This window comes from Zalophus californianus, chromosome 4 (assembly GCF_009762305.2).
Source record: "Zalophus californianus isolate mZalCal1 chromosome 4, mZalCal1.pri.v2, whole genome shotgun sequence".
Taxonomy (NCBI): domain Eukaryota; kingdom Metazoa; phylum Chordata; class Mammalia; order Carnivora; family Otariidae; genus Zalophus; species Zalophus californianus.
Window position 1 is genome coordinate 8,931,153 of NC_045598.1, and position 571,927 is coordinate 9,503,079.

At 47.7% G+C, this 571,927-nt stretch overlaps 8 protein-coding genes, 1 long non-coding RNA gene and 1 other non-coding gene across 24 annotated transcripts; 6 read left to right on the top strand and 4 right to left on the bottom strand.

Annotated features, from left to right (window-relative positions):
• The first annotated feature begins 17,454 nt into the window (after positions 1 to 17,454).
• TNFRSF8 (TNF receptor superfamily member 8) lies at positions 17,455 to 78,837 on the top strand. 3 transcript variants are annotated; one of them, XM_027618555.2, is made up of 15 exons: positions 17,455 to 17,585; positions 30,777 to 30,864; positions 38,751 to 38,867; positions 45,439 to 45,591; positions 49,063 to 49,156; positions 49,513 to 49,676; positions 50,924 to 51,040; positions 54,038 to 54,187; positions 61,502 to 61,595; positions 61,801 to 61,946; positions 63,430 to 63,531; positions 63,653 to 63,706; positions 70,822 to 70,847; positions 73,032 to 73,239; positions 76,875 to 78,837. In XM_027618555.2, exons 1-15 carry the CDS (start codon positions 17,523 to 17,525, stop codon positions 77,117 to 77,119), a joined length of 1,821 nt encoding a protein of 606 aa, XP_027474356.1. In that variant the 5' UTR covers positions 17,455 to 17,522; the 3' UTR covers positions 77,120 to 78,837. The 3 variants fall into 3 exon arrangements, with proteins under 3 accessions (XP_027474356.1, XP_027474367.1, XP_027474377.1); XM_027618566.2 differs by having other exon boundaries at positions 49,516 to 49,676; XM_027618576.2 differs by lacking the exon at positions 54,038 to 54,187.
• Positions 78,838 to 99,962: 21,125 nt separating this feature from the next.
• On the top strand, positions 99,963 to 133,187 carry TNFRSF1B (TNF receptor superfamily member 1B). Of its 2 annotated transcripts, none has more exons than XM_027615369.2 (10): positions 99,963 to 100,130; positions 117,789 to 117,888; positions 119,643 to 119,771; positions 120,416 to 120,565; positions 121,094 to 121,187; positions 121,612 to 121,850; positions 122,369 to 122,446; positions 123,035 to 123,069; positions 128,198 to 128,405; positions 131,132 to 133,187. In XM_027615369.2, the coding sequence occupies exons 1-10, from the start codon at positions 100,053 to 100,055 to the stop codon at positions 131,413 to 131,415; spliced, it is 1,395 nt and encodes a 464-aa protein (XP_027471170.1). In that variant the 5' UTR covers positions 99,963 to 100,052; the 3' UTR covers positions 131,416 to 133,187. The 2 variants fall into 2 exon arrangements, with proteins under 2 accessions (XP_027471170.1, XP_027471179.1); XM_027615378.2 differs by having other exon boundaries at positions 131,135 to 133,187.
• A 9,065-nt stretch (positions 133,188 to 142,252) lies between these two features.
• LOC113927037 (basic salivary proline-rich protein 3-like) lies at positions 142,253 to 143,536 on the bottom strand. Its single transcript, XM_027602587.2, has 2 exons — positions 143,320 to 143,536; positions 142,253 to 142,989 (listed from the first exon to the last, which is right to left on the bottom strand). Exons 1-2 carry the CDS (start codon positions 143,534 to 143,536, stop codon positions 142,253 to 142,255), a joined length of 954 nt encoding a protein of 317 aa, XP_027458388.2.
• On the top strand, positions 142,511 to 386,482 carry VPS13D (vacuolar protein sorting 13 homolog D). 6 transcript variants are annotated; one of them, XM_027598088.2, is made up of 70 exons: positions 142,511 to 142,609; positions 145,905 to 146,078; positions 152,539 to 152,616; positions 155,237 to 155,427; positions 155,525 to 155,605; positions 158,947 to 159,063; positions 161,570 to 161,674; positions 163,504 to 163,674; positions 164,110 to 164,210; positions 164,912 to 165,080; positions 165,227 to 165,328; positions 165,490 to 165,691; positions 166,832 to 167,011; positions 168,405 to 168,535; positions 169,371 to 169,446; positions 169,858 to 170,028; positions 171,489 to 171,619; positions 173,081 to 173,213; positions 175,230 to 177,443; positions 178,594 to 178,745; positions 182,217 to 183,248; positions 187,246 to 187,336; positions 188,874 to 189,000; positions 190,817 to 190,997; positions 199,914 to 200,096; positions 204,878 to 205,100; positions 209,842 to 210,052; positions 212,167 to 212,338; positions 212,506 to 212,618; positions 215,007 to 215,219; positions 218,413 to 218,678; positions 220,026 to 220,159; positions 223,920 to 224,075; positions 225,218 to 225,428; positions 225,946 to 226,020; positions 228,346 to 228,552; positions 229,782 to 229,871; positions 232,256 to 232,396; positions 234,699 to 234,821; positions 237,215 to 237,289; positions 240,867 to 240,972; positions 241,979 to 242,131; positions 244,238 to 244,373; positions 245,420 to 245,467; positions 247,643 to 247,793; positions 247,895 to 248,105; positions 251,618 to 251,865; positions 253,330 to 253,521; positions 253,830 to 253,956; positions 255,527 to 255,669; positions 259,725 to 259,855; positions 260,090 to 260,265; positions 263,957 to 264,080; positions 265,086 to 265,321; positions 268,385 to 268,493; positions 274,287 to 274,450; positions 275,347 to 275,455; positions 278,030 to 278,209; positions 279,938 to 280,054; positions 282,045 to 282,194; positions 290,342 to 290,491; positions 291,381 to 291,477; positions 293,708 to 293,856; positions 301,631 to 301,765; positions 302,899 to 303,066; positions 338,350 to 338,482; positions 341,213 to 341,408; positions 375,476 to 375,607; positions 383,875 to 384,115; positions 385,944 to 386,075. In XM_027598088.2, the coding sequence occupies exons 2-70, from the start codon at positions 145,982 to 145,984 to the stop codon at positions 386,073 to 386,075; spliced, it is 13,170 nt and encodes a 4,389-aa protein (XP_027453889.2). In that variant the 5' UTR covers positions 142,511 to 142,609; positions 145,905 to 145,981. The 6 variants fall into 6 exon arrangements, with proteins under 6 accessions (XP_027453889.2, XP_027454253.2, XP_027453972.2 ...); XM_027598171.2 differs by having other exon boundaries at positions 142,567 to 142,662; XM_027598452.2 differs by lacking the exon at positions 237,215 to 237,289 and having other exon boundaries at positions 240,870 to 240,972.
• On the top strand, positions 384,304 to 384,438 carry LOC113917775. The gene has a single exon (XR_003518353.1). It is a non-coding gene; the product is annotated as a small nucleolar RNA ACA59 (small nucleolar RNA).
• Positions 386,483 to 410,897: 24,415 nt separating the features above from the next.
• LOC113908968 lies at positions 410,898 to 415,626 on the bottom strand. Its single transcript, XR_003515657.2, has 3 exons — positions 414,767 to 415,626; positions 412,959 to 413,160; positions 410,898 to 411,093 (listed from the first exon to the last, which is right to left on the bottom strand). It is a non-coding gene; the product is annotated as an uncharacterized LOC113908968 (long non-coding RNA).
• Positions 415,627 to 424,137: 8,511 nt separating this feature from the next.
• On the bottom strand, positions 424,138 to 462,666 carry DHRS3 (dehydrogenase/reductase 3). 7 transcript variants are annotated; one of them, XM_035727207.1, is made up of 8 exons: positions 462,398 to 462,665; positions 461,550 to 461,699; positions 432,598 to 432,741; positions 431,830 to 431,949; positions 431,298 to 431,536; positions 428,714 to 428,897; positions 426,879 to 427,004; positions 424,138 to 424,652 (listed from the first exon to the last, which is right to left on the bottom strand). In XM_035727207.1, the coding sequence occupies exons 1-8, from the start codon at positions 462,401 to 462,403 to the stop codon at positions 424,527 to 424,529; spliced, it is 1,095 nt and encodes a 364-aa protein (XP_035583100.1). In that variant the 5' UTR covers positions 462,404 to 462,665; the 3' UTR covers positions 424,138 to 424,526. The 7 variants fall into 7 exon arrangements, with proteins under 7 accessions (XP_035583100.1, XP_027470165.1, XP_027470191.1 ...); XM_027614364.2 differs by having other exon boundaries at positions 461,866 to 462,665; XM_027614390.2 differs by lacking the exon at positions 461,550 to 461,699 and having other exon boundaries at positions 461,866 to 462,666.
• A 34,410-nt stretch (positions 462,667 to 497,076) lies between these two features.
• AADACL4 (arylacetamide deacetylase like 4) lies at positions 497,077 to 521,434 on the top strand. Its single transcript, XM_027602574.1, is given in 8 exon segments — positions 497,077 to 497,081; positions 497,378 to 497,465; positions 511,439 to 511,518; positions 511,520 to 511,635; positions 514,593 to 514,656; positions 520,657 to 520,763; positions 520,766 to 520,938; positions 520,940 to 521,434. Coding segments are annotated over 8 exon segments (1,128 nt in total).
• LOC113935678 (thymosin beta-4) lies at positions 519,312 to 519,921 on the bottom strand. Its single transcript, XM_027617997.2, has one exon. The coding sequence runs from the start codon at positions 519,861 to 519,863 to the stop codon at positions 519,729 to 519,731; it is 135 nt and encodes a 44-aa protein (XP_027473798.1). The 5' UTR covers positions 519,864 to 519,921; the 3' UTR covers positions 519,312 to 519,728.
• A 21,519-nt stretch (positions 521,435 to 542,953) lies between the features above and the next one.
• AADACL3 (arylacetamide deacetylase like 3) lies at positions 542,954 to 550,609 on the top strand. The gene is made up of 4 exons (XM_027625256.1): positions 542,954 to 543,118; positions 546,282 to 546,498; positions 547,970 to 548,033; positions 549,835 to 550,609. Exons 1-4 carry the CDS (start codon positions 542,954 to 542,956, stop codon positions 550,607 to 550,609), a joined length of 1,221 nt encoding a protein of 406 aa, XP_027481057.1.
• Positions 550,610 to 571,927: the final 21,318 nt, after the last annotated feature.

The window sequence follows — 571,927 nt, forward strand, 5'->3', positions numbered from 1 at the left end:
GACAGTTGCAGCTTGAGAGAACCCAGGACCCTTCTCTTATGGACGTACTATGTGTTACAGAGCAGAAAACTGCTATATATCCCTCTACCCCTGCTCACCTTGCACTTGTCACTGTAGGACAAGTCACATACATGCACACTCACATCATCAATTAAAATACAAAAATGCAGTGTCGATCTTGTTTCCCGCCAACAATGCTGCTGGATGAAATGTAATTGACAATATTCTCCTGATTTTTAAGAAAAAAAAGATTATTTATTTGAGAGAGAGAGAAAGAGAGCACAAGCACGGGGAGGGGCAGAGGGAGAGGGAGAAGCAGACTCCCCGCTGAGCAGGGAGCCCGATGCGGGGCTCTGATCCCAGGACCCTGACATCATGACCTGAGCTGAAGGCAGACGCTTAACGACTGAGCCACCCAGGCGCCCCTTTTTCCTGATTTTTTAAAGAAAGATTTTATTTTTAAGTAATCTCCACACACAACATGGGGCTTGAACTCATGATCCCGAGGTCAAGAATCACACATTCCTCCAACTGAGCCAGCCAGGCGCCCCCTGATTTTTTTTTTTTGAACCATATCTCCAACTCAAACTTTATCTGTTTAAATGTTATATTTGCCTCCTGCTCATAAACCTTTATTTCACTCACACTGAGCAATAAACTTCCCACACTGAAGTATCTTCCTTGCCCAATTAATCCAAAGGAAAAACACTGAAATGATTAGTGAAGAAAAACGTAGGGATTAACACACGCTTTTCATTTGTTTTTAAATATTTTTAAGGCTTAAAAAGTGTTTAAAGTGTGTAATTCCTAGTAGGAGGACATTATCTGAATGAATACCCTGGTGACAAAGCACTGTAGAATGTTTCAGCTGCGTGGGGGGCAGAGGGGTGGGGATTCTTTTCATGGCACCCCAGTTTTCTCTGTGAGACGGTCAGAGGTCCACTGGTTTGTATGATTGTCACATTCATTAGGTGACCAAAGTTGCTCTTCCTTCAGCAAGGGCTTTATTTGTCCAAGGGCATTAAGCTTGACCTCCAAAATTTGGCTAACAATTTACTGATGAGATTCATAACCTTTGATTTGGTCTGATATTTGGATGTCTTTGCTGGGTTCTGAGCCACATCATGGAAAGCCACCGTAACTTCTGGACCCTGTCTGGCAGCGAGAACCTCTGGATCACTACGAATTTCATTGAGCCCAGGCATTCCTGCCATTCCAGGCACACCCCGCCCCACCCCCACCCCCCCAGGAGAATTACCAGGCATTTCCCCCAGGAAAGCCACCTGGGACTGGCTTCTTTCCCCTCCCTACTCTGGGCTCTCTCAGGTTCTTCCAGAGCCTTCTTAACCCTTTCTATTCTTTCTTTGAGCTCTCGCTCTTCACATTTTGACTCACACTTTCTCTGATGTTTGGCAATTTTCTGGGCTCTTGGTTGGATCTCTTTCAGCCTGCGCTAGCATCTTCATCATAATCCAGTTTACAAGTGAGGGTGAGATCATGTGTTACTTCTTCCCAACGGCCCAGAAGTCAGTGTGCTTTTTCCCTCACCACGTATGAGGCTGAACTGCATCAGGATGTATTTCAATAGCTTTGTCACAGTCTCGCACGGCAGCGTTTGGCTTCTGTAATTTGATGAAGACACAGGCTCTCTTGGCATACGGAACAGCCAAGCGAGGATTCAGCTTGTTGGCATCTGTGAACAAGTTGGTGGTTTTCTGTATCTCACCACCCTTTAGGGCATCAATGACAGCCACTTTTTTATCATTCGTCTGATCCATCATTTATTTCCTCGATCACCTACACTGTCATCTCCCATTTCTTGAGGGGCATCAGTATCTGGTTCAAACACACCTTCACTATCAATTTCTAGATCACTTTCCTCACCTGTCTTTATGTTTTCCTCCACCTTCTTCCTATCTGCTTTTTTCTTCCTTGATATTGTCTTCTGATTTAGTTTTATGAGTAGCAGGTGGTCTTTCACTCTCCCTGTTCTCCACCTGCTCCCGCAGGAAGTGATGCTCAGATCCTGCCTACACATTTTCACAGAGGCTCGCTCACTGTGCGGGGGTCCGTAGTCCAGAGGCGGCGGGAGGCGGTGGGCCTGGCCAGAGGTTGCGTCCCACTTCCAGGTACGGGTACTAGCTCGGTGCAACCGTGACCCTGTGGGAGGGGGCAGCTGCTGCGAACTCTCCTGATTTTTTGTCTTATTGAACTAACCGGATGCTTCACGTACTGACACATAGAAATAGCCACACTGGTAACAGGTCCCAGCCACTGTGTAGAAAATGAGCTAATTACACCAACTGCTTAATTAACGCAGCATTAAAAGAATAAGGTTTTTTACATTAGGGGCGAAAGAGAGACACACCAAACACCAGACCCAACCCTACCAGACCTTCCAGAATCTTCTGACAGCGACCTAGATTTGGCATATATAGCGTGGGAGGATGACCCGGAAATTACCCTGCTGGTTGAAGCAGCCTGGGAAGATCTCCCAGATTTTTCAGGAGACACGTTGGATGATGACGCCTGGCCACACCGGGTCCGTGCTGATCCGTTTGAGCGCCAAGATGTCCACACTCACACGAGGCATCCTTATTTTAATGATTGCTTCTTGACTGAACTAGCAGCAGCACTAGGAACCTTACAAGGACTACTGGAAGTCTCAGACAGATGACTTGTTGGCTTTCAATGTACTATTGTCACCATATACAAGGCTTGATTAATCAGAGAGATAATGGAGGGCATTATTCTAGGCTACAGACACAGCCACCTATACCATAGGATTGCCCAAATTTGGTGGCTGGTCTTACATATGGTAACCATCACTACAGCCAATATTCTGGTGAGCGCAGAAGACAAAAATGAGACTTTAGCTCCTGAATACAATGTAACATTCCCACACCACAAAACCAGCCTGTGCCGAACTCAGTTTCTCAAATCATGTCCCAACCATACCAGGATTTCATGAGCATGTACCAGGCTATTTTTCCGACAATAACCTCTTTCCAGAGCTAATTACATATGCACTGAATTCTACTAGAGCTCAGGAAGTAGCTTTTAGACACTTTCGCCATTAGAGTGATGATGTTAAGCTTTCCCAAGAAAGTTTTTCTTCTAGCTTACAGACTGCACACCCATGTCAAGCCGTAGATAGCATGAACCACACACTAGACAGCTATGGACCAAATACGACAGAATGTGGAAGACCAGACTTAGACGTTCATTCGATGAAGACTTTAATAACGTCTCAAACCAACATGCCACTCCCCTTATAAACAAGAAGTATTTTATTTTTTTTATTTTTTATTTTTTTAAAGATTTTATTTATTTATCTGACGGAGAGAGACACAGCGAGAGAGGGAACACAAGCAGGGGGAGTGGCAGAGGGAGAAGCAGGCTCCCCGCGGAGCAGGGAGCCCGATGCGGGGCTCCATCCCAGGACCCTGGGATCACGACCTGAGCCGAAGGCAGACGCCCAATGACTGAACCACCCCGGCGCCCCAACAAGAAGTATTTTAACTGAAAACACGGAATCACTCACATCCATTAAATTAATTAATTAATTAATCAATTTATTTATTTATTTATTTTAAAGATTTTATTTGTTTAATAGACAGAGACACAGCAAGAGACGGAACACAAGCAGGGGAAGTGGGAGGGGGAGAGGCAGGCTTCCATCTGAGCGGGGAGCCCGATGCGGGGCTCGACCCCAGGACCCTGGGATCATGACCTGAGCCGAAGGCAGACGCTTAACGACTGAGCCACCCAGGTGCCCACATCCATTAAATTTAAAAACATTAGTACTGTCCCGCCAAATCTCACTACACAAACATGTGGGCCCAACGTGGATCATACACTGTAGGATACCCAGGCATCACATGCATGAATCTTACAATAAACTCATACGAATCTTTTGTCAATGCATGGTATGAATTGTGGTACGGATCAGGCATGGAAAAAGAGAATACATATAAGGAAGATGAATATCCTGAAAATATTACTAGTACTGATGAATATGATGAATATCCTCAAAGCACTGCTACTGATAAACCCTCATTATATCATTTTCCATACTTTACCCCACCCCTAGAAAAAGTTCCAATGCCAACAGGATACCCAAAGGATGACAACATTATATCCACAAATGAAAATGATACGTATTACAATTACAACTTGACAGATTTCCCAGACTTTCCACTTTTGGGCAATTTTTGTGTGAGACATCGGGATACACCATGTGATAACACACATGGAACTTGTTATGCCAAAACTTCATCAGCTTACTTAAGACCTGAAGAATTGTATACAAAAAAGGTAATGGAACTTTTGCACCTGCTGAATTGGATTGGAAATTAAAAATAGGACGAACCTTGCTTACATAGTCAGATCACCACTTCACACACCAAGCTAGACCTGATTTACATGTACCTAAAAATTCACTTTATTATATGGAGCAATCATGCCATAATTGGATAATGGTATGCCTAAGAGGCTTTGAAGGTAACTTTTTCACACACCTACACAGGGATGATGCTGTAAGGCCGATTCTTTTATTATTATTTTTCTAGGATTTTATTTATTTCTTTGAGAGGGAGACAGAGCACAGGAGCAGAGGGGCAGAGGGAGAGGGGAGAAGCAGACTCCCCACTTAGCGGGGAGCCTGGCACTGGGCTCAGTTCCAGGACCCCGGGATCATGACCCGAGCCAAAGGCAGATGCTTAACTGACTGAGCCACCCAGGCGCCCCAAGGCTAATGCTTTAAAAACTAATCCTTGTATGCTTTCAACTAGACCTTACAGTGGCACACACAAAGGGATATTTTTACACAGACTATTTGGGAAACCAATACCTAAATTATCCATTTAGAACAATGCGGATTTTAAAACACTGGATTACAGGACGTGGGCATTACCCTGATGGACCAATAAATTGCTCTAGAGCAGGAAAGATAAGCTCACATTCAGCCATTGACACCTTCTGCATACCACATCAGAATGGAATAGAATTGAAGCTCTTAAATAATACCGTAAGTGGGCAACTCCCGATTAACAGGATAGCTGAATATAAGTTATGCTTTAACAACACAGGATATAGTTTAAGTTGGAATGATGACACAGAGGTTATGCATGGATGTCACACAGCACCTCCATAGTTGAAGATATTCCCATAGAATATGTCATGTCCTCATGGAATTGACATCTTTTCCAATGATAACACTTTTGGACATGCTCCAGGCTTATCAAACATTGCATGCAATATTACATGGTGGAATGTTTCTAGCTTAAGGGACTACCTGTTATAGAGTCCTCTACTGCAGGCCAACATCACAACTTATAAACCACCAATTAACATTACTAATTGTTGGAAATCTGGCCATCCTGTAGTTAAAATAAAATGGTTCACAGGACAGTCTATGACACCAGGACAATCACATCTAAATGAATTTTGGCACGTGAGAGGTAAATGGGATAATATGATCTTTACTTATGATCATACTCTAGATAATTTTAAAGATTTATTTATTTATTTGAGAGAGAGAGAAAGAGAGAGAGCCAGCACAGGGGTTGGGAGGGGCAGAGGGAGAAGGAGAGAGAGTCCGAAGCAGACTCTGCGCTGATCATGGAGCTTGAAACAGGGCTCGACTGAGACCACTACCCGAGGTGAAACTGAGAGTTGGATGCTCAGCTGACTGCACCACCCAGGCGCCCCCGTATTCTAGATAATTTTAATAGCCTTGCAGCTATGAGTCCGTCACTTTAGGTCCTATCACACCTCCATGGTGTTAAGACACAACTCAATTGCTCCAAGACCATTTCTACTCATGACACATCTCTTTGCAAATTATTTAATATGACTGGCACATACAATGCTACTTCATATCAAAATCTGAAGTCAACCTATATAACGTAACAAAGGAAGTGATCATACCAATATGTCCATTAGAACAATTAGATTTGGGGAGCCTGGCTGGCTCAGTCAGTGGAGCATGCGACTCTTGATCTCAGGGTCATGGGTCCGAGCCTCGTGTTGGGTGTAGAAATTACTTAAGAATAAAATCTACCCTTTGGTTAATAAAACCTCAATTATACAAAGAAAATCACCAGCATGGTGGAAAACATTGGGAATTGATTTTAAGGCAAATTTAGTGACACAGATTGATCCAGATGTGCAACAGTATTTCTTCTCATTGATCCAACCATTGGATGCACAGTGCGTGGAACATAACTGGTCAGCACAGCATCCTATCTGTGAGACTATAACCAGAACTGATCCATCCACACCAATTTACATAGCTAAAGGAATCACCTTTGACAAATGTGGTGTGTTACCCAGGAGTCCAGGCCCGTGTATTAATTGAGAGAGGATGTTGGAATGCTACATACTGTATGAGAACGTTCCACTGGGAGCCACAAGGGACCCCCGGTATTACCAACCCAACGCCAAAACTCCTCAGGTCAAATATGTTTGAACCTATTTTACCTAACCCTCTGAGAATTGTATACAATCCCAAGCCACAGAGCGTTGAAATAACCTTCCAGAAAGAACAACTCAGTTTGTACTAGCTACAATCTGAATGTAAGATTTAGGGCACAGAGCTAGGAACAACCACCCACGAATGGCCCAACTGACCCGCCTCCCCCCCCCCCCCCATGGATAGGATTAGGTTTAGAAAGCCTACAATCCTGGTAGGATTGGCATCATCACTAACTTAATTACCTCTGGAATTCAGGGAGCAGAAGTCCAGACTATTAAGCAGACTATTGTTTATTTGCATTTAAAAAACACATGAACCCCCTACGTCATGCAATCACAAATTTAGGTTCCAAGATCTCCTCAGCATTCAGAAAACTATATTCCCTTGTCTCAGCTGGGCATGGTTACCATGCCTACCAACGGGACTTCAACCAGAACACGGGCCATAAGGTCCAGGCCCTCCAACAAAATTTACTTCATCTTAGAGATTTCTACATAAGAGACCAATTAAAAAATAGTTGCCATAGAATGGATGACCTCCTCCAGAGAGCTTGGAATGATAATGGAAACATTATTGCAATAGGAAAAATGTATTCTTTGGACCAGACAGAATCTCTTTTAGGATTAGACACCTCCAGATCTTGGGGTTGTGACAATACAGGGCAATGTAAACTTTCATTGTCAAGACTATTAGGGGGTCAAAGCTTATTAGCATATGACTTACATGCTGTGCCACAGCTTAATACATGGTTAACATTGTGCTCATGCAACACATACACCCCTCTGGCTTGATGGATGTTTATGACAAGGAGATGGTACCCCAATGGTCTCATACCATGTATTATACCTGGCATGAACTGGAAATTAATGCTAATCTTTTCCTTGAACAAGAACATCCATTGGGGTGACTGGGTGGCTCAGTCAGTTGAGTTGAGCAACTGCCTTCGGTTTGGGTCATGGTCTCGGGTCCTGGGATTGAGCCCCGTGTTGGGCTCTCTACTCCACGAGGAGACTGCTTCTTCCTCTCCCTCTGCTGCTCCCCCTGCTTGTGCTCTCTCTGTCCAATAAATAAATAAAATCTTAAAAAAAAAAAAAGAACGTCCTTTGAAAATTTATTTTTGGACAAAGGACTCTTTATTTATTTTTTTTTTTAAGATTTTATTTATTTACTTGAGAGAGAGAGAGAGAGCAGGGTCAGAGGGAGAAGCAGACTCCCCGCTGAGCAGGGAGTCCGATGTGGGACTCGATCCCGGGACTCCAGGATCATGACCTGAGCCGAAGGCAGTCGCTTAACCAACTGAGCCACCCAGGCGCCCAGGACTCTTTATTTTTTAAAGTTTATTTATTAGGAATCTCTACACCCAGCGTGGAGCTCGAACTCACGACCCTGAGATCAAGAGTCACGTGCTCGTCCAACAGAACCAGCCAGGTGCCCCTGGACACGGGACACTTTTATTGGATAATTTGCGCTAATAGCTTTTCAGAGGTCATGTTCTCTCTTCATGCTCGAATGAATGATATTATTATCACCATAAACAATGAATGCATTAAAATGTTGTATGCTGTTAATGTAACACTTTTATTTATTTATTTTTAAAGATTTTAATTATTTGACAGAGAGAGACAGCGAGAGAGAGAACACAAGCAGGGGGAGTGGGAGAGGGAGAAGCAGACTTCCCGCAGAGCAGGGAGCCCGATGCGGGGCTCCATCCCAGGACCCTGGGATCATGACCTGAGCCAAAGGCAGACACTTAACGACAGAGCCACCCAGGCGCCCCAGTGTAACACTTTTAGATGAAAACTTGGAAGGACTCAGAGCAGCCTGTCAAACATTACCCAGCAAGTCTACCCACTTTGAACGTGCCGCATGAGGCCTCAGCCCTCGACACCAACCTACCTGCACTGAACAAAGATACACAAAACTTAAATGATGAACGTTCCTTTCTAGAGTTGTTAGCAAAACTCTTCAAACTCATGATTTGTTCTGGCTCATGGTCTGACCGTAATCCTTTAAGATACTTGAAGATGGGATGGAATCCTGTCTCTACACACGTTTGGGAATCCATCAAGGAAATTCTATTGCTTTTAGTTATTATTTTTGTTATATATCTTATTAAACATGCTGTTAGAATGTTATACACCCCTGGGCTTAAGAAGGGAAAGGCCCGTGTCAAGCAGTGCAGCCGGCAGTGAAGGGGACAGCAGCTACCCGACCTCGCTGAGACCTGCACTGGCTGAGGACGCCCCAGAACTGATAACCAACAGAAGCAGAGCGGGTCTGCAGGGGCCTGAGACTGACTAAACCCCTTTAAAAAGGGAAGGATGTTTGGAGCAAATTGTCAGACTCTTCAGACACGACCCCCTCTGTCTGATCGCCTCAACAAGGCAGCTGTACCCAAGGCTCTGCCCGAGGGATCTCCGAACAGAAGCCTGGGGTCTGGGGACTGTCCTTGCACTGACTTGCTGTCTGACTTCTCCTTCTCCTTAGGGTCAGTGTCGATCCGGGGCGGTGGGGGGGCGCAGCGACTCACTCTCCAGATCTCTCTCAGCACTCACACTCTGGGCCGCCTCCTTATGTAAACCGGCAGCCGGGGAAGGAGGAGTCGTGGGGGGCAGGGGCGGGGGGGGGGGGGGCTGTGGATGATAATTGCTGGGTTTTTCTCAGCCCAGAACAGGGTCCCAGTCTCCAGACCTAGCCTGGGGCCTGAGCTGGGGCTGGGCCTGAGCTGGGGCTTGGCCTCAGGTTCTCAAGATCTCCAGGATTTCATGCCTGATGAGCGCCAGGCCCAACCAGCCTTTAAGTCCTCTTAGCTTCGATGTGGAGGGAGAGAAGATCCTGGGTGAGGGGCTGCCCCTTCCTCGGTGCTGTGGAGGCACTGGGGGGAGAAAGACCAGAGGGATTATCTGAATGAATTCCACATGCTGATGGGCAGTTCCTGCCGGGAACAGGGTCCTTCCTGGCTAGGACTGGGGCCTGTTCCCGTGCCCCCTTTCCCACCCGCCCTGGGCTGTGTGACCGCATGACACTGGTACCCACACTCTGTTCTGGGTTTTACCTTCCGAGCCTGCTTTTCTCAGCCTCCGTGCTGCACCCCTAGAGGGATCCCCCGGAGGCAGGGCTGACGTCTGCCATGCCTCCCAGGGCCCCTGGCCTTGTCATTCAGTCATCCAAAAAATATGCCTTAAGCCAAGCTCCGTTCCTATCAGTGGACAAGACAGGCAATCCCTGCGCCCATGAGCCCCCATCCTAGAGGGAAAGTCGGGCTCCTGGCAAGTAGTTTTAGATGGTGCTGTGAGGCTCTCCTTGAAAGGCGCGAACAGGGTGAGGTGACAGAGACTGGCGCCAGCAGCTTGGGGGCAGGGGAAGGTCTCTTTGAGGCGGTTTCATCTAAGCCAAGACCTGAAGGATGAGAAGGACAGCATTTTATTTTATCTTATTTTTTTAAGATTTTATTTATTTCTTTGACAGAGAGAGACACAGCGAGAGAGGGAACACAAGCAGGGGGAGCGGGAGAGGGAGAGGCAGGCTTCCCGCTGAGCAGGGAGGCCAACGTGGGGCTCGATCCCAGGACCCCGGGACCATGACCTGAGCCGAAGGCAGACGCTTAACCGACTGAGCCACCCAGGTGCCTTGAAGGACAGCATTTTAAAAATTTATTTTTTTAGGGCTGCTGGGCTGCTTCCATCAGTAGAGCATGTAACTCTTGATCTTGAGGTCTTGAGTTTGAGTCTCACGTTGGATGTAGAGCTTACTTTAAAAATTTTTATTTTTTTATAGCTTTATTGCAGTATCATTGACATATAAACTTCACCGATTTGCACAATTTGGTGTTTTGGCATACGTATACACCCATACAAGCATAACCAAGGGAGTGAACATATCCATCACCTCACAAGTTTCCTTGGAGGGTCAGCATTTTGAAAAGTTGGGGAATAGGATTTCAGACAGGAGGGCTGGCATGTACAAAGGCCCTGCGGCAGGGATAAGCTTGGTGGCGCCAGGAGCAGAAAGGAGGCCAGTGGGGAATATGATAGGGGATAAGGTGGTGGTGGTGAGGGGCAGGAACCCCATCTTGGGGGGTCTTTTGGCCTGGGAGAGAAGCTTGGTTCTGAATCTAAGTGCTTCCTTGACACCCTCTTGAGTGGTGAGTGGGCAGCCACTTCATACCTGTCCATCAGACCCTCTGGCCCTGTCTTCACCAAGGCTCTTCCGAGAAATCAGCCATGTGGGGCTTGACTTATAAGTGGTTTCCCCCAGAAATGATTTACATTTTAACTGGGGCCTTCAATACCTCCACCCAAGGGAATGACTAATGGTGGAGTTCTAAGCTGAGGGGAAGGCCCATGGATGGAGCCTTGATCAATCACTCCTGGGTCTCCAAATTCTCAGCCTTCAGAAAGTGAGGCTGGCTTCTTGACCGTTCTGGTTGTAAGTCATGATTTGAGGACCGGGTGCCTTTGACCCCCTCAAACCGTCCACAGTTGGTCCTTGGGAGCCTCCCCCAGCTGGACTTCCAGAGACCCAGCTCACGTGGGGGTGGGGAAGAAGGAGAGTGGACAGAAACACAAAGCCAATCCTCATAGAGCAAATTCCTGTAGAATGGACACCCTGGGAGCTTGAGAGCAGTCTCCAGGACAACCAGGAAGTGTGGGTTACCCCTGGGGCTTTAGGACATCATGATCTGGGGATGCTAGTCTCAGCAAGGAACAGCCACCACCCTAGAGAAGGGAGGGGCTTACTCTAGAGTCACAGACTTGGGTTTGAATCATGCCTCTTGAAATTCAGTAACTGAGTGGCTTGGGTAGGTTATTTCTCTGAGCGTCCAATTTCTCATGGATTTTTAAAAATCATCCCTTTAAAAAAAATTGTCACTTTGCAGGGCTACTGTGCCGGGTACCTCGAAAGCACCTTTTGATTCATTCATTCTGCATTTTTTTTAACCGGATGTCCATGTCATGCCACGTTCTGAACATTGGGAGCCAAATCCCTGCCCTGGGTTGAGGGGGATTCTTTTTCTCCTAGGAAGCCAGCAGACCCTGGCCTTGATTTTTCCATCTGCAGGGTAGGGGCGGTGCTCCCCCGAGGGAAGCGTGGCTCATTGGGATAGGAAGGGCCCTGTGAGGAGCGGTTCCTGAGTGGCTGTCCGCGCCGCCCCCCCCCCGCCCGCCGCCGGCCCTCCTGTCCAGGCACCCAGGATCCGGGGCGTCACTGCGGGGACACACCTGAGGGGACACACTCTCCTCACCTGCACCTCCAACTGAGCTGCTGCTACCATCAGTTGCTTGTTTTCTTCTTGCACCCGAAGCCTCTGATTCCGTGATTAATATTGGACTGGGCTTGGTTTCCTGAGAGTTGAAATGACTCACCCCCCTTCACAACGGCCCTGCTGAGCAGGAAGGTCTGGGGGAGATGGGGACTCCGTGGCGGAGAGCCGAGGACCACGGGGTCATACCTGCCACGGGCCGGGCTTTGGCCAAGTCTCTTTCCCTCTCTGGTCTTCGCTTCCTCCTCTGTTGCTCTGGAAGGTGGAAGGAAATATTGGAAACTGGAAGGAACAGTGCGAGCCCCTGCCCGGCTCCCAGGCCCAGGAGCTCATGAGGGTTAAAACCGTCTCCTGGGGCTTGGTCAGAAGAGTAGGGCCTCCCCACCTTTTACCCTTTGTAGTCGATATTACCGTTTGTATTATGCATGAAGAAATTGAGGCTCAGAGAGGGTGAGTGACTGGCCCTAATCCACACAGCTAGTAAGTGGCAGAGATAGAATTTGATCCGGGCTGTGTGCTCTCTGGTCCTAGCATCTCTACCAGCCTAGAAGAGCAGAGCTGGGTGTGTCCTGTAGGAGCCCCCAGGCCCGGAGGAGATCCAGGCCTCCTCTGCTTCACTCTCCCTGGAGCCTCAGGCCAACAGGACTTAAAGCCGACTGCCAAATCCCAGCCCGTTGCACGGATGAAGACACTGAGGCCTGGAGGGGGATAATTGTGTGGCCAGATGCAGACCAGGAACCTGGGGCTCCCTACTTTCCATCTAGTCTTCCCACCCCTAGAGCTGCCACCTATCAGGCTGGAGCCAAGACCGAGCCTGGACCTGGGCGCCGAGGCCTGGGGAAGTGCCCCACAGCAGGGTGACTAGCAGGCTGCTGGCCTGTGCTGAGGTGCAAGGGAGGGTCACCCCTCTGGCATCCCCGGAGGGGCCAGGGAGGACCTCTCACCCCCCAGAGCTCTCGCCTGTGGACCTGCCACAGAGCCCAAAACCCCTGTGTGAGTCACTCCTGGCTGGAACGGTGAATGCCATGGTAAACTCATCCCTTGGCGAGGGGAACACCAGACTATGAGCATTTCATCTGCGGTCCTCAAAGGAGAGGTCCGGAGCCATAGCGGGCGCTTGGGTACCCAGTGCGAGTGGGGCAAAGGTCAGTGAAGCCCTTTATATTTCTCCATTTGCAATTCAGAGATTTCTACATCCACTGTTTTATTCTGGGCTCATGGCAGCCCTCCGAAGACTGCCTGGCAGTTTTCAAATGCACACCTGGTGGAGAAGGAAGCATGCGCCCCCCGTGGCCTCCCCCCCCCCCCCCCCCCCCCCCCCCCCCCCCCCCCCCGTCTACCTCCGGGTATTCACGCACCTGTGCAGTCCCCGCCCACACTGGGAGAGCCAGCGTCTGTAACCAGCAACACGGTGTGGAAGTGACGACACATGACTTCTGAGGCTAGATCATAAGACATTGTGGCTTCCATCTTGTTTCTATGGCTGGACCAGGACTCCTATACCAGTGCTCTTTCTCCTCAGGAAAGCAAGGGTGACAGGGGCCTAGAGGGAGAAGAGAAGGCAGCTGAGGCCTGAAGGTCAGACAGGGTTGGAGCCAAATCCCAGCTCTACCACTCTCAAGCTGTGTGACCTCAGGCAAGTTACCTAACTACTCTGAGCCTCAGTATGGGCATCTGTGAAGTGGGGATAGCAATACTGACTTGAAATCTTGTTGCCAGGATCCAATGTCTGGCCAAGGGCCTGGGTATCCTGCCTGGGGGGTGTGCACTGCTGGGGCTCATCCAGGCACCTGGGAACCTCTAATGTGTGTTCCTTCCCAACTTTAAGGAGTGAACTTCCTGCCCCCAGCCCTCAGTGGCCACTACCCACCACCCCCTGAGAAGCCAGAGCTGAGTGACCAGGACCCAGCTAGTATCCTGGGCCTTGAGCCAGGGAGACCTCTGGGGGGTTTGAGTTGGAGGCAGCCTGACTCCTAGGTCCCGCCAGAGAAGCCCCCTAACGGAGAGTCCTACTTCCATCCAGGCTCCCAAGAAACGTACTCAGAAGAGGACCTGGGCTAACCAGAGCAGAAGGGTCCAGGCTTTCCTCTTCTGGGTGTCAGCCTCCTAGCTACCTGCTGCTACCTTTGTCTGGGGGGGGTATTTTGGGGTTATTTGGGGCCAGGGTTCCCAGCTGTTGGGGAAGTCCCTGGATTTCCTGAGCCAGGTCGGAACGTTGCGTCTTACTCAGCATCTCTTTGGTGACGTAGACTCCCTGTTCCCTCTGGAGCGCTTCCTGCTGCTCCTGCCTTCTGCCCCCTTCCTCTGAGATGAGACGGGGTGGGCAGGCTCCGCTCACCTTCCTGCCTCCTGCAGGCCGGGGGACTGGCTTCCCCAGCTCTCTCTGGCAGGCACGGCCCCTGTGATCCCACAGCAGAGCTCGCCGCTTGCTGCACCTTGCGTGGGGCTCAGGGACTTCCCCTCCTGTTCTTCAAAGCACTTTCACACTTGTTAGGGGGTTTGCGAACCGCCTGGAACCCGCAGGAGGTGCCCAGTCGGCTCTGTCCAGAGCCCTCTCTTCAGAGTCCCCCGAGCCGCTACTTTCCTGGGCGGCTGCAATTTCTCCAGTAGAGGCTGGACTTCCAGGGGCTCCAGCCGGGTCCCTGGCCACAGAGCGTGCCGCCCTTCTCTCTGCTGGCCAGTTGCGGGCCCATGGCCCCGTGCCAGGTCCCGGCTCGGGCTCCCGAGGTGTCCTGGTCCTCCAGAAGCACGCAGTTTCCTGGGGCAGGGGGAGACGTGAACCAGTCATTACTGTCATGACGCAGTAAAGATCAGTTCTAGAATTGAGGTACCAAAAAACGACAGAAACCACCTTTCTGCCCGGGAAGAGGCCACTGGGGGAGGAGAAGGGACAATGAGGAGATGACCTTGGAGCAGGCTCTGAAGGTGAAGAGGAGTCGGAGGGGTGCTCCCGATGGAGGACCGGGGATGGGCAAAAGCATGGAAGAGGGAGGGGCGAGGATGGTACGCGCGGCTGGAGCAGAGCGCCGAGGGAGAAGCTGAAGGGGAAGCTAGAGCAGGACTGAGCCGGGCGACGCAGGGGTCTCCAACACCACTGGCTTTGAGGAACGCTGGCCCAGTGCATTCACTGCGCTGTGTCTCAGTTCCTCACCTGCACAAGGGGCACAAAATAGGATCTTCCTCAGAGGGTTTCCCGGAGGATTCGAGAAACCAATGCCTGAAACCAATGCCTCTTCGCACAAAGCGAGCACTCAAGACAGCCAGTGTATTGCTATTAAGTAAATAATCTGATTTTTCATGGGAGGAGAACGCCCACCTCCACCCCCATTGCACTCTGCAAGGGTTCTGTGCAGGGGAGGGTGGGTGACAGGTCCCTGGGGTGGGGGGGTGGGGGAGGTGGGGGAGACAGTTTTCCAGAGCATCACTATTAGCATCATTTTTAATGGATGTGTAGTATTCCAGTAAGCAGATGTACCACAGCCCACTTAACCCTTCACCCCTGATGTTGTGATTCTTTGGGTATTTCCAACATTTATAAATAATGTTTTAGGAAACATTGCTGTGTTTATGGTTTCCTTTTTTCTTTTTCCAGTTCAACCATTACCTTCATTGTTTTTTTTTTTTTTTCTTTACTAGGGCGAAATTACTGAGCCACAAGTTGTAAACAGTTTTTTTTTTTTTTTTCCAGGGGGCTTTTGCTAAAAGTTGCCATATTGCTTTCTGAAAAGGGTTGTAACACTTACCAGCAGAGTATGAATGCATATTCCGATTTCACCACCGCTTTGGGGTTGGATTTTACCAAAGTTGTTTTTATAAAGAAGACCAAAAAAAAAAAACCAAAAACAACAATACAAAAACCCTGATGATTTAAGAAGTCTAAGAAAGTATCAAAGGTTGCTTTCATTTGCATCTCTTGCTAGAAACGTGGAATTTTTAAAACTTGTGATGAGATTCATTTGTATTTTCCCTGGGTCAGCCGTGTTGGGGTTGTTGTTTGATTATGCACATGGGCTTAACAAGCATTTATTTATTCAGAGTCCCAGCTCTTCTATAGTAGAAAGTCCTGAACAGGGAAGCAGGCATCCTGGGCTGCTCCTGACCCTGCCTGGCTTGTGAACATCATGGGTGGTCACTTCCATACTCACTCACTTAATTGTTTAACATAGTCCCAGCTCAAACATGCTAGGGCACTCTCACCCAGGGGAGAGCCCAGAAAGGGGTCTCCCGGAAGGATGCACAATTACAGGAAGTTTTTCCAAGTGGAATCCAGGAGCTTGAAGAGAGTTGGGTCTGGCAGGAAGGGCAGTTACAGAATGCTCTGGTGGGAGACTGCTGGTAGGGCCAAGGAGTTGAAGGCGTTTCTGAAAGATGGGGGGCTTCTACCTTGCAGGGACAGACCGAGGTGCAGAATCCTGAGAGTCACTGGGCCATTCTGGGCTCAGGGAAAACAACTGGCCATCTTTAATCAAAGCACCTAAGACTGGCTGCCTATTTCTTGGTCTCCAGGTCTGAAAAAAAATACAGCACAAGCACATGAGTCCCTGACCTGCAGACTACCTGGTGGATGCTCAATGTATATGCTTGGCATGTAGAATGAAAGGGAGAAGCACTGGAAGGGAAAATTTACCCCCTGCAAATGAGAACTTAATTTGAATGAGACTTGTATGGTTTATTTCTTTTCGGTAAGAGTTCTAGGCTCTTCCTCTAGGCAGAAAACTCTCAGGGGGCAGGGAAATGTCTGTGGATTGACAACCAAATGCTCAATACTCAATCCATCCGTCCCTTCAACAGTGAATCCATCCATCTATCCACGAAACTACCCACCTGCCCATCCATCCATCCATCCACACACCCACCCATCCACATACACGTCCATCCATCCATCCGCCCACCCATCCATGCATCCATCTATCCATCCATCTACCCACACACCCATCCATCCACACATCCATCCATTCATCCACAAATCAATCCATCCATCCACCCATCCACACCCATCCATCCATCCACCCACCCACACACCGATCTCTCACCTCACCCACCCACCCATCTATCATCCATCTACTGACTAATTTTTTAGCAAATATTTATTCAGCGGTGTTAGCTTTTTCTGCAGTCCCCTGACTCTAGCTGTCCCTTCTAAAAGAATCCCCAGGGCAAGAGAGAAGGTCTGGGTTGATCCTCGTCAGAACCTACTCCGGTCTAGCTCTATCTTGGGATGGGGGTGGGGTGGGACCATTGTGCCTGGAGCCTCCCAATCTCCTGAGTCCTCCACCTCCAGGCGCCAGGGGTGGTGAGCAGGGTGTTGTGGGGGGGGGGGGCGGGGAGGAGCTCCCTTCCCTGGCTCTCAGTCCCACGGGGCCAGGCAGCAAAATCCCTGGAGCTGCGGAGGACGCCTTCTGTCCAATCGGGGCCGGTCTTTCACAGAGCAGGAGGGGAGTGTGGCTTGTCCTGAGTCATCTCTGCACGTGTTTGGCCGCGCTTTCTTTTTTCGCTGCTGGTAGCGTTCCTGGAAACCGTCCTGGGTACCAGTGCACCTCTGGATGGTGGGGGAAGGGAAGAGTCAAGGCAGAACCCTCAGAGAAAGAGTAGCTCACTTTTGAAGTGACTTCACAGCTGCGGCCCGGCCGGTGCTGGGGAAGTCTGCCGGCGCCCCGCGCCACCCAAGGGTCACCCAGGTGCGGCTCCGGGCTCTGGCCCCGCATGTGGGCGCAGTGCGCTTCCCAGGCCGCCTAGGTGGGCGCTTCCCCCGTCCAGCTCAGCCTTCCGCCCTCGGCCAGGATGTGCCCCCTCCGCACTGTGCTGGGTCTGCTGCTCCTGGGGGTGCTGGGAGCCTTCCCGCAGGTAAGAGGGTGGCGGGAGCCTGGGAGGCACCAGCGGTCCAGAGTCCCCTCCCTGCCATTGCTGCCCTGAGCCCCTGGCAGTGTGGGGGGCGTGGGGCACAGGGGAAGTCGGGGAGTCTCCTCACCTCATTACCGCCCAGCTGGGGTTGAGGGGGCACAGGTGACAAGTAGGGGGACAGGAACCTGCAAGGATTCACAGGTGGGAGGTTGGCTGCCTGGCAGCTGTTGGGGGCCTCTCCTCCCCCGCCCTGGCAGAACGCTGCGATTACTCATTCAGTCGGCAGTAACTGAGCTGTGGGGGCTATCTGCAAGAGGTAGGCTGTTTGCAGGTGGGGGTGTCGGGGCTCTCCTTGCTACTGGCCCCTGGTCCCTAACATGGTTGGCGCGGGGAAGCTGAGTGTGGGTGAGAAGAGGGAATGAGGGAGCTAGACGGGCCAGATTAGTACCCTCGCCCCCACCCCATCTGGCCAACGCGTGGGTCCCAGGCCCTGGAGCACATAGTAGGTGCCCGCCCCTGGGAAAAGGTCAGCGGTGGGGCTGACGTCTGCTGTAGGAAAATCCCAGAACCGAATCTGGGGACTGCTTTAGGAAAACTGAGCCCTTACTAGTGGCCAGCACTGAGCTAGGCATGGGGTGGGGGCAGAGCTCAGATTAAGCGGACGTGGTCTACTTTACCGACAGCGCTGAGCGCAGGGTCTGAGGAGGAGAGAGGCCTGTGGCTGACCATAATACCCAGGTGGAATACAGTAGGTGTTGGTGAGGGGCCTGCTGAACACCAGCACCGAGCTCAAAAGCAGGAACAACAGCGGTCTGTTGGGGGGAGGGGCAGGCCCATCCTCTTTAATCCTACAGAAAGGGGCGGTCAGCCCTATTCATCCCATCCTCTGGGCAGGGGCAGGAGGGAAGTGGAGTGGTCTCCAGGCAGGAGGAGGAAGAATATAGGTAGAAAAGGGGGACAAGCCAATGCCCCCGCCCCAGCCCCACCCGGTCTTCCGAGGGACAACGTGAGACAGAAGGCAAAGGGGGTAGCCAGTGCCCTGGCTACAGAACCCTCCTGGCCCTTCGAGTCCTCTGCTGATGACCTGGGGGAGGGTGTGAGTTTGGGGTACCGAGGGCTTGGGGAGATAAAGGGAAGGAAAAATGTGAGGGGGACTTGGGGGCTTTGGTGGCTGGAGCTCGTGTGCTTCCTTTCTATAGAGCGAAACCCCTGTTTAAATTTTTTTTTAAAAAGTATGTATTTAATTACACGAGGAATATATGAATATATCCTTGATGCAAAAAGTGCAGATAAAGCTAAATCTTTAGACACCCCCCTCATCCTGATTCCTTTGGAGGTCTAACTGCCGTGCTGGGCTCGGTGTCTCCTTGGCACACCTTTGTAAATGCATGTCCGTGTTTTAGAGAAGTAGGTAGGGTTTTCTGTACACTATACAGAATGCACAGCTCCTCATTTGGCTTTTACGTCTGCACTATGTCTCGGACATATTGTTCCCGGCGATCCCGTGTTGCCCTTTTATTTATTTATTTTCCCCACCCGTTTATCTTTGAAAATAAGTATTGGTAGTATTTGGTGGTACCCTACCAAATGGGGGTTCCATAGTTTTATTTTTTTATGTCCCTGATGGGTGGGCGGTAAGATTCCCACCACCGTTTCTTTGGTCTGTTCGTTCGCAATCTCAGTGGACAGCCCCATAGGGATTTTTGGGGAATGTGTATGCTTCTTTCCCAGAGAAGCTGAGGCGAGAAGGTAGAGGTTGCAGGGTGAAAATGCGTTCAGGTAATAAGATGCCACCAAATTGCCTCCCAGGGTGGCTGGACAATCCCCCACAACCCCCCAGAGCAGTGCCTGAGCGTAGTGACTTCCCCACATCCTAACCGACTTTTGATCTTATCAGAGTTTTTATTTTTGTCAGTGTGACCGGTGAAAAGTGCCATATCCTTGTTGTCGTAATTTGCATTTTCCGCCTACCGGAGAGCCTGCGTGACTCTCTCGTGGGCTCAGACACCGGGGCATTTCTTGGCAGGAATTGGGCTGCCTGCTCACCTTCCTAGTCCCTCCGACTCCCCCAAGCCTTCTTCCGCCTCTGGTGTCCCAGTGAAGTTTTGGGAATTCATCATTAAAAACAAAAAAAAAAACAAAAAAAGGAAAAAAGAACCCCAAGTCAGGGATTTTAAATCCTTTTTTCTCACCGTCTGATTTGAGACTCCATCATTTTGTGGTTGACGCCCGAGGCAAGAATGCTTTCTTGCTGTGTGTCACCCTCTGAGGAAGAGATTTGGCCTCTGATGCCTCACACTGCTGTCTCCCCAAGAGTGGTTTTGGTAATGTGACCCAGGATTGCTCTGCTGTGAATCCTGAGAAGAAGTCATTGCCCTCATGCCTCACCCTCGCCCGCCATCTTTTTCATGCGGCCACCTGGGGTGGGTCGGTCGGTCGGTGGGTCGGTCGGTCGGTCGTTGGTGGCAGGGGAGGGAGGCCCGGGCCTTCCGGTGAGCTCTGCAGACTTCAAATTCCCGTCATCTTCTTCCAGCGCTAAAGCTACAACCAAACTCCCTCCCGCACCCACGCCCTCCCATCCCAGCTCCCTTCCCCTCCAGCCAGATGAGACTTTCCGTCTTGTTTGGGAAAGAGGACTTTTCCTGCAGCTCTCAGGCCACATGGAGGCCGAATTCCACGTTATGCACCAAGAGGAAGGGACCCAGAGCGGGGTGCCCGATGGGAGGTGGGGGAGGAGGTGTGGGCTGATCTTATGCAGGGCCCCCCTTCCTCAGAGAGAGGCCTGGGCAGCCAGGAGAGCACAGTGGGGTTTGAGCGGGGTTGGGGGGGGCATTAGTCAGCTTGAGATCAGTCAACGCTGAAGAAGGGCAGCGTTTACTGTAAGTTTCTGACTCTGTTCCCACTCATATCTGACCTAGACTTGTTTCTTGAGTTGTGATTCATCCTTAAGCTCAAATGCACCTTCCTCTAGGCCTCTTTTGCCTCAGGAACATCATCAGAAGGAAAATGCGGTCGAGAGAGATTTGGGTCTGGGTCGCCCCAGAAACTTGGCGGTCGTTGGCCCAGATGGTTAGTTTAGCCCAGCCGGGGCCAGGGTGGCCTCCTCGGGCTCGTGCACTGACCCTGGGGGTGGCCCGTCTGGGGTCATGGGCGCCATTTTCCGGACGAGGATGCGGAGGCTCAAAGGCTGAGGACGGTCTTGCCCGTAGCGTCAGGACGGGTCAGGGGCTGAGTGGACCAGAGTCGCAGACCCAACGGACAGAATGTTCAAAAAAGCCAGCTCAGCAAGACCAGTTCTCCAGCTTCTCTCTCTCCTGCCACCTCCCCGTGCCCCGAGGGGCTGCTGGGGCTGAGGGAGGGAGGGAGGGAGGGAGTGAGGGAGGGAGGCATTATTCCAAAATCTTTGCTGCCTATGGTTGAAAACCACTGGCATTCTCAGTGGCCTCCCTGGTGGGGAGGGACCTTTTCTATGCCTCCCAGTTCAATTACTCACTGACTTCTTGGGTCTTCAGGGATATTCCCCCAAGTACTCATTCATTGATAAAATCATAAAGGAACAGCTGCTCTGTGCCTGGCATGTGCTGAGTGCTATGCAAAGGTAAGCCATTATTAAGCTCCTCTCGTATGCTAGGTATTGTGGATGCAGGATGAAGGTGAACCGGTCCTTGCCCCCAAGGGTGTGGGAAGAGGGACCCAGAGGAGAGTGACCAGCGCTGTGGGGAGATCTGCCCCCCTCCCCCCCAGGGGGAGCCCACAAAGGGCCCATGCTCGCCTCCACCTGCACTGGTGGGGGACAGCTTTTGACGCGGGGGGTGGGGGGAAGAGGTGGCCAGGCAGCAGAGGTTGTGATAAGAAGCTCTGCACCACGGATGGCGCCAGTGTCCTTGCCGATGGCCGGGTGGAACAGCATGTCAGCGAGGGGGTGTGGCGATGTGCTCCTGAAACTACATCGTTGGCTTCCATGCAGGGTCTCTGGGCCTCCAGGAGCTGCCTGCCCGGTGTGGTTCCTGCACTGGAACAGGCCGAGAGTTCTCTCTGTCCACACAGTCTCGTAGTGGAATGGGGGGGGGGGCAGGCAGTGCACACTGGGGCCCTGGCTTCCCTCCCTGAGCAGGCTGGGATGATGGAGGTGCTCCCAGAAACAAGCCGGCCCTTCTAGCTGGTGGGCTGACATAGGGAGGAATCCAAGGCACCTCCAAGAGCGGACAAAAGCTAAAGCACCCCGGGGGGAGGGGGGCGCTTCCTATTCTTTAATGCCATTCAGTTTTCCCTGGCAGCCACTGGTGTCCCTCAGCAGTGGCTGCTGCTGGGTCTGCTAGCACAGGGCTGGTGGCTTTCATCCCATCCGAGGTATCGCTGAGTGTGAGGCCCGAATCCCTGCTGCAGCCCCAGAACTTTCAGGAGAACCGTGATCTGAACAACTGGTTCAGGTAGCTGGCCCGGGGTTTCTCTAGGGCAGGAGGGGTGTCAGGTGAGAAGTGAGGCCTTAGCAGTCGCCGAATTTGGACTCAAGGCCAGACCTTGATAATGCTGACCTACTTGCCTCCATGCCATCCGTCCCCTCTTGTCTCAGTTGCCCTATAATCTTTAGTGGCTCCCCATTGCCAAAGGCAACATTTCCCAAAGTCACTTCCAGGGAACAGGTGTTCCATGAGGAAAGGGTTCCATGGCCACCCAAGATGGGGAAACAATTTGTCTCTCTGCCCCCAACTTTTCCTTGGCGAATCAGAGAGCAGGCAAGCACATTAAAGGTCCCACGATTTAAAATGTAAACCTCTCAGATGGAATCCAGCAGTGGGTGGGTTGGTTGTATTTTGTTTTATGGGGTTTTTGTTTTTGTTTTTGTTTTTTGTTTTTGTTTTTTTGGCTTGTCACCTGTGGACATCGGGTGGAGCCAGCATTTGGTGGAATGCCGTGTGGGAAATGACATGCAGCCCATCTGGCCCTGAGGCCTGGGCCTCTTCCCCTTCAGCTCCCAATGTCTTCACCCCGCAAACCACTGAATTCCCCTACTGCTCTGTTCTTTCCCACCTCTGGACCTTCTCCTCTGTGGCGCCTTCCGCTGGGGAAGCTCTCCCCTCATTTCCTCCTGCCAAGATCTTACCTTCCTTCGAGAAAAAGTGGAAGTGCTCCTCCTCCAAGAAGTCGTCACGAATCCCCCACGCTCCGTCCTGTTCTTGCCCCATCGCGTGATGCTCGCGTCATTCTGCTTTGCTTCCGTGATCCCTGTGTTTTTCTGACCGTGTCTTTGAGGTTCTCCTTCAGTCATTCATTCCACAGATTGCTGCGTAGTGTCTCCCGTGAGCCTGTCGTGGGAGCTGCGATCGTGAGCTGGGACCGACTGGTACTGGCTTTCGTGGGGCCCGTGGCGCCGGGCCCAGCGCCTGATTCCCCCCACCCCACCCCACCCCCGGGCCTTCAGGGGATGCTCAGTGCTTTATTCTTTGCCTTCTGGGTTGGGGCCCTGGTTTAGTTTCCTCCTGGGGCATCTTAACCACCCCTTCAGTGGCTTAGAACAACACAGAGGATTATCTTTCCGATCTGTAGCTCCTAAATCCAAAATGGCACTGGGCTGGAATCGAGGTGTGGGCAGGCCTACGGAACTCTCTGGAGCCTCGAGGGGGAAAAAAAATGCACGGCCTTGCCTTTCCAGCGGCTGGAGGTACGGCATCCTGTGGCTCAGGCTCCTTCCTCCATCTCCGCGCCAGCCGCACAGCCCCTCTCTGGCCCTGTCGCCGTGCCCAGCTCTATCTGACTTGGACTCGTCTGCCCTTCCCAGGACCCTTGTGACGGCACTGGGCTCACTTGGATGATCCAGGATCATCTCCCCACCTCAAGGTCACTCGTTAGCAACCTCAGTTCTCCTCTGCCACATAAAATGACGTCGTCATCTGGTTCTGGGGTTTAGGACGGGGACATCTTCGGACTGGCGCTCTTCTGCCCCCCACAGAGCCCTTCTCATCTTCTTCCACCCCACAGGGGAGATTCGCAGGGAGAATGGCTACTGTTCTTGTGACTCCATCTCAGAGACGGTCTCAGCGGTTCCTGGCATTCGCTCCTGCCAGGGGTGCCAGACCCCCTCCCTGGGGGCTGTTTCTGGGTCTACTGTCTTTGGGTTTTATCTCCACCCATGGGGCTGGGCTGCATGGAGCCATATGCACCACCCCCTTGGCCCCCTGGAGGCCAGGGGTGGGAACGGGGGGGGGGGGCGGCAGCTCCCCCGGGCTCCTGCTCCTAGGTATGAGAGCGGGGGAGGGATGCAGCCTGCGGGCAGCGTGTGCCGTGGGTGTGTTTAAGGTTGGGGAGGAGCTCAACTTCAATTTTAGGTGGTCTCTTGGCCTCAAGATAAAAAGAGAGTGGCCTGAAACCTTTCCATGTGTAAACCTGCCTGGTTTTCAGGCTGGTTTGGTTTTCCCTACAAAACCTGGAGCCTGGAGCTCCAGCGCGCCCTGTGGGTGGAGAGCGGGGCTCAGATTTCCCCAGGACCAGGAGACGACAGAATAACCTAGTGGTTCCTTCCGAGCAGGGTCAGCAGAATACTGGTCCCTTAAAACGTCCACATCCTGACCCCCCGGAATCTGTGAATATGGCACAGGGGACTCGGTGCCTGTGATCAAGGGTGGAGACCCTGAGAGGGGGAGGTCAGCCTGGATTATCCGGGTGGGCCCCCTGTCCTCACAGGAGTGCTTCAAAGCGGACTCTTGCCTGGCGCCGTGGAAGAAGAGGGGCAGGTGACAGAAGGATTTGCCCCACCAGGGTGGGCTTTGCAGAAGGAGGAGGGGGGCCAGTGCTCCAAGCAGTGCCATCCAGGGAACACAGCAGTTGCCAGAAGATGACCACTGATGGGCAGCAAAGAGATGGGACCTCAGTTTTCACGGCAAGGAAAGGGATTCTCCCCCACAGCTGCTGGCAAGGAGGCAGCCCTGCCCACACCTTGATTTTTGCCTGCTCACAGTTGACCTGGACTGGGTAGGGAGTGAGAAAAGGGAGGGGTGTCTGAGAGAGCGGCGTGAAGGACGAGTTGGGGGTGTGCTGGACAAGGGGAACGGGGTGGTCAGGGAGCAGCACGTGCAAGGACGCTGGAGGGAGGGAGGGAGGGTAGGGTAGGGGTGGAAGTGGGGATGGGAAGAAGGCGAGAGAGGGGGCCAGAGGATGCACAGGCCAGCTGGGTCTCCTGGGCCACTGTCCGCACTTACGGGCTTTACTCACAGTTTCGTCGGAACCCTTCAGCAGGGTGGAGGGAGGAGACCAGGTCTGTGTCTTGAAAAGATCCCTCTGGCGTCTGCGCTGTGAGTGGGGCATGGGGAACGGGCTTGATGGGAGGAGGGCCTTGGATGGCCACTGGCAAGTCCAGGTTGGGGGGCGGTGAGGAAGTGCTGGTGAATTTGAGGGTAGCAGTGGGGGTGAAGCATGCAGGACTAGTGACAGAACGCGGCAGATCAGAGCCCGCACAGGATAGTTCGGGCCAGATCCTGGCGCCAACGCTGTCCAGCTGTGTGATTTTAGGCAAGTTTCTTAACTTTTCCGTGCCTCAGTTTCTCCATCTGTAAAACGGGACAGATAGTAGGTCTAGGGTGGGACCTGGGATTCTGCATCTTTAGCAAGCTGCCAGGTGGGGCCAGTGCTCCTGGCCCAGGCACCTCACCTTGAATAATAGAAGCACGGATCGCCAAGGATAGGTACGGGTGGGGTGCATCTCCCAGCTCCGCCTGCCTCTGGTCCCTTCGGGTATTTTGCATTTGATCTGACTCCTCTACCCCCCACCCCGCACCTCTAGCGGCTTGGTTCCTGCAGGTGCAGCCCAGCTCCTGTTCCTCTCTCTGCAGCTGAAACCAGGTGGGGCTTTTTGAAAGTGAAATTTACCAGGTTTTGTAGGGAAAACCAAACCAGCCTGAAAAACAGGCAGGTTTACACATGGAAAGGTTTCAGGCCACTCTCTTTTTATCTTGAGGCCATCAAGGTCGGGCCGCAGGCCTTTGGTTGCACAGCTCATTACCCTGTGGAGACCTCGCTCTGCCTCGAACATGCTGGGGAACCCCACCCAAAAGCCCCCCTTCCAGTCCCCGGGCTTCCCCCTCCCACTCTCCCCTCTCTGACACCCCTTCTCTTCCAGGCCAGGGCTAGTTCCCCAGGGGCAGCAGGAACTGATGGGCCATCCAGGGTCTGGGGCCATGGCCAGCAGGGATGGGTGGTGCCCCAGTATCCAGGGGTCAGCCTTCTTGGGGCTGTCTTAGTGCTAAAGGGGAAGGGCCTGTGTGAATGGGCAATGGTGACAGGCAACAGGGGGCCTGGGGCCAACGGGGAGATGGCAGAGGGAGAGCAAAGAGCAGGGCCAGAGGCGAGGGCCGGGCCTGGGGCACGGGACTGGGCCAGCTTCTGGGGACCACAGTGTTGCACAGGTGAAGCTCAGGGCCCCAGAAGCCACCTCTCTCTAGTTTATGAGAAGGTGGCGTTGTCTCCCATACTGGAGCAGCAGCTCCTAGAGGGCATTCGGGGGCCAGGTCAGCTCTCTGACACACAGTAGGTGCTCCACGCCCTCATGGAGTGGTCGGAGCGGTCGGAGTGGTCGCGAGTCAGCTGACCCCGACTCAGCTCCTGCCCGGCCACGAGGTGCTACGCTGGGCAGGTTCTTCTTCTCTCCGAGATTAGTTTCCGGGGTAGAAGGGTCTCACAGGGCTGTCGGGTTCAACAACTAATGTTGTTACTTCTACAACACGTGCGCACGGCCCTGGCCCCACTTTCTGGGCGCCTGTAAGCCATGCATGACATCATAGGCAAAAAAATTCCCCACTGTCTCTGCCAGAGAAGGCCAGCCACAGCGGCCTGGGGCATCTGCGGTGGATGCTGGGGGATGGCGCTGAGCTGTGCCCCCACCTGGACTCGGCCTCTGCCCCTCTCCCCAGACGTTCCACTCGGGGAGCGAGGCCCCCAGGTCCTCTACTTCTCCCAGGTATCCTGGCTGAGGTCCCAACGCCCCCTGGTGGCAGCCGTGGATTTACAAGGTTTACTGTGAAAATTCTTTCTTGAGCACCTATTACTGACAGGTGTGGTTTTGTACAGTTGCTTTATTTTTCTCTCTCCCTTCATGTATACATAAAGAATACAGAATCAAATATAAAGTCCATATTCAAATGTTACCAGCTATGTCAACATTCTCCTTTACAGCCCCACTCAGATTCGGAATCCAATCCAGACATTGCATTCAGCCACTATGTCTCATGAGTCTCCCTCTTCTGGAACATTCCACAGCTCTTCTTTCTCTTTCATGCAAAGAGTCCAGACCAGTTGTTTTGTAGAAAGTCCCTCAGTTTGGGTTTATTCAACGTGTCCTCATGATTTGATTCAGATTATGGACTTTCAGTAGAAAGGCCACAGATGTGATATGGTGTCCTTCCCAGCACAATAGGTTATTTCTGTTTTATAGATGGGCAGCCTGTGGCCCAGAGAGGGAAAGAGAACCGGGACACAGTGAAGCTCAAATATCCTCTCGGCACTTAGTCGCTGGTGACCTCGGGTGGGTGACTAAACCTCTCTGAGCTGCAGTTCCCTCATCTGTAATATGGGGTAGTGATCCGGCCCCAGAGGGCTGGCAGTGACATAAAGGAGGAGATGTGTGACCGGGGTGGGGGGGTGATACGCAATACCATGGCTTCCCTATTCTTCTCTGCAACCCCCACCCTCTCCCACTGAATCAGGATGTGGTGGCAGGAAGGGAAGTGTAAGAATTCAGGCTCCCCTCAGCAGCCCCCCGCCCCCCAAGACCCTGGAGAGAGAGCAGGGCCTGGACCTACAGCCCCCTCAGAGTCCATAATTATCAATGAGATGAGTGGGCAGTCAGAAGGGGAAAACCCAGGGTAGGGACCCAGAATTTTCCACACTGTAGGCCTGAACCTTCGCACCCCCACCCCGCTCCACCTGTAGGCGTCCAAGCTCACTTGTTGAAATGCCGTGGGTCAGGCAGGTCTCTGTCCCTAGAGAGGCTCCCAGGAGCTCCCTGGTTTACATGAAAAGAACGAGATCCTGCCGGAGGGAGGAGGCAGGGTGTGGGTGGGTGAAGAGAGTGTCCTCAAGGCCGGGCGCTCTGGATTAAGTGAGAAAGGAGGCGCACAAGTGCCACGGGACTGGTGGTGCAAACGTCAAGGTATGTTTATTTCTCATTTATATGGTGACATTTCAGACGTGCAAAAAAGGGAAAAAAAAGAATGTAATCAAGACTCCATATATCCACCTCCCAGCCACACTGGCCTCCTTCTGCTCTCTGACCCTAACGGAAGTATTCATTCATTAGTACTCACTGTTCCCTTGGCTAGACCGGAGAGGAGAGAAGCCCCTTAGACCAGCCAGGCCTCTCCCCTGTGGGGAAGGGGTGGGGAGATGGCTTCTGTTTTCTCGCCAAACCAAGAAAGCCTACTCATCTCATTCACCCCACAAGTGGCCACCTGGGCTCTGCCAGGCACCCCCTGGGAGGCTGCAGATATAAAGGTGAGACATAGCTCCCTCCTTCCCTCTCCCCTCTCCCTCCTGTCTCCCTTCCTGGAGCCTAGAAACCTGCTTCATGTTCTTTTTCCTTTTTTAGATTTTATTTATTTATTTGAGGGAGAGAGAGCATGAGTAGGGGGGAGGGGGAGAGGGAGAGGGAGAAGCAGACCCCCTGCTGAGCGGGGAGCCCGCTGCGGGACTCAATCCCAGGACCCCGGGATCATGACCTGGGCCAAAGGTAGACGCTTAACCCACTGAGCCACCCAGGCGCCCATACTCACCTTTCATTCTACCAGAAGGACAAAGTTCCTCCCCTAGGATGTGAGCAGATTTTCCTCTCTTAAGCTTCTGACAAAGGGACTGAACTTTCAAAGAGCCCTGGAAACATATGGGGGAACTTGTTAAAAATGTGTATTCCTGAAAAAAAAAAGTGAGTGTTGACCCCTACTTTACACCATGCACCGAAATGAAACCTGACTGTGGAAGGTTAAGGGATATCATCTAGCAGATAATGTGGGAGAGCATCTGAATGACATCGGGCCAGCAAATATTTCTTACAAAGGACATTGACATTGAAAGAAAAGATGGATAAATTGTCCCTCATTAAAACTAAGAACTTCTGTTCATCAAAAGTCTCCCTGGGCACCTGGGTGGCTCAGTCGGTTAAGTGTCTGCCTTGCGCTTGGGTCATGATCCCGGGGTCTTGGGATCGAGTCCCATATTGGGCTCCCTGCTTAGCGGGGTGTCTGCTTCTTTCTCTCCCTCTGCCCCTCCCCCTTGCTCGTGCTCTCTCTCTCTCTCCTCTCTCGCTTGCTCTCTCTCTCTCAAATAAATAAATAATCTTTGAAAAATAAATTTAAAAAAAAGTTCCTTTAAGAGGGCGCCTGCGGTGGCTTAGTTGGTTGAGCATCTGACTCTTGGTTTTGGTTCAGGTCATGATCTCAGGGTCTTGGGATCAAGCCCCGCATCAGGTTTCATGCTGTGTGGAGTCTGCTTGGGAGTCTCTCCTTCTCCCTCTCCCTCTGCCTCTCCCCCCACTTGCATGCTCTTTTCTCTCACTCTCTAAAATAAAATAAATAAAATCTTTAAAAAGAAAAGCCTCCCTTAAGAAAGTGAAAAGGCAAGCCATAGAAGGGGAGAAGATATTTGCAGTGCATTTATTCACCAAAGGGTTTGTATCCAGAATATATAAAGAGTTCCCACACATCAATAAGAAAAGTCAGACAATCCAATTTTTTTTAAAGATTTTATTTATTTATTCATGAGAGACAGAGGGAGAGAGAGGGAGAGAGAGGGAGAGAGAGAGAGAGAGAAGCAGAAGGAGAAGCAGGCTCCCAAGGAGCAGGGAGCCCGATGTGGGACTCGATCCCAGGACCCTGGGATCATGACCTGAGCTGAAGGCAGACGCTTAACCATCTGAGCCACCCAGGCGCCCGTCAGACAATCCAATTTTTAAAAAAAATAGACAAAAGACCTGAATGAGCATCTTATACAATATCCAAATGGCTAATAAACATGTGAAAAGATACCCAACATCATTACTCCCCAGAGAAATGCAAAATAAAGGATACAATGAAATACCACTGCACACACAGCACCATGGCTAAAATTTTTAAAACTGACACTACCAAATGCTGACAAGGATGGGGAGCAATTGGAACACTTATACACTGCAGTGAAGGGTCAGTACAATTTAGAAAACAATGGAGATTCTATCAAAGCTGAGCATGCGCATACTTTATGACCCAGCAGTTCCACCCCTGGGTGGAGTCCAGTAGAAATGTGTATATTTATGCACCGAAATATATGTATAGGGCTGTTCCTAGTGGCATTATTCATAACGATCAGAAATGGAAACAGCCCTAAGGTCCATCAAGAGTAGAATAGATAAATCAATTGTGCATATTCATGTGATGCAGCACTACACAGCAATGAACTTGAATGAATGGTTGCCATTTGCAACAATGTGGGTGATTCTCGCAATATAATGTTGAATTAAAGAAGACAGTTGCAAGAGAACAGAGATGGTTCTACCTATGTAAAGCTCAAAAGCTGACAAGACAATTCTATGGTGGAGAAGTCGGGTTAGCGGGTGCCTTTTATATGTAGTGCGTGGGAAGGGGCTCAAGGGGGGGGGGGTTGCTGGGTGCTGGCAATGCCCTGTTTCTTGATCTGGGTGCTGGCCGGGAGACATGTTCCCACTGGAAAAATTCAGTGGGTATGCACTTGAGATGTGTGCGCTTTTCTGTAGAGCATGTTAGACCGCAACAAACAAATTTACTAGAAATTTGTATTGCTGGGTCCATGCCAGAGGCCAGGTAGGAGGCAACTGAATTAATTAACTCAGGGGAGAGAGGATGGGGAGTGGGCGCAGGTGGAGGAGGTGAGGGGGAAGGACATTGGTCCAAAGAGGTCAAGAAAGTTTGCTGATGGGTTGGATGTGAGTGTGAGGGGAGAGAGTCAGGGCAGGGCGCAGGTTTTGGGCTGAGTTATGGAAGGCTGGAGTCGCCATCAGCCCCCTCCCCTGCCAGGTGGAGCGGGTTTGAGGCAGGTGTGAAATCAGGTGTTTCTATCCTGATTCTCTTCTAAAACTTGAGGCTCTGTCTCAAGCCTGATGCTGACAGTGAGTGGAGACCAGGCCTCCTGGGGCCCAAGGGGTAGGAGGGATGCGTGTGTGGGATCAGCCTGGTCTCACCAATTTATCCCGCCCTTCAGGATGGAGTTCCGAGGGACACCTGCGAGGAAGGCCCCAACCACTCCTACAACGAGATTGCTGGGAGGTGCTGTTACCGCTGCCCCGTGGGTGAGTGGGGGTGCTGGGGAGGGACAAGGGGGTATTTTTGTCCTCAAGTTATAAAACTCCGGGGTGACTGGTGAGTGGGCAAGATGGAAGCCCACACTGTCATCGTCATGTTGGCTATAGATTTCTGAAGGTTTTGGTTTTAGTTACCCCATAAGGGTTGGCCCCTTATGAACACTTACCATACATACACTGGTCTGAGACCTTCCGATGCATTGCGTGAGCTCATCAGCATCCTTTATTAATCCTATTTTGTAGATGAGGCTGTCGGGGGTGCTGTAAGGTTAGGTAACTGGCCCAAGGTCACAGGGCTGGGAAATGGTGGAGCTGGCCGGGTCTGGAGTCCAGGGTCCTGTGATCCCACAGCCTGGGCCCTCAACACCCCCTGACTGCCCCTCATTTCTGAGTCTGGAAGCCCTTTGCAGTCCTCATCTTTTCCAGCCCAGAACATGCATTTATCTCTGGGCCACCTGAACTATAGATCTCTCTGGAACCAGGCTCCCTGCTCGGAGCCCATTCCTGGAAGGCTCACCCAGCCCCAGCACCATGATTGGCTCTGAGTAGATTATCAGCCTGCCCATCCTCACTTGGCCGGTGCTGCTCACGCCCGAAGAATGGGGTGGTGAGGCAGCATCATAATCATGGTTGTTATCAAAATTCTCAAGGCACATCCAGGGCCCTTCGCTGGGTGGGGCGTGAGACAGAGCTGGACTGTGGTCTCTGACTTCTGGCGCAGGGACTCGAGCGGGAAAGATGCTAATTCTGGCTGCGGAGGGTGTGAGGACTACCTCGTGCTTGGAGGCCACTGGAAGTGGGGGGTGACCTTCAGGATAGGTAGGGGGCCCACCTACCCATCCTCTCAGCCGCCAGCATTGCTCTCTGGAGGGCGGTGCCAGGACATGATGCGCAAAGTCACCAAGGGTAAGTGGCCGGAGCTGGGCGGGAGCCCCGGGCTGTCCCTAGAGCTGCAGCCTTTCTGCTCTACCGTGAGGCAGACCGAGCCCAAGCTCAGGCCCCCAAGGACCCAGAACAACATTTTGGGGAAGAATTTGATATTTTCTATTTCCAAAAATGATTCAAAGTTGTCATGATAGGGAAAAAAGTAGAACTTTATTGGATTTTCTCGCCTTTATTTTCTGGTTTAGTGTGGGTTTTGAAGTACCAATCAGGTGGGTGTCTGTGCTTCCTTCAGTGCCTGGGACTCCAGTGTCTGACTGCCCAGCCCCCCACCCACTCCCCATATGCCTGCCCGCTCTCTTACCTGCCCAACCCCCCATCTCCTTCACCCCCTCCCCATTCCTTCTGCCACCCATCCCCCACCCATCCCCCCATCTATCTCAGGCTGCTGGGGGCGGGCTGCCGTAACAAAACAGCACAGATGGGGAGCGGGGGTGCGGTGCGGGGGTTGGGAACACATCCACCACTGACATTTGTTTCCAAACCATTCTGGAGGCTAGAAAGTCCAAGATCAAGTTTCCAGCGGCGTTTGGTTTCTGGTGAGAAGTCTCCTCTTCTTGGCTTGCAGACAGCCCCTCGTCATGGCTGAAGGAGAGAGAGGGGTGGGGGAGAAGGAGAGAGAGAGAGAGAGAGAGAGAGAGCGCGCGCGCGCGCGAGAAAAGAGATGTATTTTTCTTTTTCTCTTCTAAGGGCCACCAGTCCTATCAGATCAGGGCTCCACCCTCATGACCTCATTTATCCTTAATTACCTCCTAAAGACCCTATCTCCAAATAAAGCCACACTGGGGGTTAGGGCTTCAGCATATGGATTTGAGAGGGACGCAGTTAGGCCACAGCACCATCCCCCTCCCACCTGGCCCCATCCATCCACCCACTCCTCCCACGCCCCTATCCTCTGCTCTTCTGCCCATCCGTCCAGCAACTGTTTATTGCTCCATCTTATCATGAAGTCACTCGTCACCTTTCCCAGCCTTTTCCCCTTGGCCTTTCTTCCGTGCTTTCAAGTCTCTGGGCCTTTGACATGCCTGTCTGCCCTGGGATGCCCTCCCCCACCGCCGCCACCTCCGGCAGTCCTGGTACCCCTTCCTCCAGGAAGCCTTCCCTCACCAGCCCAGAGCTGGGGGGCGGCTCGCACACCGCTTCTCCCCAGGACAACCGCAGTCAGGGCCCTGGAGCGGTGGGGCCCTCAGGGCTCTGTGACTTTCCACAGGACCCATAATCCCAGCTGCAGGAAGAAAGACAGACACTTCCTTCCCCCGCCCTCCAGCTCCTTCACCCCTGCCTGGCTGGGTCCCCACAGAGTGAAGTGGGTGGACACGGAGTGATGTGTGCGTCCCCAGCGCCTTCCACTTAGATGCTGTGACTTGGGAAGAGAAGGGCTGCCGTCCCCCCACGTTCTTGCTCCATGGCCCAGTTACTGGGGGTGGCTGAGCGCCTCTTGCTGGTGTGGTGGGCGGGGCATTTTGCTGGAGTTTTATTGACCCCGTGCTTCCGGCAAGCAAGAGGAAAAAAGAAAAACCCACAAAAACCCCTTCCTCGGTCTCTGGGGGAAATTTCTGACATTTTGCCCGCCCTCTGCAATCAGCGCTCAGCTCAGCTGTGTGGCAGTGTTGGCCGGGGGTGGGTTCCTAGAGGAAGGAAACTGGGAGACCTTTGAGATTGAGACGTTTAGATGTCGCCGAATCTCTCCTCTCACCCAGCCTGTAATGCCCTTGGTAACATCCTTGACAGCTGCTCCCCAGCCCTCTGCTTACACACCCTCAGTGATGGGGAGCTCCCTCACTGTTTCATAACAAGGATAACAATTATCGTTGATGGAGCATGCTCTATGTCAGCCACAGTGCTAACCCTTCACCTGCATTAGCTCACTGAACCCTGATAGGGAACCCAGAGAGGAAACTTGGAGTTGGCAAGGTTCAGAGATTTTCCCACGGTCACGTGTTAGTAAGTAGCCAGCAAGGGCCACACTGGAGCCCCCACTGGCTCACTCAGAAAGTCTGAGTCTGGCTAACTCAGAAACCTGAGCCCTTCCCCCTTACCTGGTGCTGATCCCCAAGGCAGAGCATGTCAGTGAAGAGCCCATGTGGGGGCTACAGACCCCTTCCTATTCTGCCCCTTACTTCCTGGATCACCCTCCCCTTAGTGCCCAGACTCACTCCCCAGAGTGGGAGGAGGGGAGCCTGCAGATGTGTGAGGCCTGCCTCGGTGAGGGGGGGGACCCTGTGAAGCCAGGCCCCATGTTAGGCAGAGAGCATGGCTTGCTTGGGGCCTGCTGAGTGTACCTCATCTTGTCCCGGGAGCTGAGGGATTCTCCACGGGCTGTGAGCAGGAGGCCTCCTTGGCCCTCGGGCCCTTGGCCAAGCTTGGGGGGGGCCCAACAGTTCCTTTCCCAGTCTGTTCTCCCTCGGTCACCAAGAGGGACACATGGCCAACATTTTTCAGTTCCAATTCCAGAGCCTGAGAAGAAAGCATCCGATGGTGCAGAGAAGCCCAGATGTCCACCTCTGCTCTGGTTCCCCCCGGCCCCGGACCACTGCTGGGGGGAGGGGTGACGGAGGGAGCAATTCTCCAAGAAGGCCAGCCTGTGGGCTGGGAAGCCCTTCCAAAACGTGTCTGCTGCCCCAGGCTGTTCGACTTTGGGGTGGTGCTGCTGGGAGCCATGGGGACACACTCCTAGGGCACCTCGCCTGACTGGAGCATGCAGGGGTCTTCCTTGACGAGATGGCATCTAAAGGAGTCCTGGGGATGAGCAGGGGTTGGCCAGGCCAGGGTGAGGAGGGGGCATGCTCTGGGCAGAGGCACAGAACGTGCATAGCCCTGGGGGGGAGCAGGATGGGCCACTGGAGAATCGGGAGGGTTCCATTCGGCAGAAGCCCAAGCCCAGGGTGTGCAGGGGGGGCGGGGGAGAGCAGGCCGGAGGGGCTGGTGGCCCGACTAAGTGCGGAGCAGTTCTCAGTGTGGGAGTTTCTTGGGCCAAAGCAGCTGGGGCCGGGTTGCCCGATGCTGCGCCAGAGGTGAGAGGCGGCGCGGGAATGTTCACACAAACTTCGAGAACATCTGGAGTCAGCGGAGCGCCCTGAGACCGAGGGGGTGGGGCTGGAGACAGAGCAGGGCAGAGGGACCCATTCTAGCACCACCCCTGCAGCCCCCGAGCCTTTCTCAACCATTTTTGTTTCTGATTTGGAAAGTGATTCCGTGCAGAAGATCTGTGTGGAAAATGGGCAAAGAAGAAAACAGGAACGAATCAACGCTCATAACTCTGGCTCCGTCCGCTTCCAGCCCCCGTGGCCTTTCTGTTCTTGGCACGGGCCACACTTGTTCTGTCCTCAGGGCCTTTGCATGGGCGGTTCCCTGTGCCTGGAGTGCTCTTCCCACAGCCCTCTGTGCCGCTGCCACCTACGGTCCTCGGGGACTCGGGGAGGCCTCCCCGATCCCCCTCCCTGGAGCTCTCCCCCCTCTCCCTCTGCCTTCTCTCTTGGCTCCTGCTTTATTTTCTTCAAAGTTTGTAGGCACACTGGAAACCGACTTGCTAATTTCTTTCTTGTACTTGCTTGCCTCTCTTCCCCCAGGCCCGAGGATCAGTTCCTCGGGAGCAGGGACCTCACCTTCTCCAATCTCTAAGTCAGAGCCTGGCACAAAGGTGGTGGTCAATAAATGTGAGTTAAGTGAAAATATAATCCCACCACCAAATGAGTCACTTGAGTCCTTGAATAGATTTCCTACAGCAGGGGCTTTCTAGAGTTCACCCCAAACAGCCCCTGGCGCTGAGAGGTGATTTTAAAGGGATCCAGAGAGGGGAATTGGATGGGGTCAGAAGATGAGGAAAATTCCACCAGTGGACGGGATTTCAGCCTGACCTGGTTGGATACAGAGGGTTCCCAGTGGGTAAAAATGGAGATGGAGAGGCACCTCAGCCTGGGCGAAGAACATTTGTATTCGTTCCCTAGAGCTGCCATCAATGAAGCACCACAAACTGAGCGGCGGACACCACAGAAATGGGTTGTCTTATGGTTCTGGAGGCTGGAAGTCCAGGATCAATGTGCTGGCACGGCCGTGCTCCCTCAGAAGGCTCTGGGGAAGGTTCTCACCTGTCTCCCAGCTTCTGGTAGTTCCTTGGCTGGTGACAGCATGACTCCAGTCTTTACCTGGCTGTGTTCCTGGGTACACGTGTGTCTTGTATCCACGTGTCCCCCTTTTTATAAGGATGTCAGTCATCTTGGATTAGGGCCCACCGCAATGACTGCATTTTAATTTCATTATCTCTGTAAGGACCCTGTCTTCAAATAAGATCACATTCTGAGATACCGGGGGTTAGGGTTTCAGCGTGTCTCTTTTGGGGGACAAAATTCAACCCATTACAACATTCCAGGACATAGGAGGGGTGCCAGAGTAAAGACCAAGGTACCCAGTGGTGGCTGCAGCGTAGAGCCCATGATACGAGCCATGTACAGTAACCCCAGAGCGGGAGTCGGAGCCAGAGGGAGGCCTGGGTCCATATTGATTAGGTGGTCAGAGCACATATTGATCAGATATATGTGTCAGGCCCTGTGTGTGAGGGGAATCATTGGTGAGCAGAAAGGAAAAGATTCAACCTTGAGGAGCTGACAGTCATGGGAGGAATTCAGATACTAAGACAATTTATCCCACAAATAAGCGTGATTACACAGCTAGATTAAATAGATTACAGCGGAGTTAGGTATAGGAGGGCGAGGTACATGATCTCTGACAGTTTATAACAGGGGTCCTGACCAAGTTGCTGACAAAATGACACCTTGACAATGATGCGAAGGCTGAGCAAGAGTTTACTAGGGGAAAGGGGAGAGGTGCATTCCTGGCAAAGGGCCAGCTTGTGCAAAGGGCCTGGGGCCAGAAGGGAGCATGGCCCCTTTGGGGGACATGGAGATTCCGGTGTGGCTTGAGATTAGACAGTAAGGAGGCTGTAGGTAGGCAGAACCTCCTTAACCATGGTAAGGACCTAGGGCTCTATCGTGGGAGCCATGAGATGCCTTTGAAAATTTTAGGCGAGGGGTAATGCGGTCACATTTACCTCTCTGAAAGACCACTGGGGAGCTACCAAAATTTTCTGAGCTAGACGATGCCAGCCATCAAGCTAGTATTTCTGGGAGGTTCTTACATGTTTTTCTAGAGCAGGAGCTTCTCCGTGGGTAGATTTCAGGGGTTCCTAAACCTGAAAGAGTTCACTCCTTTTCATCAGCCTCTAACTAAAATGCCCTGTATGAATTCCTTCCATTATGAATTAAGACAACAAAGCATAGTAATGATATTGTAGGTGTCTGCAGCTTTTCCAACAGAAATCAGATATTCTCAGCATATCACGAAATACTATTTATGCTCATCGGTACTTTGAAACTATGATATTCATTAGATTTTATTTAATGAGTTTACAAAGAATCACATATATTGCTATCTATTATTTTAATGCTTTGATAACCGTGCTCTCACATAGCTAGGTTCCTTGGAAACCTAGGATGTATTTTATTTTATGCACTTAGAAACATGATTCCAAGTGGTGTCCCATGTTTCCCCAGAATGACTAGGCGGCACAAGGAATGTTGAGGACCCGTGGTTTAGCCTAACTTATTTATGTCCAAAGTCAGGGTAGAGAAATAACTGGCTCGATAACGGAGAAGACGGTGACCCCATAAATTCAGTTTGGACGTCCTCAGGGTCCTTTTCTCTCTGTCCTGGACCCTACTTGTGTCTGAATCACCTCCTTCTCAGGCTTGCCGTGGCCACGCTGCCCCTGCCACAATCTGTCAGCCCTGGATTTAAACGACCCTTTACACCAGGAATCCAATAACAAAGACAGGTGGCCTTAACTGGTAGATTTTGTGAAACTCTCAGAGATGGGGCTCATTGGCCGGCATGGGTCATGTGTCTCTGAACCGATCGTAGTGGTGAGGAAGTGCTTTGATTGGCTTATTTGGGTCACGTGTCCATACGGAAGGACGAGGTATTCCGATTGGCCTATCTGGGTCACGTGCCCATCCCGAAGGACGAGGTATTCTGATTGGCCTATCTGGGTCACGTGCTTATCCTGAAGGCTGAAGGCCGAGGTATTCTGATTGGCTTATCTGGCTCACAGGGCCATCCGGGACTCAAGCAGTGCGTGGTAGGCGCCCCGGCTAGGACCGTCACCGGCGCGAGAGCTGGGCGGGCCGGGGAAGGCGCTCTACGCCTTTGCCCCACAGTTTGGTACCAACGCCATGCATCTCCCATCCTTGTATAGTGGGAGTCAGGGACTGCTGGCTGAGGCTCCTCAGGGTCTAGGGCCTTAAGGGCTCCCCAGTTCCTGCAGGGAAACAGGACTCCTGCCCGAATGACAGCGGCCGGTGCTCCTCCAGCGCTTGTGCGAAGCACACCTGTTTATTTTTACAATCCCTTTACCTGGCTCAACAACCCGAACAGGGGGATCGTGTTAACGTCACGGTGCCCATGAGTCATGGAACTTGCCCAAGCCACGCAGTTGGAACCCCCAGGCCCAGGTCTTCCACCCAATCTGTGCTGCTTCTCCCGCCTGCCCGCTGACCTTAGGTAGGCAAGGTCTGCTCTGTCCCCGGCGATGCCTCCATGACACGTTTCTTTTTTTAAAGTAATCTCTCTGCCCAACTTGGGGCTCAAACCCGTGACCCTGACATGAAGAGTCGCATGCTCTACAGACTGAGCCAGCCAAGGCGGGCGTGGGGGGTGAGGGGGTGGGGTGGGGGTGGGGAGGAAAATCTTTTCTTATCCCTGCTCTGCAGTGAGGAAACCCAGACTTAGGCAGGTCAAGGGCCTTTCCAAAGTTACAAAAGTCTGGTAAGTGGCAGATCTGGAGTTTGAGCTGTGTGTCTGACACCAAGAGTCAGTCTGGGGAGGTGAGGTCTTCGCCAGGGCGGCTGGGCCTGGAGCTTCTCTGCTTCCTTCCCCAGGGCTGACCTCGCAGCAGCCGTGCGCGCAGAGGTCATATGACTGCAGGAAGCAGTGTGACCCCGACTACTACCTGGACAGGGACGGCCGCTGCAAGGCCTGTGTGAGCTGTTCTGGAGGTAAGGGCCTTGTTCTCCCCTCCAGGGGCAGCTTCGGGGGAGGGGAGGCCCTTTGGGGGAGGAGGGGTAGGCAGAAAAGGTGGAGAGCATCAGGATTTGGTGCCTGGACTCTGAGTTGGCCCCCTGGTGCCTCAGTTTACCCCTCTGGATTTGTGAATTGATATCAGCCATGATGTTTTGCATCCGTTTTTAGAGAGACTTCCTTAACATGTTTCTTCAAGGGAGGAACTCACGTTTACGGAGTTTAATCTTCACAAAACTCCTAGGAGATTTTTTTTTTTCTTTTTTTAAAGTAATCTCTCTGCCCAACTTGGGGCTCAAACCCATGGCCCTGAGATGAAGAGTCGCATGCTCTACAGACTGAGCCAGCCAAGGCGGGGGTGGGGGAGGAAAGTCTTTTCTTATCCCTGCTCTGCAGTGAGGAAACCCAGACTTAGGCAGGTCAAGGGCCTTTCCAAAGTTACAAAAGTCTGGTTAAGTGGCAGATCTGGAGTTTGAGCTCTCTGTCTGACACCAAGAGCTGTGTTCTTTACCTGAGACCACGAGTGCTTCCAGGAGGAGGCTTCCCGGAGCACCTTCACTGTTAATTTCTTATTATAGTTCTTGAATGTGGTTTGGGTGCTCTCTGGTGTTTGTTTTGTTTTGTGTGGGTGTTTTGTGGGGTGGGGTTGGGAAATTTGTCAAGATTTCTTGCACCCTGGGCACCTGGGTGGCTCAGTTGGTTAAGCGACTGCCTTCGGCTCAGGTCATGGTCCTGGAGTCCCGGGATCGAGTCCCGCATCGGGCTCCCTGCTCAGCGGGGAGTCTGCTTCTCCCTCTGACCCTCTTCCCTCTCGTGCTATCTCTCAGTCTCTCTCTCTCTCTAATAAATAAATAAATTCTTTAAAAAAAAAATTAAAAAAAATAAAAAAAAGATTTCTTGCACCCTAATGTTCATATTTTTAAACCATGTTTAGTGTGTTTGGGGAAGAAAAATGTGTGTTCTGTTTGTTAGGTACAAAATTCTCTATATACCTATCAGATCAAGCTTGTTAATTGTGTTATTTAAATAATATACATTCTTTCAAAATAACTTTTTAAGTTTATTTAATTAAGGAATCTCCACACCCAACATGGGGCTCGAACTCATGACCCCAAGATCAAGAATCACGTGCTCTATCGACTGAGCCAGCTGAGTCCCCCGGAATAATATGCATTCTTTACTTTTGCATTCTTACTTATTTTTGTCACCTTCCCAAAGGTTGCCGTCTGAGATAGATGTGTAAAATCTATCTCCCCTGTGCTTGTTTTTCATCACATTTTCATTGTGTTCTGTTTATTTTTGCTCTCTATGTGCCAAAGCTATGTTATTAGGTACAAGGTTCATGAATACTATGTTTTCTTGGTGTGTTGGACCTTTCATCAGCATGAATTATACCTCTTTGCTCCTTACAGTGTATTTGCCTTAATTCCGTCTTTGTTTGATGTTAAGATTGCCGTTCTTCTTTGTCTATGTTAGCATTTCTTTGGTATATCTTTAAGTTTTTAAAATTAGTGACTGCATTGTATTAAATGAAAGTTATAGGCATTCATTATAAAACATTCAAGCAATACAGAAGTGTGAGGAAGGAAGCCAGCTCTGCCCCCTTCCCCCTCGTTGGATGTCTGACCGACACTTCTCTGTATCTCTGTATAGAGGGAAGAATGGGAAGGTTCGCAGCCAGACAGACTCTACACACATAGAGAAGAGGGATTTTTTTTTTAAGATTTTATTTATTTGAGAGAGAGAGAGAGAGCGCACAAGCGCTCACACACACACACGAGAGGGAGGGGCAGAGGGAGAGGGAGAAGCAGACTCCCCCTGAGCAGGGAGCCCAAGGTGGGCCTCGATCCCAGGACCTGAGACCCGTACTGAAGGCCGCTGCTCAACCGACTGAGCCACCCAGGCGCCCCGAGAAAAGGGATTTTTAAGAGGATGGGATCATACTGTTTATGACATTCAAGTGATTCATTTAATTTTATTCAAGTGTATCAGAGGAGAAAGAAACTAAAGTGAAAATAAAACAATCACAAGAGAGCAGTTTCTAAAAATAAAACCCTCTAAAATGAAGAAGAGGCTATGAAAATCGAGAAGCAGTTGGAAATCATTAAAGGAATAACTATCTCTTGTGGTAAAATCATGTTCTGCTCGTTTCAGTTTTTGGATGGGATAGAGCATATTGGCTTCCTGTAATGAAATGAAGTAATGAAGTAAGGAAATGAAATGAAAAAATGAAGTAATCAGCTTGCTGCCTCCTTGTCCTCTTCCTGACTTTTATTACTTACTTACATTTTTTTTTTTACTTTGTTATTACCTATGGTGTTTATATTCTTTTCTGTAACCTTCAGTCCCTTGGCCTGTTAGCTTTACTTTGCTATTTAAACTTACTCCTTGTGCACTATGAGCACATTGAACACGGCTTCTCTGTTCCTGAATTTTTCATTTTGATTTATCGCTTGATTGGTTAGATTTCACTGACCTGTGCCTGTACCTTTTTTTTTTTTTAAGAATTTATTTATTTATTTGTCAGAGAGGAGCACAAGCGGGGGAGTGGCAGGCAGAGGGGGAAGCAGGCTCCCCGTTGAGCAAGGAGCCTGATGTGGGACTCATTCCCAGGACCCTGGATCATGACCTGAGCTGAAGGCAGGTGCTTAACCGACTGAGCCACCCAGGTGTCCCACTGGATTTATATTCTTATTAACTTCTTTTATAGTGTGAAGCGCTCTTGGGATTGCTTCTGTTTTAGAGTGGCTTCTTTATCTTTCCAGAATGTATTTCTATCTCTTTTAGATCTTTCTCTTTCTTTTTCTGTCTTCCCTTCTCCCTCCCTTCCTTCTTTACTGCTATAGTGTGTTTGCACTTCCCTATTTTTGCTTAAGCTTAGCAGGGGCAGCAGCTCTGTTACTGCCTTCTTTCTGCCCTGATACAGTGTGACTTCTCCTTTACACCCGCCCCACCTCGCTGGGCTCTGGTTTGTCTTTTCTGCTCAGTGCTTCAGCTGGGGGCTCAGCATTCCTTTTCAAAAATACTGTAGTAAAATGTACATAACATAAAATTGATCATTGTAACCATTTTTAAAAAAGATTTTATTTGGGCGCCTGGGTGGCTCAGTTGGTTAAGCGACTGCCTTCGGCTCAGGTCATGATCCTGGAGTCCCAGGATCGAGTCCCGCATCGGGCTCCCTGCTCAGCCGGGAGTCTGCTTCTCCCTCTGACCTTCCCCCCTCTCCTGCTTTCTCTCTCTCTCAAATAAATAAATAAAATCTTTAAAAAAAAGATTTTATTTATTTATAAAACAGAGAGAGAGGGAGAGGGAGAAGCAGGCTTCCCGTGGAGCAGGGAGTCCAACATGGACTCCATCCCAGGACCCCGGGATCATGACCTAAACCGAAGGCAGACGTTTAACCGACTGAGCCACCCAGGCGCCGCCCAATCACTGTAGCCATTTTAAGTGTACTGTTCAGCGGCATCAAGTGCATTCACATCTTTGGCAACACTCTCACCATTTTCCAGCTCCAGAACTTGTTCATTTGCCCCAGCTATAACTCTGTCGCCATTGAACACTAGCTCCCTAGCACGGTGCCCCCAGCCTTTGGCAATGACCATTCTATCTCTGTGAATTTGACTACTCTAGGAAGTTCATATAAGTAGAATCCTAAAATATTTGTCTTTTGTGACTGCCTTATTTCCCTGAGCATCATGTCTTCAAGACATTATAGCAGGGCGTCAGGCTAATACACCGTTGGATGGATCAACCACATTTTGTTTATCCATTCCTGTTGATGAACACTGTGGTGCTTCTACCTTTTAGCTGTTGTGAATAGTGCTTCTGTATACATACGTCGACAAATAATCTGTTCAGGTCCCTGCTTTCAGTTCTTTTGGGGTATATACTTAGCAGTGGAATTGTTGGATCATGTGGTCATCCGGTTTAATTTTTTGAGGAATCCCGAGTATTACTTTTGAAACTGATTTTAGGAGCCGGAGGGCCTGGGTGGGAGGCAGAGTGCAGCCAGAGATGGGCGTCGTCCTTGCTGGGGCGGGGATCTGCCTTCCCTTCCATCAGAGGCATTACCAGAGCTCCTGCTGCCGGAAAAGAGGTGGACCCCACTCCCGGGGCCTCTGCTCATTTCCGCTGGGCCTGCCTTCCTGAAAGTTAGCAAGTCCAGCAGCCTTTCCCACCTTTGCCCAGGCCTGAGATACTGTGTTTGGGCTGCTAACTCTAAGGGCCTTTTCCTTGAATTTTCCAGGGATGTCTATTGTTTGCCCTCAGTCTGCCTCTCCCTTAGATTTTCTAGAATTCTCAGGACTTTATTCTCTCCTCAGTACTGCGCCTGCGGTGCAGGCGAGAGTTAAGGGCTACTCCTGGGCCACTACAGCTAGGAAGAGAGAGATGAGCGAGCCTCAGGAGATGGTTTTAGGGGCCAGTCCTGGGAGAAATGCCTATCATTTTGGTCCACATCTCATTGGCCAGAATCCTGTCACATGATCCAAACCCAACTGCAAGGGAGGCTGGGAAATGTAGTCTTTCTGTGTGCCAACGTGAAATGAACGGGTGAATACGGCATTGTGCTCCAAGGGATTCTTTTTTTATGGCTTCGACTTCCTTTCTCTCCTTCCTTGAGCTCCAGGGGATTCCGTTTTATAGCTGCAAGTTTCTGAGACTATTCATTGTACTGATTCTAACGGCTTGTTCTGTGGTTTTTGGGGTTTTTTTGCTTTTTTTTTAGTCTGCTCTTTCGAGAGTTCTTTTTGAGTTTGGAGCTCTTTTTTCTTGGTGCTGGTTTTCTCTCATGTTTGGTGACCCCTCTGCACATTGTATCTGATCACTGGGGTGGGGGAGTGTGTTCTTTAGTGGCTGATCTTCTGGGTCTGCAGGGTCCCTTCCTCCCACATAGGATCAGCCCTGGGGCACTGTCTCGCTCACCTCACCCAAGAGTCTCCTAGGGGAGATGCTTGGCTTCTGGATTCGTGGCATAAGTGGATGAGAAGCGTGGGGAGACTGACCCAGCTGGGTGCTCCTGCTGCAATCCATATCGGCTTCCCTGGGGCCTGCCCCTGCCCTGTACCCACGGGGAGACTGGAGTAACCCCCCTCCCCTGCCCCTGAGCCTCTCCCAGAAGAACCCTCTTGGGTATATTTTGGGCTGAAGTATATTTTGGGCTGAAGGCTTTGGTCTTCTTCTTCCATGCAATCCTAACCGCCTTCCATGTTTCAGGAAGCCTTCACCATTTCTGGCTGACCAAGAATGCCTTGTGTAGCTTTTCACGAATGTTTGCATTTGCCAATTACTTATACCGGTGATTTTTTTTTTCTCTTGAGATAAATACACCATTTTATTTATTTTTAAAAATTAATTTAAATTACTTATTTATTCTTGCAAGTAAGCTCCACGCCCAACATGGGGTTTGAACTCACAACCCTGAGATCGAGAGTGGTGAGCTCTACGGACTCAGCCAGCCAGATGCCCCTAAAATTCACCATTTTATTTTATTTTATTTTTTTAAATTTATTTATTTGACACAGAGACAGTGAGAGAGGGAACACAAGCAGGGGGAGTGGGAGAGGGAGAAGCAGGCTTTCCGCTGAGCATGGAGCCTGATGTGGGGCTCGATCCCAGGACCCTGGGACCATGACCTGAGTCGAAGGCAGATGCTTAACGACTGAGCCACCCAGGCGCCCCTAAGATTCACCATTTTAAAGTGTGCAATACAGTGGCCTTATTGTATTCACAATGTGCAGCCACCACCACTATCTGACTTCAGAAAACTCCCACCTGCCCCAAAAGAAATCCCTACCCCCCCGTTCTCCTCCCATTCTGCTCCCTTACAGTCTACTCTACAGTCTATCTGTGTGGATTTGCCTACTCTGGACCTTTCAGAGCCATTAGTACGTGGCTTTTAGTGACTGGCTTCTTTCACTTTGCAGTGTTTTCAAGTTTCATCCATGTTGTAATACGGGTTGTTTCTTTTTGTGGCTGAATAATATTGCATTGTATGGATAGACCACATTTTGCTTATCCGTTCATCGGTTGATGGACATTTGGGTTGTTTCTACTTTTTGGCTATTACGAGCAATACTGACATGAATATTAGGTTTAGGATCCTCCTCCCAAACCCTTGGCAGCCTCTGATCTTTTTAGTGTCTCTGTAGTTTGGTCTTTTCCAGAATGTCACGGAGTTGGAATGACATGGCATGAAGGCTTTTCAGACTGGCTTCTTTCATGTAGCAATATGCATTTAAGTGTTCCTCATCTCTTTTTTTTTTTTTTTTTTGGCCCATTTTAAAACGGGGGCATTAATTTCTTTTTAATATGATTGTACTGACGTCCGGGGATCTGGGCAGGGAAGTGGAGGCTGCCTCATTGGCCCCGCCTGGCTTCTTGCCCCCATTGCAGGAACACTCTGGAAAGAAGGGCTGAGCATGCCAGCTCCCTGCCCGATGGGAGGCCAAGGCGGCATCTTCTGTCATGTGCCAAACTGGCTCTGAGGGCTCTCCAGCTCCCTTCCCCATCCTACCCCTGTGCCCCGTGACCCTTCTTTGTGTCCCTTAGATGATCTTGTGGAGAAGATGCCGTGCTCAGGGAATTCCTCCCGTGTCTGCGAGTGCCGGCCTGGCATGTTCTGTGCCACACCAGTCATCAATACCTGTGCCCGCTGTATCCCCCACTCCGTCTGCCCACCAGGGATGGTCGTCAGGTTCCGGGGTAAGTATCCCCACCCTCAGCCCAACACCAAGATCTGGGCCCAACTGCACCTCTCCCCTGCCACTGCCCCAGATCTCCAAATGACCTCCGACCTCCCACTTCCTCCTTCCTGTTGGATAGACTGCTGTCTCCTTTTGAGATCCTGTAGGTGCACCAGCCACTGCAGAGCCCCCTTCCCTGTACTTTGTGTCCCCGGCTCAGGAGACCCTGACGGCTGGAGGCACAGGCCTGCCTGGATGAGGTCTTGGATTGGTTTGAGGCTCGGGGCAGAAGTTCTCTGATGCCTGGTAAACAAGAAGCAAACCTCAGGTCTCTGTCCCGGGAGTTCCCCAGAGGATTAGGGCCACTTCCCCCAACTCACCATTGAGGCATTGGGAGTTAGAGTTGCTGAGACACTTGGGTTTCTTTTCCCACTTGCTGTGTGAGCTCAGGCAAATTCCTTACCCTCTCTGGGCTTCTAATTTTCTGACAGTACAAGGAGGCTCATGGCCAGAAAGGAGGTAAGGGGCACGGATGCTGTGTGGGTGGTATTGAGGGCACCTCTCAGAAGGGAGGCATGGGGAGTGGGTGGGCTTCGGACCATGGCCCCATAGCGGTGCCACAGCCACACAGGCTGGGGAAGAGGCAAGATGGAATCAGAGGGAGCCACGCCCACTGGGGAGAAAAGTGCCAGCACCTAGCCCATGACGCTCCCACTTCTAACCTGGTCCTTTTCCAAAGCCCCATCCTTACCACCCTCTCTCCCACTGTCCTTTCTTCCTTTCCTTCCCTCACGCCCCACAGCCAGCACATCTCCCAGTCCCATAGCATCTGCTCCCCTGATTCTCTCTTCCATTCCCCACCCCCAGTTCCTGCTGTCATTCCTTGCCCATGGCAGACGGGCGGGGCCACCCTTGCAAAACCAAATCTGATTCTCTCTCTTTCTCTCTGTCACACACACACACACACGCACGTGCTGAAAAAACACTTTAGTATCTTCTCATTACTCTAATGATAATGACATGATTCTCTGGCAGAAGAGAACAGGTTTTTGGAGGCACTTCTTTGTTAAAGTCTGGGCCGTTTGGCCTTCCTGGGCTGCTGGCTTATTTGGCTCCACGTCTGGGATAGAAGAACAGAGAAAACCCAAGGGACTCACCACGGTGTCATTCCTTGGGTTCCGAGGCCTTCTCTCCACTGTTCAGAATCTTCTCTGTTCAGACACATGCGCATGGCGTTTAGCTGTCTTTAGTGGGAGGGCTAGGGGAAAGGGCGCCCACTCCGTCTTCCCAAGGCAGTCTCCAGGATGTGATCCTGTACGCTGTCCTGCGCAGTGTTGTCCTTCCTCCAGCCTCGGGCTCGGTGCCTCCTTTCCTGGCCTCGCTTGGTCTGCTATCTTTCGATTCTATGGGTGCGTGGTGCTTCTCCCTCTTACCAGGCCTTTGTGCATGCGGTTCCCTCTGCCTGCGACACGCTTCCCTCGTGTTCACTCAGTCAGCTCCTCAGCCTTGAGCTCTCTGTCCAGACGTCACTTCCTCAAGAGGCCGCCTGCGACTTGTCACAGGTCACGTCTGCATTGTGATCTCTTATCACACAGTGTTTTTCGCAAACATGGATACGAACATTTGTATCTCTCTTGGTTTGATCAGTGCTGGCCTCCCTCCCTGGGGTGTAGCTTTGTGAGGGCCAAGACCAGGCCTCTGGGGCTCCTGGTCATCTAGGGCCACAAGCAGGGCCAGGGGGTGGAGTGGAAAATGCTCTGGGCTGGGCATCAGACACCTGGGGTACTGTTAGCTTTGCACCTGTGGGGCGTGTTCCCACCCCATCCTGGGCTTCAGTCTCCCATCGGTAAAATGTGAAGTTGTCACTAGAAGGCCTTGGGGGACTTTCCAGCTCAGAAACCCTTGCATCTCCGGGAAAAGTAGTGGAGGTCTGTTGTTCCAGCCAGTGAGGCCCTTTCTGTGGTGTTCCTGCGACTGCCACATGATGGCGCCAGAGGCCTCTCTCTGCTGCCCCTGGACCCGTGCTGCCCCTAGCGGTCCCGCTGGCCGCATGCAGCCAGAGAGCCTTTAAAATGTGGCCCCTTGCGTTGAGATACGCTGCCAGTGTAGAATATTCCCTGGATTTCAAACACGTAGTAGACAAAAATGTAAAACAGCTCGTTAACTCTTTTTTGTATTGGATATCTACCGACATATTTTAGATCTATTGGGTTAAATAAATTAACTTCACGTGTTTCTTTTTACTTTTTAAAATGTGGTTACTAGGCAATTTCAGATGACATGTGTGATTCCCATCATGTGTCTATGGGACAGTGCCGCTGGCTAACTCCTGGACTCGCCTGTGGATGCTCCCACAGGGCAACTCTCCAGCCATAAAATGGAAAGTCGTTTCTGCTTAGGAGTCAGCCCATAGCTAAGCAGCAGGTGTTCTCTCCTGAAGGGCTCAGAACTCCATCAAGCAGACTGAATTAGCCATCTTTTACAGCTGAGGAAATTGAGGTCCAGAGATGGGTAAATTGCTCCAGACTACAGAGCAGGGAATATCTGAGCCAGGCCTCATCACCCCACTGCACTCAGAAACACAAGACACATGCGCATTGCTCATGCCGCCTCCACATCCCACATGTGGGACACTTTCTAAGCAATGGACAGGAGTCCAGATGGGGAAAAGGACATGCTATTTATTAGACATTTACTATATATCACACAGCGTGATGGGTACGGTGAGGACATGATAGAAGTATCAGGCGAACTCAGATCCGCTGGATAGAAAGTGCTGTGTGTTTTCCTCTTTACTCTGCTTGCACCCAGTATTCTTCAGGAATCTTTGAGTTGCTGGCAACAAAATCTCAAAATTTTTTGGTTCGTGTAACTGCAAAGTCTGGGGCTCGCTCTGGGTAGTGTCTGGCACGGCTGGATCCAGGAGCTCTGTCTTTTCCTATTTCTCATCTCTTCTCGCCTATGTGTAGGTATCTGTAAGACACCTCCCAGCAGCTCCCGGCTTGCTTCCCACCCAATCCCAGTGGAAAGACGGCTCCTCCATCCTACAGTTTCAAGAACCAAAACCAAAACCTTGGTGTTGTACCTCACGGGCATGCCTTGGGTCATGTGCCCATCCCTGAACCAGTTCATCAGGGTCAGAGGAACGAAATGGATTGATGGGTCCATCCTGCTCTGTGTTTGCTCCTGGAAGGGAGGGATGTGAGTCAGTCTCAGCCCCTGAACACAGATACTGAGATTGGAGAGTGTTCCCCAGGGGAAATCGGGGTGCTTTACCGCAACAGGGACCAGACACAGGGCAGGCACAAACATCAGATGGCTGCTCCGTTTCCAAGCACCTCATTCCGAACTCTGGGTTGTGGTGGTAAAAGATCTATGTCTAGAGTCTTCAGGCTCCTCCATGACGTCTCCTCAGTGTGTCTCAGTGAACCTCCTGACTCCTCTGTGGCGTCTGTCCCTCCTGCATTGCTGTGTCCCCCCCACCCCGCAGGTACAGCAGAGAGGGACACCATCTGTGAGCCACTCTCTCCAGTGACCAGCCCTGACTGCAGGACCAGCCCCGAAGCCTGCCAGGCGCCCGCCAGGTGACTCCCCTTCCCCATCCAGCTGAACTTGGCTGTCCTGGCCCACAGGATGCCCGGAGCCCAGCTGGCTGTGATGTGGGTGGGGTTCAGCCCAGGGTGTCAGGATTCTGGGGTGCCTCTCTGTCAAGCCCACAGGCCACTTGAGGCCCCACCGTGTGCTCAGTCTTCCCTGAGCACGTGAGAGAAGAGCCTAGAAAACACAGTCCTTGCTCCCAGGAGCTGACAGCGGGGCTGCCAGAGGCTGTAGGCAGAGGGTCTGGGGGCCCCCTTCTCTGCGGAAATGGTTGCCCTTGAGAACAGACCTCCCTTTGCCCCCTCAGGAGAATTGGCAGTGCCATTTCTGGCTTCTCTCTCAGCAGCAGGCCCCCCCAGGCCAGGCCCCTGGGGACTTCCTCAGCAAGCTCCAAGGCCAGGACCACACTTCCTGGAGGGGGTGCTTCCCTCACCCCGGAAAATGATTCCAAAATGACCAGGGCCCCCAGCTCTCCCTCCTCAGTGCGGAAGCCCAGTCCCAATCCAGGTGAGTTCTCCGGAGAAGCTGTGGGGTGGTTCCCAGGACAACAGCGTGTTGTTGGCGGGCGAGCCCTGTGGTCCAGGCCGGGGGGACGGTGGTGGGGGCACCCTCGGCTGGAGTCTTTCCCAGTCCGGGGAGAAGAGGGTCTCCGGGTCTCTGGAGGCTGAAGGCGTCGAGGGCTAGAGTAGATCATGGAAGAAGTCATTCGTTTGACAGCTTGAGTGCCTCCTAAGTGCGACACGGAGGTGCTTGCCAGGGAGCAGGTATTGATCTGATGCCCTCCTGGTTCCCACGGCGACGGATGGGGCCCTCAGTTCGCTCCTGCTTTTTACTGACTAGCCTTCCATGGTGGCTCACGTTTATCCAGTAGTCTTTGGATATTTGGGTTGTTTCCTCTTTTTGGCTGTAATGAAAAGCAGGTCTTTGTGTGAATGTATGTTTTCATTTCTCTGGGGTTTGTTTGTCTTTTTAGTTGACTTCTTGATAGGACTGCTTACAATTCTGGGTTTGAGCCCTTCATCCCACAGTGGTGTGCAGAAGACCTCCTCCCACCCGGTGGCTTGCCTTCTCATTTTCTTTATGGTCTTTGCTAAAGAGATGGGGTTTTTTTATTTTATTTTTAAAAAAGATTTATTTATTTATTAGAGAGAGCGCGTGTGCATGTGCATGTGTGCACATGTGTGAGCAAGGGGAGGGTGAGAGAATCCTCAAGCAGACTCCCCGTGGAGCTCAGAGCCTGATGTGGGGCTTGATCCCAGGACGCTGAGATCATGACCTGAGCTGAAATCAGGAGTCCGACACTCAGCTGACTGAGCCACTCAGGTGCCCCTAGAGAGATGTTTCTAAATTTTAATGTAGTCATGGGCGCCTGGGTGGCTCAGTCAGTTAAGCATCTGCCTTCAGCTCAGGTCATGATCCCAGGGTCCTGGGATCGAGTCCCTCATTGGGCTCCTTGCTCAGTGGGGAGCCTGCTTCTCTCTCTGCCTGCCACTCCCCCTGCTTGTGTTCCCTCTCTCGCTGTCTCTCTCTCTGAAAAAGGAATAAATAAAATCTAAAAAAAAAAAAAGATTGCAGTTTAGAAATAGCCAGATACATTCCTTCCCTTTCTGGGCTTCAGGACTCCCTCTGAAAGATTGACCTGACACGTGTGGAGTTTGGGAGCTGGCCATGGAGCTGGAGGTGGCGAACGGGTGCGGAGGTGGGGGCCTCTGCCAGGGCGGCCCGGCCTGGAGCTTCTCTGCTTCCTTCCCCAGGGCTGACCTCGCAGCAGCCGTGCGCACAGGGCTCATCGGACTGTGGGAAGCAGTGTGACCCCGACTACTACCTGGACAGGGACGGCCGTTGCAAGGCCTGTGTGAGCTGTTCTGGAGGTAAGGGCCTTGTTGTCCCCTCCAGGGGCTCCTTCCTGGGAGCAGGGGCTCTTAACCGAGAATCTGGGGATGGGGGACCCCGAGTTCATTCTGGGACTGCTCAGCCTTCGGGAGCCTAGCTCACCTCGCTGGTGTCTCTGAGCAGTTGGCCTTTACTGAGTCCCACTCTTGATTGTGGGGTGTTGATGGGGGTGACCCCTTCTCAGAGAGCTTGCATTTGCTCACACTTGCAAGGGAACATTTGTTATTGTCTACCTGTTCCAAGCTTGTCTCGTTATTTTTGGTAGCTACCTTCTGGTGTGTGGATTATGATTGTCCCCATTGTACAGAGGAGAACACTGAGGCCTTACAAAGGCCACAAGCCCTCAAGAGCAGCAGGGCCAGAGTTTAAACTTGGAGGTTCTGGGCTCTGGTCAGTCACTCCACTGTCCTTAGAGCATGCTCGGGACAGGCACTTACTGGGTGACTGCCGTGTATATGACCAGCTCAGCACAGCCTCACAGCACCACCAGCTGCGCCCCCCCCCCCCCCCCCCCCGCCGTTGACCATGAGAGCCACACAGGGCAGGGGAAGCTGCCCAGGCCCCAAACTGCCATGGCTGGTTGCAGCCCCAGCCCCCTCACAGAGGGGTGGGGTGTGTGCGATTATGTCTCCTTGTCCAAGGTTTCTTTCACACCCTGGCTAAAGTCAAGGGAGGCCAAAAGAGGAAAGAACACCATTCCAGTTACTAAGGCCACATAGCAAGTTTTCTCAAAACGTGGTGGCAAAAAACAAAGCACTCATTGTATTCATGAATTCCATGGGTCAGAATTCAGACAGGACACCGAGGGGATGGCTGGTCTCTGCTCCACGATGTCTGGGATTTCAGCTGGAATTCATGAAGCCTGGAGGCGGGAATCGTCTGAAAGCCTTTTCATTCATGGGTCGGGTTGGTGCCAACTGCTGGCTAGGGCCTCAGTTGCCCTCTGTGTTGGCCTCTGTGTGGCTAACTTGGGAGCTTCCTCAAGGCCTGGTGGCTGGATTCCAAGAATGCGGCAGGGTTGGGGACAAGTCCTATCCCTTCTGTTGACCTTTCCTTGGATGTCACATGGCGTAACTTCCGCCAGTTTCTACCTCTTGAGGCAGTCACTCTATTGGCAGATCCCAATAGAGTCAACAGAAGGAGAAGAAAGCAAACCTCTCGACGGGTAAGTGGCAGAGGTCTGGAAGAGCAGACGGGGCCAGAAATACTGCTCTGGCCGTTTTTGGAAAAAATATAATCTGTCATAGCCACCATGACAGAGAGAGAAACAAGAGGGGGCTCTGGGTCTGAGAATTCCTTCGGCTCTAAGGATGAAAGCCCTGCAAAGCCGTGGGGTGGGGAACGGGGGCCAAGAGCACAGACTCTGGAACCCAAGAGCCTGGGTTCGAATCTTGGCTCTACCAGTTTGCAGCTTATAAACACAAGCAAGTTTCTTAACGTCTCTGTGCCTCAGTTTCCTCATCTGCAATGGGCATAATAATAGTACTCTCTGAGAGAGCCGTTGCAGCAATTAAATAGGTTAAACTACGTTAATCTGGGCAGAATGGCACTCGATGGTATTACTGCTGCCTTGCTTGCACTCAGTGATATTTTTTAAAAAAAGATTTTATTTTGAGAGAGAGAGTGTGCACGTGGGGTTGAGGGAGGGAGAAGGAGAGGGAGGGAGTTTGAAGCAGACTCCCCACTGAGCACAGATTCCCCACGCAGGGCTGGATCTCACAACCCCGAGATCATGACCAAGAGTCGGATGCTTAACTGACTGAGCCACCCAGGACCCCCCCCCCCAATCAATGATATTAATACTGCCTAGCACACAATCGATGATATTTATAGCTATAATTGTGACAATAGCTGTCACTGTCCCAAGTCCTCTCTCTCACTCTGAGCTCACTCTTGCCATCTACACAAATGCCCCAAATCCTCCCCAATGCCCACTCTCTCTGGAGGTTTCAGGAAGAGACTGTGAGGTTCTTTATCATTTGAGGTCTCTTAAGTGATTGAGAAAAGTCCTCATGAGCAAGTCTAATTTATCTAATCTACTAATGCAGTCATTCTAGTTTCACCCATTTAGAGCACATAAAGTGTTCCCAAGCATATGTAAATGCATTATCACATGCTTTCTTTTACAAAACCTCTAACATTTTATTTTTTTATTTTGGGGAAACAAAACCCTTCTTATCATTGAAAATTTCGTTTTTTTAAAAGATTTTATTCATTTATTTGAGAGAGAGGGCATGAGTTGGGGGGGAGGGGCAGAGGGAGAGGGAGAAGCAGACTCCCTGCTGAGCATGGAGCCTGACCCGGGGCTCGATCCCAGGACCCCAAGATCATGACCTGATCTGAAGGCAGACACTTAACCCACTGAGCCACCCAGGCACCCCATCATTGAAAATTTCAAACATATTCAGGAGTCAGGGATGGTGATGGACTTCACCCAGTTTTAAAGAATGATCAAGTCATGGCCAGTGTGGGTTCATCTCTACCCATGCCCGCTTACCCTGGTCTCTAGATTATTTTCTTTTTAACAGCTTTATTGCGATAGGATTGACATGCAGCTCAACACACGTGTTCCAGTTGTGCCATTCCATGCGTTTTGACATAGCGTGTGGCTGTGAAACCGTCCCGGCCAATCAAGGAGAATGATTTCCCCAGAAAGTTTCATCATGTTCCTTACCCTCCCTCCCACCGTTGCTCACCCCGCTTGCATCCCCAGGCCATCATTCTGCTTTCCGTCACTGCGGAAGATTTTGCGTTTTCTAGCATTTTCTGTGAACATAATCGTATAGTCCATATTCTTTTTTTTTCCCTACCTTCTTCCACTCAGCCTATTTTGAGCATGCCAAAAGATCTGCTCAACAGAATAGTCACATGAGTGTTTGCTTCCAGGCACATGCTCTCCTGGGGGGGGTCTCTGGACCCCCTGCTCTTGCCATCCCAGATCCTTCCTCATGACCCTTCTCTGTGTCCCTTTGAAGACCTGGTGGAGAAGGCGCCGTGCACGTGGAACTCCTCTCGAGTCTGCGAATGTCGATCTGGCATGTTCTGTGCCACATCAGCCACCAACTCCTGTGCCCGCTGTATCCCCCACTCCGTCTGCCCACCAGGGATGGTCACCAAACCCCAGGGTAAGCTGTGGGTACCCTCAACCAAGGGGCTGAAATCTGTGCCCCTGCAGCTGAACTTCTCTCCACCCCCAACCGGGCAAATGACCTTCAACCCTAGCTGTTAACTAGGTCAGGTTTGGGCTTCGGTTTTGTTTAGAAGGTTAGAGCTGGTAAGTGGAATAAAGTCTAGATCTGGGGGTGCCTGGCTGGCTCAGTTAGGAGAGCATGTGACTCTTGATTGTGAGTTCCAGCCCCACGTTGAGATTACCAACAAAACAAAACAAAAACCTTGAAAAAAATCTAGATTTGGCATTTTGGTAAGATTTTTTTTTGGTTAAGATTTTATTTATTTGACAGAGAGAGAGAGGGAGAGAGAGAGCACAAGCAGGTAGAGTGGCAGGCAGAGGCAGAGGGAGAAGCAGGCTCCCCGCTGAGCAGAGAGCCCGACGCAGGGCTCAATCCCAGGACCCTGGGATCGTGACCTGAGCCACCCAGGCACCCCTTGGTAAGAGATTCTGATGCTTTTTAAAAAATTCTTCCTTCTGAAATCGTTGGGCTGGTAAAATCTTCACTTATTTGAAAGGCTGTTTCATTGAGTCAAGATAGAGCAATATGAAATTTTTGAAGACATTTCCAACTCCAGATGGTAGGCATTTGGGGCACCTGGCTGGCTCAGTCAGTGGAGTGTGCAACTCGTGATCTTGGGGTGGTGAGTTTGAACCCCATATTGGGCATAGAGCTTACTTGAATAAAAAACAACAACAAGCGAAAACAAAGAAAAAAAAGATGGTAGACATTTGCCAGAGTGCGGAAAAATATAAACTCTTGACAGTGGGGTGGAAAAAAGGTTAATCAACAGACAAGAGATTTCAACAAATTTCTAGAAGGTAGAAAACAGATGGGAGGGTGGTGACAAACAAAACGAGGGGGAGGGAAGCTCGCCCCAGAAGTCAATCCATGAGTGCTGCAGGAAAAGTGGGAGGTACCTGGCTTGTAAGATCCCCACGGAGGCCCTGGGCTCAGAGCAGGCAAGTAAAATGAAGGATGGGCGTGAAGTGGAGAACTGAACAGTGCAGTGGGGTACGACTTCATCTTGAAAATAAAAATTAAAAACTTGAGACAGTGGTACACCATGGACACTGAGCAGTTGGAACAGATGGTGCCTGAGTTTTCACCCTCTGGTGAAAATCATCAACTTTTTGGCTGAAGACACTGAAGGAGCAGCTGGGGAAACAGGCCTTCTGGGCTGGTACTACCACCCTGCGTAAAGCCCTCTTTGGCTGTGTGTTTCTGAGTGTAGCCTGTTGATAGGCTACCCCTGCTAAGTCACCCTGAAGTGAAGACTGCCGGCCCCCACTCCCCACCGTGGGCCCGGAGTTCCCAGATGGCCCTCCTCCTCAGGGAAGAGACCTGCTGTGGAAAGGCCACAGCAGAAGAACCCCCCCCAACACCCAGCTGCTGGAATGTTCAGCAGAGTCCTTTTTAAGTAAATATGAGTGAGCAATAAAGCTATTCAGACTGTTAAGGAAAACCAGCTGCATGATGGAGAATAACAAGATACATTAACAGAAAACTTACTGTGGATGAAGCAATAGAAATGGTTTCAGGAAGAGGAATAGACGTTTAAAATTTTAAATTAGCGTCCACAGAAGAATTCAAGTTGTTACATCCTTAGAGAACAGAATGCCATGAAAAAGAAACAGTAAGAGAGAAGAGTACCAAAAAAGGCTTTTAGAAAGTGTGCTTGTTACCAAGTATTGCCTCTCAACTCTCAATTCACCTTCAGTACCTGCTGTGCAGTAAAGTATTGGACTCTTCACGTATTTCTTCTAGTGAACACGATGTTAAGCTTTGCCAGAGGACACTGGGGAGCCATTGCAGGAAGAAGGAGGCTTCTCTTGGCTGCATCTGCTTCTTCTTGCTGCGCCCTCTGTCAGCAGAGCATATGGGTGGGGACATTTGGTCGTGCCCTGCCCCAGTCATGCTCCCAGAGTAGACAGTCCCTGGGCAACCTCACAGCCCCAGCCTGGGTCTGGTGACCACCTTGGTGTGACCCTCCCAACGGGACTCTGGTATACTCCAGGCCTCATGTCAGCAGAAGTGCCATAATTCCCTCCGTGCACCCCTACCCCAAGCCTTGGGTCTTCTGCATTCCCATTGCTTACGGCCCTCTTAACCTGGTCACTGAGTGCTCCGGGCCTTGTACCCACAGTGATGCCCCAACTTTCCTGGCATGCTTGACCTGAAAAATAGGAGACTTCAGATGGACCTACCAAGAGCAAACAGGATGAATAAGATTACTCGTATCCAGACACAATAGATGTATTTATTTACCCATTCACTAGTTGACAGACATTTGAGTTATTTCCAGTTTGGAGCAATTATGAATAAAGCAGTTACAAACATTCTTGTACAACTCTGTGTACACATATATTTTCGTCTCTCATGAGTAAATGCCTAGGAGATGGATGACTAGATCACTGTGCTCGCCACACAGAATGTCTTTGCGGGCCAATTCAAAGCCTGTCACCACCCGTGATCTGATCTTACCCACCTAGTTTTATGGATGGAGAGGACCAGAGCTAGAACTGGAACACAGGGACCCTGAGTTCCAGCCTGGAGTACTCTCTACCAGACCACATCAGCTCCTTCTTAGTTCTGAACCTAGAATTTTCTATTCGGTTAAGATACAGTTAAGTTTGAAAGCAGAAAAAAAAATTTTTTTTCAGACATAAAAGGGCAGAAAGATTTTCCCTCATGTGTCCTGTCTTAGAGAGTTACTTGAAGATGTTATTTGGCTAAATGAGTGGCTAAAAACAAAACAAAACAAAAAGCCAGGAATCTAGAAAACAGTGATTCTATTGCAGGAGAGCAGGGAAGTCCCAGTATGACAGCTGTATTGCAGACCGGTTGAGCCAGATAAGAACAGAAAAATGAAGGAGGGCTCCAGTGAATTGTCTTGTCTGCAGGAATGAAAGAATTTCAGTAAACTTCTTGAGTAGTATGTTTGAAAAACTTGATGATGTGGTAAAGGCACATTGTTTTCTCAACAAGAAGACGAAGGGCAGTTGAGAATTCTAGGGAAAATAAAAAGCTGACAAGAAACTTACACTCCAAATATGAAGATGAAAATTTCATCTGATTTTAAGCACTTGTTGGATGCATTAAAAGAGAATCCATTTGACCTTGAATGCTAAGACCATTCTCCTTCAAATGGCCCAAGGATCAGGTGTTTGGATTTAAAGAGAAATGTTTCAGTCTGGTAAATAATATCCTCTTTAGTTCTAAATTGGGAGTAAATGTGGGTAGTTTCTTTTTCTTTTTTTTTTTCCTCTTTCAGTGGGCCCTTACCAGAGAACACAGGCAGACTGAGTAGAGGCTAAACAACACCTTCTGCTCACCTCCAGATTTAAAGGAGGAGGAAAAGGGGTGGGTCACTACACCAGGGAGGAAGGAGGAAGGAGGAAGGAGGAAGGAGGAAGGCGGAAGGCGGAAGGAGGAAGGCGGAAGGCGGAAGGAGGAAGGCGGAAGGAGGAAGGCGGAAGGAGGAAGGCGGAAGGCGGAAGGAGGAAGGAGGAAGGCGGAAGGCGGAAGGAGGAAGGAGGAAGGCGGAAGGAGGAAGGCGGAAGGAGGAAGGCGGAAGGCGGAAGGCGGAAGGCGGAAGGAGGAAGGCGGAAGGCGGAAGGCGGAAGGAGGAAGGAGGAAGGCGGAAGGAGGAAGGAGGAAGGCGGAAGGCGGAGGAAGGCGGAAGGAGGAAGGCGGAAGGCGGAAGGCGGAAGGCGGAAGGCGGCGGAAGGCGGAAGGCGGAAGGAGGAAGGCGGAAGGAGGAAGGCGGAAGGCGGAAGGAGGAAGGCGGAAGGCGGAAGGAGGCGGAAGGAGGAAGGAGGAAGGCGGAAGGCGGAGGAAGGAGGAAGGCGGAAGGAGGAAGGCGGAAGGCGGAAGGCGGAAGGAGGAAGGCGGAAGGCGGAAGGCGGAGGAAGGAGGAAGGCGGAAGGAGGAAGGCGGAAGGCGGAAGGCGGAGGAAGGAGGAAGGCGGAAGGAGGAAGGCGGAAGGCGGAAGGAGGAAGGCGGAAGGAGGAAGGCGGAAGGCGGAAGGCGGAAGGAGGAAGGCGGGAGGAGGAAGGCGGAGGAAGGCGGAAGGAGGAAGGCGGAAGGCGGAGGAAGGAGGAAGGCGGAAGGCGGAAGGCGGAAGGAGGAAGGCGGAAGGCGGAAGGCGGAGGAAGGCGGAAGGCGGAAGGAGGAAGGCGGAAGGCGGAAGGCGGAAGGCGGAAGGCTACGGATGGTATGGTACACATGGAGAAGCTGAGAGGCAGCCAAGGAGCACTGGGTCCATCTTCTCCACTTAGAGAAGGACAGCAGTACTTTTTGTTTTTTTAAGGTTTTATTTATTTGAGAAAGAGAGATAGTGAAAGAAGGCATGAGTGGGGATTGGGGGAGGGACAGAGAGAGGGAGAAGCAGACTCCCCGCGGAGCAGGGAGCCCGATGCGGGGCTCGATCCCGGGACCCCGGGATCGTGGCCTGAGCCGAAGGCAGAGGCTTCACCGACTGAGCCCCCCGGGCGCCCCAGGACTGCAGTTCTGTGGCTGGATTCCGGCAGGTGTTTCAGTGGGAGCTCAGACTGAGGCTGCCTTAGAGAGAGGCCAGAGGGCTTTCCCCTCATGGTGCGAGCTGGGGGTAGCCATGGTGATATATTTGAACACAAGAACTCCTCCAATCCTCTCAAAGTCAACTCTTGTTGAAACCAATGACATTTTAAATTTAATCAAATACTGATTTGCAAATAAATAGAAATTATCATAGCTTCCTCATAGCTTAAAGTCTGCAGGCTTCAGCTAATTCAGGTAATAGTCTGGTGACCCTGAGGAAAGACCTAGCATCTATTTGGAGACACCCCCCCCCCCCCCCCGCCAAAGGGGAGAGTTCCTCAGGACACCACTAATCCAAGAAGAAAATTAATCCTTGCTTCACTTTCTCTTCAAAGTGTTTCAGGAAGAATCTGAGAAACACCATGAAAGCTTTTTAGAAGGGAAAGGAGTGTGGGTGGGGGATCTGCTTTGTACCGCATCAGAGGAGGGGTGCCGCCGCCAGGGACATGGGGGCAGAGAGGGATCGTGGCTGGGCATGACCTACTTCAAATGTGCGCCAGTTTTCTTACCCCTAGAAAAGGAGTTAATTGTAAACTTGTAAGAATGTGCTCAGTCCCCAGGCAGGAGGTGGCGTGGTCCAATGGAGTGTGCTGTGGGCTGGAATCCAGGAGTCCTGCCTTCGGGCTCTAGGTCTGGCTCCGTGGTTCTCTCCCATCTGTAAAAAGAGTGGCTGGGTCAGATCAGAGGAGACCATCTTTGAATGGGTCCTCAGAGGCCTTCTGTCTGGTCAGCACAGGCTTCCCCCTCCGAAGCATCAAGAGGAATGAGATTATATGTCCTCACAAAGACTTGTACAAGCACATTCAGAGCTGCCTTATTTATAATAGCTTCAAACTGGAAACAACCCTGATGTCCATCAACTGGTGAATGGATAAATAAATGGTGGTACATCTCTACAATGGAAGACTACTCCGTGCAACATAAGCGAATTTCAGAAATATTGTGCCGAGAGAAAGAAGCCAGACCCCAGAGAGTACTTACTGCCTGATTCTGTCTAATGAAATTCTAGAACAGGCACACTAATCTATAGTGACGTAATGCCCGAATGTGGGAGGAGGATTTATGGCAGAAGGTCACGAAGGAACTTTCTGGGATGGTGGGAATGTTCTAGATCTTGAATGAAGGTGCAGTTACATGGAAGGATACATTCTTCGAAACCCATCAAACAGTGTAACTGAGGGGACATTTTCTTCTATATAAATTATGCCTTAATAAAGTTGATTTCAAAAGAAAGGAACTTCCAAAAAATTGAGGCTATGTTTAAATATCAGGAGATGGTATTTACATTTATTTACTTATATGTATTTATCAGGTTTCTCTTTTACATAAAATTAGAAAGACAAGAGCCACCAAGCCACCTTCCTGTGAGATCACAGTTGGCTGGAGATGAGGAGCAGCTTTTCCACTTTGATCTTTTGAGACACAAGCCTGACTGTCTCAGCCAGCGCTCGCTGCAGGCATAACAGATGAAAAACACCGTTGACATTTCAGGGTTCAGCTCTCCTCCCCCGGTCAGCTGGGGCCTTTGCTGTCTTGCCTGGGCTCACAGGTTTGGTTTGGGTTTGCTTCGAGTGTTTCTCATCCTTCTGGGACCAGTGGGGACCACCACGTGCCAGAGCATCCTCTCCTTACAGCCCTGGTGGAAGTGCAGAAAGGCCCAGGCTGGGAACAGGCACACTGTTCCTTCCATCCTGCCCCACCGACCGACCATCCGAGTCACAGGGCATCGGTGAGGCGGGGACACAGACACCTCCCCACCTGAGGAGGTGGGCCGGGGATGTGATCTACTGCACTGATCCCATCCCCTTGCTAATTAAATCCTTGCTTTGGGGAGCAAGACCTAATTTTTAAGAACAGCTTTGTTGCAGTATACTTGACATACCCCAGGATCTACTCGCTTTAAGTGTGTAATTCAAAGATTGTAAAGACATTTACAAAGTTGTAAAACCATCACCACGATCTAAGAAACCTCATGCCTTTAGCAGTCAACCCCTGTATCCGTCCCCAGCTTGTACAAGCACTACTCTCTGTCCCTCTAGATGGACCTTTTCTGGACATTTCCAGAATATGTGCTCTGTGTCAGGTTTCTCTCACTGCACACGATACGTTTGAAGTTCATGCATGCTGTAGCATGTATGAGTGCATTGTTCCCTTTTATTGCCACACAATCTTCAGGTACAGGTATACTATATTTTATTTATCCATTTACCAGTTGATGGACATTTGGGTTGTTTCCACTTGTTTGGCTACTATGAAGAATGCCGCTATGAACAGTTGTGTACAACGGACCGTTGTGCACATGTTTTAACATGGCTGCTCACCAGCCTCTCCCATGTGCTCGCTCTCCTCCCTCCCCCACCTAGGGGCCACCCCGCCTTCAGTTTCCTCTGCTTAGATAGCTCCCCGCCAAGACACCGCAGCAATGGCCCCCTGACAGTAGAGATCTTGTCTCTTTTGCTCACTGCTATGTCTCAGCTCCCAGGACAGTCTCTGATACATAGTAGGTGCTCAATAAAGAGTTGTTGCATGGAGGGAAGGAGAGAGGGAGAGAAGGAAAGAGGGTCAGGACACCAGCCTGAGTCTACCTGGCTGCCATGTCCTTCTGGCCTCACCATGCCGCCTCCCGGGAAGTTACCAGTCCTGCTGGGTAAGGCTCCTTGACACCAACTCTAAGACCACTCCCTGCAGGTGCAGCTGAGAGGGATGCCACAGATGAGCTACCTCCCCCCGAGGCCTGCCCTAAGTGCAGCACCAACCCAGAGGACAGCAAGACGCCCACCAGGTGACTCCCTGGCCCCTTTTGGGGGCAGCTGGGCTGGGGCTGGCTGGAGGTGGGGCCTGGGCTGGATCTCAGTGCCAAGGTCGCAAGACATTTTGGAGGATGTGTGCCCGGCTCTGGGCTGGCACCACTGGGAATGGTTCCTGAGCACACGCTTCCCTTTCTCCATCTCCACCGTCAGTCTTACTTCTGGCTTCTCTCCTGGTAGTGCCCCTGCCCCTCTGGTGTCCTCGGCAGACCCCCAGATCAGTCAGGAGCATGGAGGGGGCATCTCCCACGCCTGGGGAGACACCCCCATATCAACGAGCACGCCCATCTCTTTCTCCTCCACGGCAAAGCCCATTCTGGTTTCAGGTAACTATTAGAGAGCAGCGTCTGCCTCCCAGAGGGCCGGGAGGAGGGAGGCTTCTCCCTGGGCAGCAGCATCCACTGGGTGGGGGAGACCAGAGCTGACCCCAGGTTTCTGGTTTCTTGAGCTGGGGCTGTGCCTCTGTCACTTGCTAGTGATTGTTCCTCGATTCTGGGCAGGGATTTTATTCACAGCTTCATCCCCATGGCCCGTAATTGCTACTCAGAAAATACCTGGAGAACGAAGACATGACCTTGACTAGTTGCTTAATTCCTTTGAGCCTCATTTTTGTCGCAGGGACCACGCAGGGCAGTAAGCAGTGGGGTACAGTGGGGTATACGTAGCTAGCACCTTACCGGGGCTCCTTGGAGGCATTCTAAGGTAGGCTTCGGTTTGGGGCTTGCAGTTCTGGTGTCAAACACTAGGTGGCGGCAGTCCTCCGGCCAGCCGACCTCAAAGCGCGGCCCTGGACTTGCAGCATCAGCAACTTGTTAGAAGAGCAAATTCAGGGCTGCACCCCAGCCCCACTGAACCACAGTCTGTATTGGAACATGGTCCCAGGAGATCTGCAGGCACGTTAAAGTTTGAGAAGCACATACATGGCACCTACTACTTTTTAACACCTGAACGTGGACTTAACAGTGACTAGATACACCATCTTCATAAGGGACACAGGAAAAAAAGGAACAAGTTAAGTACTGAGTTAAGTTGTAAAAAAAAAATACCCACATAGCGGTTAAGTGTGTGGGTGCTGGAGCCGCCTGGCCTGGCCTGGCCCAAGCCGTGATTCTTGCGGTTTACCCTTTGCCATTTTAGTGAGTTACTTAAACTTTGCCAGCCTCAGTTTGCCTCGTTTGTAAAAGGAGATGGTAATGGTGCCTACGTGATATTCAGGGAACAGGTGCTGAGTGGGTGTATGTGCAGAGAAGACCCCCTGCCTGCCCATCTGGAGGGGAGCTGGGAGTCCTACCAGACTCCCCAATTCACCCTCCTCTCTGCTCCACCTGCCCGCGCCCCCCCCCCGCCCCCCCCCCCCCCCCGCCGACTCCAGCCACACTGAATGTGCTGCCGACTGCCCCAGGGCCGCACCTGACATAGGCCCTCCTCCAGGGCCCCCAGACCATGTTCTTTTGGACCTCAGTTCCTTCCTCTGACTCTTCGACGCCTCAATTTCTCACGGTCTAGAAATGGTTTGTTTCTGTGAACCGTTTAGCCGCCCGGATGGGCCCCCTCGAGCCAGGGGAGGGAGGGTAGGTGGATAAGGGCTGCACCAGGGAGGCAGAGGGTCTGGGTCTCAGTTCCTGCTTGGGGAAGGACCGGGTCCTGCCAGCCCTGATGGTGTCTGTGTCCCAGCAGAAGGAGAACATAGTCTGGGGTGAGGGCCGTGTAGGGAGGTTGCAGCGGGGCCCCCTGGCGCACTGCCGTGGTGTAGACTTCAGAGCCCCCAAGCATCAGGGCCGAGGGTGCAGGGCTGCCTCTGTGTTCCAGGGCCGGTGCTCTTCTGGACGGTCCTGCTGCTGGTGGTGGTCCTGGGCTCCGTGTCCTTCCTCCTGTGCCACCGGAGGGCCTGCAGGAAGTGGATTCAGCAGAGTGAGTGGATGTGTCCCTGGGGCCTGGGGGAGGGCAGGTGCCCCGCGCTGGGCTGGCCGGGTCTCTGCGCTGCCCTCGGAGGCCCTTGGAGACTCTCCGGCTAACTCCTCTGTCGTTCCAGAGCTCCACCTCTGCTACCGTGTCCAGACCTTCCGGCTCAAGGTGGAGCCCGTGGGTAAGTGTCCAGATGTCCACAGGGGGCTACTCGGGCCCCATGGACAAAGCAGCTCGAGGCCCTGGGTCAGGGGCTCCCTCTGTGCACAGCCTCATCTGTAACGGGAATGCAGTGTGGTTGGGACCTGTCCTCCACCCTCCTCCGCAGCGTTCAGATGGCAGGCTGGCAGGAAGGTTTAAAGTCCATCTTGTCTTTCATTCTTTCCTCCACAGTGCCCACCCCCTGGAGAGGCATTCCTGAATGCCTTCCCTTCCTTCCTGGCCTCCCTACCCCTTCCTCTCCTCCCCACTGCTCTGCGTCCCTTCTGCTGGCAGCGAGGGGCATAGGGGTCTGTAGGGCGGGCTGATAGGGCTGGAATCCTGGTTCTGCCACTTACGAGCTAGCTGTATGGCCCCGGTGAGTTTCTTCGTTCCTCTGTGCCTCAGTTTCCTCACTGTAAAAGGGGACGGTGGGGCCTACCTCAGAGGGTGTGTGGTGCAGCAGGTGGTTGTCGGCCGACGGGCCGGCCTGTGTTGGGGGCCTTTTGCCTCACCAGGAATCTCAGGGCCTTCTGATATCTACGCTGTTCTGAAGCACTCCCTGCCCCTGGCTCTCTGATCTCAGCGCAGCTTCCAGGCCAACTTTTGCAGACCACCTGTCAGAGCCCCTGACCTACTTCCAGCCCTCACCTGGTTGTGTGTGTGTGTGTGTGTGTGTGTGTGTGCGCGCGCGCGCGCGCGTGTGCCTGTGCGCGCGCCTTTTCTCCCCTATGCAGCCATTTGTGGGCAGGGCAAGGTCTTCGTCAGCACTCCACAAGCACCGATTGAGCACCTACTGTGTGCTGGGCTCTGACCACAGGGGAAGGAGTGAACACGAATTTCCGAGCTTCCCTTTCTGGTTTCAAGGCAGGCTCCCATAGAGGGTCTCATCGATCTGGGAACCCCGAGAGATGTGGGTGATGATCTGTCTCCATTCCATAAGGAGGAGTCAAGGCTCAGAAAGGTGGATAGCTGGCCAGGGCCACACAACCGATGAGACTCAAGTCTCAGGCGCTGGTCCTTGAGGCTGTGGGCTTTGTTTGTGGAGGGCTCAGACCTGTCCCCTCCGCCTCCCTCCCCTCAAGCTTTGTCCACCTCCAGTGTCCACCCGCGAGCCCAGTGGGCAGCCTCATGCCAAGTCACAGCCCTCTTGCCCCCCGTCTCCACAGGACCCTCGGTGACCGTCACTGCAGTCCGCCTTTGGACTTGGGCACAAAACCTATCCACTGAGGCCTGTTTTGAATTTGATGAGTTTCACAGCAGGTGCTTGTGCGCTCTTAGCAAGGGGGGTTTTTGTGTTTTGATAGTTTCAAGCCTGTTTCCATGAGCTGTCAGCCTGAATGTCTCATTGAAACCCGTGTTTGCTTTCTTGACATTTTTCTAGTATTAGAATTTCCATTGCTGTCAGTTTATTTTTTTCTTCAAACCTTCGTGATGGCAGTTTTGCCACAGAGAAAGAGAGAGAGAGAGAGAGAGAGAGAGAGAGAGAAAGAAAAAAGTACCTTCCCTTAAGAAGGCAGACCTATGAGAAACCAAGCCTTGAGACTCAGTGGCGGCCATCCTGTTTGGGGCTGTTTCGGGCCCTCTGGCTTCCGGCGGGTCCCTGGAGGGTCTGGGTTCCCAGGCCTGAGCTGGAGGGTAGGTGAGGCCAGGATAAGCATCCAGGGCTCAGGATGAGAACGGATGGAGGGCGCCTGCGTGGCTCAGTCGTTGGGCGTCTGCCTTCGGCTCAGGTCCTGGTCCCGGGGTCCTGGGATCGAGCCCCGCATCGGGCTCCCTGCTCTGCGGGAAGCCTGCTTCTCCCTCTCCCACTCCCCCTGCTTGTGGTCCTGCTCTCGCTGTCTCTCTCTCTCTCTCTCTATCTCTCTCTGTCAAATAAATAAAGAAAATCTTAAAAAACAAAACAAAACAAAAAAAAAAAAACGGATGGAGCGGGGTGGATGCCCCATTCCCTCCGGAGCAGTGGGTGCTGAAGGGGCAAAGGAGCTTTCATTCACATGCTTGCTCATTTGCGTGTTCAGATCGTCCAAGTGGCTCCGTGCTGGGTGCAGAAATGGGTCCTCGCTGTCCCGAGCATTCAGACCAGCATCAGTTGCTTCAAGGGACTAATGGCTGGCAGGGTGGCGATGCATGCCCCAGCCCTCCCTGTCCCAGAGCAACAATACTTACCAGCCATCTCTTGAGTCGATTCGCCTTTATGGCCCGTGTCTTCGGCAGCAGGCTTTTGCAGAGCGCAGACGCAGACGCACAGCGGACCGGGGAGGCACCTGCTGCTTTCATCCCCATTTCGCAGATGAGGAATCAGGAAGGTGGAGGAACTTATTTAAGGCCACTTTGTTAATAACAACCTGGGGGTGGGAATCGTGCCTGGTTAAGAAACACTGACTAAAATTCTTCATTCTAATGGGCACTAAAGTCCTTATCTGTTACTTCAGGCAGGTTTAAGTCGAAAAAAAAATTTTTTTTGTTGTTTTGAAACAATTTCAAGCTTACAGGAGAGTCACAAGGACAGTACAAAGAACTTATTTTTCTGAACTTTTTGAGTTGAGTTAGTGACTCAATGCCTTATCATATCCACATACTTTAGTGTATATTCATACAAACAGGGGTGTATTTTTATACGATGTAGTGACACCATCAAAATCAGAAAATTCACACTGATGCGTTACCACCGGCGAATTCTCAGACCTCATTCAAGATCCTTTGTCCCAACCAAGTCCTCTACAGCAGAAGAATCCAGTTCAGGATTTCGTGTTGCATCTGGTTGTCACGTCTCTTGTCGGCCTGGCTCTGTTCCTGTCTTTTCTGTCACATTGGTGACCTTGCCACTTTTGAGCATTCCACCACCGACTTGGTGGGCATCCCTCCCCTTGGGTTTGCCTGGTGCGTCCTCATGGAGACTGGAGTCAGGTCGTGCTTCTTTGGTGGCGGGAAGATGCCAGGAGTGACGCTGAGCTCCTCTGGTGGCAGCCATCCTGCCAGGTTCCAGCCGGTTGGCCCCTTTCCTGGCGTGGCTGGCTTGGAGCACTTGGTGTGAGCGCTACCTGCCAGGCCGTTCCTGCACGAGGCTGTTCTTTTCTCCTTGGCAAGCAGTAAGCACTTTCAGGGGAGGTACTGCGAAGCTCTGTGAATAACCAGTTCCTCATCACACTTTCTTCTTCTCCCTCTCTATTTATATCTGCATGGACTGGTGGCTTTCTATTTTATTCTCTTGCCATCATTATTCTGATGTTCAGATTCGGTCCTTGAAGCTGGCCCCGGTGTCCTTCTGTCTCATTCTTTCCTGTTCTGAGCACTTTAAGAGGATCCCAGCTTACCTGGTACTTCCCTGCCCTCACCCTGGAATCAATGGCATCTCCCAGGAGCCCACATCTCAATTAGGGGTGCCCGTTGCCAAAGCCTGGTTGAGCCTCTGTGCCAGACTCCTTCCTCAGGTCTGTTCTGCTTCCCGCGGCAGCCAGGCCCCCAGGCCAGATGGGGGCCGGGACCGAAAGGGGAGGGTGACTGGGGTGGACAGCACCGCAGCTTCGGTGTCAGAAGCCCCGGGCTCAGCTGGCAGCCCCGGGGAGAACATGTGATTGTCCCGGCGGGGGCGGGGGGGCACCAATGCCTCGTGTGTCCCTGGACTCGTGTCCTTGGGTGCCGGGCACGTTTACGAGAAGATCTTAGAGTTACTCCCCAAAGCGCGGAAGCCAATAAATGAAGACAGTGGACTGAAGCCACATTTTTAGGGGAAGCGCACTTAGGAAATCCAATCTCTGTACTCAGCACGATTTGTTCTGGGTCTTTATCAGAGTACACACGTGGGTTATAAGGCAGCTGTAGGCAGACATTGGCACCTCTGGGTTCTGCCTTTTCACCTTTATGTTGTTTTATGCTTGTTGTCAAGAGTCAGTATCAACTGCTGGTTTTCTTTTTGGTGTGATGAGCGCTGTGCCACGTTAATGTCCTGGGACCCACCACGTGCTAGGCAGCCTCCTGGGCACTGTCCCTTTTTCACATTTAAGTTTTTAAAAAATTTTCAACAGACTTCAATTTTTAGAACCATTGTAGGGGCGCCTGGGTGGCTCAGTCGGTTACGCGACTGCCTTCCTCAGGTCATGATCCTGGAGTCCCGGGATCGAGTCCCACGTCGGGCTCCCTGCTCGGCAGGGAGTCTGCTTCTCCCTCTGACCCTCCTCCCTCTCGTGCTCTCTATCTCTCATTCTCTCTCTCTCAAATAAATAAAATCTTTAAAAAAAAAAAACCATTGTAGATCTGTAGAATATTTGAAAAGGTAGTTCAGAGAGTTTCCGTGTGCCTCACACCCAGTTTCCTCCATTGTTTACAACTTAACGTTAGTGTATTTGTCACGATGACTAAGGCAATATTGACACGTCACCATTAACTAAAGCCCATACTCTGTTTAGATTTACTTAGGTGTTTTTCTTTTTAATAAGAGACTATTTTTTTTTTAATTATTTGAGAAAGAGAGAGAGAGTGAAAGAAAGCACCAGTGGGGGTTGGGGGAGGGGCAGAGAGAAAGGGACAAGCAGACTCCCCACTGAGCGGGGAGCCCAACGTGGGGCTCGATCCCAGGACCCTGGGATCATGACCTGAGCCGAAGGCAGATGCTTAACCGGCTGAGCCACCCAGGCGCCCCTGGGTTTACTTAGTTTTAGCCAATGTATTTTTTTACTGTTCCAGGCTTCCACCCAGGATACCGTGTTACATTTAGTTGTCACGTCTGCTTGGGCTCCTCTGGACTTTTCTGACTTTCCTGTTTTTGATGACCTTGGGAGTGCCGGCCAGTTATGTGCTGCATGCCCCTCTATTGGAATTTGGCTAATATTTTCCTCCTAATGACAGTGGGGTTGCAGGTTTGGGGGAGGAAGACCACACGGGCTCAGGCTTGTTCTCATCACATCATATCAAGACACGTGCTGTCAGCGTGACTGATCACTGGGTACCTTCACGTTTCGGGTCTCATTTAGTCTCCGTATAAACCCTCCAAAGTTGGCATGCTGTGTCCCATTTTCCGATATGAGGACTAAGGCTGGGAAGGTGGAGTGATGTTGTGCTGGGGGTTCCCTGCCAGGAAGCGCTCTGCTTCAAGACTGCTAAGCTGCCTCATTGTTTGGCATCTGGCTTGTTTTCAGTGTTTTGGTTATTGCACACAGCCTTGTATTCTCTTGGGTTGTTTCTTCCTGAGGGTGTGTCCCTAAAGAGGGATTACTGGGTCAAAGGGTGTGAGGTTTTCACTGCCAGATGGCTCTTGAGAAACGTGGAACCAGTTCACAGGGCATGAGCCACTGTGTTCCTTTTTACCCACATCCTCTCCAAGACTGAGTTTTATCACTTTTATTTATTTTATTTTATCTTGTTACTTTGTCACACTCTTTCCCCCGGCCACCCCAGACCACAGCTGGCTGTTTGCAAAAGTCAACATTACTCTCAAAGGACAAAAATTAGGCTTCACTGACATAACTTAAAAGAATGTGCCTTAGGCCAGAGAGCATTTCCCCAAGCGGTAGCTTGGGTAACAGACAGTGGCTACCCAGCGGGAATGAGCTGCGGCCTCCCAAGGTGACCACTCTGCTGGGAACAGAAGTTACCAGACGAAGGAAACTTTAACATTTGTTAAATCAAGACTCCAGATGGGGCGCCTGGGTGGCTCTGTCGGTCAATCATCCGACTCTTGATTTCAGCTCAGGTCATGATCTCAGGGCTGTGAGATCGAGCCCCGGGTCCAGCTCTGTGCTGGGCGTGGAGCCTGCTTGAGATTCTCTCGCTCCCTCATCCCCAGCCTCAGCCCCTGTGCTCACTTACTCTCTCTCTCTCTAAAAAAATAAAAATAAAAAAAAAAAAGAAGAAGAGGAAAGAATCCAGAATTGTGTCATTTTATACGTGTTCTTCTTTTGACCGTCAATCTGGTTCATTTCCTCTTTAGACACTTTTTACATGCTGATAGTCACTTAGAAGGCACGTGTAAGTGTTTCCCCCGAACTGACCTGGTGTCTACACAGCATGTTCCAGCCACCTGTCTTGTTTGTAGTATCACAGTTGGTTGGCCCCCAGTGGGTGTTTCAGCTAGGATTCAGAGCTGGTGGTTCCCAGAGCTGCTGATGTCAGAATGTTCTGGAGATGACTTAGCTCGCTGGTATTTTCAGAGCAGATTTCTCTGGTCAGGTACGCACACCTAACAGCGGCATATTCCAAGTCTCTGCGAGGGCCTCCTCAGGACTCCTCAAGGGCTGTGTGTCCCCAGACGACGGTCGACGCTGGGAGTTGATTTGCCCAGTGTAGACCAGATGCCCGGGTGCCATCTCCGGCTTTCTCAGATGGCCAGTGGGCCATGGTTAAATGTCACCATGTGCTTGACCATGATCTGGCCCCGTATTTGATATGAGAGAAGTGCTGGTGTGGAGGGTGGGGGTTTGGGATGAGAAGATAAAGTTGCGCCCTAAGAATCAGGCAGCACCTCCTGAGCCCTGCAGAGGGAGATGGCAGGTGGTGCGGTGATGATGAGCAGCTGTCCTCCTCGTGGGTGATCACACGGGCTCTTTCAGGCGCGTCTAGTAGAAAACTGAACTCCCACCAAAGGCCTCCAGGGTCGATTGGCTCTGGGTATGTCCAGCGCAGGGTTCAGCAGAGGTCCTCAGGATCGGTCACCTGCTCTCACCCAGCCTTGAGGTCCTCCGTGTGAGCTTTGCATGGTGCTCCGGGGAGTTCTGGGCTCTCTAGACCTTGGGCTACAAAGCCACAGACCAGCTTCTGAGCCCGCAGAAGCCTCCGCCTGGGCGCCAGCTGGGGCGTGTGCTTCTCCCGAACCTCTCCTGTGCCTGTGTGGGGTCGGGGGGCTGGGGAAGGAGCCCGGTGCCCTGACTGGCTTAGCGGCTGGGGGAGAGGTGGTTCCCGGTTCTCCCGCAGCCCCTGCCCGGGCGAGGGCTGGCGAGTGAGCCTCTGTGTCTGCGCGTGGGTGCGGGTTCTGAAACAGTCCACTGTTGTCCAGCCTGAGGGCTGGACAAGTGGCAGCTGCCACCCATACGTCAGTTGGGGCAGGACCGGGCAGCTGCCAGGTTCTCCTCGGTGAAGTCACTACTCTTTTTCTTTCTGCAGATTCCAGGCCCTGGAGGAACCCGACAGTAAGTAGCCCTTCCTTGCCCCACCTCCCTGCCTTTGTGCCCCTAATATGGGACTCCTTTGCTAACAGAGCCGCTGGTTCTGAGAACTGCTGGTGGGTCATTCCCCTCCCCCAGTGACCGGGGTCGGGCTCCCCCTGCAAGTTCAGGCTGAGTCTGCCCCATGTGGGGTGCTCTGAGTACAGTGGGGCCTCTGCCAGGCCCTGGCCTGGGATGGGGAGCCGCAACCCCTCAGCAGTCTCTGGCTCCTGGCTCATCCTGCCGGGGACTTCCAGAAGGGCCTGGCAGACCGTGGATTTGGTTTTGGCTACTTTGGGTGCCAGGTGGGGTCATTTCCCTTTTCTCCTTCACTCCTCTGTGGTTCTCATTCTCACAGCTGGGATGACAAATTCATGGCACGACTCTTTGAAAACTTAGCCATCACGGGGCGAGGGGTGGGGGGCGGGTGGGGGGAGGCGCCTGGGTGGCTCAGTGGGTGAAGTGTCCGACTCTTGATTTCAGCTCAGGTCATGATCTCAGGGTCATGAGATCAATCCCCACCTTGGGCTCTGCGCTAAGCGTGGAGCCTGCTCCAGATTCTCTCTCTGTCTCTCCCTCTGCCCCTCCCCTCCTGCTCACGCTCTCTCTCTCTTTCTCAAAAAAAAAAAAGTGAAAACTTAGCCATCCTGTATGGAGCACTTACCATGAGCCAGGCACCTTGCTTTGTGCTTCTCAGAGTTATCGTGGGTAGTCCTGGCAGCACTCAGAGGTTGGTACTGTCATCCATTTTACAAAAGAAGAAACCCAGGCACCCACAGGAGAGGTGGGTCCACAATTGGAAAGTAGATCAGCGAACCCCGGTTTGACTTGAACCCTGGTTTTTGTGGCTTCAAAGCTGGTACCCTGAACTCTTGCCCTGAGCTGGAAGGATCTCTTCACCTGCCTTTTACAAAGAGCTTGCTGTGTGCAGGTGCTGGGCCAGGGGCTTTGCAAACATTACCCTGAACCTACAGTTACTGGGGAGGGGGCCCAGACACCCGGGCCTCACCGGGCTGGGCCTGGCGCCCTGCTCTGCGCCTAGCCTCCAGGAGCAGCCTCGGGGGCGGGGGGGCGGGGGTAAGAGAAGGGACGTTGCCCTCCGGGGCTGAGGGACGGGGCAGGACAAAGCACTCCATGTGGCTGCGTCTCAGCTGTGTATGGTTCACCCAATTTTTTTTTTTCCATTTAACAATTTTTCCGTGACTTTCTTTTAACTCAAAATATTCACACATGGAGAAAGGTTTCCATCCTTTAATTTTTTAATATAACAGACAGAACCACAATATGAGTTCAGTTTCAAATTATGGGAGGTCACATTCAAATATGCTTGGGTCAGATAAGTGGCTGTTACAGTACTGGGAAATTTCATGAAAAAGGCATTTAATGATTTGTGAGGTAAGCAAACATTTTTTGGCCATGGGAATCAGTGTTTTCACTGTAACTTGTTTAAAATGCCGTCTTTCGGACTTCAGATGATTATAAAAGGGTAATCAGGGTTGTGTAGATATACTTTGTGAATCACTCGAACTCATTCCATTTTGAAGGCTGGAGGTACATAGTATGCATTAGAACATTTCATGAGACCACTCTAACTTTATACTTACCTATAAAAGTCAAAAACGAAACCACCATTTTCCTGAAGATATAGCTATTTTTAGAGTACTTTAGTGTCATCATACCCGATCCGCTGTCCCAGGAGGTCAGGGCTGGGGAGTTGGGGTGGGTCTGGAGTGCACACTTACCCACAGGGGCTTATAAGCATGGATTCCAGAGCGAGGTGCCAGGGTTCAAGTGCTGGCCCACCCACTTACTTGAGCAAGTTACTTGACTTCTCTGTGTCTCAGTTTCCTGGTCTGTAAAATGGGGAGGGTGCTAATATTAGCCACCTTAGAGGGTGGTTGTGAGGATTCACACGTGTCAAGGCCACACACACGGCAAGCACTGTATGGGATTCTGGCTACTACCGCTATTTGGTACGAGTTAAAAGCAACAGGACTTCTGAAACTCAACACAGGGCATCAGGCTCTCAAAGCCGAGAAGCTGTGGGTGGTGTGCAGCAGCTTTAAGGCAGAGAGGGAGACTCACTGGAGTCTACAGAGGTGAAGAAACAGGGGCTTCCCAGGCCGGTTGGGGCACCCTGCATCAACTCCACACCCTCTGTGCCCACAGCAGCTGAAGAGCATATCGGTGGTGGAGTCAGGCATGGAAGAGCGGGGGTTAATGAGCCCCCCGGCTGTGGAGACCTCCCCCAATGGGGCAGCCTGCGTAGAGAGCATGCGGCTGCTGGAAGCCAGGCCCCCCGCCGCCGGGAGCCCCTCATCCCCCGGGGACCTCCCCGAGCCCCGGGTGACCTCGGAGCATACCAACAACAGGATCGGTGAGTCTGCCGATTTGGAGGGTCCTGGTGTGGTCAGGGCTGAGGGGGCAGGGGGAGCTGGGCACTGGACCCTGGGCCCCCGACGGGAGCCAGAGACCCTGGGGCAGGAAGGCCCAGCGAGGAAGAGGCGTGGGTTCTCCTACTGGCCCTTGTAAGTAGGAGCAGCTTCTTGTGGGAGAGTTAAAGCTTGTTTCATCTCGGTAGCCCAATTTAAATTTCTGGAAAATCGGTGTAGTAGTGACTCGGCCCTCACAGGGCCATTGCAAGCATTTGTGAAGTTGTCTGGGTGGGTGGGGGTGAAGGTGGGGGGCAGGGGCTCCCCCTTCCCCGGGGCCTGCCAACCTTGAAGTGAGACGTGAATGCTGCCCCCACCCCCAGCAAAGAGCCCCTTGCGGGGACAGCAGGAGACAGGCCAGTGACAGTAAGACCGGCCACTTGTCTGGGCGGAAGTCTTCTCTTGTCACGTGGCCTTCTGAGGACAGTGTCTGCCTCCCCTTTTCACACCCGGGGCAACGGCACGGTGAGGTAGGTGCGGGGAGACGTTCTCTGTCACACAGCTGCGGGGTGGCAGAGCAGGGACTCGGCCTCACCCCATGCCCGCGGGGCTCTGAACCCCTCGGCTTGCCCGCCCCGGTGCGGGCCTCTGCAGATGCACTGAGGCCAGCCCTTCCCGAACTGCCGCCGCCCTCGGCCTCAGGCAGACCTTCCGCTTTGGCCTCCCAGGGGTCTCCCTGACTTCTCTCCACCCTTGCACACCCAGAGTGTCTCCACCAAAATTCAAGCCTGTCCTTTCTGCACCCCTGCTTCAACCCTCCCGGGGGTGGGGGCCCCTGTCACTGTCAGGATGAATTCCAGAATTCTTATTCTGGAGGTCAGACTGGTCACTGGTCACAAGCTGCCTCCTCCCCGCAGACTCACCTGCCTCCTGACCCCTCCGGCCTACTTCGCCCACCCGCTGGCAGTTTCCAGAGTTTCCAGAGCCTTCCCTCCCTTTGGAGCTTCTCTGTGGGAGCTGCTTCCTCACCTGGGACAGCCAATTCCCCCTTTGAATCTAGTCAATTCCCGATGTCCTGAGGCCCCTGCTTATTTGCCTCCTCCTCCAGGAAGTCTTCCTGGCCCTCTCCACTCTCCTGTCTGGACCAAATGCCCCTCTGCTGTGCTCCCTCAGACCCTGGGCCTCCAGACCCAGTATCCTCAGCCCCCAGCAAGTATGACTGTATTTGCGGCCTCCCCGCCTCCTCAGCCCCACCTGGCTGTGAGCTCCCTGAGGGCAGGGCCTCAGTGAGCTCCATGTCTGTCTTCTCTGGAGGGCTAACCATTGCTGGGTTAATACCAGAGAGGCATCTGTAATTGTCCTACACATTTCCATAGCAGGTGTTAGTGGATAAAACTCTTCAGGGTGGGGTCTTTCATATGAAACCGAAACTTCTGGCATCGTAGCTTCAGCAAGTTTTATTTAGAAAGAGTGTTATTTGGGGCAGTACCACCAAAGGCATCTCCTTTAAATTTCCTAAGAAGTCCTAACTTGAACGTTTGGGTCTGTGCTGAGTGCGGTGCCCGGAACTGCGGGGGCAGGTGGAGGGAGGTACTGGGCTCCCAGGATGGCTGGGGTGCGGCCTGTTAGCCTCGCTGGGAAGCAGGGTGGTTGGGAGAGAGGGCCTTGGAGGTTCACTCAGGAGCCTTTCGCCCTTCTGACACCATGCCAGGGGGCACCCCCTGCCCCACTCAACCTGTCTAGTACCCCAGGGGGACCAAACTGCAGCCTGAGCTTTATCCCTCTGCCCCTGGCCACCAGGCAGGGGGAGCCCCTTCACCTCCCACCCCACCAAGATAACTTCCCTGCATTCTAGAGCTCTGGGTGGGTAGAAGGTTCAAGCAGCTCCTGAAAGACCCTCCTTTCCCCTCCCAGCTTGTGGCGGGGGCAGGGTGGGGGCGGGGAGGGCAGCCCTGTGATGACGGATAGAGTCGTCGAGCAATCAGGACCCTCAGAGGTGAGGGAGGGATAGCCTGGGCCCTGGCTTTGGCTTCTTCAGACAAACCCACCTCCACTTCTCTCCCACCCTGCTCCCTATGCCTCATCACTTGCTCTAGCCTTGTCTGGCTGCTCTGTGCCCTGTCTCGCTTCCCAGGGTCCCCCCTCTCTCACCACCTCTGGCTCTCACCTCTTCCTGGGCCCTCTGCTCAGGCTCCCAGGGCAAAGGGCCTGCAGGCCTTGGTGGAGGGTGTGTGGCTGGGGACTGGGGCCCTGCTCTCTCTCTCGGGGTATGTGAGGGGCACCCAAACCACAGCTTGCCACATTTGTAGCTTTCCTCTGGTCCTCGCTGCTATTTTGAACACTTCCCTTTTTCCTGGAGGTATTAAAAACCAAAACAGAAGAACCGGCATTCTGCAATGGGGTGGCGGGTGCAGGACCCCCAAGGATCTTTTGGGTGTTCCTAAATCAGAGGGGTATAACTGGGTGACCCAGAGAGATAGGGGTCCCCAGCCCCCTGCTCCACCCTAGCTTTCAAGTTCCCTCTTGAGCGTCCTCATTCAGACTCCAGAGAGAGTCCCAGGGCCAAGCTGCTGGGAACTGGGACCCTGCGCCGAGCTCAAGGCCATCAGAAGCTGGGCTGAGTGAAGGCCAGGCTCCTCACTTCCCAGCTTCTTGGGCAGCTTACTTAACTCCCCTGAGTCTCTGAAGCACCCCCCCCCCCCCCCGCCCCGCCCCGCCCCGTCCCCACAGCAGATGGTGGTGAGGACTGCGGGGGGGTCCTGCCTTTAAGGGGCTGCGCTGCCAATTCATCCAAGCAACACACAAGCAGCCCTCCTATGCGCGGGTCAGGCAAAGCCGGAAGGCCTCAGGCGGGAGATTGGCCACAAGTAACAAACACTAAAATACAGCCCTGAGCAAACCACAGGCTGGTGTTCGTTATTAAGAGGGCTGGGGTTCTTAGACTGTGATCAACTATCTGGATTTACCTGAACTGAAAACGTCCACAGGCCACAGGACCTTCACTACGACAACCAGGAGCAGCCCGGGCAAGCCGGAACACGTTGGTCACCCCAGGTTTCTGATGTAGGCACACGGACGGGAGGGGAAAGGGCAGCGAGTCGGGTGGGAGTTTCTGCCGAGATTTCGACTAACTGCCTGGCAACTTTGGGCCGGTCATTTAACCTTTCGGGGCTTTAGGTTTTTTTGTATCTGTCCACGGGGACAAGAGTAGACTGTCCACCGTGCGGCAGTGGTGTGGGGACTCAGTCCTGTGTGGAAGGTGCTGGACAGTGGCCAGCACGGCTGGCCTCCTCCGCTGCTCACTGGGGCCGCAGTCGCTCCCTTCTCTGCCCCGGACTCGCTTTCTCTCCCAACGCTGCGCTCTCCTTCCCTACCCCGTCCCCACCTAAATGCTGAGAAGATCGTGAGTCTCTCCCGCAAGGGGCCAGTCCTGGCACGCAGTTTCTAGCTGTTTTATGTCCTTGGGGCCTCAGGACACCTGTGAGGTTGATGGGGCCGGCTGTGTGTCAGAGAGATTGCGTCATCTGCCCGAAGCCGCACAGTGGGAGAGACGAGTCGAAGCTTGGACCCTCCTCTGCCGCCTCACCCTGTCCGGCTAGGGCTCCGGGCCCCTCACTTCACCCAATCTTTTGCCTTGCAGAGAAGATCTACATCATGAAGGCTGACACAGTGATTGTGGGGACCGTGAGGACCGAGGTGCCCGAGGGCCGGGGCCTGGCGGGGCCGGCGGGGCCTGAGTTCGAGGAGGATCTGGAAGTGGACCATGCCCCCCACTTCCCAGAGCAGGAGACGGAGCCTCCTCTGGGCAGCTGTGGGGATGTCATGTTCTCAGTAGAAGAGGAAGGAAAGGAGGCCCCCTTGCCCATGACCGTCTCTGAGAAATGAAGCCTGGCCTGGGTTGGGGCTGAGAGGGCAGTGGGGTGCCCCTGGGAGGCCAGGGTGGCCCTGGTGGTACCAGGCTGGTGGCAGAGGCCCCCTGTGGCCTGGACTGAGGTTCCAGCATCCAGGGGTAGGGCAGCCTGGAGCAGGGGGGTTCTGGTGGTCTCTAGTTGCATGCCCCCCCCACTGCTGCCCCCCAGCCCAGACCCTTGGGGAGCCTGGGCTTGTGCAGGAGAGACAACCTAGGGGCTGGATCTGAATGGCAGTGTTTGTTGGAACAGCGGACAGACAGCAGAGACTGGGCACCTTGTCTCCTGCCAGTGCTGGGAAGATGCCCCTGGGGCCCTGAGCATCACACGGCTGGGGCCAGGGCTCACTTGCAGCCGAGGCATCCCCCTGTGCCTTCTACTCTCACCTGGACCTTACCACCATGCCGGCAGCCCCCAGTTACTGTAACGTGGCCCCCTGTGGGCACTGAGCCAGCGCCTGCCATGGTCGCTCCTGAGTCAAAAGGGATGTCAAGGGGTGCGGCGTCATCAGCTGGCCCCATCTTGGTAACAGCCAGCGCACGGCGCTCTGTGCCCTGTGTCCGGGTGAGTGCCCAGCCTGGCCCCCAGCCCTGCCAGGGCTCGAGTGAGACCCTCCTGGTGCTGCCAGCCCTCCCCTATTCTGTAGCCCCCATGGTGTCCTGGAGGCCTGGGGTCACTGACTTGTCTCACAAGGTCCCCACCAGTCCCCTCCGTGGGAGGCATCTTGGGACCCAGAGGTCTGCAGACGCTCAGCAGCTGTAGCGCCCTGCCCCCGCCAGAGACCCTGCCCAGCCAGCTGCCGCCTGGAGAAGGGCCTGCTGAAGGGGAGCCCTGGGCCCTTCCTGGGTCCTTGCCTGCTCTGTGGGCACCTCTGCTCTGTCCCGTGGAGATGCGCCTTCCCCACACCTGCCACGCCCACGGAACCCAGTGGCCTCCGCCCTGCCCTCGCGCTCCAGCCGCTCAGCACCCATGGCTGGGATACGGATGTCAGAAAGCAACACCATTTCGTCCAGACATTCTGCCTTATTCCGGATTCTCAGAAAAGCAAGTAGTCCAGTCTGGACTTGAGGGCTTTTGCATTTCACGCTAAGGAGTAAAGCTGTCCCGACGTGGGTCTGCTGGCCGGCTCTCCCCAGGGCTTTCAGACTCATGTAAACAAACAAGGGGCCTTGGAGAGGGACGTGTGGGCAGATGACAGGGCTGCCCTCAGCTCAGGCCGTTCAGTCTCGGCTGCCTGGAGGCCCCTGGAATTACCCACTGGAGGCGAGGCCCAGGAAAGCTGCTGTTTACCCGCCAGCCTGCTCACTCTCTGGAGGAAGTTGGGGCTAGGTCAGGAATCACAGGGTAGTTTCTGAAACTGCTCAGATGTTTGGGGGAAAGGTGGAGAGGCTAGGACACCGAGAGGGACTCACACCAGAACCTGAAGACGTTGCCATGTGGTGGACAGTATTTGCCCAGATGTCTCGTGCAGGGACAGCGCGGGTACACCGCGCCTGGTACTCCGGCTGGAAGGGGCCCGAGGATGCCCCACCCCGCTGAGCAGGGCACTGACAGTCTTGGCTTGAAGATGTGGACCCCATGTTGGACGAAATGAAGCACTCCCTTGCCCAAAGTCCCTTCACAAAACCTCCGATCCTCTGAAACCTTTGATCCTCAGAAAATTTGTAAGGTCCCTTAAAAATAACCAATCGTAAGTTTCAGGAAACGATCTTTGAGATTGAGTATTTGAGAATGTCTGAGCAGGAATGGCCTGGGCAATCTCTCTCCCCCCAGAACAGGGGGTCCCTCTTCATCCCCCTACCGAGGTGGCCAGCTTCTATGCTCTGTGCCCTGTGTGGAGGTGAGTGCCCAGCCTGGCCCCCAGCCCTGCCGGGGCTCGAGTGAGACCCTCCTGGTGCTGCCAGCCCTCCCCTATTCTGTAGCCCCCACAGTGGGCCTCGGGTCAACTGACTTGTCTCACAAGGTCCCCACCAGTCCCCTCTGTGGGAGGCATCTTGGGACCCAGAGGTCTGCAGATGCTCTGTGCAAGGAGCCTGCTACCTGCTGGGGCAGCCGTTCCCACTGTGGGAGGTTCTTCTTTAGCCTCAGAGGCAAACCCTTCCTCCACGTAATTCCCACTCCCTGGTCTAAGACTTGTCCTCCGAGGATATTTAAAAGAAAGCCTCTCTTGCCATAAATCTCCCTTTGGGTATTTGTAGAAAGAGATCCCGAGCCTCCCCATGGCCCTCCCTCTGGACTGGGCCGAGCTGCCCCGCAGCTTGGGAAAAGGGAGTTCCAAAGTAGCAGCATGAATGCCCAGCCTTGGGGGCAAGGGGAGGACTGAGGGGTAAATGGAAGCCTTGGACTTGGGGCCTGAGCTGGAAAGGGCCCAGCCTGCAGCCCTGCTCACAACTCAGGGCCAGTGGGGGGCCTGCTCCCCACCACGGGCAGCCGGCCTGGAGCTCCCCACTTGACTGTGGCGCCCCTGTGGGGTGGACGGAAGAGACAGAGGGCTGTGGTCAGACCTCACCCACCCCATCCCCAGGACTGCAGCTCATGCCCAGACCTCACAATCAAACCCAGCCATTTACCCAGTGTTTCCCCGCCACGTGGTTGGTCCAAGAGCCGGGGCAAATTTCCCTGCCCTGACCAGTGATCAGGGACCACTTCTTAACCTCTGTCCGTTCTGACGTCCAGGTGGGCAGAGGACTCAGGGTAGCAGATGGCAGGCCGTAAGGGAGCCTCCCGCGCACGAGTGACATCCCTCTTCCTGAACACTTGTATTCAGGGAGTGATGGTAAGTGATGTGTCCTAAGGAAGCTAGGCAGGCTGGTAGGTTGTAAGCTGTTTTCGGTTTGTAGAATCTCTCAGGCCAGGGCCATTCCCTGAAATGGAACAAGAGGCTGAACCTCCAGAACCTCTGTGTCCTCTTACCGCTCCCCAGGGCTGAGACCTTGAAGAGCAGTCACCAGGGACTGGATTGTTGGGCTAAACAGAAATGAAAATCTGTGCAGGGACAAGGCAGCCCTCTGGCTGCAGGTTCTTGGGTGCCTTCTCTCCCACCCACACTCTCGACTCTGTCCTCTAAGAGATAACTGGGGCAGGTATAGGGTGGGAGGGGCAGGGCCTGAGACGGAGATGAACTCAGGGCAGAAGGCTTGAGTAGAGGTCGAAATGAGAACATTAAAAGTTTCGAGGTCGGCTCTGTGGGCCTCATGAGGAGCTGGCAGAGCCCACCTTGGGCTCCTACACCCCCGCCCCCCCCGCACGTCCTTCACCCTGGCCCGGCCCCCGTGCTGGGCGCACACCCTGGGGCCATGCCCAGGGACTTGCTGTGAGCAAGGTGCCGGCAGAGAGGCCTGGCCACCACTCTCTGGAGCATAGACAGAACAGCAATGAGCAGGTGGGGTTGGCTTCTGAGGTCAGACTTGGGTTCGAATCCCGGCTCTACCCCTTACCAGCTGGGCGATCTTGGTTATGGGAGGCCCAGGGGGTAACACGGGTCCGGCTGTTTCCTGGTCTTCGAGGTGAGGGTATCACCCCTATCCGGTAGGGTCGTGGGGTTCTGTTAGAGGCCACCTGGTCTGTGGCTCGTGCTTGCTGCTGGCCACCTGTGTCCTGGGTGCAGCATGGCTGCCACCTGCCATGAGCGAGTCCTTCCTAGGCTGGCAGAATTCAGCTCCAGGTAACCTTTGAAAGCGTGTTGGAATTGGTGGTTGGTTCCAGTAAGCCTGTGGTGGCTCGGGTAAGGTTCACCAGGGCTTTCAGGATCTCCTGGGACCTGGCCTCCCTTGCCACCAGGTTGCAGTGGGAAACCCCACAGTGAGTAGACCCCTTCTTGCTCTGTGGGGTGCCCTAGAGAACCCCTCAAGGCAAAGTCCTAGGACTGGGCTGCTTGTTAGATGTCTGAAACTTAGGTGTTTGCGATGTGCTGTGGGTCCCTCCGCGGGGGACTTCCTGCTCATGGTTCTAGTGCATTCCAGTGCATTGCTGCTTAAGATCTTTCTTCAGTGGCCTCCCTCGCCCCCTTCTTCCCTGTCTCCCATCCTTTTAAAAACACCTAAGATGAGCCAGGCCCAAGTCTAGCTGCAGAGGATATACTGCACTCAGACAGACTTGCTGGCGTGGGTTCTGTGTTTGGTGGGTGGAGACTGATGACAGTACCTAACTGATCAGTGAACAAGGTGATTCCAGAATTCATCATGCTGTGTGCTATGAGAAGCCCCCATTAGGTGTCTGTGGCAGAGTGTCTGTAGGGGAGGACCAGCTCCAGCCAGGTGGCTGGGGAAGGCTTCTCAGGGGAGGTGTCCCCTGAGCTCAACCTGAGTGACATGACAAGCCGGGGAGGGGGGGGCGGGAAGGGGCTGGGGACCTGAGGGCAGAAGATTCTGGGAAGTTAAGGGAACAGCAGGTGCAAAGGCCCTGAGGTGGGAATACTTCTGGCCTTGAGATTCAGGAAGCACTGCCCAGCGGTAGAAGCGGGGCAGAGAGAAAAAGGAGGTGAGCGGGGAAGCCATCCGGCCGGATCACTTAGATTTTATCGTGAAAACATCGGTCCACGGTTATGTCCTTCTTCTCTATTAGAACAATAAGCATCCTGGTATTATCTTAGGACTAGGCATCAAAGGCCCAAGCAGAGGCACCAAAGGTTGTATTAACCTATTTCTGAGGGAAGTCTAGGAAAGAGGCAGCGGTGGCTGGGCGCCAGGAGGCAGTTGGCCAAGCTTTCTCAGAAAAGGCAGAGAGTTCAGACTGCATTCCTGGCTGATGGCAGTGCAGGGTCCATGGCTGACGTCCTGCGGGGGGCTGGGAGCCGGGGAGTCTAGGTTCCCCTTTCTTTGGGTGTTTTCCAGGAGAGTAAAAACCACACCAAAAATTCCTGGGGGAGGCTAGAGCCTTTTTTGTGTTTGGGTGCGGGGGTGTGGGGCCTCTTCGGACCCGGGCCTGCAAGCGCCCGCATCATTCGTAAGCCCGACTGCTCCTGCCCAGGAAGGGCGTGGTTCCATCAGGGTTCACTTCCCGCTCCAGCAGTTCCAGTCACATAGGCCCCAGCTTTGGTTTCCTAGATCTGCAACACAGACGTAATAACCCCCTTAGGAGATGGTGGTGAGGCGCCCGGGGTAACCTGGGTCAAGTGCTTGGCCTGGCTCTAGGCGCTTTTCCTGTTCGGTACGGGGTGGCCCATGTAGGCATTTCAGGGAGCTTTTGAGTTGGCTCCCGCCTTTCTGCATTCTTTCTGTATTCAGGCTTCATTAATAATAGCTGAAAGGCTGAGTATCAGCATTCCGTTTAACGGACTAGGGCTCAGAGAGGCGCTCCGACTGACCCACTGTCACACAGCCAGGAAGGCGCCCTCCCATCCACGTGGCTGGGCTGCCCCTGTGGTTGGGGCCACGTTTATATCAAGGTTATCATCGGGCCCTGTGCCCTCCGGACAAGCAGAGATGGTTGCAGGAGGCTGGGTAACCTGCCCGCGGTCAAGCGGCAGGCCAGGTGTGGCTTTCTGAGTCCCCCTGGCAGGGCAGGAAGGACACGGAGCTAGCCCAGGCAGAGCCTCTGTCCTCGGAGCTACGCTCCCTGAAGGTGGCCTGATTCAGGGGAGACTCGGGGCTGGGAGTACAGGCAGCGCAGGGGGCCTCCTGATGATGGTATCTCCTTGTGCGTTCTCAGCCACTGCTCGTACCCCACTCTGCCCCACGCCCCCGCAGAGCCCTGGAAGGAAGACGAGTCAGGAGCAAACCTCTCCAGATCACAGATGGGAAAACTGAGCTCCATGGAGGCTAAAGGGGTTTGGGCTAAGGTCCCAGCTCGGTGCTGCCTGGTGGAGACACGGCCGGGGGGAAATCACCGTTCAGTCCAGGTGAAGGGTAAAGATGACTTGCTGATTTTCATTCTTCCCTTTATTTACTGATTTTTTTAATTTGGCGTTAAAACACAAGTAACTGCGGTGAGTTGGGTTCTTATTGATAAGGCAGCTTTGCAGGCGTCGAGGGGGTCCCGTATCAGATGAGAACATCACACGAGCAGTCTGCAGCCTCATGAGCACATGGCTTGTTCGGTCCAACAGGGCTCCTGCTTTGGAGAGCCAGTGCTGGGTTTAATGCTCTGCTGTGCTGTCCGAAAAACTGAACAGGGGCATTTTTGAACAAGGGGCCTTGTGTTTTCCTTTTTCCCTGGGTCTCCCAAATTAGGGGGCTGCTCTGCATCAGGGGCAGCAACATTGTCTGTCTGGATCATACTAGATGCAGAGGCACTTTCCATACTTGGCTGCTTACGCTCCCAGTGACCATGATTACAGATGGGCTCGCTCAGCCCCATTGTTCAATAACGTCGAATGGCTACTAATTGACCTCAGCCGTCCCGGTTATCTCTTGCTACGTCATAAACCACCTCAAAACTTAGCGGCTTGCAACAACATCCGTCACTGATTTTGCTCACAGATCTGCAGTTTGGCTGGGGCTTGGCGGGAAAGCTCACCTCTGTTCACAGCTGGCCCGGGGGATCGCACTTCTGACATAGCCGGCCAGTTGGTGCACACAAGAGCACCTTAGCCTCTCTCAGGGAGGCTAAGGCTTCCTCACAGCATGGCGGCTGCGTTCTTAGAACAAACAACCCCAGTGTAGGAAATGGGACGTGCCAGGTTCTTAAGATCGGGGCCCAGCACCGGGCCCAGCATCACTCTGGCCTCACGCTATTGGTCAAGCAGCCCCAGAGCCCAGGTTCAAGGGGAGGGGCTGCAGACCCCCCCCCCCCAAGCCCGCGAAGAATTTTGAGATCTTACTATGTGACAGGCACTGTGCTTAACACTTTGCATTCTGCCTCGTTTCATTCTCCCAGTAATTGGACTCTTCTTGCTCCCAGAGTTGCCTCAAGGAAGCTAAATCACGTGTCCAAGGTCACCTGGATGGAACTGGAATTGAAGTTGGTCTGTGTCCAGAGTGTGAGCTCTGACCTCGGAGACACCCTGTGCATTCAGGAACCCCCACAGGCACAATGTGGCAGGGCCAGAAATCAAGCCTAGCTCTGTTTGATTCGAGAACGTTTGAGGCTTTCAAAATAGCCCCAATACCCCAGTTTCCACACGGAGAAACTGAGGCTGCCAGAGCTCTTGCTGGGTGTCTTCTGGGAAGGGGAGCAGGGTCTGGCACCTTCCGAGGCCGGATGGGGGGCCCCCCTGTTGGGGCTGCACCCAGCCTGGCCAGGAAATCACAGAGAGCTGTGGGCAGATTATGCAAGAGGCTGTCATAGGGACATTGTTTTTCGTTGTGATTACACTTCACTCAGGAAATACCCACAGCCCTGGTGTGGAAGGAGGAAGGTGTCTTGGCAGGTGTCAAGGGAGGTCTCCTCACTGCGGGCAGAAGACCCCTCGTGAACCCTGGGGCACCCTCAAGATGGACCAGTGTGCCCTGGGGCAGGTTCAGGCACACGGGAAGTTCTCGGAGAGCCTCCCTGTGCCCCTGTGAGCTGGGCTCTGCCTAAAGGGGTAGAAGCTCCATCCCTACCATCCAGGAAGTCATATAGTCGTTAGAAAGACAGTTAAGAACTCTGGCTTATTGAGGCTTGCTGTGTTCTCCTTGAAACCCCGAGGCGGTGATTACTATTGTTATCCCTATGTTCCGGTGCTAGGAAACAGAGGCACAGAGTAGTTCGGTCACTTGCCCGAGGTCACACAGCTGCTAAGTGGGGCAGTCAGCATTCAAACCCAGGCCACCTGGCTGGAGTCCCAAGTTCCCAACCACGGGGCTATGCTTGTTCCATGGGAGCTGAGGCTGGGGTCACCACTGTGCTGCGGCCCCACCCCTGGGTCCCAGGCCCTGCAGAACGCCACCGGGGCATCCGCTGGGCTCAGTAAATGTACAGCGAATGGAGTTTGCCTCCCGGCCTCCAGCCGCCTTGTCCTTTCCGAAGCCCAGCTCTGACCGGGCTGTTCTCACACAGAACCTTCGATGATTCCCCAGTACCTGCCGGCCGAAGTCGGCCGGGCCTTCAAGCCCTCACAGGCAGGTCCGGCTACCTCCCGTGGCTCCTGTATCCAAAGCACTCTGAAACATGGCCATGCTCCGCCCCCTCCCGTCACCAAATACCGGGGGCATGTCTCACCATGGAATCTCAGCCCAGTGCCCCAGTTCCCAAACCTCCATCCTCAACTTTCTCCTCCTTCTCCAGGAAGCCTTCCAGGACCACCCAGGGCCAGGACCACTTTGTCCTCTGAGTTTCCACAGCACTGGCTGTGAAAAGGGTTGGAGGCCTAATTCCAGCAGGCTCCCAAGAAATACCTCTGGGTGAAAAGATGAATTTGTCCATTCCTTTAGTTGCTCACTGAGTCATCTATCTGAGCAGCAGCCCGTACCGGGCACCTACTGTGTGTCAGGAACTGTGCAGGGAAGCGCAGCGGGGCTGGGAGGAGACAGGGATATATGGAACTGCTCTCGGGGACTCAGAGCCCGACCGGGGAGGCCTGCCTGGCGTCCGGCAGTGGTTGAGGGCATGATCATTGCTGGGGCTCTGGCGTGTGGCGCCCGCCCTGGACAGTGGGCCTCTACCTCTTCCTCTGTGAAATGGGTATATAAGAGTACCTGTCCCAAAGAGAGATGACAAGGAGGGAGCTCATTCATTGATTTGTGAACTACTGAGCTCAAACTCTGTGTGCTGCTAGGTGCTGGGGACACAGCCCTGCCCTTGTGGAGGGACAAGAAAGAGAGCGTGAGACAACACCAGCCAGTGGGCACTGCTCTAAAGACAAAAAAAAAAAAAAAAAAAATGCAGTGGTGTGTAGGGCCCCTAGTTGTGGGTCAGGGGTGCCGCCGGGGCTTGGGGATTCGGCACATGGGGTACAAAGGTCCGGGGTAGGAGGTGAGAAATTCGGGGCATGCAGTGAGCAGCTGTGATGGGGGTGTCAGCGACGAGAGTGTTTGCAGGTCTGGGGAGGAGAGTGCCGCTCTCCTACCTTCCCGCGTTGAGGTCTCTAAGGAGAGAGGGGCGAGAGATGGTGGAGGAAAGGCCTTAGCGGCTGTCCTTGTGCAGGAGTTGGGAGGGAGACTGGAAGGGCTGGGCTGGCTGTTGGTGGGAAGTTGCAACTGCAGGGGAATGGGCCTGGGGGCAGTTTCCTTTGAGTGTGGAGGGGAAGAGGGAGGCTGGGCACTTCGGGAACTTCACAGGGAAAACTTCTCCTGCACACTGGGGGACCCAGGGCTCCCATTCTGGGGAGGCAGAATGTATGGCAACCGTCAAGTTCTGAGTCTGCTTTTATTGAGCACCTACTATGTGCCAGGTGCTGTGGACTCCCAAACTCTGATTTTTTCCAGCATCCCTGCAAAGGGGACTTACTTATCCCCATCCTAGAGATGAGGAAGTGGAGGCTCAAGGAGATGAAGTGATTTGTCCAAGGTCAAGGTCACATGCCAGTAAATGGCCTGAGCTAGGACTTGAACCCAGGTCTAGGTGGTGGGCAAAGTTGATGCCTTCTTGGTGCTTGAAATTCCACCGTCATTGCTAGGAGCTCCAGTTTCCTGGGGTCCTCACTTGGACACATGGCTGGAGCAGGGTCTCCATGAACCGTGGGTGAAGGGGCACGAGAACTCTGCCTGGCATACAGTAGGTGCTCAGTAACTATGTGTGGCATCTGCAGGGAAGGCGGGACAGGCCTGGGGGGATGAGGAGTGAGGTCCTGTAGACAGATACCACCTGCGTGCTGAACTAGGGGTGGCCAAGTCACTGTCATCTAATTCAAGTCCCCAGGATCCTGAGCCAGGTCCCTCTGTCCCTCGCCCAAGCTCTCTGCCTCCCAAGCTTCTGCAGGGGGTGTGCCTACCCTGAGTCATCCCTGTCTGGCCCTGCCCAGTTCAGCTCTGGCCAGTAGACATGTACTCATAAACATCTAAATGAGTGAAGATTGGGAAATCGTACCAGGGGAAAAATTATTTATTTTTTCCTCCTTTTGAATCAGGGAAGGGAAAACTTGCCGGGAAGATGAGGTCAGTGACTTCAGTATTGTGTGCTCCTTGCTGATGAGCAAGGAGACGTCTCGTGTGCTGGGTACTGCGTCAGGGAGATGGGCACAGAGCCACGCGGTGTCCAGCGTGGGAGGGCACTGCCCCCTCCCAGCCCTGTCACCTCCAGATTGCTCCGTGGCTGCTTCAGCTCTGAGCCATGGTCTCGCTAATGAGAAAAACATGTGTGAGGTCACCTGGCCACGAGCAGGCCATCTGAACTGGTAGGTCGCCAAAGTGAGGCAGTGCCCTGATGTGGCCTGAGGCCAATGGGGTGCACAGGGCAGGGCTGATGTGCAGGAGGAGTCAAGACCCCCAGCCTCAGAGCCCCATGAAGCCCCTCCCTTTCAGAGTACAGATGGGGAAACTGAGGCCTGGAGATGAGAGACATATGTCCAAGGTTACCAGCCTCAGAACTAGAACCCAGGTTGCTGATGCTTTAAATATTAAAACAGAGACATCTGAGTGGCTCAGTTGGTTGAGCGTCTGACTTCAGCTCAGGTCATGATCTCAGTGTCCCGGGATCAAGCCCTGCGTGGAGCTCCGCACTCAGCAAGGGGTCTGCTGGTCCTTCCCCCTCTGCTCCCCCCCCACTCTCTCTCTCTCTTTCTCTCAAATAAATAAAATCTTAAAAAATATATATTAAAACAAAACCCAAAATCCTTACAGATAAGGAAGTAAATATAATGGGGGGGGGAGAATAAAATGAATAAACACAACAAAAGTATAAGGAAAATAATAAAAATTATGCATGATCCCATGCCCCTTATAACCACTTCAAACATTTTGGTTTCCTTCCCTTCCTCTAAATAATTTTTAAAAATTATCTTCGCGGGCGCCTGGGTGGCTCAGTCGGTGAAGCGACTGCCTTCGGCTCAGGTCATGATCCTGGAGTCCCGGGATCGAGCCCCGCATCGGGCTCCCGGCTCGGCGGGGAGTCTGCTTCTCCCTCTGACCCTCTTCCCTCTCGTGCTCTCTATCTCTCATTCTCTCTCTCTCAAATAAATAAAATCTTTTAAAAAAAATTATCTTCGGTGATTTATTACCAAAATAAAACTTCCCAGCCTATGGTTATAAATCTTATGGGTCTTTGTTCATAGCTCTCCTCACATGGTTTGAAACCATTTCCATCCCACAATTATAATTCTAGCAATTCATGACTTGGGCTGTCTGCATGAACCTCACCTCAGCAGAGCCCCCACTGAAGGATTTGCTTCTAGTGATTCTAAATGGAACTTCTAGAGGGTTCCTGCTTTTAGTTCTTGTTCTTTTTTTTTTTTTTAAGCTTTTAAGTCATCTCTACGCTCAACGTGGGCTCGAACTCACACCCGAGATCAAGAGTCGCGTGTTCTGCTGACTGAGCCAGCCTCTTGTTCGTTTATTTTACATAACAGACCTGCTCCTTCTCAAACTCCGTGCTGTATTAGGGAATCACTTTGCCTATTTCAATTTTAAATGATGCACGTGGGATTTAAGGGTTCTGGGGATATAACTCAGGAGTGAGCCAAGTTAGTGGGGAGCAGGCCTTTCTAAGCCCCCTTCCGATGAAGTAGCAACCCTTGGATCTGTCTTACCAACTAGGTTTCCATCCTAATTGTCATCATTACTGATTGCCTACTATGTGCCAGGTGCTTTTCACGTGTCATCACGATTACTCTTCACGGCAACCTTTGGGGGCAGGTGTAGTTATTACTGCCATTCTACAGATCAAGAAACTGAGGCTAAGAGAGGTGTAGTGACTCTTCTAAGGTCACACAGCCCATGAGTGGCAGAGTTGGGATCCAGACCCTGGCAATCTGAGAAAACTGAGTTCTCTCTCCATCTAAGAGTCCACTGGAACAAAGACTTTCATGGCCAAATCTACATATATTTGCAAGTCTCTGGTTTAGCTCATTTTCTTTTTCTCCAATGGCGGACTTCCTGTAGAGAGGGCAAGAGACCCCTGTGGGCTGGAGACATCTTGGAGGGCTTCAAGAAGGAGGTGGGGTTGGAGCAAAGCCACTTTGAAGGATGGTTTTGCATCGGAGGAGGAATGCATTGCATTTCAATGTGAGAGCGGGTATGCACAAACCGCCTGGGGGGGGGGAATCCAGGGAAACCCTCTGAGAAGGTCCTTTGGAGGAAGCCTTTGGGGAAGGTGAGATAAGGGTAGGTTTAGGAAAGCTATTTTCTCTAGGAAAGGCCAAAGAAGATGTGACAGGTATGGTCTTTGCCTCCTGGCCAGGCTTGTCTGAAGAGCTCGGGCCACCAAGTAGGTATAAGCTACTGATGATGGGCCTGGTAATTCTAGCCTTCCCTAGGGGCCAGCCTGGAGAAAGCCTTGTCTTCAGGGCACAAGAAGAACCCCAGGTTCTCCATCCATGAAGTGGATGGAGCCTCTTTAGAATGAGTGATATAACAACATAATAGGCCCTGCCTTGGGGTCCGGCAAATCCCTTATGAAATAGAATTTTTCAGATTTTAATGATATTCGTCATAATACCGATTTGTTCTATGTTATGGGTTCACATAATGCTGGCTGTGTGGACGTGGATGAGCCACGTAAGATCATCTCTTAGATCATCTCATAGGACTACTAGACTCCGCCATTCAGCTCGCCTGGAAATGTGGCAGAGATCAGGGGGGAGTCGGGGGGGTAGAGCGGTGGGTTAGGGAGGGGTACTGACACCTTTCACCCAGCCACACCCGGACATCCAGAGAAGATTCAAAAATATTAAAAGACATAGAAGATGCTCTGAACAGATGAAGGGTACACCATGGTGATAGGTGGGCTATGTCGATGCTGCCATGAAGTCAATTGTCTTCCACGTTCACCTATTAATTCCGTGCAAATCATAGCTGGAGCTCACAGAACATACAAGTGTATTTCAAAATGCATATGGAAGAATAAAGAACCTTATATATTCAGTAGATTTCGCAAAAGAAGAGCAAGGGGGACTCACTTTAGCAGATACTAAACATTCTGCAAAGCCCTGCTAATAAAAACCATGTGGAACTATCCCAGGAGCAAGAAGACCTATGGAGGAGGAGATAGTCCAGCCCTAGACCCATGTAATCATGATCAGGGATTACAGGATGGGCTCTGGCCTGTGAGACAGGAGAGACCAGCTCACTCTCTAGATTTTACACACCACATACAATCTGGTTGTAATAAAGACCTTGATGGGAGATGTAAAAGTGAATGAGAAGAATTACAGAAAATACCTCCTCATCCTACACGTTGGGAAGGACCTTTCGACAAAGATCCAAATGGGAAAAAGATTGGTGGATTTGATTCCATTAAAATGAAGGATATATATATATATACTTTAACAACCCTGAGCAAGGACACCAGACCGAGGACAGAATGAGAGAAGTGTTTGTAATGTCTAAAAATGACAAGGGATTAATATCTAGAATATACAAGGAATTATTGCAAAGCTACAAGAAAAAGACAGGAAATAATAGAAATACGGTCAAAGGATGTGAATAGGCAGTTCACAGAAGGGGAAACCCAAATGACTAACAAGTAATGAAGAGGTGCTCAAACCCACGAATATTCAGAGAAATGCAAATGCAACCGGGGTGGGTTCCACTTTACACCCATCCAATTGGCCAAAATCAGAATGCTGGCTGACAGGTGATTTTGGGGGAGAGTGTGAGGAAGTGGGACCCTCTCCCCCCGCTGATGTGGCCATCCTGGGGCGACTTCCGACAGTGTCAGGGAAATAGGTATACGGTTACCCCCAGACCCAGCAGTCCCACTGCAGAGAAATCCAAACCCCCCACAGACGCCACAGGTCACCTGGATTGAGCTCAGGGTGGGCGGGGAACGGGAGCGGAGATTGGGGAAAAAAGGAAGCAAGTGCAGAGCTTTACGTAGAGGAGTGTGATTGACTAAACCTGCTCTGTGTGAGGTCCAACAAACAGCAAGAGAGAAGTTAGGCAAAAAAAAGAAAAAAAGAGTCCAGGGCACCTGGGTGGCTCAGCTGGGTAAGCATCTGCCTTCGGCTCAGGTCATGCTCCCGGAATCACGGGATTGAGTCCCGCATCGGGCTCCCGGCTCGGCGGGGAGTCTGCTTCTCCCTTCTGACCCTACCGCCTCTTGTTCTCTCTCTCTCTCTCTCAAAAAAAAAAAAAAAAAGTCCATTCATACCAGCTAGCAGATTATAAAATACTTGGGAATTATTTACAAAACAAGGGAGGGGGAGTAGGGGCCTGTTGAGGGGAGCCCCTCCTGCCTAGGCCAGAGCGACCCAGTTTGTCATGGGTTGGAGAACTCAGAGGGGACCCAGGAGAGGCCGGGAAACTGAGGCAGGGTATGGTGTGTCTGGGGAGAGCAGGGCAGAGGGCAGCCATTGTGTCTGTGTGTCTTTAACTAGAAAGTGGGGACGAGCTGCTTCCCAGCTCCCCCGGGGCCTGAAGGGGAGACAGTGAAATGGGGTGAGGAGGGGGTTTTGGAGAGTGGGGTGGCAGGGAGTGGCAGGTTGGGAGGTTGGGAGGTTGGGGGTCGGGAGACTTTGGGGCACTCATCCCTCAAGTGAGAAGAATGCTCGCAGAGCCAGGGTGAGGCTGAAAGCAGGGAGGAGAATTGAAAGCCGGCTGAAAATATGAAGGGCTATAAAAGGAAACCCACTGATGAGATCAAAGGTCCTCGCACATGTGGGCCCCCGGGAGTCCCACAGGCTGCTGGTGGGAGTGTAACCGGGTACAGCCCCTTGGGAGAGGGATTTGGCAGGACCTAGTGAAAATGAAAATGTGCAAACCCCACCACCTGGCAGTTCCACTTTCTAGGTTTACGACCTAGGAGTCTAGGAGGTGCTCCATCCTGTGCTTCGGGGAGGCAGGCACAGGGATGGGCATCCCCGAGCAGGGACTGGAGCAGGGCTCAGCCTCCCCCCGCCCCCCCCCCCCCCCCCCCCCCCGCCCCGGGGGAGTCCCAGAGCAGGGAGCAGGGAGCAAAGGGAGGGGCAGGCATGCGGGCCAGCCGCACAGCAGGTACAAAGAATGAGCCAGGTCTGAACTCTTCAACACGGAAAGTTCTCAGAAACACAGCCAGGGGGAGGGGAAGCAATCAAGGGCAATCAAGGGCCAAAACAGTCTGGTTTTCTACCATTGGTATAGATGCAGAGGCACGAATATAGAATGATACTCTATGTTGTTTGTTTCAGCCAGAAGGCGGAAAGCAGACTAGAGAGAAATAGGGCACAGGGGAACAGTTGCCTTTGGGGGAAGGAGAAGAGATGCGAACAGGGGGGTCAAAAAGGGCTTCGATTTTAATGATAAAATAGTTTGAAGCAAAAATAATTCAACAAATACTGAGAACCTACTATTTTAAATTTAAATATATTTATATATTTATAAACATATTTAAATCTATATATTTATATTTATAAATATATTTAAATTTATATATATTATTTTATATTTATATATTTATATAAAATCGGTGTCTGTGCTGCTTTTCTAGGTGCTGGGGACCCAGGAGAGAGCAAAACAGTCAAGGTTCCTGCCATCGAGGGGGAGTCAGACAATACACAAACAGAAATTACATAAGTGCTAAGAAGAAAAGTAAAGCAGCTGTTTTAGTTAGGGAGTCAGAGAAGCCTGTCTGAGGAGGTGACATTTGAGCAGAAGCCGGAGGGAAGCTAGGAAGTGAGTCACGCAGGTGTCCGGAGGAAGGGTGATCCAGGCAGAGGGAGCTGCAGGTGCAAAGGGCTGGTGGTGGGAACGTGTGCTGCATGTTCAGGACCAGCCGGGAGGGCAGAGGGGTGAGGGGTTGTGATACGAGTTCAGAGAGTAATGAGGACAGCCCCGGATGTTAACATTGGTCAGTTCCGGGTGGTGGGAATACGGGTGTTTCTGATGGTGTGCTTTGAATTTTTTTTTTTTAATTAAAAAAAAAAAACAAAAAACTAAACACGGACAACGTGAGGTTAAAAGACAGATGGGTGTCAAATACAGGAGCCCGGGTCAGGCAGTGGGATGGGGGGGGGGTCTCATCAGGTGAGGTCCCGGAAGGGATCAAGGACCAGGCATTCCTGCAGGACAGGCACACCCTCTTTGTACTGTTAATGTCCGGGATTTCGAATCTGGCTCAGCCCTGCTCCATCCCCACCTCCCCACGTCTCTGGAGAATCCGAATCCTCAAAAGTCAGGACTGGGGAGGCCCTGGGTCCTGGTCCCCAGATGGCAGAGGAGCGAGGTGATCATGCTGTGGTGGCCTCTTCCCTGCCCAGTGCGCACCTGGCTCCTCAGCCGGGCATCCTTCCCCACAGAGCCCACGTGCCGGCTCACGACCTCTCTGAACACGGAGCCCTACCTAGGCAGCCACCATGGAGCGGAACTGGCATCAGGGATGAAATCAGCCTCTCTCCCCCGATCTGGTTCAGCTCCCTCCTGTGATAGACGAGGAACATTGGCTCAAGGTCACACAGGGAGGGGCTAGAATGGGAATTCCCCGGACTCTTAGCTGGCCCCACTTGCGGGGCTTCGAGAAACGGAGGGTCTTCGGAAGGTTTGGGGCTGGTTTTGGGGGTTGGTTCTTGAGAAGAGGCAACTTAGACCAGGGAGGTTTGGGCGGGGTGGGCGGTGGGGGAGGACTGGAGGCTCTCTGGGTTCCCTTCCCCAAATGGCCTGGGGTCCTCCCTGAGGGTTGGGGGAAGGGAGAGCTGCACTCCTTGGCCCTCCTCTCCTGTGGAAGGAAATGGGGCTGGGAGCTGGCCGTTAGATATGGCCAAAGCTTTGCCCAAGGTGTGGCCCTGCGATGGCAGGAGGGCAAGGGGGAGGCACAGATGAAGGAGGCAGCTCCAGGGCTGTGGCTAACACCAAGTGTTACTTCCTGTTCGTGATTTTAGGACATGAGTCATCAAGGGGCTGGCCCAGAGCATTTAGGGCGCTGAGATAAGCAGGACAGTGGGAGGAGAGAAGGTCGCTTGCCCTGGCTGTGGGCCAAGCTGGGTGGGGAAGGGGAGGGGCTCAGGCCACCGAAGCAGCCCCTGCAAGACAGGATCCCACGGCGAGGGGTGCTGGCTTCCGGCTGGTTCTGAGACACCCCCCCCCCCCGAGTGTGAGCTGCCACTCCCCACCCAGCCACAGCTCTGCCTTCCAAACCACCCTTGACCACAGCACCTGCTGCATGCAGCAAAATCCTCTGTGTTTCCCCAAAGATAGCCATTAGTCATCTGAGGGCGCATTAAAAAGCCAGATCAGGGGCGCCTGGGTGGCTCAGTCGTTAAGCGTCTGCCTTCAGCTCAGGTCGTGATCCCAGGGTCCTGGGATCGAGCCCCACATCGGGCTCCCTGCTCCGCGGGAAGCCTGCTTCTCCCTCTCCCGCTCCCCCTGCTTGTGTTCCCTCTCTCGCTGTGTCTCTGTCTCTGTCAAATAAATAAATAAAATCTTAAAAAAAAAAAAAAAAAAGCCAGATCCGCAGGCCCTGAACAGCACAAGGGGTGTGGGGGGCCAAGGAATCTGCCTGTTTAACAAGCCTTCCGGCTAACTCTGATGCTTTCTGAGGCCCGAGAGCCATTTCTCCAAACACCTGGCACACAGTAGGTGTTCAGTAAATTTTGACGGACAGACGGGCTATTCTGGGGCCCGACGCCTTCCACACCACCTGCCTGCAAAACAGAGTCATCACCTCGGTGGGGTGAGATGGTGGGGGGCTCTCTGAGGGCCACCGGCCGCACTGGGAAGGGAAGGCTCCAGGGAGGCCCAGGCCAAGGGCATATCCTGTGCATGCAGCCCGTGCATTGGGGACCGGAGGGCCACACTCCTGTCTGCTGGAACCTGCTTATTCCCCATTGCCAAGGAGCAAAAACAGTGGGCTTTTTCTGTACCGTGGGGCTTTGCTGTGTGAGACATGCATGGCCTGGGACACCAAGTTGAATGGGTAGGGCCTGGGAGTGATGGGGATCCCTAGGGCCTTGACCCTGACGTCCACTCACTTGCTCACTTCTGCACCCCTTTATTGCCTCCTGCATACGCTAGTCCCATTGTGCAGTCCAACTTTACTGAGCCCCTTCCTCTGTGTATCACTGGGTCACTGGGGACCAAGTCCCTCTGCCCTCAAATCCAGTGGCATGAGAAGCAGCCGGTGGAGCAGGGTTCCTTGGCCGTGGGGGACAAACTCAGCTGGAAGGCACTGTTCCCTTTACTAGCTGTCTAAGCTTGCTCCAAAGCTTGGCCCCTCTACTGCAAGACAATGTCTGTAAGTCATCTGGCCCACAGGAGATGTCCAATGCCTGCTAGTATTGCAATTACTAAGAGAGGAGAGGGACATGTAAGCAACTAACCATACGGAGGTAAGTGTTTTGCTTAAAGGTCTGTAGCAGTACCAGCCCCTGCCTGGGCTGCTGGGATGTGGTTAAGGGCAAGTTTCACAAGAGGGAGTTGGGCTTCAAGTGAAAGGAACAGGTAGGGGTGATCACCAAGCAGATGGAAAGGGGAGGACATCCCAGACAGAGGAATCTTTGCAGACAAAGGCACAAGGGTGGGGACTCAAGGTTATTCAGGGAGTCCAGGGTGGTTAGAGTATGGGGCGGGGGGAGATCTGCCTGGCAGACAGTCTGGGCCAGGATGTGAAGCCTCCAGCGTCTCCCCAAGGAGACTGAGCTCAGTTCTGAAGGCTGCAGGGAGCTACCGTCTAGGGCGTGGAGGACCCCAGGGGTTCTCAGTGTTGGCACCATGCACATTTTGGGCTGGGGGCTGTTCTGTGTGTCATCGGGTATTTAGCAGCATCCTGGCCTCTACCGACGAGATGCCAGCAGCACCACTCTGCCCCCCTGCAATCGTGACAATCCCAAATGTTCCCCAGACATTGACAGAAGTCCCTTGCGGGGCAGGGGGCAAAAATTGCCCCTTGATTTCAGAACTACTGGAGCAGGGGGGACATGGCGTGCCTGCCTTATGCTTTTGAGAGCTGGCCCTGACTATACCACGGAGAATAGAGTAGAGGGACAGAGCCTGCAGGCCAGAGGACCAGTTGGGAGGCCACTGGAGCATCACAAGTGAGAAACGGCCAAGGCCAAAGCCGAGGCTGGTCTGTGGGGCGGGAGGAAAGGGGCCAGGTGATCCAGACTGAGGCAGGGTGTAAAGGGGACTCGCTGTGCTGTCGCTGAGTTTTATCAGATTCCCCGATGGCAGGTACAATCTGGTGGGTGCCAAGATCAAACCCCATCTTGAAGAGACAGCTCAGGGCCACCTGTGCGGGTGTGCTGAGAGACTGAATGTCACTTGGTTCACCCAGAATCTGCCATTGCTCAACCCCAGCCCAAAGAAGACGTTGTTGTTGGAGAAGCCGAGATAAGGGATTTGGGGAAGGGTGTGGCCATTGTGCTGAGCGCCCCCTGCTGCCTCTTGGGGGAGGGCGGGGTGCTTCCCTTTATCTTGGGCAAAGCAGGGAGCGCTACAAAGGACAACTCTGAGACCTTGGTATCCAGGGAGTATAGGGCCCACAAGCCTGATAGGAGATTCTTGCCTGCTTTGTGCGCTCCTGAGTGCCCAGTACCCCAGGGCTGGCAGAGCACCCCAGGTGCTCGATAGAGGTGTGTGAGTTAGAGCCTGAGTCTAGAGGGGCCCGAGGTGGCCGACCCGGAGCAAGACGGGGTGCGTGAGGTGTGAGCCGGGCTGCTACAGGAGAAGGGCAGAGGGCAACTGCGGACTCCAGGGAAGAAGGCAGCTTTGGGCCATCTCTAACTCAAAGTGCTTCCTCTGGGGGAGCAGCCCTCAGCAGAAGCCTGGAGGACCACCATTTATGTTGCAGGCAAGGGAGTGTAGGCAGCTGTGGCCAGCAGGAGGCTCGGGCAGCTGCGGTCAGAGGACTTGCCAAGAAAGCCTTCAAGATGCCTACAAAAGTGCCTCCAGAGAATGAGCCAGACACTGCTTCCAAAAGGCCCCAATGTGAGCAGGGTGACACCTGTAGTTCCCATAGAGGGTTGGGGAAGGTTTGGGGGAGCTTCTCCCCAACCATACCTGGCAGATTCAAAGAGAGAAGTCACCAGATCCTTCCCCTCCGACACAGTTTCCAAGCCTGGGTTCAGCAGGAGAAGGGGAGAAGCTCCCCCCCAGTCAGAGACTGGAGCTCTGATGAGTTCCCAGGACAGGACTGAGGGTTGTTTCTTGCCTGAGATGCCTGGAAAAGCTACAGGACCTGCCCAGGATTTCATGCAGAGGCTAGGAATAGGCAGACCCGCACAGCAAGTTTCACGGGGACTGCGCCTCCTTCCTTGGACAAGTGCCAGCTGGTGGCCTGTGCTCAGGAACAGTTCCTGCCATGCCCTTGCTCTGCTCTCCGAGGCAGTGGGCTGACCCCACAAACGACATTTCCCAAGTTCCTTTGTCAAATGTTTTCCATCTTAGGTTTGGCCAATGGGAGGCACTGGTGGGAGATTAGTGCGAGGGAGGAAGGGAGAAGCCAGGATATTTCCCTCTGTACTTCATGTGCTGTCTCCTGCAGAGGCTCTGTCTTCTCCACAGTTCCAGATCCCCCCCCCACCCCCCCATGCCCTGGCTCCTGGCTGAGGAAGCATTGTCTCCAGCCCTAGAGGTGGTGGTGGCTTCTTGCATTTGCTAATCTCAGGGTTGTCTTCCCTTCCCCTAATTGTTCTTTTAATTCCTCTAACATCTTTATAACTAATTCCTCTGTATTAAATATCTTTATAATATATATTCTTGTTAAGTTTACACCTTTTTTTTTTTTTTTTTGAGAGAGACAGGTGGAGAGGGGCGCCTGCATGGCGCAGTTGTTAAGCGTCTGCCTTTGGCTCGGGTCATGATCCCAGGGTCCTGGGATCGACCCCTCATCGGGCTCCCTGCTCCGCGGGAAGCCTGCTTCTCCCTCTCCCGCTCCCCCTGCTTGTGTTCCCTCTCTCGCTGCGTCTCTCTCTGTCCAAAAAAAAAAAAAAAATCTTTAGCGAGAGATGGAGAGAGCACAAGTGGGGTTGAGGAGGTTGAGGAAAGGCAGCAGGAGAGAGAGAGAATCTCAAGCAGGCTCCATGCCCAGCTCGGAGCCCGACACAGGGCTCGACGCAGGGCCCAATCTCACGACCCTGAGATCACGGCCTGAGCCGAAATCAAAAGTCAGTGTTTAACCGACTGAGCCACGCAGACATCCCCAGATACCCTTTAAGAGAATCACTAGGCATAGGGTTTGCTTTCCTCTTGACTTAGCTGCCACCCACGCCTTGAATCCAGCTGATGGAGTTGGGCTGGGAGGTGGGATCCCAGAAGGATCCCCAACTTTTGGGCGGTGGGGGTGCCATTCACTGGGATGGGGAGCCGTTGGTGGGGATGAGTCCATGGGACCCACTGGGTTTGAGGTGTGTGTGAATCATCCACGGAGAACCATTTGCCCCTGCTTCCACCAGGTGACACCTCATTCCTGGTCTTTGGCTCTCTCTTACGGATCAGGGAGTCCTCAAAACTCCCAGGTGAGACTCGTAAGGGCCATAAAGAAGAAATCTTTATGCTCGTTTTAGAGGCTGACTCTCTACGCGGAGTTCAGTTTGTGGTCTGTGCTAGTGGCACCCTCATCAGGGCCTATCTCTCAGAAATGTTTGGGAACCAGGTAATTTCCCAGACTCCTGGTCAGGAGGTGGGATTTTCCACCCCACAAGTCACTTCCCAGTTTCTCATTCATTCAGCGCCTAGAAGCACCATCCTTGCCGTCTCCATCATCGGGGCTGGTGGCCCAGAGGAGAGGTCCCTGAACCTCTTGGGCAGCCTGCGGTGAGGGAACGGGGGAACAGAATAGTGTCCTGCCGCCCTGCCCACCTCACTCCTCAGAAATGTCCTCTGGGCTGGGGACAAGGACTCCCAGGGCTGGGGGGCGACGTTCTTGCCACACAGGGCTGGCCTTTGCATTAGAGTTGCCACTCAAAGGAAGAAAGTAAGATGGCAGCTTGAGTGGGTGCTCAATCATGATATGAGCCCTAGGGAAGCCAGCCAGCCCCATTCTGGGCCCCCTCAACTCCCTGGATGGCTTTCTGCCCCAGCTTCTGTTTACTTGTCAGTTACCCAGACAGGGGAAGGCAGGGCAGGGTCTGGCCCACTCTCAGAAGGGCTTGAAGAATGTTTAAAGATAGGGGGGCCTGGCTGGTTCAGTCCGGGTGGAGCGCAGGACTCTTGATTTCAGGGCTGTGAGTTCAAGCCCCACATTGGGCATGGAGCCTACTTAAAAAAAAAAAAATGTTTAAGGATAAATGCACAAGTGAATCATAGTCATAGCGGCTAATAAAGTATACACAGTTTATTAAGTTACAGATATATTTTGTAAGCGTACACACACATATAATATATACTATATTATATGTAATATATAGCTTTTAATCTTCAGAAAATGTAACCCTATGAGGGTAATGCAGAGACTCACTCAAGTGGTCTGGCTCTAGTCTAAATGACTGAATTATGTAGAACACCGGCGGTCCCCCCAGAGCTAGTGGCACCTTTGTGAGATGTTTTTCAAGTTAGTGCCTCAGGAGGTGGGAGGGGTAGGGGGAACACAGGCCGGGTGGAGAGGCACAGCCTGGCGGCAGCAGTAAACCTGCTGGGAGGCGGACTCGAAAGCGGGGAGTCCGAGAAGGAGGCTGAGAGGTCCCCGAGGGCTGGGAGTGGCTGGCGCTGGCGGGACCGACCGGCACACGGGTCGGTCGGTGGAGCCGGGGTTCGAGCTGGGCCCCGCGGGGGGCGGGGTGAGAGCCGGGGTGGGGGTGCGGGGCGGCGCGCCGGGGAGGGGGCGTGGGAGGAGGTGTGGCGTAGAGGCCCCGCCCCCCGCCCCGCCCCGCCCCGCCCCGCCCCTCCACCTGCCTCCCTCCCGCAGCCCGCGCGCGGGTTTCGCTTTCCGTCCGAGGCGCCGGAGGCAGCGGAGCGCGGAGAGGAGGCGCGAGGGCGCGAGGGCGCGAGGGCGCGACAGGCAGGGACTGCCGGACCCGCCCGCGCTCGGCCGCCGCCGCCCCCCGCACCATGGCGCCCGCCGCCCTCTGGGCCGCGCTGGCCGTCGGACTGCAGCTTTGGGGCGCGGGGCACGCCGTGCCAGCCCAGGTGGGTGACTCGCGCGGCCCTCACGCCCACCGGCTGGCGCGCACCCCCCATCCCGGGGCACCCCGGCCGCGCTCCCGCCCCACTCCCTCCGGGGTGCCGTGCGGGGGCTCGGGGCGACCGAGGCGCCGCCCTCCGCCGGCCAGACGCACGGCGCGCGCGCGCGCGCCTGGACACCCGCTGCGGCCCCCGAGGCCGGTGTGGCACACGTGCGCTCGGGCCACCCGAACTTTGGTCCCCGCGGCGCAGCCCGGCCCCTCCGCCCCCGCAGGCCCGAGTGTTTGGGGGCTGGCCAGCCGTCCCTGGGCTGATCCCCGCTGGAGCCTGGACCCCAGCTCGGACACCCCTGCCTGCCTCCCGCGGCGTGGGGGAGGGGGTTCGGTACTGGGGCGCTGTCCTCACGGCGGACGCCGGCACCCTTTTCAGATATCCTCCTCCTCTGGGCTATGGTTTTCCTCTTTCTTAGAAATACCGGGGTTGCGCGCCTGAAAGAACAGGGTCAGGTGTGCAGTAAGCGCCTGATAAGGGCACGGGAGGACCGTGGGCTGTCCCCGTGCTCTTTGCACCGACCCCCTCCCCAGGGCCGACTTGGGGTGTCCGGCGACCATTTCAGAGCCTGTTCTCTGTGGGCTCTGGGTAATGGGGAGGAGACAGTGTCTTCAGGTTCTTCTGGGCTGAGCCCTGGGGACACAGGAGGTGAGGGAGGACTTCTGGGCTGGTTCCCAAAGACAGACGGGGCCCCTGAGGGACTCCAGGAACCTGGAGAAAGCAGAGGCCCCAGAGGAGCTGGTCAATATTACCTGCACCCACCGCAGTAGCAAGGTAGAGTCTGCAAAGGGATTGCTCATCCTTTGCCTTCTTTGGCTGTCTCCATAGTCTGGTAAGATAGAGAGTAACCCCATTTCACAAAGGAGGCAAACAGGGGCTCGGAGAACTTGTATTTCATGGACGGGCATGGGGGCGCTCTTCCTTTAAAGGGGGGCATTTCCCCTTCCACCCCGCCTGGCTTGACTGGGGAGGAGGTGTGCCTTCGTCCCTTCCTCTTGAGCTCATCCTGATGGACGTGTGGTGTGCCGGCTCAGGTGAACGTCTTGCCTGGAGGAGGGTGGCAGGTGACATTGGCTGATGCTCGTAACGCAAAGTGATTGACTGGATGCGACTAGAGTGAACCTCAGAGTCCATTTCTTGAGGGCAGAGGTTGGAGGCTGTCAGAACAGAATTGACTCACCCGCAGAGGGTGCCAGGATGTGTCCTGGGGGGCTGCCCCAGAGGTGGTCCTGAAAACAGAGGAGGGTCAGGAGAGAGTCCCAGCTCTGAGAGCCTGAACGCAGGATCAAGTCACAGACTCAGGCCTTGAGGGGTATTGTGCTGTGCTCCTGAACCCTGGAGTCATGGGAGCCCCCCCGGGGAAGAGGTACAGGGCTTCTCTGTGGGACACCAGGCCCGAGTCCTGGAGTAGTATGAGGGGTCCCCCGTGCCTCTCACTTCCCAGCCCTCCTGACCAGCATGCTCCATCCCCCCGGGACTGTCTCCACCGCCTTGGGGCTGGTCTCCTGGACCCTGCCGCCTCTCCCACTGGTCTTCCTTGGTGGCCTCGCTCCTCTGTCCCTGCCTGAGAAGCCTCCTATGGCTCCCAGTGGTGGAGGGAGAAATTCCCCCCGGTGTCCCAGGTTGGAGTGAGTCAAGGGTCTGGGTTCTTTCTGCCACCTGCCTGCATCCGTACCCCACATCCAGTGAAATAGGGTCATCGAGCTGTCCCCTTCTCGTGGCCCTCCCCTTGCCTCCTCCGTCAGGGCCTTTCCCACATGCCTCCGCTCTCCTGGAAAGCCTTTCCTCATTCTCCCAGCTGGATTGGATCTTCGGCTCTTTGTTCCGCCCAAGGACAGACTCTGTTCTGCTTTTTAATCTAGTTGTGTCTTACCTACCTCAACAGGTGGAAATTTCCTGGAGTGCAGGGCCGGTGGGGTCCTCCTCGTCCTTGTTAGTACCACAGTAGCTCCTTTTTTTGGGAGCGAAGTGCCAGGCACTGTCCTAGGCCTTCCGTACAGCACCTCGCTGGAAGCTTCCTTACAGCAACTCCTAAAATGGGGATGCTGCGGTTCGCATTTAGAGATGTGGAAGCTGAGCCCCAGAGAGGCTGTGGCATTTTCCAGGAATGCAGAGCTGGGGGCGGGGCGGGGGCTGCGGGGATTTGAACACAGGTCCGCCTGATTGCAGAGCTCCTTTCGCTATCACCGCCCCCCCCCCCCCCCCCCCCCCCGTGTCTGGATGCCCCTCCTGCCCCCGCCAGGTCCCGCACGCTCACTGTGTCCTTAGGAATGTTGGCTGTGACTCTGTAGTCGCAGAAGGAGCTCCCAGGAGACCCAGCCTGGCTGCCTGTGTGGCAGACTCACTGCCATTAGGGCTTTTGCCTCCTTTAAAAGCTGGCTGGTGTAGAAAGCATGATTCCTTCATCCAGTCATTCATTCATTCGGCAGGAAAGCCAGCAGGTTAGGTGAGCACTTGGTGCCCTCTGATGGCGGTGGGCAGGCAGGTTCCCCAGCTGTCTGGCTGTCTGCCTGCTCGTTGCTGGGGATGGGGTTGGGCCCACCTCCCACTGCAAAGTCTTGAGGCAGAGGGCTCACCACTTGCCTCTTCATCATGCAGGGCTCTGGAGCCAGCTCGAGTTAAGGGGAGAGGTTAGGACTCCCAGCCTGGCCTGGGGATGATGGCCTTTGGTGTGGAGATGCGTGAGCAGGGTACCTGCTGCCCCAGGATGTTCCTTTGCTCCCAGCCTGACATCCCAGAGGGGGACCTGGGTGCTGACTGAGGATGTGGCCTGGTGGTGGGGCACTCCATCAGAGGGCAGTGGGCAGGCGGCCAGGCACCCTGATGCATGCCATTCATTCATTCCCCCAACATTCATGGACACCTACTCCAGGCCCACTAGTGCTGGGCTCTGGGGACCTCGAGATGCCCATGACCCGGCTCCAGCCCTCCAGGAGCCACATCGCCAATGGTCACAGACCTGGGCTCTGCCCCTACCTGCCCTTGTGAGGCAGGCCAAGTTAGTGAGCCTCCGTTTTCCTGTCTCTGGACATGGAAAGTATTTCCCACTTTGCTGTCCTCACAGAGCCGAGTGGGTGTGAAAGGCATTATAGCAGAGATGGCTGAGAACCTGCCTGGCATTTTAGGTCGGGTAGTGACCCTCACTGCCATCCTGGAGCCTGAGCCAGGGGCTCCTGGAGCACTGTTCCTCCCCAGGGCTGGGAGGTAGTTTATGGTCCTGACCATCCAGTGCAGGGGGTGGGTGAGATTTTGATGCCAACCATGGTACGTGCGCGCGTGTGTGTGTCTTACATTTAGCGCTAGTTCTCAGTTTTATGCCACACTGGCTGCTTTTCTGGTCCTTGGGCATGCCACATACATACCTGCCTCAGGGCCTTTGCACTTGCCTTGCCCTTCATCTTGAAAAGCTTCTCCTGCTGATATCCCCTAGTCTCATTCACTCCACTTTTTTTTGCTCAGATGAAATCTCCTCAGAGAGCCCTTCTCTGACCATCCTGCCTAAAAAAAGCTCTCTACCGGGCGCTCTCCCTCCCCGACCTGCTTTGTTTTCTTATATAACACCCATCGCCTGTTCTGTGTCTTTCTCATTTTCATTGCATCTTCCTCCTGGAATGTGAGCATGGTGAGGGCAGGGACCCGCTTGCCGCTGTAGACTCGCAGCCTAGAACAGGGTTTCTAGCGCTCCTGACATCCAGTAGTTGTTGTGGGGCCGTCCTGTGTACTGTAGGGTGTTTAGCAGCATTGCCTGGCTTCTACCCACTCGATGCCACTAGTAGCCCCCCTTTCGTTGTGTGACAATTAAAAATGTCACTAGGTATTGCTAAATGTCCCCTGGGGGAGAAATTGCCCTCGTTGAGAACCCCTAGCTTAGAATAGGGCCTGGCATGTAGTAGGTGCTAAAAAGTACTGACTAAATGAGCAACAATATTCCTTTGACCTTTATCATGGCCCTGTTTTATGGATGAGACAGAAGACTGTGAAAAGCCAGTGGTGGCAGGGCTGGGTTCCAGCGTGTCTCCCTCTGTCTCCGGTATTTCTCTGGGCTCCTCTTCATGTTGAGCTTGGGTCTGCTGAGCCTAGGGGTGCTCTCCCTAAAGTGCTCCCTCCTGTCCCTCACTTCCCCACCCGAGCTCGTGACAGGGCCACCCACGGGCAATGACTCAGGGCCCTGGTACGCATGTGACTTGCCCAGAAGCGGGCAGGGAGGGAAGCTGGGGGTTAGGGAGGAGAGAGGGGTGCCACCAGGGGAACGGGAACAGAGTAGAGATGCCGCCGCTCCCAGTTCCGGCCACTCTGGCGGGCCAGGGGGAAGCACTATTGATGACTTAGGGGAAGGGTCCAAGCCTCAGAACAGACACATCCTTACGCTGCTGTTTACAGACTGTGTGTTGTTGGCAAGTTGTTCTGTCTCTGGGGGTCTCTGTGTTCCCATCTGTAAAATGGGTACAACCCTCACCTCCCTGGCTTAACTTCAGGGTTAAAAGTGCTTCGTAGGCCGTACAAAGCTCCCCGGTGGCTAGTTGAGCACTTGTGGTTTTGCGGGGCCTGACCTGACTCTGGGTCGTGGGGCGGTGCTTGGGCTGAGGTGGGGACCACCATGGAGTCAGAATCTCTGTCTCTGAGCCATGGGGCCCCAGGGTGTGGGTGGCAGACCTCCGGCTGCCCAGAGCTTCTGCCCAGCGTCCCTGAGCGCAGCTCTCATGCCGCCTGCCTTTTCCTGGCGGTCTTTCTTGCCCCGATGCCCCTCGCTGGGCGGACCCGAGCATGTGGCCATGGCTGGCGGGGAGGGAGGGCAGGTCAGGGAGTCACAACCCTGCTCCTTTCATGAGTTACAGGTGCTCTGTGTCATTTGAGGGTGAGCGAGGGGGCACACTTGGCACAGTATGGGGGGGGTCCAATGGCCTCAGCTTCCCCGCCTGCAAGATGGGCCTTCCAGGCTATCTCTAAAATCTCTTCCATTTCTAACCTCTGTGATCCCGAAGTTCTGTTTAGTTGTAACCCTGAGAAGGGAGCGCCCTGTGGAAGACCCCCTGAGGCCATGGTGTCCTTTCTCCAGCCTCCAAGGGACTGCCAAGACAGCAGGAAGGAGCCCTGGCCTGGGTGTCAGGAGAGCAGAGTTCCCTGGCTTGCTGTGTGACCTTGCTCGGGTTACTTAGCTTCTCTGGGGCCCAGCATCCCCTTCCATAAAACCTCGCACCACTGATCCCAACACTGTCTTTGGAATGTTGGGAAAGTGCCAGCTTCGCATATGCTTGACAAAGGCCACAGACTGAGGGGTAAGGGGTTCCAGAAGTTTTCCCAGGAAGAAGAGCCCAGCGCCCCCCCCTGTTAGTGTCTTGGCTTCCCAGAGTGCCTCCCTGCTGACCTCAGTCCCACTTGCTGGGCCTGGCATGATTTCCTTGACTCAGGCACCCTTGGCATCAAGAATTCCTGGCTGCCTGTCAGCTTGCTTCTGAGGCCAGACGCAGAATCTTCGGGCAGCACAGGATTCATGGGTTTCCTGCCTCCCTGCCCCTTCGCAAAGTTTAAAAGCCAGACCCTTCGGGGCCCCAGACTGGGGGTAAGGCAGTGCTGTGGGCATCCACTGCAGGGCCTGCTGTCTGAGAACCCACAGCTTCAAGGAAGCCGGGGTGGGGAGTGACGGTTTCCTTGAAGAAGCCCTTTGTCACCTGTGATGGGCACACAGCCCTCCCTGCTGGTTCTGAGTCCTGCCAGCCCCCTTTACAGCCCAGGGCTGTGGGCATCTGTCCCCCTCTGCCGAGCTGTCGACGGTGGGGCTGGGACGCTGAAGCCCAGGGCCCACCCCTGTGGGCCCCGCGGTCGTTTTCCACCGTGGCGTGTTGTGAGGTCATGGGTGGGGGTAGTGACGTCACTGTGGTTTGGGGCTCTCGGGTTGCGCACCCAGTAGGAGGAAGTGTCTGTTTACCGACCGGGGTTCGGAAGTGTAGATTTCCTTCTGCCCCAAATGTGAGCCGTGCGGGGGGAGCCGAGTGGGGGGACAGCTGCCCAGGAGGCCTCAGGCTGCCGCTGTGGTCCTGCCTCTGCCCTGCTTTCTCGCCGACTGGGACATTGCCCTACGTCTCTGAGCCTCCACGTCTCCTTTGCGTGTATGTGTGTGTGTGTGTGTGTGTGTGTGTGTGTGGGCCATGTCTCAGTGTAACCTGTGCAGGTTTATGATCACTAGACTGTTGGTTCGCTTTCTAGAACGAGAAGCCCCATCAGCCAGCTCTTTCACACCAAGTGATGCACGTGGGCATGGAGGGAGGCTGCAGGACCCACCTCCCGGGCCCCAGGCGGCCGCCACCCTCCCTGCTTTGGTAGCAGACGCCAAGTGGACACGCGTGGGGAAGATGGGCAGCGTGGAATGCGGACTGACTTCATGAGCCACAGGCTGAGTCTGTTTCTGGAGCGCTGGGTCCTCAAGAGGCCGGCAAACCACTGCTCTGTCCCCGGCTTTGGAGCCGGGCCCTGGGTTGACCCAGCCGCTCCGACCAGAGACAGGGTAGAAATCCCCAGGGGCTTTTGTTTGTTTTCCTTTGCTGTCCAGACAGTGGCCCACCCATCTGTTTCACTCTGAGCTCGGCCTTGAGTGGGTATGGCTGCCGTGGCCATGGGTTCAGGGAATTGAGTGGGCCTGGGAGGGGGGTGGGGAGTGGAGTAGGGAGGGATTTGGGGACAGGCAGGCTGTGCACCGGTATCTCCTGGGCCATCCATGGGAGGCCTTGTCCAATGCCTATGAGGAGAGACGCCAGAGGCTGCGGGAGGGTCTGGAGCATGAGACTGGGAGCTGGGGGTCTGGTCCTGGCTCAGCTGCCCTCCCTGGACACTGAGATCAGCAGGGACCTCGCCCACCCCGGCCTTAGAGTCCTTTGGCCCCAAATGTTAGACTGGGGGAGGTGGTGCAGGGGTGGGGGTTGTGGCTTTGGGTAGAGGGTGGAGTGCCGTTGAGGCTCCGTCTGGACTTGACAGGGACTCTCCTGGGAAGGGCTCCCAGCACTTTACCTTAGCGAGCAGGCTGCGCACCGGCGTCCTGGGCACCCCTGTCTGTCCTTCCTCCTGCCGGCCCACAGCCCGGGGCTTCCGTCTGCCACTCGCAGAGACTCCAGCTTCGGCTCGCCGGGCCCCTTGGTCACTGCCCCCATCTTTTCTTGTCACCTCCCTGGCTCTGCCCCCCCCCACCCTGTCCTCTTCTGGGTCCTCCTGGAAGGTCCTCCTCCTGCAAGGACCACACAGGGATCCCTCTAAAAGCTGAGCCCCGAGGGTGGGCAGGGTGGGGAGTGGTGTGGAGGGAGGCGTGGTGGCGGGAATGGCAGGGGACAGTAGCTAGACTGTCCTGGCGGGAGCTAAAGCCTCGTGCGGTACGGCGATGGCACAGGAGGCCATCAGCTGTTTGGGGCCAGGGAACGCGAGTAGTAAAAAACGTAAAGATCACATTAGAAAGTGGGAGCACCTATGATGTGGGGAGTGTTTCCTAAACATTTTACATGTCTTCTTCTTCTTCTTCTTCTTTTTTTTTTTTAAGATTTTATTTATTTATTTGAGAGCAAGAGAGAGAACACGAGGCAGGGACAGAGGCAGAGGGAGAAGCAGGCTCCCTGCTCGGGGAGCCCGATGCGGGGCTCGATCCCAGGACACTGAGATCATGACCTGAGCTGAACAAAAGCAGACGCTTCCACCGACTGAGCCACGCAGGCGCCCAACACTTTACGTGTCTTATTTCACTTACTCCTCACAACAGGTCCCCCAAAATGTGTACTGTCTGTGGATGAAAAGATTGATGTTTATTAACCTCATTTCTTGAACAAACTCTCATGCTGCTGGCTAATAAGGGGGGGCGTCCGAATTCAAAGCCAGGCAGCTTCACTCCAGAGTCCCTATTTCGACACCATCCTCACTGCCTGGCTGGGGTTGAGGCAATAGGGAGCCACTGATAGTTTTCAAGTAAGGGAGTGACTAGAGCAGAGTATGTAGGAAGGTCACTCTGGCCTTGGCGGGCAGGCCAGATGAGGTAGAGTGTAATCACTGAAGCCAGAGCCCTGGGCTGAGGGGTTCGCAGCAGAAGAGGAAGAGCAAGGAAGGCTTGAAGGCTTCAGGGAGGAAAAGGGGCCTTTGGACTGGACCCAAGACCTAGTGTGGGACAGAGGTACTAAGGAGGAAGAGGAGCTGTCTCTCTCTGTCCCATCCTGAAACACAAGGCGCATCTGCCTTCAGCCCTGCCCCAGCCGGAGCCAGGTGTTCCTGGAGCTGTCATGGGGAGCCACAGGGTGACTGACCCTGGCCTTGGTTACCTGGGCTCCGGCTGACCCACTCATCCCAGGTGTAGTGTGAGAGGTGATGTGCCCCCCACTGGCAGGGGGCAGGATTCCTGGGGGGCCTCGCTCTGCTGCCAGAGTACCCGGGGGCCTTGCGCTCCTCTGCGCTTCGCTTTTGCCCCCTTGGTAAGGTGGGGACGGAGGTGTCTCTGTCACTTCCCATTGGGGCTGGGGCTGACATCCAGGGGGTGCTTCACGGGGCCGGGCAAGGGTCTCATGCCTTCCCTGAGCCCTCAGCCCTCACAGGCCCCTGGGGAGGGGGACCATCACTACCCCCATTCTAGAGGCAACTGAGGCACAGGGGTTCAGCTCTGTGCTCAGGCTCTCAGCTCACTGGAGGCAGGGCCAAGATTCCACCCTAGGCGGTCGGGCTCCAGACCTCTGCACGTAAACCACCACCCAGATGTAATGCTGGTCGCCGTGCCTGGGAGGGACTCTTCTCTGAAAGCTGCCAGTTGGTCTCCCCCAACTAAGGACAGACATCTCCTTCTCTCTCTGTGAGCCATTTCCTGCCCCGTTCTCATGTGGGCTCCAACTCATTTCAACTAACTGGAAACAAAGACTTTTGCTTCTGTTAAACAATTCAGCATCTATTAGGCACCTGCTGTGTCCTGTGTCCTGGGCCTAAAGCAATGAGTAATAAAAACCCCCGCAAGTCACGCTTGGCGCTCTTACTACCGGTGAATCATACTGGCCCTATATGGTGGGCACTGTGTTTGTCCCCATTTTATAGATGACAGAACCGAGGCTGCAGGATGGTTTAAACCGGGCTAGACTTGGCTGTAGGAAGGTGGCTTTGGGTCCATCTGGAAAGCCTGGGGACCAAGAGGGAGGAGGCTGTAGCTGGCGGGAGACGCCAAGGGAGGGGAGACAGGAGCCAGGGACACTGAGGAGGCCACGCCGACAGGACAGGCCGGTGCGTGTAGGGCTGTGGGGGGATGGAAAGGGGTGCCCTCTGCTACTAGCTCCTCGGGGGCAGGGGCCACACCCTGCTAGATTCAAGCCCTGGCACTGAGCACAAACCTGGCCCCCAGAACCGGATACCAGCCCGAGCTTCCTGTCTGCCCCTGGCTCACTTCTAAAGCGACATCACAGGAGGAGGCCGAGAGGGGGATGTGTCACCCCTGGGCCGCCGCCTGTGATGTGGTCCCTCTTGCCTGACGCGGATGCCACTGCTGTCCATGACGGCAGACGAGCCTCCGCTGCCCCGGCCCCGGCGGCGCCCCCGGGTCGGCCTGGCCTGATGTGGCTGTGCCGCCCCCCGCCCCCCGCCGCCGTCCCTGGGGCTCCCACGAGCCCCCAAGATGGAGCCCCAGACGGCTCTGCCGCCTCCCACCCTATCGCAGGGTCCCAGGGGCTACCATGCAAATGATGGGGTTTCTCTATTGCTCGAAGAGGGCTTCCACCTGTGTGGGGTCCCGGTGTCCTTCGCAGACGCCTCCGCCCCTCCCCACAGCTGTGGCCTCTGGCCCTGGGACCCTGGAGACCCTTCTGGGAGAGTCACTGCCTCCCCCCGCACCTTGCTCACTGAGTATTCTCAGAGGGGTCACTGTCCCTCTCGGGGCCCCTCTTCTATAAAACAAAGGAGCGGGACAAGACCACAAGGCGTGAAACTGTCCAAGGACACGGAGGCAGACGTGGCTGGGATGAGCTCCCATCTGCTACTTGCTACCTGTTCTTGGACTTAGCATGGACGCTCCGGAGGCCTCTATCGCTGCATCCCTAAAACGGGGTCATAGCGATCTCCTTGCGTTGGTGCAGGAATAAAGGAGAGAATGCATGCGGTGCCCAGTGCTGTGTGTAGACAGTAGGCGTTTCCCCGGGGTCTGCACAGTCTCCCTGTCTTTCTGGCTCTGTGAAAAGGATTGGTTTGAGAGGCGCAGGCTACTCCCCAAAGCCTGAAGCTTCTCCCTGGGGTCTCTCCCCACCTTCCCCCCTTCCTGCCCTCTCCCCGCCCCCAGCGGTGCTCCTGGGGGAGGCCGGCGCTGTGACCCCTTCCCAACGATACTGGCATCTAAGTTCGGGCGGGGTGGGGTGGGTCGGGTCTCCAGAAAATTCGAAAGCCTTGAAGACCCCAAAGATGTTGCGCTAACGGTTGACAGGAAGAGCAGAAGGCTCCGTGCAGAGTTGTAGTGCTCTGGGAAGACATTGCCTGGTGGGAGCCGCTTCTCCTTCCCCGGGCCTGCCCTGCTTTGCCTTCCGCTCTCTCACTGTCTACTTATAAATAGGAGAAGGGACAGAGGGCCGCCACCTTGGGGTACATGCGGGGCCAGGCCGTGCTCCAGGAGCAGGGAAAGACCGGAAGTCATCTGGGCCAGGTTTTGCCCCGTTCCCCCCGAGAGCGCGGACTCAGACTCCAGACTCGGACTGGCGAGGCCGACCCGCCTCTGCCACTTGCTGGCTGACAGCCCCGGGGCAGTGTCCACCTTGAACTGGTTCTTCCTCCCCGGTCCCTCCAGGACCAGAGTGAGTGGGGAGGAGGTCAGGAAGGGAGGGGGCAGCGGGCAGGAAAAGGCAAGCCTGACTCCCCAGGTGACTCTCGTCTGGCCATGGCTTTGGCCCCGGCAGGTCTCTGAGGCTCACTTGCTTTCGGGAACTCACCGCCATATTACTGTCCCTTCTCCTGGACTCTGCGTCCCTGGGTTTTGGCCACTCACCCAGGCTCTTTATTTTGGGGTCCTGTCACCCCTGCAGGTGTTCCCCTGGAGCGAAGCCTCTTTGGGACCACCTGAGGCAACGACCCCAGGAAGCTCACATCTGGCCCGTGGGACTCTCCCTCTCTCTCTGCCCCAGTGAGGCCTCCACCCCACTGTCATGGCAGCTGGCCTGCCGCGGTCTCCTGACTTTATCTCCTCGAGGACTAGGCCTGGGATTAGCGCATGGGTGACCCTGTAACTCCAAGGAGCACAGGTCAGCTTCCCCACACTTGGCCTCAAGGTGGGAGGGAACCCCCTCCTTTGCAAGGCCCACATGAGCCATCTAGCACCGCCCGGGCCCCGGGCAACTTGTCCTCACCTTGTCCATTTGTAGCTGAAACCAAGCAGAAGGAGCCAGTTCTAATATTCTGTCTGACACAAGTCTGTAATTCAGGACCTTTGCAGACCCTGAGGGCTCCCCCGGGGGCCCCCCTGGGAGCAGGTGGTGAACCTGAGTTCAGACCCCCTGCCTTTGTTCTTACAACCGCTCCAGGAGGAGGCAGGGCAAGGCCTATGTGTCGCCTTTTTACAGGTGACAGTGTAGAGGCTCCAAGAGGGTAAGTGACACCCGCAAGTCACCCAGGACCAGCGTGTGCACCCAGATGCTCTAACCTCAGTCTAGTGCTCCTCCAAGATGCCGGGTTCTACATCTCGGGCCCCTCTCCTCCCAGAGGCCACCTGCCCAGGCTGCCCTCACCCTGGGAGAAGGAATGAGGGGTGGGGGCGGGGCCCTGTGAGCCCCTCCCCGGACCCACTTTCAGCCTGGCCTCACACCCCCGCCCCACCTCCCAGCTCATTCAGTCTTTCCGCCTCTCCTGTGGGCGGGCCACCCACTCACCCACCCACTCCTCTGAGGTCTGTGGAGGGGCCTGAGCTTCCTGACACCCGTCGTTGAGAAGCCAGAACTGGAAGGGGCTTAGAGCATCAAGCAGGCCCACAGCGCTATTTTCCAGACAAGGAAACTGAGGCACAGAGAAGCCGGTTACTGCCCACCATAGAGGGAGTGCCTGAGTAGGACAGGGAGACCTCTGGGTGAGCCCAGGGGCGCTGAAGTCCTGTCTTACCGGGAGGGGGAGAGGGGAGATGAAGACACCAGCTTGATGCTGGGGAGGAAACAGGGCTGGAGGCGAGGAGACCATCTGAGGCACATTTTCCATCTGTGACTTGAGATTAGTAACAGCGCTGACCTCACAGGGCTGGGATGAGGACTCAGCGGGGCGGTGAGGCGTGCGCGATGCCTGGCTTGGAGCGAGTCCTGGGAGGGGGCGCTGTGTCTGTGTCCGGCGCCCTTACCCTGACCCCCGCCACTCTGCCTCCTAGCTGCCGGGCCTCCGCCCGGCCGCCTCCTAGCTGGGCCTACAACAAGCCAAACCCGTTCTCCCGATGCCTTCTGGCCCCAGGCAGGGCAGGCACTGGGGTGTAGTCAATGCAGTAATGCGCAGCACCTGGATGGGCAAGGGTTTGGTACGTTTGTTGAGTGAATGAACGTTTCTGCTCTCGTCCCTGACTTTCTCCACCATGAAATGGGAGGTCGCCGAGATGCGGTGTCTGAGGCCCCTGCCGGCCCCCGGCGGCTGCACCTCCATCCTGCCCCCACTTCTGGGCCCCATCCTCCTTTAACGGGGCTCCCACGCATCCTTCCAGCGCTCGGCACCAGCCGAGCCTGAGGACGGGTCCTCTCAGGAGCCCAGTGACACAGGCAGTTGTGGGAGGAGCCAGCTCTCAGGCGGCCCATGTCCCTGCGGGCTGTGGAAGACCGGCCTGTTCTGAGGTTCCTGGGGGGGTCCCCTGGGAAACCAGGTCAGAGCTGAGGTCAGAGGATGGTGGCCTGAGGCCGAGAGGGGTCCCCTGCACTGGTGTGTGTGTGTGTGTGTGTGTGTGTGTGAGAGAGGAAGAGCCTGAGTGACAGGCAGAACCTGTTGAGCCCGGGCCCCGGTCCCTGCGTGGCGCGGAGGTAGATGAACAGGGGTGGTGGTGCGGCGGTGACCCAGGGACGAGGAGCTGGCTCCTTCAGCTGTCCTGAGGAGGGGACCAAGGAGTTCTCCAGCGGGACCAGGAAGAGAGTCACATCCCAGCTCCACCCCATCCTTCTTGGATGACCTCAGACAAATGACTTGATCTCCGCCAGCTGTGAGATGGGCCCGCGCCCACCTGCTTTTGGGGGTGGAAGTAGGGTTCCATAAAGTGCCTGTGGCCTGGCCCGGCGCATAGTAGGTGCTTAGCGAATATCCCGTCGTTTTCCTGCCTCCTCAAAGGGCCAGAGCTGAGAAGCTGGACGAGTGACGGAGGCCACGTGGTGGGAGGGTGTGCTGAGTTTTGGGGCACACCTGGGGTCCTGGATCTGTGTCAAGGGGAAAGGGAAGCTTGGGTCCCATGTTTTGGGGACCTTCCCGAGAGAAGGGAGGCGGGAGAAGAGGCAGCAAGGAGTGGCGCTGTTGTGCGCCAGCCTCGGGGCGGGGGTGGGGGGCATGTCACTTCACCTCTGGGCGGCTGGGATCCTTGCAGGGGGGAGACTCTGTGGGACCGTGGGTCTGGCGCATACCGTGGCTCTTGGGAGACGGCAGGTGCTCAGCGCATGTTAGCTGCTCCCTTCCGCGGGTTTCTCCCGTCCTGGGAGGAGGGGGCCCCATGCTGAGCAGAGAAAAGGGAGTTGCTGACCTTGAGGTGAGGGTGGGTGAGGCGGGGGCCCTGATGGCCTCCTTGTGCCTGGTCCTCCATCACCCTGCCACCAGCCAGGCCCCCTGGAATGGCCTAGAACTTTTGGGAGACCAGGGAGGTGCCTTTGCTTCTTTCCACCTCCATTTCCCACAATCACAGGTGCCTCATGCATTAGATCTTAGATAGGCCCTTCCTCCCTCCCTCCCCCCTCCCTCCCGTCTCCCTCCCTCCCTCACCCCCACCCCGTCCTCCCTCCCTCCCGTCTCCCTCCCTCCCTCCCGTCTCCCTCCCTCCCTCACCCCCACCCCGTCCTCCCTCCCTCCCGTCTCCCTCCCTCCCTCACCCCCACCCCGTCCTCCCTCACCTCCCACCCCCCTCCTCCCTCCCTACTTCCCCCCTCCCTCTCTTCCTCCCTCCTTCCCTCCCTCCCCTTCCCCCCTCCCTCCCTCCTTCCTTTCATCTATTTTCCTCTCCCCCCCTTATTTACCAATCCCATCCATCCACCCGCCCATCCGCCTTCTCTCCAGTCCCCCGTCCCCACACTGGGTCACAGATGGCCTCCCCTGTTATAGTTAAGAGTCATCAGTGATTTCCAGATTTTCACCTGGGAACCTTGTATTTTTGGAAGATTGGGTTTGCTAAACTGCTGAGTAAATTAAGTACTATCCAATTTATTTCCTCATTTTAAAATGTCAGTCAGAGCTCCCTGCGGGTGGGTGATATGTGAGTCTGAGACTCCCCAACACCAGCCAAAGGATCTAGAAGCTTCTGTAGCCCTGCGTTGCCCAGAGCCCGTTTGCCCCGCTCTGGGGACATCCAGAGACCCCTGGCCCATGTGGCTCCTGAGGTGACCTGAGGCCGGCTCCTGGGGCTCCTGGGGCTGTGGGTCAGCAGGGCCTCTGCTCTGGGGAGCTCCACAGTAGAGGGAGGGAGTGACCTTTTGTCCTGCTCTGCAGAGGGGCTTTCTGTTCCTCATAGTTAAGCCGTGACAGGGCTGTGGTTGGTTTTTTGTTTTTTTTTTTTCTTGTCCAAAGGATAAACAGGCCTGGAGATTGCTCAAGGGAGGGCTGACCTCCTCTGCCTGCTGCCAGCCCCTGGGCCCTGGAATCACACACAGCAGCAGGAGAAAGTGTAGGGAAGGGTGTTCATAACAAGATTCTGACCGGAAAAGGCCCAGGAGGGGAGGCCTCCAGGCAGTGGCCTGGGGGCTGTGGGGTCCTGCTGCCTATCTTTGTCCAGGAACCCTTGGCCTGTGGGTGGAGAGAGAGCACAGGCTTGGCCAGGGTAGGGCCCTTTCCCATCAGGCCTTTTGGACCCTGACAGGAAATCCTCCTGCCCCAGCCAGGGCTGGCCTCCCAGGGCCGCCCCTGAGGCTGAGAGTTTTTCTCTGCCAGTTGGAGCTGCACTGGCCCGGTGCTTCTCAGCGCCATGTGAGTGAGGGGCTTTCCTAGTCACCGCTGAGGGTCCCGGTGGGGATGAAGCCCACGGTGTGCTGGGCCGGGTCCCTGACGCCTGTGTTAGCCACCCTGCAGGGCGGGGGGCTGCAAGAGAAGGGTGTGTAGCCCTCCCTGCCCTCGGGACAGACAGCTGCCTCTGGGGGTCTCAGCCAGAGGGAGAGACACGGCCCCTTCCCTTCGGGAAGCCACACAGCTGCAGCCCGCAAGGAAGGCCCATCTGGGGGCCACGGGGGACAGTCAGGCCCTCCGCTATGCTTGGTACACAGTTGAATGGTGTGTATAAAGGGAGCTGCAGAAGGTATGATTTCTCTGGTTTAGGGGCTCCCCTAGCCTTTGATCTCTGGGTCTCCCTCTGTGCCCCCCGCCAGGTCATCTTGCTCTGTCCGGGCATGCCAGATAATCGGGTATGTTCAGCAGCAGAGCATCAGAATCGCTTGGGGTTGGGGGTTCTCTTTCTTTCTCTCTTTCTGTTACAGTGCAGTTTCCTGGGCCCACTCCCTGAGCATCTGTCCCGTTTGTTGGGGTGGGGGTCCTTAGGAACATCATTAGGGCAGACCCCCCAGATGTTTTGGACACTGACAGTGAGCCTCACCCCCAAAATGTGAGGCGCCCTGATAAGGGGCCTTGCTCCCTTCCCCTTTTGTCCAGCCTGCTCCAGGCCAAACGGGGAAGGAAGAAGGACTCGGACTGAACGTGTGTGTGTGTGTGTGCGTGCGCACGTGCATGCAAGCTTGAACGTGTGTGTGTGTGTGTGTGTGTGTGTGTGTGCGCGCGCGTGCGTGCATGCATGCAAGCTTGTAGTCCAGATGGGAATGGAAGTCACTTTTTTAGGCTCTGTGTTTTGCAGAATGGTTCCCACTTCCCTTGCTAGCCAGTGTCTTTCCCAGCCTCACTAGAAGGGGTTTGGCACTGGCCCTGGGATGGAGGGTGGGCTTCAGGGCCAGGCCAGGGTGATGGTTGCACCCCCTCTTTATGCTTCGTGGCTGTGGTGCTGGAATGGATCCCTCGAGGAATGACATTGTAATGAAGCCCATTGCTTCATTACCCCTGAACACCTACTACATGCCAGGCTCCAGAGTAGTAACAAAGAGTTACACCCAACCCAGAGGCTCGGAGGACACCCAGCTAGTGGGGGCCCAGCCCTGTCTGCCAGGAGCCCTGAAGGAGGAGGTCGGGATTCTGGGTCCGAGTGATGATTCAGGGTGGCGTGTGGGCTGAGAAGGCTTCAAGGGGGGGGGTTGCTGTCAGAAGACATATGTGGAATTTTGTCCGAGGAAGGGTGAAGCTGTTCCAGGTGGAGGAGGCAGTTGGGGCAAAGGCGTGTCGGCAGGAAGAGCCACAGATCACTCTGTCGCAGGGAACCCCAGCCCCAGGGGTCATCTCTGCCCCCACCCCCATGACTTCCAGCTGTTGGCCCTGAGCTGTTGGCAGCAGGGCCCGGTCAAGGCTCTGGCAGTCCTGACTCCTAGGCAGTGCGTGTGTGTAGGGGAAGGCCAAGGCCGCTTCCCTGCAGCCTGACCCCCCGGGGGGGGGGGTCTCTGGAGCATGAACTGTATACAGTGGCGGTCCTGCAGGGAGGCCGGGGCCCTTACCAGTCAACACCGAGGGCGGCTGGGGGCTGGGCACCCTGCAGGTACAAGAGGACCTGAGTTGGGGGGGGCGATGGCATCCACTGCCTACAGCACCTGGAGCACTTGGATCAGCACCTGGTACCCCATAAGTGCTCAGGTCATGGTCATGTTATTATTGTCATCAACCAGCATTCATCTACTGAGCCCCGACGCTGTGTGGGCCCTTTGTTGGAGTCTGAGGTCCAGAGATGATGAGGCTGTTATTTCTGTCCCCTGTGTCACAGATGTTTGTGGTGCATGCGTGTATGTGGGGGCACATGTGCGTGTACGTGTGCACACGTGTGCAGGTGCACATGCACCCCCCCACCCCACTTTAGCATAATGAGCTGATTGTCCGAAGGGGCCATATCCAGTGTTCAGAGAGAGCCCAGAGGGGGAGGAACCTGACACAGCTTGGGGGAGTCAGGGAGGGCTTCCCAGAGGAGGCAGCACTCAGCTGGAAGCACCAAGGGGGTGATTCCCAGGTGCAGGAGGGAGTAGGAGGCATCCTAGGCAGAGGGCCACTTTGTGCTGAGCACCGTGGTCCTCTGTGACTGAAGCCACTGCCCTCTGGCAGCTCCGGCACCCCACCTCTGTCCCCTGGAGTGTTTGAGGGGCTAGCCCGATGCTCGGGCCAGCTGGCTCAGTGCCACCACCTGCATACATGCGTGTGCCCGCAAGGGAGGGACAAGAGGCAGTAAAAGAAGGTGGGGACTCTCCTGTCTACCTTCCCCTCAAAGGGGAGAAGCCCCCACATCAGGAGAGCACCAGAGGGAGAGGGCGAAACACTCGCGGCCACAGGACCCCCATCCTGAGGTGTTAGGGGTGACAGGATCCAGGGGTGGCTGTGCTCATGGCTGTCCTTCCCTTCCCTCTTCAGGTTGCGTCACTCCCCTATGCTCCGGAGCCTGGAAGCACATGCCGGCTCAGAGAGTACTTCGACCAGAGGGCCAAGATGTGCTGCAGCATGTGTCCGCCGGGTGAGGGGCAGCCTGGGACCCTGACTCCTGGACGCCTGGGGCCCTGGGGGCTGGCGCCTTGCAGGGAGTGTGTTTGGCGGGGGGGCTTGGAGCAGGGTAGGGTCATGGCCCTCAGTTCGAACTGAATTCCTTCTAGTTCCATGAATTGGCCCCGTGCTGCCTTTCGCCTCAGGGCCTTGGCACATTCTGTTCCCTCATCCTGGCCTAATTCCCAACTCCCTTCCCCAGGTTAACTCCTACTTTTCCTGTAGAGCTCAGCTTAGACATACCCCTCCTCCAGGAAGCCTGCTCACACTGCCTGGTCAGATCTGGCCCCTCCTTTCAGCTCCCACTGGCCCCTGGATATCCCCCATGGCAGCTACTCTTCACCCTGTGGTCATGGCCTGGTTCCTCTTTTGTCAGCTCCAGCGTGTGCTCCTCTGGGACAGGGACTGTGGGCTTGCTCTCCACTGAATCTCCAGCGCCTGGCAGAGTGCCTGGCACATAGTTGGGTGTTCAGTACATATATGACCGAATCAGTGCGTGCTTACCCATTTCACGGAGGGTGGGCCTGAGGCCTAACCCCAGTTGGGAAAGCTGAGTGGCTCAACTCCTGGTGTCATCCATCTACTCGTTTGTTGATACATGCATTCCTATACTATTTATAAAGCGCCATCTAAGTGTCAGGCACTGTTCTGAGTGCTGAGAGTACAACAGAGAGCAGGGCAGACAAAATCCTCACCCTCGTGGATTTTGCATCTAATAGAGGCACAGGCAAAGAAGCCAACAGAGGAAATAGATGTGTGGTCCTATCAGAGAGTAAATGCTGTGAAGGAAACAGGGCAGGGCAAAGCCAATGGAGACAGATGGAGCAGGACATGTGGTCTGGTACGGGGTGGTCAGGGAGGGCCTTTCTGAAGAGCTGACACTTGGGCGGAGACATGTAGGAGGTGAGGGAGTGGGTTATACAAATATACAGGGAACAGCCTGCCGGGTTGGAGAAACAGCAAGTGCAAAGGCCCTGAGGTGGGAGCCTATACAGTGAACCTGAGGAACAGTGAGGCCAGTGTGTGGCCCAGAGAGAGTAAGTTAGCAGGGGCCATGGTAAGAGCTTAGATTTTATTCTACAGACGCTAGGAAGCCATTGGAGGGCCCTTGAGCCGTTAGCCTGAGGTGTGGGCAGGCACACGTGTACCTGTCATCTCCCACAGCCATTTTAAGAGACCTCACAAGGGGCTCTTTTTCTGTTAACTGGCAAGGTCTCTGTAAGAAGTTACTGGATGAGCACAGCAGTGAATATGGCAGGATAGGGCTCAAGGCTCAAGAGAGAAACTCCTTAAAGGTTTGCTTTGGTGTTCTCCCATCTCCTGGCATACCTTCTCTTCAGACCCACAAGAGTCCCATGTCCTCATCCTTGATGAGAAACCAGGGACCACATTCCTAGTTGTCCTGCCAGTTCACACCCCCAGGTGGAGAATTTTAGCCAACTGTAAAGAAGAAAGGAGCTAGCAAACCAGTTCTCACTAAAGTGTGATTGACTAGCAACAGGCAGTTCCAGCGGTAGAATCCCAGGCATCTGGGAAGAGCAGAGGAAAAGGCATTTTAAGAGCATCAGGGCTGTGGTGATGAAGTGACGGCTAGGAGCCTGCAAGATGTGAGATGGCTCGGTGAAGGACTTGGAACGCTTTCAAAGAGCCTTCCCACCCAGGCTTCAGGACGCTGGGGCTCTGGGGGGTGGTGGATGAGCCCCTGACCTCTGGCCCTTGCTTTCTCAGGCTCCCATGCACGATCGTTCTGCACCAAGACCTCAGATACCGTGTGTGCCCGCTGTGAGAACAGCACATACACCCAGCTCTGGAACTGGGTTCCCGAGTGCTTGAGCTGTGGCTCCCGCTGCAGCACTGGTGAGTGGGCTCAGAGAGCGGCCTGGGCCCTGGAACCTTCCCCTGGCCGCTGTGCAGCCCATCCCCTCCAGCTGAACACTGGCTCAGATTACCCCAGGCCAGTTTTCTTCACGCCCCAGAGCATGGGGCTGTATGGTAGCCTTTCCCTGTTTACCAGTGCCATTTTCGTTCCTTTTTTTTTTTTTTTTTTTAAGATTTAATATATTTATTTGAGAGAGAGAGACAGTGAGCAGTGGGGGAGGGACAGGGAGAGGGAGAAGCAGGCTCCCCACTGAACAGGGAGCCCTATGCGGGGCTCGATCCCAGGACCCCCGGGATCATGACCTGAGCGGAAGGCAGATGCTTCACCGACTGAGCCACCCAGGCGCCCTGCCAATGGCATTTTCATCCTCTGTCTCACCAAATCCTCTCCAACAGCCCCATGGGGCAGGTAGGCCAAGGGCCGCAGGGGGAGAACTGTGCCCATTTTAGAGCTGAGTAAGCCGTGCCTCGGAGAGCAGGTGCACTTGCTCGCGCCATCATGGAGATGGAGCCAGACCACAGGTCTTGGGACCATGCGGCCGGTGTTCTTTCTGCCCCCAGCTGGGGGGATGCGGGGCCGGCGGAGGCAGGGATGACCCTGGGCTACCCTCTGGCTCTTGTAGACCAAGTGGAGACTCAAGCCTGCACTCGGGAGCAGAACCGGGTCTGCACCTGCAAGCCGGGCTGGTACTGCACGCTGAGGAGGCAGGACGGCTGCCGGCTGTGCACGCCGCTGCGCAGGTGCCGCCCGGGCTTCGGCATGGCCAAACCAGGTATGGGGCCAGGGCCAGCGGTCCTCGGGGACCCCCATGGGCCTCTCCTTCATGGGTGTCAACCTGTCAGCCCCACCTGGGAACATGGACAGTGGTGGCCAGGTGCTTGCCACCCATCCAGCTGGCCACCCCTACCCCTTCCGTTCTTTCCATCAGCACGCCAGGTTAGGCGCCTACTCCGTGCTAGGCCTTGAGGGGCCCAGAGAGGGATCAGATTAAGCCCGAAGTTCCTGGAAAATCAGGTGGTGCCCCAGAAGATGAACCCACGTGATCCTGGAGACCAGGAAGTCACTAGAATTGGTTCAAGAACAAAGTGCCCAGCTGTGTGTGTGCGTGTGCGTGCGTGCATGAGCGTGCGTGTCCATATGCTCATGTGCACGTGTGCATGCTCACGAGTGTGTTTTAAGGGGCAGAAGGTGCAGACAGAGGTCCGTAGGCCCCTCAGGCTTCTCCTAGGGCTCCTGCGCCAAGGCCCGCCTGTTCTACTAAGAGTTACAGTTGGTGACGGGTTCCGATTTTTCCCTGAAGGAACTGCAACGTCAGATGTGGTGTGCACTCCCTGTGCCCCAGGGACGTTCTCCAGCACAACATCATCCACAGACACTTGCAGGCCCCACCGGATGTGAGTGGCTGAGTCTTGGGTTCTGGAGGAGCAGGGAGGGCGGTCCCTGGGGGACTGTGGTCTAGTGCACAGAGCGGCCATGCCATGGGACCTGAAATCCACCCCCTTCACTGCCTTGGGTTGAGGCACTGGGGAGCCTTATTTGCTGCCGGGATGGCTCTATCCCATAGTGGGCGGGTCCCAGCACAGCCAGCAGGTGTATGGTAGCCTGGCCCCGGAAGTCAGCACTGGGTTGGGGGCATGGGGACTGGGCAGGGGGGACAGAGACGGGCCATTCTGAGGGGGGATGTGGCACAAATTCTCTCTCCCGCATCCTGGGTGCTGGGACTCCTTACCCACCCTCCTGGCTCCCCATGAGCGAGCCCAACCACGCCGAGCCCTTCTGGCCTCTGTTGTCCCCTGACCAAACCTCCTCCGCCCCCAGCTGTAGTTCTGTGGCCACCCCTGGCAACGCCAGCATGGATGCAGTCTGCACTTCTGTGACTCCCACCCTGGGAACGGCCCCACGCCCAGCCTCCACATCCCAGCCAGGGCCCACGCAGTTCCAGCGTGGGGAGCCAACTCCAGGGCCCAGCACGGCTCCCAGCACCTCCGTTCTGTTCCCGATGGTTCCAAGCCCCCCCACTGAAGGGCTCAGCACAGGTGACATCTCTCTTCCCATTGGTAAGTCCCAGGAGGGCTCGTTCAGCCTCTCTACTCTCAGAGTTTTACTGAGCGCCCGCTGAGGGCCGGACCCTGTCCTCTGTCCTGGGAGGCGGGTGCTGGTGAGACCTGTCTTCTGCCAAGACGTGGTGCTGTCACTAAGAACCGCTGGGTGAGAGAGGTGGGGTCAGCATTTTATCTGCAAGAGGAGATGATCTCCTGGTTGCCATTTCTGATGAACTCATTAGCCGATGAGCTGGGCCAGGTCACCTCATGGGTTTCCCTTCTGGGGTTAGGACTCCATCAGACCACAGATCTCAAAGTGGTGACCCGGGGGCTGAATGTGGCAGACGGACATGTTTTGTCTGGTATGTAGTTTTTAGCTTGTTGGTCTTGTAATTGAATTTGAGAAGCTCTGGACTGGGCTTGCCCCTCCTGTGGCAACCCAGACATCTTTGGTCATGGACTTGGCTGCCTGGCCCCTGGTATGTTTGGGTTTGCTTTCTGCAGTTGCTTTGAGCTTCTCTTTTTCCTTCCAGGACTGATTGTAGGTGTGACAGCCTTGGGTCTGCTGATAATAGGGCTGGTGAACTGTGTCATCATGACCCAGAAAAAGAGTAAGTTTTCATTCCTTCCTCTTTCATGCATTCATCCATTTGCTCTGGAAGCTTTTCTGGGGCTCTTCCTGTGAGTCCAGCACCGGGCACAGCCTTGTGGGTCAGACAGAGCTGGATACTCGCAGTCCCTGTTCCGTGGGAGCTCAGAGCCGGGGGCAGAAGGCATGGCCACTAACTTACCTACTAAGAGGCAAGATGTCATCAGAGCAATCCAAGGGGGTGGCAGTCTGGGATTCTTGCCTGGAAATCCTGAAGCAGGTGGTGGTGTCGGAGCTGAGTCAGATTTCCGTGGGTAGACATGTGCAGGACAGAGAAGGCAAGCTAAGGAGAGGCCATGGCATGAGCAAAGAGGGGGACGCTGGACAACAGTTGGGCATGGTGGAGGGGAATGGGACAGGGTTGGGTCAGCTGGGGAGCTGGGAAGGGGGGCTTCTGTGTACCTTGTCTGGTGGGTGATTGCTGCCGCCCAGGGCTGGGCCTAATCTGAACGGTTCTGCTTGGGCCCCATGCTGCCCTCCTCGTCAGAGCAGGTGTGACCTGAGGAAGCCACTCTCCCTGACTTGTCTGTCCCCTCTCTCTTCTTCACAGAGAAGCCCTTCTGCCTACAAGGAGAAGCCAAAGTGGTAAGTGTCCCTCTGCCTCCCCCTCCTCCCTTGCTCTCCTTCCTGGTGGGCCGTGTTATTCCCACGGGAAGCCGTGAATTCTGAAGGTTGGTCTGCCCAGTGTGAGGCGGTGTGCTGCCCTGGGGGGCTGAGGGAAGGTCAGCTAGTCTGTCCTTGGGGGTTAGGCAGCCCTCCCTGGGCTAAATGAGAGGGTGAGTGTGAAGTGCCCCATCAGAGAGCAGGGGGTCAGTGGTGTCGGCACCAAGCACCTGCTCATGGACCCCTGTTGTGACGTTGGGCAGATGAGAAATTACTCACGATGCTTGTCTCCTCACCATTAGAAGGGGACAGTGTCTGCTTAGCCCCACGTGAGGGCTGTGCTGTTCACTCGGTGGCGACAGTTCTCAGCGTCTCCCTGAGGCCTCACAGAGCTCTTCCTCATGGAGCCGTGCGGGGGGTACCCTGGTGTTCCAAAGAGGGTCTGGGAGGGGTCGTCTGTGGGGTTGAGAGGGAGGCTGGGGGTTGGGGCCCTGCGTCCTGCTCTCTGCTTCGACCAAAGCAGCTCACCTTTGATCTTTTTTTAATAAAACGGGGTCTGTGAGGGACTTTTGTTAGAACACTGGCGTGGTAGCTCATCAGTTTCTCCTCAGGAAGGCGTGCATTTGATTGCAAGTGACTTAAAGCAAAGGGGCTTTATTTTTCTCATGTCCCAGAGAGTCCGGGGGTTGTCAGCTGCTGGAACCGTTCATTTGCATCCCTCTGTGAGGCCAGCAGGACCCCAGGCTCTGCCCCCTTCTGCGTGTCGGCTTCTGTTCTCTTGCTTGCGGCCTTACCTCGTGAGATCGTGGGCCCCACTCTGTATGTAACCTCCGGGTTTGAGGCCGAAAGAAGAGGGGAATGTGGCCAGGCCGGCGAGGGTGCCTTTTATCAGGAAGTCAGACCCTGTCCCCGAAGCCCTGGGTGGGACAGGGAGAGGGTGGGCTTCTCCTTTCGTCTCACTGGCCAGAGCCGGGTCGTGGGACCACCCCTGGCTACCTTCCCAGCCTCTGAGGTGGAGGGAGGGACAGGGCTTGGGAATGGGTGCCGGATGGGCCAGTACACCGTGTCTGCTGTAACTTTTACCTGGTTGGCAGGGCAGAATTTTTGCCCAGTTTACAGATGAGGAAACATTATGAGGAACTCCCTCCATGTCCCCAGTCCTGCTTGGGCAAGGTTTCTCAACTTCAGCCATTTTGATATATGGGGCCAGATAATTCTTTGTCATGGGGGCAGGGGGGACTGTCCTGCGTACTGGGGGTTTCCAGCAGTATCACTAGCCTCGCCCCACGAGATGCCCGTAGCATCGGTTCTCAGGAGTGACAACCAAAAATGTCTCCAGATATTGCTAAGTGTCCCCGGGAGACCCCCGATCGAGAACCACCATGCTGGGGAAAAGCTCAGCCCTTGGTGGCCCAGTGCCCAAGGTTTACACAGGGAGTCGGACTGGGTAGGGACCGGAGACTGATCTCAGCTCCTGCTGTTGCTGGCAGGAAAAGAGGTGCAGAGAGGGAACGTGACTTGTCCGAGGTCACATAGCAGCGTGTCTCTGGACTCCTGGCCCGCCTGCCCTGTGTTGTCGCAGACAGACACACTGGCCTGGAAGTGCAGACTGTTTCTCCGCCGCCCCCCACCCCGGAGTACAAACGCCACACCTTCCTTTCTTCTGGCTTCAGTTCAGGGGTGCTGACAGTGGCTGCCTGGTGGGGTTCCACCCAGCCTCCCTGCTGCTGCAGTGTCTGTCCCGACCAAGTGTTTCCCAACACTCGATGCAGCAGAGGTGTCTCAGGCGTGGCCAGTGGCCTCCATTTCCCCTTTCTGTCCACTGAGTTTCCTGTTCACCGAGTGTAACTCGATTATTTGTTGAGTGTGGTTGAGGATAGAGCCCAGTGGTGTGCTGGTAACTGGCTCTCTGGGCAGCTAAAAAAAAAACCCCAAAATCAAAAATGCAGACTCTGATTTGTGGTGTTTGCTCACACCATCGTGCACATTCCCACCATGGCCGGTTCCGAGCCCCTGAGAACTCACTCACTGCTTAGCTGGGCGATTACTCACTGCTTAGCCAGGAGCTCACTCACCGCTTAGCTGGGAGCTCACTCACTGCTTAGCTGGGCGATTACTCCCTGCTTAGCTGGGAACTCACTCACTGCTTAGTGGGGAGCTCACTCACTGCACTTACTGCTTAGCCGGGAGCTCACTCACTGCACTTACTGCTTAGCCGGGAGCTCACTTGCCGCTTAGCCAGGGGCTCACTCACTGCTTAGCCGGGGGCTCACTCACTGCACTTACTGCTTAGCCAGGAACTCACTCACCACTTAGCCGGGAGCTCACTCACTGCACTTACTGCTTAGCCGGGAGCTCACTCACTGCACTTACTGCTTAGCCGGGAGCTCACTCACTGCACTTACTGCTTAGCCGGGAGCTCCCTCACTGCACTTACTGCTTAGCCGGGAGCTCCCTCACTGCTTAGCCGGGAGCTCACTCACTGCACTTAACTGCTTAGCTGGGTGCTCACTCACTGCTTAGCCGGGAGCTCACTCACTGCACTTACTGCTTAGCCGGGAGCTCCCTCACTGCTTAGCCGGGAGCTCACTCACTGCACTTACTGCTTAGCCGGGTGCTCACTCACTGCTAAGCCGGGAGCCAGCACGGGAGCCACACCAGGCCTTTCGCCTGCGCCCAGCCGCTGAGTGCTCACACAGCCCCGTGAGGGAAGCGGTACCACCGATTCCATGTTACTGGTGAGGAGACAGACTCGGGGCGGTTCAGTGACCCGTGTAAGGTTAGATACCTGGGTGAGTGGCCGAGCCTGGGTTGGGAGCTCAGTGGGAATCTTCAGGCTCTGCCCATTTCCTGCCATGCCGTTCGGCCAAGGCCGACTTTCAGCCTCCAGCAGGGCCTGCTCCCCACAGCCAGGGCCTCCTCCCCAGGACTGGAGCCTGACCAGGCAGCCCCCATGCTTAGCCCCATTCTTCCTCGGCTGTCCCTGCGAGGAGGCTGCCTGGTCAGGCTCCAGCCCTGGGGCCACTGGGGTGGAGAGAGTGGAGACCCCGTGCCTCCTGCCCCCTCCTGCTGCAGAGGTAAACCCCAAGGCATGGCGGGACAGTGACTTCCCTTCGTCTGGAAGAGGCCGGCATACCCACACATGTGAGCTCGCCCGCAGTCACTCCACGGACGCACTGCTGCGTGGGCTCACGTTTGTGAGGCGCGCCGAGTGTGTGCCAGGCACAGTTCTGAGCATTGCTTAGTCTCAGAGCCAGGCTACGACTCAGGCAGTAGGATTATTGCCCCAGTTGTCTTGCCGAGGATATTTGGGCTCAGAGGAGTTAAGTAACTTTCCCAAGGTCACGCAGCTAATGAGCGTGGCCTGAGACACCAGCCTGGGAGGGCTTCTCTTCACCAGTCCTAGCACGCACAGTAACTGCACCACTCACAGATACGCACCCCCCTGCAGACAGGTTCGTGGGCACACTTCACACCCCCACCCCCACCCCTGTACATACAGACGTGTGGGCCTCATGAGCACACACGCACAGAGACAGACATGGAAACTGGGAATCTGGAGGACCCAGCTGGTGGCTCTGCCAGTGTCTTAGCTTCTGCCCGTGGTGGGGCTGGGCTGTGATGGGGGCTGGCTGGCTGGAATCCTGTTTTTTTTGAGTGAGCCTCCTCAGTACTCCCCTCCCAGCCCAAGCAGCAGAACTCAGGATGCATCTTCCCCACTCAGAGCCTACTTGAACTTTGCAACTTGTGGCTTTGGGGGAAGGAGGCGGACTGTGACCTTTGGGGGTTTCTGTTCTGTCCAGCCCTACCCACAAGCAGAGGAGCAGGCTACTGGTCCCAAAAGCCCCTTCTTTGGGGGTAGTGAGAGATGACATTTGGATGCTCCTCCTGTCCCACCTTCTCCTGCCTGTTCAAGCTTGGAGCAGGGGTCGGAGTGCCATCCAATGGCCAAAGGTTCAGCCTGAACTTGAAATGCCCTCCATCCCTCCAAAAGCTGGGGACCATAAACCAGGGAGGCAGGACGCCGTGAGAAGGCAGCATCTCTGCTATGCTGATCTGGGCTTATTGTGCCTCTACCACAGACCAGACCAGCCGTGTGATAGGGAGCTGGGGACTCACCCTCCCTGGGACTGGGTGGCCTCAAGGGACAGCTTGTAAAAAAGATCCTTCGCTCCTGATGACAGTGGGCCGGCCTCAGGGAATTGAGGGCTGGGGCAGGCTCATTTGTGGAAGAAGCCATCATAGGCGGGGCTGGGGGGCTGGGGGCCTGCGGTGACTGGCCAGAGCACACTTGAAATTGTTGCTCCCTGGGGAGCAGGAGTGAGGCCAAGGGGTCACAGCCTTTCCTGGGGAGGGGGCCGACATGCCCCATCCCTATAGCAAAGGCCTGCTGTCTCGACCCTCACCTCCCCCTTCTGTTCTAGGCCGCATCCCCCCAGCCCTTCATTTGCCTTGGTTCCCATCCCAGCCGGGACCCTCATGTCCTGCGCAGGCCAGAGGCCAAGGGCAGCAAATGAGAACGTGGGCCCTTCTGTCCCCTTTTTCATGTAACAAACCCATTTAATCTTTACAACAACCCTAGGAGGTAGGTTTTTAGTGCTCCCCTGATAGAGGAAAGAAAGGAGGCACAGAAAGGTTAGGTACCTTGTCCAAGGTCACACAGCTAAGTCAGCGATGGAGTCATGATTTGTACCCACATGGTCTTGTGGGTCCAGAGCCCATGCTCTCGGCTGCTAGGCTGGGCCACATCATCCTGTGCTGATGAAGTGGCCTTAGGAAAGTTACTCGCCTTCTCTGGGCCTCTGTTTCCTGATGCAAAATGAGGATGAAAGGCCTGCCCCCCCCCCCCAGGACTATTTGGTGAACAGGGCCACACGGCCCCCACCCTCTTAGGGCTCACACTCGGGTAGACCAGCCAGAAGCTAATCACAGAAGCCATGCAGAATCTCACCGTCCTGAAAGCACCGAGTGTGGGGAGAACGGGCAGGCGCGGGCAGGAGCGCGGTGTAAACCGCAGCGCTGATGTCACGGGGTGCACATGGTGCGAGAAGGAAGGAAGAGGAAACAGGCCGACCAGCTGACCGCTCTCCGTCCTCTCCTGCCCCTCCAGCCTCACCGGCCTGCTGATAAGGCCCGAGGCACCCCGGGCCCCGAGCAACAGCACCTGCTGACCACCGCCCCCAGCTCCAGCAGCAGCTCCCTGGAGAGCTCAGCCGGCACTGCAGACAGGAGCGCGCCTGCCAGGATCCAGCCGCCGGCAGCAGGTGCGGAGAAGGCCAGTGGGTCCGGGGAGGCCCGGGCCAGCTCCAGCAGCTCAGGTGAGAGGCGGGAGCCACCTGGCTTCCTTCCCCCTGCTTTCTGTTTCTTCCTGGTTTCTGTCTTGGCCGGCGCCTCCCAGGTCTCCCCTGCAGGGCCAGGCCTGAGCTCCCAGCAGGGCACCGGAATGTCTCCCTGCTCCTCCTCGGGTGTAACACGGAGCCACAAGCCTCTTTCATTTCTCTGAACCCACCAAATCCTGCCCACCTTTGCCCATGAGGGTTCTTTCCCCAGGAACACCCTTCCTTCCAGACAATCCCAGCTTGTCATTTGAGTCCCCGATATCCAGGAAGGGAGTTTTCCTGTATGTTATAATATACAAATGTATAATAATATTATCACACAGTGATGTATAATGATATATATTATATAACACATATACAATATGTATATTTTATATATATATTATGTTATATAAATTATTACATAATATTAAATATTATAACAGTCTCATATTAAGATCTATTATATTTTACAGATGAGGACACTGTGAGGCCCAGAGAGGTTGAAGAGTTTGTTCAAGGGCACATATAGCTTGTAAACAGAAGAGCCAGGAATACCCCCTGGGCTCTCAGGCTCCAGAGCCCTGGGGTGGAAAGCTGGATGAATAAATGGGTGTCTTCAGGGCTCCACTCACTGTGGCCCGTTGCCCAGTCCCTTTGGGCCTGTGGTGTCAGGATTGTGGGGACCTCGTGGGTTCTGGAGAAGCCGAGGCCCCATTTACACAGAATGCATTTTGCCCTGGGCCTGGTCTGTGACGGGGTCACCCGTGGTGAGAAGCTTCAGTGCCCACATTGGAGGGAGGGCCTGCCGGGGTCCCCCCCCCAGAAAGCCTGAGGCTCCTTTGGGTATATCTTGTAGTGACAGGCTCCTTAACTCAGCCTCAGCTTGCTCGTCTGGAGATGAGCATGGCCCCTCCTTGGCAGGGCTACAACATCTTTTCCTACCTGTCACCTGCTTCTAGGACTGCTCCCTCCCCGACTGCCACCTGCACTGAGGTGCCCCGCCTCTGTGTCCCCTGCTGTAGCCCGCCCTCATCATTCTGATATCTTGGTGTCCCCACCCCAGCCTGAGAGCTACCCCAGGAAGGGACGTAACCCGGGGTCCTAAACCTTTGTTGAATGAGTGAACGGAACTCCAGATATAAACTCTTGGTCTTTGTCCATCTCTGGGGTTCATCTTTCTGCTTTTGTAGCCACATCTCTTCCACGGTCATGCTGGTGCGCCTTATTCCTTGGCCCAGACGTGGACCCTCGACCATGGCTGCCCACCCCTTCCACCCTCCGCCCCCTGCTGTCTGTCCCCCCCCCCCCCCGACTCTCTGGTGTCACCTCTGCTCTTCCCCTCTCTCCTCCCACCCCAACTCCTCCCTCTACTGTGGCAACACATGGCTGTGCCCCCTCGTGGTCCCCCATCCACCCCCGCAGTGTCTCATTCACCATGTGCAAAGGCCACGGTGACTGAGTGACATTTGGGTGCCGTGGGGGCTCGGCGTGGTGGAAATTTCCTTCTCGCCCCGTGAGTTCAGCCCTCCCTCCCTCGGCCTCTTTGGGGCCGTTCTGAGCAGAGCAGCTCGCTGGCTCCATCCTGCTTTCAGGCTTCCCTGGAGTTGGAAACAAATGTCCAGCCCTCCCCGTGCACCCCAGATGCCACGCATGTTTGGGTACCGGGCAAGTCCCCCAGTGACAGCAGGAGCAGCTCTCCCTCTTGGAGGGGCTAGCGTGCATCCAAGCCCCTTACACTTAGCTCCTCGGCTCACCCAGCATTCAGTCCCTCACCAACTCGTTAGGAAACGCAGGTGCCTGCTGGGCCGGGTGGGAAGGTGGGCATGAACCCACCCCAGGCATCCTGGCCTCAGCGATGAGGCCAGTCCACCACCCACCCCATTCTGGAATCCCAGATTTATGAAATCGGCAGCCCTGCGCGGAGGAAACAGAGTTGCTGCAAATGAAGACAACGTCACGGTCAATGTTTCATCTCCATAAGGGAGCAATTTCCAAACCCTTTGATGTTGACTTGGTGGCCAGCAGATAAGGGGCCGCTGACGGAGGAGTCCGGCCTTTTCCTGGTTGGTCCGGCCAGGGCTGCCAAGTCTTCCTGCAGCTACAGGAAGGGAACTCCTCCTGGTTGCTTGACCATTGTTTTGTAACGTATACTTCCTGTCCCCGCTCACTTCTCTGATTCTTTGCGGGGAGTGTGTTTGGTCCTCCGAGAACCTTCACCTGCTTTATGTAACTGGCTCCTCCCATCTGTGGGGTGAACTGAGCTAGAAATTATTTGACAGATGAGGAAACGGACCTGTGAAGGTTAAGTGACTTGCCCGAGGTTACCCAGCAGAGCTGGGCTAGAACCATGGCCTCTACCGAGGCTCTCGGCCCAGCCCTCCTCTTAACCTTTTGGTCTTTTTTTTTTTTTTTTAAGATTTTATTTATTCATTTGAGACACAGAGATACAGAGAGAGAGAGAGAGAGAGAGCATGAGCAGGGGGGAGAGGCAGAGGGAGAAGCAGGCTCCCCGCTGAGAAGGGAGCCCGACGTGGGGCTCGATCCCAGGACCCTGGGATCATGACCTGAGTCGAAGGCAGACGCTTAACCATCTGCGCCACCCAGGCGCCCTGACCCTTTTGTCTTAATGTGTCTCTTGGGCAGCAGACAGACCAGGAAGACCTCCTCCACTCCAGGACCCCCCCCCACCCCCCACTGACTGCCCTCCCCCATCTTCTGTTCAGCAGAGTCTTCTTCTGGTAGCCACGGGACCCAGGTCAACGTCACCTGCATCGTGAATGTGTGCAGTGGTTCCGACCACGGTGCTCAGTGTGCCTCCCAGGCCAACTACACGACGGGGGACGTGGACGCCAGCCCCTCCAGCTCCCCAGATGACGAGCAGGTCCCCTTCTCCAAGGAAGAATGCCCTTTTCAGTCCCAGCCAGGGGCTCCAGAGACTCTTTTGGAGACCCCAGAGGACAAGCCCCTGCCCCTTGGTGTGCCTGACGCTGGAATGAAGTCCAGTTAGCCAGACTGGCATGAGTCGTGTCTCAGCCGAGGTGGGCTGTTCCTTGGTCCTTCCAGGCTCCCCACCCCGCAGGACTCTGGCTCTTTCTGAGCCACATTCCTTTCGTGGCGCCCACAGCCTCAGCCTTTCTCATCTGCTGGCAGAAGGGCGAGGTGGGGAGAATGCTGGAAAACTGCTCTTGTCACGGTGTGTCAGAAGGCTGGACACGGCCATCTGGCCGGCCTGGAACCAGCCCCTGCCGCTCTGAGAGCCGCCCCCCAGCTGGCCCTGTGAGCCCTTATTTTGTTTCTGATCCCTGGGCTCTACCCAGCTCTGGCTTCCTGGGAGGCCCCAGCACCCTGCCTTCCAGCGGGGCCTGCTGGGGAGGAGGGACGCTGCGTGAGTCATCCACGGAGAAGAGGCAGTGGAGGAAGGGGCAGTGCTTGGACCTGAATGCTGAGGCTACGGGATGGTCCCAGCGGGAGCTGGGCTGGGGTGGGCGGTGTCATTGATCGGATGGTTCTGTGCAGGGATGGGGCGACGATGGCAGCAGGGGACAGGGGCCCCCCGCCCCCCCCGTTGACTAGCTAGTACCACCTCCAGATCCATTCCTACCAGCCTCACCTCTTGCACGATGGTGGGAAAACCAGTGGACCCAGCCAGCAACCTGTGTGAGTCCTGTAGTCCGGGCAAGACGGCAAACCTCTAGCCGAAAATCTGCCAACTTGAATGCGGGGCAATTAAAAAACAAAACGAAAAAAAAAACACCACGCAGGTAAACAAGCCAACAAAACGACAAAGCCAAACTCAAAAGAGTGCGCTGTTCTCTGCTTTTGACCTTCACTCCCAATTCACCTACAGCTCGGGCCCCTCCTCCCTCCCTCCGGGTTTGGGGTGGCTTTGGGGTGGTGTTGCGAGGCCACACCTCCTGTCAGGGAATTTCAGGAACTGGGGATGACTGAGGCCTTCAGCCATCTCTCCTCCTACCTCAGCCTGGACCTTCCTCTGCCTCCCGAGGAGGTGCTCCTCTTTCACCCCTCCACCCGCTGCCTGGAGTCCCAGGCCCCAGGGAAACCACGGGGCCACTTGGGTATTGTGCCTGCCTCGATCTCAAGTGGACGTGGGATGCTGAGAGCCAGTCTCGTGTCCGTGTGTCTGCCATGTGCTGCTGGTCTGTGTAGCCATGTTGCTGGATTGAATGGCCTGCCCGAGGCAGCTGGAATCAGCAATTTTGTCAAAGGATTCTTTTCCATTGAAGAGTCAGTCCACTTCCCCCAAACGCATGCCCAGAGTCCTGCAGAGCATGGACGCGTGCGGCCCAGACCAGCTTCTGGAAGGAAGAGGGGACTCCTGGAGAAGCCAGTTGGGTCCTAGGTACTTGGATCCCTTGCTGAAAAAGTCCACTGGACTTGGACCTTGGCAGCTGAACTTTTAGAGGGTAGGAGAGTCCAGCCTTTACCATGAAGAGAAAGTAAAAGCTTCCCCGAAATCAGGATTCCCTTGGGAGTCAGGGTGTCCCACTGCCTGGACTGGCAGGGGGGGGTCTCCGCCCGCAGTCTCCGCCCACGTTGGTCGCCGTGTGGCGATGCAGCGTGTCTGCCCCCTGGTGGACCGCCCTGGGAGGACCTCGGCCTCACTGCTCTTTCCCAGGGCCGTTCTGAATTGGAAGGAGGCCCTTTCTGGATGTGGCCTCGGTTCCCAGGCTTGTGTTGATCCCAAGACAGAGTTTGTACTGTATATACTGGACAGCATTCCTGCTTCTAAATAAATCTTTCATTTGTTTTACACATTGACTCTTGCCTCTGGGTTTGGGTCTGAGCTGGGGTCTGTCCGTGGTCCTACTTGGCGGCCACCAAATGTGTAGGGGGAGATGGAGTCTTGGCCACTGGACTGGCTGGCTGGTGCTGTCCCTGGACTCCAGAAGCTCCCCAGAAGCACAGCTGCGCTTGCTGAGAGCCTGGCCACTCCCGCAGGCCCGGAATCACCCAGCTGGCCTCTGACTATGCCCTCATCACAGGCCCTGTGACTCAGTGTCATCGGCTCTTGGGGTGAACTGGGGTCTCTGCAGATCTGCTTGTTCACATGCAGCCCCCATCCTCACTTAGGGGAGTGAGACTCTGGCCTCCAGGAGCCTCCAGTCTGGTGACACCTACGAGGCCCATCACAGCGTACTCAGAGGAGCGTGGGGGTGGGGGGGCAGCTCCGGGAGTACGGAGGAGGGCCCCGCGGGCACAGCCAGGGGATGGTTCCGGATGTGAGGAGCAGTTTTGCAGAACGATTGCAGGCAAAGTGAATTCATGTAGAGGCCAGGAGGGGAGAGAGGCCCTGGCCCTTGAATTCACTAAGCCAGCCCCTGGGTCAGTCACCCTTTTTCCTGGGTCACGGTCACTCCCCCAGCACTACCCTCTTCATTCTTGGTGGTCTCCTGGACCCCCTCTCCTCCCACCGCCCTGCCCTCTACCCTACCCATTCCCTAGAGCAGGCTCGGCAAACTGCCGGTACAGAGCCACGTAGTATGTATGTTAGACTTGGGCGCTCTTGCGGTCTCTATGACATCTACCCAACTCTGCTGCTCCAGCAGGACACAGACACAGACAATACATCAACGAATGAGGGTCTGGAGTGTTTTCCACACCACCCGGCAATTCCCCAGTTCTCCGTAGACACCGATGAGACACCCTGCAAAATGCACTCCATTCGGACGCTCTCTACCTGGTGGGAGCACCGGACCCCGCAGGTGAGGGGCTCAGTCCCACAAGCCCGCCCTCCACTTCAGACGCCAGTCACCGGTCCAAGTGGTCACCTGTGCTTCTGACGGATAGGCTGTAAATCAGAGGTTCCCATGACCCCCCTCCTTGGGTTCAGTTAATTTGCTAGAGCAGCCCACAGAACTCAGGAGACCAGTTTACTCACTAGATTACCAGTTTCTTACAAAGGCTGTAACTCGGACTCAGGAACAGCCAGCTGGAAGGGATGCATAAGGCAAGGTTTCTGTGGGAATGGGCTGGAGCTTCCATGGCCCCCTGCGTCTGCCACCCTCCCAGCTCCGTCACGTGGTCACCAACGCGGAAGCCTGCCTGAACTCTGTCCTGAGTCTTTATGGAGGGTTCATTACATGGTCATGGTTGATGAAATCATTGGCCGTTGGTGAATGATTCAATCTCTAGCCCCTCTCCCCAGCCCAGAGGTAGAGGTGAGGGGTTCCTGCCTTCTGATCCCATGGTTGGTTTCCCTGGAAACCAGCCCCCATGCTCAGCGGCTTTCCTCCAGTCACCTTAGTAACATATACTCAGCTGTGGCTGAAAGGCACTTGTCATGAATAGCAAGACATTCCTTTGACCTTTATGGCTCGAGCTGTTTCCAGAACTGAGGACCCAAGGTCAAATATTGGAACAAAAGATGCTCCCATTGCTCTGATCACTTAGGAAATTTGAAGCATTTTAGGGGCTGTGAGTCAGAAACAGATGATGAAGACCAAATACGTATTATAAACCACAATATTATAAACCACAATATCAGGAACGCCTAGGTGGCTTAGATGGTTAGGTGTCTGCCTTCGGCTTGGGCTGTGATCCGGGGTTCCTGGGATCAAGCCCTGTGGCGGGCTTCCTGCTCAGGGGGGAGTCTGCTTCTCCCTCTGCCTCTCCGCCTGCTTGTGCTCTCTCTGTCTGTCTCTCTCTCAAATGAATAAATTTAAAAAAAAAAAAATCTTTTTTTTTTTTAAGATTTTATTTATCTATTTGACAGAGAGAAACATAGCGAGAGAGGGAACACAAGCAGGGGGAGTGGGAGAGGGAGAAGCAGGCTTCCCGCGGAGCAGGGAGCCCGATGCGGGGCTCAATCCCAGGAACCCGGGATCATGACCTGAGCGGAGGGCAGACGGTTAATGACTGAGCCACCCAGGTGCCCCAGTAAAAAGAAAATCTTAAAAAAAAAAAATAATTAAACCGCAGTACCAGAGGGGTAAATTTGGAGCAGCTGAAGGCAGCCACCCACCTGATGGGGTAACCGGTCAAAGTGGGCCACGTGCAGCCCCTCCCGTCACTTTCTTTTTTAATCATGATGGAGCAAGTGGTTTGTCTGAAGCAGGGCCAGTGCGGGGTGAAGGGTGTGTGTGGGGGGTCATGGTGGCTGTGATTCTTTTTTGTCCAATCTTCATGCTATGGGGTGCTCTGAAGCACTAGCACAGAAGTCAAGGCTTGGGGGCCCCCCCAAAACCCATGTGTCCAGGTGTGACCACTTCCTGTGTGATCTGGGTCGTGGCGGGGGGGGGGGGGGAGTTAATTAACTTCTCTGTGCCTCAGCCTCTTGATCTGTTAAAATAGGATTAAAATTGTACTTCCCTCAGAGTGAGGGATTACTTGAGTTACTGCCTGTAAAATGTTTAGAACGATGCCTGGCACGTAGTAAGTGCTCAGTAAACGTTAGTTGCTATTTTGTGTGTAGGTAGGTGCTGGGGATGCAAGAGTCCAGGACAGCTAAGGTCCTTGTCCGGAGCTGACACGCGAGGATGGACTGTGTAAAGGAATAGATAACAGGCCACGCTGGGTGACGGGAAGTGCTAAGAAAAAAAGCAGCAGCAGGGACAGAGGTGTGGGGGTGCTGCTGGCTTGCGGGGTGGGCTGAGCAGAGTTGCTTTGAGGAGCTGTCGTTTGAGCAGAGGCCTTGGTGAGGGGAGGGAGGTACAGCTTTGGGACTCGGGTTGGGGCAGGACGTGAGGTCGTGAGGATGGCTTCAGAAACCACTGGAAAGGATGTTGGGTTTTATGTTCTAGTGCGTAGGAGGGGTCCAGGGAGTGTGAGAAGTTCCTTAAGTTGCCTGGTCTAAGAGTTGGGGAACCGAGCTTCGATTTTTTTTTAAGATTTTATTTATTTTTTAAATTTTTTTTCTTTTTAAATTTTATTTATTTATTTGAGAGAGAGAGAGAGAGAGAGCATGAACAGGTGAAGGGCAGAGGGAGAAGCAGACTCCCCGCTGAGCAGGGAGCCCGATGTGGGTCTCAATCCCACTGGGATCACGACCTGAGCTGAAGGCAGACGCTTAACCGACTGAGCCACCCAGGCGCCCCAAGATTTTATTTATTTTATTTGAGAGAGAGAGAGAGAGCACAAGCAGGGAGAGTGGCAGGCAGAGGGAGAGGGACAAGCAGACTCGCCACTGAACGCAGAGCCCAACGTGGGGCTCGATCCCAGGACCCTGAGATCATGACCTGAGCTGAAACTAGAGTCAGATGCTGTAACTGACTGTGTCACCCAGGCGCCCAATGAGCTTCAGTTATTTTATCTCCATTATTGCCTTAGGAGATAGGCCAAGTACCCATTATCCCTACTCAGCAGAGGAGGACACCTTGGGGCAGGGCCGGAGGTTTGATACTTATCTTAAGTCAAGTCCGGAGGACAGCCTGTTCCCCGTGGGAGGCTCTTGATAACCAGCTCCTTAGAATTTCGCAAGAAAGTCAACAAGGCCTGGGTTTAAAGGGCAAGTCCTCTCTCTTTCTCTCTCCTGGGACTCTCCTAACCCGCCTGGACCTCTGTAGTCAAAAGCCAGCAAGCAGGGAAGATCTAGGAAGACGGGAGGTTGAGCTTAGAGGCTGCTTGGGGCAAAGCTAACAGTGAGGAGTCCCGGGATGGTGTCCTAGCTTCCCGAGGCGCCTGCAATGTGAACCAAAGTCAGCCGCTGTCCCTGCCGGGAGCTCAGAACCTCCATCTATAAGATGAGGGGGCTGGCCCTGAGCTGTGGTCCGTCATTGTCCTTCTTCCCACGGGGCTGTCTGCATTTTGTTCTTCTTTTTTTTAATGATTTTATTTATTCATTTGAGAGAGTGCAAGAAAGAGAGAGCACAAGTGGGGTGAGGGGCAGAGGGAGAAGCAGACACTCCACTGAGCAAGGAGCCTGACGTGGGGCTCAATACTGGGACCCCAGGAACATGACCTGAGCCAAAGGCAGACGCTTAACTGACTGAGCCACCCAGGCGCCCCAGTCTGTCTGCATTTTCACAAGAGACTCTGGACCCAGGCTGTCAAATACAGTAGCCACTAGGCATGTGTGGCTATTGAGACTTGAGTGTAGCTAGTCCAAACTGAGATGTGTGAACTACATCTCAATGCAGAATACTGAATTTTGAAGACTTAGTACAAAATATATATATATATATATATAATATCTCATTAGTAATTTTTATATTGATTGTGTATTGACATAATATTTTGGAGATGTTGGCTAAATAAATTATTAACATTCATTTTACCTATTTCTTTTCACTCTAATGTGGATACTAGGACATTTGGAATTATGGATGTGAAATGCATTGTAGTTCTATCAGACAGTTAAATGCCTTCAAGGTTCGATGAAATTAGTTTATAATTAGAATAGCCCCCCCCCCCCCCACCAGGGGTGCCTGGGTGGTTCAGTGGGTTGAGCGTCTGACTCTGGATTTCGGCTCAAGTTGTGATCTTGGAATTGTGAGATTGAGCCCCAAGTCGGGCTCTGCGCTGGGCATGGAGCCTGCTTAGGATTCTCTCTCTACCTCTCCCTCTGTCCCTCCCCCTCGCCTCCTTATGTGCTGTCTCTCTCAAAAAAAATTGCAATGCCCCCGACCCCTGAGATCCCTACCTCGCCCATGGGACTCTTAAGGTCCTTATCACCTGCTCCAATGTTGTATAATTTATGTCTCTGGCAATTTATTGCTTACTGTCTGCTCCTTTTGTGAGAACATGAGCTCCAGTAAGGCAGAGTTTTGCTATTTTGCTCAGTGATGTAGCCCCAAGTGCATGGAATAGTGCCAGGCACATAGTAGGTGCTCAGTAAATGGTGAACGAACGAATGAATGTAGGCATACGAAGTATGGGGGTTCCACTGTCACCAAATCTTCTAATTTTTCTAGAAAAGCTCCAAATACAGATTTTCATGTATAATCTCCAGCTTTTCAAAAGATTTCATTTATTCATTTTGGAGAGAGCACAAGCAGGGGAGAGAGGCAGAGGGAAAGGGAGAGAGAGAGAGAATCTCTCGAGAAGACTCCCTGTTGACGTGGAGCCTGATGTGGGGCTGGATCTTACAACTCCTAGATCATGACCTGAGCCGAAATCAAGAGTCAGACTCCCAACTGACTGAGCCACCCAGGCGCCTTAATCTCCAGCTTTTTATTTATTTATTTATATTTATTTATTTATTCATTTATTTGAGAGAGAGAGAGAGAGAGAGAGAGAGAGAGAGAGAGAGAGAGAGATAGAAAGCACGAGAGGGAAGAGGGTCAGAGGGAGAAGCAGACTCCCCGCCGAGCAGGGAGCCCGATGTGGGACTCGATCCCGGGGCTCCAGGATCATGACCTGAGCCGAAGGCAGTCGCTTCACCAACTGAGCCACCCAGGTGCCCAATCTCCAGCTTTTTAAATATTGTAATTCTGCATTGTGTGGGCCAAAAGAAACATTTCTGTAGCATCCAGTCCTCTCTGGTCTAGAGGATTCTGGAGCCTGATACACACTAGGCCAGGTGAGGAACGGTCTATTGGAGGGAGTGCCAAGCAGGCCCCTCAAATCTGGCCTGTCCCAGAAAACTTGCCCCTTGTGGGCCAACGTGGATCTAAGGGTCTCTCGTGGGTGGTGATTAAGGGACATCCCCCATCTCGTGCAGCCCCTTACCTGTGGTGTGTCTGTAGCCTGTAGCTTCAGCGGTCATAGCATGGGTGGGGACCAACAGAGGACTTTCCCTGTGGCCAACACAATCCTTCCTCTTGGGCAGGCCAACATTTGACCTCTCTGTCCCTTAGGTCCTCCATAACAGCAATAAATTTTGCTCTAATGGGTGAAGACAGACAGCTCAGGGCAGTGGGCTGGCGCAGGAAGGGCTGGGGGCTGTACTGGAGGGGGCTGCAGGCTTGCAGCGGAGTCCGGACTGTCCTCTGGTCTCTCTGCATGATCTTAAGTAAGTCCCTTCCCTTTTCTTGTCCTCAGTTTTCCCTTCTGTACAGTGAGGGCTTGGAACCAGCTCGGCATCTCCAAACCCGTCCCCCGGGTGGCTGGGTCCCCCTGCAGACTCACTGAATTATAATTTGGGAGGGCGGCGGGTCTTCTTATTGAGACCTCCCCTGGCCACCAATCTAAGACAGTACCCTCCTCCCTCCTACCTTGTTCCTCTGTGTTATTCTCCTCTTTGGTGCCTATAACCATCTGCTTCACTCTATATTTTATGCTGATTTTGCTTTTTGCCACCCTCTCCTTTCCTGCTGGTATGTAAGCCCCATGAAGGCAGGGATTTTTTTTTCCCTCAGTTATCAAATTTTTTTTTTATTAACATAATGTATTATTTGTTTCAGGGGTACAGGTCTGTGATTCATCAGTCTTAGACCATTCACAGCGCTCACCATAGCACATACCCTCCCCAATGTCCATCACCCAGCCACCGCATCCCTCCCACCCCGCAAGGCAGGGATTTTTTTAAACTATCACCTTTACTGAGGAATAATTGACAGAAAACACAATTTAGCAATTTTAAGCGCACACTTCAATGAATTGTGACAACTGTATACAGCCTTGTGACCACCACAACAGTCAGGATATAGAAGTGACATCACCCCAAAAAGTTCCCTCATGCCCCTTTTTTTATTTAAAAATTTTTTTCTTAAGTAATCTTTTTTTTTTTTAAGATTTTTTATTTATTCATTTGAGACAGAGAGATACAGAGAGAGAGAGAGAGCATGACCAGGGGGAGAGGCAAAGGGAGAGGGAGAAGCAGACTCCCCGCTGAGCCAAGAGCCCCATGTGGGGCTTGATCCCAGGACCCCGGGATCATGACCTGAGCCGAAGGCAAATGCTTAACCATCTGAGCCACCCAGGTGCCCTCTTAAGTAATCTTTACACCCAACATGGGGCTTGAACTCACAACCCTGAGATCAAGAGTCACATGCTCTAACACTGAGCCAGCCAGAGGCCCCCCGTTGTGCCTCTTCTTAGGCGGTCTCCTCCCTCCAGACCTGGTCCCTAGCAACCACTGATCTGCTTGTTCTGTTCTAGGTTGGTCTTTTCTGGAACATCATAGAAATGGAATCACTGCAGTGTGTGGTCTTTTGTGGTCTGGCTTTTTACACAAAGCTAATACTTCCAAGGTTCCTCCAAGATGGTGCCTGTACTAATAGTTTGTTCCTTTTTACTGCTGAGTAATATTCTATTGTATGGGTACATGACAGTCTGTTTATCCATTCTACTGATGGGCATCTTGATTATTTCCCTAACAGTCAAAATAGTTTTTGACTGCTATGAATAAAGCTGCTGTGAACATTCCTGTACGTCTTTGCATGCACCTGTGATTTCATTTCTCTTGGGTAAATATGTAGTAGGATTGCTGTCTGGTAAATGTACCTTCACAGATTCCAAAGTGAGGGCCCAAAGACTTCCAGTAATACTAGTTGAATGAATGGTGTCCTTGCATTTGCATTTTTAATAAACTCCCCAGGTATAGCCCAGTGTTTCTGTGCTAGAAGATCTGGACTCTGAGATCCTTCGGCTCTAATGGGCTCCTTCCCTTCTGCCTTCCATCTGTGGAGTCTGAGGTTTTATACCCAAACCTCAGCCCCTGAGTGGACCCAGGATTGAGATTCTGAAAAGTTGTTCCCACCTCAGAGGAACTCAGGCCTTGCCAGGAATGTTCCACCCACAGTCACCTTCATTAGCTTAGCATTACGAGAGCTGATAATTATTATGGTAAATACACTGTTGCAAGCTTGCCATCATGCCTCCTTGATTATCTTTTGACTTTTTATGAGCCTGAGGTCTTCTCCCTGTCCTTCTGGGGCGAGATGACGTGCTCATTTGTTCCTTTATTCCTTCATTCATGTATAGCACCTTTAAATGAGTCTTTTCGGGCGCCTGGGTGGCTCAGTTGGTTAAGCGACTGCCTTCGGCTCAGGTCATGATCCTGGAGTCCCGGGATCGAGTCCCGCATCGGGCTCCCTGCTCAGCGGGGAGTCTGCTTCTCCCTCTGACCCTCTTCCCTCTCGTGCTATCTCTCATTCTCTCTCTCTCAAATAAATAAATAAGAAATCTTAAAAAAAAATAAATGAGTCTTTTCTGTGCTAGGCAATGTCTAGGTGCTGGAGAGGCATTTGTGAAAAAGATAAAATCACTGCTTTCAGGGAACTTTCAGGGCGGAGAAGGGTGACAAGGCAAGTATAAACAAATAAGGTAATTTCAAGTAGCATTAAGGTCTGTGAAGAAAATATAACTGGGTGATGGTTGGAGGGAACTTTAGATAAAATGGCAGGGAAATGCCCTCTGAGGTGGAATATTTGAAACCAGAAGGAATTGACTGTAGGACTATACAAAGTTGCTCTGTAGCCACCAGCTACGCAAGGTTATGGAGCACTTGAACTGTGGCTGGTTTGTATTGAGATGTGCTGTAAGTGTAAAAAACACACTCAATTTCAAAAATTTACTATAAAGAAACCCTAAAATACCTCATTGATTCTTTTTTTTTCTGTTGGCTACAGGTTGAGATGATCATATTTTGGACATATTGAATTAAAGGAAATACATTATTTATTTTTACGTTTTTCTTCTTTAAAAACGTACCAAGTAGTAAATTAAAAATTACGATGTGTCTTGTATGTGTGGCTTGTATTATAGTTCTACTGGACAGCAGGGATCTCAGGGGGGAAAAGGAAGCTAAGTAGAGAGAATGGCAAAAGCACAGGGTCCCCTGAGGTGGGAACTGAGGGATGCTGGGGGCAGTGAGCCAGAGAGAGTGGCAGAAATAAGAATGGACCACATCCGGTGGGATCTTGGTGTTGATTCTGGAACGAGGTGGATTTTAATTCAAGCATAAGGGGGAAGCCGTTTTAAGCAAGGAAGTGGCTTGGTCTGAATTATGTTTTAGCAGACCCCTGTGGCCACTGAGCGGGGAACCCACTGTGGGTGAGCCAGATGGAGGAAGAATCCTGGGTCCCAACACTGTCGAAGCCACACGGATTTATATGGCCCTGCCCTCCGCTGGGACTCAGTCTCCTCCCAGCCCTGTAGGGGGCGAGCGGGCGGCCGCCGGCGGCAGGGGGCGCCTCCTCGATGACTCGGCGCTCGGCTGGCCAGGCTCCGCCGCGTCGCCCGCTCGATTGGTCGGGTCGGGACGGGCCGGAGCGCCGCTGGCCAGCGCCATTGAGGAGCCGGGAGAGGAAGCGCCGCGCCGCGCAGTGCCGGGCTAGGCGGGCGGCCCGGGACACAGACAGGTACCGGCCGAGGCGGGGCGGCGCCGGGCGGCGGACGGGATCGGAGACTGCAGGTGGGCCGTAGGCCCGTTGTCTGTCGCCGCGGCTCCGCTTCGGACCCGGGGCCCGGGCCTGCCTGAGGGGAGCGCGCCGCTGGGAGCCCGGGGAGCCCGGCGTCCGGCCCTGCCGCTGTCTGAGCTTCTCCGGGGGCTCTGGGGCGTCCGCGCTCCCGACGGCCCCGAGCCCGCCGCCTTCATGGGGACCCGCCTGCATCCGAGCCCCCGCGGGCACCCCGGGGACTGACAGGCTGGGAGCTGCCTGGCTTCTCGGCACCCCGGCGTCCCTGCCCTGGGAGTCCGAGTCCCCACCGGACCCGGCACCCTTTTCGGGGTCCCGGCAGCCTGGTGCCGGGGGGTTGGGGGCGGTGTCAACCCGCGTCTCCCGCCTGAGCCGCGGTCTCGTGAGGGACCCCAGTGTGCGAGCCCCCCTATCTCACGCCCAAGAATAGGCGCGCCGGTCAGTTCTCTAGAGTGTCTTAACCACCCACCAGCCTTCTGGGGTCACGGTCTGGGAGGGGGACTTCAGGCCTCAAACCGGTCTTTACCCCCGCTCCCCGGGGTCACACCTGAGCTGAATCCCTGCTTTCAGGTGCGGGACCCCAGCCACCAGGCGCCGTTTCCTCCGGCCTTTATCTGGGAGGTGGGTGGGGGTCTCCGTTCCCTGGAGCCCACCGGGTGGAGGAAGAGCTGTGGGACCCTCGCCTTCAGGGCAGTCCCATTCCTGTGGGGCCCGAGGCCTGGCACCCGCCCCCTCTGGTTCCTTATTCTCCCCGGCTCCCACCGCGCTCAGGCCCGGCCGGCTTGGGGAGCAGCGCCCTGGTCCCTTTGCCGGTCCTTCCTTCTCCCGGCTTTGGCCGCCCCGCGAGGGAGGGGCCTGGCTCAAGGTCATGCCCGGCTGTCTGCCCGCCCGTGGGCTGCGCACTGATCCCCAGTGTCACCTACCCCACCGATTAGGGGAGGTCAGGTGCGAATTAGTGCCAGGCGGATGCCTGGAAGCCCTGGTGGACCCGAGTGTAAACACTCTGGGATTCTAGCCAGTCTGGCGGCCCTTCCTGACACCGGATTCCTTAAGGGAATCCTTGAAGTGGCTTTAAGCCTGGATTAGATGCTTAGCTGAGCTAATAGACTCTTTCTGGCTTGCGTCTTAATTTACTGACCAGGGCATTTACAGTTCTTCTCACCCCATCTTTTCCTTAATCTGTATTTTGCATTCTTCCACCTTCAGGGGAAGTAGAGTAGGGCCTGATCTTGTGTGCAAACTGACAGTTGTTTTCCCTCTCCTGGGAGAGTATTTGTAGTTGGCACTTCAGAGAGAGTTTGTTGGCATTTTAGGGGTGAAGTCAATGGCATTAACTTCAGAAATAAAGAGGACTCTGATTTTGGCTCCCTGCCTAAGTGTGTTTGGAGTCTACATAGTAATACTAGAATAAGTCAGGTTCACATTTTGTTTTCACAGATTTACTTGTTTGGAGTTATAATATAGAAATGTTTCTTTTACCAGACTGTTAAACATTTCTTGTTTTAAGAATTTGTTCTTGTAACCTCTCCTTTAAATAAATGTATCCAGTAATCTCTAGCAAAATCTTAGTTTTACACAAAATATGGCTTAAAGTCTTTGGAAAGAAATCAGTATTTCATCAAATGCTATTTATTTGCTTGTTTATTTTTACTGTCACTGATAGCAAATAAAAATGAATCTTGCTGGAAGTGCAAGACACTGTTGACAAAAGTTGGTCTTTCCTGGAGGTTCAGTTAACTCTTACAGGGCCTTGTGTTTTGGGTCTTTGTTGGGTGGTAGCCTTTCATTTGAGATAAGTGTATCTTCTGGCACTACGAGGAATCACTGGGGGTGGGGCAGAGTGCCTGAAAAGGATCCTGAAAGGGCTGGTTCCAAGTGGGACACATGCCATAGCGAATCTGGAGTGTCCAGCATGGTGGGCTGGTGTCTCATGTGCTTGGCCCAGAGCAGGATTTGGAACTCACAGGTCTAATTGGGATCTGCTAGCTAGCTGAGCAATTTCAGAACACATTTAAACTTTGATGTCTCAAGTTCCCTCACGTTAACTTTTTACAATACTAAAAGTAACCTGTATATTTTTTGCAGTGCTAATAAACACAGTTTTCTTATAGGTAATGGTAAAGCAGTACTGAATGTGAATACTGTAGCTGGAACCAGAGGATCTCTTGTATTTGTGTTACTGACTAAGATAGTTCATTGTATCAGCATCATCTGGTGCCTGGGTTCCTGTAATGCAGTTCTGGAACATTTAAGAAGAGTGATAAACCCCTGCCTTCTCCCTTTCATTTATGCTATTTTATGAATGATCTTGGTGGGCAAATTTGCACAATTGAATTAGGGAAGGCTTAAAGAGGATCATTGTAGAATATGAAGTTCACTGAAATCTCTTAGGACATTTTGCCTTAATCTAGGGCAAGGTTTTTCTTTCTTTCTTTCTTTCTTTCTTTCTTTCTTTCTTTCTTTCTTTCTTTCTTTCTTTCTTTCTTTCTTTCTTTCTTTCTTTCTTTCTCTTTCTTTCTTTCTTTCTTTCTTTCTTTCTTTCTTTCTTTCTTTCTTTCTTTCTTTCTTTCTTTCTTTCTTTCCTCCCTCCCTCCCTCCCTCCCCCCTCCCTCCCTCCCTCCCCTCCCCTCCCCTCCCCTCCCCTCCCCTCCCCTCCCCTCCCCTCCCCTCCCCTCCCTCCCCTCCCTCCCCTTCCTTCCCTTCCTTTTTTTTTTTTTTTTAAGGACAGGGTTTTTCAACCTCAGCCCTGTTGAAATCTGGGCTGGATGATTCTTTTGCCATGGAGGAGCTGTCTTGTGCATTGTAGGATGTTTAGCTGTTTCCGTGGTCTCTACTCACAAGATACCAGTAGCAACCCCCAGTCATGATAATAAAAAATGTGTCTAGACATTGCCCAGTTACACTTGGATGAGAACCCCTGACCAGGACAGTCTGATGCCAAGGTGAATTACTAAAGGCAAGCAGTTTAATGATCGGTTACATCGAAAGGATAGACAACTTGGAATTATAGGTATGTTTTGTTATATTTTAAGTGACCGTCCCTTGTAGCTGTGTCAGAACGTAGATGTGTTAGTTTGATACTCTGCTAACAAGGCATCTTACAGTGCTGGTCACCCCATCTTTTCTTAAATCTGCTTTGCATTTGTCCACCTTTAGGGAAGGTAGAGTAGGAAATCAGCTTAGAAAAGCATCTGGTTTTCTGTTGATTTCCTTTTTTTTTTTCCTTTTTCTTTCATAGATTCTTCTGTGACCATGAGAGAGAGAAGTAAAGAATGATCCATGATTTTTTAAACACCTTATCTTGAGGATATAGTCATGTTGGAAGGTCTTGTAGCCTGGGTTCTCAATACCTATCTGGGAAAATACGTCAATAACCTGAACACTGATCAGCTGTCTGTTGCGCTTCTGAAAGGTGAGTACATGTATCTCTTTTTGGTAAAGCACTTCAATTTTTTTAATACTCATTTTGTTTTACTGGGAATAGTAAAACATAATGCCCAGATGGCTTTGTACTAAGTATGTGTAAAAGGAAATAAGTTCTCCCCCATGACGCTGATTATTATTACAGGGTAACTTAAGTATGTAGCTGTATTGCTATAGATTTTTAGGGAACTATTAAATATTAAAAAGAAAAAGACTATACTGCTGGTGACTGTTGATTTTTTATCCCAGTTGATTTTTTAGCTTTATGAAGCTTTATGGAGGTGGCCATGATTTAATGACAGTGGCATTGACTTTGGTTTCAAATCCTCTTGTGTTACTCATTAGCTATGTGAACAAGCCATTGAAATTCCGAGCCTTAGTTTCTTTAGAAAAAGCGGGTAAGGGGCACCTGGGTGCCTCAGTCGCTTAAGCGTGTGCCTTCGGCTCAGGTCATGATCCCAGGATCATGGGATTGAGCCCCACATCGGGCTCCCTGCTCAGTGGGGAGTCTGCTTCTCCCTCTTCCTCTGCCTCTCCTCCTACTCATGCTGTCTCTCAAATAAATAAATAAATCTTAGGGGTGCCTGGGTGGCTCAGTCCTTAAGTGTCTGCCTTTGGCTCAGGTCATGATCCCAGGGTCCTGGGATCGAACCCCGCTGTCGGGCTCCCTGCTCGGCGGGAAGCCTGCCTCTCCCTCTCCCACTCCCCCTGCTTGTGTTCCCTCTTCCACTGTGTCTCTCTCTGTCAAATAAATAAAAAATAAAATCTTAAAAAAAAAAAGAAGCTTTTAAAAATAAATAAATAAAATCTTAAAATAAATAAATAAACTCTTAAAGGAAAAAAAAAAAGAAAAAGCGGATAATATACCTCTCCAGGGTTGCTGTAAGGCTCAAATGGATCAAATGGAATGACATTTAAAGCTCCTGTCCTGCTGGTGTATAATAAACACCAAGTTGAAGCTTTAAAATATGTTACTGTGGGGTGTTTGATAGAATAAAGCTTGAGACACTTTAGCCTTTACAGGCCTATCCTTGGTAAATGCCTATATGTGATTTAATGCAGTGCAGGGAACTGGTGTGAGGATTGGAAAACCGTTTTCTTTTTTCCTTCTCCTTGTTTTAATGTAAGTTCTCTTTGCTCAACTCAAAATGGAATGCTTGAACAAATCTAGGGAAAGGAGATGGTCTGTAAGCATGTAGCAGCCCAGAAAATGGAAAGGAGATCTCAAATACGATGGGAAGCTCACCTTCCTGGGGGTGTGGGTTTTGGCAAGTAGACCAGGACAGGTTAGTGGAGATGGCAGTGGTACAGATTGTGGTGGAGTCTGTGAGAATAGGGTGCCCATGGCTTACTTGTTCCCAGAAATATTGTTTTCAGGTTTTTCTGACCCATCTAAACCAGTAAAAGAATTGTGGCAGCCATAGGCTGTAGGGAGCTCTTCGCTCGCCCCTCCCACTCTCCTCCTTTCGCTGGAAACAGAAGTAGGTTTTTTCTTCATCTCTAACTTCTGTCCTGACCTTTCCCTCCTGTCCTTAGAAGGGAGCTGCTAAGTGCAAGGTGAAAGCCACCAGTCTGTCAGGGACGAGGATGTGTTCAAAGGACGAGAGTAGCATCAGGGTTACCTCTTTGGTCACTTACTGCAGTTCTCATACATGCTGTGCAGCTAACCAGGTTGCACAGGGCAGGTATCAGGGCCGAGAGAGGGAATTGCAGACCATAACCTTGTTAATAAAAGAGCTAGCTCTTTCAAGAGTGATATGGTAAGAGGATGTTTACCAATGAAATGAATAAGTAGAAATTTGTGGTATCCGATATATCATGGACTCTATTACTAAACAGATTTCTAATCTGTTTTAGAATATATCTCATAATGACAACTGTGTGTATCTCTCTGATGCTTCAAAGTGCTTTTCTGTGCTTCCTGTTTAAAAAATATTCTCTTTGCAGAATAGAAAAATAATTTTTCTTTTCTTCCTTTAAATTTTTTGTTATGTTAATCACCATACATTACATCATTAGTTTTTGATGCAGTGTTCCGTGATTCATTGTTTGCGTTTAACACCCAGTGCTCCACACAGAACGTGCCCTCTTTAATACCCATCACCAGGCTAACCCATCCCCCCACCCCCCTCCCCTCTAGAACCCTCAGTTTGTTTTTCAGAGTCCATCGTCTCTCATGGTTCGTTTCCCCCTCCGATTTCCCCCCCTTCATTCTTCCCCTCCTGCTATCTTCTTCTTCTTTTTTTTTCTTAACATATATTGCATTATTTGTTTCAGAGCTACAGATCTGTGATTCAACAGTCTTGCACAATTCACAGCGCTCACCATAGCACATACCCTCCCCAATGTCTATCACCCAGCCACCCCATCCCTCCCACCCCCCACCACTCCAGCAACCCTCAGTTTGTTTCCTGAAGAAAAATAATTTTTCTTTCATAACCAGTGTTAGGGTGGTGCCCCATCCTTATGGATTCAAAGCACACCACAATGCTTGGCTAGGAAAGTGTTGGAGCATTGAGCCTTGCAGTTGTAGTTAAAGCAGTGTTTGGAGGCAGAGGGTCATGTATAGGAATAAGAATGTTATTTCGGTCCGTCTGCAGATATTTAGTGTCTGAGATGCTCTGGGAGATGCCAAGAAGATGGGGATAGTGGTCAAGAGTATGAATTTTATAGCCAGATTGTTTTTTTGTTTGTTTGTTTCATTTTAGAGAAAGAGAGAGAGAAAGCTGGGGTGGTGGTGGTGGTGGTGGTGGTGGTGGTGGTCGTGGTGCAGAGAGAGAGAGGATCTTAAGCAGGCTCAACAACCAGTGCAGAGCCCAACTTGGGGCTTGATCTCGTGACCCTGAGATCATGACCTGAGCCGAAATCAAGAGTCAGAGGCTTAACTGACTGAGCCACCCAGGTGCCCTAGTCAGACTGGTTTTGAATCCCATTTCTTCCATTTACCAGTAACTTGGGCAAATTATTCCAGTTCTTCATGAATTCTCAAATTCTTCCTTTCTGCAAGTTGGAGAGAATATTAACTGTCTCTTAAGGTTCTGAGGACTAGAATTAATGTAGGTCAGAGAGCTTAGAACTGTTCTGGGCAGATAGTGGGCCCTCAGTCAATCATCATCCCCTATTGTCATGATCATCAGCATATGATTGGCTTGGGTTGGACTTCAAGGGTGCACACATACTAAAAGTAATAAAAATGCAAAATAGCATACAAGTAGTCGAAGGAGAGAGAACTTGTATATGATTTTATTTGTTCAGTCTCTCAGCAAGCACCATTGAGCACCTGCTTTGGGTACGGCTCTGTGTTATGGACTGATAACAAAAAAGGGGGGACAGTAGAAGATACCAGGAGCTCAGGAGTAGGGTCTGAGCCTGGTCTCACCACTTAACAGCTGTTTGTGACTGTGAGCAAGTTACTTAAGCCTCCTCTTGCCATTTGAGATCAGACAGACCTGGAACGAACTCTAGGACTACCACTTATCAGCTCAGTGACTTTTTTTTTTGGAAGATTATTTATTTGTTTATTTTATTTGACAGAGAGAGAGAGAGAGAGAGAGCACAAGCAGGGGGAGCAGCAGAGGGAGCTGCAGGGGAGAGGGAGAAGCAGGCTCCCTGCTGAGCAGGGAGCCCGATACGGGGCTCGATCCCAGGACCCTGGGATCATGACCCGAGCTGAAGGCAGACGCTTAACTGACTGAGCACCCGGGTGTCCTATCTCTGTGATTTTTAAGAAGATTGCTTACCTCTACACCTAATTTTCCTCACCTCAGAGTGGAGAAGATAATTGTATTTCCTCATATTATTGAGAGGCTTAGATGAGATGATGGAGATAAGTGCTCAGCACTAGGACGATCTCACTAAATGATTGCTCTTCCTATTATTCCACATCGGTAGTCCCTGCCCTCGGACACCTCTTAACTTGTTAGTCATGCCAGGCAGTATATATTGTTCCACTAGAGATGCAGGCATAGTGCGGAGGGGGGGTGCAAAGCAGGGGAGTCATTCACCCTGTTGGGAGAACTCTGGGGAGGCTATGACGGAGGGAGCCAAGCAGGAGTTTGGCAGGTGGCGCAGGGCAGGTCACCATGTTCCAGGTGGAGTGCAGCTTGTGAGTACAGGCAGAGGGCAGAAAACTCGCAGGGCACGTTCGGGATGGTCTGGGGCCAGAAGATAGCAGCTGCCGGAGTCACGTCAGGGCCTGAACTTCGGGCTGCGGGCCTATCTGTGTTTGTGGCCCAGCACTTAGGGCCCCCCTCCTTTTTGTTCCTTTTTTTTTTTTTTTTAAAGATTTTATTTATTTATTTGACAGAGAGAGACAGCGAGAGCAGGAACACAGGCAGGGGGAGTGGGAGAGGGAGAAGCAGGCTTCCTGCTGAGCAGGGAGCCCGATGTGGGACTCGATCCCAGGACCCTGGGATCATGACCTGAGCCGAAGGCAGACGCTTAACGACTGAGCCACCCAGGCGCCCTCCTTTTTGTTCCTATCAGCTCTGCACCTCAGGCTGGCTTTCTAAGTGATGCAGAGCCGCGGGAAGAGAGGTCAGCAGTCATCAGTGCTGACCGAAAAGCCACCAGCCTCTAGATGTACCCCAGTTCTAGGGACTCTGCTTCTTGCTCGGCTAAGCTGAGGCATTTTGGGAGGAGACGTCCAGGAATAAGCCTGCACGTTATCTGCCTGGAAAGAAACGAAGAGCGTTATCATTTATAAAGTCCTCACCTACTCTGGGTCCCTTGAGGGACCTTTCCCAGCAGGGCCAGGTGTGGGTGCATATTTGAGTGGGTGGGGAATCAGTGAGCCTTCTGTCTGGAGCCACAGACTGACCGGCCGCTGCTGCTTGTTTCTGATATGCTGGAGGCTGCCCTTTCCCCAGCTTCTTCTCCTTCCTAGAGCACCTCTTTCGCTCCCCGCACTTCAGCATTAATTTTGCCTGGTGTGGGCTGCCTACTGTTCCGTCCACTTCCCCAAGGTGCACAGCAGCCAAGGAAACCTAGTGCTGTCTGCCTTTGTGACAAATTTGGGTACTGAAAAATAGGGCAAATGATTCAAATTGCAAATGATGCTTTTCAAAAGAAGAAACCATATGCTTTCCCCCTTTAAGTCAGTTTCAACTGTTGAGGAACATGTTTCATGTCCCCCCCCCCATGATCATTTACTCCCCGAATGTGGAAATAGAGTTGTTTCTGGGCTCTTGGGGGTTATTAACATCTCCCTTTGGTTAGTCTTAAGCTGTGGGAGGACCCACATGGGGACACATGTTCCTGCAAACGTCTAAAACAAGCTGGTTGCATTTGCTCAGCATCTGCCAAGCTGCTAGATTCGAATACTTTAGAAGCCAATTACCCACAAGTCTTGAACAGTCATTTAAAGGAAAAAAGTAATCGTTTCTTGTATTAGTTTGTCTTTGGCTGGCTTGCCTCTCTTCTGAGTTCCTGTACCAGTGGTTCCTGGGTGGTTGTCTGTACCCCTGTTCTCAGAAATTGCCTTAAGTTGTGTAAACAGTTTTGTAGAATTATGGCTGTCTCCTCTGCCCTCTAGGATGGGGACCCTGCCTTCTCTTTTCATATTCCCAGTGGCCAGCACAATGCCTGCTAGAGGTTGGGGAGTGGTATGTCAGTGTGGACGCATAACTTCCACAGCTGGGAGAGTGAGAGCGAGGCAGAGAGCCTTGGCCATTCAGAGACATGTCGAACCTCTAGGTTTAAGTCCTATAAAAGCTGGATCTGAAAAGGACCTTCAGCAGTGGTTTGTTCTTTGCTTTCGGACGGGTGATTAAGCCTGCAAGTGTAGATGTGGAGCAGAACGTGTGGAGCTGGTCTCTCCAGAGGGGAGAGTAGAATTCCTTTTGATGACCAATTTTATTGAACTCTTCAAGGGCTCTCAGGTGTTGCGTGCAGTAGATCCATTTGTTGGGGGGTGGGTGGGTTGCTGGAGTTTGTTAAAAATTGCAGATTTCTGTGTTTCAGTCGCAGCGATGTCTTGCAGGGGGCCCTGGAGCCTGCATTTCTTCCCAGCTGACTCAGATATTAATGGTCATCTAGTGAATATTCGCCTAAACTAGGGGTCTGCAAACTGGCTAGCGGACCAAATCCAAACTGAGAATGGCTTTTATATTTTTAAAGGCTTGTAAAAAAAACAAAACAAAACAAACAAAAAAAACACCAGAGACAATATACAACAGATACCATAAAGCTTGAAATATGTACTATCAGGCTTATTATAGAAAAAGATTCCTGCCTACACCCTTCACCTGCTGGTGAGCTTCAGCCGTCAGAGTGGGATGGTCAGGAAACTAGTGTAGGCAGAGTACACAGCTGGTCGAGGTGCTGCTCCTGGCTTTTCCTGGCCAGGCTGAGCTGTAAAACTTTCCCTTTAACCTTCCAAGATTTGCACACAGTAGGTGCCTACTGCCTGTGTTGGGTGAACATTTCATGCTGTTGTTTTTATTTTTCAGGTGCTGTTGAGTTGGAAAACTTGCCCTTAAAGAAAGATGCCTTGAAAGAACTGGAATTACCGTTTGAAGTCAAAGCTGGTATGTGGAACTCTGCAGGAGAGGGAGGCAGTCTTCCACTGCTTCTTCCACTGCTTGGGACAGGAAAACCCAGAGCCCTTGGATTTGGCTCTGTTTGAGCAGGAAGAGGCAGGATAGGAAATAGGGAGTTTAGATCAGTCCTTGAGTGTGGCCTTTTCTGTCAGGATGACCTTGGGGTAACAGTGGGGAGGTCAGGTGTTTCCCAGACCCATTGAATCAGAACCAAGGGAGTGTCATTGAACCTGTATGTTTCATAAGTGCCACAGGTGATTCTTAACGTTTCCTGAAGTGTGAGAACTTCTGTTCTAGATACGGGGCGGGGGGGTCTTATTTTTGGGAACCTTCTTACACAAAACTATTACTGAGAGACAGTTTATTGAATGAAAGGTGGGCTCTGGAACAGTGTGCTTGGGCATATATTCTATATCTGCCATCACACCCCAAGGTGGTGTGGCCTTGGGGAAGTTCCCTCACTGCTCTGTGTGTGCTTCTCAGTCTTTAAGAGGAGGTGATAATCATTGTACCTATATCAGAGGGTTGTGGAGAGGAATACATGAGTTAATGCATTAAAATTACTCAACAATGCCTAGCACACTCAGTAGAGGTTTGCAGTTATGATAGGAGTTCTGCAGTTACTAGATTTGGTGAGGAAACAAGAACTGTCCTGGAATAAAAATATTCTTTGTTGGGGTGCTCGGCTGGCTTGGTCAGGGGAGCCTGCTACTCTTGATCTCGGGGTGGTGAGTTCGAGCGCCATGTTGGGGGTGAAGATTACTTAAAAATAAAGTCTTACAATTCCTTGTTAAATGACCGTGTATAAAATTAGTCCCTATTCAGACACCCCGACATCATTCAATAATACCTGTTGATGTCAGTCTTTCCATTATTTTTGGGTACTTATATTACAGTACAATGCAAGTACCATGCAAATCAGTTGCTAGGTGGAGTAAGATAGAAATCTTGCAAAAGATTTAGGCTTTCTTGAAGTCAGTTCAAGTGGTGGGTGAACTGCCAGGATACCAGGCAAAGACACTGACAAATTAGAATCTGAAAGAAACTCAGGAATGATGATACTGAGGGTACTTCCAAAGATGATTATTTGAGTATCAAAGGATTAGGAGAGGCTCTTGGGAACACTGATGAAGTTTCCTAATATTTTTGGAAAAATGACCCTATTTGTACTTGTTCTGCAAAAATTAAATGAAATGTAACAGAGGTTATATTTTGCTGTCACCTAATTTATCAAACATGCCTCTTCCCCCAATAATTTAGGTTAGAATTGCAACTGCACACCAATTGTTATTAAACTCTTTGTGGTGAAAATTTGTATTCGGTTTCAGTTATAATATAAACTATTAAATAGAAAATCTTACTTTAATTTTTCTAGATAAAATTCAAATTAAAACATTGATTATTTGTTGCCACATTTCTTTTTTTTTTTTTTTTTAAGATTTTATTTATTTATTTGACAGAGAGAGACACAGCAAGGGAGGGAACACAAGCAGGGGGAGTGGGAGAGGGAGAAGAAGGCTTCCCGCTGAGCAGGGATCCCGATGCAGGACTTGATCCCAGGACTCTGGGATCCCAGGCGCCCATATTTGTTGCCACATTTCTTAATTTTTACTGGATTACACAGTCAATCCCTTGGTGTTAATATTCTCTTCAACAGATCAATTCCACTTGAATTCTAGATCTTAGAGGGTAGCGATTGATAACATGTTTTTCTTTCAGAGGGAACATATTAGTTGGGCCATGTGGATCTTTGAGAGATCTTTTAGGACAGTTTAGATATTCTTATGCATTATTCTTTAGTGGTGACTTGCCTCTTATTAATTGAATTTAAAGAAGACCTGTGTCCTGGGAGCCTCGGCTAGAAATGGTAGGACTTGGGAAATCAGTATCACGGTTCTAGCAGGTTTCTCGTCAGTCCGGGTTCTCATGAAGAATCAGGATTCTTCCTTGATAGAGTGCCACAGTAGTACTATGGCCCATGTTTCAGCTGGTATGTTCAAGACCGGACATGCTGTAAGTAAGTCCGGTAACTCCCAAGAAGTGCTTCTCAACCAGCCCATGAATAATGAACAAGAAATGAATTTTGTGCTCATGGGCTTGTGCAGGTGCTGTGGGGAGAAAGACACCCCAAGGAAGTTTAAGATGTAGTTCAGTTGGGGAAGAGGCACTTTGCAGAGGAGGGCTGTTGCATTTGATAGGGCAAAGTCACACTGGGCTTTTTCTTTTTTAAAGATTTTATTTGAGAGAGAAAGAGAGATAGCCACAGAGATAATGACAGAGAGCACAAGCGGGGCAGGAGGCCTGACATGGGGCTCGATCCCAGGACCCCGGCATCATGACCTGAGTCAAAGAGACGCTTAACCTAACACTGAGCCGCCAGGCGCCTCCACCCTGGGCTTTTGCCATCTTTTACTTTATTGTGCCTCGTTCTTACTGATCTCAGCCTACTAACTTTCTGTTTCCCATGTATGAGAACCTGCTGCCTGTTTTCTTAGATTAAAAACTAAATGGCAAAAGTTCTCATGCTTCTTACACAAAACTGAAAGAATACAGAAAAATTGAAGTAAAAATGTGTATCAGCACTTGACAAGACTTTTGCTTTCCCCAGGCCTGATTGGGAAGGTAACTCTTCAGATTCCCTTTTATCGCCCCCACGTGGACCCTTGGGTGATCTCCATCTCCAGCCTTCACTTAATCGGAGCCCCTGAAAAGCTAGAGGATTTCAATGATGAGAAGGAGAAGCTCTTGGAGAGGGAGCGTAAGAAGGCTCTGCTTCAAGCCCTGGAGGACAGATGGAAGGCAAGGCACACCCCCTCGGCCACCAGACCAGCTGCGGTGAGACAGATGAAATGAGCAGAGCACTGGATTTGGCTAATTCTGGCTCTTCCCTTTGTAGAATGAACGCCAGCAGAAGGGGGAATCCTACTGGTACTCAGTTACCGCCTCTGTAGTTACAAGAATTGTGGAGAATATTGAAGTAAGTCCTCCTGACTTTTTATAAAGTACGAACATGACAGGGACTTCTCAGGCTTAACTGTGTTGCGCTTCTTAGTACCTTGTTTCTTGTGGGTTCAACTGAAACGGGGTGTACAGAGCCTTGGCTGACTGCTCAGGTATGCCCTCTTCTAGGCAGTACCAAAGGAAAACCTGAAAAGCAAGTCTCCAGCTCTGGGCAGACACAGGTTTTTCCTGCTTCAGCTTGTGTGAGTAGGAGTTTTCTTTCACTCATATTTCGCTTTGTTTTTGAACGTTGGACTCTTACTTGCTAAAAGGATGTATCTCCTAAGAAGCTGGGTCACCTAAACCTTCATGACTGATCATTTCAGGGCATTTCACTTCACCTCTCTGTCTCGGTTTCTTCATCTGTTAACACGAGAGAGGTTGAATACATGGTTTCTAGTTGATTACATAGTGAATTGTGAACAGCCCACGGAGGTGTTTTAATATCTCACTGATGGATCTGGTGGCGGTTTGAGGAGTTACAGTGTCAGGGCTGTTGGCCACGTTTTCTGCTTTAATTACAATTTTGTTTCATCCTCAAAAACTAGATCAGGGTCCACACTAATTTTTATGAGTGCCATAAGAGTGAGCCTGTACTTAGTACCTCTGGGGTTTTCTTGCAGTGCCAAGGTGACACAGGCTAAATGGTTTCAAGGTATACTACTTCCCCCCAAAATGCAGTCTGAGGTTGTTGGTTTTATAACTGTCATAACGTTGACAAAGAGATTGGTGCATTTGAGGTGAGTGCTTTGAATTCTGTTTCAGGCAACTGTATATATTTCTTTTTTTAGCTGTCATTGGTTTTAAATAATTCATCATTATTATTTTTACTAATAGCTTTATTGAGATTTAGTTCACATCCCATAAAGTTTACACTTTTAATGGGTACACTCTAGTGTTTATTTATTTATTTATTTATTTTTAAAGATTTTATTTATTTATTTGAGAGAGAGAGAATGAGAGACAGAGAGCACGAGAGGAAGGAGGGTCAGAGGGAGAAGCAGACTCCCTGCTGAGCAGAGAGCCCGATGTGGGACTCGATCCCGGGACTCCAGGATCCTGACCTGAGCCGAAGGCAGTCGCTTAACCAACTGAGCCACCCAGGCGCCCTCTAGTGTTTTTTTAGTGTGTTTGCAGAGTGCCTAGGTTACCACTCCCTAATTCCAGACCACTTTCATTACCCCCAAAAGAAACTCCATACCCACTTAGTAGCCACCCCCATTTCTCCTCTCCCTCTAGCCCCATGCAACCACTAATCTTCCTTTACGGAAACTGCCTATTTTGGACATTTCATATCTATGTGATCGTACACCATGAGGCCCCTTGTGTCTGGCTTCTTGCACTTAGCATAATGCTTTCAAGCTTCATCCATGTTGTGGTGTGTACCAGTACTTGATTCCTTTTTATGGCTGAATAATGTATTCGGTCGAAGATACGGATTGTCAAAGATAAAGTTGAATGTTAGTGAAAGCGGTGAAAACAGATTTTATTCAGTAACTGCTGACAGAAGTGGAAAGAGCAGAGCTCTGTTCCAAATTACACAGAAGTGACAGGTCCTTTCCAAGGGAGAGTGAGGCAGGGGATCCCGTTGGGGAGAGCTCAGGTGAAAAATGACAAAGGGTCAGTGTCCATGTGATAAGGCCAGCTATATCTGCTAGCTGGGCTTCTTTGCTCCCACAGAGACAGACTGAGAGACAGACCCTGTCCTTCCTGATGATTACATTTCAAAGGAATGGCTTTCAAGTCCTTGATTATAGAAGATACATACACATCTCATAGGGACAGAGAGAGGATTCACAGTTGTAAGCCCTTTTTGGTAAATGCTCTAAGAAAGGGAGGTCAGGGACCTATTGTCAGGCTTTGGCTGGAAAAAACAGCCCTGAGCTTTTCCACACAGGAACTCAGAATGAGGCTGGAATGTCCCAGGGACGCAGGCTTAAGCTTCTAGAAGCCGTGTTAAATGTGGTCACATCTCTCAGTGCAGGAGTTTGAATGGAGTATTCATACCGAGAGGTTTTGTGGTTTTTGGGATATACTACATTTTGTTTATCTGCTTATCAGTTGATGTACATTTGGGTTGTTTCCACTTTTTGCCTGTTACGAATAATGCTGGTGTAAACATTCATGTATATGGTTTTGTGTGAATATATGTTTTCAGTTCTCCTGAGTATATACTTGGGAGTGGAATTGTTGGAGTCATATGGTAACTATGTGTTTAATTTTTTGAGGAACTGGCAAACTATTTTTCAAAGAGGCCGCCCTGTTTTACAGTTTCATCAGTGATGTAGGAACATTTCCATTTCTCCACATACTCATCGACACTTGTTATTATTGTTTGTCTTGTGATAATAACCACACTAGTGGGTAAGAGATGCTACCTTGCTGTGGTTTTGATTTGCATTTTCTTAATGGCTAATGTTGAACATCTTTCTATATGCTTATGGTCACTTGCATGTCTTTTTTGGAGAAATGTCTATCCAGATCCCTTTTCCATTTAAAAAATTGATTTATTTGTTTTTTATTGTTGAGTTGAAAGAACTCCTTATATATTTTGTTGTTGTTGTTTTTAAAGATTTTATTTATTTATTTATTTGAGAGAGCACAAGCAGCGGGGAGGGACAGAGGGAGAGGGAGAAGCAGGCTCCCAACTGAGCAGGAAGCCCGATGTGGCGCCTCAGTCCCACGACCCTGGGATCATGACCTGAGCCAAAGGCAGATGCTTAACCGACTGAGCCACCCGGGTGCCGCAAGAGCTCCTTATATATTTTGGATTCTAGTCTCTTATCAGATGCATGATTTGCAAATATTTCCTCCCATTCTTTGGGTTGTCTTTTCACTTTCTGTTACAATTTTTAATTCACTGAAGCAGAGTGCCATTTCTGTAGCCCACCTCTAGGGGCCAGGGGAAATAAATAAGTACAGAGTGTAGGTGTCCTGCTGGTGTTCCTGTGTCTAGGTGTGGGGACACAGAGGCAAGATTAAGATATCGTAAGAGAGGGCAGGCCAGTTATCTAGATCCAGCAGTATTTCTTTTAGTGTTTTTTAAAGGGGCCTTGTGAAATGGTTTAATGAAAGTATTGTAGCTCTTTTCTGGAGGTAGCGCCAATCACAAAAAATGTCATTCATGTCATTTGTGATGATAGCTCTCAGGATTGTGGTTATAATTCTCGTAGCATTGGACATGTGTGTGCTGTAAGCATTTGTATAAACTGCCTGCTCTGACTTATTTAAATGCTCAAGGGCAGTTTGACGTCTGCCTATAGTATTCTACCTATAGCGCATGTCTAAATGCTTTTTCTTTTGTTCTCTTCTTTGCAGTTAAAAATTCAAGATGTCCATTTGCGCTTCGAAGATGGTATTACCAATCCATCCCATCCTTTTGCATTTGGCATCTGTATTAAGAATGTGTCCGTGCAGAATGCTGTGAATGAGCCTGTGAGTATGAACTGTGCCTGTAACCTAGGAAGAAAGCACTGGTTCTCGGGAATTTGGGGCTCTGCCTTTGGTCATTTCATGTTCCATACAGGAGGCCGCATTCTTTTTCACCATGTTCTTTAGTGGGAATGTATGTTTCTTGTCTGTGTCAACAGATTAATTTGCCAAAGTCGGGAAATGGCCAATTTTCTCTGACCTTTCGTTATTTCACTCATATGTTAAATGTTGGTGTTATCGCTTTCTTTTTATGCACGAAGAAACTGAGTCACAGAACGGGTTTCAGCTTTGCTTTTCTTCTCATGCTATGTGTACTCCTGGGGGAAGCTCGTTCTGTTTCATAGAATCAGCCATGCCCTGGGAATGTTTGTTGATGTCTCTATGTCTTGAACCTCTCTTCTGACCTTCTTGTTCGTGGTCTTTAACTGCCTATGGGACACCTCTGGTGGTTTAGGCTTCTTATAAGCGAAATTATCCCATTACGTTCCACTGGCCCTGAAACCAACTTTTCCCCTTTATTCTCTAACATGTTACTGAATGTTAAAACAAACAAAACTGACATCTTTTGAGCCCTTTTATATGCCAGGCGCTATTCTTAGTGCTTTACATGACTTACCTCATTGAATTCTCAGTACTTTTCACCACCACTGTTAGCCTCATATTACATTCAGCTAAGCACACTAAGGTGCAGAGATGGAGTGGCAGAGCCAGGTCTCGAACCCACATGGACCAGCTGCAGAGTGGGGGTTGGCAAACTGTGGACCGTAGAGCAAAGCCCCCCCACTCCCTGTTTTTGTCTGTAAAGAATGACTGGATCACAGCCACACCCATCATTTACATATTATTCAAGGCTGCTTATGTGCTCTAGTGGGCAGAGTTGAGTCATTACAACGGAAACTGTACGGTGCACGAAGACTGTGAGTACATATGAGTACTCTCTGGCCTTTGGCAGAAAGTTTGCCCCCCTTGCTACGGAGCATGTGTTCTTAGACAGTGTGCTGAGCTCCCCAAGCCTGTGCTCAACCTTTTGCTTCTTATTCTTTAACTTCAGTATCCATCTGCTCACAGCATCCTGCCAGTTTTCCTTGCAAAATGTCTCAAATGTGTCTCTTCCTGTCATCTTCACTGTGACTGCCTTGCTTCAGGGTCCTGTAAGTTTTGGCCTGGGCTTATAAAACATCCTGTTTCATGACTTCTTGCTTCCATCCCAGGCCCTTGATTCTTTGTAACCCAGTGCTTCCTAGCCTTTTCCACATCACGGCACACATAGGAAAAAAGATATCATTTGGACAGGATGCTGGGGCAAATGCATGCGGCTGCTGGGGGTTGGAGGTGGTGAGCCAGATATTTCTAAATGTAACTTGACCCTATAAACTTGCCTATTTCCTGATAACACTCATGACTCTTTTTCTCTAGCACACCAAGGAGGGAAGCTCCACTCTGCACTGTTGCCAGAGTCCTGTTTCTCAAACACATCCCTGACCCTGGTGGCATGCCTATAGCACAACCCTCAGCGGCTCCAGGGCTCTTAAAGTATGAAGTCCAAACTCCTTGGTGCAGCATAAACTTCCTTTCCTAGCATATTCGTTTCCTAGGGCTGCCTTAACAACAAATCACCACAAGTGAAATGGTTTAAGACAACAGAAATTTATCCTCTTTAGTTTTGGAGGCCTGAAGTCCAGAATCAAGGGGTTTGCAGGGCCGGTTTTTCCAGAGGCTCTGAGGGAGAATCCGTGCCTCCTTGCTTCTGGTGTTTGCCTTTGAGTTCCTTGGCTTGTGGATGCATCCCTTCCATCTCTGCCTCCATCTTCCCATGGTCTTCTCCCCTGTGTGTCTGCCTTCTCTTCTTAGAAGGACCCCAGTCATTAGATTAGGGCCCACCCTCATCCAGTATGACCTCGTTTTAATTTGATTACATCTGTAAGGACCCTATTTCCAATAACGTCCCCTTCACAAGTTCTAGGAGGACATGGATTTTTGGGGGGAGGGAAACTGCTTAACCCAGGATACCTAGTAGCATTCCAAGCTGCTTTTGTCAGCACTTAACTCCCCACTCCAAATGTGTGTACCAGTCCTGCCCTCACACCATGAGTACAGTGCTCCCATGACACAGATGTAGTCACCGTCCTCTGGAGACACCAGGCCTTCTGTATGGTGGGCCCAACACTTCGACGTGTGTCCCCATCCTTCCCTCCTACCCTGCCCTGGGCGGGAACCGTATACATCTTTTGATGCTCATCCATGCGGTGACATTTTCTCTTTTGTTTGCTCATAGCATCATAGGTATTCTTCTTCTGCTTCCCTCCGCTTAGTTAAAAATGTTGCATGTTTGTATCCCCAGTTAGCTGGATTTTGAACACTGTAAGAACAAAACTGTTTTGATTCGCTTTTGTATCCCCAGCACCTTGCAAAGTGCTGATGCGTGCCTCCTCAGAAATGGTTTGTTGAATGAATGAATAAGTTTGTGAGTACAGAGAGCATGTTTTTTTTCTTCCCTGTTTTACCTCAGGTACAGAAATTAATGCGGAAAAAGCAACTAGATGTGGCAGAGTTTAGCGTCTATTGGGATGTCGATTGCACTTTGTTGGGGGATTTGCCCCAGGTGGAGTTACAGGTATGATTCTGGCAGAAGGCTTTATGGTAACACAGTACAATAGTAAAGAGTTTGGGGCCACCGCCACGTAGGTTTCTGTTCTCTGTGGCTCTGGTTGCCATTCCCATGCCCGTCTTCCTCCAAGGGCATCCATTCTCAAGTGGGTTTGCTTGAGGTACTTGATATGCATGTAATTCTGAACAATATATAGTGTTTTGTGTATGTTTCATGTTTGTATTGCATTCTAGGTTTCTTTGTTTTCTTTTTTTCACTTAAAACTGTGTTTTTTTTTTTAATTTTTTTATTGTTATGTTAATCACCATATATTACATCATTAGTTTTTGGTGCAGTGTTCCATGATTCATTGTTTGTTCATAACACCCAGTGCTCCATGCAGAACGTGCCCTCCTCAATACCCATCACCAGGCTAACCCATCCCCCTACCCCCCTCCCCTCTAGAACCCTCAGTTTGTTTTTCAGAGTCCATCATCTCTCATGGTTCGTCTCCCCCTCTGACATACTCCCCTTTTCTTCCTCTCCTGTTATCTTCTTCTTTTTCTTTTTTCTTAAAATATGTTGCGTTATTTGTTTCAGAAGTACAGATCTGTGATTCAACAGTCTTGCACAATTCACAGCGCTCACCGTAGCACATACCCTCCCCAATATCTATCACCCAGCCACCCCATCCCTCCCACCCCCAACCACTCCAGTATGTGTTTTTAAGATTGATGGATGTTGCTGTTTATATTCCTGGTTCATTGCTTTTGACTCCTGCATAGTATTCCATGGTATACACCTAACATATTATAGTTACGTATTCTTTAAGCCATCGCAAAATTGCTGTCCAGATTTTAAATGAATAAAGCACCAGCTCTGACTCTTAAAGAAGAGCTTTCTTATTCTGTGTATATTGAAACTTCACCTTTGGTGGTATTCCTTTAGGAAATACTTAGAAAGGCATTAAAATCATGGGGCATAAAGTATTACTGTTTGTGAAGAATAAAAAATTCTGAGTTTAATCTCTTGGTAAAGAAATTGTAGGTGGTTTAAGTAGAATGCAGAAAAAGGACTTTTCACCCTCACCTAAGATTTTCTTTGGCTTGCATGCTGTTGTACAGGTTTTGTTTTGCCAATTCAATTAAATAAATACCGTACATCATACAGAAGAACTGTATGCAGTTATAAAAAATGAGAACAAAGATCTTTATGATGAATATGGAATAGCCTCTAAGATTAATTAATTAATTTATTTAAAGACTTTATTTATTTATTTGACAGAGAGAGACAAAGCGAGAGAGGGAACACAAGCAGGGGGAGTGAGAGAGGGAGAAGCAGGCTCCTTGCTGAGCAGGGAGCCTGATGCGGGTCTCAATCCCAGGACCCTGGGATCACGACCTGAGCCGAAGGCAGACGCTTAACGACTGAGCCACCCAGGTGCCCCTAGTCTCTAAGATTTAGTATTAAGTTTAAAGAACTGAGGTAAGAGCGTATGTACCACTTATGTGAGACTGGTTAAAAAAACCAGAAGATCATGGATCTGTCTGAACATATGCAGAAAGCCTCTGGCACTCTCCAGAAGAAACTGGTATTACTGGTTGCCTCTGGGGAGAATAATTGGCTGGCTGGACGATGGGAGTCGGAAGGAGGTATTTCACCTGTTTTTGCCTTTCAGTTTTGAACCATGTGAATGTTTTACCTAATAAGAGATATAGATAAAATTTTTAAAAATGCTAGAAATTTTGTTCTGTTTGGGATTCTGAGGTAATAGGTGGTAAATTAGGTAACATACCAGCATGTGACTTGATCCTGAAAACATTTGCCATAATGACAGACGTTCTTATGACACTCAGGAGGCCATGGACAAGAGCATGGAGAGCCGCGATCATCACTACATCCTGGAGCCTGTGTGCGCATCCGCTCTTTTGAAGAGAAACTGCTCCAAAGAGCCTCTGAGGTCTCGGCACACTCCCCGGATCGAGTGCGATATTCATCTGGAGACCATCCCCTTGAAACTCTCTCAGGTACTCTTTTTCTACCCAGTGGCTTATACTCCCTCTGTGGGACCAGTAACTGGGTGAAGGAAGCACGGTGATAGAAGGGTCTCGATACTCTTCACAGCACCCCAGCGGGAAAGAAAGTGCCCGTGAGACCAACACTGTGGTGGGTGTAGCACCCACTGTGTGTTATACGGTTGGACTGTGTTGCTGTCTGGTTAGTTTTGATTTGGTTTTGAAGCGCTGAGCAGAGGCCAGGACATACAGTAAATATGAATACTTCACCGTCCGTGGTCAGAGAGAAGTGCCACGTGGTGCTGAAACGTGGTCTCCAGTGCGCATTGGATTTCCATTCAGTGGCTTGACCAACACGAACTGTCCTCGGTAGAGATGGGTGTTAACTGAGTAAAAGAAACATGTCAGCATTAACCCAGTTTTTCTCTCTTAACCTCTGCTGAAAAGCTGCAGTACCGGCAAATCATGGAATTCCTCAAGGAGCTGGAACGAAAGGAGAGGCAGGTGAAGTTCCGAAGATGGAAGCCCAAAGTGGCCGTGTCTGAGAAGTAAGGGCTTGCAAGTGACCTGTGCCTCTGAGATGCATTGTAGAGTGTGACTGTCCTTGGCCGTGGATCAGAAATGGGCCTCACTGTCCCTGGCACATGGCTGGAGCTAAAATACAGTTGATTTTTCTGGCCTTTAAAATGTCATTTCTGTGGTTGACTTGCATTGACGTTCTTACTGTATATTTCGTTGGTGTGGATTTACTCTCAGCTGGAGCGCAGTGGAGTTAAGGTCCTCTCGGTCTCACTTAGCAAGTCGACCACTGTTGCTCCGGTGGGATCTGACTGTGTAGGAAGTACTTTGTAGTGCTCTCTGAACCTGCTTTCCTATGTCTGTGGTCCCATGCTGTTTGGGCAGCACTTATGTAGTACACCTTATAACTTCTGTAGCAAAAAGGAATCTTTTCCTGTTGCAGTGATAGACTTGACTGATCCAATATATTAAAAATTTTAAAGATCCTGTGTATTTCCATGGCTTTTCTGAAGTATGCCATTTAAAATCTTTAGTATCCAAATCCTTGCCAGTTATCTTAAGATAGTCTTTACCTTGTAGTCACCAGTTGATTATCTGTCAGTGGACAGGACTGATATTATGGGTAATTCACACCAATTGAGTAATATATTATTAATGATGCCTAAGTTGAGAATCTATTATTGAAGTTCTTTGTGTAAGAAGTAATTAACATTGTTATGAAACATCTCAGCTGCCGAGAATGGTGGTATTTTGCTCTGAATGCTAACCTGAATGAAATCAGAGAGGAGAGGAAGCGTTGTACTTGGGACTTCTTGTTACACCGGGCCCGCGATGCTGTGTCTTACACTGACAAATACTTCAGCAAGCTGAAAGGAGGCTTGCTTCATGCAGACGACAGGGTGAGGGGACTGTTATCTTCATCGTTTCTTGGCTTCCAGTGGGTACGTGGGGAGGCAGATCGGTTCCCTCCCAGTACTTGTAGGGGTTTGTGAAGGTGTCCAGTTTCTCTGGAGCTCTAAGACCTGTTTTGTTTTAACCCAAACAGGAGGAGATGCGTCGGATTGAGGAGGAACAGAGCTTTGAGGAATTGAAGATTTTGCGTGAACTGGTTCATGAACGATTTCACAAACAAGAAGAACTGGCAGAGGTAAGAAATCCTCTGTGAGAAGATGTGCTCAGACTCACCACGCTCAGAGTGGCTCATTTTGATGTGCTGTGCTTCTCGGGGGGACAGAGAAGAATCAGTGGCACATTACAGCTTGTTTCTGTCTCTGGAGACTCATATTTGTTCATTTCTGGTTGACGCAGAGCCTACGAGAGCCTCAGTTGGATTCTCCAGGAGACTCTCCTGGGGATCCAGAGGCCAGTGGAGGCAGTGGGATGCTCCAGTACCTTCAGTCCTGGTTTCCTGGCTGGGGTGGCTGGTATGGGCAGCAGAGCCCTGAGGGGAGACCAGTCGAGGGGCTGTCAGCAGAGCAGCACGAACAGTGGACTCCCGAGGAGATCCTAGGTAAGGTGGGCGAGGGCCTTCGCTTTCCTGCCCTTGGCTGTCGTGAAGGGAGACACTTGTCTCGTAAAAACTCGTCTGTTATTTGTGCAACAGCCCATGGTATTTTTCAAATAAAAGAAGTAGACATTTGTAAAACAGTTTGTCTCATGTTCATAGATTCAGATGGAGGAAGTTTTTGAGAGATACTTCATTTGCAGCTTCATTGCTGAATTTGAATACTGAGCACAGTTTCAGAGCTGAGAGGCAGCGATCGTAAGAGAACTGAGCAAGTCAGAAGGTTTAAACTCTGAAGCTTGAAGATCAATCCAAAGCCACTCTTTACACCCACACTTATGGCTATCTATTTATATTTTTAAAAAAAATATTTAATTGAAGCAAACATATTTAACATGCACACACCATACTTATATAGATCAGTGACTTCCAGAGTCACATACTTCCTGTACAACCTGCACACTGGTAGAGAAATAGAACAAATCAGCACCCCAGAGGGCTTTGTGTGTTTTTTGCGGTCACTGTCCTGCACATTATAATCTTTTTCCTGACTTGTAACACCATAGATTTGTTTACTCATTTTCAAGCGGATGGCTATTGAAATTCAGATTAATTAAAATTAAAAGAAAAACATTCTTTTTTTCCCCTCAGTGACACTAGGCACGTTGGCCATGGAGCTCAAAGTCACCTGTGGTTGGTGGCTTCTGAGCCTGCGGTGCAGACGTAGAGCATTTCACGGTGCTGGGCAGCGCTGTTTATGCTGTACTGTGTCCTGAATCTTCACTTCTTCCCTCACTGGAGAATGAGCTGATGAGATCTTTAAAAATCTTTAAAATTTATTTATTCATGAGAGAGAGACAGAGGCAGAGGGAGAGGGATGTGGGACTTGATCCCAGGACCCCGGGATTACGACCTGAGCCAAAGGCAGACACTCAACCGACTGAGCTGACCAGATGCCCCTGATAAGATCTCTTATAAGACAGTGGGATCATTTTACATTAGGAATGAAGCAGTTGCCCATGACTTTGGAGTTCTTCCTGGGGAAAACTATTAAATAATGTCATCATCACTGTGATCTCTGCGCCTGGTGGTGCTTTTTGAATTTTCCCGTGCATTCCTCTAACATCTTTCCTTCCTCATGCTCAGGCACTGAGGAGTTTTTTGACCCCACCGCCGACGCATCCTGTCTGAGCGCGTACACGAAGCGGGACCTGGTGTTTGCCCGACTGAATGTGCAGCTGCAGCGGGGCACCGTGACGCTGCTGCACCAGGAGCTGGGAGGCCTGCGGATGGAGGAGCGCGCCTTCATGCAGCTCGAGTTCTCAGGTGCTGCCCCGCAGAGCCCCCGGCTGTTGCCACTCTTCCCTGGTGCCCGTGTTTGCTCGAGTCTCCTTATTTGTGGTCCTTACGTTCTAGCAAGTTGCTGTGAGCACAGGATGGTTGAATGCTGAGTCGCTGCTGGGGCAAGGTGGGGGTTGTTGGCGGGGAGATACAGTCTTAGGTGCCTGCGAGCCTCTGATCATAACATTCACCAGCAGATTGGTACAGAACCCTGTGTTAATGTGTGTCTGTGTGTAAAGACAGCTTATTTCATGTATATCGTGGATTCATTAATACTGAACTTGGCCGCGGCACTGTAACTAGGGCCTGAGTGAAGCTTATCTGCTGGAAGGCCTGGCACTGCAGTGTGGAGACCGTTTTAAGCCGTGAAATCACCAACAAAAAGCACAGAAACGCCAACAACTTGGCACTCAGTAGAGCACGAGAGGGGCATGTGTGTGCAGTATGAGCCACGCTAAACCAAGAGGGCAGAGCAGTGTTACCTGGTTCACCCTTAGCTGCGAGCATGCACATTAGGTGGTGTGTTTCTGCTCTGCACATGTCCTCAGAAGCACTGCGAGGATGGATTTCGGGGTTGTAAATAAGTTTTAGTGAGTAGAAGAATTCACAAACATAGAACCCACGAATAATGAGGATTGACCATGTCTGACATGTGTTTGTGACTTGGAATTAAAGGTGTATAAATAAGGGGCGCCTGGGTGGCTCAGATGGTTAAGCGTCTGCCTTCGGCTCAGGTCATGATCCCAGGGTCCTGGGATCGAGCCCCACATCGGGCTCCTGGCTCGGCGAGGAACCTGCTTCTCCCTCTCCCTCTGCCTCTCTCCCTGCTCATGCTCTCTCTCTCTCTCTCTCTCTCTCTCTCTCTCAATCTCTCTCTCTCTCTCTCTCTCTGTATCTCTGTGTCTCAAATGAATAAATAAAATCTTAAAAAAAAAAAAAAGGTGTATAAATAACTATGCACATGCTGGTGTTTTTACATCTCACGTATACTTTTATTTTGGTGTATAAAATAGGCATTTATCTCAGTAATTTAAAGGTAAACAACCAAAAAAAAAAAAAAAGCCAGTTTGTTTGACTTTATAATTGTGAGAGCTGAGGTATCATAAACTTAGTGTGAGCCAGCAGATTGCTTGAACTCAATGGTAACATGCTCTGTTTAGAATTCATTCTGCGAGGAAACTTCTAATATTCTGTATGTCGTTATATAGAGAGATTTATATGGACACAACAATATGTAGGTAGGATTTTTAGTTCTACTTTCAACGAAAAAGACTTCATGATATTTAATCGTCCTCTGTAAAACATTATATTTCATACTTTTTAAGATACTTCAGGTTGTCATGGCATACTGTCAAGTCTTACGTTGATGTTTTTGTAGATGTGAAGCTACTAGCAGAATCTCTTCCTCGAAGAAATTCCTCCTTGCTCTCAGTGCGGTTGGGTGGACTGTTTCTTCGAGACCTGGCCACAGAAGGCACCATGTTTCCCCTTCTGGTGTTCCCAAATTCAGTACGTACAGTGGTGGGATGGACGCTCCATCCTGGGTGGGGTGAACTGTGATCTGTCTTGGGCAAGTGACAGGTAATGTTACCGTTCATTCTGACATTTGGTCATCTTGAGACAGATGGGCTGATTAAAAACAAACTGGAAGTCAGTAACGGTTTTTAATTTGTCAGAGAGTGAATGTCGGAGGGATTTCCGGCAGTGCTTTCTTCCTCTCCTTTGTCATGGCTGCCGTGGGGTAGTTTGCTCTGTTTTGGAAGAAAATGCCATCAGCACCACTATTTTCTGCATTTCAAGGTCAATGTTCGCATCTCCTCTGTCTGGAATTCATTTTCATGCATTCTTACCCTAAGTCACTGATGGAAAGTCTCATCTTTTCCGGAGTTCCAAGAGAACCACTTCAAGTTATCTATATATATGTAATCTTTTATATTCAACAGACTTTACTAATTAGATCTTTGATCTCATTAAGTTGGCAGAGATATGATCAGAATAGTTGAGCATTTAGCCACTTGCTCTGTCTGTGATTTTTTTAGAGTGTGGATTGAGGAGAGGCTGGGAGTGCAGCGTGAGAGTCTAAAGGGCCGTACGTACTTCCTACTCATTAAGGAATCATTCATTAAACGCGCTGACCGCAGAGTAGCATACAGTCCATTTTAGCTTAGAGAAGGGCACAGATGAGAGAGGTCAGTCTGCAAGTCCTCTAATCCGATGTCAGATGAGTTTCGATTTGGTTGTGCTAAGCGAGAGTGATGCTGAAGGGCAGAACTTGAGGAAGTGTGTGCATGGCGAACTGTCCTCTCTCACCTGACATTTATGCATTTTGTGTATGTTTTAATAGCAAAAAGAAGTTGGCAGAGTCTCACAGTCTTTTGGTCTCCAAACAACATCTGCAGACAGAAGTGACCATAATCCTGGTAATTTGTCATATGTTCTTAAAACTAATCTTTAGAAATAAGATGATTGCAGATCAGTAGTCTTAGAGGGAGTGTGTCCTGTTTTGGCTCAGCGGTTTGTTGTGTGGATCTGTGTTTGTCTCGGAGTCCGTGTTCTCTGTTAACCTGTGTGTGACCTGTGTCAGCCTGTAGGGCTTCCGGGGCCTGGGTTTCCATAATGGGAGTGAATACAACAACCCAGTCTTGAAGATTCCTGTTGAAAATTAGAGGCAGTCCTCATTAGGGTCTCTGTTTTATAAAATTTTCATAAATGAGAACTAATTGGAAAATAATTTGGAAAATGTCTTTTTTCCAGAATTCCTTACAGCTTATGAAGAATAAGGCGATTGTTTTTGCTGTGTTCCATTTTCTTTCTCTGGTTCTTCCCTTTAGCTGCGGACCCAGATGACCCGGTTTTTGAGATGCTGTATGAGAGAAATCCAGTGCACAGCCATTTTGAGAGGCGGCTGAATGTCAGCACGAGGCCCTTGAACATCATATATAATCCCCAGGCTATTAAAAAAGTAGCCGACTTTTTCTACAAGGGAAAGGTTCATACCTCAGGTTAACTTTTTTGTTTGTTTGATCTTATGTTACTTTCTATGGATACCTTTCTTGTCATTTTTAGTGCTTTGGACAAGGGTTATTATACACCTAAGTGACCTGCTAGTGTCTGGAATCATAAAGGCTTGGAGGGCATGTGGATAGGGTTGTCCTTAGTTAGGGAAACAAAGTAGATGTCCTTGGAAAGTTACTTTTTCAAAAAGGAACCATATCCCTAAATATTTTCTTTGTCTTTGCTTCCATTTAGCATATTTTTAAAAATTCTTCCCATTCTATTAGGATGGTGGTTTCCTTGGCTACCCAGGATATTTTAGGCCAGTGAGTTTAGGAGGAACGTTCAAGAACTTTCCTCTAAAAAAAGAACTTCCCTCTAAATGGCAGGGTCAGTGGTGTGTTTCACTTGTTTGGTGCAGCGTGAAATACTGTAGAACTCATCCTTGCGCTGCTCTATGTCATCATTGCTTTATTCCTGCCTCCCTTTGTGTCCAGGAGAGATTTGAGATAGGAGGAGCGGAAAAAGCACTTTCATTGACAGGGAAGTTGATAAAACAATAGTTCTTTCCTAACGTATCCCCTCTCTCCCTCCTTACAACAATGGAGCTATTTTATTTTATTTTATTTATTTATTTATTTTTTAAAAGATTTTATTTATTTACTTGAGACAGAATGAGAGAGAGAGCACATGAGAGGGGGGAGGGTCAGAGGGAGAAGCAGACTCCCTGCTGAGCAGGGAGCCCGATGCGGGACTCGATCCAGGGACTCCAGGATCATGACCTGAGCTGAAGGCAGTCGCTTAACCAACTGAGCCACCCAGGCGCCCTTATTTTTATTTTTATTTTTTATTTTATTTACTTTTATTTTTTTAAAGATTTTATTTATTTATTTGACAAAGAGAGAGATAGTGAGAGAGCGAACACAAGCAGGGGGAGTGGGAGAGGCTTTCCGCTGAGCAGGGAGCCTGATGTGGGGCTCGATCCCAGGACCCTGGGATCGTGACCTGAGCCGCAGGCAGACGCTTAACGACTGAGCCACCCAGGCACCCAACAATGGAGCTATTTTAGTTTTTGGTCCAGTTTTTGAGTCTTCATGTCAACAACAGCCATAAATGCTGTGGCTTTATTGCTCTGTCCCTGATAGAATCTAGAAGGCATTTCCTTCCAAATTCCACTTTCTCTTTTAACGTTAGTGGTATGCTTTCAAGATTTACAATAGTCTGGGATCATTTGGAAAATGGTTCAAGAAAATTCTAGTAACTTAGGTGCCTTTCCCCCATGGCAGGGCCCCATCATTGCTTCCGGTTACCGTACGCAGTGCCGGCACAGGTGGGAGTAGGGATGGTTGTTGTGCAGATGGTTTTTTAGCTTCGGTGGAAATGTGTGGTGAGAATAGATGTTGCAGTGGTCTTTTCCACCCGGCCGTTTGAAAATACTCACTTCTCGCATGCGTCTCTAATCTTGCAGGTTTTGGTTATCAGTCTGAACTTGAGCTGAGAGTGGCAGAAGCTGCCCGAAGACAGTATAACAAACTGAAGATGCAGACCAAGGCGGAAATCCGACAAACGCTCGATCGTTTGCTAGTGGGTGATTTCATCGTAAGTGGGGCAGGGGGCAGGCATTCCCTCTGTCAGGTTCTTCACCTCCTCTAGTTAAGCATGCTTGTTTCAACTACAAACATGAAGTTCACTGAAAATATGAAATCCTTCTTAGCTAGCAAAAAACAAAATCTCATGGCTTTTACAGTCAGGGTGTCAAGAATAAAAACGAGTGGCTGGGGGCGCCTGGGTGGCTCAGTTGGTTAAGCGACTGCCTTCGGCTCAGGTCATGATCCTGGAGTCCCTGGATCGAGTCCCGCATCGGACTCCCTGCTCGGCAGAGAGTCTGCTTCTCCCTCTGACCCTCCCCCCTCTCATGTGCTTTCTCTCTCATTCTCTCTGTCTCTCAAATAAATAAATAAAATCTTTAAAAAAAAAAAAAACGAGTGGCTGGGACTAGACCATGTTTCTTCCCTGTGTCTGTCTTGGAACACTCTTAAGACTCGTCCATTTTCTAGACCTGATAATTTACAAATGTTTCACTTAAGAGCACCCCCCTTCACTTATGATTATTGGAAGAAAAACGCCTGGAATGGTGCCCCAGTTTTGATTCCCAGGTGTGATAGTCCCTTTGTGATGCTAAGTGGCCAGCTGATGCGAGGATGCCATAGACCAGGAGAAACACCTTAGCAGTTGGGCAAAACTGTCTCTAGCATGGTGGCACGGAGGTGCACTGCTCAGATGCAGCAGTAGGTGGAGAGGGAGAGCCTGGCTCCCTTCAGAGAGCAGAGCCCCTGTAAGCGTAAGGGACAGCAGCAATGTTCCAAGTAAAATGGTACTGACTGTGGTATGGGATGAAGAATTAGTCCTGTTTTTTGTTTCTTGTGTGTGTGTGTTTCAACACAAAGGCAGCAGTTAGTATTCTCTTATGTTAGAGATGTTTCTTTTTGATACCATTTACATAGATTAGCTTTTTACTACATCCATGTATGTGAGGCTAATTTTAGTTTCAGGGAAGAACAGTGAACACACTCATGACTTGGTATTTTTTTTTATATATCAAATGTCAAAGCTTATGGTTTCCACTAAGATACTTGGACATGAAAGTTCATGGTTGCCAATGTCTGTGAAGAAGTAAAAATATTTGAGTTTCTCTGTTTGTTGGAATTCCATAATTTCTACAATACTGTGAGATAGGTAAGATATAGTAAGCCCTATAAATTTAGAAGCATGATCTTTCTCAAACCATGGATCATCACAATCAAAGAGCAGACAACCCCAGTCTAGTAATTTGCTAATTTTTTTTTCCTCCCACTTTAAACATTTGCCTGTGGTAATGTCTCAAATCCTTAAGCATTGGGATCTACTTTTGTTTTAAACTTTTTGCTCTAATACTATAGACTTTTAAGTTATCCTGTAACGCCTGGGTGTGGCTTTCAGAAAGGCTTGAGCCCAACCGGTAAAGCTGTTTAGCTTTCACAGTTGTGGTTTTGTTATTTATGGTTTATTTTGCTTCTACAGGAGGAGAGTAAAAGGTGGACCGTGCGACTAGATATTTCTGCCCCTCAGGTGATCTTTCCTGATGATTTCAAATTCAAGAATCCTGTGTTAGTTGTTGTGGATCTGGGGAGAATGCTGTTGACAAATACCCAAGGTACCGTGTGAATGCGAAGTGGTGAAGACATACCCTGCAGGGGTTGATCTGTCTATGCTTAACCAAGTAAAGCTTAAAAAAGGCTTTTTAGGGGCACCTGGATGGCTCAGTCGGTTAAGCATCCGACTCTTGATTTCAGCTCAGCTCATGATCTCAGGGTGGTGAGATAGAGCCCCAAGTTGGGCTCCGCGCAGAGTGTGGAGCTGCTTGAGATTCTCTCTCAATCTCTGTTGCAAAAAAGAGGGCTTTTTATGACCATTTAACCCCAAAGTTCACTTGTTACTTCTTTTATGATAGCTGCATTGGGATACGTTTTTAAAATGGACAGTTTAATTGTTATTGGGTTATTGACAGAATCATGCAATTTACTGTTACCTAATCCCAGAACGTTTTCATCATCCTGTGAAGACATTCCAGACCCTTCAGCTGTCACTCTCCATTACCCCTTCTCCTATGCCCTGCCAACCATTAATCTTTCTATCTCTGTGGATTTGACTATTCTGAACATTTCATATGAATGCAGTCACACAATTGTGGTTTTTTATGTCTGACTTTTTTCACTTAGCGTTAATGTTTTCGAGATTTATCTATGTTGTAGCTTGTTGTGCTTCATTCCTACTTGTGGTTGAATAATATTCCTTTGTGTGAATATACCACATTTTGTTTATGCATTCATCAACTGGTGGACATTTGGGTTGTTTCTGCTTTTTGGCCACTACGAATAATGCTGCTGTGAACATTCGTGTACAGACTTTTGTGTAGACATATTTTCAGTCTCTTGTGTATACTTCAGTGTGGAATTGCTGGGTCATACGGTGACTTCATTTTGAGGAACTGCCAGATTGTTTTCCAAAAGGGTGGCACCATTTTACTATCTTACCAGCAATGTATGAGGGTTTTAAATTTCTCTAAATCCTTGCCAACACTTGCTGTTATCTGTCTTTTGGATTATAGCCATGTTTTTTTTTTAATGAGTGTGAAGTGGTATCTAATTGTGGTTTTTATTTGTATTTCTCATGCAACATTTTGGATTTTAAGAAACACTATTTCTCAGAACTTCATTTCAGAAATAGAGGTTTAATTTATTTAGGGATATTAGGGACATAGATAAAAAGAGACTCCTGGAAGGTTATTTCATTACTGTTACTAGATCCAAAAAATATTTATTGTTTACCTTGAGATGGGCAGGAAGAAAGAGGATTCATGGGGTAAGAGATTGAGGAAGCTTCTCAAATAATCTCAACCTTATCTTTACTGAGAAGAGCCACCCAAAAGAGAAGAGGTAGAGGATTCAAACAGGAGTGGGAAAGTTTGGTGCTACGGGGAATGTTAAAAGGGAATTAGATCTGAAGAAAAGGATCTCACAATCCCGGAAAGCACCTACTTGAACTTGTAAACCATAAACATGGAACAGAGACGTGGGTGACAGAACCCAGTGGTGTGATTTTGTAGTTGACTCAGCACTGAGTGGTAAAAGACTGGACTTGTGGAAGTCTGTAGAAGAGAAGGGTTGAATTGTGAAGTCAGGCTCGAATGTGACGCTGAGCAGTTACTGCTTGCAAGCACTGCTCTGGGCACTCAGGGTGTTGTTGAGTAAGGCAGGTGAGACCTGGGTTCCTTTGCAACATTCCAGTGGGGGAACAAAAGGAACATAGAGACAAATGCAGGGAAAGGCAAACAGACAGCATTGATGATGGAGAGTGGTGCAGGAATGGCTGGTGAGAGCAGCTTGTGACGGGGTAGGGAAGCAGGTCATTCGTTGGTTTCTGCTCCCTGACCTGTGTTCTGTTGTCAGCGGGCCTCCATCTTTTCTCTTTTGTGTTTTGATTTCAAAATTACTAGATAAGTTTACATTGAATAAATGGTAAAATCAGAATATCATGCGTAGAGTTTTCATCCCTGTGTTTTTTTAAATTGGGGTTGGTTGATTCTCTCTTGTTCCTTAATTATTACATTAAAGGAAAGAGTAAGAAAGGAGCAGACGTATACTTTGAATCTTCTCTTTTTTATCTGCAGATGACTCCAAGAGGAGAAGTGGGGATGGGCTAGCATCTGAAGAGAACCAGTTCAGTGATGATGAATATAAGACGCCTCTTGCCACACCTCCGAACACCCCCCCTCCTGAGACAAGCAGCGGCAATGGAGGGAAAACACCTCCATTTTCTGGGGTTGGATTCAGCGCAGAGCAGCTTCAGGCCCATCTAATGAGCACGAAGATGTATGAGAGGTACTCCTTGTCATTTATGGACCTCCAGATCATGGTTGGACGAGTGAAGGACAATTGGAAGCACGTCCAGGATATTGATGTGGGACCAACCCACGTGGTTGAGAAATTCAATGTTCACCTACAGTTAGAACGTCGGTTGATTTATACTTCAGATCCCAAGTACCCGGGAGCTGTGCTCTCAGGCAACCTACCAGACTTGAAAATCCACATCAATGAAGATAAAATATCTGCTCTCAAGAATTGCTTTGCTCTCCTGACCACCCCAGAAATGAAGACTTCGGACACTCAGTTAAAAGAGAAGATTTTTCCCCAAGGCGGGCAGCGGGGAAGTTTGCAAGACTCAGTAATGAATTTAACCCAGAGCTTTGTGATGTTGGAGCAGCATACCCGGGAGGTTCTGGTGGAGTCACAGCTCCTCCTGGCTGAATTTAAGGTGAACTGCATGCAGCTTGGTGTTGAGAGCAATGGCCGGTACATTTCCGTGCTCAAGGTGTTTGGGACCAATGCTCACTTTGTGAAGAGGCCTTACGATGTTGAGGTCTCCCTGACTGTTCACGGATTGCTCCTGGTGGACACGATGCAGACGTACGGTGCTGATTTTGACCTTTTGATGGCTTCACATAAGAACTTGAGCTTTGATATCCCAACAGGAAGCCTCCGGGATAGCAGGGCCCAGTCTCCTGTCTCTGGATCCAATGCGGCCCACCTGACTAATGCTGCCACACTGAATGACCCATCGACTGCGGGTGTTTCACTTGACAAAATTCTCACCAAAGAACAGGAGTCCCTCATCAAATTGGAATATCAGTTTGTGAGTTCAGAGTGCCCGTCGATGAATTTGGACAGCACTCTTCAGGTGATTTCATTACAGGTGAATAATCTGGATATTATCCTAAATCCAGAGACAATTGTGGAGCTGATTGGTTTTCTTCAAAAATCTTTTCCCAAGGAAAAAGATGATTTGAGTCCTCAGCCTTTAATGACTGATTTTGAAAGAAGCTTTAGGGAGGAAGGAACTTATCAAGCCACATATGAACAGAACACCGAGGTTGCCGTGGAAATCCACAGGCTTAACTTACTGCTCCTTCGGACAGTGGGGATGGCAAATGGCGAGAAATATGGCAGAAAAATTGCGACTGCAAGTATTGGTGGCACCAAAGTTAATGTCTCCATGGGTAGTGCATTTGACATGAATGGTTCTCTCGGCTGTTTGCAGCTTATGGATTTGACACAAGATAATGTTAAGAACCAGTATGTTGTCAGCATTGGGAGTTCCATAGGCTATGAAAATATCGTCAGCGACATTGGCTACTTTGAATCTGTGTTTGTTAGAATGGAAGATGCGGCCCTCAGCGAAGCTTTGAGTTTCACCTTTGTTGAGAAGTCTAAACAGGAGTGTTTTCTCAACCTCAAGATGGCTTCCTTGCATTATAACCACTCTGCTAAATTTTTGAAGGAGTTGACGTTGTCCATGGATGAGCTGGAAGAAAATTTTCGAAGTATGCTGAAAAGCGCAGCTACCAAAGTCACTACGGTACTAGCTACCAAGACGGCCGAGTACAGTGAGATGGTGTCACTCTTTGAAACGCCAAGGAAGACTCGAGAATCCTTTATCTTAGAAGAGAATGAAATGTATGGGTTTGGCCTCTCTGGGTCTCATTCTGACACCGTAAAGCTAATCTTGAACATAAACATTGAATCCCCTGTTGTGTCTATCCCTCGGAAGCCCGGGAGTCCTGAGTTGTTGGTGGGACACTTGGGACAAATATTCATCCAGAATTTTGTGTCAGGAGATGATGAGTCCAGAAGTGACCGTCTGCGGGTAGAAATTAAAGACATTAAGTTATATTCTTTGAATTGTACCCAGTTGGCAGGCAGAGAGGGTCCTGGGTCTGAAGTAAGCCGGGCATTTTGTTCTCCTTCTGGGTCTGCCAGTGCCAACAGTCAGGAGGAAGCTCATTTCACCCGACATGATTTCTTTGAATCTTTGCATAGAGGTCAAGGTGAGGAGTGTAAATCTTTTGTCTCATTTTGTCAAAATATTCCAAACCCAGCGTGTGTGGTACTTTGCTTAAAACAACAACAAAACCCTTTTCTTTTAGAATTATCCCCAGTGAATATTTAAGAAATCAAAATAGAATTTTAATACCATGCTTCATATCAGGTTGGTATGTTTTCAGTTTTCCCCATTGGATACCAGATTTGACAAAACAAGAATTTTTTTTTTTTTAAGTGGCCCCTTTTAACATTGGATGAGTGCCCATTTACAGGGATGCTTCAAAGGGTGGAGTCTGTTAGAGTATTATTTAATTTGGTCAAATACATCTGATTTTTTCAGTTGTAAGCTGTAGATTTTTGTTAGTTAAATATTGTAGTCCAGGTTAGCTGGAGGGGTTGACAAAAGTGGAATATGAAATTTAGTCTGTGGATGTTATATTTCCCTTTCAGTATTCTACCATCTTCTGTAATGGATTGGTCCAGGGTCCTAGGAATAAAATGCGTGTATTTGTGTCCTCAATCTGATCTGCTAAAACCAAACAGTTCAATCTATTAGTCTTGGCATCCACAGACATCTGGTGGGCCCTAAAGCCTGGCTTTACTTATTGGTGAAGAAATTCATGCCTTTGAGAATTTCTCCATCTGTGGTTCTCAGATGTTAATTCACCAATTTACTTACATCCTTACCTAAAGATTGCTTTTTCTGCTTGGGATAAAAGATGTTCACTCAGAACCTGATAATTGTTCTCGACTTTGATGTAGGTCCAGTAAGAGGGATCAATCTGTAATTGAAAGCTGGGTAGGGAAGGAGCAGTTCAGTTTGGAAAATGCTGGCTTGGGAGGCTAATAAGAAGCTTAGAGACCTGGCCTGGATTGATGTTTGCAACATCGTATTTTGAAGCCACCAAATGGAGCGTGTCATGAAAAATATTGTTTCATTTTGTGTATAAATTTATATTGTACCTCTGTTTGCTATGAGGTTTGATCTTGGTCTTGCTATGAGTTTGCACTCAGTCGTAGACCCCAGGTGCCAGGCTGTTCTGCCCTTTGGGTCTAAGGGTAATGCATGGGCTCTATTTTATATACCCTACACTTCAGCAACAATTCAGTAAATATTAGTATTTCCAATCAGTCATTTTCTCTCTGTCATGGCAGCTTTTCACATCCTGAACAACACTACCATTCAGTTTAAACTGGAGAAGATTCCTATAGAGAGAGAATCTGAATTGACTTTCTCCCTTAGTCCAGATGACTTGGGAACTTCTAGCATCATGAAGATCGAAGGGAAATTTGTCAACCCAGTTCAGGTAAACACCTGTTGATTTTCATGTCTGGGCAGTTGAAGTCCTATATTTACTTTATATTTGTTATCATATTAATATGTTCATATCTTGTATATTTGTATATATAAAATGTGAGAAGGAAAATACGTAAATTCAAAGAGACATTGTGACTGTGTCTATGACTGTTGGTAACTTGTTCTGTGAATGTGGAGCCTTTTCATCGTGTCCTTTCATCGCTGGGGAATCAGTCTTATTGGCCCTCTTCATGTGGAGGAACTGTGAATTCTATAGAGAGAGGAGGCAGATCTTTAATTCCGTTGGCATTCAAAAACAAGCAGTTATTGCTTAAAAAGTCAGAGCCTGTCTTTCCCAGGAGGATCTAGTTCTTGTCATATGTGGCTCAGCCTGTAAAACAATCTGATTATTTGAGCTGTTGACAGACCCTCTCAAGGGAGACTTAGTCTTGCCCTCTTTGAAATGAAATGGGCCAGGATAGGGATTTTGTGTGTGTGTGTGTGTGTGTGTGTGTGTGTGTGCGTGTGCGTGCACACGCGTGCACATGCTTGTGGGTAGTGAGTATGCCTGTGTGTGTGGTGGGTACATGTGTATACAGCTGTCATCCTATTTCCTTCAAAAGTGTTGTTTTTCCTGCTTCGACAGGGACGAGCGCAAAGAGCATATCATTATAAGACAGCAGGGACAGGCAGGATCTTAGGATCGTGGATCCTAGCCTGGGGCAGTAACTGGTCACTAGTCTGTATCTGGCAACTGCTCTGGGGTAACTCAGGAGTGCTCTTCACAGAACATGTGTATCTTTTGGCATCAGTGATTCCTGAATATGGGTCCCTGGGTGAGAGAACTTTCCTCAAAGCCTTCCTGTCTTGGCTACACTTTTGCATTACCAGTAGTGGCTACTAGGGTGACTTTTTCACCTTAAATCTAGCATATGGCATGACTTCCTTTGGATTATGTTGACTTATATTCTTATGGTTACCATTCACTTACTGTGGTTTTTGATGAAACTCTTCTAAAAGTTACAATTAATTTGATAATTTTAAAATACTTTGTTTTTTTAATTTTAATTTTTATTTTTTTTAAAGATTTTATATACTTATTTGACAGAGACAGAGACAGCGAGAGAGGGAACACAAGCAGGGGGAGTGGGAGAGGGAGAAGCAGGGGCTTCCCGCTGAGCAGGGAGCCCGATGCGGGGCTCCATCCCAGGACGCTGGGATCATGACCTGAGCCGAAGGCAGACGCTTAACCGACTGAGCCACTCAGGCGCCCCTAATTTTAAAATATTTTATTATGAAAAATTTAAAACATACACAACAGTGGAATAATTTAATGAACCTCATGAACCCATCATTCCGATTCAGCAGTTATCAATATTTTGCCACATTTGTCTCATTTGTCTCTCTCTCATTTTTTGGGGGGGTATGGGGAGGGTTAGAGGGGGAGAGAGAGAGAGAGAGAGAGAATCTCAAGCAGGCTGCTCGCCCAGTGCAGAACCTGACTCAGGGCTTGATCTCACGATCCTGAGATTATGACCTGAACTGAAATCAAGAGTCAGATGCTCAACCGACTGAGCCACCTAGGTTCCCCTTTTGGTGAACTATTTTAAGGCAAATCCCAGAGTCATACCATTTTTACTGCTATGTATTTGGAATGTATCTCTATAGTCCACATGCATTTTCTTACATAACTATAATGGTATTGTCATGTGCAAATGAGGATTCCGTGGTAACATCATAAATTTTAATCCATTTTCAGATTTCAGAGACATTTTTGATTATTTAAAAAAAAATGTCTTTTCACTTTTAGTTTTTTTGAATCAGGATCCTAGTGAGACCCTGTACATTGTGTTTGCATGATCTGTTGTGTGGGTCTTGGTTTAGTTTCCCTCTCATTTTTTCCCCCACCCTATTATTGCGTTGTGAGAAGTAGGTCAGTTGCCCTGTAGATTATCCCACATTGTGGATCTGGCTGTTTGTTTATGGCATCACTCAACTTGTTCTCCCACATTTCCCGTAAACTGTACCTTAACTCTACAGGTTTAACTGGATTCAGGTTCTTTTTTTCTTGGCCAGAACACTTCATCGTTGGGGCTGTGTGCGTCATACTGCACTATATCAAGAGGCACATAATGCTTGGTTGTCTCTGATAGTAATGCTGAAACTGATGATTGTGTGCAGGTGCGAGAACCCGGTCTGTCCATTGTAAAAGTCCCTGGCGGTCCTTCATATAAGGGCTTCTTCCACGGATGAGGTCTGATGGGATACACTGGTTCATTGGGGTCTGTAAAACAATCACTTTCCAGTTGTCATTTCCTTTTTTTTTTTTTTTTAAGATTTTATTTATTTATTTGAGAGAGAGAATGAGAGAGAGAGAGCATGAGAGGGGGGAGGGTCAGAGGGAGAAGCAGACTCCCCTCTGAGCAGGGAGCCCGATGTGGGACTCGATCCCAGGACTCCAGGATCATGACCTGAGCCAAAGGCAGTCGCCTAACCGACTGAGCCACCCAGGCGCCCACCAGTTGTCGTTTCTGTATGTTTGGAATTCCTCTGTTAAAAAATTGCCAATAAGTATATAAAAACCTTGTGTGAAAAAAAAATTTTTTTTTTAAATTTTATTTATTTGACAGAGAGAGACACCGTGAGAGAGGGAACACAAGCAGGGGGAGTGGGAGAGGGAGAAGCAGGCTTCCTGTCGAGCAGGGAGCCTGATGCAGGGCTTGATCCCAGGACCCTGGGATCATGACCTGAGCTGAAGGCAGACGCTTAATGACTGAGCCACCCAGGCGCCCCTTGTGTGAAAAAATTTTTAATAAGTTATAATTAAAAACAAAGTAGCGGGAGAGGAAACATAAGTGATCTTGGCTTATTATTATTATCATTACAAAGCACTTTCTGTTTGTTTAGCTGAACTGAACAAAGGTTATTACGCCAGCAGGTGATGATCAGTGAGTTGTAGAACCAGGAGTCTTGTTTCTCAGTCCTGTGGTATCACCACATTGGGCTTTTGGCAGTATTCCCATCCATTTCTGCAGTTGTTTTTGTGGGGTTAGAAAGAGTGATTTTACTGATTCAGGCCTACAGTCAACAGTACTTACTGAACACTGATTGTTTAAAGATTATTTTTTGGGGTACTGGGGATTGTGTAAAGATTATTTTGTGGGGTGCAGGTTGCTGGTCTTCTGTCATCCGATTAGTTAAGATAACTAAGTGAGGTAATGTACGTAAAGTCCCTAGCCGAGTGTCTGGCCCCTAGTAGCTACTCTAGAGTGTGGTTTTGGTCCTCTGTCCCTGCTCACTCAGAACATTGTTGGCGTTCACTGAGGACAGAAAAGAAACAGAAGGGATAGTCCCTGCTGTCAACTAATTTATTACATCTTGGGAAAACCCATAAGCATCAACTCTGGAAGTTTGTGGGCAGTGCATCTGAGTGCAATTCATCATAGTGGTGGAATAACTGAATTCTTCTCTTTGACTACAGGTGGTGTTAGCAAAGCATGTGTATGAGCAGGTTTTACAAACGCTGGACAATCTCGTGTATAGTGAAGATCTGAATAAGTTTCCAGTCAGTGCTGTCTCCTCACCTTGCCCTAATTCTCCTCTGCCTTCCCTCAGTACCAGTGGAGAACCTTCCATTGAAAGGAAGGAGAATGGATTGTTCAGCCACTCCAGGCTTTCTAACTCTTCTCAAAAGTCCTTGTCTCTGAAGGAAGTGAGATCTTTTACCCAGATTCAAGCCAACTTTTGTATTTCAGAGCTTCAAGTCCAGTTAAGTGGAGATCTGACTTTGGGGGCCCAGGGTCTTGTGAGCTTAAAGTTTCAGGATTTTGAGGTGGAATTCAGTAAAGACCATCCTCAGACTTTATCTATTCAGATTGCCCTGCGCTCTCTGCTGATGGAAGACTTACTGGAGAAGAATCCGGATTCCAAATATAAGAACCTGATGGTGTCTCGGGGAGCCCCTAAGCCATCTAGTTTAGCACAAAAAGAATATCTTTCTCAGTCTTGTCCTTCGGTATCCAATGTGGAGTATCCTGACATGCCTCGGTCTCTCCCTTCCCACGTGGAAGAAGCTCCTAATGTCTTCCAGCTGTATCAAAGACCCACCTCGGCGTCCCGGAAGAAGCAAAAGGAAGTCCAAGACCAGGACTGTCCCTTGACCCCACCCCCTTCTCCAACAGTAGATGAGCCCAAGGCACTTGCTGGAAAGAGTAAATTTGATGATTCCTTGGTACATATCAATGTCTTCTTGGTGGATAAGAAACATCCAGAATTCTCTTCCTGTTATCACCGAGTTAACCGGAACATTGATGTTGATTTTAACTGCTTGGATGTGCTGATCACGCTGCAAACCTGGGTCGTGATCCTAGATTTTTTTGGAATTGGCTCCACTGCAGACAACCACGCAATGAAGGTACTGCCTGAGGACGTTCTACAAAACGTCAAGTCAGAATCAGATGCTCTCCCGGAGTCTGAACTTCAGGATCCAGTTAACACCAAGCTGGACCTCAAGGTATCACTCCCCTTTGGCTCCTTGAAGTTCTATGAATGAATTTTGCTTTGTTTATTTAAATGCACTCATTGTTCATTTACCCTAGGAAATAGATCCTGTTGACAGGGGAGCTATATATGGTCTTTTGGATGTCTGTTAATATTTTAGAAAAGGTTTTAGCATAAATCTCATCTGGAGGCTGGGAGAATAAATGGTTTAAGTAACCTTTTGTCTTTCCTTTGCGTTGTGCAGTTCAGTGGAATGCTCTGTTGTCTTGGGAGTCTCAGGTTGCTGGTCTTCTGACATCCAGTTAGTTAAGATAACTAAGTGAGGTCATGTACGTAAAGCCCCTGGCCAAGTGTCTGGCCCCTAGTAGCTACTCTAGAATGTGGCTTTGGTCCTCTGTCCCTGCTCACTCAGAACATTGTTGGCTTTCACTGAGGCAACAGGACAAGCACTGAGAAAGAAGTCTCACGTCAGACTGCCTGGGTTTGAGTCCTGGCACTTTTGCCATAACCTCTGGCTGTGTGGCCTTGGGCACGGTTTTTAATTCTTCTCCCCCAGTTTTCTCATCGACAAACTGGGGGTGTTGAGTGGTGCCTCCATCATCGGGATGTTGCAAGGATTCAGGGAGATAACTACTTGAGCAGGGCCCTTTGCACAGTGCGTGGCATGAAGTGAGCATTGAGCGAACGAGAACTTGTATAGTTTTGCTATTATGTGGATTACCAGACTTATAACTTGTCCTTGGTACTCCTACTGTGGATGTTTAAAAACACTTAAAAAAGGTAGCGTTCGATTTTAAGGTTATTCTGTTCTGTGTGCTAGCATGGTAAGTTGTGTAAGCAGCCAAGTTCCATTGATCATGTGGGGGCACGTCCTCGGAGCTGGCACCATCCAGAGCCCGGGGCCCCCTGCAGTGACTGATGCCATCTCTGCCTGGAAGGTGAAGTTCTTCATCTCCTTGTCATAGCGAATGTGGACTGGCGCTTGCTGCTGGGGAGCCATCAGGGAGGAGAATCATGTTCAATCCAGCCGCTATCTTCTTTCCTTAGCTGGCGGGAGGCTGCATTCCTCTAGAAATAGAAGAGCTTTGGGGGCAGAGTTGGGCCCGAACCAGCGTCACCTCTCCGGCTCAGTGTTTGTGGATGAATGCTATCGCAGCACTGTTTAGCCAGATGAATGGCAACGGGAGAGGCTTCAGCCATTGTTTTGGACTTGATTTGTTTGTAGCCGTTAACTTTCATCTTGCTGTGCGTGTAATGAATGGCCTCAGGAACCCTTCCGTGTTGGGTGTGGAAGTGCTCCAGGGGGCTTTGCACAGATAGAGGTAGCTGGCTTCACAAGAGAACAACACTGGATAATGCCCCTTGGCAATGGGCTGTTTTAGAATTTTTGAAAACATTTTTATTGTGAAAATTTTAAAACATAACACAAATAGTTTAATGACCTTCCATTGACTTTATTCCTTTGAGATTCATCACATTGACTTTATTCCTTTCCTTTTTTTGCTGAAGTATTTTTTTTTTTAAGATTTTATTTATTTATTTATTTGACAGAGAGAGAGAGAGAGACAGCGAGAGAGGGAACACAAGCAGGGGGAGTGGGAGAGGGAGAAGCAGGCTTCCCACTGAGCATGGAGCCCAATTTGGGACTCGATCCCAGGACCTCGGGATCACGAACTGAGTTGAAGGCAGATGCCCAGCGACTGAGCCACCCAGGTGCACCTTTGCTGAAGTATTTTATTTTATTTTATTTTTTTTAAAGATTTTATTTATTTATTTGAGAGAGAGAGAATGAGAGATAGAGAGCACGAGAGGGAAGAGGGTCAGAGGGAGAAGCAGACTCCCTGCTGAGCAGGGAGCCCGATGCGGGACTCGATCCCGGGACTCCAGGATCATGACCTGAGCCGAAGGCAGTCGCTTAACCAACTGAGCCACCCAGGTGCCCTGCTGAAGTATTTTAAAGCAAATTCCAGATAAATCATTTTACTTCTTCATGCTTCTGTATTCATTTCTAAAAAATGTGGACATGTTCTTACCTAACCACATCTCACTAAATTAATGAGGATTTCTTGGTATTCTATAACACTCACCAGTCCATGATCAGATCTTTCTGATTATCTCAGTAGCCCTTTGACTGGTGGATTATAGAGAAATGAATAGTTAAGAAACTTCATGTCTTCCCTGTGATCTCTGCAAGTCATTGGAATACTTTGCTTTGTCTACAAAAGGGGGAGAATTAAATAAAATGACATGTGACTCTTTTGAATGGGAGTTCAGATGAGGTTCCCATGTTACATTTGCTGCCCTATCTCCTAAATCTCTGTTAATTGAAGAAGACCAGTCTTTATTCTCCCCATGGCATTGGCTTGTAGAAACTGGGTTGGTGTCCTGTGGAGTATCCCACATTCTGGATTTGTCTTCTGGTTTCTATTTGGGGCCACTTGACTTCTTTGATCTTCTCATTTTAGAAATGGAAGTTAGCTCTAGAGGCTTCCTCAGATTCAGGTTCAACTTTTTGTTAACGCTTCATAGGTTGCGCTGGGTGCTTCCTGTTGCGTCATGTTCGGGGGTATGCAGCATCTGGTTGTCCCACTTTTAGTGACACTAGGATTCGTGCTAAGAGTGGGTCAGGTGGTGACAGCTGGATTCCTCTAATCAAAGCATTTTTAGCCCCACTATATTTCTTTTTGGGTGAGTAAGTGACTGGAGGCTTTCTGTTTCCCTCTTTCATGATAATCTCGTTTCCTTGAGACCTGTGTGTCTGTGTCAGCAAGCTTTCTGTGGACTCCAAGGTCACCGCACCTAGAATAATCCCCTCCTTTTTTCTCTGCCTTCCTCTACAAATGTTCCTCTTTCTTCCTGTTTCTTTCTTTCTTTTTCTTTCTTTCTCTTTCTTTCTTTCTTTCTTTCTTTCTTTCTTTCTTTCTTTCTTTTCTTTCTTTCTTTCCTCCTTTCCTTTCCTTTCCTTTCCTTTCCTTCCTTCCTTCCTTTCTTTCTTTCTTTCTTTCTTTTTCTTTCTTTCTCTTTCTTTCTTTCTTTCTTTCTTTTCTTTCTTTCTTTCCTCCTTTCCTTTCCTTTCCTTTCCTTCCTTCCTTCCTTCCTTCCTTCCTTCCTTCCTTCCTTCCTTCCTTCCTTCCTTCCTTTCTTTCTTTCTTTCTTTTTCTTTCTTTCTTTCTTTTTCTTTCTTTCTTTCTTTTTCTTTCTTTCTTTCCTCCTTATGATTCATCCAACTTTAACTGAGCACCTGCTTAGTGGCGGGCCCTGAAGATGCAGGGGTGAGTCTGGCACTTGGATGCAGTGAATGTGAATTGAGGTTCCATCCTTTCCTCTCTTCCTTCTCCCCAACCGATCTCTTATCCGCAGTGATGACGCTAAGGTACCTGTCTCAATACATCCTAGATATGGAAGTCCTTTTAATATTTGAAACGACAGTGTTACAATGCAGGATTTGTTACAAGGAATGTGGTTCCTAAGAGAGGATTTTGGCATTTTTCTATTTCTGCTTGTTCCTCGAAAAGAAAATCTTTGTGGTTCTTAGGCAAAGTCCCAGTTGGTCAGCAGAGCCTTCTATTAAGTAATGTCTAGTCATTAAACAGGATTCTAAATCATATTTATCATTTTGCTTGGACAGATTTCTTAGGGTAGGACTTAATGAATCTCTGTGAGTGATTACATTCAAATTACAGAATAGTGTAAAATGAAAAACAAATGCAAAAATGAGAAACATTGTTTTATAACGTAACACGTTTCACTGATGAAGTATGGACAAGGCGAGCACAGAGAAACCACAGAGGACCTGGGTTTTAGGTTGTCTGGTCGAGCCCCTTTTTCATCAGCTCTCTCCTCAGATTGACTGATAAAGAGAGCTAAAATGACATTGGCATCCACAGAAGCGTTACCTTCATATTTCCTGAGCCTTTCCGTATCTTCCTCAATTTGGTTCTGCTGTTTGCCTGCCACATGCCTTTTCTCCCCCAGTAAGATCTCGCTTGCTTTATCGCCCACGTTCTTAGGTTCATTCGCTCTCTCTCGTGCTGAATAAGACCACCAGTGAGCTTGCTAAAGCGAGTGTATCCAAATTAGTGGCACACCTGGAAATGATTGGTAAGTGGGGAGAAATCAAACTTGGAAAACCTGGTAAGAATTTGAACCTCCTGCTCACAAATCTAATTGTCTTCACATGCAAAGTAAGGTGAGGGATCAGTGGCTTAGATTGTGGTTCTTGGTCTGGCTATGATTTGTGGTGGTGGTTCCCAAATACTGGCTTATGGATCAGAGTCATGTGGACAGTTTGTTAAAAATGCATGTTTCTGCCCACCCCATCCCCAAAATATGATTCATTAGGTTGGGGTGGGGCCCTGGCATCTATTTTTAACAAACTCTGGGTAGGGTGACTACATAATTTTTTGTCCAAATTGGGACATTTTGAGAGTGCAAGGGGACATTATTAATAATTATACCTGGGAAACCAGGGTATATGTTCACTCTCTTGCCATAATAGGGGAGCCCTCGGTAAGGGGTGTGATTTTAGGTGGGAGGATGTAGCAAGGCTGGCATTCTGGGTTTCTGCAGGTGGAAATTGTTAGTTGAACACAAGTGATCAGCTACATCAGTTCTAAGTAGTAGAAGTTTATAAAGTGTGAATAAAGCACTATTCCTTCCTTAAGGAATAGATAATGAAATAATGGATGATCACAGCTCACATGTTGACTCTGTAGTATAAACGAGAATGTCTTTAGGGGAAGGAATGATCTGAAATTGAGATTTCATGCCTGATGTAAACTAAATTAATTTATAAAAGCTCAGAAGAGATAGGTCTTTAAAATTGGGAGAAGTTTGGGTATTTTTGTTAGAGGACATTAAGGGTCAAATATAAGTATGTTTTCAATTCATTGAGAGCTGAACTAGCATGGTAAATATAACACCTACGTCATTGCTTCATAGTGCTAATTATGATGATAAAACTTGTTTTATGGAAGCAATAGTTCGCAGTATCGTTTTTTAATATCCACACCATGTAAAGAATGATTCATCATAGGTTCACATCCCAGGTACACATGTTTTAACATTCTTCTTTGTTCTTTTCCACCTTCAAGGGGTTTCACTCTTGTAATACCAGAGTAGTTTTAAATCTGTCTCCAGTGTCTCTCTCATTAATTGCACTTTTTTATTAAATCACACTAACACCCACTTAATGTTGCCTGAATACCTGACATATCTCTGACACTTCTTCCTTTATTCTTTTATCCATAGTACAATTAATAGACCCTTTGCTATTTCACTAATTCTAATTAGTGGTCTTAATCTCTGAAAGGATTTCATTTTGTCTGCATTTAGAAATGTTTTATGCTTTAATTTATATATGCATTTAATTTAATTTCTTTCCCCTTCTAAAGGTTAAAGTATGATATTGCTGTATTGTTTCAAGCCCCTTTGGACTTCTGCATTGAGACTGTTTGAAACAATGTGGAAAATGTTTTTGGTGGGTGGATTGGAATATGAAAATTTGCCTTTTGACATTTAATTTGATTAAATAGTGAAGAGTCTGAGGCATGTATATATCGGTTTTTGTGCCAGACATATTTAAGGTATAGGACGAAAAAAGATACATAAGAATGTGTTCTAATTTTAACATCCCTAGACGGAGACCTGGCCTTGCAGGGAAGCATTGGGAGCCTGTCCCTGAGTGACCTCACAGCCCATGGGGAGCTCTACAGAGAGCGGCTCACTACGAGTGGGGAAGAAGCGCTCATCTTCCAGACTTTTAAGTAAAAATATCAGTTTTTCTCATTTGACATTTCGTCATATTTGCTTGCTACTTTAAATTCTTGTTGGCTAAACAATAAAAGTTTAAAAAAACTTCCCCTTCTTAGGTAAAATTGATATGACCTAGTTGCAGGGAATCCTGATTTATAGTAAAACTGATCTGTGTTGAAGCAGGCTACTCAGTCTTCATAAACAGATGGTGTGTGATTGAAATAATTTTTTTTTAAGTAATCCCTCCACCCAACATGGGGCTTGAACTCACAACCCTGAGATAAGAGTTGCAAGCTCCACTGACTGAGCCAGCCAGATGCCCCGAAATAAATATCAGAAAGCCTAGGCTCTCATGCCGGCTTCACGCTGACTTGTTATGTGAACTTAGGTGAGTCACTTAATCTCCATGAATCAGTTTTTCTATCTAAATATTGAAGGGACAAAGATCAGTTTCCATCTAGCTTTCAATGTTCTGGAATGATTTCAGCCTGAAAAAGTTGTTGAAGATGTGAATGTTAAATTATATTACACATTTTTTTCTATAGAAAGACAATCTATATTAAATCTTTTCAGTTTTAGAATTTAGAAGACATTTTTAGACTATGTAGTTTTTTTTTTTTAAGATTTTATTTATTTGAGAGAGAGAGAGAGACAGATAGTGACAGAGATAGCAAGAGAGAGCATGAGCGGGGAGGAGAGGGAAAAGCAGGCTCCCGCCGAGCAGGGAGCCTGACATGGGGCTCGATCCCAGGACCCTGGGATCATGACCTGAACCGAAGGCAGCAGCTTAACCGACTGAGCCACCCAGGCGCCCCCTAGACCTATGTAGTTTTTAAAGAATGGTTTCTTCAGAAGGCTGAAAGTTTAAAATGGTAGGTTTTCAACATTTTGGGGAGCTGTTAGAAAATAGAGATATCCAGCTCTGCCCCCAAATATTCTGTTCTAGGGGAGTGCTCATTTTTTTTTTTTTTTAACATTTGCTAAAGTGTTTCTAATGTTTAACTAGAGTTGAGAAAAACTTGTCCCCAAAGATGTCTGAGAACTTTTTTTCATTTTTCAGGGGAAGTATATCATACTTCACTGAGAATATAGATTGACGTGTTTATATTATTACCTACCACAGTGGTGTAATTCTATGATAAATGAGATAATTAAAAGTCATAACTATCAGCTTGGCACAAAATAGGCGCTTAAGCAAATGTGAATTTCTTTCCCCTGTGACTATGTCCCGTATAATTTATTATGATGATGTCATGTCTTTTAAATTGAAAACCATTCATAAAAGTTTTCTAATTTGTCTTGGAATGTAGATGCTAAACCTCTTTGGCCTACATTTCACTGAAGTAAAAAGAAGACATCTTTCTGCCTCCAGGAGACCGTTTTCCCCAGAAACCTTGATTGTGTTGCCTACTGGTCTTTACCCGTTGTTTCATGGTCTTATTTTTGTTATCTTTTGAGTCCATATTGTTACAGTCTTTGAGCAGGAAGAATCACTTTTCCCTAAAGGCAGGGAAAGAGGCCCCGGTGAAAGGTGTGAGCCACAGGTGGCTTCTGAGTGAGTTCTGGAATCAAGAGTGAGTCTAGTGCCAGGGCTGCCCACCTGTTCATAGCTGTGGCCATCACCCCAGACTTTGATTTCACATCCTCAGCGAGTTGTTGCAGCTTAGAAAAGGAGTGATTATTGGAGTTTGCTTTGTCAAACCTGATTGCGGATTGGCATTTCAATAGTTGAAGCTGTTTTCTAGGGGAAACCCCTAAATGAGCTTGTTTTCTTCCAATATTGACTTGTATCTGGCTGCCAAGTCACCCTTCTGCGCTTCTTCCCAGATACGGCCGGCCTGACCCTCTGCTCCGGAGAGAACACGACATCCGAGTGAGCCTGCAGATGGCCTCCGTGCAGTATGTGCACACACAGCGCTTTCAGGCCGAGGTGGTGGCCTTTGTGCAGCACTTCACCCAGCTGCAGGATGTCTTAGGGCGCCAGCGAGCGGCGATCGAGGGGCAGACGGTAGGAAGGCCCATTTCCCCGGTTTGACTGATCAATAGAACTTTAAGCCTCTAGAGAGAAGTCTGGAAAATTTCACTGCAAAAAGGAAAGGTCTGTAGGTAATTTTATGCTTACTAGTGTCCTCTGGGTAGCTGATTATCTACAGAAGTCTTGTAATTGGAGAGCTTACGTTCCCTCTGTCATGTTTTAATGACCTGTAGGGTTTAGCTTTAGCTTCCTCTAAAGAAGATAAACGAAATTTATGGCCAACACTTAAGACTTCTGGTCCCTTTTAGTACTCTAGTGGAGATACTTCTCTTGGAAAGTGTTTCCAAGGAACATATCAATTATGTAAAGAGAGTTTTTTCCAAATAGATTAGTGGTTCCCAACTTCTTCATTCATGGTTTTCTTAGTGTTTTGGAAGTATTTCCATGGCATGTCCTCAGCCAAAAGACACACCTAATGGTCTTTACATTTAAAAAATAGTAAAGTCTAAACAAGTACGTACACATGTCCTAATGACTCAGTAGCTGTTTAAAAAAATAACACATAAGTGAAAGACTAATATTTTTATTTCATTTGTAAATAAATTACTTGCTAGCAGGGATGCAAGCGCCCCTTGGGCACCGTACAGCTTCTCAGACTTGGGACAAGCTAGACACGGCAGCTGTCATTCATTGTCTTACGGCCCTTGCTTTTTATCACAGCTACTGCCAAAGACCCAGTTTCGCGAAGATGTGACATCATTGAAAGGAATGTAGCATGATCTAACGTTGAACGTGAACTACCTCAGTCTAGTATGTGCAGTGTCTAACAAATGATGTGTTTGCCTCAAAAATTTGAAATGTCCTGGCAGCACGCACGTGTGTGCCAGCGTCTTGTGGTGTCTTGGCACAGAGTTTGGGAACCACAGAAAACGTTTACAATGTAGTCCTTTGTAAAACTTACTTATTTTTAAGCTTCATTAGGTAAAAGATTATAATTAAATAAAGATGGACCGTCTTTATAGTGACAACATTTAAAAAGTCTAACTTTATTTAAATTTTTTGAATGTTTCATATTGATTTAATATAGAATCAAAGTAAAAGGACATTTGGAGAAAAGTCTCCTTCTCAATTACTTTTCCTCAACCACCCAGTTTCTCTCCCTGGAAATAATCAATGTTACCAGTTTCCTGTATATCTTTGAGAGAATATATTTTTTTAAAAATATAAAAGCACAGGGGCGCCTAGGTGGCTCAGTCGGTTAAGCCTCCAACTTTTGATCTCAGCTCAGGTCTCAGGGTTGTGAGTCCAAGCCCCGTGTTGGGCTCCACACTGGATGTGGAGCCTACTTAGTTTAAAAAAAATGTATTTATCTATATACATATAGATATATATCTCTATATAAAAGTACAGTCAAATTATAGGGAATTTGGGAAAAAAGGATCAGTCTTATCAGTGTCCTAGTACCCCAGGTATATTTTAATTTGTTTTCATTGTTTTTTAAATTTCTCCCTATGCATGTTTCCATGGTTGTAATGATAGAATATGTAACCTTTTTTCTTTTTAGAAACTTTTAAAACAAATTTATTATTTGACACATATAAAAGAATATCGGTAGCATGTCAGTTTCAAAGTATGATAATAAAATGAACATTCAGGAAATAAATAAAAATTAAAACATTGCTAATGCTGCTGCACGTGTTCCTTCCCCATCTTATTCCTGTCAACTCCTTAGGTAACTGTTCTCCTGATTTTTGGGTCTTATGGTCCCTTAAAAAAAAGTTCCCATATAATATCTTATTTCATTTGTTTTGATCTTTATAAAAATGCCATTAAGCTGTGTTTAATGTTCTGTTCCTTGCTTTTTTTTTTTTCATTTTCATTTAGTTAGATACATTCAGGTTGTTACACATGATGGCCTTTCATTTAATTTCACTGTTGTAGTTCATTGCGTGTAGCACAGATTTATCCATTTTCCTGTTGAACATTTGGTTGTTTACGTGTTTTGCTCTTGTGTACTATGTCTCTCTTAGTGCACACGTGTAAGATTTTCTCCGAGCAGGATTTCTGGGCCATGGGGTATGCATATGTTTATCTTTACAAGATAGTGCCAGATTGTTTTCCCGAAACCATTATACATTCCCATTGGCAATGTATAAAAATTCCTTTTAATTCATATTTGTATGAATTCATATCCTTTAATTCATATCCAGCACTCGTATTGTTAACCTTTTTATTTTGAGCCAATAATGATGTAAAATGGCATTATTCCACTTACGGTCTACTTATGCCTTTTATTTTTACTTCTTATTTTTAAAATAATTTTTAAAATTTTAATTCCACCTACCTATGCTTTTTTAAAAAAAAACATTTAAATCGAGGAATAGCATACAGTACATACAGTAACGTAAAGTGTGTTAATTTTATGCATACACTTTTGAAAGCCATCATGTTAACCTTTTTTCATAATCTGTTTCCATTTCGCTTTGCATTTTTCATAGTGATCCTATTTAATAATTGTATAATCCATCAAGTCAGTTTACTTAACCATTTCCTTGTTTTTTAACATTTAAATTGCTTCTAGTTTTTCATTCTTATGACTAACGCTTCTGTGAATAGCATTGTGTACCTAGTTTTTTTTTTGTTTTCTTTTCCACTTTTTGTATTATTTTTATGGTATTAAATCCTGTAAATGACTGTTTGGTCATAGTGATGAACAGTTTTGTGACTCTCAATTTGATACTTTTAATAAATGTTGTCTATTAGAATTATGTACCCTTAAAATGATTATTTTCACCTGTGTGGTTTAAGCAGCAGTGTTACTGTGAGGAGTCACTAGGGGTAGGAAGTGAGACAGTGTTCTTTAGTGTGCAATTGGGTTTAATTTCCTGGGTTAAGCAGAAATTAAACAGGTAAGTCTTCGAAGTTTTTGCTATATCAAGTTAGGTAAGACAGGTAGACGGTAAAGGAGTGATCTTCTGTTTTGAACAGTGCTAAGTGTGTGGGCTCCAAAGAAAAGCTGATCTTCTCAAGATCTTTGATCCTAGCTGTTTGAATTACATACGTTTAAGATTTTGCTTTACTTAGATTTATGGGGAGAGCTAAAGACCTACTTTTATTTGCTGGTAAAATTGAGGCTATTTTGAAATTTAAATACCTTTCTCCTGGTGACAGGTGGTATCCTCTATCTTTGACTTGTAACCGGATTTTTATGCCTGTATTTTCTGGTGTCTGTAAATAATGATCGAATAGGACTTGATGTTTCTTTTTAATCTTATTGTTTGAAATTGTAAGAGTATCATGTACCTCGACTGGGCCAAATATGAATTTATTTTTTATCCCAGAAGTGTAATAATGGTTTTCCTGCATCTTCTGATTTACATGTAGTTTCTTTTATTTGTTAAACTTCTTTATTCACTGAACAACTGGGAGTTCAGATTTTTGGTGGAGCCAAGCTGTGGTATTGCAGTTTCAAAATCTTGGTACAAGAATCTGGAGTCTGGGTGTTGCCAGTATAAGTTGTTTCACCAGCAGTGAGTTATTTTTCTTGCTGTTCTTCTTTTGACTCAGTTATTGGGAGGAAAATGGAGATACAAAAATAAGTATGCTGTACATTTGCTTAATAATATATTAATGATGCTTTGGAGCTTTCACAATATTATCTCGTTTGATCCTTATGACAACCATGTTTGTTCATTTCTGTGAATTATTTAGTGACTGTTCATTGACAAATGATCTGCCATACAGTTTGCCAGGTGCTAGGAACGTAATGGAAAACAAGAAAGACGAGGTCATTGCCTTAATGGAGCTCATGTTTTAGTGAGATGATATAACCCAGGAAAAAAATATAATTGGTTATGATTATAGCCAGTGAGGGAGTGGTGGGCCAGGTGCGTTATTGCCATTTTATCAGCGAGGAAATGGTAATTCTTAGCTCTGCTTGTCTGGAACTCTGGCTAACTCATGATTCAGCTTTTCTCTTAATGGGGAAACATGTAATATGTAACTATTAAGGTGTGTTAGAAAAGTAAGGGTTATGCAGTATTAGTGTATTACTTTTGAATCTGCCCCTTGATGCATTGAACTTTATAAAATAGAATTGTACGCTACTGGATGATTGCTTCTACGTGCTGAGGTGGGTGGTGTCATTTCATCCTTAAAACAGCTCTTGAAGGTAGGGCCTATGATTCCTCCCAGTTTACAGGTAAGGAAAGTGAGACCCAGAGACCTAACAAGTTACCCAGGCTCGCCAAGCTTCTAAGTGGCCAGGATGGGGATTCCACTCAGGTAGTCAGGCTTCAGAGCTCCCATTCTGAGTGCCTACACTAACCTGCCAAAATGGTGACAGTCTTTATCTCTGGAGGTGAGGTTATGCATGATATCAGATTTCTTCTATTTGTTTGTCTTTCCCTTCTAAGTTTTCTACAGTGAATATGAGTTAATTTGTAAATCTAGAATTTACTCAGAACAAAGCAAACAGGCAGTAGTTGTGGGTAGACAATACCAACAAAGCATCTACTACAGTTAGAAAATGAAAACGCTATTTATTGTGTTGTAAATTCTCCTACTTATATGCTTAACACCAAAGAAAGAAGAGCTTTTTTATATTATAAAGGCTATATATTTTTTTAAGTAATAAATGTTTTTTATAGGTAACACAAAAATCAATAAAAATATGAATAAGTAGAAAATTAAGACTGTCGTGTTCTCACTTTTATAATCTGTATTTTTAACTGATCAATATATGAGAAACATTTCATTATATTAGTGTATTATACTTTTTGTCGCCTTTGTTGTGGTATAATTTGCTTACAGTAAAATTAAGCAATTTTAAGAGTACAACTCAATGAGTTTTAACAATTATGTAGTGTTATAACCCCAGTCACATCCAGATTTTTAGAACATTTCTGTTATCCACAAAGTTTCCTAGCTTCCCTAGGCAAACAGTCTCCTAATCCCTGAGTCCTGGCAGCCATTGGTCTGCTTTCCTTCAGAATAGTTTTGCCTTTTTTTTTCTTTTTTTTTTTTTTTAGAATTTTCTATAAATGAAATCATACATCATAGTGTGTCTGGCTTTTTTCACTTAGCATTATGCTCTTGAGATCCATCCATATTGTTGCAAGTAGCAGCAGTGTGATTTCTTTTTATTGCCAAGTAGTATTCTATTCGTTGAATGTAATACAATTTGTTTATCTATTCACCCATTTAATGTACATTTGGGTAGTTTCAAGTTTTTGGCTATTATGAATAAAACTGGGAACATTTGTGTTGAAATCTTTGTGTGAACGTACATTTTCATTTCTCTTAAGTAAATACCTAAGAGAGGAATTGCTGCATCATGTGGTAACTGTGTGGTTAACTTTATAAGGAACTGTCTTCAGAATTGTTCTGGCTAGGGGCACCTGCCAAGAGCATGCGACTCTTGATCTCTGCATTGTGAGTTTGGGCTCCACAGTGGGCATGGGGGCCTCCTTTAAAAAAAAACAACAACAAAAATCATTAAAAAAAAAAGTTTAAAAAATTGTTTTTGCTATTCTAGATTCTTTGCTTTTTCATGTGGATTTTAGAATCAGCATGTCAGTTTCTATAATAAAGTCTGCTGAAATTTTGATTGGGATCGTGTTGAATCTGTAGGTCAACTTTTGGAGAATTGACATCTTTGTACTGTTGAGTTTTTTGTTTGAGTGTGGCATATTTCTCCATTTATTTTTTATTTTTTTTAAAGATTTTATTAGAGAGAATGAGAGAGAGCATGAGAGCGGGGAGGGTCAGAAGGAGAAGCAGACTCCCCACTGAGCAGGGAGCCCGATGTGGGACTCGATCCCGAGACTCCAGGATCATGACCTGAGCCGAAGGCAGTCGCTTAACCAACTGAGCCACCCAGGCGCCCCTCTCCATTTATTTAGGTCTTCAATTTCTCTCAGCAGTGTCTGTAGTTTTGAGTGTACTGGTCTTATGCATCTTTTATTAAACTGGTCCCTAGACCTTTTATATTTTTGATGCTGTTGTGATATTTTAAAAATTTCAATTTCCAAATCTCTGTAGACTGTACATAGAGATACAATTGAGTTTTATACACTGACCTTGCACCCTGCAACTTTGCTAGATAGACTTACCAGTTCCAGTTACTTTGTGGAGATTCTTTAGGATTTTTTACATAGATGATCGTGTTGTCTGTGAATAGAGTTTTACTTTTTCCTTTTCAATCTGTATGCCTTTCATCTCTTTTTCTTCTGTTACTACACTGTCTAGGACTTCCAGTGCAATGTTGAATAGAAGGGGTGAGAGCAGGCATCCTCACCTTGTTTCCAGTCGTGAGGGAAAAGCATTCAGTTATTCTCGGGGTTAGCAAACTATGGCCTGTGAGAATATACACGTGCATACACACATACATAAAGTTTTATTGGAATACAGTCACTTATCTACTGTCTGTGGATTTTTTTACAGTTTTCTTGATTTGATATGGATTTTTGTATCTGTGTTCCTGAGGGATATTAGTTTGTAGTTTTCTTTTCTGGAATAGAAGATAGTGCCTTTTCTGGTTTTGGTAATGGGGCAATGCTGTCCTTGTGGAATGAATTGGAAGTGTTTTCCTTTTCTAATTTCAGAAGAGTTTGTGTAGAATTGATATTATTTCTTTCTTTGTATATTCTGGATACAACCCCTTTGATATATGTGTTGTGAATATTTTCTCCCTGTCTATGGCTTTTTTCCCATTTTCCTAACACTGTTCTTTGAAAAGCAGAAGTTTTTCATTTTGATGAAGTCTAATTTTTTTCTTTTATGTTTAGTACTGTTTCTGTTTTGTCAAAGGAGTCTTTGTCGACCACTAGGTGGCGAAAATTTTCTCCTATGTACTCTATTAGAAGTTTTATAATTTTAGATATCTTCTATTTTGAGTAAATTATTTTTGAATATTTTTATTTTTTAAAGTAATCTCTACACCCATCGTGGGGCTTGAACTCACAACCCTGAGGTCGAGTTGCATGCTCTACTGCACGCCATCCAGGTGCTCCTTGAGTTAATTTTTGTGTATTTTTGAAGTGAGGGTTGAGTGTTTTTTTTTTCCCATGTACATATCTAGACTCTTCATTTCCCATTGTATTATCTTGGCACATCTGTTGAGAAACAATCGACCGTATAGGCATGTATGTATTTCTTTCTGTTCTGTTCCATTGATTTATATTTAAATGTATGCCAATACCATCTTGTCTTAACTACTGCCACTTTATAGTGTGTCTTGAAATTGGGTAGTATAAGTCCTCCAACTTTGTTCTTTTTCAAAACTTCAGGACCTCTGCTTTTCCATACAAATTTTAGAATCAGCTTGTCTTTCTACAATAAAATCTCTGCTGGGATTTTGATTGGGATTGCACTGAATCTATATAGCTAGAGAATCAACATCTTAATAATATTGAGTCTTTGGATCCTCACGTATGATATATCTCTCCATTTAATTAGGTCTTCAGTTTCAGTACTGTGTTACAGTTTTGGGTATACTGGTCTTACACATCTTTTGTTAAATTGATCCCTAGGTATTTGAAATTTTGATGCTATTATAAAATCAATTTTTAAAAAAATTTCAATGTCCAATTATTTATTGAAAGTGGGACAAATAGAATTAACTTTCGTATATCAACATGTTAACCTTTTATCCTTCAATCTTGCTGAACTTATTCTAGTTCCTTTTGATTCTTTGGGATTTTCTACATAAGTGATTATGTTGTTTGGAATAAGAGAGTTATATTTTTTCCTTTCCAACCTGTAGGTCTTTTTGCACAGACTAGGACTTCAGCATGTTGAATAGAAGTGGTGAGAGGTGTTACCCTTGCCTTGTTCCTTATCTTAGGGGGAAAACCTTCTGAAAATGTGATGTTAACCGAAGATAGTTTGTGCTTGTGTTTTTTAAGGAATCTCTCCAGTTCATCTAAATTGTCAGTTTGTTGGCATGAAGTTGTTCATAAGTTCCCTTATCTTTTTAATATTTGTAAGTTCTGGGGGTGCCCGAATGACTCAGTCGGTTAAGCACCTGCCTTTGGCTCAGGTCATGATCCCCAGGTCCGGGGATTGAGGCCCCCCCCAAGTTGGGCTCCCTGCTCAGCGGGGAGCCTGCTTCTCCCTTTCCCTCTGCCCCTCCCACTCACTCATGCTCTCTCCCTCTCCCCCCACCCCCACTCAAATGAATAAATAAAATCTTTAAAAAATTCTTTTTGTAAGTTGTGTAGCAATATCCCGCACTCCTTCCTGATAGTGGCAGTTTTTGTTTTCTTCCTGTTTTCTTGATTCCTATAGCTAGAGGTTTGTCGGTTTATCAGTCTTTTCAAATAATTAACTTATTGAAGCCTGTGTTATGGCCCAGGCGTATTCTCAATGAGTATGCCATGTATACTTGGAAAGAATGTATATTCTGTGGTTGTTGGGTATTGTGTTGTATAAATACTTAATTGATTTTTAAAAATTATTTATCTGTTTTCTAAATAACTGATTTTTGCTTTATACTATTTTTTCCTCTTCTACTTACTTAGATTCATTTTGCTTTTCCTTTTTCTAGCTTCTTATACTTTGATCACTGATTTTAATTTTTATTCTTTAAGCATTTAATACTATACTACACATTTTTCATTAAGTACTGTCTTAAGTGTGTCCCACAAATTTGAATATGCTACATTTTCTTTATCAGTTAGGTCAAAAGATTTTTCTGTTTCCTTTGTGATTTTTTTCTTTGACCCTTGGGTTATTAAGTGTGTAGTCTACTTTCCAAATATTTGGGGGTTTTCCCTTATCTTGTTATCGATTTCTAGTGTAAGTACATGGTGCTATTAGAATATACTCTGTGTGATTTTAGTTGTTTTAGAATTATGAATTCATGGAACTTTTGGGAACCAGGAGCTATTTGATTGTAAAATTAGGGCATTGATTGAGCCTCTGAGTTAATTTTTCTTCCTGTTTCAGGTGAGAGATCAAGCCCAGCGCTGTTCACGGGTTCTCCTGGATATTGAGGCGGGTGCTCCTGTTCTCCTTATCCCTGAAAGTTCCAGATCGAATAATCTGATTGTAGCAAATTTGGGGAAGTTGAAGGTCAAGAACAAGTTTCTCTTTGCTGGTTTTCCTGGGACCTTTTCCTTACAAGATAAGGTGAGCAATCGATATCCATTCCCTTTTCAGTCCAACTGTTTGAGCGCCAGTTGAAGATTTCATATGTTGCCACAAGGTGACTTGTAACTGCTGTTACTTTTGTGGTGTATGCAGCTGGAACAATTTTTTTTGACATTTTATTGACATTTCAATTAGCCTTTTCATAGAGGTAGTGTAAATTACAACCTTTACCAGTTGTATGCAAACAACCAACAGAACGAACCTTCTGTCTGTATAATGCTTTTCTCACAGGCTGACCTTATAAATGATCAACTTTTTACATGACCTATTTTTTTTTTCAGAAGATGGGATTTGGCCCGTGGTTTATCTGAAGCCGTTTATATCTTCATAATAAAACTTTATACAGTATGTGGCTTCACAGTTTAAAACTACTTTAGCACTTACTTATTTCTTATGACAATGTTTAGAGGTAACTGGGCTGAAGATTATTGCTTTCACTTGCATTCATGTAGTAAATCACAGACTTGGCGCTGGAGCTGGTCTCGCGAGCCCCTCCCACCCATTTCTGTAGTCCAGGAGACTAACGCTGCTGGAACTTGGGACCAGGTCTTGTTGTTCTGGGTGTATGTTTTAACAGAGCCTTGCTGGTTTCCACGGCAGCTTTGCAGTATATTTGCTTATTGAGAACAAATTCATTTTAACTTGTTAGAAAAGCACTTACTGAAATTCCCAGCTAGTTATGCCCATCTTTAGTCTAATAGCTAGTAACATAGGGAGGGAGCCTTTGAAGGAAGAGGTATGGAAGATTTCATTATGAGCTCTTACGACTGGCAACAATAGCAGTAAATAGCCAACATTTGTTGGATGCTTCATATATATTAGCCAGTGCTAAGTTCTTTACATATTTGTCCATTTTTTTTTCTCCTTAGCAACCTAAGGGGATATCTGGTTTTGTTAACCCCATTTTTCGAGCTAAAGATATTGAGACTTAGATAGGGTAGGTCATTTCTTTTGGATAATACAGCTAGTCCCAAGGACAGCATGGGCCTCAGACTTGGTGTGTCTGCCTTCCATACACTCTTACCTGTGGTACGCCTTCACCTCCCACTATTACGGTTAGGCCTGTGTGGGGAGAGTAACTGGGGAAGGCTGTCCCTGTGATGTGCCTTACAGGCCCTGGCCTGCATCGCTGTAACTCTTTTGAATTTTCTAAAGGGTGTGGCTGAGTTCATGAAAATAATTTCGAGGGAAGAACTCCAAAGATGATCACAGAAAAGATATAAATTTGAGCAGTTACTGTTTGCCTCTCTAGGTGTAGAAAGAAAAGAAAATGGAAAAGTGTGAGTAGGGTGCTAGGTCTTACCAGGACTTTGCCAAGGACCTCAGCTTGGTTCAGAGAGTAACAGGAGACTTATGTTGGTAATGCCTAAACTCAAATAATTTTATTTTCAAATTACTGTCTCCATAGTTTTCTTCATTTGTTTTACTTCTCACTCATCCATTTACTCACTTTTACTAAGCTACACATCCTGAGCTGAAAATACTTGATTCAGCGAGTGGGAGCGGGTAGAGTAAGAAGGGTGCAGACAGACAGCAAGAACACGGCAGCCATGTTTGTGTGTCCTAACCTTGCGGGAGCGAGGGTGTTTGGACGAGGGGTTGAGGGGTGGGTTGTCCATGTATCACCCCACTTGTAGTCACTCAGAGAAACCAGATGCAGTGATCAGAGCAGAGGGTGACGCCAGAGCAGCAGTGCTCAGCGTTGGAGGGCAGAGCGCCACCATGTTTACCGCATAGCTTTGTAGATGGGCCTTCAGGCAGAGCTGAGGATTGAGAACTCGCTTGTTGACCTCACTGTAGGAAGACCTCCTGTGGGAATGATAGGCCTTCCCTGCCTTGATAGGGAGATATAGTCTTCCACTTAGGTATGGTTTTTAAGAGAGTAAAAATAAAATCAGTCTCTACTGGTCTTTCACAGCAGGCCTAGTAGAGTACTGGTAACCTGGGTCTTAATGAAGAAAGTCTGTTTTCACAGTTGAGAGAGAAGCATTTTACTGTTCACTGACCGGAGTCTTAAAGAACATAAAGGAAAGATCCATTTGTGAAAAGAAAGATTGGTACCTGCTTCTAAAAGTTCTCGCTTCTAATGTTTTCTTAGTGTGAGGTATTTATAGTTAATATGACTAGATTTTTTAAAAAAGATTTTATTTATTTATTTGAGAGAAAGAGCAGAGAGAGAGCACATGAGCTTGGGGGGGAGGGTGGCAGAAGGAGACAGAGAAGCAGATTCCCCGCTGAGCTGGGAGCGCAACGTGTGGGACTCGATCCCAGGACCCCAGGATCATAACTTGATCCGAAGGCAGACGCTTAACTGACTGAGCCACCCACGTGCCCCAACATGACTAGATATTAAACAAATGTATCAGAACTTGGTGTTTGCACATGAAGGCTGTCCTCACTGTCACCTGGGGACACTCTGTTCCAACATCTTGTTCCAGCTCTCCTGCCGTCACTGCCCAAGGGAGAGTTGAATCCCTTCTTTGGAGCGGTCTTTTGAGCCAACAGTAAGTTCTTCAGGATATCTGTGTTTGTGGTAAATCTTTGTTTTGAGGACTAAATTTTTTAGGAAGAAATCAGCTAGAACCAGAATGGGTGATCAGGTTGAATAATACCATTTTTGTTTCTCTACCCTTCCTAAAAAGGTAAAGGACTGGTGGTGTTCTGTATCGGTTATATCTGCATATGGGCTCGTGAGCTAACTCAGATGTTAGCTTCTAAGAATTGACAAAATATTGGAAGAAATTTTTGCACATGAGTTTCTGTTTTGTTAAATAAGCCAAATAACAGCATATAGTTTGCGGCATTTTAATGAAAGACTTTTCCTATATTTGTTTTTGAGGATTTGATTTTAAGTGGCAGTGCATACACGGATCGCTTTTTCTTCAAGGTATAATATACTTTTTGCCTCCTGGTTATTCTGAAAAACCTTATGGGATTCAGCAGTCAATTCACATTCATATACTTTAAAACGAAAACTTTGAAAAACTAACTCTTTACCACCTTACTTGGGAAAGCCTGCTTATCACCTTTTTGTCCCTTTGATGAGTCACTTCCCTCCTGTGTAGAGAAGGCCTTCTTAAGGACCATAAAGGAAACTTCTTTTGTTTTTTTGGCTTTAGGCAGTAATATCTTGATGATCTGATTTCCTTAAATCCTAGAAAAACTTTTATCTTGTTACATGCAAGTGATTGTTCTGTAGAATTCCATAAGGGCTGCTTGGAGTGTGTCGCTTGGTGAAGTCTTTGTGATCAGATAAACCTATCTGTGGAGCTCACGTCTCCACAGGCATAGTCAAGCTGAGTTGGTCTAGATGAAGTGAAGAATTACTTTCTTCACCAAAAATCACTTTGCATTTACATTTTCCCTTTAATGTATTTGCATGTGTGAGGTTTGTCTAGTGTGCATTCCAGTGGTTAAAGAACAGGAAATAATCCTGAAATCAAAGCTCATGGAGGGGTTATTTGCCTTTGAGTTCCCCGACTCCAGTGTGTTTGGGATTGTTTTACACAAATCCATGTCTTAATGAGTGCAGGCTTGGATTTTTTACATATGCGTTTCCTTTCATTCTTCTCAACCACAACTCGAGCTTAAACCATAATTTCTGTGTCAGCCTTTCAAAAGCTTTGAGTTAATCTCCTCAAGCCATTGATTTATTTAAACCAACTACAGAGAGGATGTAGAGATGAATCAAGTCAAAGAGCAACAACTACTCTCTAGAGTTTAAATAAACTAAGCAAGGGGGAAGCCTTTTAATGTCGAAATATTTAAATAAGAGCATTTACCTAGCAATTTGCCTTCCAAAAAAATGTGGAAAGTAAGAACTGTTTTCTGGTGTGTTTTGTTTTTTTTTTTTTCCACCATTACTTGTAAATCACTGTACTCAAGATAACTGGGAAGGAGAACAGTGTTACCATCTCCTTTTCAAATGCTGAGATGAGTAAACACATAGGGCAATATGGGCAGGAAACCCGTTCTTCCCCTTCCCCCAACATCCCTGTGAAAGTGGGTCGATGGTGGTGAAGCCCTGCAGATAGGTAGCACAGAGGCTTGGGTCAAGTTTAAAAGTCAGTTATGGAATCATTCGGGTGAAGAAGATTTCCCCTGTTAGCGATGAACTGAAGGTACTAAGTATGTAAGAAAAGCGTGTATTGTTTTCAGTAGAATTACAGAATTTATGTTACTCCGTATTTGCCCTGAATTTTTATGCCCTTGAACAGAAACATACTAGGAATGGCCAGCCTCCTGTGTTTTCCATTTTGTTTTCATTTGCACAGTTACTTAAAGAGATAAGAAATGTAAGCCCAAAGGAGTGACTTCTAGGAAGTGCAGACGCAACCATGGCTTCATTCCATTGGAACCATATTGCTGTAGATACATTTTCTTAGAATAATAAGCCCCTCCCCTTCAGCAAAGCAACAACACACATCATAGGGCCGAGAGGTCTGCTTTCACTGTGTTTGACCTAGACTAAACCACCAACAGTTAGCGTCTTAAGCCAACAGATAATTATATTCCTGCAAGATTGCTGTAGTTTTCAACAGGTGTTGAATTATAAGTAACATCTCTGCAAATAATTACATGTGACAGGAAATGTCATGACCCTGTTACCCTTTTGTTTATGGGATTTGGGGGGCTTGGGAAGTGCCAAGTGTCACAGAGTCTTTGAAGAGCCCAGGAACTAGGGTAGGACTTTCAGGGCTGAGAGTAAAGATGCAGTCACTCCTGTTCCTGCCTTCTAGTTTTATTTTATTTCTTCCCAGGAATCTGTGCCTTCAGCATCCCCAACGGGTACCCCCAAACACAGTATGAGGAAAATGACGAGCACGGAGGACCCGAAGGGAATGTATTCCGAGGGGCTGTTCATGATGCCTCCTGCTGGAATGAGTCTAGGCGGCCTGAGGAGTGAGTCTGTGCCGAGTACCTTGACCAAGCAGCAAGGGCAACAAGCCGCGCCCTCCACCAGCCAGGTTTCTGGTAGTCCAGGTAAAAGAGGAGAAAGAAGCTGCATGAGTGGGGAGTTCATGAGACTGTGGCAGGTGCCTCAGGGGGATGCATCAGAGTGGTAGTGGGTCTTTAGTGATAATCTGATTTTGATGTTGCTTTGGAAAGCTTAAGAATCTTAGGATGTAGATTTTAGCAGTGACTTCCAAAGTACAGGTAAATTAGCAAGACACAGTGTGAATAAAGGGATTTAGATGGTCTTTTAGGACTTTTTCCTTTAGGTCAAGGTAGTTGCCACAAGATGATGATAGTATAACTAGAATGATTCCTGCATCCTTAGACACATCTTTGCAAGTCACTGTCAAGACACTGTTTTCTACTTAATTATTATTCTATTTAATTCTAAAAAAAAAACTCTTAAAAGATATTAGTGTGAATTAGGTAACAACAGAGATACTGTAAGTAACAATTTTGCAAAGACAGGAACCATCCAGTTACTGGTGTTCTTCTCTAGAATTTAAGAATTAGTCATTCCAGATGAGAGCCTGATTTTGGCCTTTTGGGTTTTTTTAAAAATTAAATTATATTGAATTAAATTTTTTGTTTTAATTCTTGTATGTTAACATAGAGTGTTATATTAGTTTCAGGTGTACAATACGGTGATTCAACACTTCTTAATCACCCGGTGCTCATCATGAAGAGTTCTCTCCTTCATCCCCATCACCCATTTCACCCATCCCCCTACCACCTTCCTTCTGATAACCATCAGTTCTCTGTAGTTAAGAGTCTGGTTCTTGGCTTGTCTCTCTCTCTCTCCCTCCCCACCCCCTTTTTTCCTTTGCTTCTTTGTTTTGTTTCTTAAATTCCACAGAGGAATGAGATCATATGGTATTTGTCTTTCTCTGATTGACTTATTTCACTTAGCATAATACTCTCTAGCTCCATCCATGTTGTTGCAAATGACAAGATTTCATTCTTTTTTATGGCTGAGTAATGTTCTGATGTGTGTGTGTGTGTGTGTGTATACCACCTCTTTTTTTTTTTTTAAAGATTTTATTTATTTATTTTTGTATGCGTGAGAGAGAGAGCGCGCGCACAAGCAGGGGGAGTGGCAGAGGGAAGGGAGAAACAGATTCCCCGCTGAGCAGGGAGCCCGACATGGGGCTCGATCCCAGGACCCTGGGTTCATGACCTGAGCTGTAGGCAGACGCTTAACTGACTGAGCCACCCAGGAGCCCTATATACCACTTCTTTATCCATTCATCACTTGATGGATACTTGGACTGCTACCATAATTTGGCTATTGCAAATACTCTATAAACATCTCATGTATCCCTTTGAATTAGTGTTTTTGTATTTGGGAGTAAATACCCAGTAGCGTGATTACTGGATCGTGGAGTAGTTCTATTTTTAATTTTTTGAGGAACCTCCATACTGGTTCCCGAGTGGCTGCACCAGTTTGCATTCCCACTGGCAGTGCAAGAGGGTTCCCCTTTCTCCGAATCCTTGCCAACACCTATTGTTTCCTGTGTTGTTGATTTTAACCATTCTGACATGCATGAGGTGATAGCTCGTAGTTTTGATTTGCATTTCCCTGATGATGAGTGATGTTGAGCATCTTTTCATGTGTCTGTTGGCCATCTGGATATCTTCTTTGGGGAAGTATCTGTTCATGTCTTCTGCCCATCCTTAAGTTGGATTATTTGGGTTTTGTTGAGTTGTAAAAGTTCTTATACTAACCCTTTATCAGGTATGTCATTTGCAATATATTCTCCCATTCAGTAGGTTGCCTTTTAGTTTTGTTGTTTCCTTTGCTGTGCAGAAGCTTTTTATGTTGATGTAGTCTGGCCTTTCTGTTTTGTTTTTAAATTTGTTTTTATTTTTTAATCTTTTTTTATTTAATTTATTTAAGCAGGCTCCATGCCCAGTGCGGAGCCCGACTTGGGGCTTGATCTTATGACCCTGAGATCGTGACCTGAGCTGAAATCGAGTCGGACGCTTAACCGACTGAGCCACCCAGGCGCCCCTATTTTTATTTTTTAATTTAAGTTATCTCTACACCCATCATGGGGCTTGAACTCAGGACCCCAAGATCAAGAGTTGCACGCTCCTCCCACTGAGCCAACCAGGCGCCCCTGGCCTTTTGGTTTTTAAATGTATTCTGGGTAGGTGATGGGTAGGATAAGTTAGAGAGGGAAACAGAATGTGATTCGCCACAAAAATCTGTCCAGTGTGATCAGGCTTTGAGAGATATGGGACACTCACTGAGAAGGCTGTTGCATGTCTTTTGTCCTATGCAAGGACTAATGGTACTAGGTACTACTCCCTGTCGTCCCTTGTGGTACTAGAGGTGACATGAAAGTGGCTTATGGTTGGATTGATGATTAAATGAGATTATCCTAATCATCATTACAGTGCTGGTTGTTGAACACTTATTGTGTGCCGTATATCATGGCATGTTGTTCCATAAATCATTGCATTTCACCCCATAGCACCCCTATAGAGTTTTATTTTTATCCTCATTTTACACCCGAAGAGACAAAGACTGAGAGAGATGAAGTAGCTTAACTTGCCCTGGGTTGTGCAGATAGTAAGTGGCAGAGTTGGACTATGAACTTAGGCAGTTTGACCCCAGAGTCCAAATCCTTAACCTAAGTGATACCGTCTACCAGTCTCTATACGTAATGTGCATGGAGCATGGAGGGGGTGCGCACGTGGTGCCACCTGACACTGGCTGCCTTCTGCCATTGCTGTGAAAACAGTGATGAGTAGGAGGAAGGCCAGCCTTCTGCATAGGTGGATGCCTATGAGAAATGATTTGGGATGTTATAGAGATTGATGGAAAAATCTCTCTCCAGAAAGTATTTCTCTTTCCAATTCGCTGTTTGTTTCTGGAATTTCTTTGTTTGTGATTAAGATGGGATTAAAGCAGTGGTTTTCAAACTGCTCTGTGTGTCCTTAGGGTTCCATGATGACCCTAGGGAATCTCTGAAACCCTTTACCCCCTCCCCTACCCCCTTCTACCAGATCAGTTCCACTTTTGTCTCTTTCACGTATTTATCAAAATAGTAAACGATAACCGCTGTATGTATGTATGTATGTATGTATGTATGTATGTATGTATTTATTTAGTGTGTGTGTGTTTTAATGTGCATTTGTTTGATCATTAATGAGGGTGGATATATTTTCATATACATACTGGGATGAATTTCTTTTTGTAGTAAATTGCGTATCACATTCCTTGCCAATTTTCCTACTCGTGTATTCTTTTCTTACAGATTTTCAAATCTTTATAAAGTGGGGCTATTTCCCTAATATCTGTCAAATATATTCCAGTTTTTTTCCAATTTCTCCTTTGCCTTTTTTGTTCATGATGTCTTGTAGAACTCTTTAATTTCCATATAGCTAGATCCATTGTTACTTTATTTTGTGTGTTCCGCTTCTGTTAACACACTCAGAAACACCTTCCCCATGTTTTATCATCCCATGGGACAAATACCCTTAATTATTTTTTAAAATAAGTCAGAATTATTTTGTTAAGTTCCCCCCCCCCCCCCACATACCTCAAAATTCCCTTTTGGGATTTTGATTGGGATTATATTAAATAAATAGATTAATTTGGTGGAGAATTTATAAATTTACAATTTTATATTAGAATATAAGCTTCATGAGGGAAAAGGTATTTGTATGTTCTGTTCACTGCTGTATCCTAGAATAGTGTCCTGGACTTAGAAAAGTAACTGGCGCAGAGTAGGTATTTTAAAAATATTTGCACAAATGACTTTTCAGTCTGAAGAACTGACATGTGTAGTACGGGCTGAACGCTGATGTTGTAATTTGGCTCTGCCCCTCTGCGTAGGGGATGAGAGAGGCGCCAAGTAGGCCCCTAAATGTGGACACAGTGAGATGTTCTAGAAAAGATGGAATGGGGCAGGAGGAAAGAACAGAGAGGACCCAGCTGAGATCGAGAGGGGAGGGTGATGCCGTAGGTAAAACTGTTCAGATAGCAAAGGGCTTGGCAATTTTGGGGAGACAAAGGCCAGTGAGCCTGAGGCTTCAGGAGCAGGGGCAGAATGGCTTGAGATGAAGTTGGAAAAGTAGGCAGTGGCCTTATGCAGGGTTTTATAAGGATTTAGGGGGAGTTTTACAGAAACAACTTTGGATTAAGCATAATCATTAAAGTGTAGGAGGAAGAGAATGTTACGGTCTCATTTATTTTTTTAAGGATTACTCAGGTATTTTGCGGGCAGAATGATTTTGTGAGGGCCAGAGGGAATGGTGTAGGTGTATGGGAGGGGAGTTTCTGGGGGGCCAGGCAGAATGATGGTGTTTTGGATGAGATCAGTGGTAGCGGAAATGATTACATATTTGTTTGAGAAAAGAATTTCGGTGCTGGAAAACTTTGTAAGCCTTTGGGTTGCGGCCCCCCAAATGAGAGCCCTGTAGGATATCCTTGGGAGGGATGGCTGTCCAATCGTGTCGGTCATAAATCCTTAAGGTTCAGCTCATGTCTCAGGACAGCAACATGCGTGTGACGTGGAAGGGGAGCAGACAGGAAGTGTCTAGCACAGGGAGCGTGACAGGAAGTGTCTAGCACAGGGAGCGTGACAGGGAGGCCGTGGTGCCAGAGTAGAGACTTTGGACACTCAGGTTTTTGAAGTGGACGGTTCTGAACATTTTCCAAAGACAGGAAGAACTTTGTTTAGCTTTTTAGTTTTGTTCAGGGCCGGTCCTTTCTGGGTCTTACTTTCTTCATTCTCTCTCTTTCCTTGGGTCCATGTAGAAGACCACATCTGCCTGCTGGACTGCATTGTCGTGGACCTACAAGACATGGACATCTTTGCTGCCGAGAGACACCCACGAGAGTATTCTAAGGCCTCAGACGACAGCAGTGGAGATCTGGTATTCCCTTCCTATTTCGTGCGGCAGACAGGAGGGAGTCTCCTCACTGAGCCCTGTCGGCTGAAATTGCAGGTGGAAAGGAATTTGGACAAGTGAGTGGTTTACATCTGGATAATAGTCTATCATAGGTAGAATCTTAATCACTTGGAATTCAGTGCCATGAAGGTAAGTCTGGAAGAGAATAGGTGATGTTCACTTATTTCTTCTGTGTGGCAAATGTTTGTTGAGTCCCAGCTGGGTACTAGATGTGAGTCCTACTGTGATGGGAAGGAAAACCTATCTTTATGGAGCTTATGTTGTGTGGATATAGGGCTATAAGAAGGCAAATTAGAAGGTGATTCTAATTTAGAGTTTGACTCAGTGTTATAAACTATGTTACGGGATTGCCCCTGGGGCCTTGGAAACAAAGACGAAGGGGCATGAATGTAGCATGGCCTTTTGGTGGACGTAGGGAGGTGGTGATGGCAGGGAGAGTATTTTGGAAGAGGTGACATTTGGATTATATGTTCCAAGCACAATAGATTCTGGACCTGGTGTTGCTACTTACCCTGGAGCTCCATTTAATCAGAATAACTGTTGAGATGCAGTTCTGCCCATTTTGCTCCATTAAGCAATCTGAAAGTACTCCATAAAGGCTAATGAGCTGACTCTAATTTACCTTTTCATTGGCCTCAAACACAGGGTGCTCATTTCTGCAGATTAGAGCATTGCTTCAGTTGTCATTACTTCCGTGGTATCGTCTGGGAAACGTCTTGAATATAAATGTTCCCAGACCTGATATGAGACCTGCAGAACCTGAGTCTCAGGGCCGAGCCTCAGTACACGTGAGCAAGGTCCCCTGGCGGTGCTCACGCTGGCCTGGCCCATGCGCACAGCTGGGAGCTGCTGCGCCCCAGGGACGATTGCCCCTCCGTTTGGGGCATTCATTTTGGAGAAACAGCAACGCTTGCATTTCAACTACAGGCAAAGATGGGGCGTGGCTGTCAAGTAATGGAAGATGTTCTCGTTTGCCGCATTTTGACAAGCAGTTTCGTTACTTGTGAGGCGTGCGATTTTAATCCGTCTTTGGCCACTCCCTTCGTGGTTCTTGGGTTTGGGCGAGCCATTTAATGCCATTTTTTGTTTCTCTCTGGATTAACGACACCGTGTAGCTGCTCTCTCTCGGATTTTTGCATTTCATTCTTACTTGTTATTTGAGTGCTCCCTGGCTGGCACTCAGTTACACTTGGCATGGGCTCTCTGGTTTTACTGGCCTAGCAGTCTTAGGAGGAGCTTCATTATTTAGAAATGGAATACTTTGTTTTCTTTTCAAGTAATGCTTTCCCCCCCAAAAATGTGCTTTGTTACTCTGATTATGTAAACTTGACTCTCTTCGCTTCCATCAGTGTTTATTTGCAGGTGATTATACTGTTAGCCCCGATAAGGTGGTGGTAACTCAATACGAGATACCCTCTCAGCTGCTTGCACCACAGGTACAGGAAGCTGAGAGGGCGCCGGGTAGTCCTTTCCAGCTTTTTGTGTGGCTTGCATCACTGTTCTTTCTTTACTTGATCATATATAGGTTTTTCTCTGCAAAGTAATTTTTTACATTCCTCTACTTTCAAACCCCGTCCTCTACATACGCAGAGCATGCTATCTGCAGGATCCATGGTGCCCACTTCTCCCCGGGAGGGTAGGGGAAAAGAGCTCTTCAGTGTGGGGACGAGGTATGCTAACCCCTGACCCGGGCGTCTCAACCTTACTCCTGCCCATCTCAGCAGAGACAAGTAACGGATTCAGACTTTATCCTGACGTCCCATCTAGGTTCAGAATGAAACTCTGGTGTTTGCCTGTAGTTATCATGAAATTTGGAGTTAAATGAAGAGACTGCCATTTCTTTATTGCCTCCCCAACTGTAATGTTTAAGCTCTTCCTGAATCTCATGAGATTTTTCCTTATTAATAGATTACTTAGCTAACTCAGATTTGGGGACTTTATAAATGCCTATTTTAAGAGAGAAGGGGCTTTTTGTAGCTGAAGCAGGACACTCAGTTGTGCTCATGTGCTTCCTTTGGAGCCACATGAAATTTTTATTATTGGAATTTGGAAATGAACTGATGGATAATGTAGGCGGGTACATTTTAGCTCTTTCTTACGTTTGGGTGTGAGCTTTGTCAGTGTTAAGTTACTGATTGTTTGCCAAAGTGACTTTTTTTTCTTTCCTCAGAGAAATAAGTCATACTGTGCCAGACATATCTATCCACGGCAACCTCTCCTCAGTCCACTGCTCCCTGGATTTGTACAAATACAAGCTGATCCGCGGTTTATTGGAGAACAACCTCGGAGAGCCCATAGAGGAATTTATGCGGCCTTATGATTTACAAGACCCAAGAATTCACGTGAGTGAGACCTCGTGCTGTCCCATAACTCTTAACTCTTGCAGTCCTAGCTGATGGCCACTTCGTGCGTGGGTCCCTCCAGCTCACCTGCAGAGAGAAATGGAACAAGCAGATTATTGTCTTGGACATATTAACCCCCTTTTCAGATTGGCATTTTCCTCTTGCAGACTGTTCTCAGTGGAGAAGTGTACACGTGCATGTGCTTCCTCATCGATATGGTGAATGTAAGTCTGGAGCTGAAAGATCCAAAAGGAAAAGAAAGTACTGGGTCCTTAGCCAGGTATGACTCTCATGGTACTGGTTTATGCCTAGTGACCGACATGGCTGTAACAGTATTGCAAACAGACACATGTTTCACTTTAGTGAAATTCGCTTTAGCCTAGAGCAGAGGTTGCAGAATGGTGGTTCACGACTGGAGGTGGTCTGCACAGTGCTTTTTGGTTGGTCTACATGGTGCTTGTTCAAAGTTTAAATTCATTGCTTTATCAGTAAAGACAGGTTATTAGGATGTTTCAGTGACCTCCACACCTGATGCTGAAACCGATGCATTGGAAAGAGCTGTGGAAATTATGCAAAACTTTCCCAAGAATCTACTGGCATTGGTTTTGTTTTGGTTTTTTTTTTATGGTGGCACGGTTTAAAAAAATCGTATAGTTGACACACAACGTTATGTTAGTTTCACGTGTACAACATAGTGATTCAGCTTCTCTGTACATTTTGCTGCGCTCACCATGAGCGCAGCCACCATCTGTCACCATAGGACATTATTACAGTACCGTGACTGTATTCCTCATGTTGTACTCTTGATCCCCGTGACTTACTCATTCCGTAACTGGAAGCCTGTACCTCCTGCCCTCCTTTGCCCATTCCCCTCTGCACCCTGAGTCTGCGGGTGTTTTAGAAGTATTGAACTCCAGAACCACAGTTGTGGAAGCTCCTAATGCTGCTAATGGTACCAATGGTATCTGCAGTGTGGTATATCCGTACACGTGCTGGGAGAGACAGAAGGGCCACCGCAGTTGTACCGTAGTTGCCTGGGGTGGAGTAAGGGGTACGGCTTCAGTGGAAAAAGTTGTATCATAATACATTCCTAACATAATCTTGCTGCCGTGCTGTGTCATCAGCAGCTTAAAAAATAATAATAAATAAAAACTGCCGGGGTGGGGGCAAAAGGAGGTGACAGACATGCAGACACAGCAGTGATTGAGAAAAATGAAGACGTTTTTCTCCTGATGCTGTGTATCCCTGGTGGCCCTCAGGCTGTGGGCCTCAGACAGGCCCTCAGACCTGTGGCCGTGGTCACTGTGGCTGACAGGGCAGCCAGCATCTCGACGTGCCAGTGAGAAAGACGAGAGTCCTGGAGTGGTCTTGAATGGCACTTAAAGGTGTCGCACACCTCACAGAGTTAGAGCATGGTCCCACAAAGTGCAGAGGGGTCCGAAGTACAGGCTGGGGGTTGTCTGAGTAGGGGAGACCCAGTGCTAATCGGGGAGCGGCCCTGCTCACTGCCTTCTCGGCCAACATTTAAAAATTGGGAGACTTAACATCAAAAGTTTGGATTTCAGCCTCTTTTAAGAGTCAAAGCTTTTTTTGACAATACTGGGCCCATGTGTTCACTGAGGAGCAACTTGGGCTGCCTTTAGATACGGCGTGTTTTGCTTGGTGACTGACTTCGTGTATCACTTGCACGGTCTGGGTGGACCAAGAATTTGTGATTACTGGTGTGGAACCTTGAAGACTGCATTGTGTTTTCACACCTGATAACCTTTTCATTTTGATCTCTTGACAATCGTGAGGTTTGTCAGATATGACTTCTATTTTCCAGATGGAATTTTTAATCTAGTGTAAGATCATATGGCTGGAAAAGTGGTTCAATATTTGAAAATAGGACTTCAAAGTCTAGAAATTTCCCTACTGAAACACTCCTTTCTTTTTCTTCTTTGTCTTTCCCTCGAGAATCCATCCTGGCCTATAACTAACTCAGTTGAATCAATGGTGTAATGAAGCTTGTGTCCCAGATTGTCTTGTAAGCCAGCAGTTTTTTCCCCCCCTGGTGACTAGCTGTGCCCTTAGTTTTTTACAAAATGGAATAATTCTGTACAGAATGTCATGATGGTACTGAATAAATTATGAATTGCACGTTGCAGCTTTTTCTGTTGTTAAAAAAAAAAAGGCAGTATCAAATGTGCTTCCTCTTGGTGGATCAGTTGCATTATTTCTCTATATGAAGAGTGTTATTTGTTCTGGTTGCTTCCAGGAAGCTATAGTTGTTAAATAAAAATTTGGCAGACTCTGGAGAGAGAATCCTGCAGGCAGGCTAGGAGTTGACAGATGAAGGTCTAAAGGGACCCTTCACATCCCTCAGGGATTGTTACACATATATAGCCTTCTCAGACTTGAGATGAGAAAGGAGAATGCTAATGCACCCAGAGTATAGTAGATAACGTTATTCCTCATGGAATTCCTGTGGACAAGATCATCTTCCTGGAAATGAAAAGTAAGAGGGCACAATGACACTAAATCCTTCTTGAGGAGTCTGTTAACAAAATCAGGTGAAAGTTATTCTCCTTCATAAAACTCAGGTGTACTTATGATTTTGTTCTGTTGTCTTGAACTTAATTTTGTGAAATGGAAGAGTTTAATATCTTGTCTGCTTTCTCCCTTTTAGATTCGACTTCAAGAAATGTAAACTGCTCTATGAAAGCTTTTCCAACCAAACCAAGTCCGTTAACTTGGTTTCCCATTCCATGATGGCTTTTGACACCCGCTATGCTGGACAGAAGGCCTGTCCTGGCATGACAAACGTATTCAGCTGTATTTTTCAGCCTTCCAGGAACAGCAGCACTACCCAAGGATCCATTCAGATGGAGCTGCATTACAGGTAATGGATCCAGACCCTGACTCTGCATTTCTTTATCAAGAAACTTCCTTTTGTGGCCAGTGGGCCAAGGCTCTGTCAGCTGTAGAACATCACAGGACTGAGGAGTCACTGAAAAGATAAATAGAAAATGGCTCACCAGTGCTGCTCACAGTGTATTAAGTTAGGATTCCTAACACCTTGCAGTTGCATTTATTGGCCAAAAGATGTCTCTGTTGCCTTAAAAAAAGTTTAGAATTAGACCAGAGTCTTAAACTCAACCTCCCTGTAGACTGTTCTAATATGTAAAGTGAATTGAGGCAGGAAGAAAGGACTCTTGTTTAAGGGGAAAGAAGACGTTTGGTCTATAGAATTTATAGGAAGGAAGTTTTGACTTGTATTATAGATTTATCTACACACATCTTGCTAATCCACTTCTCCATTTAAAAGGGTGTTAGCCTCTTTGGACTAGATTATGTTTTTCTTCCTGGTATTATGCTAGGAAGTGGTGTGTGTGTAATGAGTGTATGTTTTGGAATCGTACAGATCTGGGCTCAAAACCTTGATCTGCCACCTTCTAGCTATGTGTCCTAGGACAAGTTCAGCCACTTTGACCTACAATTTTCTCCTCTATAAGATAGAAGAGGATGACTGTACCCACCTCACACGGTGGAGGCAGTAATTAAATAAGTAATTCTGACCTGTTGCTTGGCACAGATGGTAGCTCTTATTATTATTACTGATGTAGCTGGTGTTATTTATGATATACTACTGTAAGGTTTTAGGGCTAAGTGAGGATATGCCTGAAAACTGTGAAAAATTAGATTTGATCTAAAATCCTTCAATGCAAATCCAAAAGGAGACCTTTGGAAGCAATGTCAGTTCTGTTCTATTAGTGCTTAATGTTACCAGATATGCTGTAAATACAAACTAGTAAGTAAGAAGGCTGGGAAAAACTTCATGGGAAAAAAAGACCAAGATTATTCTTGTGTTCATATACTTGAATGTACTTGATATTTCAGTGTGCTGCACAGTGACTTCTCAGGGTTGAGATTTCTTTTAGCGAGAGGTTGTGGTCCCTCTCCATATGCCTTTAGGAAGTCTAGCAAAGTAGACAGACCTTTTCCTGAACTTTTTGGATGTTCAGAAATGAGAGTGCTCATTGCCTCTTACTGAGCCCTTCCAGGAGCCAGGCATTCTCCCTGCTTTTATACTTAAATCCTCCTGGCAAGTCTGCAAAGTGGGTGACTTCTGCCCAATTTTATAGTTGCAGCAATAGAAGCTAGAAGGGCATTGAGTACCTCTCTAAGGTCACACAGTGGTTGAGTGAAGTGGTCAGGACTCGCACCAGGGCCTTTGATTTCAGCGCCCACGTCCCTTCGGATAGTCCTCAGGTGTGGCCACTGCGTGTCTAGTGATCTGGCTGACTGCAGTCGGATGCTAGGCTGGCTGTGATTTGCGGTTCTTTTGTTTGAAGATGTTTATCTGAGCAGGAGGCTTCCATATATTTGGTCCTTCTGCAGAAACAATTTCTTTTTGGGTTTGCTATATTATTATTGATCTAGCTTCCTAATCTATCAGCTAGTTGTCTCACCAATCCCATTTTTAATATACAAGGAGCCTTGAAATATTACTCTGTTTATATACTGGAGGTGTATAATTTCTTGGAGCCAAATGGTAAAGTCTTACCTTAGCTCTTGTGAACAGAGGTACCATTGTGAGTGAGAGGGGGTTAATATGTTCTCTTGATTGGAACTTTTGAACGCTTTCTGTGTCTCAAGAAGAATTGCTCTTCTGTTGGGATTTTGTGTGTCAAATATAAATCACTTCACAGTGTTTAAAGGCTTGAAATATTTTCCAGAAAAGGGTATCAGACATACTTTGACTTTTCAGTTAGTGCATAACTCTGACGATCTATGTTCAAAATGGGGTGGAAAAATTTTACTGAGGGCAACATTTTTTCTCTTAATACAAAAGAGTAAAGTGTTTCTGTGAAAAATGCTGTGTCTGTATGAGGGAGACATGCATCACTGTGCCCTTTCTCTAGAGGCAGTGAGCCAGGTTTAGGAGAAACAAGAGACTAGAGAAGCCAGACTTAAAAACATCTGAGAATCAGCTTTTGCTGAATAGGAGCCCCTTTTGGGGGAGGTAACCAGGTACGGGTAGTAGCTGGAGCCCCAGAGTCACTTTTGGGCTCACAGAACAAAGCTTAACCCAGAAAACCATATAAAAGTGTCCTGAGCCCACTTTCCTTCTGTCCTACCCATTTCTGCCCACTCATATTCTGGTGGGGCCACACCAGGGTTTGAGACTAGGCTTGGGGTCCCCCTTGGGTTTTTACCTCAAATAGAGAATTTGGGGTAATAGGGCCTACAAAACCAGTATTGTCTCTCTTCCTCCCCCAACTCCACTTCCGGGGTGCATGGGGTTATACCCACGTATAAATGTCATCTTATTTGTCCTCCTTCTCAAGCCAAAGATCTGCGCTCTCAGGTCAGGTCCAGCTGGAGAATTAGTACTAGTATGCACACTTGATGTTTGTAAAGAAGTGATCGCCAAAACATCAAAGAAAGGGTGCCTCACTGATCTTGAAATAGCCTGTAGGGAAGGCACCTAACATTTACCAAAGACACACCTGTTATCTCTTACAGTGTTCATATTTCTCGTTTTGTAAGTGAGGAAATAGGCTCAGAGAAGGTAGGCGACTTATCCAAGGTAACACAACTGTAAGTGACTGGATTTGAGCCTATGCTCTTTCTACTGCTCCAGGATTTCTCAGCTTTGGCACTGTTGATGTTTTAGGTTAAATACTTCCTTGTTGGGGGGCTGTCCTGTCTTTTGCGGGATGTTTAGTAGGATCCTTGGCCTCTGCTCACTAGATGCCCATAGCAAACTATGCCCCCAACCCGTGTTGTGACAAACACAGATGTCTCCAGACATTGCCAGAAGTCTCCTGGGGGACAAAAATCACTCCTGGTTGAGAACTGCTGTATGACACTATACTGCTTTCTTACAGCATAAAAATATGATTAGCTTTTGAAAACGTACACTGAATATCTTACTAAACCAATGTTTAGAGTTCATTGATACCCAGAGTGGTCAATTTAAAAAATACTGGAAAACACCTGCCCATGCAGAGTAGTATACTTGCAAGTTAATAAAACACATTTCTCTTTCCCTGTTTTTGGTTTTATTTTTTAAATCTTTTTCCTTGCAGATCTACAAAGGATTCGTCCTGTTTTACGGTAGTTCTCAACAATTTGCGTGTGTTCCTCATATTTGACTGGCTGCTGCTAGTCCATGATTTTCTTCACACTCCCAGCGATATTAAGAAACAGACTAATGTTACTACTTCTCGCCACCGTAACTCTAGCAGCGAATCTGCCGTAGTCCCCAAAACTGTGAAAAGTGGAGTAGTTACCAAGCGGTCTTCTCTTCCTGTGTCTACTGAAAGGCACCTGGAGGTCAAGGTCAATGTAACAGGTGAGCATATGTAGGTGTGAGTCACTGATTCTCAGTATGCATGTTAGGCTCAATATGTATCTTCTAGGATGATTTTTCTATCACCTCTGTATTTTGATGTGAGCACTTAACACATTTGCATACAGACCAAGAGACCAACAAGTGTCGAAATTCTTGACCTCCATTTTCTGGTGTGAACTGCTGGCTCCCACCCAGGCTGCAGGGTTCTGGGCCCTCTGCTCCGCCTGTCCGTGGCACGCCCAGCTTGAGTACTGCCTGGCCAGTGGTCTTTTCCCCAAGTGTTAAATCTGGCTTCAATTTTCTGTTTGATCTTCAGTGCTCCAACAGATGTTCCTTACTGAGTTTAGGCAAATCTGATGTGTGAAAATCTGTTTAAAGATAAATAAGTGAGGGGATCGTTATTTTCTTTACAAAAAGAATATGTTCCTTTACAAACAGATATACTGTGGTTTTTGTTAACTAGCAAACTCCCCTGGTAGATCTGTATGTATTTGTGTGTCTGTTGTGTTTGTGATGTAGCCCAACAACTGCTCAGTGGTTTGGAAGAAACTGGCCAGCACAGTGCGCTTTAAACGGATTTAGTTTCAAAAGTTCAGTCTAACCATGGGTTTTGATGAAAATGAAAAGTAAATTTGCCATGTACAAACGAGTAGAAAACTGTCTGCATTTAGTAATTTCTAAAAAATCTACGTTAAATTAGTATATGTTCTCTGCAAACACTTGAACAGCTGTGTAGAGGATGTCGTGCTTTCCACTGCCCGACCAGCATTGGGACGTGTATCTACTTCTGGGATTTTAAAACAGGTTATTGCTTGGAGAAGGGATGATTTCCTGGGCTTCTGAAATATCTCATAGTCCTCCCAGGAGACTTAGCTTAAAAATACATTCTAAAGATTTTTTTTTTTTTAAATTTATTCAGTTGAGAGAGAGAGCAAGCCAGAGCACAGGCGGGGGTGGGGGTGCAGGAGGGGCAAAGGGCAAGGGAGAAGCAGACTCACTGCTGAGCAGGGAGCCTGACATGGGACTCGATCCCAGGGCCCTGAGATCATGACCTGAGCCACCCAGGCGCCCCTTAGAAATACATTCTAAAGAGGGAAGAGAAATTGCGCCCCCGTCTTCCCTGCCTGTGCTGTGCCCTTGACTCAGCCGGGCCTGGCCAGATACAGAGGATTTGTTCAGGGTGGCAGTGAGAGTGTCGACAGCCATCCCGGAGAGCAAGTCTTGTTGGCTAATGTGTTGTGTGTTGTTCCCCCCGCCCCCCGGTATAAATGCATTGCCTAGTTTGCAATAGCGTGGTGCTTTCCAGCTTCCCAGCTTTGGCTTGGTTGACAATACTGTCCTTTCCAGGCACGGAGTTTGTGGTGGTTGAAGATGTGTCCTGCTTCGATACCAATGCCATTATTCTCAAAGGCACCACGGTGCTTACCTATAAGCCACGATTTGTCGATCGCCCCTTTTCAGGGAGTTTGTTTGGCATCGAGGTAAGAAGTCTATGTGTCGATAAAAACGCTCAATGTTTGGCTTAAGAGAGAAGCATTTGGAAGAGAATTTTACCTCCTCAGCTTTCATTATGGGAAATAATTGATGGAGTCGGTGAACTCTGGCCCCCCCTCTTTGTTTTGTCCTCAAATCTGCCAGGTTATCCTTATATGTGAAATCAGTCCTCCAGCGTCAGGCTGTAAATATGCCGAGAGACTGGACCTCTTGCTCTTACATCATCCCTCGAGAAGTTTGGTGAGACTCTTCTAGTCCCTAGTACTCTGTCAGGCCCCTGCCCTGCCCTCAGCGTCTACGGGTCTAGTCCTGGGCAAATTAGTCAAGGTAGGGAAGTGGTCCTCACTTCCCCACGTCCCTGTCCCCGCGTTGAGCTGTCTCTGTGAAGACCTAGGGCTTTGTGGTCTTGGCAACTTGTTTATAAAAGGTGTGAAGGATTTTATGTATAGTCCTTTTAGGAATATCTAATCTGTAAAAGGATATCTCTAAAAAAAAAAAAGGTAGTAGGAAGGGAAAAATGAAGGGGGGAAATCGGAGGGGGAGATGAACCACGAGAGACTGTGGACTCTGAGAAACAAACTGAGGGTTCTAGAGGGGAGGGGGGTGGGGGCATGGGCTAGCCTGGTAATGGGTGTTAAAGAGGGCACGTTCTGCATGGAGCACTGGGTGTTACACGCAAACAATGAATCATGGAACACTGCATCAAAAACTAATGATGTAATGTATGGTGATTAACATAATAAAATAAAATTAAAAAAAAGGATATCTTTAGAGAGGCATGCATAACCTAATGGAATGAGTCTCTAATAGTGCTGCTTGAGGCTCTAATTTAATCTCATGAAGGAGATACTTTGCATTGGAGTGGTCTTTGTAGGCTGAAAATTACAGTATGCAATATTAAGTATAAACTGCTCTGTGTCTTTTAAAGTCAGAGGTTGTGGAGAGGGAAGGAGAAATGAGGCAGATTATTATTTCTCTCTAGTGTTCTTAATCCACTGATCTCCGCTAACGTTCCTCTTGTTACAATATTAGAATATTTGGTCCAGATTACTCATCATTTCCTTTCCCTTTATGATTGAACTCTTCATGCCCTATCCTTTCCAGTGGTATTTCAGAGGTTGAATGAACAAAACTTATTTTCACTGTCAGCAGCATATGGGCACTTTTTTTTTCCCTCTCATCAGATATAGCTGAATAAAAACTGTAGAGATTTCACTTCTTGATTACTTGTTTCGCTCATGTAAAGAAACCTCAGTTTGAGAGGAAGGATTTACATGCTGGTGTGATGTGAGTTGATCATGAAATTGTAGTTCGTCTACTTTCCAAGCCTCTTCAGTAGCAGCTTTGAATGGAAAATGTTGGTGATTGATTAATGAACTGTTAGGTACAATTGAGTTTTGTGTAGCAGAAGGCCCTGAAGAAAAAAGGAAAATGAAACTTTTTTTGTTCTAAAGTCTTAGAAAAACTATATGGCAAAATATTTGAGATTCCTGGAAATTCCTTTCAGTCTTGTTCCTCAGGCAGCACAATTGGATCTAAATTTTAAGACCACCCCCCCCACCCCAGTACATCATTGGGGGAGAATTTATAAAGGAAGCCAAGTGAGTTGATTTTGAATATAGTAAAGGAGCTTGGTTTCACATGTTTTCCAACAGCACTAGAAAATTCCCCCCAACCCCCCAAAAGGGGAAGAAACAAGGGAGACCAACATGAATGCTTTCTTCTGTACTGTTCTTTTTTTTCTTTCCTTTTTTTCAAATTTTTAAATTCTAATTAGTTAACATACAGTGTGATATTGGTTTCTGGAGTAGAATTCAGTGGTTCATAACTTACATACAACACCCAGTGCTCATCGTATCAAGTACCCTCCTTAATGCCCATCCCCCATCTGTCCCCTCCCCCCACACCTCCCTCCAGCAACCCTCAGTTTGTTCTCTATCGTTAAGAGTCTCTTATGGTTTGTTTCTCTCTCTCTTTTCCCCCCTCCCATATGTTCCTCTGTTTTGTTTTTAAAAATCCGCATATGAGTCAGATCATATGGTATTTGTTTTTCTCTGACTTACTTCACTTAGCATAGTACATTCTAGCTCCATCCATGTCATTGCAAATCACCAGATTTCATTCTTTTTGATGGCTGAGTAATAGTCCACTATATACAGACACACACCCACACACACCCACACACACCCACACACACCCACACACACCCACACACCCACATCTTTATCCATTCAGCAGTCAGTGGACACTTGGGCTGTTTCCATAGTTTGGCTATTGTTGTTGTTGTTGTTATTGTTTTAAGATTTATTTATTTTAGAGAAAAAGTGAGTAGGGGGAGGGGCAGAGGGAGAGGGAGAGAATCCTCAAGCAGACTCCATGCTGAGCATGGAGCCTGACTCGGGGCTTGATCCCAGGACCCAGAGACCATGACCTGAGCCAAAATCAAGAGTCGGCTGCCCAACTGACTCAGCCACCCAGGTGCCCCTGGCTATTGTTGATAATGCTGCTGTGAACATGTACCCCTTTGAATCTATGTTTTTATATCCTTTGGGCAAATACTTAGTAGTACAATTTCTGGATCATAGGGTAATTCTATTTTTAACTTTTTGAGGAACCTCCATACTTTCCCCAGAGTGGCTGCGCCGGTTTGCATTCCTACCAACAGTGCAGCAGAGTTCCCCTTTCTCTGCATCCTCACCAACACCTTTTGTCTGTTGTGTTGTTAATTTTAGCCATTCTGACAGGTGTGAGGTGGCATCTCATTGTGGTTTTTGATTTGTATTTCCCCCATGATGAGTGATGTTGAGCATATTTTCATGTGTCTGTTGGCCATCTGGATGTCTTCTTTGGAAAAATGTCCTCATATCTTCTGCCCATTTCTTAACTGGATTATTTGTTTTTTTGGGTGTTGAGTTTGATAAGTTCTTTATAGATTTTGGTCTTCTGTACTTGAAGCACAAAGATAATTTGGTCCTAGAATGGGAGTCTTCTCTCCCTTCTCTCTCTCCATAAATATGTTTATTATTAAACTTTTTATTATAGAACATTTCAAACATATACAAGTAAACAGATTAATAATGAGCCCCTATATACCTATCATGTAGCTTCAATAATTAATGTATTTACTTTCAATTATGAAAGTAATAGTTATATTACATCAAATTGGGGGAGGGGTGGAGAAAATTGCCAATCCCTTTGTCCGGAATCTCTGTTGACATTTTGATGTGTTTCTTTCCTTAAAGTCATGGTATAGTATTATTTTGATTGGGCTGCTTGTTCACAGTCCATATTGTAACATTCCATGTGGTCTTTTTAATTGTCACTTTTAAATGATTGCAAAAGATTCCATTGAGTAGGTATGATATAACCTGGGTTGCTCTGAATTTTTTTTTATTAACTGTTAAATAATGGTTCAGTGATTTTTTTTTCCTGTGTTTTGCATTATTTCCATAGGCTAGTTCCTAGAAAGAAGTAGGTATATTGAATCAAGGGATGTGAGATTCTTAGGCCTTTTGCCATGTGTCAGTGATCTGCCTTTTATAAGGGGGGGGGGCCACTGCCCACGCTCTTGGCCGTGGGCAAGAATGCCGGCCCCGCTCTTGACGGTATTTATTTCACCAGTCGCTATGGGTCTTTTGAGAACATGGGGCTGATTGCTACTGAGATAGTGTTTTTTTTTTTTCTGCTGATGTTTAGACTCTTCTAAATCAGACATTAATTCTTCCTATACTGCATTTCATTCTTTAGGTGTTTTCGTGCCGACTAGGGAATGAGCACGGTACAGCTCTTTCAATTGTTGATCCAGTTCAAATTCAGGTGGAGCTGGTGGGGAATTCTTCTTACCAGAATAGTTCAGGATTGATGGATGCATTCAATAGTGAAGATTTCCCACCGATCTTAGAGGTAATGATGACAAATCTATAGACACATCGATATGCTCTCAAACACTGCCCTGTGCCTGAACATGACATACTTGCTCTGCTGAACTCAATATTTTCATCACTTCGGCAAATACAAAAGAAATATGACATTGTCTCTGTCCTCAGTCTTGTGGAGAATAGAAGACCCATTCACTGTCTGGTATCATCTTGAAGTTCTGTGAAAGTTGACAGAAAGCAGAACGCAGCAGAGGGAGGAATCTGGATTGTGGGTGGAAGCAAAGGTAGGGCGAGTCTGAGCAGAGGGACGGGATGTCAGTAGGCAGAGGAGGAGAGCAGGCCACGTTAGGAAGAAGCTAAGTCAGGGGCGAAGGGGCCCCGCCGACACAAAGCAGAGGGAGGTCTCACCAGGACAAAGACGTGCATACGGGAGCACACGGGATGCAAGGTGAAGCTGGGGAAGGAAGGTGAAAGGATTTGGCGTGTTCTTCCTTTGGCTGAGGACGAACAGTTAATCCACTGGAACCATGGTTTTTTTATCTTTAAAGACAGAATAAGTAGTCAACCAAGTACCACCCCGGGACATTCCAGCAGTTAGCCCATTTCTAGGTGGTCCTGTGCTGGTGTCTGTATTGCTTACTGCCGGCCTCTGCGTTGCTGATGTCGGAGGGAGGCCGGATATGGGGAGGTACTAGTGTGGCACTGGACTCATTTAAGGTGATGTTTGGAGAGAGAAGAGGTAATTTTTTGTTGAGTGGTCAGTTGGGTTCAGAGATTTAAAAAAAAAATTAAATCGATCAAAGCAAAATGGGTTCACAGAATGCTGCTAATAGGTGATCCAGAGCCATTTTCTGATTCTCTGCTTTGATGATTAATCTCCTTGTAAGGAAATCATCTGACTGAAATATTCATTGGTGTAGTAAATCTCCTAGCTTTTTATTTTTTATTTGGTGCAGTTTTGTAAACATTCGACCTCGTAGCAGAGATGTCTTACCTCATGGTCCTTGGTGCTTAATTTCAGGATCTTTCCAGTCTTCAAAATGAAAAATTAATATAGTGTCTGCGGGACTTCTAGACCTTGAGTTGGGAACTGTACATACACGTGAGAGGTGTGGGCATAAAAGCAAATGCAACTTGAAAAAACTGCCGCCTTTTCAATTTTGTTAGATTCAGTTACAAGCCCTGGATATCAGACTCTCCTACAATGATGTTCAGCTGTTTCTTGCCATTGCAAAATCCATACCAGAGCAAGCTAATGCTGCAGCGCCGGACCCAGTGGCCTTGGAGACCAGCTCCATTAGCAGTTACCTTTCCGGCGCGTCTCGGGCTGGAGAGGAGATCAGAGAAGGGACAAGACATAGCCTAGATCCTGTCTTGGGTAGGTGTTGAACTGTGAAACCCACTCAGTCTGCCTAATAGCTCCCCTTCTGGTTCACTGTTAAGATTGTCTTTTGCACAATTAAATTGTTCAGAGTATAAGTGTATGCCATTAAGTGTAATTATACGTATGATGCTCTAATTTTAAAAATTTCAAGAACAAATACAACACCCCAAACCGACTGCTCTAGCTTACACTAGTTTTTCTTTTACCATTTCTTCCAGAGTTCTGTGGATAATGCTAAGGTTTAGTTTTAAACATTGAGTTTTCCTCCATTGTTATGTGGATAATACTAAATTTCAGTTTTAAACTTTTACAAACACAGTCACTATAGGGAAAAGACTCTTAAAAATTTCAGGGTGCACTTTGGTAAGTCTCCAGACCGGAGCCCATTTTTGCCTAGAGAAATGGAATGTTTTAGCCACAAGCTTCGGAATTTCTTTTTTTTTTTTTCCCTTTAATGAGTGGACTCATTTATGTAAAATTATTTATAAAAATTATGTACTTTTTTTTCTAGAGTTACAGCTGGCTAGACTGCAGGAGCTTGGATTCAGCATGGATGATTGTCGCAAAGCCCTTTTGGTGTGCCAAGGTAATTCGCTCAAGGGTTTCCATACCTGTTGTTCATCTTGATAATATGCTTGCTTCCCATTTCCCCCACTGCTCCCACAAGGGGACTTAGAGAGCCAGACTGTATTTTGAAGCCCCTCTGTGGTTTTCTGTGGGCTGACCGTGATCTTGGACTGGGCATAATGAGGAGCAGCAGTACTTCATAGTGGATAAGAACATGGGCTCTGGAGCCAATGCTTCTGGTCTTTACTGGGTTGCTTTTTGATTACTTATTAGTGACTTAGGTAAGTCACTTAGGCTCTCTGTACTAGTGCTTCCTTATCTGGGAAAGAGGATAAGAAGACTTCCCTTGGAGGTTTCATATAAATAGGCACCGTCTACAAAGCACTTTGGGAAAGTGTCTGGCACATGGCAGGTGCTCTGATGCTGTGAGCCAGTGTTGCTGGTGGCCCTGGTAATGGTGGTGATGCTGGTAGGCATGACCGCTGCGCTCCCGTGTGCCTCATCCTGTGTTTTCTTGTGGAATCTTCATAGCCCTTCGAGGTGGGCATCATTAACCCTGCTTCAGGTAAGGAAACTGGCTCAGATAGGTTAAGTAAACTGGTCTGCGGTCACCAGTTAGTGAGGGGCTAAGATGGACTGAAAGCCAAGTCTGCCTGTGCTCTTTCTACCACCCACCTTCCTCTTTGTTGCCCTTTTTCTTAAAACAGGGAGATAAAGCAAAAGCTGTATTTTTTTCTAGTCTGTACTTATGTGTACATCTCTCTACTTCTTTACATTCTGTATATATCCGTACATACGTGTATACATATATACGTATAATATCGTGTATGTTGGCAGAGTGTACTGCAAATACAATCGTATAGCCTCTTTTACAATACAGTTTTATTGAATTACAATTGCAAATTTATTACAGTCTACTAATATCAGCATCTTCCCATGTCATTAAAATTATTTATAAATATTGAATTTTTTTACATTGACCTAATGATACATTTTAATTTAACTATTCTTTGTTTTTCATTCTTTAAATATACACAGTTCTGTAATAAATATTTTTTGGTATGAACTTCTGTCTGTATCTTTTAGTATTTCCTTGGTGGAGAGACTTAGAGTAGTATAAGCGTGTAGATATATTTTTCAGGCTTTTTACTCAACTTGACAAATCTTTTTCTAAAATGTACCAGGTTGAACTCCAACCAATTAGGTGTGAAAATGCTAGTCTTGCCACATGATTATTCACATTAACTATTACCTGTTTCCTTCTGAAAAAAAAATGCAAGCGGATCTAGTCATCTTGCATTCCTTAGCTTTGTTTTTACCGAGATGTCACTGTGTGTTAGTTTAATTAACTTAATACCCCTTAGTGTTTACATTTTCTATTCTTTTCTCTCTTTCTTTAACACAACATTTCTTTTTAATTTCTAAGAGTGTTTTTGACTTTTGGTAACTTTTCTTTCTTTCTTTTTTTTTTAATGGTAACTTTTATTTCTTTAGTAGCTAAGGTGTCACTCCATCAGTCACAAAAATGATAACAGCAACTAATATCAGTAGAGCCTTTGATATGTGCCAGGCTCTGCTCGTAGGAGAACTTTCCATGTACTTGTCTGTTTCCTCCTTGCAGCAGCCCTGTGAGTGTGTGTTGTTGGGCACAGACACCAAGTAGCTTGCCCAAGATCCAGCATCCTCTAGGTGCTGGAATCAGAAACCAGGCCATCTCCTTCTAGAGCGCGTGCCCTTAACCACTTATCCCTGTGCCGTGTACTGGCCTCTAGTAATTTATAGATATGGGGTTGCATTGATTTCCTTTCCTTTATAGCTTTAGCAATCTGGTAGTGTTCAGGGGGCTGTTATTTTAACAGTTGTATTTTACGTACATGCCCTTCTCATTGCTCTTTGTTCTCGAGGAATTCCTGATTGGTGGGGAAGACAGGGTATGTACAGAGTAAGACATTTGAGAACAGTCACAAAGTTGCACATCAGTACATGCAAGATTACATACTTCCCTACCGAGTGACATCTAGAATTTGGACCCTGTCTCTTCCTCTCCTCTCTTCTCCTCCGACAGACGTCCTAGTAGAGGAGGGATGGCTCCTGGAGGCATTTGAACCAGAAGGGTGGTGAACTTGAGTGGAAGGTGTGCAAGGGGGCTTCGTTCTGTTTGCCTAGAAGTAGAATTTCTATCATTATGCTAGTTTTTTTCTTCTTTTTTAAGTCTAAGAGTAAGTACATCTGGGAGCAGGGTTCTCTTGGGCTGTCCAGTAGGTCCCTAAAAATGTTTCCTCTGTGAGCTGCTTGAGTAGCTGTGCAAACTGGCTGAATTGATCGCCTTTAAATTTTCTTGAAGGCCAACTGAAAAAGGCAGCAAGTTGGTTGTTTAAGAATGCCGAACCTCTGAAGTCTCTTGCCCTGGCTTCAAGTGGCCGCGAGAGCCAGGGGCCTGTGGCGGCGCGGCTGATCTCTGGAGTGGAGGTGAAAGCTGAGAGCGTGTGCATCTGCTTCATCGATGACTGCATGGACTGTGATGTCCCTCTGGCTGAGCTCACCTTTTCCCGTGAGTGTTTTCCTGATGTTCAGATTCGTCTTGAAGATTTGCAGTGATAACTGAGTTATTTGGGGCCCGTCTTGTGTGTATGTTTGTGTGTGTGTGAGATAGTCATGCTCCCCACTTAGCAGTATGGGTAAAATTTAGATAATGGTTTTACATCTGTTTTTCATTATTTGTATTTTGAAGAAATGTGTATTTATTTGCCATATGTGGCCTTCAGCCTCTAGTTTGGGAATAATAGACATTGTCATTGATGAAATTTCTGTTATATTAACAGCTCTAGCTAAATAATTCCTGATGTCTCCATTTTGTTTATTTTTTTTATGAATCTAAAGACTACAGGGAGTCCTGTTATTAGAGGCATTTAAAAGATAAGCTCAGAAAATGCTCTGCCCTATGTATGTCTGAAAAGAAAGCACACAGAGTCTTACTAGAACATTCACCTCACAGTGTCCTCCGTAGGGCCCTGAGAGCTGTCCTTCAGTAGCAGGCGACGAGGGGACGAGGACCTCCTCCTCAGCAGTGTCATCGCAGGCAGTGTCAGATGGGGCTTCTGTGGAGAGTACGTGAAAAATCTCACCACTGGGTTTATATTCAATTTTCCGCTGTTTGACCTTGCCAGCCTCTTTTTCCTTCAAGGAAGATTCCGTCCCGGGGATTGAGTTGGGCCTTCTGTGCATGAGAGAGGCTTCCTTTTCTGTGTGCTTCAAGGCCCCACAAGGGCCACGTTGAGAGTAACAGCTGGAATTTTGACTGTCTTCTGCAGGGAATAATTACTTCTTATTTTTCTATAGTAATCTTAAAATTTTGAGCTCATATTTGTCAGGACATAACTGCTCTTACCAATCTGCCTTCCAATTTTCAGATATTCAGGGCGAAATATGTTTTTTATGTTCCTGCAGACTTGAGATACACAGAGACACGTGGGTGCCAGGGCTGGGCTAGGACGGGAAGGAGGCAGAGGGAGGCCTTTGCCTCAGGCATGACAGTGAAAGGGGTGCCAAGAAACTCAGGAATTAAGACAAATAACATTTTAACACAGTGTTTTTAAAAAAATCAGAATTCATGCAGAAAGCCCACAATGAACAAAATTTCAAGATTTTGCACGTGCTTTCCTGTGAGATCATCAGTATCAACTATGTTTCACGTCCGTCTCTTCACTAAGACTTAATCCAAGAAAGAAAGTTCTGGTTATTCTTGCCCTGCCGCTGCTGTAAGGTGTGCTTTCTTTGCAGGTCTGACTTTTCTGCAGCAGGCAAGAGCTAGCCCTGAAGGGTATGCCCACTTCACCCTCTCTGGAGATTATTACAACCGTGCTCTGTCAGGTCAGTACATAGGCATATGTGATTATGGGGCTTAAAAACCACACTTCAGTATTTGCCTGGGCCTCTTTCTACATAAATTTTATATGAGGGAAATGGGGTGGGTGGGACTGAGCAGGGAAAGGTGAAACACAAGTGACTGCCTGGGCACAAAAGACACAGATTTTTCTTTTCTCTAACATATATGTTGCAACTGAGTTATTTAAAAAGAAGTTTTCCTAGTTAATTTTTTTGATGCTGGAGGTTGGCTCATTCTAGAACATGGAATTGCTCAGGAGCAAAGGATCATTTGTCTGGCCCTGATAGAAGCTAGATTTCAAGGGAGATTTCTGACCATAAGCGTTTTACACTTTAAGCATCCTTCTTCCTCGCTGGACCTGTTTCATTAGAAGCATCCTGAGCCAGTGATAATGTATAATCTGCCGTACCCTACTCCCTCAAGCAAAACATTGTTGATCAGAGCAGGTGATTCTTCTGGAGACATAGAACCTGGATAATACTGCAAAGCTTTTTCAGGTTTCTTTCCATCCACTGGGAGGATCAAGGTAAGGGCCCATACACATGGACATTCAGGCGGTGTGGTAAACCAGGGCTGAGCAGTTTGAGTGTGAAGTTCTCTGTCTTAAGAGAGTTCTTAGTAGGTGTGGACAAAGTAGAGTTGCACAACCTAAGGCTTAGGCCTCAGAGCAACCGGTCTCTCTCGTTTCATTGGAGAATGAAGCATCATTAATTGTGCCGGTGCTGCCGATGGTTCTAGAGTACGTGTCGCATTTACTTTTGTATGTGAGTTAGCATTTTCCTCTCCGTGTTCTGGATTCACTTTCTAAGAGTGGTAGCCCTCTGATTGCCTAACCGTTCAGCATGTTTATAACTTTAGAATACTGACCCAAGTCTTACAAGTTGAGAGAGACTCTTACAGGGCATATGGAAGCCATTTTTCTGAGAATCATATATTTTCCCAGAGCAAATCTTGCTTAGTTTTAAAGTTGTGTGAACACATTCAGGTCACTAAGTGCCAAATGGTGCGAGGAGACAAATGTACCTACTTGATGCTACATATTGGATTGGATTTCTATTGGTCAATCACCTGATCTGTGGCTGATGGAGTATAGTTAGAAAACTGTTAAAAATTAACTGTCTTGAAAAGTTGAGTCTTTAAAACCACAGGGAGGTACCATTTTTCTCATCCAGCAGACTGGCAAAAATTAAGTGTGACCCTGCTGTGAGCCACAGAACTCTAACTTGTAGCCACTAGAATTGGAAGTTGGTGCAACCACTTTGGAAAACAATCTGACATGTAGCAAGGTTGAGTATAAGCATTACACTCCTTCTAGGTCTGTACCCCAGAGATTGTCTGGCCCACACGTGCTCGGAAACAAGTCCAAGACTGTGGTGGTGTTCCTCCTCATGGCCATAAAGCTGTGGCCTCAAGGGAATGTTTCGCAGAAGTAGAATGAGTACATAGATTGTGGTGTATCCATAAGTGGATTACAATTCACTGGGAGAATAAGTGTGCCGCAGCTACATGGCAGCGATGTGAGTGAATCTCAGAGGCACGCTGTTGGGCAAAAATAGAAACTTGCAGAAGAACGCGTATGGCTGGATTCCATTTATGTAGAGATCCCCAGTAGGACGGACTCACCAGCATGTTCTGAAGAAATGCATGTATGTGGTAAAACTATAAAGAAGAGCGAGGAAATGATTAAAGCTGCAAACTAATGTTTACTTGGGGTTGGGTGGGAGAGGGTTGGTGGGAAGGGGGCCTGACACGGGAGAGTGGCACTCAGGGGCTTCAAAGGGACTTTTAATTTTCTATTTCTTAAGCTGAATAGCGGCTGCGTGAGTGCTTGTAGTAATTTTATTCTTTAAACCACACATAGACGTTGTTTTCGTACCTTTTGTACATATGACACTTTAAGGTCAGAAATTTGAAAAACTTAAGTTAATGAATATCCAATTATGCTGTATCTATTTATTCAATCAGTGGATTCTTGATGTAAGCAGGAGAATCAAATTTAAGGGTTACTTCAGCCACTGATAGTACTTTTGCATCCTGAGTCTGAGACTCCTTTTTCTATCTTGAGGGGATCAAAAGCAGGTCCTGCCTGCACTTTAAGAGAGAGGGCACATATGCTCTGTGCCCTTCTTCCTCCCACCTCTGGAAGACCATGCGGGGCATGTGTCTGTCCTTCCATTCACATCCTCTAGACAGCACAGACACCTGTAGGGTGACCTGTAGCTGAAGAGGGTGCTTTCATTGTGAAATCACATTGGGAATAGAAAGCTGTTAAGCTATAGTTTGTCCTTGCTGAGCATTTCTGAACAGTGTTCCCCTATAAACTCTTGATATCTGCTTAACAGATGTCTTACTTCCTGTGTTCTCTTAGGCTGGGAGCCGTTTATTGAGCCATGGCCATGCTCTGTATCCTGGCAACAGCAGGCAGCTAGTCGTCTCCACCCTCCCCGACTGAAGCTGGAAGCCAAGGCCAAACCCCGTTTGGATATCAACATCACCTCTGTGCTAATTGGTGAGTGGAAGGTTGTCTCTAGAAGATCGGTACCTTTCTGTACGTAAGTCCCTTGTCTAGAAGACTGTTAATCCTGGTTTAGCAAATATCTGGGCCACACTGGACATCACTTACTCATCGAGGCTGCTTTCCTGATAAACCCTAACCTAGCTTCATGGTTCTTTTCAGCCCATTGCTCCAGAGTTGGCATCCCTTATTAATGCTGTCAGTGATCAAACAAGAGCTCAGACTATTTGGGAAACATAACTCTCTCTCTATTTGGGATGAACTCTCTCCCTGATGATGCTTGGTCACAGGTTTTTCTTAAATGTCCTAGGAGTGAGTTTAGATTCACTTCTTTTGGGCTACTCACACACAGAATAATTCTTAAAACGTATAGTCTTGACATTGTCTTTATAGTAGGATAAGTGGCTGTACTGTGTCCCATCAGGTTATCATGTTGACCTGACTCTGAAAATCACTGGGTTGAAGGGTTGCCAAGCTAACAATGCGTGTTCTGAACGTTTCTTTGAAAACTTTGAAATGTATGTTCCCTGATTTGATGCAGCGAGTCAGAACCACCCTATGCCTGTATTTATGTCATCTAAGAGAAGAGTAATGTTATCATGCAATCATGTATTGCCTACCTTTGCTATGAAAACCCACACTCACTGTTTGAATTATTGATCTACATGATCTGATTTTTGATAATACTGTAGTTATCTGAGTGATAACAGTCCTATTGCACATCTGTGAACTTTCTTCAGTGCGTGTGATCGAGGCTCGTAGGATATCCATTGGCTTATTCCATGTCAGAATGAGATAAAAAGAATGTATAGTGAAATGAGACCATAAGTTTATTGATCCCCAAATTATAAAACCACCGTTTTACATTATCAGATTTCATTCAGTAAATTTTCCCGGATAATTGATCTGACGACCCTTCTGTACTGTATTATTTTGATCCTATGTCATTTCTTCTATAATGTGTTCATCTGGAAATTTAGATAAAGTTTAGGGTAGTGTTTTAGAAAGCTACAATAAACAAGAACTTACTTCCAGCAGAAGAATCTTATTGATATTTCTGATGAGCATCTGTCTATTTAAAAATGGCTTCCAAAAGGCATTCTTGTCTCTGGTAAAGCTGTTGTTTTTTTCACCTCTAATTCCTTATTCCTAATACTGTGCTGAAACCCAGAAATGTTACTGTGACCTCTTAGTATTTAAGTAAATCTTATATATAGCCAACTATTGTAAATGAAAACCAGAAACCAATAATTGCTGTTCTAAAAAATATCATACCTTAATTAGTGGAAAAGGTCTTTATCCAGGGGTGGTACATCATAATTATTTTGTTAACCTGCCCTTCCCATTATATTTCTCCTCTCAAAACCGTAAATAAAATCACTCCTGGAGAATTGTCAGCTAGATTTCAGCTTCCCAAGATTGGTGTTTTTTTTGTTTGTTTGTTTTTTAAACAGCTTCCTCACTGGTTTTTCTCAAAATGATGTCCCTTATTATGACATAGCATATGCTTCACAAACTAATTCTCTTTTCTAGACTGCTTTGCTATGTCCCTACCCCAGTATGTTGGGCCAGAGTCACACCAAGGTATTCAGTGTTTTCTAAAAGTACTGTGTACTTTCACGTCTTTAAAATCTTTGTAGAGGCGCCTGGGTGGCTCAGTTGTTAAGCAACTGCCTTCGGCTCAGGCAGTTGCAACAGCCCTGCATTGGGCTCCCTGCTCTGCGGGAAGACTGCTGGTCTCCCTCTCCCATTCCCCCTGCTTGTGTTCCCTCTCTCGCTGTGTCTCTCTGTCAATTAAATAAAATCTTTAAAAATAAAATAAATAATAAATAAAATAAAATCTTTGTATATGCTGTTCTCTTGGCCTGGGATGTCCCCACACCCCTAATCCCATTGGTAGGTAAACTCCTGATCTCTAACCTCTGCTCATTCCTCACGACCCAGAACAAAGGTCCCTACACCTCTGAAGATTCCTGTGGATCTTGGTGTGTACTGTGCCACTTCTGCCAAAGCAGAATAAATCTTCCCCTGTTCTGTGCCCCTGTAGAATTTTATTTATGTCCTTGTTTTAGCTCCTTCCACATTTTGGTTTTGTGGTGATGGTTGTTTGGCTAACATTGATTTCTTCCAGGGGAGCCTGAGTTCTCCAGCGGACAGACTTTCTGAGAACCTAGCATAGCGCCTAGCACACAGTTAGGCATTCAACAAATCTTGTTTTGCTGAATAGAAATTATTTGACTTGAACCCTCAACCTTTTCTATTTCCATACTTAATATCTTTGGGGAATTCTTTCTAGACCAGTATGTAAGTACCAAGGAATCGTGGATGGCAGATTATTGTAAACAGGAAAAGGAGATAGATTCAACCACATCAGAAGACTGGATGGGCTCTTCAGTGGATCCTCCGTGCTTTGGACAAAGTAAGATTTTTCTCTACACGTCTGAGTAAATCACTGTTGACCAACACGGTCATGTTTCATTGAGAAATCCAAATAGAATCATCATTTTCTGTGAAAAAACCTACAGGAAATTCTGACTGTCTTCTATAGTTCTGTTTTAATCTTTGCAGGAGACATTTTTCTGGCACAAAATACTGAACTTTTAATATGGGCTTCAATTCCACCTTTGTGGGAGAGAAAAGATCTGTGATACGCAATTTTCTAAATTCTGGTAACATTGCATATGAGCTGGTGCGCCTGAAACACATCAAGATCAGCCACTGGTCAGTGTGTTTAACTTGGCAAAACTTTCCAGTTGATTTGGACTTTTGGACTGGATTTTAAAAACTATCTTTTCAGTTTTCCAAATCTAGAGGTACAGAGTTTGGATATATTCTTGAAGGGAGGGCAGGCAGGATCCCATATGGAAGAAATTGTGAAAAGGAGGGCTCCGTATTGTTCATAAAGTAGGAAAGAATTGAATACCCAGCCTTTTGAAGACTAAGCAGTCCGTTTGTTCTCTGTTAACGATGTTTTCTTTCCTTATTTAATGCCTCACCATGGAGCTCTGGTTCCCTTAGAGCTGGGGAGATTGTGGCGGCCAACCGCGTGGTCCTTCGTTGTTCCATAAGCCATTGTCCTCCAAATTCAACTCAGCCCCAACTCTTTCAGTGTGGTTTCTTTGGGGAGTCCTGGCTGGACTTCACATAGCTCATGAATGCCTAAATATTCCATCTGGTCTGCAAACATGTCACGGGGAAGATGGATTTTCTTAGTTTGTGAAGTATTTGAACGGGTTTGTCTCTCCTCAGGGTGTAGAAGTGGACTCTCTGCCTTGTACTTCTGGAAGGAGGGACAAGGAAATGTCAGCTATATTTGCTCTCTGTATTCCCCAGTTGTTACTTCTGAGTCTCAAGGTCATTGCTTAGGAGCCAGGGCTGTTCAGATATCATCAGCTTCATTCTGGCTCCTGTAACCTTCCCAATTTGTGTATAAAAAGAATGTAACAGTCTACCCAGAGGACTCTAAACAATCTTTGTAATATGTAATGTGTCCTAGAGAGTATGTTTCGGAAATTATTATTCATACAAGGGGATCTTAAATCCAGATGCAGTGTAAACACGAGGAAGGCCCAATTTCAGGAATCCAATGAAGGATTTTCTTTTGTCTCTACCCCTCTACCTTAAAAAAAAAAAAAAAACAAAAAACAAAACTTTCTCTTCTTTCTTTGTAGTTAATAAGCTGCCTTCTCTGTGTTAAACGCCGGTGTGAAATTAAAGCTGGATTTTTATTTACTGACAGATTTTTATGGTTACTTAGGCTTGCAAAAGTAAATCTTTTTAATTAGACAGTAAGTGAGTATACCTGAATTTCCAAACCTTTTTTCCTACTGGACGTTCCTGGGTGGTACCACGTGTAGCAAATGGGATTGTATTCTTTTAACAGGTCTACTAAATTAATTGTGGGGAATTTGTCTTGAAAGTTTGTAGACTTGAACCTTGTTGAACAGATCACACCTTTCAGGTCCTCCTATTCATGAACATTTAGTTACATCCCTCCCATCCCCCCGCCCCCCAAATTTGTACATTTCATTCAGGCCAGCTTCAAAATGAGCCCTTGAAATAGAGATTCTTAAAATGAAATTCAGCCTAAGGGAGTTGCTGATTTCTCACCGTTTCTTTAGCAGGGGAAAGAAAACAGTGGCCTCGTTTTTTACATCATTGTTGGCTTTGTTCAGTAAGGGCTGCGATTCTGCAGGTCGACCTGGATGGCATGGCCTCTTATGCAGTTTGTTAGTTTGGTATTCAAAGGACATTTGATGGAGATATCAAATGTAAACATTCTAAAACCTTCCATGTTTAACTTATAGTATAAGTAATACTATGCGGTAACTCCTTGGTGGAGACTGTTTACACTTGGAATGCAGACTCACTCTTTCCCTTGAAATTTTGGGACCCTGGGGGATTAGCACGCCACCGGCACTGCCTTTTCCGAGTCGGAACAGAGCAGCTGCCACCTGGTCTCGGTAACTTTTCCACGCCGTTGAAGAGCGTACACGCTTTAAGTGAAAAAGCCTCACAAGACTTGTCATTCCGTTAAAGAGAATGTAGACAATGTTTTCTTTCCCCCGTTGAGGAAAACAGGAGCGTGCTACTGTGACACATCCTCCACAGTAAAAGCTAGCATAAAAATGTCTCGCTCGCTTTGTCATGTACTTTCTTAGCTCCTAGCAGTCACTGACCAGAATGATCCTGAAACTGCATGTTGCTTGCTATTTTTGTAATGTACTCTCGTTGTGCTTGTGTTTTGGAGATGAGTCTTCTTATTCACCATGTTTATTCTTACCCTCTAACTTTGTCTCTCCTGTCTACCAGGCCTCCCTCTTGTCTACCTTAGAACTAGGAGCACAGCCAGTCTGACTAACCTAGAGCACCAGATCTATGCTAGAGGTACAGTACAGCCGGAAGCAAGGGCTTGTTTTCTTTCCTGTTTGAAGAACTGCCTTGTACATCAATTTTCTGTGAATGGGAGCTGAATGGGATACCCCAGGTTTGAGTACTGAGAGCACTTCCAGCTGATGAGTATGACGCCTTATATCAGGAGCAGGCCATGTGCCGCGTCTTCCGTCCACCCTCACCCTTGGAGGGTGTGGAGCCAGCTCCACAGTGTATGGGGCAGAAATACCGAGCATTGGAGGGTTTCTCATTTTGAAAAGTGAGGAAATGGAGCAGAGCATCCTCCGTCAGGCAGTGCTGCAGGTCTTTGTTTATAGAATCCTCAGTGAACGCTTATTCTTATGGCAATGCAAGGGGCTCTGCAGAGTAGACGTTATCATGATCAGGAATCGAGTGAAGAAAAAATTTACCAGTAAATATTTGCTTAGAGACAAACCTTGATTTCTTCAGCTATAAATTGAAGTGCTTCAGAGACAGAAAATAAAATGTGCCCTATTTCTGTCTCTGACCTTTGAAGTAAATATGATAGGCAACACTGTAAACCTCCAGGAGTGGGAATGCCACGATGTTCATCCCTGTAGTTGTTTGAGGAGTAGGATTTAATTGGCATATGTCTGTACTTGGCTAACACCAGGTCCTGCCAGGGTCGTGATATATTTTGTAAAAAAAGACCGTTTGAGCTTCCTCTATCAGGGGTTCAGACTAGGGGTGTTCACGCATGGGGGGCAGGACAGGGGTTTTTCCTGCAAGGTTTTACCGAGATGGATGTGTAGGGGAGGGTTCACAAAGGAAGCCCATGATTGAATCTTCATTTATTAACGGATTTAGACGCTCAGCTTTTCTACATCTGTTATTTCATCTTTTGGGCTAAGCAGCCTGGGCACCTTAGCTGATGAGGGAGACAAAGTAATTTGCCTTCATGCACATGACCAGCTGATAGCAGGCCTGGGACTTTAATCTATTTCTTATGATTTACAAACCAGGTCCTTTCTGATAGACTGGACGCTTCTATAGCATGAAAACTTACACTGTTTATAAGGGCCACATTGCTCTGTGCAACAAGTCCAGCAGGCTAGAAATTTCCTCAGCCACGTGAAGCCCGAGTTGGACATGAGGAGCCTTAGGTTCTCTAAGCCTATGACAGAGTGAAGTCTGGTCACTCGAGGCAGATTTTCTGGGGCCACCAGGGAATACTGCTCTCTTGGATGGACTTGGGAATGTGGTTCTCTGGTGCTGTGCCAAAGACAAGTACACAGTTGATTTGGACCCCAGTGCAGGAGATGTCGGCTTTGGATTTGTGAGCACTCCATGTTATTTATTCTCAGCGAAGTGGGCTGCTGAAGTCTGTGCTGGTGTGTGTAATCAGCACAGGAAGCTTGGGGACCAAAGCCGTGTGCCTACCCTGACTGCTTCATTCCACAGCAACATGCTTGTGACTGTCTTTATATGGGTTCTTAGCACTTTCTTCTGTATTACGGTGTGATCAAAGCCATTTGCCACCTGTTCTTTTTAAATCTAATTTGCAAATGGAAACTTACAGTCTGGCTCACAGTGGGATATGAAAGCACATCTGGCTTCTTTCCCTCCTGGGTCCTTTATCTGCTGTAGTAAAGCAGCTCTCTCCTGCACTCCTGGAGAGGGAGGTGCCTTTCAAGGTGGCACAGTAAGTGCTGTTTACCCCGCAGACAGCTCTTAAATCTTTTACTCCCCCTCTGCTCTTGTCACCAGCCTCACAGCTACTCCTTAATTTTGTACTTGATGTCATTTTTTTTTTTTTTTAAAGCCAACCTTGGGAACTAAGTGACGCCATTGGCATGAGAAATGGGTGTATTCTAGGTGGTTATCTAGGAGATATTCTAGGAGATTATCGTCGGAAGTATGTGGGGTGTTTCTAAAGACTAATCACAGAATTGTAGGGACACACTGCAGACCATTTGTTTATTTATTGGATTACTGTTTCTCAGACTCCATTCAGCCACTGTCCTTACCAAAATAGAACTTGCCTTAGCTTTTTTTTTTTTAAAGATTTTATTTATTTATTTATTTGACACAGAGAGAGACACAGCGAGAGAGGGAACACAAGCAGGGGGAGTGGGAGAGGGAGAAGCAGGCTTCCCGCCGAGCAGGGATCCCAATGTGGGGCTCGATCCCAGGACTCTGGGACCATGACCTGAGCCGAAGGCAGATGCCTAACGACTGAGCCACCCAGGCGCCCCTTTGCAGCGTTTTATAGTACAGACTTCTGAAAACTTTAGAAGACACAAAGGAGAAGAAAAAAAAGTGATTACTTTGTAAAAGGCAGTAGCGATTACTGACTTTATGACCCTGGCCCAGGCCCTATTCTAGTGGTGGGAGAAGGCAGGTTCTGCTGCTTGTTTTGCTGGAAACTTGTGGACCTGTAAGGGGCATTTAATTTTGCTCTGGTGTTCTCAGTGGGCAGGTGCGGTCACCTCGAGATGGCATTTTCCGCAGCCGCAGACCATGTGCGTCCCGGTCTTTCTCAGGCTGTCTTTGTGCTTTAAAGCTGGGTGCGCAGGAAGAGTGGGCCATGTCCCCTTCTCTCGGTAGAGCCCGCTCGGCGTGAGCACGTGGCTGAGGCCTTGGTGGTTCCTGCCACCACCTCCCGCTTTGTCTCAGTGCCACCACGACCCACCGACCCACCGACCGGGAGAGGAGGCACAGGCCCTTGCTAAGGGGAGCCGAGCCTGTCCCCTCGGCATGCCCATGCCGGTCCAGGCCAGACCACACGGCAGGGCAGTGGTGCCCGCAGAAGGATCTCAGGGCAGCCTGGGCGCTGGAAAGCCATTTCTGGCCGCATGGACTCTCACTTCTCTCTGTTTACAGTCAGGTCTCTGGAACTTGGGTCCTTACAGTTTTGGATGGATCAGTATTTCTTTCCAGTTTCCCTGCTTAGAAGCTATTTTTGTGAAAAGAAACCATACTTTATGCTCCTTTTGTAGTCTCCTCAGTGCCTACCTAATAGCAGACGGTGGTGGTATCGATGTAAAAAAATGAGCTAAAATTTCATTTAAAAAGTTTTGGGATAGTGTATTTCTGATCTTCCAGGGAGGGGGGGGGGAAACTATTGGTTTAAAAGAATAGAAAAGAATGTTTTTTGTTAAAAGATGTGTAGTATGACTGAAGTGTAGCTTTTATAGAAAGGGAATCATCTTGGACAAAGTTGGAATAAGTATGTGTGCTGTATCTTGCTACAGTTTGGGTCACTCACTGAGAATATATTCCTTGGGACTCGTGGGGCTCCATGTCTCTGTCTTGATTCCAGCCCTTGCCTTCTCCTGAGTTAAGGCCCACGCAAGTCGTGGGAGGATTGGGGGCTGGGAATTGTCCCCCATCACAGCCAGTTGTTGGGGGGACCATCACCACATAGCAGGCAGCAGAGGACACGGAGATCCCGTGTGTCCCATCGACACACCAGTGGTGGCTCCACGTCTGTGGCTGCCACCGTCCACCGCTTTGCATGAGAGACAGGGGCACCGCGTGCAGGTCTGGGGAGGGTCTCTGCTTCCCAGATAGAGGCCTGCGCTAACAGCCTTCCTCTGTTTGCCCATAGCAGAGGTGAAGACCCCCAAGCGCCGGCAGCCATTTGTCCCTTTTGCTCTGAGGAACCACACAGGCTGCACTTTGTGGTTTGCCACCCTGACCACCACGCCCACCAGGTAAGGCCCACAGAGTGTGCCCCCCTGAGCCGTTTCTGCCACCAAAGGCTATGCAGTACCAACCCAGCAGCGCAAGGTGGGCCCCTTCTGGAAGCTCTTAGGATTGTATTTGAATCGATAACTTGCTGACTTGCTGAAATTAATGACGGAGTTGGAACCTGTAGCTGGAGAAGCAGGTCCCGAATCTGAAATATCCAAATTATGACCCCAACCCTGGTACACACTATGTTTAAGGTAAAAGTCAAGCAAATTAAGGATGTGAGTAGGAAGTGGGAAGGAAAAGCCATCTCGTCTTTTCTCCTCAGTCCCCACCCCCTTTTAAAAGAAGCTGAATGTGGTTATTAAACCAAATATCCTGTGTTTTTCTTCCAAGACGGCTTTGAAAACACCTCCCATATTCCCCTCTTCCAAACGGAAAACAATTCACCCCAGATGGAAGTGGGTGGAGCTTGGAGAACAAAAGAGAGTTTACCTGGGCCTAGTGAGGATGTTCTCTACCAGCTTCCTGCCCATGTAGACCTTGGCTCTCCCTTCCAAATACATGCTGATCTTTCCCTTTAGGGGGAATGAGGTGCATGAAGTAAATAACAGAATTGGCCAATTCGAAGCCACCTTTCTCCTGCCATCACTAAGTATGGTAGTGCTCCCAAGGAGATGTTTGTTTTTCAGAAGTGCTTTAGGTCTGTTACATTCCAGATGGTCACTTAAAAACTACTTTTGAAACTCATGACTGAGTTTACATGTCCCGCTACGTACTGGACTCTTGCTGGAGGTACATGGCAGTGCGGTGATCACTTTCAGCTGTTTCTAAAGGTTCACCAATGCTGCGATTGTCACAAAGATAGTGGCAGTTCCTGACCTTTTAGGTCATCCAGGGAGCCAGGCTCTCTGGGCTGCTTCTGTGGATCAAGCTCCAGGAGGGTTTCTGCCCCCAGCCCCGAGCTCTGGGTGAGAGGGAGTTGAGAGAGAAAGATGGACAAGCTGGTATTGTCTGATTTGTTTCCAGGGCTGCGCTGTCCCACAGTGGGAGTCCGGGGCTCGTTCCAGAAGGCAATGGCACATTTCTTGATGATGCTCACAATGTTAGTGAATGGCGGGAAGTCCTCACGGGGGAAGAGATTCCCTTTGAATTTGAAGCAAGAGGAAAGCTTAGACACAGGTAAAGTGTGGTTCTTTTCCTCTCCCCAAAATATACTGTATAGATCTCTGTGTTAGAGACATAGAGATTGTCTAGAAGGATTGTCCCGAGTTTTTTTGCCTTTTCACTTGCCTTTATTAATGATTTTAATGTTTCATTTTTTTTTAAAAGGTATTTTGAAAACCAATGTTTCCTTTCGCTATTTTGGAAATACACTTCTTTCCGTTAATTATCCCCTTAATGGACATGAGAGGTGATGGCCAGTGTGTTGCCCATGATTTGGTTGAGGCATAGGCGGGTGACAACACTCAAGTTCATTGTCTCCTCTCTGAGCCTGGTTTTCACGATGCAGTGGTGACAGGGTTTCTCGTGTGTTTTTACTTTTTTTTAATTGTAGCATGGTTGACACACAAGGTTACATTAGTTTCAGGTGTACACCATAGCGATTCGAGCACATTATCCGGTGCTTGCCACAAGTGTGACTTGTGACTACCATCTGTCACCATGTGGCATTATTAAAATGCCACCGCCTGTATTCCCTGGGCTGTACCTTTTCTCCTCATGACTTGTTTGTCCCATAACTGGAATGACAAGCTATTCTTAAAAGGTCATCAAAGCATGTTGATTTCGGTTTTTAGATACGTGTGTGCCACATAGCACTTTGAGCAAGCAGGTGGTTTTGGGAAGCAGGGCCAGGAATGATAAGAAATTCTGATCTAAGGAGGATAGCACTGACTCATCGAGGGAGACCCGCTGGCCCGTGCGCTGTTGACACAGCCAGCCAGCGGTGTGGAAAAAACATGAAAGAAGGTTCTGTCTGGCTACTGAGAGGTCATAAAATGTCCTTTTATTTGCAAACACGTTTAAGGGGAAGGGCTATCCAGTGGATAGTGAATAGGTTAAGATTTTAGCATTTGAGCCTCATATCCATTGTCAAGCCGAGCTGAAATCGAAGACCCTGGCTTCGGCCTTCTGTGCTCTGATGCTTTCATGGAGCTTGAAGTCTTTGTGTGCAAACGTGCGCCCGAGTGAAACAGTTCTTCCTTGTGCACAGCCTGTACCAGCACACATTATTCTCTCGGCGCCGGGGTTCCTTTCTTGTACCCCCCCTGGCCCCGCCCCCATGACTGCACAGGAAAGATTGAGTTTATAAAATCACCGTGCCGGACACATGTACCTGGAAGCCACGGTAGAATTTCCAGGGATGAGTGGTGGGCGTGTTCCTGTTCCACAGGGTTCCTGGAGAAGCTAATTATAGAACGCTGACTGTATTTCTTCATCAGCTCTGCCTCCGTTGTGTCAGAAGGGGTTTGACCTCTTTGTCATTTCCGCTTTGGCGTACATGTCTGGTAACCCATTTCAAGTCCCACTGTTCTGCTTGAATTCATCAAAATAAATGCCTCCTCTGGCTTTTCCCTCTTTGGCACACTGTACCCCACTCCCTGCCTCCCTCCCCCTTTCCTGTTAGCTTCAAATCCAGTTCCCCATTTCAGGCTTCTGGCTTGAATTAGGCAAAATCTAAAATAGAATTAAATGTGCAATTTCCTCCTGTTCCTCCTGTTCTGCCCACTGCCTTCTGCTCCAATTTCAGCCGAGCACTTTAGCCCTGAAACTCTCAGGGCTCCGTCTCTCATAACCTGTCTGTAGTCTTGTAGGACCAAAGCCAAACAACAAAATGTGGTTCTGAGAGAAGTAAGATATTCAACAAGGGAACCAAGGACAAAATGTCATTTTATGCATTTCCGAGAGTATGGTTTTATGATGAAATTGCTGGTACAACAGTTTTACTAGCCCACTGGAATAGTTCTAGCTGACGTCATGATTTTATAGAGGTGGGCGTGGGGGTGGGGATGGGGGAAGGACCTGGGCTTGTGCACAGGATTTGCAGTTTGTACACAGGGAGGGTAAATGCCACTCTTGCTCAGGCTTTACAGATCTTGCACGTTTGTTTTAAGTATAACACCCAGTTAAAATATTCTCCTGATTTTTCTTGCATTAGGTAATCACCAAAAGGCTTAGCCAACTGGGTTTTTATGTTGTTATATAGCAAATCAGATTTGACTCTTTGCTTCTACTTTCCCTTTTTAAGATCGTGCTTAATGTCCTTTCCCATGTTCTGCCTCATAGACACACCCATGACCTCCGGATTCATCAGCTGCAAGTGAGAGTAAATGGCTGGGAGCAAGTGAGCCCAGTGTCTGTGGATAAAGTTGGGACATTTTTCCGCTATGCGGCACCGGATAAGAACTCATCTTCCTCTACGGTGTGTGGTTGTCGAATGGGGGTTTAGTGGCACGATCGTGCCCCTTATGTCAGATAGTCAGATGCTTAAGCCTGTAACCTCGCTCGAGTGAAATTTTCTTGTTCCTCATTTCCCCTAGCTCTGAGAAGACATAAGATTATTTGGGGTCAGTCATAGACATTCGTAGTTGATATGTAGATAACCCGCCAATGGTTAATGTCAGTAGAAAAACAAGATCTAAAGTTAGTGTGAACACATACTACCGCACCTGTGTAGACCCATTTCATACTCAGTTGCCCCAGCTGGCAGTTTATTAATCTGCCAAACGTGTATTGGCTGTTTCCACATATTGTTATGCTTCCTTTTTATAGATAGGATCTTCTTCACATTTCTTATAATGCTGTTCCTTGATCCTTCTATCTCTGTGTCTCCAAATTCTCCTTCCTGGTATAAAGACCGATGTCCACTGTTACTCATTTTCCGATCACACCCTCGCCCTAACGTTACCCCAGCCTGCAGTGTTAGGGGTTGGGGGGCAGCCTGGGGAGTGATGCAGGCGGCCTCCCTGTCGGGAACCTGCAGGTGGAGGGCATCCTGGCTGGTGTAGCTGCCATGGGTGCTCTTGCTCAGCACTCAGTCATACTTTGTAGGACACCTGCAGTCCTTTCTGGGGAGCCAGTGATGAGTAGGAAAGTGCAGATTTGCAAAGACATCATAGCTTCCCTTTTGCTCCCTTTATTCATGAAAAATACTCTTGGAGAACACTGTTCCTCCCACTTCTCTTGTGCGCCAAGGGAATTTTGTCGTGAAGGGACTGACTCCCCCAGAGATACCTTTCTGTTGTGTTGATGTGTCCTGGAGAAATTCTGTGTATGTGGAATGGTTGAAAAATAAGTATTACTTTTCCCATATCCTCTAAGATAAGATGTTTTCTTTTCATGGTAGACCATACTTTTCTATGATTATTTATAAATCCCACCCTTTCAAGCAAATTACATTGTCATTGAATTTAATGAGGTCCGTAATCTTAGGTCTGTGCTGACTCTGCCTTCTGGACTCTTTCTTAGATTGGCAGCCCAAGCAGCAGAATGAATATTATTCATCCCCAGGTTTATGTGAGTATGGTTTTCCTGCGTCACTGCATTTACTGAGTATATACACTGCGTTTGAACCGTACATAGACGTCCTGGTGATCACAGGACTGTATGACCTGAATGTGATTGGAATTAATCTTTGTCCTTTCCTATTAACGATTACCTTCCTTTTAAAAGAACTTTCAAGGAAATGTTTTCACTAACTTGGTATGTTAGACTGAGTGTTACAGGGGAGGAGGAGAAAATGCAAATGTTGTGGTCTAAGGCTCCTTTCTCCTCTTCCCTTTTTCTTTTTTTAAGAGAGAGCACGAGCATGTGCATGTGTGTGTGTGGGGGGGCGGGGAGCGGTGGAGTGGAGAGGGAGAGAGAGAATCTTAAGCAGGCTCCATGCCCAGTGCAGAGCCTGACTCAGGGCTTGATCTCACAACCCTGAGATCAAGACCTGAGCCAAAACCAAGAGTTGGATGCTTAACCGAATGAGCCACTGAGGTACCCCCCCGCTCCGTTCTCTTTCTAAGTTAAAATATAAATTAGCCATGTATGGCTGGCTATTTGCATTTTCTAGGTTTTGGTTCCAAGGTCGTAAAAGTAAATAAGAATGAAAAATAGTAAGATTTTTTTTTGCATTTGGCTTTTGAAACATCATCAGAAGATGATATTAAAAAACTGTCTTCAGGTTTTTTTCTTGTAATTTCTTCTCTCTGATGGTAGTAAGTTCTGACATGTGAGATTTTAGGTAAGCTTGGAGGCAGCAGCATCAAAATTTAAAACCATCGTTCTTGGGCCTTGGCTCTGTCAGGCTTTACCAGGCTAGGTCAGTGGGAGCCTCGCTGATGTTTGTGCCCTGGATTATATCCCTCTAAAAACCCTCCAGAAAATGACAGTTTGTCTTTTCCTTGGGACTTCCTGGAAGTCTTGGTTTAAAACATGGAATTCTTCATTTTATTGTGCATTAGGCTGGTTTCCATGTATTGTTTGTTTTAATAAAAAAGTTGGTAGTATGAAAAGTTTGGATGTGGTGTCATTTGTTTCTCCAATAAAAATAGCATTGTCAATATGTTCTGGACACTCATTCAAGGAAGGATAGTTGCAGAAACCTTCTCTTTGGTGTACCTGATATGGGGTTTGATACCTTAAAAAAAAAAAAAAATTCCCTGGCACTTGGTAGTAGAATGAAACGTGTGTTGAATGTGTGAATGAACATGTGGAAACAGAAAGTAGTGGCCGCAACCCAAGACCAAAAATAAACTATTTCCCCCCACTCTCTGGAGTTTTGGAGCCTTGGTGTCCCGTTTGTGAAAGAGCGATTACTGAACAGAGCTGAAAACGTTGCAGAGAAAGAGAAGTTTGATTTTCAAGTCCTTTGAAAAACAAATGTTGCTTTTTCTACAGGCATGTCAACGAGTCATGTATGGGCCTAGAGAGTAATTTTTATGACATTTAGGGGGAAACAGTAATTATTGTTCCTGTGAAAGGCATGCCAGTACAGACAACTCTTTCTTACACACTCTCTGGATTTTACAAAGACAAGTTCTAACCTCAGAAGACTTCCTCCTGTTTTTCTGTGTGTGTTGGGCAGTGTCCAGCCCATTGTTAGTGTTCAAGGAGTGTTTCTCACTTTAATGGTAATCTGGGAGAAAAATACCACAGAAGGTAAATCATTTCATGTTTTGCAAAGTCTTACTCCAGTGTTTCTGAACGTTTAGTTGCTTTGGATGATCTCTGTTCCCCTCCAGTAGAGTTGAAAACAAGCCTTGTTCATAGTTTCCATATAAGGGCTGATGTGTAGGAACCCAAGGGCATTGTGAATGAAGGGTAATTTCCAGCAGACAGTTTCTTATCAAATTGCAGGAAGTTTGGAAGATTTAATAGGTTATTATGGGTCTTAGTTTCTTTATAATGTGTCTAGAGGCCTAGGACTGATTTTTCTTTGTGACACATTTTGTGATACCACGTCTGAGTAGAGGTATCTGTCTTTCTAGAGATGTTTAGAATTGGCTTTTTTAACAGTGTGTATCTATAGGATATTCACTCCTGTTAAAGATGAATGATTTTAGGGCTTAATGACTAATTTCACTGAAGGGTTATAGTAATAATAAGATGCTTTTGATTTAGGTCTTCTGGTTGGTATTGTTGTATCTTGTGTGTCTTTTCGAGAGCCCAGCTATGGTACTTTTATTCCTGTCTTTTTCGCAGTTCTCTTCGCTCCCACCTGTCCGGGTGGTCTTTGCTGTGACGATGGAAGGCAGCGCTCGGAAAGTAATCACCGTCCGGTCTGCCCTCATTGTGAAGAACAGGCTTGAGACACCAATGGAGCTAAGACTGGATAGCCCATCTGCTCCAGACAGTGAGTTTTGCCATAGTCTGTCTTCCTTTTATCTTGAGAGGGTGAGACTTTTGGGTGGAAGACTGTGCCCTGACGATGCTGACCCTTTTTATCTGTGGCAGAGCCCGTGGTGCTTCCCGCTATCATGCCAGGGGATTCGTTCGCTGTGCCTTTACATCTCACTTCTTGGCGGCTACAGGCCCGGCCCAAAGGACTGGGTGTATTTTTCTGTAAGGCTCCTATTCACTGGACCAATGTAGTGAAGACTGCAGAAGTTAGCAGCAGCAAACGAGAGTGCCACTCCATGGACTTGGACAAAAGCCGATTCTTCAGGTATGCACAGCGCTGCAGTGGCATGTAAACTTTGCTTTTTTTTAAAAAAAAAAATTCATTCTCTCTCTAAGGACTCTTAGCGAGTCACTCGTGCTTGTTTAAAACCCTGAAGTTCTTATTCCTTAAGCTCTTGTGTTAGAAGTTTCTAAGGATTCGAGGGTTTCTCTTTGGTGGGGGTGGGACTGTTGCTTGTCATCCGATAGTTATGGGAAAAACAACCAACAAACACACTACTCACACATATAAGTTAAGGAACCGGTATGTGTGCATCCGCATAAAAAGAGGACATGTAGAGAGGGAGGAAAAAATATTACCAGTTCCCATTCCTAAATTGAGAAGCAGAATCTTGGGGTTGGACATTCTTCAAATGACAGATTTCAAGAGAATTTGTAGGAAGGCTCATGCACCTAGTACTGACTTTCCTTGGCGACCTTAACAAAATTATCTAATCATGTAGATTCCTGTTTTCCCCTTCTGAAGAGTGTAAGTAATACATTTCTAGATTCAGTGTTGGAAAAAATACTGGGTTGGCATTGTTCGATCCTTCTAAACTTAGACTTTAAACTTACTTAGACTAGAGACTATCAGCTTTAGTTTTCTCTCTAGTGAAGACGGGCATTCATTTAGTTTAAACTTACAGAAGAGGTGCAGGAATAGTGTAAAGAATTCCAGTATGCCCTTTACCCAGATTGGCCGATGGTAAACAGATCGAAGAGAGAAATGAATAAATACACAGCTATAGTGAACTGTTTTAACAGTTTCCTGTCAGTAATTTATAAGACAAACAATAAAGATATAAAAGGATTTGAACAGGGCTGTCCATCAGTGCTTGTCATAATTGGCATTTATAAAACACTTTAACCAACAACTCCAGATTGTACACTCACTTCAGGTATGTGTGGAATAGTCATCAAGAGAGACCATCTACTGGGCCATAAGACAAAGATCAGTAAATATTAAAAAATTGAAACCATACACGGTAAATCTCATCATCACAGTGGGATTAAACTGGGAATCAGTAACAATAAGATGCCTGTAAAATCCCTAAATATTTGGAAATTATACAGTAGATTTCTAAATAACCCAAGGGTCAAAAAAAAAGAAATCACAAAAGAAATTAAAAATATTTTAGGGCGCCTGAGTGGCCCAGTTGTTAAGCATCTGCCTTCCGCTCAGGTCATGATCTCAGGGTCCTGGGATTAAGTCCCGCATCGGGCTCCCTGCTCCGCGGGAAGCCTGCTTCTCCCTCTCCTTCTACCTGTCACTCCCCCTGCTTGTGCTCCCCCCTCTCAATAAATAAATAAATAAAATCTTAAAAAAAATATTTTGAACTGAACAATAATAACAACTAGACATTAAAATGGGGGGAAGCAGCAAAAGCAGTTCTAGAGAGAAATATAGGTTGTTTTGGGTTTTTTTTTTTTGAGAAATGTGTAGATTTTTAATGCTGTTTTTAGAAAATAGTAAAGATGTAAAGTCAATGATCTGAGCTTCTGCCTTAAGGTAGAAAAAGAAGAGCACATTAAACACAAACAAATAGAAAAAAGACCTAATAAAAGTAAGTGTGGAAATCAATGAAATAGAAAACAATAGAGAAAATCAGCAATGTCAAGTGGGCTTTATGCAAAGATTAATAAATTCGATAAATGTCTAATAAGACTGATCAAGGAGAAAAGAAAGAAAACACAGATTACCAATATAAGGAATGAAAAGAGGAAACATTATTACAGATCCTCAGACATTAAAAGGAGATTTCTTTGAACAATTTTATACAAATAAATTCCACCCTGGAATGAATGACAAATTTCTTAAAAAACACAGATTACCAAAACTGACACAAAAAAGAAATAGAAAATCCACATAGCCCAATATCTCTTAAATATAATTTTTAATAAAAAGCCTTCCCAGAATGAAGACTCTAGGCCCATATGGCTCCACTAGTGAATTCTCCCAGACATTTTAGGGAGAAATAGCACCAGTTCTGTGTAGTCTTTCAGAAAGCAGGGCTGGAGGGAACAGTTCCTCACTCATTTTTATGAGGCCAGCATATACGTGATACCAAAACTGACATAGATATTATTGGGAAAAAACAAGAAAGGGAGAGAGAGCTACAAACTAGTATTTCCCCAAGAGATAAAAAAAAAAAAAATTCTTAACAAAATATTACCAAATAGAAATCCAGCAAGTGAGATTTATTCCAGGAATGTAAGCTTATATTAACATTTGAAAATTGATAAATGTAATTTACCATATTAACCTAAAAGACTAAAAGGAAAAAACCCATCAGATCATCTCATTAAATGCCAAACAAACAAAAAAGCATTTGATAGAATTCAACACCCATTTACTGTAATATTGGGCAAGTGAGGAGCCAGGGGGAATTTTTCCAGTCTGTTTAAGGGCATCTGTCATAAACCCACAGCTACCATCATGCTTAATGATGGAACCTTGAACTTTTTTCCTTGAGATTGAGAACCAGCGACTTCATTTGACATTGCCGTAGTAGTCCTAGCTGTTGCAATAAGGACAAATAAACAAATTGAAAAAGCTTGAAGATCTGAAAAGAACCAAAATTTAATATATGCAAATGACATGTATGTAGAGAGCCATGGACTACGTAAGAAAATTATGAGGCCTGATAAATTTATCGAGATTTCAGGAATTAAGGGCAACCTGCAGAAATCAATTGTATTCTTATATCCTAGCCATGAACGTTTGGAAATGTGATTTTAAAAAGATAGCACTTACAAGAGTATCAAAAACCATACTTGCCCAGGAATCAATCTAAGGAATTATGTACCAGTCTTCTACGCTAGAAATGACAAAACCTTGTCAAGGGATAGTAAAGAAAATCCAATAACTAAGTGGAAAGCTAACCAAGTTCGTGGATTAGAAGACTCGATATTTTTAGGATTTCCATGCTCGCTAAATTGATCTGGAGATACAACCCAGTTGGCCATCTGCGACCCAATTGGCTGTCAACAGGACGATGAATAAATAAAAAAATGGTATATTCATCCATTGTCATGTGGGTCAAATTACTGATGCATACGTACAACAGCATGACTGCATCTTGTAGAAACTTCATGTTACACACAAAAAGCCAGACCCCAGGAATGGTAAATACTGTATCATTCCATTTACATGCAGCTCAAGAACAGGCTCAACCAATCTATAAGTGATAAGTAAAAGACAGTGGTTACTCCTTTGTTGGGAGAGGATATTGATTGGAAAGGGAGAGGAGGGAACTTTGTGGAATGAGAGAAAGATTGTGTATAACTGGTTTTGGGTAGCGGTTAATGAGGTATACATGTTTGTCAAAACTCACCAAACTGAGCATTTAAAATTACCCATTTTATTATGATTTAATTATACCTCAGTAAATGTGTTTAGATTGAAAATCACAAATATCTCACTGAATTGTTGAACCGTTTTAAGGTAATGCTTTCTCATACTCCACTGAGGAGGAAAAATTCAAGTTCTTTGGTTTTTACAGTGTTTTGTCCTCATAGGTTTTGTGTGGCCATAAAGAAGGAGAATTACCCGGATTATATGCCCTCAAACATATTTTCTGATAGTGCAAAACAGATCTTCAGACAACCTGGACATACCATATACCTCCTGCCAACTGTGGTCATCTGCAACTTGCTACCTTGTGAACTTGACTTTTATGTTAAAGGGATGCCAATTAATGGGACCCTGAAACCCGGCAAAGAGGTGGCCCTCCACACAGCTGATACATCGCAGAACATTGAACTGGGTGAGGGTTTAGTCAAAGAATCATTGGTGGTAATTCTATGGAAATGTCACTGAGTATTTTGTGATCATTTGGTAAACATTTTAGAGAACTTAGAGCACATGATATCTCAATAACCCAGCTCAAGGGATTCACGCGACTAAAAAAAAAAACAAACTTAGAAAATTACCAAAAGAAAAAATCTGAACAAATCCAAAAGATTTACAGAGGAAGCATTCAACAGAGTCTTTTTTCTTATATTGCTCACTTGATGTGTGACTACAGGAAGTCATTTCATCTTTTCAAACCATGCTTTTTTTCCTGGCTGTAAAATGAGCAAAATCCGAGGTCTCTCCTCTTTTTAGGAAAGGGGAAGACGTGCTTGGCACACACGGTACTCCAGGCATTATGTCAGGTGCTTTCACACACGTGATCTCACATAAGCCTACGGTCGTAGTTGCTGCTCTTATTTACCGATGAAGAAACTGAGGTTTGGGGCGTTTCACGCACCAGGTGATTTTCAGCCACAGGGACGAATAATGATGTCAACGTAGAGAATCGTTACTGTATTTGCAGCACTTAAGGCAAAGAGGGATTCCTGGAGTTTGGACAGGACATATGACTCAGCTGCGTGAGTGACCTCACTGTGTCCTCTCACACAACCCCTGTTTCAGGCGGACAGCTGTTAGCCCCTTTTTACAGGTGAGGAAACTCAGACTCACTGAACTTAAGCAGTGTGTTCAACGGTGACCAGCTGACATTTCAGCGCATGTGTGAATCCTCGAGCTTGATTTAGAAGAAAAAAACAATGCAGTGCTAGTTGTCCATTCTAAAGAAAACAGGTCTCTGCTCTGACATTTAAGTATCTCTTCAACAAATGTTCCTGGAGCCCTGTAGAAAATGGAAATGTCCCCCCCAACCCACCACCACCGCACGTACACCCAGCACTCCTGTCTTCCCAGTCATGCTCCACATGGATGATCACTTTTAGTAACAGTCCTGCGACAGACCCACCGGTATTCTCCCCATTTGGCAGAGGAGCTGCATCGAGGTTAGCTTGCCCCACTCCCAGCCCCCCATCACACAGCTGGTAAGGACAGACTGGGAATTGGAAGCCAGGCAGTGTGACTGCCGAAGACCTTGCCTCTTACCCTGTACTTGCCTTTCCTGTGTTTGAGGTGCCTGCCCAGCTCAGGGCCTGATGAATAGTAAGCTCACAACAATCATAGCTGTTATTGATAGCTTTTTGGTAGTTTCATCCTTCTGATTATGCAGTTCAGACTCTCTCGTGTACCTTCCAGACCGTCTGGTTTGCTTCAAATTTATTCTCGCCCCAGCTAAAGGAAAATGGCTGTTCCAATGAGATTTTTGCTGGTTACATATGTAGTTACTGATTTTTCCAAAAGGAATCCAATTTTGTTTGGCTGTGGGCTATTTTGACAAACTAAAGTGAGAACCCAGGCAGACAATAGCTTGTATCTTCTTTAGGGGTATCACTGGAGAATTTTCCACTCTGTAAAGAATTGCTCATTCCACCTGGAACGCAAAACTACATGGTAAGAATGCGACTCTATGATATCAACCGGCGACAGCTGAACCTCACTATCCGGATTGTGTGTCGAGCAGAAGGATCCTTAAAGATCTTCATTTCTGCTCCATATTGGTTGATTAACAAAACAGGTATGTACAGAGGCCGCTCAAGGAGGCCTCTGGCGTTGGTCATGGGAATTCAGATTTATTTGCTCAGCTAACTGAATGGAGCCAATGCAAATAGATTACTTCAACAGTCTAAGCTGCTAAAACTCTCCTGCGTCCATAATAAATGCTTAATCGTGGTCAAAAGTGTCCTTTCAGACAACAAAGTGAGCCCACCAAATAAATTCAATTTTCACGATTCTCCCCCTTGGCAATTTTTTTCCTTTACCATCTGCATCTGTCTTGCGTAGACTGTGTGAGATTGATGTAAACTTTCCCCCTCCTTCCTAAAGGGTTACCACTGATCTTCAGACAGGACAATGCAAAGACAGATGCTGCAGGCCAGTTTGAAGAACACGAGCTGGCCCGGAGCCTGAGCCCTCTCTTATTCTGCTACGCTGACAAAGAGCAGCCAAACCTGTGAGTACAGTTATTTATGGAAAGGGGAAATAAGCTCCTAGGCGAGGGAAAAAATTAGCAAAGGCTATAGTATATCCGTGCAAGTAGAAATATACTGTAGATAACAATCCTGACTTGGCAGGGGAATAGGACCATGACCTAATGGGATTTTTTTCAGATCTAATTTCTGTGTCATTTGATACTGAAAATAAACCATTTGGTGGGTTTGTAATGAAAGCTAGTTTTATTTTACATGTATTGAAGGAGTTCTATTCATAACTCCGCCAGTGAGGGGAACCCACATGTTCCCTTCCCTGCTCTGCACGGTTTTCTCCTGCACTGAGCCCTCAGCATGGGCAGTGGAGCTGTTATCAGAGGGGAGATAGCCTGGCCCTTTGGTAAACCCAGTCCAGGGCGTTTTTTGAAATAAACTGCCCTTTCAAGAGCTCAGAGCACTCGCTGCGTGTTTAAAGTCAGGGACGAGCAGCGTTTGCGAGATTCAGATGACCCGGCCTTTGCGGGTGTGGTAGGAGCTTGGATTCCCTTTTGTTCTTGTTTTTGACATTCTGCTCTTTATAGGAGTCTTCTCATTTAGAGCCTTCCTCAGAGGGAGGTGAGCGCATAGCGCTACAGTGCCATCCCCTGCTGTAGAGATGTAGAAGTGAGCCACAGCTGTCCAAGGAAGGCTTCGGGAGCGCTGCACACCAGCGGCTGCAGACGTGGCTCCCAGGCAGGGCTATGGCCTCGGACCTACTGGCGACTGACTGGATATGGTGGGCGTTACAGACAGCCCCTTGACACAGTCTCACGCCTTCCCCGAGAGGATTCTGATGGTTTTAGATCGAGGACTTGACATCTGTGACGCAGTTTGACTTATCCCGGGAACCCACGGTTCACCAAGCATCTCTGCCTCGCCCATCACATCCCAGGGGATTAGGCAGGGCAGGAAATACTGTTTTATTTTAAGATGAGGAAACCGAGGCTCAGAGCAAACTACCCGTCCAAGGTTACGTGGCTTGTTAGTGGTAGAGCCAGAACACACATTGGGGAATTCTGTCTCCAGGATCCGTGACAAGACCCTGGCCGCCCAGACGGCCCTTTGCCGTTGTAATAGTACCAAGCCTGAGAAAGAAGATAACCATTAGCTGCATCTCGTGTACATACTTTTCTGGTGTGCACAGAGTCGTGTCCACACTTTTCTCCTACGGTCAAGGTGTTTCACGAACCCCTGAAACATGTGAGATAGGAAAGTATCAGTTTGCCTCGACTCCTTGTTTCTCAGAGGAATAAGGTATCATAGTCCTTTCCTTATGATTTATGCTCTTCGAATCATAATGTTTTCTCTGAACGTGTCCAGGTATAGACGTCAGTACATTTCACACTTTGCAGTACTGTGGCCGCCTCTAAGATCAGAGTTCTGACCACTGGCTGATTGCCTTGCTGTGTTGGGAAATCACACGAGGGTGAAGAAGAGTCAGTGTTAGAGTTCTGGTTTGGGGTGATAGCTTCAGCAGTGTTTCCTGATTAGAACAGGTAGGTAAGACTGTTTCATGGCTGAATACATGTATCTCTGCTTTTCTGCCCCACACAGCTGCACGATGAGAATCGGAAGGGGGATTCATCCTGAAGGCATGCCGGGCTGGTGTCAGGGCTTCTCACTGGATGGTGGTAGTGGTGTACGAGCTTTGAAAGTCATCCAGCAAGGAAACCGCCCAGGGCTGATCTATAACATTGGTGGGTTACATTTGGAGCAGCGGGAGAATCAGAACCATTGGCCAATGACCTCAGGCTTGGAGGAATAAGCTGGCCATATGTTTTGGCCTGGCTGCAAGTGCTGATTTTCTCATTTGGCATTGGGTCAGGTATCTGTTCTCTGAATGCTAGATTGATATCAACACAGATCTGTTCTCCTAGGGACTAAGGAGCCACCTAAACACTGCCCTTTTGAGGTCTGGGACTCTGTTTAATTTCAGACTCACCTGTGTTAGGAAAGTATCGGTTTGGCTTGAATCCTTGTTTTTCATGGGAATAATAGGAACACTTAGAATGCTTTTCATCCTCCAAGCATTTCCCACGCATTCATTAAAACCTGCAAACCCTAAGAGGGTAAGAAGCATTGTTCTCCTTGAAACTGAAGCAGAGAGGTTAAGTGACTTGCCCAGATGCAAAGGGCAAGTCTGGGTCAGAAGTAGGATTATGATTGGGGTGTACACATTTGAGGCAGAAAATATAATAAAACGTGCTTAGCGGTTATAGTAATCAGAAGCCCCTAAACTAGCTTAACTTCTTGAGGTGGAGGGTGTTGAGGGAAGGGGAGAGTACTGTACGATGTACCTCATAGCCATCTGGGACACTCAAAAGACTTTCTGAAGAGTTAAGGTAAGTTTGATTTAAATATGTCTCAGGTTTAAAATGTTAGCAGTGCACCCTTCCTTTAGTATATAATTTCCAAAGATCTCAAAGCGCTGTTGAGTGTTGAATGCTGGAAAACCATCTAGAACTGTGCTGTCTGTCATTGAACCCTCTACGAGGATGGCAGTGCTCCATTTTACACCGTCTGGTGCAGCAGCGCCAGCCACATAGCCCATAGTGTGGCCACCGAGCACGCAGAGTACCTTACTAAGAAGTGGGGCAGGTGTGACCAAGGAATTGACTCTTGCGTTGTACTTGATTTTAATGAGTTTAAATAGCCATTCAGGATTAATGGCAACTGTAATTGGACAGTGCAGATACAAAGAGTCCTGTTGTAGAGGGAAAATCCGAGGTGGTATCATGTAGCTGTTTACCCTAAGTCCCGTGGAGGGCCAGAGGTAAGTTTAAGTATTTGAGGGCTTATTAGCAAGTCTCTTCCAAGTCCAGCTTCCTTTTCCTGTTTTTGGAACATGAATTCATATGTGTTCTCCCTTGACAGGGGAGCTGTCTTCTTTAAGGCTGATGTTAAGATTTTTAGTAGAAGAAATAAATTTTCTGTGATCCTCCCGCCAGGGATCGTTTTCTTTCTTTTATTATTGTTGTTGTTGTTGTTGTTGTTTGTTTGTTTGCCCGGGGTCATTTTCTTTACTTTGTCTTTACATCTGTTTGCTCCACCTCTTGAATAGGCAAAGGCTGTGTTTCATGCTCTGTTTGGCTATCTGCTGGGGTATCTTGTCCTTGATACAGTTCCTGAAGAAAGATACCACAGGGTGGCTAGAAGCTGCAGTTGGGACAGATTGTGGGGGGAAATGGAGGCTTGTGCCTTCTGAAGTACCAGGAAGCACCGAGTTCTGCAAAGAGGCAAACAGGTCTCCAGTCAGAAATAATGCTGTAGCATGCATATAAACTTGTATGCGAGGAGCATTCATTAAAAGTCACTGCACATGTTTTTAGGAACAGTACTGTGATAGGAATTTTGTTGTTACACCAAAGAAAGGGATAGAGGGGGTAGGCTAAGATAGGAGTTTATAATTCCTAAGGATCATGAGATCTTGGCATGTATTATCAAGGGAATTTGTGGAATCTCTCCCTTGAATATTTTTGAAGAATTAGATAACCAGCTCCCTATCAGGAGAGTTTAAAAGTGAAGTCCCAAGATGAAAAGCCAGGGAGGACCTTGCCAGTTAGCCCTCCATGTACCTCCAAAAAGAAGGATTTTTGTACATTTTAATCTTACCAGATGTTCATTTATTGGGAGTTTGCTAAGGCAATCTAAGATGAAAAAGGACACAAAAAAGTCTGCTTTTCAAAAAAAATTGGGTCTTTATACTGTAGACTCTTTTTGTAATATCAAATTAAATATATCTTTTGTAGGCAGACTTTGTATTGGTTAAGATCAGCTAGCTGTGAATATCAACTTCTGACAATGCTTTCCTGTAGCAGGAAAAAAATGATAGGGTACATCTCCCTATTAGAGTATTTTTTTTAAAAGATTTTATTTATTTATTTGACAGAGAGAGAGAGCGAGAGAGGGAACACAAGCAGGGGGAGTCGGAGAGGGAGAAGCAGGCCTCCTGCTGAGCAGGGAGCCCGATGTGGGGCTCGATCCCAGGACCCTGGGATCATGACCTGAGCCGAAGGCAGACGCTTAACGACTGAGCCACCCAGGCACCCCCCTATTCGAGTATTACTTAGCATTTCTTGGCTACAGAATTTCAGACTTTTCCTGTTTTTGTGATTTGCTTAGTCTTTTTTTTTTTTTTTAAGATTTTATATATTTTTTGACAGAGAGAGACACAGCGAGAGAGGGAACCGAGCAGGGGGAGTGGGAGAGGGAGCAGGCTTCCTGCTGAGCAGGGAGCCCTGTGTGGGGCTCCATCCCAGGACTCTGGGATCATGACCTGAGCCGAAGGCAGACGCTTAACGACTGAGCCACCCAGGCGCCCCATTTGCTCAGTCTTTTAGGTATTTTGAAGACTTAGATTAAAGCAATACCAGCTTTTTTAAGCCAGTACATGTGAATTATGGAGTTAACAGACTAGAATATTTATAATTGGGGTTATGTTGGGACACCCAGGACATCTAGTTATCATGTCCTAAGATCTCTTCTTTTTTTATGGTCTCTTGACACTTGTTAACTGCTGAGGAGGGTCCTTGTAAATGTCCCATCATGATGTGAGCAAGGGCTCCCGAGGCAGTGTGCCTGGGGTTGAACCCAGCTGGGCCACTTACTGGCTCTGTGACCTAGTGCTTAAGTTTCCTCGTGTATAAAACGGAAAGACTGAAAATACCATCTGATAAGGTTGTTAGGGAATTAAACGTAGAGCCTTTGGGAGAGGTGCATCCTGCATTAGGAATTCAATAAATATCATTTTTATTATTTCTAACTATAAATATTTTTATCCTTGTATAACCGGAGCTCAGCCTAGTGCCTTGAATATAGTTGCTGTATTTATTATCTGAATGAATGAATAATTTATCCCACTGAGTTTTGTAGTTTTTAAAATTGTCATCAGAGGGGCGCCTGGGTGGCTCTGTCGATAGGCGTCTGCCTTTGGCTCGGGTCATGATCCCAGGGTCCTGGGATCGAGCCCCGCATCGGGCTCCCTGCTCCGCGGGAGGCCTGCTTCTCCCTCTCCCACTCCCCCTGCTTGTGTTCTCTCTCTCACTGTGTCTCTCTGTCAAAAAAAAAAAAAAAAAAAAAAAAAAAATCTCTAAAAAAAAATAAAATTGCCATCAGAGTTTTTAAGATAATTCAGTGCTGTTTCCCTTCTTTCTTTCTTTGGGATCCAGTGTTTGGAGATGACATGGTAGGTGCTGGAAACATTTATCTTGTGAATGAATACATCTGTAATATTTAGCTTCATGTTTTAGCTGGGTTCTTGGACAGTGGGCTAAAAGAAAGTCCTAGAGAAGAGTCCGCTGTGTTTCGGGCCGTGCAGGATCCAGTTAAATAATCTGAAATTTCTGCCATATGTGAAAGGGGCAAGTTCCCAAGGAGGAAATTTTGTGTCCCAGATGTAAACAGAAATGTATTATATGAACTGTCTTAGTAGTCCCTTGGTAAACGGAAACTACCAGTACCTGTGGCTGAACACCTGCATGTCTTAGTTGCTGTTGTGATGGGGCAGCCTTTATGGAGAAGCTAGGAATTATGAAACTTTTACTGAAACTTTTTAAGGCTGAAGTGGGCATAAAGAATAAGACTTTGAGTGCAGTTGTTTTCATTCCATTCTTGGAAGGCTTGACAGCATCTCTGGGTGATAATGATTGTTTTCTCAGGGCAAGTATGTACTTGTGAAGCCTATTGATTTCTGTCAGACCATGAATTTTCTTTCTTCTGATTAACTCATGGAAGTGGTTCTTATTATTTGCAGGGATTGATGTCAAGAAAGGCCGAGGTCGATATATTGACACCTGTATGGTCATCTTTGCCCCTCGTTACCTGTTAGATAATAAATCATCTCACAAGCTTGCATTTGCACAGAGGGAATTTGCCCGGGGACAGGTAAGTAGTTTACTTTTGAAGAATGACTAGTGTTTATTTAACAGCACGGAGAGTTTTAATGCCATGGCTTATCTCTCCATCAGCACTGTGAGTTTTGTGATGTGAATGACCATTTTGTGCCTTTGGAACCCTAACTAGCTTGTGGTAGAGGGCTCAGAGTAGGTGGTTGCTCAGGAAACATTTGCTGTCTTGACTTGATTTGTTGACTAAAGCCAGTGATCCTGTGTATTTTAGGGAACAGCCAATCCTGAAGGTTACATTTCCACCCTTCCTGGTTCCAGTGTGGTGTTCCATTGGCCTCGGAATGACTACGATCAGCTCTTATGTGTCAGATTGATGGATGTTCCCAACTGTATTTGGTCTGGAGGCTTTGAAGTCAACAAGAATAATTCCTTCCATATCAACATGAGGTAAATTCAGAGACTGTATTTAAACAAAAAGTAGTCGTGTTTGAGGAGAAGTAATGTAGACAGTGAGCTGTAAATACCATGTACAATAGAGATATCTACAAGTCTATAAAAAGTAAATAGTAATATTACCCTTCATGAAATGGGCACATTTCTAGCTCAAAGTTCTTAAAACTTGCAGTGACCAGATAAATATGACCGAATGTTTTGATGGAATGAATTAAAGGGCATGTTGACAGTTTTGACCATGGTGCAGTTGCTGTGGGCTGAGGTTGTAAATCCAAGGGGCTGCACTGAGCTCGTGATTGCCTGCAGCTCTGAAAATTCTGTTTGTATTTAGATGCTAACATTATTTATAGATGGTTTTGTATATTCTTCCACATTGTGTATGCTCTTTTCTCACTTGGTCGGTTTAGTAAATTATCAGGCCTTCTTTACCCAACCCAGTGACTCTCAGGTCCTTATTAAGAAAAATTAAACAGATTCAGTCTCAACTACCACAGGATGACTTTTTTCTTTCCGCTTTCATCACATGCTTTTTTTAAAAAATACTAATTTTTTTAATTGTGATAAAATACACATACCTATAAGAAAGATAACACAAAGACACAGATTATTTTTGTGGGCCTCAGGCACATAACATGAAATTTACCATCTTAACCATTTTTAAATTCACTAGGTTAAGTGTGTTCATACTATAGGGCAGCCAAGTGTCCAGAACTCTTCTTGTCTTGCAGAATGAAACTCTATACCCATTAACAACAACTATGCATGTCCCCCTTCTTCATGTTAGTATCACACTGTTTTGAATAATGTAGCTTTATAATGAGTTCTGAAATCAGGAAATGTGAGACCTCCAACTTTGTTCTTTTTTTAGGATTATTTTGGGGGCTCCTGGCTGATTCAGTTTGTAGGGCATGTGATACTTGATCTTGGGATTATAAGTTCAACCCCAAGTTCAACCCCTTGGGTGTAGAGATTACTTAAAAATAAAATATTTTTTAAAAAAGATTATTTTGGTTGTTGGGATTCCTTGAGATTCTATCAGAATTTCAGGGTAGATTTTTCTATCTCTGGAAAAAAACCACTTGGGATTTGGGTAGGAACTGTATTAAATCTGTAGATCCACATTGGGCAGCATTGCCATCTGAACAACATTAAGTCTTTGGATCTGTACACATGGGATGCCTTTCCATTTATTTGTGTCCTGTTTAGTTTCTTTCATCAAATGCTTTGGCAGCTAAAGACACTGAAATCATTGCTATTTTGATACATTTAGAAATAAAATTTAAGCTTTTGTACTTTATGGTTAGTTCTCCATTGAGAACACTCTTGTAAAGGAACAGAAAAAAGGCTGATTTAAGAAGAGATGATGCAAAATAGTATCTACATTTGACTTTTTAAAACACGCGTTATCTGAAGATTGTTTTTTTCTTTGTGGTCAGTGGTGTACCCTTCTAATTTCCTTTTGCCCTGGCCCTGATTAGAGTCCATTGCATTTGGTAAAGGGGTTTTCAAGCCGTGTTTCTAGGAGTCGTCAGGGGGTTTAAGGAGGTGACTTCAGGGGCTGAGGGAGCCAAGTGGGCAGGGCTCCAGTGCACTCGTCCCTGCTTCAACCAGAACTCTTGTCTGTTAGTATCCTGTGTCCCCACCAGACTTAATGGGGTGGGGTGGTGAGGAATTGCTTCTGCAGCTAAAACCACCAGTGGTTTATGTACTGCTTGGGTGGAGGTCACCTGGATATGTTGTGTGAGAAGAAGCCAATTCAGAATTAAGCAAAAGTTGTTCATGACTACTTCAAGGAAGGAAGGGAGGAAGAAAAAATGTGTGGAGGCGGGGGAAGAAGATGGTATGTGTACCTCTGTTAACCCTTTGGAGTGGTTTTAGTGCACAGAGCTACTGAGCATGGGCCCACAGCCTCTTTCTTTGCCCTTCTCCATGTTTACATTTTAAAACTGTTTAAACCTACAGAAAACTCACAAGTGGTATAAAGAACACCCCTTTATCTTTCACCTGGATTAACTACATGTCAGCATTTTGCTGTGTCCTTGCTTTGTGTCCACGCATGCACGCATGCAATCTTTTTCGAGCCATTTGAAAGTAAATTGAAGTCATCCTGTTAGTTTAGCTGTAAAAACTTCATTTATCTACCCAAAGACGAGGGCATTTTTCTGAGTCAATATACTGTCATTACACACTGAAGAAATTGAATATTGGTTTGTTTTCTGATTTTTTTTTTTAAGGTAATCTCTACACCCAACATAGGGCTCAAACTCACGACCCAGAGATCGAGAATCCCATGCTCTACCGACTGGCCCCCCGGGCGCCCCCTGATAAAGTCTTTTGAAACGTCCTTCATAGGGGTGCCGGTGGCACAGTCAGTGACACAGTCACATGTCATTTGGCATCCGATTCTTGGTTTTGGCTCAGGTTGTGATCTTAGGATCATGAGATCGAGTCCTGTGTCTGGCTCCATGCTCAGCGTGGAGTCTACTTGGGATTCTCTGTCCCTCTCCTTCTGCCCTTCATACTCACGCGTGCGCTTGCGCACTCTCTCTCTCTCTCTCTCTCCGGAATAAATAAATCTGAAAAAAAAAGAAAGAAAGAAATGTCTTTCATAGCAGCTCCCTTCCTCCTGATTGAGGATCTGGTCACAGATCATGCATTTTATTCGGCAGATCTCATCCACTTTCACCTACAGTACTCCTACTTTTCCTTTTTTGCCTTTTTTGACATTGGAATTTTTAAAGATTCCAAGCCAGTTTCTTGTAGAATGTTCTATTTTCTGGATTTCTCTGAGAGTTTCCTATACATAGATTTAGATCAGACGTTTTTGGTAAGAATACTACATATATGGTGTTACATGTTTCTCAGTGGGTCACACAGGAAGCCTGTGACATCTGTTGGTCCCATTATTGATGTTGCTAAATTCAGTCATCACTTGATTGGGGTGGTGTCCACCAGATCTCTCTATTGTAAAGTTACCTTTGATTCTTTGTAAACAGTAGTAGACCACTGGGGGGATAATTTGAGACTGTGTGTATATTCTGCTCCCCGGAAACCTTTCACCCACTGGTTTGATGGTTCTTGCCTGAATCAGTGATTGCCTTGGTGGTTGCAAAATGGTGATTTTCTAATTATTTCATTTCTTCTACATTTATTAACTGATATTCTTTTGAAGGAAGAGCTCCCTCATTCTCTCCAGTGATCTATCTATATTTAAATACACGTACACGTATACATAAACACACACATATAGAAGAAAAATCATGGTTTACCTACTGGTAGCTACTGGTGGATTCTTCCTCACCTTCCATCATCCTACCATGAAAACCCTGGTTATTAATAACATCCATACATTAGTTTGAACCATGTGAAATTGCTCTTTTTTTATGTCAAAGCAATCTAATATCTAGACTGTTTACTCATTTGCTACGCTGGCACTATTACCCAAAACAGGCCCACCAAGTAAAATATATTGGCTTTACTATGTACCGACAACGTGCTGTTCAGAAGTTGCTTGGATGAATTCTTTTTTATTCAGTGTGATTACGGGGTCAGTTTCTACTTTTCGAGTGTGATCAAAGAGCACACAGTGGTGTCGGTTGAGGTCCAGACCATATCACAATAGCGAGAAGTCTGGGTGAGCTGTAACTTGTTTCCTCCATGGTGTGCATGTTTCCTTTACGTGCAGAGATACCCTGGGGAAGTGCTTTTTCCTGCGCGTGGAAATCACTCTCCGAGGAGCTACCTACAGGATCTCGTTCAGTGACACGGACCAGTTACCCCCTCCTTTCCGAATTGACAACTTTTCTAAGGTATCGGGTGGGGTCATGAGCCAGTTTGGCTGTTTCATGTGTGGGAAGGTGGAGTGTAAATTATAAAGTACTGCCTTTAAGATAAGGGTGAAATGCATTTTAAACTTGGATTGGAAAGAAACTATATGGGGATCTCTGCAGCCGGACAACCCTAGACACCCTTACCCTCAGGAGGTGGCTTCTGCTAGTTAGTTTGATTGCTGGGCAGCCTTGTCCAGAAGTGACTTCTCAGCCCACCATAATCATTCTGACTGGATTGTTTGGTGGACATGGTGCCCTCTGTCCTCTGTAGACACTCCACACAAACAGAGAGAGGAATCAGAATCAGATTGTCCGGTGACAACGGGAATGGGCACCTCTCCTGTTGCTTCATTACAGTGAACATTTTTTATAAATCTTCCAAGGAAAGCCAAAATGGAAATCAGAAGAGGCTCTTTTAAATTATGCCTCTGAGGGGCACCTGGGTGGCTCAGTCATTGAGCGTCTGCCTTCAGCTCAGGTCATGATCCTGGGGTCCTGGGATCGAGCCCGCATTGGGCTCCCTGCTCAGAGGAGAGTCTGCTTCTCCCTCTTCCACTCCCCTGCTTATGTTCCCTCTCTCGTTGTCTCTCTCTCTCTCTCTGTCAAATTAAAAAATAAAATTAAATAAATAAATAAATAAATTATGCCTCTGAGTAACAGCATCTTATGTGACTTCCCATAGCTGAATTCCAGAATTTGTATTCCTTTCTGTGTTCAGAGTGGATCCCAAGGGGTTTGGGGGGGGGGAGCGGTGAGAGTAGAGGAGATGGCCCGTGTCCTTTAGCTGTTGGGCTTGGTGCAGTTGGGAAGATGATTAGAAAGGCATTTGAAGAGGCTAGAGGATTATGCTTATGATTGTGGTTTTGCTCTGTGTAGGATTCGCTTGGGCAGGATCTGGAACTTGAGCCTCGGGAGCACTGACTCACTTTCCAGTAATACCGCTCTGAACGGAAGTTCTCTTTATCCTCTCTGCCATTACCGTAGGTTCCAGTGGTCTTTACTCAGCACGGGGTAGCTGAACCCAGGCTCCGAACCGAAGTGAAGCCCATGACTTCATTGGATTACGCCTGGGATGAACCCACCCTGCCTCCTTTCATCACGCTGACCGTGAAGGGGGCAGGCTCCTCGGAGCTCAACTGCAACATGAATGATTTCCAGGATAACCGACAGCTTTATTATGAAAACTTCATTTACATTGCTGCTACGTATACATTCTCGGGGTAATTCTGGGTTAAACTACTGTTCTCATAAAGCAGAAGGCTCTAATTATTAACTGGTTTTAAATTTTAAGCAGTTCTCAAGAGGCCCAAAGGATGAAGGAAGATTCCTTCCATTCTTTAACAAATCCTAGGCTCAGGGTCTATCTTGAGAGGTCTTAGGCTAAACCCTTGTCCTCTGGCTAGATTAAATTTATCCGAAGAGGCAAGACTGTTCTTTTTCTTTAAAGATCTCCCCAATAATCCGTTCTAGCATTTAACAATCCTCCCATAAGGTATTATTCTCATATCCTCAGTTCCTCTTGTTTAAGGTGGTATTTTTTAGTATAATTTTTAAACTTCTTGCTATTTTTATCTCTTTCCTCATTTGAAACTGACTAATCTTTATCATAATTATTCAAATCGTCATTCTGACTCCCCTCTCCCATTGAGAATACTGGTCATCACCGATAGCCAACCAGAGTAGCTCAACTTGACAGTAATTCGAGCCACCTGAGAATTATAACCTTCACTGTCCTCTGACTAGTTGTATTTAGGAAACTCAGGCGAGGAATAGCAAGTTTATTCCAACTCTGTTGTTAGATTGGTACATAGAGATTCAAAACATTGGGCTTTCAAAAACTAGTCATTCCACCAACATGTAAATACAATTGATTGTTTCTGTGCCAGTTATGGGGCCAGTTTTTAAGTTTACCTGTGGGAAAAACGGGGAAAATAGCTAAATCTTTAGCACGACAAATATAACTCACTCGTTGTACAGGACATTTAAAGTCAGATCCCTTTCCAAAATGTTCTGAATAATTTTGCTTATGAATGATATTTTTGTATGTGCCTGAGGCTCACAAAATAATTTCTGGGTCTGGTGGTACCGCTCACCTACCTAGAGCCCAGATTTCACTAGTTATGAATTGAACGGGCATCTTGGCTTATAATAGCCATTCTTTTCCTTGTTTGTTACAGATCTCTTTGGAAATAATGGTGCTGGGTTGTTTATCTTGTTGTAATTAAGTCAGTCTGCCTGTTTCTTTTTAAAGATTATGGCACTTGCCAGAGTGACATGCTTAAGGTTTTAGTGCCTGAAAAACCAGTTCTTAATCTGTTGCTAATCATGTTTTTCTCTTTATGTTCTCATGTTAAATTCCAGTAGTTATTATGCTCTTTAACTGAAGAATCCTGATGGGTGATTATGAGTTTAATGGGTTGGGCAGATAGGGAGCAGATAAAACAAGACGTTCCTAAGAATCTTGGTGTGTAGAGAGATTGCACCATGTTTTGGTGTATTTTAGACACTATTTCTTTGCATTCTTGCAGAGAACAAATGCTGAGGAAGAGACTAGTTTTGTTTTTGTTGGCTTTTAGTTTCCGTTGAGGTGAAATGCACACAACATAAAATTAACCGCTTAAAAATGAACAGTTCAGTGACATTTAGTGCATTCGTGATGTTGTGCAGCCACCACCCCCATCTAGTTCCAGAACATTTTCATCAGTCCAAGAAGAAACGCCCAGCCCATTAAGCAGTTACTCCCCGTCACCCTCTTCTCCCCAGCCCCTGGCAACCAGCAGTCTGCTTTCTGTCCCTAAGGATTTACCTATTCCAGTTATTTCCCATAAATTGAATCACCAATACGTGACCCTTTGTATCTGGCTTCTTTCACTTAGCATAGTTTTCAAGGTTTGTCCACGCTGTAGCTTGTGTCAGAATCCCCTACCTGTCATGGCTGAGTAATATTCTGTTGTATGGGCGTACCACACCCTGTTGTCCATTCCTCTGTTGATGGGCACCAGTTGTGGTCTCCCAACTTTCGGCCACTGTGAAGGGTGCTGCTGTAACGTGCCTCTGCACTTGTTTGTTTAAGTACTCGTTTCCAGTTCCTTTGTGTGTACACCTAGGAGCGAAATTACTGGGTTCTGTGGTATTTCTATGTGTAACTTTTTGAGGAACTGCTGTCCTGTTCTCCGTGGCAGCTGAATCACTGTACGTTCCCACTAGCAATGTACAAGCGTTCTGTTTCTCCACGGCCCCCCAACACTTGCCATTTTACATTTTTTTGATTGTAGGCTACCTCCTGGGTGTATAGTAACTTCTGCCGGTGGTTTTGATTTGCATTTCCTTAATAACTCACGATGTTGAGCTTTTCATGTGCTTATGGGCCATTTGTGTATCTTTGGAGAAATGTCTATTCAAATCCTTTACTCATTTTAAAATTTATTTTTTTCCATCTTATTGTTGAGTTTGAAGAGTTCCTTGTATAATATGGATAAAAATTCTGTATGAGCTATATGATTTGCAAATATCTTCTCTCCCATTTTGTGAATTGGCTTTTTACTTTGTTCTTGGTGTCCCTTGAAGGGCAGAAGGTTTTAATTTTGTTGAAATCGGATTTATGTGTTGTTTATTTTTGCCACTTGTACTTTTTTGGTCATGAAAACTTAATTTTTCACTCCGAATTTACCGGTCCCTTTTTGATGATAGAGATTAGTGGAAACAGGAGAATAATCTAAATAAAATCTTATGAAAATACCCCAAAGTGTAGCTAGGCTGCAACATTCCATAAAGCTTAGGATTCTTAAGCCATGGAGAAACACAAAACGATCGAGTTGGAAGAAGGTGATTATAAACCCTTTGTTTTCTTTTCATCCTAAAGGGACTTCTGATTTCTTGCCAAGCCTTGGGGATGCAGTGATGCTGATCTTCTGTCTGGCAAAGAGTAGAGCTAATTCTTGGACCCTTGGAATGTCTGGCTTAATTTGGGGGGGGGCGGGGGGAAGCTCTAAAGTTATATAGTCATTCTTTTATGTCTGAATTTTAAGGCACTAAAATCATCAGCAGAGGGGAAATATCAGTATGTCTTCTGACAAGTGCATCTTTGAACTGTACAAGAAAACAGCCCAACCTTGATCTTTCCACAACTTTGAGTTAGACTTTTTCTTCTATGATTAAAAAAAAGTTTCCTCTTTACAGATGAGGTTTTAAGCATTTTAAGCATTTTCTTCTGAGTACTTGAGTACACATTTGAGTATATGTAGATACATGTATGTCTATCTGCATTATCATCTTAATTCTAGTTTACAGGAGGGGACAGGAAGGCCTGTGGCCTCCAGCAAGACCACTGCCTGTGCAGAGCTTGTCTTGGATGTCTCACCAAAGACACAAAGAGTCATTTTAAAGAAGAAGGTAAGAGAACCTAGCACTTAGAATTTAGAAGAGGAGGTGTTTAGTCCTGGAGGGGACTCTGGTCATCCAGTCCAGCCCCTCCTCATGCACAGGGAGGGCAATGGATGCAGGCTGGATGGCTGGCTCAGGGCGGGAACACCGAGGTGCAGGAGTGACTTGAAGAGGAGGGAGATTGCCGGGGCACCTGGGTGGCTCAGTCGTTAGGCGTCTGCCTTCGGCTCAGGTCATGATCCCAGCGTCCTGGGATCGAGCCCCGCATCGGGCTCCCTGCTTGGAGGGAGATTGCCAACTCTGATTATTTAAATCACATTTCCCTGAAGGCTGTGTTCCCAAAGGTTTTCCATAATGTAAATCACACAATCCAAAAATAACCCTGGTAAGTGAATGTGTCTTTACCACCCCATTGCCCTAATGCTGACAAAGGACACCTTTTATAACCAAAAGTGGTATCAATGTGTGTCAGTGATGTAGCTTCATTTGGATTTGAGTTTATGCAACTCCTCTCAAATTTTTAATTGGGGAAAGGGGCAGATTCAAATCATTTCAAATTTTGTACATCAAATGAAACCTTAAATGTGTTCTTAATTCACTTTTTATATTTGAACAGCTTTATTGAGGTATAATTCATACAGCACACAGGCCCCCAACTTACAGTGTACGATTTGGAGTTTGTAGTATACCCACAGATAGGCACAAGTGTCATCACACTCAATCCCAGAACATTTCATCACCTCTAGAAGAAACCCTGTTCCCCCAGCTCTTGCCCCATTTTCCTCTTACTCCCCAGCGCTCTTGCCCCATTTTCCTCTTACTCCCCAGCCCTAAGCAATCACTAACCTCACTTTCTGTCTCTCTGTACTTCTCTGTTCTAGACTTCCATATGAATGGTGTTTTCTGAGTGGCCTCTTGGCACTGAGCCTGATGTGTCCAAGGTTCACCCCTCTGTCACTCTATCAGTACTTCTGCATGTCTTCTTGTACATATTCAGTTCAAAGTCATATAATTCAGATTTGCTTACAGTGTTATCACACTCTTTTTGTGGAAGGCTATGCCTATGTGTGAGATGCATTTTGGAAATAAGATTCGGGAATGGTGATGACTAAAAGAGGCCATGAGGCATAGTAATTAAAAGTAAATGGGTCTGGAGGCTTTTACTGGGAATTCTGAAGAAGAAAAACTTTGAAAAGCAATAATCTAAAAATTAAAAGCAGCAGGTCCAACAGAAGTCAAGTGAATTGAAAAAAATGGCAGAGCCCTTGGAAATGATGTTGTCAGATGGCTTTCCAAGAATGTTCAAGTTGATGAGGATGTTAGCATGAATGGAGACAGGCTCAGGAGTAAAGGTGATTTGCCAGCTGGGATTCGAGCACCAGGTGTGATCAGCAAAACAGAAATGATAAATAACTGTAATTTCCAAGGGCTAGGTGACTGTGAAGCAGACAAAAACAGATTTTTTTTATGAAGTAGGAAAAACATTTTGAAAAAGATGTTATAATTTGTATAACATTTTTACTGCTGTTAATTTCCCTTGATGAGGATGAAAACTGGTACATAGGAGGGTAGATCTAAATGAGTTACGTTGACATCCCAAACTAGGCTATGTTCCAAGAATTAGCATTAGGAAAGGGTCCTCTGCTCTTCAACTGGAAACCAACAGTAGAAAGTCTGACATTTTGGGTTTTTGGTTGGTTGGTTGGTTTTTGTCCTTTTACTTTTTATTTTGAAAGAATCTCAAACTCAGAGAAAAACTGGCAGAAATTCTATAGAAGGGATGCTGTGATTTTGATTTGTCCTGTTACTGTTGATGTTAACTTTAGCACTTGATGAAGGTGGTGGTTGCCAACCTTCTGTACTGTAGAGCAAAGTTTTTCTCTTTCCCTTGTATTTAGTAAATACTTTGTGGACAGGTACTTTGAAACTGTGCAGATATCCTCATCTTCTTCAGATTTTCTGTGTATTATGTCTATGTATTGGCTTAGACTTCCATAATGAAACACTATAGACTGGATGACTGGAATAATGGGAATTCATTTCTCACAGTTCTGGAGGCTGGGAGGTCCAGGATCAGGGTGCTGGCCATTTGGTTCTCTGCTGAGGGTCCACTTCCTGGCTTGTAGACTTCTGCCTTCTCACTATGTCCTCAAATGGCAGAGTCTGAGGGTGGGGGGAGAAAGCAAGCTCGTTGGTGCCTGTCCTTGTAATGGCACTAATTACTAATTCCATCAGGAGAGTCCTACCCATATGCCCTGATCTAAACCTAATTATCACCCAAAGGTTCCATTTCCAGATACCATCAAAATTTCAGATTAGGTCTCTACCGTAAGAATTTTGGGCAGGGCTGTCAGTGTGGTCCATAGCTTCGTGTATGTCATCAGGATGGATTCTTCTTTTCTTCAGTGGGTTACCTGTTGCTGTCAGGATATATTTAATGCTTAATTCCCATATTCGGCCAGTGGGAGCTCTTTTATCTTCGGTGTCCTTTTGACATATACCCCTCATTCCTTGAACACGTCTGTACTTTCTAACAGCAGGTTATTCTGGGCTCATCTGTACTTTCCTTTCTGCATTTCTGGATTTGCCCCTTCTTCAGGGAGCCCCGATCCCTCCTAGCAGAGAGTGGAAGTTAGAAAGCTAAGATGCGTACACTAGGTGCACTTGTTGCTACTGTAGTGTCGTTTCCAGGCTCTCCCAGGAGATAGAGCCAGGGGTTTTCTGTGCACGGCATATGTGTACATACACACGAGTGCCCGCACCCACACTGTGATATATGTACATGTACATACAGAGTATACATGTGTATACACACACATATTCTATATAAGTATTTATATATTTTGCATATTTTTCTATCTCTGTATTTTAAGAACCAGCAGTTCACACTGATATTTCCAATTCCAGTCCAACATCACAAATTCATCCTAATTTTCTCCCTTCCCATGTTTGTAAGTCCCTTGTCCAGCACTAAGAACGTATTTACTAATTTGATCACTTCCTCTGAATGTAACCCATTTTCTGTCACCAGAATTGCACCCAATCCCCTGTGTGAACACACGCTGGGACCTGGCTTGGACTCTGATCTCCACGTCCTAGACAGCAAGCACCCTTTTCAACCTCCAACCCTCACAGGAATGCTCTTCTCACCTCTCCCTGCCTCTGACGGCCCACACTAAGCTTCCAGCCTCCAGTCCCGTGGAGGACTGGACCATCACCTACCTTGGGCTTCAACACCACACTCTGGGCTGTCCACCCCCTCCCCCCACTGCCAACACTCACAGTCCCCATGGACTTCTGTCTTCCTCAGTGTCATCTCAAGGTTTTCAGGCTAAATTGTGAGGGAAGGAGGGCGGGAAGGGAAGTGGAAGGAGAATGGTACATCTCAGATTTTTTTTTTCATTTTATTATGTTATGTTAATCACCATACATTACATCATTAGTTTTTGATGTAGTGTTCCATGATTCATTGTTTGTGCATAACACCCAGTGCTCCATTCAGTACATGCCCTCTTTAATACCCATCACCAGGCTAACCCATACCCCCACCCCTCTCCCCTCTAGAACCCTCAGTTTGTTTCTCAGAGTCCATCGTCTCTCATGGTTCGTCTCCCCCTCCGATTCCCCCCCTTCATTTTACCCTTCCTGCTATCTTCTTATATATATATATATTTATGTATATATAAATATATATAATAAAAATAAATATAAGTAAATAAATAAAATAAAAAATATAAAATATAATGTATTATTTTTTCAGAGGTACAGGTCTGTGATTCAACAGTCTTGCACAATTCACAGCGCTCACCATAGCACATACCCTCCCCAATGTCCATCAACAGCCACCCCATCCCTCCCAACCCCCACCACTCCAGCAACCCTCAGTTTGTTTCCTGAGATTGAGAATCCCTCCTATCAGTGAGGTCATATGATACATGTCTTCCTCTGATTGACTTATTTCAGATTTTTAGATGGAAATGTTGGTAGTTTCTAACTCTGATGAGTCTACACATAAGGGCAGACAGTAGAGGAATCCAGGTAGGAAAACTTGATTTCATCCGGCATCTGTGCTTTGACTCCCAATCTGGAACACCTGCAGGATAATTGAGTTGCTTTTCCACGTGGTTTGGGCACCGTGGATAGAGGTGCTTCTCTTACCGAGAACAGAGAAGTGAGCATGTGGGGGCCGCAGGTGTGCGGCTCGGTTTCCTCTCTCTTTACAGACGCAGGAGGCAGGAGCCCACGGGAGAAAGAGCATCGTATCTTTCTCGCTTTGCGTTTTGGTTTTGCCACTTAAAGATATACAGTATCTGGTATTTCACATTCCTCACGGAGCCTTATTTTCTTACTGATCTAACAGGTTTGTGAGACGGATCAACTAAGATGAAGTACCTAAAGTGCCGGGCGATAGTCATCATAACACAGTAAACATTTCGTGAGGCCACACCCTGTGCCAAGTGCCTTCTATTTGTTACGCTTACAACAAGAACCCTACAAGATAGCTTAATTTCCCCCTTTGACAGATCAGGAAACAGAGGCTCTGAGAGATTTAGTAACCTGTCCGAGGTCATTCAGCTAGTAATTGGTGCAGCTGCGTTTCAGATCTTGGCATTTGAGTCTGGCGCTCATACGACTTCATTAGTTTTGACTCTGTTAGAATGTAATGTAGAAGCTGTCTTTCCAGACAGGGGCAGCATGGTCCCCAGTACTCAGTGTGCGCTACCCATACGTGTTTGTTACTCTGGAGGAGCTCCTGGCTGGTGAGAGTGGATGTGATCCTGACAGGGCTAGCTGGAGTGTATGTTCACACAGAAAGCATTCTAGATGGTTAGGGGTTACTGCACTAGAATATCTGGACTGTGTTAGAAAGGCTGTGTGAGCAAAACAGTTAAGCGTGTTGTCTTTGAAATCAGGCTGTGGAGATGAAGTCCTCACTCCTCCACCCACTGGTTAGGTGACCATGGCAGAGTTTCTTCATCTCACTGAGCTGTGACCTCCTCACCTATAAGTAAAGATGGTAATAGGATATACGTTATTGGATTATTTTAAGGATTAAATGAGTTACCACATGTAAATCCCATGGATCAGTGACTGGCACATGGTAAATTCTCAATAAGTATTATTATTATCATTATTATTTTTACTTCTTGAAAATAATGGATTTTATAGACTTCCATGGATTGACCTGGAAGTCCAAGTGCTGTTTATAAAATATTCCGAAGAAGAAACTATATTTAGAATTAACAGTAGTCAACTTAGTATAACCTTTGAATTCAGTCAACTTTATATTTGAATACAATTTATAAATTAGAAACCATCAATATAGTGTACTTCCATTATAAACACGGGAAGGGAGAAGACATCTGGTAAATTCTGGTTGTCTGCCAGTTATGAGGATTACCGGTGATCAAATATAAAGAATATCATATATACTTTATATAATTGGATCCCTCTCAAAGGTAGGGGCACCCGAGGGTCACCATCTGGGACAGCAGTTATCCTAGCAATGCAGCTAATGGAGATTGGACTGAACCTCGATTCACTAGTTTGCTCACAAAATACTAAGTATATGAAAACATACATTCCTAAAATATATATTATTTGTAATGTTTGGTTCAGGAGTTCAGCATATTTCATCCTGAGTGCAGCTCGGGACTGACAACAGTGGAAGTTAGAATTAAGCATGCATATAATGTGGAAAATGTCTTCGAGTGTAGTTTCCACTTGAGAACTTAGCCCTCGTGTGAAGCTCTTGACATCCTTACCTGAAGCTTGGCTCTGTCCATGTGTCTCTGCCCCCAGGAGCCCGGGAAGCGCTCCCAACTGTGGAGGATGACCGGCACAGGCATGTTGGCCCACGAGGGATCTTCAGTGCCTCACAACCCCAATAAGCCCTCTGCGGCCCGCTCCCCGGAGGGCTCCGCCATCTTGGATATCGCTGGTCTTGCTGCAGTAACTGACAACAGGTACTTTTCTAGGCAACTTTTGATGCACGCCCATTGCTTCCAAACTCCGTTTCAGTGGAGGTACACGCCAAAAAGTGAGTATGTAAATGAAGTAAGAATTTGTATTTTTAGATTTGTATTTTTCTTCAGTGAGAGACCCGTCACATTCCCAAATATGACTTTTGGGTCTTTATTTTATTTTTGTTAAGCTGTTGTTGAAATGCCCATGTAGGTCAAACAGTAAGAAGGGTATGTTATGAAAAAGTGAATTATCTCTTTCCACCAAACCTCTATCCTCCATTCTTCCCTAGAAATGAGCCGGTTTTTAAAAATCTTTTTAAGAATTCTTGTTAAATATTTCAAAAGCAGAAATAAATTATTGAGAGAATAATCAAATGTGTTTTTATGACCAAATCCTTGGGTTTGAATCCATTATCGGGGACAAAATAAGTTATTTGGTTTGCTTATGCCTTAGTTTCTTTATGAGGTCAGTGTGTTTGTTTTCAGTTGGTACCTTATTCACTTCCGTAAGTACTTTACATGACTTACAACTGAAAACCCAATATAAAATAAAAATAATTGGGAATTAAATAGGAAAAAAACCTCTAGAAAATATTTCTCAAACTGCATGACAGCTCGTCACTGTGGGAATGCAGGGACCTGATTGTCACATCTATTGTGAATCCTTAAAAGTACTGGTACTCCTTTGTGGCCCCTTGTTCATTGCTTTCCATTTTGTCTTATTCCTCTTTCCTCCTTAAGAGATACCTCGCTGCATGGGATGCAGGCTACCTGCCCTTTAGGTTTTAAGGGTGGAGGATATTGGAAGAAAGAAGAGCAAAACCACGATCCTGATAACTCTCTTCATGCCTAACATATTTGACTCCGACGACTCACTGCATTGTCCTGTCTTCCAGATTTGAGCCACTGATGCTGAGAAAGCCGGATCGCAGGCGAAGCACAACTCAGACGTGGAGTTTCCGGGAAGGAAAACTGACCTGTGGCCTGCACGGGTTGGTTGTCCAGGTCAGTAGTGTTTGACACCCTCAGTTGCAGCAAGCAGTGGTTGAACCTTCTTTGAAGCAAAGTCTCAATTAAGATAAATACACTGAAAGGGGGAGATCATTACAGAGATCATTACAGAGCAAGTACGCATTATTTCGTTAGAGTCAGGAAGGTCAAGGAACTTTGGTTGTACATCTGTGTATTTACAGGGAAGATATTCTTGAAGGTGATCTATGAGAAATGTATTGGGAATGGTTGCCCATAAGTAGTGGGATTTTTTTTTTTCTTGGCTTATCTGGATTATTTTTCTTTGGTTGTATAGATTACCTATGTGGGGTATCTGGGTGGCTCAGTTGGTTAAGCGTCTGTCTTCAGCTCAGGTCATGATCTCAGGGTCCTGGGATTGAGTCCCACAGTGGGCTCCCTGCTCAGCGGGGAGTCTGCTTCTCCCTCTCCCTCTGTCTTTCCCCACTTGTGCTCGCTCTCTCTCTCTCAAATAAATAAAATCTTTAAAAAAAAAAATCTTTAAAAAAATTACCTATGTAATTTTTAAAAGAAAGAAAGAAAAATGCCAGCTAAAAGCCCACCACTAAGTTAAGTGGATTAATTTTAGGCCTGTGGAATTAATCTAATATCTACAACAGTCTTCTGTGAAGTATTCTAGGCGATGGTAAGCAGTCATCATGGGCTCTGCATTCTCTAGATTCTGTTTATTTCTGCATTCTTAGTGGTGCCCAAATAAGCATTTAATTATTGTAGCAAATGTCAGAATGAAGATTGCTGGTCAGTTTCCTCTGTCCTCCACCAGTCTATCCCATGATAAATTGCCGGGGACGTCATAAGAAAACATGTGTTTAGAAAATGACCAGGAGTTTGGATTTTCTGCCCTTCTGGCTTCAGGCCAGAAATGAGACCAGGGTTATGGGATGAGGAGGTAGGAAGTTGTCACAGAGGTTTGGGCATATAGCTGAACATGTGTGATGTGGTGCAGTTTCTGCCTCAGCCCAGGGCTTTACCCAAAAGGTAAACAGGAGAGCATCAGGCCCTGGCTAGAGGACCCTTAGTGTGTTTGTTCCTGGTGCACACCAGGCTGTCCCTTCACAGTGGGAGGTTGTTCACCAGGGCAATGAGCAAAATTGGAAGGAGCCTCCGCCTGCTGCTTGGTGAGATTTATTTTCTTTATCTCTCCTGCCCTGAGCTTTTTCTGTCAAACACAAGCTGCTTACTTCTATGAAGCACACATCTGGAATGGATTTGTGATTTTCAATTAGCAATACAATTCAGGCTTCTGGAGGCAAGAGAGGGCACGTTGTAATTGTTGGGCCCCGGGTCTGACCCGGACTTCCCTTCCGGTTTGTTCCTAAAGCCCATGTAATTCGGATTCTCGTAGAGCAGCACCCCCACCCCCATCCTTTGCTGGTGTTTGTTGTTTCTTGAATCTTTTTTCATCATTCCTGTGGTTGTGAATGACCCCATAATAACAGCATTCAGCTGAGCAGGGTGTGCTTTGGTTAGGGAAATAAGCTTGTTTCGATCATATTATTCTAAATAAAGTAATTGAAGGCATTAAACATCTGACACTGCCCTGATAAGGTTGTGTACGCACTTTCTTTCCAAACTTATAACAATCGTAAAAAGCTTTCTCCATGTTGAAATCTGTTCTGTAAACCCAGCTCAGAGTTGCCTTTTCATTACTCAGTATTTAAAAACAAAGGGGATCAAGACACGCTAGCCATTATCTTCTCTAGCCCTGTATCTGCTGTGTCCCATAGGCATGGTCCCATAGACTTCTGTTTTGTTTGGGGCAGAGAGCAAGAAGATACTTTCCTCCAAAGGTCTGAATAGCTGGCTCTCAGAGGACATTCACTGTTCCCTGTTTCATTTTAGAAGAGGCACCATCTTTTGAATATTTGAGCTGACAGTCCAACCGTAGGCCTGTTTGCGGAGGTTTTCAACTCTAGAATTTGCTTCTTACTAGAAAGCTGAGTGATAGTTATAATTGCTACATTTTCAGAATGTTCTAGATTTTTAAGCAAACCTGAATGAGAATACTCAGAAACAGGGTTTTGGTACTTTTTTTAAAGCTTATTTTAATGACTGGAAGTTATTACTAAACCAATATGCTCTATTCTTACTCAGAATTCCCTAAATTCATATAGCATAACTTTCCATCTTGCCCAGGTAATCCTCCTGGTTTTCACCTTCAGTAAAGCTGAAGAAATAGTAAATGCTTTGTTAAAAATTGATCATGGGGCACCTGGGTGGCTCAGATGGTTAAGCGTCTGCCTTTGGCTCAGGTCATGATCCCAGGGTCATGGGATCAAGCCCCACATCAGGCTCCGGGCTTAGCGAGGAGCCTGCTTCTCCCTCTGCCTCTCTCCCTGCTCATGCTTTCTCTCTCTGTACCTCTGTGTTTCAAATGAATTAAAAAAAAAAAAAAAAACTTTAAAAATAAATTTAAAAAATAAATAAATAAATAAAAATTGATCATGACCCTTCAAAAGAGAATTCAAATTTGATAACTTGTTTCAAATGACATGTTACATTGTCAAAGTCGAGGCCTTTCCCTTTTCTTACACATCTTTATTCTTTTAGGCCAAAGGAGGGCTTTCTGGTTTGTTTGATGGAGCTGAAGTTGTTCTTGGTCCTGATACTTCCATGGAGCTTCTGGGGCCAGTTCCACCTGAACAACAGTTTATCAACCAAAAACTGAGGCCTGGTTCTGGAATGTTATCCATCAGAGTCATCCCAGACGGACCAACTAGAGCACTCCAGGTGATGATTTATCATAAGAACTAACATGAATCTCACTGTACTTTCCCCCCACACATTGGTTAGTCATTCCACAAATATTTATTGAAAACATTTATGCTGGCTATGAGGATATGATGTCCTCGTTTATAAAATAGGGGTAGGACCTATTTCACAAAGTTGTTACATGAATTGAAGTATAAAAACATAAGATGATATTTAAAAAGTATAAGAATTAAAGAAGGCAATGCCAAGAATGGTACATATTATTATTATCGGTCATTATATATTAAAATTGATATATTAACAACAAAGATACATGAGGTCCCTGGTCAGACAATGACAGTATTTTGTTTTCAAAGCAGGAGTGGAGGGTGTTCTGCAGAGTATACAGGAAGGATTCGTATTCCTAGACGTGGAGGCTTCCTAAGAGGAGTAATATTTAAGCTGAGATCTAAAGGTTGACTGAAAGGAGTTAGCCAAATCGAAAAGGGAAGGTGGAGGGGCTGTGCCCTAATAAGAAGAGTGTTCATTCAACAGTTATTTACTGAACACGTATTAGAGCCAAGCACAGTTCTTGGTACTGAGCACGTACTACTGAACAAACAGACAAAACTCCCTGCAGTCTTGGAACTCACATCCTGGAGGGGTAAACAAACAATAAGCAAAAACATAATAAAGAAATAATATAGGATTTGGGAAGTTGATAAGTGAAGGCCTGGCAATGAAAGGGGAATGGTCCAATGGGCACAGAGAGTACGCTCCGAGATAATGCTGGAGACAGAAGCAGGGGCCAGATTATTAAAAGCCTGATACATGCTGCAAATTTTGTGGTTTTTCTCTGGCAATGAGGAGTCAGGGAATGACATGACCAGAAATTTATTTTAGATTGCTCATTTCTGTCTGCAATGTGGAGGATTGGAGTGGATGAAAACTGGAGATAGATCAGCTGAGGGCAACTGCAGTGATCTGGATGAGAAATTATGGCAGCCCAAACTAGAGTAAATAGCAGGGGTGTGGCAGGGGTGGGCCCAAAGAGGTTGGAGAGAAACAGGCAGAAATGGAAGCTTATTAAGAAGTAGAGTCTGACCTATTTAGTGATTGAATGAAGATGAGGATGAGAGAGAGGAAGGAGTCAGGAATGGCTTTCAGGATTCTGATTTGGGCAACTATGAGGACAATAATCCATGTCACTAAGATATGAACACAGAGCAGACTTCTGGGAGACTTATATGGACTTATATGCTATCTACAGACTTTTGGACTTATATGCTATTTACATGAAAATGTCTAGAAGTCAGTGTAAATATGGGTCTGGTGCTCAGAGGAGAGATCTGTGCTGGAGGTACACGTTTATCAGGTCATGGTGTAATTAGAGAGCTGAGGGAAAAAGGAAAGATGCTGGTGTGTAACAGTGAACTCTCCGAGGTAGTATGTCATAATCCACAATACCTCTTCTAAAAGCACCCTTCTTTTAGCAAACTTGAATGCAGTGATCTTGAGATTTGTATATTTTGACTTGACCAATAATTCTAGATCACCTGTAGATGCCTAGCCCCCCTATATGGGGCTCTCGAGGTCTGTACCTTGGCTTTTGCCATGTAGACTTAAAACCAAGTTTACTTCATTATTACCCACGTCTTACTTGGCAGCGCTTCTGAAACCATTAACTTCCATAGGACTATTGAGCATGGAATGGGTTTCACTGTGGAAGTATGAACCCTCTTAGTACAGTGTTTTATTCGACTTCAGATAACAGATTTCTCCCAACGGAAAAGTGACCGTTCATCATACGAAGTGGATGAACTTCCTGTTACTGAACAAGAGGTACAGAAATTAAAGAATCCAGACACAGAGCAGGAATTGGAAGTAAGTTTTAAGTATTGCAAATTCATTTCTTTATCATTAATTTTTTAGAATTTTGCGCTGTGGTTTTCTCAGTTTTAGACCTCTTTCTGCCCTCTGAATTCCAAATATAGCTGTTGCTTCCTGGTGTTTATGTCATCACAACATGAATGTGTGAATATGTTAATTAAATGACAGCTAAAGTTGAATCAGAATGTAATAATGATTGCAAAAGTAAGATGAAAATGAAGAAAACTAAACTATTTGAATTTATACAAGGTCAAGAATAAGCAAACTAGATTTTTTGAGGGGCCCCAGTTTTCTCTTGTCATCTTTCTTCTTCTTTCTCTTGTTTGGGCCTTGGAAAGTGAAAAGTTTGAAAAGGAACATGAGGTAAACGTGAAAATGTACACTGGGGCGCCTGGGTGGCTCAGTCCGTTAAGCGTCTGCCTTCAGCTCAGGTCACGATCCCAGGGTCCTGGGATCGAGCCCCGCATCAGGCTCCCTGCTCAGTGGAGAGCCTGCTTCTCCCTCTCCCTCTGCTCCCCACCTGCTTGTGCTTGCTCTCTCTGTCAAATAAATAAAATCTTAAAAAAAAAAAAAAAAGAAGATATATACTTATTGGATATTCAGTGATTTTTTTTATGCTTATTTTTTTTAATTTTATTTTTTATGTTAGTCACCATACAGTACATCATTAGTTTTTGATATAGTGATCCATGATTTATTGTTTTCGTATAGCACCCAGTGCTCCATGCAATATGTGCCCTCCTTAATACCCATCACCGGGCTAACCCATCCCTCCACACCCTCCCCTCTAGAACCCTCAGTTTATTTCTCGGAGTCCATAGTCTCTCATGGTTTGTCTCCCCCTCCAATTTCCCCCTCTTCATTTTTCCCTTTCTTCTCCTAATGTCCTCCATTCTATTCCTTATGTTCCACAAATAAGTGAAACCATATGATAATTTACTTTCTCTGCTTGACTTATTTCACTTAGCATAATCTCTTCCAGTCCCATCCATGTTGATGTAAAAGTTGGGCATTCATCCTTTCTGATGGCTGGGTAATATTCCATTGTATGTACGGACCACGTCTTCTTTATCCATTCGTCTGTTGAAGGGCATCTCGGCTCTTTCTACAATATGGCTGTTGTGGACATTGCTGCTGTGAACATTGGGGTGCATATGGCCCTTCTTTTCACTAAATCTATGTCTTTGGGGTAAATACCCAGGAGTACAATTGCTGGGTAGCTCTGTATTTAATTTTTTGAGGCACCTCCACACTGTTTTCCAAAGTGGCTGTACCAACTTGCATTCCCACCAACAGTGTAAGAGGGTTCCCCTTTCTCCACAACCTCTCCAACATTTGTTGTTTCTTGCCCTGTCAATTTTTGCCATTCTAACTGGTGTAAGGTGGTATCTCAATGTGGTTTTGATTTGAATTTCCCTGATGGCTAATGATGATGAACATTTTTTCATGTGTCTGTTAGCCATTTGTATGTCTTCTTTGGAGAAGTGTCTGTTCATGTCTTCTGCCCATTTTTTGACTTGATTGTTTTTTGGTTGTTGAGTTTGAAAAGTTCTTTATAGATCTTGGATATCAGCCCTTTGTAGTGTCATTTGCAAATATCTTCTCCTGTTCCATTCAGTGATTTTAAAAAAATTAAGGACCTACGTGTAAAGCACCATGTCGGATATTACGGAAGTCCAGTGAATAGCTTACTAAAAGCTTGCATCCCAAATAGGGAGAAAGATTCTCAAACAATTATTTTCCTATAATGAAATGCAGAATGTCCTCAGTCTCTGGGAAGAGGTATCATCATATCATATCACTTTGGAGTTCTGGATGGAGTAGGCACTGTGCCCAGAGAGAAAGTCTCCTAGTGAGAGGCTGGAGTTGGGTTTTTACCTGCTCAGAGGTAGAGTAGAAGGATTTAAAGCCATTTGTTTCCTTGCACTCTCCTGGCTACCTTGACCTCTGTTTTAAACTGTGTTGTATTTTGGTTTCCTTTCAGGTGCTTGTGAAGTTAGAAGGTGGAATTGGGTTGTCCTTAATTAATAAAGTCCCAGAAGAACTGGTCTTTGCAAGTCTTACAGGAATCAATGTGCATTATACGCAGTTGGCAACAAGTCATATGCTTGAGCTCAGCATACAGGATGTGCAGGTAATGGGGGTAGTTCAGAACTTGTTAAATCTCCTTATTTTCTTGCTGAGCACCCAACCAGATCCAGTGTTTGGTGTCCTAAGAACATTAATGCTTTGGCAGAGATATCTTTTATGGCCTTCAAAAGATTATTCTATGGAAATAATTGTTGCTGTCTATGTTTGTCTCACCAATTTTTCTATATAGTAGCCAGTTCATCAGTAACTTAGATAATTTAGTCCAAGTGGCATGGAGGAAAGTAGCCCATGGTTCACCATTTGCCCATAGGAAAAAAATAACAGGAAATCATTTAACCATCGTTAGAGAAATTGGCATTCATTATAGGGAGAAAAAAATAAGGGAACTGGACTTGTACTTCTGGCCAAGATGTACTAACAGGGACCAGATTTACTCTCCTACCTGAAGCAGCCCCCAAGTCCAGATAAAATAAGGAGACAACAGGTTCAAGGCACTGTAAATCAGGCATTGAAAGACCGTAACCCTTGAGAGGTGGGAAACAAAAGAGCTAAGCCCTGCATTCACCTCAGCTTACTGCCTTGAGAAAGCTTCCAGGCCATGGCACTTGGAGGGGAGACTAAGACAGAGCCCAGCAGAGTGAATGAGTTGAACAGGCCGGGCGGAGAGTCTGGGGACGAAGGCATCTAGAGTTTCACAGGGCAGCATACCTGGGAGGAGCATGCTACACAGAAAGAAGACTCAGGAGATCTACAGAGGGGCATTCAGCAGAGGACAGATCAGTGATGCATGTAAGGAAACTACCATCTGAACCATCCAAAAGGATCTCACAGGGACAGTATCTGCTGCTCACCCAGGGCTGGGAATGGGATTTGTTCCCCCAGCCAGACTAGAAACACTAATAACATATGTGACATTAGGAAGAGTCCTCCAGAAAGTCTTGCCTTCGTGGTGAACTGTAATTAGCCCTCGGCTGAGCACTGTTCCAGACCTACCTAACAAATCATAAAAGGAAAGTCTGAAAGGATCGATCTGTTTCCAAGTAATTTAACTGTATCCCCGAACAAAGCTCAAGATTTAATGGTATACAAAAATACCCAGCACCCAACAAAGTAAAATTCACAATATCTGGCATCCTGTCAAAAATTACCAGGTGTGCAAAGGGGCAGGAAAACACAATCTATAATGAGAATAATCAGTCGAACGGACCCAGAGCTAACACAGATGTTAGGATTTTCAGAAAGGACATTAAAACTGTTATTATAACTGCATTGTACATGTTCAAAAAAGTTAAGTAGAGACATAGAAGATGTGAGAAACTCAAACTTCTAGAGATTAAAATGAAATGAAAAACACACTGCATTCAATTAATAGCAGATGACACAGTACAGAAAAAAGATTAGTGAACCTGAAGACATAGCAGTGAAAACTGTCCAAATTGAAATGCCCAGAAGAAAATAATCCATAAAAAGAAAACAGCATCAGTGACCTATGGGACACCCTCAAGCAACCTAACACATGGATGATTGGAGTCCCCGAAGGCCAAGAGTAAGAGGGAGGCATATAGAAAATATTTGAAGACATCTTGGCCATACATTTTCCTAATTTAATGAAAACTTAAACTCACAGATAGAAGCTCAAGCATGAACAGAGACACGTGCATGTGTGAGTGCACACACATTAAGGAAACTACCACCAAGGTACATCCTAATTAAATTACTCAAAAGCAGTGATGAGTCATCCAGGTTAAGCAAGACCTGTCACATGCCAGGAGCAAAAGTGAGAATGAGAGCTGACTTCTCATTGGGAATGATGCGAGTGAGAAAATAGTAATGTCTTTAAAGTACTGGAAGGAGGAATAACTGTCAGCCTAGAATTCTATGCCCAGCGAATATATCTCTCAAAAACAAGAGTGGATCACCTCCGCCTGGTTCCTGGCAGGGATGCTGTGCTGAGCCATGGGCTGAGGCAGCTCGTGTCTGGACGTGGGGCTGGAGCCTCTGCCCAGCCCCTTTTAGGCACTGAGATGCCCAAGAAGGCTGGTGTGACGAACAAGGGTACGAACCAGAGCAAGGAGCCAGAGAGAACACTTCCTCCCTTAGGTCCTGTGGCGCTTGATCCTAAAGGTTGTGTCACCATAGCCATCCATGCCAAACCTGGGTCCAAACAAAATGCTATAACTCATGTGACAGTGGAATTGTGAGCATGGCCATCGCAGTCTCCCCTACCCCCAACCCCTGTCAGAAGGAGAGGCTAATGTCCAGCTCTGTTGGTACCTTTCCAAGGTCTTGGAGCTCAGGAAGAGTGACGTGGTTTTGGATAAGGGTGGTAAATCTCATGAAGAAATAGTGACGCTTTTGGCCTCCACAACTGCAGAAGAGATCTTGGAGAAATTAAAGCAGCAAGTCGAAAACAAAATAAAGGCAAGTTATGAGAAATACATCCTTGAGAAGCCTTTTAACTGCTATTAATGAAGAGGCTGTTAAATAGGGAAATATATTTCAGTGCATGGAAGAACTTGGAAAAAAATAAATTTAAGAACAGGACTCAGAAAGGAAGTAGGAATTTTAAAAGTAGTCTACATTGAGGAGGGTATGTGCTATGGTGAGCGCTGTGAATTGTGCAAGACTGTTGAATCACAGATCTGTACTTCTGAAACAAATAATGTAATATAGGTTAAGAAAAAAAGAAGAAGAAGAAGATAGCAGGAGGGGAAAAATGAAGGGGAGTAAATCGGAGGGGGAGACGAACCACGAGAGACGATGGACTCTGAAAAACAAACGGAGGGTTCTAGAGGGGAGAGGGGTGGGGGGATGGGTTGGCCTGGTGATGGGTATTAAAGAGGGCACGTTCTGCGTGGAGCACTGGGCGTTATGCACAAACAATGAATCATGGAACACTACATCAAGAACTAATGATGTAATGTATGGTGATGAACATAACAATAAAACAATGGGAAAAAAAAGAAAAATAAAGTAGTCTACGTTCAATATAGGTTCTAACATCCCTAACCCAAACAGCTTGGAATATGTTAGTCCGATTTCATCACATTTACAAAATAACAGAACTGGAAGAGATCTTCAAGATGACCTCAGTCATCCCCTTTGATCCTGTGACAGGGCTTCTGCTATCCAGGAGTTGAGAGACTTATTCAGGATCACACCGTGCAGGATGGCAGCTGGAACCCAGATCCCTTGATTCCTGTTTGGATGCATCTTATCCTGATTGTAAAGGAAGAGATTTCCACAGACTTCTAGGGTTCTGGGGATTGCCTTCTCTAGAGTTTCTAAGTGACAGAAGAAAACCTGTCATACTGCTTTATGGTCTTACTTTATATTTTAAAAGGCTTATCTAAATAAAAAACGCCTTTTGTGTCTTTTTAAAACTCTATGGAGCATTTTGTGAAAAAGAAAATAAGAGTAATCAGGACTTGTATTTCAATGTTAATTATTTTGGGGAAGTCACTGAATTTTCGTCCTCCTTGGATGGTAACTGCCGTCCTCAAATCTGTACTTTTTATGAATCTCCGAAGATCCTTAGAAGAAGAGGGCCTGGAAGCTACTTCCAGTATTTTTAAAAGCCTATCAGAAATCATATCTACATTAAAGCTTCAAAAGCTAATAAAAAAAGTGAAATAAAAATTTTTTAGACATACAAAATCTAGAAGAACTCATTATCAGCAGATTCACGCTTAAAAAATGTTAAATAACATCATTCAGGCAGAAGGAAATGGTAGCAGATGGAAATCTGGGTCTACACAAAGGAATGAGGAGCACCTGAAATGATAAATACACAAGTAATTAATATAAGATTATTTTCTAATTATTTAGATCTCTTTAAGAGAGAATCAACTACTTAAACAAAACTAATAGCACTGCATTTCAGGGTCTATAATATGTTAGAGTAAAGTGAATGACAATTCTAGCATAAAGTTTGGAGAAGAGAAATGGAAGTATGTTAACTATTGAAGTAGTATGCTGTCATTTGAACGTACACTGGTAAGTTAGAGATGAATACTATAAGCCTAAAGCAACAAAGGGCTACAACGAATAAGCCAACAAAAGAGAGAAGATGGATAACCCAAGGCAAAGCAGAAAAAGCAGAAAACATGGGAAAGAACAGATGAGACAAATAGAAAACAAATAGCAAGATGGTAGACTCATTCAAACTGAACCGTAGCAATTAAACAAACGTGAATGCTATAAACACCTCCAGTTGAAAGGCAGAGATGATGAGATTGGATTAAAAAGCAAGATCCAATTATATGCTGCCTCAAAGGAACACATTAAATATAAAGACACAGCAGGTTAAAAAGAAAAGAGTGGAAAAAGATATACTGAGCTAGAACTAGTCTTAAGAAAGTGGGAACGGCTAGATGCCTGTCAGAATCTATTACAAAGCTAAGCATATTATCATTATAAGCATAAAATATCATTTTATTTATTTGACAGAGACACAGTGAGAGAGGGAACACAAGAGAGGGAGCGGGAGAGGGAGAAGCAGGCTTCCCAACCAGCAGGGAGCCCGATGCGGGGCTCGATCCCAGGGCCCTGGGATCATGACCTGAGCCGAAGGCAGACGCTTAACGACTGAGCCCCCCAGGCGCCCCAAGGTAATTTCCTAATGATAAAAGGGACAGTTTATGAGGAGGACATAACGATCCCAACTATTCAAATACCTGCTCATAGGGCTTTGAAATATAGGAAGCAAAAACTGATAGCACTGAAAGAAGAAATGGACAAGTACACAATTATAGTAGATTTCATTACCCTTTCTGAATAATTGCTAGAATTATCAAATAAGAGCAACTCATCAGAGGCATGCTAGACTTGAACAGCATTACCAACCAAGTAGCCTAATTGACATTGATCCAGCAGCCCACCCCGCAACAGCAGAAATAACACGTTCTTCTCAGGTGTACAGGAAACATTTCCAAGAGACACCACATTCCGGACCATAAAACAATTCCCAAGTGCAAAAGGATTCAAGTGACACACAGTCTATTCTCTGATCACAAGGGAATCAAAGTGGAAATAACAGAAAGATAGTTGGAAAAATCCTCAAACTGATTGGAAACTAAAAAACACACTTCTGAATAGCCCAGAGATCAGAGAAGAAATACAAATAGAAATTAGAAGATATTTTGATCTGAATGAAGATGAGAACACAACATGTCAAAATTGGTGGAACACCACTGACGCTCTACTGAAGGGAGATTTATAGCACTATTAGAGGAGGAGAAAGGTCTGGAAACCGTGAACTCAGGTGTCCTCTTAAGAAACTAAACAACAACAAATTAAGCCCAAAATCAGCAGAAGAAAGGAAATAGTAAGAATCCCAATGGAAATCGATGAAGTAGAAACTAGCAACCACAGTAAAATAAATAAAATAAATAAATAAATAAATAAATAAATAAAATAAATAAGGTCAAAAGCTGGTTCTTTGAGAAGATCAGTAAAACTAGCAAACTTCTAAGGAGTCTGATCAGGAGGAAAAAAAAAAGAAGACACAAATTACTAATACCAAGAAAGGGAGAGGTGCCAGACAAGCCCAAAACTTGATAGTTCTCTGGAGATGGAGCTTTGGGGGGAGCTGTAAGCTTGTCTCAGCCCCCCACTGGCTGCCTGGATGTGGGGCTGTCGGTTTCCGAGGCCACCAAGGACCTGGGCAGGCCGGGTGGGGAAGGATCCGTGGGAACGCCACAGAGCTGGCTGTTCTTGCTGAGTTTGAGCTAACTTTCTCCAATAAATGATCCCTGGATTGTTGCAAGCCTTTGGTTAACTGTCGGAGTTTTGAAAAGGTTGATTTTGACAGTTTCCGCTCGAGTTTTGTCTTCACGCTGTCAAGACAGCTGTTCTCTTTGTAGCATCATGCTTGCAGCCCTTCTCTCCAGCCTCCCCGAGGATTACCGTGTCCAGGAAATCAGTTCCTGGTAAACATTTCCAGAAGAAGGATCCAAAGACCTAGACCTTGGTTCTTTCCCCAGGTGGGCAGCCTGTGTTCCTCCTGCCGGTGTGCAGTGCGTGCCCATGACCGAGTGTCCTTCTGCTCCCGCTCACACCATGCACTTCCATCCACTTGAAACCCCCTTTCAGAAAAATGTTTTTATCCTATATCGCAGAGAGACAATAGTTCAGGCTAATCACATCCCATTTGTTTGAGGACAGTTAAAAAGTTAGTATCTTGTACTTCTATTTGTTTGTCTCTTTTTACCTTACAGAGAAGATCCAAGGAGCCATTTGTGCTTCATGAATTTCATTAATTTTTTAATCAAAAAAATTTTTTTTACAATAATACCTCTTTAATGTGTGCTGTAAATCATAGAAAATAAACAGGTTTGAGAGTTGACTATGATTACAACGCTGGGAGAAAGAATGTTTAAAAATAGAAAATATGGTCCGCATCCTTAGGGAGCATCTAATCTAATCGGGAGAATAATACTAGAATTTGTACCTCTTTTGCATCTTGTATCAAGTGTGGGGAAAGAATAAAGGAGAGGTCAGAGTAAGGTGAGAACTTCTGTGTTTTCTCTGTTTGATGTGACAGGTGATTCATTCACTCAGTAAATTCCTAGAGCATCAACGGTGTGCCGGGCATGGCACTAGGCTCTGGAGAAACAGCCATGACTCAGAAGATGAGTTCTGCTCCGTTTGGGCTAACAGCCTAGGGGAGAAATCAGCCAATAGGGGAGCAAGCAAGTGAGGAAAATGATTAGCACCTGTGGGAATTGCTCTAAAGAATACAGAAGGATGGTGCTACTTCTGAGATGAAGTGGCCTGGGAAGATCTTCCTGAGGAAGGGAGAGCTAACCTTGGAGGAAGGGAATGAGCGAGCCATGGAAAAGGCTAGTAGGGTAAAACGCGTCCCCTCAGAATCCAGAGACTCTGAGAGAGGAGAGTTGCCCCCTTTGGAGAAATAAGCGGCAGGCTTGTGTGGGGGGGTTGGAGCGAACCCGGAGGGGAGGGCTGTGTGGTGCAGGCCGTGGAGGCTATGGCGAGAAGTTTGGTTTCATCCCAAGAGAAAGGGAAGCCCCTGACAGGTGTAAAGGAAGGAGGGACATGACTTGATCTGTATTTTTGAAAGATCACTTTGGCTGCTGTGCAGGGAGCACACGGTAGGGGCAAGGGTGGAAGTAGGAAAAAGGGCTCACAGTCTCTCGCCCTTATCTCTGCAACTTGAGATCTGACAGGTTACCCAAATGTCTGTGCGGCAGTCCGCATGATACGGTGGAAGGGTCACAGGATTTGGTGTCAGAAATGCCTGCATTTGAATCCCTACTCTTCTGCCCTCACCAGCTGTGTGAATGTGGGCAAGTGATCTAACTTCTCTAAGCTTCTGTTTACTTGTTTGTAAATGGAGAGGAGGAATCTTAGCCTTTACGGTTGTAGTATGGGATATGTTAGGTGATGTGTGGAGAGTACACGAATGTTCTCTTTTCTCGTCCTGATACGGAGCTTTGATGGAAAACAAAGTGGAGGTGGCTGCTTCCTGCAGGGAGCCTTCTGACACCTGTAAACATAGTGGGGTGTAGAATGCATGCTCACTTCCGGTGCTGATTGGTGTGGGTGAAGAGAGCAGTCCCTAAGGCCACTGACATCATTGTTTTCATTCCTAGCACGGACTCCACTTCAGGAAAGGCCACTGTTTCCATTTGGTAGCCAGTTGAGCTTCTGATTCCCTAGTTTTCATGGTCTAGTATCTGTTCACTTCATTCATAGCGGTTAGGAGCGCTGGGCTTGGGGTCAGACAGACCTGGAGTCAAGTTCTAGTTCTGTGATGGACCAGCTGTGCCTTAGGCAAGGGCCTCTCTCCTCAGCTTCTTGGTCTGTGCCATGGGGACAGGGATCATCCTCAGGAGGTTGTGGTAAGGACTACAGCGGAGCCCTGACTTTTTAGTAACTCTGACCTCACAGGTATCCTGTGACTCACGTCATGCATATGAGGAGACTAGCTTGGTGCTTGGCATGTAGTACTCACCACATAAAGGAGAGTTTCTGCTGTCATTCCTACTATAGTTATTGCTGGTCTGCAGTGAGGATGTATTTTTCCAGCTGCTGTTGAGACAGAGTAAAATGGCAGGGGTACTTTCTGAGGGTCCTACCTATGATGAGACCCCACTCAGTGATAAAAGAGAGCTGAGAACTGAGCCGTTGTCCGTTCTTGTTTTGTTTTGCTGCTTTTTCCTGTGCCAGGTGGACAATCAGCTCATTGGTACCACGCAGCCCTTCATGCTCTATGTGACTCCCCTGAGCAATGAGAATGAGGTCATCGAGACAGGCCCAGCCGTGCAGGTGAATGCGGTGAAGTTCCCCAGTAAGAGCGCGCTGACCAACATCTACAAGGTAGGCTGCTGGGAGAGGCTGGTGGGCTTGGCATTGGTGGCAGGAGGCCTATTTGTTCTCTCACAGCCGAGGCTCTGAGTAGCAGTGCAGGGTGTGCAGCTGGAAGTCGTCCTGTGCAGTTAAGGCACTATGACTGACTCCATGGTGTAGGAGGGGGATTTACAGCAACTCCTCCTAGCACCTTGTATTCTCAGCTATGTCTTTGACAGCGCATGATGGTGTGGGGGACCAGAATCTGTAGTCATCAGAGTAAAGTCTCTGTGGGAAAGCATAGCATCTTCCAGGTTGATCAGGACCAGGCGTGATCCAGATGTGTGTTTAAAATAGAATAATTGGAGAGTGGTAGGAGGGGTCTGACCTTGGGACAGATGTCCTCCTGTGTAAGCTGTCACACTGTTAGTGAAAGCATGTCATTCAGAAGTGATGAACTTCTACCCTGGAGAAGTTTCCACGTATAAGCAAGCTGAGAAAGCAGCAAATTCTGGAAAAGTGGGAGCTAAGAGGTTGCTTCCCATATTTCTGGCCTTTGTCACCATTACCAGTGGGGGCCAAGCCTGTATGTGGCCCTCAGATCCTGTAGCTCCTTAAACTAGCTGCTGTCCATGTGAACTCAGCACCATAACGCTGTCCACCACAGCGTATCTGCAAGGAGACACAGATGCCCCAGGAACCAAACAATAGGGTGGTGAATTGTGTATTAAACCTCTTCTGGAATTTTTGGCTAATTGTAACAATGTAGAGAGAGATGAGCCAGAAAGCATTTGGCAGTGTTGTTACAAAATCACATGAGTAAAGAAACTGTGCCACGTCATTTTGGGGCCTTCTTAATGGCCCAGATGAGAGTTCCTTCTGGTGTTTACACTATTAATCAGAATTTCTCTATCTCTAGCATCTGATGATCACGGCTCAGAGATTCACAGTGCAAATTGAGGAGAAACTGCTCCTCAAGCTGCTGAGTTTTTTTGGCTACGATCAAGCAGAATCAGGTACTGTTGAATATTCTAGATTTGTGTTTGGGAATTGACCCAAGAATGGCATTTTCTAGTCTGCTTGAGAAAATAGGTAGCCTCTGGGTGCCCGACAAGCTCCCTTTACACCTCACAGCCCGAGCCCAGAAGCTGAGGCTTGTCTCTCAGTGGCTTTTTTCCAAGTACAGCCTGTTTGGGGGGGTGGGGGTTGACGTGGGCATGAAGGAAGCTTCTTAGAGGTATCCTGGGGTATCTGGGGTTAAGCCTTTGGGAAGGCACACTTTTCCTCTTTGTTGTGCATTTTTTGACTCATCTGCTTGAGGATAACAGAAATGATGTTCGTCATTTAGCAAACCATTTTGTTTCCTAACCTTTGTTTAGTAAACAGTCTCGGAGCCAAGAATCAGAAATCCAGCAGTTCCTTTGGTTTAGTTGAGGGGGAAAAAATTTGATTAGCCTTAGTTAACTTCTTAACTTTTTACATCCATGCCCTTATGCCTTAATATCATTAGCAAGTTTTCTAGTTACTTGACTCTTCTTGGAGAAGGGAGTGAGAGAAGCTATTGGAAACCCTACGTGTTCTAGCAGTCACTACAGAAATCATGTAGCTTTTGTCTCTTTATTTTAGATTCCTCCTCATGGCCTTTGTAAGACTGAATATAGAGCTTAGAAGGAAGTCAGTAATGCTTAGTCTTTTGAAGACTAAGCCCAACATTGAGCCTGAAGAAATGATAAGATGGACTTGTATGTTTATATGCCCACATTGGCTAGAGAAAAAAAAAGTCACTAGGGACATGTGTGCATATGTATGTACTTACACACAGCGCAAGAAAAATATTTTTGCTCTTTAACCCAGACTTAGGATTCAAACTTTAAATATATTTGGGATCAAGAGCAAGATCCTGTCCATTTAGAACTGTGTTTTCCATTTTGGGTTGGAAGACCAATGTTGGTTTTGATTCAGCCACTTGAGGGCCTGCCTGCCAGGTAGCCAGTCTCTTTTGGCACCTTCCTGGGACATTGTACTTTCCATTTTACTGGACATACTTTTCTTATAAGTTGCTCTAAGTAAATTTCTCACCAAGCATTGCATAGACATTTGTAAAATCCTGGCTGTGTTTTACTGGAGCATCTCCTCCACTTTCTCTGTTTCTGTTCCCTGAATACAAATGGGCAACAGAGGTTGCAGTGTCATTTTCTAAAACCTAGTCCCTTGTTTTCTATAAATAGGACCATAATAGCTTACAGCATACATTTGATTGGTAGGCAGATCTGTACAATCTCCTTGGTTGTATTTCTTTTTTTTTTTTAAGATTTTATTTATTTATTTGAGAGAGCGAGAAAGAGAGAGAGAGAGGGAGAGAGAGAGCACATGAGAGGGGGGAGGGTCAGAGGGAGAAGCAGACTGCCTGCTGAGCAGGGAGCCCAATGTGGGACTCAATCCTGGGACTCCAGGATCATGACCTGAGCCGAAGGCAGTCGCTTAACCAACTGAGCCACCCAGGCGCCCTCCTTGGTTGTATTTCTAAGGCACATGAAGCCAAGTGAAAATAAGCTGACCACATGGGTGTGGGCACAGGAGCAAGTCAAAGAGCCCATTGACATGTGCCAGCCCATGTCACTCCTCACTTCATGAGAAGTAAAAAAAAATATGCCTCAACTCTGCTGCTTTCACAAATGTCCACCATTTGGGAGAGAGGGCGCTTATTGTCGTGACATTAGCTCTTTATAGCCTGCAGCCTGTTTCTTTTTAAAGGCATTCTTTTGCACTCAGATGCATTATTTAATTGGTCATGTTGTTCATTATGATTCAGTTAAACTCTACTCCAATGGATAATATTTGGATATCATCTTATGAAGTAAATGCAGATAATCGGGGTCACTTATGATAATCATAATAATAACAACACAGTTTCTAGAAGACTAATTGCCAGCAAACACACCCATGACCTCTGGCGTCCCCACCTGCATGATTTTTTCCAAAGATGATGTCTGCCAGATGGTATAGAGTCACAAGTCAAAAGATTAGGCTATTGTGCTTTTTGATAAACAACATGAAGCAGATCTCCTTTTATAAAGAAGTGGCATCAGGTTACTGTATTTATCACCAAACCCTGAAAAACTAAATTTAGAGAGATATTTACATTTTTCTATGAATATTTTTCAATGTTAGCATTTGAATTGTGAGACTTCGGGAGACTCTTTTTTTTTTTTTTTTTTTAAATTCACAATTTCACTCTTGTACCAGAGGTGGAAAAATATGATGAAAACCTCCATGAAAAGACGGCTGAGCAAGGTGGAACACCAATTCGATACTACTTTGAAAATCTCAAAATCAGCATTCCCCAGATCAAGCTGAGTGTGTTCACCTCCAACAAGCTACCATTGGATCTTAAGGTGAGCTGGTATCTGGATAAATTTTAAAAAGGACTTTCCCTCAAAAAGAATGAATGTGTTTCCTATTTGCTTTTTCTGTCCAGGATCATCATCATCTCCAGCAAATATTTTTACAGGTTTCCCTTTTTGAAGATTTGACATATATATGTATATACACACACACACACATATACATGTGTATACGTATGTGTGTACATATGGACATATGTATATGCACTTTTTTTATATTTAAGTAAGACTTTGCTAAAGATTGAGGAGTAATGAGAGTAAACAGAGAATTACATAAATCCCGTCTGCCATCTTCTTAGCTCTTGGCCTATCTCAATGAGGTCAGAGTCTGCTTTCCTAGGGTCACTCCCAGATGCAGGAGAAAAGCTACAACCAGGACAGTACCTTCCCTTTTGTGCCCAGGACCTGCCTGCCCTCCTAGTTCTCTCCTCCTCAGTACCCACCTCTTCGTGAAGGGTTGACGCTAGAGATGTCTCCCACCTTCAAGGAACACACTCAGCCACGTATCACTGAGGTGCGGCCTGACCTACCACCGTTAGCAGAATGTGACACTCCTGCCGATCATCCTGATCCACACTTGACAGATACAGCCTGAATTCCGTCTTCATTTGCTGCTGTGAGATCTGTTTTAACGAAGGAATGGGGCTGGGATTCAAATCCAAGCCTATGTGACTGGAAAGTCTGCACTGTGCTATACTCTACCATATACTGTCTGCCCCCTGGAACGTACGGCGTCAGAGAATTTTAGAGCTGTAAGTGTCCTCAGTGATCCCCTTGCTTAGTGAACAAGGATGTTGGAGTCCAGAGCGTGCTTTCCACGCGGGCCCGCGTAGGTAGGCCGTGATGGGAGCAGGAGGAGGCCCCAGGTGGTTGTTAGAAAGGCTTTTCTTAGATTGAGTCTAAATCTGCCTCCCTGCAGCTCGACCTTTGTTGCCCTTGAAGATCGTTGTCAAGGCACTCATCCCCCCCCCCCACCCCCCGCCCCACTAACCACCAGCCCGGGACGTGGCCACTGCCCCAGTCCCCAGCCTCCTTTCAGATGCTGCATGGTGGCCTCTCTTCTGAACAGGAGTAGCTACAGATCTGAACAAACAAAGAATAAACGTGGCGTCATAAATTCAGCTGCCTCCCGGGATTGTGCGAGCAGTGCACCGCGTGAAGCAGTGCAGTGGGGACCATGGCATGTGGGGTGAGCACCCTTCATCTGAAGGGGCAGCCTTGGCTCAGCTCCAGCCAGTTGCTCTCACAGGGCGATGTGAACCCAGTGATGCCAGATCTTCACATTTTTAAAGTGAAGCCGGAAATCTGGGTTTTTATGTGGAATCTCCTGGTTTTGAAATGTTGGCAACCAATTTGAGTTGTTTTCTTTAAAAACCTTTTGGGCCTGACAAAACACATGTGTGGGCCTCATGTGGTGCATGGTTTGCCAACTCACAACTTCTAAAATAGACCTATAGGTAATGAGACAGTAGTCTGGTCAATACCAGCTCATACTTGGATAAGGATAGGGCAAGGGTGACTGCTTCATTTCGGTGTCAAGCTGGGGACGAGCAGTCGGGAGTGCTGGTTGGGACCAGAGGGGCAGGAATTGCTTTGCAGCCATCCTGAGAACGGCATGGTGTGCCCTTTCCAACAGACTCTCCTGTCTGCTTGATTGGCTTTAATTTCATGTTTCCCAAGAGACAAAAGATACTTATAATTAGCATGGGAGTGGGGGGAAAACCATGGGAAAACCACTATCTTGCTAATATCCACAAGTATCCACTTGACTTATGTGACCCCTTGGAATGGGTTTGTTTGATAAAGTATATATTCCCCCAGAACACTTGGCATGCACCCAGCAAACTAATGTTAAGTATTTCCTGAGAGTTAAGGACTTCTTGTTTTTTAAATCATCTTACTTAGAAACACAGACACCTAACTATTCCTTTTAAATTGCTCCCAGCAGAAAACTTTCCCCCAGACTGACAAATGCAATAGGATTTCCTAAGGTTGAAGTAGCTCCAGACCTCCGGTTATATGGTACCAATGCGTGCGTGTATTCTGTGCATGCAATACCCTGGCGATCCGTTAACTTGAATGTTTCATTTGGCACTGTACTGAAGGAACATTTTGAAGGCATTTTCAAATGACTGTTCAAGAAATCCAGTGGATCAGCCATGTAATGTGGTGTGGGGCGGGAGGCACCCTGAATGGGGCACATTAATGTTTCAAGCAGGGTGCTGGGAATTGGGACTTCAGAGTTAAATTCTCAGCTCGTGGAAGTCAGCGTTTTACTGTGTCTCGAGTTCTCCTAGTGGAGTCTGGGACTCATAAAGTAATGTCATTCATTCAAAGAGTTTCCTAACAGAGTAATATCCCTTTATTAGTAGCTCTTAGGAAGAGCAATATGCTCTTTGAGATGAATATGTAATGGCTAAAAGTATGTGCTTAGGGAATGGAGTGCTATCCCAGAGCCGGAATCACAAGAGTCTGACTAAAAGGTAACCATGTCTTTGGTATTGAAGGAATAATTATCTTGATTCTCTCGACCCAGGCCAGAAGTGAGGCTGTCAGAAATCTCAGAGGGAAGTCTCTTCAGGTTTACACTGAGGGTACATTATTGCCAGATATAGTGTCTGTTCAGAAGGACTCAGAGCAGTTTCCCATCTGCTGTCTCAATTGGATTCTTTCCTCTGTGAGGGGAGAAGGGCGAGATAATGGTTCCATTTCACGAATGCAAAGACATTCCTCCCCTCCCCCCCTTTCTCTCTATTATTCTCCCCAGTGTGCACTACTAGAGAGTAGCAGGGTAAGTTCGAAAAACACCAGGTAGTTTATATGGACTTGGGTTTTTTTTTTTAAAGATCAAAAGAAGCCAGGAGCCTTTAAAAGGTTTCACGAGGTGGCCTACAGCAGTCCTTTTCCCATTTAGAGCATTGGGGTATTACAAAAGAAGGGCTTTAATTGAGCAATCTAGTTTGGAAGAAAACCCACATTTTAATGGTCAGAGAGCAAGAGGGTGGGGGTGAGGGGGAATTTCAAACAAAGACACTATTTAAAAAAGCCTAAAACTGTCTTCTCAAAGGCTTGAAATAATTTGTTGGGAAACTTCAGACCCTTTACTTTTTTCCTCCCCTCCCTAAATAAAAACCAGATTTGTTAAAAGGAAAAAAGATCCAGTATTGTTAATTGTATTTCAGAAAGTGCCAGAGAGGGAAATATCCCTGTAGTTTTAAACACTGTCCCGGGAGGGAAATGGGCAAATACCCTGCTTCACATAAACGGTTTCTATGTACCATAAATAAACCTTTAAAGAATGAATTCCAGACAGTTTTGTTTAGTGCAGGATAAACTAAGAAAGGAAAGGACATGGCCCAGGGACTGGCTTGTGATCCAAGACCTAATGGTATATGGACAGGTATCTCTTCTTTCAACTCCATAAAGTTTCTGGAAGACTTCAGCAGTTTTCGTCTGGAGGAGGTAGGAATAGACAGTTTCCTAGTTTTATTAGGAACTTCTAAGCACAGATTGCTTTCTCCAGAATCCGTTTTATAACAGGAAACTGTCTGCTACTTGAGTAAATAAGCATCAACTTTGTATACTACTGTATTTGATTAGTCATTTAGTTACTACAGGAAAAAGCCGTTTGGCTCTTTCCCCTCTCATCTGTTTTCCTTTGACTGACCAGAACAACCTGAAGGTGGCAGAATAATTCATACCAAACGCTGGATCTCTGGTTTTTCAACCATGGGAGGCCCCAAAGCAGTAAATGACGAGGTGAAGATAATTTTTACTGAAGGGCCAGAGTAGTTCCTTGGTTCAGACTAAAAGCACATGAGCCATTCAGAAAGGGGATAGTGTCTCTCGTGAGGGTTTTGACAACTTGGTAGAGGTTTCAGAGTCTCTGCTACTATGTATGGTTCCTCTTTAGTATTTGGTTGCAATGAGGAAGTCGGGGTAAAAAAGCTTTTGCCTTAAGCCTTTGTTTGGATCTCATTTCCTCTTCTCTGAGAAGAAAGTAATGCTCAGGGTTGTATTGGCAAAACAAACTGCTGACCTGGTGTCAGTACCTTCCCAGCATATTTACTGTGTGGCTCTAAGCAAAGCGGTTAAGCCAGCTGGGCCTCAGTTTCTCCGTCAGCGCCTCATGGATGGGTGAAGCATACATGAATGAATAGCAGAAAGTTTTTCAGGAGAAACAATATAATCCTCCATCCTGGGCCTCATGCTTTCCACCTAATGGGTGGTTACTGTCGTGAAAATGAGCACGTTCAAGTCCAAGATCTCCTAATAACGAACTGCATGAGTTTAGGTCATCCACTTAACATTTCTTTGGTTTTATTTATTTTCAAAACATGAATGCGTTTGGCTGAATTAGCATGTTAGGCTGAATTAACCTAAGAATGCTCTTAATCTCTAAAATGTTTTGTTCTCACATTATTTAGTAGGAGGTTACTAGTGACTTCCCAGGGCCCCAGATCTAGGGGCCTTTTGTCTGTCCTTGTCTCTGTAGGGTCCTCTGTCATATTTGGCATTGCTGACCTCCCTGTTCCGTTCTCGTTCTCTTATTCTTCTGTTTGCTTCTTTGTCTTCTTCGTAGTTTTCTTTTCCTCTGCTTCTCCTGACCCATCTATTTAAGGGCTTTTTTTTCCTCTGTGAACCAAACTCTCTGGTCGTATCACTTGCCCATTTTTAAAATCATATTATTGGTCTTTTATTGCCTGTAATTTTAGAAGCTCTTTATATAAGTTTGGTCTTTGATATGAGTTGCAAGGTTTTTTCCTTCCGTCTTTCAGTTGGCTTTTTATTTTTGATGTATATATGTTTTTTTAATCACATAAAAGCTTTTTATTTTTGTCATCAAATTTACCAGTCTTTTGCCTGTTTGAATCTCTATTTAAGTCCCAAAAAAGTTTCCCCGTTTCCTGGTTTTAAAAAAATGCCATCTATATTTTCTTCCATTACATGATTTCATTTCAATTAAAGATGTTCTTATCCCAAAAGAATTTAAGGCAGCCTCTGAAAATACATGCTAAAAGATGAAAAAATAAGGGAGAAAATAGAAAGTGCATGAAGTTGCACATGAGATTTTACTATAAAGGCATTTTGATTCTCCACTGGTGGTACAAGGTGTAAAGAATATACGGCCATTTTTCATCTACTAAGATACCTAGGAATAAATCCAACAAAGGGTGTATATAAGACCCCTGCATGAAAAACAATGTAACGTTATTAAGAGAAAAGAGAACTGAATAGATAAGGGGACATATCACATCAATACACTGAAAGATTTAATAATGTGAAGTTGTCATTTCTCCTCAAATTGATCTATAGATTCAATGCAATCTTGATGAAAATTCCAACAATTTTTTTGCAGCAGATTGACAAGCTGATTCTAAAATGTATTTGGAAATGAAAAATGCAAAGAATAACCGGGGTAATCCTGAAAAAAAAAAACAAACAACAAAGTTGGAGAGCTTATACTATTAGATTTCAAAACTCATTACAAAACCATAGTAATTAAGACAGTGTGGTATTGGTAGAAGGCAGGACAAAATGCAACAGAAAAGGGAATCCAGAAACAGACACATAAATTCAGTTACTCAACTTAGGACAAAGTTTACACTGTACTGAAGTAGTGGAGAGGGTGATCATTTCAGTGAACATTACTTAGTTAATTAGGTATCCATCTGGAAAAAAATGGATCTTGATTTCTGCTTCACACTATATAAAAAAATCAAGTCCAAGTAGATTATAGATTTAAATATGAAAAGTAAAACAATAAAAAATTTTTAGGTAAACACAGGGAGTATCTTTACGACCTTGATGTAGATAATAGTTTTTTTTAAAGATTTTATATGTTTATTTGACACAGAGAGAGAACACAAGCAGGGGGAGCAGCAGGCAGGGAAAGAGGGAGAAGCAGGTTCCCTGCTGAGCAGACAGCCCGATGTGGGGCTCAATCCCAGGACCCTAGCTGAAGGCAGACACTTAACCAACTGAGCCACCCAGGCGCCCTTCTAATAATTTCTTAACCAGGAAACAGAAAGCTCATTTCCTAAAGGAAAAAATTGGTAAGTTAGATTTCATTAAAACAGAATGTCTGATCATCAAAAACGCTATTTAAAAAGTTAAAAGTTACGGAATGGGAAAAGATCATTGCAATTAATTGCAGTACATCTATTCACCAGAGGACTTGTATACAGGATGGATAAGAAAAACGGGGATGCCTGGGTGGCTTGGTCAGTTAAGTGTCTGCCTTTGGCTCAAGTCATGATCCCAGGGTTCTGGGATCAAGTCCTGCGTCAGGCTCCTTGCTCAGTGGGGAGCCTGCTTCTCCCTCTGCCTGCTACTCTCCCTGCTTGTGCTCACTCTCTCTTTCCCTCTCTGACAAATAAATAAATAAAATCATTTATAAAAAAGAAAGGAAGAAAGAAAGGCCTACAAAGCAATAAGTAAAAAACAGACAACCCACTACAAAAATGAGCAAAAGACTTGAGTAGGCACGTCACAAAAAGGGATATCCAAATGGCCGATATATGTGTAAAAAGGTGCTTGATCTCATGCTTCACCAAGAAAATAGATATTAAAGCCACACTGAGATACCGTTACACACCCATCAGAATGTCTTTTAAAAGACTGTCTAGGGGCGCCTGGGTGGCTCAGTTGGTTAAGCGACTGCCTTTGGCTCAGGTCATGATCCTGGAGTCCCAGGATCGAGTCCTGCATCAGGCTCTCTGCTCAGCAGGGAGTCTGTTTCTCCCTCTGACCCTCCTCCCTCTTATGCTCTCTCTCTATCATTCTCTCTCTGTCTCTCTCTAATAAATAAATAAAAATCTTTAAAAAAAATAAAAGGCTGTCTATACTGAGTGTTGGTGAGGATGTAGAACAACAGGAAATTCCATAGACAGCCGAAGGGATTGTAAACCCGTTTAGCTGCCGGGGATGACTGTTGGGCAGAACTGCGTGTACTAGGGTTGAACAGGTATATTCTTTGTGACACAGCAGCTCCACTCCCAGGTATATATTCAAGAAAAGGGCATACAAATGTGCCCCCAAAGACATGTCTGCGAATGTTCATAGCAGCGTTGTTCATAATAGCCAAAAGCTTGAAACAGCACAACTGTTTATCAACAACAGTGGCTTAATAAATTGTGTTTTATTCGTATATTAGAATACTAACAATGAAACTTAAGCAACTGCAGCTATATGTAACACCCAAAGTACATACTGATGGTTTCCTTTATATAACATTCAAAGCAGGAAAAACTAACGTATGGTGGTAGAAGTCATGACAGTGGTTACCCTAGGGGAGGAGAGAGTAGTGATGGGGAGGCCCCAGCTGGGGTGGAGGATGTTTCCAAGATGGGAATAATAATTTACCCCCTGGTCTCCCGGGTGGTATTACATGTTTGTTGTGTTCACTTTGGGGGAAAAAATCATTGAACTGTACATTTGGTTAGTACACCTTTCTATATGCGTGGTAACTTCAGTCAAAAAAGTAAAACACAACACATAAAACAGACCAAAAAGAATTATGCTATGAAGCTAATAGTGTTTATTTCTGTGTGATCTTTGTTACTTTGAGTGACATATATATATATATATTTTTTTTTACGAATGTTTTACTTTTATAATTACAGGGAAAATCCTTATTTATAAATATCAAAGCCTTGACGCTGATTAGAAAGTTGATATGTAGCTTTCATGGAATCCAAAATTATAGTACCCTGGGAGGCCATCAAATGGCTAACGTATATCATTTCCTTTCTTCCCTAACTAGGCCCTAAAAAGTACCTTGGGATTTCCACTGATTCGGTTTGAGGACGCTGTGATTAATCTGGATCCATTCACTCGGGTACATCCCTATGAGACCAAGGAGTTCATCATCAATGATATCCTCAAACATTTCCAGGAGGTGAGCTTTGGAGAAATCCGTAGTGGCTGCAACATAAGCAGAATGTTTGTTTTGGTTGTTTGAATTTTGGTTACTAAGGCATTACTATTGAGAACCCAGTTAAACATTTGCTGTGTTAGGGGTCAGGTCACAGCCCGTGAAGCCCATACACATCCTGAAAATCCTGAGACAGTGTATTTGATTTATGAGCTGTTAGTCTTGTCCCTCAGAGAACTAGTCTCAGGGGCTTCCACCAGATTAGTCACAACTCTTAAGGGTTTAATTGATGCTTTAATGGTAACACAAAATACTGTGACCTCTCTATTTACTGGGCATGGGCCTACTTTCAACAACCACATCAGTGTTCTTGGAGCCTATGAGGTCCTGCCCTAGAGCTGAACTTCAAAATTTTCTTAATCAAGTTGGACATTTTCCATTTTGTAATTATTATCCAGACTCTTCAATAAATAGATAGGTCAAGATCATATCAAATTTATTAACGGCCAGAGTTAAAATATATTCCATTCCTGCTTCCTTTTCTCCCTCCTCCCTCCCACCTCCCTCCTTTCCTTCTTTGCTTCTTTCCTTGACTTTCTTAATTGGTGATATTTCCACTAAACTGTGAGGACAGTGACATAGCAGATATCCCTGGAATCTGGAATCAGACCGTGGAGGGATGCGGAAAGTGGAGGGTTGCTTGGTAGGTCTGAACATGCCCTCTTTATGCACTGCCCCCTCCGCCAGTTATGAGGGGAGCTCCCACTCTACTCTCTTCCTTCATTTTCCTTCTAGAACTCTCCTGCTGCTGCTGAATTCCCTATTTGTAGGAACAGTGGAGAGTGTGATATATATGCTAATAAATATTTGTAAAGGGTCTTTCCTGTTTCAAAGCTTTTGTTTATTCTTCGGAATGGCTTTGAGGAGTATTTCTGAACGTATTACCGAAAGTCATCTCTGGGGTACATGCATGGGGAGAGCTTGGGTGGAGTTCGTGGAAGGATAGGAGCTGGCAGTTGATGAGGATTAAGGGGTCATCATGGGAGTTGATGAGAATGGAGGATGAGACAGCTTTCTAACCTTTTTGCTTGGGACATTCTACCTGCAAGTATCAACAGGTGCTGGTTCTCACCTCCTCTGTCTGCCCCCTTTCACAGGAACTCCTCAGCCAGGCAGCTCGGATCTTGGGATCCGTGGACTTTCTTGGCAATCCCATGGGGCTGTTGAATGATGTTTCTGAAGGGGTTACTGGACTGATAAAGTATGGAAATGTCGGGGGCCTCATCAGAAATGTCACACACGGCGTATCAAACTCTGCCGCCAAGGTAAGGAAAGAAAGGTGAAATCCATTGTCACTGACCTCAGGAGTCCTCCACGTCCCCGTGAGGCTGCGAGGCTGTGAGGAGCTACACACCCGCCCTGCCTCCCCACCCCTTTGACGACCTGGTCGCTGGAGGGGAGTTGCTGTTTGACAGCATGCGGAAGGCCTCTGCTTCCCTCCCCTTCCTGTCAACTCCACGGACTTTCCTCCTAGAGACTGACCTTCTCTAGAGGACTGGGTCCTCTCTGCTTCTTTCTGGTGGAGCCTGTGTGGCGGTGAAATCATAGGGGCACCTGTGCCGTGGGCCATGCGGTTGTAAAGCTGGCTGTAGCATAGAGAGGCTTTACTGGTGGCACATAGGAGGCTGTCTTGAAGGGCAGGTGAGAACGTGGGTTGAGCAACACTTCTATATTGCACAGTGATCCTGGTAACGGTGTGTGAAGGCTGGGGACTTATTCCTGTTTTCCAAACTCTTGCCTAGAGAGGAGAGTTCTTTAGTCAGGTCGGTTTGCAGGATGGTAATTATATTCAGCGGTGGACTGTTTGGCTTGTGGTTCAAAATAGGCAGCAGAGAGGCAGGAGAGACTCTCTAAATCATGGTTGAGAGACAGACTGGGCTTCAGAGTCGGAGTGAGCATGCATACTTCTGCCTTGAATCACTGCTCATGCAGACCCGGGCCTTCACCCCGGCGGCGACAAGACTCGTGACAGCGGTGGTGCAGATTGCCCAGTGTCCTTTCAGCTACTCGACTGGGTATAAACAGATGCACTTAAATGTTCAGTTGTAAAGGCCCAGCTGCGAGATTTTATTGAATTTGATGAAATTCTAACTAACATAGAGAAGCCTCCTTGGTTTTATAAATTGTTTTCTTTGTTACTGTACCCCTGGGCTTTGCTTTTTGAGGAAGAAATGCGCTTATGGTTTATTGAGGGACCTTCCTCAACCTGGAATCGAAACACACTGACCTCATAGGCTCACTGTAAGGATAAAATGAGATAGCACGTTCTGAAAACTTTGAAAAATAGAAGCTGGACAAGAGAAACGGGTCCTCACTCTGACTCTTACATTTACATCAGTGTACAGTGTTCAGACTTTAGCCACCAGGGAACCATCAGCGCCCCCGAGACAAAAGCCACAATGTTCCGGTCTACGGGAGGAGGAGGAGGGTGTCAGGCACGAAGCGTGGGAGAATCAAACTCCATCTGGGCCAGTTGGGCTGTTAGGAACCCTCTGTCGTTAACCTTGATGAGAATGAAGAAGTTGGAAACTTGCCTGTGGCCTCTGAGGGCACAGGTGAGACCTTGTGCGGGTTTCTCCAGAGTTTCTCTGTAACATCCTGGTGGAAAGGGTTGGCCCTTTCTTTATTCCCCCTCGTTTATGGAAGTCTCTTTGTGTTTCTTGGTTCTTCTGCTTCCCCTGGAAAATGGTTTCTGAAGCCCGAGGGTCTGCCCAAGAAGAGAACTGACGCAGAAAGAAAGGACAGAATGCTCCTTATCCCGAGCCTCACCCCCAAATCTATATGAAGGTCCAGGTGGCCCTGGTCAGGCATTTTATTGGATGTCAGGCTTTATATTGTCATTGGATTTGCATGGGGGACTGCCTTCCAGAGCCCAGGGCCTCTTGAATGGGAACCCTGCTCCCCATGTGGTTGGGGTCCTTCTTCGTGTAATTCTCTTGCCTTTAGTAAGCTAATCAGTGTTGGCATCAGAGGCTGCTACTCAGAGGAACTGCTGTGTAAATGTATTTGGATACCAAGAACCCTGGTGTGTTAGAAAAATTAGTCCATATATCTAAGACGAGAAGCAGGGAAACTTAACATTACCATTTCTTGTTGGAAATGGTAGCTCCAGAAGTCAGGTCTGTCAGCTAAATACCCACTCAGGTCATCTGTGATTCCGTATGTATGTAGTTTGGCTAAAGATTTCCATTTTCTTGAAGCTTTGTGGGTTGAAATCAGGCCTTAAATGTTGCTTTGGGAGAATGTTTTGTTTGCTTTTGTGTGTCCACGAGAGGAGTTAGAAGGAAGTGCAGGTGACCACAATAATGAACTGTTGGCCTGTGGGAAGTATTCCTCTAAAGAGCGCCTGAGTTCTCATGATTAAAGAAAGGGGTCAGAAGATAAAACTGCACCTCCCCAAGCCCACCGGCCGGCTCCGCTTGGCTGCAAAGACCAAAGGGCTTTAGCCTTGGTTCATTGTGCTTGGAGTGGAATGGAAAATCTCCATAAACTTCTTGAAAATAATTAGAAATATTGTATATCTGTGTATTCTTCTGGAGCAAGAATCTCAAGTTTTTATTGGCTTGTCAGAGAGGCTTATGGCTCCCCAAGATCATCCAGCACTATTGCAGACATAGGCTTGTTCATTGAGGGGGAGTGTAGGGCTGGCAGTTGGGGATACCTGGGTTCTAACCCTATTCCTGCCTTTAAATAATCTTTTTATCTCTAAATCTTGAGGTTTTTTTTTTTTTTTAACCTATGAAAAGATGATGTTAATCTCCCTGCCCCCCCAACCCTGGTCCCACTGACCTGAGGAGCAAAAGAGATGAGGTATGTGAAAACCTAGTGAGAAGTTAAAAGGGAATTCATTCTGTCACATAGGAAGGTAATAGGTCTGCAGGTCGTACTTGTCTCTGGATAGATGTTGTGAATTATTCACAGCAAATTTTTTATTTCAGGTCCATCATATACGCATCTGGAAGTCTTCATCACAGTTTTAACTGTTACTTAATTTGTTTAATATTAGCCTCAAGGAAATAGGACTAGGAAATAATCTGTACACTTTGTCCCCTTTATTTCTCTAAGCCTTTTCTTCTCATCGTCCAACTCTCAGAAGTCTGCTTATGGATTCCAAATCTAAGGTGATACGACTTAGGGACTGGGCACCAGGCTGTGAGCATCTGTTCCGTGACTTCCTTGTGAGCATCTGTTCCGTGACTTCCTTGCCTGGATCTTGGCAGAGGACTCTAACCCCGATCTTCGAGTAGAACCTCAAAGATCTGGTCCCCTTCCTAAGGCCATGACAAGACGATCACTGCAAGAGGCCTTTCCAGGAATAGGATTTATTTAAGAAAAGCACAGCATTTCAGATTCCAGAAGCATGTTGGAGGAACAGGTTTCTTTCTGTGGCGTGAACTGCAGAGAGCACACTTTGACCTAGTCAGGTGTCACACAAATATCTGTAGACCCTCTCTTTCAAAGCCAGAGAATTGAGGAGAGGTGCATTGCCTACATTCCCTGTCTTCTGTGGAATCTAATTTCTTCTATCTGTGGTTATTGTGTAATACTCTCATATATTTACAGGAAAATTCCATAATTATTCTAAAACAAAAAAAGGTTTTTTCGAACTGAGAGAATTTCAGATGTCAACAATAGAACAAATGATTCCATTCTCTTTCCTGGCCCTGTAGAAGCTTAACGTTTGCTCCGGCCAGCTGTTGTTCGGTCTTCCCTCAGGAAGCCAACAACTCTGTAATTTCTTCCAGCAAAGGGGAGGAGCACTTTTGATCGTCACTAATGGAACCCCTGCTCTGTTCTGTCTTGCTTTCCATCCCTCTGCTTGTGTCTTTATCAAGGCAGTGTGGGATGCTTTTGGTCATGGGTACCTTTTTGACCCCAGGCATCTTTTGACTTATGTTTATGAATGTAAATATTTTAATAACTTTTCTTTTTTTAACTGTATTTTCATCAAAATCATTAGATATTAGAATTCATGGTTCGGTACTCACTGCGTGTTAGTTTTGCTGGTAACCTTTGCAGTTGTATGGTGGGCTCATTTCTTTCTCTTTTGCTTTATGGCAATTATTCCTACCCAGCCCAGATTTCCCAGCTCAGATCCTACAGATCTAAATTTTTGTCAAGGAGATGGGAGTTTTCTCTTGGTTTTGGTTAATACATTTTATTCTGTGCCATTTTCATCATTGTTTTATTGTTTTAAATCAGGTTGGTTTGTTATGAATTGGATAAAGACCTAATAGTTTTACATTATTCCTAGGTGCAAACAGCATTAGTGGGAAAAAGATGGAGGAACAAGGTTGAAACACCCTGCTTCACTGTGGAACCCATACTAATTTATAAACATTTATTGACCACCTTCTATTTGTCAGGCCTTGTGATAGAACTCTTACAGATATGTATGTTAGTCACTGTCCTTCAAATGAGGACACTGAATCTCAGAGAGTTTAATAATTTTCTCAAGGTCACATGACTAGAAATGACAGGGATGGATTTGGAACCAAGTCTAGCTAATTCTAAAGGCCTTGTGTTTTTTCCCTATCTAATTCTAAAGGCCTTGTGTTTTTTCCCTATATAATGTTTTTCCTTTGCGTCTGTAAGGCTTTTTTTCCAGGTACCATAGAGAATATAAACAATTAGTTACTGCTAACTTCCCACCGGAAGCTTACTATCTGACATCACTTTGTAGTAGCTGGTAAGGAGACTGCCATCATATCATCTGTGTCACAAAGGAGGCCCTCAGGAAATGGCGGGGACGCCTGGGTGGCTCAGTTGGTTAAGCGACTGCCTTCGGCTCAGGTCATGATCCGGGAGTCCTGGGATCAAGTCCCACATCGGGCTCCCGGCTCAGCGGGGAGCCTGCTTCTCCCTCTGACCCTCTCCCCTCTCATGCTGTTTTTCTCTCTCTCTCTCTCTCAAATAAATAAATAAAATCTTTAAAAAAAAAAAAAAGAAAAGAGAAATGGTGGTGGTCATGGTCATTCTTGTGTTAGATTCGTCAGGACCATCACCATCCCTTTGTGGGTAGTAAGAACCTTGAAGATTGCAAACATGGTTTTACTCATGTGGTATCATTTGGTCATTAGAATAACCTGCTCAGTAGATAGGATGGACAGTATTAGCCCCATTATATAAATGAAGACACTGAGGCCCAGAGAGGTAAGGTGACTTGCCCAGGGTCAGTCAGGTAACTGTAGAGCCAGGAGATGCTCTTCTGCACTAGTACCTCAATTCTCACTTTTATTTTTTTAATTTTTATTAACATATAATGTATTATTTGTTTCAGGGGTACAGGTCTGTGATTCATCAGTCTCACACAACACCTAGCGCTCACCACAACACATACCCTCCCCAGTGTCCATCACCCGGCCACCCGTCCCCTTACCTCCCTCCACTCCAGCAACCCTCAGTTTGTTTCCCGAGATTAAGGGTCTCTGTGGTTTGTCTCCCTCTCTGGTTTCATCTTGTTTCGTTTTTTTCCTCTCTTCCCCTATGATCCTCTGTTCTGTTTCTTAAATTCCGCAAATCAGTGAGATCATATGATAATTGTCTTTCTCTGATTGACTTATTTCGCTTAGCATAATACCCTCCAGCTCCATCCACGTCGTTGCAAATGGCAAGATTTCATTTTTTGATGGCTGCATAATATTCCACTGTACATATAGACCACATCTTCTTTATCCATTCGTCTGTCGATGGACATCTGGGCTCTTTCCATAGTTTGACTGTTGTGGACATTGCTGCTATAAATCAATTCTCATTTTTAGTTACACTTTTGAGATATTGCTGATGGCTTGATTTGTTTAGACGTGCCTCTCTGTATTAAAAAAATAAAAACAACAAGAAAAAAAACCAAAAAGCCCTGCCCAGTCTTAGAATGAACTTTGATAGCTTCTAGGAAAACCATCTGAAGATAAATATAAGCAAGTTCCATGTGAGGGAGAGAGAGAGAGAGATGAGTCTGTTTGGATAGTTCAGTGGAAAACCTAGCTAGGACTTTAGGTAATATTTTGTTCCAGTTCTCTGGTCTCTAGTGTGTGGAGGAACCACTTCCCTTCCAAGAGAACCTTCCACTGGCCCTTTGTGCCAGGAGACCAGATCTGGGGCAGAGCGGTGATCCAGTGGACAGTGGCTTCCGTGTCCCTGCACCCGGAGACTCTCAGGCAGCCTCTGCCCTCAGCCAGTCTCCTGCTGTATATACTGGGACTTTGTTGAGGGCAGAGGGGTCCATCTGCCTTTTGTTTAAGAAACAGCATTTGTTTGTGTTTGTTTTGTGGGCAGTGTATTTATAAGGCTCAAACAAGACTGAGAGCACTGTTTATGCAAGGCAGAAGTTTTATCTTTGCACAAAAGAATGTACTGAGTGCCTGCCTGCATGGATTCTGAAGGGGACAAGGCAATTTATGACTTGTATCTGTTTTTGTCATTATGTATGACTGCTTCATTTTATAGTTGAGCTGATTATCCTCATAATAGCTTTTCCATGTACCTATAAGCAAGTAATAGGTGAATGCCTTCTTATAAGTGTTGGGGTCTTAGTGTATTTAAGTTGGCACAAAACTTTAAGTTAAATGAAATTCAATTCAGACAGCACTGTATCCCTTAGAGATGTAGTTTTCTGTTTTCACAAAGACTTTGATCTAAATAAGTCACCCAAGGGATTTCTTTTCCAGCCATGAGGAGGTGTCTTCAAGTTGTTGTATATAGAGAAATGACTCAAATTCTTGGCAACAGCGTTTTTGTTTTATTTTCCTCTGATAACCTGGAATGCTAAAATGATTCCTTTAGTCTGGGCTCTTTTTGGTTAGAAGCAAATTTAGATGCTGAATGACCCATCCGTGATCTATCCTAACTTGGTCAAATCTCAGATATCTGTGGGAATTGGAAGTGTGTTGGGTGGCATGAGAATCACATGAGTGACCACAATTCCCAGGTGTCCCCACTACCCTACTTAACAGCCTTGCCTGCAAAGGAGCTCAGGGAATGGGCTCTAGCTGCCCCCTCTTCACCCTAAGCAGTCAGTTCAATAGCCAGAAGTAGCAAGGAGACGATACTACCGTCAAAGCTCTGTTTCTGAAACAGGAAGATTAGAGAAGTTCACATTTGTCTTGATGCCCTAATAGTAGTTCAGTTTAAGAATCGGGTCCTTAAGTTATCGTCTTAGACTGAAAATCTCATATTTCAGAGGAATCCACTCTGTCTTCCAAAACTGCAGTCTGTGTGGTGGAAAAGTATGTTCAGTTGCTAAATTGAAAAGGCAGGAAATATTTGTGTCCCCCAAAGAATAGTGGTTTTCTACCCCAGTGTAAACATGGTGAGTAAAAGAATAATATGCTCAAGCTTTCTTGGGTTGACTGGTTCCCCCCAGAGATGTGGTGGTGCATCCCTTGTCTGCATTTCAATATGATTCATACCAGGATTTGCCCTTTCTTGCAGAGGTGAGGACTATAACCCATGTTGATAAACACATGAAGGACAAATCAAATTCCGATTCTTGGCAGGAAAAAATCAAAATACTCGCTCTGTTTAGAAGGTCTTTTCTGTTTTCCTTTACTTCTTTCTTCCTTATAATTGTCATCTCCAGAAGGCTCTCTCCATTTTAAAGGAAAGCTGACCCCAAGTGTTTTCTTAGCGGAAAGAGAGGACTCGTTGGTCAGTATCATCCTAAAAGATCAGAAGGGGACGTGGATAATACAGCCTGCATTTACTGAGCAGCTCCTGCATGTCGGGTGTAGGACTGTCTCGTTTAATTTTCACATGGACCCTGTAAGGAAGGAGGGGTTCTCTCTCTCTCATACAGATGAGAAAAGCAAGACCACAAATGGTCAGTGACCTTGATTAAAGCTTAATAATGAGTGAGTGTTGGGAGCCCGGATATTTTCCTCCCCACGGTGCAGCTTCACAGATAAAATCCTCTGCTCAACCCAGACCACATAGAAGCTAGAACACAAGCAGTTGGAAATGAAGTCGTTTAAGAGTGAAGCTCAAACAGTCTTCCGTTCATTCCCTGCTTCAGCTCCTGTGTGTTGGTGCTCGCAGCTTTCCAGCTGCGATCCCTAAGCTTTCGGAATTAGTCTTCACTATCCGGGGATCCCTGACCTCAAGTGAGAGGCCTGAAATGGGAGAAGAGGACTGAAAGAGTTTTCTTTATCTAAACAGAAAGTGTATGGACCCAAAGGCATTTGAGTAAGCTGACTGTATTTTCTCACACCCCCGACGTGCTCGACCCCAGATTGATTGAGATGTGTGCCGCGGAGGGTGTGTGGCACTTGGGCCTTTGCTGCTGTCCTGGCCGGGGAGCAGGCCAGAGTTCCGGGCTGCCTCCCGTGCGCCCCCGTAGCGGTCTTCCCCTAAACGTGTTGTGAAATTGTTGTTTCCACCTCCCGAACCTTGCTGCTTTCGGCATTTCTAAGCCACTAGGATATCATTTTAAAGCAAAAGATTTGATTTTTAGCCTAGAGGACATGAAAGAGGGGAGAGTGGTGCTTTTCCCTGCAAATTGAAGGCAGAAATGAAACTAATTTTCTTTCCTGCTCCTGTCTTTTCTCACCTCCCCTTAGTCTTTGGACAGCTGTCCAGATGCTGTAGAGGTATCTCTGTCTCTGGGTTCTGTGAGCAGATAGGCTTTCAGGGGCTTGGCGATACCGTCACTTGAGTCAAGAAGCCAGATGGAGAAGGTGGGGGGCAGTGTATTGTCCCTAGAGCGGTATGGTTAATTCTACTGACCTGTTCTATGGTGTGCTTCTCTGAGGAAAGAAGTGAGATTAACTTAGGATTTAAGCCTTCCTTGCAGGGATAATAATAATACTGCTTTGTATTTATTGTGATTTTTAGTTGTTGATATACCTGTGACCCTTTCTAAAAGCCTGAAACCAGACGATATTATTACCAACACCATGAAGAGACCGAGGCCCATGGAAATAAATAACTCACCCAGGACGGTCAGACAGAAAGTAATAGAGCTTTGGACTTCTTCCTTGGTCTCCTAAATTCTAGAACATTGCTGGACAGGACTTCTTGAATCTTACGTGATAGTATAGAAATGACACGTACTCCGTATTAGACTTGGGTTTTCTACCATCAGTGTTGTTTGTGAGCCTTGTTAGCGGGCCCCCCACCCACCCACAGAGAACACAGGTGGAGAAAAATGTATCTTTCCCTTTTAGAGGCTTCTTGAATCGTTCATTAACCGTGGTGCTGTTGGTATGAGATACCTGGGAATCTTACGTTTGGGAGCACACAAACAGAATGTGCGGTGAGAGCAATTTTAGGACCAGAGTTTTATGGTGAAGTGGGGGATGGTAGGGTGAACAATTTAAGCTTACATCAGGACATTACATTAAGTAATTTCTGCAGTGTTGGAGGTGAGGAGAAATTCCCCCAGAGAGACCATGAAAGAAAAAGATTCTTTCAAAAGGAGTGAGAGGCTAGCTTTTCCTTGGCTTTCTTCATAGCCAAATGATGACATACCCAGGTCTCTCTCTCTCTTTTTTTTTTTTTTCCAATTACTCATTAATTTATTCAAAATCAGTGATTGATCTCTTGTGTTAGATATTGAAGTTATTACAGAGACAGCTGGCAACAGTGTCTGCCCTTAATGAATTTATGATCTAGTAGGAATGATAAGCAATGTATATTCAGACTTTGTATTGATTGTTTTAATTTCAAATTTCAGGCCTAACTCTTTAGGGAGGCTCAGCATGTCCCAAAGTGGTGACTCAGGGGCACGGTTAGTCAGTAAACAATAGAAGCACACCACACTTAGCTCAAGCAGGCACGTGGGAGAGATGATTTCCCGTTTTCTTTTCTATTAAATGCCAGTGGAGAAACCTCCCCATGCCATTTCTTCTTTTTTTTAAGATTTATTTATTTATTTGAGAGAGAGCTCGCAAACGGGGGTAGGGGAAAGGAGAGGGAGAGCCAGAGGGAGAGAAGCCAGACTCCCCTCTGAGCTCAGAGCCCTACACGGAGCTCGATCCCAGGACCCTGAGATCATGACCTGAGCTGACATCAAGAGTCAGGTGCTCAACTGACCATACCGCCCAGGCGCCAGCCCCACCATGCCATTTCTAAGACCAAGGAAGTGTCCTAGTTTGGCACATGAGGACAGTGGAGATAAACTCAAAAACCGGGAGCCAAGCTGGGGATGTCAAGTAAAGAGTGAAGAGAAAGTGAGAGAAAGCCAACTGTCCAGGTCACTTCCTGCTTCCCCAGTCACGCCTGCTCCCCCTCACCTGTGCACTTCTGCTCATAATTTTACCTGTTGGGAATGCCCTTCTCCACGTCTCTGGCCAAATGGCTCCAAGTTTGTAAGGTCCAGTGCAAATGCCCTGACAGATTCTCCCCACTCTGCGTTCCAAGGGCACTCTGTGCTTCCATTAAGGCAGGGACCATGTTTGCCCTTGGAAAATAATAGCCGAGTGTGCACATGTCTCAAACGTCCCCTCAGCAAACATTTACCATTGTCAGAGGCTAGGTGCTGGAGAGTGAAACTTATAAAAATGTGGTTTTTTGAGGGCTGTGGAACAGGTAAGGCAGACAAATAACTAATCATAACGTAGAGAGAATGAGTGTTTAACCGGGGGTCTGTGCAAACTATTTGCATTTCCATGGGATCCGTGCTCTGGGGGCTGAGGGACAAGAACACTGTATTCTGTTCTTTGAGGTTGAGATGCGCTTGAGCAACATCGTGAGGTAATTGTCTGTGTTCCTGTGCGTCCAGGAGAGAGACTTAAAGCTCCCGAAATGCAAAGATCTAGTCTGTCATTGGGTGTTTTTTTTTTTGCCTGTTTCCCGTGTGACAGCTGCGAGTATTTGTCACAGGAAAACTGAAGGGATCCCAGGCTGTGTCCCCGGGTGCTCCCCTCTCTCTAGAGTCATCCACAAGCACTTTCACGTGATGTGCGTTCAACACAAGGTCACTGACTAAGTGACATTGCTGCTGGATTCTTTTATATTGTTGAACCATTTTACAGGTTTAAACTTTATGCAGGACTTTCTTCCCAAACGCATCCGAAGCTGACTGAGATCCAGAATCGTGCTGCATGGTTAGAAACACTGAGAGGAAAAGGCTGCTGACTTTCGGGGTCCCCTCTCCCCTCCCATCACTCAGGGTCTAGGACATCGGCCGGGATCGAAGGAGGCTGGGCGCACATTATTGGAGCTGGCCCAGGCTCTGCTGAAGGTATCAGGAAGCCTTGGGAAGCAGTTATAGGGGGAAAGAGGGGGAAACCTGGTCCCTCTTAATCCAATGAATTAAAATAATATTTATGGGAAATATGTTTGCTTTATTAGAGGAAGATGTTTAAGTAAACATTTCCTGCAAGCTATTGAATTTATACAACAATGCATTGGTTTGGAAGCAATAGCTTTCAGTGTTTTCACTGAAATGAAAATTAAGCAGAACATGATTCCAAACAGCCCATTGTTTCAGCTTTGTTGCCTTTGAATGTTTCAAAGCAGGATCTTATGGCCAGTGGGATTGTATTTTCTTTATTGGTAACTTGAAAATTGGCAGGGATGATGCCAAAGTTCTAACGGAGGAGCTACTAATAGCTCCTTGTCCTTTTATAGAAATGTAACCTTTGCAACATACTCTTGTTATTATTTGATCTTCACAAACTTAGACATTAAAGAGGGCAAGCGTTATTTGCACTTGCCAGAAGAAGAAATTGAATCACAGCAAAGGTAACTGACTCCTGGGGGATCGACAGGGAGCTTGCAGAAGAGGACAGGACCCAGGGCTCCTTCCCGGCGCCAGACTCTTTCTCTTAGACCTCATGGCTGCCCTGGAAAGCACCACTGCCCCCTAAGGAATTAAAGCACGTCTGTGAGGTGATCGAACCTTGCGACATCGCGGTGGGGCCAGCAGGGCTGGTGTGACGATCACTCCCCCTTTAGCGACAGGAGACGCAGGCACACAAGTTAAGTGCTTTTGCCAAAACCCGGCAGTCAGTGCCGGTGCCCGGGCCTCACAGCTGTAAGCCCACTGCTTGTCTCTCCGCCAGCCTCTTCCCAGCAGAGGGCCGGAGGGGCTTTTGGGCATGGGGAGACAGCTGTGAGCTAATGTGACTTTCCAAGAGAGGGCTTCACGTTCCTGGCACCCGCGCTACGTTGTGTGTGAACGCCTGGCTCTAAAATCTCTGTCGGGCATGCAAGTCTCCAGTCACAGCATCACTGAGAAACAAAGCCAGATCCCACCAGCCTGCTGCTCCCTACCTGTTTGATTTGGTGGCCAGGGGCATCACCAAGGAGAGTTTGTGGGATTGCTGCAGTACATTATTTAAAAATCGAAAAGACAAATTGAGGTGCCTCCATGAAAAAGGTACATGGAGAGAGAAAAATTCTTGGGACTGAACACAAGGAAGAATTTGCCGCTGGCTTCTCTTTAAAAGATAAAACACAGTAGTGAACAGTGCCTAATTTCGGATTTACCAAAAAAAAAAAAAAAAAAAAAAATTGAGCTCTGTGAGAAGCCTCGTTTTAGTGATACTTCATATGGTAACTTCACTCTCTCACCTCTCCCTTTCCGCTGAACCCCAGCTTAATATTCTTCCTGAGAGAGGTCTCGAACCTACAGCTCTTGTCACTCTTTCCAGCTGAACATCGCAAAGCTAGCTCTTCCCAGACTCGAACCCTCAACACAACCTCTGATAAATTCATCGCCACTCCTGGAACACAGATCTGGGAAAGAATTTGAAGGTCAGCCTTTCACCCTCTCAGATTACAGATGGAGAAACTGAGACCCAGTCAGTTTCTCACAGCTCGTTTGTTAGTCGCTGGGCCAGCTCTACCACTCAGGCCCTCTTGGCTACAAATCTGTCTTTGAGATGGGGAGTCGGCAGCTTGTGGGGCCTGCTTATTGTCCTTCTAGAAGTGGAGGAGAAAGAAGTAGTGGGCCCAGGGCCTTGACCTTGGGTACACTTTCTCAGCATTCTTGATGTTGAGTCAGTCTGTTTGTACATCCATCTCCCGCCCTAGATTGAGCTTCTTGAGGACAAGAGACTAAGTCCTATTCATCTTGGTATTTTTAACCCCAAGCGCACCCACCATGCCTGGTATGCAGAAAGCCCTCGAGGGCTTGTTGAGCCAAACCAATCTGTTTTGTGTAAAGGTCAACCCACCCGAAGCGGGAGGGAAGTATAGCTCCTTTGAAGGGCCTCGCATCACTGGTCCTTCAGCGGTGTCTCATCCAGTGAGCAAACCCAAGCAGAATCTCACCTCACCTGGAAGCAAAACAAGACCTTCCCCTCCCACAAAACACAAATAGGGAGCCCCCCCTGCACGGTTAGATGTAGGGAGCAACGGGTGAAATGATCGAGACAAAAAACCTGACTAGGCACGTGGTCTTTGGTTGATGCCACAATTAAGGTAACTTTGTTGGTTAAAGTGGATTTCTTGGAATTTCTCCAGATGTTCATGTGTTTATCTGCATGTTGTTCATTACGATTGTTGTCACTGGGCTCTTTCTGAAGTCTGTGTGAGTTAGGAGAGAGGGAGGGGAGAGAAAAGGGGGAAAGGGAACCTTCTGTGTGGCTTCTGACCAAGCAAAGAAAACGGCTGCTTGCTGTTCTCTCCCTGAACACAGCAAATAGGAACGTGTGCAGTCGCCCGCTGCCCAGCAAGCCTGAAGGAACTTGATTATGAGAACACTCTGATCTGAACGTGTGCCTCTTCTGAATCCTCCTTCGAAGAGGGACCAATTGCTGCCTCTGGCTGTCGGGAACAAAATGACTTCGGCACTGAGCCCCCTGGGTGCTGGGAGTTCACACATTGCCTTCTGCACAGCCTGGGCACCCTCCCCTCTCCCGTCCAGCCGAGTGGCACGTAGGCGAGGGGATGAGTGAGCCGGGGCGGTGGTGGGGGGTGGGGGGGTGGGTAAGAGGTCTGGATACCCCCTCTGCTGGCGTGGCGGTGGGGTCGCCTGTCACTGGGCTGTCACCATCCTAACCAAAGTAGGGGCCTGAAACCGTCCCTTTTTGGCTTTTTACTTTAATCTGGAACACTTTAACAAAACAGCGGACCAAATGGTGACTGAATCCTGACCCTTCTCCAGGCCACATGTAATCACCATCCTTCTGTCTCAAAATCTTCATCTGGGTCCAAGCCCTCAGTCACACAGTGGAGCTCCTCCACTTGCTTGCCGGAGCAAGATTGCAAAGAGTTAACACTTTTGCTTTTTCGGAAAGTTATCTGTGAAGAGTATTAGTTGTTTAATAAAGCGTGCCTGCCCTCCCGATGAACCCGCCAGTGACTCTGCAGCTGGGGTCATCCCAAGTTCACGCGGTGGACTTTTGACTGCCTTCTGTGTCTGTGAAAACAGTCGGCAGCTCCTGCGGGGATCATTCATTCAGGCCTGTAACACAAAACTGTTGCCAATGGGCACCTGCTGGGCGGCTTCCCAGGAGGGCTGGGAGGGGGATACCAAACTCATCAGGAATCTGCAGAGATAAGAGCGGCGGGGGGTCCACTGGGAGCCCGCTCACCGGGCTGCACTTAGAGCCCACTGCCCGGCCAGCAGGCTGGTGTCAGAGTGTATCAGGGAGACCGGGAAGGATAGGATGTGAGCTAATTAAAGGCCTTTTACAAAGAGGAGTAGAGTGTGGGGTGTGTGTGTGTGTGTGTGTGTGTGTGTGTGTGTGTGTAGGAGGTGGGGGAGAGGTTTGGAGTGCATTCCCCAAATTTCTGGCACATTCTTTATTCCTCTCTTTTATCCTTCAAAACAGAAGAAAACAAATTAGAGTCTGAACATTTGGTTATTTCTAAGCTCAGATGGTCATCCATTCTGCCTGATACTCGATTGGTTTTTGATGCTGTTTTTATGGAATTACATAGACCAGCAAAGACAGATTTTGCCACGTTTTCCCAGGAGACATCCTGCTCTTGGACTATGGCAGGCCGACGGCTTGAATTTTGCCCTTTTCCCCCAGTTTGACACATCTGGGCCGTGAAGTTCCTTCTTGCGATTTGCTCTAGGCTTTCCCTGTGTGCTTGGAAAAGCCACTTGCCGGCTGTAGGGGGCGCTGCTGGGAGGGTGAGTCATCTAGTGCCCAAGGGAGTGCTCTGACAGTGGGCTTGCTGAGGTAGTGGCGGTGGTGTGGTGCGGTGCATGGTTTGCAGCATCGGGGCGCACATGGTCTTGAACGTGCTGCGAAGTACTAGCACAGTAATTCATTTTAGTTAAACTGGCTTAAGAGAAAAGTCCCTGAAAACGTTTGATTTACTTGCTCCTTTGCTTGTTTATTTAGCCTATATATCCCCCCCGCCCGCCCCAGCAGTAAACTAACTTATTTATGGATCCAGGTACTTTGAAGTCTGTGGTATTTTCTTCATCTGCCTGGTAATGATATATTTCCTGAAAGCAGTTTTGTTCCCCTACGACCCCAAGCCTTCATTATATTATTTCTGATACAGTTCACATAAGCTTGGCTGTGTCAAAGAAACATTTAGATCAGTCTTGTACTACATGGTAACAATCCTAGGAAATTCCAATCAAAAGCCAACAACCTGCTTCCTTCATTTCTGGACTGCTGGGGTAACTGGCTTTGTCTGTGTTCTGATAAGGAGTAACCACAATGTTAATTTTGTATTTCCTTGCCTTTGTTCCACATAGTCTGTTCCCAAAGCTGACCGTCCAGGAGGCTTGTTCACTGTCCTGTGACTTGTGAGGGAGAAAGCCATAGAGGAGTAATTAGCCTGACCCTGGGAAGTATATGAGCGTATTCTTACTAGGAGTGTTTAAAATGTTCGTTACATTTTCCTCAGTATCACCGTATAGAAAACAGGAAAGACGCCATACGGATTACACAGTTGAAGGGAATTTTGAATCTAAGCTAGTAGCTGAATGGGTCACTTTAAAGATGTGACTAGCCAATATTTACTGCCTGCTTCACTATGTGCCAGGTACAGTTCTGAGTCTTCACACGAATTGACTTGTTTAATCCTCACAGTGACCCTGCGAAGCGTTAGTCCCAGTTTATACAAGAGGACATGGAGGCTCAGAGAAATTAAGTAACTTGCCCAAGGCTGTGAGGAGATCCAGGGCAGGAACTCCGTTGGGTTCTCTGACTCAGAGCCCGCATTCTTGGCCCTGCCCCTTGCAAAAGTCGTACCCTGTCTAATGGGCTTCATTCTTGGACCCTTCTACAATATTAGATTTGCAGGAATTAACCATGTAAGGCTGCATTCTCAAGGGGGTGCAGAGAATTTGAGTCACAGTTTAAAGTCCTTTCCTGTGGTGTTCTCTGTTGTATAATTAGCTCTTTTGTAGATGCTACACCATCCAAGCCCAAGCATGTGGCTGCCAACCAGGGAATGCTCCAACCCTGTCCAAGATGCCTAGTGAAGGCACTTCAACTTTGTTCTAGCTCCACAAGCAGAACTGACCAAATATAAAGTTATGACATAGCCTCACGTTAACAAATCTGTTATTTATTGTGTCTAAACAATAAGTTCACAACTAAAAAATGCCAGGCTCTGTCCTAGGCACAGAGGAAATAAACAGGAATAGAAGCTCTTCCCTGCTCAGGGTCACAGCCCAGCACAGGAGAAGGCCTGTAAACAGATGCGTACAAGAAACATCCTGGGGGCTAGGACAAAAGTCTGTGCGGGTCCAGTGGGTGCTACAGGAGGGGGCAGACCTTTCAGCCCAGGGCAGGGAAGGCCTGCACAGAGGGTGGCTCGTGGCAAACCTTGAAGTGCAAGGAGATGTGGGCCATGTGGACAGGAAGTGGGGGGGACAGGACTCAGGGGGCCCACAAGGGGCAACCCAAACAGGGGGAGCTCAGGGATGTGGAACAGCGGCCCTCGGGCGGCGGGCCGCCGGGATAGGAAAGCGTGCTGGTCCGTCAGCTGGTCCCTTGAGAAGACTGGCGCACCATTCCCTATCCCTTTGTTTGCCTTCCTCTCTTCCCGTACCAGGTATGAGGGAATCCCAAGGGAAAGAGACCTAATGGAATTTTTCCCTTTTTAAGCCTAGTGTGGTTGTCATGATTTGCCCAGAATCTGCATCTATTAAATGGTAACTATTCATGTTTTGCAAGTATTTTCATGTATGTGGGTACAACAGTTACATCTTTCACCGAGGGGGCGAAAGCAATCAACAGCCCCCACCCCCTCCGGAAAAAACAAACCTAACTTGTTTTTTACATAATTAGAGCCAAAACCAAATCATGGCCTGTTCACAGCAGGTAGGATGCAAATCTAGCCAAACTGTTCTTTCTGGCCAGAGTGACTCCGTCCAGTACTAAGGCACGGGCTGCCTCCGGCATTTCCAATTAACCTGATAATTGCATCTAGACAGAGCAGAAAGTCGCCCTCCCCAAAGCCCAGAGCAAACACACTCGGAATCCTTGTTCAAGGAGAAGGCCTTTAGGCCTCACTTACAACAATTGGACTGGAAAGGCAGGTAGGGAGGTCATGGGCTTGTGTTTCGGCTCTGCTTTTCTGCAGAATTTGGAGCTCAACAGATGCAAAACCACGACTGGGGAAGTTAATTTATCCGACCCCATTTGATCAGTCCATGAAACTGTTTCACCATGTTCTCTAGGCCTGGCTAAGCTAGATATGACCTAAATTTGAGAGGAGAGAGCACATTCTGTGTTAGAATGTGTTTCATGGCCTTCCTACCCTCAGCCCTCTCCTGCCTCATCCACCCAGTCAGTAGGTTTTTCTCTGGAAATCCCTTCTTTCCCATTTCCACTCAAGACTGGTAACAGTGTCCAAACAGTGTCTGCTTGTGTTTGGAATCTTAAGTTTTTCATGTGTGGATTCAGAGGGGACATTTATCTTGAGGTAGACATGACAGTTGTCTCGCTGCCAGGATTTGGGCCGAGGCTACATAGGACTCCGGGTGATTTCTTGGAACTTGAGCCTCATGCTCGAGATTGCAGTGCAAGCTGGCGTCTGTCCCAGCTCTTGGGGTGAGAGAAGGATTGGGTCCTCTGACTCTCAAGATGGAGCTTAGGTTGGGCTGCGTGACACACGTGGTCAAGGAAAGGTTCCTTGAGTAGTAAAACCTGACAGATGTCCATCAGGAGTGGGCTCTCCAGTCCTCGCCTCCCCAGCGCCTCGGTGTGTGTTCTGTGGTTGCTTCGCCACCCCCGTCACCCCAAACTTGAGCATCGGTCGTTGCCACTCGTGTCCTGGCCTCGGGAGACTGAGTCACTTGTATAGGAGCTGGAGATGTTTGCCTAGCGCACAAAACTTGCTATCTCTTTACGTTTTTGTTGTGTTCTCAGCACATGGTTTAATGCTCTTTTCCATGGATCCTTTCCTGCTCTGGGAGGAAAACAGGGCTCTGCACTCACTGACTATGTAGAGGTTGGCCTCTCGTCCTCTCATCTCTGACAGATGAATAATTAAGGAGTGAGAGGTGTTCCATCTTTTCATGGAAGTTTATCACCGTTGGGATGTTTGCACAGTAGAGCCGACTGCTGAGTATGCTCTCATTTGCCTTTTCCCTCCACGGACACTTCCTAGCCTTGGCCTGGCCTGGCTAACCCCATCTGGGACGCCCACACTGTGAATCAGCACTGAAAGTTTTAAGCATAAAGAAGAACTAATACTTGATCCTTTCCTATGTGCCAGGCACTTTCGGCCATCTGTCCTTTCTCCTTCCTTCCAGCTGCTCAGATCATATGTTGGAGTCGTTCTCGACTCCTGTCACACCACGTCTCAAGTGCATCCCCACCAGCCCAGTCAGCCGGACCACAGTGCCCCCACCTCCAGGTGATCACCCCTGGCTGCCGCATCCTAGCAGCCTTCTGCCTCTGGCTTGCCTCCCTCTTCTCACATCTGTTCTTAAGACGGCGACAGTGGGAGCTACCGTACGTGTCAAAAGGTAGCTCAGGTGGTGTCATTCCTCTGCTCAGCCCCCTCCAGTGGCTTCCCATTGCACTCTGCGTAGAAGATGACAATCTGTACCGTGGTTTATTAGGTGTGCACGGCCTGCCCCGTGCTTCGCTGACCTCATCTCGTACCCGCTCAGCGCTCTCCAGCTCACTCAGCCTGTCATCAGACCTTCTTGCTGTTTCTCAGCTGTCTGCCTCAGAGCTGCTGCCTCGGGATTTCCGCCCTAGCAATTCTCTCCTTCTGGAATGTTCGCTAACCACATGGTTTTCACCTGCGTGTTCTTTGTCCAAATGCTGCTTTGTCGGTGAGGGTCTTCCTGGCACTCCCTCCTACACCTGAACTTGCACCCCCTCTTCCAACCTCGTCTCTCATCCTCCTTCCCGGGCTTGATTTTTTTTACTTAACCTATATCATCACTTTCATTTTATTTATTTGTATTATTGTCTATGCAATTAGCATGTAAGTCCTGCAAGGGACAGAGGTTTCACTGCTGTACCACCAGCCCTCAGAACAGCCAGGCCTGGCACACTATGGATGCTAAGTGAGTTTATGTGTATAGGAGGGAACCGAGGCGAGGAGGAAGGAGGAGACAGACTCTCAGAGTTAGGCATTATCTCAGTTTGTAGGTCAGGCACCAAGTCTCCAAGAAGTTGCCCAAGATCACACATCCCATAAGTGAAGCCAGAATTTGAACCCAAATGTGTGACTCCAGAGCTTCTCTGATTTCCACTTCCTGGCACTGTTTTCCTACGGGCGTCTCTCTGCCTCACTTACGGCGACCCTAAATAGAGACTTAAAATGCCTTACAGAGAATACTTGGCCGGAATCTCTTAGTCTCCTCAGTATCATCTGGAGCTTAATCTATAGAATAGACAAGTACTAGCAAAGTCCTAAACCAGATGCCCCTCAACATCAGAAAATGTATTTAGCACACATAGCTAAAGAGATGAAGAAGCAACACATTTCTGTCAATACAGACTTCCCAAGCAAACCAGTGAAGTCTTTTTGGTCACTGATTCCCAAAGCTACTCTGGGTTCACCAGGGGCTCACTAGGGGGACCAACCCCTGTCAGTCCCAGAGTTGGCACTGTCCCGGGTACATCCACACCACGTGCCAGGCTCTGTCCGTGGCACTGGGGATACGAAGGTGGACAAGACAGACATGGCACTGGGCATGCCTTTAACAAGCTTCACTCCCCCTCGAACTTAATGGACCACTGGCGCTGAATCCCTAGAATGGCTAGTGTTTAAAGGGATAGTCTCCCAATTTCACTTTCTCATCCTGTTCTTTGAAGTTCTGAAGTTGGTTTTCGGTCCATCATGCACTCTTCTTTGGCGAACAGGAAGTTGTGGCGCTTATCTGAAGATTAAGAAACGTCCAAGGCACTGAATTCCTGTTCTTCTGTCTCCCCAGCCGTTTGGTAGACTTAGCAGTCATTGTGGTTCAAGAATCCCCCCGAGATACCCCTTCTTGCCCATCAGCAAAGCCACAGGCACCCTATGCAAAGAAATGATAGCTGTTCCATCCATCTTAGGGAATTTGTTCTGGACTTGGGATGGTTTTGTTTTCTTCCCTAGATGTTGCCTGTTGGATATGCCCTTAGGCTTCACACCTATAGCCCAGGACCAAATGATGCCTGGGCTCACACTTATCTGGGAGAGGTGCTAAGAAATCAGTCGTCAGCTGACACTAAATTTGTTTCCCTCTCTTTCCAGCTATGTCAAAACTTACGGGTATCGAGGGATACCATTCCATGTTTTGATCCCCGTCTTGTACTATTTGCTGTAGGTACATGCCTTCAGAACCTTCAGTTAATAGAAAAACAGGCAGTGGCAGCAGTAAGTTTAGAACGCTCTCGTAAAAGATACGGCCATGGGGGGGGTGGGGGATGGAGGGAGTGACAGCTTGAATGGCAGGGAACTTCAAGGAAGGCCTTTTTAAGATTGAGCAAATTCCATTGTATTTGCCAGTCTGAGAGGAAGAGGCTAGGAAGGTTGGAGATACGAGAGGAAAGAGGATTGCTTGAGCAACATCCAAGACAAGGTCTTATAAGAGCGTGGAAAAAGGCTCTAGATTTGCCAAATACACCATTTATCCAATTTAAGCTGGAGGAGAGGAAAGAATTCTTTTTCCTGAGTAGAATCTCTCATTTGAATGAAGTGGCAGTGGGGCTAACTCAGAAGAGTTGGAAAGGAATGCAGGGCACATCTTTATTTGGCTCTAAGAGCACTCCAGGCACCGTCCTGGGTGGTTAGGGGTGCAAAGATGAGCAAACCTTCAGTGGCCTCTGAGCCTCTTAGCATTGGGTGCTGCAGCCCACCCGGCCCCGTGAGGAAACAGATGCAAACAGGACTGCATGGCCGTGGCTGCGATGCTGGTAAGGCTGCGCACAGAAGGTGTATGGAAGGAGTGGGTAACCCTACGGGTTTGCACGCAGGGGGAGGACGTGCAGAGCTCTGTGGAGGCATCCGGGAGAGCCAGACTGAAGTTGGGACGGCAGCGATTTGCAGCCATTCGTGCTGGAGGAGGGCACAAGCAGTAAGAGTAGGAGATGATGTGGGCGTGTCCCCATAATTAACTTTCTGCCCACCTTCCTGCTAGGTAGTTCCATCCTGAGGAACAGAAGCCTTTCTTCCTAAATCCAAACCAATGGCCTCCGTCTAGTATGCTGTCTTAGGTGACTAGCAGTCATTTGCAAAATATTATTGGTTATCTACACAGAAAGTCTAAGTGGAAGAAATGAACTGAAATCGAAGACTTGGGTACCTTCTGAGTTTAATTTTAATTTAATCAGCTGTATCCTGAAACTTTTTAGAGTCGCATCTCTAAACTGGCAGTGTCCAATAGAAATATAATGTGAGCCACGTAATTTATATAACTTAAAATTTTCTCGTAGTTGCATTAAAAAAGTAAAAAGAAACAGTTGAGCTTCCGACTCCTGGTTTTGGCTCAGGTCATGTTCTCAGGGTCAAGCCCCACATGGGTCTCTGCACTCAGTGGGGAGTCTACCTGAGGTTCTCTTCTCTTCCTCTCCCCCGCCACTTGCATGTCCACTCTTTCTCTAAAATAAATAAATAAATAAATAAATAAATAAATAAATAAATAAATAAATAAATATTTTTAAAAAAGGTAAAAAGAAACAGAAGAAATTAAATATTTTTATTTGACCAGTAATATCCAAAATATTGTTTCAATCTGTAATCAGTATGTAAAAATAATTGAGATGTTTTACATTATTATTTTTCATCCTGTCTTGGAATTCCAGTATATATTTTATATTTACAGCGTATCATTTTTTAAAATATTTTATTTATTTAACAGAGAGAGAGAGCACAAGCAGGGGGAACAGCAGAGGAAGAGGGAGGAGCAGGCTCTCCACTGAGCAGGGAGCCCAATATGGGGCTCAATCCCAGGACCCTGGGATCATGACCTGAGCCAAAGGCAGACGGTTAACTGACTGAGCCACCCAGGCGCCCCTTTACAGCATATCTTAATTCATACTAATCACATATTAAGTGCCCAGTAGCCTCCCATGGCAAGTGGTCACCTTAGTGGACATTGCAGTGCCAAACCAGAAGAGGAAGTTAGGGTCATGTGATAACAACCGGTATCGTGTGTCTGAGCTGATGAGTTTCAGTTCTCTATGGCTAACTTGGTTATTTGACTCTGCAAGCTGTGTCTCTTCAGTACATTTAGTCTCTCATCCTTTTGCTAAGTGGTTTGTTTCTAAGATTTCCCTTGTTCTTGTTGGAGGAAGGAAGGTATTGAATAGAGAAAAGGACCTTTAGACAGTTGCCTTTTGTCTCTATCATGGCAAGGAGAAGTTTTCTACAAGATTCTAATAAATAGCTTTCCAAGTTATCTTTAATTTTTTCCCCTTAGGTTATTTGTTGGCTTCCTTTATTCCTCTTTTCCTGCCTGCTTGCCAAAATTTAGAAAACATTCGGTTCATGATGTTTTTGAATATGGTAGTATTTCAGATACAGGCATGATTTTTATGAAGTTGATTTTTATTTTTAAAAATAAATTCTGCCTTTGGTCACATATTTAGAAAACAAATGCCATAAACATTTTTTTTTTAATTATGGAAGAGTCGATAGGTAGAGTATTATACAGTGTATGGACAGCTTAAAGGACAATCAAATGAATACCAGGGCCTACCATTCAGCTTAAATGATAGAACGTAATAATAGAATATTATACTAATAGAACAGAATATGCTAAAAAATACTAGTACTTTTGGAGCCTCTCTGATCACATCCCCTTTTTCCACTGTTGAGTTAAATGGATTGGGTTTTCTTCCTCATTCCAAGACTTGTTTTTCAGGCCTGAAATCTGTTAACCTGGAAACGGCTAATTCAGCAGGCTTTAAAAACCCCAGAGCTACAGGAAGTAGATGGGTGTGAAGTCTGAATGTCCTCTCCCAGCTCAGCCTTTGTGGGGCTGAAAGACATCAGAGGGAAGAATGCCCTATGGAAAGGCCATTAAGGAATCCAGGGGACAGGCAAAGAGCGAAGGTTTCTTAGGAGCTGTTGAGAAATGGCTAAACTGCCATTTCATTTTTATTTTAGCCCATCTGAGGCTTTGGGAACATTTGAGTCGGTTTTTAAAAGAACTGTTGGGGCACGCCCGGGTGGCTCAGTCAGTTAAGCGTCTGACTCTTGATTTCAGCTCAGGTCACGATCTTAGAATCGTGAGATCGAGCCCTGCCCAACAGGGAGCCTGCTTACGATTCTCTCTTCCCTTTCCCCCCTGCCCCTCCCCCCTGAAAGAAAGAAAGAAAGGAAAAGAAAAGAAAAAGAAAAAGAACCTTCTTTTGGCCTTTCCTTTGAGCTTAGGAATAAGCCAGATCTCAGGAGAAATGAGACAGGACTTAAGTGCCTTGGAGCTGAGCTGCCTCCAGTTCTTATCCTAACCCCCAAAAGTGAGGCGCACCTTCCCTTGTTCTCCCAGGTGCCAAATACCAGTTCAGAATCTGCAGTCTTCTCTCCTCGCACGTTCGTCACACTTGCTGATGAATAACTTCCTAACAGGTGACTTGGTGTTGGTTTTTGTGTCTCTAGCTTTCCCCCAGTGCAGTCTCTACCCCACCCACACCCATAAAATGTTTGGTGGTTGTAAGAAATAGTAGTACCTAGTTTCCACTGTGGGTGCTAGGTGACTCTTAGATGGGTAGGGCAGTTGGGAGAAGCACTGGAGTGCCCAGATAGACAGAAGATGGTTGGGGACTGAACTGGACACACTTTCAGGACCAGTTCTTCTCCAGGAGCATGGCTGGCTCACGCTTCTTCTCTCCCCACAGCTCTTTTTTGCTTTCATCCCCTCCCCCTTGAATTTGTATCTCCACACATGTCAGTTACTGGTACACGAAATAGTCCTTCCCGGAGCAGTCGTCTTTTTCTGTAGTTAGATTTGCTTCACCAGAGCAGCTCTGAAAAGGCAAATCTTTGAGTTGAGCAAATCCTTTTGTAAGAAGCTGGGATGGAAGAGCAGACCTCTTCTGTGCAAGCAGGAGCTCTTGAAATCACTGGTCCCAGCCCTCACCCTAGCATGCCTTCCATCTTTCTTCCCAGCTGTAAATGGTGCACTCTAGTACCGTGAGCTGATGTGGTGTAACGTGATCCATCTAATGGATGTTTACAGGACTTCGTCCTTCTCTGGGGCCCATTTCACATGTGAGAGTGATGGTTTTGGGGAAAGGAGGAAGTAGATTCTTTCTGCTTTCAAAGACTACATGGCATAGGGCAAAGAATGGGTGATGGAAGGGGGCAGGGTGTCTGAGTTGGGATATATTGGTCAAGGAAGGAGATTGGAGCCTGACTTTCTTTCTTGTTCAGGGATTTGCATGTAATTTTCTGAAACTTTATTATTTATATACTTCTTTTCGCTTCCTTCATCTGTCACCACCACGGCTTAGGAAAGGAAAAATGTCTCCTTGCATCTCTATGCGATTTTCAGTGGTATTCAGGAAGGAATTTTCCATGGAGGGAATAACAAAAATGGTTGGGTTCTCTCCATAGATGACCTAGTATCAAATGTAGGTAGATTCTTAGCCGACTTTTGTTGCAGATGATCATGGTCTTTCCAGTTTCATCTGTACAATGGGAGTAATAATAGAGCCTATCTCCTAGGGCTGTTGTGTGGATTAAACTAATAAATGATTACATAGATGGCCAGCCCTTAGAACAATGCCTGATACATAGTAAACATTGTTGGTCCATGTTTAAAATTCCAAAAGTTATGCTATGGTCTTCAGCAGTTGGAAATGTTCCTTTACCTGTTCTGCTGCATACGCATTTAAAACTTCATTTATTTGAAGAAATCAGTTGGAGACCACGTTCTTTCTTTAAAAACCTCATCAAGATATTTCAAACTCATGAAGCCTCTCTGACTTTTTCAGTAAGAAGCCCAGCTTATTCTGGTGTCTAGCATCTACATTGTTCTTTATGGTGTCACCCATCCCATTCCTTCCCAGACTTTCAGCATTAAAGAGAATTATATCTATTTATTTGAAATACAAAGTATTTCAAGAATGAAGTCCTTTATGACTAGGAATGAGATAAGCTTGAGCTTCTTTTCTATTGTGAAATGTTCCAATTCCATTTCTAATTTCTGTATTTTGAGATTTCAGTCTATTTGTAATCGACTTCTTTATGCTTTCCTTTGTTCCAGAACAGGTATAAGGTGGTTCCTGTAGTACAGGATGAGACGGGCAGGATTCAGTTGGGGTGGAAGGGGGAGCAGAGCACTCACTAGAGGAAAGAAAAGGATTTGCAGTAATAATCCTCAGCATTTACACCTTGCTTTGTGTTTTTCCCCCCAAGTACTTTTAAAACCAAGGTCTCTTTGGATTACCCCAGTGACTCTGTGGGTAGTGTTCTTCCTGTTTTATAGATGAAGATACTGATCCCTGAAGAGTGTGTTTTGCTCACAATCACCCAGCTGATACTGGTGATAGAATTGGGATCAGAACGCCTGGCTTTTCAAAGCCTGTGTGCTTCCCTAGAGTTGAAATCATGTATCTGCAAATCAGGCGTACCTCAGAGGGATTTTTTTTTTTTCCCCTACAACATAATCTGTCTCCTGGTTCGGTACTGAGGCATTGGCCATTTGGGCATATTGAATAATCTTGTTAGGATGGCAAAACTGGAGGTCACTCACGGGGTGGGCAGACCTATTCCCCTTGCCTAGCACCGACAGTATGGAACCCTACCTTCGGCTTCTCCCGCGTGCTTCGGGGGGGTTTTCAGCAGTAGACGAGCGGGAAGCCTGGCACCCTCCACTCCATCCCCTGCCCCTTCTGAGGAAAAGCTTATCATGAAGCTGATGAAGGGCTAAAAGTAGGGCATCATCCCCTCCCACAGCTAGGTCGAAAGATTCATCCTGCCCACATGGTTCTTTACAATTGGTGTAGGAAAAACAGGGAAAATTGAATGTGACTAAGCCGTGGCCCGTGTCTGTTGTTGCAGATCAGCCTTGCTGATAGCCGCATGTGTGCTGCTTATGCCTGTGTTTTTGGCCTTATAGACAACTCCACCAATCCTTTTTAAAGAAAAGGCAAAACCTTTTTAGGAGAGTGCCTCAAACCACTCTGAGCTTCTAGATTAATCTGAGACAACATCTGAGTTCACAACTGGGTCAGAGTTGCAGAATAGCAAGAGAGACTTGCCAATTCAGCAGGCGTGTGTCTTGGGCTAGTTAAGAACCAGGACAATCTTGAGGTCTGACTTTGTTGCTTATGTTTAGACCTTGTGTACTGAGATAATTCTGGGTGGCTTTGGATAACTTTGTTTCTTAACTGAAAAGGAGTGTCTGTTGCCTGATAAGTGTTTATCCGTGAAATAGCAACACAGTGTAGGTCTTAGGGTACGAGAGCTTTTACATCTCCAGAGACCTCCCCCCTCTCCCAAAAAAAGCAAGGTCATTGGCTCAGGCATGTTACTGAAGTAGAATGTCAGTCCTAGCTTTAAAAAAAAAAAAGTATCTGTATTATTCTTTTTTTTTTTTTAAGTTTTATGGGAATATGGATTTTTAAAATTTTTTTAAATTTTATTTTATTATGTTATGTTAATCACCATACAGTACATCATTACTTTTTGATGTGGTGATCCATGATTCATTGTTTTCATGTAACACCCAGTGCTCCATGCAGTACGTGCCCTCCTTAATACCCATCACCGGCCTAACGCAGCCACACTAGCCATGTGTGGCTGCCAAGCACTCGAAAAGTATCTAGTCCGGGACACCTGGGTGGCTCAGTTGGTTAAACGGCTGCCTTCAGCTCAGGTCATGATCCTGGGGTCCTGGGATCAAGTTCTGCATCGGGCTCCCTGCTCGGCGGGAAGCCTGCTTCGCCCTTTGCCCCTACCCCTGCTTGTGCTCTCTCTCTCTCTCTCTGACAAATAAATAAATAAAATCTTGGAAGGAAGGGAGGGAGGGAGGGAGGGAAGGAGGACCTAGTCCAAATTGAGATGCACCACAGGTATAAAATACACACCAAATTTTTGAAAACTTAGTATACAAATAAGAATGTAAAATATCTCATTGATAACTTTTAATACTGGTTACATGTTGAAATGCTAATATTTTAGACATACTGGGTTAAGGAAAATATACTTTCACTTCTTTTTTTTTTACTTTTGCTAATGTGGCCACCAGGAAATTTAAAATTATGTATGTGGCTTTATTTGTGCCTCACATTATATTTCTGTTGGATTGTGCTGGTCCACAGCATAACGCCCTGGTATATGTTTGGACAGCACTTTATATTTTTTTCTTCCTGAGCTTTATTTCACTTTATAATTATGCACTCCCCCTGGAATATAAACTCCATGAGGTCAGAGGAAAAAAAAGCCCTTCAACAGACGAATGGATAAAGAAGATGTGGTCCATATATACAATGGAATATTACTCAGCCATCAGAAAGGATGAATATCCAACTTTTACATCAACATGGATGGGACTGGAGGAAGTTATGCTAAGTGACATAAGTCAAGCAGAGAAAGTCAATTATCATATGGTTTCACTTATTTGTGGAACATTAGGAATAGCCTGGAGGACATTAGGAGAAGGAAGGGAAAAATGAAGGGGGGGAAATCGGAGGGAGAGATGAACCATGAGAGACTATGGATGGACTCTGAGACTTTATCCATTCGTCTGTTGAAGGGCTCTCCCGAAGCACCTGGGAGAAGCTGAAGGTAGGTTTCCATACTGTTGGTGCTAGGCAAGGGGAATAGGTCTGCCCACCCCGTGAGTGACCTCCAGTTTTGCCATCCTAACAAGATTATTCAATATGCCCAAATGGCTCCCCTCCCCTCTAAAAACCTGTTTGTTTCTCAGAGTCCATAGTCTCTCATGGTTCATCTCTCCCTCCAATTTCCCCCCCTTCATTTTTCCCTTCCTTCTCCTAGTGTCCTCCAAGCTATTCCTTATGTTCCACAAATAAGTGACTTTCTCTGCTTGACTTATGTCACTTAGCATAACCTCCTCCAGTCCCATCCATGTTGATGTAAAAGTTGGGCATTCATCCTTTCTGATGGCTGAGTAATATTCCATCGTATATATGGACCACATCTTCTTCATCCATTCGTCTGTTGAAGGGCATCTCGGCTCTTTCCACAGTTTGGCTATTGCGGACATTGCTGCTATGAACATTGGGGTGCATATGGCCCTTCTTTTCACTACATCTGTGTCTTTGGGGTAAATACCCAGGAGTGCAATTGCTGAGTCATAGGGTAGCTCTGTATTTAATTTTTTGAGGCACCTCCACACTGTTTTCCAAAGTGGCTGTACCAACTTGCATTCCCACCAACAGTGTAAGAGGGATCCCCTTTCTCCACAACCTCTCCAACATTTGTTGTTTCTTGCCTTGTCAATTTTTGCCATTCTAACTGGTGTAAGGTGGTATCTCAATGTGGTTTTGACTTGAATTTCCCTGATGGCTGATGATGATGAACAGTTTTTCGTGTGTCTGTTAGCCATTTATTTGTCTTCTTTTGAGAAGTGTCTGTTCATGTCTTCTGCCTATTTTTTGACTTGATTATTTGTTTTTTGGGTGTTGAGTTTGAGAAGTTCTTTATAGATCTTGGATACCAGCCCTTTATCTGTAGTGTCATTTGCAAATATCTTCTCCCATTCTGTGGGTTGCCTCTTTGTTTTGTTGACTGTTCCTTTGCTGTGCAGAACCTTTTTATCTTGATGAAGTCCCAAAAGTTCATTTTTGCTTTTGTTTCACTAGCTTTTGGAGATGTATCTTGAAAGAAGTTGCTGTGGCCGGTATCTGTATTATTCTTATGCAGGGTCTCTTTCCTGGATTCTTTCCCCTCTCTCTTTGCCTTAAGGGCTGTACATAATCATAACCAAGTAGAACTGAAAACAGACGAACCTGTCCCACTTCTAGTGGATACAGATCTGGGGTCCAAAAATGCCTCTTTCTTGCCAAATCTCAACTTGTTCCTTCCATGTCTTTCTTTCTTTCTTTTCTTTCTCTCATTCTCTCTCTCTCTCTCTCTCCTTCTCTCCTTCTCTCTCCTCTCTCTCTTTTCTCCTGCCCCTTCAGCATCTGGCTGAGTGAGGACTCGCCGTTTGCTTTGCCTTGTGTCAGTGACAGATACCCGTTGCTGGCTGGATCCCGGGCTTCTTTAACTCTTCTCTCCTTACAAGGATCACAAAAGGGGTTTTCAATGTCAAGGCAAAACTCACACTGAGAATTGTTTTTAACTGTGGCTATTTAACAATGTGAATCAGAGTGAAGTGGTGAAGACCTTCATTGTGAAGTGACTTAGGTCTTATGTGACTTGAAGGGCATTTTTCTACTCGTATACCAGCAGGGTTGGAGAGGACTCTCAAGTTTAAGCCACCAGACCACTTTGAAGAGACGTGTAAAAATCAGTGCCCGCCTCCCCCCCCCCCGCCCGGTGCCACACACCGGACTGGGCATTTTGTATCATCTCTGTAACCCCTGAAAGCAACCCTTTGGAGTCTGGTTTTTTGCAGACGGGTAAACTGAGGCTCGGGAGGGTCCTGCCACCAGGATGCACATTCACGTCAACCTTAGAGGCACAGTGTGTACTGCTGGGCTTTCCGAGTGGACCTGCTCCAGCTTAGCAGATCACTGGCAGCGTTGCCCGGAGTCGGAGCCATGCTCATAGCGGAGACTCGCAGCGGAACAACTTTCTGGGTGGCAGAACGTAAGACCCCCTCACACCGCAGAGCCCTGCCACTTCTCTCCCTCTCCTGTTAGAGGCGGCCGTCATTTGCCCTGGTGACAAGAAAGGTACTGTCTCCAGCAATTACTCAATGGAGCAAGGATATTAAAGAGGAAATTTCCATTAGGTAAATAACTGTGAAAGAAGAACCCCAGAGAAGGGGGCAGAAATTCAAGCCCAGGCTTCTGTTACACTGGCCAAATATCTCTGGCGTCCCATGCTTGCTGAATATCATAAAAGGGTCAGGAAAACTGATCGGACAGAACAGAGGGACACAGTGTGAATTTTTTCTCTTGCATCATTCCAGCATACTTGAATTTCAGTTTTATAAAATCATCTGTCCCGAGCCTGGCCCCAAACCCAGGCTAATTTGTAGGAGCTCTGTTTCGATAGACAATGGGATTCTTTTTGGAAGGTGGGGTATTGACAGTGTGCATCAGCTATGCCGTGGAGCTGGCATCTTGAAGTGCTTCTGAGATTTTTACCCCTTGCTGAAAATAGGGCTTTCTAGAAATTAATAACTTTGGACTGCAGCCAGAATTCACAAGTGTGGTGTGTGCTAAAGCTTCCTTCAGTGGAAGAAGGGGGAAATCAGTGTTGTCTTTGCAAGTAATAGCAGGTTTTCTGAAGGACATTCTGTTCCTTGGAAACTTTTGAAGTCTTAAGTTTTTTGTGGACTTGAAATTGCTACAAAATGAGTTCTATTGACTAAAGTCTCCACAAATGCTCTTTCTGCTATCCAGGTATTGTTTTTACCGAGGACAGTTACAGATTATCTACAAATTACCCTCCAAGTGCTAGTCCTTTCCCTGTGCTCAGGCCTGGTGCCCAATGTCTGTCCTGTGCTTCCATGGCCTTCTGCAGATAGCTGCTGCTTCTCCGAGCATGCATCTGCCAGGCGTTCTGTACGCCCACCATCTCATGTCATCCTCCCAACAGCCCCTTGGAACCTGATTATTCCCATTTTGCATGTGAAGAAATTGAAGTTAAGAAAACTCAATACTGTTTTCATTGGTTGCCTCATATGTATCAGGCTCTGTGCTAAGTGCTTCACACGTACTGTCTAATCCTTATGGCATCCTTGTAGGTAGATATTCTCATCCCCATTTTGAAGATGAGGAGACAGGCTCACAGAGGTGAAGTTCCTTGTCCGTGACCTCACAGCTATTAATTGTCACAGTCCGAATCTGAAGTCAGGTGTGAAGGTCTTTCCATCATGCGGGATACGGACCTCCTGACTGAGGTCCTTGAAGGCAGGAGGCAGAAACCATCTCTGGCTAAGGGTTCTCATTTGCTAGCCTGGCACACAGTCCATGTTGCTCACGTTTGATTGATTGTTGGGTTGATGCATAGCTGGATTGTGCTTACTCGTATCCTTATGATTTTCAGCCTTTCCCCCACTGCCTTCAGATTAGCTTTCCCCTTACCTGAATATCTGTCCCCAAGCTTCATTCCCCATTTTGATATTCATGAGCATGCCAAAGAGCATCTGCTCTGAAAAAAGTTCAAAATGAATTTGAATTTCGATGCATTTGGCTTTTTTTTTTTTTTTTAAAGCACATGAGCAGGGTTGCCTGGGTGGCTCAGTCGGTTGAGCATTCAACTCTTGGTTTCGGCTCAGGTCATGATCTCATAGGTTGTGGGATCGAGCCTAGTGTCAGGCTCCTCGCTCATCAAGAAGTCTGCTTGAAAGATTCTCTCCCTCCGCCCCTCCCCCTGCTCTTTCTCTCTCTCTCAAAATAAACAAATCTTTAAAAAATAAAATACAGTACAATACGTAGACAGAACTGGGGATGGGGTGGTAGAGGATGTCCTGCCCCGGTCACTCCCACATGGCATTGTGGCTCTCGTGGATACTTCTGCTCTGGTTGATTATAGTGTTCTAACTCAAGGTCATGGGTGAAATAACACCTCCCCGCCTCAGAGAAGCCCAGTGCCAGAGGGCACCCATACAGAGTGCTTACTGGAATCACCATCCTCTCTGGCCCGTGTGCTTACCCTATCTTTGAGGGAGAAATAAGATACGGGGTGTGATTTATTCTCCCACTGAGGTAGGGAATGAGAGAGTTGGAATTAAGTATGACTAAGTGCTCCCACAGTGAAAGAAGGCCCCAAGCTTTCGGTGCCCTGGATTCATACTCAGAAGCCCAGGGGACTGGCCCAGGGCCCAGCCTTTTTGACCACGGAACCCTTCATCTCACTGATTTCAGATTAGTTCCTATAAAGCGTCTCTCCCCGTAAAATCTGATTAACCTCAAATCAGTACGGGTTTGGCTGGATCACGGATTTCAACATCTTCCCATTTCCTGAGTTCTCCGTCACAGTTATAGGGGTGAAGCCTTCGGTAATAGTTTCCTGTTAATCATATCTTTGTAGCCTTTACGTTTACTCACAAGTGACAAAGGACAAATCCAGCTGGCTTGGGTGAATAGTTTTTTTGTCCACAGGGCACTGAGAATTCAGACAGAAGTCCTAGGGTGAGTTGAGTAGCTGTGGGCACCTTCCCGCCGCTGAGAAGCATGTAGCAGAATCCAGCATTTAGAGGGACGTGTGATCTCTTAGGTCATCATACCCCGTCCTCCTGACGTCAGCGTGGTGTTTTTGTACAGAGAACGTCCAGGACCAGTTGGTGCTGGGGGAGCCGAGGGTCTTGTAGCAGAATCAATTGGCAGTGAAGCCCTTGGCGTAGGCTGACTCCTAAACCTTGGGGATTGAACTTGTTTTATTGATGGGGGGTGGGGGGTGTTGAAGGAGACAGGGTGGTTTTAGGCAGTTCATTATTCTTTAAAAAGTAAGATTATTCTTGTTTTATTCTCCCATATTCTCTTAAGGGGAAAAGTATTATAGGACTTTTCATTTCTTCCTAGTCAGCTGCCGGAAATTGGTAGACAGGACCTTAACTTACTATCTTTTCCAAGGAAAGACCTCTTTTCAAGGAAAATGAGAGTTTGAGGAGGTGGGAAGGGCCCGAGTGAGACACTGGACGCAGCGTGGCTGGCGCTGGGCCTCTTCGGGTGGAGACAGCACGCCTCTGGAGATGGCTCTCTCACCCACCGCTGCCTCACCCCTTCTGTGACATTAGTCACGGAGAGACATTTGTGTCCAGACCCTGAGTGGAGAACGCTGGCAGCCACCATAATTCCAGAATGTAGCAGGGACTCTTCTTTCTTTTGACCCTTTCCAAAACAAGGATCACGCTTTCCTCTTCTCTCTCGATTCACAAGTGTTTTCAGTTTGCGTTCCAGGCTCTTGTTGCTGCCTGTTTCATGTCGGGGATTGTTACCTTCCCAGTGAGGCTGTCATCCTGGACAGTAGGTCCAAGGCTGCTGTGTGTCCTCAGCAGTATCTCAATCTGGGCTGGGCCCAGAGTGAGTGCTTAATAAAGATGTTCTAACTTGGATCATACATCACATGCTGTCAAAGCTGGGAAGGATTTTGGAAACCACCAAGTCCGACACTCTAATTTTATAGATGGTACCACTCCAGAAACTCATTCTGGAGGCCGGTGTTTATCTGCTGGAAAGAGGGGGGTTTGGTTTGGGTTTCTGTTTTTGTTTGTGTTTATGTAAAAGCCTAGTGCAAATGACCATAATTCTAAACCTTCGAAAGGCTTTCTTTGTGGTGCAGGATGTTCCTCCTTGGACTAGCAGCTGACTAATAATAACAGTAAAAATGCTCACTGGATTCCATACCCTGAGCCACTCTTCACTGATTCATCCAGCCACATAGCAGTGTTGGTACTGTCGTCATTCTCCACATGCCGACAGGGAGGCTTAGCAGTAGGGCACCTTGCTCAGGCTCCTGTAGTGCAGAGTCTGGTCTGGTCAGGTGCCCAAACTCATGGCCTGCAGTGGCTCTCAAACAGGATCCCTGACTAAAGCCCCATTTGGTGATTCACAGTGCTGGCTTTGCGACATGCCGTGGTGTCTCCAAACTAAACGCAATTGTAAGATTCATTTTCATTAACTTTAGTTCTCCAATTAGACACAGTGACTGGGAAGGCAAGGCCAAAAGCAAATAATGATAGGGATTGCATCTCTAGAAAGGTCAGTGATCGCTGCCCTAGATCATAAAAGCGTTTGGACTGAGTAGAAGGAATGAGTGTTCCCATCTCTTGCTCCAGAAACCATTGCTTCACCTGGAATCGCTGGTTCTTCCTCTAGTCCCTCTCCTGTGCCCAGAACTCACCTTCTCCTGTCACTCGTGTCACGAAGCCTCAGGCCTGGTGGTGTAAAAATGTCCGTTGGGGCACCTGGGTGGCTCAGTCGGTTACGCGTCTCTCTTTGGCTCGGGTCATGATCTCGGGGTCCTGGGACTGAGTCCCACAGTGGGCTCCCTGCTCAGCGGGGAGTCTGATTCTCCCTCTCCCTCCGCCCCTCCTCCCTGCTCGTGCATGCTCGCTCACTCTCTCTTTCTCTCTCTGTCTCAAATAAATAAATAAAATCCTAAGAAAAAAAACCCCTTGCCAAACCAGTATGAAACAGGCCCCCCGATGACCAGGCTACCCAGTATACTGGGTCTTTAAGGCAGGCACTTCACCTTGAATCTTTGCACTGAGCTCTATATCTAAAGAGCATTCCTGTGAGTTCTCTGAAATGTTGGTCCTGGGTCATTGGCACTTAAACCACTTGTTTTGGTAGATCCTTCCCGAGAAGGTTAATTATATATTTGATATCCTTTCCTCTTTATGCCTGAATGATGAGGATAAGTACCCTGTGGTTTATTAACTGTCACTTTAAACCTTTTCAGATTGTCTTGTGACAAAACACAGTTTTATGTCCTTTTTATCCAGCTTTGATGGATGAGACAGCTTCTTTGCTAAAAGAATGCCAGGATAAATAAGGTCTTTCTCTGATTTGTGGGGGAGGATTTTCACGGGAAGTCATGGGTTCAAGTCTGCCATTTCATATGAAAGGTGGCCCGGCCTGTTGACCTTCCCGTATACTTCATTTTTCCTTTGGGTCAATGGGGCTGGGCACCTTGGCACCTGGTAATTGTTGAATAAGTGAAAGAAAAGACATTACTCTAGGGCAATGGATGTCTCTAAAAGTTTAGATCCCAAACCCTAAAGCAACAATTTGCCACATTTCCTATTTTGAATCACATTGATTTCTTAGGGCAAAGAGCCTCTGCCCTTAACATGATAGAACCCCAACGCTTATCTCTCCTCCCTCAAGTCACTTTGTGGTACGTTTTTCAGTAAATTGCCAGAGGACTGCGGAAAGCGGATGCCGTTATGGACATTTAGTTGTTTTGCAAGCCTTGTATCCTCCAGTGTAAAGCGTCGTATAATCCGTATGTGTCCAGTGCTCGAGAACCAGTCTCCTGGGGCATATAGTATATGTAATTCAGCAATTAATACCTCTCTTCTCTCAGTTGGCATTTACTGAATCCCAGCTAGGAGCAAGGCAAGGTATTTATTTAAAATAATTAAAATAGCAAAAATAGTGCTGAGGCTTTAAAGCTTTTTTCCTTCTGTTTTTTATTCATTCCAGTTCGCAGGGACATTATCAGATGGCTTAGGGAAGACGATGGACAATCGACATCAGTCAGAGCGGGAGTACATTAGATACCATGCAGCTACAAGTGGGGAGCACCTTGTAGCCGGCATCCATGGCCTGGCTCATGGTAAGTCACGTGCTATCGGGAAGACTGGCTTCTCCTCCACAGTTCCTCCAAGGTCCCTTTCCACCCATCCAATTGCAAGTGGAAGTCCTGGCGAGGGAGCTTGGTGTACTTGGTAGCCTTCCAAGCTCTCTTATCTCGCCTCCTTGCAACTGAAATGTGACAGCCTATGACAGCTCTTCACTCACTTTCAAAATGCTGTGCACATTGCAATCCCTTCCTGTTCTCTGGCTTCTGGTCCCAAAGTGGCATAAGGTGTAGTCAGTTGAACCCCTTTTTAGAATATGGGAAATATGGAACTGCTGCCTCAAGACTTGCCTTCTGCTTACTGAGCATTCCTTCCATGGCAACTGAAATGTGAAACCGGCTGCCGGGTTTGTGGCCCAGATGTTTTTGAGTCTTGTATAAATGCACATTCAAAGGGATTGTAAATCCGTGTGCCCAAGAGATATAGGTGATGGCATGAATGTATTAAGTCTCTGAATTTGTTTGAATTCTGACCTTTAATGCTTTAACTCCTACTCATTTGCCTTTTGTTGCATTTTTCTCAACGACCTCTTAGTGTGGCATTCAAGGCCCTTGGAAATGTAAACCCAGCCAACTTTTCCAACCATTGTTGCCCAGCCACACTGTATTTCAGCCACTGAGAGCCGTGGGTTGTTCCCCAGACGTACCCCCAAGGCCTTGCTCACTCACGTTCCTCTGCCCTCCCCTCCCTGCCTCACTTCCCTGCCTATCAAAGTCCTACTCAACCTAGAGGTTTCAACTCAAAAGATGTTTGCCCAGCTCTACTGTCCCCAGTTAGAATTAATAACCATTAGAGCACCCGTAGCAGTCTGGGTTGTGTATCTAGGCAGCTGTGTGTACCTTGCTTTCCTTGCAGAGCCTCATGGGATACTGGGCATATAGCTCCTGCTTAATAATGCTTAGTAAATTGCATAGTTTGTACCAGATTCTTAGAAATAGTCTGAAGCTAGCAGAAGTCCTATCAAGACTGACCAAGTTTAGATTATCCACATTTGGAAGAAGGAGGAAGATGGATAATAGAAAACTTTCTTTCTCTTCATGCTTAGGACACAGTGTTTAGGACAGAATTTTTTTATCAGTTTTCCTAATGGTGAGGTTTGGATCAAAATGCCTTTACTTTTCCTAAGCCTGCCCTACTGGAAAGGGAGCAGCCCCAAAGGAGACATCAAGCTAGGAGTAAAATTTGGCTGAAATCAATCTGTTTAGGGACTCAAAAAGTTGATAGTTGGGCAGCCATTTGGGGTTAAAGATTTAATAATTCTTTCTAGTAACTGTAATGATAGTGCTTGGGACTGGAAGGGACTGTTTTGTTAGTTTTTTTTTAATGAATACAAAATGCTTTGCTGTGTATAATTGCCTTCGTTTGTCTCACATCTTTGGAATATGGAGAGAAAGCCTAGCTGTCCTCACTTTTTGAATGGACACAAGAGTATGCTGAGAAAATGGATGATGGTTCAAGGTTGGTTGCAAAATCCCTTCCAACCGAGGACCATTCATAACAATCCATGCAGCATCTCCAGGAACAGGTAACCTCATCCGAGGAGGATGCATGAAGCTCTGGATGGCATGAGAGCGGTAGCCTGAAGTGAAAAAATTCTTCGGGGATAACAAGAACCAGAATCCATTCAGTCTTCTTGGTTTAAAAATGGGGAGTCCTGCCCAGTTTTCTCTGCAGGCCCCACTTGCACCAGGCTCAGTAATGTCTGTCTCTCCGTGAACTTGGTTCAAAAGGTTGGGAGAGGGCTGTGGCCTCACTGGAGCAAATGGACCCAGAATCCAAAAGAAACGTGGATTGTTAGTGTGTTCTCACCCAAGGAATTTCCTTTACCGATTTGTCTCACTAGAGATGAAGAGTCTAGAGAGCTTCCTCATGCCCCCACCGTCAAAGGGTAAACATCCTGTGAGTGTCCCTGGCACACATCCTGGAAACGCTCCCTGTACGGGGCCCCACTTCTTCCCTGTAATGCCTGTGTCCTCTCCAGCCTCTGCCAGCTTCTCGCCACTTCTGACGCTCTTTAAGGTCATTGCTGTCAGCTTTCAAAACGTTTGTAATGTCTTTGTGACCTAGCATGGTCTTTTGAAGAGACTCCATGGAGAGTCCAGGCTGGTTTTGGCGTTTTGGCAGCTTCTTTTGGGGGGGGGGGGGTGCCTTTCATCAAGGCCTCATGACTTACTCTGATTGCCTAAACCTGATTTCAGCAAAGTGTGCAGTAGCTTTTACCCCATTTCAAATGTCTGGTGGTGGTGGCCAGTCACACAGTGTTCTTGGAAAACTGAGGATCTGTATTTAGTTTTCTCTGTGTTATATTTTATGGGGCCCCAACTTTCCCCAAGGGCCACTATGTGCTAGTCTGTTGATTAGTCCTACTGTCTGCATAGTCTCCTGATGGCCCATGTGCTTCCCACACTCAGGAACTAGAAAGTAGCCACTGTTAACCTCTTAGGTGGTCTTTGTTTTTTTTTTAAAACTGGGACACACTTCACTTCAGACTAACGTGTAATATATATTCTCGGACTCTAAACTTAGTGGGCAAGTCTGAGTCTGCTGGTTCCCCAACTAGAGTTGGCCCTCCTGTAGCCTATCAAGAGGTTGACAGAATGCCCCTAAGTTACCTTGCCAGGTGCATGGAATTAATGGGGTTCGGCTTTAAATGCTTTTGCTTTTGTCCTCAGCCAGGTTACAACAGCCCTTGTCTCTTTTGCTAGGTATCATTGGTGGATTGACCAGTGTGATCACCTCAACAGTGGAAGGAGTGAAAACAGAAGGGGGTGTCAGCGGTTTCATATCTGGCCTTGGGAAAGGGCTTGTTGGCACTGTAACCAAGCCAGTGGCAGGTGCCCTGGATTTTGCATCAGAAACAGCCCAGGCAGTGAGAGACACAGCCACGCTCAGTGGCCCCAGGTCAGTGGTCATTGCGGGTGGGGGAGGGGGGGTGGGGAGAGTCACTTTTGCAATTTCCAGCCCAGGTCTGCTGCCTCTCCTGATCTATGCTGATGTGTTTAATCGTATACTTTCTGCCTTAATGATGCCGTTTTTTAAAACTTGAATACATGTATCTAAAATTTCTGACCTGCCTAATATAAATACATGAAAATAAGGCACAAAAATCTGGCATGAATTCTTCCAGATCTGTATCTGCCTATCTTTATCTACGTCTATAATTCATTTATATATAAAATGTTGTTTTTCTTCATTAGAGGGGTCAGAAATAGGATTACACCCTTACAAATCACCAAACTAACTAGACCCCCCCCCACATGCCCATTAAGAAAGCTATCAGGCTGCAGGCTGTGTCTGACTCCTAGGCGCCATGGCATGTTGTAGAACCCCTGCAGTTGCAGTTCACCACGTGAGTCTGTCCTTTCTTAGTTCTCCTTCCACTTGGACGTGCGGGCCAGTCCCCCAGATTCATGAAGCGATTCCCTAGGCAGGTTGGCAGTTCTGCCTGCCATCTTGTCTTGATACCAGCTGAGAAGGGAAATCGGGGGCAGCCCATGTGGCTCTGCAGCCCACAGAATCCAACTACTTTAACATAGCTCTTTGTGTTAATAGCCTATTTGAGCCTTCCTTTTTCAGAGTGACTAATTGGGGATCTTATCAACAAAGGGTATAATGAATGTTACAGTTCCCAGCCAAGCTGGACGCCACTTAAGCCCAGAAGGATTTTGCTGCTCCCTGGTTAAGAGATATTCCCCGAGGGAATTAGCGTCCCCTTTTAGGATGTCTAGGGTCTGGGCCTTGTCCACACCCTATTGCTCCCTCGAATAGGATTTGAAGTGAAATCGTCCCCAATTAAAAATGAATCCATGTGTCTGTCACCAGGAAACCTTACTGATGACACATTACTGCAGGGGAAATGCTTAAGATTGTAGACTGGGACCATGTAATATGTTCTGCCAGAATGTCTTCCATCTGGAAGCAGCTGCTTTTTAAAAAAGGATCTGTAGAGTTTACTTTAGTTAAGTTACATTCTATTCTCAGATACAGAGCTGAAACAATCCTTGAGTATATTTTGAAGCATTTATGAAGTTGGGGGGAGGGGCAGTAGGGAAGCTTCAAAAGTATTTCCAGTTAAGTTTTTCTGTGTCTGCTGGAAGCCCCAGAAGTCCACCTCCACTATTTTGTTACGACAATAAGACCTAATGACGCGTGAGTAAAGCAGGAGACCCCTAAGAATCCCGAAAGAAGCCTCCTTATTTGTAAAATCCCAGAGTGGCCAAGGGATTGAGTGATTTGTTTCAAAAGGGGTCTGAAGTATATGTGTTTAATTTTTAAAATATCATCTTGTGTTAGGAACTTCAGTGATATTGACCAGAAAGAAATGACTTGAATTTTCTACAGTATCAGTTTGGAAATCTTGGTAAAGTTTTGCCTTCTTTTTAGGAGCATAAGAAAGGCACAAAATGGTTGCCACAGAAAGCAGGATATCCTTGCAGTTTCACGGGCTGTCCTGCACTGATATAGCAGGTTCCACTCGTGTCACCAGGAGTATACCTGTCAGTCAGTCATTTCTAGTCAGTAAATATTGATTGAAAATTTTCTAAGGACTCGGGGTTGGGAATCTAGCAGAAAGAGGGCCCTGCTCTTCTCCTGGTCCGGTGGGGACGCAAACATAAAACAAATAATCAGAGTAATAATTACTTGCTAAAATTGTGATAAATGACACAGGAGATTTACAGGGTGCTGTGAGACCATGTAATTGGAGAAGGCAAAGGGGAGAAGGAGGTTGGCTAACCTGTGGTCCTTGGGGTCAAGAAAGGCTTTTCAAGGGAAGTGCTGTTCCGAAGTCCAACGTGCTATCCATTGCGCCACGGAGCCCCCTGGGAAGTGCTAGTTAGGATGAAGCCTGGAGCATATGGTGGGGGTTGGCCAGGTGAAAGGAAGAGAGAATCACATTCCAGATAAAAGGGTCTAGAGAGGCTAGGCAGCTTGCCTGAAAACAAACAGTCATCAGACATTCTAACTGAAGTCTAGCTGCAAATTCCCCGAGGTAGCTCTTTTTGTAGCCCTTCGCTCCTAGAAACAAAAGCTGCAGTGGTAAGTGAGAAGCAGCCAGGTAGTCATTGGCCTGGGGACCTGGGAGCTTCAGTGAGGGGCAAGTAAGCTTCTGCATCCCCTCTCTGTTCTCAGAGGAGCCACTGGTGGGAGAGCCGTGGCCAAAGTTGCCAGAGGGGAGTGGGGCATGTGCTGGGCTGTCTAATTGGGAGCCTCGAAGAGATTTGGCCTTTACCCTTTATTGCACTGAAAAGACATTACAGCTTCTTCTGACGCGCTTTGACCAGTTTCCCTCCGTCCACTTGTCTGGGTCCCAAAGTAGGTTATTAATGAGCATCCATGTGTTAGAAAAGAACACTTGGGCTGGAAAACAGCAGGTCTGGGTCCCAACCCCCCTCTTAGCTTAAGTCTCCTCACCTCCTTGAGCCTCAGTTTTTCCATCTATAAATTGGGGATAAATATACCTGTCTGTTTATTCCCTCTCTCAGAGGTCTGAAGCCCAACCAGGGTTATTTTAATGTGGATGCTATAAGGAACTATAAAATGCTGGACGATCCTATTTTTGAAAGTCACATTAGAGGAGCACAGAGATTCTTGCAGGTGGAGAAATGTTTCGGTGCTTTGAGGGTTTGTTCTGATGACACTGTGATCTCTTAGGAACATACTAGTTCTACCAAGGGATAAATCACCCTGGTTTCTTGGAAGTGAGTTATGACCATCTCCAGTCATCCCAGTTGATTGAACAGGATCCAGGGGTGTTACTCAGGGTTTTTCCCCACTGTTTAGACAACAGGGACTAACAAATGATTTGAAGGGATTAGAAGTGAGATTCTGACCGAAGGCTGACCTGAGCCCAGGGACCGAGCCAGGAATAGAACCCAGGAGTCCAAGAGTTCTGCCTCTGAGTCTCCTCTTGGAACGAGACTTTCTGCTTCCTTTGTACTATTTCTTCCAAGTGAAGGCTTAGATCTTAGCATCTATGTTTTAAATGACTCAAATTTTAAGCAGATGATAGCAAAGTAAGCCATAAAACTGTGAAAGAATATTCGTTCCAGTAATCCATCTGAAAAGTGGCCTTACAGGAAATATTGGCTCCTTTTCATGTTTATTTGAACATGATTTTATTTATAGGGAGCCCCCTCCTTGAGTTCCTTTAGATTAAAATACTTCCAAGTTCCTCTCTTTGGTGGAGTGTGCAGGCATTCCGAAAGGACAGTCACCTAACTTTCCCCTGAAATTGCCATGCCATCTGATAGTTCTTGGGAAGGCAGGTGGGGGTGAGGGGTGAAGAGGGCGGAGGACAGCAGAGCCTTTGGCCTCCGCATGAATGTTGTAGACCAGTATCCCCTGCTGCATTCGTTAACTGTGCAAGTATGTGTGGTTTGGAACCGAAATAAGAAGCCTTTTCCAAGGCAACGTTGTGCTGGCTCAGGTTGCATCTTCTAGTCTACGTGTATAGGGCCACATTTGTCTGTTCCCAAGTAAAGTTCATGAAAATGGCACAGCTGGCGGCCACACTTGTGGTCCATGGAAGCCACGCCGAACAGCCCGCCACCCTTCAAACAGGCCAGGCCAAAGCAGGGCACCCGCTGGGCTGCCTGCCCAGCTCCTGCATGTGTGGTGGTATTCGATGGTAGTATTTGAAAAGATACTTGGATGGGTAGAAAGCCACAGAGACCCAGGGGCAGCCATTGCCCAACAGAAGGCAAAAATAACGTTGAAAGGGGGAGTATTGGACTCTGGGCTATTTATTTGCTTGTTTATTTCTCTAAATACCATCTGTTGTAGGCTTTGAGTTACATGACATTTTAGGAAAGTAGCAGATGAAGACTTAGGAAGCTGGGCCCTGAGGTTTCCTCCAAAATATTTCTTCACCTTTTTAGTCAAGACCCAAAATGGGGAGAGAAGTGGGAGCTGGCAGAACTTGAAATATTTAAACTAATTTAGCAAAGCTCAGGAGTGTTGGAGCTTATCTCATTATTTAAGTTAGATAAGGAGGAACGGGGAATTTGAAGGATAATGATAGATCAGTGCTTAAGAATATAGCCATCAGGACTTTGATAATGCTCTGGAATCCCAGGACCCCTGTATTGTGCACGTAGATGTAAATTCCAGTTGCTCTGAGGGCTTTCAAGTAACCTTTTGGTTGATGTCATGGAAAAGATTTATGGTGGGCATATTTGACTTTTTCAGTACAAACACTCCCCAAGACACCACCCAGAATTCGTTCAAGACACTTTCTATTAATGGCCTCCTGGATGTGAAAGTGAAGCGGATTTTCTTAAGGAAAAGTCCTTTTTGTTATAGTGTTTGCATTGTACTGATGACTGTCCAAGACAGAAGGGAAAGACCCTCTTGGGTCACCAGAGCCTGAATGCAGTCGGATTGGACAGGTCGGAAAAAAGTCCACAAAGGGAATTTAGGAAATGCTTTCACTAGTCTTTCATTCCAGCTTGGAAATACTCCTTGTAATGATTCTGCCCTGAAAGCAGCCATTTGCTCTTCTTGGTTTTATACATAACACATTAAGCCGAACTGGTTTGAATGGAGCCTTCGGGGAACTTTCAGAGGTAAAAATCTTAATAAAAATTAAAATGTTTGTTAGGATATGCCAGTGCCATCAGTTTTTCCCACCAGTGTTCCACCTACAGCAGAGGAGAGTGGACTGACCTCCCCTGCATCCGGGGGCAGGAGCAAGTCCAATATTGCTTGGAAGGTTTCTGTTTTATCTGAAAACTGTAAATGAATTTTACCTTTTATCCCATATTTGTTTTAATAAGATAATGTTTTTAATAAATGCTACCAAGTAAAATGAGCCCTTCAGAAGGATACACCAGGTTATCCTGTAGCTTCCTCCTCATATTCATCTAAGAGCCACAAGACATGCTTTCCAGATGAGTCCTGTAGACCCTCATAGCATTGATGTAAAGACAGGTATGTGAACACGAGTGAAAAGCCAGAGCCTAGTACCGATTTGACACTGAGGCTCGGTTTCTGGCCTTTGGGTGAACCTGTCTGTTGGCTTGCTAGCTGTCTGCTGCCTGGGGCAGCCAGTGCATTGCCTGCATTGCATGCCAGCTTTGTCGTGGGAAGGAAATTGATTTCAGTGGCACTGAAAAAGGATTGCTGTATCCATCCAAAGGGAAGGGACTGTCCACACCTCTGCTCTCCTGTCCCGGAATGGCACATTGGGTAGAGAGCGGCCGCTTGACCTATCTCCTGCTCACCCTCGGGTATGTATGTGGTGGAGAGCCATATATTCGCACTTCCTAATCTTGCCATACCAGGCCCTTCCAGAGAATGCCCCAAGGTGGATGGATCATTTTCTCACTCTTTCTGAGCAACCCCCGCAGAAGAAACAACATTCAGAGCCGTGTCACAACATAGGCTGTCTCGCTGGGGTCTGAAATTGAGCTGATGAAGTCACAGGATAAGACATTGTTTAGAAACATCTTTCATGCCTTATAAGTTAAAATTCCTCTCACAGAACACAAGCAGAGAGCTCTTATTTTTTCCAAGACCGACTTCTTCCCTCTTGCTAGACTGTAAACACCATACTTTCCTTTCACTCAGAGGCTCCAAACGATGCCACTCTCGTTATAACATAACCTATGGAAAGCTCAGATCTGTTGCTAAAAAAAATAAATGGAAACTTGCACACACATATTTGAGAAGAGTCTTTCCATTTCTGAAATCCCATGACTCATTTTTATGCAAGATTATCTGTTAAGGAAAAAAAAAAAACACTTTTTTGGTCATGGTACATTATAATCGTTTCTAGAAAGGAGAGTTCTATTTTTTGCCATTTTTGGCATGCAGAGATGACTGGCTTCATGGGAACAGCACAATCCTGTTTCCAAAAGTAAAAATAAACTGAATTTATGCACGTACATCTTTTAAGTACAGTCCTTGTATCTCAACCAGCAGGTCTTTGCTCAAAGAAGATAGAATGGAAAAGTCTAAGTGCTTTCAAATTTTGGTTTCTTCCATTTGAAAATTAAATAATCAACCCAGCCATTGTACATGTTGGGTCCTTTCCTTGTTTGGTGACTTGATTCGTAAAACTCCAGAATGACTGCGTTGGAGATTTTTGTTTTGAACTTCAAGAGAAACAGAACAGCATATTTCTTCCTGAGAAAAATTTGTATTTCGTGCGTTAGAAAAGAATGAAAAGCCATCTCCTGTTTCTGGAATTCCTCTGCAAAGGCGTTAAGTTCACTTATTTTTAGGTTTTGATGACTACCCTACGTCTCTAATGGTTTTCCCTTACGAGTCGTCCCTTTTTGCCCAGGATGTAATTGGAATCCCCCTTAAAGAGAGGATCCAGGTTTGAGTTCAGATCCCCTGCTCCCAGAAAGCTTTAGGGTGTGAGGTAATTGTGAGGTACATAGGGGACCAGTGGGCTAGCAGGGGACTGAATGAAGACTGTAGTGTTGTTTTACAAGGGAAAGCTTGTAATCCTTGGGGGAAGGAAAGGTAAGTTTGGGGGTTGTAATGAACCCAGAGTCTCCTTGCCCCCATACCTTTATTTAGTCTCTTTTGCCAGACCACTTCTCAAAGACAGATTCTTGCTAAGTTTCTCACTAACTTGTCCAATGGGGAGAAATAAGATTGAATTTGTAAAACATTTTAATCACAGCATAATCTAAAAGAAACAGTTTTCTTACATCGGGCTTATATAACTCAAATCGAGTTAACAGTGTTACTGGTCTATATCCTTAGTGGATTTACTTGGATACATAGAGGAAACTGATTTCTCATTAGCGCAAAATTTGTCCATGTGGGTCCTTTTAGAACAGAGGCTCTCAAAATATGGCTTAAGGACCCCTAGGGAACCCCAACCTTTCCCAGGATCCATGAGGTCAAACCTATTTTTATATATTTATATATGAATTCATACATAGGTAGATAGCTAAATAACCACTGTTATAATAATATTCTCTAATGAGTGTACGGTGGCGTTTTCCAGAAGCCACACAGCGTGTGATATTGCACACAGTGATTGACTGTAGACGCAGATAAGAGAATGCAGCTGTTTTTTGTTAAGCAAAACTTAAAGATTTGCAGAGATGTAAAACAGGGCCACTCCTCGTACCTTCTGTGACTCCAGGAATATGCCGCTAGTCAACAAATGCCTGTACCTGGTTAATTTCCTTGACAGGATGCTCTGTGTGAAAATGTGGTGATGATCCATCGTCCTTCGGGTAAATAGCACCTATTGGCAGCGGTGGATTAATGTGGATTAGACTGCAGGAGCCCCCGTGATAGGATGCTTCACCTTGGCTTCCTGCCGACAGTTGTCAGCCCTCCTGGTTTGCTCCTGACTTTTACGGGGTTTCCTGAGGTAACCATTGGAAAGATTTTATTACGTACCAGAAAGACCTCTCACAATAATTTACCTAATTTAGTCCTTCACCCTAACCTACCATCCCAATAAATTTTAACTACAGCAGCATGGGGAGTGAGGAGCACATTACTTCAAAGCTCAGGGTCCATCTTATCGAAGGCGCCTTGCTCCTGCTAGCACTGGCCGAGCTCTTTCAGGAAACGGAGAAGGTATATCTAGGTCAGAGTTTACTTGGCAAAACCTCAGCTTTCTCCCCTAGCAAAGCTGGTGGAGCAGGACAAGCCTACAGTATTTGGATAAGCTCCTTTGAACTCTTTGTGGAAAGCAGTTTTTATGAGGCAGTTTTGCGTTAACACCAGAGGCAGCTCCTAGTAGATTTTCCCTCAACGTACTTCAAACATAGGTGATGCCAGGGGCGACCCAAGTGGCACCATAAAGTCCCGGGGACTGCAGGAAACTTCAGAGGAGAGTCAGAGCCGAACTGGCTTCTCATCATGAGGAGGATGGGAGGAATCCTGGCTAACCCTAGTGGGTTAGGACTGGTTGGATCCAATGGAACCTCCCTGAGTTCTGCCAGGATGGACAGAGGGCAAAGCTCATCTGTTCTCTAGACTTTCCTGATCTACCCTAGCAGCACAATTGGGGCGGTCATAACTCGCACCTGCCCACCTCCTAAGGCATTAAAGGCTAGATTACCATGTGCGAGTGTTTCTCATATCCCTCGTGAAAAGTTATGAGAGCCTCTGTGAGTTTTTATGTTTTTGTTTGAATTGTTGAGGGGTCCCATTAATTCAGTTTAGCTAATTCTAAACGTGTGATACTCCGATCCGGTTGCTTAGTGAACACACTGGTTCAAGTATAGGCAAATTGACATCAGAAATGCATTAATTGGTGAAGTATTGACCTCCTACTATGTTCTAGGCGTATCATAGGTATTCAGTGCTGATATATTGAATATTTAAAAATCTCAGTATTTGAATATTTAAATACTGAGGATATTTAAATAGTAAATATTTACATGCTTATTTAAATAATTAAACACTTTGAAGAATCTTCCAGATTATTGAGAATCACCAAGTTGTTAGTGCGTTAATATTCTTAAATTGGTCTCACGTGCTTATTAAAGCAAGTTTTCCTATAGCTTTCTTGAAGTACCCCTTTATTAGCGACGTGATTTACTGTTTGTTCTTGGAAACCACAGCATTGCATTTGTGTTGTGGTGCTGTATATTGGGGAGGCTTGGCGGTTTTTCCAACTTTATTAACAGGTCCGTCACTGCTCTTTCAGAACTCTTAAATGATCTCTACTCTTCCTACCTTATATGTGTTTACTAAATATTATTTAATTTCTGCATTAATAAGAACAGTGGTTTTAAAAAGCTATGATTTTGACCATAATTATCTCACTATAACAAATTTTTTTTCTTTTCAAATTAAATTGTATTTTGTCAAAGTAAATATGTGTCCATACTTTTAAAGGTCAAAGACTTTTCAACATGTCTGAAAATAAAAACCAGCAGTCTCCTGCCCCACTCTTCCCTACCTCTGATTCCTGCTCCCCGAGGCAACCACTTTCAACACTTTTGGCTGTTTCTTTGATTTGGAGGTATTTGCCTCTCTGTTTCTTTAAAAAAAAAAAAAAAAAGTGCTATTTCTCGCTATCGTTTGACTTCCTAGTCCCTCCCCTTCTTTTTCAGTATAGTTATATTGCCCTTTCTGGGTAAATCAGTATTCAGTTTTTACATTATTAGGACTATGTCAACAGCATTCCCAGTGAAGCTACTAGGTTACTATGTTTCCTTTTTGGCTTCTTTTTTTTCTCCCTGGAGTTAGTAACTGCCTTGATTATTGTTGTTTGCTTCGTTTGCTACATGAATATTCCCATTTAATCTTCAAACTCTTACTTTCAGCTTTTTTTACTCCAAGTTTAGTAAGTCCTTAAAAAAGTTTTTTTCTATCTGCCTGTTACTAACTTATCCACAAACTCTTCTCTTTGTGTCTAAAAATGTATGAAGCAGTTTATCAGTGTTAGGATTCTTCTTGCAGGTTCTTCCCCCCGGGTGCCTTCTGCTCCTGTCTGGACTGACTGCTTTGTAGAACACTCTAGAGCCAGTGCCCTGGTACTCAGTTTTGAGTTTCTTCCATTGGTTTGTTTTGGTCTTTTTCTTTCATGAACAGAGACAGTTCTCAGGTGGTTGGTGATTCTTGACTGTCTGTTCTGCTCTCCTTTAAAGCGGAGGCCCTGGTGAGCAGCGCGGGAGCCCTCTGCAGGGCCTGGGGCCTTCCCAGGGAGGGGTAGCCGGGGCCTGCTGCCTCTGCCCTTCTGTTCTGAAGGGGATGAGAAAGGGACCTGCACATCTAGCTGCTGCTTAGGCTGTTAACCCATCTTCCTGTTCGACTCACCACCCCAACATCCTCACCTCCCTGTTCCTCCCTTTTTGTCTCAGGCCGTCAGAGCTTCCTTGGTGCCCCATCTTTCTGAAATTTGGTGGGTTTTACCGTACTAATTAGCTTACTGCTCTGTGGCTCCCACTCCCTCAGGCTTACATTTCAACACCACATGTCCATCTGCTTTTCAGCTTCTAAAATATTGTTGACACCTTCTCTTTATCCTTTTGGATTTGTGCCATTTATATCCCTTTGCTTTTGCTTTAGAGACGTCTCTGGACTAAATCTGTCATATTTAATCAGAAGCCTTATAACTTGGACTTTTCACTAATTCATTCATCCTTTCTTGATGTCCTTTCCCCTCACATCCAACCAGTAGTTCCAAATTAATGTGGTTTTACTGAAATCCATATCCGTTATTTCGCTAAAACATTCTTTAAGTTTGGTGGTAGTAAGAAATTAAATAATAACATTATTGCTGACGATTTCTGGCCTGATGCAGGCCTTGTTCTAGGGACTTTACATGTATTATCCCATTTAATCACCACAGCAACTTATAAATAGCATCTGGTTGGGCAGTCAGTGGCCCTTCCTTCCCAGGAAGGTTTAGAATGGGTCTGGTGAGAAGTCGTTGCTACTCCCAACTCCAGTTTTAAGTCTGGTCTTGGCCTTTAATCTCTCATTCTGTGTGTTGTAAAGAAAACAGGTTGTAGAAGGCTCTTGTCAGATCCCAGGGACATGAAAGAAATAGCACACCCCACGGTAGTGACATGGCCCTGTCACCACCCCTCATGGAACCATAAAAGCTATTCAGAGGGGCCGGCAGCTGGTGAGCGACTGTACTTAGATCCTGGGTGCTGATGGGTGTTTTGTAGTTTCCAAGGGAAGTTGCTGAAAGTTTTCTTATCTTGACACTCCAAGGGCAAGAGGTCTTTCTTCAAAGAGAAGCGCTCGTTTCAGAAAGAGATGTGGAAAGAACATAAAATCACAGCTCTTCCCCAGTTCTGGAGAAGAAATGGGAAGTGGCACTGTGGTAGCCAGTGTAAAAAGAAACCAAGTGTTTGCAGGAATCAGGACGGGGTTCCCGCAACACTCTTTGGTCCCCACATCTATAAAACAAGGCCAGAGGGCCTGTGGGAGGCAGACAGCCCTGGATCTGAGTCATGGCACTGCTGTTTGTCAGCTGTGGCCTGGAGCAAGTCTGTCCCTGCCTGTCTCTGAGGTGAGAGTCCTCTCGCTCCTGTGGAGTGCGGACAGCAATGCCCGCCTCCATGGGTGCTCATGTGGATTAGATGGCACATTGGACGTAAAGCACTTAGCCTGCCGTGGGGCGTGTAGTTAGGGCTCGAGAGATGGCGTTGGGGTCCAAAGTCTTTCTGAATACGAATTGAGCATAAGTGAAACGGGGATTATGTCTTCACTGCTCATTTACACCCTGTCTCTGAAAACACGCTGACCACTTGGCTCTAGTCTACAATGCCAAGTTCACATGCTGTGTTGGGTTTCTGTCCCTCCTTTTCTCTTTCTTCACACAGACTAGACAGTTACAGTCAGGCCCACACATTGGTGCTAGTCACGGGGTTGCAGTTGCTGTGTGGGAGAACTTACCTGGGCTCTCAGCCTTTGTGTATGAGAACCCCTTTGAAAAAGGTGTGCAGAGGCCACGAACTCGCTCTGAACCCACTTGTGAAGAGCAGGTGATCCCAAACTATTGTTAGTGTCTGCTGTAAATGATATGCCTCTGGGTTCGAGCAGAGTTCAGCCAGAAGCCCCACATGACATGGAAATCTGTCCTGGAGCCAGGTTTGTCGGGTAAAAGTTATGTAGCAAATGTCTCCAAACATTGGCATCTGTTGTCTGACGAGGCTAGGACGACCGGGAATGATGGAGTGCTTACGGAAATTGGGACGGGGCATGCGACCCTGTGACAGCTGACAGACGGTTCCAGGCCACTGTTGCTCATCCAGCTTTTTTGATAAACAGCTTTAAAAGCATTACGTGGTTTGGAAAGCATTCCTCAAAAACAGTTATATTTTCCAGACGCATGACAGTCCACTGTTGAGTATTGCGGAAGGGTTTCGAATTGTAGAATCAGATCCCCCTTCAGTGGGACCGTTGGAACTATTGCGGGCTTATCTGTGTGAGTCCCTCCAGGACCGCCTTCCAGCAATGTTATCGCGTAGGTCGGGGTCCCCTATGTCTGTTAAACAAGCAAAAAAGTGCTCTCAGGGTCAGGGCTGGAGTTTAAAAGGAAAAACTCTTTCTTTCATTTCTGGGTAGATGCGATGGGCTCTTTGAAGCGTCACTTTCATTGTGCACCCTTTATCTCGTGGCTTCCGTGTAAGGAAAGGGAGAGAGAACTTGGGGTTATTGCAAAGCTCTGAGCCTTTGAAAATGAGCTTCGTCTAGATTATAAATGTTCATTTCAGACTTCACCTTCCCATTTGTCCTATTTCCGGAAATGTAGCTCCTGTTGCCTTTGCTCTTCCTGGGAGATCCAGGGTGTCGAGGGCGAGGGAGGTGGTTCGCGGGGGAGTGGCGTCCGGGCTTCGCAATTCATGTGGGACCTAGACGCCTACAGACCGTATGAGATGTACAAAGTGCTCCAGCGACAGGTTTGTTGTTTTTTTTTTTTTTTTAAACTTTCACTGAATCCTACTATACCACAGGTTTTTGTTGTTTTTTTCAGTTTGGGGATAAGAGTCACGGGATTTTATTCTTAGTCCCAAAATGCAGTGGTGGTGCTGACAGAGTAGCATGGAACATCATTCTGATTTATTGTGTCGAAGCGACAGCAGTTCACGTTCTTTTAATCTGTCAGTGTAGGATCAGTTCCTCCTTGACTCGAGTCTCTGAGATCAAAATAACCTATCTGAATGTTCCCTTTGGGTATTGGAGGCAGCATGGCCCCTTGGCAAGAGGACAGGGTCATAAATCGTGGGAGACCAGAACCCTGATTTCAGCCCTGACATCCTCCTGCCTTGTGGTCTTGTGCCAGCCGCCTTTTCTTCCCTCCCCAGGTCAGTCTCCCCACTTCAGAGGGAGTGTGGGGCGTCCCGGCCAGGTCCTGTCTGCCCGGCTGAGGTGAATAACTCTCTGAGGCATGGCACGGAGTGGGCTGGCTTCGCCATCACGGAGGAAGCCAGGCATTGGGATGAAGAAGGAGCCCAGGCAGGACATATGAACGCTTGATAATATTTTCTAAAAATAAGAAGGCAATAGGTTAATCTGAGGCGGTGTTGTACCTAAAATATTCCTGAGCAACCCTTGGCCCTAGGCTGAACCCCAGCTGGGCTTAGCACCGTTTAAGTTGGTTCCATCTAATCCCCTGAGGGGTTGGATCTGTGGCCGTGCCTGCCCTGTCACTGCTTCAGCCCCCCCTCTGATTTCACCCCTGGGAAAACTAAAGTGGCCCCAGACGCGGCGATCTAGATCCCACGCGGGCAGCGTGTGAGGACAGCCTCCATGACACACAGCATCCAGGCAAACCCTCGTACACAGACTGCTTCCCACATACTCAGTCATTGTAGAGGTACTTGAATGTGATGTAGCTTCTTTGAGCTGACGCCCAAGAAGTCAGTGTTTAAAAACAAAACAAAAACCCTTGACAGAGGCCATTTTGCATCAAGAACGGATGTGCGTGGTATGAAAAAGCAAATTCCAAAACATATTCCCTTTTGGTTCCCAAACCAGTATCAAATTAGTCCTTCTTAGCCCTACCCACGATGCTAGAGTAGTTAGCGGTGTCCCGGAGCGTATGGAGAAGGTGGTCTGGAAAACACACGGGAGACAAGTGTGTGCAGCAGTGAGTCTACTGAGCCGGCTCTGCATCCTTCTTCTGAGCAACCGCGTTCCCGCATTTTTGGAGCAGGGCCTCTTTGGTTACGTATGATTGTATGTCCCCAGATATAGTCATCCAAGTGACCCTGAGATGAAGTCCCACAGGAAGTGGGGGCATCCAGGTCACGGTGTGTCAGCTCTCACAGTCTGTCTCGGTCCATAAGAGAGTCTCATTCTCAGTGTGTGGTGAGCTTTTCCAGATTTTAATATATCAGGGAATCTTGATGTATCTGGGCTCGCGACGGACCACAGTGAGCCTTCAGAAGACCTGTTACGCACCCGACGCCCAGTGGGAACTGGCTTTCTCTGTGAGTATTGCTGTAACCTGTGTGATGTGGGCGTGTGCAAGTGCTCTGGAGACTGCCCTGGGAGAGGCGAGGTGTTACTATGACTAAAGACTTCACTGAACCCTGAACTCGTATGTGAATAACCAGAGACAGATTGAATAGATTACACATTTTTCTGGAGAATTTCCTAAATTAGCCTACCTAACTTTTTCTTGCCCTTTCTCTTTCCTGACCTAACTAGTTCTCTCTAACCTATATTTCTTACAAACCCAGAACAAATAGTATCCAGTGAAAGAAGTGCCGTATAAACAGGGATTCTCAGGAGCTGGAGACAATTTTCTGTGATTTATTCATTCCATGACACTTCCTATCTACCCAAAAAAGGTGCTTTGGGCTTTGGAATGACAGACTCATTAGCTCATCTCAAAACATCAGCACAGTGGATAAGGAAACCTTTGAGGAAAACATAAAAATGTGTGTACAGTTCATTCCAAAATAAATACATGGTTAGTTCCGATCAGGAGGCACCACTTTCACCTTCACGTTGGACGTGGCCCTCATTCGGAGCAGACCACTGGCCTCGCTAGACTCCGTCGAAGAAGTGCATGTTGTTGCTAGTGTGGGATTTTTGGTTTTATTTCTAAACAAACTTGGGCCCTAGCCTTGTACTGCACAACAGTGGCCAAAAAAGACCAGCAGAGACTCTCCTCAGAGGCTTTCCTACCTGGTCTTCTGAGCATGTCTTTGGTTTAGTTTTTGGCTTGGGTTTTTTTTTTGTTTTTTTTTTCAACCCCTCTGTTCCTCTTACTCCTTCTTGCTCTATTACACTTTGACTTTGGTTAGAAGAGTTCTGATAATCATTCCAGACTCCCAGTAGCCTCATGCAGAGGTGGGCCCACTGAGACATAATAGACGACAAACCGTGCTGGTTCACCTGCTGAACCGTGGATTCGCAGCTCATCCCTTGGAGAGCCTGGATTCAGCTCTGGATGACCCCCTTTCTGGCCATCAGATGGTATCATCTGGAGTGAGCGGCAGACGCACCCTTCCGGAGCCGTTCCAGGCGTGCTGTCCTTTTGGGTTAAACTCTAAAACTGAAGTGAAGGCCTGCCCATCGGGTTGACTGTTCAACCCTTTATATGCTAATCAGAGATGCTAAAGATCAAGGACAGAACACGTGGGCAGACCTGGCAGGTCTGATGCATGGGACCTTCTGTGTGATTCCATGACACTGGATCCCCGGTGCTTGCCTCCCTTCTGTGCATCCCAGCCTTGTAGCCAAGGACTGGAAAATGAGTTTACTTTTTCCTGCATTAATATTCAAACTAAGACCAGCTACTAGTCAGTGTTTGCAGTCCCATCCCCTGCGGGACCTGGGAAGACTGGAGGATGGCGGTGGGTTGTGGCTCCTTTTAATGTCTTGGCTCTGGGAAGGGCAGGCTTGCCCCCACGGTACCCCCGAATTCACGCGTTCGCCTGGAGGTGTGCCCCCGGAAGGCCTGGTTGCCATTTCCTAGACGGTTCAGCAGGAATCAGACTGCAGGTTTTGCTTTCATGAGAACAAAGTGCAGTCGTCCATCCAGGAGCAGCTCCGGGCCTATATGTAGGGCCCAGGGCCTGCTGGGATGGGGTTTTACACTTGGGCTGTCCTTTTGCCCTTCCACTGAACTCTTTCATTTCAGTCATGAGCAAACAGTCAGTGCCTGAACTAACAACCCTGCAGTCCTCCAAAGCACGGCTCGCTTACAGTACCGAACAAAGGGAAGGAGGGCCGCGTGGGCCGGCCCAGGCCAAGGAATGCGGCTTCAGGGTTCTGCTCCATAAATTTAACCAGCACGACGAAAAGGAGATAATATGAGCCTTCGTGATGATCTGAAAGGGGGAGGTTCTGTGTCCCATTGATTGCGGTCTGGCCCAGTGCCAGGCCCAAGCCTGACCGACAGTTGAACCATATCGTTAAGGCGTGTAACACAGCTCGAGTCTTGTACTGCCGCCAACGAGTACATGTCCACAGGGCAAACGTTTATAAGGAGCTGAGGCGGCTGTCCTGTTTAACCCTCTCACACCACGTGTAATAGACCCGGCTGCCATTCAGAACTTGCCCGTCCGAGGTCACAAAGGAAAGCCAGCACGCTTCTTTTCTCCAAGCAGAGCTTTTCAGGACTAGGGGGAGGGAAGAAATGCTGTCTAGAGAGGGTTTCCCTCGGGAGAAGTGAAGCAGTCTACCTCCTCCCCCCCATGGCCAGAAACGGGACACCAGAGCGCTTTATTCAAAGTAGCTCTCTGTTTGCGGTATAATGTTGCCGCAGGAAGTGGGGCTGACACCACAGGAAACCTACCCGTCTCGGCAGTGGTGGCTGGATGCCGGTGGCCGAGCGTGCTCCTCGAGCAGCTGAGATGCGGGACGATTCTGTTTCCCTTCCCTGCCATGCAGCCGCCTCGAAGGCTGGTGGTCGCCAACCTCTCGGGCTTTGCAGAGCTGAGCCCAAATGCAGACACAGAGCAGGTGGAAGGCTGTCCCGTGGGATGGCCTGTTAGGCCAGGGCGCTGGCTGTCAGAGGCAGGCCACCAGGGAGGGCATGGGGGAAAATGGGGCACCACCACAGCCAGGCCTGCAGATGCCTGGGTTTTCACGGTAACGCTGCACAGAGTAAATGTGAGACAGACACGGCTTCGGGTGTAAGTAGCGAGGAGGAAAGCACGGTCTGTCTTCCGAGGACCCTAGGCGAACAGTGGGTTAAGGGTGTAGTTTAGAGCTGTCCATCCTTTGGCCAGACTGGGGGCCTACATGTCCTATGTCCACACCGTCCAGCAAGACATACATTCCTGTCATTTCCAGAGAGCTTGTCTGCAAGGGACAAGGCATCGGAGGTGGGTACCCGTGTCCCGGCTGACGGTGCTCCAGATACTGAATGCTTATGTGTGCCACACACTATTTTCAACATTCTATTTTTGTATATTACTGTTTCATTTTCACAGCAACCCAGTGAGGTGGGCGCTTTATTTTCCCCATTTTACAGGTGAGAAACATGAGGCGCAGAGAGGTTATGTGACTGGTCTAAGATCGCAAAGGTAGTGAGAGGGAACCAGAATTTGAATCCTAACTTCTCTGCTCCTTTTGGATCACCCCTTGTTCTCTCCCATCAGAAGGCCTCATGGATTTAAATCTGAGGCTTCTGGGCGCCTGGGTGGCTCAGTGACTGCCTTCGGCTCAGGTCATGATCCTGGAGTCCCGGGATCGAGTCCCGCATCGGGCTCCCTGCTCGGCGGGGAGTCTGCTTCTCCCTCTGATGCTATCCCCTCTCATGTGCTCTCTCTCTCTCTCATTCTCTCTCTCAAATAAATAAATAAAATCTTTAAAAAAAATAAATCTGAGGCTTCTTACCAGGTCTCATGATCCACTTCCTTTCGATTCTTGGCCATGAATATGGAGTGTGGGAATAGGGTATCTGCCTCTGACCCAGAAGATATGGGGGAAAATGCCAGTGCAGTTGTGTGTGGGGGGTAGTTTCTATAAACTTTGGATCTCGTGGTGTGAAGGATGCTTATCACATTCATTACCCCCCTACCAGCTTAACCCCGAGACAGTGTGAGAGGACCACGGGAGACCCTCGCCTGCCAGTGTCCATGCCTGGGGAACCTGGTCACTGAACATTGTGTCCAGGAGCTGTCCCAGGCCCTCCCTCCCCCCCGCCACCCTGCACCCCACCACCACCAGTGAGAAACCACTGCAGCTTTCTGATGCAGAATTCGTCAGTTTCACCAATGGCGCTGATCCGTCCTGGCTCCGCCTTATCTTTGCTCTGCCATCCAGCAAAAGCTGTTTCCACCCGCTGGTCACCTGGGAACTCCAGCTGCTACACAGAACAGGAAGCCTTGGAAGAGACTGTCCAAGTAGTATGTGCTTAGCATGCTATAACCTTTTCATGGCCAAGGATAGCTTCTGCTTACTTTGGTGCGATGGGGCCTGGAAAAAAAAATACTTTTAGGGGTAGGAGAAGCACCTGGCCCACCCTGAGGTCATTGGATTCTCTTTGGTCATGCCTCCATGGTCAGGGTGCTTCAAAAGCCTGGGTGGAACTAACTTATGGTGTGGACTCCACAAAATGATTGCTAAACCCAAAGTTCAGCAGACCTTGGTACTAGAGGTCTCTTAATGGGCACCTGTTTGGAGGTTCTCTTTGTCACATATTTTAATGCATTTGGCATCAAGGAGCTGTGCTGTACCTTTTGAAGTATGCGGAGAGAAATGCTAAGGGAGTGGTGAGCAGTTAAATTGTAGGAAGAAATTCTGCTTTTTTAAAATTGTTTTTGTTCGGTTTAACAATGATTGAAGATGCCATGAGGTAGCCAGATGATCCACTAACTGGGATTTATAGAAATTCTTATCTGCAAAAATTTTAAGACAGAGTATTAGAAAGCTTCAACGCTTTATGTACCATGCAGAAGGAAGTCTGGTCCGAGCGTTTTGCATCTGAGTGACCCTCTGGAAGGGGGACGATGAAAAGCAGCTGAAGAGTCACTTGCTTTATGTGTGACTCACCCTCCTTTGTCTGCATCAGGGTTGTCCCAGGCCTGCCCGCTTCTCTCCACCCCAAGGAGTTTGGTCTTTGGAAAGCCACATGCCTGCTCTCCCGATCTGCCTCCACTTCGAGGTCCAGAGGGAGAAACCAACGCTCAGCTGGCAGGAGAGGCTAGAAGAGAGGTTTTGTGTGTGCCGTTGGCAGAGTAGGGAGAGGTGCCATCACCCCTGCTCTGGGTAGACTCCCAGAGGCACCTGCTTTTCCCAGAGGTGCATGAGGCTCAGGCAGAGAGGCTGGTGCTGACTGCTGATGGGCCTGTGCTTCCCGCAGGCCTGTGTCCCGGTGCCTGGGGAGGCCGCTTGCCGAAAGCTCATGGTGGGGTGGGCGGGACCAGATCCGAGAGGACTTTATTCTGCCGTCCCCTCTGTCTGAAGGATCTAGCATCTTTCCCTGCTGCCTTGTTGGCTCCCAACAAGCTCTCCAACACATTTTGAATCCACATGTTTCCTAGTCCTGTAGAGGCAAGCCCCCGTCCGACAATTCAAATGGGTTCAGTCTTGTTGGTTCTTGTTTCCTAGGAGGACAAGGCGCGCTGAAGGTTTGGTGTCAACTCTGACCCAGGGCCTGCATCTGATTTTTAGGAAGGCACAGAAATGCACCTGGGATGACCCCATGCCCTTTTCTTTCATTTTTTGAATTCTCACCACCTGGACCATTAATTCTGCTTTCAAAGGGGGATGGGGAAAGGGGAACATTTCAAAGCAAAACTGATTTGGTCTGTGAGCCGGCTTGTCTTCTAGGTTGTACTTCACCCTGATGAGAATCAGAAAGGACAGTCTATAAGCCCCTGAAATGCAATTTCCAGTGAAACCCGAACTTCACTCTAGTGGCTCTGCAGCTGGAGAGCCTCAAAACCAGTTCCAGATGTTCTCTCTCCCCGTATTAGCAGACTGGGACTTTCGGGCAAGCTGGGAGGCAGCATGCTCTTGCTTCCACCCATTCTTAGAGTGCTCCCTGTGCAGTCCCTGACTTGCCTCTCAGGGCCGTTCAGGCTGTCCAGGCTGTGAGAAGAAAAGGGAAGAAAGCCATTCCAGACGAAGCCTGGCCATTCCGACTCCTTTTCCAGTGTGTGTCCAGCCCATGCCTGTGTACGGCGTGTGGTGATAGAAATTTGAACTCTCTCATGCTTTGCTTTTTAAGTGTGCTTTAGACGTTTTGGTGTTTGTGCCTCACTGCACCCTGAACCATCTTCTAAAAGAATAGTTTTGTTGTTTGAGTTTAAAAATATGTACAAATGTGGGCTATTGTTAAAAAATCAAATGATACATGAGCACTTACAGTGCATAGACACTGTTCCCAGGGCCTTGTGCAAGTTACCTCCTCATAGCAAACCAGTAAGATAGGTACCCTCATTCCCATTTTAAAGAAGAAAGGAAAAAGAACTCAATTGCACTGGCCATTGATAATCCCCAAAAGGCCAATAGTGGCCACCCTGGCAGATGTTTCTGTGTGCATGGATGTCTGTGTGTGTGCATGCACGTGTGTGTGTATATGATTTTACACGAACAGGAGCACAGACCTTGTTCACTCGACCGTGACCCTGGAACATCCTTCCATTCCAGAAGTAAATCATCATTTTTAACATTTATGTAACATTAAATTGCATATAATACACTTCCCTAATTTGAAATGCATGACACATTGCCTTCTAGGAAGTTGAAACATTTTGTGCTCCCACCCACAGTGCTTGAGAGGACCCATTTCTCCAACCCTCTGCCAGCCCTGGCTATTCACCTGTTCAAATTCCAGCCAAGAGTTTTATGAAGTAAATCCCACACTAAGAGCAAGGCATTGTGACTCTTTTAAGTCCCCGCCAACTTGATCTGAGGAAATGAATGTTTCCATGTTACTGCGTGCATTTCTTCGATAACTGGAGTGCGGAAGCATCTTTTCCTACTTCCGTTGGCCATTTGGATTTCTTGTGTTGTGAATTCCCTTTGCATATTCCTCACCCCTTAACCCTTCCTATAGCCCTCGAGATCAGAGTTTGTCTCCCTTTTTAGTGTTTGGCTTTGTCTCCTCTCCTCCTGTCTTGGCCTGATCCTTCCAGTAGTTGTCATTTAATCCATTTCTCATCCATATTAGTACATATCTTTCTTCCAAATACTAATGAAATTTGGATTAGTCACTGTATGAATCCCTGTAAGTTAACGTCTGCACCTTCACTTTATGAAAGGAGAGCTGTCACCGCTCATAGTTCTTCAGTCGGTTGCTTTAACATTGAGAATGAGACTTCAATCAAATGTTTTAGGATCGTATGTGGTGTGGTCTGTTAGCCAGCTTTTATCTTGTTCGTTTCCTCCGATTTCTCCGTATTTGATTAGCACTAGTTCCTGTTATAAAACTTGGCAGATTAGTACTGGTGCTGTACCTTGTTGTCTGCTCTGCCCGTAGGCAGGAGGACACTGCTTGAAGCCTCTCGTGCCCTCTGTCTGTGTGGTGCCAAACCTCTTAGCCGTCTCATCACAGATGCATTTTCTAGGTTTCTTCCCCACCCATTTCAAGGATGTCTGCCTTACCTTCCCAACTGGACTATAAGCCACCTGAGGTCATGCTTCTGCCTTCCCTGGTATCCCTCTAGGATCTCCAGGACGCCCAACACAGTGATGGGTCAGAGTATTTACTAAAGAGATTTTCGGGCGCCTGGGTGGCTCAGTCGGTTAAGCGGCTGCCTTCGGCTCAGGTCATGATCCTGGAGTCCCGGGATCGAGTCCCGCGTCGGGCTCCCTGCTCAGCAGGGAGTCTGCTTCTCCCTCTGACCCTCCCCCCTCTCATGTGCACTCTCTCTCTCTCTTTCAAATAAATAAATAAATAAATCTTTAAAAAAATTTTTTTTCATCAGCACTCGTGCAGATTATAAGTTTACTGAGTCCAAGAGAATCAGAAAGACCCAAGATCAAGTTTGGCTTTGCCACTTACCAACTTGAATGGCCTTGAGCAATCTTGATAATCTCTCTAAGGCACAGTTTTCTCCTCCATGAAATGGAATACTAATTTGAAAACTTCTATAAGAATGTTGTGAAATTAGCCTGCCGTATAGTCAGCACAATAAACGCAGCTGTGGGGACGTAGCGTGGACCGTGGTAGCCCGGCCGTGTTCGTGTTGGTGTCTCTCATGGAATGGTGATGGGGGCGATATGGAGGTGAGCGAGCTGCTTGAGACGGCAGGGCACTGGTTTTCCTCGGAGTGTCCTTAGAGGCTCTTTATGCTCCTCTCTGTAAAGACTTGTTGTTGAGTCTGAATCTGTTTTTTTCCAGCACAGAGCCTTATAATCATTCAGGGACTCAATACGATGCCATAAGTTTAAAACATGCCAATTTCTCTCTCATGCTGTGCCAGTTTTTCTTAAATGGGAGTATGAGTGCCTGTGCTTATGCGTGTGTGTGTGTGTGTGTGTGTGTGTGTGTGAGAGAGAGAGAGAGAGAGAGAGAGAGAGAGAGATGCTTAAGAAATAAAGATGGGGTCAGATTTTGCTTGGCATGACAACTATCATCCCTGGTAGCTCTAAGCATTTTACCAAATGGACATTAATTGGTTTCCTTCTGTTCTATTTTTATTTTGTAGTCATTTTAATGTATATGGAGCCAACCCCTTCAAATGAGACATTTTGTCATTTAAACATGTTATTTAGGTTAACCGCCATGGGCCCAGCTTCAGCGGCACTGAGGACCATGGAGGAGGGGTCCGAGTGCTTGTTCCCCCATGACCTAACCACAGCCGTCTCTAACGCACATGTGCCCAAACCCAGGCCGCCGACAGCCATGTGTCGTCTGCATTGTGAGCTTGGCACACCCGCCTCCTGGTACCAGCCCCTGCCCCTCCTTGCCTGCCTCCAGTGGCCCTCAACCCTGCTGTGGCCTGTGGGACAAGAGCCCTTCTGGCCCACATCACCCTCGTGCGCTGATTAGACAGGAATCCACAGATCTGTTGAGTGCAGTGTTTAATGTGACACAGATGTGGGACACACTGCAGATCTTTCTGCTTTACAAATTTTCAGCTTTTTGCATTTCATCAGTGTTGCTTATTATTTACAGAATGTAACTTGAGACAGCAGAACAGATTGTAATTTTTAAAAAAAAGGTTTGGGGGGTGATGGGGCCACAGGGGATCTGGGAGAAAAAAAATCCAGTAGTGTGGAATGTTGTTTGCTGTCCAGACCAAACAAACCAGTTTGCCAAGGGTTGAGGGACTATGGCAATCAGTCCCATTCATGTTCACACTGGCAGCACTTAATTATAAGGCAGTGTGACCTTCTTATCGCCAAATAAGGAACAATCTTTTGTCACCGACTTGAACGTCATGGCACCAGGCAGACACGCAGCTTTTATAGAGGCCCTGAAGGGTATCATGGAGCTGCTAGCTTGTGTCCTGCTTCCTTCCTGTCCAAAGAGGAAGGACACCACGGAACCCACGCCCCACTCAGACATGTGGATGTTCTCCTTGCCTTATTCCTGCTCTGGCTTTATACCCAGCCACTGTGGCAAGAGCCAGAACAAGAAAAATCTCTTCTTTTGCCTGAAAAATCCGAGATATTCTTGAGGCTACCAGAAGGATGGGCCAGAGCCAGTCTGACACAGTTCAAAGAGAAAGTGCCATCTCTTGTTGGTAGAGGGGCAAGATGTGACTAGAGGTGGCCCTGGCTTCTGAGAAGGCTCAGCTCACGCAGGTTCAATTTGATGACAAACAAGAACAAGCTGGTCAGCAGGAAGATGAGGAGGAGTGGGTGATTGGTGGATGCCTTTCTGTTTCTAGGTCAAAAGAGACTAAAACTTGGGACTGAGCTCATGAAAGCCATACATTAAAAAGTCTTTGAAGAACATTCTCCCTGGAATTTGAGCTAGTTCAGAGAATCGGTCACCTTGGCCAGAGGTTCTGAGCTGCGTCAGCGCTGAGTGTCAAGACCGGATGAGACTGGGCCTCTGAGCAGCTCCCAGAGTGCCAGGCCCCACTCTTTTCCTCTGCTGGAAAAGTGCGCATGGTGCACGGTCCCCCAAGGCCACCAGGCAGCTGTCCAGTGGCTCCCTGGGAGAACGCCACCGAGGCAGTAACTTTTTGACGGGCCCCCGCATGCCTGTGCTCTGGGGGTTCCTGGGTCGTCACCGAGTCCCCGCCTTTCTCCGTTGTCAGGGCTTAGACTACCCCCCCACCCCGCCCCGCTCCCTTGGCCTCAGCAGCAGCAGCTCGGCCTGCTCCGGTGCTAACGCAGTCTTGGGGCCATCGGTCTGTCCATCTGTGAGTATGCCTGTGCCAGAAACTATACTAGGGGCTGGGGTACAGCAGTGCGTAGGACAGAAAACCCTGGTTCCACGTCGCTTCTGCTCAACACTTAGCTCGCGCTGCAGGCCACGGCTCGCTTCAGAATGCGAGCCCCCCTCTCTGGAAGAGGTTGGTGGCTGCAAAGGGGGGGGGGGGTGTCATCCTCCCAGGGTCTCAATGTGACACTCTACCACCTGCAGGCTACGCACAGAGTCTGTTTATCCCTGGGACTGTGGAAGCTGTGGGGAAACTTGGATTCTTGTGACAGTTGTTGGTTAATCTTGTGTCTGGTCCGTTTTTGAGGCATCTTCTCGCATTCCCTCTTTCTCCTTTTCCACCCTCCCCCTCCCCCATACTCTGCCCGATGGTGGAAGGTCATATAGAACTTCCAGCCTGGATGAACGGGTGGTCTTGAAAATCATGGTGGGCTGCAGCACCCCATACCTGCTCTGCGGTGGTCACGACGGAGGCCCTTCGCACAAGAGAGTGGGGAGGCCCCAGGCAGGGGGTGGGTGATGCTGAGGGCACATCCGCAGCCCCTCTTCAGGGCAGCTCCGTTTTCAGGTGTATTCAGGTTATCTTACAAACATCATTTAGGGTAAGTGTTCTGCCACTAAAACTGTCTTTTAAAAACCTCTGTTATGATGAATTTTATTAATGGCAATGTTCTAAAACTCCCCATTCCAATTGTCAGAATTTGCCATTTGGTATAATTTAATGAGCTGCGAGGTGGATTAGCTCCAGCTCTTCAAGGACAGTTCATGAAGCACACGGGATGGATGGGGTAGGCCAGGTGACTGCACACTCAGGCGCTGTTCCTTCAGCAAATACCTGTGCATCCGAACATTTGATGTACTGCTTCTGAGTCATTTGTACATACTCAGTAAATCATGTTTCTGTAGTGTTTTTCAGGCTTAAATTTTAAATCTAAATTTTAAAAGTTGTGCATTTTGGTATTCTCCATTGATTAAACACCTAAGCATTCTGAATAAGGGCAGGGGAGAGGGAGACAACTTTTATGAGTACCTGCTGTGTGCCAGGCACTGTGCTGTGTACTTTTCATATATTAATTATCTCATATTATCAACCAACCAAGTAAGTATCGTATTCCAGTTTATTGATAAACAAACTGAGGCTGCCAGCAATCTAGTAACTTATTCAAGATCACTCAGCTAATAAGTGAATGGACTGGGATTTCAGTCTGTGTTTGTCTTTTTTCAAAGCCTTACGTTCTTCTCTATACCACCACTCTCCTAAATTTCATCTCTCTCTTAAAAGAGATCAACTTTGGGGAGAAGGTAGATAATATAAAGATAAAAGAAAGAAATTAGTAATTATTTGCCAGAAATCAGTCTGAAAAGATCTGGTTTATTTTGTTTAATCAGCTTGTTATCCTTAGCATTTGCATTTAATAGCCACAAAATCAAGTTTACCAGGATTGTGTGCTTTGGCCCAGGTGAAATATTTTAGGATTGACATTTGAGGTGACAGGTTAGCAAGGAATTTGCCCGTGGCTTGAGAGATTCCTGTAAGCACTGCATTCTGATTCAGAACGCTGTGTTTAGAACACAAATGAGGCTTGTGTTGGTCAAATACCTCATTTTTGTAATGATGTTGAAAGTTGCACACCACTTTATAAGTTGTCTACTATTTAAAAAAAAAAAAAAGCAAAACAACCCCGGAATGCATACAGAAAGGCATTTTAGGAAATCCAGGCTATCAGGCCAGTATCTCACTATAACATTATCCACTTGATTGGAATTCTTAATGAAGCCAGCCGGCTTTGCCCCTCCCCCAGCGTCATGAACAGGTAGGCTCACCCCCAAGGCAGTTAGTTGCCTCGGAGGGGGGAAAAAAAAAAACTTTCAAGTAGCATTGTTCTTAGAGGTTAAATCCCAGTAGGCGTATCTATTGGCATGAGGCCTACCAGCTGTCACAGTTGCAATGTCATGGGGTCCCCAAAACATGTGTTGGGTTATAGGAAGCCTTGACCCCTATAAACAAGTCAGGTGCGAATCCCACTGATGGGAGAAAGCCCAGCCCAGGAAATGTTGTCCCCACTGCAGGATGTCAAATTACTGAAAACAGCGATAGGAATATAGTTGCTAACGATTTCATGAATCAGCATCTTTCCCACATTTTTCAGTTGCGACAATACAGTGCGGATTTTGTGTGTTACACATACAACTTCAGAACTCTAGAGAGAAGGAAGTAGAATGTTAACAAGAAAGCAGAAGGAAAAGGGAAATATTTCTGTCTGAAGCAGTTTCCCCAATAAGAAAATTAAGTGAGGAAGATTGGCTGTTGGACCATAGTCCATCCCGGCTTTGGCGACCTAAGCTAGGTAAGGGCCCGCCTTGTATACCCATGGTGCTCTCCACAGATACATCCTCATCACCATCACCATCACAGGCAGCATTTTGTTGATTGCCTGTCACATACCAGGCACTGTTATGAGCGCTTAGGTCCATAATTTACTCCTCACAACAACCTCATTATTATCATCCCCGTTTTACAGATGAGGAAACCAAGGCCCCAAGAGGTTACACAACTTGCCATAGGTCACAATTTGTAAGTGGTGGAACTGGGGTTCCAACCAGGCAGCCTGGCCTCTCCCCCGATGCCTGCCCCCCCCCCCCCCCCCCACGCCACATTAGAATTGCTTGCTTTTGTTAATCTTCTACGTTAGACTCCAGCAGGGTCCCTGGAAACTTGATTGTCTTCCCAAAGGCCTGGCGCTGGCCTATGCATGTGATCACTCAGGAAAAGTCATTACACGGGGTGAGGATATGGGGGTAGAGGAGGACACACACCATTCGCAAGGCTCTGAGCAAGCTCGTTTTTCTGGCTGCCTTAGTTTGGATCCTCGGTTTCATTCTGCCCAACCTAATTTTTCATGTATTCAAAATCCAAATCGTCGTAGCAAATATTTGGTGCAATTTTCTGGGTTCAAGGTTTAGTGTGGCCAGAGCTCAGCAGTTATTATTAAACCAATGGATTGAATGCTGTCTCTGAGTGGGTTCTAGAAAATGGATTTCTGTTTGTCATGGAATTCTGGGGAAGAATTTCTCATGTAAACTGAGCCAAACTTTAGAGGCTTTCATCCTCTCGTGGAATCTCCTCTGATTACAGTTTCCACTGAAAGGAGTAAAATCTGTGGAGGAAAAATGCTTTCCCACTTAGTCTTTGGAAGTGGGGACGGTAGAGACCGAGAGGGCTAGAGGTCAGGGATAGGATGGAACCCGTGGTGTGGTGGGCTTTCCTGAACTTCCAGACACTCTACCACAGTGGGTATCGGGGGCAATTTAACCAGTTTGTATACCAGTTTTAACCAGAGTATTGTTTAGACAGACTGTTGAGTCCTTTTAAAGAACTGACAAATGTTTGGTTGAACCATTCAGTTGAGAATCCTGGTATCTTGTAGCTGTCATCCATTAACAGTATTTGAAGAGATAGTCTGGGTTGACCTTCTGTTCTGAGCTTAACTGTTTGTGCTCAGTTGAGCACAGTATATATCTGTAAGATATTTAATTAAAACAAAAGTCTTGGACACACACATAAAGTAAATGCAGGCACAATCCATCACTCTGTTGGGGTCAGTACACACAGCCCCTGAGGAAGATGGCAGTCATCAGGCGAATAAACATTCTATTGTAGTAGGAAGTCACGTGTTTGACACATACACTTTCTCCTCATTTACTGGTTGTTTTTGAACCTCCCTTGGTTGATAGACATTGGCCATGACAAATTTCTCAACTGACTAATAGCTTAACTTAAGCTCTACGGGGGTATGGGCCTGTGTGTACAGCATCTGTCTTCAACTAATAGAGCTATGACATAGTTACTCATCATATAAGCGAAGAACAAATAATGGCTAGCCAACTGTTGACCCTCGGGCTGAAAGGCAAGATCAACCCAAGTGGAATTGGTTAGATCTCCTGGTGTCACCTTGTTTGGGTTTTTTGTTGCTTAAGGAACATGACATGAATTGTTTTCATTATCCTCATCTTTGGTTTGGGGCCTCCAGGGTATGTCAGATAGCAGTGGCCAGATGCAGACCTATTGTGTATTGATCACGCTCACGGGGTGGATATCTGCTGTGTATCAGCCACTGTATCAGCAGCCCCTTCCCTGGGGGAAGAGTTGTCCGTGCCGCACAGCCGACTCTCTGACATTTTCATGGAGTTCAAAGCTCAAGTTCATTTGGTGCTGACATTTTGGATTAGCTGGTTGACTGGAAGGCCTGCTTCTTTCTATACACTGTGAAATTTATAAACCGCAGCAGCTGAGAGCTTAAAATGGCCGACAAACCCCCAGCTGGCAGCAATTAAATACACCACAGACCTTTGGCTAAACAAAGGTTTGTGGAGGCAGAGTTGCTGCATATGCACTAAACAGACTCATGTTTTAAACCATCTTTTATGTCAAGTGTTAGTAAGAGATGCTGTCAACTCCTGAGAGGTGAGTGGGCGGAGTTTTGCTACCTCTTGTGTAATGGAGGATCCGTTATCCCCAGGGCTGTAGTGCCAAGACCCTGCCCAAGAAGCAGCACAGCCTGACAGGGAAGGTGATCAAGGGAGAGGGAGCAAGGCAGGCCAGGGAGGCCAGAGGATGGCCCAACAGTGGTGGGCCAGCATACCTGAGAAGTTGACCCTCCGTCTCTAGTATCCACAAGCAAGGCTCCACGGCTACTCCATTTCTTGTAATGGGCACCATCATCCTTTAGGTTGAAAAGGAAATGTGGTGATGAGAAGAAAACAACAGGAGGGGCGCCTCGGTGGCTCGGCTGAGCGTCTGCCTTCGGCTCAGGTCATGATCTCAGGGTCCTGGGATCGAGCTCTGCATCGGGCTCTCTGCTCGGTGGGGAGTCTGCTTCTCCTTCTCCCTCTGCCTCCCCCACACCTGCTCTTTCTTGAACTCTCTCTCTCTCAAATAAATAAATAAAATCTTAAAAAAAAAAAAAAGACAACAGGATGCCATTTTATATCCATTTGAGCAGCAAAAACTTGAGAATTTAGACCGGTACTGTTTAACATGCAGTTTAAATTTAAATTAATTTAGATTACATTTTTTTAAAAGATTTTATTTATTTATTTGACAGAGAGAGACACAGCGAGAGAGGGAACACAAGCAAAGGGGGAGTGGGAGAGGGAGAAGCAGGCCTCCCGCCAAGCAGGGAGCCCGATGCTGGGCCCGATCCCAGGACCCTGGGATCACGACCTGAGCCGAAGGCAGACGCCCAACGACTGAGCCACCCAGGCGCCCCTTTAAATTACATTTTTATTTTTTTTTCCCCTTTAAATTACATTTTAAAAAATTCAGTTCCTTGGTCACACTAGCAACATTCCAGTTGCTCAGTAGCCGTATGTATGTTATTGGACCAGTGCTGTCCTGGACAGTACTAAGTGTAGGAAAGGATATAGTTTGCGAGGCTCTCTTACATGCATTGTTGGTGGGAGTGTAAATCTGAAAACAGTTTAAATCGTCTTGTTAGGTGAACATTCATGCCTGGTGCTCCAGCAAATACCTCCTAAATATATATATATCCAAAGCAACTCTTGCCTCCCTTCACCAGGAGACAGTTTATAGGAATGTTCATAGCAGACTTGTTTGTAGTAGCAAAACCTGGAAATAATCTATGTACCATCTACAGGAAAACGGACGAATGATAGTATATCTATACAATGAAATGATAGCAATAAGCAGGTACGATAAATGGATTATAGATGCACACAGAAGAATGGCTGAATCTTAGCAGCATATGACTTAAAAGGAAGAAATAAGTCCCCCCAAATAAAGAGGCAGTGACATCCTTTTTCAAAAGACTAACACAACTAAAACCAAAGAATGTAATGAGACTATACCAGAGCATATGTTGAGATGTAATAAGAACACAGGAAAAAGAGACGCAAAGGAATGATAAGTACAAGATTTAGAATAGTGGCTGTCTTAGGTGGAGGAGGAACGGGGGTGGGGGGGGGAGGGAACGGCAGAGGACCACACAGAGAGATTCAGGTTATGGTCAGTGACGGCGTTTTTGTGTTGGGGTTGGTGGTTTCACAGATGTTTATTATACCATTTAAAATAAAGAAAAGGCCAATGATGACAGTGGGCCTTGAACCGAGGATAATGATGAGCCTAATCCTAAAGTGCAGTTTACAAGAGAATAGAGTCCTTTCCTTCCAGGTGCTCATAGGCTCCCAGGGAACATGAATACAGGAAAGCAACTTAAGAACTGTCACTCAGAAATAGACATGCCACGTTCCTGAGTCACAGCGGATGAACAAACAGGAGTGCCATTACCTATAGCCACACTGGTTCCAAAGGGTTATTTGAATTTAGAGTTTCATCAACAGATGGGGAAGACCATTCCATCACCCAGTGGCCTGCACTGGAGAAGATCATTTTAAAGTTTTTTTCTGGCTTACAAGGTTTGAAAACACTAGCTTGTGGTTTTTTGTTTATAATTATTTGATTAAGTTTGGTACCAGATTTGTTCACACACAGTGATTTTAAGTGCACACACACACCCCCCACCCAGCAGCCTCCAACTTGGGCTTTAGAAGTTAAAATTTTAGGTGAGTTTTGGAGAAGAAAGGATAGTTTTTCAACAGCAATGAAGCAATAGGGGATTCTGGGAGGAATTCCTTTAACCCCTTTGTGCTCCTAGTAAGAGTATCTCTGAACCACCCCTTCCGGCAGCCCCTAAGAGTTACAAGACTATAATGGGAGACTGTTTCCTTCCACGGCAAAGCTGAACTCTTTTCTTCTATGTCCGTGTGAGAAGTGAGCCTTGAATGCCACAGTGAGCTCCTCCAGTCAGCAGTATCGGAACGCTATGCCCAGCCTTCCTTGATGGTTGGTTGGTCACAGAATGAAGACCTTGGAAGTGGGAAGACACTGTGTAACCTGTGGGGAAGACAGATAAGAAACTTAACAGATAGGCAGTGTAAGCACAAGGGAGCTACTCGACTTTCCTGTTCTCCGGTGTTTGGGTGTGCTTATAGTTTACTTCAGAGATGTGCTGGGAGTGGAGGTGAGGTTGGGTCAGTGAAATTTGGGGAGGATCCTGAGGGATGCCATGGAGTAAAGAAATAACTGTATGCACCAGACAGCTATTTGATAATGTGATAACATGGGGCATAATTACGTTCTCAACTATTCTGTAGTTGTTCCAAGATGTGATTTCTAGGAGCTCAGGTCCAAAAACAAGCCTCCTTTCCTTGACTTCTGTGGCTTCTTTGGATCCCACCAGAGGAATTTAGGACTCTTAATAAGTGTTCTTCTCATTGGTAGTAGGCTGTTCCCACTTTGGGTACTAATGAAAAGATTGTTTCTCTTTAGGAAAATACATGTGTTAGCAAAGACATTAATTTCATGACCGTGCCTTCCTGCCCCTTCCTTCGTTTTGACTAGTGTAAACACACCCTTGATCTTTCTATCAGGAAGATATGACTCTAGCTGGTTCACATTTTGCCTTAACTTCATTGACCGCCAAGGCTCAGAATCTCTGGTCTTCAAACTCTCCACCAAAGTTTGTATACCATCTTTACTGTTAAGTTCCATAGTTAAAATGGCCCTTATACCTGCCCCCCCACCCACCCACAAATGCATTCATTCATTTACTCAACTAATGTTTATTGTTTTTCAGCCATGAACTGGGTACTGTTCTAGATCCCAGGAAAGCAGTGAATGAAACAAAATCCTTTTCGTGAATGTTCCAGATGGGATGCCAAGCAATTAAGCAAATGTTTTATCTAAGTGGGATGTGAAGCAAATGTGTTTTGGACACATGGCTAACTTGATCTAACTTGTATTTTATTTTATTTGTTTATTTATTTTTATTTTTTTAAGATTTTATTTATTTTTGACAGAGAGAGAGAGCACAAGCAGGGGAAGAAGCAGGCAGAGGGAGAGGGAGAAGCAGGCTCCCCACCGAGCAGGGAGCCCGATGCGGGGCTCGATCCCAGGACCCTGGGATCATGACCCGAGCCGAAGGCAGACGCCCAACAGCCTCAGCCACCCAGGCACCCCCTAACTTGTATCTTAAAAGCGTCATTCTCGTTGCTGTGAGGAGAACACACAAGGGTGGAGATAGGATAAATTACAGGACTACTGTAATAATCCATTACGAACCCAGGGATCACTTGTTAGTTATGATAGAGACGGAGAAGTAGGTAGAATGGGAGTATAGATGGATGTTGAGCCCACAGACCTCCCAGTGGATTGGGAAGATGTGGTGAGAAGCATCAGGATGAAACCTTACATTGACAAGCTGTGGGGAACGGGCCCCGTCATGTTCCTCTTGGAGGGGCCTTTGGGCTTCTGCCCCAATAGCCTGAACCTCTTCCAGGAACTTCATGGGCGACAGAATAGTAGGGGGTATTTGCCTTGGGAGAAGGGCCCTTCATTAGCCTGCCCTGGGCAGGGCTTGGAATGACAGTAGCTGTCTCACGGGCAAGGCGACCAGAGCAGGGCTTTGCTGGCTGGGAAAGGGTACCATGCTCCCTCCCCGTGCTTAGCCAGCATCCCTCAAACAGCAGTTGACCGGCTTCTCCACCGGTAGCTCTACAGCAGCTCTTTACACTGCCCTCCCTACCTTCAGTTAATAGTGAGCATGTAGATAGCCAACTAAATCTTTAGGTCAATATTTAGAGGGCCTAAATCTTAAAGAAGAGATTGAGACTATGTGTGGTGGGAGTATGTGAGTACATGATGTAAGTAAAACTTTTTTTTACCCATTCTCTTAGTACAGATCATTGAAACTTCTTGACAGTCTCCTTACATCACCCTTGAAGAGCTCAATTAGTGGTATCTAGGGCATCCTCAGTCCTGAACTTTTAAAAATTTTATCACTGGCTTTCTGGCTTTCTTGCACATATCAAACATTAACCAGGTATGGGACTTCACGCACCATGGCCCAGAGCAGAGTGTTGACCCGGGTCCAGGAGTGCTTTGCAATGTCCCAGTTTCACCGCTACCTCATTGCGTGGCCTGTGGCAAGTTTCTGGCTGTTTCTGTCCATATTGCTACCCCTGTTTGCCCACCAGGGCACTTCTGTGCCTTTGTAAGTAAGTCTCTACACTGCCATTAGTACATGGTTCTGAAGTGCTGATTCAGTGCTGATTCAAGCCTTACTCCTCTCTCTTAGCTGTGTCTAGAGAGGGATGTTTTGCTTCAGTGGAATCCAGGAACAAATAACGAAAAGTACAACAAGTACAAGGCTGAGGACAGACCCGGCACACTCTTATCAGTCATCTGAAATATGCACAGCCTTTCCAAGACAAATACGGACTCTTGTTTCTAGGAAAACACCGAAAAGTACTTATCAATTACCCTGTATATGGTTTGTGGAAAAAGACAACATCAGCCTACCCTGAAAGCCATGGCAAAGCAGATTCCTTTGGGCAACTGACAGCCGAGTGGCATGAGTTAGAGGCGCTGCAGAATCCCAGACTGTGGCCTGGGCCCAGTCCATGGAGCCTCTCCTTGCCCTCCCAGGATTCCTGTGTCCCTTGCCCTGTGCCCAGGCACTGAGCTCCTCCTAAAAGAAGTCCAGAAGCCTGGTATGTGCTTCCTAGATGCCCAGGCCCCCTCACTGTTCTTCCTGGCCCTTGCAAGTCCAGAGACGCCTCTCCTAAAGATTCCTAGAAAAGCGGGGTTTTCCCAAGTAGAAGTCTCAGTAATAACAACAGCAGGAGCCGTCAGTGGTGGCTAGCCCACATCCTGTCCAGCACAGGCTCCACGAGCTGTCCTGTGAGGTACGTGTCCTCCTCCCATTTTAGAGAGAAAACTGGAACCTGGCATCAAAGAAGCAAACTCTCTTGTCCATGGTCGCCTAGTCAGGACATGGCAGAGACAGGGTTCTCGTCAAAACCGGAGTCTCAGGGCGCCTGGGTGGCTCAGTCAGTTGAGCGTCTGCCTTCGGCTCAGGTCATGATCTCAGGGTCCTGGGATCGAGCCCCGCATCGGGCTCCCTGCTCAGCGGGGAGCCTGCTTCTCCCTCTCCCTCTGTGCTCGCCCGCTCTCTCACTCTCCCTCTCAAATAAATAAATAAAATCTTAAGAAAACAAAACAACAACAACAAAACAAAACTAGAGTCTCGAATGGCTCCCTCCTAGTGCATTCATAGGTGATGCTGCGGCGTAGTTCTGGTCACTAAATTCAGAGTGTGCCTTGTATGATGTAGTGCTTTTTATTTCAGATGAGGAAGGGAGATCCTTTGAACCATAACACTTAACCTCCCTGCTCGGTGTGCCTTTCCCCATGCAGGACTCAAGCCCAGAGGGTTCGGAAGCCTCGCTGCTGCAGCGGGCCCCAGGGGCTGCTTCCTCGATACTCGGAGAGCCAGGCGGAAGGGCAGGAGCAGCTCTTCAAGCTAACGGACAACATTCAAGATGAATTGTAAGTGGAGCCGTGGGAAACCGGCCCTGTTGACTCACTGCGTTCATTGTCTTTTCTATCTCTGAGTCCAAGAAGTTTCCCTTGTTCGGGGCATTGCCATGCCTCTTCGACCTTGGAACTTGTCAGAGATTCCTTGGCCCAAACGTCCTACAGCTGTAGGTATAACTACTTGTCCAAAGCCTTTTACTCAAAGCAGTGGTTCTCAAACCGAGTTCCACACCGAGACCTCAGTGTTTTGTGTCTCGAAAATGGCAGTCTCTTCCTAGTTTGTTCAAAGAGAGACGATAAGGAATAAAACGTTCCCAACTTTAAGGCTTTTTTCTGTGTGAAACGTCCTTAAGCTTTGGTGTTCTAGTGTTTGCTGCAGAATGCCTAGTGAAACAAAACAGGGAAACAAACGGCAGACAACTAGTGGCTGAAAATTTTAGAAAAGCAATCTTTAAAACATTGTTTTGTTACCCTTCAAATGTGAAGCCTTACATACCTCGGGTCTTGTAGTATCTTCAGTTAGTGAAATTATTCCAGGTTGGTATGATACGATTCAGTTTATCACTATTTCAGGATATTCTGCAGAGACCCTTTTAGCAGAAAATGCTCTGTAACTTAAGTGGGTGTTAGAACCACCAGTCCAGAGAAGGCGTTTGGTTATGCCTGATGAGTAGCAAAATGCTCGCATAATTTCTTTTAATGCTTACTTATCTCCTTTAAGCTAAAGCAAGAAAGGGAGGGTTCTGAGGGCCGTGAATATGTCGGGGTTGATGGAGGAGTGTCTGAAGGAGAGGAGAGCCTTCATTGTCATTGTTCAAGAGCGTGCTAAGCTGACCTCATCTCATATTTTTGTAGCAGTATTTGAATGGAAACATCAAAAATTAAGTCCAGAAATCATTTGCTGCTTACTGGATAAGATGGCTTCTTCCTGGATGCATGTGTTTTGTGTAACCCAAACCCCCTGCAGTGTTACTGGAAGGTCTCTTGAGGATGGCGGGGCATAATACTGCCCGAGCTCAGGCTGCCGTAAAAAGCACCATTTTTGTCACAGTTCTGGAGGTTGGGAAGTCCAAGATCAAGGCACCGGCCAGTTTGGTTCCTGGTGAAAGCTTTCCTCCTGCCTTGCCAGATGGCCAACTTCTGGCTGTGTTCTCATGTGGCCAAGAGCGAGCAGGCAAGAGCTCTGGTGTCTCTTATGAGGACACTAATCCTATAGGGTCAGGGCCCTTACCCTTATGACCTCATTTAACCTTAATTACTTCCTTCCTCCAAATAGGGCTTCAACATAAGGATTCTGCAGGGACACAGTTCTGTCCGCAGCATGCTTCTTGAATATGTTCTGCTTTTTAAGTCTAGGCCCAGCTCTGATCACCATTGCAAATAAGGGACTCCCCAGGCAGCTTCACTTTGGGGAGGACTTTCTATTCCTGCCTCCTTGGGGAGGATTTGGTGGCATGGTGGAACTTTTGGATCAGAGGCCCCGAGAGTCATGCCTCAGGTGTAGCAGGGCTAGAATGGCAGCCCCAGCAGCACTGGGATTTTTGTCTGTTCCATTCACTAGTCCATCCTTAGCACCTAGAACGGTACCTGGCACATGATAGGCACTCAGTAAATATTTGTTGAATCAATGATAGCTGGAGAGCTGCGGTATAGCATTATATTAATACGTGTTCACTTTGCCATCTTTTGGGGGTTTTTTGGTCAAAGGTTGAGATTATAAAGTATTGTACGTTGTACTTTTTTTTTTTTTTAAAGATTTTATTTATTTATTTGAGAGAGAGAGAATGAGAGACAGAGAGCACGAGAGGGAAGAGGGTCCGAGGGAGAAGCAGACCCCCTGCCGAGCGGGGAGCCCGATACGGGGCTCGATCCCGGGACTCCGGGATCATGACCCGAGCCGAAGGCAGTCGCTTAACCGACTGAGCCACCCAGGCGCCCCTGTACGTTGTACTTTTAATTTCCTCCCCCACTCACCCCTATTCAATTCGAACGATCTCTGGCCCTTACAAAATTCATTTTCAGTAGAATGACATGCGCCAAAAACACAAGGGAGAAATTGTGTGGTACAGCAAAACCAGGATTGTTCCCAGTGAGACGCGCACATTGGAAACAGAGCCAGTTCGGCTGAAAACTGGAATCAAACCGAAGTCAGTAAAATCGATTTCTTGAAACTCTCGAAATTCATGTGAACTGGGGAAAGATATTGGCATGAATGAGTTTTGACTCTAAAGATGAAAACCATGTGTTGCTACCCAAGTTTGTGGGTTAAATCTCGCCAGTGAATGTTAAGGAAAGCACGTGACCGTGGCCTTCCTCGGGTACAAGGAAGAAGTCATCAAGGAAGCCGGCAAATTCTCTGAAGTATCCTCAGTTGTCAGGCTGGGTCTTCACGGTGACGTGAACGTTAGAATCATCACTTTGCAAGAAGGGGGTTTTCAAGAAAAGCACACAAGTGCCAAATTATACCTCTGACTTTTATCCTAGAATTGTAATTAAAAACATACTTAAAGACCTAATTATTTGCATATTTTCCTTCAGAGTTAACCCCTTAAAAGGTCTTTAATACCTTGCTCTACTGTTCTAACTAAATGTTTCCACATTTTTTCCAGTTAGACTCACTGTTTCACTTCTGGAAAATGTTGTGTAATTACTTCCTGATGTAGTGAAAACCCCACAAAGTCCCCAGTGCCATGGGCACTTCAACTTTGTCCTCCCAGATCAAGTTTCATTTAATTTTTCATTTTACTTAATTAATTAGTATTAAAAAGATAGTTACTGACATAGGATTTAAGGTCTGGCCAGCTGAAAAGGCTTCGGTTTCAGAAGAATCGACTGTTTCTCTGGTATGTTACAGACTTAACATTGCTTCCCATTCTTTTCAGTTTGGGTTTTGAAATACGATCCTGGGTTAAGATGATGTTAAAGTAAATTTGTCCCATCTGATTAAATTAATTTTGCCTTATAACTAGCATCTAATCTGTAGCCAGGGACCTCATTTTCATTTAAAAAAAAAAAAAAACGGAAAGGAAAAGGAAGTTCCTATTTTATGTCTAATACTTTATCACAGACAAAGCGACACACCAGTATTGTAAGCATTAGAGTGGCTCTTAACCTGATCAAAATAGGTGCCTGTGAGCCACCCACGTGACCTGATACTATTTTCTGGAGTTTGACAACTGGGTTCTATTTTCAAAATGTAGTTTCAGAAAATAACATTGATGAGATTGTTTTTTTAATACAAAGAAGTATTAAAAAAAAGAAAAAGTGGGGTGCCTGGGTGATTCAGTCGTTGAGCGTCTGCCTTCGGCTCAGGTCATGATCCCAGGGTCCTGGGATGGAGCCCCGCATCGGGCTCCCTGCTCCGCGGGAGACCTGCTTCTCCCTCTCCCACTCCCCCTGCCTGTGCTCCCTCTCTCGCTGTGTCTCTCTCTGTCAAAGAAATAAATAAAATCTTTAAAAAAAAAAAAAAAAAAGGAAAGGAAAGGAAAAAAACAGCCTATAAACCCACCAGCCAAACAAGTTCTTTCTCCATGAAAGAAACTCATGCACATGGTCAGCACATTCAGAACAAAAAGAAATGAAATCAAGAGCAAAATTTTCCTTTCTTGCCCTCCTTGTAAACATACTGTTTTTGGTATTTTCGATCTTGTCTATCCTTTTTTTTTTTTTTTTAAAAGATTTTGTTTATTTGACAGAGACGCAGCGAGAGCGGGAACACAAGCAGGGGGAGTGGGAGAGGGAGAAGCAGGCTTCCCGCCGAGCAGGGAGCCCGATGTGGCGCCCGATGTGGCGCCCGATCCCAGGACCCTGGGACCATGACCTGAGCCGAAGGCAGACGCTTAACGACGGAGCCACCCAGGCGCCCCTTGTCTATCCTTGACAAATTGCAGATAGAGACAGAAATCAAAAATTTTTTTAGAGCACAGGTTATAGTGTTGATTCTAACAGCATAGAATCATCAATATAAACCTTATAGTAACATACAGTCTGAAAACAAAAACAAAAGACAGCTCCTTTTGAGGAATGGGATAAAATTCATTAGCTTCCATTTTCTAAACCGGATAATAACCTGTCAATAACCATTGACACTTAGGGAATTGGACATTCTTTGATATGCCCCTACATAAAAACTTTTGTGTGACTGATTAGCCAGCTATGCTGATAAAAGTTAATGGCTTGACTAAATCTTTAATAAGTTAAATCAAGAGTTCCAAGAGAGTTTTGTAACTTTACTAGTGGGTAAAATATATCCATACAGAGTTGCGTGTGGCTCTGGCAAATTCCCCCGGACCTTACAATGTAAATTCACTGTCATTTTGTAAGACTACCTAACACGTAAGTGTATTGAATGTTACTCTGTGCCAGGACGAGTAAGAAATTTGCTCTTTCCTTGACGAGTTTGCAGTCTAGCAGGGGAAGCAGGATGGTATTCCCAACTACCTATAACATATGATTGCTTTTAAAATAGAAGTGTGAGCCGTGTGTTAGGAGGCCTCAAGGGGAAGTGATTAATTTATGCTTGGAGAGCCGGGGGAAGACTGTGGACAGTTGGCCCAGCCCCGCAGGATGAGGGGGATTGTGCCTGGGAGAGAAAAGAGAGAGAGAGCCGCTGAGAGAAGGGTGCCGGGCAGAGGTGGCAGAGCTCCTGGCGTTTCTGGACGGTTGGGGTCCGCCAAGTGTGGCGGCAGCACCCATGGAAGATGGTGGCCTACAGGCCAGATCCTAAGAGCCATACCGAGTTCACTTGTTCTGTAGGCAGTGGTGAGATTTTGAAGAGGACCCCACTCCAAATTACGCGTTCAAAATGTAACCTTGCCGGCAACAGAGAAACGGATCAGAGTCAGAGAGAGGAGACAGGAAGGCGGTGGCGGGTGCCCCCTGGGTGTGATCCACGTCAACGACATAGACGGTGGCTGTGAATGGGAGTGGGGGGGGGGGGGACAGAGTTGAGGGTACTTGAGGAGGTGGCATCAGCACTGACTAAATACAGAATCGGAGTGAGGAGGGGTTGAGAGTGACCCCCGGGCTTCTTGTCCTTATGGTTGGATGGCCAGGAAGGGCCGGAGGAAGAAAGGGACAGAGGATGGCGCCACTGCGGAGGGGAAGGCCCCAGTGTGCTGCCTTGGCTGGCTTCTCCGATCACCCTGAGTTGTGGTTCCTCTGGCGGACAACTGACACGTTTGCCATCTGTCTCCATAGCAGGGGACCCCCAGTCTACAGCTTCGTTTTAATCATCTTTTGATGTGGTTTCTAGATTTTGTAAAAAAGAAAAAGATGATGATGACGACGAAGAAACCCAAAGCGTCGGTGGCTGGTGGCAGGAGTGCTAGGGAGGCGTCAGGAGGAAAATGGGGAGGCAGAGCTGTTTGCAAAGTCAGGCTCTGGGTTCTTGCTCAGACGGCGCTCGGGGAGAGAGTGAAGCCCAGCCATGGCTTCACTCTCTCTCTTTCTCCTCGCCGCGAGTGTACCGTTCGCTCTGATCTGCTTTTGAGTTGAAAAGACTTCAGAGTTGACACACACGTCCAAAGAGTGCTATTACCTGTGGTGACGGCAGGGTATGAACGGGGCCTCTGGTCACAGAACAGAGGTCTGGCCATGAATCCTTGAGACTTTGCTACTTGGTGAAGAACCTGGCAGGTAGCATCACCTCTGTTGGATGAAGAAACCGAGCCACAGGGACGGCAGCTGGCCTGCCCAGAGTCACCCGGCCTGGCACCATTTCCTCATGTATGAGAAGTGGCACCGTAGAGCCTATGAGCTCAGAGCCACCCTTCCTCCCGTGGCGGCTCTGGCCAGGCTGAGGACTTGTGCCCTCCGTGGCATCTTGGAAAGGAGTCTATTTTAAAGCCCATAAAAGTGTTCCTGTATGGAAAGTGCACTAATAATGTTAGCCACCCTGGCCTGGCTGTGAGAACAGCTGTCTGGATGGGAAGGCCTGGCTTTCGAGAGGCTGTGCCCCAGTGTCAGCTACGGCAGGTGCCAACAGGTGAGAGTGGGGGCAGGGGTCCTGGGATAGGTCCATCCCGTGCTGGACCAGAGGAGAGGAAATAAACTCAGTTGGGTTTTTATTTATTTTCTTTAAAGATTTTATTTATTTGAGAGAGAGAGAGAGAGAGAGCACAAGCAGGGGAAGCGGCAGGCAGAGGGAGAAGCAGAGTCCCCGCGGAGCCGGGAGCCCAACACAGGACTCGATCCCAGGACCCTGGGATCATGACCTGAGCAGAAGGCAGACGCTTAACAGACTGAGGCACCCAGGTGCCCCTCAGTCGGATTTTTAGTGCACATTCCTACTCTCACCCCAGTTGTGGCGGCCAACTTTGGGGTCTCCTTTGGGAGCCCATTGCATGCCCAGCCCACCTGTGCTCAGAAACCATAGTCCGTTTTCAGTGTTCATGCCAGTTGCTCAGCAAGTCCTGGCCCAGTGGCACTTCCTGTCTATGTCAGGATGCTTTTCTCATTTCTCTCTCTCTTTCTGTTTGTCTCCCTCTGTTTCCTCTTTTCTTCCCCCTGGACGAGCTGTTTTAGATTCCATTCAGTTTGATTAAGCGATAACGCTGTCCCCTTGATACTGTCAGAACCTAGAATGTGGGAAATTCTGTGCTGAGTGGCCTGAACACCAAAAGCTGCTGGGTATTTTTAATTTTGGCATTGAGACTTTACAAGTCTGCATTCTTGGCATTGCCAACCAGTTCGAATAGAACAATAAACCCCAATTTTTGTCATGCAAGGCTGTAATTAAAATGGCAACAGGAACAGGCAGATACTTACTGAGTACGTAGGGAGTGGCTGACTCAGGAGTGGTGGGCTCTCAGGGAGACGTGGGGGTGTCGGATATGGACCCCACTCTGACATCAGCTTAGAGCCAAGTCCGTGTTTGGCAGTGCTTTTGAAGGTAAGCAGTTTAAGCATTCAAAAGTGGGGGCAGGTTTGGAGTATTTCAGGGAGGCTTTGTGGAGAAGTTAGAGCTTGGAAATCCTCAGGTGGGGAGGGTTTGGATAGGTTGTGCCCTGAGGGGGGCGAGGGTGGATCTGTGACCCTGCAGGTGAGCGAGGGCCTGGCATATTCTCTGGTCTGAAAGGAAAGCGGCCGGGCCCCGGCGGGTGGGCCTCCGTCCCATCAGCCGTTTGGTGACCGCTGAGAAACAAAGCCATCCTGGGACCCCAGTCCCCAAACAGCTCCAGGGGGAGCCTCAGCTCAGCGGCTACAGTTTGGAAATTCCTCTCAGGACATCAAGTCCCAGGGGGCCAGAGCTTGACAGCCAGCCTGTCGTCGGCTCTTAGTATTCTTGCCGTCATCTGGTCTCTTTTGCTGTCCCTCGACGTGGCCGCCCCATTGTGGCAGGCTGTCACAAGATGCCGCGGAGGCGGCCAGGCCCCGGAGAGCCGCCGTGGCCGTTTCCAAGGGTCACTGCCCTTCATTCAGGAGCGGAGCTGAAAGGTCTGACATGCATAAATTTCCACTTTAAATCTGGGAGCTCCATGGAGGAAGAGGAATGGGATTTTTTTCCGAGCGGCCCTACCGCCCCTCCAAATGATGACTGAATGTTAGTCAAATCAAGATTACAGCTTCAGAAAGCACTTTCTAATTTATTAGATTTTTCTGAACATGCAGTGGCATTCTCCAGGCTTCCCTCTCACTGAGGTATGGAGCAGAGGCCCGGACAAGGAAGGAAGCAGACTCTGTCTTCCCGCACCCGCCCGCTGGGGAACCCTGTTTAACTCCGAGTTGGGGTGGGGGGGCACGCTCATACCCCCGGCCGCATCTCCATCTCCCCGCCGGTGTCTTCAGGGCCCCAGGACTCACCCCCCTGCATAGCAGTGAACGTTGTCAGTGGCTACTTCATCAGTAGTGAAAAGCATTGTATTTTCCTCCTGTTGTGTCCAACAAAGCCCGGGTACATTTCCTCTGGGCCTTAAACTCCCTAAAAACTCTCCCTGCAGAAAACCCCCCCCGCACAATGCAATGTCAGGATATAAAGTGGTTTCTCTTGTTTATACTGTTGGTCGTCCTCACGAGCGCCCTTTCTCGAGCACCCCTGTGTAGGGGGCCCCATGCTGTACAGCCCCGGGAGGTCAGTGACACTTTTATTCCTAATCTGCAGATGAGGGAACTGAGGCTTGCAGTGTAGTAGACGGGAGGGAGCCTGGACTCCAGGTCAGCAGCCCGCACCGGGCCTCCTCCCCTCCCGCTGGCTCGGTGACCAGGAGCAGCCCTGCCGCAGCGGGCTGAGGCTCGGCTCGGCTCGGCATGCCGTACTGACTTTCCCCCTCTCTCGGCAGCTTCATAGCCGTGGAGAACACCGACAGCTACTGTGTGCTCATCTCCTCCAAAGCCGTTTACTTCCTGAAAAGTGGCGACTTCGTGGACCGAGAAGCCATCTTCCTGGAAGTCAGATACGACGACCTCTACCACTGCCTCGTCTCCAGGGACCACGGGAAGGTGTACGTGCAGGTGACCAAGAAGGCAGTGAACTCGAGTAGTGGGCTGTCCATCCCTGGCCCTTCCCACCAGAAGCCCATGGTGAGTGCACAGCTGGCCCGTCTCCTTCGTCCCGCTGAGTGGTCTGTAGTCAGTGGTTAAGAGAGAAAAGGCCCTCGGAACGCTGTTGCCCTGCTTATCACGCTTCCCACCAGGAAATCATCTTAGGTTCACACTGGGCTGCCATTAACCGCTAGGGGTACTGCTTTTCAGTCCTACGTACAGAAGGAGCTCAGTGTGCATTAACTGGGGTGAGGCTGTCCTCCCAGCTCTCCCAGTGACGACCCAGCACGTGTGCCCCCACTGCCCGCCGGTAACAGTCCGGGCAGTAATAACCCAGCTCTAGCAAGTGGCGAGGGCCTGCTGACGTGATAAGACGTGACTCTGCCGTGCATTGGCTCTGAGGTGTTAGAGCATGCACTGGCTCCCATAACAATTGCAAACTTGTTTTTCTGTGCAGAGAAGCAATATCTAGCATACGCCCTTCCCCAGAATAAATTCTACATAAATGTTTATAAATAAAACTTATATATTGCCTCCAAAGGGTACAAGGTATTGTCATGGCAGGACTTTTAAATACTAGCCTTCCCATTAATCACCAGCATGCATTAAGGATACACTGTCTGCCAGGCTAGATAGATACTAAGTACTTCCTGAGGGTTATTTGGTGTTGTACTGTCTTTGCGCCCACTTGCCCGGTAAGGAGGCTTGGTGAGGGCAGGTGACTCGCTCCAGGTCACATGGCCAACACTGGGAGGAACTGGGGTTCACACCCAGTTGGTGTGACTCCGGAGCCAGCAGTCTACACCACTTTGCTTGCTGCCTCCACTCAAAGAAACTGTTGGCTCAGCAGAAGCACATGGGAGGAAGCTCACCACCTCTAGCCATAGTCGGACTTCGCTGGCTTTTCGTGAACCTGAGGTGTTAGTCATGCCCAGTTTTCACCTAGTATGCCAGGATTTTCAAAGCTGCATTTGAGAATGATGGGCCATTCAAATGGCCCTGCTTATCCCTGGCTCTCTCTGCAGACCAGAAACCGCAACCAACCTTATTGGGCCTCTCTCCTCAGGAATCCCTTGACCTTCCCCTGCTCAGGAATGCACTTGGGTTTGGCTTGGCTTGTGCAGGCTCCCCTGGGGTCCTTGGCTTAAGTCAGGGCTGGTAGATTCACAGAGTTAACACCCAGAAGTTGAACATTTCCACAAGTTCCTTTTGATGGTGGGGAGCTTTGCCCAGCTACGCTTTTGCTCCTTTCAAGGCAAGTGAGCAACTGAGCATTCTTGGTAAGAGCGGCCTCTAGGCATTTGTCTGAGGATCCTTCTTCCCTCTTTGCCACCAGGTGTTGGAGGTGAATCCCCTTGGTGCAGTCCTTTCTTCTTGCTCTTTATCTAGCCTCAGCAGACCCTCACCTCCTCAGAGCTGAGACTGGTGCTGGTGCTCCTGTACAGGGAGTCCCAAATGCCAGGGAACTGTGGCTTGGCTACCCAGTCACCTGGTGCGTATGTTAAAGATACAGACTCCAGGAATCCACCCCACATCTTGAGTCAGCATTCACCAGAAGCAGGCCCTGGGAATCCTTCTTAAAAGTAAACCCATACCAGTGGCGCCTGGATAATTCAGTCGGGTCCGACTCTTGATCTCAGCCCAGGTCTTAAGCTCAGGGTCGTGAGTTCAAGCCCCACTATGGGCTCCACCCTGGGCGTGGAGCCTACTTTAAAAAAAAAAAAAAAAAAAAAAAGGAAGCCCATACCTTTCTGATCTGCCGCCAGGCTGGGAGATGCCTGGGCCAATTTAATTGTCCACATCCTGTGATTTGTTTGCCCCCCCCCCCCACCTCTGGGCGGGTTACTGATTCTGTTCTGCTCTCCAGGTCCATGTGAAATCCGAGGGCCTTGCTGTCAAGTTATCACAAGAGATAAACTATGCAAAGAGCCTTTACTACGAACAGCAACTTATGTTAAGACTCAATGAAAATCAAGAGCAGTTGGAGCTGGACTCCTGAGAAATCCCAGCTGCCAGAGAGCCGCTCCCAGACACAAACCCCAGATCAATCAGGAGGAAAGGCCCATAGGCTTGGCCTCAATCAGAGGCAAAACCAGAATAAGGTTTGGGGGACGAGGTCAAGAAACGAGGGGAGGATGCAAATGGAAACCATACCAACTTGTGGGTGGGGTGGGGGGGGTTACTTTAGATTATGGGGAAGTAATTTTTAAAAGGTTTTGGTTGAATAACGTTAAAAAAAAAAGTGTACTGAGATGAATCTAATTTTTCGATTGCCCTGTATTTTGTTAACATGTACATATGTACAACTGTGTGTTTGTAAATATATAGGAGCGTTTCTGAACAGGGCCTGTGATGTGTGTAAAGGTTTGTTAACTGTAAAATAATATAAAATTATATTGGATCTTCTATTGCACTAATTCTACACGTCTAATTCAGGGTACTCTCTTTAAAAAGGCATTCTTGAAAGTTGAAGAATGTTCTGTGTTAGTTTTGGAAACCAGAGAAGTCACAGGAACCAAGACTGAGTGAGATTGGAAGTGCTCTGGCGGGCGCCTTTGAATCCGGTGGCCCCTGGGGCTGGATCGGGGAGCCGGAGCCACCCCCGAAGGAGATGCGGGACTGTGGCTCAGAAACCCATCTTTTATTTATTTCCCATCCCCATTTTTAAAAGTAGTTCCTAGATTATCACAAATTCGTTTTTTCTCCTGACTAATCTCACTCAACTTTGAGATAAATTGTGTTCCGTTACGGGGGCGGGAGGGGGGGGGGGGGTTGGGGGCAGTGGGTGTGCGCACACACCCACGCACACGGCAGCATTATAAGATTTCCTTGGGTTATCATCAGAGAGGGTCAGTTTGAAACACTGGGAGGCTCTGTTGATTTGGAAGGAAAAACATCTCACAGAGCTATTTGTTTTAACAAATCAAAAATCCACAGATTTATCAAAGTCCCCAGTAAGAAGGCTCTTCTTTCTGGGCAACAACAGGGGGAAGGTCCTAGGACTCTTCCCTTTTTGATAAAGCCACAGGCAGGTACCACAACTGCACAGCCCTGGCATCAGCAGTGGTAACACTGGACGAGAAGGGAGAGAGTCTCAGAAAAGGGAATGACATCTCAGTGTTAAAAAGCTGTTTTGTCAGTTTTTCATGGAACCAAGATTTGGCTAGAACATCTCTCGTCCTTGGTTTTAAATTCCAGCCAGTTAGCAAGGCCTGGTATGAGTGCCCCCTTCCTCCTGGCTGTTGTCTTTGCTGTTTCCCTTTTCTGTAAGGAATAAACACATTGGGAGGGGGGGCTCGCTCTAGAATGAATGACTAGCCTTGTGATTTTTTTAATTTTCATTTTAATAAAGCTAATCAGTTTCTATGACCTTGTCACGCAAAGATCAGCGGATGTGTAGAAGGTTTTGGTGTTTATAACTCATGACCCAAACCCTTCCGAGACGCAGATGAAGCTGATTTGTCCATCTCAGTGCCCCTCCCCTCTGCGAGTGTGCGCACGTGTGTGTGTGTGTGTGTGTGTGTGTGTGTGTGTTTTCAAAGACGCGGGAAGGGAGCTTTAGCACAAGTGCTCAAGAGCTTTCGCTAAATAGTGTTTCCAAGGTTATCGTCTTGAACCCCAAGGTCTTTGTCGTCTTCATGGACTCTAAGTTGGTGGATTGCAAAATCGAAACTTGGCTTGGGAAGGGTTGGAGTGGGTTTTGGTTTGTTGTTTGTTTGGCAGTCATGACTCTCCTGCTCACACACGAGATCCATGGCAGGGCGGCCCCGTGTCACCCGCCGCGGGTCCTCCTCACCAGCCGCCCTGTCCGTGTCCCACAAGTCCACCTTGTGATTTTTGCCATCAGTGACCCACTGCCAGAGACCACGATCTCTTACAGATGAGACTCTCAGAAGGGCTGATTGCCTCGGTGAGCCTTCCGTCGCTTTCTGGAATGAAGTCAGTGGAATTTTGTGTGACTGAGGAGGGCGGCCCTCAGCCCCCCTGGCAGCTATGATGCAGGGAGCAGAGCTGCTTCCCATGCAGAGGTTTAGCAATGCCCTCCTCCCTGCTCCTTTCTAATTTTCATCAGCTCTAGAAATAGTCGCCCATCCTGGTGGATTGCGCAAGCCCTCGCCGAGCACCAGACACGTCTGAGAAGACGCTAGAGCTTCTCAGGCTCTCTGCCCTCGTGGGCCCCACTCCGGGCTCCAGGGGGCGGCGGGGGGGGGGGGGGGGAAGGCTTTGGTGGGGGGGGTCCTTGGACATAGTTTCCTGCTTGGCCAGGAAAGAATTCAAAGCTCTGAAGGAAGCTCCTGCCCCGGGCTCCTTGAATGCCCCGGTTCTTTTTAAATTGGTGTTTAGCCCCTGATGTCTGAGACTTTGTTATGATAATTTCTCCCGATTTTCATGCTGTCCCAAATACACAGTTTCTCCCTGAGAAAAGTAAAAAAGAAATTGAATGAGGAGAAATTGGATAAGGAGAAATCAAAAGCCATCCTAATTCCCCAGTTGGCCAACCCACAGGGCCGAGCGGCCAGAGCTAGCCCGGGGGAGGCGCCTCCGCACCCCCAAGGAAGCAGGGGGGATGCAGCCCTCACCGGCCCCGGCGTGGCCCCCGGCGTGGCCCCCGGCGTGGCCGGCTGCCTGGTGGGGACTCACCTGGACGTTAAGGACGCTCTAGGGCCACGTTGTTTTTAAGCATCATCTGTGCCTCAAAATACCATACATAGTAGCTGCTTGATAAAACCTGAAATTAAAATGTCTGGTTCTCTACTGTGTAAACATGATTACATACGGTCACCAATCTGTAAAGACTCTTCCGTCTGTTTCACATGTCAGAGTCGTTATTTTTCTTCCTGTGGAATAAAATGCTTTATTGACTTCCCAGACAGGTTGTTTGCTTCTGGTTTCTTGGTATTCCGTAGATTCTAGAACCATCGCCAGTGACAGATGCCAAACATATTACGACGTTCACAGTAACACACATCCTCTCCCCAAGCTCCAGGAAAGCACACGACGGGGGAAAAGTCCTCACCTTGAAGAAACCCTCACCTTTCCTCCTCCAGAGCCCGGCTTTGTGCGGGCAGCTCCTCCCCTCCCCCACTCGGGTGACTGACTAGGCTAGGCCTCAGCAGGATGGAAGTTGTCATGTTTGCTGAGAAGGGGGGACTTCAGGGGAACGGGTTTAGAGCTCACTTTGTATGTGGTAAGTTCAAGGTGCCTACCTGACGCCACTGGAGATGTCAAGAAGGCAGTGGGGCATGCGAGTCCGGAGCTCAAGAGAGAAGTCCAGGCCAGAGGTGCTCCACTAGGAGTCATCAGCATCCAAATGACAAGTGGAGCCTGGGTGAAATCCCCAAAGCAGTGAGTTGAGTGGGCCTGGCAACAAACAAACAAACAAACAAGAGGCCCCAGATCTGAACCTTGGGGCTCCCCAAAGTTTAGAGTGTGGACAGGGGGAGAGGAAGAGCGCAGGAGACAGCAGGAGCATCCAGAGACACAGGCGTGAAGCTGGGACGGTGTGGGTCCTGGAAGCTGAGTCCAGAAAGGTTTCAGAGAGGAGAGCGGTTATCAAATGCTGCTGCTAAGTCGGGTGAGGACCGACAATACTGGGCTTCAGCATCGAGGCCCCTGGAGCCTTCTCGAGCAGCTTCAGTGGAGTGGAGAGGGGTTAGAAGCCAGATGGCATTAGAGCCCAGAGGAAAATGGTAGGGGGGACGTTGGCAACAAGGAATATCGACAACTCTCTGGAGGAACCTGGCTAGAAATGGAAGGAGAGAAGTGGCTGGTACTTCGAGAAGGGCGGGGTGGGGGGGCAGTCGTTGATAATCAGGCGGGCAGTGAAAGGGTAGAACGGAGCCTAGCCAGGAAGAGGGGTAGATGTGGTGGAGACTTCAGGAAATCCTCCTTTCCTCGTTTCCATTGCTTCTCCTTCTCAGATCAGCAGAGAGGGAGCATGGGGCGGGACGTGATGGAGATTTGGAGGAGCGGGGGAAACTGGAAGACAGACATCTGAGATCATGGGAAAGTGAGCAGACCAGGGAGGTACGGACAGTAGGTCAGCCAGGAAACATGAAAGGCCCATTCGAGGTTGGGGATCATTAAAGTGAGACCAGGCAGCCTGGTTCTGGTTTTCTCCAGCCACACGATTTAGCGTGGAATAGGCAAAGAATTGGATTTAATCAAGAACCGTCCCCTCCTGCCCGTTCAGATGTTCCAGCCACCGTGGCCCAACTGGAGCTCAACAAGAGAGCCAGCCAGAACCAAATGTCAAACAGAAATCCGAGAGCTCAGAGAAGAGAAGGGCAGGGCTGCACTTTCCAAACCAAAGCACACAGCCAGAGACTGTGCTCTTCCAAGTGGGAGAGTCTCGAGGAGCTGTGGCTAACGCCCCGAAAGGCAGACCGCACAGCTAGAATAGTTCAGGGGCTCCGGGGCAGGGGGGCAACGCTGGAGGACAAGCTGTCCTCCGAGCACTCTGGGCCTTGGAGAAACCTAGCGCAGAAAGGGCGTGCCTGTCACTTCTGCCTTCCCTCCAGCTCCTCGGGCCACCCGTTCACGGGGAGACCAGGTCCTGCCCAGCCGCTACTGGTCCAAGCTTCCCTTCCCTGGGGCGGGGGGGGGGGGGGTGGAGGGGTGGGGGGGTGGGGAGGGGGGCGGGTGATTCGAGCAATCATAGACACCAGAGGAAGAAGAACTTGTTGCTGGTGGAGAAAACTGTTGAAACTTAAAATGAGCTTAGATCTTTTTTCATACAAATGCAAACCAAAAATAGGATGTCACATATCCGTTATCATATGAAAGCAGGTAACGCAGTATTTGCCCCTGTCTGCCCCTGCATATCCCCCTCTGATAGCCTCATGCAGAACAAGGCCACAATAAACAAACATCCTCCCGGTTTATGGGGGCGGGGGCGGGGGGGGCACTCCCTTGGTCTCCGTGGAGTAGACTCCTGGGAGCTGGTTGCAGTGGGGGTGTACACCAGGTCATTTCCCACACCTGCTGCTGGGGTCGTGGAGGGCTGCAGCATCCGCGGTGTGGACCAGTCTGATGGGCACAGAGTAGTGTCCTGTCTTTACTTGGCTGTCTTCTCATTTGTAGGGACCCTCAGCCATGACTGCCAAAGGACCCAGCAGCTGACCTCTCAGCATCCATTCTTAGGACCACATTGATTTTTTCCCCCGTTTAACCTTTTTTTTTTTTTTTTAATGTCCTACATGATGTGGATAGATTTCCTGATAGGGCGCCACCCTTACTCCCTGGAATAAGCCCCATTTGGTCAGAATGTGTTAATGTGTTATTCTTTTGATACATTTCCTGGCTCAGTTGGCTAATATGTTGAGTCTTTGCATCTTTAAAGTGAGAGGGCTCCATCAGTTTCTCTCTATGTGCGCCAGAGGTTAGAATTAAAATTACTCCGGCTTCATAAAACGGGGCAGGGAGATGCCCGCCATTTTCTCTGGCTTGTGATACTTAAATTACCTGAGAATTTCCTGTTCTCATTTTTTAAAGTTAGATGGAAGGTTCTAGACTCTTCTTCAATGGCTCCCCTTCATCATCACCCCCCCTGTGCATTCTGCTAGGTGGAACGTCCAATTTCCATTTCTTCATGAGTCCATTTTGGCAGGAGGTTTGGCGGGAGTTTTTTGTTTGTTTTGGTTTTTTTTAATTCTTCAGTTCTGGTAGGTTTTTCCTGTGTTGCTAGACATTTGCTCGTGTTCTCCTTCAGATGATTTGAATACCTCCTGAGTCTGGTCATTTCTCTTTCTCCTTCCTAATCTTGCGTATTGGTTATTTATCGTTCTTTTCAAAGAACCAGTTTGCGATTTGTTTCTCTTTGTTATTTTGTTTTTATTATTTTGTTGATTATACCTCTAATCTTTTATTTCCCCTACCTGGCTTATTTTGATTTCTTTTACTGCTCCTTTCTCGCTTTCAAAGATGAGTACTCAGTTTTGTTTTGTTTTGTGTCACCCTTTCTCCTTAAACAAAGATGGCATTTTTAGGTTGTAAACTTTCTTCTGAATACAGCTCTGTTTAGTTCAGGTTTGGGTATGAAGTATCCTCTCATTTTCTGTGTAGTTTTTACTTGTGCTTTAGATTTCTTCTCTGAGCTAAGAGCTACCTAGAGCTACCTAGGAATAGGTCATTTCTAAATATCAAAAAAATTTATCCTCGCTAAATTAGTTATTTCAAATATTGGATTATAAGCAGTAAATGTAACCGAAGGTTTCTGCATTTAAAAAAAAATGTGCTGTAGTTTTCTTTTTGTCCAAGTACTTGATCGATTTTTATAAATGTCCCATGAACATAGGAAACAAAAGCGTATGCTCTTTGAGGCTTGTAACAAGAGGTGCCTACATACAAACATCCATACTTAAGCAGATAGAAGTTTGAGTTTGTAGACTATATTAATCAAATCCTGTATGGTCTGACTTAATTTGTGTGTAAGAGAGCTCTGACCCACATCTTCAAGTGGCCAGAGAAGCGAGTTCTAACTCCCCTGGAAAGTGCATAAAGTAAACAAACTTAGAAGAAAGAAAAAAACAGCAGCCTTAATTAAGCTGCCTCCAAGCAATCCAGTTGGAACTTCAGAAGGATTTGATGCCAGAACAATAGCACTACACAGCTGTGTCCCTTCCCCTGGGAGCTGGGCCCACCCACTTGTCGCCTTCAGGGAGCCCGCCCACTTCTCCCACAGCCCTGACCCTAGCAGCACGCCCAGTGTAAATAGTTCCCAGGGGGTAATAAAACCTCGCACCTCCTGCTTATTCCGAGCAGCCTCAAAAACACAAAAAAGTCATGGATACATTTTGCCTTGGAGTAAATGGATGCATCCAGACCAAACTGACCCTTGGAAGCCCTGAACAAGTGAGCCCCAGAGGGAGGGGGGTGTGGGGAGAGCGGCTGAGATGACTTTAGCGGGGGAAGCCCTGCCTTTGGGGCATGTTTTCCTAAGGCATTTAACTTTAGGGGTACACAGAGACTTCTGGGAAGTTCAGCCCAGCCTCCAGAAAGGCAACTCCCATTTTGTTTGATGGACCCATTCCTAGGCATGCCCGGACCACACAGCTTCTGAGCTTCCGCCCCTCCAGCAACAGGGAGGCCCTGTCCACCCTTGTTGTGAGCATCTACCTGGGTTCAGGCTCAGAACTGGGTGCCAGGGATATGGGATGAGTAGGGTGACACTCTCACTGTCCTACCAGGTTCGTGGACCTCGGGGTGGGGCACGGAAGACTTCACGGGGGAAGGGACAGGGAGCCGGAGTCCAGAGGGCTGAGAAGAGCTGGTGACACGGAGGAGAGAGGGGTGCTCACGTGAAGTCCTGGACCTGGGAGCTGCTCGGCACATTTGAGGACTGGAGTACAATGAGCTGAAGCCGAAGAGATGTGGCTAGGGGCCAGGCCATGTTGGACTTTGTAAGCTATATGGGCAAAGGTTTTAAGCGGAGGATTTCACTGTAAGACTGGCATCTATAACTACCTCTCTAAAAAATAAAAGTCTCTCTGGCTGCGAAATGGAGCCTGGGTAGAAGGAGTCCAGAGTGCCTGCTGCACTAGTCCGGGTAAGAGATGGGGGTGGTCAGTGGAGATCGAAGTGTGTAGATGGGGTATGCTTTTGAGAAAGAATAGATGAGACAGAGGGATGGATCTAATGTCTAATAAAGATCAGGGGAAAACGGGGTATCAAGGGTAGTTCTCAGGTTTGGCAGCTTAAGTAACCAGGTAACTGGTGATGTGCTTACCAAGATGGGGGAGCATTAGAGAAAGAGCTGGATGTCTATGGCTGTTCAATACGTGTTGGATGCTAAACGAATAAGTGAATGTCTTCTCAGGTTATGGGCGTATTCGGTGTGAGACGTCAGTTACCTTTTAAGCAGAGATGGTGGGCAGTTCAGAGCTTGAGAGAGTGGCTTGCCTGTGAGCAGTGTTGGCGTCATGGAAGTCGATTAGGTTATGGGGAGAGCAGCATGTGAGGGGAGGAGGGCTGGACCAAGTCTGAGAACTCCAAAGTCTAATGGGTGAATGTAGGAGTAGGAGCTAGTAAAGGAGGCTGAGAAGGAGTGCCCAGAGATGCAGGTAGAAAAGGAGGAAAGAATGTTTCAAGATGGTGGATGTGATCAGCTGGGTCAAACGGTGTTGAAAAGTCAAGATGTATGTTGGATTCAACAGTCTGGAGGACATTCCCTGTAAAAAAAAGTTTGTTGGAACGATGGAAGCAGAAGCTATATCAGGGCGAGGTGTGGATGGCAGGTCGAGTGGAGATAGCAAGTGTCCTTCTCTGTGACAATGACCTACCAAAGGTGGGAGTGGCAAGTCTAAAAATGTATGATAAAATTCTCCTCCTCTTAAAAATCTTTAGTGGGCTTAAGTTCCGTTGAGTTTTAATAGTATATAAGTAAGCTCCACATTAGCATGTTTGTAGTACTTATCCTTTAATAAACCTTGTATTCCACGTGGAAATGAATTCCGAGGACCCCCCCCCACCCCAGTTATGCAGTGGTCTCCCAACACACAGACTCAGCTATACCCCTTCAGTTGGAGAGGAGATTCTAATGACTTGGAGTTGTTGTTCAAGCCTACTCTGTGCACAGTTCAAGTCTCCAACCCCTGTTTGACTACATGCCTGCGTCTGAGTAGTATTTGTGAAGTCAGTGATAATAGGCAATGATTGTAAGACAAGGCCATAGAACTTGAGTCATTTTATGTGACCACTCACAGTTTTTAACTTGTGCTTAAGATTTTAAACAGTGAAAAAGAGTGCAGACCATGAAGTGTAACATCTTTGTAGGGAAAGTGCAAATTTTAGTTTGTAAATGAAATATAAAGAGAATAGAGCACTCTATCAATGGTATAACTTATTAGTTGCCAAAATTGTACCTTTTGCCAATGTGTTGATTTAATTAAAATTCACTCACTGGGGCGCCTGGGTGGCTCAGTCGTTAAGCGTCTGCCTTCGGCTCAGGTCATGATCTCAGGGTCCTGGGATCAAGCCCCAAATCGGGCTCCCTGCTCGGCGGGAGGCCTGCTTCTCCCTCTCCCACTCCCCCTGCCTGTGTTCCCTCTCTCACTGTGTCTCTCTCTCTGTCAAATAAATAAATAAATCTTTAAAAAAAATAAATAAATAAAATTCACTTACTACCAGACAGTTATGTAAATAAACATTTATTACGTAGGTCTATAACCAAACAAATCAAAATTCAAACCATTAAGTATAAAATATACATAAAAAGATTAAGTAGTTGTGCCCTTCTTTGAACTTTAATACTTATTTAATGCTTACTGACATCTTTGAAAAGTTCAATAAAATTTTAAACAACATTTCTGTTCTTGTTACTATTATTTGTTTCATTCACGATTATTACTGAAGATACTTTTGATATATTGGCAAGGGGGATGTTAAAACAGTCCTCTGAGTTTCAAGTACCAGGTATGCCATTGGCCCAAGGTGAGGATCCCTGGGGATGCCCAGGTCTGCCATCCCTAAAGATGGGGCAGAAATTGGGTCTGACAACCAGGGAGACCAGACTGAGCCAAGACCCCCAATGGCCCTGATGAGAGGAATTCACAGAAGGCTAGGAACACAGCACACCTTCAGTACAGCCTGAATTGGGGTAGGGAAAGGCAAATGAGAGACACAAGATATAAAATGAAAGGACCCTGAAGTGGAATCTTGTACTAGTTTGGAATGAACTCATTTTCAGTCCCTTGCCCCACCATGCCATGCCCCAGGCGACAGTAATCCTGTCCACAGAGGCAACTACTTTCAACTCTTTTTTCAATTTCTTCTGGTATCTACCACATGTTTCTACTACCTGTTCTTGATTTCTTCCCATCAGAGGTGTTATCTACTGATTTCCTACTGTGGAGAATTAGGATTTAGTTCTTTCTACCCACCCCCAACACCCCCCCTACACACACACACACAATACTCCACACCGAAAAAAGAAAAGAGGGACATCATTACAGATCCTATAGACATTTAAAGGATAACAAGGGGATATTATGAGTAACTTTTTTGCCTTTAAGTCTGACAATTCAGATAAAATGGACACATTGCTTGAAAGATACAAATTACCAAAATTGACAGAAGAAATAGAAAATCTGAGTAGCCCTAGGTCTATTAAAGAAATGAAATGTGTAATTAAAAACCTTTCCACAAAGAAAAGTCAGGCCCGGATGGCTTCATTTGTGAATTCAGTCGAACATTTAAGGGAAAATTAATATCAATCCTATACAAATCCTTTCGGAAAACAGAAATCATTTCCAAATCATTTTATTACTCCAACACCAAAACCAGAGGTTTTACAACAAAAGAAAACTAAAGACCAATATCCCTCAACACAGATGCAAAATTTCTTAATGGTTTTTTAGCAAATAAACTCAATGAGTCATGTAACCCAACTGAAAATAAGCAAACAGTTCAACAAACACTTCACAAGAGAAATATACAGAGGGCCAAAAAGCACATGAAAAATGTACAGCGTTGGGGCGCCTGGGTGGCTCAGTTGTTAAGTGTCTGCCTTCGGCTCAGGTCATGATCCCAGGGTCCTGGGATCGAGCCCCGCATCGGGCTCCCTGCTCAGCGGGAAGCCTGCTTCTCCCTCTCCCACTCCCCCTGCTTGTGTTCCCTCTCTCGCTATGTCTCTCTCTCTCAAATAAATAAAATCTTAAAAAAAAAAGTGCAGTATCACTCAGAAAAATGCAGATTACAACCATGATGAAATACCACCACACACCTATAGAATAATAAAGTTACAACATCTGACAATAGCAAGTATTGACGAGGGTGTGGAACACATGGAATTCTCATACATTGCTGGTGGGAATGTCAAATAGTAAAACTAGTTTGGGAAACAGCTTTGGAAGTTTCTCAGTTAAACACACTTACCACAGGACCCATCTGTTCTACTAGTTGCCTACCCAAGAGAAGTGGACACATGTCTACACAAAGACTTCTACACAAATGTTTAATCATAAGAGCGGAAAATTGGAGACAACTCAAATGTCCGTCAACGGGTAAATGAATAAAAAAAAGATGGAGTATATCATAAGGATGGACTACAACTCAGCAGGAGGCCTGAGCAAACTACTGACATGACATCCCGAGAGACAGAAGTTCTCCTTAGGGAACCGCTGAGATCGTCCGGGCAAAACAACAGACACACCAAAAAGAACCAACCTGGTACTTTGGGGACTATGTGATCAGGAAGGAAAGGACAAGGTCGTGGTACTTCTCAGGTTGGACATTTGCCCTTGTTGCCTGACCAGAAATCAGTTCTCCCTTCTTCTGGAAATAGACCCTAAATTCCTTTTGGGAAACCATCTCTCATTCACTGTCCGTCCTCGCAGTTCAAGAGGGGCTCCAGCCCCCAAGGGAGAGGCAGGAACTTAGTCCTGGCCAGCCAGACAACCCAGTCTTCCTAGCGACTGTCTTCCTAACATCCCCTAAGGGGGATGTTCTTCCTAGTGACTGTCTACATATATAATCCAATTGCCAACCAGTGCAATCCTATCTCTGGATACAGGGATTGATTCTGGAATCGACACTTGGTCCAATCAGAGTGAATCCAGGGAGTTGGGCAGAAGTCACCAGGAAGAGATACTTTCTTTCCACTGGACTGGAACCTTGGAGCTGTCAGGAACCAGCATGTCAGGCCTGCCCACGCCTGAAGCCAAACGGAGAGAGGCTGACCCAAGAGATGAAGGGAGGCCAGGTCCTGAGGGCATCACTCGAGGCACTGGGCTTTTTAAGTCTGTTCAAAGGTCCATTTACTTATGAAGGTCACTTGCAACAGGAAGGGTGTTGACTGCACTACTTGAACGTGGAGAACTGGGCGCTGAGTTTCATTTCGGACCCAGTGAACCTGCGGCCTATGGACCATCCAGTCAGCAGTGTTGGAAAGATAAGGATTTAGGAGTCATCCCGTTGGAGATGATACTTTAAATAAACCGCGGAGTAAATGACAGTGCTCTGAGAGGGCATAAGGTGACAAGAGACCGGAGCTAAGGTCGGAGCCCTGGGGAGACCTGATGGAGGGATCGAGAGGGGATGAGGAGCCAGGGAAGGTCAGAAAGGAGGTGAGGATGGCCGGGGGGATGTTTTGTGGGAAGGGCCTGAGCGGGGAGAGACTGGGCTGGGGTGTTCAGCTCTGCTCTGAGTTCAGGTTGGACAAGACTGAAAAGAGCCCGATGGATGTGGAAACTAGATCGTGGGTGAGTGTCACCCCAGCAGTTCTGGGAATGGTGGGTGTCAAAATAGGATCCAAAGGTGAAGAAGTGAGTGTAAGATGTCTCCAAAATTGGACTGTAGGGGAGAAAGAACGAGGGAGGGTTTTTTTTTTTTCTTTGTAAGCGCTTTATGAACAACGGAGAGGTGGGCATGCTCGTGGACAGGAAAGAAGCCGGGGGGAAGGGGCATGGTGAAAGAGAGAGAGTAATTTAAGGGTGGGTGGAACGCAAGGAAATGGAATCTCAGATGCGGGAGCAGAAGGCCTCCTAGTGAAGAGCAGGCCTCTTGCTTCTGAGATGCGTCCTGTTGTATTTTGATACATTAATCAGTGTGTTTTACGTTCTAGGTTTGGTTTCCTGTGGGTTTTTTTGTTCTATTTTGTTTTTTTACTCAAACTAGATTAGGGGGCCTCAGGGCCTCCAGAGGGACGGGCATCAAGCAGGGAAGCAGAACCACATGGTTGTCAGGGAATCAATTAAGATTGGGTTGTAGGAGTGAGACCACACCCACCTGGCAGGTGGAGGTTTCGAGGCGAATTCAATCAGAATAAGGTCGTTCCTGTCCCCGTGCCAGGGAGTGCACAGGACTAAGAAGGGGGCTCGGGGACGTCTTTGGAAGATTCTTGGTTCTTTTTTTTTTTTTTTTAAAGATTTTATTTATTTATTTGAGAGAGAGAGAGAATGAGAGATAGAGAGCATGAGAGGCAAGAGGTTCAGAGGGAGAAGCAGACTCCCTGCTCAGCAGGGAGCCCGTTGTGGGACTTGATGTGGGACTCCAGGATCATGACCTGAGCCGAAGGCAGTCGATTAACCAACTGAGCCACCCAGGCGCCCCGGAAGATTCTTGGTTCTTTGTGGCTGCCCTCTGAGTTTGCAGCAAAAGGTCTGGGGCTGGGTGGGTGTTGGTCCACAGCACTGTCCACCAAGAATGATCAGGGGCAAGAGCAAGGACCGACTGGAACAGACTTGACTCAACAAGGACCTTCAAAGCCCAGTGGCCACTGCTCACCTTTGCCTCCCAGATCTCAGGCGCCTTCCCTTTTGATGACTCTACCTTGGACACATTCAGGAAGAGAGTCTGAGAAACCTAGTTCTTAGTGTGACCAAGTAGATGCGGATTGTCTTATAGAAGTGTAATGCAAGTCACATACATAATTTAAGATTTTCTAGGAGTCACGTCTTACAAAAAGGAAAAAGAAATTGAAAATTAATTTTAATAATATATTTAACTCATCTGTCCAAAATATTATTCAGTGTGTAATTAGTATAAACAAGAATTAATGAGATATTTTGCACTACATCTTTCAAATCTGGTGTGTGTTTTATAATTCCAGGGCATCTCCATTCAGACTAGGCACATTTCAAGAGTCACAGGTCTCTGCCACACTGGACGGAACAGAAGTAGATGATAGGACAATCCATGGTTGGCTGCTACACAGAAACACAAAGAAAATGCTTTTGGAAGTGGCTGACTCCTGAGCCCTCAGAGAACGCAGGCTGGGAACTTGATGTGAAGAACCCTGTTCACAGAATGGGCCCCTGGCCCCGGCTGGGGAGCGGCCTACAGCCTTCTTGGCCAGCACATCATCTGCTCTCTGTCTAGACCGAGAGAAACTAGCTGTGTCACCCATGACTGTGACCCCACTTGACTCTGCATGTGGACATAATCTTTTGTAATAGCTCAGGGCACTCCCCAGCCCCTCAAGATGGCGCGTGCGCTGGACCGTGGAGGGGTGGCTGAAGGTGGTATCAAGGGGCAGGCACCCTTCCCTGTGCTGGACAGAGCCGAACCAGCTGGACAGTGGTGGACAGAGTCCCGTGGGATGTCTCCTCCATCCCTGGCCCTCCTGGACCCCTGAGTGTGGCCAGAAAGGCCACCATGAAGATTCCTGCCTCTGAGTGAAGTCCTGGGTCCTTGGGGAGATTCTTGGATGGAGGGCAGATTGCTATCAGATACTCAGCCTTGGTCTGTGGGGGTCATGAATCTGTTTAGTTTTGGAGTTTTGTGGGAACGCATTTGGATGAGAGGAAGAGGAGGAACAGTCAAGAAGGCTGCAGAGAGAATGCAAGACCCACAGGCTCCAGTGTTGGCTGTGGAAGCAGAGAGAATAGAGGGCAGGAGGGTGCGGAGTTGACAGTTCTGTCGGCCTTAGGGAAGGTTACTCCAGGTCTAATTGGCCATGGAATTTGGGGAGCGTCTCCCGTGAAGACCCCGAGGGATTCAAAGAGGCAGGAAGGCCATCTGTTTCGCTCCTGTTTGGGCTCCCGGAGCCTGGCTTTGTTTGCTAACCACCAATATCAGATTGGGCAACTCTGCAAATAAAACCAAGGCCTCTGGCTAGCTGCCCAGATTGTTTAAAGTCCCAGCAGAGAGGCAGCAGATGTGGAACGGACAGGGGAAGAGCCAGGCCTCGGTGACTGGGTCTGACCCCAAGGCACCCCAACACCTGCCTGTCCCCATGTGCCTCAGCACAGGAGTTAGTGATGATGCGCTTCACTCAGTTCATCATCAGATGATTCTGATGATGTTCCGAAAGCTGAGGCATTGGGGAAGGAGGCATTCTAACCATCTTGCGGCTCACATTTTGACCCGCGGCGTTGTTCTGTTCATCCAGTCATCTCATCAAGAGAGACCACCCAGATGACGACAGAGAATGTCTGTGAATATCAGTGTTTTGATTCAATAATCCATAATGCTAAAAGTATGTCCACAGACTGACGTGACCAGGAGACTTGCCTACCACTCATGTCTTGTCACCTTAACCTAGTCTGTGGTCGGATTGTTGGGTTTAAAAGTCCTTCAGATTTTCTTGATGGGATTTCTGAAGCCTGTCTGTTTAGAAGATGAAATAACAGTATTTAGAAAGGGAACAGGAAGTAGAGTAGACTATGTGAGTATTGTTTGTTACACACTGTCTTCTGCCATCTGTGTTTGTTTTTATTTATGCTTTCTTATCTTTTTCCTCCCTCCCACTCTTTATCATCCAGAATCAGCACCCCTCCCTGGTTCCTTATGTACTTTTCCAGGGAGATACACACAAACTGTATCTACCTATCATCATCATTTATTATCTACCTACCTTCCTATCTACCTACCTGTCTACCATCTATCTGTTTATCTATCCAGGCAATGACTTATATATCTATATACTTTGCTTGTGCTTTTTTTTTTAAGATTTTATTTATTTTTAAGATTTTATTTATTTGAGAGAGAGAGAGAGAGCGCGCGCACAAGCAGGGGGAGGAGCAGAGGGAGAAACAGGTTCCCTACTGATCAGGAAGCCCCAAAATGGGGCCTGATCCCAGGTCCCCAGAATCATGACCGTAGCCGAAGGCAGATGCCCAACCGACTGAACCACACAGGCGCTCCTTGCTTGCTCTTTTAATTTTTATTTTTTTTAAAAAATGTTAGCATACTACTTCCTGGCTTTCTTTGCTCAGTGATACAACCTGGGTATTATTCCAAATCAGCACATAAAGACCTTTCTGGGGCGCCTGGGTGGCTCAGTCCATTGAGCGTCCATCTCTTGGTTTTGGCTCAGGTCATGATCTTGGGGTCATGGGATCAAGCCCTGTGACAACAGTGGCTGGGGCTGACATGGAAAGCTCCACTTCTCCATGCTCTGACACATAACCCCTCAGGCCAGTTCTTCCCCTTGCTTCCATACCCCTTCCTGCCTACTCAAAGATACTGCACCTGCAATGGTCCGCTCATTGTCCTGCATCACGGGTCCCCACCCCTCCTGGGCTGTCCTCACCAGAATACACACATGCTGTTATTTCTCTCATTTGGATCCACCCTTGATCCCATACCCCAATCCAGCCACTCCTCATGTCTCTGCTCTCTTCAAAGTAAAATTCCTCAGAAGATTAGGGTTTCTCTCTCCACCTCCTCACATTCTCTTTTCCAAATTGTTTATATCTGTATCGAGTCATTATGTCTGCTTTCTGTCAATATCAGAGAGGAGTGTTAAAATCTCCAATTATTATTGTGGATTTGTTGATTTCTTTTAGTTCTGTCAGTATTTGTTTCATGAATTGAAGCTATATTATTAAGACTATCAATGGGGCACAATTAGGATCATTATTTCTTGCTAAATTGACTCTCTTCCATTATGCAATGGCCCTCTTTATCTCTGGAAGTAGTCTTTGTCCAGAATTCTTCTTTGTCTGATATTAACATAGCCCAGCTTTCTTTTGATTAGTGTTTTCGTTGTATACTTTTCCCCCCAACCTTTTTATTTCTTCCTTTTTGTGTCCATATATTTAATGAACACATATAGTTGGTTTTTGTTCTTGTTATCCAATCAGATGCCCTCTGTTTTTCACTTTGAGTATTTTGTCTCTTTACATTTAATGTAATTACTTGTGGTTGGGTTCAGTCTACTATTTCTCTGTGTATCTTCTATTTGTTCCATCTTCTCTCTGTTCCTTTGCTTTTCCTTTCCTTTCTTAATTTGGATTGAATATACTTTAGAATTACATTTTATCTTCTCTCAACCTTTTTTTTAAATGACTTTATTTTTTAGAGTAGTTTTACGTTCACAGTAAAATTGAGTGAAAAGTAGCGTTCCTATATACCTCCTGCCCCCAACATGGTACAACCTCCCTCACTATTAACGTCCCACACCAGAGTGGTGCATTTGTTAGAATTGATGAACCCACATTTACACATCATTATCTTCATGGCTTTTAAACTACCCCCCCCCTTTTTAGCGTTACTTTGGATTAAAATACTCATCCTTAACTTACCACAGTCTACCTTGAAATTGTCATACCACTCCTCATATTATGGAAAACTTTGAACAACGTAATTCCATTTACACTTTCCTCCTTTGTGCTATTGTTGTTGTGTATTTTATTTCTACCCTTGTTATAAACACCATCATACATTGCTATTATTTTTGCTTTAACTAGTCAATAGTCTTTTGTTTATTTATTTATTTATTTTTAAAGATTTTATTTATTTATTTGACAGAGAGAGAGACAGTGAGAGAGGGAACACAAGCAGGGGGAGTGCTTTTAAATAACTTTTTGTAAACACCCACCATGTTTACCATTTCTGATGCTCTTTATTTCTTCTGGCAGATCTATGATTCCATCTGGGATCATCCTCTTTAGCTGTCAGCATCCTCAGTATTTGTTGGAGCGAAGTCCTGCTGAAACAAATTATCTCAGTTTTTGTTTTCCTGAAAATGTCTTTATTTTATCTGGAGTTTTGAAGGTTATTGTCATTGGAAAAAGAATTTTAGGCTGGTAGTTTTCTTTCAGCTCTTTAAAGATGTCATTCTGTTATTTTTTAGCTTCCCATGTTTCTGATGAGGAGTCAGCCATTATTGTTGTTCTCTTGAATGTGATGTGTCCTTTTTTACTTTAGCTGATTCCTAAGAATGTTCTTTTTATCTTTGGATTTTAGTAGTTTGACTATGATGATCTAGGTATGGTATTTTTTAATTTACCTTCCTTGGGATGTACTGAATATCTTGAATCTGTGGATTGATATCTGTCATTCATTTCAGAAAATGTTTGGCCATTATCTCTTGAAATATTTTCTCTCTCCCATTTTCTTTCTCTTTTCATTTTGGAAGTACAAATACATCAGCCTATTCAATATTGTCACACAGTCCTTGGATGCTCTGTCCTATATTTTATTATTCCTTTTTCCTCTGTGTGCTTCAGTTTGGATGATTCTGTTGAGAATGACCAAACTCATTCTTCTGCTATGTCCAGTATGCTGTTAAGTACTTCCAAAGAATTATTAATTTTATCTACTACATTTTTCAGTTCAAGAATTTCCATTTAAAATATTTCAGGGGTGCCTGGGTGGCACAGTCAGTTGAGTGTCTGACTCTTGGTTTTGGCTCAGGTCATGATGTCAGGGTCATGAGCTGGAGCCCCGGCTCTGGCTATGCACTCAGGGTGGAGTCTGCTTAAGACTATCTCTGCCCCTCCCCACTGCATGCACTCTCTCTCTAAAATAAATAAATTTTTAAAAAATAAAATAAAATATTTCATTTCTGGGCTGAATTTCCCCATTTGTGCAAGTGTTTTGATCACTTTTTCCATTAAATCCTCAATACATTTATATATTTTAGTCTTTGTCTGCCAGTTCCAACATGAGGATTATACTGAGTTTGGGGCTATTGACTATTCTCTTGACTATGGGTCACATTTCCTGCTTCTTTACATGTTTAGTAATTTTTTATTATATGCTAGACATTTTGAATGTTATATTGTGGAGACTCTTAATTATGATATCATACTCTGAAGAGTGGTGTTTTATTTTTTCTGGTAGGCAGTTAAATGACAGGAGGATTATCTTGATCTTGTTGAGAACTGATTTTAGACTTTGTTAATGTGGGTTTATTTCAGTTTTGCCCATAGTCCTATGGTGGAGCCCTTACATGTATGGTGTAGCCCTTCTAAACAGTAAACTTCCTGGGTTTTCAGGGGAATTCTCAGGGTATTCACTAATATTTCATCTCCCTAGATGGCCCAGAACTCCAGTATCACCTTAGCACTAAGGCCTCTGAAATCTCTGTTCAGCTTTCAGCCTCCAAGCAGGTTTTCTCCTAGGCATGGTGGAGTCTTGTCCTGTACATGCATATCATAGAATTCAGCTACAGACCCAAAGGGAATCTCTATGCAACTTTTTGGGGCTCCATCTCTGCTGCCTCTTCTCTGTAATTCTCTCTTCTTTGGTAATCTGCCCCCAAAATTTTAGCTGTCTTAGCAACCTTAAACTCTGAACTCTCTTTTCTCCACCCAGTGAGACTAGCTCTCTGCTTGGAATCTACTTCCCTGTGCCACAGTTTGAAAATTACTCCCAGGCAGAAAGTCAGGGTGAGTGTGGAGCTTAGCCTTGTGTGCTCTCCTTCTTTCAAGGATCATAGCTTTTCATTGACTGTGGTTCAATGCCTGATCTATAGTTATTTATGACAGGCAGATAAGTCCAATACAGCTATTCTGCTCTGGATAGAACATGAAATTTCTCCTGTTCTTCTCTGAGTCCTTTCCAATTAAGTTTTTATCCTCAAGACCCCATCCTTGGAGGCGCCTGGCTGGCTAACTTGGAAGAGCATGCAACTCTTGATCTTGGGATCATAAGTTCAAGCCCCACGTTTGGTGTAGAGGTAACTTAAAAATAAAATCTTAAAAATAAAAAAGACCTCATCCTTTTCAAGGTTATCATTGACCTCCACTTTGTCAATTCTCATCTTCGTTATAAAGTCTCATCTAACCCAAACAATCAGCAGCATTCTTCACTGTTGATCACTTTCTTATTCTTTTTTTTTTTTAAGATTTTATTTGTGTATTTGAGAGAGAGAGCGTAATTGAGAGAGAGCACAAGCACGGGGAGGGGGAGAGGGAGAGGCAGACTCCCTGCCGAGCAAGGATTCTGATGCAGGACTTGATCCCAGGATCCCGGGATCATGACTTGAGCCGAAGGCAGACACTTAGCCAACTGAGCCACCCAGGCGCCCCATCATCATTTTCTTATTCTTAAAGCACTTTTTTTCTCCACTTGGCTTCCCAGAAACCAATTGTTTCTTGGTTTTCCTCCTACTTCACTGACAGCTCCTCTCAAGTTTTCTTTGCTGGTTCCTTCTCACCTTCTTGGCCTTCAAATGTTGGAAACCCTTGGGACTCACTATGAAACCTCTTCCTTTCTCCATCCACACTATCCTTGATTATCTAATTGAGTCCCAAAGCTTTAAATACCATCTACATTCGCAAAATTCTTAGATCTATATCTCCAACCTAGGTCTGTGCCCTGAAATCCAGACTTGGAGCCCTAACTGCCTTTTCAACATCTCCACTTGGAAGTCTAGAAGGCATCCCAGCCTTAACATGTCTACCACAGAACTCATGATTTTTTCCTTCACAAGACTGCCTCTTCCCTTGGTTTTACCCATCTTAATAGATAATTCTATTCTACTGATTGTGTGGACCAACCATTTTGGAGCCATTCTTTTTTTTTTTCCCATTATTTAGAGAATACTTTATTAGTTTCTGTAATCAAACCCATGTAGATAAGACCTTACATATTTAATACAGTGTGTTACCCCTGTACAAATGGAAAAAATTATGTTTAACATTTCTAGACCAATAGGGCTGTTAATTTCTGTACAATGCCAACCCAACACGGTACAACTGGGATACTTTTTCCAGAGTTGACAGCACAGCTAAAGTTTCCAAAAATTCAAATTATTTATATATATGTATATATATATATATTTATTTATTTATATAAAAAGACCAATAGCAGTATGTTATGCATCAATAGCAGCAACAGCTTTTCCAGGTTCTGCAGTTATCTGAACAAAATTATAGAGACATCCAGCACACTCCATTAATAAAAAAGGGGGGGGAGGTAAAAAAAAAACAAAACCTCAGAAAACAGCAAAGTTCTGTTACTGTTGTGGTACTTGGCACCATTTTTTTATTAGCTTCTCAATCATCATCTGGAAAGAAAACATTCTAGAATAACGTCATTAAAAACAGCTCTGATAAAGCACAGTCACTATTACGTATCATAAAGCAGGTACAAGATATTTTACATTCACAGAGGTATGATACAGTACTGTCCTACATCTATAATACTAGAGGATACAATTAAAAAGGCATTATTTGAGACTTGATTCTACTTTTCCAGCAGAGGGCCCAAAGGATGGTGTGACACAGCTCTGGTAAAGAAATGCACCTTCTTCGATAGGATATCCTCCATAGTTTTAGAGGAGCCATTCTTAAAACCTTTTACCCACATCCAATCCATCTTAGAAATCTACCCACCTGGATTATTGTGATAGCCTCCTGAACAGCTTCCTTGCCTCCAATCCTTGTCCCCCGTATCAGCCAGGGCCACATTAGGATAGAGATGGCACACTTAGAGGATACGATTGCAGAGGTTATCAACGGGGCTTTATGTTAGTTATGGGTGGGTCAAGGGTACCAATAAGAGATAGTGAAGCATCCTGTAACCACCCCTAGGAATGGATGAGATTTACAGATTCTGGAAAGGGCCACTTGATGTAAGTCATGGCCTTTGGTAGAAAAAGTCCAACTCCTGGCACACTACAGCCCAGCAGAGAGAGAGCCAGGGGAATCTCCGATCGCCTACCACTGTCTCCCACTGGCTGAACCTAACTGGAAGCAGATGGTTGGGAGTCTATTGAAACAGTCCATGGAGATGGCCTTCCAGGGAAGAGAGGAAGATGGAGACAGGGGGAGTGGATGAAGGCAAATGGAGAATGTCCACCAAATCACATCCCCTCCCCATATATGCACATATAGTGGTCCATTCTCCATATAGAAGCCAGAGTAATGTGTTCATTCTAGCCAACCAGAGAGGGCTGCAGAGCCACAAGATGGCTGGAGCCTGGGTCTGTGAAACAGTAAATGAAGAGCTGCCTGCCCACCAGGCCTTCTTGTCTTGGTTAAGTGAGTGAGAAACAAACTTCTACTGTGTTTGAATTAAGAAACATTTGGGAGTCTATTTTTAACCCTTTAGCCCACTTAACTGATACTTCTATAAAACAAGGACCAGAAGAGTATCATTTCCATATGGTTGTTGGGGAAATAAATGAGATATCATTGCTAGGGCAATGCTTGGTGTATTGTAAGTTCTCAAGCAATGGTACCAATTATTGTTATTTAGTATTTGAAATGAATACATAATCATGCCATTAATAATTTTTTTTCACATGCCTTGTTATAGGCTTTAGGCAATTCTTCTAGAGAATAGATGAACTATGGAAGATATATATATATATAGAGAGAGAGAGAGAGAGAGAGAGAATTACAGCCTCCCCCCACCAAGAAGCTTCTGGTCCACTTGGCCTCCAGGCCTCCAGAGAACCCAGTACAAAAGAGAACTTGTTCTACCCCTCTCCTGAGCCAAGCACCCCACCCCCCGGGATCACATGGCACATGGTAGCCAGGCTCCAAAGATGCCCTTAAAGGAACATGCCTCCCAGCGTCCAGTGCCCTGGGTAAGCCCCTCCCACACCGGATCTGGGCTGAGCCATGACTCAGTTTAGGATAGGGCCTGTTCCAGGCCAATCCCTTAAGAAACCCTAACACCTTCCATTCTTGTCCTTTTGGGAGCCCTAAGGCATGATAAATAGTCTGGCTACCTTGGGGAAGAGACCCCAAGACTCCATGGAGTTGGAGAGAGAGGCCAAATCACCCAGCAAGCCAGGTGTCCCCCCAAAGGCAGTCACTGTACATGCATGAGCTATGTGGAAGCCCTTCCAGACCAGAGGAGCCCCAGATGACATCCCACGGAGCAGAAAATTCACCTCGTGGAGTCCAGTCAACCCTGAGATTCAAGAGAGATTTAAAAAAAAAAAAAAAAGTGCTTGTTTTAAGCCACTGAGTTTTGGGGATTTGCTTTATTATATGGCAGCAGGTAACCAGACCGGGACCCAAGCTGGCCCACATGAGCAGCATTTCTGGCCTTGAATTTCCAGCCCCGCCCCCATTGCGCCCCCCCCCCCCCCCCCCCCTCGCCGGCTCTCATTGCAGGGAAAACCAAAAACCAAGGGCGATGTTGCAACCAGAAGCTTGCAGGCAGGGTGGAACTCTCTGTACTCTCTTTGGTCGGGGGAGTCTGGATCCTGCCCCCTCGGCCACTGGCCACCGGGAGGCTGAGCTCACTCCACTGGCCTCCATTCCTCTTCTTGATTGGCACTTTAATGAGGGCAGAAGGGGCTGACCCCCTGCCAGGGGGCCAGTTCATGCCCCGTTTATCTCACAGCTCCAGGCGGACTAGAACAACACTGCAGGCGAGCAGCCGGCCAGGAGCCCCCGCCCTCGGTGATGGATTGAGTGACCGCGGCGGGTTGGCAGCTGAAGTGTGTGGTGGCCACACTGTCCTGTCAGCGCGCAACAAAGGGGCCAGCCTGCCCCTCCTGCTCGCCAAGCTGCTTTCCCCCCCCCACCCCCGGGGAAAGTGACAGGGGTTCCCTCTGAGGGGCTGAGTTCACTCCGACTGCCCTCCCCTCAATGCCAATGCCAAGTTTCAAAATACAGGCCTGGGGCTGGAGCCCAGTGGGCTGGAGGAACTGTTCCGGGGGGTGGTGCAGAGAGGGTGGGGGAATTCTGGGCTTGCAGGAAGAGCTAGCACAGAAAACCTCCTCTCGGGCTCCTAGCTTTGGAGTCCAAGACGGGGTGGGCTTCTCAGCAAACCCCCCCTGCTGACTGTGCTGGGTCTTCTACTTGCTGTGCAACCTTGAGTGAGTTTCCTAACCTCTCCGAACCTGAGAGCCCTCATCTGTAAGAACCACCACTCCTCAGAGCTCCATGACCAGGTCCCTGCACCCATTACAGGAGACCTATTGGCAGAGCCTCCCCTGCTAGAAAGCAGGGTCCTACAAGTGAGGCCTCAGTTTACCCGGCTGTCGCCAGCATCTCCATTTTCCACAGGGAGAGACAAGCTCGGAGAGGAAAATCTGCCTGGGATCCCACAGAGAGTAGAGGCGGATCAAGGATTTCGACCCAGTGTTGTCTGGCTCCAAAGTCTATGCAGACGTTCCCAAAGCCCCAGCTTCTGGGCTGGAATTTCCCGGTAAGGATGGGTGGGAAGCCAATGACATAGCTCCTGGGCGCTTGCAGAGGGAAAGAGCCAAAGCCTCTTTTGGAGAGCTCCCTTTGCAAATCATGAAGTGCTCAAGGTGGGGGACATCCTCACTGTCCTGGTGCCGCAGAGTGAACTTGAGGTCTGAGCCGTTCCCTTCACCTTGAGGGACGTTCCTCGTGCTCAGGGGAGTCACAGTGGTCTGGCACAGCCCCAGGGTCCCTCGGTCCAGGGTCCTCCCACCAGGACCCAAGCCTGTGCCCGGGATAGGACCTGTGCGGAGTCCCTGCTGCTTCGCCCCTAGAGCTGGGAAGTGGTGGGGACAGAGCTGGACAAATGATTCTTTGGGTCCCAGTGAACCCTGGAAGGGGAGGAAGGGGTCTTCCTGGGCCTTCCCAGTCCTCCCTGGAGGGGAAAGAACCAGCCTCCCCTTGGAGGAGACTTCACCTCCCCATGAACTCCCGAAGGCGGGAGGCCAGGCTCCAGCTGAGGTCAGAGAAAGCAGCAGGGCGATATTGGGGCTCTACATGGCCTTCCTTGCTCCCCGGACACCTCTCCCGCTGTCAGATGAGGTGGAGCGGGGGCGGACGGGGCCCCGGGAGTGGGCTGAACCAGGAGAGGGTCCCCCTAAACACTGACCCAGTGGACCAGGAGGGACCCAGCCTTTCAGCCCAGAATCCCGGTGCCAGACCTTGAATCTAGCTGTGTGGAAGCTTCACAGTTGTTTCCCACCCCAAGCATTCTGCATGTGCTATTCCCTTTGTCTCAAAAAGACTTTGCCCACTGCACCTGGTTAACTCCCAGCCAGCCTTCAGAAGTCACCTGAGATGTCACTTCCTCTGGGAAGCCTTCCCTGACACCCCTGGGCCCCTGGATCAGACTAAGTCACATTCCTGTGTCATGCAGCCCTCTAGCTCCATGAGCCCTTCCTTTGTAGTTCATCCCTGTTAAATGGCACCCTCCGTTTATTTGTTAATGATGGTTATTTGGTTCATGATAACGAGCCCATGAAGTCAGGGGCCACCTCTGTTCACTTGGATGTCCCCAGCCGCCAGCAGACAGGCTGGTACACAGTAGATGCTCAGTAAATATTCACTGACAATGTGCTGTTAGCCAGTGTGTGTCTCCCCATAAACTGTGCGTTCCACTGGGGCAGGGACATATTTATTTTATTTACCGTTATATCCCCCAAATTCAAGACTTGCACACAGAAGCCTGCAAATTTGCTGCAAAAGAAGAAAGAAAGTGAGAACAACCACCAACACAAAAATCAAGAAAACTAACCCAGTTTGGGGCAAAAGCCACCCAGAATGGGGAGATTCTGAGTCTTTTCATGTCAGAAGAATGATTCCACAGGCTTCAATGAGCCGAGTTCCTGGGGGAACCATGACATCAGGGAAAGCTGACTGAGCCTGACACAGGTCAACTAACTTACTCCAACTGGTAGACCTCCAGATTCTGGCTTCTGCTCATTTGGGTCTTGGGCAACCAAAGGAGAGGGGGGACTCTAATGCGACCCAGGACAGCTTTGGGGAAGGAACAGATGTCAAAACCCAGAAGTTTTCCAATATTCTAAATTCTGTGGACAGAGTAAAATGTCAAGGAATATGATGTATAGGAAGAATGGCTACAATATATAAAGAGCTCATAAAAATAAATAAGAAAAAAAAATCACAAGTCCAGTATATGTGAACAAAGGAAAGGAAAAGATCATTTACATACAAAGAAATTGGAGTAAGGCAGTTGGCGTGCCTTGAGCACTTATCCTGCAGTAGGCACTCATCCTGTGGTAGGCACTCATCCTGCGGTAGGCACTCATCCTGCGGTAGGCACTCATCCTGCGGTAGGCACTCATCCTGCGGTAGGCACTCATTAAGAGTTTTACATCTCGTTTAATTATCAGAGGAAGTGCCGCAAGAAAATCCAACCAACAAATGTAGAGTTTGGTGACTGTGACATGTTCCTAACTTTTTCCTACATTATCTGTGAAATGCTGTAACCCTTTTATTTGTCCCAAGAAAACCCCTGAATTCCCATCTTAATTAAATCTCACCAACCAAGCAGATTTCTGATATCATCCATTCATTGGGGTGTGAAAGACTGGAAATTGCTTCCATATTCATAACCCTGATAGCTGTGTCCATGTCTAAGATAAAATTAACTTATTTCTGAGTTGTCTGGGTTCTGCAAATAATGTAACTACTATTGCATATCCAAGCTACTCTTGAAAGACTCACTTAGGGCAGTTCTGAGAAATACTAGAAAGACAAAAATACATATTGTATTTACATATTGTAAGCTCTTGGGGCAAAGAGTGTGTTTTGATTTGGGTACTCTGAAAGTGCTGTGTGGGCCTAAAGCTCCTATAAATACGCAAATAAAAAGAAAAAAAATTGGCTGAATCGGAAAAACAGATGATGACAATAAGGCCATGAGGAGGTGGAGGTGTTATCTCCTTTCTATGTGATGAGCTGGGGCTCAGAGATGAATTCAATGGTCAAGCTCACTTGCTCCAAATCGATACATTATAAAACGTTTCTTTACACTAACAATCTGAAAAGAGCAGATTAAGGAGGCGCTGCGAGACTATTTTATATTTATTTAGTTGGCAAAAAAAAAAAAATGTTTTTAAGGCCACACCCAGCATTGGCAAGAGTACAGAGAAATTCATATCCTTACCCTGCTGCTGATGGAATTGCCAATTGGCATCACCCTTTTGAAAAGCAAGGGGCTGACACCCAGAATAAAAGTCATAAAACTACTTGTGTTCTTGGTTCCTGTACCCCCCCATTGGAATCCATCTCAAGAAAAATGTTTAAAAGGTGCAAACCCCCACAGCTGGTAAAATATCCATGACCACAAGTTATCAATGGCAAAAAAAAAGAGAAAAAAAAAAAAAAACCCTGATATAACCTACACACCCATTAGGAAAGGAATTTACCAAAACTATGGGAAAGGTGCATGAAGGAAGAGTCTGAAGCCATTGAAATGATCTTTAAAGTGAGAATTCTGAAGGTTATGCACAGAAAACATCAGGGTGTTAAGTAAAAATTGAGAATCATAAACATAAGTAAAAAGTCTGGGCACGTACACGTTTTGTGTGTGCTGAGCTGAGTCCCAGGACCATTTGCAGGCAGGAAGATGGTACTTGCTCAGGCAATGGGTGAGTGCCCAATTTTTTTTTCATTTTCTTCTTTCTTGACACGACACCATCTTAATAATACTAAAGAAATACTTTAGAACAATGAGCCCATGGGCGGACCATCTGCTCTGGGAAGCCCCTGGCCCAGGAACTGTGGGAAAGACAGGAAGCAGAAAGGTCAGTGTGCCCCAGGGAAATCCCACTGTCGGACAGGCCGGCATTCAGGGAGAACCTGTTTCTTTGCGGGGGGGGGGGGCAGGATGCTGATGGGGGCACAATGCCCCATTCTTAAAGTTGTCAGCTCTCCTTGAAGGATCCCCTAATTTTCTTCCTCCTTCCTTTTTTCCTTCCCTCGCTCCTTCGACACATCTGTGTGGGGCACCTGCCCCGTGACAGATGCGGCTGTCGTGGGGCGATCAGGGAAGGCAGCCGTCACACCGCGACCTGGTTGCTGACACCACCTGAATGCCTTTTAACAGTATTTTAATTTTTACAAATAATGAGTGTATATTATTTTTATAACCAGGGAACACAGAGCTAATTTCATGTCAGGAAGTGCAAGAAAGGTGATGCTTTATGGAAGACTTCCTGGCATCAGGGTCTCTATGTAGGAGAGCCCAACTCTCATCCTTTCCACGCCTGGCCCAACTTCTCTGCCTCTGTGGCCCCGCTCTGGAATGACGGGGTGAGATAAGCGGGGCCCATCCCCAGTAGCGCCCTGTCCACCACCGCCAGGCTCCTGAGCCCCAGAAGCCCCAGGTGGGAGGGAATGACTACCTCGTTGCCGCAGAGCCCCCTCCTGGGAACGCAACCCAGGGGGACCGGGTTCTCCACATCAGTTGGCCTCAAACCAGATACACTTGCTGACTGGGGAGACGGCTCTGGGTCCGATGGTGGAGCAGGCAGCTCCTCGGAGGCCTGCTCCCCGCCCTCCTTGCCTACAGACCGGCCCGGGCCTTCCTGCCGGCGGGGCCCAAAGCAAGCCGGTTCTCATGCCCCCCGCTGGGCCGCAGCCGCATTTCCGTGCCCAAGAGGAACACCAATGCTCACGCCTCCCTGCCGGGCCACCCTCCACCCTCTCCGCGGGGCAGTGCCGACTCCCAGGCAGCTCTCCTCTTCCTCCAACCCCGGGATGGTCGGCACTGAGTTCCCATCTTGCAGAACCTCCACCGAGGCTCCAGAGGCCGCGGTCAGGTGCTCAGGTCCATCCAGACCGCCCACCTCCATCCACAGGGCTTGTCACTGCCTAGCCCTCCGTGCTTCTAGGTGTCCCTGTCAGGGAGGCAGGCTGCGTTGAGCAGACCACAAGAGGATAAGCTACCAGAAGAGCCAAGGGCAAATCCAAGGTTGTGGCCTTGGCCTGGCCTCTGCTGCTGCCCATCAGCCCTGTGCCCCAGGCCTGCCCCGCCCTGCACCTCACCCCACACCGCTCCCTCCTCCACAGGGACGTCTCCTCCTTACGATTCTGACCTCAGCTCCCATGGCACATCCTGCAGGCAGCCTTCGTCGACCACCGCAGCCAGTGACGGCTATTTGCCCTTGTGGCTGGTCTGTGTCCTCGTCTATCCACCCATTCACCTGCTCCCATGCCATCCATCCAGCTAACCCAGGCTCCTGAGCCCAGCTCATTCTGTGTCCCCGGGCCCAGGCCCAGTGCTCAGCATGCAGCGGGCGCTCATCCACACGTGCCCGGAGGGCCAGTGAACACCTGGCAACGTCCAGCCCCCTCCCCCTGCTGGTCTCCTGGCCTCGCGTACCTGCGCGTTAGGGTCGCGCATTTCTTCCGAGCACCGTCTATGCATCCAGGCTGGACCGGAGAATGGGACAGTGGGAGGAGACAGCCCGGTGACCGTCCTCAGGACCTCCTTCAGCTCTTCCGCAGACTGCCTTCCTGGTGATGCTCCCTGGGCTCTGCCCAACACCGGTGGCCTCCCCTGGCACACACTTTGTAGCCTGATGACCCATGAGGCTGTGTCTGTCCATGAGACCTGGCACAGACCTATTTGCGGCACCGAGCCTGGGGCAATGGCCATTGCTTGGAGGACCCCTCACGCCCGCTTCGCCATAGAGAAGGCCTCTTACCTTGCCCCCGAAGATGGAGCTGGTCCCCGTAAGGTGTGGCTCAGGCCAGAAACAAGCCAAGAGAAGGAGGTCTGGGGTGAGGGGTCCCGCTGCAGATCCTGCCCTAAATCTCTAGGGCCATTTTCAGGAAAGAACAACTCTGGCCCCACCGTTAAGAGTCTCCGGCCCCGTCAAGGGCACGTGCCGGGTCTGCCAGAATCGTGCGACCCTCTCAGGGTGAGGGTGCTGGGTGGGGGGAGGGCAGGGCGGGGGGTGCAGGAGTTCAAATTTCAGGCTGGGCAGGCGAGACGAGAGCAGCTCCTCACCGGACCGATGGCCTGGGAGCCAGAGGGCTCCATCCTCACCCGGTCGCCTCGGGTGGTCGTGGTGGTGGCTGGGGGAAGAGGCGGGTGACAACCCCCCTGAGAGGTGACAGCCACGGGGCGGGAGATGCTCCCACCTGAGTGGGTGTGGAGCAGGTTAGCTGGGGGAAAAAAGTTCACCGAGAGGGGAGCTGTCTGTTTCCCTTGCTTAATTTATCCACTATTTGGCTAACCTTGCTCTGAACCCAGGCCCCGAGACCCCTTCCTCTCTCCCCCGCCTCCCCACTGGGCTCCTGAGCCCCGCCACCAGACCTCCCGCCCTGTGCCGGAAGGCGGGGGCCACACCGGCCTGGAAGAGGCCTCGGCCCGCGGGCCGCCCTGGGGGAGGGGCTGGCTGCCCAGTCAGGCTCTTATTTATGACCTGAACCTTCCCATCCTTAGTAACCAAAATAAAGTCCCGTTGCTGTCCAGGTCCAGGCTCCCGAACGCCAGACATGGGCCGAGCAGGCGATCAGAAGGCGCCCCACCCCGCCCGCCTCCGCCAGACACACAACTTACTGCTCCGGACACACTGACCTTTCCTTCGGGGGCCATCTGTCATCCTGGCCTGGGGCATGTCACCGGGCGCATGGACCAGCTGGTCGTGGAGAAGGGGCTGGCCTCCTTCCCTGGCCCTGGGGTGGCCCCTGGCCTGGCCTCCGGTCTGTCTTGGCCTCTCCGGGGGCTGGGGGCACGGACCCCACCTCATCTGAGCCTGCTTTATTCCTGACATGTGCAGAGGGTCAGTGGGTCGGGAGGGATGGGGGGGACCGGAGAGGACAGCCATAGCTGTGACAGCCGCCCCTGGCACTTACCACGTGCTATCTCCGGGACCCACCCGGTGGCCCCGGTCCTGCCTGGGCAGAGCCACGCTCCCAGGCCGCCGAGCCAACCCAACAGGCCCGCGCCGGGAGCCAGCGTGCTCCCTCTCACGTTCTCGCCTTTCATTCATTAAATCTCTTTCTCAGAACTATGAAAGTGCCCCGTGTGGTAGCCACCAGTGACAACAGAAGATGCATAAAGCGTGAATTGTCCCATCCCACCCTCCCCCACATCTCAGGCGCCCTTCCTCCGCTCGTTCCGTGTGTACACGTGCGCACAGACTGCGGGGGTGGCGGGGAGATGCAGGGGTGCGTGAGTCCGCCCGCGGGTGCCGCGAGCGGCCGGGGACCCCCCCCCCCCGTTTGTGCAATCACAGGACTCCACGGCCCCGTCACTGGGCGGCTGTTGACTGTCTGGCATTGGGGCAGCCCCCAGGCCCCACGATGCCACCACCAGCGAGCTCACCCATCCGTCACATCTGCCCCTTTCTGCTGGGGGCCACCCCCCCCATCGGGATTACCCAACAGTTCCCTGCATCCAGAAAGACCTTTCTAAAAGCCTGATCATTCACTGCCCTTGGGAGAAGGGCCCAGATCCTTACCAGGGCCCAGCAGACCCTCTCTGATTTGGCCTCCCTGCTTCTCCAGAGCTGGTGTACCCCTCCCCGCCCCCACAGGCTGCTCCAATCTTCTTTCCCTGCTTCAGACACTCCTCTAGGCGGGCCTGCACTCTCGGCTCCTCCGGAGGGAACAGGCCCGGGCCTCAGCTTACATGTCCCCTCTCTGGAAGGCCAGCCACCTCCACCCCCATCAACATGGCACATCTAAGGCCGGATCACACGGTCGCGGGAGAGACCGGCTGCAAGCTCAGTGAGGGCAAGCCCTGCCTGTGAAGTTCATGGCCCCCACCGCTCCCCACCACCCGCCCCCAGCCCCAGCGCCTGACCCATGATGGACCTTTCAGAACTCTTGGTGGAAGCTGAGTGGCACGGATGGTCGGGGGCAAACCATGTGCCATTCTCACATTTCCTGAATCCCTGCATCCCGGGACCACTGTCCCCTGGCTCTCAGAGGCCACAACTGGCCCCAAATGTCCTCTAGCTCCAGCCTTCCAAACGCCATTTGCTCTCGGCCCGCCGCTGGGGAATGGCAGCGCAGGGAGGGGCAGACAGTGGGGTAGCGGCAAGCCCAGGGGATTTCCCTGTCCCCCTCAGGGCAGCCCCACGAAGGACTGCCAGATAGGACTGGTCAGCTGCCAAGCATGCCAGGGCCAACTGCCCACCGGGGTGCCTGCTGACTGCCAGCCAGGAGGGGCCAGGGGGCAGCAGGGGGCCGCCAACCGCCTGTCACCACACCGGCCAACTGTCAGTCAGGAGAGGCCGAAGTCCCGCTCTGGGAACTCAGGACGGCCCATCGGGCACGGCCCAGGGGCAAGTCAGGGAGCCGCCAGTGCTCATTCTGCCCATCGCTGCTTTCGCTACCCAGCATCCTTTCTCCTGTCCAAGGCAGCCCACTGGACTTCTGGGGACCCACCCCCATTCCACCTCTCAGTCCAGGCGTTCCCGTGGGCTCGATTCCCCTCCAGGCTGCAAGGACAGACCTCACGGCTCAGGTCTGGCCAATCAGAGCATTGCATTCCTCTGGCTTCTGTGATTGGATCACACTGGACACGTGACTCAAATCAAGCCAATCATAACCATTCAGAACTCACTCGGACTGACTAGGAAAATCCAGTCTCGCTTTTTTTCTGCTGCCCTTGAACCAGGGAGGGTGTGAGGCTGGAGCTGAGCAGCTATCTTGCCCTCAACAGAACAAGATGTCTGAGAGTGAGGCCAGCCCAGAGGATGTGAACTGAAGGACAGAGAAAGAGAAACTGGGTCCTGAACCAGGCCCTGGAAACATTGCTAAAACTCCTGGATCCAGCCATACCTGAGATCACTTCTCATTGGGATTTCCAATTATGTGAACTGATAAATCCCCCGCCTTTGGCCTCAGCAAGAATCATTGTGGATGGGACCGGTAGTCACTCAGGGAGTCTGCCCGTGTCCCATGCAGGGCCGTCTGCTGGGCAGGGTACCCACTCTTGTCTGATGCCCAGGGTGGCTCCCAGGGAACTCCTGACTTAAAGCCAGAGGTACACAGCTTCCATATGTGCTTTCCCTGCTCCTGGCTGCTGAGGCGCGTGATCGTGACTCCCCCGATCAGATCCTCCCTCAGCCTTTGACTCAAATAAGTGATGGAGAAGTGGGTGGTGGGGATTCTCTTCGGTGGCAGCCAGAGCCAGGAGTGTACAGATGAGGAGACAGGCTCCGGGAGGTTAAGGGACCTGCCACATAGAGCGGGGACTCAGATTTGGCCGGCTCCAAAGTGCAGCCTCTTCCCCTGTGTGCACCCCGGCTCCTGGCTAGGTCAGGTCCCCAGGCTGGCAGCCGGCCCTCAGCCAGTGGGGGCCCTGAGAAGACGTTGGCCAGGCCAGAACCCTCCTGTTCCCCCCCCCCCCCCGCCGCCCCGGTAAGAAGCCCACTGCCATGGGGCATCCATCGTGGCGTTTTGGGACAGTTTGCGTCGCTCTGTGAACACGCCAGGGCTACCCACAGCTCGCCCCAGGCGGGGCTGTGCGCACGGTCCCCAGTGTGACCTCCCCAAGCCGGATCCAGTTACATCGCAGCCAGCAGCTAAGGAACAAACGCAGCTTGTGTCTTCCTCCAAGTGCTTATTTCCTTTGTCTTGTGAACATTGAAAAATGAAAGGAATGATAAGGATTTGGGGGCGGGGGGGGGCGGGGAGAAGCCCGGAAAATTCTGCAATGTTGGCGGAACTCGCCAGGAGGGCGGCGTGAGGGAGTTTTCAACCGAGTCCAAAGACAGAGAAACTCAAGTGTGCTGCCGGCGGAGGGAGGCCGGAGGGGCCTGAAGCCTCCTGGGTTCCGGGCTCCCGCCTGGGGGTCGAGGCGCACCCTGGGGTGGGCACTTCCTGTCCGTCCTCCTCTGGAGCTGGCCTCTCCTCGGCCAGGCCACCGAGCCTCCCTGGGCCTCCGCCTCTCTGCCAGCAGGTGCCCCAGGTGCCAGGAGGCTCCCATTGCTCCAGCTCGTGATGGGAGAGAAAGGGGGTAATGTGTGTGCTCAACCGGGGGCCAGTGAGCCCCTTGAGGGACACGTGGGGAATGGCTTGGTTGTCACAACCAGGAGGGTAAGGCGCTCCTGGCGTCTAGTGAGTAGAGACCAGGGATGCTGCCAAACATCCTACGGTGCCCAGGACCGTCCCCACGGAGAACTGTCCCCATCTAAATGTCCGTAGCGCCTCGGGGAGACACTGGCGTGGCGCCCCGAACACTTCATGGTAACTGTTGGTTTTAGGATTCAGGGGCCCATCTGGAGTGTAAGGGGAGGTGGTGGGGGAACGGGGCGTGCTGTGAAGAGGGGAGCCCACCGTGGTGCTGCCTCTGGCAAAGGCTCCGTCCGATGGGCTTGTGTCGGCGCCTTGCGCTCCTCCATGGACCTGCCCTGCTGCTCACGGGGCGTCCGCTCTCCAGGGGAAGGGAGCCAGACGGCCCCGGGGGGCAAGGAGAGAGAATGGCCCAGAGTACCCTCCCAGAGTGCGGACTGGGTGAACAGACCACGGTGGACACACACGCTGGACGGTTATTCGGCCGTGCAAAGGCCCGGTTACGCCTGAACACGTTTGCTGAGGGAAAGAAGCCGGACAGGAGAGAGCACATCCTGCATGCATGTTCCCAAAGATGTCTGTGCTGGTGGTTGCACAGCCCTGTGACTACACCAAGCGCCACCGCATTGCACACTTGGAGCGCGTGAACTGTGCGGCACGTGGATTCTGTCTCAACACAGCCTAGCACACGGAACCTTCATCAAGCCTTGAGCCCACCTCCTGTCCGGTGAGACGGGCGCTGAGGGAAGGAAGGGAGAGGCTGAGGCGGGGCAACCCAGGCCTCCGGGGTCAGGTGCACACCTCCCCGAGGTCCCCTCCCGGGCCGGCTGGTGCGCGCTGGAGAGGGGCTATGCAGGCACGCCCAGGTGACCTTAGTGACCTGGTGTCTAGGCTTCGGGGCCCTGCAGAAATATTCCCTCCCAGCTGCTTCCATCCAGGGAAGTCGGCGACCCCCGGGTCATGCAACTAAGCGCTGGCCGGCCAGGCTGCCCTGCCCGGGCTAGTTTGGGGTGGCGGCCCTGCCTCCAAGGCCTGCCGTCCGCCTGAGGGGACCCACGTGTTGAGAGCAGCTCCCCAGCAGGGCCGTGGCCATCGTGCCCCTCCCGACGATGCCTGCCTGGGGGACTTCTGTGCTTATTTTCTTCCCAAGCCACCGAGAGACTTGGGCGCAAAGGACCTGCCCCGAGCCAACCATGGTGGGAGAGGCCAGAGAAATGTCCTGCCCCCCCCCCACCCCCGCGACCCGCCGTGTGCTGGAAGACAATAGTCCTCCCCCATCCCCCATGAAGCACCTCCCCGTCGGGCCTCTTTGCTCTGCCCTCCCCAGGGCTCTCCTCCAACTCCTGCACCTACTACCCGTGCTGAGCTCCAGCTTCGTTCCACCCCAGCCTGCTGTCACAGGGCCGGCCAGGTCAGGCCAAGATGGTGACGCCAGGTGCCCTAAGGGGCACTTGGGTCCTGGCTGGGAACTGTGGGAGCCGCCAGCATCACATCATGCCCTTGAGTTTCCAGAGCCTTTGCACTGGACACTCATCCCTGCCCAGGAGGCCAGAGGGCAGGAACATCTCATCCTTTCTACAGGAGAGGAGGGGTGGGCTCACATGCAGAAGACGGACGAGCCAGTGCAACTCCAGAGTCTGGAGTCCTCTGGGGCCTCCTACCTCTTGGGGAGCCTCTGGGCCTTGGTGGGCTGGGAGAAGCTGGGTGCTTGGGGGTCTGCTGGGCTCCTGGATGCTGAGGGCCTCAGGGGGGCCGTGAGAGGGGAGAGGGGACAGCAGGCCCACCCAGGCTCCGCGCCACAGCGTGCAGCCCACAGCTCATGAGGAGAAGCGTGTTAACGGATGTTGATACATTGGACCCCAGGATGACAGCCCTCTGGAAGGGGAACGGAGTGGCTGGGGTGCCCACGGGCAGCTCCAAGCCTTCCTGCTGTGCCGAGGGACACGGTCGTCACCCCCTGCTTTGCCTGAAGTGAGGGGTGTGTCTATACCGACGTTCTCTTCACAAACATAGACCTCTGGGCCCCTATGAATGATCCCCCCTTTACAAGGCCCTTCCTGAAAATCCAAGAAGCCCCCCGAGGGAGAAGTCCCGAGGCACTGTGGTGGGAGGGAGAGCCCCCACAGCGGTCCTTCCCTGACCCCCGGCCCCCATCCACCAACCTGCAATTGTTTTTTCCCTCTGCGCTGCTCAGCACCCAGACAGCAGGATTCATCTGTCTGTGACCTGGCTCCTTTTTGGGTCCCCCATCAGACTGGGACCCAGTCTGGGACACACGCCCCGGGGGCGTGGGCTGTCTGCCCCGTCAGAGGGGCTTTTGTGGGGGAACGCAGGGCAGGGCTGAGCCCTGTCGTCACCCTGGTCCCTCCTGGCCGTCGGTTTGGCCCGAGAAGAAGAGACTCCACTTCTCAAAGCGTTCTGGCCCTGGGAGCGGGGCTGCGGCCACGGGATTCAACTCTTGGCCGTTTGCCAGGCCAGATAGCCTGGTGCCTGGAACCCTGCCAGGATGGGCTCTGGTCTGGCGCCTCCCTGGGTTTAGTGCCCACCTCCGATCTGGTTCTCTTTGGAGGAACCGATGGCATGGCAACTGGGGTCATTTCCCAGGGCCCAAGCCTTCTCTGCAGGGTCGGCATGCCCTGTCCGGCCCCTCGGGGCGTCAGGGAGCCAGAGTTCAGGGTTTGTCACTCTCTTTCCCTTGGCTAAGCCCGGGGACAGAATTAGCTCTCCTCCCTCACTCGCAAGGCTTTCCAAGCACCCAGACCATCCCAGGGAGGGACCAGGCTAGGGCCGCCTGGGAATCTGCCCAAGGCTTTTTCCCTGGTTCCTCTGGGAAGAGATCCAGAGAAAGACAGAGTGTCCCAGCGGAGAGGGAGGGGACAGGGTAGGACCAGGCCGTGCCTGGCTGTCAGGAGAAACCCCTGGGGCTCTGGAAAGATGTGAGGGTATGCCTTTAGCAGCTTTCTCCCCCCCGCCCCCCACTTTGGTGACACGTATCCTCAAGCACCAAAACACAGGTGACGAGTCACTTGCTGCAGTGCAGGTGCTTGCAGGCCAGGGAGAGCCAGGTTCGAATGCTGCCTCTGGAGTGAAAGCCCTCGGAACCTGGGCAGGCAGTCTTCTTGCTCTGGGCCTCTTTGCTCACCTACGAGACCATCTTTCTGGCACCATGCCCACAAATGGCTCAGTGCTTCTTTGGGGCTCCGCTCGGGACCTGGTGTGTGCAGAGGGGGGGGCCACCACATCCCAGAACAGCATCTGTCTGCTTCCCTCCATCCTCCGCCGACATTTCGATTTTTCCTCACGTTCTCCGGGACAGCTTCCGCCGCGTGGCCGATTGCGTTATAGTTCAGAGCGATCGACCACGCTTCCACGGAGTGCATGTCCCGCGGCAGCCACGGCAGGCTTGACCACATGACCTGCGCTGGCCCGTGAAATGTGAGCTGAAGTGACGCGCGCTGTTTCCGGGCAGAAACCTTCGGATCCCGGGCTGGGCGGCCGGGTGGCCGGGTGTGTCTACCTCTGCCCCGAGACGGCGGCCCAGATGGAGGCTGCTCGCTCAGCCAGGCTCCCAGCGTGAAGAGGACACGGAGCAGAGCTACTGCCACCCTTGGCGGACAGGGGGCAATTCTAAGACAAGCCTCATTGTCGGCAGTCAGGGAGACCTGGGGTCACTCCCTGGCTGACACAGCTCGTGGCTGTTGGAAGGGGTTCCCAGGAGCTGCTGCTAGGTGCGGTGGGGAGTTAACGGTTAAAATGTGATGCCCTCGACTTGGTGGCCGCTTGGCAGGTACTCCACAAACAGTGGATGTCACCACGACTTGGCATTTCTGCACGCAGACCTGACTGACGAGCGTCCGGACTTGGAGATTAATCTTCCGATAACGTGAATGGTGTATAAGGGCCGCCATATGCAGAGCCCAGGGAAGCGCCTACCTTGAACTTGCGACCTTCTCCTTCACCCCTGGGGGAGCTGCTGCCCATCCCCCTCCCCCCGCCTGCCCACCCACCTGCAAGAGCCTTGTAGGCAGAGGCCACCATCCACCTGTCCCCCTGCCCGAGGTCAGGTTGATGAGCTCGCTGCAGAGAACACATACCAGAGGAACCATGGGGCATCTCTCCCCACGTCTCCTGGGCCGTAATCCTCCTCGGTGACTGAGCCCGGGTCCACTGTGCCATTCCAGACCTCCCCGTTGCTTTCTATTTCACTTCTAGCCCCTGCCGTCAAATCTGGCTCAGGGGCCTGTAGCAGCCCCTTAGCAGGGGACCTCTGGTGCTGGTGGTCTTCAGAGTTTTGGCTCCTCGGCGACACTGCCTCTCAATACCCAGTCATGCTCAGTAGACTGGCCCGCCGCTCAGTGGGTGCTCACTAAGGACTGGTTCCGCTCTCCCGGGCTGGTCGCTTTGCGGCTGGTGGGGCTGTGGCAGGGCAGAGGGCAGTTCTCTGCAGACTAGTGCATTCCGGTTGTGGGTGGCGAGGCCAAGTGCCCCCAACCCATGGCTGTTGGGAGGGGCCTGGCAAAGGCGGCAAGGAACCACATACCCCAGGCACGGGCCCCAATTTCTCTCGCCATCTCTGCCCTCCTCTTCTTGCCCGCTCCACTCCTGGCGCCTGGGGACCCCGAGCAGACCGACCGTCTCTTAAAGGATGGGGTTTTGTGGTGGGGATCGGTCCCCTCCCCACTGCCAAGGACGAGGGGTCGGGGATTTCAACAAAGGAACTCGCAAAAACCATCTCTTTATTTTTCATTCCTGCCATTCAACCAGTTTGCACAAGCTGAGGATGGGTGGATTTCGGAAAGGAGAGCATCTGGGTATAGACCCTCTGGCAACAGTCTAGGCACACTGCTAAGGCTGGTTAGACTCGAGAAGCAATTTAACAATAAACTCTACAGAATTAGAAATGTATCAAAGTGTCAAGGTGGCTGCTGGCTGGTTTCTCGCCTCCCCATGGGGGTCAGAGTTACACCCGTCAGTCCTGTGCAAAGGTCCTGGGGCTGGCCTGGGGGGGGGCACCCGGATTCTTCCTGGGGCCAGGAGCAGTCCTGCTCACCCAGCAGAAGTGTGCCAAGGGACAGGCGCGTGGGTGTGTGCCCAGCACCGTGGCCCCCTCAGGTTCCGTGGCTTGCGAGCGTGTCTCTGCATCCGGCCTTTATGTCCGCCCTTTGAAAGTGTTCATGCAGGTGTAGGTTCCTGAGAATTTGTAGATCTCCTCCAGTGCAGCCTGTGGGAGTATGCTGGGGGAGTGGGGGTGGAGGGGGAGGAAGGAAGATGGTTAGTAGGGGCGCCAGTGGCCAGGTCACCGTTGGCCACGGAGGACCACGCAGTAGAGCAATGGTTCCCGTAAACCGCGCCGCACCCCCAACCGCCCTCCATGGAGGAAGGGCTTTCAAGTGAGTGGATAGACAATGTTTCCAAGGTAAAGGTGGGTGGTAGAAACAAACTTTCAAAGCCACATTCTTAGCATTTTGGGGCCAACAGATATCTGAGAGAGCAATTAACTCCACGTGCTGCTTATTCAACAAATATTTGCTGTGTGGGACCGAGGAGTTAGGTACTGCCGTCACCTCCTCCAGGGAAACTTCCCAGACTCACCCCCAGGCCTCTCCTCGGGCTCCCCCACAGCCCCTCTGCTTCCCCAGTGGGCCCTGCGGTGTCCTTGCTGTTTGCTTGTCAGGCCCATGCTTGCCTCGGAGGGAGATACTTCGTCTCTGATCCAAGCCCCACACGCAGGGCTCAGTCCGTTTGTTAAATGGGAAGACCCCGGCCTTGGTGAAGGATGGGAAGGGCTCTGGAAGGCTCCCTGGGGTGTGGGTGGCTCTAGAGTTGAGCTTGTAAAGATTTTTCTTGGGACGGTGAAAAGGGGGTACCGTGCAGGGGCTGGGAAGGGGGTGGCCTCTGTTTCCTGTGGAAAGTAGTGGGGGACAGAAGAGGGAATGTAGGCTGGGGGCTTACTGTGGGAAACACTGACATGTTCTAGACAAACCAGCTTTTCTCTAGAATGTTCAGAAAGGCTTCTGAGACGCTCCCTGCGGTGGAGGGTGGCAGTCTCTACTCTCCTAGGGGCTCACAGAGGCAGCAAGGAGCATCTCAGAGCAACAGTCAGGACGGCCTAAGGGACGCCAAGATGTGGCCCAAATGCCCCCAGGTGCCCCCTGCCGCTGACACCCTTCAGGTGTCTCTGAAAGAGCTATGAGTTTGGGCTGATTGATGTGTCCCCTCCGTGAGGAGGTCCCCATGCCTGCAGTTGGAGCAGCTCCTCAGCTGTAGACACACAGCCAGAGGGGAACCGGTTTCCTGGGCCTTGATATCTCATGAAGGCACCTGGGTCCTTCACTTCCTGAAAAGGCCTTTCAGGTCAGAGGGGTCCAGTCAGCTGGGGGCTGGGGGCAGGAGACGAGGCCCAGAGGAGCCAGGAGTCCACGGTCACGGGGCTCCAGCGTCCAAGCTCTCCCTGAAGCAGCAGGTTTAGGTGGACACCTGGAATGGCCGCCCATTCAGGGCAGGGCTGGGAGGGGCAGGGTGTGCTGCTCAGAGTCTAGAGAGTTCTAGGAAATGTGATGCTGGGCCGATTCTGAAGGAGGATGATCTCCTCTTTAAAGCCTACCTCCTGGTACATCCCACCTGACAGCCCTGGAGCGTTTCTGGGAATCTCAAACATTGAGATCCCTCTTTTCCCCCCATTAGATTGAACTTCCTGGACCTCGGGGCTAAGTACTAGTCTCTGCAACGGTGGTTCTCAAAGTGTGGCCCAGGAACCCTCAGGGGGTACCTGAAACCTCTTCAGGGGTCAAACTTTTTTTGTAATAACACTAAGGCGTATTTGCCTCCATACGTCTCTCTCCCACATGCAGCTGAGTTTTCTGGAAGCGAGGTGACATGTGATATCATAACCGATTAAAATCAGAAGCAGATCTAAGCATCCAATTGTCTACAATTAAGTCAGGCAATAAAGAACTTTGCAAAAATCAAAACAATGCCATTCCTCCTACTACTTTTATTTTTGGTGGAAAATACACTTTTTATATAAATATCATATTTATGTCAACAAAGGATGGAAATGGATTTATTACTGCTGTTTATAAATGAATAAGTATTTTAAATATAAACAAATACATAAATCTTGTAAAACTTTTTCCATTTTAATTTCTCATATGGTAACTGATAACAGATACAACTCACATAAAAAAGCAGGGGGCTTCGGGTTCCTCTAATTTTTAAGATTGTACAGGAGTCCTGAGACCCACAAGTTTCAGAACTGCGGCTCTATCCTAAGTGTAGGAAATCCCTGGCACACAGACCACCTCTGTTCGCTCTCGTGCCCACGGCAGACATGACTAATCTATCACACGCATCCTTTCTCCTGCCTGCCGCCCCCTCCCCACCCGGGTTCCCCAGCAGAAGGGGAAATGGCCAGCGTGAGCCTGCCTCGGAGCTGCCCTTCCCCACCCCCCAGCCCTTACCTTTTCAAGATAATGAGGGCATGCATGGTCCACGGGAGGAGGAGCAGGGCCTGATTGAGCTGCACGGCTTCCACCGTCCTCCGGGCCACCATCTCGGGCTTCAGCGGCGGGAAGAGGTTGGGGAACCTGACGCAGGAAGAAACGACAGGGGATTCTTCTAGAGAAACCAGTGTTTCTGCTGACCACCTCCGTGGCTAACAAATCTGGCCCATCCTTCTGGTGTCTGCTCTTTGGGAGACTTGAGTCCCTTTAGAAGGTTCTGCCCACCCCCCCACCTGCTGCCCCAGAAGGGGTGGGAGTCCCCCCTTCCTTTTCTCCCCAGTGAGTCTCCCCTTGAGAATGGAGATCTTGTAGCCCATCCCCTGGGACCCATTCTCCAAAATGCTTCCCAGGGATCCTTTATCTAAAATGTCACTCTGATCATGGCGCTGCCTGGCCCAGACCCTCCCAGAGCTCCCAGTGCCCTGCACCGCCTTCCTCCTTGTGGGCCCCGCTCACCCACCGCCTGACCCCTCGCCCTTATCACTCTGCTCCAGCAATCCTGGCCAGCCTTTCTGTTCTTGCCACTTAAACTCTTTGCTGGCTCAGGGCCTTTCACCAGCTGTCCCCTCAGAGAGGGTTCTCGGCCCGTCCCCTCGGGGTGGCCTCTGATCTCCTCCCCCTGCTAATTCCCTTGACTGCATTGGCTGCCTCTAGAATGGCCTTGCTTGTCTGCTTGTCTCCTTGCTCATGGCCTGTCTCCCCGCCTCGGACTGTGCATTTCACAAGGGCAGAGGTCTGGTCAGTCTTGCTCTCTGTTCTATCCCCTCTGTGCAGAGTCTGGTACATAGTGGGTGCTCAATCAATGCTCACCGAACGGATGGACACCGAACAACCTGCTGCTCCCCAAATGTGTCCTGCTTGCCCTGTCTGGAGGCAGGGGTCTACGGGAACTCTGCCCAGCTTGCTGCTTCCCTCGCTGATTCATTGATTCACTGACTGAGCCATCCAAACATTGACAGAGTGCTTTCCATGGGGTTGGTAAATGAACCACTGAATACAAGAAATGCCAGGGAGCTTTCTCATGCTTGTTCAGTTGTTCAGAGGCCTCCGACCGGAGACCCACACATCTCCCTAAGTGCCAGGCCCGTGCTAAATGCATCAGGAGCCGTTTGCTCCAATTTATAGGGAAGGAAGCTGAGGCTTTGGGGGAGATTAAGGGGGGCGGGGGGCTAAGGGCTCAAGCCAGGCCAGCATGGGCCCCAGGCCAAAGCTCTGTCCTCGCCCTCCCTCACAGCTTGTCCCATCCCTCTTGGGCCTGTAGGCACAGGGCTGACCTCGATCCCACAGAGGGCCTGTGTGCCGTTCGGACCCCAGGAGCACTTAGGGCAGTAAGTCACTCAGAGCTGATGTTACCTGGAGCAAAGGCAACTCTTGGGACCCAAGCATGGGCTGGGTTGGCCTCAGAGAACCCGTGGGTGTCCCCCCCGACCCCATTCCCCGCCAGGGGCTTCCTTCGCTATCCCAACATGCAGCCAAGATGCTCACAGCCCTGCGATCTAGAAGGGCAGCCACTGGGAGCCTGCAGAGCTGAATGCGCTGAGGCCACTCACAGAGGCCGGGACAGACACCGCGGACAGTCTGGTTTTCCAGCCCCGACCTGGGCCAGTCCTGCTCGCTACTTGGGGGAAGGGAAGACAGGATGGAGAGGCCAAGTTCTGTGGGTTCAGGGGGGCCCTTCCTAGTAAGACCCCTGCAGGAGAAGCTGACAGAGGATGCCAGCGTGCCCTCTGGAGGGTCCTTCTTTCCTTCTTGGTGGGTGGGATGGGTACACAGGGAACAGGCAGAGCCTTTACCCCCACGGAGGCAGCCCAGACTTGTGGAAGAAGCATGTTCAGCCGATTTCCCTCTGTGTGGCCCTGGGCAAGTAACTTCGCTCCTCTGAGCCTCAGTTCCCACGTCTGTGAAATGGGAACAAGAGCGCTCTCACGAGGCTGCTGAGGGCCAAATGCAGCTGCGTTTATAAAGTAGCTGTTGTGGCTGGAACATAGAACAAGATCAGTAAATAGCGATTTGCAGACAAGAGCTCCCACCTCTACGACTCGCTCCTGCCAGAAAGCCCATCAGTTTTTTCATGGTTGGGGAGGAAGCCAATGTTTTTCTTTTTCTTCTTCTTTTTTTCTTTTAAGAAATGGGAGTTGGTTAAACACCAATCACCCCTTTATGACTCTCCCCACAGTGTGCGCAGATGTGCTCAGCCGCACATCCACAGGTAACTAACCTTCACCTGGTGCGTACTACTTGCCAGGCAGGCTAGTGGATTCCCACCTCGGGGCTCATCTAACCTGTGAAGCAGGGGGTACATTACCAATCCCTTCTTAGAGATGAAACCAAGGCACAGAAGAGCTAAAGTAACTTGTCCAAGGTCACACAGAGCTGGGGTTTGGCCCGAGGCTGTGTGGGCCCCCACTCGGAACCACTGTAGAAAGGTGGCTTGGGGGAACCTCGCATTTCCTTAATGCGCTGGAGAGGAGGCTGCCAGAAGGTGAGACAGGCACCCTGCCAGAGGTCTGCTGATATCCCGCCCACTTCCATGTTCTGGAGCCCAGCGCAAACCCTGGATTGCCCCTGCTGCATTTACAGAGCACCTCCCGTGTGCCCAGATGAAAAGAAGCCAAACCAAGAGGAGATGGGGGTGGGGGGGAAGCCAACACGGAACATTAACTGTCATTAATCCAACCTCCTCCACGTACGGAATCTACAGTGCTTGGCACGTGAGTCGGGTGGAAATTTCAGTGGCGCGCGGAAGGTATGATCTGTGAGGAAGGTTAATCACCTACGCCTTCTTGGAGATGCTCACTGTCGGTAAAGACAGGTATGTGCCAGGCTTTGCACCAGAACCTTCTGTGTGTTACTTCGATCCCTTCTCATGAGCCCCTGAGGGAAAAATGATTTCCACTCTTTTACAGGGGAGCAAAGTACGGCTCAGAGAGGTAGCAAAACTGGCTCAAGATTTTGCAAGTGCAGAGATGCGGGGGTGTCACCAAACCACTCTCGATACTAACAGTTCGGGGGGACTGAGGGATCCCCATATGGTCTGCTCTCTGCGAAAGGTCCTCCACTGGCCGACTCATTCGATTCCCACCAGGACCCTCCACGTCATCCTCGTTTTTGGAAGAAGCTGATGTATATAATTTGGAAGGCAAATCTATAATTGTATGCCATGTTGCAAAAAGCAAGGAAAGTAGCTGTTGGGTAAGCCCGCATTTTCATTTACCTATGACTTTATGCCCCTTCACAACCCCACATCACTATAGTGCCAATTATTGGGCATGTACTATATACACACGTGGGGTTGCGTGCCAGGTCCCATTTTATCCTTATCACAGAACCCTAGGTGTGGACACCCTTCTCATCCCATTTTTTTTTCTTTTTCCTTCTTTCTTTTTTTTTTTTAGAGTGAGCGAGCAAGCTGGGGGGAGGGGAAAGGGGCAGAGGCAGAGGGATAGAATCTTAAGCAGGCTCCACACCCAGGATGGAGCCCGATGTGGGGCTCGATCTCATGACGCTGAGATCATGAACTGAGCAGAAATCAAGAGTCGGATGCTTAACCGATTGAGCCACCCAGATGCCCCTCTCATCATCCCATTTTATAGATGAGCAATGGAGGCTGCAGTGGGGACTAATTGGACCCAGGGTCACAGGGGACATTACAGGTATAGGTGAGTTGGCACCAAAGCATGAGCTCTAAACCAAGGGTTCCCAATCCCTTTGATTTAACTGGCCTGGAGGAGAGGTGGTTGGGCTTCAGTATTTCTTTAAATTGAGCTATAATTTGCATACAATAAAAAGGCATAAATCTTTAGGGTATAGCATGATTACTTTTTACCTACGTAACCGCCATTCAGATCAGGAAGAGAGAACATTTTTAAAAGCCTAGAAAGTTCCCTTGTGCCTCCTCCCAAGCTATGTCCCCAGCCCTCCAGGGACGGCCACTGCGCTGACTTCTATTGCCATGGCCTGGCTCTAGAGCTTCATACGGTGCCTTCATGCAGAAGGCACTCTTGGGCATCTGGCTTCTTTTGCTCCACATAAGACTTTTGAGATTCATCTGTGCTGTTCATGGATGAACACTCTGTTCTCTTTTGATAGTTGGGGAATATTCCGCAGCACCCATGCATATAGAACTGATACTTTATAAAAGTCCCCTGACCCAAGAAGCAGGACCCTGAAGCACTACGGTAACCCACTGCCCTGCAGATGGAGAATCGGGTCTGAGACTACAAAGCCAAAGATAAAGGGCGCCGGAGATAGTTTTCACTGTCAGCTCTCCACGCGCGTACGCCGCTTGGCCCTGGTCCGATCTGCTGGGGGCCGTGGCGGGGGGCGGGTGGAGGGCTGGGGGGTGAGGGTGGGGAGGTGAGTCCCCCGCTCACTCACCTGACCCTCATGCCCTGGAACATCTCGGTGCTGGTGTGGAAGGGCAGCACGGTGGTGGCGCTGACTCCAGGACAGTCCAGCAGCCCCAGGGTGAGGCTTTCCATGAAGGCGAAGGCCGAGGCTTTGGACGTGCAGTAGTCAATGGCGCCGGGGATGGCGGAGAGTGCCAGCACGGAGTTGAGACACACAATGTGGCCATTCTGCAGCTCCAGCATCCGCGGCAAGAAGGCCTTGGTGGTCTGAGGGTGGGCGGGAGGTCAGTGTAGGGCCTCCAGCAGCCCCTCTAAACTTCTTCGGGGGAGAATGGGCCACCCCGGGGCACACGCGCCCCGCCGATGATGAGCTCTCCTAGGACGGGAGGGGAGGGGAGGGGGCCGAGGCCTGTCCGCTGCAGGGCCCTGACCACCACATTCCTGTACGTCCACATGCCCCGGCCCCGGTGACCCTTTCCCCACGCCCAGACGGCACCCGGGAGGGAAGGAACGGGTCACTGTCACACCCGGGGCTGGCTGTGGCCCGGGACAGCCCTTACCCAGAACTGGCCCAGGGTGTTGATGTGCTGTGACTTGAGAAGGGCGTCATCGTCACTGTCCATGAGGCTCTTCCCGTGGACCACAGCAGCATTGTTCACCAGGATGGTGATATCGCCCACCTGCGGGCAAGGGGGCCAGGGGGCCGTTAGGGCACAGGGACCTGCCCCCTCAACACTGGCTGTGTGCCGCTGGACAGCCACATCGTCTCTCCAGACATCAACCTGGATTTGTGAGACAGGGCTGCCAGCCATCCCGGGGTCGATCTGAGGGTCCGAAAGACTTTATAGTACACAGCAGGTTTGTAATCAACGGGGTTATTGTTACATAAAAGCAGTTAACATTCACCATGTGCCAGATACCAAACAGGGTGGTTTTTGCTCCCTTAGAGCTCCACTGAGACATTCAGTGTAAACAGATGGCTGGAGTTAGGACAAGGATTTTCCCAGACAGCAATGGGACATTTGCCCCCCAAGCTCTAGGACAGAAACTCACAAGGTCTAAACTTCCAAAGAGGGCAACAGGGGATTACTCCTGTTATGCAATCAACCCACACCCCTTATCCCCGCCCCGAGTAGCACACACATGCACACACACGCTCACGCACACACAGCAGGGTCCAGCTTCCCAGGAGAGTCCCCAAAGATGCCCCGGAAACAGCCATTCTGCCATTAGCAATGCTCTTTCCCAGGCCAGGTGCGACTGATCTCTTTGGCTGGCATTCTCCTGGGTGTAGCCGAGCTCAGGACAGACCCTTCTAGGCCACTGACCTTCTCCCGGACAGCTTTGGCCGTCTGGTACACCTCCTCCCGGTTGCCCACATCACAGATGAAGTAGTGGCACTCGGTGCCCATCTGCCGAATCTCCTCCGTCGTCTCCTTCAGGCATTTCTCAGTCCGGCCCCAGAGGACGATCTGGAAGGAGAGGATGACAGAACTGATAAGTGGTCACTGGGTAAGCCGTTGTGATTCAGTGATTGGCATCAGAAATTCAGCACTCTGCCCGAGTAATGGGCAAGTGAAGTAACTGGCCTCCCTGATTGCATCCAAAGAGCATGTGCAAAAGCACATGGACAATAGGCTTTTCTAAAGGGATAAAGCCTATTCTGAAAGGAACGAGTAGTTTCTGAGCCCATTTATGACCGATCGATTGATGTGTTATTTACAAGTCCCTCTTAGACGTTGCTTTCCATAGGATGCCCTCTGCCAGCTCGATTCCAGAAGCCACAGCAGAACTCCTTCTCTACGGTGTTCTGGAATGCTCTCAGGAACATTAGAGCTAGAGCCAGGTTTATGAGCACCAGCCACCAGAAGGGACTGGAAGGTCCTGGCCGTGAGGCCCACGGAGGCGAAATGAGGCTCCCCACCTCGCTGCGGGCCCCCTGGGAAGGAGGGCGTGAGGAGAGGCACCAGGCTTCTATGGAGCAGGAGATGCTGCCGTCCCTACCGGTAATGAATGTGGAACCCGCCACACCAGGAGGAGACCCTGGTAGGGCTGATAAATGGATTCCTAACGGGGTGGGACAAATTTATGAATGGCTGGCCATAAAAGGCTCAGAAGAGAAGCCTGGCTAATTCTCAACCTTGACCTAAGTAAGAACAACCCACCTACCTCCCCATGACATGAGAGAGAGGCCCCTGTTGGTAAAAGGGCCTGAAGCTGGGGAACTAAGAATCCTCAGTGCAGAGGGACAGAGGGGAGCCTGGGAGGCTCAGTCAGTTAAGCATCCAACTCTTGATTTTGGCTCGGGTCATGATCTTGGGGTCGAGAGATAGAGTCCCAAGTTGGCTTGCACTCAGCACGGAGTCTGCTTGTCCCTCTCTCTCTCTCTCTCTCTCTCTCTATCTGAAATAAATAAATAAAATCTCAAAAAAAAAAAAAAAAGGAAGAGACAAGGTTTTCTTAGGGATTAGTCTAATGGGTTTCTATTTTTGTTTCTTCTTTCTTTCTAAAATTATCAATGAGGGGCGCCTGGGTGGCTCAGTCGTTAAGGGTCTGCCTTCGGCTCAGGTCATGATCCCACATCGGGCTCCCTGCTCCCCGGGAAGCCTGCTTCTCCCTCTCCCACGCCCCCTGCTTGTGTTCCCTCTCTCCCTGTGTCTCTCTCTGTCAAAAAAACAAAACAAAACAAAACAAAACAAAAAAACAAAAAAACTCCCTCTTGGTGAGATTCATTAAAAAAATAAATAAATAAAATAAAATTATCAATGAAATTCCTCCTTGAAGGGCACCTGGGTGGCTCAGGGTCCTGGGATCAAGCCCCACGTCAGGCTCCCTGCTCAGTGGGGAGTCTGCTTCTCTCCCTCCATCTCCCTCTGTCCCTCCCCCTACTTATGCTCGCTCTCTGTCTTTCTCAAATAAATAAAATCTTAAAAAAAAAATAAATTCCTCCTTGAAAAATAAAACTCAACATGAAACCCAGTGTGTGAAATGAGGGAAAGGAAGAAATTACATGTCCAACTGCATATTTTCTTCCTCTAGAAACAACTAATGAGAAGGGAAAAGCTGTGTTGGGCAGGCAAACATTTTCAAGTGGGAGTTACAGACGTGGCCCCAATTACACCAGCCCAGAATCCAATGGATTTCTCCAGTCTGCTTTGTGACACAGGAGGAGGAAAAGTCACACAGACAAGTAGTTGGAGGTGGGAACAGTTTATCAGCTGTGCACCTTAAAATCTCAGAACTTTTACTTAAGCGGAAAGGGCCCCAAAAGGGTGTAACTGGCAGGATACACACAAGAGCTGGGGGTCTCCGATGGATTTGCTTTTTTAATTAGAGTTTTTAAAACTTCCGAAATAATTTCAAAAAGAAAATAAAAGCATTTTTTTCAACTCCTGAAACATCCCTGGGAAAGCCTGGTTTGAAGACCCCACCTCGTCCGAGCACTTTGTTTCTTGCAATTGAAGTCTTAAAATACAGGAAGGGTTTTAGAAGGAAGGATTCCATCCGTGGCTCTCCATGACCACAAAAGTCCATCAGCGGCAAACAGACTGCAATTAGGGAGGCTCCAAGGAACACTTTCTTGTCTGTTGAACTAAAAACAGACTAAGAATATGCTCCCCCAGGAGAGGCAGGGAGATTCACTTCAGGAAGAAGAAAACAAACATCTGTTGTAGGCAGGCAATTGGGTGTAAGCATCCTCCGCTCCACCAAACCTCACCCTTGCCTTGTGGTCATTGTCACCCAGTTTCCTTCCATCCTCTCTTGTTACCCCCCCTGTCTGTCCAGCCTTCCTTCCTTCCTTCCTTCTACTCACTCTCTCCCATCATCTATCTACCCTTCCACCTAATTTCTGACTATGTCAGCCTGAGGTGAGGGTGATCCTTGGCCTCCTTTCTCCTGCTCCGGTCCCTGCCCCAACTGTATCCTACCTCCAGCTCCTATGGGGAAGAGGACCACGGGGCTTGCACAGGCCCCTGGGGTCTGGCAGAAGGCAATGCCTCTGGGGACTGTGAGAATTTCTGGACAAGTGGAGAGAGAGGGGGAAGCTTAAAGCTGGCATGGGGTGTTGGCAGGTGCAGGGGTCCTAGGAGCACAAGTGATCACCTCAGAAGGTCTGGAGCAGCGGCACGGATAGGGTGCCCTTCGTTCTGGGAACCTTAGGTTGCTTCTCGGCACAAGCAGGTATGCGTGGGATTCCAGCAGAAGGGGCACAAAGGGCCCAGGGGCTCCTGACCGGATTAACTAACTCTTCCTGACCCCCCAGTTCTCAGAGAGGGCAAGGAGTGTAGAGCACAAATCCCCCTACCCCTGGTCTGCCCAGAAAACCAGGAGCCAGGAAACCAGGGAGGCCAGGACTGTCTACATGGCTGGAAGAACACCCTGAAGAGGGAAAGGGGCTGGAGTAAGGGGGTAAAATGAAAGCTGGGTCCCCTCGTCTACCATGGGCAGGGGATACACCCAGGCAGGACCCCCAGGTTTGACCATTTCCTTTTCGGGGTCTGTGGGGGATGCCGTGGGGGGCTGGCTTCCTCACGCTCTGTGCTCAGAGCCCCCACCTCTGCCCAGGCACTAGGACAGGTTTGCTTTCTGCCCACCCCACCCCAAGCCCACTGGGCTGGGAGCCCCCTGCGGGCCTCAAGTCTGACTTGTTCATCGCCGTATTCCAGTGCCCGGGAACGCACGGGCTGTTTGCTGAGTGAATGAATGTCTGGGGCCACACGTGGGACGGGCTGGGAGGAGGTTCAAGGCTGAGAGCATCCCATCTTCCTTGACGGAGCCATTTAGGGTCCCAGAACCTTCCACACAGAGTCTGCTTGGACCAAGATTTCAGTGAGATCCAGATTTCCCCAGAGTCTCAAAACTGTCCTGGGGCTGAGCTGTGAGAGACAGAGTCAAGTCAGAAGATCGGACCCTTGAAAGGCGGCAAGGGGTCAGTCTCAGGTGAAAATGAGCCTCCGGCCTGTGCGTGCCTGCCTCGCTGGGTGGCCCAGGGCTGGTGTTCCGGGAATGGGAGGTGCGGGAGAGAGCGGAGGGAACAAACGGCTGGAGCTGCTCCTGCCACTGTCCCTTCCTGGCTTCTCCTCCTCCGGTCCCCTGCCCAGACCCCTCTGAGGACCCAGAGGCACCGAGCAGGGAACCGGCAGGTTCAGCCCAACAGGCCTGCCCCTGTGGTGCCTGTCCAGGGTCACCCGTGGGTGACCTGGGCAGCCGACAGGACAAGAGTCCCCCACCCAGCACCAGAACGAGGGAGAGGACGGGCAGGCAGGCGGCAGGGGTCCGAGGAGTGTGGGATGAGCAGCCTGAGGAGGGGACAGATTTGTGAAGTCCTTACTTTACCTCAAAAGCTCAGGGTGGCTTCCCATCCGCGGCCTCCCTGCCCCTCTGGGGGAAACAGTTAGCTCCCGTCCTTCGGGCTGCGTGGCTGGCCTACGTGCAGGGAAGGGGAGCAAGACCTCCAGCCTCCCAGGGGCGGTGGGCCCACACTGTCTGCCTCAGGCAGCCAGCGTTCCAGTGATGGAGGGCAGTGACTGGGCGAGAAAACCACCCGGCACAAATTACGGCGAGTGGGGTAAAGAGTAAGTGGGGAGAACCTCATTTAAATTTGGGGATCGATGAGGTGGCTATGTTATGTCCATTGTACAGATGACAAAACTGCGGCCCAGAGAGGCTAAGCAACTTGTCTGAGGTCGCACAGCAACTAAGGGACAGCGCTGGGATTTGAACCAAGTTTTCTCACCAGCATTCACTCTCTCCCAGTAGGAGAAAAGCCATTGCCTCCTGGAGACAAAGAGCTGAGAAAATAAGCACAGCCTCTTGATATACCCTCATCTGCAGCTGTTAGAATGATGAGTGTTCACGACGCAGGAAAAGGCTGACGGATCTAACATTGGGGAAAAAAAGACTGCAGCCTTGTCCATATAGGATAATCTCAACTCTAAAAACATAACAGGTTTTTTTTTTTTAAGATGATATGTATTTATTTGAGAGAGAGAGAGTGGGTGGGGAGGGGTAAGCAAGCAGACTCCACTCCCCTCCCCTGCTGAGCAGGGAGACAGATGCGGGGCTCGATCCCACGGCCCAGGGATCATGACCTGAGCTGAAATCAAGAGGCACATGCTTAACCGATTGGGCCACCCAGGCGCCCCTAAAAGCCTACCAGGTTAATGGAAGCCGCCAGGCTATGGAAGAGCAGGGGTTGTCTCGGGTGGGATCGTGGCTGATTGTGGTTTGCTTCTTTATGCCTGGGTGTACTGAGAAACTACCTCTAAAGGACGGCGACCGTTATTTATGATCTTAAGAAAGGAAGGCAGCAGAAAAACTTCCACACACGTCGTCCCCCAAACAGCTCCTTCACACACAGGTAACTCAGCACTGCGGGTCCCAGCCCTGCTTGCTCCCCAGCCCCCAGGTGCTGCCTCTCGGGAGCTCCCCTCCATCGTGAGGTGGCTGTCTATTTGGATCTCTCTCCCCATCGTTGTGTGAACGAGCGAGGAAGCTCCCAGAGGTTCCACAGTTAGGGTTTACGCCCACGCCTCACACATTGCACTTGGCCCCAAGTGCACTGTCGTCACCATCTCCCTTTTAGATCCTGTCTCTTGGAGGGCAGGGAATAAATCTCACTCATTCTGAGTTCCCTGTGACCCTACCCAGTGCCCAGCACAGGCTGTTTTTCTCTGTTTTAAAGGCTACTGTGGACTCCTGTACATCCCACAGAACCCTGCTTGAATGCCCCCTCAGTTCTGAAGCTTCTCTGGTTATTCCTTCCGTCCTCCCTACAATAACAGTGCCATTATACAGCAGCTAACATCTAGTGAGCGCTTTCCGCAGGCTGGGTACATCCATGTGTTTTTTTCCTTTCATCCTTACCATTCCATGAGTGGGTAGAGTTATTCTGTTCAGAGGAGGCTCAGGCGGGTAAAATGACTCGCCCAAGGTCACACCACTTAGGAGCAGTGGTGCAGTGTGACTTGGGACACACATTCCCAGCTGCCAACACTAACCTTTGTTCGTGGATATCCCAGCCTCCCCTGGGAAAGCCTTCCTTTCTTGTAACCTTAGTATCCAGCATGGGCCTGCCACAGAGTACAAGCTAGCTAACACTGTCACGTGGCGTTGGCCCGGGGAGGTCTCTAGAAAAATCTGCTGACCAGAGAACAGTGAGTGACTCTACTCCACCCAGCCTGGCCTTCTTTGCCCAAAGGGGCTTGCATGAGTGCCTGGACTTGGCATTCATTGGTGGAGCTCAGCTGCAGAGCACAGTTCCCCCCTGCCCCCCCCCCCCCCCGTGACGTGAGCTGGGTGGTCTCTGGGTGGGTCCCAGGAGGAGCATCTGTTTATAATTGGGAGCCCCGGAAAGATCCAAGTCCCTGGGAAGGTCGTTAGCAGAACAGCTCATGTCTCGTGGGCTCCATGTCTTGGAGCAAAGTGGTGCTGAGTTGGCTTCTCAGAAGGAAGAAGATACGCCCCCAGAGACCACGAACCATGGCAGGGTGGTGGGGGGAAGGTCATGATTTGGAGGGTGCACAGCTCTCCTCCACTCTGAGCACCTCCAGTGGGAGAACATTAATAAGAATCCAGCCTTGTGGACAGATGACAACGAGCAAACACCAAAACTCAGTGTGCCCAGGAAGGGGTGGGTGAGCGGTGTACAGGGGTGCGGGCAGGTAATGCTGAGAGCGTGGACACGTACTCTCCAGTGTAAGTTAAATTTTGAGTTTCCCCTTCTTTCCTAGTCCTGTCCATGTCCAAAAAGAGATCCTCTACCTTTTGAGTAGAATGACCTAGAACACAGGCTCAGGAGCCAGACTGGTTGGGCTCAATTCTCTGATCTACCACTCAGGAGTCACACGAACTTAGCAAACTCATGGAGCCTCTCTATAAATTAAGGTTATTCATTTCAAAGGGTGGCTTGGAAGATGCAGAAAGGACATGATAAATGCTGGCTATTCTTCGTATTAATCCAAGAACAGAAATAGGTCCCCCCTTGCTCGCAGAAGATCCCACTACCCCCCCATAAAAATGGAGTCACGGGGTGACAGTTGACTGAAAGACCCGAACCGGGACTCCGCTGCCTTGTTTCTAGCCACAGCCTTAACTGGGGCAGAACCACAGGATCTTAGAGACCCCTCCATTTCCATCCTTCCAGCTGACTTAGAAGACACTCCTTTGTCCTCACCCCTGGCCCACGAAGGTGGAGACCATCATCAATACTGTCCAACCTCAGAGTGGGCTGCAGGGCATCCTGTAGGAAGGTTTCCCAGGAGAGGTTTTTATGCTGTGCTCTGGGAACCCTGGGGAATCTAGTGAGGAGCCCCGAGGGCTGTTGAGGGGTGGGAGGCTTGGTAGACAGGGTCCCAGCCCCATCCTACTGGCCATCCAGAGCAGGGGCAGGTTTTTAAAGAAAATATTTATTTATTTATTTCCATCCATCCATCCATCCATCCATCCATCCATCCATCCATCCATTCATTCATTCTGGTGCGGGGGAGGGAGAAAGAGTCTTAAGCAGACTCCCTGCTGAGTGTGGAGCCTAACACAGGGCAGTATCCCACGACCTTGAGATCAGAACCTGAGCGGAAACCAAGAGTCGGGCGGGTGCTTAACCGACTGCACCACCCAGGTGCCCCAAGAGCAGCGGCGCTTTTTTTTTTTTAAGATTTTTTAATTTATTCATTTGAGAGAGAGAGTAAGGAGAGCACAAGCAGGGGAAAGGGTCAGAGCAAGAGGGAGAAGCAGGCTCCCTGCTGAGCAGGGTGCCCAATGCGGGGCTCGATCCCAGGACCCTGAGATCATGACCTGAGCCGGAGGCAGACGCTTCACCGACTGAGCCACCCAGGCGCCCCAGTTGGGACACTTTTATTAGTTTTCTAGAACAGCTATTTCTACAAAGATTCTGTTGCTAAAAATAAAATAAAGTTTGAATGCTAGCGCTCTGGATCCTTAGCTCTTTCTTCTCCAGGACAGAAGCTTTTTCTCTAGGAATGAACCCCAGTTTCTGCCTCTAGCTCCCACCCATTGGGAGTACCAGCTGGTCCACCCACACACGCCGCCAGCCTACCAGCCCTTCTTCCAAAGGCAACACTTCAAAATCAATGACAGTGATGGGATACCTCCTCGAGACATTCTGGACTTTCTAACCTTTCCACCTTCCCTTCCCGGAGCCCCGTTTCCACACTCCACACATCCCTGTCCGTACGCTGCCCTCAGGTTCATTACCCATGTCCTACCACGGATGCCTGACCCCAGCGGGTCAGAGGTGGCAAAAGCACCGGGCCTCTTTGCCAGGCACTTGGGCTAGAGTTGGCTCCCCCTTCCCGTCCCTGCACTGCCGAGCTGCCCGAGTGACGGGCAGGACAGGCTTGAGCTGCCTTCGTTCCCTGTTCCGGCCTGCCGAGAATGTTCTGGCTCCCACTGGCTCGCTGTTGGAGAGGACCGTTACGGAGCTCCTCAAATGAGATCAGGCAGCAACTGTCTTCCTCCTGCGAGTCCCTGACCACAGCCTGGACAGAGACTTCCTCCCTGCAACGTGCCGCCTGGGACTGGCCCTTGGGCACGGCCGGGATAACCATGAGCGTCATGCGGGACACCCGCTGCAGGCTCTCACCTAGTCCTCTGACAGCTCTAGGAGGGAGGGACTGTGCCCGTTCCAGGCACTTGAGATGGAGTGCTCACAGCTGCCCTGCGGGTGTGTAACAGCTTGACTTGCGTCCCCCAAGAAGATACGTCCAATTCCTGATCCCTGATACCCATGCATTTGGAAAAAGCATCTTTGCAGATGTAATTAAGTTAAGGATCTTGAGATGAGATCACCCTGGATTAGGGTGGACCCTAAAATCTAATGACAGGTGTCCTTCGAAGAGACAGAAGAGACACACACAGAGAAAAGAGGAGACTCCTCCCAGGCAGCAGCCACAGAAGCGTGGTCCTGGAGAAAGGAAGGAAGGGAGTCTAAGCCACCTTGGGGCTGGTGGAGTGGAGCCCCCAGGAGAGGATGGTAGCACGGACGGGTGGAGGTAGAGTCCAACTACACAGTGCCCTTGGCCACTAGGACCAAGAACATGCGTCTGATCCATAGATAATATGCGGCCATTGGAGGATTTTTTTTTTTTAAGAGCCGTTTTAGGTTCATAGCAAAACTGAGCAAAAGATACAGAGATTTACCCCCTGCACCCACTCCTGCACAGCCTCCCCATTACCAACATCCCCTCCCAGAGTGGTAGACTTGTTACAGCCGATGAGCCCGCACCGACACATCCCAATCACCCAAGGTCCATAGTTGACATTAGGGCTCGCTGCTGGTGGTGTACATTCTGGGGGTTTGGACAAATGTATAATGACATCTTATCCACCACCGCAGTCTCATACAGAACAGTTTCAACTGCCCTCAGAAGCCTCTGTGCTCCACCTGTTCATCCTTCCCTCCTTCCAACCCCTGGCAACAACTGACCCTTTTAAGGTCTCCGTAGTTTGGCCTTTTCCAGAATGTCATATGGTTGGAATCACAGTATATAGAGACTTTTCAGATTGGCTTCTTTCACTTAGTAATATATATTTAGGGTGCCTCCATGTCTTTTCATGGCTTGACAGCTCAGTTCTTCTCAGTGCTGAATAATATCTCATTGTTTGAATGTTTCGGTTATTTATCCATTCGCCTACTGGAGGGCATCTTGGGGGCAAGTTTTGGCAGTTATGAATAAAGATGCCATAACATCCTTGTGTACGTCCTTGCTTTTTTACTTTCCAGATCTCTCCCAGTCCCTGGGACACACATCACCCTCCATGACAGAAGTCTTATGTCCCTGAAGATAGAGGGTGCCCCCCCCCAACCCCATACTTCCCACCTGCCAAGAGCCATGTCTCCAGCAACTATTCGGAAACCAAATGTGACAATTGGGAGTCCCCATCTCATCCCAGGGTGTGATTCTTGCGAATCTTTCTGGTTCCAGGACCACTGGGAAAACCCTCCAGGGAAACTACCTCAAAGGCCGACTCTACAGAAGAGCAGACAACTTTTCCCTTCCAGCAAGAAACTCAAGAGCTGATGCTCCTTTTCACAACATTCACAGCCTATGAGCCTGGCCCAAGGGCTCCACCTCCTTCTGTCTACCCTTAGACCACACTTGGCAAAACCTGGGGGTGGGCAAACTCGAGCCAGAGGTGTTAGCTGAAGCCCCATGACCTTTGCCTCAGTCCCTCCCTCTGGACCTCCTGGTAGAGAAGAACACCACCTAACCTTGAGGTGCAGGGACTGGGAAGGGGTGGGGGGAGGAGAGCCAGCGGTTACAGGCCACTCTATAGCACGGTGTCCATCTTCAGTAGCACCAGCCTGAGAGATGGGACCAGAAGTGCAGTGCATGGATGAAGCCCAGACCAAGTAACTCACGCAGGGTGCAAAACCACAAGTTTCAAAGCAACGCTTCAACCTAGACCCCAAAGCCAAGCTTCTTCACTGCTCCCTGTCCTGACTCACGCACTCACGCACTCACACGTTCAAGGGGGATTACTGAGTGGTGACTACGCGCCAGGCAGTGTTGGAAGCAGGACATAAATTCATCGCATTCTCCTGGCGTTTGTTTTCATGTGTGTATGGGGAAGACAGGGACAATGAACCTGGGAACAAACTGACTATGTAACATGTATAAAGGTGACCGAAAGTGCATGGGAGGAACAGGAAGCTTTGTAGGGGGGCTGGATGGAATGATCATGGGGTAGGAAGCAGGGGACACGGAAACCCTCTCTGGTAGGGTAACATCTGGGCAGACCTGAGGGAAGTGAAGGAGGGAACGATGCAGACATCTGGGGAAAAAATATTCCAGGCAGAGGGAACAGCTAGTGCAAAGGCCCTGGGGTGGGAATGAGCTCAGGGTGTTGGGGGAGGTCCAGGGACAGAGCTGAGTGGGAGACATGAAGCTGGGGACTGTAGCTGGGAGGGGTGTGGGGGCTGTGAATTCTATTCCCAGTGAGAACAGAAGCCCTTCAGAGGGTTGTGACCAGAGAGATGACAGCCTCTGACTTGGACTTTGGAACCAGTTCTGACTGCCCGACTGGGGGGTTTGGAATGAGGGTGGGAACCAGAGCAGAGGAGCGGGGCGGAGTGGGCAAGCAAGTGACGGATGAGCTAGTTGGAGGACCCCACCTGGGGCAGCTGGGTAGAGCCCATGGAAGAGGAGGGGTGCAGGACTGCGCTGCCAGAGGAAGAGGGGTTCCAAGAGGCCCCCAAAGGGTTTGGCCTGAGGAAATGGGAGAACGGTTGTCATGCCCTGAGCCCCTGAGCCTCCCTCTCCAGGAAAGGTTGGCTTTGGCAAGTCCCAGGTATGGAGGAAGAGAAAGATCCTGACTCGGATCCCCAGGTCCCTTCTACTCCAAGAACACTCGGCTTAAGCAAAGTGAGGGGGAGGGGTGGCGGTGAGCGAGGGAACAGTTCCAGGTGGCAAGGGCAGCCTCCCCAGGAAGGGGGTGCCTGGATGCCAGCCAAGCAGGCCAGCTACCCACCTAGGGCGCTGGTAAACACACCAGTTCCAATAACAAAGCGCCGGCCACCACACCCCTGCCGCCGCCGCCCCCCCCCCCCCCCCCCCCCCCCCCCAGCTAATGGGCCTCCACAGCAGGCTGCGATCTGGGAGGCAAGTCTGCGCTCACATGAAGGGGTGAGGGGGTGGCAGGAGGAGCCGCCGGGCGAAACCTCAGCGGGTCTGGCAGGAGGCTCCAGGAAGTCTCTGAAAGTGGGCCCAGGGGCGGGCGGAGGGTGGGGACCCGCGGGGGTCCCGGGAGGGGGTGGGACGGGGCTGGGCTGGAGTCCTGGGTGGGGATTGGGCCCGGATCCCATTTGGCAGAAGGAAAAGGAAGGGAAAGGGTAGGGGAGAGGAGTGGGAGGTAGATGTGGAGGGGATGGGGCAGGGCTATGGTCCCTCCCGGAGATGAGGAGGGGCGTCTGGAAGGTGTCCGGAGCGTGGCTGGGGTAGGGTGTGGGGACCAGGTTGGGCTGGGTTGGGGTGTGGGTGGGTGGGGCACGGATGGGGAGGGGGTAGGGAGTTGGGGAGGAGGGCCAGGTTGGGGATAGGGGTGGGGGCGCGGTTGGGGCGGGGTGAGGGGGTGGGCCAGCTTGGAGCTGGGGTTGGGGTGCGGGTTGGGGGCGTACGGATAGGGGGGCGGAGGAGGTGGGGAGGCGGGTCAGGTTGGGGATGGGGTGGGGGCGCGGATGGTGCTGGGTGGGGGGCAGTTGGGGAGGGCCAGGTTGGGGATGGGGTGGGGGTGCGGTTGGGGCTGGGTGGGGGGCAGTTGGGGAGGAGGGCCAGGTTGGGGTGCAGATCGGAGGTACTGATGGAGAGGGTTTGGTGGGGAGGAGGGTCGGGTTGGGGGATAGGGGTTGGGTGCGCGTATGGGGCGGGGTGGGGGGGGAGGCGGGGAGGAGGCCGGGTTGGGGTCGGGTCGCCGATGGGGGGTGGAAGGGGTGCCGCTCCAGCCACAGGGACCGCCTGCGCTTCCTCCCCGCGGCCGAGGGGTAAACAAACGCGGTGACGTCAGGGGCGCCGCTGGCCCGAGGCTGAACCCGGCGCTGTAAATGAGATGCAAGGTGCCAGCAGGCTCCAGGCCGCGAGGCCTGCGCGCCACACACGCTCCTCCGCGCCGGCCTGAGCTTACCCCAGCTGCACACACGGACAGGATGCTGCAAACGCCACCAGACATTGCAACACGCAGCCAGTCTGCTGGCCGCAGCGTGAACCCTCCGCCGCCCCCCTGGCAGGCACCGGCCCAGCTGGAGCGCAGCCTCCCTCCTCCCGAGCATCCCGGGGCGGCGGCGGGGGGGCGGGGGGGAGCGGCTGGCAGCTTCCACCCAGCTGGGGTCAGCCTCTCCACTGGGGACCCCATCCTCTGCCTCCCCAGGGGGCCTCCCAAACCGAGGGCTGGGCCTCTGGGGTCAGCTTTGGGCTCTCTGCCCAACAGATTGGGGAAATGCCTGCCTTTGTGCGCGGCTTTCTGGGAAGCTCATCCCTCTTCATGGAAGCAGAGGTGCTGGGGTGCAGAGGCCCTTCCTCCAGGTGTCAGCAGATGCCAGCCGGTCCGATAGCTGCCCCCCAGCCACTCCCCACCTCCTGCGAGCAGGGGACCCCGGTTTATTCCAGGGAGCTCCCAGAACAGCCCTGGACCGCAGGCTCTTGGGAATGGAAGGCAGCCGGGCTGGGGCTCGCGGGCGGCACTGTGTTCTGGAGTGGATTTGCTGTGTGACTTTTGGATGAGTCACTTGGCATCTCTGGGCTTCACCATCTCCCTCTGGGGAAGTGGGGAGAATCGAAACTGGCCTCCCTGTGCTGGGGTGGGAAGGTTAAAAGTGCAAGAAACCTTCACCAGGCTGCAGGGGCTGGCTAGCAGCCTCAGACGCAGGGGCCTGACACAGAACTTGGAGACTCCCAGAGAAACTGAGGCAGGGCCTCTCCTCACCCACCTACCAAACTTGCCTTCTGGGTTTACTGTGAGTGGTGGGAGCTGTGGGGATATATGGGTAAACAGTCCCCTGGGCCCAAGGAGCCCCCACACTGGCTCCCCTACTTGGACTCCACAAATTCAAGTTCCTTGTGGGGGTTGGGGGAAACTAGATAAATGACCACAGATGTTTTAAAAAGGACCCCAGGAACGTAGCAAAGCACAGCTTAACACCAGCTTCCCTGTCACCGAAGTTAATATTTAAATCTCTCTCCCTCCCATCACCCTGTTTTATGGTCTTGACGGCATCTTGTCATTGTCTGAAATTTTAACAGTTAGTTCTTTGCTCCCCCAACACACACATTCTAGAATGTAGGCTCTCAGGATGAATTCCCAGCACCTGGTATGGTCATGTGAATGAATGAATGAAATCGTGGCTCTCACTAGGACCGGCCACATCATTTGTGGGGCCCCGTGCAAAAGATCAACGCAGGACCCCTAGTTTAAAAATTATCGAGGATTTTAAGACAGCAACAGCGGGACATTCAGAAGTGCAGGACCCTCCTGAGCATGGGGCCCTGAGTATGCGCACAGGTGCCACACCCAGGAAGCCGGGCAGGGCCGTTCCACCGAGGGTGCTCGATAGCAATACCCAGGGGTACCCCGTGCCAAGTCACCCCTCACCCAACCCCTCAGCCTCAGTTCCCAAATCCAAAATCTCCAAAGTCCTTTTTTTTTCCTCTCTTAATTTCACCCACACATTTAAGCAAGTCCTCAAGGCGCTTTGGACCTGAGCTATTGGCCCATCTTACAGATGGGGCACTGAGGTCCTGGAAATGTCAAGGGCCTGGCCAGGAGTGGCTAAGCTGGGAAACCAACCCTGGCAAAGACTTGTCGGAGCTGCTGGTGGAGGTGAGAATACAGCTGTTGTTCGGGGAAGGAGTAGGCAGGTTTTTTTTCACTTTCAGCATCCCCTTCCTGTATCCCAACCAGACATTCGAAGGTCCCTGAGCTCGTGTGCCCAATAACACACAGCTGGTGTGTCCCAGGAAGACCTCGGGCTAATTAAGCATGATTTATGGCCCGGTCTCCTGAGGACAAGCTTTAAATTACTTGCAAGCTGTGCCAAGGTAACTATCTATCCTACAGGCTGTTAATTAGGAATTGGTTTAATCTCTGCGGGATGAAGGTCAAACGCCACGGAGTTGACCCTGCTGGCGGGCTGGCGTCGTGCTATCAGGCTGGGGATCTGGGCCCGGAGGGCTGGGGGATTCAGGGAAGCAGTGGACACTGCAGCGGGAATCGGTCTGGCCGACACATCCTGCGCAGGCGTGGATGCTGGGAGCAAACCCGCCCGGGCCTCGCGCGGCACAGGAAGCTGGGCCAGGAGGGGCTTCCCCTCGGCGCCAGCCCAGCACAAAGTGGAGAATTCTTCCAGAAAATCAGCCTCCCCTCACCCTCCAGGAACCCAGTCCGGTCCTGCACTGTGTAGAAACCCTTCTGTGGCTCCCCAGTGCTCTCCCCATCAAGTCCCAACCACGCACCGTGGCCACTAAGTGCCATGAGGGGTCGCCCTGCCCACCTCCCACCACCCTCCTCACACTTCCCTTCCAGCCAGGCCACGCTCTTCCCCTTTGCCTGGGGTGTTTGCTTGCTGTGGTCTCCACCTCATCCTCCTCAGTGCCTCCCCTGAGACGCCCGGCCTGGCCACCGCCAGACCTCCTTCCCCAGAAGCCAGACCACCTGGCTTCCAATCCCATGACTATGGGTGCTGTGTGACGTGAGGTGAGTACTTAGCCTCTCTGAGCCTGAGTTTTCTCATTTTTTAAAAATGGGGACAGGAATAGTTCCTACCTCATAGGGTTACTCTGAGGAGCAAACCGGATCATCCCTGTAAGTCACTTCGTGTGTAGGAAGAACTGCACAGACGGCAAAGTCAGACATTGGTTGGAAAGCCCAGGCCACTGGTCCATTTCCTTAGCTAGACTGAGGCTGGGACCCAGAACTGTGTTTTTTCTTTGTAATGCCCACCGGGTCCCTGTGACCTGGGAAAGCCCCCTATATATGTCCTTCCCTCCTGTCAAATCTACTCCCAGTAGGAAGCCTTCCGGGTTGACCCAGAGTATTCTCTCCCGTGGAGCAGTTGCCCACCCAGCGCAGGGTCAGTAAAAGTCCCCTGTTTCTGTTTTGCTCTCCAAGGGCAAACCTTAGGCCACAGACTGCCCTAGTCACAAAGCCGGCCACTCTGTGGCGGGAACTGTGACATCTTCCCTCCCTGGTGACTCCGGGGGTGGGGGGGTGGGGCACTTGGAACAGAGCTTTGTATTCAGCAGGTGCTCTGGGCAGGGGCAACCGGCATTTTCGGAGCCCCTGCCCAGCATGTTGGACCATCTCCTGGAATCCTACCAAAGGCCCAGGGAGGGAGGTTGGGATTAGCACTGTCACTTTGCGGATGAGAAAGCTTGCCCGGGACACGGGTCCTGATCCCCAGAAGTTGTGAATGTGTTACTTGCCGTGGGAAAGGAGGGTTAGGGTTGCAGATGGAATTAAATTTGCTAATCAACTCACTTTAAAATAGAAAGATTATCCCGGATTATCCAGGCGCGCCCCGTAAATCACAAGGGGCCTGAAACCTGGACAAGGGAGACAGAAGAGGGGAATAAAGGGAAGATGCGAGCATGGAAGCTGCTGGCTTTGAAGACGGAGGAAGGGGCCATGAGCCAAGGGACACAGGTGCCTCTGGAAGCTGAAAGGGCAAGGATATGGATTTCCCCCCAGAGCGTCCAGAAGGAAGGCAACCAGGGCCCCTCGACGTCAGCCCAGTGAGACCCGTGTCGGATTTCTGACCTGCAGCGCTGGAAGAGCATAAATGCGTGCTGTCTCAAGTCACCGAGGGTGCGGCAGAGTGTCAGAGCACCCACAGGAAGCTCCTACGGGGCGGTGGAGGGGCTTGGCCAAGGCCACCGGCCAGAGAGGCTGGGACTGAAACTCCGTCTGTCTGCCCCAGGCTGTGGGCCCCCAGTGGCACAGCGGCCCCGCCCCAGCTCACCTGTCAGCATTACTTAAAACACACCTGTCACAGGGGCACCTGGGTGGCTCAGTCGTTTACGTGTCCGGTTCAGGTCTTGATCTCAGGGTCATGAGACTGTGGGATCGAGGCCCACATTGGGCTCCATGCCAAGCAGGGAGTCTCCCTCCCCTTCTGTCCCCCCCACTCAGGCCCCCGGTCATGCGGGCTCTCGCTCGCTCGCTCTAATAAATAAATAAATTTTTAAGAATAAAATAAAATAAACCCGTCAAAAGGAAATGCTTTTGTAGAGAGAGCACAGGACGGGTGCAAGTGACCAGTAAACAGGACTGACAGCCTTACCACCGTGGCCAGCGCGTCCTGAGCACTCATTTTGTGCTCAGGACTTTCTATACATTATCTCCCTGAGTCCTCATTTTACAGATGAGAAAACTGAGGTTCAGACAGGTCTAGAAGCTTGCCCAGGGTCCCTCAGCAACGTAAGTGGAAGAGCCAACGTATGACCTTTGGTTCACTGGTTTCCGGGCTTAGAATCTGAACAACCATTTTATACTGGCCGCTTGAGTAAGAACAACAAATGGATGTGGGTGCGCACGCTCAACAGGCACGGGTGCACGTGCGTGCGGGCAGACACGCACACACCCCCCTCCCAACACAAAGGCTCAAGAGATAGCCCCCCAAACAGGACACCGGATCCGCCAGCCAAGGGGGCGGGGGCCCCTGAGGGCACTTGGGGTCCCAGCCCACTCTGCTCCTAGCGGGCCTGGAGGACCCCCCACCCACTCTGCTCTGTGTTCACAGGGAAGTGGCCTGGAGAGGTAAGGTGGGACCCCCTCTGTGCCAAGGGAGAAGTGAGGACACGGGGTGTGGGAGCCAAGGGCGGCCTGATGTCACGTGGGCGTGCCTGGCAGGACTGCCTGCAGGAAGGTCGCGCTGCCCTTTGTGGTCACGCCGGCCCCAGCTCCCCACACTGACCTGCCTGCGAGGGTCGGAGCCGGCTTGGCTGGCTGGCTGGGCCCTCAAAGGACCCTGGTCCTGGGAGTTCGAGTCTCTCGGACTCTAGAGACTCTTCTTCCCGCCCTGGAAGGGCCCAGCATGGGCTCCCTTCGGCTCACCTGCCCGTAGCCAGAAAGGAGGGAGAAGTGGCTCCTCACACCCAGGGAAACACTACTATGAACAGTGACCCAGTAAAGGGGCTTCCTTTCCTTTCCTATCATAGTGTCCTTAAAGCTTCTACAGAAGGTCACAAAGAGTCTGTTGACCACGTGCTAGGCTACCTTGACTGGCTTCTCATTTTGCCTCTTTGTGAATTACAAACTCCCTGAGGGCAAGGAGGTTTCGGCTCAACCCTGAAAGAACCATTTTGTCCTTTTAGCCCCTGAGTGTCAGTAAATGACCTGATAAGGCCTGCAGGACCAGACTTGGGAGGACTGGCTACCAGGTGGGCCTGGATCTCCTGGAAGTTTCCACTTGAGAAGGACTGGATTGGTCCTTCCACAAGCAGTGCTGGACATCTGCTCCCAAGGCGCTTGCTCCTGGTAACAGCACTCCTACTGCCCCAACAGAAGCTCACTTCCCCACTCTCAAACACTGTGACTTGGCTAGGGCTGGTCCACCCCTGACTCAGAGACAGGCCTGTGACCCATCACTAGTGACTGCTTCAGGCTCAACCCCGTCACAGCCAGGGAGACTCAAGTCCCCTTCTGGAATTGCTGGAGCAGAAGATACGGGTCTATCCCCTGCACTGGGAGCTGAGGGGGGCGGTATTTAAGGCAGCAAGGGGCAGACGTGAGCAGCCCCGTGGCAGAGGAGGCCTGGCCAAAGAGAGCCCAAATCCTGACACCACTGTTTGGGCCCCTAAATCCATGCCCGGAAGTAGACCGACCCACAGACATTTTGGTCACAAGAGCCAACAAACCAACCTGAAGGATACCTCCAGCCCCACCATCAGGAAAGCTCCTCCAATTATGGTGGTTTGATTCATTTAGACACCCTGGCTGCCAAAGGCACCCAGCACAGAGTCTGCTAGGGGCTGTCCACAGACCTGTTCTGCTCCACAGAATGATTAATGAAGAGACACCAAAACTCCCTGGTTCCAGAGGACACCCTGGGTTTAAAATCCTGCTTGGTCGCTTGCTAGCTGTGTGATCTCAGGTTACTGACCCCCAGAGTCCTGCCCAGGAGGGAGAGGATGGTAGCAGTACCAAGGCTGCCCCTCACTGTGGGGAGTTAATGACTTTATTACATCTGCAGTGCTCAGAATGGCCCCTGGGCCCAGCAGGTCCTCAGTAAACACAGGCTCTCACTAGTAGGATGGGTGGGTCATGCCGTTGCTCAGGCAACCGACATTTATTAAGTGCCTGCCTTGTGTCTGATAGTGTGCCAGGGCTGCTGAGGGCACCTGGTGAGAAAGAAGACCTGCCCCCCTGCTCCCGGAGGGTCTTACAGTCTTTCGGAGAACACACCTGGCCACAAGCAGCCACAGAGTTGCCATGGTAACCTGCGCCTTTGGCCTCACCACCGCCCACCCCTGACCAACTGAGTTACTTGGAGGCAGAGTCGAAGATGACTAATATACCCATGGAGGGGAAGCGGGGTGGTTTGCAGGGGAGCGGGCAGCCGGGAGCAGAGCAGAGGCCCAGCCCTTGGCAGCCTCTATTCTTCAGCCACGGAAGGGCCTGCACTGGACCAGCCCCCGCTCATGAGAAAAGGGATGGTCGTTACCAGCCATCTCAACAGGACTGGAGGCCTCAGGTAGGAGGGAAAACACCAGGCTTTGAGCCCTCCCTGTGGGAAGAGAGATTCCCTCCCACCATCTCTAGAAAGGGTCAAGATCTAAAATCGCTGAGGGTTTCTGTGGCTTGGGTGGAATCCCCACCCTCCCGGGGAATCTCAGAACCAGAACAGATCTGACCAGCAAGTTCTTTGCCTTTTGCCCCCCGTGCCCAGCCGAGGACATGGTCCCATGAGCAAAAGGTAGACAGCCACGGTTAGGGAGTGTCCACTGTACCCCCCCCCCCGCCTCACTGCCCCCGGTCCCTGACTCCCCGTTCCCATTCTGTGCAAATGATGGACTAGGAGGGTTACACCTGTTACTTCACTGAATCATCACACCCTCATTTTTCAGATGGGGGAACTGAAGCCCAGAGACAAACAAACCCTTTGTTGGAGGTCACACAGCAGTTTGCTGGGAGGCCCCCTAGGTATTTATGGGATTAAATAGTACGTGAGTGGCATTTATGGGATTAAATTTATGCATGAGTGCTGCGGCCAGTGGGCTGGCCTCTGCCTCTCAAAACGCCATAGCAGCTGGGACATGGCTGGGGCACGGCCCATGGATCAGTTCTGGGCCCTGGCGCTAGGGTGGCCAAATCACGTGCCTTCAGGGTGGATGCTGAATTTGGGAGGCCGTCTCAATCCTGGTTGAGAAATTAGGGTTTCTAGCTCACAGATGCCCTAGTGGTGGTGGACGGGCCCTGGCTGAGGGCTGAGCAGGGTCCGGGGTTCCAGGCGCCTGGGGAGGGAATGGTGGGGGTCTCTCTCCTGTAGGGCAAAGGAACTGGCTCAGATGAGGACCTGTCAGTGCATAAGCTTCCTCACCTTGGAGTAAAGAGTCAGAGATTCAGGGGGCGCCTGGGTAGCTCAGTCGGTTAAGCATCTGTCTTCGGTTCAAGTCATGATCCCAGGGTCCTAGGATTGAGTCCCACATCGGGCCCCTTGCTCAGCAGAGAGCCAGCTTCTCCCTCTGCCTGCCGCTCCCCCTGTTTGTGCTCTCTGACAGATAAATAAATAAAATCTTTAAAAAAAAGATCCAAAGATTGAGGACCAATTGAGATGACATGCGACACACCCAAGTGAGGATCAACTGGGGAGAGGGGGGTGTCCTGAGCATTTCCTGGAACAGCTATTTTTAAGCTGTGTTTTTTCTTTAAAGTAATGGCATTCTTTCAAAATGCACACAAGAATTTTATGGGAATTCAAAAGTATTAAACAGAAGTGAAGCTGATCTAGTTAAATGGGGGTGGGGGGCCCCTCTGAACCCTATTTTCTCCACCTCCCGTGTGGTTCCACCTTCTTGGAACCCCTCAGATGCTCTGGAACCCAGTCTGAAAACGGGGTCCTAGAACCTCAAATGGTATTGGGGTCTGCCTTGGGGGCTGCTGGGGTCCAGATGGGCCAAAGGCCTGTAGAATGAGGCATACAGATAGGAGACCCTGACCTGTAAACACCTCCCCAGGAGCATGTTTCAGATGTGGACAAAGTGATCATATCGTTCACGATCAGAATGCTTTTCTAGCCGCTTCCCTGAAAGGCCACTGAAAAGGGAATTCAACATTGCGTTCCCCAAAGCAGGGGATGGTCAATCGAGTCAGAAAGGCTTGGGCCGGGTGGCCCGTTTCGGGTGATTCTTGTTGGCATTAAGCACCACCAGGCCACAAATCTGTGTTGTCCACCTGGGCTTGGCTCTGGCTTCTGGGTCACAGGACCCCAGAGGGGCCCCTGCCTGTGTTCTGAGCGCTAGTCCTCCACAGGAATCCAAGCCTGAGGGACTTAGATGGATTGTGATTAGATCTAGTGCCAAACTTCTTAACCTGTGGCTGGGATAGGCATCAGGGGCATCCAAGGACCCCATAGAAGTTTAAAAAATGTATATCGTGTCTTAGCATGGGGTTTATACTTTCTTTAGGTCCTCAAAGGGTTCTACAAACAGAAAGATAAAAGATTAAGACTTACTACAACTCCCTCAGTTGTCACTTCCTTCAAGAAGTCTTCTAAGATTTCCCCTAATACAGTGATTGCTCCCTTCTCTGTACTATCAAAACTGTGGGTCACTTGGGAGGATCCAGCTGGGTAGCCTCAGGATTAACTGGAAGTTGCTAGCACTCACTCTTCCTGCAAATCTAGCTCCTTGCATATTTGAGGTGTTACCCTGGTTATCCAATGAAGTACAACTGTGTTGTTTTCCTGCTTATCAGTTGGTTGTTTAAAGCAAACACTGAGGGTCGCCTGGGTGGCTCAGTAGTGAAAGCGTCTGCCTTCGGCTCAGGTCACGATCTCAGGGTCCTGGGATCGAGCCCCGCATCGGGCTCCCTGCTCCGCGGGAAGCCTGCTTCTCCCTCTCCCGCTCCCCCTGCCTGGGTTCTCTCTCTCGCTGTGTCTCACTCTGTCAAATAAATAAATAAAACCTTAAAAAAAAAAATAAAGCAAACCCTGATAACCACTGACTACCTTAACCCTTTGGCAAGCATCCTATTCATTGTACGCAAATACTGTTACTTGGTGCTTGAAAAACTATTTTTGTAAAGGGGACATGAACTCACTCCATCCCCAGCCCATCCTGTTGACTCCGGTCCAGCTTATCAATCCTCTGTCCAGAACCCTCTGTGTACTGGGCCCCATTATTGAACACCTTGTCTCTCCACCCCCCCACCCCCCCAGTAACCCTGACTGGGGCAGGCGGGGCCAGGCTGAGATGATCTGTCCTCATGGCAAAGGGCCTCGTTTCCAAGCTAGGCATAATTCAAAGCCTGCCTTTGGCCAAGCATCCGGGGCCACTCACTTAACCCGAATCTGACAAATGGGTGGCTGATCACACCTGACTCCGGGCACGGGCAAGACGGGGGGTGTGAAAAAGCACTGAACTGTCATGAAGACTATCACAGTGACACGGGGGACAGTACCACTGTCACATACGGTGTCACAGTCACGTGGGGGTACAGTACCTGTCACCTTAGTACAATAGTCACCCAGCTGCAGATGGCAGTCACCGGGACCACCAGGAAGCCCAACGAGGCCCTCAGCATCCAGTTAGGGTGTTGCAGGGTCCGAGTCATGACTCAAGGTCGGCGTGAAGGATGTGAACGGGGGCCTGCCCTGCACCCTCCCGTCCTCTCTCCAACACCCTGAGAAACCCCAGGTTTTGGAAGGCACGACAGAACCTCTGAAGGCCATTGGGGAAGTCATGAGGAGAAGGGCTGTCCTCTTTTAAGCCTTGGTTGATGGATGCTGGTAACTTCTCCTCTGGCCCCTGCCTGGGTCACTGTCCTCACTGAGGTCACCCTGCTAACAAGGATGCACGGACCCTAAAGGGTGGAAGGGACCCAGGTGGTTGGTTACCCAGAACCTAACCCCCCTGTTGCAGGAATCCACGGCATACTCACTTAAAGAGCAGCCCGCTGGGTTGCAGAAGGCTCCAGAGGGCAGGCAGGCATTCCTGGGGCCGAAGCCCAGTCCCCATCTCCAAGCTCTCCCCACTGCCTGGCGTGGCCCGCCATCCCACCTGGACCAGGTCGCTGAAGTCGTCAACTAAACACCCATGGATTTGCCATCCAACCTAAGCCATGGCTTCTAGTCCTTGTCATCCTGAGCCCGCTTCCTGGACACCCTCCAGAGGCTCAAGGACCCTCTCAAAGTGTTGACCAATACTGACCACAGTGCTCCAGAAGTCCTTCGACCAAGTGGAACAGAAAAGTGTCTCCTTCACTCTGGGCACCAATACATTTGCTTTTATTTTATTTTTGGGGGGAGGGTGGGGGGAGTTAAATTTTATTACCATTAAAGTGATCTTGCTGGAGTTGGTTCATCTTTCCAAAGCATCAGGGGCTGGCAACCTAGAAACAGTCGTCACAGACCGTAAGTGCCAGTGGGAGGGAACCTCGTTTATTTGCTTGCCTGCGGTAGCTCCATGGCCTAGCTCGCTGAAATGGATGGACCCATCTGACCGAGTCACAATTACCCAGAGCCAGGTCCCCCTCAAGCTGCTTAGTATTCTTTGCCGGAGGCATCGGCAAGAACAGATCAGGACCTGGTGGACTTCTCTGCTCAAAACCCTCCAGCTGCCCCCAGCTTCACTCCGCTTCAGAGCCAAAGCCAGTTGGAGAGATTGATTCCCACATGCCCTGCCCTGCTCCCCACCCGCTGCCCTGCACCACCCCCACCCTTGGCCTGCCTGGAATGCTGCCACTCCTGCCTTCCCCACTAGGTTCTCTTGGTCTGCTTTGCCTCCTTGGGTTTTCCAGTAGCACTTAATACGACCTAATGTGCTCTCTATTTTGTGTCTCTTGTTTATTATCTGTCTGTCCCCCTCCCTAAACTGTTCACTGTTTACATGGCTGGGGATTTTTGTCTGCTCGTTACTGCATCCCCAGGGCCGTTTGTTGAGTGAATGAACGAGTGAATGGATGAATGAATGAATGAGTTGCCACCCACCACTCATCGGTGAGCCCGTTCTGGTATTTGGCGCTCTCTTTTTGCCAATCCAGGGTACTTGGATTTTTGGAGCTCAAATCCCTCCTGCACTGGTCCCGCCGTGGACACGTGTCCATCTGAGAATGCTAACGTCTAAACAGATTCTATTCTTTCCTTTTCATTGGGCTTTAACGTTTCCTGACCTTCATGGTTCATCTGAATAATAGGTTTCAAATGTTTCCTTTCAAATATCTTATATACTGGATGTATTTTTAGATTGTGTCTTTTGAAGACAACAACAAGGCAAGCCTCGTGTCATGCTTTTGCACAAGGATAAAGGAGAATATGTTGGGTCTGGAATCGTTCCTGTGCCGATGCCCAGAACTCTGTGGGATTTTGATGGTGGTGGCAGGTTGGGACAAGGTCCTTCCAGGACAAGCTGCAGTTGACTGGGACAACCAGAGAGCTTTCCCGGGTAGAAAAAGAAGGCCAAGGGCTACCTTCTCCTAAATCTGGCTGAGGTCGTTTCTCAGTGATGACCTTGACAAATAACAAGCCGGAAATGGAGCAGGGAAAGTAACCATAAGGATAGAGAGATCAGAGGGCTCTGGGCAGGGATCAGAGACAGAGGCTCTGAGAAGCTTGAAGCTCAGGAGAGCCTGGAGTGTAAGCGAGGATTCGCGGACGGGCTGTAGACCGAACATGAACTTGTCAACTCAGTTCAGTATCACCAGATCTAGTGAGCATGTTCTAAAGCCCTAAAAGACAATTGGGTGACTTGAGGATAAAAGCTGGAAGTTCTCCTTGATATGCTAGCTGGGGAATTTGGGCCCCTTGATCTCCTGAAAGCTATGGGTTGACAATATCTTCTATAAGAGTTGAAATAAACCCATGCCTGACAGCTGGCTGGAGGCTGTTGAGAGAGTTGAGCAGTGGGTGTGAGCCTCCTACCCACTGCAGGCACGTTTCCCAACACCAAGCTGCTGCTTTTTCGGTCAATGGGATCTGAGGAGTAGCAAGAGAGGCTGAGATCAGCAGCGGGGAGGACAAATGTGTTCTGAAGAGGTCTCTTCCTCCCAGCTCGGGGAGCTTGGCAACGTGTTGCTTTCCTGGGATGGCTGATCCGTGATATGACACCTTTAAGGCATGCCAGGATCTTAGGGGTCATTGTGTTCTCTCTCGTTTTATAGATGTGCTTCTCAGCGGCTGCCCAGAGAAGGTAGTTACTTCTGTAGGGTTGTAGCAGAGCTGGGTCTAGAACCCAGTCTCTGCCTCCCAGCCCAGGGACACCAGGCCACAGCTGGGATAGCTCCACAGTTCTGCGCCCGGCTCCCCACGGGAAGTGGGCGGGGCAGTGGGAGGGAGGTGTCTGTCCATTCATAACATGGCCCAAAGTGCAAGGCCCATTGTTTGAAACCCAAGGACCTGACGCTCCAGGCTGAAAGACTTTCCCTAGATGCCACAGGTAGGACAGGTGGTCTACCTTCTTGCTCCAAGCCACATCAAACGGGAGCCTGGTCCTCTTCCCAGGAATTTCCAGCCAAGTCTGCACTCAGGGTGAGGGCGGGGGAAATGGGCCGTTGCTGTCTCCCACAGCACCTCCTTTTTTGTGACCTTCACACATCACTGTTTAATAAGCTGTTTCGTCCTGGTGGCTCTGGGTCCCACAAGAATCCCTGTCTGGACTCCTCTTCCTCCTTTTTCCTGTTCTCATCTGTACTGGCCTGACTCAGGGTCCGAGATACCAACCTCCTGCTTACCTCCCCAGCTCCCTCTCCCACAGTACAATACTGTCCTTCTTTGCCTTCTGCCTCCTTTCCCTAATTCCAGTGGGGTACGTAGTCTTTGATCAGGTGGTTTCTCGCACCTGGAGTGATCTTTTCACATCCCTTCTACTTGGAACTCTTGACTCCAATGCCACCTCCTTCAGGAAGCCTTCTGTGAGCCTTTGTTATGGATTAACAGCTCTACTGGGCTCCCGCTACGTAGTGTCCCCCCACCGCCCCACCAATGAGCACTTCATGCCCATTTAGAACCTCTGAATGTGACCTCATTTGGAAATAGGGTTTTTGGAGTTGTAATTAGTGAAAGCCTCATTACTGGCTGAGGCTTCATTCCCCATTGACTGCTATCCTGATAAGGCAAGGACAGAGCATAGAGTTGGACAGAGACGGAGGTTAAGGCCCCCTGAGGAGGCAGAGACTGGAGAGGTGCCACCACAGGCCGAGGGACACCAGGAGCTACAAACTGGAAGCAGCGAGGAAGGAGTCTCCCGTCGAGTCCTTAAAGGGAGCGGGCCCCTGATAACACCTGGATTTCAGACTTCTGGCTTCTGTCACTCAGAGCAAATTCCTGCTCTAAGTCATCAAGTTAGTGGTAATTTGCTACGCAGCCAGGAGGAACGAATACCTACTAGCATTTGTGCCTTGACTCCGAGCACCCAGCCATGTCTCTGGGTCTTTATTCATCTTTGTTGTACCCACTCAGCCCCCCCACCCCCTCCACGCCTAGAGCTGTGCCAAACACCTGACAGACACCTCAAGCAGGTTCGGTGAACTAGCCGGTCACTGTGGCATCGATGGGCCTGGGCCTGCCCCACCGGCAGGAATGGGAAGGAGGTGAGACTTGCCGAACAGACGCGACAGGAGAATAGCCCTCACAAATCTACATAAAGGGCTAGTTCCTGGCTAGCTGCTTTAGGAACAAGGCTCTCGACCCACATGCTGTAAACTCAGTAACAGCCAAGCAGATGCAACGCTCAGGCAGCTCTCACACTTCCTCCCGGAAGTGAAGGCGTCCCTGAGTCCCGGGGGCACCCTTCCTTCATGTCTGGACTCGGCCCTCATCTGTTGCCCCTGCCTCCACGGGCCTGCAATCACAGCCCAGGACTTTAGTCTAGCCCCTTGCCTCCTACTGGAGCAAAAGCTGTAAAAGCCACTTGGAATACCATAGTCCACTTCTCCTCCTCCCAGGGGCCCCTGCTAAAACCCAGTCAAAGTCAAAGGCTTTGGAGGCTGTGCCAGCTGACTAGCAGCTAGCCAGGAGCCTTGAGGGGAAGAGGGATGGGCCCAAGCTCTGTGAATGCTTTTGTGGGAGGAATTCCAGGGGAGCACAGAAAATTAAAAAAAAAAAAAAAAAAAAAGAGCGTAGTGGGAATAACCCAGCAGCAACCTTCCCCTTGGAGATCCTAACCATGGCTGGCCCTGCCTCGGTTAACCTCCGTATGTTGTGGGTAAGGACAGATGTCTCCAGGTGAGGCACTTTCCAACTCCCGGGGCCTTTGTGTCCGTTTAAGAAAAACCCTCCTTTGGGTCACCTTTGCAGCCTCAGGCGTACTCCCACACACAAATATTGCCAAAGGTCATTATGGGAAACTGGGTTGTCGCTCTTTTCTCTTCTGGATACGCCAATCTGTTGGCAGAGGCTCTGGTCTTCCTTCCTTCTTTCCCTTTTGGGGGCCTTACCCCTCCAGATCCAATCCCACCCAAATCCAGGTTGGTAGGGCTCTCAGATGCAGCCTCCAACTCCCCACTCCACAACGAAGGGCCCTCTGTCCCCAAGCCCAACGGGCCCCCAAACACTCCCGGCTTGGGATTGTCCCAGGGCCCTCTCCCACTAGCCCCAGATGGACTCAGGCAGATTCCAAATTCCCCACCATGGCAGCAAGTGGAGGGCTCATTAAAAAGTAGCTTTAGTAATTGGTCAGACAGTTATGAGTTATAGGGAGCACTCTAGTTCATCCTGAGGGCTGATGACTAAACCCAGCATGGATGGCACTGGAAGTTTCACAGGCCCCCATGGATCCCATTTCTGGTGACCCGATATCAATTTAAGACATATTTCTCATTGGCCCTGAGTTTATTCCCTGGAAGACAATGTCCATTCCAAGTCAGGTGGGACACAGCTCCCAGTCCATGAACTTGCAGGGTGCCACTTGGCACTCTTTTACTAACCGCCACCCCCCCCGCCCGCCCCCAGCCCTCGCCGCCGCCAATGCCATATACTTCTTTAATTTAGGATTGTTTATAGTCAGTCAAGTTTTCCAGATTGACTAAAAGAGTTCTTCGTAAGCCTACTGCAGCCAGTTACAAAAGCAGTAAAAGAGACCAGGACTTGGGCCAGCTGGAAGAGTCGGAAGAAAGTTTCTGCGGGATGCAGACAGCTAAGGAATGACAATGACACGCGACTGTCCCAAACCTCACATACCCCTACAAGGACACCTCCTGACCCCCCTCCACAAAGGGCTTTGGGAACCCTCCAACGGGGCATCACCCCAAGGAAATGAAACTGCTGAGAACAACTCTTACTTCTCCTTTTTCAGTGTGTCCAAGGGTTAAAAACACTTCCGAACTACCCTTCCAACTGCAAGGTCAAGCAGCTGTCCAAACCACCCAAGGAGAAGCAGGACCCAGGGACAAGCAGACTCCAGCTAGCAAGGCCACCACGGTCCTCCCCTCCCCCACACTGGCCCGGCAGGGGAAGAGTTAATCTGCCATCGGCTTTGGCTGATAGTTCAGGCTCCAAAGTTCAGTCCCAGTCTGAGCCACCCCGGAGGAATTGTAAATCTCAGGGCAGTATTTAACAAAACAAAAGCAACCTGGAATTACAGGCAGGTTTGCTATCCTACAGTACATATTTACTTAATCCCCTAGGTATGTGGCTCCATGTCAGATCAGCTGGCTTTGCTGGCCCTTTCACCCCCCTCCCACCCCCCAACAAGTTTCAAACTAATTCCCTGTTTTTGCTCTTCCTCCTCACAGGGCCAGCCTGCCAGCCTCCAATCTTTCTCTCCTTTGCTCTAGTCACCGGGTGAGTCAGCCTGGCTTGGGTCAGAGTTGGGTGACAGCCGGCTCACCCTCCCCACTCTCAGGCACCAGGTCTGGGAAAACCAGAGGAAGAGATGCTGTAACCACCAAAAAGCTAAAGCAGCCCTGGGGAAGGAGGGCCCTCCCCACAGTGCCACCTCATTTAATGGGGAGGGATCCCCTCTGGGGCTGTATCTGGGGGGAGGGGGCAGGGTTGAAGGTGAGAACAAGGACTCTTTATCAGCTGCTGGTTACCCCTGTCACACCCTCTTTCTAGATTTCCAAACACCTGTGCGTGGGAGAGCTTGTCCCGCGGGCTAGACATCCAAGACCGCTCCCCCCCTCTCAAACCCAAACCAAGTATCCCCTCTCTTCGTGCCTCCAGAGCTGCAGCCGCCCAGGTTGGGGCTGGGAAGCGGGTTGCCAAGGAAAATACGAAGCCAGCTAGCAGGCGGCTCCCAGCTCTACCCAGGAGCGCACACACCCTGCACTCACCAGGGTGGTGGCAATGGGGGGAAGGCAAAGGGGGAAAAAACACAACACCTTCCTTTGGGAGGGAGGAATGTGGGAAATGGGTGGGTCTCCTCGGTTTCGGGGTGGGGGTGAGCGGCCAGACAGCCACCGACCCCAAAGGAGCAGACCAGCTCCCGACCTGCCAAAAAAGACAGCCTGGTGCCCGGGAAATTTACAAGGTGAAACTGACTAGCTCAGCACTCGCGGGTGGCGCCGAGAAGTAGGGTGGCCGGCGACTCTGCCGGGCGCGGGTTCCGGCTGCGGCAGCAGGTGGGCGTCCCCCTCACCTTCAGCCCCCACCCCCTGGAGTCGCAGTGCCCGGTACCTTTCTGGCGCCGCGTTCTGCGAACTCGCGAGCGAGCTGGCGCCCGATGCCTCTCCCGCCTCCCGTGATGAGGACGTTCTCCCGCGACAGGTCCCGCAGCTTGGCGGGCAGCACCAGTCCGACGGCTGCTTTGGCCACCAGATAGATCATCTGCAGAGGGAACACCACCAACGCGCCCAGCCGTTTCCACACCATCCTACGCGCCGCGGAGCCGGGCAGGGGGGCGAAACTCCCCGGACCGAGCAAAACAGGAATTAAAAAAGAAAACACCCCAAACAATAATAAATAAACCGAATTAAGGGGGGAGGCGTCCCACCTGGCCACTCTTGAAATCACCTCTTCCCAAATGCAAAACACCGGGTGAGGAAAAAAAAAAAAAAGATAAATCCTCCTCGGGAGGAGAAAAAGCGTCTGAGAAGGTTGGGACAGTAAGAGGGCTGGAGGGGAAGCCGGAGGTGGAAAGTTCTAACAAGAAGTTTCTTGCCCCAGCAGTCGTTTCGGCTGGGGAATTCTCAGGTAATGTTTACAGGCTGACAGAGGAGTTTAGGCAGGGGGGAAAAAAAGGCACCAACCACACGCGCGCACCCTGCTACAGTCCCGCGGTTTCAAAGTGCAAGATTTAAAAAAAAAAAAAAAAAAAATGCCGTTTCCAAATTGTAGCGCCCCCCCACCCCTTCTCCAGGAAAAAAAAAAAAAGTGGTGGGGGGAGAGTGCTTGGAGCTCCCAATTTCAGCCCGCGAAAGTCTCCCGACTCATTGCTATTCTTGGGCTCAGGAAATTGCTTAAACGCGATCTGATTGCCAGCAACGTGCAGGAGAAGTGGGGGGTCCGGGTGTCAGTTTCTTTACGTGCATGGCTCGCCCTCGCGCGCGCTCGCTCTCTCCGGCTCTCGCCCTCCCTCTCCCAGCAGAGGCCGGGAGTTGCCGCTCGATCCGGCTCCCTTTCTCTCCCTTGTTAGCATTTATTGCCTTCTTTTTGTCCTTTCCAACTTGGAGAGGGCCCGGGTGCGGAGCGCGTGTGGATCGGACGCCCTCGTCAGCGCCGCCTTATTCATTCGCTCCTGGGGCAGCAGCCGCGCGGAGCGAGAGGGCTGCCCTTTCCTCCCCCCTCCCCATTTTTTTTAATACCCCATTAAGTCTGATTGACAGTTAAAGTTGTTCGGAGGCTTCACTACCGTTCCTCTGAGTGGTTGCCGCGGCCTCCCCTCCCCCTGCGCAGTGCGGGGCGCGCGCGCGGGCGCGCACACGGGCTCGCTCCGACTCGCGCTCTCCCCGGCTGGCTCCCCTCTCTGCAAGCCGGGACTTGCCCGCGGTGTCCCTGAGGGCTCGCAGCAGTAACTCGAACACGCTGGAACCGACTCCTGCGAACCGGCTCCCTCCCCGAGACAGTCCTCCTAGCCCGGGCCGCGGTCTCCCCGAGCTGGGGCGCCCGCCGGCCAGGTGGCGGGTCCTGCGCTCGGGGCAGGCCCGGGGGAGCTCGCGCACGCTTTGATCCAACCAGGTCGACCCGGGGTTATTTCAGGCTATTTGGTCACCCCCTGCCTCCAGGTAGGACCAGGAAACCACTCCCGCCCTTTGCCCGGACGCCTTCTGTCTTCACTTAGAGTGCACTTTCTTAGTCTGCCCGGGTCCTTCTTGTTTCGGGGCCTGGGGCGGGGGGGGGGGCGGCAACTGGGGAGCAGGATTTTGTTTTGAGAGGTGGGGGTGAGCCGGGTGAAGGAACTTCTGCCCCCAAGGTGCCAATAAAATCCCCATAAGATTAGCTGGGAGCATATTTATTGCTCATCTGGGGTAGAATTACCTTGACTGACAGCAATTTCTTTAATAACAAAAGCCTGTAAACAAGATGCCCTGGGCGGGAGCCCCCTGCTTCCTGCAGGCAGCGACTTCTGTCTTTGGGTCTCCTTGGGCTGCCCTAGCCTGCACCCACCTTTTCTCACCTCCTGCCCTCTCCCCGGGGAGAGTGTCTCCTGTGCTTCAGGGTGGGACCCTGCTCTTTAGAGATGTCTGTTGCAGGAAGTCTGGGAAGTGAGTCACACAAAAGCAGCCCCAGTTAGAAGTGCTGATGGGACTTGCCTCCCACTGCCCCTGACTGTCCCAGGCCAGGAGGCGAGAGGATGAGCCAGGGATCTACTCTGTAATCTGGGGCAGGAGTTCTCCAGCCAGGCTTGTTGGGGCGAGGAAGCCGGGCCTCACCCCCAGACGTTCTGATTCAGCAGGGCTGGGTGCACTGGAATCAGTAGGTTGTTCAGTGCTCCACCTGGGAGTTCTGCTGAGGATCCCGGTGAGAGAGTCGCTTTCAGAAAAGCTTATTTGGGGGTGGGGGGGGGGGCGGGCAGTGGCTGGGGATGACCTTCCCGCCCACAGGCTCTCTAGTTAGGGGAAGAAGTTCTGCAGGTGAGGCTCTTCCTTCCAGGTGAATCGGGAAACTCATCATCTGGAGAGCCACTGCAAGAGTGGGGTTGGAAGAGAGCTGCTGCACGGAGGGCTTATATTCTGACATTTAATCCTCCCCCTGACCTTGCAATCGGGTTGTAGTATCTCCATTTTCCTGGTTACCCAGCCAGAAACTACAGGAAGGAGGGATTCAGATACGGACCTGATTTCTCCCCACACACCACCCCACTCAGGCGCAAGGGGAGGAGAGAGTGGGGATGAGGCTCCCTCCCATCTCCATGCAACCCTCTCAAAGTGTGCCCCAAGGGTAGGCCTTGTCTTCATCTGACTCCCAGGCCGTGGCGAAAGGCAGGACTCCGTCAAAGTGCCTGCACCCTCCCACCTTGGAGGTCTCTAAAAATGGAAAAGAAATCCCAACCCGAGAGAGACAGGCCCTTTCTACCCAGCCACGCCGGGTGTCAGCGGGCCAGCTAATGGGACGCTGGGGAAATCTGGAGCTGGAAGCCGGCACTCAGCCTGTTGTCATCTGTCATCTGTTATCCTCGGGGCCGCCTAGTGGCCTGCCTGCGACATTGCGCCTCCAAGCTGCCCCAGCGGCCGCCTCCCGTTCCAGCTCACTCACCAGCTCTCCTTTTCCTTCCAGACCTTTCTCCTACATGAGGGCAACACTCCAAGCCTAAAAGGGCCTGAGAAGATCATACCCCCCACCTCTGCATGTGCCTGCTGCTTGACCAAGGAGAAAACCAGCACAGAGACGTTAAGCCACTCATAAACACCGTGGCATGTTCACCCATGTCCCCTGGTCCCCAATCTACCCGCCCCATTCTGACGCCAGACCGGCTGGGGGACCACCGCGTCCTGCTTATGTTTCCCCTGCATGTGTATTTAGGATGGAGGGCGGGCAGGAGGCAGACAGGAGGTTGAGGACCCCCATTAACCTCCAGGGTATCGGGCCCTTTACACATATTCTGCTTTCAGAAATGAGACTGCCTGCAGAGGTGGGTGCCATCCCAGCCGTTTAATGCAGGAGGAAACAGGCACAGCATATCCAAGTGACTCACGGAAGGCCACAAGGGAGGGTCCACTTCCCTCTCCCAGCCATCAGCTTTGGGGGGAAAGCAGAATAAAAAGGAACAAGTCAGGCAGTCCTAAAAGGGGGTGGCGATTGGCTTCTGGCTGAGAAGCAGACCCCTTTTCCTACTTGTGCTACCTTCAGGATGTGGGTTTTTGGGCCTGCCATCTCTGTGGGCCTCAGGCTTCTTCCATTATCAGCTGCTGTCACCTCCTCTGTGCCCCCCCCCCAACCTGGTCCCCAGAAGATGAGGTTGAGGGGGCACTGGGCTGGGGGGTGTCCAGAGGGTCCCTGTGGCTTGGCCTTAGTGAGAACTGCATGGGACAGGACCCCCCACCCTGCCCTCCCACCTCCCCCATCCCTTGTCCTTTGCTCTTGGTACCCCTCGTCCCTTAGTTTCCTTGGGGGCAAGGGGTGGGGAATTTAACTGCAGGGCGAAGTTTGAAATTTCACATCCCAGCCCAGGGAGAGGGCCCCACAGCCAGCCACTCCCCCCAACCAAAAACAGTGAAAGGAGCCTTTGTGGGTTTGATGGAGTCGGGGGTGAGCTGTAGCCTGGAGAACTAACTTTTTCCATGACTCAGCTCTCCTGGTGCGGGGCGGGCACAGGAGGTGCAAGGACCCAGCTGGGCAGTTCTAGAGCTGCCTTCTAGCCCAGAGCCAGCCGGGCATCAGGGTTAGAGGTGGGCCCCCAGGAGAGCCTCCCCTGCAACTAGCAGGGAAACTTGCTGGCCTTGGATAGGCCACCAGCCTGTAAATGTGTCCCTCCCCCCTCCCGCACTGGGTCCCCTATTCTTTACTTACTATTGCAGCCCCGGTGCCAAGCACTTGAATATTCATGGCTTGTTGCTTATCACCATCTCAGCGGAGAGCTGGAAAGATAAACGGGCATCAAGCGTTGACTTTTATTTATGAGGCTCAGAGAAGTCAAGAAAGTCACCCAAGATCACACAGCTAAGAGATGGAGATAGGATTTGAACCCCTGGTCGAATGCCAAGTTCTGTCTCCTTTATCCATGGACGTCTCTCACAACGTGTAGGATCACCTGGGCACTTGTCAGATGCAGATTCCTGGGCTGCCAGCCTAGACTACTAGAACCAGCATCCTAGGGTGGGGGCCCATGAGTGTGCATGCAGGCCAGGCAGGAGATTGTTGGGCACCCAACGTTTGAGAACACCCAGTGCTGCCTGTCTGCGGCCCCTTTCTACTTCCGGCCCCTGCAGGAGGAAGTTTCCCTTGGTTTTACACTCCTGGGCAAGCCCTTCCTTCCTTTGCCCTTAGGGTCTATCAGGGCACTGAGCCCTCAGTCAGTCCTGGGCTGTTCTGGGTGGGTGGCTCTCAGCAGCTCTACAGATACCTAACAGGGGAGAAAACAGAAGCTGGAGGAGCAGAGGTACGTACACTCACCCATTCAGTCCATCCTGCAGCCAACCCACCCTGGTGGGGTCCTCTCCCTGGGCTGCCCCGGATGGACCCAGAGGCTTGCAGGGTAGTGAGGCGTGCTGGGTCAGAGAGGAGCAGAGCCTGGCAGCTCTGGTTCAAGTCCCAGCTCTGCAAGCCCCTTCTCCCCAGCTTCCTCATTTGTAAAGGGTGGATAACAATGAAGATAGATTTAGCTACTCAGAAAATCCCCTACCAGGAGCTCAGTGAGTACCAGCTCTTGTTTTTATGGTGGCATGGTCCCTGCTTGTCAGGCCCTTTCCATCTTGCTGGGGAGCCAGTTTGGCCCCATGCAGAGAGATACGGGGGGGGGGGGGCGGGGGGCTTATGTTCTGCAGCGTTCTTGGACCGCCCTGAAGCAGGGCTCCTGGAACACCTCGCCAGGCTGGGCAATTTCCCTCATTTCCTCCCGTCACCTTCTACCCCCACAACCCCCCCCACCCCAACATACTTTCTCTAGGACCTTTTCTCTCTGGCCAAGGAAACACCTATTCGTTTTGCAATGTTTCTTTTAGCTCCTATGCTACTTTTTTTTCCCCCTAGGAAACTTCCTAGCTGCCTCCTTGGTCCCCAGTGTCTTCACTTCAGCCAAAGATGGCCCCAGGGTCCCTTCACCTGACCCCAGGGTTTCCCTCCCTCCCAGCACACTCACACTGCGCTGTAACTGGTTCCACATGGGCTCTCACACCAGGCTGGGAGCTTCTCAGGGGTAGAGGTTGGACTGCCTAGGTGGGCGTGCGACCCACGCAGTGGTGCTGGACCCCTGTGGGGGTTAATGCTCTGCTGTCACCGTCTTGAAATTGATCATTTTTTACTTGTGTGTGTTGTAAATGAAGTCAGACCTGCTCTCCCCCAATGAAGAAACTGAGTCTCTAACACTAAGCCTCAGGAACAAAGGTAGTGAAAGATTTCATACATTGATTCATTGATTCATTGATTCATTCACCAGCTGTTTATTGAGCAGTCACTGGGTGCCAGGCCTTGTTCTAGATGGTGGAGAGACAGTAGTGAGAGGGACGGCAAGGTCGCTGCCCTCATGGGGCGGGCGTTACTGCCTTGCTGGGAGGTGAAGAGAGGAAGGATGTAGGGGAGATGTTCCTGCCACAGGGTCCAGAGCAGCCTGCAAGGAACTGGGAGTGGATGCAGTGATAACTTGATGCGTGCTCACATGCGCGTGCGCACACACACACACACACCCGCGTGTGTGCTTGCTTCATTTGACCATTGGCAACTTTGCCCTGAGCAGAACAAGCTAGCAGTGTTGAATGAGGGGGTTGGATTTAGAAAACCTCGTGGTCTAGTGGAAACCAGTGTTTCGTGAAGTTTAAGATGGGCTGCCGTGTGTGTGTGTGGGGGGGGCGGCGTCTATGTGGAGATGGACACCTGGGGAGGATAGGAGCTGTGTAAGATGGCCAGCTAGCCAGGGGTACCTGCTCAGCCAAAGGAAACAGAGAGGACAAAACAGGCTTCAGACAGCAGAAGATCTCTGTGGGGAGGGGGGACACTTGGTCTGCAAAGACACTTGGTCTGGAGACTTTAAAAACCTAATGAAACACCCTGCCCCTACCCCAATCCAGAACATTTACCGGGTGGGCCCCTTTTCTCCTTGGTGAGACTGGGTACATATATAAAAAACCAAAACCACAAACCCAAGAGCAGGTAGAATGGCTTCTCTCCTCCATGAAAGCCTGCCCCCGACAGGTGAGTATTTTCCGTGGAGTTACAACTCCTGTCCGCTCCAGCGGTGTGGCCGGCTCGCGCAGGCAGGTTTTGCTGGTGCGTTCTGCGGGCTTCGTGGGAGTGGACGCTGGGGCAGGTCGTGTTTATTCTGGCTGCTGGGGCTGGGTGGAAACGCAGACCACAGCCAAGGCGGACACGTGGCAGGAACACAGACGGGGTGGGGTGGGGTGGGGATGTAATTTGAGAAACCTTGGGTGGAGGCCAGGAGGGCACCCAGCGGTTGTCTCCTGCCTCCTGTCTCCAGGTGGGTCACACAATCCTAAATCAGGGCGTGGAGTCTTGGTATGAGGGTGGCTCGGGGGTTGGCATGACAGGCTTTGAACCTAAGCTCTGCCTACTTGGTCGCTGCGTGAGTTTGGGCTGGCTCTTTGACTTTCTGAGCTGAGCCTGTGTGTTCTCATCCCTAAGATGGAAATTACCACCTACAGAGATGATGTCTTTGAAGGGCTTGGTACCTGGCAGGGAGGAGATGCTCAGTGGGTATTCTTTTCCCTTGTCCTGGCAACGCGTCCTCAAGGAACTCACAGTCTGGGACTGGGTGGGGCAGATGGAGAGCCTGAGTGACAGGGTCCCCGACCAGGGGGGAGGTGAGCGTGGGGCATATCTGAGTGGCAGGGTGTAAAAAGCCTTCCCTGGCACCAGAACAGGCCCAGAGCTGGGGCCCGTGGAGTGCTCCATCCTTACCCCACAAACCTGTTCTGTAGACGGCTCTATGGGCCATACAGCCTCTGTTGCAGCAGCTGGACTCTGCCGTCTTAGCGACAGACATTGTGTAAATAGACAATATGTAAAGAGCTAAAGATGTGCCCTCTCTCATGATCGTGACTGTGTGTCAATAAAACTTTATTTACAGACACTGAAATGTGAATTTCATATAATTCACACATCGTGAAATACCATTCTTGTCTTGATTACTTTCCAAACATTTAAAAGACCCGCAGACTATAGACAAAAAGGCTTGGGCCAGACTTGCCTTGGGGACTGTAGTTTGGCAATTTCTGCCCTAGACTACCACCATTGAGCCAGCAAATATCAGTCTTTTGAGACCTAAGAAATAAATGAAGTGCGAACCTCAGTAAAACAATCTGTTTTCTTGCCCTCTTTCTGGAAATTGATCACAGGGACTGGTCCACATTAATGTCCACTATAAGAAGTAGAGAATCACTAGGGAGACCGAATGTACTGACAAGTTTTTTTTTTTTTTTAAAAAGCAGTAAGACATGAGAGTCTAGTGATGGATTTAAGTCCCCACAAACAGCTAACCTTTATTGAATGCTCACCATGCCCTGGGTGCTATTTGTAGATGCTCAAATGTAATATCTCATTTAGTCCTAACAGATGGGGACACTGAGACTCCAAAGGTTGTCACTTGCCTCAGGCCATTCGGAAATTCTCAAGCAGAAGCTAGACCTCCCGGGGTCTAACTTGTGATTCTAGGGCCTCCCCTTTGTTGCCTCTCAACAATGGACCTGCCTGAAGATTGATTACATCTCTGCCGTTTATTGTGAGAGTGCTCTTTGTTATGATGACAAAGAGAGCCCAATCGTCTGTCCCCTTGGCTCTGCATATGCATCCCAGGTACTCCAGACTCTCTTTATTTTGCCGCATCTGGCCTGCTGTGGCTCAGTGGGTGGGGACGCAGGGCTCCCTCCTGCCAACTCTGGTTCCATCATCGAAAAGCCCTTGTTTGGGCAATTACTTCAGTGTCTTTTTGCATGTTGCCCTGATCAATTTATAAAATACGAGTAGAGAAATAGATGGAAGTGCGTATATTCATGATATAAAGATTATGTCTCTTAAATATAAGAAAATTAATAATAAGGACCCCTGGGTGGCTCAGTCGGTGAAGCGTCTGCCTTCAGCTCAGGTCATGACCCCAAGGTCCTGGGATCGAGTCCCGTATCCGGCTCCTTGCTCAGCGGGGAGCCTGCTTCTCCCTCTGCCTGCCGCTCCCCCTGCTTGTGTGCTCTCTTTCTCTCTGACAAATAAATAAAATCTTTAAAAAAAGAAACAACAATCATTATTATTTGACTTTTTCCTAAGTGCTTATTAGACACCAGGTTCTGTGCTTTGTGTGGATTTTGTCCCTTAGCTGTCATGGCCACTGGCTGCCGGGGCACTGTTGCTGTCCCCATTTAACAGATGAGGAAACCGAGGCCCACATAGGAGGAGCAACTTGTCCAAGTTGTTCAGTCTTGGGTGGTGTCGCTGAAACACAGATGGCATAATCCAATCTTCTGGACGTCATGACTCTGTAGCCTCTGTCAGGTGCTTGTTGAGCTTATGGTGGGGTGGTCAGTTATAAAGGAAAAGAACAACATCCCCGCGCCCCCAAATCATATGCACACTATTGACAATATATTACCTCGTTACAGAGTCAGTCTAATAAGCAGGGCATAATTAGGAATTTTATACTTTTTTTTTTTTTTTTTTTAGCTCCCTGGGAAGAGAGGTCTGTTTTCCCACAGTTCGGGCAGTAAAACCCTTAAAGCGTTAGGATACACATTTGTATCAGCAGCACGATCCCACATTTGGAAAGAAAAAGCCGAAAGTACATATTCGTATTGATTTAGTTACCATTTGGTCAGGATTTACTGTGTGGGGGGCAGTATACTAAATGCCTCATGTTCATTGACTTTAATCTCATTTAATCAAAACGGTTCCTCTGAGGAAGGATCTATATTCCCCGTTTACAGCTATGGAAATGAAGGTCAAGCAGCTTGGGCAAGGCCGTGGAGTCAATGAGTGGCAGGTATGGAATTCAAATTTAACTCGGTTTTACTGCAGAGCCCATTCTCTCTGCTTCTCTCTCCCCCTGCTCTAGACCTTTGTCTTTCCCGTCTCTCTCTCTGCATGCACACACACGCACACACACCCACGCACGCAGGTGTGCACACACATCCACACACAGAAGACAGGAAAAGAACACATCAAAACGTTACCTGTGGCTGTCTCTGGATGATAGTAGGTGCATGTGGTTTTCATCTCGTTTTTCGGTCTTTTTACATATTCCTAACTTTCTATAATGAGCTTATACTAAGAAAAATCTACTCGATCTTTTTGTACGAGTATCTTGTTTTGGAGTCAGCAGGATATAGGAGTTCTGGTGTGAGGCCACAGAGCCCCTGACCATGGGCCTCCTCAAAAAATCTGCTAACAAATAAGACAGGGCCGCCAGAACCTTTGCTTCTTGGAACTGCCTAATCCGTCCTATAATACCTTGCTTTGTAGGAAAGTTCTATGCATAAATCCCATAAAATCCCATAATGTGGAGCTGACACTGAGACTACCCAGAACAAAATCTGCTAATGATCATTGCTTGCCAGGAGCCTGCAGAAGTGATCAGATGTGTCACAACCCCCATGCCTGCCTCCCGCCTAAACCTTTTGCGATAAGGGCTCTTTTCACGAGTTTATAAAAGCCCTTTGTTCGGATCACGTTGGCTCTTTATTTTGTCTTACTTGTGTGCTGAAATTCTGCGGGGCCAGAAGGGGCTGAGGCTAATCCTGAAGTTTGGGACCCAGGGAAAACCACGGGTTTGGAAATCCAGCCTGACGACCCACCTCCCCCAACCCACGGCCTCCCTGGGGGTACCCGCCCTCCTCCGAGGCTGCTGCTGGAGGTGAGGGTGGCCGCCCCACCCCGGAGTGGCCGCTGGTGGTGTGCGCTGCCCTAACAAAGCCAGAGCGACTCTGGGCAGGACTCTTAAGCACTCTGTGCCTCCACTTCAACAGACTGAAAATGAGGGTGATATTAATTACCTGGCTGGGCCACCTGACGCTCGCGAGAGGTGTCCTTCCCTTCCTGCCCTTCCCCCAACATACTGCCCCCCCACCGCCACGTGCGGGTACCTACTGGTTAGGTTTTCACCACCCAGGGATCGATGAAAGTTTGTAAACTGTAGGTCTGAAAAGACTAACAGAAAAGTTGCAAAATCGGGACTAAGAATTCCTGTGTACTCTTCACTCGTGTTAGCTAACATTTTATAGTTGCTTCCATCCATCCATCCATCCATCCATCCATCTGTCCGTCCATCCATCCATCCATCATCTATCCATCATCTGTCTGTATATTTTTTTTCCTGAGATTACGTCGCAGACCCAATTGCCTGATGGTCCCAAATACTTTGTGTACGGTTCTTAAAAATAAGAACTTTCTACCACATAACTACAGTACTTCTTTTTTAAAGATCTTCTTTATTTCTTTGAGAGAGAGAGAGACAGAGACAGAGAGCGCAGGGGCAGGGGGAGAAGCAGGCTCACTGCTGAGCAGGGAGTCCGATGCGGGACTCGATCCCAGGACCCTGGGATCATGACCTGGGCTGAAGGCAGATGCTTAACCAACTGAGCCACCTAGGGCGCCCCTACAGTACTTTTTTTTTTTTTCAAAATTAGAAAGTTGCCATCAATACGATGCTGTTATGGAATAATCTACAGGGCTTATTCAGGCCAATTGTGTCACTCAATCCTTTATAACAAAAGAAAAACATTTTTTTCTTGGATAGCATTTTTTTTTTCCTAGTCTGGGAACCCGGCCAAGGGAACACGTGGAAGTTAGTTTTCATGCCTCTTTTGATTCCTACATTCTGGTCTTCTACTTTCCTTTGACTTTCATGACCTTGACATTTTGGAAAAGCACAGTTTGCTCTGGCATAGACTGTGTTCCCCATAAATTCGTATGCTGGAGCCCTAACGCTGGTACCACAGAACACGATTGTATTTGGAGATGGGACCTTTAAAATGAGGCTGTGAGGGTGGTCCTAATCCAGTCTGAGTTGTGTTATAAGACGAGAAAATCTGGGCCCACAAAGAGACCCCAGGGATGTATGCACAGGTAGGAGAGACCATGTGAAGACACAGGGAGAAGGTGGTGCAGGGGAGGGAGGAATTTTCTTCATTCCTCTGGGTTCTTCTAGCTGGTTTAGGAATTAAATTGATACCAGACAGATTAACAGGAGAGAAAACCGAAGTTTTATTACATGTGCGTGGAGGTTTTATTACACGTGCATGGAGGCCCGGTAATGAAATTGAGACCCAGTGACCAAGGCAGGTGGTCTTTATACATTTTAGACAAAGAGACAATAAATTTGTGAGAAATTGACAGGATAAACGAAATCAGGTGTTTGGGAGCTTTAATTAGTAAGGAATTCTAAGCAAATTTAGGCTGAAACCCTAGATTAAGAAAAAACCCAGCAGGGTTTGTTTCTACGGTTTTCTCAACTTTAAAGTCCCTAACTCTGGTGAGGAGGATGTCTTTTTGACTTCTTAGTACAGGGAGGGTATTTTTCACGTGGGAGATTTGTGTCCTGCTCTCAGGGGTTTGGAGGAGAGTCTGAGTGTTCTTGTTCTACTGGTTGTTTTCCAAGGAGCTTCAATTCAAGATAATCAATATGCCATTGGGGTACATTTTGGGGCGGCCTGCTTGGGCCCTTACAGTTCCCTCCTCTGGCACTGTCCTGGAAGCTCACATTCTAAACGCCGAGCTGGGGACCAGGGAGGGAGAAACCGAGTTAGTCAAGGAGTGGTAAGAGATCTGCAAAGAGAGGAAAGAACATAGATCAGAATGAGGACGGAACAACAGGAAAGGACAAATCTGAGTACATTTCTGCACACCCCACCAGACCAGTCTCCCACTCTGGAAATAGATCAGTCCAATATAATATCTATGCTTCATTGGCTGGTGAAAAATATTCACTCTTTTCTTTCGACAGATTTAAGTTACATGTTACTCGGCCGGTTTGGTTTACACAGAGGCAACGTTTTCCACCGATGGATTGCACCAGCTCCTCCTTGCCAGGCAGTCAGGATATCCAGAGCATGCAGATTTCAGAGAATCATAGAGGCTAAGCTGTTACTGCCTGACCCAGGTGTTGTCAAATTTGGCCCAGTGGTATTGAACTCTTGTTCCATTACCAGAGAGAGAGTTTAGGATTGTCTTTCCTAATTTGTAATCTCTGAAATTTGGGAATAAGACTTTTAATGCAGTATAGACATTGGAATTGTCACATCCCAGTGGATTTTCTAGGATTCCTCAATGGGCGCATTTGGGTGGCATAGTTTTATGAACAAAGGAGCCCAAGTTTGCAGTTCGGCTGGCATTTAGGGTGGAGTGCTTAGTGAAGGAAGGAGCCAGGCATCCTGCTCCACATCATTCAGACCATTTAGGTGGGAACACTCTATGTATTTTGTTGCCACATGAAAGTAAGAAAGCCCAGTGCGGTTTATAGGCAAGGTTAGGTTGGAACCTGTAGCTTTCAAAGTCTGGAAGGTTCAATGACCCTTGCCACTGCTAATGTTAATATCCATCTAGCTTTGTTCGTCATGTGGTCCTGTCAGTCTCCAAGAGCAGAACAGGTTGAGAAATAGCTGATGTAGGAGGCCTATGGTTGGTTCTGGCAGCAAGAAAGCTTAGTATTATCACCCAGCCAAGTCAGTCCAGAATTTCAATCCACCCAAATATAGTCTGTGGTATTGGGCAATCTAACGAGGGGGGCAGCTGAGATACCCCATGTCATACAGGGCTGATCTGCAAAAACATTTTGGTGATTTGGCAAATGTCTGTGCTGGTTATTTTTAATCTCCTTGCTAAGTCTGAAGATGCCATTGTCAGCAGCAAGCCACAGGGTTTGACTGCAGGAGAGTTCTGGTCTCTCTCCCAGGAGAAGTCCGATGGCACATCTGTTTTCAGTACAAAGGGAAACACTTTCAGCCATTGTTTCTACTCTGACAAGGGATAGTCCTTAAGCTTCTGTGGAGATTTTCTGGGGCCCAAGTAACTCTCTGGGGAAAGGGCAGAGTGACATTCTCCTGAGCGTGGATACCATACCTGTGGCCCATCCATCTTCCGTGCTCGGTCTGCCAGGTGTGACATCAGCAGGAACAAAGACTGGTTTGGGTTCTTTGCATTATCTGGATGTTGACAGCGAACCATCAGACTGATTAGTTAATGTGGCCAGCTTTGGCAAATTGGCATAAAGGGGGTTTTCAGTTTGTGCCCCACCTGCTGAAAAAGGGAGGGTCAGTAGGAGCAAGACAGGTTGGGAAAAAGCTCATAGTGCAGACTTAGGGAAGTACGAGAGAGGGAGACCAGCACTTCCCCAGTCAGCCTTCTGTTAAGGGACTTAAACTGTGACAAAGTATTCAAAGAACGTTGTTTTAGTTTTTGTTCTTTATATCACAAAGCCTGTAAAATGAGAAGGGTAGGTGACAGTGAAGTTTCTTGATTTGTGCTCTTGGGAAAAGCTGTCTCCGTGGTGGTGTGGTCTGCTTCTGGGGCTTGGGACGTGGCCATGGAAATCTTTATTTTTAGGTCACCTGTTAGAGCTGTCTCCCAGTCGTCTTGAGAGGGATAAGCTGGGTCTACTTTGGTTGGTGCAGCTTGCACGAATGCAGGAGGATCTTTCTTTTATTTTGATGGCAGTGCAGGTGCTCAGCAATACCTCAGAGGGTCCTTCCCAGCGAGGTGATAGAAGCGTGCTTTCTTCTAAAGATCTTGATGTGCATCTGGTCCCTGGTCGAAAGGGGTGGCCAAGCTCATCAGGTGGTGGCGGGCATGCCTCTTTTGCTGTAGGTGATATGCTGCAAGTATACCAGTTAGTCCTTATACAAAGTTAGTCATAGCATCAGATTATTCCCTTAATCCCCAAATGAAAGGTTTAGAGATACCACAGGCATTGGACCACCAAACAATCTTTCAAAGGGGGTCAAGCCATATCTTCTATTTGGAGAATCCCAGATCTTCATAAGGGCCAAGGGCAATGGTTCCGGCCATTGAAGACTGATTTCTTGACAGATCTTTCCTAAGTTCCTTTTTATGTCTAGATTTTTAGATTTCCTTTGCCCTGATAATCGAGGCTGACATAGGGTATGAAATTTTAATGAATACCCCCGAATTTTTGTAATCAGGTGATTTATCTCTCTGCTAAAGTGAGTTCCTTGGTCTGACTCAGTCCATAAAGGAATGCCAAAACAAGGAATGATCTCAGGTATTAATTTTTTAACCATTGTGGTGGCATCAGGACATCTAGTTAGACAGCATTCCATCTATCCACTAAACCTGCAGACAATAATCAAACAATGAGAATATCCCAATGTTGAGGGAAAATCTATAAAATCCATTTGAAAGGCCAAAAAGGGCAGTGTGGACCAAAAAGGGTAAACTGAGTTCTTCCAGAAATCTGGCGAGATTTACAAGTAGCGCCCTGGGAAATAATTTGGCCAGAAATTTTGTGGATGCCAGGACAAAACCAATGGCCTTTTAGTTCCTTAATTGTCCCCTGTTTGAAACATGCCCCTTTTGGTGGGAGATAAGTACAAGGCAAAAGGTTACAAAAAAAGGGGCTAGGGAGTCCTTTTGGCCCAGGGTAGAATCCGTCGGATAATTGTTTGGCATCCTTTTGGGTACAAGAGTCCTTTTCAGATTGTGGGGCATTTGCCTGATAATGAATAATATCACTCAATGGATAAAGGTAGAGTTAGAAATAGGGTGGAGAAAGAATAAGGAGATCCATTTTGGGCTGCATACTTAGCAGCTCTGTTTTCTTAGTAGGGCTGAGCAGTGAACAATGAGAATTTCGGAAGGGGGTGAATAACTTGTAGTAGGTCAGCAATTACATGCCCATTCGCAAAGGGAGTACCCGCAGAAGTTAAGAATCCCCAGGATTTCCAAATTTTGCCAACAGCGTGGCCGACTCCAAAAGCTAACCTGGAGTCTGTGTACGTAGCAGCTTTTCCTTCTACCAACATGCGGGCTCTAGTAAGAGCTATGAGTTCAGCCACTTGGGCTGAGTTTATGGCGGGTAAAGAATGTGCCTCCAGTGTTTTGTGCGGGGAAACTACGACATAACCCGTTATTCTGTTTCCCTGGAAATTTTGTTTATAGGAGCCATCACAAAATAGAAGTACACCTGGAATGTCTGGAGGGATGTCTGAGAGGTCATCCTGTGGCTTTGAGACCATGTCTATGGTTGTAAGGCAATCGGGAATAGAGAGGGGTTCTCCTACATCAGGAGGGGGAGTAAGGCAGCTGGATTTAAAGGTTACCCTGATGAAAGAGGATGGGTTAGTCAAATGAGCTTTTTCCTAAGTGGTCTGTTGCTATGTAGAAAGGTGCTGTGTCCTATGAACTTGTAAGCGAGAAGACCCCACATGGGAAACATACAGGTTGTGGGGGATCCTTGGCTTTGTCAATCAAGGTGGCAGCTTCAGCTACTGTGCATAGCATGGGAACATAGCTGATGCCATAGCGTCTAACTGGCATGAGAAATATGCTATAGGCCATGTCTGAGAAGCCATGGTTCGTCCTAGAATGCCCACAGCAATGCCATTATTTTCATGGCAATATAAATGAAAGGGCTTGTCAAAATTAGGTTAAGCCAAGAGCCGGGGGTGTGGACAGAGCTAATTTGAAGGCTTCCAAGGAGATTCATGCCTCTGAAATCCAGGAAATAGACTCTAAGCTGATATCAGAGAGAATAAACAAGCAAAGGTTTAGTAGAAACCACAAAATTAGGAATCTGTTGGTAGCAGTAGCTGGTGGCCCCTAAAAATTCCCGGAACTGTTTTCTCATTTTGGGGAGAGGGGTAGACAGAATCGACTCAAGGTGTTTTGGAGTGAGCTTTTGAATGCTCACATCCTAAGTGGAGAACAATCGTTGGCACTCACTGGAGTTTAGATCTACAGGCTTCATGGCCTCGTGCAGCTGGTGTTGGCAAGAGAATGGGGAAATCTGGACGAGCTCCTTTCTTAGTCTGATTACAGAGTAAAAGGTCATCAACATATGGCACCACGGTGGAAACTTGGGTAGAGGTTACAGAGTCTCGATCTGCTTTAAGGACTTGAGAAAACCTTGAGGGAGGCCCACAATATCCTTGCGGTATGCAAGTCTGGGTTGTCTCCCTCTAAATGTAAATGCAAAAAAGAAAATTGCGAATCAGGGTGCAGTGGGATGGAAAAGAAAGCCAAGGAGAGGTCACTTTCTGTAAACCAGGCTGCTTCGGCAGGAAGCATGTATCAGCTGTGTTGGGGACCACAACCACCAAGGAATTACAGAAGAGTCTATGGCCCTCAGGTCCCGTACGAATCAATAAGCTCGGTCTCCCTCCGAGTCAAATTTGCCCGCTTTCTTCACTGGCAAGATTGGGATGCTCCAGAGCGGGCGAGTAGGGACAAGGATGATCTGTTGCAGGAGAATCTATTATAGGCTCAATTCCTTGCTCCCATATCTTTGGAGAGAGGGTATAGAGCCACTAATTGAAACGGTTTCTTTTCCAAGAAATGTGCACACATTCCCCACTTCATAACAATCCAACTTGACTTGCATGTGTAGCCCGAAGACTGATTGGGACATCTTTTAACTTTCTTTTTTTTTTTTTTCATTTAAGTAAGCTCTACGCCCAACTCACGACCCTGAGATCAAGAGTCCGTGCTCTACCGACTGAGCCAGCCAGGTGCCCCTGATTGGGACACCTTGAAAAGACTTGCCTTCTTCAGAGGAATTTGGAACAGAAGTAGGAAGAAAGTAGGAAACGGGGGAGCTTGGTCTGATGTTGTAAAAGAAACAAAAACACCCTTCTCGCTGTGATTTATAGGGGCGTTAAATTTACATAACAGATCTCTATCCAGAAGGTTTGCTGGTGAAGAGCAGCATGCTTGAAAGAAAGGCCGGGTGAAGGAGAGGAGGCTTAACAGATCGATGCTGGGCAGGACAGAGATCTAGCTGTAGGACAGGTCTCCCTGAGACTGACAGCCTGGAGCGAACAGGGTTGCCCGGTGGAGACAAACCTTCTGAACCAACGGTAGAGAAAGTCGCGCCCATGTCAGCTATGAAATCTGGTTCCCAGTCTTATATTTAAGTTTTATGGTGGGCTCCGTGTGACTTAAGATCGGCTGACCCTCTCATTTTTGGCGGGTTCTGGGGTTTAAGGGAATTGCTTTTTAAACCTTCCCTTTTCTTAACTGTGGGACAATTTCTCTTCCCGTGTCCTGGGTTGTTTTCTTTTGTTTTGCAATGTCTGCAGTTATCTGGAGGCAAATAGGAATATCTCTGAATGGGCTTCAAAGTTATTCTGAGTCATGCTCTTGCCTTTGCAAAGACTGACATTGCGTAGGAATGTCTGAAGCTGGCCGAGCTTGATGACAAAGCCCTGGAAAATATGAGGAACTAAAAGACACTGCAAAATGAGCTTTATGGCCCTTCCTGGGTGCTCTTATTGGATTTACTTCCTGACATTTCACATTTACACAAGAAACCGGTATTCCCAGAGCCTGGAGATCTGGCCCAAGTGCTCTCTGCAAAGCTAGTAGGGCAAGGGAGCTTAAAATAGGCAGCTGGTTCTTGAAGAGTTCTTCTGGAGAATCTGGAGTTTTAGGACTTAAGGAAATTGGCTGAAGAGCTGAGGTTGGGTTTGAAAGATCAGGGGCCCAGAGATCCAAAAGCCTAAGGATCTTTTGGAGGGTCAGGCACAGGGATTTGGGATATAGGGAGCTATAAGAAGGGGGTTTATGTCAGATTTGGTTTTTGCTTTTTCTTCTGACTTCTGTTCTTTCATTTTTGAAGGGCTTCCCTAAAGTTAGTCGTGTTATACTTTTTTTTTTTTAAGATTTTATTTAATTGAGAGAGAGAGAGAGAGAGAACTCGAGCAGGGGGTGGGGCAGAAGGAGAGGGAGAAGCAGATTCCCCACTGAGCAGAGAGCCTGACGCAGGGCTTGATCCCAGGGTCCTGGGATCATGACCTGAGCCGAAGGCAGACACTTGACCGACTGAGCCACCCAGGCGCCCTAGCCGTTATAGTTCTGGTTTTGTTTGTTTGTTTGTTAGGTTGGGGTTTTTTTTTGTTGTTGTTGTTGTTTTTGGTATTTTCCTTTCAATTTGATCTTCCCATAAATACCAATAAGGCACCTGCTTGGAATAAGAGCTCTCTAAAAAGTTTTTCAAATATAGAAGTTTTTCTGATTCAAAAGATCTATCATCTGGCCACTGACAAAGCAGGATCATATTAGAATATTTATTCCAATAGCAACTCAATCCAGTAAGTCTCTCTTTCTGGAAAGCCCTGGAGGCAACTTTCCAGGCTTAGACTAAATCTTTACCATGGATGCAAGAGGTGTCCCTGGAGAGGGCACAGGTGATAAAATTTACTCCCAAGAATAGTCTAAGAAAGTGGAGACCTTCGTGCATACGTGTTAGTCTGATCTCGCAGGAAGACGTGAGATGCTAATCTGTGACACCAGGCAGGTGCTACTGGAATGGGACCTTCTAGCACTAACAAACAATGAAGGTGGAGATGACAAAGGCCCTGATGGGCTGGGACCTCTCATGACAAACTTCCCTGATGCTTGTAACTGCCTGTCTTCAGTCCCCAGTCTATTCGACTGGCCACCAAGGCGCACCCGGGTAAGTGTAGCCTCTGGATGGCAGAGACCAGAGAGGATGTTCTCACTGGTCACAAAGCCAAGCTCTCAGGACACAGAACAAGACCAAAGGAAAAACCTCATCTGCATTTTTTTTTTTTTTTTTTGAGAGGGAGGGGAAGAGAGAGAGTGAGACAGAGACAGAGAGAGCGTGAGCAGAGGGAGAAGTAGTCTCTCCACTGAGCAGGGAGCCCAGTCTGGTACTCGGTCCCAGGACCCTGGATTAGGACCCAAGCTGAAGGCAGACACTCAACCAACTGAGCCACCCAGGCGCCCCAGGTCAGTTACTTTGTAAACTGTCTCTCAGCTTGGTCCTAGATCATTCTTTGTCTCTTCTTGCCATTCCAGGTACTCTGGATGCTTCCTCCAGCTAAAACAGAAAGCTCTTTCCACGTGCCAGCCCATGCTAAGGGCTTTACATACGTGATTCTCAGAACAGCCCATTGAGGTGTGTACTGTTATGATGCTCTTTATACAGATGAAGTAAACCGAGCATGGAGGGGCTGAGTTCACATAGCTAAGAGGTGGAGGTGCACATCGGTTTGGCTAGAGGATGTGGGTCCCGGAAAGGTAAACTAATGTGAACAAATACATAAAGTACAGCCAGGGAAGTGAATCTACCGCCATTACAGTCCTATAAATCGGGGGTGAATGCCATATGGCTTATCTCTGTTTGTGGGGGACATGCATTTGCATTTGTATTTCAGGGCTCAGCCGACTCAACACCACTTCCGATGGAACTGCTCCCCCTACATTGGCCCTTCTCTCCTTTTTTGGAACCTACTGGGATGATAATAGCTATTATTGATTGCTGATCTACTCTACACTCGTTTCTGTTCTAGTACATTTATAAATATAATTTATTTAATGCTCGGGGCGCCTGGGTGGCTCAGTCGGCTTAAGCGTCCGACTCTCCATCTCAGCTCAAGTCTCGATTTCAGCTCAAGTCTCGATCTCAGGGTTGCGAGTTCAAGCCCTGCCTTGGGCTCCACGCTGGGTGTGGAAACTCCTTAAAAAAAAAAAAAATTCATTTAATTCTTATAACAACCCAACATAAGAGGCAGGTACAAACCCAATTTACAGATAAAGAAGGCAGAGGGGAAATAACCTGTCCAAATCTTACATGAGACTGGGAGCTTCTCCAGGGTAGGGCTGGGCAGCTTTGTGGGTATGTGACCTATGCCGTCACACAGGGCCCCACACCAAGAAGGCTCCCCAACTTGGTCTGATGCTCTATTGTTGCCATTTGGAGATTCCTGATTATTTTTGAACGAGGGGGATGCATTTTCATTTTGCCCTGGGCCACAGGACAGCAGCTAGTCCTGTGCCTGGCTCCCATGACCTTGCAGCGTTTCTGCTCTGCACCCACTGAGGACGGCCAGATTGCCCGAATGCCAGAAACATGTGTTTATTTGCGTGGATGGCCCTCCCCAGCCTGGGAATTAGGAGCGGGCCGGAATTCCACAGAGCCTGGCACGGTGAAGATGAGCAGGACATGTTGCACAAATTGACTAATGAATCAACTATTGATTCAACCGAGACAAAGAAGGGCCACCATTCAAGACAGGGGTTTCCCCCAAGGCTGGCCTGGCAGGAAATAGTCACCTGCCACATTTACCTCTCACCTGCTCGCAGATTCAGACTGGGGAGAAGGGAGAGGGCAGTGATCTGGAAAGGAAGGCCTGCTTCTGGGAAGGGAACACAGACTTCTGTTGTGGACAGGGAAGGAGTGGAGCCGTGCTGCCTGCAGCTCTCCAGTCACCTAAGCTGTGAGCCCTCCCCCTTCCTGAAGGCAGCCTGGCTTCAGAAAGCTCATCTACTTCCCGGCTTCCAGCACACAGATGCTGCCTTCAGAGGGTGCAGAAGCCAGCCCGAGAGCCCCTGATGGTGGGGGCTGGAGAGTCAGCCAGGCCTTCTTCATGTCTTCAATCCTGGGTTGAATGCCACCTCCTCCCGAGAGTCCTCCCAGATTTCTCCAAGGCAGAGGGGTCCACATCCTGTGTGTTCATTGCTCTGGGTTTCTAATGAATTTAAAATGGTGGTCTGGGGGCTCCCTTCATAAGAACTGATGCCCAAGACAGTGAGGACACAAATAATCAACATGGCTACATTTGAATCTGGTAAAAAGATCCTGCAAGTAGGGATGATTGCAATGTACCCAATCCTTGAAGCCCCCCACCCCTCCATCTCTACAAGCCTCACTCCCTCACCTCTCCTGGTACAATGTCACCGCCTCGGTGAGGCCTTCCTGGAGGTCCCATTAACTCTGTGACACCACCCCTGTGACACCACCCCCATTCTGCAACCCCTACACTCTCTTTCTCTGCCTTCTTTTCCTTAGTAGCACTTTTCATCAGACTTATTATCTTTAAATTGTTGTCTATTTATGATCCAGGTCTCTCCATTGGAAGTCTCTGAGTGCAGGAATTCATCTGCTGTGATCCCGGCACCTAGAACAGGGCTCAGCCCATAGTAGGTAACCAATAAATATTTATTGGGTGAGTCAGTTCCCACTATACAATTGAGGGATCTGAGGCTTGGGAAGGTCAAATCCCCAGGCCAAGGTCATGTGGGCTGGTGAGGGGCAGTCTTTTATTAACCCTCGGGGGACCTCAAACACGGAGTTCCCACATGTCCTAGCAATTCCGCTCGTAGGCACACACCCAAGAGAAGTGAAGACACATGTCCACGTACAAACAATCTTGTATGCGAATGTTCATAGCATTATTCATAGTAACCAAAAAGTGGCCATCAACTCATAAAGGGAAAAGCAAATGTGGTGATCCATATACTGGAGTATTATTTAGCCATAAAAAGAAATGAAGTACTATTACAGGCTACAACATGGATCTTGTCAACATTTATGCCAAGTGAAAGAAGCCGGGCAGCAAAGACCACATACTGTAAGATTGTAAGATTATGTGAAATGTCCCAAATGGGCAAATCCATGAAGATAAAAAGCAGATTAGTGGTTGCCTGGGTTGGGGGGGAGGGTGGGGAAAAATGGCAGAGTGACTGCTAATAGATAGGTTCAGGGCTTCTCTTTGGGGTGATGCAAATGTTCTAGAATCGACTGTGACGATAGTTACACGACCCTGTGAATATGCTAAATATCACTGAATTGTATACCCAAAATAAGTGAACTGTATGGCATGTGAATTATATCTCAAGAAAGCTGTTATAAAAAGACCCCCACTGAAGCTCCAACTGGATGTTGGAGGGGGGAGAGGTCCAGGAAGAGTAGGCATAGACCCTGTCCTCCCATCTCACACGTGGTGGGGAGACAGAACTCACAGGTCACAAAAGCAACTTCACAGTTGTGGGGATGTCCTATAGGAGATGGGGGTACAGTGTGTGTGGCAGGTAAGTGGGGATCTGTCCAGGGCAGGGTAGGTCGGGTTGGGGAAACTGTACTGGAGGGGGGAAGACCACCTGGGATCTCTATCCCCCACACTTAGAAGCCTCAGGTTACGCTGTCCCCATGGGACCAGGCATCTTGAGGAACAGGGCCTGGTGTGTCGTGAGCTCCACCGGGGGCGGGCAGGGACCCCTCCCTAGGGGCTTGCATCTGGGCACCTGCAGGGGGTGCCTAATGCTTTTTAAATCCCTGGCTGACCACCAGACTGGTTCAAATCCTACCGTAGTGAGATGAAATGTGGCCCCCAACAAGATATGTCCACATTGTTAATCTCCAGAGTGTGACCTAATTTGGAGAAAAACATCTTTGCAGATGTGATTAAGCTAAGAATCTAGATCGTTCTAGATTTTCCAGCCAACACTTCTGAAGAGCGGCTCACAGAGAAGAGGAGAAGCTGTGGAAGAGGCTTCTCTTCCACAGAGAGCAGAGGCAGAAGCTGGAGAGGGGCCCCCACAGGCCAGGGAATGCCTGAGCTCACCAGAAGAAGCTGGACGAGGCCAGGAACGATTCTCCCCTGGAGCCTCCCAAGGGAGGGAGCGTGGTTCTGCCCTCACCTCAACTTTCAGACTCCCAGCCTCTGCAATCATGAGAGAATGGATTTCTGCTGTTTTAAGCCAAACGGGTGGTCATTTGTTACAGCAGGCCTAGGACATTAATTCACCTGCCTCCTCCACTTACCAGCTACCTTACCTGGAACAGGTTTCTTAACACTCCTGAGCCTTGGCTTCTACGTCTGTGAAACGGGGCAGTTTCTACATCCAGGGGCATGTGACGACTTGAGATGGATATAGGTGAAGCTCTCAGAGGAACGCCTGGCACTGGCTGTGGGCCTCTCACTAGTAGCGAGCATTGAAAGTTCTATTGCCAAACAGTTCTGGCCCCAACCAGTTCTGTCTCTGGCAGGGGCACGGAGGGACTTGAGAAGCCCCCACGCCAGCCTCTGTGTATGATTTGTCACACCTAAGTCGGGACCCTGGCTCATCAGGGGCGATGGAGGCCGTGTTGCTAGAAACGGTGTTAATGACCCCTTGTGAAGCCATTTTTAGCCCCGTGAAAGGGATGGCACGACCTCACGGTGGTCAGAGTATGGGAATTAGTGGGAATGATCCCAAGGATGTCGTCTTTAACACCCATGGAAGGGATGGCAGGGTCTCACAAGTGGTCGGAACACAGACTCTGGGTTAGGCTCCCTGCTCAGCCGCTTCACTTGCTTTGTGATCCTGGGTACATTACTTAACCTCTCGGTGCCTCAGTTTTCTGACCTGTAAAATGGGCACGATGTTCACCATGCTGCTAGCCCATAGTGTTTGTAAATGCTTAGATTGGCGTTAGAAAATGCTGTGCTGTTGTTAAATACATATCCAACTCAATAAAGAGGATATTCCTTTGAATCTGAAATCTACCCAAATTTCCACTGGAGGCAAAGTTCCCTCTTCACTGCTTGCCCGCACCCTGCCTCCACAGGGAAGCTCACCCTCGCCCCCCAGGAGGGTTCTTGGCTGCTTAGGGTTTTCCTAGCCAACACTTCTGAAGGCCGGGAGAAGTGGGTGAGGGCTACAGCCCTTGCCCCCATGTGCCTGGGTCTCTCCCTCTGGGAGACACACCCAGCTTCGTGGTGTGAGCCCTCCCAGGCCAAGCATGGAAGTGCTGCCTCGGCCCCATTTTCTCAAGGCCCCACCCCCTGAATTATTAGAATTCTTGGCGATCTGGGAGGGTCCCCAAGGGGTCTGCTTCCAGGGTGGGGTTAGCTGGGCTGAAAATGGAACACCATTTTCTCACCCATAGAACGGGGTTCATAATGTCATCCCTCAGCCCGGAGTGGAATTCGGAGGCACCACCTTGCGTGGCATCCCCAGGAGACTCTGGGGGCATCTGGGGTAGACAGGGTGGGGCCCCAGCCCAGCCAGGATGCCCTGTCCTCATGGCACAATGGGGATCTTGGCTGGCAGTGTGCAGGGAAGTTCTGATCTGCCCACCCAGAATGCTCTGTATTTCCCCTCTGGAGTCTGTTTTGGGACCTTGGTTCAAAACCCTGCTGTGATCAGTGACGCTCCATGTGTCCCCCAGTTTTTAATTCCAGAAAGGCACCCACCCATCAGTTCAGGTGTGTGGAGCCAGCTTCAGAGAACGTCTCTGTGCGGGGCACTGGCCTGGGAGACAAGGGGTTCCTTGAGGTAAGTTTCCTTCTGTCCACGTGTTCATCCACCCATCTGTCCGTCTGTAAATGAGGGCAAAGTTAATTAAGCAACTGGGGCCTCAGTGTCCTCGTCTATACAATGAGGATGACATCAGTGCTACCTCTTGGGGTGCTTCTGGGCATTAAACAAATTCATACAGCCATGCCTGGCCAACCGTAGGCATGAAACTACTGCTGGACCTCATTGATTATTGTTGTCGTTGATGTTGTTATTATTTATTTTTACTTTTTAAAAAGATTTTATTTATTTATTTATTTGGGAGCGAGGTAGAGAGCAGGGGGGCGGAGCCGTGGGAGAGGGACAGGCAGACGCTAAACTGAGCACGGAGCCCGATGCAGGGCTTGATCCCGCGACTCCGAGATCGTGACCTGAGCCAAAACCAAGAGGCAGACGCCTAACTGACTGAGCCACCCAGGCGCCGCTCTTTGTTTTGTTTTGTTTTGTTTTTTTAGGTTTTTACATATTTTATTATGATAAAAATAGAGAAGAAATATATGTATAAGCATTAACTTCACAGAATACCAGCAAGAGGAACATTTGAAACCGGGTCGTGTCGAATGGTCACAATATCTTGGACTTACATATCCTTTTTCTTAAATTTTTATTTCTCTGTGATAGCTAGCTTACAACTTAACTTTATTAATTTCTCAGGGGTGAAAAAAATCTTTTTTTTTTGAAGGATTTTATTTATTTATTTGAGAGAGAGAGAGAGCACAAGCTGGGAGGAGGGTCGGGGGTGGGGGGAGGGAGAAGCAGACTCCCCGCTGAGCAGGGAGCCAGACATGAGGCTCGATCACAGAACCCGGAGATCATGACCTGAGCCAAAGGCAGACGCTTAACCAACCGAGCCACCCAGACCCTCTGAAAAAATCTTTAGTAAACATGATTTGGTACCCGTGGAATAAGAGGCTGTCAGTTACAGGACAACATTTAAATACAATACATACAAGAACACACTTTTTTTTTTTTTAAAGATTTTATTTTTATCTATTTGACAGAGAGAGACACAGCGAGAGAGGGAACACAAGCAGGGGGAGTGGGAGAGGGAGAAGCAGGCTTCCCGCCGAGCAGGGAGCTCAATGTGGGGCTCGATCCCAGGACCCTGGGATCATGACCCGAGCCGAAGGCAGATGCTTAATGACTGAGCCGCCCAGGCGCCCAAGAACACACTTTGAAGAAAAAGATAGTTATCTTTAGTTATTTCTCAGATGAGAAAATTAGATGCAACACACTTGTTAGAATACATTATAATAAAAGACATTTTCTTTCTTTTTCTGTTTTTTTAGTTTCAGATTAGAAATTCAGCTCTTTTTCTAGTCTGCAGCAGATAATTGTTGTGTTTTAAAAAATCGTGTAGCAGCAATAGTTTTAGTTAGGTGGTTTTTCTTAGTTATAAATTTATAATATTGTCGTGCCTAGAGTCCAGTTTTTTTGTTTGTCTCTATGTGTTTGGGCTCTTTATTTTAAATTCAGCATCCAAAAGCGATTCTTTGGAGAAAACAAGATAAACAGTTCTTTGGGGGAAATAGTAGTAGAATCACTTTTTCCAGGGAAGATTAAAATATGATCTTGAACTTTGTTCTGAAAATTTACCTATCCTGAAGGACCGATTTTAAAAAATCGAGATATTGAGAAATATGCTCTTCCTTTCTGTTATTGATACTTTGTCTCTACTGCTTCATCAAAAGGTAGTTCTTAGCTGACATAATGAACTCCATCTTAGAGTTCTTTACCTTGAGGATATTTACAATCCTTTAATTTAATGATAAATCTGTCTCATATTCCCAGGCGTTCTCTTGATCTTATTATTGCATTGCTATGAATCTGCATAAAGTTACACACAGCCTCACATACGTGGTAGGAGATTCTTCACCTTTGGCCATGATCTTGAGAAGTCGATACAACCTTATACCTGAGTCTGTTTCATTTCAGTGCGTTCACCCCAAATAACTCTTGGTAGGCTGTGTGCTTGGTAGTCCTCAGGAAATGCCAACTATTTAGGAGTCGCATTGCCTCCTTGAGTACCTAGAGTTCCAGCCACAAGCAGCCCCATAGATGTGCTCCCCAGACAGCCTGTGCCTCTTCATCTCCTGCAGCTCTGTAAATTTCAAGAGGACATAGCATAATCCCCCTGCTGTCCTCACAGCCCCCTGATGTCCGAGGTCCCCCACCCAAGCTGAATTCATAGTCTCAGTGGAGCCACATGGGGCGGAGGTCATGGGAAGAGAATGGTCTGGGAGTTAAGAACCCCAAAGCTCTGAGCTCAACTTGTTCTGTTTGTCCCCTAGGAACCCTCTCTTGGGAGGAAGGAAGAAGATTGGTTAAGATGGTGGACTCAGGATCGAGCTGCTCAAATCAAACTCCTGCTTCAGCGCTTCCTTGTCTGGGCTTCTCCTCGTTCAGGCTCAGTTTGCTCATCTGTCAAATGGGGATAAGATAATACATACTCTACGGGCTTCTCCTGAAGAGTAAATGAGATGACAGTCCTGAAGTACTTGGCACAGTGCCTGGCACTTAGTAGGTGCTCAGCAAATATTACTCTCTGGCAGGTTCAACCACTGCCCTTTCCTCTGCGAAACACAACATGGCAGAGGGTCTCTGGTCTGCGTGCTGGTCTCTTGGATCTAGCTCCTTCCCCTTCCTTTTCCTGGCTTCTCTTCCCTGGGAGGGAGCCCCACTGTGTCTCAGACACCCTGAGGGATCTTGCCAGACAGAAGCCACAGCACGTGCTAGTGTTTCCAAGACAGGGCCCCACTCCGCGCGTCTCCCATGCCTCCCACCGCCTGCAACATGCTAAACCCCTCTGCAGACAGCCTGCAAGTGATTCCTTCATCTGGCTAGTTATTTACGTCCAGATTCACGCGGGAAAGCAGGATGCATAACGACACCTGCTGGTGTATGTTGTCTTATTTGATACAACGAGGCACCATTATCCCCACTTTACAGATGATGACACTGAGGCACAGGGGGTTAACTACCTTGCTCCCAAGGTCTCAGCTATAGTCAGAGGGGGAGCCTGATACAAATGCTGGTCACCTGTCCCCAGAGCTCGCGTTTGCGAGCATCAGGTTATACAGAGTGACCCCATTGTCCAGCAGGAGCACCATGGGCTGCTGGGAAGATGAGCCAAGAGAATACACACCCCCTGCTAACTCAGTCCTTGTCATACTAGTAAGTGCTCCCTAGAACTTAACTCTGTTGGCTCTTGCCCTCCCCTTCCCCCCATTGGGATCATGTATGAGCATCCATCACTGGACCTGCCTGCTGTAGATGTCCCGTCTTCCTCCCCTGCCCAGTTGAGTCCATAGTAAAACCCCCGGGAAACAGGCAAGCACCAGAGGCCTGACTGCAATGCAGAAATGCAGATTCTCATTACATTTAGGAAAATCACAAAATCCTTTCTTGACTAAGAAGGTTATAATTCCGCGGTTATTATGGAAGCCAGCCATCAGACGGAATCAGTTTATGCACCAGGCTTCCAGGGGAGGGGCTGGGAGGTCAGGCCTGCTTGGCTGCTTGGGTCTGGGCAGGAGAAACCACTCGAGTGGGGTTAGGCGGCTAGGCATGGTGTGTGTGTGTGTGTGTGTGTGTGTGTGTGTGTGTGTGTGTGTGTGTGTGTGTGTGGCAGGGCATACATGGTGTGGAAGGGCAATGGGGGTAGGGTGGATGCTAGGGGCCGGGAGCAGCGCGACGTTCCCTGTCGTTCTTCAGCACCCCAGTGAAGTTTGTGAACTAGCAAGGTGCTGAAAGTAACTGGGCTTCGCATGGCAGAAATCGACAGGGCTGAGGCAGAGCTAAGTCTAGACAACATGGTCGAATGTAGGCAGGAGCTCTAGAGAGAAGCAGAAGGAAACGTCAAGGAGGTAGGAAGCAGGGCTTTGCTTGGGATTGGATGCTATCTGGAAGGAGGGTGATTCTTAATAAATCTCTTTTAGAAGCAGGAGGCTGGACAGAGACTAAAGAAGAAGCAGTCACTCATAGTAGCCTTTTTTGGTCATAATATGGCGACGTGGATAATACCTATATTTTGTCTGTGTTCAGACATGATTATGGAGGGGTCTTGTTTTTGCATTAATCCATCACCGTTACCGGGTAGACTTGTCTGACATCGATGTTCTGTGAAATTGTCTATGTTCATTAGGAAAATACCAAGGGTCAGGTGACGGTGCCAGGGGCTGGCTCCTGGAGGTTAGGAGCTACTTTTCTCTTTCTCTGAAGTGAGGGACAGACACTTGCAGAAATCAGGAGGAGACTCTGGCTTCCACATGCCCTGGAAAGAGGTGTATAAAGTGCCTGGCATATGACGAGCATTAAGGTGTATGCTCTGTATAGTTTGGTATTTTGGTTTTTGCTAAGCAACATAGCCAGAGTATCTTGTTTACTCATGTGTGCCCACATCCCTGAATGATGCTTGGCACAGAGTAGACACTCTGTTTAATACCTATTTGTAGACAACAAATGAAAGTGTCGAGTGTATAAGTGAGGGCATTTATTAACCATTCCTCTATCATTGGACATTTAGGTTATTTCCTATTTCTGTTGCAAATTACACAGTGGTCTGCACATATTAAGCGAACAATATGCTGTCCAGCTGCCCCAGTCCCCACCACTCCCTATCGTCACTGATGCTGAGGTCATGGGTAGTTGCTATATTTCATCATACACGGACTGTGGTTTTTCTTAAAGTAAAGAAATATTACTCTGTACCCATGTCTCTATCAAAAATGGAAAGATAAAAGCAGGACTGAGAGAGTTGCCCATTTCTAGAAAAATAGGAGGAAGCAAGTCCTTAGCAAAACTGGTGAGTACCTTGTGGGCAAAGTGCACAAATGTGTACACCGTCCTTGTCTTGTACCCAAGCTACCTCGCTCGTTGGCCTAGTGCCCTTCCTCACCGGCAGGATTTGAGAGAGCCTACTGTGTCCAGCCTGTGTGAGAACACTCCTGTGTAACCTACGGCCAGCCCCCGGAGCAATATGCACCCTCAAGACTAACCTTTGTCCTGACATCTAACACCACACGCTAGTCCTTCCTCCTTGAACTTTACATATGTGGGACCATACTGTTTGCATTCTTTTGTGTAAACAATGTGTTTATGAGGCTCATCTCTGTTCATTTGCATTGCCATGAATATTCCACTGTATGGATATACCATCTGTCCTCCATTTTACTCCAGATAAACATTTGGGATTCTGATAATTTTTGGCTTATTGCAAGCAATGTCTTTAGGAACATTTTTTTTTATATGTCTTCTGGTGATCATATGGATACTTTCTGTTAGATGTACACTTAGGTGTGGGATTGAGGCTGTTCTAGAACAGTTTTTAAAGATTCGGACAGTTTTCCAAAGTGCTTAAATCTGCTTGAAGCGTTTTAACACGGAGCATTCACTTAGTACTGAGCATTATTAGTGTCTCCGTCTTACAGATAAGAAACCTGGGGCTCAGAGAGGTGAGTTAACTTATGTTAGCTCACACAGCTGGGAAAGGCTGGAGCTGGCCTTCATTGCACACCATATTGTTTCTCATGAATTCCAACCTGGTTCCTACAAAATGTAGGGTCTGGGACATAGTAGGTGTTTAGTGAGTGCATGTTGAATAAATGGGCCAATGAAAGAATGGGTCCCTCAAAGAAAGGGCTGAGGGGGCCTCTCAGTCTACTCTCTGGCTCAGCGGTTGATTAGTAGGGAACAGAACAGTATGGGTTTAAAGACCTAGAAGTCCTGCCATTGCTTTTGCTTCAACCTTGTGGAGAATTTTGTTTCTTAAATTACATAGATAATACGTCATCATTACGGAAAGATTAGAAAAACTGACAGGTAAAGCAACTCCCTCCAAGTCCCTACACCCAGAGAGTCACTGTGAAGATATGATTAGCTTTTTCCATATAAATAAATGCTATCATGTAGGTGAGATCATCAATCTTTTCCTTTGTGATTTCTGTATTTTTAAGCATAGTTAGAAAATTCTTTTCCTCTCCGAAGTTGTAAGAGTTCTTCCATCTCTCTTTCTGGTGCTTTTTATAATTTTCATTTAAAAAAGTTTGTATTTGCTCCATTTGGAGTTTATCATGGGGCACAGCCTACAACATGGGCTCGGGCTTTTTTTTTTTTTCTCCTTCATTTAGCTACCCAAATGATCCCACATCATTTGTTAAAAAGCCCGTATTTGCTCAAATTATTAAGGCTTTGAAATATGTTTTCATACTTGGCCTGGCCAGTTTCCTTCTATTGTTCTTCCTCAGAGTTTCCTGGATAAATTTGCTTCTTTATTTTCCATTTCCATTTGAGATTCTGAAGTAGCTTTTGTAAATTTTGGGGGCTGGGGAGGAGATCTATCAGCATTTTTGTTGGGATGTCATTACATTTTACAGTTATACCAGAGGAAATTGGCAATTTTATGATATTGAGTCTTACCATCCAAGAACATATTGTGTAGTCTTCTTTGTGTTCCTCAGTCATATTTTCAAGTTCTCACTGTAGATTTGGGTATGAAGTAAGGAAAGGACATAAATTCACTATTTTGCATGGGGATATCCAGTTGTCCTGGCACCATTTCTGGGAGAATGGTTATTTTTTTCCCCATTGAATTTTCTTGATATTCTTGTCAAAAATCAATTGGCCAAAAATGGGATGGTTTAGTTCTGGACTCTGTTCTATTGATCCATATATTTATCATTATTATGCCAGTACCACACAGTCTTTTTTTTTTTAAGATTTTATTTATTTATTTGAGCGAGCGAGAGAGAAAGAGAGTGAGCAAGACAAAGCACAAGCTGGGGGGGAGAAGCAGAGGGAGCAATAGACTCCCTGCTGAGCAGGGAGCCCGATGTGGGGCTTGATCCCATGACCCTGGGATCATGACCTGAGCCAAAGGCAGACACTCAACCGACTGAGCCACTAGGTGCCCCCACACAGTCTTGATTACTATAGCTTTTCACTAAGTTTTGAAATAGGGAAATGTTGAGTCCTTTTTTCCAACTGTATTCTTTTTTTTCCAAGATTGTTTTTGGTATTCTGGATCCACTTGTGTTTCTATAGGAAGTTTAGGATCAGCTTGTCAATTTTTGAAAAAAAAAAGTTGGGGGTTGTGCCTGGGTGGCTCAGTTGGAGGAGGGTCTGACCCTTGATTTCAGCTCAGGTCATGATCTTGGGGTCATGAGATCAAGCCCCACATTGGGCTCCACACTGGGCATGAAGCCTGCTTGGGATTTTTTCTGTCCCTCTCTCTCCCTCCTACCCCAGCTCTCTCTCTCTCTCCCCCCAAAAAAATACAGTTGGGATTTTGATGGGGAATGTATTGAATCTGTAGGTCAAGTTGACAAGTTTGCCATCTTGACAATATTATCTTCTTATCATAAACAAGGGGCTGAATTCATTTAAGTCTTCTCTAATTTCTTTCAAGGGTCTTGGAGTTTTCAGACTACACATTTTGCAATCTTTTATTAAGTTTATTCCTAAATATTTTATTCTTTTTGATACTATTGTGAATGGAATTGTTTTCTTAATTTCATTTTCAGGTTGTTCATTGCTAGAGTCAAGAAATACAATTTATTTTTATACATTGATCTTGTACCATGCCACCTTGCTGAATTCATTTATTAGCTCTGATAGTCCTTTTAGTGAATGCTGTAGGATTTTTTTTATGTACAAGATAATGTCATATGCAAATAGAAATAGTTTTGCTTCTTCCTTTTCAATCTGGATACCATTTATCCATCAATCTCTCCATGCATCTATCTCCATCTCTCTCTCTCTGCCTCTCTAATTATTTGTTTGTCTGCTTGTTTTTGCCTAATTGCCCTGACTAGAACCTCCAATACAATATTGAATAGAAATGAGAGTGACTCTCATTAACAGTGGACTTCCTTGTCCTGTGCCTGATCTTAAAGAGAAAGCACTCTGCCTTTTAACAAATGACAGGCAGAATAATAGCCCCACAAAGATGTTCATATCCTAATCTTAGAACCTGCAAATATATACCTTGCATGGCAAAGGGGAATTAAGATTGCAGATTGCTAATCGGTATAGAATAGGGAGATTGTCCTCGGTTATCTGGGTGAGCCAAGTGTAATCACAAGGGTCCTTAAAAGTAGAAGGGGAAAGCAGAGGAGGGAGAACCAGAGAGAAGGCAGTGTGAGATGGACTCGGCCCAGGGTTTTTTGGCTTTGAAGATGGAAGAAAAGGGTTGTGAGCCAAGGAATGTGGGTTTTCTCTAGAAGCTAGGAAAGGCAAGGAAACAGATGCAGTTTGAGAGCATCCAGTACGAATACAGCCCTCCTGACACGTTGATGTTTAGCCCAGTGAGATTCATGTCGGACTTCTGATCTCCAGAACTGTAGGATAATAAACTTGTATTGGTTAAGCCATTAAATTTGTGGGGTGCCTGGCTGGCTCAGTTGGTTAAGTGTCCAGCTCTTGATTTGGGCTCAGGGCACGATCTCAGGGTCGTGAGATCAAGCCCCCTGTCAGGCTCCATACTGAGCATGGAGCCTGCTTGGGATTCTCTCTCCCTCTCCCTCTGCTCCTCCCTCCCCCTCTCAAATGCTCTCTCTCTCTCTCTCTCTCTCTCTCAAAAAAAATTAAAGCCACTGAATTTGTGATAATTTTTTACAGCAGCAACAGAAACTAATACTAAACAATTAAGTACAATGTTAGGCACTTTTTTTTTTTCATTGATGTCCTTAATCAGGAAGTTATTTTCTATCTTGAGGGGTTTTACTTGAATGTTTTATCTTGAAATAGTTTTAGATTTTGTTGAGTGCTTTTTCAGCATCTACTGAGATGATTATGTGGTTTTTGTCCTGTATTCTATTGACATGGTATAGTATATTAATTGAATTTTACATGTTAAACCAACTTTGCTTTACTGAAATAAATCTCACTCGGTAATTTATCCTTTTACTATGTTGCTGGATTCACTGTGCTAGCATTTTGTTGAGGATTTTTGTATGTATGTTCATAAGGTGTGTGGTTCATATTGACCTATGGTTTTCTTTTCTTTCTTTGTCCTTGGTATCAGAGTAATACTGGACTCGGGATGATTTAGGAAGTGTTCTCTCCTCTTCTATTTTTTAGAAGAGTTTGTAAAGAATGGGATTTAATTCTTTAAGAATTTCCCAGTGAAATTATCTCTTCCTGATGATCACGCTGGGAGTTCATTGAGCTTCTTAGATGTATGTGATGTTTTTCATCGACTTTAGAAGGTTTCAGTCATTATTTCTTTGAATATTTTCCTGTTCCCTTTCCTCTCTTCTCTCCTTTGGTAACCCCATGATATGTATGTCCCACTTTTCTCAAAGGCTCTGTTCATTATTCTTTATTCATTGTCTCTCTGTTCTTCTGATTACATAATCTCTAACAATCTACCTTGAAGTTTGCTGATAATTTCTTCTGCCAGCTCAGGTCTACTGTTGAGCCCCTCTAGTGAATATTTCATTTTTGCTATGATTCTTTCCAATTCCATAATTTTAGTTTGGTCTTTCAAAAAATATAATTTCTATCCCTTTCTATAAAATATTGCCATCATACCTTCTTTTACTTCTTTAAGCATGATATTCTTTTTAAAAATATTTTATTTAAATTCAATTTAATTAACATATACTGTATTATTAGTTTCGGAGGTAGAATTAAGCATGATATTCTTTAGCTCTTTGAACATATTTATATAAACAGACAGGTGGATAGAACAGAGCAATACACTATATCCTGAGTGTATTTTGGTCGGTTTGTTAGAAGAAACTACATCTCAAAACTGTAAAGAAAGAAAAACTTACATATATACAAAAATAAAATTAAATACATTGAAAGGATAACATGTAACTGCAAAGATGAAAATTAAAAGACTTTCAGAAAACCAAAAAAAAAAAAAAAGAAGAAGAAGAAGGAAAAAAAGGGGGAAAAAAAGAGAGAATATGATCAGACAGGTGAAAAGAACAGAGCCATACACTAGATTCTAGGTGTATTTTAGTCTGTTAGAAGAAACTGCATCCCAAAATTGTAGACAGTAAAACATTCTTATTATAGCTGCTTTGCAGTCTTTGTTAAGTCTGACATCTGGGTGCTCTCAAAGGTAGTTTCTCTTGCCTGTATTTTTCTTCAGTATGGATCACACTTTCCTGTTTCTTAGCAACACTCGTTTGTTGTTGTTGTTGAAACTTAGATATTATACTGCAGCAATGCTGGGTAGTGATTCCTCCACTGCTCCTCCCTGAGCTTTTTGCCTATATTGTCTCCTCGTTTGCTTAGTGACTTGGATGGACTATTTCAGTAAAGCCTGTTTCCCTCAGTGTGCAGCTTCTGACAGCACTCCTCAGGGGGTGCAGACTTAGGCAGTGCACAATCCGCCTTGGATGACATGGTTTTCATTAGGGTTCTCTTTGGTTTTCTCTGATCTCTCCGTTAAGCTGTCTGCCTCTGTTGGTGTCACCCAGCTCTTAGCCTCCACTAATTGCAGGCTAGTGACTTGTTTTCAATAACACCCTGGGGCACATCATTGTTCGACTTGCTTCTGCAAGTGCAGCTCCAGTAGGGTGGGTGGCTTCTCCAGTCCTCCGATCCTGCAGTGTGAGAGGCTTTTGCAGATGGCTTTTCTAGCACCAGCTCCTGCAGCAGCTCTTCCTTCCAGCCCCCTTGGGTGCTTTCATTTCAGAGTGCCTCCAGCAAGACAGCGCTCTGTGAATGAATGACTTTCCCTAGGACCTGGGTGGGGGGCAGGGAAAGATTGTCAACAAATTTTGGTGGGAAGGGGTCAGGATATTTGTCAGCAAATCCACTGGTACAGCAGCAGAGCAACTTCTCTGCCAAGTCAGTAGGTCATGCCTTGCCTCTCCAACAAGCTCTAGACCTCGGCCCTATGGGGTGGGAGGTGTGCTATCTCAGCCCTAGAGGTAATACTTATTTCTTGTATCTGTAATTCCTATATACTTTTGAGCTCTCTCTGCCTTTTGCTAGCTAATCTCTTGTGACTCATGTACCCTATTATAGTTAATAATTCCTCATGTTAGTTTTCTTCACACACTGTAGAAGCTGGGTGCTGGCAAAGCCACATGTGCTCCAGGAGCCTGCCATGTGAGCCCCCGGACACAGGGAGCAGAGCCTTCTCTCCTCAGATGTCTCTCCAGCACCCTTTCCTGACAATGCCTCCTTGCCAACAGACAGATATCTGCAGATATCCCCTCTACCTTGCAACATCCCACCAAGCTCAGATTTCTGCATTGCATGTTCCCGGACATGGTCACTTTGGTGAGTTTGCTCTTAGGCTCTGTGATGGGTTGGGTGTCCCTTCCTCTCTCCCGGTACCTTGCCCCTCCTTTCCTCTTCAGACTCCCCTAAGGCAGCCTTTGCCACACTCTCTTTTGTGTCTGTGGTTCTGTTTCCCTCTGTTTCCCTTCCCTTCCTCTCTCCCACCCACCCCCCTCCTTTTCTCCCTTCAAACATCAAACACTTACTGAGTGCCAATCACTGGGCTGCTTTCTGAGGATTCTAAAAGGATTTCAGATCTGGTCCCTTCCTTCAGTGGACTTTCAGCTTGACAGGAAATGGACCGGCTTCAGCCACAGCATCTTTTGCCCTTGGCACACTTAAGTGCTTATAGGTCTTCTCCCCTGCCTAGACCGTAGGCATCTTGAAGGCAGGGACTGCCTTATCCACCTTTGCAACTCTGGCCCCACACACAGACCTGCCACCTAGTAGGTGCTTTCCATTTGCTGATCAAGACATAAGCGGATTCACCCAGCATGTCAGAGTGGCCACGCTGGCCAGGCTCTGAGCAGGGACCCGGGGGTGGATAAGCCAGCCCATGCCTACAGCTGCAGGAGATTTGGAAACAGAGATTTGTCATCAGGTAGGAGAAAGGCAACTGGATTTAACCCCAGTATCCTAACCCTGGGTGATAGCAGCCAAACAGTTCATGCTGCTTACCTGGTGGGAGGTGGGGAGGTAGGGCAACTGTGGAAAGAGGAAGACAGAGGTCTTGGTAAGGAGCCCAGGCTGCAGCCAGCCTGTCAGTGTGTGCATCCCAGCTCTGGCTATGTGATCTTGGGCTGTGTACTGAACCTCTCTGTGTCAGTTTCCTCATCTGTGGAAGGGAAACAATAGTGTCCATCTCATCAGGTTGGTGAAAGAATTAGATGACGTGATTAGGGCTCACTATGTTTGGTGAAGAAGTAAAATATGTTTATGTGCTGCTGGAATGTTCCACTGTGGATATGGATGACTCTCAGAGATATGAACAAGTCTAGTTTATAATTACAGAAGTGCTACTGGCCCAAGGAGACAGGCTGAAGGTGCAAAATGCTCATCCCTATTATTTATCCTGGCCATGCGCTTTGCCTGTCTCAGACCAGTGGATGATTTTACATGGAACTACAGGGTAGTCTGAGACCCAGAAAAGCCCAGACCTTTCCAATCTTCAGTGTTTTCTCCTCAAGAGTAGCTCACAAGCTGCAAGCGCCTGCTGATGACCACTGCATGGGGGCACTCACATGAGGGATGGAGATGGACCTTGGAAGTAACACAGCCAGTTATTTTGCCAGCAAGATGGGCTTATTTAGGAAGAGCAGAGGAATTGCAATTGGGGACATCCAAGTTATGGCAAACCACAGAGAAGTCCAGAGATCAGAGGAGAGAAACCCTTCTTTACCGAGAAGTGGAGGGAGTGGGAGGGCTGCTTTGAATGAACTCCATTGGAGGAAAGCTGGAGGCCAGGGTTGGGATGTTTCTCATTGGCTGAGTTGTGGTATCTTCTTATTGGCTGAGCTTGTTGCTAGGTGAGGAGAAGTTCTTCCTTCCTCTGTTGGAGCTAAGTTGAGCTAAGGAGGAGGAGCAAGATGGTGGAGGAGTAAGAGACCTAAATTTCGTCTGGTCCCAGGAATTCAGCTAGATAGCTATCAAACCATTCTGAACACCTACGAACTCAACAGGAGATCAAAGAAGAGAGTAGCAACAACTCTCTGAACAAAGAAGTGACCACTTACTGGAAGGTAGGACGTGCGGAGAAGTGAATCCAAGGCAATATTCGGGAGGATAGACGGCGGGGGAGGGGGCCTCCGTCGGCCGCTTCTGGCAAGTGCTAGAGTCGCGGAGCACAAAATCGGAACATTTAGAAGTCGGCTCTGCTGAGGGACGTAGCTCCATTGGCTAAGCTGGGGTGGGGGGTGTAACCCTTGCTGGGACAGTGTGGTCTCAGGACCCTCGGGGTCACAGAAAGACCGGAGGTGCCTGAGTGCGGCAGAGCTCCCAGGGATCGGAGCGGGGAAGCCAGCTGCAGAGACGGAGCCAAGGCGTGGGCTCTCAGCTCGGGGTTGCCATAAACTGTGATCCGCGGCCCAGTCGGGCCACTGCTCCTCCAGCAGGGACCCAACAAGCGGCAGAGCCGGGGAGACTCCCCTTCCTCCCCCGGGAGGAGCGGCGCGGGAGCGCACCGCAGGGATCTGCTGGGTTTGGAGACTCCACACGGGGTCGGGTGCCAGAGATAGAAACGCTCGGTCACAGGCCGGGTGAGCACGGAGTGCGGCCGGAGACCGGGGACAAGGGAGTGACTGCTTTTCTCTGGGGGCGCACTGAGGAGCGGGGCCCCGAGGTCTCGGCTCCTCCGGGTGGAGATTGGGAGGCCGCCATTTTCACTCTCATCCTTCAAAGCTGTACCGAGAGCTTGCAGGGAACAAAAGCTCCTGAGAGCAAACCGGAGCAGATGACTTAGCCCGGACCGGCAAGGGCGGGGCAATTCCGCCTCCGGCAAAGACATTTGGGAACCACGGCAACAGGCCCCTCCCCCAGAAGATCAGCAAGAACACCCAGCCAAGACCAAGTTTACCGATCAATGAGAATGGCAGAACTCCAGCGCTAGGGGAATACAGCACATAGAATTCATGGCATTTCCCCCCTGATTCTTTAGTCTTTCCAAGTTAATTTTTTTAATTTTCTTTTTTTCCCCTTTTCTATTTTTTTTGAATTTTTCTTTTTCCCTTTTTAGCCAACATCTTATCAATCCCTTTTTTAAAAAATCTTTTTTATTTTTGGTTTTTAGAGTATATTTTATCCCTTCATTGTAGTTAACTTTATTTTTGGTATATATATTAGTTGTTCTCTCTTTAAAGTTTTGGGATACAGTTTCTTCTAACAGACCAAAATATACCCTAAATCTCTAGTGTATGGCTTTGTTCTAGTCTCCTGCCTGATCACATTCTCTCCCCCACCCCTTTTTTAAAAATTTCTCTTCTTTCTTTCTTCAACCAACTTCTTATCAATTCCTTTTATAAAATCTTTTATAATTTTCATCTTCACAGTCATATTCCATCCCTTCATCATATTTACCCTTATTTTTGTACATATATAAGTTTTTCTTTCTTTAAAATTTTTGGAGGCAGTTTCTTCTAACAGACCAAAATACACCCAAAATCTAGTGTGTGGCACTGATCTATGCACCAGCCTGATCGTATTCCTTTTTTTTTCTTCTTCCTTTCTTTCCCTCTCTTTTTCCTCAGTTTCAGATCTCTTCTTATTTGTTTAGTGTATTTTTTTCTGGGGTCTTTGTTACCCTGTTAGCATTTTGTTCTCTCATTCATCTATTCTCCTCTGGAAAAAATGACAAGATGGAAAAAGTCACCTGAAAAAAGAAGAACAAAAGGCAGTACTGACTGCCAGGGACCTACTCAATATGGACATTAGTAAGATGTCAGAACTAGAGTTCAGAATGATGATTATAAAGATACTAGCTGGGCTTGAAAAAAGCATGGAAGATACTAGAGAAACCCTTTCTGGAGAAATAAAAGGACTAAAATCTAACCAAGTCGAAATAAAAAAGGCTATTAATGAGGTGCAATAAAAAAATGGAGACTCTAACTGCTAGGATAAATGAGGGAGAAGAGAGAATTAGTGCTTTAGAAGACCAAATGATGGAGAATAAAGAAGCTGAGAGAAAGAGAGGTAAACAACTATTGGAGCATGAGGGCAGAATTCGAGAGATAAGTGACATAAGATGAAACAATATTAGAATAATTGGGATCCCAGAAGAAGAAGAAAGAGAGAGAGGGGCAGAAGGTATATTGGAGCAAATTGTAGCAGAGAACTTCCTTAACTGGGGGAAGGAAACAGGCATCAAAATCCAGGAGGCACAGAGAACCCCTCTCAAAATCAATAAAAATAGGGCAACACCCTGACATCTAATAGTAAAACTTACAAGTCTCCGAGACAAAGAGAAAATCCTGAAAGCAGCTCGGGACAAGAGGTCTGTAACCTACAATGGTAGAAACATTAGATTGGCAACAGACCTATCCACAGAGACCTGGCAGACCAGAAAGGACTGGCATGATATCTTCAGAGCACTAAATGAGAAAAATATGCAGCCAAGAACTATATCCAGCCAGGCTGTCATCGAAAATAGAAGGAGAGATAAAAAGTTTCCAGGACAAACAAAAACTAAAAGAATCTGCAAACACGAAACCAGCCCTACAAGAAATACTGAAAGGGGTCCTCTAAGCAGAGAGAGCCTAAAAGTAACATAGACCAGAAAGGAACAGAGACAATATAGTGACAGTCACCTTACAGGCAATACAATGGCACTAAATTCCTATCTTTCAATAGTTACCCTGAATGTAAATGGGCTCAATGCCCCAATCAAAAGACACAGGCTATCAGATTGGATAAAAAACAAGACCCATCGATATGCTGTCTGCAAGAGACTCATTTTAGACCCAAAGACACCTCCAGATGGAAAGTGAGGGGGTGGAAAACCATTTACCATGCTAATGGACATCAAAAAGAAAGCTGGGGTTGCAATCCTTATATCAGATAAATTAGATTTTAAACCAAAGACCATAATAAGAGATGAGGAAGGACACTATATCATACTTAAAGGGTCTGTCCAACAAAAAGATCTAACATTTGTAAATATCTAAGCCCCTAACATGGGAGCAGCCAATTAATAACAAAATCAAAGAAACACACCAACAACAATACAATAATTATAGGGGACTTTAACACACCCCCTCACTGAAATGGACAGATCATCTAAGCAAAAGATCAACAAGGAAATAAAGACTTTAAATGAAACACTGGACCAAATGGACTTCACAGATATATTCAGAACATTCCATCCCAAAGCAACAGAATTCTTCTACACAATCTTCTCTAGTGCCCATGGAACATTCTCCAGAATAGATCACATCCTAGGTCACAAATCAGGTCTCAATCGTTACCAAAAGACTGGGATCATTCCCTGCATATTTTCAGACCACAATGCTTTGAAACTAGAACTCAATCACAAGAGGAAAGTTGGAAAGAATTCAAATACATGGGGGCTAAAGAGCATCCTACTGAAGAATGAATGGGTCAACCAGGAAATTAAAGAAGAATTAAAATAATTCATGGAAACAAATGAAAATGAAAACACAGTTGTTCAAAATTTTTGGGATGCAGCAAAGGCGGACCTAAGAGGAAAGTATATAGCAATACAAGCCTTTCTCAAGAAACAAGAAAGGTCTCAAATACACAACCTAATGCTACACCTAAAGGAGCTGGAGGAAGAACAGCAAATAAAGCCTAAACCCAGCAGGAGAAGAGAAATAATAAAGATCAGAGTGAAATCAATGAAATAGAAACCAAAAGAACAGCAGAACAGATCAACAAAACTAGGAGCTGGTTCTTTGAAAGAATTAATAAGAATGCTAAACCCCTGGCCAGACTTATCAAAAAGAAAAGAGAAAGAACACAAATAAATAAAATCATGAATGAAAGAGGAGAGATCACAACCAACACCAAAGAAATACAATTATAAGCAACTTAATGCCAGCAAATTAGATAATCTGGAAGAAATGGATGCATTCCTAGAGATGTATCAACTACCAAAACTGAACCAGGAAGAAATAGAAAACCTGAACAGACCTATAACCACTAAGGAAATTGAAGCAGTCATCAAAAATCTCCCAACAAACAAGAGCCCAAGGCCAGATGGCTTCCCAGGGGAATTCTACCAAACATTTCAAGAAGAATTAATACCTATTCTCCTGAAACTGTTCCAAAAAATAGAAATGGAAGGAAAACTTCCAAACTCATTTTATGAGTTATCAACCCACCATTACCTTGATCCCCAAACCAAAGACCCCATCAAAAAGAATTACAGACCAATATCCTTGATGAACATGGATGCAAAAATTCTCACCAAAATACTAGCCAATAGGATCCAACAGTACATTAAAAGGGTTATTCACCATGACCAAGTGGGATTTATCCCTGGGCTGGTTCAACATCCGCAAATCAATCAACGTGATACAATACATTAACAAAAGAAAGAACAAGAATCATATGATCCTCTCAATAGATGCAGAAAAAGCATTTGACAAAGTACAGCATCCTTTCTTGATCAAAACTCTTCAGAGTATGGGGATAGAGGGTCCATACCTCAATATCATAAAAGCCACCTATGAAAAACCTACAGCAAATATCATTCTCAATGGGGAAAAGCTGAGAGCTTTCTCCCTAAGGTCAGGAACATGGCAGGGATGTCCACTATCACCACTGGTATTCAACATAGTACTAGATGTCCTAGCCACAGCAATCAGACAACAAAAAAAAATCAACGGCATCCAAATCAGCAAGGAGGAAGTCAAACTCTCACTCTTTGCAGATGATATGATACTTTACGTGGAAAACCCAAAAGAGTCCACCCCAAAACTGCTTGAATTCATACAGGAATTCAGTCAAGTGGCAGGATATAAAAACAATGCACAGAAATCAGTGGCATTCCTATACACCAACAAGACAGAAGAGAGACAAATTAAGGAGTCGATCCCATTTACAATTGCACCCAAAACGATAAGATACCTAGGAATAAATCTAACCAAAGAGGCAAAGGATCTGTACTCAGAAAACTATAAAATATTCATGAAAGAAATTGAAGAAGACACAAAGAAATGGAAAAACGTTCCATGCTCATGGATTGGAAGAACAAACATTGTGAAGATGTCAATGCTACGTAGAGCAATCTACATATTCAGCGCAATCTCCATCAAAATACCATCCACTTTTTTCAAAGAAATGGAACAAATAATTCTAAAATTTGTATGGAACCAGAAGAGACCCCGAATAGCCAGAGGAATCTTGAAAAAGAAAAGCAAAGCTGGCGGCATCACGATTCCGGACTTCCAGCTCTATTACAAAGTGTCATCATCAAGACAGTATGGTACTGGCACAAAAACAGACACATAGATCAATGGAACAGAATAGAGAGCCCAGAAATGGACGCTCAACTCTATGGTCAACTCATCTTTGACAAAGCAGGAAAGAATGTCCAGTGGAAAAAAGACGGTCTCTTCAACAAATGGTGTTGGGAAAATTGGACAGCCACATGCAGAAGAATGAAACTGGACCATTTCCTTACACCACACACAAAAATAGACCCCAAATGGTTGAAAGACCTAAACGTGAGACAGGAATCCATCAACATCCTAAAGGAGAACACAGGCAGCAACCTCTTCAACCCCAGTCGCAGCAACTTCTTCCTAGAAACATCGCCAAAGGCAAGGGAAGCAAGGGCAAAAATGAACTATTGGGATTTCATCAAGACAAAAAGCTTTTGCACAGCAAAAGAAACAGTCCACAAAACCAAAAGACAACCGACAGAATGGGAGAAAATATTTGCAAATGACATATCAGATAAAGGGCTAGTATCCAAAATCTATAAAGAACTTATCAAACTCAACACCCAGAGAACAAATATTCCAATCAAGAAATGGGCAGAAGACATGAGCAGACATTTTTCCAAAGAAGACATCCAAATGGCCAACAGACACATGAAAAAGTGCTCAACATCGCTCGGCATCAGGGAAATCCAAATCAAAACCTCAATGAGATACCACCTCACACCCGTCAGAATGGCTAAAATTAACAAGTCAGGAAACGACAGATGTTGGCGGGGATGCGGAGAAAGGGGAACCCTCCTACACTGTTGGTGGGAATGCAAGCTGGTGCAACCCCTCTGGAAAACAGTATGGAGTTTCCTCAAACAGTTGAAAATAGAGCTACCCTACAATCCAGCAATTGCACTAGTGGGTATTTACCACAAAGATACAAATGTAGGGATCCGAAGGGGTACGTGCACCCCAATGTTTATAGCAGCAATGTCCACGATAGCCAAACTGTGGAAAGAGCCAAGATGTCCATCGACAGATGAATGGATAAAGAAGATGTGGTATATATACACAATGGAATATTATGCAGCCATCAAAAGGAATGAGATCTTGCCATTTGCAAGGACGTGGATGGAACTGGAGGGTGTTATGCTGAGTGAAATAAGTCAATCAGAGAAAGACATGTATCATATGACCTCACTGATATGAGGAATTCTTAATCTCAGGAAACAAACTGAGGGTTGCTGGAGTGGTGGGGGGTGGGAGGGATGGGGTGCCTGGGTGATAGACATTGGGGAGGGTATGTGCTATGGTGAGTGCTGTGAATTGTGCAAGACTGTTGAATCACAGATCTGTACCTCTCAAACAAATAATGCAATATATGTTAAGAAAGAAAAAAGAAGATGGGGGGAATAATGAAGGGGGGTAAATTGGAGGGGGAGATGAACCATGAGAGATGATGGACTCTGAATATCAAACTGAGGGTTCTAGAGGGGAGGGGTGTGGAGGGATGGGTTAGCCTGGCGATGGGTATTAAAGAGGGCACGTTCTGCGTGGAGCACTGGGTGTTATGCACAAACAATGAATCATGGAACACTACATCAAAAACTAATGATGTCATGTATGGTGATTAACATAACAATAAAAAAATTAAAGAAAAAATGAAGGTAATTAATGTTCAGTGAGGTCATAAAGTAAGGCTCCAACCCAGTAGGACTGGTGTCCTACAATAAGAAGAAGAAGGGACACTAGGGAGGCATGCATAAGAGAAAAGGCCATGTGAGGACAGAGCAGGAAGGAGGCCATCTGCAAACTGTGGAGATCTCAGGAGAAATCAAACCTGCCAGCACCTTAATCTTGAACTTCCAGCCTCCAGAAGTATGAGCAAATAAATTTCTATTGTTGTATCCAAAAAAAAAAAAAAAAAAGCCATCAACTTTTATCAAGGAAATGGAACAAATAATCCTAAAATTTGTATAGAACCAGAAAAGACCCCGAATAGCCAGAGGAATGTTGAAAAAGAAAAGCAAAGCTGGTGGCATCACAATTCCGGACTTCAAGCTCCATTACCAAGCTGTAATCATCAAGACAATATGGTACTGGCACAAAAACAGACACATAGATCAATAGAACAGAATAGAGAGCCCAGAAATGGACCCTCAACCCTATGGTCAACTCATCTTTGACAAAACAGGAAAGAATGTCCAATGGAAAAAAGACAGTCTCTTCAACAAATGGTGTTGGGAAAATTGGACAGCCCCATGCAGAAGAATGAAACTGGACCATTTCCTTACACCACATACAAAAATAGACTCAAAATGGTTGAAAGACCTAAATGTGAGATAGGAGTCCATCAAAGTCCTAGAGGAGAACACAGGCAGCAACCTCTTCGACCTCAGCTGCAGCAACTTCTTCCTAGAAACATCGCCAAAGGCAAGGGAAGCCAGGGCAGAAATGAACTATTGGGACTTCATTAAGATAAAAAGCTTTTGCACAGCAAGGGAAACACTCAACAAAACCAAAGGACAACCGACAGAATGGGAGAAGATATTTGCAAATGACATATCAGATAAAGGGCTAGTATCCAAAATCTATAAAGAGCTTATCAACTCAACACCCAGAGAACAAATAATCCAATCAGGGAATGGGCAGAAGACATGAGCAGACATTTTTCCAAAGAAGACATCCAAATGGCCAACAGACACATGAAAAAGTGCTCAACATCACTCGGCATCAGGGAAATCCAAATCAAAACCTCAATGAGATCCCACCTCACACCAGTCAGAATGGCTAAAATTAACAAGTCAGGAAACAACAGATGTTGGTGAGGATGCGGAGAAAGGGGAACCCTCCTACACTGTTGGTGGGAATGCAAGCTGGTACAGCCACTCTGGAAAATAGTATGGAGGTTCCTCAAAAAGTTGAAAATAGAGTTACCATATGATCCAGCAATTGCACTAGTGGGTATTTACCACAAAGATACAAATGTAGGGATCCGAAGGGGTACGTGCACCCCAACGTTTATAGCAGCAATGTCCACAATAGCCAAACTATGGAAAGAGCAAGATGTCCATCCACAGATGAATGGATAAAGAAGATGTGGTGTATATATATATATATATATATATATACACACACACACACACACACACACACACACACACACACACACACAATGGAATATTATGCAGTCATCAAAAAACCAAAATCTTGCCATTTGCAATGATGTGGGTGGAATTAGAGGGTATTATGCTAAATGAAGTAAGTCAATCAGAGAAAGACATATTTCATATGATCTCACTGATCTGAGGAATTCTTTTTTTAAAGATTTTATCTATTTGACAGAGAGAGACATAGCGAGAGTGGGAACACAAGCAGGGGGAGTGGGAGAGGGAGAAGCAGGCCTCCCTCAGAACAGGGAGCCCGATGCGGGGCTCGATCCCAGGACCCTGGGATCATGACCTGAGCCGAAGGCAGACGCTTAACGACTGAGCCACCCGGGCGCCCCTGATCTGAGGAATTCTTAATCTCAGGAAACAAACTGAGGATTGCTGGAGTGGTGGGGGGTGGGAGGGATGGGGTGGCTGGGTGATAGACATTGGGGAGGGTATGTGCTATGAGGAGCACTGTGAATTGCCTAAGACTAATGAATCACAGACCTGTACCTCTGAAACAAATAATACATTATATGTTAAAAAGAAAAAAGAAGAAGAAGACAGTAGGAAGGGAAAAATGAAAGTGGGGAAATCAGAGGGGGAGATGAACCATGAGAAACTATGGACTCTGAGAAACAAACTGAAGGTTCTAGAGGGGAGGGGGGTGGGGGGATGGGTTAGCCTGGTGATGGGTATTAAAGAGGGCACATATTGAATGGAACACTGGGTGTTATAGGCAAACAATGAATCATGGAACACTACATCAAAAACTAATGATGTAATGTATGCTGATTATCATAACATAAGATAAAAAAAAGTTGAGCTAAGTCTTCCCGTTGGTCTGCAATCGACAAGGAGCTGCACCTGCGGAGGGCTCCCCCTGCTGGCCTCCCACTCCATCTTCCCAGAGGCTTCCGAGTTGGTTCACAGATCTGAAGACACTTGTGACGTCGCATCCTGGTCCCTCCAGCACTGGCTGGATGCCCCCAGGACACACTGCCCGTCACAGGGTGCTGCTGCTGAAGACAGTGATGTCCAAGTGGTTAGGGTTCACTCGGTTCTGGAAGACAGATACAGGAGGGATAAGAAATTTAAAGAGGAGGAAAAATCTAAAAAGATTTTTTTAAAAGATTTTATTTATTTATTTGACAGAGACAGCAAGACAGGGAACACAAGCAGGGGGAGAGGCAGAGGGAGAAGCAGCCTTCCTGCTCAGCAGGGAGCCAGACACAGGGCTCGATCCCAGGACCCTGAGATCAGGACCTGAGCTGAGGGCAGACCCTCAACGACTGAGCCACCCAGGCGCCCCACCCTGAAAAGATTTTATGGCCTAGAAATCAGGTGCCTTCTTTTGGTATCAGAGAATCCTTGGTCTGAGCCCCAAGTTTCCCACTTGTTAGCTTTGTGGCCTGATGTCTTTGAGCCTCCATTTTTTTCCTCTGAAAAATGAGGATAGTAAGAGATGCTTTTTATAGGGGTCATGAGGGGATTGGCTGGGAAATGCATATTAAGTTCGTGACACAGTGCTGGGCACTTAGAAAGGGCTCAATGAAAGTAGATTATTGGTAGTATGCATGTGAAGTGCCCGAAGACAAAGACAGAACATTTCCTGAAATTATTCTGTAATAAGTTTGGAGTTGTTATGAATGATTTCAGCTTTACTAAAGGATTTAAAGAACAATATAACAAACATTATTGATTTTATTTTAAAGGGGAAATGCTGCTAGAATATTTTGTGAAAGTGTTTCAATCTCTAAAGTTCTGGACCTCGTGTGTCCCTAACCTATTGATGCTCCCATTTATACTACTACTGATACATTATTACATTATTATAAATTTTATAATACAACTATTTTAATATAGTATTAATATTATAATGATAATATTTATATACAAGCAATATATTTATTATAGTTATCTATAAATGATATTGTTATAATACAAGTAATAAGTATTAATTTTTCTTCACTTGCCTTTGTCCTAAATGACCAGCTCTGGAAACTATGGACTCACGGTTGGAAAAACCACACCAAACCAAAACTAACTTCCTGGCCATATCTAGTGACCTTTCAGAAGGTCATGCTAAGAAAGGCTTGTCATCACACTGTCTTGTTCAAAATCCCTGAAACATTTACTCTTCTAGATTCTGGAGGCAAAGAGATGAATGAGATGTGATGACAAGAAAATGCTGACAAGAAGCATTCAGTTTGGGGGCGGGAGACACATGGGTGACCATAGCTATGTGATAAAACTTTGGGGGGTTCTGAAGAAATCTTAGGGCTTAGAAAACTTTGGGCACTCAAGGAGGCAGCAGCCTTCAGTGTGAGTGGGAGGGATGACATCAGTAAATGAGAACATGGCCTTGAGCTTGGAGCTGAAGGTCAGTTTCATGTCCATCTACCTGGTGGGCAGGTAGAAGGGCTCCAGGAAACAGTGTGAGCCATGGGTGAGTACAGGGAGCATGGGGAAACTGCTGGGGAGAAGGTGAGCATGGGCGCCCACCTGAGCTGACAAGAGGTGTCCTGACGTTCAGAGTTGAGTTGGCCAGTGAAGTTCCGAGTTGTCTCGGTACAGAGGTCTGGTGGCCTGAGATGGGGGCCAAGGAAGTCATCTTCACCTTGCTGCTCACCTCGTTCTCCTCCAGCTCAAGCAGGGAAATAATGGTTTTGTTTGGAGTTCTCTTTCAAGAAATCAAAGCCTTGGGTCTCTCGATGGAGGGAATGCACGGGGGCATCCCAGGGGACCTGGGAGAAGACCCAGTGGGTATGAGCAAGAGAAGGGGTGGAGCTCACACTTGCCGGGACCCACCAGTGAGACACTCTACATGGTGGTCACATCACATCTAATTCCCAAGCCTCATCCTCGGGCTATGGACACCATTCTATTTTATAGATGAGAGAAATGGAAGCTCAGAGAAGGTAATGCCCAAGGCCATTCAGTTAGTTGGTGATAAGCTAAAACTTGAGTCCCAATCTGATTGACTCCAGAATCCAAGCTCTTTCTAGTTTAGTGGTTTAGAACACATGTGCTGCATCTTACCTGTTGGCGGGCAAGGCACTTGACCTTGGTTTGCCTCAGTTTTCCCCATCCATAAAATGGAGATGATAACTGTGCTTGACTGAGAAGGGTCGTTGAGAGGCTTAATCTAGTTCATAACCACTTGGACCAGTACTGGCATGCTGTAGGTGACTCATAAGTGTCAGCTGTTCTTATTTTATTATTATCATCCTGTGTTTTTCCTTATGACAAAGACACGTGCTTAATATGAAATCCTTGGAAGAGATGATCCAAAATGGTTGAAATGCATTTAGTACATGCAATATAACTTGTAACTATATTTCATGATATATATTCAGACATTTGTTTATAGTTAGAGTGACCATATTCGTTTAAAAACAATGGAATTCTATACACTCGTGGCAAATGAATGGCCCTTGTGCCATTGCCCCGTCCTCCTGAGTCAACAGCAGACATCCTTAACAGATCCTGTTACTTTCTTCTGTTGAACACAAACATGGCTTAAGAATCCATCATAGCCCAGGCTCCGGGTGGGCGATGGCAGTTGACCCAGGTGATGACCCTTTTTGCCATCTGAGGCTAGAGAGCCAAAGAGGAGGGTTGCCAGCCAGTTACCTTGGACAGCTGGCTTTGTTCAATTCAGTGACCAACCCCTCAGACCAAACATGGTCAAGCTCTTTGGCAAATTCCTACCCTTATTCAATCCAGGTCTTTTGGGAGGAAATTCTGCAAGCCAAGCCCTCACTCTGGACACAACCCAGAGCCTGTCCTTCCTGATGAGCCCAGGGTCCATGTGGATGAGGCAGATGGGAGACTGCAAAAGCACCCTAGCAATTACAGATGATAGGTATATCTACAATCCAGATGGGTTCTGACCTCTCCTAAAGTTCCCCTTTCTTTCTCTTACCTCCAACAGGCAAAAATATTGGAGAAGCTGGGAATTTGCTCCATGCTCAGATTTCTCCAGTTATTGCAAAGTGGTATAAGAATAAAGAAAAGACCTGTATTTTGGGACCATACCGGTGAGGCTGTTCCAGCCCAAAGCAGCATCCTCTGGCCACCGGCGAGGCATCATCTTCCTCCCTGGAGGAAGTGGGTTCATGGGGAGCCTGGGTAAGAACTTCATCTACGTGCACAACTTTGCCCATCCTTCCCACGAGAAACTTTTTGGGAGTAACTCAAAGGAATCATCGGTCGGAGATTTTTATAGGGAGCCCAGGCTAAGGGCTTTGGGCTCATGTCAGCAGATTGTGTGCAGATTTATATGGGAGATGTTCTTTTCTGTACTATAATAGTCTTGGTCAAGGTGAGGCTAGAGCTATGTCTCAGTAGGGCTTTGACAGATGGCACTGGGGTACTGATTCATCTCTTCCCTCACCACTCACAGACAGCACTGGCTGGTCCCAGCTGTTCTCCACCCACAGTACATCCCAAACCCATGCATTTCTCCCAGGCTCTGAACCCCACCATGATCTAAGACCCCATCTTCTCTTGCCTGCCCCCTCAACCTTCCTGCTTCTCTTGTGTTTTGTTTTCTGCCTCATCCCCAGTGCCTTGCCCGTGGTTTTACATTTTCGAATGGCTCTATGAGTACATGAATACGGATGGGTGGATCATTGCGTGAAAGGATGTGTTGTTCATGAATGAACACACAAATGGAAGAACGGATGGTTGGACTCCCGTGACTTCCCTGGAATTAGGGTGTACTGCCACCTGGTGGTGGGAATAACAATAGCCTCATTTGCTGCCGAGATGCTCTCCTTTTTCAGAAGTTAACAATGGCTATCTCCCACCTACTGGCCCCAAGATCATTCTTCCCTTTCAGAGCACCCCATTAGTTGGCTAGGACTGTTGGCCTTCCTTCTGTGGGCCATGATGCTATCTCTAAAAGTAAAGCCAGGATGCATTCAGCAAATATTCCCTGAGTAACTCCCTCGTGTCAGACCCCCTTCCAGGTACAGGGGACCAAATGGAGGACAAAGAAGGCCCTCACGGAGCCTACTCAAATGAGGAGGCTGGGCAGTGAAAGAGAAAACAAACAAGTAGGGTAACTTCACAGAGTGATAGCACGAGGAGATGGAATAGAGAATGATTCAGATGCATCTTTAGTTTTTCCAGAGAAAGCCTCTCCAAAAAGGTAAAATTTGAGCCCAGGCCTAACCAACCAATGAGGAGGAGCTGGCCCTATAGAGGCTGGGAAACATCCTCTAGGGATGGGGGATGCAAGGGGGTTGCCGGGGTTTTTGTTTTTTTGAAAGGGGCACCAAGAAACACAGTCTTCAAGATAAATAATATTTTTATGCACTATTTTAGAAAATTCAATATTAATGCAAAACAAATCTATGATGATCACAATATCAACATTTATCTAATGGCGAGACCCGACGGGGCGGGTGAATTGTACAAAGGCAAAGTAGGCCCTTGTCTACTTGAGACGTCATGGATACTTGTGGCATTTACTTGGATTCCTTAAAGTAGTATTTATCTTGGTTGCTGAGCGTCTCGGCGCCCATGGCAAGTGCCTCCCTTGCCTCCCCTGGGTCCCAGGCCTGTTGAGTCTAAGTGGAAGGGAGCTCCCAGATGATGCTGATCTGCAGGCAGGGCTGAGGCCTCCTTAGGAGCTGCCCACTCCCCACTCCGTTTTGACCTCCCCTCCATCACCTCCCTCCAATGGTGTCAATGAAGCCTGCACCCCGCCCCCGATCACTTCTCTTAGATCAGTCATTCACAACCTCCCCAGATGCTGGCCTTGTCTGGTGGGATTTGGGAACTCCTGCTACCTGTGCCCCTACCCCAGAGACACTGGTTCAGTTGGTTTGGGGCTCCATCTGAGCATCAGGACTTGGAAAAACTCCCTGGTACAACTATGCACAGCCAAGGTTGACAACCACTGAATTAGAAGCTTGTTTGGTACATTCTGTGTCTGGCACTGTTGATAATGGATTTGTCCTCTGAGAGCCTCAGAGGTACCACTTGGCTAATAGAAAGGGCCCATCCAACCATTGCTTATTTCTTAATAACATATATCTGTATGCACGTGTATGTAATTATCATTAATATTCTAGGGCAGGCATGCTTTCCTTCCCTGGTCTTGGTTTTGTAGGTTTCAAATCACCAAGCCTTCCCCCCTCGGTCCCCCCACCACAACACTGTAAAAGGAGACATTGCGGCTGGTGAGCCCCGAGGTGCATTGGAGCCCCGGCATTCAGGAGCCAGGGGCAGATGTCAGGCATCTGATATGTGGCCTGGCTTTTTGGTTTTGCCCAGGGAGAGCCAGCCAGAGTCACTGCAGAGGAGGCAAGAACAGGAACAGAAAGAGAATGTCACAACCAAAACCAACACTGTTGGTGGGCTCTCCCTGGGGGCTGGGGGATGGGTGGGAGGGGGCAGAGCGGGGCTGGGCCCTGCAAGGGGGACTGGGGGCCACATTCCTAGAGGTCACTCAGGGTGGCTCCTGCTGTGACCGGTTCTATTCTTTTTTTTTTTTTATGTTATGTTAATCACCATACAGTACATCATTAGTTTTTGATGTAGTGATCCATGGGTCATTGTTTGCGTATAACACCACCCAGTGCTCCATTCAGTATGTGCCCTCCTTAATACCTATCACCAGGCTAACCCATCCCCCCACCCCCCTCCCCTCTAGAACCCTCAGTTTGTTTCTCAGAGTCCATAGTTTCTCATGGTTCGTCTCCCCCTCTGGTTGCTGGAGTGGTGGGGGTTGGGAGGGATGGGGTGGCTGGGTGATAGACATTGGGAAGGGTATGTGCTATGGTGAGTGCTGTGAATTGTGTAAGACTGTTTGTGTTGTTGTTGTTGTTTTTTAAAGATTTTATTTATTTATTTGACAGAGAGAAACAGTGAGAGAGGGAACACAAGCTGGGTGAGTGGGAGAGGGAGAAGCAGGCTTCCTTCCAAGTAGGGAGCCCGATGCGGGGCTCGATCCCAGGACCCTGGGATCATGACCTGAGCTGAAAGCAGACACTTAATGAATGAGCCACCCAGGCGCCCCATTTGTGTAAGACTGTTGAATCACAGACCTGTACATCGGACTGGTTCTATTCTTGCAGACTTCTACCACAACCTGTGCAGTCTGCTGGTCCTAGAGGTGGACTCCGTGCTGCTGTTGGTTGGGTGAGTCGCTGGGTGTCACATGGGTGGGAGAAGGCAGGAAGGAGCACGTGGCTGGTCTGTAGAAGAGAGAGAGAGAGGCCCTAACCCCCAAGAGGCACTCTTGCACATGCACACATGGACCCCGGCACCACACTAGGGCAAAACCCCAGAAATAGCCCAAATGCCCATCAACACGGAGTGCGTGAATAAACCATGACAAGAAACAGCAAGTGTTGGCGAGGATGTGGAGAAAAAATAACCCTTCCACACTGTTGGTGGGAATGCAAACTGGTGCAGCCACTGTGGAAGACAGGGCGGAGGTTCCTCAAAAAATTAAAAATATAACTACCCCATGATCTAGTAATTGTACTCCTGGGTATTTACCCAAGGAATAGGAAAACACTAATTTGAAAGGATATATGCGCCCCTGTGTTTACTGCAGCATTATTTACAAGAGCCAAATTATGGAAACAACCTGAGTGTCCATCGATAGAGGAATGGATAAAGATGTGGCATATATATACAATGGAATATTATTTATCCATAAAAAGGAATGGCATCTTTTTTTAATTTTTAATTTTTTTAATTTAGTGAGTCATCACTTACATATAACACCCAGTGCTCATCACAAGTGCCCTCCTTAATACCCATCACCCATCTAGCCCGTCCCCACCCACCTCCCCTCCATCAACCTTCAGTTTGTTCTCTATCATTGAGTCTCTTATGGTTTGCCTCCCTCTCTCTAAAAAGAATGAAATTTTGCCATTTGCAACAATGTGGATGGAGCTAGAGAGTAATGCTAAGCAATATAAGCCAGTCAGAGAAAGATAAAATACCATAGGATTTCAATCATATGTGGAATTTAAGAAGCAAAACAAATGAACAAAGGGGAAAAAAAAGAGACCAAAAAACAGACTTTTTTCCTTTTTAGAAAAGGTTTTTATTTAAGTTCCAGTTAGTTAACATACAGTGTACTATTAGTTTCAGGTGTACAATATAGTGATTTAACACTCCTATACATCACCGGGTGCTCATCACGACAAGGGCTCTCCTTAATCCCTATCACCTATTTCACCCACCCCCACCCCTCGCCCACCTCCCCCCTGGTAACCATCAGTTTGTTCTCTATAATCAAAGAGTCTGTTTCTGTTTGCCTCGCTCTCTTTTTTTCCCCTTTGCTCATTTGTTTTGTTTCTTAAATTCCACATTTGAGTGAAATCATATGGTATTTGTATTTCTGTGACTGACTTATTTCACTTAGTGTTATACTCTCTAGCTCCATCCATGTCATTGCAAATGGCAAGATTTCATTCCTTCTTAAGGCTGAATAATATTCTCCTGTGTGTGTGTGTGTGTATATATATATATATATATACACCACATCTTCCTTATCCAGTGATCAGTAGATAGTAGATGGACATTTGGGCTCTCTCCTATAGTTTGGCTATTGTTGATACTGTTGCTATCAACATTGGGGTGCATGTACCCCCTTTGAATCTGTATTTTTGTATCCTTTGGGTAAATACCTAGGAGTGCAATTGCTGGATCATAGGGTAGTTCTATTTTTAACTTTTTGAGGAAACTTCAGACTGTTCTCAGAGTGGCTGCACCAGTTCACATTTCCACCAACAGTGCAGCAGGTTTTCCCTTTCTCCACATCCTTGCCAACACCTGTTGTTTCTTGTGTTGTTAATTTCAGTCAGGTGGTATCTCATCGTGGTTTTGATTTGTATTTCTCTGATGATGAGTGATATTGAGCATCTTTTCCTGTGTCTGTAAGAATTCTGGATGTCTTCTTTGGAAAAGTGTCTATTCATCCCTTCTGCCCATTTCTTAACTGGGTTATTTGTTTTTTGGGTGTTGAGTTTGATAAGTTCTATATACATTTTGGATACTAACCCTTTATCAACTATGTCGTTTACAAACATCTTCTTCCATTCTGTAGGCTGCCTTTTAGTTTTGTTGATTGTTTGCTTCGCTGTGCAGAAGCTTTTTATCTTGATTAAGTTCCAATAGTTCATTTTTGCTTTTGCTTGCCTTGCCTCCAGCAATGTATCTGGTAAGTTGCTATGGCCGAGGTCACAGAGGTTGCTGCCTGTGTTCTGCTCTAGGATTTTGACGGTTTCCTGTCTCACATTTAGGTCTTTCATCCATTTTGAACTTATGTTTGTGTATGGTATAAGAAAGTGGTCCAGTTTCATTCTTCTGCATGTGGCTATCCAGTTTTCCCAAAACGATTTGTTGAAGAGACTTCTTTTTTCCATTGGACATTCCTTCCTGCTTTGTCAAAGATGAGTTGGCCATAGAGTTGTGGGTCCATTTCTGGGTTCTCTGTTCTGTTCCATTGATCTGTGTGTCTGGTTTTGTGCCAGTACCATACTGTCTTGATGACTACAGTTTTGTAATAGAGCTTGAAGTCTGGGATTGTGATGCTACCAGCTTTCCTTTCTTTTTCAAGATTTCTTTGGCTATTCAGGGTCTTTAGTGGTTCCACACAAATTTTAGCATTGTTTGTTCTAGCTCTGTGAGAAATGCTGTTGGTGTTTTGATACGAATTACGTTAACTGTGCAGATTGCTTTGGGTAGTATAGACATTTTAACAATGTTTGTTCTTCCAATACATGAGCATGGAATGCTTTTCCGTTTCTTTGTGTCTTCTTCAATTTCTTTCATAAGTGCTCTATAGTTTTCAGAGTACAGATCTTTTACCTCTTTAGTTAGGTTTATTCCTAGGTATCTTATTGTTTTTAGTGCAATTGCAAATGAGATTAATTCCTTGATTTCTTTTTCTGTTGCTTCATTATTGGTGTGTAGAAATGCAACAGATTTCTGCACATTGATTTTATATCCTGCAACTTTGCTGAATTCATGTATTAGTTCTAGCAATTTTTTGGTGGAGTCTTTCAGGTTTTATACATAGAGTGTCATGTCATCTGCAAATAGTGAAAGTTTGACTTCTTCCTTGCCAATTTGTATGCCTTTTATTTCTTTTTGTTTTCTGATTGCTGAGGCTAAGACTTCCAGTACTATGTTAAATACTAATGGAGAGAGTGGACATTCTTGTCTTGTTTCTTTCTTTTTTTGTTTTTAAGATTTTATTTATTTATTTGACAGAGAAAGACACAGCGAGAGAGGGAACACAAGCAGGGGGAGTGGGAGAGGGAGAAGCAGGCTTCCCGCTGATCATGGAGCCCAATGCGGGGCTCGTTCCCAGGACCCTGGGATCATGACCTGGGCTGAAGGCAGATGCTTAACGACTGAGCCACCCAGACACCCCTCCTGTCTTGTTTCTGATTGTGGCGGAAAGGCTCTCAGTTTTTCCCTATTGAGGATGATATTAGCTGTGGGTCTTTCATATATGGCCTTTATGATGTTGAGGTATGTTCCCTCTATCCCTACTTCGCTGAGGGTTTTTTGTTAAGAAAGGATACTGTAGGGGCGCCTGGGTGGCTCAGTTCGTTAAGCGTCTGCCTTCGGCTCAGGTCATGATTCCAGGGTCCTGGGATCGAGCCCTGCATCAGGCTACCTGCTCAGTGGGGAGCCTATTTCTCCCTCTCCTGCTCCCCTGTTTGTGCTCTCTCTGTCAAATAAATAAGTAAAATCTTAAAAAAAAAATAAAAAAAAGAAAGCATACTGTATTTTGTCAAATGCTTTTGCTGCATCCATTGACAGGATCATATGGTTCTTATCCTTTCTTTTATTAACATTACATAGCTATTTAAATAAATGAACTGGGAGGGCACACCAGAATGTGAATGCATCTTAGCAGTATAAAATTAAGTGAAAAGTTTTTCAAAAAAATTACATAAAGCCTGAGACCCTTTTTATCAAGTCAAAAACAAAATCAAAAGAGTATTTATGAGGAATATGCATAGACATTATAAACCTATATAAAAAGGAAAGAAAAGGGATGATGGTTGGATACAGGATTCAAGGTAACTGTTTCCTCAGATGAGGAAGGCAGTGAGCTGAGATGCTGGCAGGGATATTACAGGGCTGGCTGAAGGTTATGGTCAAGGTCCTGGCTGTTGTTTGGGGTGATGATTCTGCACGTGCGTACTGTGTTGTTACAACAACTAACTAACTAGCACCAGGCAAGACACCGGGCAACAGTTTTGAGAAGGCAAGTGAGAGAAACTAAAAACCGCTCTTTTAGTTTCAACCTTGACACTCAAGGCCTCTCCAACCTTGGCTGCCCCTAGGCTGAGGAGACAGTGCATCTGTGTGACTTAAAGCAGCTTACTTAGCATCTCTGGTCTTCTTGATGAGATTGAGGAAGGCAGCGTCTTTCCAGTACTTGACATACTTCCTGACCGGCTTAGCACTGGGTCTGAAACCCCACTGATACAGTTTCTGTCAGACTCTACATCTGAGAAGGCCTTTGTGGTAATGAAAATACTCATTGGACACATAAAAGTGTTAACAAACACCTGTATGAATACCTTGCAGGAAATTCTGGATAGCTGAAAAGACCCAGGGGGCGCCTGGGTGGCTCAATCCATTAAGCATCCAACTCTTGATTTCAGCTCAGGTCATGATCTCAGGGTTGTGAGATCGAGCCCCGTGTTGGGCTCTGTGCTGAGCGTGGAGCCTGCTTATGATTCTCTCTCCTTCTCCCTCTGCCTCTCCTACCATTGCTCTCATGCTCTCTCTCTCTAAAAGGATTTCCTTCCTTCTTTTTTTTTTTTCAGGTTTTAAAACTTTTTATTGCATATTAAAAAAATTATGCATTCCAATAATTAAAATCATTTGAACAAAAAAAAAATGGCACTCTGATTAAACTGCATTTGACAGCCTGCAGGACACCCCGGACCAGCTTGGTTTTTACTCTCGATTTCACTGTCGACCCACCCAGCTTGTTCCTTCACCAACACGCAAGTTCTTTTCCTTCCCTGCCAGCCCGACAGGCAGATGGGAGAGGCAGGCGCCTTTTGTTGTCAGTAGTTCTCGATTCTTTGATGTGAAAAGGGGTAGCACAGTCATTTAAACTTATCCAACCACTTTGCATCTTACAAAGTTAAACAGCTAAAAGAAGTAAAATAAGAAGGCAATGCTTGTGGAATGTACAGTGCATATCGGCGGCGCGCGCCTCATTACGATTCGCCGGCTTGCTTCTCCTGTTCAATCGTTTCTTTTGAAGGCAGTGGATTTTTCTCTTGCGTTTCTGTCTTCTTCAATTTCGACTTATCGAATTTCTCAATCTCAGCCATATCGGGTTTGTCAGACATGGTTACAGAGAAAGCGGAGCGAGGTGCGCGCACAAGCGAAGTCCAATCTGCTCAGTGGCCGCCGCCGAATCGATTTCCTTCCTTCTGATGGCTGAATAATACTTTACTGTAACTTACACATCTAGAAATTCATTTTAAAGTCCTTTCTCTTTGCCCTTGAATTCCCATGAAGAGACACACTTTGGGGGCTTACTCAGAGCAGCCGTCTGGTTTCTGTCCACCACCAGGGCAGTGTCTGTTACCTGCCTGCTAACCTTTCCTACACTGTCACCCTCAGGGCGCCCCCCTGACCCACTCCCTCTTCCACAAACCCCGAAGAGACGGCAGCTCCTTAAGTCACTGGGCAAGAACAAACTTTGGTCATTAGATTTTTGATGAAAAAAAAAATTTTTTTTCCTGAAAGGAACTTCCCCTTCATTTGAGCTTTAGTTCCCTCAGCGCTTTCTCTCCAGACAGCCAGTGGGACGAACGAATTTCCTGGAGTTCCTGGTTGTTTTGCTTCCATTTCAAATAGCTTTTGAGTTGCATAATCTTGTGTGGAGTGTCTGCATCTCTGGACAGCAGACAGAGCCTAGTGTTCGAGTCCAGAATCTCCACCCGGAAGACAAAGGAGAGGCTCTTCACATCCTCATCTGCGAAAGAAAAAAAAGGGGGATAAAAATCCTTACCTCACAGGGCCATTCTGGGTATTTAGTCAGAGACAGTATTGCAAGGAGGAGTCGAGGACACAGTTAAAATGGCTCCCAAACAGCTGTCCACACCGCTATGCTTTTGTTCCCTGCTTGTTCCTCAGGTACCGCCAGCTTCCTGATCACCACTACCCCAGCATTTTCCAAGACTGCCCGCACACCTCCATTCACTTCCTAAAGGCCCTGAAAACCTATGGGGTGGACCCCTCCAGGTCGTGATCCGTGGAGACAGCATTGGGGGTGGGAGTGTGGCCTCTGTCGCCCAGTCCCTGGTGGGAAGATCAGATCTTCCCCAGATCAGGGCCCAGGTCCTGATTTATCCAGTGACTCAGGTCATCAATTTGCAGCTGCCGTCCCACTGGCCAAACTGAAACATCCTGTTCTTCCTCCCGGGAGTTCATGATGATATGTATGTTCAAATATATGGTTATCGACTTTCATTGGTGGGATGCCATCTCCAACGGTGCTTTCATACCCCCGGAAGTCTGGAGAAAGTACCCAAAGTGGCTCAGCCCCGACAACATCCCCAGGAGATTAAAAAAACCAGGCTACAAACCTCTGTTTCCCAGCCCTTTTAACGAGGCCGCCTACCTGGAAAATGGACATCTTTTGGATGTAGCAAATACCCCTCTGCTAAGGGATGATGAGACCGTCACTCAGCTTCCCGCAGCCTTCCTGGTGAGCTGTGAGCATGACATCCTCCGCGATGACACCTTGCTCTATATGAAGCGTTTGGAGGACCAGGGGGTCCCCGTGATGTGGTATCATGTGGAAGATGGCTTTCATGGGTCCTTGATGTTTTTTGATAAGAAGTTTTTCTCTTTCCCATGCTCCCTGAAAATTATAAACGCTGTCATCAGTTATATAAAAAGCATAGAGTAACCCTGGGGCGCTGTGTCCTTTGGTGAATTCTCTTTTGCTGATTAAGGAGATGCTAAGTCAGTGCTCGGCCCACACGAGAAGGATAAAGAAGCTTAGAACAGTCTTGCTTAGTATCCAAATCCAAGATGTCGCTTTCTTTCTGGCACCAACAACAGTTAATCCTGGATGTAAAAACACTTGCCAACATTCTCATTCAGGTGAAATAAATATCAAAGGGAGGAAAAAACATCTTTAAAAATTTCTCAAAGCCCTAACACACAACGTCTGTAAATGCCAACAATTGGTCATACTGTCCTTGGTGAATCTGTACTCATGACACCAAAGCACAGCTCGGGGCCCTGATGCCTGTTTGAGGATGGGGGCACCTAATTGTTCTCGGGGTCCGAGGTCACCAGCCAAATTCCAACAGACTGGTTCCAGATCAGTCTCCAGCCGGAGAAATGCTGTTGCAGTGGAACTCTTGCCTCAAGTCAGCCACCCACCAGCTGGACTAAAGGCAGGTTTCAGGAGAGGTGATTGGAAAAGGAGATGGGGAAGAGGAAAGAGAGAGGTCCTGTGGGAAAGAGTGGGCTCTGAAGGGCTGTGAATGTTGTCTGGGCTCAAGTCTTTAATCTGAATTCCAAAATCAGATCCCTAGCTACCAAGAGGCAGGCTCTCAGGGCCAACATCTTGGGAACCTCTGGATGCCATCCGGAATATGCAAACTGCATTCTCAAAGGCAGACACCTTCCTACACACTCTTTCTTTGGTAAGCTTATGTATCGTTCCCACTTTGACAAAGAACCTTGTCCTAGGGGCACCTGGCCAGCTTGGTTGGTAGAGTGTGTGACTCTTGATCTCGGGGTTGTGAGCTCGACCCCCACGTTGTATGTAGAGATTATTTTTAAAAAATAAAATCTTAAAAAAAAAGAATCTAGTCCTTGCTTAGCCCATACCACTTTCTCCGCTCACAGGGAAAGGGAAGAGAATCTTGATACTGCATGTCAGTGCAGTCCACATTAGTTTTTACATGGGCCCATATTTGCTAGATACATCTGTAATAACACCGAGCCTCACTGCTGTCTAGATCCACCCAAGTGCTGGAGCTGGAGGCTTTCCCTTCTCTTCAACCATAGCCTCTCTTGGTACCAAAGACCTCACCTGTGATCAATGGAGGAAGGGGTCTTACAGGTGTCTTGAATCCTTGCAAAGAAGGCAAATATCTACACAGGCAGTTTGGATTAGGCTTCTCAGGACATGGGTAGACATCACGACCCATGTGTTATATGATGAGCAGCTTTGATGGAAGAGTGTGTTGATTATCCATTACTGGGTGACAACATTACAGTGAACTTAACGGCTTAAAACAATACACATTTATTATCTCACAGTTTCTGTGGATCAGGAGTCTGAGAATAGCTTATCTGCAATTGAGCTGTGAGGCTGTGGTCTCATCTGAGTCTTGACTGGGGAAAAGTCTACTTCCAAACTCAGGTCATAGGCAGAATTCAGTTTCTTGAGGTTGTAGACTGAGAGCTTCAGTTCCTTGCTAGCCAGAGGTCACCCCTAGACTCTGGAAGCCACTTACAGTTTTTGGCCATATGAGATACCCCAAATGACTGCTTACTTCCTTCAAGTGATTAAGGGAGAGACAGACTCCAGCAAGATGGCCATGGAAATCTAAAGTACTTACAAACGTGTAATCACATATATGTCATCACCTTTGCCATATTCCATTAGTAGCAAACTGCAGGTCTTGCCCATACACAGGCGTGTGAATGACGGGGTGTGGAGATCACGGGGACCACCACAGTCTGTTCACCACCAAAAGTCTCATCAGAAGTTTATTCAATGGACAATGGATCGTGGGTATTGTATGGTGACTAACATAACATAATAAAATTAAATTAAATTTTAAAAAGTTTATTAATTAAAAAACAATGATGGGAACAAATGAAAACGAGAACACAATGGTCCAAAATCTTTGGTATGCAGCAAAAGCTATTCTGAGAGGGAAGTTTATAGCAATACAGGACTCCCTCAAGAAGCAAGAAAAATCTCAAATAAAAACCCTGACCTTATACCTAAAGAAGCTAGAAAAAGAACAAATAAAACCCCAAATCAGTAAAAGGAAGGAAATAAAAAAGATGACAGCAGAGATAAATAAAATAGAAACAAACAAACAAAAACAAAAAAAACCCAATAGAACAGATCAATGAAACCTTGGAGCTGGTTCTTTGAAAAAAATCAACAAAATTGATAAACCTTTAGCCAGACTGAGAGAGAGAGAGAGAGAAAGAGGACTCCAGATAAAAAATGAAAGAAGAGAAGTAACAACTGACACCATAGAAATACAAAGGATTGTAAGAGAATATTATGAAAAATTTCATGCCAACAAATTGGACAGTGTAGAAGAAATGAATAAATTCCTAGAAACATGAAGAAACAGGAAGAAAGAGGAAATTTGAACAAGCCAGTTACCAGCAATGAAATCAAATCATAATCAAAAAGCTCCCAACAAACAAAAGTCTAGGATAAGACAGCTTCACAGGTGAATTCTACCAACATTTAAAGAACAGTTAATACCTGTTCATCTCAAACTATTCCAAAAAATAGAAAAGGAAGGAAAACTTTCAAATTCATTCTATGAGGCCAGCATTTCCCTGATACCAAAACCAGATAAAAACATGACCAAAAAAAGGGAACTACAGGCCAGTATCTCTGATGAACATAGATGCAAAAATCCTCAACAAAATGTTAGGAAACCAAATCCAACAATATATTTAAAAAAATCATTCACCACGATCAAATGAGATTTATCCCTGGGATGCAAGTGTGAGTCAATAGTCACAAATCACTTAACATGAGACATCACATCAATGAGAGAAAAAATAAAAACCATATAATCATTTCAGTACATACAAATATATAACATTTGGCAATGTACAACATCCATTCATGATAAAAACACTCAACAAAGTAGGTCTAGAGGGAATGTACCTCAACATAATAAAAAACCCACATATATGAAAAACCCACAGCTACATCATATTCAGTGGTGAAAAATTGAGGGTTTTTTCCCTAAGATCAGGAACAAGACAGAGATGTCCACTCTCACCACTTTTGTTCAACATAGTACTGGAAGTCCTAGCCACTGCAATCAGACAAGAAAAAGGAATAAAAGGCATCCAAACTAGTAAGGAAGAAATAAAACTGTCACTATTTGCAAATGACATGATACTATATATAGAAAACCCTAGAGACTCCACCAAAAAACTACTAGAATTGATAAATTAATTCAGTAGGGTCACAGAATGCAAAATCCATGTACAAAATCCTTTGCATTTCTATACCCTAATAATGAAGCAGCAGAAAGAGAAACTAAGAAAACAATCCCATTTACAGTCATGCCCAAAATAAAATACATAGGAATGAACTTACCCAAGGAGGTGAAAGACCAGTACTCTGAAAACTATAAAATACTGATGAAAGAAATTGAAGATGACACAAACAAATGGAAAGATATTCCATGCTCATGGATTGGAAGAACAAACATTGTTAAAATGTCCATACACCCAAAGCAATCTACACATTCAATGCAATCCCTATCAAAATACCAACAGCAATTTTCACAGAGTTAGAACAAACAATCCTAAAATTCGTATGGAACCACAAAAGACCCTGAATAGCCAAAGCAATTTTCAAAAAAGATTTTATTAATTTATTTTACAGAGACACAGCAAGAGAGGGAACACAAGCAGGGGGAATGGGAGAGGGAGAAGCAGGCTTCCCGCTGAGCAGGGAGCCCGACGCAGGGCTCCATCCCAGGACACCGGGATCATGACCTCAGCTGAAGGCAGACGCTTAACACCTGAGCCACCCAGGCACCCCGCCAAAGCAATTTTGAAAAAGAAAAGCAAAGCTGGAGGCATCACAGTTCTGGACTTGAAGTAATATTATAAAGCTGTAGTAATCAAAATAGTATGGTACTGGCACAAAACTGGATACACTGATCAATAGAACAGAATAGAAAATCCAGAAATAAACCCACAATTAATCTTTGACAAAGCATGAAAGAATACCCAATGGGAAAAAGACAGTCTCTTCAACAAATGGTGTTGGGTAAACCAGACAGCTACATGCAAAAGAATGAAACTGGACCACTTTCTTTCACCATACACAAAAGTAAACTCAAAATGGATTAAAGACCTAAATGTGAGACTTGAAACCATAAAAATCCTAGAAGAGAGCACAGGCAATAATTTCTCTGACATTGGCCATAGCAACGTTTTTCTAGATACGTTCACGAGGCAAGGGAAACAAAAGCGAAAAGAAAACTCTTGGGACTTTATCAAAATAAAAAGCGTCTGCACAGCAAAGGAAACAATAAACAAAATTGAAAGGCAACCTACTGAATCAGAGAAGATATTTTCAAATGACATATCTGATAAAGGGTTATATCCAAAATGTATAAAGAACTTATACAACTCAACACCAAAAACCCAAATAATCCAATTAAAAAATGGGCAGAAGACATGAGCATGAAAAGATGCTCAACATCACTCATCATCAGAGAATTGCAAATCAGAAGCGCAATGTGACATCACCTCGCACCTGTCAGAATGGCTAAAATAAAAAAATATGAGAAACAACAGGTGTTGGTGAGGATGTGGAGGAATGGAACCCTCTTGAACTATTGATGGGAATGCGAACTGCTGCAGCCACTCTGGAAAACAGTATGGAGTTTTCTCAAAAAATTAAAAATAGAGCTGCCATATGATCCAGTAGTCCTATGGACTACTGGGTATTTCCCAGAATATGAAAAAATTTCATATTTACAAGAATACAAAAACACTAATTCAAAAGGATATATGCACCCCTATGTTTATAGCAGCATTATTTACAAGAGCCAAATTATGGAAGTAGCCCAAATGTCCGTCGATCGTCATGAATGGATAAAGAAGAGGTGGTATATAATGGAATTATTCAGCCATATTATTCAACCACAAAAAAGAATGAAACATTGCCATTTGCAACAACATGGCTGGGTATAGAGAGTATAATGCTAAATGAACTAAGGCAGAGAAAGACAAATACCACATGATTTCACTCATCTGTGGAATTTAGGAAACAAAACAAATGAATAAAGGGGGGAGAAAAGAGACAATCCAAAAAACAGACTCTTAACTATAAAGAACAAACTGATGGTTACCAGAGGGGAGGTGAGTGGAAGGATGGGGGAACTAAGTGGAGCGGATTAAAAATACACTTGTCTTGATCTGAAATTGGTTATGCAGATTCCTCTGGTGGCATCTGTGGGCTGATGAGGGTCTACGGTTTTCTCCTGCTGGCCTTCCTGGTGTGAGAGAGGGGAGGGGAGAGATCTGCATGAAGGGGAATTTATGTCCTACGTTTATGCAAATAGGGGAGGGCAGAGATCTGTTTGGGGGTCACTGTTTCTCATTTGTCTTTAGCTCACAGAAACCCTTGTGCCAAAATGGTCCATTTTGGGCTGGCATCTTCTGATCCCCTACAGTAGTCTTCACACACTTCTTCTCACTTCATGTCCCGAGTCTGGTAATATTATCATTCCTCTTTGTCAGATTAAGCAACTTGTCAAAAGTCAACAGCTAGTTGGGCGTAGAGCCGGGACTCAAACCCAGGCATTCCAGCTGCAGAGCATCCGCTGATGATCATTATGCTAAACTGCCTTTTCATACCAATCTGGAGGCAAAGTAGGTTCCGTGTTCTTAGACGGGACATGGGATATGGATCCATGTTGAGTGACAACCTGTGTGGTAGGGTCCGAGGTACCATGATATAATGCAGTTGGTTCTCAACAGGGGCAGGGGTGTGTGCGATTTCGGCCCCCAGGGGACATTTGGCAATATCTGGAGACATTTTTGGTTGTGATTCCTAGAGGTTGTAGTCTCTACTTACTAGATGCCAGGATGCTGCTAAACATCTAAGAGTGCGCAGGATGGCCCCTACAAGAATGAGTTATCTGGTCCCAAATGTCAAGAGCACCCAGATGGGAGCACCCTAAGTAATAGAAGGAGGTAGTATGGATTTTATTTTGAGGTCATGTCCCCTTTCTCCTGGATGCCCTTGAGCTCTACTGAGTCTCAGCTTCCTTAGTAGAAAATGCCCACCTGGAAAGCTCGTTACAGAAAGGAAAGGAAATGACGTAAGTGGCCTGCACACTGAAGCTGTGCAGGTGGGTGACACAGCCTTACATCCTGGCCTGGCTGGGGGTGGTGGTTCAAGAAGGTTATGAGGGGCACAGGAACAGAGACGTTCCATCTAAGACAGAAGGAGGGATGCCAAGCCAGCTATGAAAAGTGAAGGTACATTTCAATATTTGTTAGTTCCCCTGTTCAAAATCTGACTTAAAAGTTGAGGCAGCTTGGGGACAATGGAGAGATGGCCAAACCCTAAATCCGCCAGCAGCCAGCTGGGTGACTCAGAACAAGTTTCTTATAACCACTCTGGACCTTGGTGTTCTCACCTTTCTGTTTTTGAACTTTCTGCCTTTGATAGAGCCGAAGCTGGAGCTGATTTCATTTTGCTGCCAGTCCCATCCCGGGACAAGGCCCAGGAGACCCTCTGTTCTCAGGACGACCTGAGAAAGGAAACAAAAAAAAAAAATGAGCCACCTGCCAGCATTCTTAAATAAATGTAAAGATGTTCCTCTCCTGAGTCGAGGATGGTACTGTATATGGGCTTCGCAAGGTTTCTGTGGTAGGAATGTAGAACGATGGAGTTATAGATCATTCAACAAGCATGGATCAAGCCCACGCTCTGGGTCAGGCCCTGCTAGAGGTTCTGGGAACACGGTGGTGCATGAAAAGGCAAAAGTCTCTCATGGAGCTTACTTGCTTGCGGGTAGGTGGGTAACCGATGAACGCACTCAGCTGCCCACTGACCTGGACAGTGCTGGGCGAGGCCAGGTACAATGGAGCAGAAAAGGCAGACAGGGGGATGGGAGGGCCTTGGTGAGAGGTGGCACTTGGAGCAATTGCCCCAGGAGGTGAGGGGGTGACGTGCAGGAGCCTCTTGGTGGAAGGGTGGTCTAGGGGCGTGTGTATTTGGGGGACAGCAAGGAGGCCAGTGTGATTAGGGCAGAGTGAGCAGGGGACCGGGAAAGCTGGGGTGGGGAATCAGGTGGGGCCCCGGGGATGCTCAAAGGTCTTTGGTGTTTCCTTGAGTGAGATGCGAAGCCATGCGGAGGGTCCACAGTTAGATATATACCCACTACAGTCAGCTTCCCGTGTGTCGAGTCACCTTTGAGCAATGACCCTGTTTGCAGAATAATTGATTAACTCCTGTATTCAATCCCAGCCACAGCCCGTAGTAAAGCTAATCAGCTAATTTCTGTAAAACATTAGTGGCCAACAGGATCCAGTGACACCTTCTCCACCTTCAAAAACCAAAATTTATCATTACCGTGGGCTTACCTGTGGCCCCGTATCCTTGAGCATTGCCTCTGTCACACTTGGACGTGTTGTGCTTAGTTCCCGCCAGGCATGTCGCAGATGCTCAAGAAATCATGGGAAAGGTAACTAGTCTTTGCAGAGCGCATTCTATGGCAATTTCCACAAATAAATCTATTTAATTCGCCTAGAAACTCTTTGAGGTTCATTTAATGGCTTCTTTTGTTGATGGAGTAACTGACATGAAGGTGCAATTGCTTTAGGTAAAACCACACGGCTTCAGGAAGGAGTGGGAGTTGAATACAGGTCTTCCAGCTTGCAACGTCTGTGCAGCAAGGGGCCTGAGTCAAGGGCAAATTCTGGGTCAGCCATTTGGCTTTGCTGTAGACTAGGAATGAAGGAAGTGGGGGGAGGTGGGGTCCATAAAAGTCATCATGTGTCCCTGGGCCTAGAGAAGAGTGGCTTCCACAAATATTTGTTGAATGAATGGAAAAAGAAAAAATGAAGACACCCACGTGCTTTGGAAACGAGGCGCTGGGTGGTCAGAAATGAGTTAAGAGCTCATGCAGAATCAAGACTAACTGGGCCAAGGGTGTTTTGTACAGAGGGCGGGGGGTGGGGTGGGGAGATTCAGTCCAATAAAAAGGAATCACTCCCTCTTCTTTCTTGTTCACATCCTCCCTACCTCTTAGAGATTTATGAGCAGCTTGTGTCAATTAATCCTCCAGACAGGAGGACCAACTCAGAGTACATCCAAAATGGTAGTTTTGTCTGTGAAAGAAACCTCATCAAAAGAGGCAGCAAGTCTGGGCAGTTACCAGGTGGGTGAAAAGAATTGCCTCATCCTGAAACCAATGGAGTGGCCTCTCCTTCCCCCCTTTCTTATAGGGGCGTATTTTTGAGAAGGTGGGAATTTGCTCGATGTCCAGATTTGTCTGTTTTGTACATGGTGAAAATAATAATTAAAAAAAAAGACCTCAAACCACACCCATGAGGCTGTTCCAGCCCCAAGTAGTGTCCCCCCAGCCCCACCAAGGCATCATCTTCAAGCCCGGAGGTGACAGAGTATTCAGGAGCCTGCGGAAGGGGCTCCCTTACCCAGCTTCGTAGAAGAAGGGTCTCATTGGCTGGCACATAGTAGCTGCTCAACAAGTATTTGTGAGATGGATGAATCAGTGAATGAATGAAGGGTGTCTTCTTCCCGCTTATTCTCTCTACTATCTACTGAGTCATTCCAGTAGTGCCTTACTGGAATTAGGCCATTCAGAATTATTTACCAACAGGCTCTGAATTCTTTTTTTTTTTTTTTTTTTAGATTTTATTTATTTATTTGACAGAAACACAGCGAGAGAGGGAACACAAGCAGGGGGAGCGGGAGAGGGAGAAGCAGGCTTCCTGCGGAGCAGGGAGCCTGATGCGGGGCTCGATCCCAGGACTCTGCTATCATGACCTGAGCCGAAGGCAGATGCTTAACGACTGAGCCACCCAGGCGCCCCCAGGCTCCGAATTCTTTATCTGTTAGGAAAACTGAGGATTTTTTTCATAACTTGTTTGACAACCAAATCTTACCTGAACTCATTGGTTGGCACATTTAGATTTAAATTGGGATGAGGGTACGTATTGCCCTTACTTACTCCACTTATGTGAGTGTTCATAGGTTTGCTGCAGAAATATTGACATGTATAATAATGGAATTATTTTCCTGTGTCCTGCCAGGATGACTATCCTGGTTTATGGACCATTTATGCCATCTTGTTCTAGCTATGAAATGATTGGACATACATAGAAAATCACAACAAGATGTCCCTGGACTCCCATCGGGTTGGCTAAAATGCGAAATAGTGAGACCCTCAAATGTTGGCAAGGATGCAGAGAAACTGGCTCCCTCATTCCTTGCTCACGCAAACGTAACATAGTACAGCCTCTCTGGAATATCCAGCAATAGATGTCATTTATGGACAGCCATAAAAACCTGAACTTGCTAAATAGAGTCAGCATTCATGATCACAGCTTTTGGATCTTTCTTTCTTCGTCTCCACCAGCAATTAAAATTGTTTCTTTTAAATTCTCATGAGCTTAGGGGAGCCTGGGTGGCTCAGTTGGTTGAGCATCCAACTCCTGATTTCAGCTCCCGTCATGATCTCAGGGTTGTGAAATCGTGCCCTGTGTAGGGCTTGGTGCTGGGCGTGAAACCTGCTTAAGATTTGTTCCTCCCCCCATGCTTGCACGCGCACACTCTCTCTCTCAAATAAATAAATAAATCTTAAAAAGAATTCTCATGAGCTTATTAACCTTGACTTTAACAACCAAGCTCCAAGTGCCTCTAGCAAAGGAAGGGCTGTGTCTTAGGAGGAGCACCTTTCTCCTTTCCCAGTTCTGGTCCCCCATGGGTCCCCATCATAACCATCATGGGTCTGATGTAAAGTCCTCTCCCTCATTGATGGACGCCATGGAGCCCACTGAAGTTGTGAAATGTCTCCTGTAAGAGAAAGCTTTGACCAGGTTCTATTTAGATGCTTATGCAAGGAGCTCTTAGACAGAAAACAGATATAAGTTTTTTGTTTTTTAAGAGAGGGGAGGAGCAGAAGGCGCGCGCGCGAGAGAATCTTAAGCAGACTCCACACTGAGTATGGAGCCCAATGCAGGCCTCGATCTCACGACCCTGAGATCATGACCTGAGGCGAAATCAAGTCGGACACTTAACTGACTGAGCCACCCAGGTGCCCCCAGATGTAAGCTTCAACGTGAGCATGAAACCATTTATTTTTGCCCCATTTTCAACCATCCAACAAATGTTTATGGAGTGTCTGTGGCATGTCAGGTACTGTCCTGGCTCTGGGATATAGGACCAAGTAAACCCAGACTGGGTCTATTGGCTATCCTTCTTTAGACGTTTACCACGAGCCATGTGGTTATTTGTCCAAGGAGTGGGACTCCGTACTTCTGTCAGTTGGGTGAGGTGAGGATATCAAATGGGGCTGGAGAGGGAGGAAGGGGATTGGAACTCCCTGGCCTGTGGGGACTTCCCCGCCCTCCCCCCGGGGGGGTCCTGGACTGTTGTTGCAAGTGAAGCCATCACAAGTTGGGGATGATTTCTCAAGGTTGGGGATTGGACATCCGAGTACCTGGAGGTGTCTTCTTGACTAGACACTTGTGTGCCACAGACTACGTGGCAATGGTTTCAGTTTGAATTTGGTGGCTGCACTTGACCTAACTACAAAGCCTTTTTTTTTTTTTTTTTTAAGATTTTATTTATTTGAGAGAAAGAGCAAAGGGAGAGGGAGAAGCAGGCTCCCCACTGAGCAGGGAGCCTGATGTGGGATTCGATCCCAGGACCCTGGGATCATGACCTGAGCCGAAGGCGGACGCTTAGCCAACTGAGCCACCCAGGAGCCCCCTAACTACAAATCATTTGTAAATTTGGTCCTAGGAATGGACTTTTCTTCCTTGACAACACCTAGTTTCATGAAGGCATTTGCTTCCTCAAACCTGCCACTTCATGAACTTGGACACTGTCATTTTGCTCCTCAGATTTGGCTAGCTAAACCTGGGACTCACCTGGTCTTTTGGCGTGCACGTTGCTGCTGTTCCTGAGCTCTGACTTGATGCTGGTCACTTCTCTTCTTTAGCTCGAGGCAAACGGTTCTCCTGATGTTTCTCCATCCTTGTGCATTTTGAAGAAAGACTCCTTTGTTAAGTCTAAGCTCATGTGCTTAGAGAATTCAAAATGTTAGGAAAAGTAAAATTAAAACCTCAACTAAATAGCACCTAAGTATAGCTACCTATGGCAAAATTGCCCAGTATAAAAAATACATTAAATTATATGCTTTGCAATCTTGGCTCCATTGTTACCTGCTCTGTGACCTTGGGCAAGTCACTTAACCTCTTTGGGGCTCAACTTTCTCATCTTCAAGTTGGAGGTAATGATAGTACTTACCACATCATGTGGTTGTGGGGGTTAGATGAGGTTATGTATGTGAAGAACCAGGAGCAATGCCCAGCACATTGTATGTGCTCAGTTAAGTGTCAGAGTCATTACCGATCTTATCATCATGATGTTTTCATAAAACTTGGACTTGCCCTTGAGTTTACTAGGATCCTTATTTTGATTATGCTACTGAAACCAAACAAGTACCAGGGAAGTCTGAGTTATGTAAGAGTCTCTCTCTCTCTCTCTCTCTCTCTCTCTTTATTCAAATGAAGGTGGGCAGGACCTCCTGTGGTTCCAGCACTTACTCTTAGCTCCTTGTTCTAGCACTTTCCTGTTGTTGGTGGGGGTCCTCTGTGTCTTCTCCTTCACTGAGGCAGATCCCCCATCTCCAAACATTTGTTCTCCCCTCCTCCCTGTCTAGCAGACCACCCATCATAGAGCTGGGTTAATAGGGATAAGCTAGTATTTATAGTGTTAAAAATTATAATAATGTTTAAGAAACAAAACAGAGGATCATCAGAGAAGAGAGGAAAAAATAAAACAAGACAAAACGAGAGAGGGAGACAAGCCATAAGAGACTCTTAATCATAGGGAACAAACTGAGGGTTGCTGGAAGGGAGAGGGGAGGTGGGGCGGGGTAATTGGGTGATGGACATTAAGGAAGGCATGTGATGGAATGAGCACTGGGTGTTATATAAGACTGATGAATCACAGGCCTTTACCTCTGAAGCCAATAATACATTATATGTTAATTAATTGAATTAAAATAGTTAAAAAAAATAAAGCTGTTACAAAATTGAAAAAAATTATAATGTCATATATGGAATGACAACCCCTGAGAGGGATTTGGAACATAATAACAGTCCCTTTTTTAAGTTATAGGACCTTTTTATCAAATGAAAATGAATATGGTACCCTGATGTATAAAACAGAGAAAAGCAGAGCTGTCTGGTTAAAGTCCAGATAGGAGGTCTACCTACTCAGCCTCTCCCTTGAACCCAGACCAGCTCCAGAGCCTCCTGAAGCGTGGTTTATAATCACCAAAAATGACTGATGTCATTGAGACAAGGCAGAGTTAGCAGAACTCATCTCCATTGCTGTTTATGGAAGATCAAATTTCTTTTCTGTTTGAGTCTTAGGTTCTTGCCTTTGGCTTTTCACTGCAGCTGCTTTCTCCACAACCATCCTAATTACTAACTGCCCCAAGGATCTCTGTGCTCTACCCTTAGGAAATCTGTCATCTCCCCATTTTCACTCTTTCATGAATGAGAAGATAGATGTAGCTGGGCCACTTGGTGGCAGCGTACTCAAAACTAAATTTGTAAATTTATTTAATTTGTAATTTAAACCTAATTACAGGTTTAAATTGCTAAGGAGGATATGTTTTGAAGATTGATTCTGCAACCTCAGATTAGAAATAATAGCAGTAAGATGACAGAATGACAAATAAGACAGACAAGTTTTGGTAAATAAGACAGTGTATAGAGGAAAGAAAGTCTCATCACCTAAGTAAGGAGCAGATTTTGATGAAGAGAATCCAGGTGAGGGTTGCTAGAGGGGAGGTGGGTGGGGATCTGGCATAACTGAGGGATGGGTATTAAGGAGGGCATGTGATGTGATGAGCACTGGGTGTTATAGGCAACTGATGAATCATTGAACACTACATCAGAAACTAATGATGTTCTATATGTTGGCTAATTGAATTTTTTTTAAAGATTTTATTTATTTATTCATGAGAGACAGAGAGAGAGAGAGAGAGAGAGAGGCAGAGGGAGAAGCAGGCTCCCCACTGAGCAGGGCGCCCGATGCGGGACTCAATCCCAGGACCCTGGGATCATGACCTGAGCCGAAGGCAGACGCTTAACCATCTGTGCCACCCAGGCGCCTCGGCTAATTGAATTAAAAAAAAAAAAAAGAAAGAAATGTACAATCTGAGGCCCCTTGCAGACCTACTAAATCAGAATCTGCATATTTAACCAGATTCCCAGGTGATTCATGTGCTCATGACAGGTTGAGCCCCATTACCCCAGGGGAAAGAGAAAGACACTGAAGTTAGCCAGGCCTGGGTGAATTCTGACCCTGGAGATTCACTGTCCAACTTTGAGCAAGTTATTTATCTGCTACCAGCTTTGGTTTTCTTATATCTAAAAGGGGGAAATAACACTTTTCTCAGATCAGACTTTTTTATTGTGGTAAAATCCACATAACATGAAACGTCACCGTTTTAAATTGTGTAATTCAGCAGCATTCAGTGCATTTGCAACTTGGATAACCAGTCACTACTCTTTAGTTCCAGATCGTTTTCATCACGCCCCAAAGGATACCCTATACAGTAAGGCATCATTTCCATTCTGGTCCCCCTCCAGCAACTGCTAATTTTCTTTCTGTCCCTATGAACTTTCTTGTTCTGGTTATTTCATATGAATGGAAGCATCCAATATATAGCCTTGTATATCTGGCTTTTTTCAACTTGGTCTTTTTGAAAAAAAAAAAAAGTTGTTACTGAAAGAGAATAAATCTAGAGAAAAGTGCACAAATTATAAGTGTACAGCTCGATGAGTTTTCACGCCAACTATATTCAGGTAACCATTACCCAGATCAAAAAACAGCATTTCGGTGTCCCAGAAGCCTCTCTCCTGCCCTCATCCTGTTACCATGTCATAGACTGGATTCATTTTGCCTGCTTTTGAACTTTATAGAATGGAATCATAACTGTTACCTTTCACGTCTGGCCCCTGTTGCCCAACATCGGTGTGAGATTCATCTACGTTGCTCTGTGTCCTCAGAGCTTATTCATCCTTTTCGCTCTCTAGTTCACATCGTGTGAACAAATGATCATGTATTCATCCCTTCTGCTCCTGATGGGCATCTGGATAGTTTCCGGTTTTTAGCTGTCATGAATAGCGCTGCCATCCATCACCATTTCTGTCCATGCTTTCATCACACATGTTCAACTTCTGTTGGCTCCATCCCTCGGAGTAGAACCGCTGGCTCAGAGGGTACACATGTGTTCAGAACTAGTGGATGCTTCGGAACAGTCTTCCAGAACAGTTGTGCCAAGTTCATCAGCGGTGTGTGAGAGGTTGGGGTGCTCCGTATTGCTTCCCACGCTTCTTGATATCCAGTTGTACTTGAGACTATTAGAAGTGGTCCATTGAAGAGCTCTCGTAGGTTCTGGATTTATACAGCTACTCTGCAGTTATGAAACAGCACAGAAAACCCAGTAATCGTGTTTCCCAATATGGCTTTGCTTTACTGCCTTTCAAATCCAGAACTGATTATTAGGGTCTGAACCTGTCAAGCTACTAACCAGCTTGTGGCTACAGAAGAGAGTGGATTGTATCTACCTAATACCTGGTGGGAAAACTTCCTTCCTCTGAGTACATGAAACCAACATAGTCCCTCATCTTTGGGAAACACCAAAAGTTTATTTTGCAGTTCAAATATTTTCAACAGAACTATTGTACCTTCAAACAGGGGCTCAGTGGTTAGCAGTCAAGGAGTCATGAGCTTGACTGGGGAAAGAAATCATATTGTTATTTTCATGAACCTCTCATTGAAACTTAGATTTTTTTTTTTTCCTGACAGAAATGTGGACCACAAGCCACAGTAATATTGCTTGTACAGGGGACCCTTATCACCGATAGAAATCAGAAATATTTTCTTGTATTTCAGTGGTGGCAAATATTACAAAACATCTTTTATGTTCATCATAATTTCTAAATGTGACATTCCTAGATCTGCCACTAGATTGTGCTATTTAATGTTTTTTTTTTTAAAGCACTTCTATTTCTATATCAGAAATTGAAAAACCATCTCTACAACTCCATTTTATTTTAATTAATTTTCTTGGTAAAACTTGGTCTGTTTTGCAGTTATTTAAAAACATTGTTTTTACCAAAAAAAAGTACTAAAAATATTCTGAAAAGGGGTTTGCAGCACAAAAAGATGCAGAATCCTTGCTTTAAACTGACAATCAGTCGCCAGCCATGAGTGATCAGGAAGGAGTGGAACATTCCAAAGGGTTCCTGTGTGTCCGCCTGTCTGCCATTCTAACATTAAGCCGTGGTGACGTTAATACGGATTATTAACGAAGCTATTGTGAAGATTCAGCCAGGATTAGTTACATCAGAGTTTGGAAAGTTGACTTAACCTTTAGCAACTCAAAGCTTGTTTACCTTTCCTTGAGGCAGGAGGGGCTTCCTTTCCCAGGGGGCTTCCTCAGGAAGTGTTGCATCTCTGCTAGGAAAGCTCTCCCCAGATAATCGCTTGGAGAGCGAGCACCCTGAACATTTATGAATGAATGAATGCACTTTCTGATGCTGCAAACAAGAATTACACATAGAGACGTGTTTTTCCAAATCCGGCGCCATATAGTTGCCACAATGTCCTTCAAAATCCTTCACCAGGGACTCAGTTTGGCTCCAGGGACTTCCACCTGGGAGTTTCAGCCCAGGAATGTGATTTCGGGGAAACAACTTTCAGCTCATTTCCCCCTTAAAATGTGTACCACCTCCCCCACCCCCCAGCCCCTCCATCCTCACTGCCTTCCCCTCTACCCTTTGCAGCTCGCATGGATTCTTCCAAGGAATTAGGAGCCCTTCCGTGACGACGTGAAAGGCGGGGAAAGAGACAAAGACGTCCTTCGTATCCATTTATGGAGCAAGTTCTGAAGGATAGATATTGCAAAATGATCACCACAAAAAGTTTAGTCAATATCCATCACCACGCATTGTTATGTATCTTTTTCTCGTGATGAGAATCTAGCAACTACGCGCAGCAACTTTCAATGTACGGTGTTGTTCACCAGAGTCCTCGTGGCATGTGATATCCCTCAGACTTATTTATCTTGTAATTGGAAGTTTGGGTCCCTTTTGACCCCCTTCACCCATTTTGCCTGCCCCCACCCCCCGCTTCTGACAAACATCAGGCAAGTAATTCTTAGAGAAATTCTTGAGTAAGGAGAAAAGTCTACTAAGTCTTTTTAGATGGTGTCCTGAAAAGAAGAGTTTTAAGTGGGAGTTGTATTGGTGACAGTAACTGGTACAGCAAAAAGTTCTTGCAGACACATTGACTGCTTTTGCAAAAGCAAATCTCAGAAGCCTATTTCCACAGCCAAGGGGGGCTTGAAGGGGTCCGCTGCCCCCTCAGCTGTGGTGGGCTGAATAACACTCCCCCCAGAAATGTTCATATCCTAATCCCCAGCCCCTGCAAATATGTTCCCTTCCGTGGCAAAAGGGACTTGTCTCGTGTGATTAAGGATTTTGAGGTGGGGAGATTATCCTGGATTATCCAAGTGGGTCCAATGTCATCATAAAGGTCCGTATAAGAGGGAGACAGGGGAAGTCAGCATCGGAAAAGGAGGGGGATGACTGAATTGGGGGTCAGAGTGACGCCAGGAAGGGGCCCTGAGCCAAGGAGTGCAGGGACCTCCAGAAGCTGAGAAAGGGAAGGAAACGGGTATGAGCCTCTAAGAGGAACTCAGCCTTGTGACACCTTGATTTTAGAACTTTTGCCTCCAGAACTGTATGAGAATAAATTGGTGTCATTTTAAGCCCCAAGTTGGTAGCAATTTGTTATGGCAGCTGTGGGAAATGAATACATTGTCCCTTCCTTCCTCTATGAGCTCAGCACTAACTGGAAAACAGAATGGGAGTCAAGGAGCTGGAGGTGAAAATACCCACGTGCTGGGCATTTTCCCTTGGCTCCCCAGGTGGGCTCCCCACATTCCTCCACCTGCTCTGTGCCCTGGGAAGCATGGACCGCGCCAACAGTATCCTGCATGGACCCCGCCAACAGTGTCCTTTGCCCTCTGCTTTCCCGAAGAGCCTGGGTAGAGGAGCACATCATCATAAGAGCATTGGGAGGAAGAGGGGTGACCGAGGATCAGCTCTGTCCCTGTGGGACAGGAGCCCTCTCCACGCAGCCTTGTTCCGAGGGGAGGCAGAACGGATCCCTGATTTTACCAGCTGTGCTATCCTGGGGGGTCTTTGCAAGTTATCCTAATATGAGGGTCGTAGTCCAATCAGGCGGCTGTAACAAAATTACCATAGACTGGGGTGTCAGACAGACAATAGAAATTTATCTCTCACAGTTCTGAAGGCTGGGAAGTCCAAGATCAAGGTGCTGGCAGATTCCCTGTGTGAGGACCCACTTCCTGGTTCATAGACGTCTGTCTTTTCCTTTTCTCTGAATCCTCATAGGGCAGAAGGGGCAAGGGAACTCTCTGAGGTCTCATAAGGGCACTCATCCCATTCATGTGGGCCCCACCCTCATGACCTAATCACCTCCCAGAGGACCCCCTCCAAACACCATCACACTGGGGATTGGATTCAACATACAAATTTCAGGGGGAGACAGACGTTCCGTCTCTAGCATGAGTATACCATCTGTTTTCTGCTAGGACCCTGACTGATACATTACCTTTCTTTCTGATAAAGCTGATCCTCAGAGCATGTGGCTTAGGTGTGTGGGCAAGTGTGCTGCCTGCTATTAGGAACAGAGACCCAGGCAGCACTGAACATGTGCACACGTCTCTCTGGTGACACCTGCTACAGAGACCAGAATGCCCCCTCCCTACAGGCAGATGTCACAGCAAGCTGAACATGCTTCTCTTAAGATCTCCATTCACAAAAGCCATTTTCCTCCCCTTGGAGGAGTGAGTGTAGACGTGGAGGGAACATAGAGTGTTATTCTTCTAGAGATCGCTCTACCCGGGGGAAAGATGCACCCAAATACTTCCTAGCTTCTGCCTTTGGGCAAGTAGAATTCAAGGCAGGAAATATTATGTCAGAAAAGAATACTATTCAGTGTTGATAAAGGTGCTATTATGGGCTGAATTGTGTCCCCCTAAATCCATATGTTGTAAGTTTTTAATTTTTTAAAACATTTTTAATTTTTAAGTAATCCCTACACCCAACATGGGGCTCAAACTCACAACCCTGAGATCAAGAGTCACAGGTTCTGCTGCCCGAGCCAGCCGGGCATCCCCTAAATTCATATGTTGAACCTAACCCCCAGGACCTCAGAATGTGACTTTATTTAGAAATAAGGCCTTTGCAGAGATCACTGAAATGAGGTCATCGGAGGGGGCCCCAATCCAAGACACCTGGTGTCCTTACAAACAGGGAAAGCAAGCTCTGGCCACAGAGACATGAGTAGAGGGAAGATGATGTGGAGACATAGGAAGATGAGAGCCGTCACAAACCAAGGAGAGGGGCCCGGAACACACCCTTCCTGCACAGCCCACAGAACAAACCGGCTCCGCAGACTCCTTGAACTTCCAGCCCCCCGAACTGGGAGACTATAAACTTCTGTTGGCTAAGCACCCCGAGCCTGGGGTCCTGGGTTAAGGGCAGCCCCAACACACTGATACAGGCGAATTGCACGGTAAATGTGTAATTCCTATGTCAAATAGCACTGCAGCAAAACATGCAAAGGAAAAGACCGTTGGCGATGCCCTAACGTGTGCTCGGGAGCACCGACCCTGCAAGGGTACGTAACAGGGATACCTGACCTCGGGCCGGGGACTCCTCGGCAGTCCATGGTTGGGCTTCAAGGGGTCTGAACGTCACAATCACCCTAGCATTTATTTCGTGGGCCAGATGCTGGCGCTCTTTCCTGTGTCCGAGGCCAGATGCAGGACAATGGCATTTCCTATGCTTTCTTGTCCACAGTGCTCCAGTTGGCCCAGGAGAATTGGTCCCGTGAGCTTTGGAAGGCAGCTAGAAGCAGAAGTCATTCTTCTTGGGCGGCAGCTGAGCATGGGCTCATGAAAGCCTGCCCTCCCTCAGCTCTTGCTCCCTCCACCCTGCCAACAGTTTTCACATTCCCTGTATTAAATCTCTTTTTGCTTGGGGGACAAAAGGCTGCATGGCAGAAAGAGCCTGTGAATTTGCCAAACTCCATTTCATTTTCATCCTATGCAGGTGGAAGGTTTGCCTTCCCCAGGGTCCCATGTATTTAGGTGAAGCCGTGTGAGTGCGTTCTGGCCAGTGGGATGTATTTCCCTGCCTGGCCCATGGGTTCCTCCACGAGCGTACTGTTTGTCAGGCCCCTGGCAGGGTTCAGAGAATCGGTGGAGGTCCTAGGGGATGGCAGAGCATCAGATGGAAAGAAACACAGATCCCCTAATTGCCAAGTGGTGTGGTTGTTCACCAAACGTGCAAAAGTCTGTGTTGGGAGGGGGAAATAAGACTTTATTCCATCAAAATCTGAGATACAGGGGTTATTTGTTAGAACAGCTAGCGTTATTTATCTTAATCTATCCAGGAAATAAAAAAATGGTTCAGTGTTTATACGTATGCATTCCCTCATTCTCCCTGTGCTTTTTGCATGATTTCCAGGTTAAGTGTTTATAAACCTCAGTGGTAACAGACTCCGATCCCTCGCCTAGTAATCGGTCTATCCGTGTTTTCCGTTTCTTGGGTGAAATTCAGGTATTTATATTTTGACAAAGAAATTCTTCATTTTCAAAATCATTGCCGTCTGGTTTTCACATAACATAAAAAGGATCTTTCTAAGCATGATGTGAGAACGGATGAGAGAGTTCACTGCATAAAAATGATAAACATCAACGCAGAAGAGCAGCATTAACAAAGTTAAAAGGCAAATAGAAAAAAATCCTTAAAATATTTTTTAAATGTTTTATTGAGGTGTAATTGACATATAGTGTTCTGTTGGCTCCAGGGGCATAACGCAGTGACTCAGCAACACTACACATGACTCAGTGCTTGCCACAGTGTCATCCCCATCTGTCATAATGTCATCGCTGCAAATATCTTTTAAGTCAATGCAAGAAGACAAACAAAAATAGCAAAATAGATAAAGCGTATCAACACACAACTTCTCATGAGTCCATGAAAGAAAGAAAACCAAATAACCAGTAAAATACGAAACAATGTTCTACTTCACTGGGTTCAAAGAGACACACCCTGAAACTACATGGAGGGACGATTATTATCATCCCAATCTTACAGTCTCGGAAGCGGACGCTCAGCGGGTGTAAGTAACTCATTCATGATGCGAATGCTGGCTTGGGCAGAGCCCGGATTCAAATCCAAGTCTCACTAACGCAGGGCTTTCATCGTGAGCAGGACTGACCCGTTGGACCAGGTACCTTCTCAATGTGGCCGCTGTATGTGCATTGCAGGATGTTAAGCAACATCGCTGTCACCTACCTATGAGACACCAGTCCCAGCCCCCTGGGTTGTGACAACCAGAAATGTCTCTAGATGTTGCCAGATGTCTCCTGGAGGCTAGAATTGCCCTGTTGAGAACCGCTGTTCTGCACCACCGTGGGGGGAGGCAGACATCATCATTCTTACCACAGATGTGAGACTTTGTCATTAGGGAGGATTTTGAACACTGACATCAATCTCTGACCTAACCTGAAGAGGCAGGGTAATCTCAGTTTCCTGCTTCACAATGAAAAGGACAAAGCTTGTTTATTCATGACTTCATTCAGCAGACATTTGTTGAGCACCTGCGAAGTACCAGACCCTGATCTAGCCTCTAAGGATAAAGCGAGGAACAAAACAAAAATTCCTGTGCTCAGAGAGGTGACATGTCACAGACAAAAAAGGAATAAGTGAAGTGTGTGGTATTTCGGGTGATAATAAAGGCCAGGAAAACAAAGTAAGTAAGTGGGGGTGGGGTGGGATGGGTATACGGATGCCAGTGGGGAGTTATACTTTAAAATAAGGTGGCCAGGCACAGCCTCACTCAGAAGGTGACATTTGAACAGAGACCTGCAGTAGGGGAGGGGCTGAGCTCAGCTGTTGTCTGGAGGAACCAGGTTGCACAGAGGATAGCAAGTGCAAATGCCCTGGGGCCTCCTTGGCAGATGAAGGAATAGCAAGTGTGGCCAGAGTGGAATTGGGGGGGGATGCCCCCAAGTACAGTTGGAGGGAATGGTGTTTGTGGTGTCCATGGTGACTTCTCCAGGGCCATTTCTAGTAGCAGTGCCCCAGGATTTCTAGCTGAGTCAGGCTGCATGAGCCTCTTTCTCCTCTGCATGGGCACTGCCCTAGAACTGCATCCTCACCTGAGTCTGTGACTCACCTGGCCTGGCCAATGCTGTGGAGATTGGGAGGTGGGGAGAACAGGGTATGATGTATAAGTGGAGGAGGGTGGCACTGAGCACAGCCTCCTTTTGGCCTCTTCGAAAACAGCACGATGGTTGTCCTGCTCCTGCTTCTGCAGGCAGCCTGTGTGTTCTCGTTGGGGGTTGGGCTGTGGGTCATCTGCAGCCATTTCCTCACTGCGGACATCCCTGCGGCCATCAGCCACCCAGTGAAACTGCGGGTCTTGCATTGCCTTTTCCAGCTGTTGGTGACGTGGGTGAGTGTTGTGTTTTATTTGTCCCCTCCTCCTGAGGGTAAAGGAGGGAGTTGGGAAAACACATTTGGGAAGATTATAGTTGCATTAACTTGACTATCGCAGCTGTAGAGGTTGACGGTATATTATTCTCAAATCTGAAAGATCCCTGTTAGGTAACGTATTAGCCAAGAGGTTCACAGCCTCTTTGTGGTGTTGCTCGAGCTGCACTGGGCTCGCAGCCACGAGATGAAAAAATGATTTTTTTTTTAAAGATTTTATTTATTTATTTGACACAGAGAGACACAGCGAGAGAGGGAACGCAAGCAGGGGGAGTGGGAGAGGGAGAAGCAGGCCTCCCGCGGAGCAGGGAGCCCGATGCGGGGCTCGATCCCAGGACTCTGGGATCATGACCTGAGCCGAAGGCAGACGCTTTACGACTGAGCCACCCAGGCGCCCTGAAAAAATGATTTACTTCCTCCGTTAACAGGGAAAAAAGCCCTGCTCTAGTCCCACTCCCCTGCCTCCTGACTGACTTTCTTCACAGCACACAGCGTGATGCTGTGAAATTAGGAATGAGTTATTCTGAATTTGGAGCCCCCATGACTACCTACCTGCTAGCTAGAACCAGCCAACAATAAGGAGACACACGAAGCCAATTAGAGAATTGGTACCAATGAGCAAAACTACAGAACATGACTTTAGAGAGAGATAGATATTTTTTTGTTACTTTTGAGAGATGGAAAACTCTTTGTGTAATATAGTCAGGTTCTGCTCACTGTTCCTGGTGTGTGAACTTAATAAAACAGATATAAATGGATCATGGGGAGGCTTGGGCCCAATTTGCCCATGGGATTAGTTGTGCTTTTCCAGAGGGCTGGTAAATTGAACACAGAGAAGTGTTAAGTCTCTTACATAACGAAAAGCAATCGCAAACCCCTGTTCTCATGACGAGAAGAACTGGAGAAGAACTCACAGGCTGAAGGTTTCCTTTCGAAAAACCCGATGATACGTCCTGTGGATTTCCTGCCCTTGACTCTCATAGTCCGCTAGCCCGGTTCCCAAATATGGTGACTCAGTTTCCTCATCTGCAAAAGAGGGGGAAATAGCAGTCTAGACTTCGTAGCATGGGCTGTAAGGAGGAGGAAGCCCTTAGTAAGTATTCGCCTTACTGCTATTTGTTGATTTGGTTTTTTTTCTACAAAGATGTGTCACGTGACTACTATATGTCACCCACCCCTCCTAGCTCTGGGATCAATGATGGACGAGAGAAAGGAAGTCCCAGAGAGAGAGTCTGCCCTCAGGACGCTCATACTGTCACGGCCGTGTTGGTGGGGAGACAGTAAGAAACAAGCAAACTCACTAGAAATAAATTGATTTATGCAGCAGCAAGTGCTATGAGGAAAGCAGAACAGGGCGGGAGGGTAGGGTGGGGCTTCTGAATCCGGGGTTCCCTGAATCCTCAATGGCGACAGAAGGCAAGGAGTCTCTGAATTTGGGGGGGAGGTAAAAATCACTCCATTTTCACTCGCCTCTAAAGGAAAAGTGGTATTCCCTTCCATTAGGGATGAAGGTGACAGACCACAGCTGTGAACGGCAGAACCTGAAGCTTTGTCACCAAGAGCAATCATAGCTGTTTTCAGAGCAGATGACATTTCTTGCAGATATTGTGAAAAGCGTGCGCGCCTCGTTTCTCTGAAGTTAGAATAGTGTTAAACCGGCCATTAGGGCTCGCTATTAGGTGTGCTAATAAGGAAGCATGTGCATTATTACTTTGCCCGTGTACCTCCCTATTTTGATAACTGTAATTGAAAAAAAATTGATTTCCTTGGTAATACCACATATTTTATTTTATGTGTTGGAAACATTCAGCCTCAAGATCCATAGGCATCACGGAAAGCCAAAATGGCCTTGGCACAGAGCCACCAGAAAGAGGTTGCCGGGGGGAGAGCCCGCTTTCTTTACTTTTATTGCTTGTTATGCAGACTTCCAGACATAGGAGACAGAACACCATAAAGACGCCCCGTGTTCCCATGCCCCCTGCACTGATTGACGACTCCCGGCCAATCTTGTTTCACCTGTGACCCCACATTTTTACCCCTTCCCATTTCTTAGGAAGCAGATCATGGATGTCATACTTTATCCAAAAAGTTGCAGTAGGTATCTCTAAAAGACAAGAACCCCTCACCTTTTATTTCTTTTTATTTATTTTTTACTTTGTATCTTCTTTAAAATGTAAGTTCAATTAATGAACATATAATGTATTATTTGTCTCAGAGGTAGAGGTCAGTGACTCATCGGTCTTATATAACACCCAGGACTCATTACATCACATGCTTTTCTTAATGTCACCCAGTTACCCCATCCCCCACCTCCCCTCCAGCAACCCTCGGTTTGTTCCCTATGATTAAGAGTCTCTTATGGTTTGTCTCCCTCTCTGATTTCGTCTTGTTTTATTTTTTCCTCTCTTCCCCTATGCTCCTCTGTTTTGTTTCTTAAATTCCACATATGAGTGAAATCATAGATAATTGTCTTTCTCTGATTGACTTATTTCACTTAGTATAATACCCTCTAGTTCCATCCACGTCGTTGCAAATGGCAAGATTTCATTTTTTTGATGGCTGAGTAATATTCCATTGTACATATAGACCACATCTTCTTTATCTATTCATCTGTCGATGGGCACCTGGGCTCTTTCCATAGTTTGGTTATTGTGGACATTGCTGCTATAAACATGGGGGTGCAGGTGCCCCTTCGGATCACTACATTTGTATCTTTATCCCCCACCTTTAAAAAAAACTTAACCACAATGCAGTTACCAGGTCCTAATAGCAACGAATGGAATGACCACGTTGGTGAGGCTGGTCCAGGTGGGCATCCTTGGGAAGAGAGGTCATGTCCAGGCCACAGTGGGGGTGTTCTGGGTTAGAGGGACTCTCGTGGGGTGGCCAGAAGCCTAGTTTGTGGGGCTGGGTGTCAGTTGTCTGGGGAGAGAGGAAGAGAGGGGCAGTGTGGGCCGGAGTGAGGTGGATCTGCTGCAGGGGTCATGGAGGCACACGGGGTGGAGCAGGGCCATGGTCCGGTCTGCTCTCCAGCCACTCCACTGGGGGGCATGGGCAGTGGCAGGACTCCAGTGTGGCACACAATGAAACCCTCCCTGCCTCATTTCTTCTTCTCTCACCAACAGGGGATGATTTTTGAGAAACTGAGAATCTGCTCTATGCCCCAATTTGTCCGTTTCATTCATGATCTGGTGCCACTAAAGGAGGATCCGGATGTCGTGGTCACAGATCTCCTCTACGGGACAATCCCTGTGAAACTGTACCAGCCCAAGGTGTCCTCCAACACCCTCAGGGTTGGCATCGTGTTCTACCATGGTGGCGGGGCAGTCGTAGGAAGCCTGAGTAAGAGTCCTTCCCTCAGACCCCTGCCTGTAGTAGGATGACCTCCAAACAGAGCCGGGTGGGCCCCACCATCACCATCCTGGAGTTTATAAGCCGCTACAGGACAGGGCATGTTCAGAGAGTTAGTGGGTCCCAGATCAGGCTGGTGGCAAAGATAGGGAATGTTTGGATCTCTTTCTGGAAGTGAGGAGACCTATATATGGAAAAATATATATGTATATGTTCATATATATATTTATCTCTGTGTGTAATCTATGTATATATATGTATATACATGAAATTCACACAACATAATATTAAGCACTTTATTTTTTAAGATCTTATTTATTTATTTGAGAGAGAGAGAGAGAGAGAGACAGAGAGTACAAACAGGGTGAGGGGGAGGAACAGAGGCAGAGGGACAAGCAGACTTCTTGCTGAGCAGGAAGCCCGAAGCAAGACTCGATCCCAGGACCCCGAGATCGTGACCTGAGCTGAAGGCAGACGCTTAACCAACTGAGTCACTCAGTCACTCCAAATTAATCACCTTAAACTGTACAATTCAGTAGCATTTACTACACTCAAAATGTTCTACAACCACCACCTCTATGTAGTTGGAAATAAGGATTTTTTTAAAAGTGAAAAGAAAAAAAAAAAAACCGAAACACATCCTTTTGTTTCATGCCAGGTATTGTCTGAGACAAATCCCTGTACCGAAGGGAGAACCAAAAATTTGAGGAGAGTTAATGAGAGAAAAAAACTCAAAACTGAGACAATTTTATTATCTTAACCTCCCCCACACTGGTGCCCCATGAATATGAGGGGAAAAACACTTTTATTTGGTTTCAGCCCTGCCTTCTAAACTCTGGAATGCCAGAAGCCCACTGCAGTAGCCTCGGGAAAATAAAAGATTTCATGCAGCCATGGTTTTGGTTCGGTCTGCATAATGAATGGTGTTAACAGTCCATGGGTATTAAATAATATTATTAAGAATTAATATTTACATGGCAGGCACTGTAGAAACACTTCATGTGTGCGATCTCATTAACCCTGCTGCACAGCCCTGTTGTTGTCATTGTGCCCATTTTACAGGTATGGCAATCAAGCCTCAGGGAGGTGAAAGCATTTGCCCTGGATCTTCAGCTCAGGATGTGAACTCTGGTCTGAATTCAGAGTTCACACCCCTAACCACTATGCCCTATGGCCAAACAGCATCTCAGATATTTTGAATGAATTGCAGAATCCATGCGGGAGGCGGGGCTCTTAGAAGAAGTTGTTCAGACAGGACCCCCAAGGAGAGATTCTAGAAAGTCGAGGGGGGGGGGCAGGATGGCTGCTCCACAGCTGGAAGAAAGTCTGCAAAGCCTCATTAGGATCAACCCCAGCTCTCTGTCCATGGTGGTTGTCCGAGAGAAGGAGCAGCCCATGGTGATGGGCGCCGAAGGAAGCTGCTAATCATCCTAGCGGATGTTGAAAACCTTTTATTTTCTAGGAACCCACCATACCATATGCAGTCATTTGTCCAAGAAGAGTGATTCGGTGGTTCTAGCAGTTGGGTGAGCACAAGAACGAGGGGGTAGTGCTGGGTAATGAGGTGGGAGGCGGGTCTGGGGGCAGGCAGGGAGACAAAGGGACACTGGGACGCCGGGGCAGGGGATGGGCTGTGAGCAGCCATTAGGGGAGGAAAGGAGAGACAGAGAGAGAGGCAGAGAATGGCACTCCTTCCTGTGGGTGGCCCTGGGGCATCCTGGGCATGGTATCATCTGGAAGCTGTGCGGGGAGTGGTCTTGGGCAGATCAGGTGCAGAGCTTCACACACATGAGCCCTGTTGGGTGGAACATACTTACTTCACCGAGCAGAACAGCCCTGCAGGTTCCAGACTCTTAGTACCTCCGTCCACGCAATGCCACGGTGCCCTGCGTGGTACACCAGACAAGCCACAGCATTCCCAAGCACGTCTGAGAGGGGGGGTCCACCCTGGCGAGATCTGCCAAAGGAAGTGAGAAGAATTAAAAAGCCACTCTCTTCTACCTGATCTTGGAGAGTCGAGGGCTTGGTGGACATGGGGCAGGAGAGCTTGGTGGACATGGGGCAGGAGAGACCTGGGGTGAACCCTCCTTGGGCCTCCACATCAACTGTCCCTGTGGTGATGTGGCCTCTGGCCTCATTCTCCCACCCCTGCTGCCTGACACAACGTCCCACAGGAGCAGGGTGGTTCCTCCTGATTAATCTTTCCTGCAGCTTCATTTAAATGCACATGCCATGAAAAAATACCAATTGCTGGGGTCTTAGCAGGAATATATTTCCCAGTTTCCTTGCGACGCAACTGGTTGAGTAAGAGTGAAAAATACAAAACTCGGTCCTGGATGATGGAGAGGGACCCAGAGAAACCCCTCACTTTATAATCCTCAGCTCCAAAACCATTTTTGCAGTGGGGAAATCTTGATTCCTGCGTTAGCCACGATACTGCTTACGGTTCTGGCCGTGCTGAACTAAGACATCAGTAAAATATACCAGCAAATCTCTGCAAGAAAATTATTTTGCGAATCCAAGGTGCACAAGGTTTTAGAGTTGAAACATTGCTGTCCTAGTATGAACTCAGGGTAGCTTAAAAAACGAGGCAACAGAATGGAAACGGTTGGCAAATTTTGTTGATCCCATAGAATATATGTATTTTTAAAATTTGAAATGGTAACATTTCTCACAAGACCCAGGAATCTGGAATCTCTTGAAAAATGGGGAGCTCTAGCATGCCGGGCTGGTGTGCCTGCATGGCAGCAACCTGGGCATGGAGCTCAGGCGCTCACATGGCTCACCTGTAGGCAGTAATGGTCCAGAGTGGACATGGCTGACCTGGAGGAGACCCGCACGTTAACTGCTGGCCCCAGGCGGCATTTACATCTACAAGATCCTCCCACAAAACCTGTGAGCTTGGCAGGATTAATTAGAATCAAAACCTAGGCAAACCTGGAGTTGCTCATAAAGGAACATAAGAAGAGGGAACAAGTGTGAGTCAGGGATGCACCAGTGGGTAGGTTCAGAAAGATGGGGTTTGGGTTGGTAATTCCCAAATTTTTGAGCAATAGTGAATGACAGGGCTCTTGTGGTCGTTGTCTGTCCCCCCAAAGGGGGCACTGAGACAGAGGGAATAGCAGCCACCACTCACTGAGCCTACATGCCAGGCACTGTGGGCTTCATGTCTATCACTTCATTGAAGCCTCAAACCTTAACGTCACCTGCTCGGGCTTCAGAGAGAGAAGTTTTTGGAAGAAATTTGGCCTGAAGGATGCTAGACACAGGTATTTCGGACTCTGCTAGGGAGCTGGGTGTAAACTGTGTTCCTTGATTCCTTTTTAGATACCGCAAGTTGCCCCAGCATAAGTTCCCGGTGGCGCTAAGAGACTGCATTGCAGCCACGACCCACTTCCTGAAGTCCCTGAACATGTATGGGGTGGATCCAGATCGGGTGGTGGTCTGTGGTGACAGCGTGGGAGGGGGAATGGCAACGGCAATTTGTCAAAGATTTTTGGGCTCTCCAGATCTCCCCAAAATCCGTGCCCAGATCCTGATCTATGCCAGTCTCCAAGTTCTGGATTTCCAGCTCCCCTCCTATCAGCAGAACAAGAATGTCCCAATGGCCAGTCGAGACTTCGCCTTCTACTGTTTTTGTACTTTACTGGACATCAAGCCCTCCTGGAAAAGCACCATCATGAAAGGCGCCCATTTGCCTGCTGAATTCTGGGAAAAGTATAGGAAGTGGTTGGGTGCAGAAAACATCCCGGAGAGGTTTAAGAAGAGAGCCTACCAGCCGATGCCCTCTGAGCCCCTGAATGAGTCTGCCTATCTGGAGACAAGCCTGGCTCTGGATTTGGTGAGCTCACCCCTGATTGCAGAAGATGAAGTCGTGGCTCAGCTCCCTGAAGCTTTCATCGTGAGCTGTGAGTATGACATTCTCCGGGATGATTCGCTGTTGTACAAGAAGCGTTTGGAGGACTTGGGAGTCCCAGTGACTTGGCACCACATGGAGGATGGTTTCCATGGAGTGCTTAGCACCTTAGATATGGGCTATTTGCACTTTCCCTGCTCCACGAGGATTCTGGATGCCATGGTTCAGTTTCTAAAGGGGTTGTGACCATCTTTCCTTCCTGGTAAACCTATAAGAGTATCCATTGCACCACCATCTGGTTCCCCGATGGGGCTCCCTGTTGTGATGTAGGTGATGCTGAGTGGGGCTAGGGAGGGTGTCAAGGTTTCTATGTCCTTCTTGCTTCAGGTTCTAGAACTGTAGAATGCATGTTCCTGATGTCTGGAGGGAAAGCAGTAGGAGAGACGGGTTTGGGGGGAGGGTGGCTCTTGTTCATGTTCACCATTGGCAAAATTTGAGCTGACGATCTGCAGCAGTCATCTGAGAGTGAATGATCATGCAAGGGTTGCCTCTGGCTTCCCTGGGGGAGCGTTCAGGCTGGTCTAGGCTGTGGGTAGCAGGAGTGTTCGCTGGCCTTAGAATGAAACAGGGACGCATCATGTGCAATCCCATGGGCTTTCTTCAAGCTAGCTCAGAGGATGAGGCTCTGACGTTCTAGACTGCTGGGTTGAGGGGGAGAAACTATTCTCACTCTCCTCCTCTGGGTACACAGTGACATCTTTCCTGCTGTTCCTCTGCCTCTGAACTCAGAGTTCCAACTATCTAGGCTGGAAGAGTTAGAACAGAATGGATAGGTTTTCTGTAGTGGTTGACACCTTGTGGCGGATGAAGACAGCCCGAGCCACCTGATGGGGGGAGCTCTGGAGCTCTGGGAGTCAAAGGAACCAAAGGGACTGAAGATGTGTTAGCAAAAATTATTTCTGTTTTAAGACACAGAACCAGCTCAAATTGGCCTAAATCAGAGAAAGAATGTATTGGTAGCTATGAATTCCAGGGATAAATCAGGTCTCGTTTGATCCAGGAACTCAAACAATGCCACCAGCTGCTTTCTCTTCTTTCCTCCATTCTGTGCTCTGCTGCATGGACTGCCCCCTCACCTCTGCATATGGTGGCCCTGAGCAGCTTCACACGCACATTCTCCAGAGTCATGTGCCTCATTCTCGGCCATCCCAGCAGAGACCACATTGTAACTCAATGGCTCTGTGGGCTTTCTGAGTAGTGTGTCCTGTTGCCACAACCTAGGGAATGGAATGTTTTGACCAACCAGGCCTAAGTCCCATGCCAGCCTTGGAGTGGAGGATGATGGGGTCAATTCCACCAGGTTCTTGGACTGAACGTGAGGGAGGGAAGAGGTATGGAGTACTTTCTTCACTCTTCTACAGTAGGCGTCAATGCTTACTCTGCTGGGTGGACGTCAATGCTTACACTACTACAGAAGTTAAATGAACCCTGAATCAGAGTACTTGGAATGGCAAGAGATGTCAAGGACTACTAGGCAAGCTGACCGCCTGCCCCTGAGGACATTCCCACGAAAGGGCAGGCCCAGGTTCCCAGGCTGGCCCTACCTGGTCTTTAAGAGGCTCTGCTCCTGGTTGGCCAATGGCTTTTATAGGCCAAAATCCAAGGCTACTGCACAGAGGCCCCTGTGCATGTCCTTAACTTGCTTTCTGTTGAATGTTCATGCTGAAACGTGGGCCAGAGAGGAATCCCATTTGGTGGCTTCTGGATCCATTCACAGCAGAAGACCAGGAGGTGTTTTTGTTGGAGAGAGAGGAAACACTCACTGAAAGCACCTCGTCAGGTGGCCACTCGGCTGTTGGGTAGTACTGGGATCCGAGGAGCATGGTCTCTTCTAGAATAAGCCTCTGAGTTGAGTCTGGGTAAACTCCTTTCCTGGAGTGTGGTCTTCATTGTTTCACCCTGCCTCTGGACATAGGTAGAGGGACTGAGCTGACCTTGTGGGAACTTGGGTGATTAGCTTTTCTACTGTGGGGTGGCAAGGATTGTGGGAGCCAGTGGAGGACCATGCCCAGAGGAGATGAGTTGGTTACATTTTCAGGGCTGGAAGAACCTCTGGATTTAAATTTCCATCCCCCTGTAATAAGAAAACAGCTATCTTGAGTGGCTGCCCAGGCATTTTACAGCATGACGACCCTGCTCACACCCACAGTCTGGACACGTAGATAAAAACCTCAAGCTTAAGATTCCTGCCATGAGTTCCCACCTCACTTTTCCCAGGGCACCTTTTAAAATAACCACTTGAGGGGCGCCTGGGTGGCTCAGTCGTTGGGCGGCTGCCTTCACCTCGGGTCACGAGCCCAGGGTCCTGGGGTCAGGCCCCGCGTCGGGCTCCCTGCTCCGCGGGAGGCCTGCTTCTCCCTCTCCCACTCCCCCTGCCTGTGTTCCTGCTCTCACTATCTCTCTCTCTCTGTCAAATAAATAAATAAAATCTTAAAAAAATAAATAAAATAAAATACCACTTGGGTGTCAAGCCCACGAGAAGTGAGTGACCTCTGCCCCAACCACCTTATCAGTAGCAGGTGCTGGCTACACTCCTCTCTCTCCTGCTCGCTTGAGACCTGAGACAGAAGACTGCCTTTCCCTTGGCTCATTGCACCCCCAGCCCCATTCCTGGGATCTGTAAGCAATAAATCTTGTGAGTTTATTACCTTTGTGTGAGTGTATTGAAACTGCACCTTCAATCAAAACGACCCCGGGTTTCCACTTCCCCAGGCTGGGAGCTGGGATGCTGAGGGAGCCTCCTGCCGATCCCACGTGGGTGCCTCATGTTTCCTCACTTGGCAGGCCATGATCTGTATATCTTTAATTTAATACACCAGCTATACCCCCCCCAACACATTCATTTGTTCCTCACATGAATTCTACAAAGTAGGTATTCTTAAACCTATTTTACAGATGAGGAAATGGAGGCCTAGAGTCATTAATAACAGTGCTCATTTCCTAGCTCTTTCCAGTCGGGCTCAAGGCCACGTGGTTGGTCAGGTGCTGTGCATTGCACCTCTGGTCCATCTGACAACACCCTCTTTCTGATGTGCCCCATGACTCATTGGCTCTTTCCTTTCCCATCATTCCGAATTAAAATAAAAGACATGACTGAGCCACATGACCTTATTTGAGTCATTTGCCATCCACCTAGGTGTCAGCTACTGTTTGATCTGAGTCAGGCTGATGGAGCCAAGTATATCTTTGCCATCTGGTTTCCTTTGTTTGTTTTTTTGACTGTAACTTTCTCAAAGTGTGAATGACTTTAGAATTGGTCGTTGTAGCTGAGGTGCCCAGCTAATACCAGCTCAGGGGTGATGGACACCTGCATACCATTAAGCCCCAACATTGTGCAAGTGTTTTCTCAGTAAATTCCCAGAACTTTCCTGAAAAGATCTGCCAGTTAGGCCAGGGCAAATGCCATCTGATAAAGGACAATGTGTTGCATCCCAAATTGCTCTCATTGGTCAGTAGGCAATGGAGGACAAGGTCCGAAGGCAAAGTTGGAAAAATGGACAAAATTAGTCTCTACTGCTCTTCCTTCCACTTCTCTTTCAGTGTCTTCCTCAGGGTACTCCTCACGCCCACCCAGGACCTCCTGGCCTTTCTGTCCTCAACACTGCCTCCATTCTGCTTGCGCTCTCTGCTCCAGAGTGGCTCTCTGTTATCCCCAGGATATTATAGGCCAGTCTAGGTTAGGTTCTGCCACAATGACAAGTGGCCCCACAGTATCAGTGGCTTAGGACAGCAAAGGTCTACTTCTTGCTCACATTACACATTACATGGCCTTCACATTACATGGAGCTCTGCTTCACATTTGTCTACTCCAGCATCCCCAGGCTGATGGAGCAGTCTCTCTGTGAAATGTTCTCCGGTCTCATGGCAGAAGAGAAAAGAACATGACAAATCACACGGGGGCTCCCCAAGCTTCCGTTCACCTTTCATTGACCAGAGCAAATCATGCAAGCATGCCTGACATTGATGCCACAGAGAAGCATCATCCTCTCCAGAGAGGGGTGACAGATATTTTTTGGACAGTATGACAACTTACTATGCTCTCAATCATATTTCCATTCTACCTTTTAAAAAAATTAATTTTAAATTAGGTAAGTGATACACAAAGATATTATCTTTTTATTCTTTAAATTTTTTTAAAGATTTATTTTTTTATTTTAGAGAGAGAGAGAGCACACATGTGAGTGGGGGAGGAGGAGAGGGAGAGAGAGAATCTCAAGTGGACTCTGCGCTGAGCACGGAGCCAGACATGGATCTCAATCTCACAGCCCTGAGATCATGACCTGAGCCGAAACCAAGAATCGGATGCTCAACCAACTGAGCTACCCTGGAGGCCAGATACTATCTTTTTAAATAAAACTTTCAAATACTGGAGATAAAGCTAATGTCCTTTTTGACCATCCTTCCTTCACTCTATCCCCTTATGTCTGGATGTATCCAATGTTGCCTTGTTGGCAGGAGGTGGTCTTCCAATCCTTTAAAGCCTGTTTCTATGCTTTTACATACACCGATATGTACCCATGGAAAATATAAAGCATTATTCTGTGGGATGACTTTGCCATATATTGGTACATAAAAGATATTATTCTGGGGGCGGAGCAAGATGGCGGAGGAGTAGGAGACCTGGATTTTGTCTGGTCTCAGGAATTCAGCTGAATAGGGATCAAACCATTCGGAACACCTACGAACTCAACAGGAGACCGAAGAGGAGAGTAGCAACAACTCTCTGAACAGAGAAGTGACCACTTTCTGGAAGGTAGGACGTGCGGAGAAGTGAATCCGAGGCGATATTCGGGAGGATAGACGGCGGGGGAGGGGGCCTCCGTGGCCGCTTCTGGCAGGTGCTAGAGCCGCGGAGCACAAAATCGGAACTTTTAGAAGCTGGCTCCGCGGAGGGACGTCGCTCCAGTGGTTAAGCGGGGGGTGGAACCCTCGCGGGACAGTGTGGTCTCAGGACCCTCGGGGTCACAGAAAGACCGGGGGTGCCTGAGTGCGGCAGAGCTCCCAGGGATCGGAGCGGGGAAGCCAGCTGCAGAGACGGAGCCGAGGCGCGGGCTCTCAGCTCGGGGTGGCCATAAACCGTGATCCGCGGCCCAGTCGGGGCACGGCTCCTGCAGCAGGGACTCAACAAGCGGCAGAGCCGGGGAGACTCCCCTTCCTCTCCCGGGAGGAGCAGCGCGGGAGCGCACCGCAGGGATCTGCTGGGTTTGGAGACTCCGCACGGGGTCGGGTGCCAGAGAGAGAAACGCTTGGTCACAGGCCGGGTGAGCACGGAGTGCGGCCGGAGACCGGGGACACGGGAGTGACTGCTTTTCTCTGGGGGCGCACTGAGGAGCGGGGCCACGAGTTCGCAGCTCCTCTGGGCGGAGATTGGGAGGTCACCATTTTCACCCTGGTCCTCCAAAGCTGTACCGAGAGCTTGCAGGGAACAAAAGCTCCTGAGAGCAAACCCGAGCAGCTTGCTTAGCCCGGACCGGCAAGGGCGGGGCAGTTCCGCCTCCGGCAAAGACATTTGGGAACCACAGCAACAGGCCCCTCCCCCAGAAGATCAGCACGAACAGCCAGCAAGGCAAGACCAGGTTTACCGATCAAGGAGAACGGGAGAACTCCAGTGTTAGGGGAATACTCCACATAGAATTCATGGCTTTTTTACCATAATTCATTAGTTTTTCAAAGTTAATTTTTTTAACTGTTTTTTTTTTTGAATTTTTCTTTTTCCCTTTTTCAAACAACATCTTATCAATCCCTTTTTAAAAAAAACATTTTTTATTTTTCATTTTTAGAGTCATATTTTTATCCCTTCATAGTAGTTACACTTATTTTTGGCATATATATATATATATATATATATATATATATAAGTTGTTCTCTCTTTAAAATTTTGAGATACAATTTCTTCTAACAGATCAAAATATACCCTAAATCACTAGTGTATGGCTTTGTTCTAGTCTCCTGCCTGATCACATTCTCTCCCTTTTTTTTTTTTCTTTTTCTTTTTAAATCTTCTTCTTTCTTTTTAAAAACAACTTCTTATCAATTCCTTTTATAAAATTTTTTATAATTTTCGTCTTTACAGTCATCTGCCATCCCTTCATTGTATCAACCCTTATTTTGTACATATATGTCTTTCTTCCTTTAAAATTTTAGCAGGCACTTTCTTCTAACACACCAAAATATGCCCAAAAGCTAGTGTGTGGCACTGATCTATGCACTAGCCTGATCATACTCTGTTTTTTCTTTGTTTTGTTCTGTTTTTGATTGTTTTTATCTTTTTCTTTTTCCTTTTTTTTTTTTTCTCTTCTTTCTTTCCCTTTCTTGTCCCCTGGTTTCAGGTCTTTTCTGATTTGTATAGAGTATATTTGCTGGAGACATTGTACACCTGTTAGCATTCTGTTCTCTCATTCATCTGTTCTCCTCTGGACAAAATGACAAGACGAAAAAAATCACCTCAGCAAAAAGAACAAGAGGTAGTACCGTCTGCCAGGGACCTACTCAATACTGACATTAGTACGATGTCGGACCTAGAGTTCAGAATCATGACTTTAAAGATACTAGCTGGGCTTGAAAAAAGCGTGGAAGTTATTAGAGAAACCTTTCTGGAGAAATAAAAGAACTAAAATCTAACCAAGTCGAAATCAAAAAGGCTATTAATGAGGTGCAATCAAAAATGGGGGCACTAACTGCTAGGATAAATGAGGCAGAAGAGAGAATCAGCGATATAGAAGACCAAATGATGGAAAATAAAGAGGCTGAGAAAAAGAGGGAGAAACAACTACAGGATCACGAGGGCAGAATTCGAGAGATAAGCGATATGATAAGACAAAACAACATTAGAATCATTGGGATCCCAGAAGAAGAAGAGAGAGAGAGAGGGGCAGAAGGTATATTGGAGCAAATAATAGCAGAGAACTTCCCTAATGTGGGGAAGGAAACAGGCATCAAAATCCAGGAGGCACAGAGAAAAAATCAATAAAAAGAGGTCAACACCCCAACATCTAATAGTAAAACTTACGAGTCTCAGAGACAAAGAGAAAATCCTGAAAGCAGCTCGGGAGAAGAGATATGTGACCTACAATGGTAGAAACATTAGATTGGCAACAGACCTATCCACAGAGACCTGGCAGGCCACAAAGGACTGGCATGATATCTTCAGAGCCCTAAATGAGAAAAATATGCAGCCAAGAATACTATATCCAGCTAGGCAATCATTGCAAATAGAAGGAGAGATAAAAAGCTTACAGGACAAACAAAACTAAAGGGATTTGTAAACATGAAACCAGCCCTCCAAGTAATATTGAAAGGGGTCCTCTAAGCAAAGAGAGAGCCTAAAAGCAGCATAGATCAGAAAGGAACACAGACAATATACAGTAAGAGTCACCTTACAGGCAATACAATGGCACTAAATTCATACCTTTCAATAGTTACCCTGAATGTAAATGGGCTAAATGCCCCAATGAAAAGACACAGGCTATCAGATTGGATTAAAAAACAGGACCCATCAATATGCTGTCTGCAAGAGACTCATTTTAGACCCAAAGGCCCCCCCCAATTGAAAGTGAGGGGGTGGAAAACCATTTACCATGCTAATAGACACCAAAAGAAAGCTGGGGTGGCAATCCTTATATCAGACAAATTAGATTTTAAAACAAAGACTGTAAGAAGAGATGAAGAAGGACACTACATCCTACTTAAAGGGTCTATCCAACAAGAAGATCTAACAATTGTAAATATCTATGCCCCTAACATGGGAGCAGCCAATTATATAAGGCAATTAATAACAAAAGCAAAGAAACACATTGACAACAATACAATAATAGTGGGGTACTTTAACACCCCCCTGACTGAAATGGACAGATCATCTAAGCAAAAGATCAACAAGGAAATAAAGACTTTAAATGACACCCTGGACCAAATGGACCTTATAGACATATTCAGAACATTCCATCCCAAAGCAACGGAATACACATTCTTCTCTAGTGCCCATGGAACATTCTCCAGAATTGATCACACCCTAGGACACAATCAGGTCTCAACCAGCACCAAAAGATTGGGATTATTCCCTGCATATTTTCAGACCACACTGCTTTGAAACTAGAACTCAATCACAAGAGGAAAGTCGGAAAGAACTCAAATACATGGAGGCTAAAGAGGATCCTACTAAAGAATGAATGGGTCAACCAGGAAATTAAAGAAGGATTAAAAAAATTCATGGAAACCAATGAAAATGAAAACACAACTGTCCAAAATCTTTGGGATACAGCAAAGGCAGTCCTGAGAGGAAAGTATATAGCAATACAAGCCTTTCTCAAGAAACAAGAAAGGTCTCAAACACACAACCTAACCCTCCACCTAAAGGAGCTAGAGAAAAAACAGCAAATAAAGCCTAAACCCAGCAGGAGAAGAGAAATAATAAAGATCAGAGCAGAAATCAATGAAATAGAAAGCAAGAGAACAGTAGAACAGAGCCACAAAACTAGGAGCTGGTTCTTTGAAAGAATTAACAAGATTGATAAACCCCTGGCCAGACTGATCAAAAAGAAAAGAGAAATGACCCAAATCAACAAAATCATGAATGAAAGAGGAGAGATCACAACCAACACCAAGGAAATACAAACAATTATAAGAACATATTATGAGCAACCCTATGCCAGCAAATTAGATAACCTGGAAGAAAGGGGTGCATTCCTAGAGATGTATCAACTACCAAAATTGAACCAGGAAGAAATAGAAAACATGAACAGACCTATAACCACTAAGGAAATTGAAGCAGTCATCAAAAATCTCCCAACAAACAAAAGCCCAGGGCCAGATGGCTTCCCAGGGGAATCCCATCAGACACTTAAAGAAGAATTAATACCTATTCTCCTGAAACTGTTCCAAAAAATAGAAATGGAAGGAAAACTTCCAAACTCATTTTATGAGGCCACCATTACCTTGATCCCCAAACCAGAAAAAGACCCCATCAAAAAGGAGAATTACAGACAAATATCCTTGATGAACATAGATGCAAAAATTCTCACCAAAATCCTAGCCAATAGGATCCAACAGTACATTAAAAGGATTATTCACCACGACCAAGTGGGATTTATCCCTGGGCTGCAAGGTTGGTTCAACATCTGCAAATCAATCAACGTGATACAATACATTAACAAAAGAAAGAACAAGAATCATATGATCCTCTCAATAGATGCAGAAAAAGCATTTGACAAAGTACAGCATCCTTTCTTGATCAAAACTCTTCAGAGTATAGGGATAGAGGGTACATACCTCAATATCATAAAAGCCACCTATGAAAAACCTACAGCGAATATCATTCTCAATGGGGAAAAGCTGAGAGCTTTTCCTCTAAGGTCAGGAACGCGGCAGGGATGTCCACTCTCACCACTGCTATTCAACATAGTATTAGAAGGCCTAGCCACAGCAATCAGACAACAAAAAGAAATCAAAGGCATCCAAATTGGCAAAGAGGAAGTCAAACTCTCACTCTTTGCAGATGAGATGATACTGTATGTGGAAAACCCAAAAGATTCCACCCCAAAACTGCTAGAACACATACAGGAATTCAGTCAAGTAGCAGGATATAAAATCAATGCACAGAAATCAGTGGCATTCCTATACACCAACAACAAGACAGAAGAGAGACAAATCAAGGAGTCGATCCCATTTACAATTGCACCCAAAACCATAAGATACCTAGGAATAAATTTAACCAAAGAGGCAAAGGATCTGTATTCAGAAAACTATAAAATACTCATGAAAGAAATTGAAGAAGACACAAAGAAATGGAAAAACATTCCATGCTCATGGATTGGAAGAACAAACATTGTGAAGATGTCAGTGCTACCTAGAGCAATCTACACATTCAATGCAATCCCCGTCAAAATACCATTCACCTTTTTCAAAGAAATGGAACAAATAATCCTAAAATTTGTATGGAACCAGAAGAGACCCCAAATAGCCAGAGGAATCTTGAAAAAGAAAAGCAAAGCTGGCGGCATCACGATTCCGGACTTTCAGCTCTATTACAAAGCTGTCATCATCAAGACAGTATGGGACTGGCACAAAAACACACACATAGATCAATGGAACAGAATAGAGAGCCCAGAAATGGACACTCAACTCTATGGTCAACTCATCTTTGACAAAGCAGGAAAGAATGTCCAATGGAAAAAAGACAGTCTCTTCAACAAATGGTGTTGGGAAAATTGGACAGCCCCATGCAGAAGAATGAAACTGGACCATTTCCTTACACCACACACAAAAACAGCCCCCAAATGGTTGAAAGACCTAAACGTGAGACAGGAGTCCATCAAAATCCTACAGGAGAACACAGGCAGCAACCTCTTCGACCTCAGCCACAGCAACTTCTTCCTAGAAACTTCACCAAAGGCAAGGGAAGCCAGGGCAAAAATGAAATATTGGAATTTCATCAAGACAAAAAGCTTTTGCACAGCAAAAGAAACAGTCCACAAAACCAAAAGACAACCGACATAATGAGAGAAAATATTTGCAAATGACATATCAGATAAAGGGCTAGTATCCAAAATCTATAAAGAACTTATCAAACTCAACACCCAAAGAACAAAGAATCCAATCAAGAAATGGGCAGAAGACATGAGCAGACATTTTTCCAAAGAAGACATCCAAATGGCCAACAGACACATGAAAAAGTGCTCAACATCACTCGGCATCAGGGAAATCCAAATCAAAACCTCAATGAGATACCACCTCACACCAGTCAGAATGGCTAAAATTAACAAGTCAGGAAACGACAGATGTTGGCGGGGATGCCGAGAAAGGGGAACCCTCCTACACTGTTGGTGGGAATGCAGGCTGGTGCAACCACTCTGGAAAACAGTATGGAGGTTCCTCAAACAGTTGAAAATAGAGCTACCCTACGATCCAGCAATTGCACTACTGGGTATTTACCCCAAAGATACAAAGGTAGGGATCCGAAGGGGTACGTGCACCCCAATGTTTATAGCAGCAAGGTCCACAATACCCAAACTGTGGAAAGAGCCAAGATGTCCATTGACAGATGAATGGATGAAGAAGATGTGGTATATATACACCATGGAATATTATGCAGCCATCAAAAGGAATGAGATCTTGCCATTTGCAACAACGTGGATAGAACTGGAGGGTGTTATGCTGAGTGAAATAAGTCAATCAGAGAAAGACATGTATCATATGACCTCACTGATATGAGGAATTCTTAATCTCAGGAACAAACTGAGGGTTGCTGGAGTGGTGGGGGGGTGGAAGAGATGGGGTGGCTGGGTGATAGACATTCGGGAGGGTATGTGCTATGGTGAGCACTGTGAATTGTACAAGACTGATGAATCACGGATCTGTACTTCTGAAACAAATAATGCAATATATGTTAAGAGAAAAAAATGAAGAAGAGAGCAGGAGGGGAAGAATGAAGGGGAGTAAGTCGGAGGGGGAGACGAACCATGAGAGACGATGGACTCTGAAAAACAAACTGAGGGTTCTAGAGGGGAGGGGGGTGGGGGGATGGGTTAGCCTGGTGATGGGTATTAAAGAGGGCACGTTCTGCGTGGAGCACTGGGTGTTATGCACAAACAATGAATCATGGAACACTACATCAAAAACTAATGATGTAATGTATGGTGATGAACATAACAATAAAAAATTATTTAAAAAAAGATATTATTCTGTACATGTTGTGACACTTGAGTGTTTTCAATCACTGATATACCTTAGAAATCTAGCCTAGTAAACAACATAGATTTACCTTACTCTTTTTAGATACTGCATAGTATTCCTGGTGTGGCTATATTATAGTTCTTAGCCATTCCCAAGCGGTGAACACATTTGGTCTTTTTGTAGTTCTTCACAGACTAACAAATCTATAGTGAATATGTCTGCACAGGCCCTTTTCTGCACATGTGATTCTGTGATGGATTCGAGGAGAACTGTTAACTGGGGATATTTTAAATGTTGGTGGGTGCTACCAAGATGCCTGTCCCTTTCTCCCAGCCGATCTCAACTGGGAGGGAAATCATTGGATCATAATCATCAATCCCAAAGGTAAAAAGAAAATGGATTGGCTTGACAATCAGTAGGGTGGGATCAAGTTGGCATGGCATGCCTGTATTTTAAAAGGAAAGTTCCTTCACTCAAATGAACCTCTACAAGAATCAGTTGAGGAGTCAGGGCAGGCTGCAACATTATTGGTTTGTTGTCTCCAATATCTTTGCATCCCATAGAAGAAACAAAGGATGCCAGAGCCAGCAAATTGTCTCCTCATTCCCACGGTTGCCATGACTTGCTCTGTTCCCTGGCTAGAATATCTCTGCCCCAACATTGTAGCTGGCTGTCTTGCAAATTACTGCACAAAGTTGAATCAGATAATGAAGTGCCTGGGGTTCAGCTTTGAAGCATTTCTAGTCATAGGAAAAAGCCCTCATATTTCCCAATTTCCCAAATATGCTCCTCTACCATAAGGAAAGGAATGGATTTTGTCACTAAAAGAAACTTGGTTTAGGCACAAAGGGAAGAAGGGATTGAATATTTATCTACCCCTTATTTGGCATCTTATAAAGTGTTTTATAGGTGACATTTAATTGAATTCTCATCATCTCATGGAATTTACTTCCAATTTTTAGATTAGGAAACCAAGGTTGACTTGGGCAATCTTGAAGTTCAAGCCAAGTGCGTCTGAGTTCCAAGTCTACCACCCACCACTATTCTGTTCCCTGCAAAATACCCCAGAGCGGATTGGTCATCTTTAAGAAGTGTTTCTAGGCCATGCTGAACCAGGAGGGCAGAAGTCAGTCCCTGATCTATCTCTCAGGTCTCATCTTAGGTGCTGCTTTCTCTGGAAAGCCCAGCAGGGTTAGGTCCTTCTGTGAACTTGCAGACCCTGCTGTAGTTCCTCTAATATAGTACTGAGCACACGGTATTGGGATCATACAATGACTCAAAATGTCTGCCCCTAAGCTGGATGAAAGTGATCTCTAATTTCTAATGTCCACAGGTAATTAGAGAAGCAAATGACAATCATCTCTGCAGGAGGGTAGTGTCATCCTAGATTTACATTATTTTTGCAAATAATTTTTCAAGGTACAGGAGAAAAGAGCTAGCAAAAAGAAGCCACAGAAACAACACGTTTAAAAAAAAAAAAAAAAAAAGACACCTGGCTGGCTCACTTCAAAAAGCACGTGAATTTTGATCTTGGGGTTGTGAACTTGAGCCCCACATTGGATGTAGAGATTAAATAAAACTTTAAAAAAAAAAAGAGTCACATACAGTAGAATAGTTCTGCTTGCTATGTCCAAGGAGAAAAAATCTGTATAAATATACTTATACATATAATCTATAAAAATGGAATAGGTAAATCTATATGTAGTCTATAAATATAATCTACACATTTAAAATATAATATACAAATATAATCTATAAATCTAGAGATTTGAAATTTGGAATGCAAAAAGTGGTAATTTAAAAGTTCAGAAGGTAGGGGCGCCTGGGTGGCTCAGTTGTTAAGCGTCTGCCTTCAGCACAGGTCGTGATCCCAGGGTCCTGGGATCGAGCCCCGCATCGGGCTCCCCGCTCAGCGGGAAGTCTGCTTCTCCCTCTCCCACTTCCCCTGCTTGTGTTCCCCCTCTCGCTGTGTCTCTCTCTGTCAAATAAATAAATAAAATCTTTAAAAAAAATAAAAACAAAAAAATAAAAATTCAAAAGGTAGAAGGTCACCTGGGTGGCTCAGTCGGTTGGACATCCAACTCTTGGTTTTGGCTCAGGTCATGATCTCGGAGTGGTGGGATCAAACCCTGTGTTGGACTTTGTGCTCAGTGGGGAGTCTGCTTGAGATTCTCTCTCTCCTTCCACCCCTCCCCCCTGCACTATCTCTCTCTCTCTCTCCGAAATAATTTTTTTAAAAAAAATTCAAAAGGTAGAAAAATTAAAAATTTGGAACTATAAAATATGACATATCTACAAATTGCACAGAAATTGCATTTTATTTATTTTTTAAAATATTTTATTATTTATAAGAGAGAGAGCATGTGAGAGAGAAAGAGAGCAAGCACAAGCAGGGGGTGGGGCAGAGGGGGAAGCCGACTCCCTACTGAGCAGGGAGTCCAACATGGGGCTCAATCCCAAGACCCTGGGATCATGATCTGAGCTGAAGGCAGATGCCTAACCGACTGAACCACCCATCTGCCCCTCAAACAGAAATTTTAGCACTGAGAAATGTAACAGATCAAACTAAAAATCCAGTGGGTGGGTTTAATTGTACCCTTGAAGAGAGAGGATATGTGAGCTGGAATACAGGTCAGAGGAAACTATTCAGAATCAATCACAAAGTGACAAAAAGATAGAAAACACAGAGGAGAGGACAAGAGGCATTGAGGTTGCAGTGGGAAGGTATAATAAATATGTAATTGGTGTCTCAGAAAGCAAGGAGAAAGGAAGGAGGCAGAAGCAATATTTGAACAAAATGGCTGAGAACTTCCTAAAATGATTGAAAGATTAAGCATTAAAAAGTATTTTCTAGAGGGGCTGGGAAAAGATGGTGGAGGAGTAGGGGACCCTATTCCAACCGGTCCCCAGAATTGAGCTGGATATTTACCAGAACACTCTGAACACCCACAAAATCAGCCTGAGATGTAAGAAGATAGATCTGGATCTCTACAAACAGAATATCACAGGCGGTTGGTTCCAAGGTATGAAACAGGGAGCTGTGATTCCACGGGCAGATATCAGAGGATACATGGCAGTGGGAGGGCGCCTGGCCGTGGGAATCCCACACCGCCAGTGAGTGACAGCCTCGTGCGCTGGGGACGGGGCACAGACTTGCAGACCGGTAGTGGCAGGTAAATGACTTTAGGGCAGCCCCTGGGATGGAAACCTGGAGCGGCGGGGTCGCGTATGTGAACTGGGGGCGGCTGATGGTTCTAGAAGCACAAAGAGCAGAGACGTGCCCTGACCTGGAGGCGAGGACTGGGAGCTCTGTGGAGGGGCGCACAACCCAGGATGCTGCAGTTTATAGCAGCGCCAACAGCAACGGAGATAGTGTGGCCGGGAGAGCTCACTAAAGAACAGACTGCGATCTCTCTGCTCTGAGGCAGAGGGTTGGAAATGGTCTCTTCTGCTCTGACTCAAGGAAGAGATGTGGAAAGCTGCGAGGGAAAGCCGCCAGAGAACAAAAGCCCCCCAAAACCGGTTTTCACTGAGCCCATCCCCCACCACAGGGCGTAGGGCAACTCTGCCCAAACAGGATTGCCTGAGTAACAGCGCAACAGGCCCTTCCCCCAGAAGACAGGCTGGGAAAACAAGAGGCCAGCAACCCTAAGGTCCCTGGAAAACAGGTGCATCTTGCTTGGGTTGTGGTCAATAATTTGGACTCTATATTTTCCTTCAACCACCCATCAACAAAATGACTAGGAGGAGGAACCCCCAAAATAGGAAAGACTCAGAGATTATGACTTATGCCACAGATTTACAAATGGATTCAGATATAACCAAGATGTCGAAGATGGAATTCAGGCTAGCAATTGTGAAGACAATAGCTAGAATGGAGATGTCAATTAAGGGCAACATAGAGTCTCTAAGGGCAGAAATGAAAGCTGTATTGGCAGAACTTAAAAATGCTATCAATGAGATCCAATCTAATCTAGATAATCTAACAGCAAGGGTAAGTGAGGCAGAAGAACGAATTAGTGACCTGGAAGACCATTTAATAGCTAAAAAAGGGAAAAGAGGAGGCCAGGGAAAAACAACTCAGAATCCATGAAAATAGAATCAGAGAGATAAGTGACACCATGAAACGTTCCAATGTCAGAATTATTGGAATCCCTGAGGGGGGTGGAGAGAAAAAGAGGACTAGAAGATATATTTGAGCAGATCGTAGCTGAGAACTTCCCTAATCTGGGGAATGAAACAAACATTCGTGTCCTAGAGGCAGAGAGGACCCCTCCCAAGATCAAGGAAAACAGGCCAACATCCCGGCATGTAATAGTAAAACTTGCAAATCTTAGAACCAAGGAAACCATCTTAAGAGCAGTTAGGGGGAAGAGATTCCTTACGTACAGAGGGAGGAACATCAGAATAATGTCAGACCTATCCACAGAGACCTGGCAACCCAGAAAGGCCTGGCAAGACATATTCAGGGTGCTAAACGAGAAGAACATGCAGCCAAGAATACTTTATCCGGCAAGGCTGTCATTTAGAATGGACAGAGAGATGCAGAGCTTCCAAGACCGGCAGAAACTGAAAGAATATGTGACCATTAAGCCAGATGGAGAACCATCTTTCATGCCAGCGGACCTCAAAAGAAAGCTGGGTAGCAATTTTGTATCAGACAAATTAAATTTTAAACTAAAGACTGTAGTTAGAGACACAGAAGGACACTATATCATTCTTTTTTTTAATTTTTTATTGTTATGTTAATCACCATACATTGCATCATTAGTTTTTTATTGTTATGTTAATCACCATACATTACATCATTAGTTCTTGAGGTAGTGTTCCATGATTCATTGTTTGTGCATAACACCCAGTGCTCCACGCAGAACGTGCCCTCTTTAATACCCATCACCAGGCTAACCCATCCCCCCACCCCCCTCCCCTCTAGAACCCTCAGTTTGTTTTTCAGAGTCCATCGTCTCTCATGGTTCGTCTCCCCCTCCGACTTACTCCCCTTCATTCTTCCCCTCCTGCTATCTTCTTCATTTTCTTTTTTCTTAACATATGTTGCATTATTTGTTTCAGAAGTACAGATCCGTGATTCAACAGTCTTGCACAATTCACAGCGCTCACCATAGCACATACCCTCCCCAATGTCTATCACCCAGCCACCCCATCCCTCCCCCCACACGACTCCAGCAACCCTCAGTTTGTTTCCTGAGATTAAGAATTCCTCATATCAGTGAGGTCATATGATACATGTCTTTCTCTGATTGACTTATTTTACTCAGCATAACACCCTCCAGTTCCATCCACGTCGTTGCAAATGGCAAGATCTCATTCCTTCTGATGGCTGCCTAATATTCCATGGTGTATATATACCACATCTTCTTTATCCATTCATCTATCGATGGACATCTTGGCTCTTTCCACAGTTTGGCTATTCTGGACCTTGCTGCTATAAACATTGGGGTGCACGTACCCCTTCGGATCCCTACCTTTGTATCTTTGGGGTAAATACCCAGTAGTGCAATTGCTGGATCGTAGGGTAGCTCTATTTTCAACTGTTTGAGGAACCTCCATATTGTTTTCCAGAGGGGTTGCACCAGCTTGCATTCCCACCAACAGTGTAGGAGGGTTCCCCTTTCTCCACATCCCTGCCAACATCTGTCATTTCCTGACTTGTTAATTTTAGCCATTCTGACTGGTGTGAGGTGGTACCTCATTGAGGTTTTGATTTGGATTTCCCTGATGCCGAGCGGTGTTGAGCACTTTTTCATGTGTCTGTTGGCCATTTGGATGTCTTCTTTGGAAAAATGTCTGCTCGTGTCTTCTGCCCATATCTTGATTGGATTATTTGTTCTCTGGGTGTTGAGTTTGATAAGTTCTTTATAGATTTTGGATACTTGCCCTTTATCTGATATGTCATTTGCAAATATTTTCTCCCATTCTGTCAGTTGTGTTTTGGTTTTGTGGACTGTTTCTTTTGCTGTGCAAAAGCTTTTTATCTTGATGAAATCCCAATAGTTCATTTTTGCCCTTGCTTCCCTTGCCTTTGATGAATATGGATTCCAAAATCCTCAACAAAATCCTAGCTAATAGGATCCAACAATACATTAAAAGGATCATCCACCACGACCCAGTGGGATTTATCCCTGGGATGTAAGTGTGGTTCAACATTCACAAATCAATTAATGTGATAAAACACATTAATAAGAGGAGAGAGAAGAACCATATGGTCCTCTCAATTGATGCAAAAAAAAGCATTTGATAAAATACAACATCCTTTCCTGACTAAAACTCTTCAGAGTATAAGGATAAAGGGAACATTCCTCAAGTTCATAAAATCCATCTATGAAAAACCGACAGCGAATATCATGCTCAATGGGGGAAAAGCTGAGAGCATTTCCCTTAAGATCAGGAACAGGTCAAGGATGTCCACTTGTCGCCACTATTGTTCAACATGGTACTAGAAGTCTTAGCAACAGCAATCAGACAACAAAAAGAAATAAAAGGTATTCAGATTGGCAAAGAAGAAGTCAAACTCTCTCTTTTCGCAGATGACATGATACTTTATGTGGAAAGCCCAAAAGACACTACACCCAAATTACTAGAACTCATACAGCAATGTGGCAGGATACAAAATCAACGCACAGAAATCAGTTGCTTTCTTATACACTAACAATGCAACTGTAGAAAGAGAAATTAGAGAATCAATTCCATTTACAATAGCACCAAAAGCCATAAGATACCTTGGAATAAACCTAACAAAAGAGGTAAAGGATCTATACTCTAGGAACTACAGAACACTCATGAAAGAAATTGAAGAAGACACAAAAAGATGGAAAAACATTCCATGCTCATGGATCGGAAGAATAAACATTGTTAAAATGTCTACGCTACCCAGAGCAATCTATACCTTCAATGCCATCCCAATCAAAACTCCAATGACATTTTCAAAGTGCTGGAACAAACAATCCTAAAATTTGTATGGAATCAGAAAAGATCCCAAATCACCAAGGAAATGTTGAAAAAGAAAAACAAAGCTGGGGGCATCACTTTGCCCGATTTCAAGCTATATTACAAAGCAGTGATCACCAAGACAGCATGGTACTGGCACAAAAACAGACATATAGACAAATGGAACAGAATAGAGAGCCCAGATATGGACCCTCAACTCTATGGTCAAATAATCTTTGACAAAGCAGGAAAAAATGTGCAATGGAAAAAATACAGTCTCTTCAATAAATGGTGCTGGGAAAATTCGAGAGCCACATGCAGAAGAATGAAACTCGACCATTCTCTAACACCATACACAAAGATAAACTCAAAATGGATGAAAGACCTCAATGTGAGACAGGAATCCATCAAAATCCTAGAGGAGAACATAGGCAGTAACCTCTTTGACATCGGCCACAGCAACTTCTTTCAAGATACACCTCCAAAGGCTAGCGAAACAAAAGCAAAAATAAACTTTTGGGACTTCATCAAGATAAAAATCTTCTGCATGGCAAAGGAAACAGTCAACAAAACAAAGAGGCAACCCACAGAAGGGGAGAAGATATTTGCAAATGACACTACAGATAAAGAGCTGATATCCAAGATCTATAAAGAACTTCTCAAACTCAACACCAAAAAAAAAAAAAAAAAAACATCAACAAATAATCAAGTCAAAAAATGGGCAGAAGACATGAACAGACAATTCTCCAAAGAAGACATACAAATGGCTAACAGACACATGAAAAAATGTTCATCATCATTAGCCATCAGGGAAATTCAAATCAAAACCACATTGAGATACCACCTTACACCAGTTAGAATGGCAAAAATGGACAGGGCAAGAAACAACAAATGTTGGAGAGGTTGTGGAGAAAGGGGAACCCTCTTACACTGTTGGTGGGAATGCAAGTTGGTACAGGCACTTTGGAAAACAGTGTGGAGGTGCCTCAAAAAATAAAAAATAGAGCTACCCTATGACCCAGCAATTGCACTCCTGGATATTTACCCCAAAGACAGATGTAGTGAAAAGAAGGGCCATATGCACCCCAATGTTCATAGCAGCGATGTCCACAATAGCCAAACTGTGGAAAGAGGGGAGATGCCCTTCAACAGATGAATGGATGAAGAAGATGTGGTCCATATATACAATGGAACATTACTCAGCCATCAGAAAGGATGAATACCCAACTTTTAAATCAACATGGATGGGACTGGAGGAGATTATGCTAAGTGAAATAAGTCAAGCAGAGAAAGTCAATTATCATATGGTTTCACTAATTTGTGGAACATAAGGAATAGCTTGGAGGACATTAGGAGAAGGAAGGGAAAAATGAAGGCGGGGGGAATCGGAGGGAGAGATGAACCATGAGAGACTATAGACTCTGAGAAACAATCTGAGTGTTTTAGAGGGGAGAGGCTGGGGGGATGGGTTAGCCCGGTGACGGGTATTAAGGAGGGCACGTACTGCATGGAGCACTGGGTGTTATACAAAAACAATGAATTGTGGATCACTACATCAGAAACTAATGATGTATTGTATGGTGACTGACATAACATAATAAAATAAAATTTAAAAAAAGTATTTTCTAATTTTCAATATATTTTCTTATCTTTACATATGTTCTTATGTCTTCAGGGCAAAATTTCTAAAATATAAAATAATCACACAGTAGAGATAATCAATAATGCCATGTTTGGGCTCTTTGAAAACACTAAGAAAACTGATAAGCATCTGGTAAGACCAATAAAGAAAAGGGGGAGCACAAATAGTAAATACCAGGAATAAAAAGGGACTTCAGTACAGATCCTAGAGATATTAAAAAGATGATGGGAGGAAATTATGAGCAACACATGCTAAAAAATTGAGAATTTAAATGCAATGTGTAAATTCCTAGAAAAACACAGTTTACCAAACTAAAAAGAGAAAATCTGATTTGTTTATAATAAAAGATATTGAATCTAAACTGAAGCCTTCCAACAAAACAAACAAACCAACACAAAATGTAAATCTCCTGACCCAGATGCCTTGATTTTCTTAATATTAGGGGGAAAATGACATTAATCCTACATAAACTGGCATAGAGAATGTAAAAGGCAGGTATACTCTTTCTGTGAGGCTTACTTAGTAATAAAATTCCACAAGGACAGTGGAAGTGAACCTTGTAGGCTGTGAAAATCTTATGGATATAAATATTTCTAAAAAATATTTAGCAAACTGAATCCATCAGTATATACTAAGGGTAGTATATCATGGCCAAGTTGAGTTTATACTAGAATGCAAGATCTGTTTCACATTAAAGAATTTGTTAATATCACAAACTCAATGTAATTTATCACACTAATACATTCAATGAGAGAAACTGTGCGATTATCTTAATAGATATAAAAAATTAAACATTTATTTATGAAAAAACTGTCAGCCCTTTAGAATAGAAGAAAATTTCCTTAACCCAATAAATGGCATCGACAAAAAATACCTAAGCAAACATCATGCTTAATGGTGAAACCTAGAACTTTTCCTCTTGGTATCAGGAACAGGAAAAGATTGCTCCTTATCATTTTTATTTGACATGTGCTAGTGGTCCTAGCCAATGCAAGAAGACAAGAATAAACCAATAAAAATTGAAAGGGAGAAAATTAAATAGTTATTATTATTTGCAGATGCTATGATCCTAACAAAATTATTATAGTGAGTTAACAAGGTTGATGGATTCAAAGTTACCACTTGTAGAAAAAATCAGTTGCAAGCCTTTCTCTTTCCGCCATCTTGGAGCCCATGGAGGCCTGCTGAGAACAGAATTAAAATGACAAATATGTATGAAAGGCTGTGGTCTAAGGTCATTTTTGCTGGCT

What these genes read in the sequence shown, in the direction of transcription:
- LOC113935678 (XM_027617997.2), bottom strand. Translation starts at nt 519,863, where the DNA reads ATGTCTGACAAACCCGATATGGCTGAGATTGAGAAATTCGATAAGTCG.
- LOC113927037 (XM_027602587.2), bottom strand. Translation starts at nt 143,536, where the DNA reads ATGACCTTGAGCCAGGCCCCTCCCTCGCGGGGCGGCCAAAGCCGGGAG. An exon ending in CACAGCTCTTCCTCCACCCG is followed by an intron (nt 142,990 to 143,319) that starts GTGGGCTCCAGG and finishes CCCCGGCACCAG; the next exon opens with GCTGCCGGGACCCCGAAAAG.
- TNFRSF1B (XM_027615369.2), top strand. Translation starts at nt 100,053, where the DNA reads ATGGCGCCCGCCGCCCTCTGGGCCGCGCTGGCCGTCGGACTGCAGCTT. An exon ending in TGACATCTCTCTTCCCATTG is followed by an intron (nt 121,851 to 122,368) that starts GTAAGTCCCAGG and finishes TTTTCCTTCCAG; the next exon opens with GACTGATTGTAGGTGTGACA. An exon ending in CATCATGACCCAGAAAAAGA is followed by an intron (nt 122,447 to 123,034) that starts GTAAGTTTTCAT and finishes TCTTCTTCACAG; the next exon opens with AGAAGCCCTTCTGCCTACAA.
- VPS13D (XM_027598088.2), top strand. Translation starts at nt 145,982, where the DNA reads ATGTTGGAAGGTCTTGTAGCCTGGGTTCTCAATACCTATCTGGGAAAA. An exon ending in AACAAGAAGAACTGGCAGAG is followed by an intron (nt 165,329 to 165,489) that starts GTAAGAAATCCT and finishes TGGTTGACGCAG; the next exon opens with AGCCTACGAGAGCCTCAGTT. An exon ending in CTGACCACCACGCCCACCAG is followed by an intron (nt 240,973 to 241,978) that starts GTAAGGCCCACA and finishes ATTTGTTTCCAG; the next exon opens with GGCTGCGCTGTCCCACAGTG.
- DHRS3 (XM_027614355.2), bottom strand. Translation starts at nt 461,744, where the DNA reads ATGGTGTGGAAACGGCTGGGCGCGTTGGTGGTGTTCCCTCTGCAGATG. An exon ending in CCAAAGCTGTCCGGGAGAAG is followed by an intron (nt 431,950 to 432,597) that starts GTCAGTGGCCTA and finishes CCTTGCCCGCAG; the next exon opens with GTGGGCGATATCACCATCCT. An exon ending in GCCCTCATTATCTTGAAAAG is followed by an intron (nt 424,653 to 426,878) that starts GTAAGGGCTGGG and finishes CCACTCCCCCAG; the next exon opens with CATACTCCCACAGGCTGCAC.
- AADACL3 (XM_027625256.1), top strand. Translation starts at nt 542,954, where the DNA reads ATGGTTGTCCTGCTCCTGCTTCTGCAGGCAGCCTGTGTGTTCTCGTTG. An exon ending in GGCAGTCGTAGGAAGCCTGA is followed by an intron (nt 546,499 to 547,969) that starts GTAAGAGTCCTT and finishes TTTATTTTCTAG; the next exon opens with GAACCCACCATACCATATGC. An exon ending in TCGGTGGTTCTAGCAGTTGG is followed by an intron (nt 548,034 to 549,834) that starts GTGAGCACAAGA and finishes ATTCCTTTTTAG; the next exon opens with ATACCGCAAGTTGCCCCAGC.
- TNFRSF8 (XM_027618555.2), top strand. Translation starts at nt 17,523, where the DNA reads ATGTGCCCCCTCCGCACTGTGCTGGGTCTGCTGCTCCTGGGGGTGCTG. An exon ending in CTGTTACCGCTGCCCCGTGG is followed by an intron (nt 30,865 to 38,750) that starts GTGAGTGGGGGT and finishes TTCCTTCCCCAG; the next exon opens with GGCTGACCTCGCAGCAGCCG. An exon ending in GACAGCAAGACGCCCACCAG is followed by an intron (nt 61,596 to 61,800) that starts GTGACTCCCTGG and finishes CTCTCCTGGTAG; the next exon opens with TGCCCCTGCCCCTCTGGTGT.